Source organism: Lissotriton helveticus, chromosome 3_2, assembly GCF_964261635.1.
Source record: "Lissotriton helveticus chromosome 3_2, aLisHel1.1, whole genome shotgun sequence".
Taxonomy (NCBI): domain Eukaryota; kingdom Metazoa; phylum Chordata; class Amphibia; order Caudata; family Salamandridae; genus Lissotriton; species Lissotriton helveticus.
This window is the reverse complement of record NC_136062.1, coordinates 293,164,661-293,715,613: the sequence shown is the minus strand read 5'-3', so window position 1 is coordinate 293,715,613 and position 550,953 is coordinate 293,164,661. Positions and strand designations below refer to the sequence as shown.

At 45.9% G+C, this 550,953-nt stretch overlaps 1 protein-coding gene and 1 long non-coding RNA gene across 4 annotated transcripts; one reads left to right on the top strand and one right to left on the bottom strand.

The window, feature by feature from the left end:
* Window positions 1–100,586: 100,586 nt before the first annotated feature.
* Window positions 100,587–343,056, bottom strand: CA12 (carbonic anhydrase 12). Of its 3 annotated transcripts, XM_078685263.1 has the most exons (10): window positions 342,800–343,055; window positions 304,720–304,740; window positions 182,192–182,371; window positions 168,980–169,122; window positions 160,245–160,340; window positions 155,412–155,475; window positions 154,738–154,895; window positions 122,472–122,598; window positions 105,342–105,429; window positions 100,587–103,192 (listed from the first exon to the last, which is right to left on the bottom strand). In XM_078685263.1, exons 1-10 carry the CDS (start codon window positions 342,867–342,869, stop codon window positions 103,111–103,113), a joined length of 1,029 nt encoding a protein of 342 aa, XP_078541389.1. In that variant the 5' UTR covers window positions 342,870–343,055; the 3' UTR covers window positions 100,587–103,110. The 3 variants fall into 3 exon arrangements, with proteins under 3 accessions (XP_078541389.1, XP_078541390.1, XP_078541391.1); XM_078685264.1 differs by lacking the exon at window positions 304,720–304,740 and having other exon boundaries at window positions 342,800–343,056; XM_078685265.1 differs by lacking the exons at window positions 304,720–304,740; window positions 342,800–343,055 and adding an exon at window positions 304,485–304,592.
* LOC144826670 (uncharacterized) lies at window positions 123,766–542,432 on the top strand. Its single transcript, XR_013609873.1, has 4 exons — window positions 123,766–123,858; window positions 155,441–155,511; window positions 386,384–386,455; window positions 542,381–542,432. It is a non-coding gene; the product is annotated as an uncharacterized LOC144826670 (long non-coding RNA).
* The last annotated feature ends 8,521 nt before the right edge of the window (window positions 542,433–550,953 follow it).

The window sequence follows — 550,953 nt, the reverse complement described above, 5'->3', positions numbered from 1 at the left end:
GCCCTGGTAACGTCCAGATTAGACTATGGGAATGTACTGTATATGGGCGCCGACAAATCTTTGCACTGCCACTTGCAGATGGCTGCTTGCCTTCTTTTTCGTCTGGTCAGATATGTTTCTGTCTCTCCTCTGTTCAACAAACTACATTTCCTTAAGGTCGATGAGAGCATTAAATTCAAGGCCTTATGCTACATGTTCCGAGCCTGACAAGAAATCACCCCTTTATACATCCAAGGATTGGTGTCACCCTACGTGCCCACCCGACTGCTGAGATCAGCCAACTTTTCACTGTTCACTACAGCCTAGGTTTCGTTTGGCCCGCATGAAGGGTCGTCTTTTTCCTACTTCGGCGAAAACTCTCAAATTCTCTTCCTGTAGCTCTCGGTAATTTCCACTCTCTACTTACTTTTCGTAAGAACCTGAAGACTTTGCTCTTCAGCTGTCGTTACTGAACACTGTGTTATCTGGTTAGTTGCCATGCTATCCCTGTTCTCTTCTGTATCTCTGCTCGATGTCTATTTTAGTGCCAGGAGACCCTTCTGGGTAGCTGCGTGCTCTACAAGTCTTTTTAATAATAAGATAATAAAATATGAGAAATGATTCTGCCACCCTATTAAAGGAACTACCCGCCATTGCCCAAGCATTTGCAGCCTACTACCAGAATTTATATGTGGCATGCCCACCTCCTCCTGAGGAATCTTGTTGTCCCCTTCTTGAGATATCCTCCTACCGGCTATCCACCCAAACCTCCCTAACCCCCTTAGCACATGAACTGGGTTTGCTGCTCTCAGTATAAGAGGTAGAACAGGCAATGACCAATCTCCAGTCCAAGAGGATCCCCGGCCCAGCTGGGTTCCCTATCGTTTTTTCAAATGCTACCGCAGTCCTTTGTCCCCACAAGTGGTGGCCCTATATGCTGATGCTATGAAACGCAGCTCCTTTTCCTCAGATCTTGATGTCGCCACCAACATAGTCTTGACCAAGTCTGGCCAACCAGCGGAGCACCGTACATCATACTACCTGAGTCCCCTCATTAACGCCGATATTAATATATTTACAAAGATGTTGGCAAACAAGATCAGCCAAACCCTCTCATATCTGGTGCACCAGGACCAGTGTGGCTTTGTAGGAGTATTCGCCATTGTATATATTTTTTTAAGTTTCCAAAAACCTTTATTGTCAGAATAAAGCAAGGTACATCAATGCAATGAATTCGAGCAAATGCTTGTCATGTATTACTAATTGTGAGCATCTTCCCATGCTTAGCGTGATATAGTGATAAGTAACGATTCAAAAGGAACTTGACATTTGCCCTGAGCCCACCCACCAATAACAGCCCCAAAAAGTACAATAATGAGCATTCCTGTATTTAGTGACACAACTAACGTCTAAGAGAAAGAAGCGGGCTTACAAAGAAGGTCAACTGCTATCATAGGAACCAGCAGTCGACTCCGGCAGCGTTATATGGCCTGTCCAACGCCATGACCCCTTGTGTGTATTCTTTCGCTCGGCAGGTATCTATGTGTGTACTCCAAGGGGTATACTCCCACTGTTGTGCCGTCGGGTAATTAGTGGTATGCACCCCTCTAAATGTACCAGCCTTAACCAGAAAGTGGCGACGCACTGCCAACTGCAGCGGGCAACTCCTCCTGCTCATCCCCATCCCCAGCTTGCTGTCGAAGGAGGTAGGACACAAAGGGGGCCCAAATGTATTTGGGTTTGCATTTTAAAGGCAGTAGATCCGCGTAATCATGAACGCGTTCCTGCCATGTGGACATTGTGCGGACCCAACATTTAAATTTTGGAGCACGGCCCCTTCCCCACCTGCATGCCACTAGGCGTTTGGCTAATAGGAGACTAACCGCCAGGAATTTCCTATGTATAGTCACTACTGGTTGTATCAGGCCTAACAGAGCCTTCAGAGCACAGGGAGGAATTGCAACGCCCAGCATGGAAGAGAGCCCTTCGAACACCAGACTCCAGTACGCGGCAACCAGTGGGGACAGCCCCAAGCCAAATGCATGAAGTCAGCTCCAGCCTCACCGCACTGAAGGCAACAATCAGACTCGCGCAGGGGAACGGGGATGTGGTATAGTCTGTGTAAGAATTTATAATGTAGGAGCCTTAACCTGTTGTTACCAGTGATTACCCTCGTCTATGTACAGCTAAGCTCCCATTGTTCATCTGTCAGTGGCTCAGCGAGGTCCCCGTCCCACTCCCGTCGGGCCCGCAATGTTGTGGATCGTGGCGCGTCCTGCACATATTTGTAAAGCTGTGAAACTACATGTCGCGGTGCATCAGTGTGTACTAAGGCGTGTAGTGGCGCAAAGGTTTCAGGCTCAGTGGGAAAGGAGGGAGTAAGAGTTCGGACATTCTGTCGCAGTCGGGCAAATAAAAAGGTGTCCATAATAGAGGGCGACCTTTCTTTAAAAAACTGCTCACTGGTCCGAAATGTCCCATTTACGTATAGATCGCCCCAAAAGGCATACCCCAGTATTCTGAACAGTTTGCGACCTATGGCTTCACAGGAGATCTGAAGTCTCGGATCGTTTTCCAGTGGCAGTTTGGGTGAATATAGAAAGGCACAGTCTAGGGATTGTGTTATTCGGCTCCAGGCAGTAACAGTGCAGTCCACCGTAGAGGGTTCTCGCTCCCTGGGCCCCTCCTTAGTGTGGATGTACCCAGTGCTAACTATTGGAGCCATGTGGCCATCCTCCAGAGCAAGGTGTGCCATGTACGGCGGGGGATGATACCAGTATACAGCAAAGTGAGCCTGGGCGCAGTAATAGTACCATTCAAAGTTGGGAACCTCAAACCCACCCAGGTGAAATGGGAGCATAAGCGTATCGAGGTTGAGGCGTGCCTGTTTCCCACCCCATATTAGTCTCGTAAGTTGGGATTTCAGGGTGCTGAAGAAAAACTTCCCTGGGTTGTATGGAATGTTGACAAAGAGATATAGGAGTTTCGGCAGTAATACCATTTTGGCAAGGGCTATCCTCCCTGCCATTGACAGTGGAAGGTGGATCCATTTAGTAACGCGGTCTGTGATTTTATCTATAACAGTGCCATAATTTGCGCGCATCATGTCCTCCTTCCGTCTAGAGATATAGATGCCCAGGTACTTCAGCTCATCCTGTCCCCAAACCAAAGGGAAGTCCAACTGGTGTGGGTGGGTGCTATCAGTTAATGGAAAAATGGCAGATTTGGCCCAGTTGATTTGCACTCCGGCAATGCCACAGAATTTGGTAATCTCCCTTAACACCGGGTTCATATTATCTTGGGGCTTCTCAATGTAAAGTGTCATGTCGTCCGCATATAGGGATACGAGCAATTGTCGGGCAGGGTAGACGAGGGAGCGGTCGTTGTGCTTCTGACGAAGCTTCGCGGCTAGGTGCTCGATTGCGATGGCGAAAAGAATAGGGGAAAGGGGGTAGCCCTGTTGAGTGCCTCTCTGTACAGTGAAAGGGGTAGACCTCGCCCCATTGAGCAATACTGTAGCGGTTGGCTGATGATATAATAGTCTAACCCAGTCTATGAAACTGAACGGCATCCCCATGTGTCGAAGTGTGCCTAGCAGGTAGTCCCACTTTACTGAATCGAAAGCTTTAGTGACGTCTAAAAATACAGCTACAGCCTCGCATTTTGGGTTGATGTCCTGAAGTACCGCGTGTAGGGTGCGAAGATTGTGTGATGTTGACCGGTTTGGGGCGAAGCCGGCTTGGTCTGTCAAAACCAGGCGTTCCATAAGGAGGTTAAGGCGTGTGGCTAAAACCTTATCTAGGATTTTAGTATCGCAGTTTAAAAGCGATAAGGGCCGATAGGAGTCGACTAGAGTGGAGGACTTGCCTGGTTTGAGCAGGGAAGGTATGAGTGCTTCACGCATGGTACGAGGGAGACTGCCTTCCTCAAGCGATGCATAAAATACTTGTTTCAAAATGGGGTCCAAGATGGGAGCGGAAAGTTTGTAAAAGTCTATGGGTATGCCGTCAGACCCAGGAGCCTTGCCGGATCGCATACCCATAATAGCCTCGGTTATTTCGTCAAGTTCCAGCTCTGAGTGAAGACATTTTTGCTGGGCGTCCCCCAGCCAAGCCAATGCGACATCCTTGAAATAAGCTGGGAGGTCAAGAGGGTCTATCCTGTGTGAGGAATACAGATCACAGTAGTGTTCCCGAAATATGCGAAGCTGATCAGGTAGGTTCCTATGCAGATTACCTTCAGTGTCTTGTATTTCAGTGACATAATTGTGAAACCTGGGGGGCTTAATCGAATTCGCCAACGCCTTACCCGGCCTGTCTCCCTCCCCATAAATGCGAGCCATATGCGGTCGGCCAAGGAATTTGCAATCCCTATCCGCTACTTGTGAGTATTCTGTTAGTTTTTCGCGCATTCGGGCTTGTACTGTAAAATCGTCGGGGGATTGGCTAATAGCTCGTTCGAGCTCACGTAAGTCTGTTTCTAAAGTATGCAAGTCTGCACGTAAGGTTTTAAGGATGCCTCCGCCTTTGGCTATACACCACCCTCTAACTGTCACTTTGAAGGCCTCCCAAACTGTGGTGATACTTTCTACAGAGGACATGTTACGTTCAAAAAAATCTCGGATGTCCTGTTCTAGTTCAGCGTGAAACACTGCATCTTTGAGGTGCGCCGGGTTAAGCCGCCAACCTAAATAAGGCGAGCATGCCAGAGGGATCTGAAGTTCCAGGAGGACCGGAGAGTGATCTGAAAAAGTAAGAGCTAAATGTTGTGCTTGCCGGAGCCAGAGTGCCAGGCCTGTTGATTATAAAAATGTAGTCAAGTCGCGCCCATGTAGAGTGTACAGAAGAGTAGTGTGTGCCTTCCTTGAGGCTGGGATGTGCATACCTCCAGGTGTCAATCAAGCAGTTAGAGTCCACTATGTCTAGCAGCGTCCTTTGCGTGATGGTGTAGTGGGAGGGAAGTGTGTTCGATCTATCCATTTGGGGATGCAATGCAGTATTGAAATCTCCACCCCAGATGATGTTTGTGATGCCCAGCGTTTGAATCTTCCCCCATAGTACGAGCAAGGCGTTGGGGTTATCAATATTGGGACCATAATAATTGGCAAAGAGGATATCATGTGCAAGTAGTCGCCCCCATACGAAACAGAATCTGCCTTCGGTATCACTGTCTACCCCACTAGGGGTGAACGCCACCCCGCGTTTGATAAAGACGGTAACCCCTCTGGAGTAGCTGGAATAGGAGGAGAAGGTGCGGCTCATGGCCCACCTGGAGGCAAACTGAGCGGAACCACCCGGGGCCAAATGTGTCTCCTGGAGGAGGGCGATGCTTATGCCAAGTCTGTCAAGGTATCCCAACACCTGCCTGTGCTTTCTGGGGTCGTTTAGGCCACGCATGTTCCAGGTGGTCAGTTTAATGTGCTGCAGTGTCCTATTCTCGCCTAGGGATCCCACGACTATACATGTCCATGGTTACTTGACGCGGATGTGTAGATTGTGAAACGAGACAAAGCAGTTGGTCATGTGAGCTCGACTCAGAGTGCTGCACAAACACAGGTAATGCTACGGTATGCAGTATAATACGTTGTCCATTAAACCCTCCCACCACCCACTCCGGCATCCCCAACTTGCCCGTAAATACAGTACCTCCCACAAAGCAGAAACTCATCCAAAGAACAATGTTCTCTCCACCAAGGCAACAGTGGAGGGGAATGCAGGGGTTCGCCCTGTAGCAAGAGGGAAGGACGCTAGGGGCCCTCGACCCGCCCATACATCTCCCTGCTTTTACCCACCGGTGGCTCAGCCAGCAGCTAAGCACCCAAGTGTGGAACGGAGATGAAAGTCTGAGCATATAATGAGTGCACAAATAAAACGTTTAACTAGTCTTATACATCACCAAGTAGTGCAGAATATCACATCATAGTAAGTGAAGTAGGGCCTTCCTCTGGGATACGTTACAGCATATGGAGTCAGTCCTGCTGAGAAAGTGGTGAGGGTGACCTTGAGCGGCCACCGGGTTCCGCCGTCCCGGAGGGCGCCTGTCTATTACGTTTAAGGTAGTCCTCGGCCTGCTGCGGGGATACAAAGATGTGTTGTTTCCCACGAAGAGTGACTTTAAGTATGGCCGGATAGAGCATGGCGTATGGGATTTCAAGGGATTGCAGCTTTTTCTTGACTCCGGTGAATTTACGGCGCGCCTTCTGCACAGTGGTTGTAAAATACCGATAGAAAGACAGCAAAGTGTTCTCGTAAGGGACATGTTGCTTCTCTCGTGCCAATCTCAAAGCTGTGTCTCGGTCCCGGTAGTTTAGGAAACGAGCAATAATAGGCCTGGGTGGAGCGCCGGGAGGAGGACGGGCCGCAAGGGAGCGGTACGCCCTCTCAATCGTGAGGTGTGCAGAGAAGGAGTCTCTGCCAAACAGGTCAGCCAGGAGTTTTTCTATGAAATCCTCCATGCGACCAGTATTGGTTGACTCCGCAAGGCCCAAAATACGTACGTTGTTTCTTCGTGACCTGGCTTCAAGGTCCTCATATTTGTCCGCAATAATTTTAATGAGCTTGTCCATTTGAGTGACCTTGCGACCGTTTGCAGTGGCAGTGTCTTCCAGCTCTGAAATTCTACTTTCTGCCTCCTTCAAGCGAGTGTCATGCTGACTCAGCTTCGCCACCACAGTGTCCATTCTGGTGTTGAGTGCATCAATCTTGGAGTTGATCGAAGTTAAGCTTTGTTTCATTCCTAAGAGGAGTGACCTCCAGTCTTCATCTGTTTGCTTTGCTGTCACTTCCAAGGCTAGACCCGAACCTCCAGAGTAGGTCCAATACCGTCAATAGCGAGCCCCCGGGTTGCTGTGGTCTTGAGGGTGGAACAGTGACAGGGTCGTGTGGCTCAGCTGCCTGGGAAGATGGAGGTCACGGGGCAGGTCCGGTGTGTCCGGCCGCACTGCGCAGCGACAGGGCGCAGATACTGAAGGCTCCACTCAGCCGAGAAAGTGGCCCTGTGTGTTGAGGGAAAGGCCCCAGGCATCGTCCAGACCGCGCCGCTTAAGAGAACCGCGGCGGGAGGAGTTCAGTGCGGATGGTGGAGCAAGTCCGGACAGTAGTGTTCCAGGCCATCCAGGCGCTTATGGGCAGAGTCTTAATTCCGTGCGGATAAGGCCGCGGGCGTATGGATACCACCAGGCCCCCAGGAAACCGGCACACGCTGCAGGAGCAACTTAGTGGGGAGGGGGGGTCCGGAGCAACTTCTTGGTGTTGTGTTTCCCCCGAATGTCCCTACGCATCTCAGCATGTACTGTAGGGGTTGTCACTTCGACCTCCGCAGCGTATGGGGGGAGCAGGCAGTCTCAGAGATCGGGGGGGAGGGAAGGCCCCTATGCCCTGGTCTGAGGGGGCTCCGACAGCCGCACAGAAGCCCGGGCACGGCAGAGTTGAGATCCCACTCAAACTTGGTGGAGCGGGGGTGCAGCAGACAGGGTTTCTCACCTCAGCAATGTCTTAATCTGTCTCCGGCGCTAGACAGCAAGAAGGGCACCCCCCGATATGCCGGTGTTCCAGGACAGGCGGTTCGATGCGACCGGACAGGCCCAGCATCCACGATGTCCAGTGGCAGTCGCAGCCGGATCCGGAGCTCCGAAAAGGGCTGGCGTGGTCCGCAGAAGGTCGGAGGCGGCCACGGTGCAATGGTCCCAGCAAGAAACGGATCATGAGTGGTATCGCTAGAGTCCCTACCACTTCACGGTTCAAATGGTGATGAGCGCTGGCATAAAATTGCACTTTAGGATGGGTTGAAGGATAAAATAAGGCTCAGGAAGGCTGGAGCCTCACAGCAGCCGGCCATCTTAGTCAAGCGCCACCTAGCGCCCCCCGAGTATTCGCCATTGTATTTGAAGCACCATAGCACCTCATCTGGGAAGATATCTCGCTCTCCTCCTGATTAACTTTCAAAAGGCCTTTGATAAGGTCTCCTGGTCCTTTCTAGAGACGTTACTTCAATGTGCGGGCTTCGACTCTGGTTTCTGCAACTTGGTAAAATTGCTGTATACTTCCCTGTTTGCGCAGGTCCAGGTCAATGGAATCTTCTCTTCACCATTCCTATTTGTAGTGGCACTTGTCAGTGCTGTACCTTATCCCTGATGCTTTTCGCTCTTGCCATAGAGCCGTTGACCCCCTTAATATGATACGATGCGCAAGTTTGTGATGGCACTGGGGGGACCGTATAGCCTTATATGTGGATGATGTTCTGCTTTTCCTCAGTGACCCTCCGACAACAGGACCCCAGTGCCTCGAGATGCTTCAGCTGTATGCCGAGGCGTCTGGCCTTTGGGTGAACGTTAGCAAGTCTGTCCTGGTGTCAGTGGCTGGCAATGTGAAGGGACAAACATGGTGCCCTGATATCCCTACTAGACTCAACTCTTTTCAGTATCTTGGGGTCCACATCTCTTGTTTTCCAGACTTGGCCTGGTCTTTCAATTTTCGTCCTGTTCAATTGACAATGGACCAAGATATACGTAAATGGAGCTGTAAAGCGAGCCAATCCATGAAAATATTTGGCATGTATACCATGCAAAAAACATAATATGAAGATGTAATACATATATTCAAAATAAAAAAGCAATGCATTTAACCCAATGGGACATATTGCCCTATTTAAAATGATGTGCTTGCCTTGATACATTTATGTCCTGGCAAACTATCCCTACCCAATTTCCTGGGCATGGTTCTGCTCCCTCACTTCGAAATTAACTTCTTTTATTTGGGCAGGTGGGCGCCATCGAGTAGCCTTTGCCAGGTAATCACAGTTTGACAGATGCCTCAGTACCCCGGACCTCTATGCCTACTAGGTCGCCATCCATCTAGTCCCGGTAAATAAGTGGCTCACTGGGGGGGGTGAGATGATCCTGCGTATTGGCTTGAACTACATCATCTGGGTTTTGACGGATTATTGGATCTCCTATATGACACCCCGTTGTCCACACCGGTTCCATGTTGCACACTGGGTGATGGTGCTCTACTGAAGGTCGGTCTTGCACTTCACCTGCTGGATGCGCCGCTTCACAGATACAACACCCCTGTGGTAGGGCACCTGGTTACACCAGGTGGCCGGCCTAGCAGGGTTCTCTCAATGGGACCACATAGGTATTACCTATTTGGGTGGCATTCCTAAAGGGGGGTTCCTGATGTCCTTTTAAGAACTGCAGGAACAGTATAACATATCACGTGCACAGTTCTTTTGTTACAGGTGTGTCATGCCCTCCTAACTCACATCCCAGCAGTTATGCAGATCCCTGAATACAGCCCCCATGAAACAAAGCTCTTGATGGGTCATCTGGGCAGTGGAGCAATTTTAAAGATGTATTGTTCCCTGATAATCAATGCCCCGGATCTCTTCCTGTATCTACTCCGTAGGAGGGAGGGCTGGAGTGGTGGAATTAGAGGATAAGGACTGGAGAAATGCCTGTCTCTTCCGATGGGAACTAGCTGTCTCGTCCGATGGGAACTAGCTTTTTCCTCTAGGTTACAGATCAACCATCCTCATGCTACATACTAAACTCCGCACTGCTTGCAGCTGACGTGTGAGTGGGAGCAAATTGGTTGTACACGCTGCAAAACCTCAAATGCTAATTGCCTTCATATGGCATGGTCCTGTCCACACCTAACGCCCTTCTGGGAGGGACTAACACAGGAGATCTTTGCGGTCCCGGATCATAATATTGAATTGGTTCTCCAGGAGACGTTACTGGGACTATTGGAGGGGACTGATGAATCCCATGCTGAGAGGATATTTATTGGGGTGGTGTCCTTGGTGGCCAAAAGAAACATTGCTCACTACTAGAGGTGCCGGAGGCTCCCTCCCTGGAAATGTGGCTAAGGGGCGTCAACTGGTGTGTGTGCCAAGAACGACCCATCTACGAGGCCAGTTGTTGCCCTCAAAAACATGAAGAGATGTAGGGAAAGTTGTGTGCCCACTATGGACTGCCTCTGTAAATATATATATTGTAGTTGTGGGGCCGCCAGTGCCCATTGATCGAATCCAGTGGAATGTACTTATATGTGGAGGCAGCTCTGTATTACTGATTGTAATACAATGTGTCTCTTTCAAGAAAGAAAAAATACCCTTGCCACCCAAAAATCATACCAACTCTAAAAATACACTTGCCCTTCCCTAAAATAAATGATCTACGTTATCAGCCCGTAGGCACATGGCTCTCACAAAGAAAGGGATTTTTCAGATGCAAGATGTGTCAATTTGGTGAAAACAGAGCATCCTATAAGACACCATTTTTCAGTCAAGAGAATCAAATCAATAAAGCTTTGGCATGCAAATCTGACTATGTAATTTATGTACTGGAGTGCCCTTGCTGCCTTTGCTATGTTGGCAGTACTGTACTGCAGGGGCACAAATGGGTGCTCTACACAATGCAGACCCTAAGGGATTAAAATATTACCTGGTAGAAGCAATCCCATCCAATAAGAGAGGAGGTAATAGGGAGGTTCCTTAATCCTTGATATATAAAACACTGAATACTTGCATTTACATGTAAAAATGTTACTGCGCATATGCCTTTACCATTCTTGCCTTTACAACGAAATTTGTTGTAAAGGCGTACTCGTGGTCATTTTTTTTAAATTGTAATGACATTTGAGGTAAAGCCTTTTTAGTTGTAAAGGCATTTGTGGTTTGGATGTCGTCGTAAACTGTTTCCTGCTTGGAATCCCTGTCCTGAAATCTCTTATTATAAATGTATTTTCACTGCTCACAGTCTGTCTCTGCTACAAAAAAGCCTTGATGGTAGAGTTATCAAGTCGGTGGTGCTTGTTTCTAGTCCTTGACTTATACAAATCATTTTATTAAGTGACTGACTGTCCCATTAACTAAACCCAAGGTGCAAATAGAGAAGGGCATCAGGCAAAAAATAAGGCGAGCCAAGCCATGGATCTGGCTTGGCTCTAAGAGCCTGTGCTTGAGCCAAGCCATGAAAATATTTGGCATGTATACCATGCAAAAAACATAATATGAAGATGTAATACATATATTCAAAATCAAAAAGGAATGTATTTAACATGCTGAAGCATTTCACCTTACTACATTAGATTACTTCACAAAATAGACTGACAAGTTAGTAGACATGTAAACCCTAAACACGGCATAGATTCTTATTATAGACGGAACAACAATACATTCTATTAAATCAAATATGAGGTGCTCGTACAGCGCACATCTTGAACTCAATTATCTATTATAATTCAGGTATGTCATACAACTAAATAAAAATATCTCTAGCTCTTTTTCTTTCAACATTTATTTAAACAAAACTAGAAATTACTGCATATAACCTAATTAACAAGGAATATGGGGAATTTCCAGTGCTTGTTACTGTTGTTGGGAATTTCTTTGCATGCCTTTGCAGTGCTTTGTTTTGTGCCCTGCACATGTAATGCTAAAAGGAAATATGAGCTTGTGCATGAATTCATCAGCTGCTCATTCATATGGGCTGAGGGGTCACTCCCTCCACCTTTTTGCCAGCTAGTAGGATATCTGTCATGTTGTGCAAAGGTCAGCCTCACAGACACTCTTCTTGTTCAGGTCAGGCAGCCAGGAGCTAAACATGTGCTAAATGTGCATGCTCCTAGCTGCCTTTGCTGAATTTTGCCATGCTGAGGATTTCCCAGCCCTGTGGGTGTGAGCGCCTCAGCATGGCAAAAATGCCTTGAGGCTCTCACCCTTGTGACAAGGTGGAGCGTCACTGATTGCCTCAGACCTGGGCTGTTCAATTTTAAGCCCTGAAGTGCCAAGGGCCGAGTGGCAATCAGTGACACCTTGTCATAGAGGAGGGTGAGATTAGCAGATTCACTGACCCCATTCCACTCTGTGACGAGTGAGGGACTGCTGCCTTCCCTCACTGACTGACCACCACTTGGGACCTCCGACGCTTCTCTACAGTGAAGGTACGTTTTATGTTTTTTATCTATGTCTGGTGGGTGCGTAAATGCGTGTATGTATGTGTATTTGTTAGAGAGGGTTGTGAATGGGTGTGTATGAGCGTGTGTGACTGGGTCTGCATGTGTGACCCTCCTCCCCCGTCCCTGGTAAAATTACCAGCTGCCACTGCCTGCATCCCACAGAAGATTGGACGATTGATTGGTGCGCCCTTTTCATCGCCACCACCTTTGCCGCGACAGAGGACAGGGCCAGGGGGGAAACATCATTTACTACGAAGTCTTTACCACGCATGACGTTTAGTACGATTCACTTACCACGCACACGTCTTTACAACGCGGGTGCATTCCACGACCGTCTTCACCACGCAACGTTCTTTCCTTCCAGTCTTCGTTCTCTCATCCTGCTCGTTCATAATTAAGAAAAAAGGAACTATAAAAAACAAGGGGGGCTCAGGGGGCGTGGGGGGGGGGTGGGGGGGGTCTCCCCCCCAAAAAAATAACAAGCGGTTTGAAAAAAAAAGAAAACGGACAAAAAAAGATATTAAGAGCCTCTGATGATCAAGAAAAGAGCCTCCCCAGCGACGTGACGTGTACGTCATAATAGTAGTCCTATCTCTATTTTTCAAAACGTGTTTTGACGCTCGTTTCCGTGAAGGGCAGTGGAGAGGTGAGATAAGGATCCAATGTTTATACATATAAAAATATAATTAAAGCGCATTGTAAAATAAAAATGTTTTTAGAAAAAGGTAATCTGTAGTATTGGTATGTAATAAACATCGATATTTTGCTTTGTTAGGCAGTTTTGAAATAATTTTTAGTAGCCTATCAGTATCATTATGTAAATTTAGAAGGGACGTAAGAGGTTAACGTAAAATTTGCGGAGTAGAATCCTGCGTTATGAATTGCTGCGTGGTAAAGACACATGCAAAGTAAAATTCGCGTGGTAAAGCCATGCGTGGTACAGGTAAGCGTTGTAAAATCATATATTCGGCCAGGGCTTCAAACCCCAGCAGCATCGCGGCCGTCCATTTCCACTTCACGTCCGCATCACCAGCTGCGTAAGGGGGCGTGTTAAAACCTTTCAGGGCTCGTGCAGCGCAGGACGCCGTTTTCATCGCTGCCACCTTTGCCGCAACAGAGGACAGGGCCGGGACTTTAAAGCTCAGCAGCATTGTGGCCTTCCATTGCCGCCGTCACGCCCGCATCACGAGCTGCGCCAGGAGGGGCGTTAAAAATGCCAGGGCTCCCGCAGCATGGGACGCTCTTTTCATCGCCGCCACCTTTGCCGCAAGAGAAGACAGGGTAGAACTTCAAACCCCAGCAGCATTGCGGCCGTCCATTGCCGCCAACGTCACCCCCGCATCACCAGCTGCACCTGAAAGAGGCTGGGCCACCCCCTTGTCATCTGTAGCACGAGGACTTGTTGAGCTATTAAGTTCAAAGGCACTGTCCCGCACTTTGACCCTTATCTACAAATTGCTCTATATTTGCTTCGCCCTATACTTTGCATCATCTCCTGTAGATTTGACTTGTTGACTAACTGTCTGTTCCATTGATTGCCTGACATGGAGAAAAGAAAAGGGACTAAGGCTGGGCTGGGAGATGCCACAAAGAAGAGATCCAAGAAACGGTCCGAGGCTCTAGGACCGGAAACTGTGAATGAATTGGTGTATGGGGCGAATGTGCTAAACTGCATTGAGAACATTGTTGCTGACTTTGAGGGGTTGCTTACATCACCTGCTCCAGCTATCGACACCCGCACCCCCGAAACCACCACCATTAAACCCTCCCACCCACACACCTCTATTGGGTCCACCATCACATGGTATGGGAACATCCCAAATTCATTTAAGAAAGTGGCCATCAAAACACAGCCAATGCCAGCTTCAGAAGCACTAAAAGAGCGCTCATAGCCTTCTGTGTCCTCCAAGTGAATCATGCCTTTCTGATGGTGTTACTTTAGTAAACCTCCCTTTGATTAATCACTTTGCCCCTCTCGCAGAGAATCTGGCCACAAACGATGAACATAGTGACCCGGAGCATACAAGTACAGCAGGCAATCGACTAAATACGAACTACTCCAAGGGAGTAAGGGAGGCTAGCAACATACTAGCACTGTCGAACTTAGATCTACAGAGGGAAATAGCAGCCTTAAAAGGTTCCATAGAGACTCTGACCATCCTAGTGTCTAAAATCTACCACAAACTCGAAGAACGCAGCAGACCTCAGCCCCACCCCGGTGCCCACTTCACTTAATCATGCTAGTTTCAGGGCAGGCCTGTATCATCTTGCAAGCAAACCAGCCATAATGCTCTGATTATGAACTCAGCCCACTTGATTGCAACGATAGGGCACATGGTACCTTACTATCTGTCCATCTCAGGCATCAGGAGGATCATGGTGGGAAATATAGGGGTGCATCACGGGACTTAGCTGGGCATGGGATGCTGACAAAGCAAGTGTCCCAGAGATTGAATACAAGTTGCAGTAGGATGTCTTTACCCCCCAACTACCTCACCCTATGTACATTGCTCCCCTGCCCACACCTATTTATCTCACCAATATTCCTAAGGTAGACAACAACAGCTCCAAATATGAGCACGGTGAAGCCCTTAAAAACAAAGCTATACATTGGCTGAGGCACACCAGGGGTTGTAGATCTATAATAAGGGATGACATTGTTCAGGGTAAAAGATCAGTCCTTAAACACATCCCAGCTGATTTAATAGAGCTTATTTTAGTCAGTGAACATCTGGTGCATAATCTAGTTGCCCTGGATGCTAGAACTTATCCACCACCTTCTACAAACATCCGACTGAAGCTAAACATCCCTTCCACAATCAAATGAGTCAAAGCTGCCCTTCAGCCCCCTGGGGATTCTCCCATTTCAACTTAATCTCAGAATGACTGACTACCTCTATATTCTGCTAAAGGAACAAACTAGATTCAACGAATGGGGCATTAAACTTCAGCCACTTGCAAAACCAAGGTATCCTGATCTCTTACTGGCCGAATTAAAGTGCCAAGAAGAAAACCCTAGCTCTGGACAACCAAGCCCACGATTATTCTCAGTACTGCGAGGGGCACGCAGAAACTGCACAGAGCACAGGGGAAACGGAGAACATAATGCACTAAGGGCACACTCGACAGAAGCAAACCCACACCGGAGTGGAGCAGGGTATCCAGGACAATAAACATCAAAATTGAAAGACCGTGACACTCTAAGCATAATGCACCCCCATATAAGAACTCTCTGAAAATCTGCTCCTGGAACATTAATGGGCTGGGAGACAAGACCTCGGACCCGGAACTGCTATCTTATCTGCAGACATTTGATATAATTTCGCTCCAAAAAGCATGGAGGGAAGTACCAACGGCACTGCACGGCTTTAACATGCTCTATCTACCGGCAACAAGAAGCGCTAAATTTGGCCACAATAAGGGAGGCCTAGCTACATACAGCTCCATAAGCAGAATTTACGCAGCAGCACCTTTACCATATAACCTAGCGCCACCAAATGAAATGCAAGTATCTCGAATTACCCTACAGGGGAAGACAAGTAAAGAACATATAATACTTGTAAACCTCTATCTGCACTCACGTGATAAAAACAAAGGGAGTCAACAACTAAAGGAGGAACTAGTGAAAATAATAACAGAAGAGAAAACAAATAACTGGATAATTACAGGGGACTTCAACCTAAACATGCTCAGGAAAAGAGCTGATGACATCCACTCAGAGGAGTATCCATTTGCTTGCGAGGAAGTGCCTCAAGACATCAACACTCTAACTCACAAACATCTCTAAAAATATATTGTTGTTCTTAGAGCAAGTTGGCTCACGTGCATTAAACAGCTGATTTCCTGGAGATCACCCACAAACAGCAACATTTAACAATGCAGTAATAAGGTCCACAATTGACTATACATTCTGCTCTCGCTGCTTGTTCACAAAAGTAAAAAACTATCGCATTGGGAGCGTAGATTTCAGCGATCACTTACCCCAGGAAATCACAGTAGAAGAGTCATCAACATACAAATTGCCCCCAGCAATTACACTGTGCTCAGAATATACCAACAACGAGAGAAGAGTAAAATGTAGCACCAATGATCCTGAAGGTCTCCTCTCTTTTGCGAAACAACTCTGGGAAGAAGGGGAAGCAGCCAACCCCGACATAATTGGAGGCTGGGAGGCATTCATAAAAGCCCTACCAAACAGCTACGGAGATATAAAGGGACACTCTTGAAACAGGAGAATTATGTGCCATCAAAACCTACGGCCAGGCTCCAACCCATGGAACAATGCCAAACGAAAACAGCTAAAAGCACGGATAAACTTCACACTATGGAGGTTGAAGAAAGACCCCCTTGGCATTACAAGAACTGAGACCGTTAAAAGCTACCCGCAAAAAACGTATTTGGCAAAACAAAAAGGAAGCCGAAGAATCTCTTTGAGCCAAACTCCTGTATGACATCAAAAACAACAATAGCGCACAATTTTGGAAGAAGATTAATGCCCTATCTTACCCGCAAGGTCAGAGCATCAGCTCCAACGTCAAAGAAGAAGCATGGATAACTTACCTTAACAAAGAACAGTTCAATCAATCAATCAATCAGGAGTTTGTTAAAGCGCGACTACTCACCCGTAAGGGTCTCAAGGCGCTTGGGGTGGGGGGGGGGTTTGGGGGGGTGCAGGTTCCATTCCATCAAGGAGGGGGTCTGTCGAAGAGCCAGGTTTTGAGGTTTCTTGCGAAGATGGGGAGCGATGTTGTCTGTCTGAGGTGGAGCGGAAGGGCGTTCCATGCTTTGGCTGCGAGGAAGGAGAAGGAGCGACCTGCCGATCTGGTCTTTCTGGTGCGGGGGACCACAGCGTAGGAAAGCTGGGCTGATCGTAGGGTCCTTTGGGGTGCGTGGAATTTGAGTCGACTGTTCAGGTATGCTGGTCCGGGGCCGTGGAGGGCCTTGTGTGCGTGGGTGAGCATCTTAAAGGTGATTCTCGCCTCGACGGGGAGCCAGTGGAGTGTGCGCAGGTGCTGGGAGATGTGGCAGTGTTTTGGCAGGTTGAGGACCAGTCTTGCGGCGGCGTTCTGGATGTTCTGTAGCTTGCGGATGAGGTTTTTGTTTATTCCGGCGTAGAGTGCGTTGCCGTAGTCGAGTCTGCTGGTGACCAGGGCGTGAGTGACTGTCTTTCGGTGTTCGAGGGGGATCCATTTGAAGGTCTTACGAAGTAGGCGGAGGGTGTGGAAGCAGGAAGATGAGACAGAGTTGATCTGGCGGTCCATTTTGAGCTCGGAGTCAAGGATGATTCCCAGGTTGCGTGCGTGGTCTGTGGGGGTTGGCGGGTTTCCGAGGGCGGTGGGCCACCAGGTGTCACTCCAGGCGTCGGGGTTTGGGCCCATGATGAGTACTTCTGTTTTGTTGGTGTTTAGTTGTAGGCAGCTGTTTTTCATCCATTTGGCGACGGCTTCCATGCCTTCTCGAAAGTTGCGTCTGGCTCAAATAACCCTGTGCCTAGTATGGAAATTCAACCATTCCAACCAAACTCTAATGCAGAACATGGACAGAACTTCACAATAACAAACACCCAAGTTCGCAAAAGAATTTTGATAGGCAGACGTGAGGGAGCTCCGGTCCCAAAAAGGATTCCGCCCATATTATTCAAACAAGACCCTGAATTTTGGGCTACAGTTCTAAAACGATCTTTGCCAGAATCCTGCAGACATCAACAGTACCATCATCATGGAGGGGCTCAATAATCTCTCCCATCTACAAAAAAGGCAACAGGAGTGATCCAAAGAGCTATCGGTTGGTATTTCTTCTGGACAATGAAGCCAAATATTATGCCAGGGTACTCCTCCAAGAATTAACAACATGGGCTACAGAAATTAAAGCAATACCCTACAATCAAACCGGTTTCTGCAGAGACATGTGCACTGCCACTAACATCTCCGCCCTCTCACTAATGATAGACGCTGCACTTGTAATTAAACAGCCCCTGTACATCTGCTTCATTGATTACAGTTCAGCGTTTGATCATATAAACAGAAATATTCTGTGGCAAAAACTAAAATTGTTAGGTATCCCATCATTGCTCTTAAAACAACTAATCCTTCTGCATAGTAACACCTGGGTACAAGTAAAGTTGGGGGCAGGAGACCATCTAACAAAAAAGATGAACACAACTTCAGGATTAAAACAAGGGTGTGTACTTGCCCCGACACTTTTTAATCTATTTATGGCCGAGCTTCAGTCCAACTTAATTGAAGCAATGCGCATGCCCCGAAGCTAGGAGGCCGTCCACTATCCAACCTCCTATACGCAGACTATAGCTAGGCTCGTGTCTAGAGATGACCACAATACAAGTACTTACTTGCACCGATTGAGGTGAAATACTTTGAAATTTGAACTTTGAACTGTCCTTGAAATCACTTGACCTGCACAGACCACGATGCACTGGGGCGATACGGCAGAAGAGGTCAGCGGTGTGCTCCCAACTCCGGTATCCACTTTTTCTTGGCTCCCGGTAGCCATGTAAGCTGACGAGCTTGTTGGAGATGCACCTGCGCGCCAGAGGGGCAACGAGGCCCGTGACGGATGTTTGGCGACCTGTTCTGCAACCCCGAATCTATCTCTACTCATGAGGGAATCAATATCGAAACACGAGCTAGGCTCGTCTCTAGTGATGACCACAATACAAGTACTTACTTGCACCGATTGAGGTGAAATACTTTGAAATTTGAACTTTGAACTGTTCTGGAAATCACTTGAACTGCACAGACCACGATGCAGTGGGGCGATACGGCAGAAGAGGTCAGCGGTGTGCTCCCAACTCCGGTATCCACTTTTTCTTGGCTCCCGGTAGCCATGCAAGCTGACGAGCTTGTTGGAGATGCACCTGCGCGCCAGAGGGGCAACGAGGCCCGTGACGGATGTTTGGCGACCTGTTCTGCAACCCCGAATCTATCTCTACTGATGAGGGAATCAATCCCGAAACACGAGCTAGGCTCGTGTCTAGAGATGACCACAATACAAGTACTTACTTGCACCGATTGAGGTGAAATAATTTGAAATTTGAACTTTGAACTGTTCTGGAAATCACTTGAACTGCACAGACCACGATGCAGTGGGGCGATACGGCAGAAGAGGTCAGCGGTGTGCTACCAACTCCGGTATCCTATACGCAGACTACTTAGTACTCATCAGTCGGACACCCATAGGATTACAACGCCTGCTGGACATTACATCTCAATACTCAGAGACCAACAAACTAAGCATTAATCAAGACAAAACAAAAGTAATGTGTGTAAATCACCAGAATATAAAAATAAAACACAACTGGCACCTGGCAAAAGTCAAGCTTGAAGTCGCACAAGACTACAAATATCTGGGGGTAATGATCGACAACAAAGGCAATTATAAAGCACAATGCGAGGCAATAAAAAAGAGGGGATTAACAACAGCGGTAACATTAAGAAACCTAAAAAATATGACCGCTGAACCAAGCTTTCTCCCTCTGACCAAGATGATACAGGCTAAACTAATTCCATTAATTACCTATGGAAGTGAAGTCAAGAGAGGGAGGGACGCGGAAATATTGAACGACGGCACCATTGCAAGAGCATTGAGAATAATATACGGGCTGCCTGGATACACATCTCCGGTGCAAATGAGGCTTGAATTCGGGATACAAAGACAAGCGCTGGCCCGAAAAGAAGCTTTTGTTAAAACCTGGTTCAAGATCAAAAAAGGGCAGCCAGAATCGTTTAACTCCTACCTGTGGAATAAAAACTCCACCTTTGGACGAAGATCAGGAGGCCTGATGTTCTTTGCTTCAATAGCAACAATAGGTGAAATTATGTCAATAGAATCTCACATACCTCCTCCTGGTGCAATACAGGTGGTAAAGATTTCACTTTGGTTACAGTAGCAGCCTCAAGAAGTAATAATAATCAATGCTTATATCCATCCTAAACCGAAACAAAAAGCGGCCAATGACCTGGTGAAAGCCCTGGTAAAAATAATGGAAGAAAAGGACTCCGATTTAATCATCTTGGCAGGAGACTTTAACATGTTCCTTGTCAGCGCAGACACAGATAACGATCTTATCCAAGAACTGAATGATGCATGGGGTGTGCCTAGGCAAGGCTCCCTAAAAATCAACAAATCAACAAAGCACTCAAAAAACTTACTTCGACAACTGGAACAACTTAACCTAAGAGCCTTGAATGGGCGTTATGCCGAAGATGATCCACCAGTTGCTACTTTTCATACCAACATACAATCCTCCCATCTTGACTACATGTTTACATCCTTAAATATGCTTGGCTGGGTAACAACGTTCAAAATAGGGACGAGCGACCTTAGTGACCACCTGCCTCAAGAAGCTACAATAAGAGTTAACTTGCAACTGGAAACTGATCCACACATAGGCTTTGACATTGAAGTTACTTCAGATATAATGCGGCTTCGGTGCAACGCCGATAACATTGACTCCATAAGCCTTGCAGCGAAAACTCTTTTCACACAAACTGCCAACTCCTCAACTAAGTTGTCAGAAGTTTGGCAAAACTTTATTCAAAACATCAGCGAGAAATTGTTAAAAACTTCGCCAAATTGCTTACGTCAAGGGAAGGGAACTTTTGATAAAATACAACCCACCCCAGAAATGAAAAAGCAAAACGGTTAATAAACCAAACATTGAGGCAGATGCGAAAGGATCCAACAAATCACGACTTGCGAACTGTCTTACGGAAAGCAAAAAAACTGCTAAAACAGAAGAAATGGGAAAAACAGAAGCAAAGAAATGACGACCTACGGGCAAAACATCTTTATGAAGGAAAGCGGAAAAATAGCTCCAGGTTCTGGCAAATGATTAAAAGAATAAAGAATCCAGAACATCTTGGCCTAAACTCAAACATATCAGAGGAGGCATGGACAAAATATCTACTTAAGCATTTTAATAATGAGGATAGTCCTGAAGACGCGGCAACAAAAAAAACCAGCATAGAAGTTAAGAGGGCTAAAACAGAAGAAACAGACAATTGCTACACGGCAACAAGGACTCAAGATACATGTGAGAATGGGGCCACGCTCCTACCTAAACTTGACAAATTAGATCCGGAAGCAAGTTCTTCTCAGTACGTTGAGTCTGGATGACAGATGACTGTGCCAGCCGACATCAAAAGGCAAATAGCAAGGGGGAGACCTACAGGAGCCCCCGGACCAAACGACATTCGACCAATTCTGTATAAATCGGACGCGGAATTTTGGAACGTATCACTAACACCAATATTCAACAGCATAAGGAATACCCAGACCTTCCTGAGTCCTGGCATGGGTCAGTTATCAGCCCAATTTTCAAACATGGCAGTAAGAAACACCCAAACAACTATCGACTTATTGCCCTCATAGACGTGGAGGCCAAGTATTTTGCAGGAACCATCTTGGAGGAGCTAACGTTATGGGCATCTGAAAATTCTGTAATCCCGATCAATCAAACGGGGTTCTGCAGGGGCCAAGGGACCACAACTAACATCATGGCACTGACCTTGCTGATGGGAGCAGCAAAAGAGATTAAAACACCTCTATATCTCTAGTTTATTGACTATACTGCTGCATTCGAACATGTGGATCGCAATAAACCTTGGCAGAAATTGGACAACTGGGGTATACCTAAACACCTCCTGGATGTGCTAATACTATTCCCCTCAAACACCTGGATTAAAGTCAAACTAGGAGCAGGCACACATCTCTCTAAACCCATCCGGACAACAAAAGGGTTAAAACAGGGGTGTGTATTAGCGCCAATTTTATTCAACCTTTTCCTTGCCGACCTACCAGGGGAACTTGACAAGTGCCCCAACCATGCACCTAAACTAGGAAAAATTACCCGTTCCAACTTACTATACGCGGACGACTTGGTGTTAAGTCGGACACCCACGGGCCTCCAGCATCTCCTGAATGTAGCTCACACCTTTTCAGTAAAGAATGCCCTGCAAATAAACTTCAATAAATCAATGGCTGTGAATTATAGGAAAAAAAGGAGAATTAGTTGAGACTTAAACGGAGAAAAATTGGACCTGGTAACTACTTACAAGTACTTGGGTGTAATTTTGGACTCAAAAAAACACATTTAAACCACAACTAGACTCCTTACGAGGGAAGGCAACTATGACTTACTTGGCTATAAAATCGTTAAAGGCCTAACGCTTAACCCTCTCCTTCAGATCGTGCGTGCAAAATTACAGCCGACCCTTACATACGGTAGTGAATCCCTTCGTGTGAAGGACGCCGCATTATTGGGCATAGTTATAGCCAACTCATACAGGGCCATCTTTAACCTCCCAAGATACGTTTCACCTGCTCAAATCCGGCTGGAATTCGGCATTCTTAAACAAACACTTGAAAGGCGGAGTGCGTATGTAACCAGCTGGCATAAGATTCGCACTGCCGAGATTGGCTCTTTAAGTGCCAATGTATGGGAAGAGCTGCTTCGGCATCATACATCTTCAGCCAGAGACTATTTACTTGAATCACTTCAAGTCCTAGGTCTTTCTGATGTCAATAGACCTCCTGTCATTCAAAAAAAGTGGCAAAAAAATCAGCACGTATCATTTCAGCAATTGAGGACAAGAAGGCACTAGCAAACAGAGCGCACGGCTGGATTGCGCTCTGTGATTATGTAAGAACGCAACCACAAGCATACCTCAATATTGGTATGAAAATAAAAATCAAAGAAAAGTTTCTGAAACTACGCCTTGGTGTAATTCCTGTACTCCCACATTTACCACCCTGGGAGAGAAAAAAAATGTTCGCAGCAGTGCCGTATGTGCAAAACTGGAAAGGAAGATATTGTCCATGCGATTTGCATTTGTCCCAAACTAAAGGACTTGAGGTACAACTTATTACGACCCTCGTTCAAACTACATGGCGTTCGGACATGCAGGCAGGCTGTTAAACTGTGTTTCAACCCCATCAACACCAAATTAAACTGCCAGGTCGTAAAGTTTTTTAATTTAGCAGGAAAAAGACTTAAGAGCGCAAGATGAAGGCTGGAAGATTTTAAGGATAATCATGAACTGATCTTAACCAAACTTTTAATCTGATAAGATTGAGTACAAATGAACTTTCTAAATAATTTTCACCAATGTTTTATAACTTTGTAAAGATTTTAATTAAGCATGTACAAATAAACGATTACTTACTTACTTACTTACCTACCTGTGGAGAGAAGTAGACACTTCAGAAACCTGCCCAGCTAGACACTACTTGGACACTGCACTGGACCAGTTGGGGTTACGGCAACTCTGGGCAATGTCGGGGACCATGGCAAGCTTAAAAAAAAAATTGTAAATAATACTGTCAAAAAAGAATCTATCTTACAAGACAAAGCGGCCTTGACAGAACGCTCACATGGCTGGCTCACCATACAATCCTACAATAAAGTGACTCCTCAAGCTTACCTCCTTTCTAACTTCTCCAAAATCACCAAAGAGAAGGTTCTGAAATTCCGGTTAGGTTTATTACCATTTGCATACCATCTGTCACCTTGGTTGCGCCCTCCGAAGCCAGCAATGTGCCGTATTTGCGGGGAAGGAGAGGAGGACATAGTCCACATCATAACCATTTGCCGTGAGCTGATGCGGGAGCGCCGGTTACTACTCAGACCTATCTTTAACAAAAACCAAATACGGTTGTGCAGACAAGCGGTGCTTGCAAGCTTCTTTGGCGAAGACACTCAACTAAGCTGCTGCCTGGTAACATTTTTAACTGCAGCTGACCTTCGATTAAAACCGATACCGCCGGATCATCAAATAAGTTGCACTGGAATTGAGTTGGAGACGTCCTGTTAAACCTTTGCGCAACATCCGTAACAGCGTTTCAAGCACATAATTTTAAGCATTTTTGCACATGTAAGCCTCAAGGAAAAGCATCAATAGGCTAATCATAGGATACTTTTGCACAAATCGATGGATGTTGATGCGGCAAAATGCACTTTAAACTTGCACCTATTCACCTGCCCTCACTCTGTAGCCAAGACTCTGACAAGGGGGGTAATTCGATCTCATGAACTGCTGCTAATCTCTGCAAACGAAAATGAAGAAACAGGACTATGGGTCACCAAGGCCGGGGGAGTGGATCTTTTCCGCAATCTTAATGTGTGGTTTTAACTTTGGCTATTAGCCTTTTAAATTGATGTTTTATTGTTTATAAGAGATGGCCAACTTTTGTAATGGTTTTAATTAACTGTACAATAAACATATTACTATCTTCTGTTAAGGATCCCATCTCTAGTATAGATTCTGTGCACTTCCCCTATAACACATTCATCAAGAGGGCCCCCTCCATGAGCTTGAGAGCATGTCATCAATCCCACAGTCGGTCTTAGCTACAGCCATAATGCCAGTGACAAGCAATCACGTGCAGGCCAGTGGTCCAGATATACTAAGCTATCCTCCAATAAAGCTGATTCATCCAATTGCCTCACCATCTCCCTAGGCTCTCTCCCCAATAACTAACGGCAGGACGTTGAAAATAGTGTTGTGGAATGTGGGGGGCATAAGGGGGAAACTCGATTGCCCCCCACTAGCTAGAGTTTATCACCCAACACGAGATCTAACTATTGCAGTAAACACGGAGCCCGACCCCCACGTTTCATTCCTGGGTTCATGACTTTTCATAGACTGGCTATTCCATTTAAACATGGCCGGCCGTCCGGTGGGTTGCTTACTCTAAATAATATCACATTATAAAGTGGCGCTAAGAAGCTGTTCACCAATAGCCCAGATAACCTTGGGATTAGGCTAAACAGTGACAAGGGCAAGTCCATTGATATCTACAAAGTGTACGCAAGAAATACTAGAGAAGGTAGCTCCCCAACACTTCGTGCTCTGGACAACTTATTGGAAGCTAGGCACGACGGCCACCCCCTAATAGTCGGTAGTGACTTTATTGTTACATTTGAACCACTTGACTGGGTTGAGTCCTATGATGTGAACGAGAAGGATATAGTGTGGATGGTACCGCCTCTGGAGCTCACCCCTATTAAAAAATAGTCGCAAGCAGCACTGCAGCTGAATGCTACATCCTTAGAACATAGGCTAAGGACCACCAATGGGAGAACCAGCTCCGACAAAGGAGGGGGATGACCTTTAGTGGACCGAAAGGGTCGAGTAGGATAGACTACCTACTTGTGGATCTCACCCTATGGCCTCTAGTACGGGACATGGTCATTGTCCCAACCGGTGACAGCGACCAATATCCCCTTTGCCTGACTGTCGAACATCCATGGGGCGAAAAGGGGAGGGACCCTTCCATCCCATTGAGTACTAAGGAGGTAATCCCTACAACTGATAAACGCTGGCTCAAATGGCCTGGTATTATGGCAGACGAAACGAAGATCAAATTAATCAAAAGTGATCTGGAAAAGCATTTGGAGATTCTGTCCCAGATTAGCTGTAGTATCCTCCATATGGATTTCTTTGACCATCTGGCCAGATCTTTTTATGTTCACGTTCATAAGACTAGGTAAAAGAAGGGGAGATTATTGAGAACATATTTGTAGTTCAATAAGGAGTGTAGGGTGTTGAGAGGGAGACTGTCTTCAGCCATCAGAAAAAGGGATGCACACAGGATCTGTGTAGTCAGTAAGTAGTATAAACAGGCACAAGCTAAAGCCAAGAGAGAATGGGACAAAAGGAGATGGGAAGATCTTGGGGAGGCCATCCTGCATCCGGATAGCAGAATGTTTTGGTCCCTTTTGTCCACGGGCAAATTTGAAAGATCGCCCCCTTTGGCCAACAACATCCCAGCTGCGGAGTGGCATAAGCATTTTAGTTATCTGTATTCCATTATCAACACTCATGACAGACCCCAGATGCTTTATGACATAGGTCCCAGACTCATGTAAAGGGGCCGAAGTAATACCCATTTTTAAGAAAGGGCATAGGCGTTCTCTCCTAGTTAAGATTCAAGACTGGATTGATTAGAATGACATCCTTTCTCCACTCCAAGCGGGTTTTCGGCAGAAGACCAGCACTATCGATCAAGTATTTTGTCTTGTTCCCAGGGATTTACTTTGGCGGGTGCTTAGGGATATGGGAATGCCCCAGGCAACCCTGGAACTTATAATCAGGTTGCACAAAGAAAATTTTGCCCATGTGAGATGGGGAAACCAGGGACAAACGATCAAGCTTTTAAGATCCAGTGGGGGGTCCGTTAAGGATGTGTTTTAGCCCCAACCCTTTTCTCCCTGTATGTTGATCAAGTAGCTGATCTCTTGTGCTCCATTCCAGCTGATGCTCCATCTTTGGCGAACCATAACATTTCTACACTACTATTTGCTGATGATACCCTCCTGGTTTCTAAAACCCCCATAGGCCTCCAAAAATTATTGAATCAATTTAAGGCTTTTTGTGAAGAGAGGGGCTTGGTTATTGACATCACTAAAACCAAGCTAATGATGCTGAACCCTCACAAATCCTTCAAGGGAAATCTTTTTCTGGACAATGTTCCGCTCAAGGGGGTCAGCTCATTTGACTATTTGGGTATCAAGCTGTCTGAGGGAATGATTTGAAAGAAGCATCTAGAGAAGATTCTCCCAACTAACTGGAACTCTGAGGCGGGAGCATCGTCTATCATATACCAAGCCAGTAGCACCTGCTCTTAAATAGTATAGCTGTATGGCTGTGAGCAGTGCTCTTTATGGAACAGAATTGTGGAGCAAAACAAATGCAAATAATCTCTCAGCAGTGGAAAACAAGTTCCTTAGGAACATGGTATCCCTTCCCCAAAGCACTCTTCTCTTAAATTTTTTTGTTGTTGTAAGTTTGAAAAGAAGTTTATTGAAAAATGCAACTTAGCTACAGATTTAACAAAAAACTGCAGTATGTTAATATAATCATAGATGATATAGTGGCGTATTAATTAAATAGCAAAAACCAAACAGTTGCATAAATAAAAAGAATATAATAATAAGAAATAGGGGGGGGCAAAAAGGAAGGGGGAAGAAGATGATAATCTAACCATGGATTGATAAGGAAATAAGAGAGGTTAATACAATATAATGTGGTATGAAACAATTGGGAATAATAGCTGTCAAGTAAAATACATATATATATATTTTTTTCCTACTTTTTTTTTTTTAATAGTCTTGCCAGCACATCCCTCGATAACATACAGACGCTGCCAGTCATTGGGTGATCACCTTGTTCATAGTCACTTTGAAAATCCTGCCAGGCCGAAAGCTATGAAAAACATAAAAGGTTTTTATCCGTGCCTTCGCTGCAAGGCCTGTAAACATAGCACGAAAACATTCAGCTATAAGGGAAGACCGAGTGATCCACGTGCCACAAGAGAAATTTCAAAATTTCTCAACTGTAACTCTGACTTCACGGTGTATTGCCTGGAGTGTCCGTGCTCCAAGAGATATATTGGGAGTACAATTCACCCAATGAAAAAACGCATATTGGAGCACATGCGTGCCATAACGAATCGGGATAAAACATATCCCGTGACACGTCTTTTCGAGACACATCAGAAGAGTGATAGAGACCTGCTCACATTCTTTTATCTGGATCAAGTAGACCAAAGGGAGAGAGGTGGCGACCGTGTGAGAGCTCTAAGGATGTTGGAATATAAATATATTATCGATTTGCAGACAAAAACGCCTATAGGGCTGAACAATGACGAGGAGTTATGGATCCATCTGTAAAAGGCTTAAATGAAAAAGAGAAAAGAACAAAAGAATGCAGGTACAGGAAAAAGGAAAGGACAGTTAGAGCATATGGAACAAAAAAAGAGAGGAGGGGGACTAAAATGCCATCAAGTATCCATAAACCTTCCACATGCCTCAGAAAGGGTCACGTCGTCTGATTCACAGACGCTGATGGAGCAAGGATTTGCACGTAATGCGACTTGCTTGTATTCAGTCTTCTCGACAAAACGATAATGTACTAATCAACATGTTTGTCTTATTAATGTTGCATTTCAAGACACATTGGGTATCTAGAAGAAGCTTGCTTATGTGTTTCTATTAACGATAATCCGCTTGCACTAAAAATGGCCGCTGCTACGTGGGATTTCTTACTGCGCATGCGTCTGTCACACTCACGTGACATGACGTACTTTCTGCTTTTGGAGGGAATCTTTTGCTTCTGCGCACTAGAACTAAGATGTCTGCTCTGTGTTACAGCATGCATGACGCTTGCACAGCTGCTTATGCTAAGCTGTTCGCTCTGCCTAATTTCTAATGGAAATAGTTAAAATAAAGTAATGGCAATAGATTAAGAAATAAGTGGTATACAGTACATTCATTTATTGTTTGTTTTAAAACTGTTCCTTTTCTGCTTTACTATCAGCTCGTGTTTGGACCTGAAATGTATCTGTGACTCCATTTTGAAACCCACTGCACTCCATATTGAAACCTTTGAGCCTGCGCACCAGAGTCTGAAAGCAATCGAGTCATGGCATTGAATGAGTGCCAGGGACTGTCTTGACCAGGATGCCTCTGGGAACTTCACCACCTGAACTCTACGGAGGAAGCAGAATTCTCATATGGACTAAAATGTAACCAATATTGGAACCTTCATTGCTGGATGGAATAAAACATACATGGGAAAATAAATTGATGGGCGGGAACGCAAACATTAATATTCATTCTAAAAGTTTCATTTTTGTATGGTGTGATGACCTCTCCTCATCCTTTTGTTCAATCAAAATTGGGGATCCTTACACTTGCAACATTGGGGGGTGGTACACTGACCTGGAAAATAGTATAACTAGGGTAGGCTTAGTTCGATAATTTGTCCGACTTGTCCGAATAGCTGACCTGTCACTGACCCAACGCACTCAATAGGTGATCAGAAGCAGAGGTGCCGGCAGAGCCCTCTGTCAGAAGGTTCAAACTCAGATCGGGGTTTGAAAGCTGAAGTGCTAGCGAAGCACTTTGTCGGAGAGATCGATAACTCTTACTGGGTACTGGCTGTTAGCTGCAGAGAAGGAGTAACGCAGGCGTTGCAACTTTAACTGCGGGTGCCGTTCTTAGCCTGTTGTGGTCCTGTCCTGATCCAATTTGGCTTTACCTGTCCTGATTCTGATTCTGATCTGCACCTGCTTGCCTCTATGGTGCCTGTACTTTCGGGGTTCTGTCCTTTAAACTGACCCGTGGCCAGGGTTAGTTTGTCACGTCATACTAGGTAAATATTCAATGTGGGCATGTCATTGTATTGTTTGCTTCTCTCTCCCCACCCTAATGTCAAATGCGTAAAGACTGCCTTATAAAATCATTGCATATTTTTATTCTAATCGTTATCTTCCTGATTGAAAGTTTTCTATTGCTCAATGCTTGGATTAAAACATTTAAAGAATTTTAGATAAAGAGTTTAAACATTTCCCGAGTTTGTGGTTATTATATGAGTACAATGTTATTTTTCTAGCTATTATTCTAAACTCCTTTGATCCCTTGGGACTTTAGGTACCGATGACGAGGATTGGTAAGTCAATGGTATAGGTCCTAATTGAAATTCATAAACCACTGATTAGAGTAAAGTGCACAGATTACCTGATTAATCTCACATATAAGATATGTTGTTTTTATGGGCCCAGGTGAGTATTGTAAACTGAGTTGGGTGACCTGCACGCTCTATCAGTACGCCATCAATTTATATTTCTCCCTTCCACAAAAAAGACATATGTGAAGGCCCATACAGGGCGTGAGAACACTCAAGTAAGCCCATTCAGGGCAAGGTAACAGAAGGGAAACGGGTTAATGAAAAAATATATGATATTTACAAATGTTATTGTCTTTGGGCACATATTGATGTTAATACAGTTTTCCAATGCAGCATAGACTATAATTGAGAACATCAATGGGATTGGTAGTTAGGCTGCTGTAAATAAGAACTACAAACGCTATCATTATGGTAATGAATTTAATGCGTGTTTGTCCGTTTCCCAACACAACTGTTTTTAAAGATTGCACTTTTTATTTATCTTATTGCACTAGCACTTTTTCATAAAATCGACTGTTTCTGTGAATAATGACCCAGAGAAAACATAATCTAAGATGGCCGCTATAATAGCACTGATAAAAATAGTCCGCTTTTGTTGTTTACTGGGCTTCCGTGAGGCTTCACGGAAAGAAAATGGTCGCTTTTCATTGCACACGCCAACACTGATGAAGCCGTGAGGTGAAACCCGTCTGTTGGAGGGGTAGCGGGTCTGTAAATAAACACTTGGAAATCGGAGACCTGCGTGCTTTCCTTTTTGTCATCAGAAGGGATGAAAACGTGTTTGGAATATATATACAATGTCTATAAAGTCCCGTTTTTTGAACCTAACGAACCCACCTCTGAGCAGAAAGCTGCATTTGAAGAAAAGTCCTGTACTCGAAACGCGTCATGCCATTTGAATCCCTTTTGAAATAAAGAAACAACTTCTTTGCAGTAACGCTGGTGTGGTCTGGCTTACGTGACTGATTGTGCACGTGTTTGTTGCATATATATATATATATATATATATATATATATATATATATATATAATGCTAATAAACATACTTTATAGTTGTACATTATGCACCAAATAAAACAAATTTAAATAAACTTGACTTTAAATATACATCAGTGTGAAGTAGGGAAAAAGACAAGTAATGCAAGAAATATAATATATATAACAAGAAGAAATATATTTATGGAGGTTGGGGACTTCTTCCAGTAATGGATGGTGTTGATTGAATATATGTGCAGAAGTATCTAGGAAACTAGTAATAGGTGACCATAAGTGTTCTCTTTTAGTAAGTAGGGATAAAGGAGAGATATAGACACAATCTAGTCGATGGTTATAACAAACGCTGTACCACCAAGCTTTGAAGGATACGTGTGTGGATTGTTTCAAATTTTTGGTAATTTGTTGAAAAGCTATTGCAATCGGTAAATCCACAATATCTGTATTATATGTGATGGTTTGCCAATGTTTGGAAAGTAAACCTAGAAAAATGTTTAGAGGAGAGAAGGGAAACTGAGTATGTAAAAGAATATTGATCTGAGACCATACCCTCGACCAAAATTGATGGGTGATAGGACAGTAAAATGACATATGAAATAAATCTGCATTACAGGACCAACAGTTTGGGACATAGGTATACATTTATGTAGGGATGCTGGAGTAAACAAGAGCCTATTGTATAAAAAGAAAAGTGTCTTATTTGTACTAGCGGATCTTGAGGTCTTCCGAATTTTGGTCCATAATTTATCCCAAAATGAAATAGACCATGAAGTATGAAAATCTTGTTCCCATTGTAGTTCAACTTTAGATTTACAACTATGTTCTATGGGCTTAGTAAGAAATGTATAAATAGAAGAAGCATTTGGTTGGGTATTTAATATGGGAAGGATATTGTCATGAGTTGAGGAAGGGAGAGAAGACAAAGACGGAGGTGGTAAAGGCAAGAGTGTAGAATTAATAGAATGAATCAATGCTCTAAATGTATTAAAATATGATTTTGAGAGGTTACAAAGTGTCTGTGCTTCAGGAAAAGTGAGAAAGGAGTCATGCGGGTAAAGTTGATGAACCCAGAGCAGACCTTTATCTCGCCAAGATTTCCAGAATATTGGTTTATTATTAATTGTTATAGGGTGATTATGCCTAATGGAAGAGTTGAGAAAACAACCAAAATCAGAGAGATGTGAAATAATGATTGATTGAAATAATTTAAGTGAAGTATTGTGTATAGGTGAAGATGAAAAAGGTGTCTTAAGGGAAAATGTGAGCGATTCCTTCATTGAAAAGGGGTAAAGGAAATTAAATTCAAGATCTGTCCATAGTGGGGGAGTATCTGTGGGAGAAAGATTTAAACATTTAGAGAGTTGTTTAAGGAGAAAGGCTTTGTGATACATCTGAAAATCAGGAAAGTTTACACCCCCAAGCATTTTACTATGTTTGAGCATAGCGAGGGATATACATGTTTTTTTCTTGTTCTATAAAGAGACAGGTAAAATAAAGTACATTTTCTTGAAGGGATGAGAGGGGATAGCAAGAGGAATAGCAGCAATAGTATACCGAATAACAGGAACAAACATAATTTTAATAGTATGAAGTCTGCCCCACCAGGTTCAATATAGAGGATGCCATTTAGAGATAGAGTTGGAAATTGTGTTGGAGACTTGGGTCATATTCAATGTTAGAGTAAGCTTAATGGAAGTAGCAAACCATAGACCCAAATATTTGATCTTTTGGGTGTTCCATGTAAAATTAGTTGAAAGAAAGTCATGTCTGATACAAAAAACATAAAAAGGAAGGATTTCACATTTGTCAGGGTTCCATTTATAACCACAAAGTAAGGAGAAATCGTTGACCTCTGTCACAAAAGCTGGAATAGAAATGTCAGGTTTAGACAGATATAACAAAATGTCATCTACATAGATGCTCATTTTAATATGAGTTTTATTATTTTGGAAACCATAAATATCAGGATTTCTTTCAATTTTAGCAAGAAAGGGTTCAAGAGCAAGGATGAAAAGAATTGGTGAAAGAGGGCAACCTTGGCGAACACCTCTACGAAGGGTAAAAGATGTGGAAGTAGAACTGTTAACAAGGATGGAAGCTTTGGGTGATGTGTATAATAAAGGGACAAAAGAAATGAATTTGGGCCCAAAACCAAACCATGTGAGTGTATGAAAAATAAAAGACTAATCCATCCGGTCGAAAGCTTTCTCCGCATCTAGCGAGATGGCTGCAAGTTAATGAGGGTATTTAGTTGATTTATGTAAAATATTAAAAAAGGTTCCAGTGTTGTCAGAGATGGACCTAACCTTAATGAAACCAGATTGTTCTGGACAAATGATAGATTGTAAAAGTGGTTCTGAACGAAGAGCAAGTAATTTGGCTAATAATTTAGAGTCGGAATTAATTAAAGATATCGGTCTGTAATTTTCACATAAATGAGCGTCTTTCCCTTCTTTGGGAATTAAACAAATAAGTGCATCTTGAAAGGAACCATAAGAGGCCTTAGAAGAAAAAAAATTAAAACAGTAAATGAAGGTGTGGTGAAAGTAACTTAGAAAAATTAGAATAAAATTCCACAGGAAATCAATCTGGACCAGGAGCCTTCCCTGTTTTAATGAGACGTAGGGCATGAGAGATGTCTTTAACGGAAATATCCTCTTCTAAGGATGAAAAATCAATATCATTGGGAAAACATTTCAGTAGCAAGTCTAGGTATTGTTGTATTTGCGTACAGTCTGAAGTATCCACAGGAGTATATAGTGATGAATAGTATTTTGTAAATCCTTCTAAAATATCTAGGTCCTTGGTAGCACTGGAAGAATCAGCGTTTAGAATATATTCAATGTTTAAATGATCTTTCTTAACTTTAAAATAAGAGGCAAGGAGTTTGCCAGCCTTGTTTTGGCTGCCATAATAGCGAGTACTACATTTAAGAAGATAGGAGCTGGCAATTTCTGTAGCTAATTTATTGTATTAAAATTTTTCTATAATAAGATTATTAAGGTCCGCATTAGAATTAGAGGAAATATAAAGTATCTCCAATCTCTCAACATTTTTAAGAAGCTCAGAAGCTTTCTGGGAATTTAATTTTTTCCTCTTAGCGACATAAGAAATAATAAAATCTCTGGCAGAGGCTTTAAAATCATCCCATATAACAGCAAAGGACGAAACAGAGGATAAATTATGATCAAAGAAATCAGTAATAAAGGATTCAAAAGAAGAAGTGAAAGTCTGATCAATTAGCAAAGATGTATCATATCTCCATCTTCTGTTAGACTCCCCAACAGGGAGTAGTTCCAAATCCAAGATCACTGGGGCATGGTCTGAAATCAATATAGAACCAATATCTACATGTATTATCTGTTGTGTAAGTGCCTTAGAGACAAATAAATAGTCTATAAGTAATTGGGAAAGGTGAGTAGGAGAGACAAATGTGTATTCACGGAGTTGAGGATTGCAGAATCTCCATGAATCAACAAGAGATCTATGGGAAATTAAAGTAGTAAAATATCGGGGCATTGGGGAGGGGATGAAAGTTGTTTTAGAAGAACGGTCTATATATGGATCAATAACTAGGTTACAATCCCCGCCAAAAATACCATATGGTGTGGGGATAGACCTCAAAAGCGTGGAGATATGATGCCAATTTTTTTTATCAGGTTTAGTGGGTGCATACACATTAAATAAAGAAATAGGAACATTATTAACTTTAAGATGAACAATTAACCAACAACCCTCATCATCTGTATCTTCAGACAAAAAGAAAACTTTAATTTTTTTATGACAACTTTATCATTCTTCTTATTTGTACCAGGAGAGGAAAAAACAGTCCCTACCCATTGACATTTAAGTTTCAAAACTTCTGAAGAAACAAGATGAAATTCTTGTAAGAATACCATATCTGCCTTTAAACTAGCTAGGTGGGTAGGAACCCTCTGCCTTTTAATAGGCGTACCTAAACCATTGACATTCCAAGTAATTATACGTAACGTCATTTATGCAAATATACAAGTAAAAAAGAAAAGTGCATAAAAAATGAAACATTTACAGCAAATATAAACATAGGAAAAAACCTGAAGGACTCACAGATACCATTAGTAAAGAGCTCAATAGAGACAGAAAAGGAAGTAAAATAGGGAAAAGCAGAATAATAAAAAGGAAAAAGAAGGCTAGAAAGAAGAAGAAGTGATGATAGAAATGAAGAGAGGGAGTAAGAGAAAATACTGAATAAATGTAGAAGAACAATGAAACATACCATAAACTCAAAAATGGATGAGGGGTACTGAGGCAACAAAAACGGGAAGATGTACGACCAGCGAGACAACTCTGGGGGAAGCTCACGAGGAGAAACATGTTTCAAACAATTTTGATACAACGGATGATGGAAATACCAAGGGAAATCGGTATCTGGAGTGGGGAGACAAAAAAGGGATTAATAAGATTTATCTTGAAAAGGGAAAATGAGAAATAACATAAGGTTACACATGAGACAATGAAACAATATTATTCTTATGACGAAGATGCTCTTGCGAATTCCATAGATTCTTCTTTGCAATTGTTCAGAAAATGTTGAAGTAAAACAGAATCCTCGTAGGTGGTAGTTTTATTTTTATAAGTTACTTTGAAGTGGCAGGGGTGAATCAACCCATATCTGCCTTTTAGATCATGAAGTGCTGGTCTTATAGCAGGGAAACTCTTCCTTTTATCTGCAGTAACTTTGGCATAGTCTTGTGAGAAAAATAAATGTGAACCTTGCCAGGAAATGCGCCGCTTAAATTTAACTGCTTGTAACACTTTCAACAAGTCTGTATACTCTAAGAAGTAGAGTATTATACCTCTTGGTTTACGTTGCGATGAGGGAGTAGATGGAGGTCGATCAAGTCTATGTGCTCTTTGTATATTTAGTGAAGGAGACTCTGGCATCTCTAAAATCTGCGGAAGAAAAGATTGATAGAAGGCTATAGGATTGGATCCTTCTAAACCTTCTGCTAAACCATAAATGCGTAGATTGTTGCGTCTACTATGGTTCTTAAGATTTTCTACTTGCTTCTGAAGTTGAATTATTTCAGCTTTCATTGGAGAAATATATTGTGAAGTGATTTGTAGAGAATTGACTTCACACTCCATAGAAGCGATTTTATTTTGAAATTAAGACCAATAATCTTCCAAAGCTTGAAGACGGGTGTTTGCATCTTCCATACATGGCTTGAGAGCCCTTATTTTATCCAGAAATACCTCCAGGGAAACTAGTGGAGGAGAGGTGGCTGGTGAAGGAGGATCTTTCTTAACACTTTTAGTAGACGATAGCAATGACAATGGGTTAGGTTTAGACGCATTTTTACCAATGGCTGGAGGTGAATGAGAACTAGAATTAGGTAAAAATTCAGAAGTGCCAGAAGATGGTTCCGCAAGATGAGGTGAAATGACTTGAGGGGATTCCTCCATGTCGTTCTGTAATATTGAAAAAGGGTTAGATGTAGGCACTGCGGTAGACTTTGGGTGCACGACAGATGCGTAAGATGAAATAGCGCCCCAATTAGGTTTATTTCTTCCCATAGACATGGGTAACCAGCAAGGTAAATACTGACTATATGAAGGTAAGTGGAGAAACAGGCTTGGTGCAGCTTTATTATGTCGAAGTAGTCCCAATTGATTGAGATCCTGTGAAAACGAGTGTGTGCCGCAATCAGGAGAAACAAGTGTTAAACAGTAGAGGCACAACATTCATAGCATAAGGAAATCAATTGTTGAAGAAAGTTGCAGCGAATGTTCAATATTAGAATATGCTTCCAGTGCCACTCAGCATCAGAAATTATGTACAATGAAATTGATAGCAGACCACAGAGAGAATGTTCCCAACATATTAGAGTAGTGGCAACTTATGAGACACCTCTATCACTTCGTCAAAGAAAAACGCTGCAGGCTGAAGCATAAACAAAATGGCGGCCACGGTTCAGTCATGGAGAGCGCCGTAGGATTTAAACAAGAACACCAAGAATATTGGAATACTACAGGTACCAAAAGGCGTTTTCAGGAGCAAGGTTCCACCAGGTGAAAAGATTAAACTGAGAGAGTCAATTGTGGAAGAAGGATACGTCAAAGTTTCTATTTGAAAAATATGCCTTTCGTGGTACAACACCAGAAACATCCAAATCAATATTTTCAGTGGACCTTCAAAAAGTAGCTGTTCCTTTCATATGGAACCATCAGCAATTCATGATGCAAATTCTCCGCTTCACAAGAGAAAAAAAAAAGTTGAAGAAAAAAATGACAACAAAATGGCGGCCGCGGTTCAGATACGGAGCGCGTTCAAGACAAAAATGCGGGCTTACCGCGTGTAACAACTGGCATCTTTGGGGTCAGTAGAGACTCCGATAACGTTTTTCATGTAGAAAGCCGGTGTTCAAAGGCTTCCACCAGGCGTCAAGAAGAAAATCCTCTGAACTTGACGCGGAGCAGCGTCAACCAGCCGCCATCTCCGTCGGTGCCTAAGCCATGCCCCCGCTCCCTTTTAAACTTGATCTGGGCATTAAGTCTATTAATGATCTTGCAAGGCTTCGCCCATTTCTGTTTTGGCACAGATTGGTTACCACTCCTGATCTGGCACCATATGCTGCAGCTTTTAGCGAGGTCTCTGTTTTGGATACTACCAAAAAGATTGACTGGATCAAACATGTAGATAATCTTCGGTCAAGCATCGGCTTGCCAAAACAGATTACCGGTCATTCACGTCCCTATTCTAGAGGCCAAGTAAAGCTATTGTACTGGGCATGGGTAAGTAGAACAATTTTCTGAAAAGTCAACATAGCAGCCTAACAGATGCTTTCATTGACTTGAAAAACAATTGTCATTTAGAAAGCTATTTTGATGACATCAAGGTGCCAGCCGACAGGAAACTGTATACACAGTTCAGGCACGGTAGTTTACCAATCAACACTTTTACCAACTCCTGGCTGATAAATAAATATCAACCTAAGGGCTGTCCCTCCTGCTCATGCCCACAAGAATCAATAGTATATATTATGGTGGTCCCAGTATTAAAAGATCGTAAACATGTCAAAAAGGGGGAAAGAAACATACACAATAACAATCAAATTACAGAGTGAAAGGCAGAATAGAAATTAAAGTACTAGTGTGATTTAATCGCACTGAAACTGGTTAGCATTTGGTCAAAACAAGCATTAAAGGAAATAATGCTTGTTTTGACCAAATGCTATCCGGTTTCAGTGTGATTAAATAACACTGGTACTTCAATTTCTTTTCTGCCTTTGACTCTGTAATTTGATTGTTATTGTGTATGTTTCTTTCCCCCTTTTTGACACGTTTCCGATGTTTAATACTGGGACCAGCATAATATATACTGTCTAGCACCTAGGTCCTAGTGATTTTGGGCTTATCCTTTATTTGTAACCAAAAGAATCATTAGGCCATGTCTTCTATTCCTGCACAGCCTATGCCAAACCAAGGAGCAAATGGTTAGCTCCTGTGTGCAGACAATTAGGGACCCAAAACTCCAAAAATGCCTTGCGCATATTAAAGTCAGATGCTAGATCTCTTTTTGCTTGTGCAACTGGTAAATTCCTAGGCCACTTCAGGGCGATTAGAAGGAGGGGCTACTAACACCATTTTCTGGCCCTGATTGACAAAATGGAAACTGTAATGACCAGACAAGTGAGGTTTAATTCCCAATGTTGTTATTTTTATACTGTAAATATCTGTTTTTATGGCAATATTTTATGTTTGATTTTTTAAAACATATTTTATAAAATTTCAAGAACCACTTGGTCAAGAGACCGACATAATCCACTTGATATCAAAATATCAAAGAATTAGCAGCAATGGAAATATTAATGGGTACACTTTGTATGAAAACAAACTATGAACTGTACGCAGACATTCCCACCCCACCCGCATCAGCAAGCAAAATTCAGTACACATAATGTCCAAGAAAAGGAAATTATGCAACATACATTTTGGCCCACAAGCTTCTCATGAGGCAGTTCCTACGGGGATTGCGAAAGAAGAGGAGGGCGATCGATGCCACGGCATGTAGCCCACCAAGACCATATCTTTCTATGTTTTTTGGGGCAGCCCTCGCTTGAAACACTGCTATCTCCGCACCCATACATTTATCTAGCTCTTTCCGCCACTTCCCTATCGTTGGTGGTAAACTTCCCTTCCACAACTAGGATATTGTATGTATTTTAATCTTGTCAATTGATGATCCAGAGTAAGGCCATTACAAGGGATAAGGGGCAATTATGTTTTGTTGTTTCATGTGTGGACTGTAAATTTGGCAACTGTTCTATATAATATTTGTTAATGCACTAGCACTTTAGTCTTGTGGCTCTATTGTCCCGCCTGTATTGCCAGAGATAATTCAACTATGAATTATTTGGGAATTGTAACACCCATGCCTTTCTCCACACTGGCTTAATATGTTAACCAGAGCCATTTTTATATCTTTCAATTACCCATTTGCCTCTTAAATGCTCTATTTAGCTCAGAATGTCTCAACCATGACTTGTGTGGCTGTATCTTTTATGTTTTTTTATTAACCGAAATAAAGAGAATTTGATTGTTGTGTACCTTCACCTGGGCTATACTTTCTGGTTCTTGCGTTTTGCTTTCGAATTGTGTGTTATGAGGCTAATTATGGTAGAATATAATTTACAGTTTTTTTATTAACTTGAGCAAAGTTACTTCAGCATGGAATCTGTGTTTTCCTTTCCAAATGCTATGCTAGAGCGAAACAAAGTGCACATTTTCGTTTGTTTTATACCTTTCAGCCACACAACATAAATGTGTAAAGCTCAGTCTTTTACACCTTCAGGCCCTCGTTATATGTGGCTGGTAAATTGAATTTGAAATTGCAAGTTGGTCAAAATTACCACACCTACAAGCTCTTTCGCCATGCAAACAAACTGGAGATAGGTGGGTAATACCACAGCAGGGATTTTCCGGAGTCATCCTGCCACATCTGAATACCAGACCCTTCTTACGAGAACCTTAATAAGTAAAAAAAAAAGCAAAAATACTATTTGAAAAATCTACTAAAATGTGGCTCAACGTTTGCTGCAATGGTCAAAGGGCGAGTGAAAAAGAGCGCCATATCCATAAGCCATGGCGATCTCTTTTTTTGTCCCCCAGCAATAGCGGTGCACTTTAGTCGCCAGTGCACACAGCCTTGCCCTATAATGAAAGGATGTGAGTTTTGACATGCATAGGGTTTACACTGGAAGGGAAACTTCCATTTTAAAAACCAGGCATTAATACTTTTTCCACTTTGCGTGTGTGCTGTAAAATGCAAAGTTTGAGAAGTATGGAGAAAGCAGAACATTTGTCCTCAGTTCTGTGCGCCTTGAGGAGGCTTTAGGGCAAATTCCTGTCTACAGTTGATATTCGATTAGGGATTCCCTCAAAACCCATTGGCGGTTGTATGGGAACGCCCATGTACCACCCATGGAATGCTCCCTTGGCGCAAACTACCGCACTTTTGCCAGCCTTCCGATGTAAACCCTGGTTTGTTTTGTAAAGTAAATACCACCACAATGATTTGTGCAGTTTGTGTTCAAAGCGTTAGTAAATCTACCGTACATCTGCTACTTTTATGCAGATATTTTTTTTTTTAAAAAAGCTGTTTGGGCTTTATTATAAATGTCCCGTGGTAAAATGCGTAAAAATTTAATTTGCAAAATAAATGTGTTGTATACACATACTGTAATGAGGTCTGGACTTGAGGGATGAAGGTGGTAGTGGGGTTAATTTGTTTAATATTGTATGCAGGTTTTATTATAAATGCGATCGAGCTACAGGACCACTTTAGTTTGAGTCGATTCTAAATTAACATCGCACGGACGTTGAATAAGGCGCTACATGAGGGTGTCAATGCGCAGCGCGAGGTGGGTATGGTGAACGTGGCCTGCTGCTTCTACCCACCCGTGGCGCCCTCTAACGTTTGAAAATAGCAGCACATCCTAGAAGGCGGTCATCACAGTTGGGCTGCCACGGCCTGCCTGCTCGTGCATGCACATAATGGACCTTTCAGCATAAATGTAGCTAATCTGTTGAGAAATCACTCAAATTGCATCTAATTAAGCAGAGAAACAAGGCGGTTGCACATTTCTGTAATCATGACAACTATCAGCGCAATTATGGTGAAGTTGACGACTACAGCTGACGGGTAACGAGCTTTCTCAGACTAATCCCCCTGCGTGTTTCGATTTTCCATCCCGACGGTGTTTACCGTTTCTAAACCATTAATGCAACACGAAAACCAAATGACAGTCTGTGTTATACGATAATAGCTCGGCGGTTCTTGGCAAGTGACGCCTGTAATTTCCTTTGTGGACATCGCTCCAGCAAAGTTGTGAGTGCATTTGCGTTCCATGCACATTTTCCACGCCCGACAGTCTTGCAACGTTTCCTCAATGACCGCTCGTTTCCCTGGTTACGTCAGAGGTGGCATAGCAGCACCCTGGTGAAGTGGACACAGTGTAAAGTAGGAAAAACTGGTCGAAGCAGATTCAAACTATTGAGAAGTAGTTTATTCTAATAAATAACAGCAGATCACAGGAGCACGTCTTATCAAGTTGATCTCTCACAGGAGTCTGCCTAGGAATACAGTTAAACAACTAAAGATCATTTGTACCGCGAGCGATGCACTTTTGAAGAGAAACATTCTCTTCAAAAGTGCGCGCAGCGGAATGCAATACATCACGATGAATAACAAAGAGCGTGCCTGAGCGCGCAGCAAATATAATTAAATAACTAACTTACATGTACTCTACATCTTCTCCCTTTTTACAAAGGTAAACTGAAAAATAAAAAAATATTAAGAAACATTTAAGAAAGAAAATAGTCTTTAAAACGAGTAGGAAAGGAGCAATTCCTATGACTCTTAATTGAAGAAACATTGCTGGTGCTAGTATCAACATGAGAACCAACAGAATTATCACAGTGAGGTACAACAACATTTGTTTCTTCAACATGAGTTTCAACAACATTCGATTCTTCAGTAAAATTGGAATTACAATCCGCAAAGCGAGTACATGGAGCATTTACAAAAGAGTGTTCATCAGAGGTTGTACCTAGAGGGAAAAAAAGAACAGTAAGAAGAAGAAGAATCATTGACATGGAAATCTTCTTCGCTTGTTCTGGAGTAAGCTTCACAATGACACGCTTACTCCACCAACCTTTTCGGTCAAGGAAAAGAGATCCCTTAGATACTTTTAGAACTTGAGTAGGTAACGAAAAGGTTGATAAACCTTTTTTAACTCTGTTGTTAAACTTCACCATGACCCAGTCACCAATATTAAAAAGTTGATCTGAAGAATTGATTTTTGAATTAAAGTTCTTTTCTTGAATTGCTTGTTTGGAAGCAACATTCCTTTTGACAACTTCCTTGTCACGACAAGCAAAACAAGAATTGTCTTTAGGCTGTAAATCTTTTATCCAAGATGGGCAAATATTTCCATTTGGGTTCCTTTTCCTTAACAGCCTAAAGGGAGACATTCCAGTGGTGCTATGAGGGGTAACTAAATAAGACCACAATTTCCCCTTCAAAATTTTTTCCACATCCATATTAGAGGCAACAGCAGTTTGGATACCTTCCTTAAAGAATGTATTCATTCTCTCTATTAAACCATTTGAGGAAGGCGAATATAGTGCAACACGAAGATGTTTGATGTCATAAGACTTTAAAAATGACTCAACACAAGAAGAACAAAAATGAGAGCCATTATCACTAACTAATTCTTTAGGAGGACCCTCAAAAAGAAAAATGTTACTCAAAAATGTAATAACCACTGCTGAAGTTGGATTCTCACAGAACTCAAATGAATTATGGCCAAAATTCACATCTTCAACAGAATTAATGTGAACATCATCAAAAGAGGACTGTAGGGAAGAAATATCAACATTAGAAACATTGGTATGAGAATCTTCAAGTGAGGAAAGATTATTAATTCTAACTGTTTTCCTGTTTCTACAAACTATATTGAAGTGACCAGTTTTATTGCAAAAAGTACACTTTTTTCCTAAAGCAGGACAGGTAGGACTGTTGCTAAGATGATTTTTTGAGCCACACCTAAAACAGTATGAGTTTGTTTTCTTTTGAAAAGGCTTAAATGAAGAATTCTTCTGAAGAATAGCATTAATCTGAATGTCTTTTCCAGGTTGAATTGCACATCCATCAGTGATGCATCTTGAAGAAACTATCGACCTTTCAACACTCTTTGCCATTTCTAATACTTCATTCAAGGTTGGGTCGCGACAACTCAATATTCTCTCCTGTATTTTTTTGTGAAAACAATTATACACAAATTGATCTCTGAGGACCATATCCAGATATGCCCCAAAATTGCATTCTGCAGCTAAATTTCTTAAAACGGAGATGAAATCCTCCACAGACTCATCTTGTTGTTGCTTCCTTCTCATAAAGTTATAACGTTCCATCATGACGCTGGGCTGTTCAATGAACTTCTTATTTAATCTTAAAATAGCGTTTGTAAAAACATTCCACCCTTCTCCATTACCTGGTGGTGGACCAGAAATTGGAAGATTGTTGAAAATCTCTTTACCAGCAGTTCCCAAATGACTGTACAATATAGCGAGTTTCCTTTTTGCAGAATACTCATCTGCTCCAATTGCCACTAAATAATTTTCAAACCTTTTTAACCATAATTTCCATGCCTCTTTTGGTTTACCTGGAGTGGGCAGGAAATGGTTTAAATATACAATCTGTTGATTAGTGGCCATAATGTAAAAAGATTAGGAATCTTGTAACAACTTCTTTAAAAAGAGTTCTGCCAGAAAGTATAATTTGTATTAAATAAATTAGTCAAATATCCCGTTTTTAAATCATGAAAGAAATACCTTTTAAAATGTTGAAGCACTTGCCGTGAGACAAAGAAGAAATCACCCTCGAAAACGCTCCGTGTGAAGCATCACCATGGAAACAGCTTCTGAAATGAGCTCAAAATGGCCGCCGGAGCGTGGAAGAGCGTGCTGACGTTGGTATGAGTCATGAGACTGATGTCGTCATGACTGACTCGACGAATCAACAGCTCCGTGTCAGGAAATCCGAGATAATATGGAAAAACGCGAAGAGGTGAAATCTTGGATCCTGTAAAGCAGTTTTTGGGTTTTTAAGACGAAGCGAGGTGTGTCGAGGTTCCGGCAAGATGTACTTCTTGAAGAAGGTATTCGTTTATTTACGTGCAAAAATAGTAAAATGCTGTTGAAGAATTCTTGTCGCCAATATGTAAAGTAGGAAAAACTGGTCGAAGCAGATTCAAACTATTGAGAAATAGTTTATTCTAATAAATAACAGCAGATCACAGGAGCACGTCTTATCAAGTTGATCTCTCACAGGAGTCTGCCTAGGAATACAGTTAAACAACTAAAGATCATTTGTACCGCGAGCGATGCACTTTTGAAGAGAAACATTCTCTTCAAAAGTGCGCGCAGCGGAATGCAATACATCACGATGAATAACAAAGAGCGCGCCTGAGCGCGCAGCAAATATAATTAAATAACTAACTTACATGTACTCTACACACAGACAGCTCCTTAGACAGTATCGGTGAAGTTAGATTCCCTGTCACTATGGACACCATGTTCCAATCCTGGGCTTTCCATTTGTAAATCTTAGTTTTCAGATATATAAATCGGTTCTGTTTTACTGAATCGTGACTACAACTCCCAGAATGCATCAGGTTATGAACGATAGAGACAGTGCTGGAACACTGTGTCCCGGGTGAGAAAGTTATCTGGTAACTTTACCGGTACCGAGGATATGTGCAAAGAGATTCAGGGTCCGATTTACAAGGTTTGGCGCATCTCTGCAAATCAGCAGGGATGCCCCAGAACACTTGCAGCACGCAAAACCACCCGTGCGCCACCACTGATGCGCCGCATTTACAATGCAATGGCACACGGATGGGCAGATGAGTGTCGCATCCCCTGGCGGAAATGTGACGCATGCCATTGCTGGAGTTGCATCGCAAGCGTGACGCGGCTCCAGCAAGGCTCAGGGGTGCCCTATGCCTAACATGCTGCGTCACTCCTTATGCCTACTTCAAGCTACATGTCCGTAAAAGTGACTCAGTGAAATCTTGTAGATTTCACTGCGTCACTTTTACAAGGCGTACCTGCGAGGGAACGCCCACCCTGCGTCGGAATGGCCACATGAAACCTGACGCAGGTTTCCTACGGAACAGGGGTTTGCAACGTGACGCATCTTCCTAGATGCGTCACGTTGTAAATACGGCGTAACATGGCGCATTGTTTATGCTGCCGCTGCATCACAGAAATTACGCAACCGCGGCATAAATGTGTCGCAAGGGGCTTGTAAATCTGCCCCTCAGAGTTTTGGAACCTGCCACCTGATTCACGGGTTGTCCTTGCAGGGTGGCTAGGGATGAAACAGAGACCTGTTGGAGGGTTACAGCTGAGGAGGCAGGTGTCAGGGCATCCCACGATATCCCTGTGTAATCATGTGGGGCAATTATGGAAATAAAATAAAAACAGACTGCCTACAACAGGCAAGAACCGCGTAACAAGCATAGGCAAGTATAATTGATCTGATCTGGACAAACCTCCTGTTTTTTTTTATTGTAGATATATGCAATAAACATTGGGGGGCCTGTTTATGAGAATGTCATGCAGTACAGCGCAGCAAGTCACATTGCTGCGCTGCGTGACAGGGAAAGGGTAGGAATGTGCCGTATTTTTTTTAGCCCCTTCGCCGCGGGGCTAATTCCTCTGCGGTGCGGGGGTACGGGGACGGGCGCGGCGCCACGGTGCTCGTGACGAGCTCAGCTCGTCATGCTGCGCAGCGGAGCTGGGCTCATGACGAGCTGACCTCATCACGACTCCGCCCATTCAATGGAACGCCCCGCACAGGAGGGGAATTAGCCCCATGTGGGCATTCCGCGGCGGTTATGACGAGCTCAGCTCGTCATGAGCACAGCTCCACTCTGCCTCATGACGAGCTGAGCTCGTCATGAGCGTCAAAGGAGTTAAACAATTTTTATTAATATATTTATAATCAATGCATGGACTGTCAAGAATCAGCAGCGCATAGACATAAATCATACATTGCAGTAATAAAGATAACATGGTACTATACAGCATTAACACCAGTAGGGCTGCAATGAAGTCAGTCACATGTAGTTACAGTCAGTTTTAACCGCTTCGCTGATAGGCCTATCCCCCCCCCCCCCCCCCCCCCATGCTAAGCCTTTTGGTGGCTATTTGGGGTAGTCGCGCTTCGGCCCCTGTAACTTTTTGAACACATAAGGTATCAATGCCAACTTGGCGTCCTTTTTTTCCAACATCATGGGGATTCTAAAGGTACCCCGGGTTTGTGGATCCCCTACCGGGGACCCAGAAATTAGCCAAAATACAGGTACATTTTGTTTTTTGGGGAAAAAAGGACTACAGCAGCCGCGGCCGGTAGTGGGAATACCGGCCGGGCGGTGACGTGGGGAGAGGGAGGTGCAGGGTGGGGGGTAGTAATGTATGGATTACGGACTTTAAAAGGTAAGTAAACGTAAAAATAAATAAAACAAATTTCGTTGCACACACTGCATCACCAAATGCGATGCAGTGTGTGCAACGAAATTCGTTTTATTTATTTTTATGTTTACTTACCTTTTAAAGTCCGCAATCCATACATTACTACCCCCCCCCACCCTGCCCCTCCCACTTCCCATATCACCGCCCGGCCGGTACTCCCACTACCGGCCGCAGCTGGGCTACAGATGTTGGTATAAAAAAGGGGTTGTGGTGCTGAAATCACAATGTTCCCAGATTTCAGGGACAAGCAGACTTTTGTCAGAAAACTGTAGTGAACATGGGACTGAGACCCACTGCGAACCCAGTGTAAGGGAACCTAACGCATGCATAATGGACTCTTGACGGCAAACCCTTGCATAGATCCTCTGTAAGTGGGAAAACATAATAGTGTAATGAACTCTTGACGGCTCTTACCAACTTGGCGTATACCTAGGGTCCATGGACAATAATGTTGAAGGCAGACCAGTGATCCACGCCGGTGAGTGACTACTTATCCGAGCTTCAGAAGGTAAAAGACACCCTAGCATAAGATGTAAGCACGAGATTTAAGCATGCCTAACGTGTCACTGTACCTATGTAACACAATACAGTGTTAGAACATGTGACAAAGATCGGTGCAAAATGTTATCACTATGGGCCATATGTATCAACATAACGTTTTGCGATTCCTAAATAGCGAATTTTAAGGAATCGCTATTTAGAAATCGCAAAACGGTATGTATGAAGAAATATGCTATTTTTTAGCGATTCCTTAAAATTCTTTAATTGCGATTAGCAAATTGCTAATCGCAATTAAGGAATAATTTCCCATTCATTTCTATGGGCCAGGAGGCCCATAGGAATGAATGTGAAATTAATCTCAATTTGCGATTCGCAATTTGCTAATCGCAAATTGAGAATAATTTCAAGGGTGCAGGGGTGTCTCAAGAACACCCTGCTGCACCCCTGAAAATGACATGTGTGCGCATATGGCGCACATACATGCCCTAAGGGCATGTATGAGCGTCATATGGCACCTTTGGATTTTGAAAAAAATGCATTTTGTAAAGAATTCGCAACTTACCACCAACTATAAGCTGGTGGTAATTTGCGATTCCTTATGGGCATTTAGGATTTTTTTTTACCTTGATACATTGCATTTAAGGAATCGCAAAATTTGCAATTCCTTAAATGCAATCGCAAAATAATGAATCGCAAATTTTGCGATTCCTTATTTTGCACGCAGATTTCCTTAATACATACCATTTTGCCAAATTGCATTCGCAAACGCCGAAATTCGCAGAATTTCGGCGTTTGCGAATGCATTTTGGCTTGATACATATGGCCCTATGTACGAGGACTTTGCGAAGAAGTAGGAGGAGGAAAGGCAACGTGAAAAATCAGATGTATACAGAGAAAACATTGCTTGTAAAGGAAAAAAAACTTCACTCCCAACGGACATGCGTTACTACTAGAAATCACACACCAACAAGAAAAACTGTAGAGAACAAACATTTGAATGCAAGTAAACGGTACCATAAACTTGGCGGCTAAGACATGGAACTCCCTCCCCATCCACCTTTGCCTTACCCAGGACCATCTCGCCTTCAGGAGACAACTCAAGACCTGGCTGTTCGAGCAATAGCAGACCCCTTCCCCCAAGCGCCTTGAGACCCTTCCGGGTGAGTAGTGTGCTATACAAATGGTAAGATTGATTGATTGATTGGTGTGCCCATCACCATAGTAACACAGGCAGACGCAAATAAATCCTCGAAGTGTCCAGACCAAGTGAACGGCATACACAATGGGAGGCCGTCAGGAAGTTAATATAGGTCAAAAGGCGTTTTCCTTGACAAAAGGCATCGCTGGTAACAAGGAGGAGCAGCAAAAACTCCACAGATCAGCGCGAGTGCTGAAAGCAAATGAAGCGTTTAACTCATGAGTTGAAATCACACAAACTGGTGAAACGATGCAGGAATGTGAAACGAAAGGATCCTCCTACCGCGATCGGGGTGAAAAGTGACTAAACTAGGAATAACTTTATTACAAACACTGTCTTCGTGGTTGGAACAGCTTGTAGGATGCTTCACGCCATGCCAGACAAATGCGTGATTGCCAAATAGAGACGTGGTTTGTAACGAGAGAGTGAGTGACGCAATGCGAGAATCCCTATTGTGTGCCATCAACAAAATGGTGGCGCGCTGAGTCACATCGTCCTGGGTGGCTCACAGCAGCGGCATGACCCAAAACATTGGCCAGCAGCGGAAAAATCCCACCGAGAAACAAATGCACCACAGGGGTCCGTGACCGGCTGTAGAACACAGGTGACTTGGTGCGCTTGTCACAAGCTTCTTTTAAATTTGATTTTAAAGATGACAGTTCCATACCGCTGTAGACACGGAGTCTCAGCTTTGGCCAGAAATAAAAGACAAAAATGAGTTGTACCTGATTCAGCCCATTGTACAAACACTAACTGCCAGATTCATGAAAGGGCCGTTTTGCGAGTCTTTAATAGCGATTCATAAGGAATCGCTATTAAGGACTTGCAAAACAGGATTCATGTAGGAATTGCTAAATAAATTGCGATTCCTACACATTCCTTATTTGCGATTAGCAAATTGCTAATCGCAAATAAGGAATAACTCCCCATTCATTCCCTCATTCCTATGGGCCTAAAGGCCCATAGCAATGAATGGGGAGTTATTCCTTATTTGCGATGAGCAATTAGCTAATCGCAAAGAAGGAAGCGATTTCAAGGGTGCCAGGGGTGTCTAAAGGACACCCTGTAGCACCCCTGAAATGTAATCTACATTGGTGTTGCGCACACACATGTCCAAAGGACATGTGTGTGTGTAACATGCAACTTAGAAAAATGCATTAAAATGCTTTTTTCTAAGTTTTCGCTATTTACCACGAGGTTTGACCTTGCGGTAAATAGCGGCCCAAAATTGCGATTTCGCAATTTTAAAATGGTTCATGAATTGCATTTAAGGAATCTCAAATAGAGATTCCTTAATTGCAATTCCTCGCAAATGTGCGAATTCTTTATTAGCGAATTTTGCATTTGGGATGATTAATCCCAAATGCAAAAATTGCACTCGCAAAGGGCCAGATTCTCAGAATCTGGCCCATTGCGAGCGCAATTAAGCTTGATGAATCTGGCAGATAGTTCTTAGAGGTTTGAGACAAAACTCTGTGTTGAGTCCCGAACTCTGAATTGTACAAGAAGCTGACAAGGTCAATGTAAGACCAGTTGTAGAAGCATGCTTTGTTTTGAAAGAGGTTTGAAATTGTCCATGACGGTTGAACAGGCAATTGTCCAGGGATAACGAGGGATCCCAAGAAAATCTAAAATAAGCTCACGTTTGAGAGTCCACACATGCCACAAATAGTACAAACGCTGAAACAGTACCACAGAAGATTGTAGAAAAATCCAGCTGTCAGACCACGACTTTCATACACAGGTTGGGTACCTGAGAGAGACTGATGTCAGGAGAAGTGCAGGCACAAGATCCATCATACAGCTGATGATAAATGGCAGGCTATGTAGCTTTGAGCCAGAAACACACTTCCAGACAGCATAGAGTAGGCTTACCCTCGCTGAAGGCACAGCACAAGACGCGGACGTTGGCAGGCTTACCCTCACTGAAAGCAGTTTGGTTGGCACACACATAAAACAGCACACTTCTTCACCAGACAGTGTAGACAACGATTTGTGGCGCTAAAGACAGACGTTGTTGAATGACAGGCTTACCCTGACTGAAAGCACAGCACAAGACACAGACGTCATTAAATGGCAGGGTTACCCTCACAGAAGGCACAGCACAAAGGCGTAGTGATGATTGGGAGTAGACGGCCAAGGTGAATGGGCAGCTCCAGAAACAGCACTTCCTGAGACTCACAGGAACAACTGGCAGACTGCTGTGGGCGACCGATGGGAGGTCACTGGTGGAGTCAAGGATGCCATTTGAAGGTAGATGCTTAGCTTGAGTTACTGTAGAGTCTGTACTTGGAGTTGCTTGAGGTTTGAAGAGGTGAAAAATGCAGATTCTTTTGAATATCGTCGCCAAAATCTTGTAGTGGTCAGGTTGAGATGATTCAAAGAGGTTTTATTAAAGATGGTACAAGATCACAGCGAGACCCCACCAGGAGCAGCCTACCTGCTGCTCAGCCCAGCCAACTGTGGCTATTTGACTCCCAACATTCTGTAAGTTGACATCACATCAAGATTTCACAGAAAAAGCAAGCATAGCATACAGGAATACAACAAAAAACAACAATTTTTACACAGTTTTGGCATTTTTCTGGGACATAGCCTATTTTTGCTATTTTATGTGCTTTCAACTTCTTTCCAGTTAGTGGTAGAAGTGGGTATGAAAGCCATAATGGATCCTGGAAAGCTATACATTTTAGAAAAGTAGATCAAATTCTGAATTCAGCAAGGGGTCATTTGTGTAGATCCATTAAGGTTTCTTTACATAAACTAGCCATTGAATATAGGAAAAATTGAAAATTATTTTAAGAAAACAGCCATTTGTGTCAACGTTTTCACCTGTAACTTCTTCTAATCATGACAGCTGTTTGAAAGCAATATACCATTACATCTGCTGTATTTTTCTGGTTGTGGGGATATATAGGACTTGTAGGTTCACCAAGAACCCGACGAACCCAAAGTCAATAACTGAGTAGCGTCTTGCAATGGTTTTTTATTATGTACCGGGTATATAGCAATTAGTTTGGGAAAATATATACATGGAAAAATCGGTATGAAAGACACCTATGTATTTCTGAAATTGGAACAAAATATAGAGTTTAGAAACAGTAGATATTTGCACATTTCCGAAATTGTGAGTACCCATACTATCATGAGAATTATAGGTCATTTTTCAAAATTACTTCTTTTTAATACATAGTTTTTCATTTGGAAGGCAGAAATGCATCAAAAGTCAGTAGGAAAGTACAGTTGCTCTACAATTCTGTGTTACCCTAAGTCTCCGGATAAGAATGATACCTCACTTGTGTGGGTAGGCCTACTGCTCGCGACAGGAAACGGCTCAAAACGCAACGTGGACACACCTTAATTTTACAGTGAAAACTGACCCTTTTTTTGTAAAGTGCCTAGCTGTAGATTTTGATCCCTAGCTCTGCCGGCACCTAGGGAAACCTAGCAAACCTATACATTGTTTAAAACCAGACACCCAGGGGAATCCAGGATGGGGTGACCTGACTGGCTCTCACCAGATTCTATCACCCAGAATCCCTTGCAAACCTAAATAATTGTAAAAAACCAACACATTTTTCTCACATTTCTGTGGTGGAAAGTTCTGGAATCTGCGTGGATCCACAAAATTCTCCCCACCCCGCATTTTCCAAAGTCTTCCAAGAAAAATGGTACCTAACTTGTGTGGGTAGGCCTAGTGCCCGTGACAGGAAATGGCCCAAAACGCAACGTGGACACACCACATTTTACAGTGAAAACTGAAACTATTTTGCAAAGTGCCTAGCTGTAGATTTTGAACCCTATCTCTGCCGGCACCTAGGGAAACCAGGGAAACCTATACATTTTTTAAAACTAGATACCCAGGAGAATCCATGATGGGGTGACTTATCTGGCTCTCACTAGGTTCAGTTTCCCAGAATTACTTGCAAACCTTAATATTTGTCAAGAAAACACATTTTCCTCACATTTCTGTGGTGGAAAGTTCTGGAATCTGTGTGGATCCTCAAAGTTCCACCCACCCCGCATTTCCCAAAGTCTTCTGAGAAAAATGGTACCTCACTTGTGTGGGTAGGCCTAGTGCCTGTGACAGCAAACTGTCCAAAACGCAACGTGGACACAACACATTTTCATGGTGAAAACTTACCCTTTTTTTGCAAAGTGCCTAGCTGTAGATTTTGAACCCTAGCTCTACCAGCACCTAGGGAAACTTAGCAAACCTATACATTTTTTAAAACTAGACACCCATGGGAATCCAAGATGGGGTGACTTGTCTTGCTCTGACCAGGTTCTGTTACCCAGAATCACTTGCAAACCTCAAAATGTGTCCAAAAAAACACATTTTCCTCAAATTTTTTGGTGGAAAGTTCTGGAATCTGTGTGGATCCACAAAATTCCAACCAGCCCGCATTCCCCAAAGTCGTCTGAGAAAAATAGTACCTCACTTGTGTGGGTGGGTCAAGTACCCACGACAGGCAAGGGCTCAAAACTTATTGAGGCGATATCAAAATGACCTATCACAAAACAACCTGGTTCTGCAAGGGGGATTCCCATGAGTTTTTGGCCCCGGGCTCGGCGGCCATCTAGGGAAACCTACCTAACCCACACATTTCTGAAAACTAGACACCCTGGGGAGTCCAGCAAGGTATGGCTTGGGTGAGTCCCCCAACATTTCCCTACTGAGAATCCCCTGCAAATCTCAAATTTAGCTGAAAGAAATCCCTTTTTTCTCAAATTTCTATCTGGGAAAGTTCTGGAATCTGCCTGGATCCACAAATTTCCTTCTACACAGCATTCCCACAGGTCTCATGATAATAAATGGTACCTCACTCGCGTGGGTGGGTGAAGTATACGCGACAGGCAAGGGCCCAAAACGTATTGAGGCGACATCAAATTGACCTATCACAAAACAACCTGGTTTCGCAAGGGGGTCCCATGAGATTTTGGCCCCGGGCTCGGCGGCCACCTAGGGAAATCTACCAAATCCACACATTTCTGAAAACTAGACACCCAGGGGAGTCCAGCAAGGTATAGCTTGCGTGGATCCCTCAATGTTTTCCTACCCAAAATGTCCTGCAAACCTCAAATTTTGTTGAAAAAAATCACTTTTTTCTCAAATTTCTGTGTGGGAAAGTTCTGGAATCTATGTGGATCCAAAAATGTCCTACCACCCAGCATTTCCCCAGGTCTCCCGATAAAAATGATACCTGACTCGCGTGGGTGGTTCAAGTACCCGCGACAGGCAAGGGCCCAAAAAGTATTGAGGAGACATCAAAATGACCGATCACAAAACAACGTGGTTTTGCAAGGGGGGTCACCTGGGTTTTTAGCCCCGGGCTCGTTGGCCATCTTGGGAAACCTACCAAATCCACACATTTCTGAAAACTAGACACCCGGGCGAGTCCAGCGGGGTATGGCTTGTGTGGGTCCCCCAAGGTTTTCCTACCTAAAATGCCCTGCAAACCTCAAATTTAGCTGAAAAAAATCACTATTTTTCTCAGATTTCTGTGGCGGTAAGCAGGGGCCAAAAGCCCAGGTGGCAGGTGCCCCACAAAACCAGGTAGTTTTGTTATAAGTAATTTTGAAGTCTCCACAGTATAATTTGGGCCATTTCCTGTTGCAGCCACTATGCCTACCCACACAAGTGAGGTAATATTTTTATCTGGAGACCTGGGGTAACGCTGGGTGGTAGGAAAATTGTGTCAGCCTGGTGAGCCTACAACTTTCCCATACAGAAATGTGAGAAAAAATAGATTTTTTCAACAAAATTTAAGGTTTGCAGGGGATTCTAGGTAGGGAATTGTTGGGGGACCCACGCAAGCCATCCCTTGCTGAACTCCCCCGGGTGTCTAGTTTCCAGAAATGTGTGAGTTTGGTAGGTTTCCCTAAGTGGCCCCCAAGCCCGGGGCCAAAAACTCATGGGACCCCCCTTGCAAAACCAGGTTGTTTTGTGATAGGTAATTTTGAAGTCGCCTCAATAGGTTTTGGGCCTTTGCCTGTTGTGGTTACTTGAACACCCAGACAAGTGAGGTACCTTTTTTCTCTGAAGGATTTGCGGAATGCGGGCTTGGTGGAATTTTGTGGATCCACACAGATTCTAGAACTTTCCACCACAGAAATGTGACGAAAATTTGTTTTTGGGACAAAAATTGAAGGTTTGCAAGGGATTCTGGGTAATGGAAATTGGTGAGAGCCAGACAAGTCACACCATCCTGGATTTCCCTGGATGTCTAGTTTTCAAAAATGTATAGGTGTGCTAGTTTTCCCTAGGTGCCAGCAGAGCTAGGGTTCAACATCTACAGCTAGGAACTTTGCAAAAAAAAGGTCCGTTTTCACTGTGAAAATGTGTTGTTTCCACGTTGCGTTTTGGGCTGTTTTCTGTCGCGGGCACTAGGCCTACCCACACAAGTGAGGTACCATTTTTCTCAGAAGACTTTGGGGACTGTGGGGTGGGTGGAATTTTGTGCATCCAACAGATTCCAGAACTTTTCACCACAGAAATTTGAGCGAAATGTGGTTTCTTTTTTACAAAGTTTGAGGTTTGCAAGGGATTCTGGGTAACAGAACCTGTTGAGAGCCAGACTAGTCACCCCAAACTGGATTACCCTGGGTGTCTATTTTTCAAAAATGTATAGGTTTGCTAGGTTTCCTTAGGTGCCGGCAGAGCTAGGGTTCAAAATCTACAGCTAGGCACTTTGCAAAATAGTGTCAGTTTTTACTGTGAAATGTGGTGTATCCACGTTGTGTTTTGGGCCGTTTCCTGTCGCGGGCACTGGGCCTACCCACACAAGTGAGGAACCATTTTTCTCAGAAGACTTTGTTGAATGCGGGGTGAGTGGACTTTTGTGGATTCACGCAGATTCCAGAACTTGCCACCATAGAAATATGAGGAAAAAAATTTTTTGACACATTTTTAGGTTTGCAAGGGATTCTGGGTAACAGAACCTGGTGAGAGGCCCACTGAATTCCCCTTGGTGTCTAGTTTTACAAAAATGTACAGGTTTGCTAGGTTTCCCTATTTGCCGGCTGCGCTAGGGCTCAAAATCCACAGGTAGGCATTGCTAAAAACAAGTCTGTGCCTAGTGGGCTTTCTGCCGCCCTGGGGAGGAAACAGGGGTGGGGGTGAGTTTTCACTGATATGTCCCCAAGGGGGGCATAAAGACTGTGGCTATGTTTTTGGGGGATGGAGGCATTGGTATGCCCATTCTGGGCAGTCCCCACCCCTAGGCATAAAAAAAGCCAGTGTAACTGCTGGCGCCTAGTGGGCTTACTGCCTCACCCCAGGGTCAGATCAGGGGCCACTGCCCCATCCGCCCCTCTGGGGGGCGCAAAAAACTGGAATTTTTTTGGGGAGGTGTGGGCATTGGCATGCCCATTCTGGGCTGATATCAACTCCGAATGAATAAAAAAAAAATCCTAAGGCCTGTAGGGCTTTCTACCCCCCCCCCCCCTTGGGCAGATGAGAGGCTCCAAGGGGAGGCAGGAAGACTGTGGTAATTGTTTTTGGGGTGGGGGCCTTATCGTGCCCATTCTGGGCGCCCCCCACCCCTATATTATAAAAGAAAAAAAACTCCCTGATGCCAAGCGTGCTTTCTGCCACCCGGGGGGGGGGGGGGGCAGATCAGGGGCTATTGCCCCATCTGCCTCTGGGGGGAGCAGAAAGAATGTTGCATTTTTGGGGAGGCATTGCCATGCCCTTTTTGGGCAGCCCTACCCCAATGTCAATAAAAACATAAATCCCTGGTTTCTAGTGCGCTTTCTGCCCCCCAGGGGGGGCATATTGGGGGCTACTGCCCCTGTCTGCCCCATGAGGGGGCAGAAAGACTGACATTTCTCTAGGGGGGATTGTAATGACCTTTTTGAGCAACTCCCAACCCAACGTCAATAAAAAAATAATCCCTTGTTTCTAGTAGGCTCTCTGCCTCCCCGGGGCTAGATTGGGGGCTCCTGCCCCTGTCTGCCCCCTGAGGGGGCAGAAAGACTGACATTTCTCTGGGGGCACCCCTGATGCCTAGTGGGCTTTCTGCATCCCCCCCCGGGGGCAGATCAGGGGCTATTGCCCCAATCTACCCCTGAGGGGAGCAGAAAGACTGTTGCATTTTTTTTGGGGGGGGGGGGCATTGCCATGCCCCTTTTTGGGCATCCCCACCCCAAAGTCAATAAAAAGAAATCCCTAGTTCCTAGTGGGCTTTCTGCCCCCCCTGGGGGGGAAGCAAAAATACTGACATTTCCTTGGGGGGCTTGTATACCCCCGGCAACGCCAACTCGGATTCATTCCTGACGAGGTCCGTGAGATACGAGATTTACTCCTGTTTCCATCCTCTCCGAGATCGAGGTTACTTTCCCGGCGCCGGATCGACTGACCGGCACTTCAACCGCTAGCCCGACTGACCCTCTGCATCTGGCGTCCTCCTTGGTTGACCGAGCCGACGACCAGATCATCCTGGCTTTTGATTCCCGCTGCCAGAGCACTGCATCTGACCCAAGTCCTGATGATGATCCCGACTTAAATGGGATCGAAACGCCGTCGACCTTCAAGCGCGAACATAGGCGCTCCAGTCCAAATGGTTCCAACATAAATACCTACATATTCTCATTCAAGTCTATCTCTAACAAACGTGGAACCATATTGTTTTTATTCACTGTATATATTGATCACCAGTCACCATGCGCCGTCGTGGTTGTTTATTGTCACTTGTTTCGCTACCGTGCCTTCACTCACTCGCACTAAGCACCAAGTACAATTTGGGTCACCAACAAGTGTCTTACTTTGCTCCTTGCAGTGCTGTTATAACTGCAGAATTATCCTGTTCTCCCCCCTTTGTTCCCTCTCCTTGTACGCAATTAATAAATATGATGTTACCCGCACATATGTGAAAAACCAAAAGAGAGTCTCCTTATATCCTTATGATAATGTTTTATACATATCTGAACTAACTGTCTCTAAATTATACCTGTTGAGATATCATATGTTTTTTACATATTTCTCGGGGGGGCATTGCCATGCCCTTCTTGGGCAGCCCCCACCCCAAAGTCAATAAAAAAAAAGCTGGTTCCTAGTGGGCTTTCTGCCCCCTCCGGGGGGGGGGGGGGGCAGAAAACTTACATTTCTAGGGGTGGTGGGAGCATTGCCATGCCTTTTTTGGGCAGCACCCACCCCAATGTCAAAAAAAATACAAAATCCCTGGTTACTAGTGGCCTTTCCGCCCCCCCAGGGGGGCAGAAAGGCTGTTGCTACCAAAAAAATAGCCCTTGCCTAAGGGCCCACTCCCCCCTCCCTGGTGCTAGTGCGTGGATCCCTGCCTGGGGATCATCCTCCTGGGGTGATCCCCAAGCAGAGATCCACTAGGGAAGGGTACCATTGGAAAGGGGTGATTCTCCCCTTTCCAACGATACCCCTCCTATCTTTTTCGGTGCTTGGGGGCTGAGATAGCTCCACAAGCACCAAAACGGAGAAACTGAAACTAAGTTTCAGTTTCGATATGGTTGCAGGCGCGCGATCGTCATTGCAATGAAATTCTAAAATATGCCTGGGGAGGCTGGGGAAGCTCTTCCCCACCTCCCCAGGGCAAAAGAAAGGGGAAATCCCTCTGCTGTCTGCAGCAGAAGGATTTCCTGAGCATGTGCTCTTGGCGAAATGGTTCCGTCATGAGCACAGTAGCTCTTGTGCTCATGAGCAAAGAGGGGGTTAAAAGCTAGAACCTGGGAAAGGTACCAGGGGAACAAAGATGCATGAGGGACAGGAGGATGGGGAAAGGAGGGGGGGAAAGAGGTGGGTTCCCCATCTCTTCTCGATTCTCGGGCTTTGCCTCGTTATGGTATATTCTTCTTCCTACCCTCTACACTGAGCCCGTAGAATTTTATCTAAGGAGTCCAAATCTTGCGAAACTTTCAGGGGCATCCTCTCGCCTGGTAGGTCACTTTTTTAGTTATCATTTAGAGGTCCATATTGGTCCTCCACTCATTAAGTATGGGTGGGTTTAGGTCTCCCCATTGATGAGCAATATTTCTCTTGGCCACTATGAGCCCCAGGTTGCATAGAAGGAGTTTGTGGTATGGCAAGTCCAGTTCGGTGGGAATGCCCAATAGGGTGTATTACCTCTCCATTTCTAGTTACGCCCCTAACACTTTATTCAGCTCCTGTAGTATCTGGCTCCAGCACCTGTGAATTTTCTTATACTCCCAAAGTGTGTGCATGTATGTACCTTGTTCTGTTTTGCACCGCAGACACTGAGGTGTCTGTGCTTTATCCATGCTGTAGAGACGCCCCTATCAAAATAAACGCTATGAAGAATCTTAAATTGTATTAGGCGTAATCGCTGTTTAATCGCTACTTCCTTCGTGTGCGTCAGAGCTGCCTCCCAGTCAATATCTTATAGAGGCCCAGTGGTAGCTTCCCACTTGGCCCTGAGTGGCCCCAGTATATCTGGAATGTTGTTCATTAATGTTTTATAGGTCCAGGAGATAGCTTTGTGAGAGAGAGCTCCACCTGTAGCAGCCTACTCTCCAAGGGGGCGAATTCTGGGATATCTGTAGCATTTATCCCCTATGCTTTCCACGCATGTTACAGCCTGAGGTATGAGTATCTCTGAGTGTCACACAATTGATATGTATTTTTAAGCTTGTCAAAGGAAGCTCAAGTACCTCCCTCTATGATGTCACTAATTTAGTAATCCCGATTAAGTCCCACTTTCTGAGCTCTTGGACTTTACCAATCTCCGGCAGCCTTGTTCCCTCCCAAAGGGGGGGCTCTCTTGTTATCAGTTTGTCCCGTTCCATCTGACTTTGCGCCCCTTTCCAGGACTCAATTGCTCTTTGGGTGGCCGGTAGAAGTCGGCTAACCCCTTGCCTCCATATATGTAATGGAGATATGTATGGTTTCTAAACTCTAGTCCTTCTAGGGCATAGGTGGGGTCATCTCCCGCTGCATGTCCCCAATCAATCACCATAAGATGGGCAGCCCTATAGTATGCTCTTATGTCCGGCAGAGCAAGTCCCCCGTTGTACTGATTTCGCTTTAGTGCAACTCTCGATTGTCTTCTGTTCCAACGTGTGCAAGGCTGCATTTATTGTGTTAAATATGTCTTAGGGTATTTTACAGAATGCATGAAATCAATCAGTAATAGGACACGCACAGCCTATGTACGCTAGGTGTGGCTGCTGTTGGTTGTTGTCGCGTGCAACTCGGGCTTCCCTGTCTGGACAAACTGAGTTACATGAAGTACAATTAGCAAGCAACCCCTGTGTGGGGGGTGTCCCCCGTTGCACAGCGTAGGAGCACTGTATCAGTGTTCTCAATTAATCACAAAATGTTCATTGAAGTTTATAACATAAATCCTTTAATTGCTAATTCTACAGAATGCGCCATATTTAAGGCAACACTGCACATTCCTGCCTTGTCCTCTGCGCTGGTACGATTTCAGCAGCCTAGCGCCAACATAGGCACCCTTGCACTGGTGCATGCATTGCATGCAGGATTGTTTTGGGGGATATTCCTCTTTCTATGTATGCTGCAGAATTTAGTGCACATATAAAGAGACAGTAACGAGTAGAAATAAAGATATTTATCCTTGTTATGCCTCTCCTGGGGCATATCTTTTTGGCATATTCCCAGGTCTATCAGTTCCGGTAATTCTGGGAATGTATCAAAAACCATAGGATTTGTGTGGGAACACCCACACAACGCCAATGGAATGCCTTCCCAGGGCAGAGTAAAGCAACAGAGAAATTTGCGCTGTGTTGTCTCACTCCACATTTACGGAGCCACTCAGGGCCTTGGAAAGTGGCCTTGAATGGCTTTATTAATCATTTGTAAGGATTGCATCTCTCTTGCACCACGTTGTGGCGTGGAAGAGTGATGCGAAACGGCCCGTAAATAGGTCCCTAAAAGTGTAAAAATAATAAAAAGTGAAATGCATCAGTCTGCAGGGAGCATGGATAGGTTTTGAAAAAAGTACACCAAAAAATGATCCACTGCAAAAATTAAAGAAATGATACCGAAGAAGAAATTGCCCCCAAGTCCTGACACTGAAAGTGCTCTTCTTTTACGTGGAGGTGAAACAGCAAAAAAGCAGTCACTGTCAGCTGAAGAGGGTTGACCCACTGCTCTGGGGTAGGTGGAAGCAAAAGGTGAATGAATTTGAACAGACTAATAGATGAAGAGAGCTGAGAGAAAGCTTTATATGTACCTGTATGTTTTTGTTTCAAGAAACATGAGGGGGCAAGGCAGTTAATGTTGTCGCTATGTATTAACCACATGAATGTGGAGGACGAGCCGTTCACATCATCCCTGGCATCAGGCCCTGCACCCCCACCTCCCATAATAACCCCAACCATCCTTGTCCCTGCCAGGGGCAGATTGGGGGGGGTTTAGACTAATATGACCACACGTAAAGGGGGAGGATATAAAGCCCACTAGACACCAGGAAAAATGGTCTAAACAAAATAATAGAGGCAGCTCATACAGGCATTGGGTCTTGTCCCCCAGACCATTACAGGTCCTCCAGTCTACACAAACCCTCAGAGGTCAGAAGTCAGCAAAAAATACAAAGTTGAGGTTGCCACATCCTGACAGTTGAAACACACAAAGTGTTTTGCCATTCTGCTTCCCTCCTTTGAAGTGTATCGTAAATGTTATATGCAAACTCAGCAGACATATCAAACAGGCTGTGACACAGTAATATCAAGGAGTGGCATTACTTTGGCAGGGTCCTTCTATTGACCTGCCAGCCAGACAGGCCCCGATCAAAGTATCAGCTAACATTTGCCTGTGAGAAGGGAGATGACTATGAAGTGTGTCCCAAACTCATATAAAACACCTCAACACAGGGGCGTAACACAGGCCCACGCAGCCCCCGCGGTGCGGGGGGGCCTCTAGCTCCAAGGGGCCCCCTCGGCACAGCACTGTGGCCGGAGAGCTCCTGATTGAGCCCGGAGGGGGCCCCTCGAAGTACCGTGCAGGGAGGCCCCCTCACTTTTCGTTATGCCAGTGCCTCAACAAGGTGTTGGGTAGAGTGCCTTAATTCATTTCAAAATAATTACAAAAAGGGGGTGGTGATGGACAGAGTATCTGAGTTAATCAGAACAATCCTACCCAGTCAACAGATCAGGGCTTGATCCATCACCGTTTTTTAGCTCACTGCACCATCCCAGTTCAGAACCTGGCTATATGCAAATTAGTCTATCCCTGGCCCAGTGCATCATGGGAACAGGGCAGACCAAACTACCAAGCCAATTCTTCACTGGAAAGGAAACAAGCTTCCGGGGACCGGTTTCTGGCATTACAGCCGTCTTCGGCCCGGCTTGCCTGAATCCTGATGGTGCAATGAGCAAGGGACTCATGTCTGAGCATACCCTTCCACACTCATGGTGGCCAAAATAATTACAAAAAGGGGGTGGTGATGGACAGAGTATCTGAGTTAATCAGAACACTCCTACCCAGTCAACAGATCAGGGCTTGATCCATCACCGTTTTTTAGCTCACTGCACCATCCCAGTTCAGAACCTGGCTATATGCAAATTAGTCTATCCCTGGCCCAGTGCATCATGGGAACAGGGCAGACCAAACTACCAAGCCAATTCTTCACTGGAAAGGAAACAAGCTTCCGGGGACCGGTTTCTGGCATTACAGCCGTCTTCGGCCCGGCTTGCCTGAATCCTGATGGTGCAATGAGCAAGGGACTCATGTCTGAGCATACCCTTCCACACTCATGGTGGCCAAAATAATTACAAAAAGGGGGTGGTGATGGACAGAGTATCTGAGTTAATCAGAACACTCCTACCCAGTCACCAGATCAGGGCTTGATCCATCACCTTTTTTTAGCTCACTGCACCATCCCAGTTCAGAACCTGACTATATGCAAATTAGTCTATCCCTGGCCCAGTGCATCATGGGAACAGGGCAGACCAAACTACCAAGCCAATTCTTCACTGGAAAGGAAACAAGCTTCCGGGGACCGGTTTCTGGCATTACAGCCGTCTTCGGCCCGGCTTGCCTGAATCCTGATGGTGCAATGAGCAAGGGACTCATGTCTGAGCATACCCTTCCACACTCATGGTGGCCAAAATAATTACAAAAAGGGGGTGGTGATGGACAGAGTATCTGAGTTAATCAGAACACTCCTACCCAGTCAACAGATCAGGGCTTGATCCATCACCGTTTTTTAGCTCACTGCACCATCCCAGTTCAGAACCTGGCTATATGCAAATTAGTCTATCCCTGGCCCAGTGCATCATGGGAACAGGGCAGACCAAACTACCAAGCCAATTCTTCACTGGAAAGGAAACAAGCTTCCGGGGACCGGTTTCTGGCATTACAGCCGTCTTCGGCCCGGCTTGCCTGAATCCTGATGGTGCAATGAGCAAGGGACTCATGTCTGAGCATACCCTTCCACACTCATGGTGGCCAAAATAATTACAAAAAGGGGGTGGTGATGGACAGAGTATCTGAGTTAATCAGAACACTCCTACCCAGTCAACAGATCAGGGCTTGATCCATCACCGTTTTTTAGCTCACTGCACCATCCCAGTTCAGAACCTGGCTATATGCAAATTAGTCTATCCCTGGCCCAGTGCATCATGGGAACAGGGCAGACCAAACTACCAAGCCAATTCTTCACTGGAAAGGAAACAAGCTTCCGGGGACCGGTTTCTGGCATTACAGCCGTCTTCGGCCCGGCTTGCCTGAATCCTGATGGTGCAATGAGCAAGGGACTCATGTCTGAGCATACCCTTCCACACTCATGGTGGCCAAAATAATTACAAAAAGGGGGTGGTGATGGACAGAGTATCTGAGTTAATCAGAACACTCCTACCCAGTCAACAGATCAGGGCTTGATCCATCACCGTTTTTTAGCTCACTGCACCATCCCAGTTCAGAACCTGGCTATATGCAAATTAGTCTATCCCTGGCCCAGTGCATCATGGGAACAGGGCAGACCAAACTACCAAGCCAATTCTTCACTGGAAAGGAAACAAGCTTCCGGGGACCGGTTTCTGGCATTACAGCCGTCTTCGGCCCGGCTTGCCTGAATCCTGATGGTGCAATGAGCAAGGGACTCATGTCTGAGCATACCCTTCCACACTCATGGTGGCCAAAATAATTACAAAAAGGGGGTGGTGATGGACAGAGTATCTGAGTTAATCAGAACACTCCTACCCAGTCAACAGATCAGGGCTTGATCCATCACCGTTTTTTAGCTCACTGCACCATCCCAGTTCAGAACCTGGCTATATGCAAATTAGTCTATCCCTGGCCCAGTGCATCATGGGAACAGGGCAGACCAAACTACCAAGCCAATTCTTCACTGGAAAGGAAACAAGCTTCCGGGGACCGGTTTCTGGCATTACAGCCGTCTTCGGCCCGGCTTGCCTGAATCCTGATGGTGCAATGAACAAGGGACTCATGTCTGAGCATACCCTTCCACACTCATGGTGGCCAAAATAATTACAAAAAGGGGGTGGTGATGGACAGAGTATCTGAGTTAATCAGAACACTCCTACCCAGTCAACAGATCAGGGCTTGATCCATCACCGTTTTTTAGCTCACTGCACCATCCCAGTTCAGAACCTGGCTATATGCAAATTAGTCTATCCCTGGCCCAGTGCATCATGGGAACAGGGCAGACCAAACTACCAAGCCAATTCTTCACTGGAAAGGAAACAAGCTTCCGGGGACCGGTTTCTGGCATTACAGCCGTCTTCGGCCCGGCTTGCCTAAATCCTGATGGTGCAATGAGCAAGGGACTCATGTCTGAGCATACCCTTCCACACTCATGGTGGCCAAAATAATTACAAAAAGGGGGTGGTGATGGACAGAGTATCTGAGTTAATCAGAACACTCCTACCCAGTCAACAGATCAGGGCTTGATCCATCACCGTTTTTTAGCTCACTGCACCATCCCAGTTCAGAACCTGGCTATATGCAAATTAGTCTATCCCTGGCCCAGTGCATCATGGGAACAGGGCAGACCAAACTACCAAGCCAATTCTTCACTGGAAAGGAAACAAGCTTCCGGGGACCGGTTTCTGGCATTACAGCCGTCTTCGGCCCGGCTTGCCTGAATCCTGATGGCTTTTGTAGTCTGGTCTGCCCTGTTCCCATGATGCACTGGGCCAGGGACAGACTAATTTGCATACAGCCAGGTTCTGAAACTGGGATGGTGCAGTGAGCTAAAAAACGGTGATGGATCAAGCCCTGATCTGTTGACTGGGTAGGAGTGTTCTGATTAACTCAGATACTCTGTCCGGTGTTGGATCTAGCCCTGATCTCTTGACTGGGTGAGAGTACTCTGCTTAATTCAGAGACTCTGTCCATCACCACCCCTTGTTGTAAATTATTTTGTCCACCCTAAGCGTGGAAGGGTATACTCAGATGTGAGTCCCTTGCTCATTGCACCATCAGGATTCAAGCAAGCCGGGCCGAAGACGCCTGAAATGGCAGAAACCGGTCCCCGGAAGCTTGTTTCCTTCCCAGTGTAAGAATTGGCTTTTGTAGTCTGGTCTGCCCTGTTCCCATGATGCACTGGGCCAGGGACAGACTAATTTGCATACAGCCAGGTTCTGAAACTGGGATGGTGCAATGAGCTAAAAAACGGTGTTGGATCTAGCCCTGATCTCTTGACTGGGTGAGAGTACTCTGCTTAATTCAGAGACTCTGTCCATCACCACCCCTTGTTGTAAATTATTTTGTCCACCCTAAGCGTGGAAGGGTATACTCAGATGTGAGTCCCTTGCTCATTGCACCATCAGGATTCAAGCAAGCCGGGCCGAAGACGCCTGAAATGGCAGAAACCGGTCCCCGGAAGCTTGTTTCCTTCCCAGTGTAAGAATTGGCTTTTGTAGTCTGGTCTGCCCTGTTCCCATGATGCACTGGGCCAGGGACAGACTAATTTGCATACAGCCAGGTTCTGAAACTGGGATGGTGCAATGAGCTAAAAAACGGTGTTGGATCTAGCCCTGATCTCTTGACTGGGTGAGAGTACTCTGCTTAATTCAGAGACTCTGTCCATCACCACCCCTTGTTGTAAATTATTTTGTCCACCCTAAGCGTGGAAGGGTATACTCAGATGTGAGTCCCTTGCTCATTGCACCATCAGGATTCAAGCAAGCCGGGCCGAAGACGCCTGAAATGGCAGAAACCGGTCCCCGGAAGCTTGTTTCCTTCCCAGTGTAAGAATTGGCTTTTGTAGTCTGGTCTGCCCTGTTCCCATGATGCACTGGGCCAGGGACAGACTAATTTGCATACAGCCAGGTTCTGAAACTGAGATGGTGCAATGAGCTAAAAAACGGTGTTGGATCTAGCCCTGATCTCTTGACTGGGTGAGAGTACTCTGCTTAATTCAGAGACTCTGTCCATCACCACCCCTTGTTGTAAATTATTTTGTCCACCCTAAGCGTGGAAGGGTATACTCAGATGTGAGTCCCTTGCTCATTGCACCATCAGGATTCAAGCAAGCCGGGCCGAAGACGCCTGAAATGGCAGAAACCAGTCCCCGGAAGCTTGTTTCCTTCCCAGTGTAAGAATTGGCTTTTGTAGTCTGGTCTGCCCTGTTCCCATGATGCACTGGGCCAGGGACAGACTAATTTGCATACAGCCAGGTTCTGAAACTGGGATGGTGCAATGAGCTAAAAAACGGTGTTGGATCTAGCCCTGATCTCTTGACTGGGTGAGAGTACTCTGCTTAATTCAGAGACTCTGTCCATCACCACCCCTTGTTGTAAATTATTTTGTCCACCCTAAGCGTGGAAGGGTATACTCAGATGTGAGTCCCTTGCTCATTGCACCATCAGGATTCAAGCAAGCCGGGCCGAAGACGCCTGAAATGGCAGAAACCGGTCCCCGGAAGCTTGTTTCCTTCCCAGTGTAAGAATTGGCTTTTGTAGTCTGGTCTGCCCTGTTCCCATGATGCACTGGGCCAGGGACAGACTAATTTGCATACAGCCAGGTTCTGAAACTGGGATGGTGCAATGAGCTAAAAAACGGTGTTGGATCTAGCCCTGATCTCTTGACTGGGTGAGAGTACTCTGCTTAATTCAGAGACTCTGTCCATCACCACCCCTTGTTGTAAATTAATTCATTTCAGGCACTAGCAATCCTCAGGTCATGTTTCAGTCCATCTATTTTCACCCACCATGCCTTTCCAGCCAGAGTCCTGCCTTATGCACATCACTACCAACCATGCCCCCCCTTGGCAACAGTCTGCCCGTTCTCAGTCCAGGTTGAAGGACCTCCATCAGGACATTATTCTTGACTTCAACAGAGGAAAGCTGCAGGTCTTATACGTCTGCAGCCTACTTGATCACCACAACACAAGAAGTGGATTTCTCTGTGGAAGGGCCAGGGGGGAAGTTCAGCCTAGTGTCCAGTCCACTTTAGTCCTGTAGGTCCATAAAAAAAGATTGTCCTCAACATAATAATGGGATTCATCATTCTACTCGTCTCTAGTATCACTCCATGTGTTCTGAGTCTGAGGAAGGAATGTGGAGCGTCCGAACAGTGGCAGTGTTCTGTCAGAGTCAGAATGAGGTTGAACTGGCTGCACCAAAGATAGTGGAGGGTGCGACGTTGATAGAGGATGTGTCGGGTTCATTTCAGGGTCCTTGTAAGCCGATGAGTTTTTCCTCAAGTGTCAGCAGCACCAGGGCCTGTGTTGACATGGCAGGGGCAGATTTGTGGTGTCGGATTTGATATTGGCCCAGAGTGGGGACAGACCTCCCAGCAGAATCAAAAGTTGCAGATGGCATCGAGGACAGATCCGCAGACGGTAGCCCCTCTATAGGCCTTCTCTGATCCTTGGGGACTGAAGGCACGCCACAGAGTGCCAGAAGGGTACCAAAGATGCGCAATATGTCTTCCTTACATGACTCTACTTGCTGTGGCGTCGCTGAGGGACTTGGAAATTCGGGCTGCATTTGTATGAGGCATGGGGTCTGTTTCTCAGTAGATAGGGCTCGAGACCAGAGGCACCTTCACATCTGCACAACTTTTCTGAACGAGAGTAGCCAGACCAATCGCAAAACCTCCTTTCCATAGTAGAAAACTAAGGTTTGGCACCACAAAAAGCCCCAGAAGCCTAGGAACGTATTTCCTTGTTACCTTTGCAACTCTTCTACAGCAACACTGCACCCAAAGCTTGGTTTCTGGCATCTTTCCTGATGATGCTCACATCATTGGTATCAATCACTTTTAGAGGCGAAGCAGGAACTATAAGCTGTTTGTTCTGACAAAGGACTACAACACACCCTTTACTCCAAACATACCTCTCATTGTTCTTACATAAGACATATACAACTGCAGCTTTACTTGCAAATTGAGGAACACATTTTGCATGTTACTCAGAAAAAACCATCGCTCAGCCTTGTCAACAGTGCTTAATTTGAGCAGGTGCTTTCAGGTGATCAGCACCAGCACTTATTTCACAGGGCCGGAGCTACAATTTCTGACCCTACAGGTGGTGGTCTCAATCTTAATTGTTCAAATTCAAAAGAAAAAGAAAAACATACATTGCAGGGTGACTGGCTGGTAAATGTTCATAGACAGGTCAGCATACGCCTGTCCAGGCAGGCATGATTATGTATCATCACGCCGATCACAAATCCAAGAAGTCATCGACAAACTACGGCTTGCATTCTATTCCCCTAGTCTGCTGCACTGCCTGAGCCTAGGCCTCCCATTGGATAATTGTAGCTGGGCCTGGCTTATGACGGAGTTGAGGCAAGGAAACTGCGAGAGCGCATTTGGAACTTGGGAGTGAGGGTTCTTTAGAAAGAATAAATGAAAGTGGGGACTTTCCACTTGCTGCATAGCCAGAGTAGCATATCCTGCAGCCCTGCATTATTGCTATCCTTAACGTGTTCGATGCGGCTGTGGCCCAACACAACTTTTGTGCACTATGGCGTCATGTGTAGAATCTGTGCACTGCACCCCAGCATGGTAATTGCTGAGCCTGCGTGAGTCCAGTAGGCACCACAGCAATACTTACCGGCATTGGCAGCATTACGGCTGAGGACAATGCCTGTGCTGTAGCACGCGGGTCACAGCAAGCTGACCAGTGGATGCCGATGTCAACGCCATCCCTGCACCTACTAATTGCAGGCAGCACTAGCAGTGACATCACCTGCTGTGCTCGAGCAGCAATCTGTTCCGCAATAAACCCAATCATACTGTACTGATTAATATATGCAAAAAAGCATTTTCATTTGGTGTACATTTTGTTTTTGCACTCGGTGTAGGTAAGAAAGTAAAACCTGCCATCTCCACTTCTATAGGAATGACAACAGAAAACGCAGAGTTCAAAATATCAGGGACATGTACAGGCTGATGACAGGGGTCACAGGCAGCAGCAGCAGTGTTATAGATGAGAGAGAGCAGGGGTAAAGAGGAGAAAGAAACAACAGGAGAGGAGAGAGATAAGACAGAGCTAAGTAGAAGAAAGGGAGAGCAAATCAGATACAAAGAGAAAGAAGCTATGATGTAAAGAAGAGAGCATTAAGAAGAGAGAAGCTAGAATGAAAGGATGAAGGACAGAGGAAAAGAAGCATACACATGATACCATGGAGACACAGCTAATCACTGCTAAAAGAGTGTTAGTAAAGAGCCAAGATCGAGCGGAGAGACAAGAGCATGGATAAAAGTGAAGAGGAAATAGGGCAGGGCTAGAATGAATAGAACGATTCAGAAAAGGGGGTGGTGATGAACAGAGTGTCTGAATTAAGCAGACCACTCTTACCCAGTCCAAAGATCAGGGCTTGATCCATCACCGTTATTTAGCTCACTGCCCCATCCCAGCTCAGAACCTGGCTATATGCAAATTAGTCTGTCCCTGGCCCAGTGCATCATGGGAACAGGGCAGACCAAACTACCAAGCCAATTCTTCACCAGAAAGGATACAAGCTACCGGGGACCGGTTTCTGGCATTTCAGCCTCGTCGGCCCGGCTTGCTTGAATCCTGATGGAGCAGTGAGCAAGGGACTCATGTCTGAGTATACCCTGCCACACCTATAGTGGCCAAAAACGATTCAGAAAAGGGGGTGGTGATGAACAGAGTGTCTGAATTAAGCAGACCACTCTTACCCAGTCCAAAGATCAGGGCTTGATCCATCACCGTTATTTAGCTCACTGCCCCATCCCAGCTCAGAACCCGGCTATATGCAAATTAGTCTGTCCCTGGCCCAGTGCATCATGGGAACAGGGCAGACCAAACTACCAAGCCAATTCTTCACCAGAAAGGATACTAGCTACCGGGGACCGGTTTCTGGCATTTCAGCCTCGTCGGCCCGGCTTGCTTGAATCCTGATGGAGCAGTGAGCAAGGGACTCATGTCTGAGTATACCCTGCCACACCTATAGTGGCCAAAAACGATTCAGAAAAGGGGGTGGTGATGAACAGAGTGTCTGAATTAAGCAGACCACTCTTACCCAGTCCAAAGATCAGGGCTTGATCCATCACCGTTATTTAGCTCACTGCCCCATCCAAGCTCAGAACCTGGCTATATGCAAATTAGTCTGTCCCTGGCCCAGTGCATCATGGGAACAGGGCAGACCAAACTACCAAGCCAATTCTTCACCAGAAAGGATACAAGCTACCGGGGACCGGTTTCTGGCATTTCAGCCTCGTCGGCCTGGCTTGCTTGAATCCTGATGGAGCAGTGAGCAAGGGACTCATGTCTGAGTATACCCTGCCACACCTATAGTGGCCAAAAACGATTCAGAAAAGGGGGTGGTGATGAACAGAATGTCTGAATTAAGCAGACCACTCTTACCCAGTCCAAAGATCAGGGCTTGATCCATCACCGTTATTTAGCTCACTGCCCCATCCCAGCTCAGAACCTGGCTATATGCAAATTAGTCTGTTCCTGGCCCAGTGCCTCATGGGAACAGGGCAGACCAAACTACCAAGCCAATTCTTCACCAGAAAGGATACAAGCTACCGGGGACCGGTTTCTGGCATTTCAGCCTCGTCGGCCCGGCTTGCTTGAATCCTGATGGAGCAGTGAGCAAGGGACTCATGTCTGAGTATACCCTGCCACACCTATAGTGGCCAAAAACGATTCAGAAAAGGGGGTGGTGATGAACAGAGTGTCTGAATTAAGCAGACCACTCTTACCCAGTCCAAAGATCAGGGCTTGATCCATCACCGTTATTTAGCTCACTGCCCCATCCCAGCTCAGAACCTGGCTATATGCAAATTAGTCTGTCCCTGGCCCAGTGCATCATGGGAACAGGGCAGACCAAACTACCAAGCCAATTCTTCACCAGAAAGGATACAAGCTACCGGGGACCGGTTTCTGGCATTTCAGCCTCGTCGGCCCGGCTTGCTTGAATCCTGATGGAGCAGTGAGCAAGGGACTCATGTCTGAGTATACCCTGCCACACCTATAGTGGCCAAAAACGATTCAGAAAAGGGGGTGGTGATGAACAGAGTGTCTGAATTAAGCAGACCACTCTTACCCAGTCCAAAGATCAGGGCTTGATACATCACCGTTATTTAGCTCACTGCCCCATCCCAGCTCAGAACCTGGCTATATGCAAATTAGTCTGTTCCTGGCCCAGTGCATCATGGGAACAGGGCAGACCAAACTACCAAGCCAATTCTTCACAAGAAAGGATACAAGCTACCGGGGACCGGTTTCTGGCATTTCAGCCTCGTCGGCCCGGCTTGCTTGAATCCTGATGGAGCAGTGAGCAAGGGACTCATGTCTGAGTATACCCTGCCACACCTATAGTGGCCAAAAACGATTCAGAAAAGGGGGTGGTGATGAACAGAGTGTCTGAATTAAGCAGACCACTCTTTCCCAGTCCAAAGATCAGGGCTTGATCCATCACCGTTATTTAGCTCACTGCCCCATCCCAGCTCAGAACCTGGCTATATGCAAATTAGTCTGTCCCTGGCCCAGTGCATCATGGGAACAGGGCAGACCAAACTACCAAGCCAATTCTTCACCAGAAAGGATACAAGCTACCGAGGACCGGTTTCTGGCATTTCAGCCTCGTCGGCCCGGCTTGCTTGAATCCTGATGGAGCAGTGAGCAAGGGACTCATGTCTGAGTATACCCTGCCACACCTATAGTGGCCAAAAACGATTCAGAAAAGGGGGTGGTGATGAACAGAGTGTCTGAATTAAGCAGACCACTCTTACCCAGTCCAAAGATCAGGGCTTGATCCATCACCGTCATTTAGCTCACTGCCCCATCCCAGCTCAGAACCTGGCTATATGCAAATTAGTCTGTCCCTGGCCCAGTGCATCATGGGAACCGGGCAGACCAAAGCGTGGAAGGGTATACTCAGATGTGAGTCCCTTGCTCATTGCACCATCAGGATTCAAGCAAGCCGGGCCGACGACGCCTGAAATGGCAGAAACCGGTCCCCGGAAGCTTGTTTCCTTCCCAGTATAAGAATTGGCTTGGTAGTTTGGTTTGCCCTGTTCCCATCATGCACTGGGACAGGAACAGACTAATTTGCATATAGCCAAGTTCTGAGCTGGGATGGTGCAGTGAGCTAAAAAACGGTGATGGATCAAGCCCTGGTCTTTGGACTGGGTAAGAGTGGTCTGCTTAATTCAGGCACTCTGTTCATCACCACCCCTTTTTCTGAATCATTTTGTCCACCATAAGCGTGGAAGGGTATACTCAGATGTGAGTCCCTTGCTCATTGCACCATCAGGATTCAAGCAAGCCGGGCCGACGACGCCTGAAATGGCAGAAACCGGTCCCCGGAAGCTTGTTTCCTTCCCAGTATAAGAATTGGCTTGGTAGTTTGGTTTGCCCTGTTCCCATCATGCACTGGGACAGGAACAGACTAATTTGCATATAGCCAAGTTCTGAGCTGGGATGGTGCAGTGAGCTAAAAAACGGTGATGGATCAAGCCCTGGTCTTTGGACTGGGTAAGAGTGGTCTGCTTAATTCAGGCACTCTGTTCATCACCACCCCCTTTTCTGAATCATTTTGTCCACCATAAGCGTGGAAGGGTATACTCAGATGTGAGTCCCTTGCTCATTGCACCATCAGGATTCAAGCAAGCCGGGCCGACGACGCCTGAAATGGCAGAAACCGGTCCCCGGAAGCTTGTTTCCTTCCCAGTATAAGAATTGGCTTGGTAGTTTGGTTTGCCCTGTTCCCATCATGCACTGGGACAGGAACAGACTAATTTGCATATAGCCAAGTTCTGAGCTGGGATGGTGCAGTGAGCTAAAAAACGGTGATGGATCAAGCCCTGATCTTTGGACTGGGTAAGAGTGGTCTGCTTAATTCAGGCACTCTGTTCATCACCACCCCCTTTTCTGAATCATTTTGTCCACCATAAGTGTGGAAGGGTATACTCAGATGTGAGTCCCTTGCTCATTGCACCATCAGGATTCAACCAAGCCGGGCCGACGACGCCTGAAATGGCAGAAACCGGTCCCCGGAAGCTTGTTTCCTTCCCAGTATAAGAATTGGCTTGGTAGTTTGGTTTGCCCTGTTCCAATCATGCACTGGGACAGGAACAGACTAATTTGCATATAGCCAAGTTCTGAGCTGGGATGGTGCAGTGAGCTAAAAAACGGTGATGGATCAAGCCCTGATCTTTGGACTGGGTAAGAGTGGTCTGCTTAATTCAGGCACTCTGTTCATCACCACCCCCTTTTCTGAATCATTTTGTCCACCATAAGCGTGGAAGGGTATACTCAGATGTGAGTCCCTTGCTCATTGCACCATCAGGATTCAACCAAGCCGGGCCGACGACGCCTGAAATGGCAGAAACCGGTCCCTGGAAGCTTGTTTCCTTCCCAGTATAAGAATTGGCTTGGTAGTTTGGTTTGCCCTGTTCCCATCATGCACTGGGACAGGAACAGACTAATTTGCATATAGCCAAGTTCTGAGCTGGGATGGTGCAGTGAGCTAAAAAACGGTGATGGATCAAGCCCTGATCTTTGGACTGGGTAAGAGTGGTCTGCTTAATTCAGGCACTCTGTTCATCACCACCCCCTTTTCTGAATCATTTTGTCCACCATAAGCGTGGAAGGGTATACTCAGATGTGAGTCCCTTGCTCATTGCACCATCAGGATTCAAGCAAGCCGGGCCGACGACGCCTGAAATGGCAGAAACCGGTCCCCGGAAGCTTGTTTCCTTCCCAGTATAAGAATTGGGTTGGTAGTTTGGTTTGCCCTGTTCCCATCATGCACTGGGACAGGAACAGACTAATTTGCATATAGCCAAGTTCTGAGCTGGGATGGTGCAGTGAGCTAAAAAACGGTGATGGATCAAGCCCTGATCTTTGGACTGGGTAAGAGTGGTCTGCTTAATTCAGGCACTCTGTTCATCACCACCCCCTTTTCTGAATCATTTTGTCCACCATAAGCGTGGAAGGGTATACTCAGATGTGAGTCCCTTGCTCATTGCACCATCAGGATTCAAGCAAGCCGGGCCGACGACGCCTGAAATGGCAGAAACCGGTCCCCGGAAGCTTGTTTCCTTCCCAGTATAAGAATTGGCTTGGTAGTTTGGTTTGCCCTGTTCCCATCATGCACTGGGACAGGAACAGACTAATTTGCATATAGCCAAGTTCTGAGCTGGGATGGTGCAGTGAGCTAAAAAACGGTGATGGATCAAGCCCTGATCTTTGGACTGGGTAAGAGTGGTCTGCTTAATTCAGGCACTCTGTTCATCACCACCCCCTTTTCTGAATCATTTTGTCCACCATAAGCGTGGAAGGGTATACTCAGATGTGAGTCCCTTGCTCATTGCACCATCAGGATTCAAGCAAGCCGGGCCGACGACGCCTGAAATGGCAGAAACCGGTCCCCGGAAGCTTGTTTCCTTCCCAGTATAAGAATTGGCTTGGTAGTTTGGTTTGCCCTGTTCCCATCATGCACTGGGACAGGAACAGAATAATTTGCATATAGCCAAGTTCTGAGCTGGGATGGTGCAGTGAGCTAAAAAACGGTGATGGATCAAGCCCTGATCTTTGGACTGGGTAAGAGTGGTCTGCTTAATTCAGGCACTCTGTTCATCACCACCCCCTTTTCTGAATCATTTTGTCCACCATAAGCGTGGAAGGGTATACTCAGATGTGAGTCCCTTGCTCATTGCACCATCAGGATTCAAGCAAGCCGGGCCGACGACGCCTGAAATGGCAGAAACCGGTCCCCGGAAGCTTGTTTCCTTCCCAGTATAAGAATTGGCTTGGTAGTTTGGTTTGCCCTGTTCCCATCATGCACTGGGACAGGAACAGACTAATTTGCATATAGCCAAGTTCTGAGCTGGGATGGTGCAGTGAGCTAAAAAACGGTGATGGATCAAGCCCTGATCTTTGGACTGGGTAAGAGTGGTCTGCTTAATTCAGGCACTCTGCTCATCACCACCCCCTTTTCTGAATCATTTTGTCCACCATAAGCGTGGAAGGGTATACTCAGATGTGAGTCCCTTGCTCATTGCACCATCAGGATTCAAGCAAGCCGGGCCGACGACGCCTGAAATGGCAGAAACCGGTCCCCGGAAGCTTGTTTCCTTCCCAGTATAAGAATTGGCTTGGTAGTTTGGTTTGCCCTGTTCCCATCATGCACTGGGACAGGAACAGACTAATTTGCATATAGCCAAGTTCTGAGCTGGGATGGTGCAGTGAGCTAAAAAACGGTGATGGATCAAGCCCTGATCTTTGGACTGGGTAAGAGTGGTCTGCTTAATTCAGGCACTCTGTTCATCACCACCCCCTTTTCTGAATCATTTTGTCCACCATAAGCGTGGAAGGGTATACTCAGATGTGAGTCCCTTGCTCATTGCACCATCAGGATTCAAGCAAGCCGGGCCGACGACGCCTGAAATGGCAGAAACCGGTCCCCGGAAGCTTGTTTCCTTCCCAGTATAAGAACTGGCTTGGTAGTTTGGTTTGCCCTGTTCCCATCATGCACTGGGACAGGAACAGACTAATTTGCATATAGCCAAGTTCTGAGCTGGGATGGTGCAGTGAGCTAAAAAACGGTGATGGATCAAGCCCTGATCTTTGGACTGGGTAAGAGTGGTCTGCTTAATTCAGGCACTCTGTTCATCACCACCCCCTTTTCTGAATTAGAATGAATAGAAGGCAAATCAGAAATACAGGGAATAAGGTAACACACCAGTGTGACAAAGATGATAGAAAACAATTTGAGAGGTGAGAGGATAGACACTTAGTGCAAAGACTTAGGAGACAGACAACAGATCAAGGTTAGAAGATAGAGACTGAGGCAGTGAGACTTTTGAAAGTGGGGCTCATTGGAGGCAGAAGTGAGCTGAGGCCTCCTTGGCAAAATTTTTAGCACCTGCACTTCTTTTTTTACAAATTAAGCACTGCTTGTCAACAGGAGCAGGCACATTCGCAATTGCTACCAAAGTCTTAAGTTAGGTGCCACACCCCTCTCAAACACATGTGGACCTAAGTATCCCACACTGCAATGAAGGAATCCGCATTTATCTGTCTTCAAAGTGAACCCACTAACTTTGAGAATACTTAACACCTGCTTCAATCTGCAGTCATGCTTACATTATTCCAGATTCCAGAATTTCGTCCTGGAAACAAGTCACCCCAACAATCCCCTTAAACAGATTATTCACAATCCTTTGAAATATGGAGGAAGCAGACAATAATCCAAATGGCATACAAAAATAACAGAATGCTCCCTGTGGTGTTTTAAATGAAGTGAGGTGTCTGAAATACTCAAATAGCTCAATATGGATGGAAGTCACAGATATTTTAAGTGAAGAGAAATCACTGCATTTCTTTGATGTTAGACAGGGGTTGTCTGCTAACCCAAATGATACTAGTGAGATCGCACAGATTCACACCGTCTTAAAGACTCGTTCACTTTATATGCCAACACTAGGGGAGCTAACAATTCTGAACCCTTAACGGGTTCATTTATAATGAAAGCAGAAAATGTTTTCAACTCTGGTCTAAATTCTGATCTTACATTTAGAAGTACCTTATGCACCTCTGGTATGCCACTGTTTTTTTAGAACTTTACGTTGTTGGTACCCCTTACGTCTTCCCAAATTGTCATTAAAACTTCAGGGTACTCTTCTAGCCATCATGCAAATCAATATGTCTAACCCCAAGAATTTTTTTGTCTTGAAATAACTTTGTCTGGATGGTTGGGGTCTAGATTCCTGTTGAGGAATCTAGATCCCAACCATCCAGACAAAGTTATTTCAAGATCAGGTCATCTTGCTCATCCTGACCCAACAAACTGGACCCATGTCAAGTCACATATACCACACTCTTAACCATATTATCTTCAAATTTTAAATCGGCCTTGAGCTCACCAATAAGCTCCACCCTTTCTTATGCATATGCAAAAACTGGATTTTTTCCCTCCTGGAGTTGCAATGGACTAAAAGTGCAAACTTCTTTTTCTCAGCTAAGGGTAAACGGCTACCCAGAGTCTACCACTGTCTTGACTACCTGCCCACATATACATACATCAAATAGGGTGGTTTTGATTTCCTTTTAATTTCCACGGATGCTCCGTCCACCACACAATTTCTCTCCACTTCAGAATTAGTTATCATTACAACAAAATGTTCTTGCTGTGGAATCGTCAATTACATTAACAATGTCATTGACACTCCCCTGTACCCAGGTTAGCTTTGAACACACGCGCAAAATGCTCCTCTTACTAGACTTGAAACGTCTAGGACATTGTTTGGCATTCCCTGTATGCGATTTACTGCCACACCAGCAAGTAGACACTTTCATGCATGCCTTTGGATGCATCATGTTTTATATAATACTTACGATTTTGCAATATCTTAGGTTACATTTTGTTAGTCTATCTACTTATCGAAGTTATTTTCCTTTTATACCAACATGTGTAATGATGATCTCCCTCATGTAAAACTTTATTTAATACTTCTGGCTACATTTAATGCAGTATCTAAGTCAGAATCCTCAGTCAATAGTAATTGTTCCTAAATATTCTTATTGTTTTTTCTTCTTCAAATAACTGGTCTCCAATGAGCTCACTTTTGAGAGCGTGTGGCGGCTAGAGTCCTCAAAGCAGCCACAAAGTCACCAACGGATTCCCCTGGGAATTGGTGCCTTTGTAAAAATTTAAGTCGCTTAAACAAAACAATCTTGGTAGTATCTCCTTCACTTGTGGGTTCATTAACCACCACTATTGGCAAAGTTTTCAATAAACCTCTACATTTAGGATAAAAGTTACAAATAAGTGAGACATTTTCTTCTTTCGGGTCAAAGTGTCTCCATCCATGCCGACAAGGTATTCTTCAAATGCATCAATCCACTGTTCCCGATTCAATGGAGGGGTCCCAAAGTTGCCATAAACGGAGTTACAAAAATTCTTTCCATTGCCATTTATCAAAATGCTTAATATATATAAACCAAAACTACAAGTGAGACAGTTTATGCCTTGGGAAAAGGTTATTAATGTGCATATACAGGTGGTTTACTGCTACTCACTCGCATACTCCATTGAAAGCTGTGTCAAACCAGTCAATATTACCACCAGAACTGTCCAAGGAGTGACTGTCACTGCAAGATACCAGACATGCAATGCAGAAAATCAACAGTGAAAAATGTGCCATTCAGTGTGTCACATGTGTTGTGGAGAGAAAGAGAGCGCCAGCTTCTCAGTGATGATCAATTGTAAGGAAAACAAGCTTCATTGAAGTCTATGGGATTTAAAAAATGGCTGCCACATTGACATTGTAACATGCCTGTTTTGAAAGGTGGTGGTGCTTGTATACCACTATAGCTCAAAGTCTGGATCGCAAAAGGGATATGTTTCAGTGGAGCTGCGATGACGTTGGTGCTGGTCTATAAAGGTGATTAAGGAACTGGTGGAGATGGTGGAGTGTAGAACACACCAACCAGCGTGTCACTGCGATTACAGCTACAATCACGATGCCCAATCAAAGGTACAATTACTAAATTAAAAAATCTTTAACCTCGGTATGCAACAATAAGTAAATAAAGCTTATCAAAAAAATTTCTGGAGCATCACCACAATGAGAAGTAAAAGTCCGTCACTCTAGCGGTTCTGTTAAAGTAGGGTAAGCTTCAATACACATAAGGTAGGTACAAAAAGTCAATGATTCCAATAATTTTTATTCCATATTGTTGTGCAAATAAAATTCTATCAACAGCCGACACGTGTTTTGTTGTACTCGACGACTTTTCAAAGCTTATGAATGTAATATCGGATTCATTCAAAGGAAGGTTCAAAGAAACCTGAATCCAGGCCCTCTGATTACTTTTTAGCTGAGTTTTGAAAGGGCGTTCAGCGTTTTCCACGTATTGTGCTACAAAGACCTGGACTTACCAAGGTCTGTGCTGCCTGTGATTGGATGCTATCGTGCCTGACTACGTTTACAGATATACTTTTGAGTAAGAGCATCTTCTCTGTAGCCCCTGGGACTCCGAGGGCCTGGATTCGGGTTTATTTGAACCTTCCTTAGAATGCATTCAGAAGCCTTGAAAAAGTTGTCGAGTACGACGAAACGTGTTGTTGTTGTTTGGATTTTATTTGCACAAGTATATGGACTAAAATCTATTGGAATCATCTGCGTTTTGTACCAACCTTATGTGAATTGAAGCTTATCCTACTTTAATGGAACCGATAGAGTGACGGACCCGGATGCAGTCTTCTTTACGGAGACATGGCTGACCTCGTCTTCCGCGCCTGACCTCATTCAAGCATTACCACAGGGCTATCAAGTAGCCAGGACAGACCGCACGTCGGGGAAGGGAGGAGGTTTAGCTATAGTATTTAAAGACAGTTTCACATGCCGATGCACTTCCACTTCTATTTTGGACTGTGAAAGTACCTCATTCAGTCTGGAACTGTCACCAAATCTAAATTTCTCCGGAGTATTAGTCTACCGTCCGCCTAAGAGGAAGTGTAAAAGGTTGGAGAGGAAATGGCGTTTGGACTATACAGATCTAGACAAAGCTGTATATAGAAACTCCATCAGGGCATATAAGCAGGAGATTAAGAATGCTCAATCTCTACATTATACAAAAAAGATCACTGATGCTAGGTCCAACTCCAAGGAAATTTATAGAATAGTAAAAAGTCTTACTGTTCTCTCCCAGCCCCCCATAAACAGCGAAAATTTACAAGTCCGATGTAATGAGCTGGCAGACTACTTTTTAAAAAAAATAGATCTTATATACTCTGCCTTTCCAAATATTCAACCACATATTCCAGTAGTCAATTCTGGATATGCCAAAAACAGTGTGACAGACAATATGTTACCAGTGCTGGATAACTTTCCATTGCTGCACTTGGACTTATTAGCCACCCTGATGACTCAGGTAAAATCTGGCTCTCCCAGCGACCCTGCCCCTCCAAGCTTCCTAAGGACCGTTAGTCAAACCATCCTCCCGGTTGTACTAAAGGTGCTCAATGCCTCTATTTCCACCAACACAGTTCCATCCAGGTGGAAAGAGGCTAGGGTAAAGGCACTTCCTAAAAAGCCCAATCTGAACATCAACAACTTCAGCAATTACCGTCCAATTTCCCTGCTTCCTTGGGCTAGCAAGTTACTGGAAAAATATATCAACAGCCTCCTGACCAATTTCCTGGAGAATAACAGCCTCCTAGACCCCTCGCAGACCGGCTTCCGTCCCAAGCATGGGACGGAGTCGGCCCTGTTGGCAGTCCTGGAGGAAACAAGGGGCATCTTAGATTGGGGGGGATCGGTGGCAGTCATCCGCCTCGATCTGAGTGCCGCTTTTGACACTGTAAATCATAACATCTTATTGCAGCGCCTCCGGGACATTGGGATTCAAGGAGGAGCGTTGGAATGGATCCGTTCATTCCTAACCAATAGAAATTTCCAGGTCTTTGAGGGAAATACCACCTCTACTAGCAGGCCCTTGGAATGTGGTGTCCCGCAGGGTTCCTCACTCAGCCCGACGCTGTTTAATGTCTATATGAGGCCGCTGGCTGGGATAGTCCGCCCATATGGTATTAAGATCGTGACCTATGGGGACAATACACAGCTGGTGGTCTCATTGGCGCGGGCCGAGGACCCTGCGGGCACAGTGGATTTGGTGGGCTGTTTGAGTGAAATTAGGAGCTGGATGACCCTGTCTTGTCTCAAACTCAATGGGGACAAGACAGAGGTCATGCTGTTGGGCCGCTCAGCGCCAATTGCAATCGACCAGATCTGGCCAGCCTGCTTGGGGACCCCCCCAGTCCCCAAGGATGCCATCAAGAGCTTGGGTGTCTGGCTGGATAAGTCCTTGAGGTTCGACCATCAGGCTTTTGTACTATCTGCCACCTGTTTTGGCCTCATTAGAATGTTGACGAGGATTCTTCCCTTGCTACCTTTTGAGGCAAGACAAATTGTGGTTCAAGGACTGATCCTTTCCAGGCTAGATTTTGGAAACGCGCTGTACCTTGGGGCCCCAGATTTCACATTAAAGAAGCTGCAGGTTGTTCAAAACTGTGCTGTTAGGACCCTGCTTCAAATCCCTCGCAGGACTTCTGTGAAACCTGGATTAGCAAGATTGCACTGGCTCCCGGTGAAAGACAGGATCAGTTTTAAATCTCTTTGTGTTGCACACCAGTCTTTTTGGGAAACTGGTCCAGTGATCAGTCACCCCCTAATTACCCCTTACCTTCCCTGCAGACAGCTACGCTCAACCAATGCTTTACGTGCTGTTGTGCCAAAGGTAAATAGGTCTAGATTAGGAGGTCGCTCCTTTTCCCTGAATGCGGCCAGGCTTTGGAACAGTCTACCGTTTCAGTTAAGGTCCAATCCGGACCTCACTTCTTTCAGGAAACAGTTGAAAACTTTTTTGTTCAATAAATAGTTGTTTTCGTTCTGCTCACTATCTCAGCTGACAACACACGGTTAGCACTCAGCGCTTGGACGCCTCCGGGCAGCTATGTGCGCTCTACAAAACTCATTTTCATTTTATTTCATTTCATTGTGGTGGTGCTCTGGACATTTTTTGATACTCTTTGTATATAGGGGTTTTCTCCTGTATAATTGACACTATTGGGATGACATAGTGTTACCTGTCTTTATTGAGGACACTTGAATATATGGAGGTTACAAATAAGATCCTGAAACTGTGTATGTGCTAGCACCTGTATAGACCACTGTCATCCTTTCTATTTAAGTAAATAAAGATTGCTGGGCCTTTGGAAGTATAAGGCGGTACCTTGGACAAGGAATCATCAATGACAAAGGTCCACAAAAAGATAAGGGCAGGAAACATCAATCACATGTGCGAGTGGATTTAATGGTGGTCACTCGTCGCCAATAAAAGATCAATACCCTGGTTCAGGATGTCTTTGAGGTATTTATTGAGTCTAGCACAACCCTCAGTTTTCAACTCCTGGCAGCAGCTGCCAAAGCCTAGAGTCCTTCATACAAACTTCAGCTCAACATCCTAGCACATAGAATGTCCCTTGGCTGAGATCATGACTCCACACACGAGTGCCAAGCATCAGAGGACAGAGAAAACAAGCGGGAGACCAGCAAAACTTTACCACAGGCCCCAAAAACCCGAGAACTCAGATATGACTTTATGTTAGGCTCGGGGGTTCAATAAAGTGGTATACTAAAGCTTTTCTACTTCTCAGTAAGGGTAGTAGAGCTTCAGAGACGGCTCATAGTTACCAGCCACTGTCCCAGTTTCCTGCTTCTCTTGAAGTCTGATGCACAGCTCACCCAGAAACACACATCTTTATTGAGGGGGGGGCAAGTCATAGGAGCTGGAGGCTCTGGCCTTGATTGCACTCCAGGGCATCTACTGGCACAAGAACAGCATGGAAGGGGAACAAGGGGCTTAAGGAAGCCTGTAGATGATTCATCCATCAATGCACAGAAACAGCACAACATTACGGGGCACTGGTTTGTTTCATAGTCAAACTTCCTGCAGAACAAGTGTATGTGTATAGTCAGGACTCACATAACTTTAAAGTCGCACGTGGTCCCAGAGGTGCAAAACTTGATAAAAAAAAACTGGCAAAGACTATATACTTACAAAAAAGAGCTGGGGTGCCCGGCAATTCTCTACATCCTATGTGCCGAGCTGCTACCAGAGCAGCAAGAGCTCAGCAATAACCCTTGAATCGCCAGAGGCCGACTTGCTCCAATATAGAAAAAATCCAGTGGACACTGTGGGATCTCTTTTGCTGCCCAAGGAAACCAAAGTATACAAAAAAGTCATGGATGGAGTACCTGAATTAATCACAGCCACAGGTAATTACTCGGGCCGCATTCCAGTCCATCATTATTTTGCACACCATGCGAACTCAGTTTGGACCCAACTATGTGCAAATCAGTCTTAAATCCGCTCCAATGTAAACAGCGCAGTCCGAACTGCCAAGCCACTGCCTCCCTGCACCAAAACACAAGCAACCCAAGACTGGTTTTGCCGTACTATGGGCTCATCAGCCAGATATGGTCCGGTTTCAGTAACATAGTGTGTATGGGACCCACGTCTGGGAATATCTGTCCAACTTTGGGCGACACACTAAAGTATACAAAAAAGTGATGGATGGAATTCTTGAATTCATTTCAGTCACTGGTAATTACTCGGGACGCTTCCCTATCCATTGTTATTTTGCGCACCATGCCACCTTGGTTTGGACCCAGCTATATGCAAATTAGTGTTGACCCTGCTCCAATGGGAACAGTCAAGCCCGAGCTGCCTTCGAAGCCAAGCAACACCAAGAGAAAGATATACTTTGGAATGGAATGAGTGGATCCCTCTAGTGGTGTGGATACACTTTAAATCTGAATGGTTCATTGACTTCAGCCCTACTGTCACTGTTTCTAAGTAGGGGTTCTCATCTGCCCAATTCAGAGGTCGCCCTTTGGCTTGAAAAAGGTCTCAACACCTGTGAAGAGAAATGCTGCTACCAGAGGCAGGATTTTTTTGCAGCCTCCACTGAATGTTCAAAATGCAGAGAACACACTACACGGCTGAGAAAAAGAATTTGCTGCTGCTGCAAACAAAACAGAAAAGGAAGTCGATGAGCTGTTGTGTAAAGAACATGCCTTATTAAAGTCCTGATCATGATTCTAGCTGTCTCATTCTCTGCAGTGTTAAGCTTTGACCTGGAAGGCTGACTAGATAGGAGGCTTGTGAAGGCTGCCCAGCCTGATGCAAAACTATAACCAGAGCTACTCATAGCAAGCGCAGAGAGGGAGAAGAGGCCATAGAGACTGCGGAAGAAGAACAGGCTGCTGAAGCACCCTCTACCCTGCCGGTAATTGTGTGTGTTAATTGACTGTGCCACTGGAAATCAACCCTTGGAGGTCTGTAAACTAACTTGCCAGCACTGCTGGACCACTCCCAGTGACCAAAAAGTGGTTTACCCATGTTGGTGGTGCTGCCCAGTTTGCTAGGGCCCATGAGCAGGTGAGCTGGTACCTTCATTCAGAGCCACGTCCTGTGGCGGAAGCTCCGGACCACAAGGGAAGAAAGTAACCATCACTATGGCTATGTAACTGTTGACAACAATTTAATTTTGATCTATGATGCAAGCAAGCCAAGTGATGTCAATAAGCCTAGAATATTTACTTGAATGGAGGCACCCAGTGTGTGGTGGACTGAGTGTAGCTGGGAGACTGCAGCTCTCCGGATGCAAGAGGACTTCACTCCATATTGAGGATGGCTTTAGAGATGGAGAGGGAAGGAGCTAACAAGTAAACATATCTATGGGAACACCACTGGCAGATCTCTCTGGCCCCTCCATGGAGAGTCCATTTGCATCAAAGATACTGCTAGAAGGTGCCCCTTTATGGGCACTCTAAATAGGATCACACACCTACTTGCAGAATAGCCAGCTCTTGCTATTATGGGCCAGTAAAGTCCATGCCACACTCAGCAGATAAAAAGGAAGAGGCAAAGGGCCATCGCCTAGATCTCCTCTCAGAACATCTGCTCACCTACTTTATTATTTCATAAACTACCGGTCTAAGTTCCACAGGCCAGGTTCAGGGAGCTGAATGTGTTGTGACAGGAACTGGTCTGGGATGGTGGTTGACACATACCTTTTTAGACATACTGCGACACCAGATAACTGAGTGGGGACTGAGAGTCCCGGGATTTTAGATCTACTTCTCATCAGCGAACCTGTAATGGTTGGCCAGGTAGCTTGCCGGAATTCAGGTGGAGGAGATAGGGAAGCAAGAAAGCCTCTGAGAAAAGGGGTACTTGCCACATTGATGGTAGACGTACTCTTCTTGCGGTGGCACTCCACAGTTAGAAGGCAGCGGGCAACAAATCAAAGTAACAAACACTCTACACACCTGGTGGGGCTGCCCAAGGCCAGAGTGGGTATTTCACGGATACAAACTGGAGGAATGGACCAGAGTAGGGATTGACAAATAAGGGTTTGTTACAAAAAGGGAACGCTTCCCACACTAGAGACATTAATGGAGAAGGGCCTGCTTGGTACACAATTCTGGACATACGCAGCGCTCCAGAGGGTGCTTCTCCAGTTGTGGGGCCTAAACACGCACCCTTCTTCAGACCCTCCTCACCTCTGTGGGGGGCGTAAGTTAATAACCTGGATCTTTAAGACATTACTGTCAAATACCCTCATTGATCTTGCATCTTGCGAACTAAATGGGAAAACTCGCTGTGCAGTGGGAATAGTAATTTTTACCCCTACGCTATCCAACGCCTTCCCTACTGTTGCACTCACTGGAGTGGGAATAGTAATTTTTACCCCTACGCTATCCAACGCTTTCCCTACTGTTGCACTCACTGGAGTGGGAATAGTAATTTTTACCCCTACGCTATCCAACGCTTTCCCTACTGTTGCACTCACTGGAGTGGGAATAGTAATTTTTACCCCTAGGCTATCCAACGCTTTCCCTACTGTTGCACTCTTTGGAGTGGAAATAGTAATTTTTACCCCTACGCTATCCAACGCTTTCCCTACTGTTGCACTCTCTGGAGTGGGAATAGTAATTTTTACACTCCTGCTATCCTACAGTAATAATATTGTATATTTTTTATTAATATTATGTTAATATATATGTATGTTTTAACAAATATGATTGTATGTTTTTTTTATAACTTAAATTAATTATTTAATCATTTTAAGGTAATGTAAGTATTTTTAAGTATATTTTAGTTATTTATTAATATTTTTTAAATTTTACATTATTTTTAAGAAATTCGATATTTTTAAAAAGTATATATTTTTAAACGATATTTTGGATTCGATATTTTTGCACTTACCCGTTTGTAGATAGGAATTCGATATTTTGTCTGTCGATATTTTGGCATCGATATTTTTGGTAGTCTATATTTTGTTTCTCGATATTAAGTCAGTGATCCGCTGTTGGCATAGTCCAGATGGGATGTGATAAAGGCATGAACCACTGTCCTCCTGTAGTCCATCAGTAGAAAGTGGAAATATGTCCGCAGGATACGGAGTTTCCGAAAGAAGGAGGAAGAGACTTGCCAAATCTGGGCTTGCAAGAAAGGTCATGATCAAATCTGAAACCCAAGTTTCTCACCAAGTCTACAGGCTCAGGAGGGGGGTTCAATTCTTGGGGCCACCAAAGCCTAGAGGGTAGAGTGGCCGGTTGATTGAAGAATAGCACCTACGTTTTTTACGAGTTCAGTTTTAGAAAATGTTGGGTCATCCAGGCCGAGATGTGACTTAGACAGCTTCCGAAGTTGATAAAGCAGCCTCTGAGTGTCTTTAAAAGAAAACAGGAGCTGGGTATCGTCAGCGTAGGAGATCACCCTACCCCCAGGGATTCGACCTGAGTTGCAAGTGAGGAGAGATAGGCATTGAACAGGAGAGGACTCAATGTCGAACCCTGGGGGACCCCGCAAACAAGCGGCTTCTGGGAAGAGACAAAGGGACGTAAGAAAACTTGTTGTGTCTGGTTCTCCAGGGAGGACCGGATACAGGCAAGGGCCGTACCCTGAATTTCCAGAAGTTTTAGTCTCTCTAGGAGAATCAGATGAGCCACAGTGTCGAAGGCCACAGACAGATCCAGCAGCACCAGCATTGCTGCGTTGCCCTGGTCAGTAGTTTCACGGACACTTTCTGCCACTTCTAGGAGTGCACTTTCCGTGCTATAGCCTCGGAGTCATTTGTTAGATTCCAAGAATTCCGATAGATGACTCTGGACTATCTGTTCAAGGTTCTTTGGCCTGACGGGGGCAAGGAGTTTAAAAAACTGGGCTGGGCAGGGATCCCCGGTAGAGCCAGATTTGCTTTCTGATCGTTTTTTTAAGGAAGCCTCAAGAGAAAGAGGACAGAATTCAGTCAAAGACTCCAAGCTATCTGCAGTGGCGTTATGCTCCATCAGTGTCAGATTGTAAGGGAAAGTAGAGTAGATGGATTAAATTTTGTCCTGAAAAAAGTTTGACAGCCCCGCGCAGAGGGACAAGGAGGGAGTCAATGTGTTATCCAGAGCTGCAGGTTTAGTAAAGCTTTGAACAATTTTATATAAAGCTAATGCTGAATTTTCAACTGTTTTAATCTTGAAGGTGAAGTAATCCTGCATGGTACTTCGCTTGAGTTTCTGGAAGTTTTTAAGGGCCTTTCTATAAGTGAGTTTGGCTACCAGGTCATAGGATTGTCTCCAAGCACGCTCCAATTTTTTGCATACACTTTTCTCGGTTAGATGTTCTGGGGAGAACCAGGGGGCAGACAGTCTCTTCCTAGCAGAGACAGCAAGTCTAGGGTGGGCAACAAGATCAAGGGCCTTCTCCGCCCAGCTATTAAAACTTGCAGTATCTTCATCCGGATTACCTGACAGCGTAAGGGAGACTGTAAGGAGTGCTGAAGTCATGCTGTCTTTTGTGATTTTGATCCAGTTTTTCCTTCTCTCGGGGTAGTGCTGGGGTCTGGTACTGCAGTTAGCAGGCAAAAAGATAAATAGTATGAATAGATGATCAGATCACGTTAGGGATATGGGGAGCTTCAATCGTCAGGTTGGGGTCATTAGTAAATATTAAGTCGAGTGTATGACCAGCATGAGGGGAATAGGCATTGCCGTTAAACGCAGGGAGGGGTATTAGGACATAGCAAATTTAATAGCCTTAAATTATTGAACTGAACCTGTGCACACACAGACTATTGAATGTTCTAAATTTGTAATCTGTTGATGATCCAAGGAAAATTAGTAATGTAAGGGGGGAGTTGCCATCCCTCATCAGTGTAATGGGGAGCAGCAATGAAGTGAGTAACGTACTTTATACTTTGGTTGTATTGTTCATGTACTGGAAATGCTCTGCTGCTACACGACATTTCCCAATAAAAGTAGATTAAAGAAAAAAAATATGCACAATTCATGTATCAACATAATAAATAATTAAAAAGAACCATGATAGCCTTGGGAAACAAAAGATTCAGCAATATAGTTAAAATCATCACAATAAAGGATACATTTTTACATTAAAAGAAAAACCCTGCTCCCTCAAGCAGAAAAGCATGGACTTCCTCAGACAAAGGACGTTTTTGTGGCAAGATATCGAAAGGCTTCCTAGCTTCCTATTGTGCCAGCTGGTATTCCTTTTGCAGGTTCGCAAATAATCGCACGTCTCCTCCAACCTACAGGTCACCCACCCTTGAGAGGCCAATGAGGTCCCATTTGTCGACGCCCCGCTGCTGTCCCAGATTCGTTGAGTCCCATAACGGGGTCATCTGCATAAGCTAATCTCACCAGACCAAGGCTGCTAGCACCTCCTGCCAAACCTGTAGTGTGATGGAGGTTGGTTCGGGAAATGAATTTGCTTTCTTCCCCCTGTAAATTGCTCTGAGATAGCCACACGGCGGTCCATTCTATATGCTGTGTCATCTTGGGGACTATGCACCAAGTGGTTGACCACTGTACGCTAGGCCGCCTAGTAGTACTTCCAGAGAGCCGGGAGCGCCACCCCACCGTCATGCTAAACTCTGGTCAACTTTGGGAGGGAGATCCTAGGAGATCCTCCATCCCACAGGAGTAGAAGCACTGCGTCTTGACTGCTTGAAAGTATGCTGGTGGCACCGGATATGGTGTATTATAGAGCACGTAGAGGAATTGGGGCAAGACCATCATTTTAAAAAGTGACGTTCTTCCCAAGAGAGACCGTGGTAGGGACCTCCAGTGCGGGATGTCATTTTACAGACGCTGAAGCAGGGGGTCACGGTTTTGGTTGTGGAAAAATTTTGGGTCTCCAGTGACAAAGATACCCAGGTATCAAAACCCTTCAGTCATTATGGGTATTGCATAACCCCTGGGCTGACTTGGTGGATTCCCCCAGAGTACATAGATCACTGACTTCTCCCAGTTGATGGAGTAACATATGCAGTATCCTGTGGAGTGTCACCTAAGTGTTCGCTATGTATGATAGGTTGTCATCCGCACAAAACAAGATTCTATCTTCCCATTCCAATGTCCATTGCAGCCCCCGAATAGGAGGGTCACCTCGTATACACACCGCTAAAGGCTCCAACACCAGCATGAATATGAGCAGTGAAAGGGGGCACCCCTGCCTCGTGCCACGTCGCAACGGGAAGACTTCTGATGTGCCCTATTAACTGTCACTTGGGCCAGTGGGTCAGAGTACAGGAGTCTGATCCATTCTAGGAATCGTGCTTCAAAGCCCTGTTTTTCCAATACTACATACAGAAAGGGCCATTCTATTGTGTCAAATGCCATTCGTGCATCTAGTGAAATCACCGCTGCATCCTCCCGGATGTTCCTGACTCCATGCAGATGCCTCAAATTGAGCACAGTGTTTCTCCCCGGCATAAAGCCGAACTAGTCTGGGTGGATCAGTGAATGTATGAGCTGGGTTAGCCGGGTCGCCAGCAATTTGGCCATAATCTTTACCTTTGCGTTTAGAAGTGAGATTGGCCTGTATGATGCACAATCATCTCTGGGCTTGCCTGCCTTGGGGATCACCACCACATTTAGATATTTCTTTGGTCCCTTGGTAGCGAAACCACTTCCCAGTTCTCCTGAAACATCTGTAAGAGCAGAGGAGCCATCTTCATTGCCGTTAGTTTATACAGCTCAATGGTTAAGCCAATTGGACCTCCTGCCTTCCCTGATCACAGCGCCCGGATTGCCTGAACTATTTCAGTAGCCATCAAATCCTCTTCAAGGAGGTTCCAATCTTCTGCTGTTAGCTCCGGCACCTGAAGGGTCGTTGGCAACTTTTGTGCCTCTATGGTGGCTGTGGATGTCGGTGTGTAAGCAGACTATAATATTCTGAGTATGTGTTCACTATATTTTGCCCTTGTAGAACTTTGGTGCCATCCTTTAACTTCAAACACTCACCTAAACGCTGTTTCTCGCCTATCCAACCACGCCAATAATTTGCCTGCTCTGTCTCCAACATCACAGAGATTATTTTGTGATGCGCAATATCTAGCCTTGGCTGCTTCTTCCGCCTCTCCCCGAAACTCCCTCGGCTTAAGTGTCAAGTAATGTCTTACAGACTCATTGCCATCCAATATCAGGCATGTCTCCAGTCCCTGGATCTCCTGCTCTACGGTCTCTTACCTTGCCCTCTTCTCCTTTTATGATTCGCCACTAGGGAAATGCCCTGTCCTCTGAAAACCGTTTTGAAGGCATCCCAAAGTATGCTAGCAGAGTCAACTATCCCCACATTTTCCCAGATATAGTGGTCCCTTACCTCCTAAAGCTGTGCTCTAATGTGGGGAATCCTGAGATGCCAGGGATTGATCCCCCAGTGGCGGGAACGGTGAGGGGAGGCACACTCATAACTCCCGCACACCGGAGAGTGGTTTGAAATACTGCGGGCAAAGTGGTGCGCATCATGAAAATTTGGGAGCTGGTGAGCCAGTGTGAAGATATAGTCAATACGTGATAGACTGCTGTGAGCTCCTGAATAATAGGTGTAATGACACGGGGGTTGAGTGCCCTCCATGTGTACGTGAGGCCCAGTGCTGACAAAAAGCGCCCAACATATTCCCCGAGTGCTCCTGTGGGCGTACTGGCCAACGGTCAATCTCAGAGGAGAGGGCCACATTACAGTCCCCCCATATTATCATACTGCCCTCTGGGAGATTAAGGAGCAGGATCCCCAAATCAGGGGGCATCTGCGCCTGCAATCTTGTCGGTATATAAAGCGAAATTATATTAAAAAGTAGGACCTCCCAGTCACCCGCTACAGCCAAGAAACCTCACAGTTCGTCACATGTGACCTTTTGAACCATGAATGGGAAAGAGCAGCGCACGAGGATGCCCACCCCTTTAGAGTATTTGGTGTATCCCGTGTGGGCAACCATTTTGTATCCCCACCTGTTCAATGATGCATAGTGAGTGACTTGGATGTGGGTCTCCTGCAGTAGAACCACTTGGGAGGAGTACCTTTTAAAGTATTGCAGGACCACTCCTCTTAATATTATCCCTCAGGCCATTCACATTCCAGGGGAGCATCTCAAATCTTTTGTCCAACCCCATGCTTTAATTCTATTTTGTCCCAAAGTTGCTGTCGAACGTGGTTGGCACATTAGAATTCTCCGCCGTAGGGTCATGACGGGGTACATCCATAAACCCTGACATCACCACCTGTGAGATTTTATGTTTATAACAATGGAGCTGGGTGGGAAGAGCGCCCTCCAGTCGGAATGTATACCTAAGGATTCTGGTAATCGCTGCTAATAATACAGTAAACAAACACCAACTACACACTTCAAATCGCAACCCCGTCCCCCCACCCTGCCTTCTTGCATGATGTACTTCAAACTGCCCGCCCTCACCCAACTTTGCAGTGATAGGTTTCATTTCTAATAAAATTACCTTGTTCATTCTTTTCCACTGTCCGGCTGACTTATTACTGGGTAACTATAGGTGAGTGTGGTAAGTCACTCGGGTGGATTTGAGCCACGCTTATCAGATGGCGCCCGAACAGGGACTCCGCGATAAAGAATATTTCTCACACGTAAGTGGGCAGCAGAAGACCGGGGACCCTCTGGTCGGCATGGTGGGTCTGGGTACCCACTTCGATGTCGAGCTTGGTTCTCGCAGCACTGCCCCGCCCTGCTGATCGGGAGAGGTCCCGGTTCATGATCCTGCGCCGGAGTCCGGAAGGCAGAACTTTGGAGCTGACCGTGTTGGTCCTGGCAGCCGGTGGTGGAGAACGGTAGAGGTCGGTACCGCGTATAGAAGGTGAGTGATTGAGGGAGCGGGGATGCTCCATGAGACCGGTGTGTCTCTGAGACCGGTGCGTCTCTGGTGATTGGAGGAGCCGGTGTGCTCCTGGGGCTAGTTTGCTCCGGGGAACTCGGGGTGCGAGTGGCGCCCTGACAGACTTAGTGGAGATTGGGTGGACGTCTGTTTGTCATCCGACCGGATGGTACTGCTGTCGAGGCGTGGATCGCTGCGGATGAATTTTGGGACCTACCCGAACCCCTAGGGTGTGTGGTTCGCTGGGTGCGGGTCCCGGTTCTCACGTGGTGTAGTGCGCGGCAATCTGTAGTGCCGCCCGGGAGGCGGATGTGTTCCTCAATATCGGAGCGGCGTGTATACTGTTCGGTCTGCGGTAGGGTCCAGGCTCCCCAGGACTTGGTCGAAGTGCCTCGTCCCATTTTTGATAACATGTGTTTGGTAGGGATTGTGTTGGCGAAATAGGAAGTGCAACTGCGTGTGAGTGTTAATTCTCCGTTGTGATTGTGTGACCCGGGGAAGCAAAAGTTTTGTGTTAGTGTGAGAATTGAGTGAGTGGCGATGCCGTGTTTTAGTAAATTGCGGGGCCTTGGGTGCTGCTGCGGCGCCTCGGACACTAGACTGGCTGAGAGTCAACCCGCCCCAGTGGAGGGCTCCCCTAATTTCGAGATGTACGTCAAACATGGACTGCCTCCGATTTTGTTTAACACTTTGTGGCACAGATATACGAAAGGAAATGTGGATTTGCAGTGGCCTTTGACTGGGTCGTTTGATGTGGCAAAATTAGATTATTTACAAGACAGATTGTTTGCTAGGCGCAGTCGCCAGAGTATGTTCGATTCTTTGAGGATGTGGCAGAAGGAAGTTAAGGAGCGACAGTTGAGAGAAGAGAAGGTAGCCCAGAAAAGAGCGGCACAGACAATGGCGCAGAAGGCGAGAGAACATACTAAGAGAGAGAATGAGCAGCGGATTGAGCACGCAGACAGGCTTTTCAGGTTACAGGATAGCAAAAGCTATGTGGTTAGAAAGGAGAAACAAGATGAGATGGAGGACATTTTGAACGCTCGCCCCCCTCCCCCATATGCCCCGCAACCCTTGTATCCTGTGTTGACGGGTTCTGCTTCTTCTGCAGTGGTTTCGGTTCCGCAGACAGGTGCTCCTCCTTTATCTGGCGCCCACACCACCTCCTCCGTTTCCGCTCCAAAATTGTTGAGTGATGTTGAACAAGCTTTGTCTTCTGTCACTTCTTCATTGACGGCGCCCTTGGTCTCCCTCTTGGCGGCGAGCTCACCTGCCCCCTCGGTGCCCCCCCCTGCGCTTCCTACTGTTTCTGCTAGCGCTACCCCTCAAGGTGGGTTGGTGACCCCGGCTCGGGGTGCGGGAAGTGGGCTGCTTACTCAGATACGGAAGTTGCTCACGCGTTCTGCTATTGGGTTGGATGTGAAAACCGTGGTGGCTAATCAGGCTTGCCAGTGGGCTAGAAATAATATTTATTCAATTGAAGATATTTGGTCCACGATGAAAGATTATGAACCCCTGATGCAACAGCATGCTTTATGGCATATGTCGACGACATTGATAGCGTTGTGGGAACAGGGATATGGTGGGGCGGCACCGGCGATTCTTCATGACATTAAGAATAATGCCTACAGAGCTAATACTAGTATGAAGGATGTGTTACGCAGTTTGAGGTCCTTGTTGGAGTATAGAAATGAGTTGCCGTCGGCGGTAGAGCCTCGTTTCCCTGGGCTACATCCAATGCGGGAGGTGCACCCTATTTTCCACCCTGAAATACCTGAGGTGGTAGACCCGGTCACTAATACTGTCCCCCGAGTTCGTGTCGATGCTCATTTCCAAGAACAATGGGTGTACACACCTTGGAAAAGGAGGGAGGTTTTAGCACTGAAGGCCCAGTTACCAGATTCGAGAAAGAATCCGACTGCCTATTATAAAGAACTAACAGAGGCAGCTTCCTCGACGGTCATGACTTTAGCAGATGTAGAGTTGTTTTTTGGACTGTTGGTCCCGGTGGATGTGTGGAGACAGGTAAAGGGTACGGACCATGCGGAAGAGCTGGGTGGTACATGGGAGGAACTTAAGGATTGGGACAAGGAGCGAAAGCCAGGGGAGAAGCCGAAGGCTGAGATTCTAGCATTACCGGGACGTATAATAAAATATATGCACTCCCTTATTCCTCCTAAGAAAGTAGATTGGGATAAGTTGACTGCATGCAGACAGAAAAAGGATGAGGCGGTTTCAGATTTTTTCACTCGCTTTGAAGAGACTTTCATGGATTTCAGTGGTCAAGATATTTCCCAAGATGGAGGCCTGCGCCTTTTCGTTAATAGATTCGTAACAAATTTGTTACCGGAAGTATCAGGTCAATTGCAGGCGTCGGAGAGTACGTGGACGACGTCCACCCCTTCTGGTATTCTGAGTATGGCTCAGTATTATGAACATAGGGACAATGAGAATAAAGACAGACAAGAAAAGAAGGCGAAGGATTTGAAGACAAGAGTGTTACTGCAGCAAGTGGTGAAGGGTCGGGGACGCGGAGCCCCGCCCATGGTAGCTGGTCGAGGTGGAAGTAGTTATGGAAGGGGAGAGAAAAGAGAGCGTCTGGGGCAAAATCAATGTGCTAACTGCAAAAAGGAGGGGCATTGGTGGAGAGATTGTCCGGAACTCCGGTCCACAACAGGACAAGGCAGGGGACGGGGTCGGGGTGAATTACGTAGGGATGATAGACAGTCTGACGGAGACAGGCGACCGGGAGGGAATTACTTTGATGGAGACAGGGATCGACAACACTTTCAAAGAGAGGGCGACAATGGTAGAGATAGACAGTACTACAACGATGCATATACCATGGACGACCTGACTGGATTCTCTTATAACTAGGACAGCGTAGGACAGGGCTTGGGACCGGTTTCTGTGGATATTGATCAAAGAGGACCCTACATGACTGCAGATTTGTTAGGGTCCCCCCAGAAATTTTTAGTAGATACGGGCGCTACGAAAAGTTCGGTGGCCCGTTCTCAGGTCCCAGGGGCGGCTCTGTCTGGCAAGAATAATATCTCCGTAGGGTTCTCAGGTACTCGGGTGATTAGCCCCATTTCTAAACCTCTTGCTCTTACGATTGGCCCTTTCACTGTTGATTCCCCTTTCCTTCTAACGTCACGAGAACTTGGCGAGAACTTGCTGGGTTTGGATTTATTGAAAAGATTGAATGCTACCATTTACTGTTCTCCAGACGGTGTGTAGCTCACGTTGGGTCCTACAGTCGCGCATGCGCAGCAGTGTTTTTCAAAAGATGAGCCCCTCCCGGTTGAGTTTGAGGGGATTCCCGAGAGTCTGTGGGCTAGCAGTGATACCGATGTAGGAAAAATGGATATTGCCCCTGTGTCCATTAAAGTTAAGGTGGGAGCCCGACTGCCTCGGATACCTCAGTATAAGATATCTAGGGATGGAGAGAAGGCTTTGTTGCAAATAATACAGGACTTGATTCGGTCAGGGGTAGTGGAGGAGATGGACTCTAACAGTTGTAAATAGTCCTATTCTCCCGATCCTTAAAAGGCCCTCCGCAGATGCCAGTGATGGTACACCTGATGTCTATCGCTTTGTGATTGATTTACGCCACATTAACAAGGTGGTTGAGCCCCAGTATCCAGTGGTCTCTGATATTACCACGATTTTGACAATGATTCCTCCCTCTGCCAAATATTTCTCTGTTCTGGACTTGATGAATGCATTCTTTAGTATCCCTGTGCACCCAGATAGCCGTTACCTATTCGGATTCTCATTGGCTGGCCAAAGTTTTAGATTTTGTAGAATTCCCCAAGGTTATACGGAAAGTCCCAGCATTTATAGTCAGGCTTTGAAGGCACAATTGGATGACTTGGAACTTCCGGGAGGTAATGTGTTATTGCAATACGTAGATGATATTCTCATTGCATCGGACACCGAGGAAGGGTGTCGTGAATCAACTGTTAAACTACTACACCATTTGGCTCATAAAGGACACAAGGTGTCACTTCCTAAATTTCAATACTGTCGACAGGAGGTTACCTACTTAGGTCATCTCCTATCTAAGTAGGGGAGGAGGCTGACACCGAAACGCATCAAGGCGATAACTAACATGGCTGTACCTAACATGCAGCCAGAGGTGCGCGCGTTTCTGGGCATAACTTCGTATTGTCGCCAGTGGATACCTAATTACGCCTTACTAACAAAACCCCTTTTGTATCTGACTACTAAAGAGGTGCGCGAACCCCTACCCTGGACTCCAGCATGTCAAGAAGCGTTTGAGTTACTAAAAACTGCTTTATGTTCTGCACCTGTTTTGGGAACACCTGACTACCAGAAGCCTTTTGTGCTCTATGTACAGGAGGCGGAAGGTTGCACGTTGTCTGTCCTAACTCAATGTTTTGGCGGGAAACAGAGACCGTGCGCTTACTTTTCTGCAATGCTTGACAATGTGGCGAGAGCGTTGCCGAGTTGTCTAAGGGCTACAGCGGCTGCTGCAGTTTCAATTAGACAATCGGCAGGGCTCGTCCTGGGGTCAGCTCTAACAGTAATGGTACCGCATGCTGTGGACATTTTATTGAACAGAACAGAGACGCAGCATTTAACTAGTGCTCGTCTTACTGGTTATGAGATGACATTATTTGCACCCCATGTGACGATTAAACGATGTGCTACGCTGAACCCGGCCACATTGATACCTATCCCTTCAGATGAAAAGGACGATGAGGTACACGATTGTTTGTTTCGGACAGAGGAGGAGACAAAGGGAAGAATAGACTTGACAGACACCCCCTTAGATGATCCTGACGGGGAGCTGTATGTTGATGGTTCCTGTTTCAAACTTGCAGACGGTACCTCAACGGCAGCATATGCAGTCACGACTTTGGAAACTGTGGTGGAGACTTCTAGGATTCCGTATCATTCAGCCCAGGCTGCAGAAATAATAGCATTGAAAGGTGCGTGTGAGCTCAGTGAAGGACTGGACGTGAATATTTATACTGACAGCCAGTACGCCTTTGGCGTGGCTCATAGTTACGGGAGACTGTGGGCGGAGAGGGGATTTTTGACATCACACGGACAAAGGATCCAGAATGGCCCACTGATACTACGACTATTGACAGCATTGACGCTTCCCAGACGACTGGCAGTGATCAAATGTAGTGCACACAACGTGGTGGTGGATGATGTAGGAAGGGGAAATGCATTTGCAGATCAGACAGCTAAGGAGACGGCTAGGACGAAACTCCCACGGATGTTTGTGGCAGGACCAGCTAGGTGGGTGCCAGACGTTACTATGTTCGCGAACACTGTACAAAGTGTGCGGAACATACAGGAAAAAGCAACTGATGACGAGTTGAGGGCATGGAAGGATGGTGGGGGAAGGTTGGACTCGGATGAATGTTGGACGGATGTGTCAGACAAAAGACGATGGCTACTCCCAGATGCATATGTCCTCCCAGTAGTGACAATGGCCCACGGGCCAGCGCATATTAGTGCCAGCGTAATATGTAAATTGTTAGATCCAGTGTGGAGCAATAAGAACATTTCCAAAGTGGCAACGCATTTAGTGCAGCAATGCATGGTTTGTTTAAAACATAATCCCGGCAAGGGAACACCTGTCCCAGTTGGAAATTTTGCCCCTCCATCTTTCCCTTTCGAAGTCATACAGATGGATTATATTGAGATGGAGAGGGTTAATAACTTAAAATATCTCTTAGTGGTGGTATGCTCATTTAGTAGGTGGGTGGAGGCCTTTCCAACTAAAGATTGTACAGCCATCTCGACAGCAAAAATGCTGATTAAAGAATACTTTTCTATGCTGCATCCAGTATGTTTACTGATGCTCCCCTGTCACAATCAGTGTCTGTATGCAATTGTTTTAGATCCAGATCTAACACAATGGCGGCGGTCTCCTGGTGGTGTTGGCTCATCGGATGTTTGACACTACAAAAACATTGTCTTCGTCTTCAGCTACCGCTAGTTTCTGACACTAGCTGTCCAGCTCTTCCATCTCCTGGATATTCTTGGCGCTTCTTGGGAATCTCGAACCCTTGGGCCGGTTCGCCCCTGCTCTTGCCGCCCCTTGGCATACTTTTGCAAAGTGTCCGTATTTATTACACTTGAGACACTGTCGCCCCTGCGCCGGACATCCTCTCTGGGAGTGCGTGGCTAGCCCACAGTTTCAGCACCCCTGCTTGTTCTGTCGTTCTTCCGTACCTGAATTGGTACCCGCCCCTCTGGTGTACGTTTTTCAGATGACATCCACTCTCTCGTCCTTGGGTCGAGCCGGATACAAGTGTTGAATGGCCCCAGATCTTTTGGCCAATGCCACCTCAATCTCTCCAGCACGGGCGTCCGCCAGCTCGTGTGATCTTCCCAGGACTAAAATATCATCTAACAATATCCCTGGTTGTCTTAGTATCAGCTTAAGCAACTCCAGCGACTTGCACCCTACGATGAGTTGCGCTCTCGTCTCAAACTGACGGTCAAACCCAATACAGGAATTTGCGAACTTCCTCAGACGTACGAAGAACATATCAATGGACTCATCTTCCTACTGTTTAGCCTGGCGCAGCTTGAAGTGTTCGAAGTCTGGATTGACCTCTGGATCAAAGTGCCGGTTTAGGGCCCTTACAGCCTTTTCATAATTGTTGCCATCTCCTGTGTCGGGTAGGTCCTGGAACAGATCATTGAGCTCATCTCCCCCATCAGGAGCATGGTGGACTGCTTGACGGCGTTGTCCTTCTCACTAGTGGCCACGAAGTAGTTTTCCAGCTGACCTATCCACGTTTGCCACCGGGGCGCCGCTGTAGCCGGGTCCGCCAGCTGGCTAAACTCCGGGAGGGCCTTCACTGCCATTCTTCCTGGCCTGCTCCCAGCAGCCCCTGCATCCTGGGGCGCTGCTGCCGCTTGGGATGTGGACCTCTCCGCTTGGGTGCCTCTGCTGCCTCTCTGCCAGTAATTCCCTCTGCGGCCTCTTCTCCCCCTGATGTCCCTGCATGCCGCAGGCTGATTCCTGTGTCTTCTCAGGCTACACTCCTCCTGCCTACACAGCACTAGCCTCTGCATGTGACCTCCTCACAGCCTTTGCACTTTCACTCCACAGGCTGACTTTCTGCCACACAGTCCAGGAACTCCTCTCTCACATGCTCCACTCCTTTACTACCTTTCTTCTAGTCCCCCAGGGCAGGCTGGCGCTTCACACGCTCACCTAGCGGTCCAGCCGCGTCTTCAGGGCCTCATGCATGCGCGCCACTCCGCAGGCTGCATACGCACCTCCGCTGGGGCTTGCAGCCGTCGAGCACACACGCGGCTCCCAGCTCCAACCACACCAATCACTACCACATGCAGGGCACTTGCCTTACCGCGCTGACCACCTCACTAAGTCATAGGGTGGTGACCGCCGTACTCCTGCAGCACAGGGCCGCTCCTCTACTCCTGCGCCTGTCACCAACGCGATACACGTTGGACTTACACACATGGGTTCCACACTACCCTCGTCGCCAGTGTGATGGTGGGAGACTAGGGAGGCACCTCGGGGCATGCGGCTGGGGGCGTCAGCCGGCTGCTGGGGATAGCGGAAGGGACAAGGCCTAATTATGCCGCAGCCGCAATAAGGGGACACAAGTACACTGGTGTTAGCTCCGTGGTGTCAGCCACGTGCGCTGACGTCGCCGTTTATTTATACTCCCTGGTCCGAGCCCGGCCCAGGGAGTTGCAGCTGCAACAATGTATTGCAGTGGCCAGGTGGCTCACTACATCTAATTTACCATCTGCTGGGATACTCTCGCAAGCTCGGAGTCCGGAGCCGCAGCCTTTGTGGGAGGGGTAGTACTTCAGCCGAAACGAGGCAACAAAAGGCCCCAGGCCTGGATCCTGCACCCAGACCTTCGCCTCCAGGGTGTGTCGGCCAATCAGTTGTGCTTGCCTCTCGCTGGCCACGCTCCGGTGTCACCTCACCCATCTGGGCACTCTCCCTCCCTTGTACCAATCACAGACTCGCCTGAGGCTTGCGGGGAGCACCTCCCTTGGCCAGCAACGTCGTACCAGAGCTCGGGGTCTCTCCACTCGTAACAGGCTGCGACTGCCGGCCATGCCGCTGGTCACTAATTCCTCCAGTTTGGGGCCAGACTCGGCTCCCAGGGTCAGTATGGCTTCTGGATATCTTTCTTGGTAACCTCGTCCAGATAACTGTGTGAATTTATGCGGCTTTATGCGGAGGCTGGCCTGGGCCTCTCTAAGCTGTGGCCATCTTGGTCAGCTGTCTGCCTCGCCCCCTTAGTCTAGTCTACCCAGATATAAACACATTTGCTTAATGTTATCCACCCAGAGAATACAGTGACCCATCTCGCAGGACAACATCTTCAATCACATCCCTGCTAAATGAAGTGTTGGGGTTACAGCATATTGAACACCATAATGGTAATGGGGCTAAATGAATCTGATCTTCCACATAATCTAAACCAAGTTCCTGATTGGTGGCAAAAGTGGGGAAACTGGGGGGGAGACAGTAAGAACTATCTACAGTCCCTGTTTCTTCGGCCTGCAGGCTGCTAACTGTTTTGTAACCCCAAAGAGCTGCCCCATAGGTAAGCACAGGCAAACACGACCTCCTATATACTTCTAGAAGAGGCGCAATAGGCTTCTTACCTATCATCACACCCAGGTTTGACACAAAACACAAAGTTTGAAAAATGAGTCCTGGCCTTTGCAATACATGGCAACCACCTAATCCCCAAATCAAAAGTAACTCATAATAAGAGAACTCATTGATCCTCACAATCAGGTTGCCTTGGATGGCCAGGGATCTCATTTAAGAGTTCCTCAGTCCACAGACCATAACAAAGATTTTAGTAGGATCAACTTCCAAATTCAACATAGCCATATGGTCACAGTAAAATTCCAGCAGAGTTTGAAGCCTGTTGGGTGTTGTAGCTAGGAGGACAGGGTCATCCGCATATGCTAATACAGGGATGCGCCTATGCATAACAACAGGCACCCACAATTCTTGGCAAACAAAACGTGGCTCACCGACTCATGGAGACGCACACTATACACAGGGCCTAGGACTGAAGTTTGCATCATGTTGAGTGGAAGGAGGTTGGGGCACAATGACAGTGTAAGGAGGTGAAAATACTCAGCGTTTCTCGAAGAGAAATAGCTGGATCATATCACTGATGAACAGCTGTCCATAAATTCAGCCAAATGGAAGTTCATGTGCCCTACAAAAACATTTGAAAGTAAATAATGATTACAAATGGTCCAATTGGGGCAGAAAATGGCAAGTTAGATTCTGGCTATTGTGCAAATAATGTCCATGACTGTGAAGAATTTGCCCCAGTGCCAGTAAGCTAATTGAAGATAATCTCTTAAACATATATGATGGCAATTACATGTCTGTGAATGAGGAGGGATGAGAGTTTTTATCTGTCTAGGCATGGTGTATATCTTTGCCCTTGTAATTGTGTTAATACAAAATGTTTACCAATCATATTTCTACGAACTTTACCAGGTTTACGACAGACTTGCAACCACCTTGAAAAACAGGTACTTAATGATCATGGGGCTGGCTCATTAGTGCCCTCGAGGCTTTCAGAGGACTGGCCAGTCAGAAGTTACAAAATACGACAAGTCAGTCCGGCTCTGAAAATATAAAAGCTGTACGAAAAATATGTTAATGCATATTAAACGACAAAAAAAAGAAAACTTACAAGACAATAAAGAGACATGCATGTAAAAAAGTATACTTTTATTAATTTGGTCTGTATACATTAAAAACATGAATAAAATCAACGTAAAAATCTCTTGATATACACACAATTAAAAATCGTATTTCTCCTTTATAAATATACTGAAGTTTACAATAACCATAGCTTATGCCAAGAATGATTATTACAAAGAAAATATGCCTTATGTAACTGAGGTAAGAAGCAAGTTGTAAAAAAAAAAGAATGCTGAAGAGTGCAAACTTGGATGGCTATTTGGAAAAATCAACAGGAGCTCTACCTTTGGATCAGATGAGACGTTCACTGCATAGGGCAGCCCAGTAATCGTCACAGTCCCGGAAAATAGAAAATAGACCATATACACAAAGGACAAAACATCTAATGCATATCCTTCTTAAGAGGCTGAAACATGGTAATTTTTGCCAATTTGAAAATGATCAACTTCATTTGAAAGCCAAAATGGGCTGAAAAAGAAAAGAGTGTACTCAGCAGCCACCTCCTTCATATTGCCAAATCAAATTGTGGGGAATTATTGTATAAGTGTTATTTAGAAGTCATGCCGAAAAAACAAAAGAGTGCTTAGTGCTATTAGAGAAGGGCTTCAATAGTGGTTCTATAAGGGTGAAACAGGAGTGAAGCTTTAATGGAAGTCTGTTTTCAGTTCAAGATGCTTTAGTTCTGTGGTTTTCAGAGTCCATTGTGAATTTTATAATTGACCAATTGTCCTTTGTTGAACTATTCAAATGGTTATTTGCCGATTGTCTTATTCTGCACATTCATAGACCATTGCTTATTTTTAATCCAAATGTTTATTGCTCCTTTGAATAAACGGATGAATCTGGATTGCAATAGCTTAATCTGAGGCTATATCACTTCTATGGAGAGCTGCAGAATACACTCGTTTTCCAAGAAAACAATTCTGTATATGTCATTTCAAAGGCAGGTGTACAAAACGTTTAAAAGGTCAGATGTTCACTCCTTAAGTAGGACCGAAAGTGCACACATTCACATTACTGACCAAATCCTTAATACTAAAAATGTCAATCCAGTTTAAGAGAATTGAACATTATGCATCATTTGGCTATTGCGTGTAGGTCAACCGATATTCTCAAAGAAATTCTACGTATTCAAGCTAAAAACTATTTATGTAGAATAACAACATTTATGTTAATGCTGTACTTACAAACATTTTAAAAAGGCAAACTGCTTAAAACCTTTAGTCAAATGCATTTTTCTAAAATAAACTATACAAATGGCGTTTATCTGAACAGGCTTTACGTTTTGATTTCTGTTTAAAAATACATCATTTGCGACTCCGCAGTGATGTACACAAGATGCAGTGGAGCTGCTTGGAGGAGCCCAGCCATTGGAGTACAACTGGCACAGTTTCAAATCAAACGTCACTGTAGTGTGTAGTTATGACCATATCTGTCTACAGCTCAGCAAGAATAAATCTTCCAAATAGCAATGTTGTGACAGTAACAAGGGAGCCCTTTCAGAACCCTGGCCCATGCACAGATGAGTAATATGAGCATGATGTGGCAGTGCACTGCCCACTGTACCAGTATCCCACAGGCCAATAGAATCATTTCAATGGTCTAACTAAATACATAGGGAGCCTCAACGTTTTCACATTTTTCTATTGAGTAGTCAAAATATGTCAGTGACTTCTTTTTCAGCACTTCATAAAGTGGGATAGTAGATTTTGCATAAATCGTTAGTAAATTAACTTCTCCTTATAGCCCAGAGTTAGCTCTACCCTTTATAGTGGAATAATTTCACATCCGTTTAGATATGGCGACCCTCTGTTTGCTACAAGCCCTCAGTCTGCTTCTACTGAGCATGGATAGATGAGCCATGTCAATGAGTGGCAAACCTCTCCTGGTCCTGAAGGTCCTGGAGACAGCTGAACGAGATACCCAAGTCACTAGTCTACATAGCGGGTCCGCCAGCATCCTTAGCTGATTAAAGTATAAGGCAATAATCTGCATTATGGTATTGGATAATGTAAAATTCAATCACGTTAATCTCAATGTAGACCAGATGAACTTACACTATTTGCTATGGTCCTAATACAAAAGCAGACGCTAGTTTTGCTCTAGTGTGAACCTACTTGAATGTCCACAGACCATTTGAAGCATGTGCTGGAGGAAGTAACATTTTTAGCACGCCAGTTTAAAACAAATCCGCAGGTTACGCATCAAAATGGACACTTTGACTTCGGCATCCAAGGCGGCAAGATTTGGTATCAGCGGATATTCTCCTTAACTGAACGCTTTGCTTGATGCCACTGTGTCACTCGATGAATTGTCACAATGAGTTAGTCACACCTTGAGGTGTTGGCAGATCACCACTTGACGTATTATTTGTTGGGTAGTGGATGCTTCAACGGTTTAAGGTCCATCGGCTTTGTTCAAGACGCCTCCTTCCCTTTGTTTAAACTTCAGGCACATGACTCCTTTATTGCAATAGGTCATTCAATGTTCATATCAATCAATGGGCAGAAGAGTGCTCCTTCTGATCTACTAGAGTACTCTATGTATGTAGAGACATCACCCTGGTCTTATGCTTTTGAGACGTCCTCCTCTTTATCCAATGCTGGCTTGTAGACAACTGATTTGTTTACGTCCTCCTCTTTTTTACCGCTGCAAGAAAATAAAGATTGTCATTATTGCAGAGAACACATTCAGAAACTAACATTACTGCATCCAGGTGCCATGTGTGTTATAGGTTCATTCAGTGATATTACAACCACCTTTTGCAGCATTGCAACATTAGGGGCAGGGAAGCTCAGTGCACAAATGTGTTGTTACTTTTGGGAGACTTTATAGGAAACTATTGTTTGTGCTGCTCTTGGACCTCTAGCAGAGTTGGACTGGTTTAGGATCATCTATCCGTGCCAGAAGAACTGGTCTGACAGGTCAGTGTGTTGGCTGTTTGTGGGTCTGTTTTGTGGTGGGAGGGGGCAGTTTTTACTGTTCATTTCTCTGACAATTCCACAAACATTGCTTACAGCAAGCACAATTAATGCTGTCTCATATACCCATAACTAAAGGAATTATGTAGTTCTGCGGCCTCAGCATTTTCCTCATAATTATGGATTTGGCCTATTTCCCATTAATTATCTGCTGCATAGTTTGCAGATTCTAGCTCAAACGGATCAAAAGTTGCTAAAAACAAGCAATGAATCGTGTTGCCATGCAGTGGAAGGCCCTTTGCAAAGCTTCACTGGCCACCTTTCAGTTGCTTATTTTTGTAAACTGGTAATAATGAGATTAAACCTTAGCTAAAAAGGTGTTAAAATGGTGTAAGAATTACAAAATAATGAAGAAAAAGAACTACAAAATGTGCAGTGTAATGGTGTGTAATTTTTCTTTTCTTGCCACATAATGTAATAAACTGCATAATTCGTTCCTCCCTTTGTCGCATAACTCAATTGGCCCTTCCCATACCTTGCAAAACACATACACAGCGCGTCTCCTTCACAAGTTCAAAACTGCCCTTATTTGAAAATATGGGTCCCTTTTTTTTTTTAGCTTTTTATTACAAATGAGAGAAGTTTTGCGGTTTGCGCCACGGCACACCTTTAACAGGTAAGCCGGGCGCAAACAAAAATAGGGCACCCTGATATAATTAATGTATAGCACTCAGGGCAGCCGCAAACTCGCTCTGACTAAGGGGCAGCGCATTCAATGAAATACAGAGTTGCTTCTTCAAACCACTCCATGTTTCTCTGTGGAGATGGCAACTCACCTGCATTTTGAAAGAGGGTCGAGGGATTCCCTTCCAGGTAGGTGCAGTGAGTGAGTGCACCTGCCTGTAAGGGTGTTATCATAGAAGGCTAGAAGTACACAATGGAGACAGCTGGAAAACACACACATTCAACACGCACATTCTCATAAAGCACTTAAACAAAAAAAATAGCACTTGAAAAAGCAAGTTGAAGGACACTCATTTATCCATGCTCCAAGGGAGGGACAAACACAACAAGAGAAAGGAAAACCTATTAAACCCGATGAATTAGAAGCAAGCAAATGAGTGGTGATAAAGCCAGGGAATGGTAAGTAATGGGCAGCCTCTAAGCCCACTATAAGGTAACAAAATGTCTTGCAACAGACAACATGTGCGGACTGAAGCGAGATCTAAAAAAGTGACTATTTGTCTAAGTGGCTCACTTGTTAAGTGAAGTGCCCTGTAATCCTTAATGATGAGGCACTTTAACCACATTTTAGCATGATAAAGTTCATTCTCTGAACTACATGGTCAGCACGGTTACAGGGCTCCGAGCGTTTTCTTCTGTGATCAGATTACTACTCAGAGGAACCAATGTTAAGTTACTATGCTCAATAGACCTTTAATCCATCTGCAAACAGTACATTCCCAAGTCTACTACTTATCGACTTTTGCTTTAATTAATAATGGCTGACTTGTAGTAACCACAAGAGTCTTGGTGCATGTCGAAGGCAGCAGGTGAAGGGGTTCTGCCTCATGGAGGTTCTTGGTTGAGAAGGGCTGAAACACCAAGGTCCAGTGTGCTAGTCTCCACCATATGGTCACCTGCCGTATGGTCATTCAGCTGCAGTGAGGGTAGCGGAAGTCTACAATTGACAGGTCCTGTACTAAAGTAAGGTGACTATGACCACATGCTTAGAAGCAGTCTGCTAACAAAAAGGTCTCTGCTGTGCACGTCTGGGACACCACATTCTGACAACAGATTCTATATTTAAGACATAAGCTTCATGATCCTTCAAACAAAGCAAACTGTCACTAATCGGAAGCTCTGCCAAGACTTACCGCATCTTCCTTCGAATCAGACAGCAGATGACTGCGAGAATGACAAGCACTCCGAGAACACTGGCCAGCACCACGGAGAGCACAACACCTTTGAAATCAAAAGAATAAAGTTAACAATTTTCCAGAGGCGTGTGGTCCAACACAAGCAACAGGATGAAAGGATCCACTCACTGACCTATTTTTGCAAACCAAACTTTACTCTGCTTGACAAGGGCAAGATAGTGTACAGCATGCTTTACAATGGAGAACAGTGGATAGTTTAAATCCCTAGCTCTTATATCACACTTTGTGGAACACATTTCTCCATGCCCTCAAGTGGAGTAGAGCTCAAATAAGGGTGCAAAACAGTATTCGTCCATATCTAGGCCTGCACGGGTTTTATTGTAAAGGGTCATGAGCAGGTACGCAGGTTTAGAGCGAGTACTGTGGATCAAACGATGCAATAGATGATTACTCCAAGCTTTAGATCCAAACTGCCCGAGTTGCAAATGTGGGCCACTTTTTACTTTAGCTATCTGGGGCCGTATTACAAATAGGGCATACTTTTGCTGGACTTCAGGAAAAAAACAGTTTTTATTATAAAATTCAACAAAGTCAAGCTGCCCTTTTTATGATGTCTAAGAGGCTGGTCAGCGCAGTAGATACAGCTAACCTGACTGGCTGCTGCCTAAAACGAAAACTAATGACCCAGGATTTTTGGCAATGGTGAAAGGGTTACTGAGGTGGAAAAAAACTCAATAAAGAAAGTTCTTTTTTGATAAGCTTTGACCACTTTTATTCAAATACAGGGAGTAGGAAAGTGTGCAAGGTAATCTCGACCAGTTCTGGTAATGTCCAGAAATCTAATGGTGGCTGTGTGGCTTTATATTTCTTTCCATCGCCATTTATCTATTCCTCATCTGAGAGGACTTTTGCTATAGGTGTTTTATAGTTATTCCAAAATACTTATAATCTGAATCTTACATCTGCAATAAGCTATGTCTTTAACACATTCTAGTTACATGGGATAGCCTTTGTGATGGGCTACTCAATTTAGGGATCCACGTCAACAGGTTAAATGTTCTGTCTTGTTTACATCGAGTATTCTACTACTCATTAGTCGAATTCTTAAAAAGGCGCCTGAAAAGCCTCTGGACCTCCACACTCCACATCCTGTATTTGGGCACAACTAGTAGTTTTAAGTTGGTTTGTCTAGAGGAGGCATGTGAATCCCTCTCCTGTGTGTAATCTCTTTTCTACTGAATTCTGCATTGCCAAGATGCAGTTTTCACCATTCATTTAACAGATGTATACGTTCATTGTCTCCTTTGGCTATCGAGTACTCAGTCCTTGATGCTACGGACAGTGGCTCGGTCTCTGGCACGTGGTTAATAACTAGTTAATGATAAACTGCTTCATCAGCAACATTGTACAGCTCCTCTGTCCTTCATTCAGCAATCCACAGTCTCGGTGCCGAACTTCCTGTCCAAATGCCTCTGCAGATGCACTTTCCATCGTTACTCTGATCTGTCGAGTTCAAGAATAGGAGGTGGGCAGGGATGCAAGCCTCTTCTTTATCCCAATTTATTTATTCTCTGTAACCTTAACACTGCACCGCCTTGGACTACAAGATACTTGAGGACCCATACCTTGCAAAACACATAAGCAGCGTGTCTCCTTCACAAGTTCAAAACTGCCCTTATCTGATAATGTGGGCCCCTTTTTTTTTTAGCTTTTTATTACAAATAGATTCGATTGTTGGTTTCTTTCATGCCATGCTGAAACAGAAGGATAGATGTTTGCCTTATAGAAGGTAGGTTGTACTTTTCTGCTCCGTTCTGCATATTATCTCTTATGTTTGTGCCCCTTTAGTCATGCACGTCATACCTTTGTGTTGTGTCCCCAATTATGGAAAGTTTCATCTTTCTGGGCTTCCATTTGCTTGCCACACAGACCTGGACATTTCCTTAGACTGTGCACAATACATCTGAGGCGGTCCAACCTTCCCAGAACATCTCACTTCTTATACAGACTGTACGTGGATGGCTAGCGGCTATTCTATGCAAGGTGTTAGAGGAAGAGGGATCAGGTAGCATGCAGTCGGAAGGATGCTGCAACTCTGAGCAAATGTTATGCAAATACGGCATCACCTGACCAGATCGAGCTATTGGACGCTTCTGTACCCACTAGATACTATAAGCAACAGTTACGGTTGGGATTGGCTACCGCCGTCCCACAGCCTGACACACATGGTCCAAGAACGACTTTCTAACATTACATACCAATTAATTGGGGGAACTACAAACCTAATAACAGCCCACTAAGTAAAGAAAAATATCAGAAACAAATAACTTAATGCATTTAATATTTTCGATGGTTTCAGACTGCAAGTACATCAAAAACATCCCCAGTTAAAGTGGATTCCGTAACCAGTGCTTTCAGGGTTGGTATACTATTCTAACTTGTATGATCTGCACAGGGGCCACAATACGGGGAATCTTGACCAGTTTAGCATTTTAAACCTTTCAATCTGCTGCTATTCCTTGTGTATAAAACCACAAGGCATAAGAAGTGAGCGACAGACAACTAGGCATCATGGACTTAGGAGGCTAACATATGTTATTTCAGAATTAACTAGTCAATTGTGGGAATATTATATGGGTTTTCAATGGAAAACTGCTTTTCAAGTAGCCAAAACCCCCAAGCAAGTTGGAGGCACGTGTGTATGCAAAAAAGATTTGAAAAAACAAATGCCAAATATTTAAATTTTGTAAAGGTTTGACAGCTGTGTATGTGCAAAGCAATTAGAAATCAAGCAATTGATGATGTGTAAGAACTCTTTAAGAAGAAATCGGCATAAGCGAACTAGAGCCAAGGGAAGGCGAAGGAAAGTGAATGAACAGAAGGAAATTTAAGAAGTCATGGAAAACCAGAAAGCAGAGGCACAGAGCACTGGCCTTGGGCACGGTGGAGCAGAGCACCACTGACTGAGGAAAAGGCAAGATCCCAATACACAGAAATTTTGTACATATTTCGGCCAGCAAGATAGTAGTGTGGCTAAGTAAGACAGGCAAACAATCAAGATATGTGGAAAACATGAGGGGGTATTACAGAACTGGGGAAAGCGATACCACCCAAACATTCAACTCTACTCAAACCCGGATAGATCAATAATTTGTTGATTTCCTGAAGAACTTCACAACAGCCAACCTTCTCGCAGGAAGAGAAGCATTGCTTTAGGAACCAGGGGGAACAGCTCCGTGTCAGTATTTGAAATAAGATATCTATGATGTCAGAGACAACGAAAAAGGGCAGTCAAAAAATATCTGTGCCTTCTATCATCCATTCTCTTTAATGACTGTTGAGACCAAAATTGTATCAAAGAATCTTATGATTAGGCAGAGGAAGCTGCTGGAGACACGATGCACCGTGATCAGTTTCTCATGTTTCATTGCGTGCAGATCAGCATCACTCCTATCAATAACAGTGCATTAACTGCAATCATGCTCACCTGACCATCCACCACTATTCGGAGAACAGACTTATCAACTGCATCGGACCACAAGGTCACATCAAAGCTTTCCTTTTTTATTATACTGCGCAATTCCTACCAAATCATTTGTTTGGCTCAATTCTCATATTTGGCAAAAATCAGAATTCTGAAACATGCAAAACTTGTCTCAAATGAAATATTTGAAAAATCACGAATTAGATTTCCAATTTCTAAATAACATGTACATTGGCATCTAACTTGGTGCTTTCAACCAGATGCTAAATGACCTTTATGTGGATTTGTAACTAGCCATAGCAATGTAATTTGACAAATTTCAATAGTATGATATTTAAGAAATGCAGTATTACAAGGATAAATGCAGAAAAAGACTGCGTCAAAACCCCATGACACCTGTATATGTGGCAATTACTGCAAGCTAGAAAGTTAAATTAAAAATGTTAAAAGAATTCCAGCATTCACAAGATGGTGACTGAACTATATGTACTCAAACTGCAAGGTTTGCACAGCATTATATGAGCTAGTATTTTAAAATAGGGTAATTTATTTGGGATCAGGAGTGCATAGGGATCTGTGAAGTATTCATATTCATATCCATTGGAGTTATTAAATAAACCAATAACATTTCTAACTCCATTGCGTACTGAAACCCAGTCCAACACTATATCAGTTGACCAGAATGATAACTGATCAGGTGATACGTTGCCTAGGTAAACCTCTTACCAGAAGTCATAAAGAGAAAAAAAAAACATGTAGCTGAATCTAAGAATGATTGGGTGACAAACTTCAAAGAAATGATAGAAAACAATGGAGAATATAAACTGTCTCACAAAATCAGGAAGTTGGCAGACTGGACTTGTCTGATGCTCTTTGCATCTTTTCAAATTCTAGGATTCCAAGATTGGAAGTTAAATGAACACTCTTTCTTCCCTCATATATGTTTTATTCTATGATCTATTATGTGTTTCTTTGAAGGATTCCATGTTCAACAACATGAATTAGCCACTGCCACATTCCACTGTATTTTTTGTTTTATCAAACAAATTTAGAAAATATTGCTGGATCTCTCAGCTACCTTCAACTGAGTCGATCATCCCACCCTCATGCGCAACATGAAGTCTGTCTCGAATATGATTCACCAGCAATTTCCTTCATGGATTATCTTTCTAAGATTCCAACTAACACCAGTTTGCTCACATGAGCACCTACAGGTCCAAACCATTCCTATAACCTGCGAAATCCCTGAGGGTTCCATTCTCCTATCATCTTCAACCTCTACTTGGAGCGGTTTGGTGCTCTACTCACAGATCACAGCATCAACATTCACAGATTCAACAATATGCTGATGATACACAACTCTACTTAAGTATCCCCATAGGCTCTGACATGTCTAAAGCAAACACTACCTCCGTATCATTCAGAACTGGATGTCCGCACCTTACTGAAGCTTAACCCAACCAAGATAGAATTCCTGATATTTGCCAAGAGCAAAAAACAAAATAAGCCTGGCTCAATGACATGAGCTTTGATGATTTTGAACCCCTACTTTCACTGAATGCAAAGTCACTTGAATTCCAGTACAATACCCTCCACACCAATGAACACATTGCCAAAACAGGAGGCCTGGTACCAGCTCTCTTTTAAAGAAAGTGAAACTGCTACTTCCAGAAAGTGACTTCAGAACTGATGTTGGACTCTGGCAACTGGACTGTGGTAACGCCTTCGTCTTTGCCTCCCAGACTCCACACAGACAGCCCTTAAGGGCATTCTACAAGTTGAAGCAGCTCTCATCCAGTGTCTGTACTAATTTGATCACATCAATCCCTTCCTTCTGGAATTCAATTAGTTTACACTGCCAGTCGGCACGTACCATCTTCAAAACCAGCTGCATCATTTACAAAGCGACCAGCATCCACTATCATCTTGCAGACAAACTCACTATCTCTAGTGGTTCCTAGCACACCTGCAGCAAATACACCATCATAATGCAGACTAAGGAGTGTACAAATGACAAAACAAGGAAGCAGGCCTTTTTGATTTATGCACCCAGAATCTGGAACACCAACCCAGTATCCATTAGGATGGCCTCAAAACTGCTCCATTTTACGGAAGAGTTGAAGATGCACCTTTTTATAGAATATTACATCACAATGCATTTACAGTCCACAAATCGGCTACCACTCCTACCATTCAATGACTTTGTGCTGGTCTTTGACCCCGTTCAGTGCTCCAATGCCTTTTGGCAAGGTTTGTGCAATGCAAATACCACATGCATACATGCAAAAGTGAGTACCGCAGTGGTGTGGCTCCAATGATCCAGGAGTAGTTGCTTTGCGGAAGTTTCTTCCCAGGTGTTTCTGAGGCCCATTCTGGTCTGGTAGTACATTCTGGTCAGGTAGTACGGCAGGTCCACAGCTTCTCCCCGTGGAGGAAAGTTTCAATTTTTGGTCAAAAAGAAAAAGAAATGACTGCTTGATGACAAAGTGAGTTCGAAGTCCGAGAGAAGGCAGCTGCTTCTTGCAAGTCGAAACTTGCTGCAGTCAATAGAGTCAAAAAAAGGACAGTGATTGCAAGGCATCGCAATCACTGTTTAATGAATTAGCATGCACCGAACAGGAATTAAAAGAAGAAACTGAAAACCATCCACAGACTCCGGTGGTCTGGATCTTGCATCCTCAGGAAGGAGGCAGAGTTTGTAGATGTATGCACAGCATAGCATTGATGGGACAAAGGAGACCCTTTTTAGATTTTGTCCCAAAACACTTTGTTTCAGCCAATGCCTACGCATAAGAAATTCCATAGAAAACAATGCAATCAATCCAAACTGAGTTTATAGAAGAGAGCAATGAGGAAAAATCCATTGCTATGCTCACGTAGAAGAGAAGTGTACTAGCAGCAAACTATGTCCACAGGTATTCAATACATAGAACAAGTGAATGCCACACAAAACCAAATTAGGCTGAGAGAAAGGACAGTCATGCATAAGAGTTCCTGGGTGAATCTCACTAAGGAACGAAAAACCCATAAGGTCAAAGTACAATCTCATTTATCAAAGTGAGAAAACAGAACGCGAGCTGATATAGACATTCTTGGTCTATATCAATGTCTTGAGTAAGAAATGAAAGACATTGCAATATCTGTAAAATAAATCTCACAGACTGATCTTGCAAAGTGCTGCAAATAGAATTTTCTTCTAGTTTGCAAATGCTTTGCAGTCTCTTCCATCATACTCTTAGTGCCACAGCATGCATGGTCAACTCCGATCTACCTGAAGGATGGTGGTTGCCACCCTTGCCATAATGAGATCGCCATCTTCTTTCCTTTATCCTCAGAAGAGCTGTGGGGCACTGCAGGGTTATCCTTCTGCTTCACACCCATGTTTAGGATCCAAATACAGGACTAACCATACCAAATTTACTTTTTTAAAACATAAAATCACCCTTTTATACTTAAAGATGCAACTATTTAAATGTTTTAGAAATGTTAAAGTAAGACTGAACTTTGACAAAAGCGAAGAGATGAAAAATGCTCAAATTAGGGTCTTATTATTATATTGCAAGGAACATTATTGCTAAATCTTTTCCATACCTGAAAGTCTGAAAAACAAAACAAAAAATCTGGAGATTGTGCCAGGCTCTGCGGAAATCATCTAACATTCTTTTGAGCATGGCTACATGGTCCAACAAAACACAAGATTGTTGCACATCAGGAACAATTTCATGTCTTTTCTGCAATGGTCTCCATTTGCTGAGGAGAGAAGCATGGCTAGACCAGACCAGCCTACAGTGGTATTCCTGATGCCCTTATGTGTGCCAGACAAATATGTACAGATGCCTCCATCGGAATTATCATGCCTTTGAGAATAGTACAGAGTCTGTGTCCAAAGTTTATGTTAAAACTTCACAGTTAATTCAATGGTTCTACGTAGTTTGGCTCGTAAGTTTTAAGAAACTCAGACACTGTTGTGGCTCCTGGTAAATAGGCCACCATGGGCAAGTAATTCAATTGCCTCAATAGATTTTGTTGTGGTTACGGATTAGGTGACCCTTGAGCTGTCCTACTCCAATTCTGCCAAGTCCCCCATTCTGACAACCCTAGCACCCAAAACGTTTACTTTTGGCATTTTGGGGGCAATATTCTTGAGGACTTCAATCTGAATATTTTAAGTTTGTATTTATGTCAGGTTCCAACATTAATCTAAATCTATTGTAGGTTTTTCAGGAAACCTAATTCCTATTATTTTCAATTCACAACTTGGTCTTTTGATTTGTATTGGCCATATCTTGCTCCACACCACTGTTAAATTTACCTTGTGACTATTGTGAGGATACAAGACAAAAAATAACATATTACATAACTATGAAAGAAGTTACAAACTCGGATTCAATGTCCACAATGTACTGTTAAGGTGTCATGACGGTGAAATGAGAAACAAAAATCTGTGTATTCAAGGTGGTTCATTTTATTCTTCCAACTTTTTCCGCATTTGCTTTTCCGTGTGTGCTGAACTTAACTCCTACAAGTATTTTAAACTCCTCTGCTTAGGCTAGACAGATTGATGCAAGGATCACTCAAACTACAGCCACTGTCCTAAAAATCATGAAGTGTATTTATACAGTGCACAGTATCCCCCACCCACATCCTCTGAAGGGCCTCTTGGCTCTGAACAGCAGATTTGTGTTGTTGCCCAACTCAACATATTCGTTTTGTAAACTTGAAAAGGGTGCCCCAAATTGTAGAGGTAGAAATTCCAATTATATAAGTTTAAATTCTGGGGACAGCTTTTCAATCTATCAAGACACATGAACTAACAGCAGACTAGGAGCTGGCTAATTTCAAAACATGGTGCCTTTTAGGCGGTCTTGCTCACCAACAGGAACTACTTTTACAAAAACATGGCGAGGTCTATAGATAACCATGGATAATAGCCCCGTCAGAGGTTGAGGCATCATTGCGATAGCTGCTTAAACAGGAGTGCTGGGTACAATAACACCATGGCAGGATTAAAACAAATGCATTACGAAGCTCACTTTAGCCATACTGGTCACCTGGTGTAGATGTGGTATACAGACAGACCTGCTACTGACAGCATACAGTGTTACTCTGCATAATGTCAGGAATTTCAGGTAGCATAAAGAGTTATTTGTTTAGCAGACCACATATTGCACCTTGTCCTTCGACCAGGACCTTCCAGGAAACTTGATGCACGAATGCGAAGCCTTAAACAGGCCATCTAGTGTTGAGAAAACAACAGGTATCTTTACTTAGTCCTGAATCTCAAACAATGCTGACACTGGGCATTCCAGAGTGTTACATTGTTTGATTTGGTGTGCTTGTGTTTCGAGGCCTAGTATGAAATTCACTGGACAGCCCCTTTTAACTTACTCAAGACTCCATCACATGGCAGCCAAAGTTAGATCTGGAACTAGTGAGCGCTTATTGGACTACACTCGTTTCTGGATTCCACTGGGGCAAACATGGCATCTGCTTCTACCAAATACCATAACAACACTCAAGTGTGCTTTGAAAATCACTCTACAGAGGAAGGGGCTATTTTCATAGATAACCAAGTGGCCAAATATTAGGATGTATGTAGATAGTCTATCGATGTTTGAAAAAGGATCCAACCAGTAATGTTTACCCTGAACCACACATGAGTTGCAATAAAACAAATTAAGACAAAATGTGGCCATACAACTCAGATACTTCATGATTATCTGTTCGCTATCTGGAGCGAGCAGAGGACGTGCCTACAGTCTCAATCACGATCATTTCCTGAGGCTGCCATTGATTGAGGCACATAATATGCCGTTTTACATAAAAAGTTTGTGTAGGGACCACTCCAAAGGCAACAGAGTCTGCAGCCACAAAGTAAAACATCTTGAAAAATTACTTCACAGAATAATTTGAAGCTCCAGTTAGCAAATATTTTGAAGGACCACCTGTGGCAGGAAATGAACCCCTCCTTCCCACTTGGCTATAGATGTGGAAGTACTGGGGGCAAGTTCAGTCTCTAGCAGGGAGTCACAATCAAGGCTGATGATAATACTGGAATTAAAAGGTAATAAAACAAATGGAAAATGGAGGATTTTTTACCTTAAAGTTTGCTGGGTTTTAAAAGTTGTTAAAAATGGTAGAAAAAGTGGAGACTGGTTCGTGAGATGAATGGCAACAAATGTAGGTACTCACTCCCCAAGATACCCAGTACTCTCAATTGATAATACCGGATCGCTACTGAGAACTACCCATAGCCCCCTATCAGATAAATTAAGTGCGGGAATCAAGAACCAGACAGTATCTGCTCACTGTAAGCTCTGGGAAACATCCTACCTTTAAGGGGCATAGATGTGTCCCACCTGACAATTTCAGTCTCCCTCGTCACAGACCTTGGCACTCAAGGAGTGGACAATGAAGTAGCAGCTGAAGACTACACTCACTCTATGGTGGGTGGAGGAAATTCTCCTGAATGTCGTGCGACAGCCCAAAGCAGATTCCAAGAGTGAAAATATGAATACGAAGATCTTACTACGAACAACTCACACATTAATGAATTAGCAAAATTCTCAATTGTAAACAAATTACGACTATAAACTATGGTTTATTTATATACTTTAAAAAAATTAATACTTGATTAAATCTAGCACATTAGCAAGGATCAAAACTTTAAATAGCTCTTCAACCATACCCAGCAACATACAAGCACTTCTGTCTATACAGATCACAGGCACTAAATTAAAGTAAATTTAGCCATCTTAGCTTATTGCTATTGCTCCTTTAATTTACTAATTTCTAACTATGCATTTTACTTCTTTCGCTAATAAAACCAAACATTATTTCAAACATTAAACCGTGTCTCTGCCAAGCGAGTATATATAAACTAGTTTCAAGCATCTTTATCAAAAACTTGCTTTGATAATGCAATTCATGTCTCTTGTCAGTCAGGATGGTCTTGAGCTTCTTCTCCCTTCCCATTTTTCTTCTTTCTTGTATTCGGATCCATCATGATCGGCGTTCTCAAGGACAGATCCCAGTTTGCCCAGGAATGTTTGCACAGCATGCCAGAGAACAGGTCCATACACATTTGAGAAAGACCTCTAGACTACTCAAGGATGTTCTTCTCCGCCCAACTTGCTCTAAGAAGGTTTCAAGGAATGATCCCGGTCTCCTCTAGATAGTATTTGGCTTATTCAGAAAAGTCCATGTCTATGGACGAGTATCCTCATGCAGCACTAGGATGGATTCCCCAGCCTTCAAGTACAGTCTCAAAGCATGTCCAAGTATATTGTGTGAGTCTGCCCCAAAACTCAAACTAGAGCCTAAATAAAGCACGCTCAGAGCCCAAACAAACATGTTCAAAAGTCTAAGACCTCCCAGTCTGCTCCAGCATTTGCTGCCACCGCATAATATTATATTGCCAGAATCTCCCAATGCCTTCGTAAATGTTAAGCATTCTCCCTGCAGGTCACATTTTTTATCGGATCCTCTCCTACTGCTCCAGCTTTAAAGGTCATATCTTCTTCAACCCTTTCCTGTACCCCCTGTTCAGACTATACTCTTGTAAATAGCATCTATCCTTACTTGTTATATGGTTTGCTGTGATGCTCCTTCAATCTAAAGATACCTGCAGCTTAACAGTAGAATCTTTTGGTACTTCCATGTTCATTTTCTGGCAGTGAGAACCTTGCATGGAGGTCACTTGTGTACACCTTGTCTAAGCTCATAACCAAAATGTGATAATAATGATGATTTGTGTGACCAAATAAGAGGCACCATGGAGACACCGGTGGTTGGTGGAGGCAATGTAGTTGCTGGGACTTCTTGGAAGTTAAAGGAGTGAAATTAGAGAAAGATGGACCATCATAATGGGGATGTGTGGTGTGCTGGGGATCCAGCACACATAAGGCCTACTATTGTGTAGTGCATGATATTTTCATTACCAGGACTAGATTTGTGTCGGCCCAATGATTGCATATAATGAATCTGGGCACTGTATAATTATAATTAGACGTTATGTTTAGGTTTTGTTGCTTATAAAGCGCTCGAATGCCGAAGCGTCTTGGTGCAGAGCTGTGAGGGCAGAAAAAAAAGATTGTTGAAGAGGCCTATGTGGCTGTAAAGAGCCAGGTTTTTAGACTCTTCCTGAAGAGCTGAAGATTAGGTTGGAACCTCATAGACAGAGGCAATTTGTTCCAAAGCTTGGCCGCACAGTGTGTTATAGCTCGGTCCCCCCATCTGGCCCGTCTAATCTTCGCGGTTTCAATGAGACCTTAACTAGCTGATCTAAGAGCGAGTGAAGGAACATATGGTGTAAAAAGTTTTTGGAGATCAGCTGCACTACCCCCATTAATCGCCTTATGTACCAGAGTTAGAGATTTAAATTCTATGCGCTGTTTGATGGGCAGCCAGTGGAGTGATCTGATTCCAGCTGAGATTGGCTGTCCTCTGTGTAACCCCAGAAGAAGTCTGGCTGCTGCATTTTGTAGGGATTGCAGTTTTTGCAGTTGGAATTTGTCAATTCCCCAAAACAGTGCATTAGAATAGTCCAGTTTTGACAAAAAAGAGCTACCATCACTGTTTTTTGGAGCTCTTGGAGTATAAAAGGGAAAATTTTTCTCAAAGGTTTTAGGAGGAAAAAACAGGAAGATATAATTCTATTCACCTGCGCACCGAAATTTAGTTTGTTATCGAAGACAATCCCTAAATTTCTGACCTTTTCCACTGGGCGTGGGCACTCTCCAGCCTCCGACGGCCACCAAGACCGGTTCCCAAGGGGCTGGCCTGGCCCAAACTCCATCACCTCTGTCTTATCTGTATTAATTTTCAGATAACTCTGACACATCCAGGCCACAATCTCTGTGAGACAGGCATGGAACATGGCTGCTGTGGTCTCTGGCTGGTTAGTGATAGAAATGATAAGTTGAGAATCATCAGCGTATGAGACCAATGCGAAGCCATGTCTCCTAACTAGGTTGGCCAACGGGGGCACACACAGATAAAACAGGGTCAGAGATAAGCCGGACCCCTGTGGCACTCCACAGGGGAGATGAAAGCTCTGACTTCATGCCGTCCCAAAACAGCTTCTGCTCCCTTGCCTCCAAAAAGGAGGACAGTGTGGACAGGGCGGTCCCTCCGACCCCTATGTCCCTCAGCCGCTGCACCAGAACAGTGTGGTTTACAGTGTCAAAAGCGGCTGATAGGTCAAGGAGCACGAGGACCGCCTTTCCCCCATCATCCACAACCCTGCGGATCTCTTCAGCTGCAAGGATTAAAGCAGACTCAGAGTGACGTGGGCGAAAGCCATGCTGTGAGGTGTCCAGCAGGTTATTTACATCGAGATAGTCGGTTATAAATTTATAAGATGGTGTATTAGCAAACTTTGACCTTTAGTTTTCATTCATGTAAGTGTGGTGCCAGGTTCGGTGGATATGTATAGTAGCATAAGACGGTTGGACAGTCCACCCTAAAAAACTAACTTGGTATATTGATAAACACAAGGAGAGGTCTGAAGTGTGGATGGGATATTAAAACTATTCCTGAAACGTATTTTACCAGTAGGAGAGCTGGCAAAACAATGTATTATTGATTGGGATGACAAACAAGTCCACCCTCTCCCAAGCAAAGCATTTTTAAGGCACATTTAGTAACTGGCCAAAATGTTAAAATGCAAGACTGGTCTGCTCTTAGGCTACCAATGGAATAAGAACATAGGAATGTCTCCTGTTTATAAAATCACCTCTAGGACTTAAATATTAATATTCTTCAAGATCTACTTCTGTCAGGTACAGGTTTATGAATTTCTACCCCTAACCCGATTTCTAATCTGTCCATTTCTTATTAACAAAAAGTCTATTTTTCAATGGACCATCAAGTCATCATGTTTCCACATAGAAAACATTTTGCAGAGCCTGGTCCATCATATATTTTGCATAGTGTGGCCATCAAAACATCTTCATTTTATTATCATTGGCGTAATCTGCCCTAAACAAAACTATGGATGTTGGTGCCAGCCACAGTTTCACCCATGATCTCAATGTGGACTGAAGAACTGTGGCATGTGAATGAGAAGGGTATCCTAGAGGCAGATCACTGCATCCCAAAGAGCTGAAACTTGGCACAGACTGAAGTTTTTAGAATTCGCTTACCCCTGGGCAAGGCCAGCGGTGAAGCTGCTGAAGAAAGTGAGACCTTGGGCGTAGTGGTGTTTGGGGGGATGGGGAAGGGGAGGGGGGAGCCCAGAGTTAAGAATACCTTGCACAGTCGGTAACAGTCGTTTAGAATTGATTGGATCCTGGCTCCCAAACCTTACACGAAGAATTCCAGAGCTCTAGTACGAGGGTCACATGTCTGACTGACATGGAGACATTCGCTGATAATGCTCTCTGATAATAGTCTTACACCCATCACCAGGACAACCTAAACAAGCAATTTTGTTTATGAGGAATACTGGTGGTGCACCCCAAACCTGCGTGCGGGAGATGCATTCTAATGCATGAGGGCAACTCAAACAACAGGGTGGAGGCCATATGACCACATCAACTTATCCTGATTTAATGGGAAGGGGTCAGAAAAAGGCGATGATGCAAAGAACTAGTGGTAAGAACCTCCTCCTTCAAGTCCTACAAAATGTGTTTGTGTTCAGAGTATGTTAATAGAGTGTCTGGATTTTAAAAAGAGATGCTGCACCCAAAGTGATATTCATTGCGAATCCTCATTTACATTTATCATGAAATCTGCTTCTGCCGGCAAGAAAATCCCATCACTAGTTCTTTATTATTTTGGTTGCCCACTCCTGGGACGTTTCTTATCCCTGGTGAAAGGCACTCATAGTACTGGATTCCCTAAATAGTCTGTCTTCTTACCTTGGGAAGAGGTAAATAATGCCCAGTTTGACAGAAGGTGTAGTTGGGTAAACTGGCAGAGAGAGTAGCCAGCTCACGAACTACAGAAAAAGGCTGCAGCAGGTGGTGACAGCAGTCTATGTATGATCGATCACACATCTTGTGTTCAGTGGCAAGTCAGTGCTGTGAAATGTGGAACTTGCCTAAGGATTACGGTGTTGTTTTTGCGATTTGACTGGAATTTAATGTTTTAATATTTTACTCTACCTACGATGGTAATGAACTGAGTTTGTATTTTAATGTGCTTTTATGTAATAATTGTATGTATATTTTATGTGTACCAAATTCAATAAATATTGAATTGAGTGTTGTTTTTGCTTGCATGAACATGTTATGAAGTGCTGGAATGATTGACATTATACTTAATACACTACGCTACTTTTATGGTTTTATAATTGTACTGGAGCAAGACTCACTTCACCAGCATAAAATCTTAAATAAAAACACATTTTTAAAAAGTTAGTGATGTGAATCATATTGCCATCACAGTCAATGGTATTCTTCAACGCAGGTGGATTGTTGGTCAAAAGAAAATATTCTAGTCCATAGTTTCTGTACAAGCACAGTGGGCAAATATTCACTGCCAAGCAGGTCCAGCTAATACCCGTGCGTACTCCAACACATTCCTGGGCAAAGCAAACCTTCGTTTTAGCCCAGAAGTTACAATCCTTGAGTAAGGAACATATCCAGTGTTCACTGCCCTCTAATAAGGTGCATCAGGTCCCCAAGGAGCTTCCAGTGTGAGAAGATGTTCTATATGCTGCTTACATATCACTGGTCAGTCAGATGGGCACCAGGAACCTACAGTGTTATTTCCATTCTGGTAAGACAAAATATATACCCTTCCCCAGAGAGATCCCCGGAAATTTGCATGAAAAGGACAAAAACCTATGTGGACTACTCCTCGAGTATTAAAAAAAAGTCAGTGCTGCTGCTTACACTCACAACAGTGAGCTGCAGAAGTCCAATGCCCACAAATACAAAAGTCTTCTTTTGAGGAACACGCTAGGTATCAAATTCAAACTCTAATTCCTGAGCTTCTTCCGATCTTGCATGATTCCTTTTTAATGGTCTCCCTGCAAGAATCCCTTTGAGTGGTCTCCCTGCAAAGCAAAGTTAGGGCTGTTTCAGTTCACTGTAAACATTATCATAGCAGAACGGCATGCACATGCACTCCACTGGGCTTAGTGCCAGTTCCTTCCACTCGTTGCCCACCATGCCGCAGGTAGATGGCATCATGTTGTGTGAAACAAAATACTCCAAATCAGTTATTTGTTCCATTGTTCATTACTGGAAATGGATGACAGAGCAAATAATGAAAATTGTCTAAATATGATACAATTTCATAAAATCATACAAGAGGGGTTCTATTTATTTCTAGAACTTAGTTTGGCGTGTAACCAGCTTTCACGGCTAGAAGAGGTGACTTAAAAACATGACCTTTGGGATGATATGCTGCTCGGTGCGTTATGGTGCTAAGGTTTGAGTCACAACCCGGGTTGCTGGGTTGAGGTCAATTGTGAAATTTCGCGGTTAGGCCGGTGACTCTAAAAAGGATGCTAAGGTGAGGGCAATCAGTCATATTTGGCCTGCCTAAAATAGAATGTATTCTGTAAATACCCGGCTACTTGCCCAGACGCAATGCCTTTAAGAAAATCTTCCCATTTGCCTCCAAGCCAAACAATCTGTCTTTGTTACACAGCTCTGGTTGTGGTGTTCCCCGAACAGTGTGCGAGTATTCCAAATCTACGATGAAGTAGTGTCAATCCTTAAAAAAAATAACTCCCTCTGTGACAACGACCAATTAGAACCTTTTCAGGTCTACAGGCCACTAATACCTCAGAGCCTTACAATGAATGGGTGATGAATAGTCTTAAGAGGTTCTGATGGTAGGAGTTGAGGGGCATTTGCTGTCAAAAGAAATATAAAGTCACTGTATTGGGATAAACAACGGAGTCGGCCAAACTCATGTAATCCCACTGTAAAGATACAATTAAATACATTCTATCCCTCCTACAAGGTTATGTGGCTTGTACAAGTAGGCCTTGTTGCTTCTCACAAGTGCAAGGGAAGTAGACTTTCTAATTACAGGCAGCACCACTCAGACTGTCGCCCAAGAAGTTATGGGTAGACATAGTTTCTAATCACAGGAAGTGGCACTCGTCCTGTTGCTCAGGGAGACCGAATTATCAAATTCTTGCGTACCTTTTATAAAGCACAAGACAAAATCAAGATAGAAGTCCCCGGCATCGACAGACCTTACTGTCGTATAATGCCTTAAACCTTATATGAAAACTTTAGCTAGCAATATAAAGAGAACCAAACAAAATAACTACTAAGGCTTGATGGAAGCAAAACAACAGACATGCCGGCTAAGGTCTTGCTATCGGTGCCACGTTACAGCTATTAGGTGAGAGCAAATGCCACTGTCCTGCAACACTGCATCACTTATGCTTAATCACACTCGCATCCTGTACTAGATTCAAGACTCCCTTACAACTGATGTGCAGAGCTGCCTGCATTTCCGGTGTGACAGTAGTTAAAAACTTCTTCTGTCTGATCGGTTCCAAATATTCCACCTTTCCTCAATTCCTTATCTTTCGCATCTTTAGTAATTCGTCTGTGTATATTCCCTCATGAGTGGAAGCAAATTCCAATACATCATTTGATATATAGGTAGTGTAATCCTCCTCTCATGAAATCAGCCAGATGTTTCTTTCACCCGAGTCATGGTGGACTTACCTTGACGGAAAGAGATCCGAACTCGCCTTTCATCAAACTCCTGTGGGTGTCTGTAGTTATCAGTCATTTCCAGAGGTGAAGGGTCATCCTCTTGTGTGCAATACAGAGCAGTTTCCAGCGCCACGAGCTAGGTAAAGGAAAGATGTAGATGAATGCGGAGGTATACAAGCAGCATCGTTCTCACAGTACCATGGACGTGGCTGGGCGTAACAGTCCATCATGCAACCTCATTCCAGAGGAGGTCTGGTTTAGGCACAGGCGTGTACTGATATGTAAGCAGGTGTCTCCCAGAGACTGGTATCGCCAGGAAATCATGATATATCTCTCTCTATATATGATCTGGCCATATACAACATGCCAAAGGGAGACTGTGTTCTAGATTTTAAAATAACAAGCAAAGCTACAATGTCAAATCAACCAGAATACTACTAGGAGCTTCTCCGCTTCCTTTTATGGTTTACCTACCTGTTTCATTAGCACCCTCACACATTACACATCCTTCTCACCAAACAACCCAACCAGGAAAGTAGACAAGAGGGGAAAGGAGCATAAACTCTGAACACTTGTGTAACATTATACCCTGATTCGCCACCAGGCCCACACCCTAGTCGGAACAGGAGACAAACTGATATAGTGAAGAGAGAAGAGGCAGGGAATTAAGGGATTAAAGAGGGTAAGTAGAGGTTGGTGGCGGTAAATTGAATAAAAACGGAACACCTTTAACCAACAAACCTGTGTAATAACAGTTGGAATCGGGCGGGTCACCCATCGCAGAGACAGTTACACCGACACCCACAGCATCTCTCATTCAACCCTCAGAGTGCCCACTTTAATACTCTCCACAAAGGAGGGTGCCGCCCCACTGAAGTAAAAGGATAGGATGGATTTCCACAGGTCACATTTTGTTTCACAAGGAACTGTACTAATACTGTCGTGCTGAGGTGCGCCTTGACAATAGGGCTGGCAGAGGGAGAGCTCCTTGGCTAGAACATCACTTGTTAGGGCCAGAGCTTTCCAAACGGTGTGTCCCGACACAGTAGGCCCTCATCGGCAGTGCTGCACACACAGTGAAGGTAGTTTGCACTACATCATCAATCTGGATGGCTTGCAAGCAGTCTGGCCCATTATCCAGGGGCAATGATGCCCCAGGCTATGTTGACTCCGCGTGTGCCGCCACGCGCGGTCCTAGAGAAGACAGAACCTCTCTCTTCCTTGACTGCGTCACGACGGCCCGTCGCTGCCTGACCCCGAGATTCGAAGACGCACGCTGCGTCCCGTCCGCCATATTGAGCTCGTAAACTGCTGCGTCCTCCAGTGCCTCCCCATTGCGGCTCGACCAGTTCATCGCTGTCTACCGCTGCACCAACCCACACCGGCGCCTACCACAGTAAGTAGGGTGACCACCTGGCCCAGATGCAATTTCTAGGATGTAACTGTAGACAACATGTAGGACAAAGTGTCTAAAATTACAGGAAAGCAGGTCCATTTTAAGGATACCCGTGAGAAGGTCAAGCAATAATATGAAAGTAAAGACAATGCGGACAATTACAAGTCAAAATAGATTTATTTTCTTTGGTCTGTGTAACGCATTGCACTATTGACAACATATTCATACATAACTGGACTTATTTAAAGATGAAAAAACTAGCAAACATTAACACTCAACAGAATTTGATTGAAAGATTGTCGTTTGAGAGATAGTCATTTGAGAGATAGTGTGTGTGTGTGTGTGTATTTCAATCAATCAATCAATCATGGGCATTTATATAGCGCACTACTTACCCGGAGGGTCTCAAGGCGCTTGGGGGGGGGGGGGGTGCTGCTACTGCTCGAACAGCCAGGTCTTGAGCTTCTTCCTGAAGGAGAGGTGGTCTTGGGTCAGGCGCAGGTCGGGAGGGAGGGAGTTCCAGGTCTTGGCGGCCAGGTGGGAGAAGGACCTTCCTCCTGTTGTCGATCTTCGGATGCGGGGGACGGCGGCGAGGGCGTGACTGGCTGATCGGAGGTGGCGTTTGGGAGCGTAGAAGTTGATGCGGTTGTTGAGGTAGCTCGGGCCTTGGTCGTGTAGGGCTTTGTGTGCGTGGGTGAGGAGACGGAAGGTGATTCTCTTGTTGACGGGGAGCCAGTGCAGGTCTCTCAGATGTCCGGAGATGTGGCTGCGTCGGGGGATGTCGAGGATGAGTCTGGCTGAGGCGTTCTGGATCCGCTGGAGTCTCTTCTGGAGCTTGGCGGTGGTTCCGGCATAGAGGGCGTTGCCGTAGTCCAGTCGGCTGGTGACGAGGGCCTGGGTGACCGTCTTCCTGGTCTCGGTGGGGATCCACCGGAAGATCTTTCGTAGCATGCGCAGGATGTTGAAGCATGACGAGGAGACGGCGTTGACTTGTCTGGTCATGGAGAGGGAGGAGTCCAGGATGAAGCCCAGGTTGCGTGCGTGGTCTGTCGGTGTGGGTGCGGTGCCCAGGGCGGGGGGCCACCAGGAGTCGTCCCAGGCGGAGGGCGAGGAGCCCAGGATGAGGACTTCCGTCTTGTCTGAGTTCAGTTTCAGGCGGCTGGTCGTCATCCATTCGGCTACATCTTTCATCCCTTCGTGAAGGTTGGCTCTGGAAGCGGCGGGGTCGTCGGTCAGTGAGAGGATCAGCTGGGTGTCATCGGCGTAGGAGATGATGTTCAGGTTGTGTTGGCGTGCGATGGGCGCGAGGGGGCTCATGTAGACGTTGAAGAGGGTGGGGCTCAGCGAGGATACTTGAGGGACGCCGCAGATGACTTCGGTGGCCTCTGACTTGTACGGTGGTAGGCGGACTCTCTGTGTTCTTCCGTCGAGGAAGGAGACGATCCATTCCAGTGCCTTCTCCTGAATTCCGACGTTGCTGAGGCGCTGCACTAGGGTGCGGTGGCAGACAGTGTCGAATGCCGCGGAGAGGTCTAGGAGGATGAGGGCCGCTGTTTCTCCGTTGTCCATCAGGGCTCGGATGTCATCGGTGGCAGCGATCAGGGCGGTCTCGGTGCTGTGGTTGGCTCGGAAGCCAGACTGTGAGGGGTCGAGGGATCCATTCGTCTCGAGGAAGGCGGCCAGCTGTTTGTTGACGGTCTTCTCGATGACTTTGGCTGGAAACGGGAGGAGCGAGATGGGGCGGTAGTTCTTGAGTTCGGTGGGGTCCGCTGTTGGTTTCTTTAGTAGAGCGCTGAGTTCGGCGTGCTTCCAGCTCTCCGGGAAGGTGGCGGTGTCGAAGGAGGTGTTGATGATGTCCCGCAGGTGGGGTGCGATGACAGCGTCGGCCTTGTTGAAGACGTGGTGAGGGCAGGGGTCGGTCGGAGATCCGGAGTGGATGGAGTTCATCATGCGGACGGTGTCATCGGTGCTGATCGGAGTCCAGGCGTGGAGGGTGGTGGCGGGTGGCGTTGCTGCGGTCGTTGTGTGCGATGGTTGACTGCTGAAGCTGTTGTGTATGTCCGCGATCTTGTTGTGGAAGTAGGAGGCGAGGAAGTTGCAGAGGTCTTGCGATGGGGTGATGTCGTTGTTTCCGGCGTTGGGGTTGGAGAGCTCTTTCACGATGTTGAAGAGTTCCTTGCAGTTGTGTGCGTTGTTGTCCAGTCGGTCCTTGAATGCAGTTTTCTTGGTGGCGCGGATCAGTTGGTGGTGCTTCCGGGTGGCAAGCTTGAGGGTGGTCATGTTGTCCGGTGTTGGTTCCCTTCTCCAGACTTTCTCGAGGGCTCGGCAGTTCTTCTTGGAGCTCTTGAGTTCGTCGGTGAACCATGGGGCTTTCTTGCTGCCGGGTCTGCTGGGCGGGGTCCTCAGAGGGGCGAGTTCGTCCGCGCAGTTGCTGATCCACTTCGTGAGGTTGTCGGCGGCCTGGCTGGGGTTCGCTGAGCTGGCGGGATGGTGCTGACTCAGGGAAGCGGCGAGCTGGTCGGCTGTGATCTTGTTCCAGCTTCTTCGGGCAACCTGTTGCTGGTGGTGGTGGGTCGTCGTTCTTCTGAAGGTGAAGTGGACGCAGCTGTGGTCCGTCCAGTGGAGTCCTGTGGCGTGGCTGAAGGCGGTGTCTTTGCTGGATGAGAAGACGGCGTCGAGTGTGTGTCCGGCGAGGTGGGTGGGGGTGGTCACCAGTTGCTTGAGTCCCAGGTTTGCGAGGTTTTCCAGCACGGTGGTGGTGTTGCGGTCGTCGTTGTTCTCCAGGTGGAAGTTGAGGTCCCCGAGGAGGATGTAGTCGGCTGAGGGGAGGGCGAGCGGGCTGATGAAGTCGGCGATGTCCTCGCTGAATTGTGTGCGTGGTCCCGGGGGTCTGTAGATGAGGGTGCCTCTGAGGGTGGTCTTGGGGTTGACGTGGATCTGGAAGTGCAGGTGTTCGGCGGGTGCGATGGTGTCGTCGGTGTTGGTCGTGATGCGGATGGTGTTCCTGTGAATGATGGCGATGCCTCCTCCTGTCTGGTTGACGCGGTCTCTCCGGATGATCTTGTAGCCGTCCGGGATGGCGATGGCGATGTCGGGTGCTGAGGAGGCGTTCATCCAGGTTTCCGTGAGGAAGGCGACGTCTGGGGCTGTGGTGTCGAGCAGGTTCCAGAGCTCGACGGCGTGTCTGTGGACGGAGCGGGTGTTGAACAGGATGCACTTCAGGTGGCTGCTGCTGGAGTTCGGCTTGGTGGGTGCTGGTGCAGTGCAGGTCCGGGTGCAGGAGAACTTGCAGGCCTGGCAGATGAAGGGTCCGTGGGTGCGTCTCGGGGTGGCTCGGTAGCATCCAGGGGTTCGGCCGGCGTTGAGTGCGTTGAGGGTGGCGTCGTCGTACGTCCGGCGGGTGGGCTGGGGTCTGCGGGGGCCAGGGGTCCTGGCACTGGGCGCGGTCCAGGCGGGACGGGCGCAGACGGGCTTACCTTTGGCGCACCTTCCGCGCTCATTCGGTGCTCCCGCTGCGCGCGTCCGCTGCGCGGTCGCTGAGGGGGCGTCATAAGAGGGGAGCAGGGAGGGCGGGTCCGCTGGGAGGCGGGAAGGGGTTAACCAATCGTGTGGCGGGGGGGGCGGGCCGCAGGCAGGAGGCGCGGGAACGGGACCGGCAGAGCGGGCGGCCCAGCGGCGGCTGGGGCGCTGCTGGCGGCGTCGGCGAAGGAACTCTGTCAGCAGGTAAGCAGGGGCTGCAGTGGCAGGCGTGGAGAGGAGCAGGGGGGCGACCAGGCCAGAGGCGCAGTGGTCGCTCCCTAGTAGCAGGCGAGGTCCCCTTAAGAGGGGAGCAGGGAGGGCGGGTCCGCTGGGAGGCGGGAAGGGGTTAACCAATCGTGTGGCGGGGGGGCGGGGCCGCAGGCAGGAGGCGCGGGAACGGGACCGGCAGAGCGGGCGGCCCAGCGGCGGCTGGGGCGCTGCTGGCGGCGTCGGCGAAGGAACTCTGTCAGCAGGTAAGCAGGGGCTGCAGTGGCAGGCGTGGAGAGGAGCAGGGGGGCGACCAGGCCAGAGGCGCAGTGCAACTAGTGAGGAGTTTCCGCCAACCTCCCTATAGTGCTGCTTGCCTTACCTCTGGTTTCACTTCCACCAAGCTAGAAAAGGGCTTAGTCTTGGGTAGTAGCTTCAAGCTCTTGTACTACAAGAAATGTCATGTGTAGCAGCACAATAAATCACAGAAAAGCATTAGCGAAGCCAATAGGTTTGATACGTGCACTTGAGTGCTGGCAACAGCAATAAAAATGGCAATTGCAGTGTAAAACAATTAAAAGATTGCTTTGTGCATTCATGGGCCCAGGAGCCCCTTGGAGTCTCTCAATCTCAATAAACAATAATTTAAGTTTACTTTGGGTCTCACACAGCTTTCTAAGGCCAGCCCTCAACCTTGGACGGATTATGAGGTTTAGCTTGGTCAGTAAGATTGGGTGTGTGTGAATTTCAGATTTGCCGACAATCACGCTGAGGTTCTTGTGAAAATACATTGTATGAGCAGCGGTGCATGAAAGGTGCTTGGGGGCAGTGCATTAGGAGTACTTAAAACACAATAGTTTTCAAACGAACTACATTTTTTTAGGACCTTCAAAATAGAGCGCAAGTGAGTGTTTGTTCTGTGTTTATGTGAAAATCTGGCAGTTCCGGCTGGATTGTTCCTATTGGGCGCAGGGTCAAGACTGATTTTCATATGGCTGGGTCCAAACTGGAATGGCATGGTGAGCAAAAAAAACGATGGATTTAGGCCCAGATCTCTATACTGGGGTGAATGTATGACATTGTTCTGCATTCTCTCCATCAATTGTTCTTTTTGCCCAGGTGAAATCCGACAGACATTAACCATATTCAACTGAAAGAACTTCTAACTCAACTATTTACTACAGAATACATTTTTTAAGGGGGGTGTTAATACCCCAAACACCCCCCTGAAGCTATGCCCGTGATTATGAATTCCCATGTGCCTGCCAAACACGTGTCATATCATTCCTCACAGACACTCGGACTTGACTTTGGTGGGTAATGAGAACAGACGGTGTTGAGACTTACTAGATGTTTGCTGACTGACACTAAAGCTATGAACCAGGTAATGACGATTATTGACACTTTTGCGGGGACTGTATCCTCCCCTCAGGCATTATGGGAAGTATTTAGGACGCGATCTGAGGTGCTATGATTAATAGCATAGTAAGCCACAACCGACTCTGGCAAAAAACTGTAGTGCGACAAGTGGCAGGGCTCCTCGCCCTAGAAACAAATTCCTACTTCACATGCAGATGAACTACTTTCACATATAGGCCATTTGATATTTTGATATTTATGGGTATTTGTAGAGCGCAAACTTTCGCTCCGGAAGGAGCATCTTGGCGCTGAGCATACGTGTAAAAAGAAGCATTGGAGAGAATCTAGATAGCTGCCAATACAGAGGTGTCTGATTGTTGATACAACCATGTCTTTAAGAGCTTCCTGAAGAGACTCTCCTTCTCAATTAGTCTGAGGTTAACAGGCAAGTTATTCCACGCCCTTGCTGCCAGGACAGTGAAAGTTTTCCCACCCCTAGTTTTATACTTGAACCTCGGGGTCGTAATGAGATTGGTACCCGAGGATCTCAGACATCTTGTCGAGAAGCGATTAACAAGGTAGCGGGGCCCAATATTTTTCGTGGATTTAAACACGGTCAGTAAAAGTTTAAAAAGGATTCTTTTATGAAGGGGCAGCCAATGGAGGGAGTTGAGTGCTGCTGAGGCTGATGACCTTCGAGGGAGTTTCAGTACCAATCTGGCAGCCGCGTGTTGTATACTTTGTAACTTCCTAAGCGTAGACTTCTTCACACCGGCCATTAGGCCATTGCATTAGTCTAGTCGGGAGAGTATTAATGCTACCGCGACCGATTTCCTAGCTGCAATGGGGAGGAAGTCGAAGAATTTCTTTAGGGATTTAATAAGTCCAAAGCAGCGCCCAGCAGTGATCCTGACGTGGTCATCGAAAGAAAGGGATGAATCAAATTGCACGCCTAGATTACGAGCGGAAGCCACTGCACTGGGAGGGGCCTCTGATCCTTTGGGCCACCATTCTTTCTGGCAGAAGGATAGATCTTTACCAAGTGGTATAATTTCGGTCTTTGCGCTATTGCACCTCAGGTGGTTTTTGTTCAACCACTGGTAAACATCAGCGAGACAGTTCCGAAATCGCAAGTCTGCGTCCGTGCACTTTTTGTCGATGGTGACGACAAGTTGTGTGTCGTCGGCGTATGACGTGACAAGGATCCCATGAGACTCTATCACAGCGAGAAGGGGAGCCATATAGATGTTAAAGAAGAGTGGACTTAATATGGACCCCTGAGGAACTCCTGATGTAATGGGTTTTTCGCTGGATAGATAGGGACCCAATCACACGGTTTGGGACCTGTTAGACAGGAAAGATTTTACCCATGTCAAAACAGTGTCTGTCACGCCAATCTCTCGCATTCTATTAATCAGAATGACATGAGAGATAGTGTTGAACGCTGCTGTTAAGTCAAGCAGGACGAGGATGGCTTGCCTTCCCTCATCCTGCAAGAACTTAATGGAGTCGGATAATTCTATCAAAGCTGTTTCAGTGGAGTGGCCGGAGCGGAACCCCGACTGTTGAGGATGAGGCCATCACAAACCAAACGTCTCCTATGGCATATTCTTCTACACAAAGATCAGGAGTTCTGGCTGGTGGCACAGCATCAGATTTACCACTGGAGATGCAAGTACGCAAACTCCTTTGTTGGCTCCCAAAATGAGTCAACCCAGTCGCCACACTATAGAACCTAGACCCAGTGGCGGCCAACATAATTAGGAGGTGGTGAGGTGGTTACCTTATCTGCCGGCCGCTCCCATCGTCGCACCTCAGTGAACTTCGTCGTCCCAGCAGGCACTGGAGCAGCATCACAGACTGCCATCCAATCCCCGGCGCTGCTCTCAAGCTTGAGAGCAGCGCAGGGATTGGCCTGAGAAGTCTCTCTGCTCAGGTCAGAGAGTCTGTGGGGTTCCTCCAGCCCGGCTGCTCAATGCAGTGGGGTTGGAGAAACCTTCGTGCGCATGTGTATTTGGCTGGCCTGAGACTGCCAGCCACACATGTGCACTTAGAAGTGCACATAGCACTCCTCCTCCCCGTCCGATGCCCCGCCCCACTCTGCACCACTTGGGTCAGTGCTGGCAAGTGAAAAATAAAACAGTAGTAAAATATTGTTTTATTTTTCACTTGCTGGCTCTGAGCCAGCGGGGTGACGCTCCTCCTCCATTGCGTAAGAGCAGCCCTTGCCTAGACCCCAAAGGTAGTCTAATCACTGAATATGGTTGTCTTCGTCAGGCTTTTGCACATTACTGAGCCCTGTGTGTGATGGATGATCCTCCTCATGTGGAGGCAATGCAGGACTTTGTTTCCAACCTTTTAACGCAGAACTTTTCTTTTTACAAAGAAAACCCTGAGAAACCTATCAGCACCACAGAGCAGTGAGAGGCAGCCGGTCATCTTGAAAAAGGGAAAACAGGTCCAATGGCTTCCCAGTGGGTAATTTTAAGGGCCTCTTGGATAGGTTAATCCTACATTCGGTTGCACTTTTCAAGATCTTTGTTGGGGACTGTCTGCTGTAATCCAACCTGGCCAAGATTGCCCTGATCCACAAGCCATGCAGGACACTCGACTCCTGCGCTTCATTCAGATAAATCTCTCTACTAAACACTACTCTGGTCATTAGTTCTGTGGCGCAACCAGATCCTATTGGGTTTGTGCAGGACTGGTCTACAATAAACTAGAAAAAGTTGCTGACCCCCCACTTTGACTTCATGTCTCCAAGATTAAGAGAACACAAACAAAGAATAATCTTCTGTTTGTTGGGTATATTTATTTTACCCTTTTCAATTTATCAATTCTGTTTCCAAGTTTTTCATGAGTGAGAAAAACACTATACAATAAATACACATTTATACATATATACACAATTACTTGACATCAAACATATATACATTTTATACACAATCTTCTTCTCAAATATTGCGATTTTTATCCACAAATAATGATTCTTTGCAAGATAAATATCAACTAAGATAACCACACAAATAATTAGCAAAAAAATTGCTTGAAGAAAGATCAAAATAAACTTTGAAAACTAAGTCAAAGTAACACTCAATGAAATCCTGTTGTCTTTCTTTTATGCCTGCCGACGCGTTTCGAATCCGGAGTTTACAATTTCCAGATTCTCATCAGGGCTCTTTCGTTGTGGGTAGTCTAAAAAATTATAGAAGAAGGACATTTTGGGAAGAAAAAGAGAGAAATATCTAGCAGAAGGCTCCTCCCAGGTCAATAACCAGGAATGGTGTAGGAAGCTACAAGAAGATCCTTTACAACAGATCCAGGCATTAATATCAAATATTGTCCAAACTGGTAGGGAAAGTGGGTTTTTGGGCCCAAAAGAGAGTGAGTTTCTAGTGAAGAAGTTCCCAAGAACCCCAGTGGCGTATTTTCTTCCCAAAATACATAAAGATTTAAATAATCCCCCGGGACGACCAATCGTCTCGGGTTGTGAATCGTGCCTTGAACCTTTGTCCAAATATGTGGACTTTTTCTTAAAGCCTTTTGTTAATAAAGTCAAAGCTTACTTGAGAGATACAACTGACTTTTTAACAAAACTAGAAGGTACTCTCTTTGACCAAACAACACAACTCATGGTTACAATGGATGTAACATCACTCTATACGCAGATCCCACAGGACGAGGCGTTAGAGGTGATAGAACTTTACTTGGACTCTAGGGAAAGACCACAAAGGGTCCCTACATCCTTTATCCTTGAATTAGCAGAAATCACGCTGAAAAAGAATTATTTCCGCTTCAATGATGAGTTTTTTATGCAGATTAAGGGCACCGCGATGGGGTGCCCTTATGCACCAGAAATGGCCGTACTTTTCATGGCCGAATATGAAAAGAAATACGTTGAAGAGAATAACCCTTTCAAAAATCATATTGTTCAATGGTTCAGATATATCGACGACGTGTGGCTCCTGTGGCAGGGGAGTCACAAAGAGTTGTCAGACTTCCATGAATGGCTCAATGTGAGACACCAGGACATAAAGTTCTCCATAGACTCCAGTGGCGAGAGAATGACGTTCCTGGATGTCGAAATATCAAATGTTGAAGGCAAATTGAATTCCTCCTTATATAAGAAAAGAACGGATAAAAATACCATTCTCCACTATAGAAGTTCGCATCCAAGGAACTTGAGGGCAAATTTGCCATATGGGCAACTTCTTCGGATTAGAAGAAACTGCTCTGATGTAGGTCAGTTAGATCAGTATGGACAGAATTTCTGTGATGAGATGGTCCAAAGGGGTTACCCTAGGAAGTTAATTAAACATTCCTACAAAAGGGCACGGTATACTCCAAGAGAGTGCCTCTTTGAAGCCAAAGAAAAACGCGAGCTTGATAGCATGGTTTGTGTTACTACATTTTGTTCAGAAACACACAAAATAAGACAAATGGTTCTTAAAAAATGTCATCTTCTTGAGGAATTGGAAGTGCCATTCCCTCGCCCTATATTTGCGTATAAGAAAAATCAAAACATTGGTCAGCAGATAGTCCGAGCTGATATAAGGTTACCTAAACCCAAAAATGACCTGTTAGCACAATGGGGACTTAAACCCATAGAAGGACACCACAGATGTGGTAACTGCGTGGCTTGTGATACTACCATCGAGGGTAAAATATTCCAACATGCCAATGTCACTTGGAAACATGATTGCTTTTCCAATTGTAGGACTAAGAACGTAGTTTACGCAATTGTTTGTCCATGCCCTAAAATCTATGTTGGTAAGACTAATCAACAAGTTAACGCTCGAATGACCCAACACAGATCACGTCTTAAGAATAAGATCTTAACCGCGCCCCTTGTACAACATTTTATTGAAAACAAACATGGAGATAACGACTTCAAGTGGACGGTACTGTTCAGTAAGAATCAGGTTAAACTTGCGACAAATACAGAACAGGTCTTATTGAAAAAGGAAACCTATTTAATTTTAAAATTTAATAGCTCGCAAACGGGTCTGAACTCGCTTTCCGAAGTATCCAGACTGTGACATCTTTTTTGTTTGAGAACCGAAATGTCTAAAGACTACATTGTCCAGAATGCCTTGCGGTGATTGTCTATATTGGAGGAGCCAAACATGGCCGTCATGTTGACAGAAGGTTCGCATCTCCGCTCTGTAGCAGGGACTGTAAGGTGAGAGAGCGTCTTGGCAGAACACACATAAACGCTATCTTCGCGTTTCAACACACTAATAAATGTGCGCTTTTACCTAGGTATTCAGCGCGACTAAGTAACGCTGGAGCCAACAACGTGGAGGGGGTTTAAGTGATTAATAACAATACACCCTGCCTTGACTCCGAGCAAGTTAGTAGTAGCAACGCAGTGGAGCCGCAGCGCCAAGCATCCGCACCCGCCGCTCTTAACACGAGCTAGCCAGGTATGTTGCTTCGCACGCATGCAGACTGTATGCTAGGGTCGCATCAGAACCTGGCACTAAGTACAACTTTTAATTGTGTTTTCAGACTGTTTGGAGTGCGACACATGAATAACCGAGGTCCTCATGTTTATGCTTCGCCAAAAATAAGGTACAAACTCGAGGCCTTCTCGTTCTGGAACCACTCAGACTGTACTGTCCTTGTTTCAGAGTAGTAATCGCGGATCTCGTCTCAGATAGGGATCTGGACCTAGCCATTCTAACGGAAACGTGGCTCACTGAAGCCTCTACCCCGATTATGGACATACTAGTCCCCCCCAATTATCACATCATTAGGCTGGACAGGTCTCCTGGCAAGACGGGCGGGGGAATTGCATGCATTTTTAGGAGCAACCTCTCCGTTACTCAAGTCACCTCCCCCTCCCTTTCCTCCTGTGAACTCCTCTGCCTCGACATCACCAGTGAGGGCAAACAAGTCTGTGCTTTACATCTCATCTATCACCCGCCTGGTGACAATCTCATATTCACCCAACAATTCATGGACCTGATCACTTCCAATGCCGGTCGGCAGACCACTCAAGTCTACCTGGGTGACTTCAATCTCCATTGGAACGATCAGAAAGACACCGTGGTGAATAGTCTCAAAACTTTCCTCAATGCGCTTGACCTCACCCAATTATGCGATAAACCAACACACGACAAAGGAGCGATACTCGATCTCATCATTGCCAAAGAGAACGCCATTCAACTGGAGGCGATTCTATCCTGCGATTGGTCAGATCACCACATTATCACCTTCTTTATCAACGAAAAAGTTAAGCCTAACCCTACTCAACCAATCAAAACCAAAGCATGGAAAAGGGATTTGAAGAATCTCAACCCCTCTACCCTACCTCCCCACATCGGCAACCTCCTCCTTCCCCCTTCAGGGGCCTCAGATGTTCAATCACTGACTGACCACTACCTTGACTCTATGAATACAATAGTCAATGAAGTCGCCCCTCTGCAACTGAAGAGAGTCTCCACCAAAATCTCTAACCCCTGGTATGATGACAGACTCAATGACGAAAGGCGTAATATGCGAATGGCAGAGCGCACCTGGAGATCGGACCCTTCAGCACTGCATCTCAAAAAGCTTAAGAACAAGAGAAATGCCTACTTTAGGAAAATAAAGCGCACAAAGTCGGACTTCTTCAGCCGCCAGTTGGACCAAGCGAAGAACAGGCCAAGAAAGCTGTTCGAGCTAATCAAGACCCAAACAAAGGCACATCCCACACAATCAAACAGCACAACAAACGACACCCCACACTGTGAAGCCTTCTCTGCTTTCTTTAAACTAAAGACTGACAACATAAGAAATGACCTCATCATGGATGTAAGCCGATACCCCAACCACACCAGAATGGCAGACACTCAACCTAAAAACAAGGCATCCTGGCAGTACTTCGATACCTATTCAGAAGAAGCAATACACAAACTGCTCTGCACCTTGAAGCCCTCTAATCACCTCACAGACCCTCTACCTGCTAATGCTGTAAAAGACTTTATCCCCTTGCTCCTCCCTCTCTGGACCAAGATCATCAATAGCTCTTTGCAACAAGGCCACATTCCAGACTCCCTTAAGGTGGGGCAAGTCACGCCTATACTCAAGAAACCTACAGCTGATCCGTCTGACCTAAACAACTATCGGCCCATCACCAATATCCCCACCCTGGCCAAACTGCTGGAGAAATGTGTCCAACTCCAACTAACAAAACACATTGATCAATTTGACCTCCTCAACCCTCATCAATCAGGCTTCAGAGCGAAACATAGCACGGAAACAGCTATGACACACATAATTGATGACGCCCTCCAAATCCTGGATCGCAATGAGTCCTGCCTCCTCATCCTTCTTGACCTCTCGTCAGCATTTGACACGGTCAAACATGAGAACTTGCTGGAGCTGCTAAGCACTAGAATGGGGCTATCGGGAACTGTTCTCAAGTGGTTTTCGTCCTTCCTTCACAATCGGTCTCAGAGGTTCAAGATCGACAATGTGCTATCTCCACCTGTGCCTGCAGATCTAGGTGTCCCACAAGGATCCACCCTCTCCCCTACACTGTTCAACCTCGTTATGGAACCGCTCGCCACCTTGCTTCAAGCATCCAATGTTCAATTCCATATGTACGCCGATGACACACAACTCTATCTAAAGTTACAATCCCCGGAAGATATCAAACATCTGAATTCCACGCTTATTAACACCCAATCTTGGCTGGCCGATAATCACCTCAAACTAAATGCTCTGAAAACTGAGTTCCTACTCATCACACCCCCGGCGAAAATCTCCACCACCCAAACCTGGCTCAACAACCTAACAGCACTCAATGTCCAACCTACCATCGTGGACTCGGCGAAATCCCTAGGCATCACACTCGACGCCAAGCTCAACATGCAGCAGCACGTCAGCAAAGCCACAAAAGCAGCTAATTTTCAAATTAACACGCTGAGGAAAATTAAACCCTTCCTCCCGGCCAAAGACTTCCAAACTGCTGTACAAGCTTTAGTCATCCCTCGAATAGACTACGGAATTGCGGCCCTCAGCGGTCTCCCGCTATCCACAACAGCACCCTTAAGAGCCTCCCTGAACGCTGCCGCGAGACTCATTACTGGCTCTAGAAAGCATTCGCACATATCCCCAGACTTAAAGTCTCTAAAATGGCTGCCTTTTGAAGCCAGAATACATCTAAAAATTGCAGTTATGACACACGCGGCCGTGCACCACAAGGCACCCAACTACCTCGCTCAAAAGCTGTCTATATCAGGAGGTTCGAGATCCAATAGGAGTACAAAAAATCTACTCCTGAAACCTCGTAGATTCCGGAAAGTGAAAACCTACAAGCGCTCCTTCTCAGGAATGGCACCCAGGATCTGGAATGCGCTCCCTCCTGAAACCAGGCTGATCTCCTCCACTGCACTCTTCAAGAAAGAGGTGAAAACAATCCTTCTGGCCAAGATCTCCTGATCGTTATAGATTTTGGTTCAGAGACTCTGCATTGCTTTATATCACTGCTCACCCTATCCCTTGGCACTATACTCTACTTGTTGGGGGCACTACTACGCTACTCTCTTACTACCGACCAAGATGTGATACACGTTGGTTTACTGATCCACCTGAACACCTCTGTAGTGGGATCAATGACTTGTGCTGTCCTATATTACTTCCTTACCTGATTGTATATGGATTGGTTTTATGTATGTTTTTATTATCCATGTTATTACCATGTTATTGACTATTATACTGTTCCCATTATCTCTGTTGACTCCTACTGCCCCTACCCTGTCTTTGTGAAGCGCTCTGATATCTGTAAGGATCCTGTTCGCGCTATATAAAACTTTGAATAAATAAATAAATAAATAAATACTTCCCTGTTTACTTGTACACTAGGTGAACTGCCCCAATAACAGGTTGAGGACTGTTTCGGTACCATTAGAAAAAGTGGACCCGCGGGACCGCCCGTCCATAAACGAAGGTAACAAAAGCCTTTATGTGACACCCAGCTTTTTTAGGGATATTTGACAACCAGAGACCTTTAGTTATTTAATGTCCTTCTTCTATAATTTTTTAGACTACCCACAACGAAAGAGCCCTGATGAGAATCTGGAAATTGTAAACTCCGGATTCGAAACGCGTCGGCAGGCATAAAAGAAAGACAACAGGATTTCATTGAGTGTTACTTTGACTTAGTTTTCAAAGTTTATTTTGATCTTTCTTCAAGCAATTTTTTTGCTAATTCTTTGTGTGGTTATCTTAGTTGATATTTATCTTGCAAAGAATCATTATTTGTGGATAAAAATCGCAATATTTGAGAAGAAGATTGTGTATATAATGTATATATGTTTGATGTCAAGTAATTGTGTATATATGTATAAATGTGTATTTATTGTATAGTGTTTTTCTCACTCATGAAAAACTTGGAAACAGAATTGATAAATTGTAAGGGTAAAATAAATATACCCAACAAACAGAAGATTATTCTTTGTTTGTGTTCTCTTAATCTTGGAGACATAAAGTCAAAGTGGGGGGTCAGCAACTTTTTCTAGTTTATTTCATATTGGTCCAGCTGCCCCTTTGTCCCAGGACCACACTCCGTTTTTTCACGAACTGGTCTACAAGGCATAACATTCAGAGACTCCATATTCTATTAGCACAGGAACACTGGTTGAGGGGGCCCATTGCTTACGATATACTTCCAGAAATAAGGCTTGGATTCAATAAACAGGTAATTTCTCTTTGCTACCCTTGAAAAAATGAACTATGAGTCCAACTTTATCTGGTTCATCCATCTGCACTATACGTAACCCGCAGCTGGGCTAAGTATAAACGAAACACTGTCCCCTCTCTTTCCAATAGAATAGGGAATGAAAAAGGGCTGTCCCTTATACGTGCTCCTATTTGCCTTAGACAAAGACCCTCTGGCGCAATAGTTCCACAGAGGTGCCCAAATTATGGACTTTGGGCCAGAGATAAGGAGGACAAAGTGTCCTCTATGCAGAGAGTCTCCCTTAGCTCCAGTATCAAATCTTGTCTGGCCTGTGTGCCCTTAAATGTTGTATATATGCAGCACATTTTCGGCCTCACGCTTAAATTAGTTTCCTACGTTATCAGGAGCAATGCAATGGGGAAAGCACTGAGTGACAGGCCTTAGTGGACATAAGGCTTAGACACAGGATGGTCTGCGGAAACCCTTTCTATGCTTGTTCACCTTTGGCTATCCTTGATGGTTTGAGTCTCCATAATTCAAATGGTGTCAATCCCTCAAACACTGCACTAACCCAGTTATCCACACACCAACCCTGTGACTTTTTTTAACATGATTCAATGCCATGTAAACAATTGTATATGGGATGAGTGTTATCTCAGGATGGCCATGAGTAAATTCATGATGTCCCCATACGATGGAGATTTAGTCATGGCTGGCATGCTATTCTATTAGCTCACCTCCCACCTGGTCGTCTGGAAATATACAACTCCATCTACGATCCCACTTGCGTGATAGGAGTGGTGGTCCATCCATCCATCCATCCATCCATCCATCTGCCAACCCATGCACCCACCAGGATGCATCCACCCACCCACCCAGATGAGTCCATCCATCAGTCAGTGTGCCACTCCATTTTTTTTTTTAAACAATTTTTATTGCGGAACTGATACACGGCCATTCAGCCCACAACCCGGAGGTCGGGCGGCACATTAGATACAACGTATATATGTAGGCCCAACAGAAGCCCAATGCGGATAATCTTTGCCCTGCGGTTCAGTCCCGCTTTTACTTTATTGTAATTAAGCAAAACCTAAGAAGTAACAACCCAAGAAAACTAAACGGCCCCCCTCCCTGATGCATCAAGGCCCCCCCAACAAGTCGAAGGCAGCACGACACAGATAAAGGGTCAAGTGTTCGTGATATAATCAGTATGTGTTGTCTGCACATCACCCCCCCCCGTCATCAGTGCAGCAGCAGTTCAACTGTGAGTGTGTAGGAGGAAACTACCTGGAGTATGTAGGAGTATATATTTAGTCTATCGCATTACATGGACGCAGAAAGTTCATCGGCGTCACTGTCCGTGTCGCTAGGGGATTTGTGGTCCCGCAGGGCCTGTACCAATGTTTCCCATGTCTGCGCAGCGTCCAGCGCCTTCTGATTCTGTTGCCGCCTCGCCAGTTGATAACGCAGGGTGCTCTCTCCCTCCACCCATTTAGGGAATTCAGTGCGCCATTTAGTGCCCGTCGGACCAACTCGTGCCTTCCAGCGCCGCATTATTTCCCGTTTTGCCAGGATAAGTCCCATCTCTATAAACTTGCTGGTTACCCGCGTCTTAGGGGTATGCGGGAACCAGTGCAGCAGCGTCACTGCAATATCAAACTGGAGGGTTCGCCCTGTTACCTCTTTAAGGGTGTCCCCAACCATCGTCCAGTAAGAGGACAAGGCAGAACAAGACCATAACATGTGGGCCAGGTCCGCTCCGACCGTCCGACACCTAGGGCAAGCCGCAGTGTCAGAGGCAAAGTACCTCCGAATTTTCTCCGGAGTGAGATATGCGCGGTACAGAATATAAAAGTGAACCAATTGGAACCTAGCGTTCCGCGAGCTCTTCGAGGCCCGACGCAACAGCTGAGCCCATTTGGTCTCTGGGATGGGTTTCCCTATGTCCGTCTCCCATTTGACCTTAAGCGCCTCCAATGGAGTCAACTGCTCCTGGGTCATCCTAGAATATAAGCACGTTACGGCTTTAACCGTTCCGGCTGCCATCATCACGTATTGGCATGTCAAGGACAACGGTGGTTCCTCTAGCCCGGACTGCCAATGTGTTTGCAGTGCTCTCGTGACCGCCGCGTGTAGTAAGAAGTCCCCTCTGGAGATGTCGTAGCGATCCAGTATCGTCTGGAAGGGTAGGAGCATTCCATCCTCATACAAGTCCCCCATGACCTGGATACCCGCCTCATCCCAGGTACGCAACTGAGACCAGTCGCCGCCGTGGGGGAGCGCGGTAATCATTCCCAGCGGGATCTCGGGGGCGTATGGGTGGCCTATTCCCAGCTTGCGCTGAACACGATTCCAACACATTCTAATGGTGCGCTCCTCCTGCGTGAGGTCCCTCACTGCTATCCTCTGCCGCAACGCAATATAAGAGAGGACGTGCCGGGGGACACCCAGGCCTCTCTTCTCCACCGGCCCTCGGAATTCCCTTGCCACCTCCTGAGTGTAAACCTGTAGTTGAGCAGCTAAGTAATACGTCTCAAAATCTGGGACTGCCAGCCCCCCCTACGCCTTTGGTCTCATAAGGGTCTGAAGCGCCACCCTGCGGCGGCCCGACCCCCAAAGGAATGTGATCATGAGTGATTTCAAGTGCCTGAATACAGCCGGTGGAATCCATATCGGTAGCGTTCTGAAATAATAAAGGAGTCGGGGAAGCGCCACCATCTTGAGCAGCGCAATTCGTCCCGCCACCGACAGCGGGAGAGTAGCCCAGAATGACATGCTGCCCTTCATTGCCCGGATGCAACGAGATATGTTGCCCTCTAGGACATCGGCGGAGGAGTGGTAAATATGGACTCCCAAGTATTTAAAGCAGCTGGGCGCCCATCGAATCTCCCTAGTTGTGTTAGGCCGGGGTTCTCCGTTACGAACTGGAAACAAGCAAGTTTTCGACCAGTTCACCCTTAGGCCCGACAATGCCCCGAAAGACGTGAGTACTGCATCGGCGGCGGCCAGTGCCTTCCCAGCATCTTCCAGAAATAGCAGCAGGTCATCCGCATAGAGGGAAATGAACTGCTGCCCCAGCACGGTTCGCAGCCCTCCGTAGTGGGCACCGGTGCGAATCGATATCGCCAGGGGCTCCACCGCCAGTGCGAACAGCAGAGGAGACAGTGAACAACCCTGCCTCGTGCCGCGCTCTACCGAGTATTGCCGGGAGATCAACGGGCCCGATTTCACTCTCGCCACCGCCGAGGCATAGAGCACCGCGGTCCAGCGCAAGAAACCCTCCCCCAATCCGAACGCACCTAGCACTCTATGGAGGTAGTCCCATTCTAGGCTATCGAAAGCCTTTTCCAGGTCTACCGAAAGAATCATGGGGTGGGCGGCCCCATCATGGCTATCCTCAAGCAGGCGAAGCAGACGGCGGATGTTCATGGTGGTGTTACGCTTGGGGATAAACCCCGCTTGGTCGTCATGTACCAAGGAGCCCATGTGCCCCAACAACCTCGATGCCAGGATACTGCTCAGTATCTTATAATCTACCTTGAGCATCGACAGCGGCCTATAGGACGCCGGGTCATTAGTCTCCCTACCTGGTTTGGGCAGAGGTACCACTAGGGCTTCCCGCATCGATCCCGGGAGGTATCCCAGGCGCTTCGCCTCTTTGTAGATCAACAGCAAGCGCGGGGCGAGGAGGTCCATGTAGGCGGCATAAAACTCAACCGGGAGTCCGTCGAGGCCTGGGGTTTTGTTGCGTGCCATCCGCTTGATGGCGCTGCGGATCTCCCCCAGCTCCACCTCCCTCCCCAACGCCTTGGCATTTTCAGGCTCCAGGACAGGGATAGGCAAGTTTAGCAGGAAGGTGCAATGGGATCAGCATCCACGTCCGCCCTACTTTGGTACAGTATCTCATAGTAGTTCGTGAGGCAGTCTAGGATCTCCGGCTGGGTGTAGACCTCCACTCCCGCTGCATCGTGCATGGCCACCGTGGGAGAGGTACGCCTCATGGGATTAGACAGCCAGGCCAAGAGCGCTCCCGATTTATCACCCTCCGCTAGCGATCTAGTGAGGAAGGCTTTGTAATCAAAGCTACGCAGCCTTTCAACCTCCACTGCTACCGCCTCTCTCACGGCCGCCACCTGCTCCCCGAGTTCCGGTCTACCGGGGCGTCTTAGCTCCAGCTCTCGAAGGGTCCGGTCTGCTTTGTCTAGGTCCTCTAATAGGACCCGGCGCACCCCCACTTTCTTAGCTATGCAGTAGCCTCTTATAACCACCTTGAAGGCATCCCATTCGGTGGCCCTGGTCTCAGTCGAACCCTCGTTTTCACCGAAGTAGGTAGCAATCCTGTCCTCCAGTTCAGTCCGAAATACCTGATCCTCTAACAGCTCGGGCCTCAATCTCCACATGGGGACACACGGCGCGCCCGGGAGCCATCTAAGGTCGGCCAGCAGAGGGTTGTGGTCGGAGATAGTCCTTGTTAAGTACTCGGATCTCACAGCCGCGGACATCACGTCCGCCGACCCCAACAGAGTGTCCAGTCCGACATGCAGCTCGTGCAGTCCAGAGAAATGAGAGTAGTCCCGGGTGTGTGGGTGTTGGGCGCGCCAGATGTCCGTCAGTCCCCATTTAGTCTGCCAGTCCAACCTACCCTTAGCCACTCGGTATGTAGGCGAAGTCACCAGGGGGGGATGAGATCTATCGAGATCCACATCCACCACCGAATTGAAGTCGTCCCCAATTAAGAACAGTCCCGACATATAGTGGGCCAGCGATCCCGAAAGTGTCGCAAAGAAGGCTAGTTGGTCCGCATTGGGCGCATAGACACTGCAAATGTTCAACTCCCTCCCCCCTAATTTACTCGCAATAGCGACAAACCTACCCTCTGGGTCAATTGTGTGTTTCGTCACCTGCAGTGGAACCCCGGCACGCACCCAAATCAGCGCTCCCCTAGCATAAGCCGAGTAAGTGGTGTAATACACCTGTCCCCTCCATCTACGCTGCAGGGCTAAACCCTCCGCTTTCGTGAGGTGCGTTTCCTGTAGCAGCGCAATGTGAACACCCCTGCGCCTCAGGTAAGCATGTACTTTGTGACGTCTGGTCATAGTGTGCAGCCCGCGTACATTCCAAGTGATACATTTCAGGTTGGAAAATTCAGCCATTATCCCACTGCGTTCCTGTGTGCCCCCCCGATTCCCATGAACAGGAGAAAATACAATAATCGCACTGCACCGATGGCGTCCCTCCCCTGTAACCACAACAGTGAAACCCCTCACCATGACTCCCCCCCTCTGCCCCAGAATAGGACCCAGAGATTGCCCCCCAGTTCCCATCCAAACCTTGTTCCAAAACCAGAAAACTAACCTGTCGGTAGCCACCGCAGGTATGCCTTAGGGGCAAAGGAAGGGGCCGAGCACCGACAGGAGGGCTCTCCCGCACTCAGGCCACCTAGTGGCGATCGAGCCGTAAAGTACTAATAGAGGCCCTGGGCTCAACCCCAACCCGCGTAACAATCAGTTGTTCAACAGTCTCAGCAGGGGTTGTGACATTCCATACCGCACAGTTCTCCTAGCGCCGCCAGGAACGACTCACCCAAGCTCACCCTCGGCCGTCAAGCAGTTCTTCCGCTGTATTTGGGGTGACTACAGGGAGGGTCACGCTATCAGCCTGAGAGTCCTCCGTGTCTGAGTGTTCTCCGCCACCTCCAGGCTCCGGTTCCTCGGTCATTGGTTCTCCCTGGGAACCCGAAATGCTGGACAACATCTCGAGCACTCCACGCCGTTCCGCCGTAGTCACCACATTGGAAGGGCGGCCAAAACCACCTCGACGGTTGCGGACCCTCTTAGATCTCCGTTGAAGTCCAACCACTGAAGTAGTCTGGAAAGAAGAAGCAGGTCCATCCTTGCCAGCCCTGTAAAGTTCCAGCCAGCTGCACGCCTCGTCAGGAGTGTCGAAGAATTTGGTCTTGCCATCAAGGATGATGCGCAGCCTCGCCGGGAAGAGCAATGAATATTGGAGACCTTCCTTGCGCAGTTCACGTTTAATCGCCAAGAAGGAGGTCCGCTGGCGCTGAGTCTTATAGGTGTAGTCCGGAAAAATATTCACCTTGCTGTTGTCCACCTGGTATGGCCCATTTTTCCTGGCGTTGTTGAGGAGCAGGTCCCTATCGCGAAAATGCAACAGTCTCGCCACCACTGGGCGCGGTGGTCGTCCCTGCTGAGGCGGTCTGGACGGAATTCTGTGCGCCCGCTCTAGAGTGTAAAAGGAGGAGAGCCCCCTGGCGCCACTTCCGTCTTGAGACAGTTTTCGAGGTAGGACACCATGTCGCCATCTTCAACTTTTTCTGGCTGGCCCGCCACGCGGATGTTGTTCCTTCTGTTGCGCCCCTCTGCCTCCTCTGCCCTCCTCTCCAGAGCATCTATTCTCGTCAGTGCATCTTTCATGACGACTGCGAATGTCTTTTGCGCCGGTTCCAGGGTTCCAACCGAGTCTTCTACTTCTTTGACCCTGTCCGAGAGCTTGCCATGGTCAGCCCTTAGTAAGCCCAAGCCCGTCACCACCTGGGCAATGTCCCGCTGGAGTGCCGACCTCGTGTCCGTTATGGTCGCAAAGATATTGTCCAATTGCCGCTGAAGACTCGGGTCAGTCGGCACCTCCGGGTCCATCTGGTCACCCTTGTCCGATAGTTCGGTGTCGGAGGTGGTCTGCGCGTTCTCCTTAGTGCCCCTCGGTTTACCCATGGCGGCCCCAAGCACCAACCACGAGAAGTCTGGTAGCACAAGGAATGGCTGCACCCAACACTCGGGTGGCTCTTCGCCGGTCCACGATCCCGGTCCAGCCTCGGCTCGCGTCCCCAGTCAGCGCCAACACCTCGGCCAGAAGCGACACAGCCGTTCCCCGGCTCAGGTCAAGCAATCCGCGGGCAGCCTAGTCGGATCTCGTCAATCAGGGCAAGGGGCTCATCGGCAATCGACCTCCCGTTACGCCAAGGCCGAGGCCCCCTCCATGGCCACGTGGCTCAGGGCTCTCTGTGTGCGTGGTCGTCTTCGCCCCGACCTGCCTTGCAAAAGTCAGGGCCTCGCCCCCGACGAGGAAATATACAGCCGTGGAGGGGAGACGGGCTCTTCACTGGACTCCCTTCGCCGCTAATTACCTTCTCCGTCACAAGCCGCCTCCTCCGCCATCTTAGAGCACAGGCCTTCTTCTCCGCCCTATCGGTTCACCCTCTCCTGGTGGCCAGCCCGGTGCTACCACGCATTCGCTCCCTCGCTCCTCAGGGCCGGTCCGGTCTGTAGGCTCCCAACGGGCACGGAGCAGCAGGCGGCAGGATCTCAGTCCCAGCGAGGGCGCAGGAGGGCTTCCCCAGCCCCGCAGTGCCCCGGGGGGACCCGCCGGCCGATCACCGCGCCTCGTTAGGAACAGGGGGCGGCAAGCAGGACCCCCCCGGATCCGCGACCCACGAGGGCCTCTGGGCGCTTTAAGACCTCCGGGCCAGGGCGGGCGCCATGATGAAGTCGGCGTCGCTCGCTTCCCGTCCGCTCGGGCAGGCTCCCGCTCTGTGCCTCACGCGACGTCGCAGCACTCCGGTCGTGAGTCACCTCGTAGAGCCCCTGCTCCGACCCACGGAGTAGGATCGGGGGAGCCCCTGGAGCCGTCAAGACAGGATGAATGCGGCTCAATCGCGGAGCCGAGCGCTCAGACGACCTCCGCCATCGGCGCCTTAGCCACGCCCCCGTCAGTGTGCCACTCCATCCCTATCTCCATCCAGCTTCCTGCCCAGTGCAGCATCCTTCCATCAAACTATACCCTTTACATTCATCCTCACACTCTTCATCCACCCATCCATGTATCCTCCCATCACTCTCCCAGTCCACCATAAACAATAATAACAAAAACATCAAAATTATTTTTAACCCCTTGCATGCGGTGTGCGTCGAACGGCCGGGAGCTGTCTGATGTGCGCACGCGTGGAATTTCGCTGCAGCGAAATTCTGGCCGCGCCCAATGGGTTAATATGCTCAAGATAAACAAAAACGTAGGTGCTTTATACCAAATTATAGGAGAGCAAAACAGCAAAGAATTAAAATACATGTGAAAACCATAATAAAACAACATGCAACAGGCGAAAGCTTTGCAAATGTTCGACAACGTTATCTGTTCTGTTGAATAATACCTTGCTGTTCCATCAGGGCTCATTAACACAGCAGTGCTTCTTAATGGACGGTTCTAATATAGGTTTCGGTCAATATTTATTTGGTAGAACAATAAGTGCCAGGGCTCAGGGTATTTTACAGGAAGCCACTGAATGTTTCACCACCTACCCTGCCAGAATGGCCAAATGCCAAAAATTCCTCAAATCTGACAATTTGAACTATTTCAAGTCACATAAGGTTGTCCTACATTCACTGGTATTGAATTGATAAACATGGTGCTTATGTTCTGTAGTTCAAAATAGGCAGACAGTGCCACCATGTGCTAGACTTTCATAAACAAGTGCCAGTTTTGAGAATTTGGTGCCGGTCCGAGCCCGGGAAAACACCGGCACAAATCAAGCACTAGTTTTGACAAGTGCAGAGAGAGTTGAAATTACATCACTACAGCTGTTAGATGCACAGCATGACACAAACCTGCAAAATAGAACTTTCCGCAATTCCGGACAAATGGTGTCCATTATGACATCAATAACGGACACTGTGCTCAAATTACGGATAGTCTGTGCAATTACGGACAGGTGGTCTCCTTAACAGTAAGGCCTGCAGGATTACAAGCCGCAAGTGCTGGCACAGGAGCCAAATAAACGGAGACTTTCTGAGCCACAAGAAAGGCAGGCACTCAGTGCACTGCCTGGATATGCTCCTCCCTCAGCTTCTTCTTAAGTGCGGACTGGGCTAGTTCTTCCTGGCTGGATCGGCTCTCGATATGAAGGACTAGTCTGCTTATTCAGTTATTCATCCCATCAAACTGGGGAGAGGGAAGGACAGCTTTGGAATTGCTGAAATGTATTCTGGGTAGCAATAAAATCCATGTAATTATTTTATTTTAGGTTGAACTAGTCGTCTGGATTGTATTTGTTTGGAGTCCATCATTTTATAGACCATGCAAATATTGCCAATATGTGTACATTAATGTATGGCCTTCAAGATCAGGAGGCTACAAGTAGTTGAGGAAGCATTTATTTATTAAGATTTGTGGCACACCATTACCACAAAGAGAATTATGGCGGAGACCATTTTAGAAATTTCAACAGAAATATTACTGAACATACAAAGTTACTACAATAGAACAATAACTGTGTGCAGATTGAGGACAGTAGAGATAGGTGTTAATTCATTTTCAGGTGCAGGTGGAAAGGGAGAGTTTTTCGTTTTTTTTCTAAGTCTGAAAAGTGTGGGCTTAGTTCTACCTCTAAGAGGCAGGGAGTTTAAAGAAGAGTTTGCCGTGCCTGAAGGAGAATTGATGTGCATGAGAGGTTTTGAAAAGAAAGACGTCCATCTGTAGGGCGTGGCAAATTCTGAGCAGGGGTGTAGCTCCAGGGGGCGTTATGGGTGTTACACCCCCCCTAAATAATGTATTCTGTAGTAAATTGTTGGGTACAAGTATTTTCAGTTGGGCAGTGTGAGGTGTCTGTCAGATTTTACCTGGGATTTTTACCTGCCCAGACTGACAAAACAACACACACACACACTCTCTCGTCATTGTATTGAAGGTCTTAAATAATGTTGATTAGTTTGGAAAAAAATGTAAGTGCCCCTAACAAACCGCCCTCCTCTCTCTCTTTCCACTGCCTCTTAAGCCCCTTCATGTGTAGCTTCTCATGTAATGTGTTTAAACAAGATGCCCCAGTGTGATTGTTTGGGAATCTCAAGTTTTCTCCCCTACCCCCGTCATACTGACAAAGCTAGGCCCCTGCTTCTAGGCTCCCTAAAACCACCCAAAATTGTGAGAAATGTGGTTATGTTTCTTCAGATGAGAGGCACCAGTGTCAAATGCTTGTTTGAATGAGAAGCCAGTGCAAATTGTGTTTAATGTGACTTGATTTTTCCACTTTGGTGACACGCCTGGTTGCAGAGTGTTGAGGGGAGCTTACAATGTATTAACTGTATAATTAATTAAAATCTTTACAGTAGAAACAAATCAGTATAAAAAAGCTAAAAACACTGGTTTCAAACCTCAGTGCTAAATAAAATTTGACAACCCTCCCTGAGTCCCACTTATTCTTTCCCTGGCATTTAGGGACATGTTCTTGGAGCCCCTGTTTGTGCCCTGCAGATGAACTGCTTTGCAGAGCTCTTGAACTGCCCTCTATAGCTCACAAGGTCTCTCTCTCTCTCTCTCTCTCTCTCTCTCTCGGGGCAATTCTGTCTTTAGAGACCATGCAAGTTAGGTACTGTCGGTGTATTTTTGGTGCATCGTTAAGAAAACCCATCAGCTTTTCTCCATATAGATTACCATTTTCTTCCCCAGGGTTTCGCTGCTTTGGTGGATGAGTTTTGCCAGTCTCGCTAGTACCATGGTGTTGGTGGTTGAAAAACACAGGGCTGATGTTTCGCTACACGACTTTATGCCTTTATTGAGACAGATAGGGCGCAGAAGTCGCCGATGTTCGTTATTAAAGTTAGGGCAGCAGCACAAGAGATGCAGCCAGGATTCCCTATTGTAGGGGCACAGTCTACCGGTTGTGGATTCCCCTCTTCGGGCCCATGCAGGGTTGAACTCCGCAATCCCTATCACGGCCAGCCTCATGAATAAGATTTTGCTTCGGACTTGTGTGGTGATGTGATGGACTCGCTTAGGTAACGTTGTGCTTTACCTGCTGTGTAGGAATTATTCAACGGATCTAAATGAGAGCTTCGGTGGTGAGATTTAGAGTCTTGTTTAAAGGAGAATCCGCGCACTTGTTTGTTGACTGCTTTCTTCCAGGCATTCAGGGGGATGTCCAGCCGCCTGATACTTTTTTCATCGATTTTCAATACTTTAATCGCGTTTCCTAGGCTAGAGTGCCAGACCGAGCCAGGCGTCTCCAAGATTGGTCTCAGATGATTTTTTAAGGAGTTGTCCGGTGCCCTTAATATCCTTAGGTATGCCTTTGTAATCTCCCCTGACACATCACATCTGGCCTTGCCAGACCTAACTCCAGTCTTAGCCTTGTTTTTCTGGCTGTCCTCGGTATCAGAAGCACTGCCTTGTGCGCCTTGGCTTGGGCTGTGTTGAAGAGGGCGTCCAATTTCCCGGGGAAGGCAAGGTGACCGTAATTAATTGCTGGAAGGAGTTTCGCTCTTAAGACTGTAAGAATTGGGCTGGCGGATGGGCTGATCAGATGCTGGCTTAGTTGTTTTAATAGATGTATAACCTTGCTGGCCTTGGAGCTCTGCTGTTTTAGGTGTACGTTTGCCTTAGCACGTTCTGTCAGCCAGACCCCTAGGTAGTTGTATGAGGCTGCCGAGTTGATTTGCACGTCTCCCAGTTGCTACAATGCATTCTTTTTCAGATGGTGGGACCCAAAAATGATGACCTTGGTTTTTCCTTGGTTGACGGTCAAGTTAATATTGATGATGAAGTTATTTAATGCATTTATGGCTCTTTGTAGGCCCACCTTCGTGTGGTCCATTATGACTGTCGTCAGCATACAGTAACACTGGCAGCCTCACACTTCCTAGTCTTGGGGCTACTAAACTGGCTCCTTTTAGGGCCTCCCCCAAATCCGCCGTGTATAGGTTGAAGAGGATGTGGGCCAGCACGCATCCTTGCTTCAGCCCATTCTCCGTGCTAATTTTGGGGCATACTGTGCTGGCACTAGTTTTAACCCGCACCCAGGTGTCCTCATATAATGATCTTATTGCCCTCAGGAGATGTGATGGAATGCCCCAGTTTTCTAACTTCCACCATAGTCTTTTTCTATCTACTTTGTCGAAAGCTGTGCTATAATCCATGAAGCAGCAGAAGAGTGGGGGATGATTCTTCAGGGTTGCCTGGGCTGAAAGATACCTTATCGCCAGGATATTGTCCATGTTTGATGCCTGTGGCCTAAAGCCATTAAAGAAATGGGGTATCACCCAAAATTGTCACAGGACCTGGGTATCAAATGGTAAAAATGAAAAATTGGTCCTAGACCTATACTTTGTATAGACAGACGCATTGGGTTTTTCCTTTCTTTATGTATCTTGCTAAGGATTAATTCCTATGAGAAAGATATTAATTGATTCATCTGTTTGAATACAAAGTGTGGCCTAAAGCCAGTCTGATGCAATGGTATTATGTTTCTCTCTTCAACCCACTTCTCCAGGTCTGTTAGTAGTAGACGGACGTATGCCTTAGCTTCCAAATCGAGCAGGGCAATGAGCCTATAATTAGATGGCTTTAGGCGGTCTCCTTTTTTGAAAATGGGGACCAATATGGAGCCCCTCAAGGACTTCGGAGTTAAGGCGGTCGAGTAGGTGTGTTGAGGGTTGCAGAGTTTAAAATTGCGCAGACCGAGGCAGGTATTCCACATTAGTCTTTCAAAAATTTGCATTTAGATGAGTTTAGCATACACACCAGTTTTAGATAGTTCAGGAGATGAAGTGGAATGATTACTCTAATAACATGTATACATTGGTAACTTTCAAGTTCTCTACATTCTTTCAGCCAGATATCAACTTTAATGCAAATCATTCAGATACTGCATAAGAATAACGCAGTTGCCTATCAGAACACTTTAGCTGTGGAATTTAAAGAGTAACTGCTCACATGAGGAACTGATAACTCCACACCTTCCCAGGGCACAAGTACTAAAAAAGAAGTGGGGGGGACTGACCAAGTTAGGCAGTATGCAAGTGATATGACCCGTGCCACCAAACCACATGACGTCACGATGCGTGAGATTCCACGTGGCATCACAGGAAGTGACCTCACTGGAAGTGACATCACAAGAAGTGACATTAGATGCTAAGATTTCACACATATGTTTATAAGGTGCATAATGGGTACATTTAAGTGCATTATGTTATGATATTTAACAAAAGAGATTTGGAGTCAGGGTTGTGACAAAAAAGTGGCGCAATCCTGATGCCAAATCTGGGCCTCAACGAATAGTTTTTTAAAAAACCCTGCCACAAAGAAATTGGCAACAAGGAAAGGCATGGTAGTAAATCTGTTCTGCTTAACTGGTTGCAAAGTCTGCATTTTAAAATATTTTATGGGGTTAAGGCATCTGCTGCAGAGGTCCCAGTAAATCTCAGGGAATAATAATAATGGTGAGACAACTTTGGATCTTAACGCTTTTGTTGGCGAGATCTGTGTTTTATGTAGTCCTACATCTGTATCAAAGTAGTGAAGATTACGTTGTCTCCTCCAAAACACTATCACTCACTGTTCGTTTGGGGATTGTTGAAGCTCTATTTTGTTGCTACCTTCTTCTGGTTTGTTAATCATGATTTCGCAACACACATGGTGTGCATCCTATACAATGTTGTGAGGAATAACTGTACTTTTGACTTCTCTAAAGCGGTACCTGGTCAGAACCAAATGCTTTGAGTGACAGGCGATAATTATGTGGAGATCGGTATACGTCAATTGGCTGCTATAGATTCTCCTGCCATCTGTAGAGCTGTGTGGTGCGCATGCGGGTTCTCATGGCCTGTTTGACGTGTTCTTTTACTTAGGTCATTGGTATGGGTTAGCAATAATGTGTCGTTGATCGGAATATCACTTTACCAGCTGTGTAACTATGTTGTTTTGTGTATTGTTGGAGTATGTCGTTTTCCATAAATTGGCGTGGAGCAGGAGCGGCAGGAGGTTCTGGTAAAATAAAAATAACGTGAATACATTTTTACAAACCCATCCCCCTCTGCTCTCTCTAGCCAAGCAATTTAAAAGAGTTTACCCTCTTGAAGTGGACCACTGAAAAAGTACTACAGCAGGCTCGCGCGGACACAAGTACTCCTGGAACTGCAAAATGATTATTTACATAAATTATCATAACGCACATTAGTGAACAGATTCATCACTGCACACAAGTCACACATTCAAACTATGAGGGCTAAGCATTCACTGCATGATTATGCGCTTGACCTCATGACTACAGGCTTGAATCCTGAGGAGTCAACATAGACGATAAAGAAGTACCTTTGAGTTAGGTAAAAATAAATTTGATGTCACTCAATTTACCGACCTCAGAATGATGACAGACTGAGTTTTCTCTGTCAAGAGTCAAAGTCCAGGCAGGTTAAGAGACAATATTGGTTGTGGTGCATGAAATACATATTTACCTCCCCTTTACGACCAAAGCTTGAGAGCACTGTTGGAATGTTTGAACATTTTTCATACCCTAATGCGGTCAGTGGTAATTTTTCAGGGTAGAAGGTCCCTATAGCCTACACACCCCAGAGTTACCTGTCGTAAGTGGTTTTGGGGTTATCAGTCAGTGTAATGAGTTAAAAGTAGTTGTTTGCACTTTGGTCTCAAGCTGTGATCTATCATGAAGAAAGTATGCACATGTTGCCCCTGCCGTATTCGAACAACTCGAAATGGAGACTCTCCTTTTGATATCTTGCCCCATATTTTTGGAATAAGTTACCTGTTCATATTCGTATGCAATACTTTTTCAACTTTCAAATAGCGAATTAAAACTTGGCTTTTTAATCTTCTTTCTGTGAGATATTGTTTTTTGTTTACATGGCTTTAACGCCGGCATACTCCGTTTGGGGAGAGCCATTTCACCGGTAGATCAGGTGTCTTTAACATAGCATACCAACACCTAATGAAGCTAGGGAAATATAAAAAAAAATTGAAAATACTGCTAATTCTCAGCCTACTTCCACTTCTATTACTCCTTCAGCTTCGCTTTGTGCCAGTCTGTCAAATTGTATTCACGGAAATCATTATCTCACATACTCTTCAAACTATTTAATTCTCCAGCATTACCGTCTACCTAAATCTACTGCAGCCAATAGTATGACAGCACCTAAAGATAAGCCACTCTCTTTTCTCTCATTTCTAATAAGCTGGAACAAAATTCCCTTTGGCTCACCAACCAAAATATCTACATTTTATTAGGTAGCCTTTGCCCTGGTATTTGAGGAGCAGTGCAATCTATTGCTGATCACTGTATGAGATACCACTCTATGGAAAAAGAAAACCTCATTGTGCTTCTTCTAAAAAGACCTACAAATGACCCCCCACCTTCTTGGCCAACTTCAGGCCCATCTCTCTGTTATCCCTAACAGTAGGGACAAAGGTCTACCCAGCTGCTATCCTCCTATTTCGTCGTTAGACAGTACTGTCAAAATCTTCAGTAGGGTAATACTCTTATGACTGTAGCAATGGGCACTTAAGAACAGGGTACTGTCTGATGTGCAGTTTGGGATTCACCCTGGGTTGGGCACTGTAGATCTGGGCATTGACAGAAATTGACACCAACGTACAAGTCAATAACGATTTGCACAAGAGGATCAGGTAAATTCAGTTCCGTCTGTTTGCATCCACCAGCTAAAACCCCTGAATAATAACCTCCCTGTTATACCTTGACACCTGTGATCCCTTCTCCTGGGAGCAAAAATACAGCGCTGATTGAGGTTTCTTGAGATCGTTACAAAAACAGCTTCTTCAGAACATAGTAGTCTGGCGTTCTTTAACCTTCAAAGTTTTGTTCATGGATCCGGTCATCTCCAAATGCACCTGCTGCCTGTGTGCAGAGAATCTATTTAATAGTGACATCTTGACCATTTCGCTTTCTGTGGGCTTGGGCCCAGTTGTATACGGTCCAGGCTTGGAAGGTGTTCCCCCCCAGCATCACCCTATCTTTCACCTTCGGTCGGATACTCGATTAAAGGTTCCTATCTTTAAATGCGCCAGGATTGTAGGTAGGGCCTTCTCAGTTTTGAACCAGCAACTCTGCAGACATCTACCTCTCGCTCTTTTGTCATATTATTAACCATAAAGGTTTACATAAAGCTCCTAAAACTCCTCTGTCATTGATTTGGCTCTGTTTGCTTCCGTCACACAACAGTTCTAGCACCAAGATGCCTGCTAGTGAAAGAGTGCCTTACAGTGTACTCATCAAAGCAGCTCACTGTCCGAATGAGGCTAATACACTTGCCATTGAAAATGGGACCACCTCGGGCTTAAGTGAACTGTGTCCATTCACTCAGACTCACCTGTGTAGTGGCAAGATGGACAGGATTTCTGAAAACGGTCCATAGAACGCTTGGATAACAGGGTGGAGTAGTCAGAGAACCCTCATAGCGATAGTACTCGTCCAGTCTTTCGGGGAGGAGATCCCGCACATTGAAGCCTGAAATCGGAACCTTCTGGTCTAGAAGAAATAGAAGCTACTTTTAGGCACAGTACTTATTAGAATACATAAACCTGTTTCATGTTCATCTTAACAACTGAATAAATTAAGATACTCTAGACTCCTCGGTACATACCATACCCGTCAGGTTTTAAATGTGTAGTATAATAGGCTGCCACTATTTTCAGCAGCATGCATGCTCTTTTATGAACAACTTTAAATATATAAATACAATTTGAGAGGTGTAATTTCCACTCTCTTGTTGATATTTTTCTTAATTGTAAGATTTTAAAATAGAGCTGAATTTCAATAAGTTGATTATGGTTTCACTGTGATAAATATTGGTCTCCAGAGCCCAAAAGCAGTTTGTACTGTAAGGGTTGCATCCTACAGTCGCAAGAGCTCACCCTTCTTATCTTCTATTTAAGAATATTTCAATTTTAAGACAATTAAAATACGATTCTTTTGTTAAGACAAGAAAGTGTAAAAAGAAATCCCTTTTAAGTTACTAGCAATCAACCATGGATTTGTACTTACCTTTGTATCTCACATTGGCAAATTTACAGAAAATGTTTTCGAAAGATGGATGGAAAGATCCCAGCTGTATAGAAAAAAAGAAGTGACACAGGATGCAATTGTAAGTATGTTCAACTTTGTATCTTTTTAGAAACGCATCAATGTATTCCTCTTACAAAAATAGGTCATCTGAACAAAATTGTTCCCTGTTACAACAAGGCATTGAATCTATCCATATTATTCCACTATAAGAGCTTAGATTATTAGATGTTCTACGTGAACCAAAATCAATCTAGATTCGAACCAGGTGATTATGTAGAAACGTATCAAACCTCAGGAAACGAATGCATCAAATGACAGCGCTTGTTAAGAGTAATATCCAGAGCCTTGTAAAGATTGCATTGACTATATTCAGAGACTAGTGCAATGAGATTGTAAAACAGCAAACAGGTGTGCGATCAGGGTAAAACTCTGCCAACCCAGAGTCACTGGCAAGACATGGAGGACAACTAGTATCATCAACTCTGGAAACCCCCGGATTCAGAAGAGGGCGATTACACAGATGATCCATGAAATGGTTTTTAATGAATGGGCTACCACCAAAATCAATAAACATTACATTATTGGGAGCACATGGCAGAGATGTACAGTAGCATTTGATTAACAAATCCTAACACTTGAGCTATTTATGGCATGACAATTCCATGCATAGAATAGGGATAATTTATTGACCACTCTGTTGCTTATGAAGAAAATTACACTTCATAGTTAGGCCTTTAAATTAACATCTAAAGGTCTAGATCCAGCCATTCCTCGTAATTTTAATTCTTAAGATTCCTCAGTCAGGAAGTGGGCGGGCTGCTTGAAAAGTGCTTCACTACAGAAAGAGGTGTGAACATCCTCCATAAACAGAATAAACCTCAGCACGTATCACTTTCAACCAGTGCTAGTATTACCTTTAAGCAAGAAACTGAAGCTCAGTGGCTGCTGGTGCTTCTCTAAAAGTCAATATTTTAGGGCAGAAGGGATGCCACAGGGATGAGAGAGCTTACAAGTATATGGAGTGTGAGAAAAGCGATAGGTACTTGCTTGTAAACCTAATTGTCCTGCAAGGATATCTTCATTGAAGTCGAACACTCACAAAGTCAGGAAAGTGTGAGGGATCCCGGAACACTTTTTAAATATATAAAACTGTCCATATTTAAATACAATACATACAAATAAACATTGTAGTTTATACAAACTTACATTTGCAGAATTTAGTTGTTTTTTCCCCCAATTAGAGCTACAAAAATACTCCTAAGCCAAAAAAGACCACCAGTGCAAATGACTTGGTTGTGTACTAAAGCACCTTACACTGGTTCCCGACCAATAAAGCAGTAATAAGAACTCATCCCTCGTTTCTCACAAACGTAGTTTCAGATGGTTACTTTCTTGTCTGCAGTTTTGAAACATCCTACTTCCCTGCAAAAAGATTCTTGCATTCCCTAGATGTCTGGCCGGCCTTCAGATTTCACCTAGAGAAAACAAAAGCAACTAGGAAAACATCTGGCAGTATAGAAGTAGGCACCTCGGTAAGAATGGTACTAAGTTTTAAAATCACATGATGGATTGTGTTACAACCTTATGATAACAAAAAGAAAAGAAATCTGTACCTGGTATAACCAAGGCACTCTTTATGAGATGTAAAGCTGTCGCAGCTGCTTTGTTGAGAAATGTGTTTCAGCAAACAAATGATGGACGGAATGCTGACAATGCAAACATTCTCCCCCAGTCAAAAGATCTGGCTTAAATCCATTGTTCTTTTGCCCACTATGCCACTCCATTTTGGACCCAGCCATATGCAAATCAGTCTTGACCCTGTGCCTCATGGGAACAGGGAGGACTGGACTGTTCCCATGTGAGGTTAGAAATATAAGGGTTGAGGTGGGCACACGTAGAAAACGATAAAGTGGAAACGGCAATAGCGTCTCTTCGGTTGGTGATATTTACAAACATGTCAATAATACCCAAATGACTAGACACTACCAATTTGGGGTAGAGCCCTCTAAAGAGCACCATGGGGATGGCTCCCCACCCACAATAAGAATGAGGGGGTTCTGTCAATTTGAAGCATGAAAGAGTACAGCGTTGGTAATTGCAAGCATTTTCAGCAACCTTTTACTGAAGTGCGAGTTATGAATACAGACTACTGGATCAGCCAACGAGAGTTCACAATCCATAGAAGCTTGTCTCGTATCTTCAGTTGTTCAGCTTTGCATGCTCCCACTCTGCCAGATACCACAGTGACTGGCAGGGTCTTCTGCCCCTCAGCCGATGCTAAAGAAGTGGCTATGGAGGGTCAGCCATTGATGCCCAAAAGATGGAAACAATCAAGAATGTAGGAGGGAGGACACAAAAAACTTGATCCCCACCAAAATACTCAGAAATATTATAGATATAGTAAATTTACAGAGGGAAGAGATCAATGCTTCAGGAAAAGTTGCAGAAACTGTACTGCTAGGAGTCAAACTTTAAGTGCTAACATTTATGAATCAAAGGAATGCTTAGCAGTGAAACACACGTGACGCTCAGACTGACACTCTCCACAAAGAAACCAAAGTCAAATGAGCCAGAGAATGTAATATCAGGCTCAAAGGATCAGAAGGACAATGAAGAAGTACAATCTACACTACTAACTTTGAAGATAATCCTAGTTTTTGGCACCTTATCAACTGCAGAGATCGCGAATCAACAAGAGGGATTTTACTAAGAACTGCAAGGTTTGGAAACATCGGATTGCCACAGCAAAGAAGGGAACTGCAAGGGTTGGAAACATCTGATTGCCACAGCAAAGAAGAGAACTGCAAGAGTTGGAAACATCTGATTGCCACAGCAAAGAAGGGAACTGCAAGAGTTGGAAACATCCGATTGCCACAGCAAAGAAGGGAACTGCAAGGGTTGGAAACATCGGATTGCCACAGCAAAGAAGGGACCTGCAAGAGTTGGAAACATCCGATTGCCACAGCAAAGAAGGGAACTGCAAGAGTTGGAAACATCTGATTGCCACAGCAAAGAAGGGAACTGCAAGAGTTAGAAACATCCGATTGCCACAGCAAAGAAGGGAACTGCAAGGGTTGGAAACATCGGATTGCCACAGCAAAGAAGGGACCTGCAAGAGTTGGAAACATCCGATTGCCACAGCAAAGAAGGGAACTGCAAGAGTTGGAAACATCTGATTGCCACAGCAAAGAAGGGAACTGTAAGAGTTAGAAACATCTGATTGTCACAGCAAAGAAGGGAACTGCAAGAGTTGGAAACATCTGATTGCCACAGCAAAGAAGGGCATTGCAAGAGTTGGACACATCTGATTTCCACAGAAAAGAAGGGAACTGCAAGAGTTGGAAACATCGGATTGCCACAGCAAACCAGGGTTTTGTTTGAGGCATTTGAAAGGCTTGTTATGCAGGAGGTAATGGACATAAATTTTCTACTCCCATTCTCAGGAATGCTCTTAAAGGCCAAATTACCGGTTTATAATCCAGCAGATTTGATCGCGTGGTTAGGGGTTTGAGCAATTTTTGCTGTTACACTGTCAGACCAGGCGCTGCTTCTCATGGGAATTTATTATCATTAACTACAATCTTGTAGAAATCAAATGTTACTCAGAATCCTAAACCATTACATCCAAGCTTTCTTAACAATTCTCTGAACCGCATGAAACTTTTCTAATAAGGCCTGCCTCAGTCAGTCAGCCAGCCAACTACTGTTTTTAGTAAACATTGAGGTTAGTTTCTAAAGTAGCAAAATTCATGTTTGAGCTGGGAAGCTGCCAGAAAGAACTCCACCCCTGCTTCTTGCAAAATCACATCCACCACCAGCAGCGATTTGCAACATAGGCACTGGAAGCTGGGCTGCGGGGAGGTACCCCCAAAATAACTATCCTGGAGTTCAGGAGGTGAATGAGCTATAAAGAGGCATTTAAATTTTGATTTAGTTTTCTCATATTTGTTGTACATTTAAAGACTTAGGTCAAATCTCAGGTAATGTCTTCTGACAAATTGATGCTTATTCTTTTGACATGGAGACCGGTGTTTACTTTTGTAATGTGAACATGTGATTTAAATACTCGAAATTGAACTGTGTAAATATATCATAGAAAGCACAAATGAGGCACGCTGTTTTTTTCATAATTCTAGAGTTTTGTGGGACGATAGATTTTAATAGAATCCATCACATCTGGACATGTCACTGTGATGCGTAAATTATAAATTGTTGCTGAACCCCGCTTTACACGTAGTGTTTGTGCGACATATAGGTTTATAACTAAAACAGCTTGTCAAATGCAAATTTAGGAGTCATTTTAAGGGGACATTTCAATGTAAAATATGCGGTCTGTAAAAGACAGTGGCTACCAGACGATGCTTTGGTCATATTCTAGTGAAAATGTGCTCCAAAATGACTCACCGGCTATATACAACACCCATAACACTCTCTTGCCAAATGGGGGCAGCTCACTTGTTCTTTGTGTGACGATAGTTTAATTCGCTTTCTCTAAGACTTCAGTGATGCAACAGTGATAGCATCATCTCTGTTCTGAAAATTGTACTAGTACCGTTGGCCACCATCTCAAGATAGATGAGGGCTGCCTCTACAGTGGCCCCAAAGAGAACTGAGAAAAAGAACTGCCTGTACAGCTAGCTTGATACTACACTAAGAAAACCATCCATAAGATCCCAAAAATATGAAGCCAGTCCGAGAAAGAGATACAAATTCCAAGCAGCAAAGATTTCAGTTATTGCATTTCACAGTGTAGTTTGTGAGCAAATTGGTCTAATATTTGAGAAAAAAAACATATGAAAGTCTATAACTTACTTCAATTAGAATTCCCAGAACAGCAAGCCCATCCGCTTTATCCATTGCAGTAGCTACATTAGGGTACTTATCTGAGTTGTAATGTACAATATGCAGCTGCAGAGAGAAAAGGCAGTATTTTCACTGTTGTGAAGTAAAGCATTCGTTGTTTGCATATTAAAATAAATGCATTCAAATTCACAGCCCTATATAAGATCCTCTTTCAAAACCCTGTGTGGCATGAAATAGGAAGCATATCTGGCTATTATGAGTCGGTGCAAACCAGCCATCTTCCTGCACTGGCTGGTGTATCTGGAACAGGACTATTGCACCAGGGACCTCAGCACAGCTGCGGACCAGCTCCTGGCATTCGTGGGAGAAGATGAACCTTCTCCACACCCTTTTCCACGTGGAACATTGTTTTTATTTTGTGCTTCCTTCTAGTCAGATCTTTCTCTATTATCTTTTTCTTCATATTTCCGGTCTTGTGAACAGGTGGTCAGAACAGCGCCAGCATTTCAAAAGATATTCTTCAACTTAAGACCTCACTACTGCTTCAGATACCTGCCACCTCCATGGACTCGCCATCCCCCATTTTTGGACCAGTGAACCAGGACTCTTCAGCTTGTTATCACATGCAAATACACATTATACCCCCAAAGCGTAATGAGAGATTCAACACGGATTTCTGCTCTGCATCGAACAGCACAGAACACTTTCTTCCACACTGGGAGAGTTGTTCTTAATTGACTCTTTTCCTCGCAACCCCCACATCATTAGGACTCAATGCATTTATTTGGCACTGATCCTTTTGTGGACACTTCAGTCTCTTTATCTCTGCACAGTCCTACTTTACCTGCTCCTCCTTGTGTGCTTACTACAAAATCAACTATACAACAATCTAGAAGTGAATCCCTTCAACAAAACATCTTTCAAACACACAAACCAGCAAAATTACAGTTTTTATTGCCCGTCAATGCTCACCACACAATAATTACTTGAAACTACAAAACCCCACCCTAAAAAGCGGTTGTCACAATTTAAGGTCTGTCACTGGTTGCATGTCAATATTCGTAGCAGACATGCCCATCCTTGAAGGCGAAGGGTTCTGGTCCCCACACTTTTTTGCAAACATGAATAGTGTCTGTCAGGTGGACAGCCAGATACTCTTCATGTTCAGGTCAGTCAGCCAGGTGCTGTACATGAGCTAAATGCACAAGCGTCTGGTTGCCCGAGCTGAAGTTTGCAGGCATGAGCATTTCATAGTCCTGTGGACGTGACCTCAGCCTGGCAAAGTTCTTGGAGGTCCGTCCCTCATGGCAAGGGGCGCTTTGGTTTTAAGCCCTGAAGTGTCCAGGCTGACTGTCCATCAGTAATGCCTTGACAAAAAGTGGGGCAGGTTCAGCAGTCTCACGGACCATTCCACGGTGTGACGAGTTAAGGACTGCCACCTCCTCTCACTGGTTCACCAAAGGTCAATCCTATAGTAACTTGGAGGCTTCCTTCCTGGTAGCCAAGATCAGTGCTCCAGCCGGCACGTTTTTCTTTCTTTTTGTGTGTGTGTTTTGCACGTGCCTCTATGTATGACTGTATGTACATTAGTTTGGGCTGTGACTGAGTGTGTGAGTGAGTATGTGCTTGTGAATGGTGGGAGTATGTGTGCATGCTTGTGAATGTATGGGTGTGAGTGAATATATTTGTAGATGGGTGAGTGTAAGTATATATGTATGTGCACATGTGTACGCTGCCCGCCCCACCGCCTGCTCAAATTGCCTGCTGCCACTGATATCCGGGCTGAAAATATTGCCATACAATAATATTACACCTTCCACTATAATATAAGGCAAGTATAACATTGTTATTAAGACCACTTGTTCTTTTTTTTTATAATCAATTTCATTGATTTAGAAAACACAGCGAGATAAAAAAGCAATAATGAAGTGCCAGGCATTATGTACATATAGGGACAATGACGGGACAATCGACTCATCTACCCACTCAGGCCGAACCATTGACCCCATACTTTACTGTGTTTGGCTGGGCACCCTCTGGCTTCATATAGTGTTTTTTCCTGTGCTGTACACAAGATTACTCCCCTGTGTCATTTAGTTATGCTTGGCGGGACAGGATTTTTCCAGGCAGCAGCATTATATCTCGCTTGGCCACCATGATGGCGGTGCGCAAGAATAGCTTATCCTCCCTAGACCCATCTAATCCGTCTGACCCCTATTAGCATGTACACGGGACTATGCGGGACTTCCCATCCCAGGACTTCAGTGAGCTCCGTCTCTAGCAATTCCTAATAAGGGGCGAGAAGGGGGCATGTCCACACTATATGATAGAAATCCGCTGGTTCTACCCCACAGCGTGTACAGGATGGGTTTGGTTTTAATAAGGAGTAAGGTAGGAGGTGTGAAGGTGTTTGCTGGACCAAATGGAGCCTAGCTGAGGCAATGATGGTTTTGGGGGCCATCAAGGCATCTCTCCAGTCATCGTCTTCTAGGGCGCCCAGCCACGTTTCCCATCGGCTTCTGAGCAAGTCTAGGGTGGTTGGGCCGTTGTTAGTTAGGGAGCGATAGATGCGTGATACCCCTCCTCTCCCCAGTTCGCCCATCATGGTTTGTGCCTTTAAGGAGCTGTATTCTGGGAGTGTTTTCCCAGTGGTTATGTGTACATTGATTGCATGGCGGAGCTGCAGGTATTTGTAAAACTGCAAAGGATGGAGCGAGTATCGTCCTGTAGGTCTGAGAAGGAACGTATATTGTTGCCAACCCAAACATTGCCTATCTGCGATGCCAATGAGGTCCCAGCCCCGGAACCCCTCCAGTTTCCCCATAATCCCAAGCCAAGTGCTCTGCCAAAGGGGCGTTTGACGTGTACGTTTATTTTCCCATTGGGTATGGCGCAGGGAGGCACGCCTGGTCAGCAGAACTGCACGAGTCACTGTGGGTGGGGTCCTGAGTATGGGCCCTCCATACATCATTGTTTGAATTTGAGGGAGTCCCAGTTCCTTCAGCTCGGTCCTATAGGCTGGGTTGGGCCAGCCCCCATTGAACCAGTCGTGTAATGTCAGTAGACGGGTTGCTCAGTAATATGTTAGATTGCTAATCAGTCTCTTGATAAGTGTAGGGGTACCAGAGACGATTTAGCTGAGTTCAAGCAAAGGCCTGAGACTTGTTCAAAGGCGTGGAGTATTTGAAGGCACCTGGGGCCAGGCCGGGACGGTTCCGCAAGAAAGAGCAGGACATCGCCTCATATGCAGACTATCTTGTTCTCATGAGAGCCCTTCCATTTCCAGCCCTGGATCTGGTCAACGGTGCGAATGAGGCAAGCTGGGGGTTCCATCGCCATGGCAAAGAGGAGTTGCGAGAGGGGGCACCCCTGCCTCGTACCCTTCCTGATCAGGAACACCTCTGAGAGCGCTTTGTTTATGAGCAACCTTGCGTTAGATTTGGAGTATAGGACTCGGACCAGACGGCAGAAGTGTTGGCCCAGGTCCATGGTGGCCAGGACATGGTCCAAGTATTTCCAGTTGACAGAGTCAAAGGCCTTCACAAAGTCAACTAGGAGAAGTGCTAAATAAGGGGTTAGCGACTGGTGGTTGGCTAGGGCTAGGTGAAGGTACCGGAGACGATGTCTGGTGCTCAGCGCCGGCATGCAGCCCCATTGGTCTGGATGAACTAGTTTGCTGAGGTATGGAAGTAGTAGTTGGGCCCGAAGCATTGCATAGATTTTGATCCCTGTGTTGATAAGAGAGATTGGGTGGTAGTCTGTGCGGGCTGGTGAGGGTGAGTTCATTTTAGGAATGACGACTATAGTGGCCGCATCAGTCTATGGTGTTAATGAGCCTGATTCTACAGCTTCTATGAATAGAGCAGAGAGCTGAGCGACTAGTATGTCTTGGTAGGTGGCATAATACTCCTATGGAAAGCCGGCCAGGCCCAGTGTTTTCCTGCTGCCATACGCGATATTGCGTCTTGTATTACTTTGTGTGAAATGGGGAGATCTGTTCCAGCCGACTCAACTGCAATGAGCCGTGGGAGGGGGGAGGCTCTCCAGGTTAGTCAGTGAGAATTTTGGTCGCCGGGCTGAGTAGAGTTCGGTATAGTAGTCTGCGAAAGCTTGGGCTATTGCCTTCGGCGTACGGTGGATGGTCCCCCCAGTGCCCCGAATTTCTGGAATTATACAGTTAGCCAGCGGGTACGACCCCAACCTGTGTAAAATGCTCCCTATTTTACCTCCCCATCTGTATATTCGGGCGATGGAGGACCTCCATAGCAGCTTTCCAGAGTCCAGTGAGATTTGTTTAATTTCGTCCCTCAACAGTGCAAGCTGATGGATCTGGGGCCATCCGCTGCATCAGGTATGCTTCTTTCCAGTCAAGTTGTTTGGGCCTCGAGGCGGGCAAGCAGTCTCTGTTAGGCTGACTGTTTAGCTTTGAGGTGGCCCTTCGCAAAGCCGCGGATGGTGGCCTTACGCGCCTCCAGAGAGTGCCCGGGTAGGGGATGGAAGCTTGATTAGTGAAGAAATATTGTAAGCTCCACACTGATTGCCTTCTTGAATTTCTCATCTTGTAGAAACCAAGGATTCGTCATCCACACGGGGCGGAGAGTATCAGACGGGTCGCCTAGGGTTAGGAGCAGAAGTGACTCGGGGACGGATAACTACCTCTTTGACCCTGCGGTATTCGGAAGCTGGCATAAATATCATGTCTATACGTGCATGTGTGTGGTGTGCCGCAGGGGTGTGGGTGTATTGGGTGTCACAGGGATTCCATGCCCTCCATACATCATAAATGCACAGGCCGCTCGGCCAGCTTACCAATTGTTTGGCATGTAGTGTCTGTGGGGCGAAGGGAATTTCCGTGGTGTCAAGACTAGGTTACATGACCGCGTTGAAGTCCCCCCTATCACCATCTCACCCAGGGATAAAGAGCTAATCACATCACTAATGCGACTCAGAGTTTGTGTGAGTGTAGCAGTAGGGATGTATATGGACAGGAGGCTGAGGGTGTTCCCTCCCAGCATTCCAGAGAGGGCTTTGAAGAGCCGTGGGGATCTCTGGTGGCCTGAGTGGGTATGAAGGTGGGTTTCCTGGAGAAGGAGTATGTCGGAAGTGTGTCTCTGGGCATGTCGAAGGTCTGCAGTCCGTTTTGATTCTATCTATCCAGCAGGCCGTTTAAGTTCCATGACATCACTCGGAGGGGGTCACCTTTATGTGTCATCTGGGTCATGGTCAGTATAGGTGGGCCAATGAGTCGTGAAGTCCCGATGTTGCGGAAGGGCCGGACGGGAAACTAGAGATTGTGACAGGAAGTCTTGTCTGATGGTGTGCGGGCAGTATACGGTGCTGTGCTGGCACAAAGCTGAGGTTCTGAGAGCATTAGGCTGTACATATAAACGCGAACAAGGGTCCCAACCCCTACCCCTCCACCCTAAACTTCGAGAACCGAAGCATCTGTCGCCCTATTGAACTTGGAAAGTAACAGGCCAGACTATAATGCTTCGCTGCGGACTCGCGTGGAGGACTCCCCTCGAAGCAGGATAAGATCATACATAGGCAGATTTGACGGACTAGTGTGGCATGCTGGGCCCGCCTAATCGTAACCGTTAATTGTGAAGTTGTATCCCAGTGGTCATGATTCGTGCCATCAAAGTCCATAGAGTCATTGCCCAAAGTCTTTGGGGAACTGTTTCTCATGGGCAAGCGATCCAGGGAACCAGCCTGTTGCAGGTGATGGGATTCAAGCGTCCATTCCTGATTTCTGGGGCCGTGGGTAGTGGGCCTCGGTGATCCTGACCTGGCTCTGGGCCTTCCTTGACCCCTATGGTAGTGCGTGCGTCTTCTTCTCACTTTAGGGGTTGTTGCGGGGGCGACACGGGTTCCCGAGGGTGGGTTCGCAGCTCAGGATCTGATGGGACGTTCCTCGGTCAGCCAGAATCAGGCTAATTCTGGGGTGTTGAAGAAGTAGGTCTTGTCCTGGAAGATGACTTGGAGACGGGCCAGAAAAAGCAATCTGTAGTGAAGATTGAGAGCGCGCAACTTTTGCTTAACATGGGTGTATGATTGTATTTGAACCTGAACCTCCCTCGTGTAATCAGGAAATATCATTATAGTATGGCTCAGTATGTCAGGGTTCTCTGGCTGTGGGCCTCTCTTAAAATCAAGTCTCTATCTTTGAAGTTAAGGATCCTGGTGATGATGGGTCGGTGCGGGGCACCCGGAGGGGGTTTGGGTGCCAGGGATCGGTGGGCGCTCTCTACTGTGAACAATGTGAACATTGTGTCTTTGGGCATCCATGACTTGACGCGTTGCTCGATGAGAGCCTCCACTTGTCCTTGCTCTGACCCCTCAGGAAACCCTAACAGGCAGCGATTGTTGCGTCTAGACCGGTTTTCAGCGTCTTCGGCCCTTTTGTGCTGCTCTTTGGTACGGGTATGTAGGTGGGCTATTTGTTCTTTCTGGTTACGTCATCTTCAACAGAGGAGATAAGAGATTCAGTTTCAGAGATGTGGGTCGTGGCATTCCAGAGTCCTGCCGGAGTAGAGTCATGTCCACCCAGACCTCCCTGATTTTGTTTTCTACTGAGGCTTGAGAAAAGCTGATGGTGTGTAGGATCGCGTTGAGATCAGGCCCTGTGGGAGCTGATTTCTCAGTGGCTCCTGCCCTGAGGCCAGGTTCCTTGGTGGTATATTGATCGATCTTAGTCTGCGTCGCAGGTGGTTTAGGACCTCTGCCTTTCCCCATGGCTGTTGAGACAGGAGGGCAGGCCTTAGTCAAAGTTATATATAGGGCCTGGCGACCTATGTCATTGTGTTGGTGCCCGCTCTGCCCGGACACTCCGCGGACACAGGTAAGGCCGTTTGAGTTTCTTGGTGCGGTGGAAGGCGTCACCGGTTACTCCTGGACCAGGTTATCAGTTGTTAATAAGAGGGCTCCTTTGCTTAGGTGGTGAGGTTTCAGAGTTCTCAGTGTCTCCTGCCCGTGGTGGTACAGAGGCAGCTCCCAGGGCTGGCAGTCACAGCCCAGAGCCCCGCCAGATCCACAGGGGGACGGCGTAAGGGGCCCGTATATGTCCGGAATGTTAACGTTGGGTCCCCTGAAGACTTGGGGCTCAGATGGTTAACAGGCGCTGTGGTGCGGGCCTCACCCCGAGCCTGCAGCCCCGGGGTTGAGACTACTAGACATGGTTTGGAGGGAGGGAAAGAAAACGGGTCTGCATCATTAAAAATGGGGGATCCTCCAGCTATGCGCCTCACCCCTCTTACCGTGTCTTAGGTATTCTGAGGTAGTTGGACCAGCACCACGTCCACCACTCCCTCAAAGCAGAATCCGCACTTCAGATCCCATGCACACTTCTGGCCAGCATGGCTGTCTGTGCCTCCAGCTCCGGGCTTGCGTCAGGCTGCTCTACAGGGGATCAAGTGGCTCAGCTCACTGTCACGCCCATTAAGGTCTCGGACCGGTCTTCCGCCCCGGTCCCCATCAAGGCAGGCTCTGGTTTGCGATTGGGCGGCCAGCGCTGGGGTGTGGGTTTATTTCTTCGGGCCTCGAGACAGGATCATCTCCATTGCGGGGGACCTTGGTGGGCAGCAGGCCTCCGCGGTCAAGGCACCTTCACACCCAGTGCCTCGCTACCCAGCGGTCCACTGAAGAGGGCCGTGCTGAGCGGAGGACTTCCGCTCCGCGCGGGTGTTAGGGCAGCTGCGCCAAGCATCTCCGTGCAGCTATATGTGGATCTGACAGGAGATTCAGGCCTCGGTCGGTTGCGTCGCGGCAGCCACTAGGACCCCTAGTGAGCATGTCTGCCATGGACGGGGCGCAGAGAATTCTTCAGAACTGTGTATGCAGCAGCGGAGGGGGAGACAGTCTGCGGTCCTCTGAGGAGTCGAGCGGTGAGTTCAGATAGCCATCTTGTTTGGGACACAATCGGAAGGCCCCAGCGCGGATCGGGTCATTTTTCTTCGTTATCCTGGGTCTCGATCGCACTCGGTAGTTGCCACGGGCGTTGGTGGGGTGGATTCCTCCTTTGGTCAGTTGCCGATGAATGCGAAGTTTCAGAGCAGATGACGAAGGGATCCGGAGCACTCTCAGAGTGCGACCGCCATCTTAATCTCCAAGCCACGTCCCAGACTCCACTCATTCTTACCTTGGCAAGTTAGAATTCGTGAAATTAAGAACAGAAAATATATACTACCTTACAATACACTGGCCGGTTGCTGTAGTAGGTACAACATTATTGCCATGCGATACATTACATATTATATACTGACCCCCACATTTGCCACAGCACACGTCATTGAAATTAGAGACCATACAACTTTTTAGCTGAATTATATACAATCTAGTCCCAAAAGGTGTCACCCTCTTTTGTGCCCAGGGAGGAACAGCAGCACGTGTGGCGGTTTTATACAGTAATTCTGATTTTTACCTACTGCATGTGATGACAGTGCTAGCTCAGATGTAATGTCCTAAAAGCATGTGAAAATTATTTGCCAACGGCAGGCCTACCGATCACAGGGGGACACTTGTGGAAATTATGCACAGGCTGGACATTTTTCAAATTACTGTCAATGATGGGGGCGGCCAATGACTCGAGGGTTCACTGGAGGACTAGCACCGAGTGGCCAGTGTGGGAATTGACACCCAAAAAGCTGAGACCTCTTAACGAATTGGGATTACAGGGCAAGCAGATGATGAAATGGCTGTAGCCAACACTGTATTCCTAGACCTCCCAAAACCCTGCGAAGACGTACCTCTGCTGCATAGCGCTTCCCGTTGATGCTGTGTTCAGAGCCTTCAGGCCTGTGCCTGTTCCCCCAGTGCAGGTGGAGCTGGGCCGCTGTGTACCGGAAGGGAAGGCTACTGATGTACATTGTCGGGGGCAGGCTCATCGTTACTGCAAGGGTGGAGAAAGGCTCGTGAAAGTCAACACTCGGCACACAAGATAACAAGCATTGGCAAATTCCGGCTTTGGCAAGGTGGTATGATGGCTAATTCATTGTTTTATTGCAAGCACATACAATAAAAAGAAACCAGAAAAAATATATATATATGCGTCTTTCACCTAAACATGATCGTCTTATGCTTGCAATACAAATTTTCCACTTAAAAACACATTTATGTCACATCCTTTCAGTTGTGCCATGAATGTTATGGTTATTTTTTTTATGAAGGAGACAAGGGTAAATCGTCATCTATCCAAGCACTCACATCCCTCAGCTGCAATATTACAGTCTCTCTTAAACTCTTTATAACAAACTTTATAAAGGAATGGAGGCAAAATAAACAGCCGTCATTTAAAATTTATATAAACATTTTTTTAAAAAAGGAACATAATTTGAACCAGCTGAAGTGAAAGGACAATTTTTGGGTGGGTGTGAACAATGTGTATAGACTCTGTGCAGTAACTCAATGTGAAGGGGGGCAATTGATAAAGTGAGCTGACCCATTGGCCTGTGCTGTTGTGCTGTGGTGGGCAGAAGCAAAATGTGAATGACAGTTCAACAGACCAATGGATAAAGTCATCTTAAGAACCGCCCCTCCACGTATGCCTATAATGAAAAAAACAATAGTCTGGCGAGGCAGTTAAAGCAGTGGTAAAGGCTCAATCTAAAACTGAGAGAATGTAGCAGATCATAAAAAGGAGTGCTGAATTGCTTCTAGCTCATGTAGCGCCGACATCAGTGGACGAGGTATGAGATCGGCCATCACGGTCCTGTAATCTGGACTCCTTTCCCTAAGGTGACTTTTCTACCCTGTAAGCTAGGAACCAATGAGAAATCTGAACCAGCTAAAAGCATCTCTGGCTTGTCCCAGAGTAGACTGTGCAAGGCCCCCATGGCACACCAAGCATGGGCTGGGTTTGCATAACATGGTGCAATTGTCATTGGTACAATAAAGTGCCCTGGGCAGCAGATGTCACCATTACTAACCGTATGCCTCTGGTTCGCAGCCTGATTGGTTGTTGCAGCACATTGAGGGTTTGGGTGTGGGAGGTTGGGTGGATCAACTTGATCGCAAAATCTAAACCAATTACATATCCTGAACCCATCCTTCAGGTTTAAAGAAAATGGGAAATAAGGCCCTTATTTAGAGACCAAAGGGTCTGGCTGAAACCACATCCTCTGAAATAAAGTATTTCCTCTACTTCTAAACGAGGTCAAATAATAAAGAAGTGGGTGGTTGAGGAACCCCCCACTCAGCATCACACTACTCCCTACAAACTTTGGCCGTATTCTGTACTTTCATGTCATTAGAGGTGGGAAAACAAAATTATCATTCACTATGTTCATTTTTCAGCAAGATTAGAGTATATTAGGATCCTTATTTTTTTAAGTTAGCATACAATTCTCAACAAAATGTATAAGAACATTGGACTGGAGGCTCTAAGCCCTACTATGCCAATACATATAGGACCGACTCTACTATTCATCCTTTAAAAATGTACGAATTTAGTACAATTACATTGGGTTATATGAATGTATTATTTATGACAAAACTGTGGTATCAAGTACTGTACAAAAAGAAGTAATTATTCACAATACTCTCTCCACATCTTCTGAGATCACCCAAAGCTCCTCTCCCCCGCTCTCTTGTCCTACTACCCTCCCAGGACATATTGCCTTAAAAAGCTGTTAGGTGCTATGTCAATGACTGGTTAGGCTTTTGTAGGATTGGACAACACTCAGCTTCTGTCGCCTACAAGAAATGGATGCAGATGTGCTTATTTTCACCCCATTCCCTCCCTAATGGGGAAACTTGCTCCACAGTGTCAAGTACAACAGTGTTTCTCTCCAGGCCCTTCTAGCCTCACACTTGTAAGAGTGTTTTGCAATCCACACTGCAGGCTTTCTTGGACTAGACCAGTGGCTCTTAAGTTTTTGATTTCTGTGAACTTAATCATAACTGGAATCTGGGGACCCCCTTGATCATTATTTGATTCAGGGAACACCGTTGAGTCGCCATACTCCTGGAACCTGGATCAATTGGTCTGAGCAAGTTCCATGATTTGAACCACAAAATAATATACATAGACAAACAATAATCAACCAAAAATAATTGATGAGTTTTTAAAATTCAATCTAGGCCAACCATCACCCCAACTATACTCAGCTTGATACACTTGCACTGTTCCCATGAATTAATGTGAGGATACCAACTTAATTTTTACCCTCCAATTTCAAAAAGCTTCACATTTACTGAACGTTTTAAAATTCTGAATTTAACATTTTGCTTCTTTATTTATATACACTTTATTATTCTGTTAGCATTTTATTTTGAAACCAGTTGGGGACCCACTCACAGTAAGCGTTGTGATCTCCCAATGGTCCCAAGACCACAGGTTAAAAACTGGTGCACTAGACCATTTATTGTCAATGTCAGCAGGATCAATTTAACCCCTACCAAGATGTCCATTCCGCTAACAGTGAATTAATTGTCTATGTAGGACAGCTCCAAGCCGAGCTCTGGATCCAATGTAGATTCCCTTTCCTGCTGGCACAATCTTTGTAAGTATGGAATTACAACATCCGAACCCTGATGTCAGTGGGTACCTGGTAGTGACTACCGCAACCAAATTAAGGGATTGCCACTTTGGTGTCTGGCCTAGACTGTGCAGCATAGTTCTCTTCCTGTGATAAAAAGATAATCAAAATGGGGCTCCTCACTGGAAGTGAACACAGGTGAGGCTAGAGTAATTTTAGGATTTTGGTTTGGTTAGGGATATAGGGTGAAAAGGGTAATTTTAGGGTTTAGAGGTGGGTAAGAATATGGAGTACTAAAGGTAATTCCAAAATACATATCATTAATTTTGACAAAAAGGTGGGGTGGCTGGGAATGGTTTTCCCAACCCTAAAAAAAATCATAACTATATATATGTATATTATATATATATTACACACACACACACACACACAAGTTTAACTTTTCTAAACAATACTTACCTTGCATGGTAAAGGCATGTTTGGTAAAGGCATTGTTTGGTATGAAGCCATACAACCCTCAGTGAGAATTGGTATAGTTTACAGGGGTTACAAATATGCAGGAAGTGACAGGTTCTGCTAGGTGGCATCTACTGGTATGAGATGAAAATCTTTTTTAAATGTAGGGCATGTCCGCTATTTATTCTCTCAGTTGAGAATCTGGAACGATCGAGCCCAGTCTGTCTTGTATGCCTCGAGTCTATGCAGAAAGTGTGATTTTTTTCCATGGCAAGTATCTCCCACAGTGTAAGGAGCCATCCCCAAACACTGGGACCTCTAATGGCCCTCAATGCTCTAAGGTTACTCGTGTCACGAAGGTGGCGACTGCAATCTGTTACCCTCTCAGTAATATGTGAAATTTTCTGCCAGGATATTGCACGGACAAGGAAAACTAACCCTGGATTCCTTAGAATATGAACACCGATAGACAAGCTAATTTCGACCAGGATAGCTTCCCAGTATCTTTGTAAATTGGGGAACAACCATAACAAGTGTGTAGGGATCCCTACATCTCTACACTCCCACCCACATGTGCTTGGCCTCGACTTGTCCCATGCAGCAATTTTAGCTTGTGTGTGGTGAGACCAGTGTGAGGATTTTATAGTAGGCCTCTCTAATTTTTTATACTTTACACCAATGCGCAAGCCTTAACAGAGAAGCTCCCAGCTTTTGAGAGAAAAGTTCCCTTGAGCTTCCTGTCCCAAAGTCTTTGACCAGGTGTTTTCTTAGACAGGAAATCCCTCCCAATGCCAGCTGAAGGGCGGCTCTGTCCCAACACTCGTAACACTGAGGAGACAATGACACCTATGGAGAGGACACATAGATAAGTCTTGAGATTTTTTTTTTGTGTTTTATAGAGCGCGAACTTGACCCGTTAGGGTATCCGAGCGCTTTACAGAGTTGCAGAGTTGTACAAAAGGCATGAAATAATAATAGTATACCATCAATAGCGAAGGGGCGGGTGCCGGGTACATAAGGGATAGAGGGATAACATGGACAGTTTACATTACATTTACTCAAGACAAGGTGCCAGGTTACATGGTGGGGTGAGTAGGTCATCAGAAGTAGGCAAAAGTAGGCCAACTTTAAGCGAGAAATTTACCCGTAAGGAAGGATTTGGCCTCCTTTTTGAAGCATGCAAGAGAGGGAATTCTTCTGATGGTGGGTGGGAGAGAGTTCCATATTCTTGGTGCGGCCCCAGCAGAAACCCGATTGTACTTTTTTTTTTAAAGCGTGCCGGCTGGAGTAGGAGGTCTCTGGCGCACTGTGAGTTTCTGCTTCCTCCGGATACCACAAGTTTCTGTGCGAGATATGCAGGGGACTATGAGTGTAAAGCCTTATGTGTGATGCATGCCAGCTTAAGCAGTATACAGGCCTCGAGAGGAAGCCAGTTCAGCGCTTTCAGGTGTGGAGAAATGTGGTCGAATTTCCTTGTGCCGGTGAGTAGTCTAGCGGCTGTGTTGAGGCAGGCTTTTAAGGGTGCCAGGGAGATCTTGGGTAAACCTGAGAGGGTAGAACAGCCATATTCCAGCCTAGAGATGACTAGTGCATGGACTGCCATTTTTAGGTCGGGCGCGTCAAGGAAGAGTTTCAGTTTCAATAGGTAGCTCAGGTGGAATCTGGCTGATTTGGCCATCGAGTTGATGTGGTTTCGCATGTTCAAATTGCAGTCCAGGGTTATTCCCAGTGATTCGGCCGAGTCCACGATGGTCGGTAGGCAATTTAAGGCTGTGATGGCCTTAATCCATTTCTGAATCTCAGGGTCAGTTTTAGGAGGGGAAATTAGAAGAAATTCTGTTTTCTTTGCGTTGAGTTGATTGGAGGCGAGCCATTGGACAGTCAGCTTCAGGGTCTCATTCAGGGAGAGAATCTCCTTGAGGGACGAGATTTTGATATAGATCTGTGTGTCGTCAGCGTACATATGGTAGGAAATATTTGCAGTGCGTAGGACTTTGGCAAGCAGTTCTAAGTAAAGGTTAAAGAGGGTGGGGGACAGCGTTGATCCTTGAGGAACTCTAACCGTGACCGGATAGGCAGCGGACAGGTTGTGGTTAATTAGGAATCTCTGAGAACGGTTTTGGAGGAAGGATCTGAACCATTCTAGGACTGAGCCATCCAATCCCATCCTTAGTTTGAGACGCTCGAGTAACTTTCCATGGTTGACTGTGTCGAAGGCCGAGGATAGATCTAGGAGAATTAGGAGTCAAGTTTTGCCTCGGTCAAGGGCTTGAAGGGCATCATCAACAATGTGGAGCATGGTGATTTCAGTGCTGTGTCCCGGTGTGAATCCGGATTGGAAGTCATCGAGAAGGTGGAAGTTGTTGATGTGTTGACTTAGCCTGAGTTGCACACACTTCTCTAACACTTTAGCTAAGAGAGGGATGTTGGAAATGGGTCTGAAGTTGTCGGGGGAGGCTGGATCCAGCGACGTTTTTTTCAATATGGGGAGGACTTGGCCGGCTTTCAGAGAGTCAGGAATCGATCCCTGCCGGAAAGAGGAGTCGATTATTGTAGTCCAGCTAGGAATAATGGATTGGGCGGCGGCAGCTAGGCAGTTGGAGGGGAGCGGGTTGTTGAAGTGGTTGTTTGGGTTTAGGATAGAGGATTTTGGAGACGGAGTCTTCATCGTAGAGTGTGAAGTCGCTCCAGTGTGCTTGATTCTTCGTTGAAGCCTGTTGGGGTGGCGTGGAAGGAGGAGGTAGGTCGGGGGGGGGGGGAGAGAGTATGAGGCGGAACTGAGTTTGTTACCTTTGGCTTTGATTTTGTCTGCAAAAAACGAGGAGAATTCCTCAGATTATATTAGAGTCTTGGGGTTTTCTTTCGATGTTTTGGCCAGTTTGTTGGATTGGTGTTTGACCAGTTCGAACAGTTTGTGGGGTCTGTTTTGGGTGTTCCCCAGTTCTGATTCTTTTTGAGTTGAGGATGTTCCTATTGTATGTATTTCTGGCCTGGCGAAGACGTTTTAGGTGAGCGGCAGAGGGGTGCTGTCTCCAGGTTCTTTCGGATTGCCTGAGGGATCTCCTCTCATTGTTGAGGGATCCAGTGAACCAGGGGTTTCTATCTTTGACTTGGGTTCTTTTTAGTTTTAGAGGGGCTAGGTCATCCAGAATGTTCGATATAGTCGCAGAGTATTGGTTGTTAAGGTCATTGACCGTTGTGAGATGCGAGGGGTGGGGGGAGGTCAGATTTGCACCGAGCCTCCATTTCTTTGTGGTCCATGCTCTTGGTGTCACTGACCCAGCGTTTAGGAATCACCGGCTGCGGTGCCCTTGTCTTGTGGGTGCCGCGTAGTAGGAAGGCAATGGCGTGGTGGTCAGACCAGTCACAGGGATCTGTGGAGATGAGCTTGACTGTCGATTCCTTGGAGATGATCCCGTCAAGGGTGGCCCCTTTCGAGTGAGTTGGGAGTGAGCAAGATTGGGTCAGGGCTTGATCGTCCAGGAGGTCTTTAATGGCGTTGACATGAGGATCCTTGGGATCGTTCCAGTGCAGGTTGAAATCACCAAGGAAAAGGTCTTTAGCATTGTGGGAACTCTGTGCTGTGAGAATTTCCATGAGGGGGTCTGTGAAGGAGCCATTCATGCCTGGGGGGTGGTAAAAAATGTGCAGGTTGCATAGTTGGGTGGAGTTACTGCAAATGGAGAGGGCGAGGTATTCGCAGGAGTCGGTGGTATCCGCCAGAAGTTCCGTGACACGAAGGTTAGAGCGGTAGATGCAGGCGATGCCGACTCCTTTCTTGCTATGTTGCCTGTCTAGCTTTGCAATGTTATAGTTGGGAGGGACTAAGAGGTCTAGGCATGGGGATGAGGAATCGTTTAGCCATGATTCTGTTAGAACTGCTAAGTCAAGATTTTTGTTCAGGATGAGAGCAGCAAGATCGGCTGTGTGCTTTACTGTCGACCGGCAGTAAGAGACCAGTCAGAGGTGGGTCGGAGGGAGTGTCGGGAGTCGAGGTTTACAGGTATACAGGCGCTAGATTGCTTCTAATCACCTTTCTGTTACGGAGACTAGTCAGAGGTGGGTCAGAGGGAGTGTCGGGAGTCGGGGCGGACAGGTGTACAGGCGCTAGATTGCTTCTAATCACCCTTCTGTTACGGAGGGTAGCTGATCTGCAGGGGTTGATAGCGACCGTGCAGATGGGATGTTTGGCACTCACGTCTGATGGGCAAGGGGAAACTGCGGCTGCATTGTAGTCCTGTAGGATGCCAAGGATTTCCTTTTCAGTGAGTTCTAGTGGATTTGGTGTGGCGAGAGTAGAGTTGTAGGAGAGGACGAGAGCTAGGGTTTCCTCCTCCGATAGGTGACAAGGATGCTTACGAGGGCGAAGGTGCCTCAAGGATAGTAGGTGTTTGGGGAGCTCTGTGATAAGAGGAGGGGTGGGGTTGAGCAGGGGTTTGGGGCTAGCGAGGGAGAGTTCAGCGAGGTGAAGGAGGTTCGTTAGATCCAGAATGGAGAAATGGATACTCTGAATTATTTTGGCAGCTCTGGAGTGCAGAGTATCGATATCCATATAAGGGGAAGGTGCTAAAAGACAGTGGGGGCAGAGGTTTAGTGGCAGTTCTAGCGTCATGCCTAAAGGATCGGAATGACGGGTTAGCTCGACCTGTGTTGTGGGAATTTGTGGGCGCCTCAGTCTCAAGGTCGGAGTGGGTAACTAGTGGGGAGGGGACCAGAGGTCCAGAGCCGGTTCTGTTGGCAAGACCAGAAGACGAGCTTGGAGTGTTAGGATGGGACTGTGCTAGGCGCAATAAGAGGGGTGGTTTGTGGGCTAGCAAGGCTAGCTTGACCTGTATCATAGGTCATTGGAGGCGTACCAGTGTCAGAGTCAGAGTGGTGAGCTGGCGGGGGACCCAGGGTCTCGGTCCGATAGCGTTAGCCAGGCCGGGAGACGAGCTAGAGGGGTTAGGATGAACTGTGTTGGAACCCTCTGTGACAGCATGGGGGGATAGAGAGGAGGAGACCAAAGGTTTTGGGGCGGTTGTGTTGGTAGGGCCGGGAGGGGATCTAGAGGGGTTAGGAGGAGCCGAGTTGGAAACGCTTAGGGAGGTAGTTCGTGGGAGGTTAGTCTCGCAGGGAAGGCTGGTTGGAGGATCGTCGTCGGGGCGGGTGTTGGTCACCCTGCTAGTGTCGTGCACATGGTTCCTGAGGAGGGTAAAAAGGTCCGCAAATTTATTGAGGTTTTTGGTTGAGGCCTGGATTAGTACGATGCCGCTTTTGTAGAGGGTGATGGTGAGGTCAGCTCGCAGTGTTTTGGAGGGCGCTATTGTGAGCTTAGTGCCGTAAGGGATGTTCCTGGTACATTGAGGAGGTGCGCAAAGGTATTGCGCCAAGAGGGGGTTCTTTTGGAGTAGAAAATGAGGCCATTGATGACTAAGCCGTTGTCCGCAATGAGACGCGGGTCAGAGATCAGAGTCTCGGGGTGATTTTTCAGGGTGGAGTGCTTGAAACTTTTTGTAGCGGTTTTGGAGAGGTTGGAGGGTAAGCCAGGGTATACGAGTTCACTCCAGTGGCGGTCAGGCCAGGATCTACGATGTTGGCTAAAGCTGGGCACTATAGGAGAGACAGGGTCAGTAGGCTGCAGATTTCCTTAAGGTCGTGATCATTAGGATAGTAACCTTATAGAAGTGTCAGTAGGCGGCAGATTTCCCTATGGACGTGATCATAAGGATAGTAACCTTATAAGAAATAAGAAGTTGGCTAGGTCGTAGGTAAGACAAGAGGAGATTCTCAGCGCTTTTTCAAGTTCCCCAGACTTTCATTGACTGCTATAGCAGGTTGGTGCCACTTCATGATGGCCGCCACTTGATCAAGCCTGGCTCAGGGTGCAGCTGTAGATCCTGGTTTGTTTTGATGGTGCAGTCCTCTTTCTGTTTCCATTGCCTGATGGAGCCTAGCTCGGGTGTAGCTGTAGATACTTTAGTTTAAATGTAACAATAGGAAGGTTCAAGAGGTCATGTAGTAGATGGGAGGATCCCACAGCGGAGTGATTGTATTGAGGGTCTAGAACAACAGTTCTTAACCTGTAGTCCGTTCTATGGCCTCTAACCAATACTCTTTAAAGATGCTTCCTCCTACGAGGACAATAGTTTCCTCAAGTAGTAATATAATACTAATTTGAAGTCTATTCTACTGCTTGTTCAATGTATCGGATATATTTATTGATTTTTATTAACACATATATGTTAAAAAAAATAATCATAAGCGCTTTAGAAACTTTTTTAATCAGAAGCGGATTGCTAGTTCAAAGCGGAGCATTTGTATATATGCACAGTCAGTGTTCGCATTCAAACAGAAATCATAAGCACGTGCTCTCGAGAGCCAGTTTTATGCATGTATACAAAACTAGACTGCCCAAAAACCTTTCCAGCTGCTGTGTTCTCCCATCCACTGCTTTACATGGGAATGCACTTACAGCTCCAAGCAGCTACACTTTTTGGTACTGGAAAGGGGACAAGCTTGCACTTTTCAGCAGAGAGGAAATGATGTCGCAGACCGAGCAGCACTTCCTAGTAGGCAGCATATACTTTGGCATACAGCACATCTGGTCCTGGCTTTTATGCAATCACCATCTCTGTCACCTTTTGACACAAAGACCCTGCATCATCTCTAGCTTGGTCCATACCAAGCTTAACTACTGCTCCATGCAAGTCAAAGGCCAATGTCAATCCATTTACTACTTCTATCCCACCGTTTCTGATGAGATCTCCGATTTCACCAGATTACCTATTGATTTGGGAATATGATATGGGTCTTATACCAGTATGTAGTGTCTATCATATTTAAACATGCATTTTCAGAGAAAAATAGATGTGCTGAGTTCTTACAGTGTACATGTGTTTTTGTGTATTGTTGTTAAAATACAAATCATAGATATGTCTTGGATGTCCCTGGCTTCCAGTAACGAATCGGGTATTGGGGTCAGAGGAGGTGGCAAGAAGTCAAAATGTTAAGAACCACTGTTCTAGAACACCTCATGGAATGTAAGGATTGTGCTGCGTTTTGCTACTGGAAAGTACAGCAAGGTTCTCAATCTTCATTTTCAAAAGTCACTCTTCCTCGTGAATATCTTTAGATGCCAGACAGGGCCCAGAAGCTCCACACCCACGCCCCATCAGCAGCTCACCTGTCAAGTCAAGTAGTAACACACGTCCAGTCACAGCTCCATCATCTTGATACTGTCAGCACCGGCCTACATACAGCACTCACTAGCTTGCTGGCATCAGTTTCTTTACTTTTTCCTCTGCATCCAACCAATGCTCGCAGAGAGGAACCAAAACAAGCTTAACAGCAGACTGTATTGCTGCATAAACGTTAAATATCTTGGAATCATTATTGAGAGAGGCTCTACCTCAGAATGGGAGAAGGGATGGTGGCAGGGAATCGGAGAGGAAGCAGTACTCACCAGAAAGAGTATTACCAAAAATAAATAATTTAGACTTCTGATGGCTACTTCATCCCAAGATTCCTCAACATATGAAGGCATTCCAAAGCAGTCCCAATGGAGAGCAGAGCGGAGTACAGTTGGCTAAACAAGGACGTCATGCAGAACAGCCCAAGGAAAATAGCCACTGCTTCTCACCTGAACAGCAAAGCAATAATGCTGAGCAAAAGTGTGTAACCAGAAACAATTAAGTACCTGGCAAATACCAGCCACCTTTAGAAGCAGCTAGGGCTCTAGTAGAATGCATGCAAATGCCTGCACGCACATATGTCTTTACCAGTGCTTATCAGATCTTAATACAAAGTGACTCGATGGGATAAAGTACGGTTAGTCACTACTTTTCTCTGTTGCGCCCTAGCAAAACCATTGAAAAGCTCATCAATCACCAGATAGATAACATCTTGTAAGATCAATGTAGCATGAGACAGCCCGCTCCAGACCCTGCCTTGCTGTTAGAAGGGTATGGAGGAGAAAAACAAGGAAGAGAGACAGGCCAGCTTACATTGAACAGGGGACACAACCTTTGTCAAAAGGTGGAGCAAGTGTACAGAACTCATTTTTATACACTTGATCTGTGTTCTAAACCCAGTAGACCAGAATCAATTACTTACCAACTCTGAGAACTGAAATAATGGGCACCAGAAGTGTAGTCTTCAGGGCGAAGAGCTGTATCATAACCAAGTTTAAATGCCACCGCAGCACAATGAGTCATGAATGGGATTTTACAGTATACCTTGCCAAGGAGGAGTTTTTTTTTTCTCTAAGGGGTTCCTTCCCATCAAATGGTTTGCCCAGCAAAGCACTCGTCCTTGCAGTCTGTTGCTTGCTAGCATGATTGATGGTATTGTGGAGCACACAAGCAATACTTGGCCGGTGGTTCCTCCCGAAGGAGTATGTCCCCAGCATATTTCAAAGCTCGTAAGCACTGATCCTTGGATGGTAGTCTCCCTCCATGGGGCGCAATTCCTCTGCGACTTGGATTTTCTGTTCATATGACAGATACCTATTGGGTGGGTGACGCTATTCATTTTCCTGATTCATGCACTGCATCACGGGTTCATTCCCACTATGGTTACTACCATTGTCTTTTTTGCCCTGATGATGACCCTGACAAATTGCTGCTAACTGCGTCGAAACTTTGACAATTTTACTAGCGGACTATTCTCACTTACCATATGAATCTGTATGTACTTTCAGTTAGAGTCTTACTGAGATTCATTTCCGTAGCCCCCAGCTACTAAGGTATTTATCAAATGTATTAAATATTTCTTCTCTACAGCACTTATGCACATTTCTCACTCATGTCACTATGTCTGTTCTGAAGCACAGGCGTTACTATCTTTACTTTTGTTAAATTGAATTGAATGATGTCAAAACTCATGATTTGTTTGTGAATTATGTGGCCTAGGGAATCTAGGCTTGTGCCTTACACCACAGGGAACCATTGTTTTGTTTCGCATCAAAGCAGTCCGGGCATCTCTGTAAAATCCTGTACAGCATATCCAGGTATGCTTGCATTAGCACATTATGGTTTCCACAGGGTGTGCCATAGTATTTACGAAATCTAGACCACATGTCTGGTTTTAAAGATCAAAAAAGTCCCTGACAAGAACACAGTATGGGTCCTTCGCACAATCCGGAAGACTAATGGTACCACGACGTATGGTCCTATCGCACAAGGCGTGCATCAAGGCATCTGGTGTTCTGAGGGTTCAGATAAATAGCAGCATCAGTAGAGTATGCAAGGGTGGGGTGGCAGTTTTAGCCTTCAAGTAATCTATCCTCCTGTGCATTGCAATGCTCTCTAGCGGCTCTTTAGATTTCCACAATTAATTGCCTCTGTGCCTCAATGGCAGCCACTTTAGTATTAGTTCCAACAGAGCTAGAAGAGTTCAACTTGTTATGGTTTTACTTGACTACCTTATGTCTGTCCATCTGACCGCACGTGAGCAAAGGCTGTGATGAAGGCCAGACATAGACATGGATATCTAGTTCCTTACAAGTACAATTTGCTACCATTTCCCAAACATAGAACCGTTTTACCTCTGACTGGCCTGTTTGTGCTGAAAGGTGCCTTTATCCACACCTGAGTGGGAGGGGCTAATGATGCATATCCTTAGAGTGAGGTATATACACTCTCCAAGTATAGACCAAGATGAGGAGGAGATGAACCCAAGTAAAGAAGAATACCAGCGGCTGCAATTTAAGTTGAAGATTATACAAATGATAGATGCTAGTTGATACAGGCTGTCTCAGAATTACCAGGAACACCTTAGCTTCCTTCCAGAATTCCAGTTTTCAGCCGGATTATATGGTGCAGTCACTTTATTCAATTAGCATTGAACTAGGTTATCTGAAGTTCTGTTAAGAAAAATCATTAGAGTTCACAAAAGTTTGTTGATGTAGATTTAAGAGGCCGTATCATGGCGTTCTGTAGTTCCTGATCAAATAAAGTTGTTCTACAGATGTGGGGGTGAGCTGTGTTTGAAAATATAGAGCATCAAAGTTGCTTTGATCATCATCAACGTAGTAAGTCTACTTACGTGAGTGGCCATTGTTGGAAATGATGCATTGCTCCGTCAGAGACAAGTTATAGCCCACGAGCTCAATGGGCAGGAGAGTGGAGTCGTACTGCAGAATGTCATTGTGAATGTCAATCGGAGACTGGAACACCCCTCCACAAAATGGAAAATGCTTGTGCCAATGTTCCTCTCCGTCGGGACCTATGAATACAACAAAGATAATGCAGAGTTAATAAACGAAGCAACCGAGGCTCACAACAGTCAGGCCCACTAGGCCCATGGTCAGCCTCCACCTCTGCCTCCCCACAGATCTACAGCTTTACCTACGCTTACGTAGTACTATTGCTGTCAAGTCAGTCCTTTTATACATAAACATACTATTTATGTTCTCATTGTCCTGTTTATACAGGTTAGTCAATGTATTAACAAGTTTCTAATGCTTTTCTTTCACCTCCCAAATAAAGCCCCATTGAAAACTAGTTTTAAGAGTACTGGCCTCGTAAAGGGGCACCTAGTGTGGAGAAAAAACTTTGGGCCTGATGAGGATTTTTGGTGGTCAGGACAGCCAAAACCCGTGATAGCGGTGCGGTGAACCAGTGGTTCACCCACCATATTTTGAGTATGGCGGTCGGACAGCCATGGGACCGCTGCTACTGCCAGAGATCCACGAACCCTGGAAGTCTTGTAGTGGTCTCAAGCCTGCAATATGCTGGTGGTGCAGGTGCAGCACCGCCAAGCATAATACCAGTTTCCTCACCGCCACAGTTTTCATGCCGGTGAGGCAGCCATGAAAACTGTGGGAGTGAGGAAATTAAGGGGGCCCCTTGTTGCCTCAGGGCCATGGGGTGTATGCAGGGGGCACATGGTCTGCTACCCTGTGTGCATGCAACAGTTCCTGCATGGCATAGACTGCACCAGTCTATTCCATTCCCATTGCAGTGCTTTTCTAAGGCTCACCGCCTCGGACCACCAAAGCACCACACACCAGACCAGAAGAAAACTCCTATAGGAGACGGCTAACTTTTGTAAAGGTTTTAATTATCTACACAATAAATTTATTATTATTATTATTTATTTATTTATTTATTTATTTAACAAACTTATAAAACGCAGCTGTCACCATTGCAGGCATCCTGGCGCTGATAGATCTGATGAGGCGGAAAGAGGAACACAAGGAATGAGGGCTTCAGACAGTTACCTTGGGGAATAGCCAGGTTTTAATCATCTTTCTAAAAGGCAGGAGTTCAGTGATGTGTCTAATCTCAACCAGGAGAGTATTCCAAAGTATGGCGGCCGCCACTTCAAAGGATCTCCCCCCCGCTCGGACCTTCCTGAATCTGGGGACCACTACCAGCCCAGAGTCTGAGGATCGAAGTCGTCTGGTTGGAGAATACCAGGCAAACTTTGATTGCAAAGGGGCAGGGCCAGATCCATGAAGAGCCCTGAAGACTATGCAGAGGGCCTTGAATTGTATCCTCTGTCTGATCGGCAGCCAGTGAAGTTTGCCCAGGGCAGACGGTCCATGAGATCTTCTCGGAAGCCCTAAGGCCAACTTGGCCGCCGCAGATTGGACCCTCTGGAGCCTGTCCAGCAAAAAACCAGGAGAGCCAAGCAGGAGGGCATTACAATAGTCCAACCTGCTGAGGATGGTACACCTAACCAGTTTGGCACGAGTATGGATAGGTAGGAGAGGCAAAACTTTCCTCAAGGATCGAAGAATGGCAAAGCAGCAGGCGGACGTCTTTTGCACGTGCGTCTCCATACTAAGCCTTTGGTCAATCATGACCCCAAGATTGCGGACTGATTTCACAGGTCTTACTTTGCACCCACTTTCGGGGGGCCAAAAGTAGTCTGGGAATGGCCGGGAGATCTTAGTTCCGGCGCTAAAGAGCACCTCCGTCTTCCCAGCATTAAATTGGAGGGAGTTGTCCTTTAGCCACCGAGACGTGACACGCAGGCAGTTGTGGAACATCTCCACATATGTAGATTCCTCCCCTTCTAAGGAGAGGATCAACTGCGTGTCATCAGCATAGTTGACAATCCTGATATTAAAGCTTTTAATCAGAGAGATAAGCAGTCTAAGATACAGATTAAAAAGAATCTGGCTAATTGCCGAAGCTCGTCCATAGCGGTGATTAAAGCTGTTTTGGTGCTGGGAGTAGGCCGGAAGCCGAATTGATCCCTATTCAGTAGTTGTTGACATTCCAGGTGTTTAGACAGAGTGTTACTGACCAAACGCTCGACGATCCTAGCCGGGAAGGGTAACAGGGAAATGGGCCTAAAATTTTTCGAGCAGTCTGGGTCCAAGGAGGGCTTTTTTAGCAAGGGAGAGACTATTGCCCGCTTCCATTGAGCTGGGACACTACCAGTCACCAGCGACTGGTTACAAATACGATGGAGTGCGGGGAATAATTCTCCCTCGAATTCCTTCCAAATTTTAGGAGGAACAGGATCCAGAGGAGACCCAGAGGAAATCCCTCTGGCTAGCTTTGAAAAGGCCACATATGTCAGGGGCGGGAACTCACATAAGAAATCTATTGTGGTCATGTCCGGGCCAGACGCCCATGCCGTGAGAGGCCCTGATCCTGTGTCTAAGGACGGAGTACAATCTGGAGTGTTCAAGTCCTTAAGGATAAGGTCAATGTTATCCTTAAAGAATCCAGCCAGATTGTCGCAAAGATCTTGAGAGGGGACAATAGCGTTTCTGGAGCACTCAGGATTAGTAACACTGTTAAGTATATTAAAAATGCTCCTAGAATTGTTGGTGGAATTGCAAATCACAGAAGCGTAGTGCTCTGCCTTAGATTTATTAATCTGACTCTTATAGATCATGACCTTATTTTTCCACATCTCTTTAGAAGTTTCATTGTAGTCCCGTCTCCATCTTCTCTCTGCTTGTTTACAACCCAGTTTTAGGTTTCTTAGATTGTCATTAAACCAAGGGGCAGAGTCTTTTCCTTTACAGCTACGGATTTTTAGCGGGGCATGTGCATCAAGGATGGTTGTGATGCTACTGCAGAGAGAGGCATAATTGTCTTCTATTTGCTTTTCCCCATTAAAAGACTGGTCAGTGTGGAAAACCCTGCCAGAGGAATGCAAACGTGCAAGAGCCCTCCAGTCTCTGCACTTAAAATCCTTGGTCGTTACAGGGCCCTTGTAGAGACCACCGTTCATATGTAAGAAGAATTTAACCAGTGAGTGGTCTGTCCACTCCATAGGTAAGGTCTCCCCCATCGTCACCAGGTCAGGGGCGGCAAACAGCAAATCTAAGAGATGTCCAGCTTTGTGAGTAGCCCCGGACACCAACTGGTGGAGGCCGAAGCTTTCACAAGTTTGGAGTAGGTTGCCAAGACCTGAGTCAAGGGCACCGATTAAAGTCCCCAAGGATGATCAGCTTATGGTGGGAGGAGGCATTGTTGGTGAGGGTAGTCAGCAAGTCTTGTTGCTGTTGAAGGCTAAACGCCCCAGGCGGGCGATAGCAAACTACCCCCGTTACCGCCGTGCCAGATTGGGCAAGAATAGATAAGCCAAGAAGCTCTGTGCCCGCAATAGGGTCTAAAACCACAATCTTAATACTGCAGGCTGCACTGAAAATGACGCCTACCCCTCCACTTCTTCCACTCGGTCTAGGAGTGTGAAGAAATTTAAACCCAGGGGGACAGGCAAATCCCGGGTCCACCGCACAGTCAAGACGAGTCCATGTCTCCGTCATGACGAGAATATCTAGTTCATGTGTTTCGATCAGGAGCTGGATCTCGGTGCTGTGCCTAGGTAAGGACCTCACATTCAAAAGCCCACATTTTAAAAGACCATTACTCAGAAAGTCGACTCGTGGAAGTGCCGTGTGTGACAAAGCAACTTTACCTTTGTCCGCAAAGTGCTCACCAATAAGAAGAAGCTCCTCTCTTGAGTAAGGGGGGCCAGGAGGCAGCTGTACAGGGTCGGCTAAACCAAAACAGGCAGCGTAGCCGGCACATGGCGCTACCTTGCTTACTTACTTACTAATCGGGCAGTCAGCGGTTGAGTTTGGCGATGTGGGAGCGGGGCACTGGTGTGGCGGCCCGCTCCCACACCACCAAATTCTTAATCAGGTCCATAGTTATTTATCCAGCCACTGCATCACCAACAAGCAGCAACTAAAAGCATTCAACAACGGTGCTTTGTTTGACATCTGCAGAGGTTTTGAGACGTACCGTGATATTATTTGCCATTTGTTCCCTATAATAAATCACTGTGGAGAAGCGTGGCTCAGTGGTTAGAGGCGGCAGACCTGGAAGCTGAGATCGACCGTGGACCAGGGTTCGATTCCCCGCCTCGGCGGGTCTCGGGCTCAAAAATTCCACGGACTCAACAATTCTCGCTCCGGTGCCTACTCAACTCACGGGGTCACACTCTGCGACTCTGGGCAATAGCTTGCTTAATCTCCACTACGGCCCCTCGTGGCGGGATGCCTGGCTTTCACCTTGTGGATACCCTGCCGGGGTATCTCACAGGGGAATACCAGGACGGGTTCCCTAAGCAAGCGCTTAGATACCGTGTTGGTGATTTGCGCTATATAAATACATGTACATTTACATTTACATTTACATTCATTTCCATCTTATCTAACACCACTCTAATCCTTCCTGCAAAATCATTAAGTCGTTTGAGAGCTTGGAAAATAATCAGAGGTTGGACTGCACATGCAATAGGGTGTTTAAAACACTGGCATAAAAGTACAGTTTTGACTTTATGTCGGAATCAACATACCTAAGACAACTCTTATTTCATTGTTTGGTGTAAATCACTGTGTAAGACAATTGTAAATCGCAGTTTACCGCAATAGTTTCTGAAGGAGGAACAAAGAATATTTAAAGGACGCCAAGTTTTTGCATGGATATTCAATGTAAACGGCTGTGAAATGAGGGGTGTTCATCTGCCCTGGTGGTACAGCGTTTAGTTTGTTTTCCATACAGGACCTGGCCTCTTCTTACCTCAGACATAACTGATTCTTTGATCAAAAAGGAAATCTAATATTCCCTTAGAATCACATTTGTGTATTTGTTAACTTGGATTCAGTGACGTTATACACTTGCAATAAAACTAGATGACCACAACTCTTCTTTTGCAGAACTGGTGTGAATTCACTAGATAATACGTCCACGTCCTCTGTGAGACATTTACTATGTTGGTATCTGCGGCAGAAGATGCGGGTTCCTAGGAACCAACGTTGTGTATTTGTATGGGTTCTACCAACTAATGCTAATCATTAAAACGAGCTATACCAGAAACTGCAGTGGTTTTGAGGTGGCTATAGAACTCTCTTACTTTTTTTTTGGGAAGTTTTTTTATTGAAAATAAAAAGTGAACATTGGACATTTTCAAAGGTACATTGCACTTAGTAATCATACATAAATAATGAAAAGACATGAGGTGGATACATTACATGCTTACAAATAGAAACAAGTGTCAAAATTGGGATGTCCCAGGAACAAAGCCCCACAGCCCCGGATACTCCCGTCTCCCCTCCCTTAACCGTCCGAATCTGTATCACTGTCTAACTGAGGTGGTTCACAAATGTCCCCTCTGTATTCATTACAGGCTCCCCAAAGTGCCCCCCACTTTCGCGGACATTTCCTATTCAAATATACTGTTGTTTCGGCAACCATCGCTGAGTCTAAATCCGTGCTCCAGTCCCTAAGCGCCGAAGACAACGGGGAACCCCAGGCCTTGGCCACATTCCTTTTAGCGTACATAATACCTAACGTAGCCCAAGCTTGTTGGTGATTACTGAGGTCATTCGGTTCCCCGACGTTCAATAGACACCGTCGTGGCTCAGGGAACACTTGGGATATAGTTCTCATTACCTGGTTCCAATAATTAGCAATCACGGGCATTCCCAAATAATAGAATGTCCCCTCTTCTCCGCAACCCCTCAGGCAATATTGGTCTGAGGCTCGTCCTATCTTATGTAATGTGACCCTAGTGTAATATATTCTGTGTAAGACTTTCAATTGTACCAGTCGGAGTCGTGATGATATAGCAACCTCCGGTGGGGAGGAGAGTGCGGTTTGCCAGTCCGAGTCGTCAAAGTCATTCAGTTCTACGGTCCAAGCGGTTTTGAGTCTGTCCATGGGGTCAGGCATGTTGTTAATTAGCTTACGGTAAACCAATGAGGTCGCTTTCTTAAGCATATACTCCGTAAGCAATCTATCCTCCAGAAGAGTGGATTCAGGCAGTTGTCCCTCCGTCGGTAATACCGAACGCAGAGCATGAGTGATTTGTAGATAGCGGAACCGTTCCGCTTCCACCAAACTGAATAGGGCCGCAAGTTGGTCGAAAGTAAGGATTTTACCTCACCTGTAAATGTCTCCAATGGTCGAGATTCCTATGTGGTCCCAAGCCTCAAACCCTTTGCTGTTACAAAGTTGGCCGAGTCGGCGCGACGCCCAAAGTGGTGTCATCAGTGTGATTGTGTCCTGACATTTGAGACGTGTTGACGCCATGTACCAGAGCTTCACCGTGTGGGCCTTAGGGCCTACCAGAGTGGCTACGCTCCGGGGATCATAGAGTGCGGTCATCACTCCTCCAGCCCCCAGGTCATATCTGTCTGCCTTAAACGCGGGCTCCGTCTGTGGTGCATGTAGCCAGTGATTTATTATTTTAAGTTGTGACGCCCAATAATACAACTGGACATCCGGAAGTGTGATACCCCCATCAAACCACCCTCTCACCAACTTTAGTCTGGAGATACGTGGAGGTTTATCCCCCCAGAGTAGACCAGTGACTAATGTGTTGATGGACTGAAAATATTTTGGAGGCACCAGAAACGGGGCATTTTCTAGGATATAAAGAAATCTCGGTAGTGTCATCATTTTAAACAGGGCGGCTTTTCCTAACAAAGTCAGCGGTAGGGAATGCCAATGCCTCACATCCGCACGGAGTCGCTCAAGCGCTGGCATCAAATTAACTCTCTTACTTTGTTGAAAAAAAATCTAAACCGAGAATATCAGCAGATGACTCTCGGCTGGCGACGCTTTATTTCTTTGATTTATCAAACTACAGAGTTCTACCTTTACTTTCAAAACATGTACTCAGGGAGACAATAGCAATGTCAAATGAGTAATTGCTGGTGATAACCACAGACCAGGACAGTGGCAACTTTGTATGGAAAGGCGGCTACCAACAACCTTCCTTCACTCTCTAGGTATCTTTGTCGATCCATCTGGTCCTTGTATAAAGTACCAGGTGTGAAAGTTGATCCTCAACATAAGTAATGCAGTTACAATAAATGTCAAACCAGTGCTTAAAGGATGCCTCCAAATCTAAACATAGGTGCAGTTAAAATAGTAGCCAAACAATGAAAATCACAAGTGAAAAAGCAACAAAATAACACAAATGCAACTAGCACAATATGTTCAGTTCGCAATGCCTAACTGATCACAATCACTTTGCATAATAGAAAGACTATGTAGTCGCGCAATCCTCCAACAAAAATAAAAGTAACCACTTTGCATTTTTTTCAAAATGGATCACACCAGACATCTTTAAAAATTCCCAGAATGCAACCGGTTAGGAGGGAAACCAAGATTCTAATGCAATGGAATCGATGGTCTCAGTGTTCACCCTTACCTACCCAAAGAAAAATTAATCAAAATAGCTTGAAATAAGAAACAAATAAGGGTATAGGCATCCAAATGTATGCTTCCCTCCCAGTTTAGCATCAGAATCCTTTGAAAGGGCTCTACATTCACGTGAGACACTACTAGGACATGTTTGGTGCACATGGCTAGCTGACCAGCAAATTAGTTGGTGTGTTAATTTTAAGAGGGCCGGCACGATCCTCCTCGGTACCTTTGTGCCTATGGACTATGTAGATCTGGCTAGTACAATAACCAACCAGTCCCTGGTAAGGGTACAAAAGGGCTTGTTAGAGCTGTGTGTCTGAGGGTCTGGGTTCCTCGGACGACCTGTGACCTTCCATGCCGCAAAGGTCCGAAGCACCTGCTCAGGCCAGGTCGCCTCCCTACTGCCGAGCAGCACCACCTGTGCCTGCTCGCTCCACTGCTGCCGCTCCTAGCACGTGCTCGCCTCCTCTGTGCCCCGACAGCCTTTGTGCATTTTGGTTCGCTTTTTAAAACCTGCTTCATTTTTCTGCTGTTGTAATCTTTGTGTGCCCATTAGCACTGTAGTCATTGTCTGGCCAATCCACTCCCCCATCCCCCCTTTTCTTTCTTCTGCTAGCAGTTACCGCCGGTGCCCCCTGCGGCCACGCCCCCTCGCCACCCTGCTCCCGCCTCCCAGCTGCTCCTCCGTCCCTCCCCGCCTTAAATGGCGGCCGCTGCCCAGACAGCAGAAGGCGCGCCGCTGGCGCGCCGAAAGCGTGCCAAAGGCAACCCGTATGCGCCCATCTGCACCTGGACCGCTCCCAGCGCCAGAACCCCTGGACCCCGCGCACGCCAAGACGCCAGACTCCGATACGACGCCAACACCCTCCTCACCCTCAACACCGGCCGAGACCACCGCTGCTTCCAGGCCACCCCGAAACACATCCACAGACCCTTCTCCTGCCACACCTGCAACTTCACCTGCGACAGAAGCACCAAACCTCCAAGGACCAGACCCAACCACCTCCGCTGCATACTCCTCAACACCCGCTCCGCACGCAAACACGCAGTCGAGCTCTGGGACCTACTCGACACCTCCGCCCCAGACGTTGCCTTCCTGAACGAGACCTGGTGGAACGATTCCTCGGCACCTAACATCGCCATAGCCATCCCGGACGGCTACAAGATCTCCCGCAGAGACCGCGCCAACGGAATGGGAGGAGGAATAGCCATCGTCCACAAGTCCAACCTGCAGGTCCACACTCTTGCAGACGACTGCCTCAACACCGCCGAACACCTTCACTTCTGGATCCACACCGACCCAAACACCCCCCTCATAGGAACACTCGTCTACAGACCCCCCGGACCCCGGGCCCCCTTCAGCAACTCCATCGCCGACCTCGCCAGCACCCACGCACTCGCCTCTACGGACTACATCCTCCTCGGAGACCTGAACTTCCACCTCGAGAACAACAATGACACCAACTCCGCCACCCTGATCGACAACCTCGGCCTCTGACAACTCATCACCGAACCCACCCACGCTGCCGGCCACATGCTCGACCCAGTCTTCTCCACAAGCATCCACATCGCCTTCAACCACACCACCGAACTCTACTGGACCGACCACCGCTGCATTCACTTCACCTTCAAGAAACCAACCATGCACTGCTGCACCCAACAGCTCCCCCGCCGCTGCTGGAGCAAAGTCACTGAAGACCAGCTGACCTCCACCGTCGCCCAGAACCCGCCCACCGACGACACAGACGCCGCCGCCCGAAACTTCGGACAGTGGATCAACGACTGCGCCAACACCCTCGCCCCACTCAAGAAACCATCCACCAACCACTCCAGCAAGAAAGCCGCCTGGTTCACCGAAGAACTCCAGACCTCCAAACATACATGCCGGAAGTTGGAGAATAAATGGCTCCACGACCGCACACCAGACATCCACGTAGCCCACAAGGACGCCATCCGCAGACATCGCCACCTCATCAGAACGACCAAGAGATCCTCCTTCAAAGCCCACCTGGACAACAACGCACACAACAGCAAAGAACTTTTCATCATAGTGATGGAACTCTCCAACCCTAGCACCAACACCAACGACATCACGCCCTCGCAAGATCTATGCGACTCACCGGCCACCTTCTTCCATCGCAAGATCGCCGACATTCACGACAGCTTCAACACCCCATCCACCCCGACCGCTACAGACCCCACCCCGAACACCACCTGTACCACCCAGCTGACCTCTTGGTCCCACGTAAACGACGATGAGACAAGCAAGGTCATGAACTCCATCCACTCAGGATTACCGTCAGACCCCTACCCACGCCACATTTTCAACAAAGCGGACGCAACCATCGCACCCCAACTACGGAAGGTCATCAACATCTCCTTCGACACAGCAACATTCCCAGAAAGCTAGAAGCACGCCGAAATCAAAGCCCTCCTCAAGAAGCCCAAGGTAAACCCCCAAAGACCTAAAGAACTTTCGGCCCATCTCACTTCTCCCCTTCCCGGCAAAGGTCATCGAAAAAAATTGCCAAATCACAGCTGACCTGCCACCTCGAGGACAACATCCTAGACCCATCCCAGTCCGGATTCAGACGGAACCACAGCACCGAGACAGCCCTCATCGCCGCCACAGAAGACATCAGGTGCCAACTGGACAACGGCGAAACGTCAGCCCTTATCCTTCTGGACCTGTCGGCTGCCTTTGACACGGTCTGCCACCACACACTAAGAACACCCCCGCCCGCCAGCTCCGCTCCAACAGCCTCGCCCTTGCTGCCGTCCCACGCACCCAACATACATCCTCCGGCGGCAGATCCTTCTCCTTCCTCGCCGCCAAGACCTGGAACTCCCTCCCCACCCATCTGCGGCAGACCCAAGACCTGCTCAACTTCAGAAGGCTCCTCAAAACCTGGCTCCTCGAGCAGTAGCAGCCCCCCCCACCCCCTCAGAGCCTTGAGACCCTCACGGGTAAGTAGTGCGCTTTACAAGTTCACTGATTGATTGATTGATTGAAGCAGGTCAGGCCAGTAGAGCTTGAGCAAGGCAGCGTGCAACTCTCTGTTCAGGAAGCAACACAACAAGGTTCACACAAGTCTGTCAGCTTCAAAGGAGCACAAGGGTATAATCACAGGGGATGGCGGTCTAAACGCATCCTAATGACAATCACTGTCAAGTCTGAAAACAAACAGGTTTCCAATTACCCTCAGGTGGGTGGGAAGGCAGTCCTTCCCGTTCTCTCAGAATTCAACGTGAGGGCTGTTATCTACGTGACACTAGGCAGGTACAATTACTAAACGCCTGCTCTGCTAGGAAACCAGGAGTATTTCTCTAAGGACCTGGAGACAAAGGAGCAGAAAGAGAAAGAAGAACAAGAGGAGAGGGAGTCGTCTTAAGGATTTTTGATGACCTCAGCAACTGATTGAAGCCTGTGTGATGCCAAATAAACTTTAAAAAACGGGGATCACACTTTCCAGAATCCCCAAAGCGAGAGAGAGAGACAGAGAGACAAAGACTCAAGGGGGCCCTTGGAAGGTGGTGGCCCTGGGCAATTGCCCACTTTGCTCATGCCTTAAAAAGTCTCTGAGAGGAGGAACAAGTGTTAGACCTGGCATCTTTGGTGTGGTTTCCCCTGACTTTATGCCTTCTGACCACCTGTTTTTCTGTCTTAATTTTTGCTTGCTTTAAGATTCTTGTGCTACCCACTTCAGTAGCCCTTTAAACATGTCTCAGGCCAGCCACTGCGGAGCCTGTGTGTGCAGTTTTAAACTGCAGTTTCGACCAGGCAAGTTAATCTACTTGCCAGGCCGAAAACCTTCCCTTTTATTACAGAAGAGTTACCCCTAAGATAGGTCCTTTGCAGCTCAATGAGCAGGGTACAGTGTTTTTAAAAGGTAGGACATATATCTTTGAGTTTTACATGACCTGGAAGTGAAAAACTGTTAAGTTTGTTTTTCACTACTGCAAGGCCTCTCTCTCTCCCATACGTTAATATTGTGATTTCCTTAAAACATCTTTTAAGTGTAATTTCCAATCGGGAAAAGATGGGGATTTGGAGGTTGGTGTCTCTGGACTCACAATTTAAAATCACAAGTGATGGTGAAGCGGGATTTTAAATTATAAGTCTGAAAATGCCACTTTGTAGAAAGTAGTCATTTGCTTACTTTAACTATTCTGTGCCTCTGCTTGTCTCTTAATACACATCTGGGTTGGGTGACAGCTGGGCTTTGTGCATTCTCACAAGACAGTTACACAAAGTGAGCTGGGATGTGACATTTGCATCCTGATGACCCATTCACCTGGTTGATGGGCCTTCCTGAGCTAGAGTGGGAGGGAGGAGCTGACACTTGCACCTGAATAGGGCGGTGCCTGTCCTCACACAAAGAGCTGCATACTTCCCCTGTAGTGAGTCTGGAGCCAAGACAGGAAAGGCAGGGCCCAAGTTATCTTCAAAGGAGTGTTTGAAGTCTCCCCCACTTCAAAGCCACAGCTGGGTATAAAGTATTGGACCACTGACATCACCAAAGCAGAACTTTACTGGAACCAAGGACATTCTGCCAGGAAGAAGAGCTGCAGGGGGGACTGCCACTCTGCTAACTGCTTTGCTGTATTGACCTTCTGCCTGGTGATTGCGGTGCTGCAGGAGGGACTGCCACTTTGCCACCTGCTTTTCTCTGTTGGCCAGCTTCCTGCTGCTTCTTGCCTGGGTGTGAGAAGTTCTCTACATCCCTGAACCCAAGTTTCTCCAAGTGCTTGCCCCTGTTCTTGAGGTCTCAGGACCATAAAAGACTTCTTTCAACTCTTCATCTGGTGGACTCTGCAAACATTGAGTCCTGCCCTGTCAGGAGGTGCCAATCCAGTCCTGGGCCTTCAAAGCGGATTCTGTGGCTGTTCTCCTTAAAAAAAACATACCCATTCTTTTTCAAAACATTTTAATTCGATGCAATGACGACTTTGCTGTGAATGGAACCGACACAGTGGCCTTTGACGTCGGCGCAGCACTGTCTGAGGTCCCGACTATGAGGTTCGAGGAGGTAGCAGCACCTGCATTGGAAAGGGTTTGGCAACAACACAGGACCCAACTCTGCGTGAATCGGAACCAATCCATCCATTGACCATTGACACCAGCGCTTGCTCCATTTAAAAAAAAATATCTTTATTGGTCTTTTCTGATTTTATCGTTTCTGATATCACATTACATTACAGGAGAATGTAAAACAGTATCCAGCCATGAATGATATAAATCAATGAAAACATTGTGCATATGAGTTGAGTTATTACTTATTAAGCGCACAAATGCCGCGGCGTCTTGCCGCTGACTGTGGTACATGGAGCTGAGAGCATCGCAGGTAAGACATTAGATCGTGGAGAATAGCCAGGTTTTCGGCTCCTTACTAAAAATCCACAGGTTTGATTGAAGGTGCAGGGCGGATGGCATCTGATTCCAGAGTTTGGCCGCACAGTATGATAGGGTGTGTCCCCACCCATCTTGCATTACGGATCTTTGAGATACAGATGAGACCCTTTGTAGATGATATAAGTGCTTTGGGAGGAGAGTACCTAGAAAATAGCTTCTGTATCTCCCCTGAAATGCCTCCGGGGAGTGCTTTGTGCACCAGACAAAGAGACTTAAAATCGTCTCTTTGCTGGACAGGAAGCCAATATAAAGCTCTCCGGCATCCGAGGTGGGGCGACCCTTGGAGATGCTCATGAGCAAAATGGCTGCCGCATTTTGCAAAGATTGCAGCTTCCTCGTCTGCGCCTTATCAATTCCCACAAAGAGCGCGTTGCAGCAGTCTAATTTGGAAAGGAATAGTGCCACTACAACGGTTTTTTGAAGTTCATATGCAATGAAAGGGAACAATATGGTGCAACAGTGGGGATACAAGTCACAGTGACATATACATGTCGCTCCAGAAGATACTGGCTCATCACAAAAACCGAAACGCTGCGTCGCCAACCTGTATTTTAATGTTCTTTATGTGAAGTGACACATTTTTAAACTTTATAGTGTGGCACTGTATTTGTATGTTAAACAATGTATTGTATGGAATAAACTGTATACATTTTTTTAAATATTGACTCAATCATATGTTTAATTTTTACATCTGTTTCATTTGAAATGTGGTTGCAATTTTAGGGGGTTCTTGAGTTATGGAGGTATACATATAATATCTTCCACTTTTGGAAACATAGGGAACAGTTCTGTTTTTTGCTCATGACTCCTTGTCCCTGATTGGACCTGTAAGGAGACCTCCTTTCTTTCTTGATAATTGAGATAGTTACACAGTACACTGCATCATAATTGGCTATAAGCAGATCTTAGCTCCCGACACCCTAACATTTACAAGGTGATGACTTAATTTGAGGCTACCGCATTAGGGTATATTTTAGTCTGCTTTCTAGATAATAATTTTTTATCTAACCAGTCTTGGTGCAATTCAACCATTAGTGATGACTTGGATAAATAAATCCCTTCCACATACAATTTACTTTCTTTTGGTCTGAATCATTTTAATTCCTTATTTATTTGTAAAGTCTCATTAGGAAAACGGCCTCTCTAGTACTCCGGTGTCCGTGTCCCCTTTGCTGTACTAACAGTTTTAATACCTCCTCCATCTTGCAGCTGAACCCAATCCAACTGGGGTGATGTTTGCCCACACTGTACACCAGTAAGTATGCTCACATGTGGCTCCAGTGATTGCGTCACACACCTGTCACTTGGTAAACGTGCGGGGACTCCGTATGTCGCTGAAAGAGTTTTAGTGTTCCGGAGCGGAGGTTTTGAAATATTTAACATGATCACTGACCTGAAATTAAAGTCTTGTTAACTCTCGCCCTACTTTTAGAACCAATGAAACAAAATAAACAAGAGACTCGGTGCCGATGAGCAGTCCTGCAGTTCCCCCAGGGCACAAGCAGGCATCCACTTCTGTCAGGGTAGCTGATCGCAGCAAAAAGACAGAAGTGGATGCCTGCTTGTGCCCCGGGGGAACTGACAGCCGATCGCAGTGGAGAACAAGCGCGCACCTCAGCAGCAGGAGAGGGGACATGTGCGATGTCCTTGCCGGAGCATGTGACCATATGATGCCACCAGATGGCTCCACGTGTTTCCCGCAAGGAAATCTCCAGACGTGCACGCGTTTGCATTGCAAGCAATGCAAAGCGTGCACTTCTTTGCTGAAAAAGCGGTGCCGATGGCATTAGGTCTCTCCTATGCAGCGCATGCACGCTGCATAGGTGAGACATAATGATGAACATGATGACGCCCAGACTGCCACTGGAGTTAATTTACAAGGAGCAACCAGTAGGCATTACACCTGGGCGCGTTGTTTTGCTCTCTTCTGGAGACCTAAAGATGGATTGGGATTTTCTCATTAAAATTTCTTGCTCCATGAGGGCTCTGGGTCCGTGTTTCCATGGTTCCAGCTAAGATCTGCTCATAGTCAATTATGATGCAGTGTACTGTGTAACTATCTTCCATGTGTTCTTGAGTAAAACTAATCAAGTTTTGCATTATTGAGCAAAAGTGTACGGAGGATCAAATTCAGAAAGTTTAGAATATACTGAGCAGTCTATGCTTTTCAAATTGGGAAGTTGCATCACTTTGTTCATTTTCTCTTAGAAGTGAGATAGAACATCCACACAAGGCTAGACAATGAGTTGTACTGAACTATTTCCTTAAATTAGGGTATGAAAACTTGGGGAACAATTGCCCCACTTAATCAGGAGGATATACAGAAGACTTACACAAACCCTAAAATTCTTGTTGAACAACTAGAGATTTCAGCAGAATATTCCAAAATTAAAAGAAATTAAAACCAGGCATTCATGGTAAAATCGTGCAACAGTGCTTTTTTCAGGACTGTTGAAATGCAAGCACTATCTTGCTTCTTGTGTGAACTTGGAACCACAACAGTACCTTCGAGAGTTCATTAAAGCTTAAATAAGACAAATATATTTTTCCTTCAGACTGCACTACACAACTGCACTTGTAAATTGGGGTAATGGTCCTTCTTTTCAATTGATTTTTGGTTCAGACTGTGTGGATGGCAATCAAATGTAATCCATTACTTTGGGCATATGACTAGCCCTGGCAGGACAATACCTGTTTGGAAAAGTTTTTTTAATTACCATAAAGTCTGATGTATGTATATGAACAACGGCTGATCAAGGAAACACCATAGTCAGGAAAATGGGTGTGAAAATGTATCTAGATAACCAGTAATAAAAGAGGACAAGTCAGCAAAGTGACAAAGGAGCAGACACCCAGCAGACCTAATTGACTCTCTCTCGAACCACATTCTAAATTCCACCTCCTAGTTCTAAACATCATCAAACAAACCACATTCAGCTAACAGTTCTGCATTCACTGATCCATTTTCAAGGAACCCCCTACCACACACCTTGCCTTCAACAAAACAAGCAAAAAGAAATAACAAATAAAATAGAAACCATACACAACAAGAGGTGACAAAGGTGGCCATATAAGGCAATACAAATTCTTCCAATCTACCTTACAGTTTTCCCATTCTTGGTGCTATGTATCACTCCTGTTTCACAAGAGGCATATCCAAATCGCCTAAGAAATTAGAAATAAACTTACTCCAAACATATACACAGGTGGACGTGTGCTTCATTTCAAAGACAATGCCTGAAGGTAAAATCATACTTCCCTGGTCACTAGCTTTATTTAATCACATGTGCTTACAGGCCTCGCCTTATTCTTGGGTGCTGCTGAGATTTGTACTTTCCACATTGACTTTCAATATAAACAATTGACCTCTCTAGCATGTTTGGATACCACATGCACTTTTCTTTCCTTCATCTTTATTTATAAAGTTTTAATTTCCACATGCATAGTATTTGTGGTTCTTCGTTAATGCAGGTTTATTAAAACTTTTTTTGAACCCCAATATTGCTCCTCTCTCACTGCTGTTTGAAATGCTACTGCCACATATCTCTAAAGGGCAACTACTGTGCTCACTCAAGCTGCCAAAGGGTTAGCCATAGAATAGTCTTACGAAATAAGGCTACTTTACCACTGTGAAGTCCCTACAGCCAAGATATGAGTTATGTTGTAGCCTAGTCACAGCAGGTGTGTGGCCTCTTACCTCTTCATTCATGCAAGTGGATTCTTTACGCTTACATAAGCGTGTTCCAACTCGGGAATGAGCTTCATCCCAACATCGCGTACGCAAAACCCCAGCTACACCAGTGGATTCCAGGGGATCACTTGGAAGATCACAAATGTCGGAGTTTCAGATTAAAATTGTTTAAAAACAATGTTTACAGAGACACTGGTCTCTAGGCAGAAAGGTTTTGCTACACTTCCTGCTAATGGAAAACAAATGCCTGAAATGAATGCTCTGAAACCTATCTATAGCAACCACGCGGTTGGTCCTAAAACCCTCCCTGATTGGGCCGCAGCATCTGAACCAGGAGCAGGAGTGGAACACACAGGGCCTGTGTCCTCAAGCAATCATCCAACTCCTAATTTGTGCAGCTCATAATAATTACAATAATACTGCACAATCAGGGCAAGCTGCCAAGGCTGATGTTATTTCCAGATAAAAGCAAGTGGCGTGTTCACAGGCTACACCACCCTGCTCCAGCAAGATGCCAGCTCTGAGGGCTCTTTGTCTCTCCTCAATCCTGTCAGAGGCAGCACTTTATGCTCAATAGCACAATTGTGCCCTCCTTTAAATGCCATTTGAAAGGACCAAATGAAGGAATTGTTTCTATTGATGGAGTTCAGCATGTGAAGTCATAAGTCAAAACTGTCCCTCCTCCGGACAAGCAGAATCAACACGGGCATGTTGGGATTATTCAGCCGCCCATCTTTTCCAAATTTTACTGCACGAGCAAGATCCAAGTTGGATCACAATCCTCTCTTATTATAAGTTGTCTTAATACAAGTCATTAATCACCAATGTTATTTAAACTGTCAGTAATGTGAGATTCTGTCTCAGGGTATCATGTATAATTATGGACTCATCTAGCATATGTATTGCATCTTCTTGTGTTATCTGACATAAGAAATATTTTATTCTTACTAACATGGGGAAAAAGACAATATATCTCCCCGCATGGCATTGTACATGAGACATACTAAGTTTGCTTTCCTGTAATCCAATTTAATATCAACCCACATGCACTAAAAAGCAAGTATTTCACTTTTCAATGACACACTGGTTTTAATACGGGCCACAAGGTTGTATTCAACCCTCCTCGTTTTCCAGTAACGTGCTCGACAATACATTTTCACTGCATTATAGTACAATGCTGTGGGCATGAACCTATTGTATAGTATAGTAATAGTCTTTCATTGTGGCCGCCACGAGTTCCATTCAATCATCATCTTGGCACTCCATGAGCTTCCCTTCAACAAGTTACAGGCCCAAGATGGCGAGCTTCCATTACCACAAACTTGGCTTCCACCCACTGTGCACCTAAAACACGCACACTGGACCACCCAAAAATAAGGAGGGTAGATACCTACTCAACCAAAATCCAGACCGTATAGATTTTGTTTTCCAGGACTGCAGTGACCAGACCACCCATGGACTAGGCATCAAAGAGGGGGGTAAACATGGTATGCTTCACTTTCACCACTCCCTCCAAGCAGAGTTTCCCAGGCTCAGAGTCAACTATTGCTTTCAGTGCATTAAAAAAACAGGGAATTTTGTCCCCTCTTTTTTAGTCTCATGTGTAGGAAAGTACTTTTTTAGACATTGTTACCTCCCACTTTTTACCCGACTCTGTTGCACCTTTGACTGAATGTGCACTGGGTTCCTGCTAACCAGGTTTCAAGTGCCTGTGTTCTTTCCCTAAACTGTACCTTTGTTTCCAAAATTGCCACAACTATGGCTCACATCTAAGTCCCTTGTAAAAGGCCCAAGTGGTACCAAAGGCCTTGCAACATGGAATGTACCACCCTAAGAGAACTCTCACCAAATACATGCACACTGCCACTGCAGCCTGCGTGTTTTGGTGCAGATAAAAGTGAATAGTCAACCTGGCACACATCCCTGTATCTCAAGTAATGAACGGATGCACTACTGCTTTTTATCGTTATTCAGAGTTCAAAAGTTTCCAACAATACTCATGGCAAAGATCTGGCGGGCGGCTCGTTGCGTGCTGTGCCCCACCGGCACCATAGTAAAGTATTGGAAAATTGGTAGCGCACAAATTAGCGCCACCAAACGATCGCGCAGCCTTGTACACACTTTACTCAAGAAACCAAAGTTTTTCATCACAATCCAGTTTAATCCAATTTTAATCCATATGATTTTTCAAATCTTTTCTCTCATTGCTCCATTCCTATCAAAGGTGACATGATTACATTATTTTTTCAAATGCTAAGGAATTGCCCATTTAGGCCTTATTCAAAAGCACGCTGGAATACCCAGTACATCAAGGACATCCACACCTTTATTCACCCAATGCATTTCAGGCTGTTTAAGCCCTTCCTCAGGGGCATCAAAAATGTTACAAAAAAACATAAATTTTACTCGTTTTACATAAAACTCACCACTCCCTGCACCATTGAAATCATGACCAAAACAGTCTCCAACCGCACCCTACTTCGTGACAAAAAACAAAACGCTCACTGAACCCCTCCTTACAACAAAGGACCCCTTAACAAACAAATTTCCTCAAATGCAGTGCTTGCTTGCCAACAAAACAAAAAAAAAACACGATTTTGTATCCCAACTCACTTCCCAGGTCCCAACCCGTTCACCAAACTCCATACCTGTCTTCATTTCTACGCTCTAACAAGCAGCATGTCCTCTTCTCCCATATTACGTGAGCTCTGTTTGAAACTAGCATCTAGCTGCTTCACTTGTACTGTCCCCCAGGTGTAAACCATTGAATTTGAACTTCTCGCCAGATTTCTAGCCCGCCCTGTGAGTGCTGATTTGTATGATAGACATCGAAGAAATACTATACCCTTCCCCCAGGGTTGTCAAGCCTACTAGCACTACAAGAGGCATAGGTAAGTCACCCTTACAGCAGGCCTCACATCCTTAAAGTGATACAAAAGGGGATGATGGACGGAGCGTTTGAGCAAATCAAACACTCACCCCCCAGTCAACTGATCTGGGTTTAATCCATCACCATTCTTTATCCCACTCAGCCACCCCAGTTCAGACATGGCCATATGCAAATCAGTCTGACCCTGTGCCTCATGGGAACAGTCCAGCCCAAACTGCCAAGCCATGTCTTCCCTGGACCGGAAACAAGCATCCTGGGACCGGTTTCGGATTCATAATCCTCATCAGCCAGGCTATCTTAAATCCAGTGGCCAAGTGAGCAAGGGACTCACGTCTGAGCATACCCTGCCACACTTAGGGCGAACAAAGCGATAGAAAAGGGGATGATGGAGGTACCTCACATCCTTAAGGCAGGGTGCAGTATACCTCTTGTGAGACCATAACTGCATGAGCCGATATGCCCCATAGTATCGAAGTCCACTCTTAGACATTAGAAGTGCACAGTCAAGCCATACCGACTACAAGGGCTGGGAGCTTGCCAATACGAGTTCCAAAGCTCCATGATGGCTTCATCAAATTCCCAGATGTTTAGTACCAAACATCTCAGATTAATGAGCCCCCGCTGAAGTCAGTGTTGGCTTCATTAACAATATGCACGCAGAGGGCACCTCAGAGGTGTCCCACAAACCTACCAAACCAATAGTGTGTGCCTGACTGCTCTGCACCAGCATGCTACTTCTAGACATGTTTCTGAACCCCATAGAGGGGAGTCTTTTGCTCTAGTGGATCAGAAAGAAAGCCTGTTCTGGATGGAGGAGCTTCACACCTACCCCCAAGCAGGAACAGTATTGAAAGGCGGCGAGCCTCAAATATTTTGCGTCCTTTGTTAGGCTGACCAGGGCCTCTCCAGCTAGTGGAGATACCCAACCCGCCCGACCCAGGCCCACTTTTGGCGGCAAGGTTGGTGGGAAAATTAGTAAGTAAGAGAGCCCTAAGGTGTCCTGAGCTGAAGTGACCCCCTCCTTTGATAATCCGCCATATTGTTTTGAAGGATTTTAGCCAATAGGGTTAGGGGTATGCCCCCTCCCCAGAGAGAGTGAACATACAAAGGGTATTGTCACCATAAAGGTAAGTAGCCCATTGGCTACTATCTCCTAACCCCTGTAGTGCCCCTATAACTAGTATTTAGGGGTACCCTGAACCTTAATCCTCAGAGTACCAACGGCCTATGAAGAAGAGGACAAAGAAGAGCCGTGCAGCAGCAAAGACTGAAGACACCAACTGACTAGGCCCAAAGCCCTACCAGCCTGTCTGCAGCCCTCAAATACCCTGTTGAAGAGAGACTCGACCTGCAGACCAGCAATGTCCAGGACCCTGGGAAACCTGTCTGCCTTCTAGAAAAGACTTCTGATCGCTGGTGGACAGTGGACCTGTCCAGAAGAAAACCAAGTTTAAAGATCAAAGCTCGGCCTGTGGAACTGCGAATTCGAACACCTCTGCACCAGGCACTCACAGCTCGAGTCCAAGAGGCCCACTGGTCCAGAAAAGGTTTCCCAATGATTCTGAGCAAGAGTCCCTCTTGGGTTGACCCCTGACGGACTCCACCTCAATGCCTGCAGCCTCTGCACGACAACCCCCTCCCACCCCACCTGCAACTGCACTGGTAAGCAGACTTCTGACGCCAAAGGACACCCCTGCAGCCAGAGCCCCTGGGCCTTGGGAGATCTACCAACAGTGTCCTAAAGCGCCAACACATCCCAACTTACCTGTGCAGCTGTAGGTTTATTTCGTCCAGCCTCCTGGCCTGAGCCTGCAGCATTTATTCAATTCCAAGATTCCCCATTGGTTTGCCTTGTGTGCCCAACACTGTGTTGGCACTCTGCACCCATCCACCCTGTGCCAATGGAGGTGTACGTTTGAGGCTGCCGTGTGGCCCCCTTGTGCTTGCCTTAACCCCCGGACAATGGGTTTCAAAACTATGCTACTTGCCTGTAAGTAGTACCAAATCTATTGCCTTCTTTCTACATTGGATAATATTGGCATCAGATCCATAGTTGAACTCTGCACTCGGCTGCCCGAGTGCCGCTGGTCTGGCAGTGAGGTAACTTACCCGTACCTTGCCTGGTACTGATTCTTCATCAGAAAGCTTAATTTTGTTAAAACGTTTACTTACCTGCAAATTGTTGATTGTGTTTTCTCCCATACGATAACATTGTATAGATTGAAAAAATGCACTGTGTTCACTTAGTGACATTGCAAACTTATTTCACTGCAATAAAGTATCTTTGGTTCTAAGAAATAAATGTACAAAGAGTAATATTTTTACAAACAATTGGTCTCGGATTTAGTCTTTGAGTGTTTGTAATCGTTTCTTGACTGTGTGTGTACAGCAAATGCTTAACATAGCCCTCTGATAAGCCTAACTGCTTGCCTAAACTACCACAAAGGAGAGCATTAGTATTATCTACTTTACTGTACTGGAGGTACTTTTCAGGCGTATATTTAACTTCAGGTCTACTGACCCCATTGCTATACTACCGTCAAACCCTCCCCATATTCCTCTACTCCCTTGCTCAGGAGTAACCACTACAGGTCCTTTGTTGTAGGAGGGGGACAATTGGACTCCCACCAAGGGAAGCTTGAAGGCCCTATCTCCTCTTTACTCCACTGATTGGTAACCTCTATAACCAATTACCTATTCTTACTCGTAGTTTCCCCCACCCTAGGTAAGCCCTCCTACTACTCAAAATGTCCTCTGAATAACGGATCTTAGTGATCTTTTTAACCAAGGAAATCAGCCGTAAATATGATCCACTAGGGATTATAGCATCTGATAGACAGAATATAGAACCCAGGTTTATTATAAGTTTACACTTATATGTATCCTGTATACTAAATAGGATGGGATGGGACATAACGGATCTATCAACTTCTGATCAGAATAGTTACTACCGTCGACCCTGGAGTCCTGGAGTAACTTCAATACCCCTTAATATTTTCAACCATGCTTACCACCAACCGGGTTACACTACAGATTTCATCAAGCTTCAGCCTATGAAAAACTGGCCAGTGACAACCCCTACCTCTAGCCCCAATACTAGCTCATACATGTGTGTATTTTTTGACAAGTCAAAAGCCTCTTTAGCAATAGAAATTGGCTATTAGGAAACCATTTTGATTTCCATCTGCCATCTTTTCGAGAGTGTCTCTTCACTACATTCCACAGGAGTGCCACGTTACACCAGCGTGCTACTCACTTTCACCATCACAAACAATTCAAGGATTCGATCGCATTATTAGAATGATGTAATATTATTCACAGCCTTGAAAAAGCCGAGGGCCAGCTCTCCACAACATGTTGGCTGTTCAGGTGCTCCTTATGATGGACACATAGCCAAAAAGCAGGATTATGAAATGCCATATTTTCGTGCTCTAAAACGGTGTGTGATGTATTCGTATAAGTTAACATGATAAGGAGTCTCAAATAACACAATGTGCATGAATGTGCAGACATAATATATGGTGAAAGCATTTTTGTGAAGTAGTAGGCCCTACCTACTCTTTGTGAATGCATTTATCACCAACACAGTCCATTTAACTTCCAGCTCCAGGCATTGGACATGGCATAGGGCTGCCAGGCCAATCCAGGGTCGGATTGGCGTATAGGGCGATCAGGCAGTGCCCAAGGGGGTGGTCTAATAGGTAAGTGTGTGACCCGATTTTTGGGGGATTTGTGGGCCTGCTAATACTATCGATGCCGCTGATTTACCACAAACATTGCCTGTAGCAAGCAGAAATGCACGTAGTTTCTATCCTTTGCCAATCACCACTTGTCTTTGCAAGTACAGAATTTCCCTATGTGCAAATTTGTGCTACTCTTTTTAGCTTCGGATTCACTTATGGGGGTCACTTTTATTGTGATGCCTGGGCCTATGTTCTGTCCCAGTCCGACACTGGGTCTATCCTTTACTGCAGGACACAACGCGTGTCCCTTTCATGCTATAACTTTGTTTCAGACGTTTTTACAAGGATAGACAGGCTAGTACAGGGAACAAGGCAGAGAGCCATTACTGCTACACATCCAATGTAGCATTGCAATATGTCATTTTATTAACCCTCTAGAGGTCTGCAGAAATGAAAGTCAATCGCAGCCTTGCGATATATATCGGACAGGTGAGCAAAATATAAATGTTAAATCCCTATTACCTCAAAAACAGAGCCAGGTTGCCGTCTCTTCCCAAGATGCTAGGCTCTGGCGGAGTTTGAAACCCAATGCACACAGTCAAATGCCAAGATTTTTTTTTTTTACTTAAAACTGCTCTGCAGCAAAGGTAGAAGTGGGCAGGAACTAAAGCGAACAGAGTTCTGCAACTTTTACTAGTGAATAGTAGTACTCATTTTGACAACCATATTCACAGTCTTAGTACTTAGTAATTAGAGTTTACCTTTTTCCAGAGTTGTGTGTAATACTCAGAAGCTAAATGTGTCACTTTTGCTGAGCTGTGAGGCCTAGGAACTGTAACTTGTTGAAATAAAAAAACAAAATGAAGCAATCCTGCAGCACCCACAGTCACTACTCTGCTATATTTGTGGGGACGCTTTCGTAGGTGGTTTGCCAGCAAGATTACAAAAAAATACTACGTTGCAGCAGAGTGCCCAATGTTTAGGTTGGGAAAGAATGACACCAGGTTCAACTTATAGGGAGTATGTGGCAAGAGCGTTGACCTATCTCCAGCGGATCCCTTGTACTCCCAGATGTCTTAATTGTAACAGATAAAGTACATGAACGTAGAGCTGTCTTTTCCTTCATTACTTCACAAAATCTCTAGCGCTCTTCTCTTGCAAACATGCATTTTGCAACAATTACTTTTAGAAGGCTATACGTTTGTGTACATTGGGTTCTTGATTTTCTGAAAACTAGCATTTATTCCTCAGTTTTAGAAAACGAAATTTGGAGACTCGAAAAAACGAATTTCTGAGAAATACGCATAGACTAGGGCGTTGTGCAGAAAAAGACAGCCTCAAATTTAAAAGGCCTCCATGAACCTTTTTAAGATCTATACACTTTCAGGACGATTAATGCACATTTCATGAAATGTCAAAACCCGTAAATTTAAATCAAAATAATTTTACTTAAATGAGTACTTGAAAGCAATAGTAGATTACACCGAATTTAAAAACTAAAAATAATAAAAATCAAGAAACGTGCAACCTCCAATGAACTAAGTTACAGCCAGTGCTTAAAACAATCTTAGTGTCTAGGGAATCATGGGTTTCTAGTTTAAAAATTTTGTCAAACAGCAATACTCAAATGCCCTGACAAACTCTCCACTTCTTTTCCTGAATGGGCTAGACAAGAAGAAGTGGTTGCTTCAGGACTGGCCTAACACAATATTTCCTTGGCTGTTCTACCACAAAGAAAAAAAAACAGACATGCCCTCTTGTGCCTCGGTCTGCTAGGCCTCTGAAACACCGCTACTCTGATGTACAGACTCTGCTACCAGATTACTACTAGCTGAAAGGGACCCTAGAAAGATTATCAACACAACCTCAACATCTTGTTGGCTAAACAAATGTCCACCGCCTGGTATGCAAAAAACAATGGTATTTAGGGGCTGAAAGTAAAGCGGTCTGGGCCCCAGATATCAGAAAGCCAGACTATATTATAGTGTTTTTTTTTTATTTGCTTAATAAAACACAAAAATGTCTTGAGATACTGTATAAGGACAGTGTATTGAAGCAATACAGGAGTATGTGCTCCTCAGCGTCCCAAGGCCAACAAAAAGAATCAGCAAAACGTAGAGGCAAAAGGCAAAAAGTCTGTGGAAAGACCCTAAGGATAATCTGTCTAACAGGAACTCCAGGCCCACCTGACTCCCCACCACCTCAGCATTTATCAGGAGGCAGTGGACAAAGCCAACTTGCCTCCCCAACTTGACCTGGTCACCATATGGGTTTTGCCCAAACCAGACAAACCTCTAAATCGGTGCGCATACCGTTTCCCCCTTTCACTCATTTGTCACTTGTGGTCCTCCCACACCTGATCCATTTAGACCAATGCAGATTCATGCCCAACAGGAGCACTAGACATGTTCTGGCGTAGTTGCTTTAGGTAAACCCCATCCCCTCACATCTCCCTGAACTTACTGGAGTGGTTCTCTCACCGGGCGCCTAGTGCTAAGGTGGACTGGATGGGGCTAATGAGTCACATCCCTAAGATCCCGGTTGAAATAATGGGTGGGACCCCTAGATGATTCAGACTGGAGGAATGACTGCATAGCCCCTAAGGTGAAGGTCATCTCATGAAGGCTCAGACTTATCCAGCTTAATTTTCTACACATAACATGTAGAACATTGGTGCGACGCTGGCGATGCAGACGTGCTGGTACTGTTCGGAGCCACCAGTCAACTTCTATCACATGTTTTGTTTGCACCATACTTTATTGGCATTTTCAGCACATTTTCAGTACAAAATTGGCACTAAATCAGTAAATAAGACAGTAGGGGCCATGTGTATCAAAAACTAATTTTGCGAATCTCATTGCAATTTTTTTTCGGATCGCAATTAGAGAATTGCAAAATGCAATGTATGTAGGATTTGCGAAAATTGAGATTCACAAATAAGGAACACCGTCCCATTCATTCCTATGGGCTAGGAGGCCAAAAGGAATGAATGGGAAGACATTCTCAATTTGCGATTACCAAGTAGAGAATCACAAATTGAGAATGCAATTTCAAGGTTGCAAGGGTGCCAAAAGGACACCCTGTTGCACCGCTGAAATATGTATGTGTGCACATGTGGCACACATACATGCCCTAGGAGCAGGGCATGTATGTGTGCCACATGGCACTTTGAAAAATGCAAAAAAGTGAATTTTTCAAAGAAATCTTAAATTACCACCAACTTGAAGTTGGTGGTAATTTGCGATTCTTTAAGTCCAAATCGCAATTTTTCTGTGCTTCCTAGATTGCATTTAAGTGATCGCAATTTGCGATTCCTTAAATGAATTCGCAAAATAGGGAATCGCAAATTTTGCGATTCCTTATTTTGCAAGTGTTTTTTTCACATACATTACACACAGCTAAATTGTGAATTTCAGCGTTTGCTATCGCTATTGAGCTTGATTCATATGCCCCTAGATTCCCCCAAATGAGCCCAAGTCTTGTGTTAAACTGATTGGTATCATGATATACTCTGCAAAAAATAATATACTACAGAACAACCAGCCAACAAAGAACACCCCCACCCCAATGCTTGGTCTCAGGGCATCCTGTCAATCATCAACCTATATGTACACAGGCCTGTGAATCCAGTATTGATGGAGACAGCACTATTATGGAAGGGGATCACAAACAGTACAGGGAGGAGACCGGGTCGCTCCGTCATTCTAGGCTTTCACAGCAGAAGCAGTCACCGAACCCTCCGCCACTGAACGGAATTCTTCTATTGAAGCGACCCAGGCCCACGGCAACTCAAATGAGCACAGCCCTTTCTTGGCATCCCAAAGCAAGGTTGCCCCTTCGTATGCCGCCCATATCTTCAACTCCCCCGTTCACCTGGAAACCTGGGGACCTAGTGCGCTCTTCCAATTAAGTGTGATCTGTCATTTCGCTTAGATCGCCACCATGCTGATCAACTGCATGGGAACCTTCTGTCGGCCTAGGAAACAGTTCCAGACCCCAGACTGTGAGCTCCGCTGGCCGAGTACACTCCATGACTGCTGTGATCTGGGCCAACACCTCTACTCAGAACTCAGTCACCTAAGGACAACTCCATACCATAGGATACATGTCAGCAGGGAACAACTCTGGCGTAAAATACATTCTATGAAGATAATAAAAGTTAATCAACTAGAAGTAACATTGTGAGAGACGCGAGGTTTACCAGCCAGGACTTTAATCCAGTCCGCCCCGTAATAGGAATGCCAGTGTAAGCCGCCCTGGTGTCCCCAAGGGCTGTATGCGGAGCACTAGTGTCTGCCTAGAAGGCAGTTTATAAGCCCATTATAGCCCTGTGCCTGCCAGATGACGTGCACAAAACATGACAACCCTGTAGCAATGGACGTTCTTCCAGTCCCTGTGGCCACCTTTGCCGCAGCAATGCTGAAAATGCGCCATAGCAGAGGAAATGACCCACGGGTAAGCCATATGCCACTTGCAGGTCCTCACAGGGTCGCAAGGGCACGGATTTAGAGATCCCCAAGTATTATCATCCCCAAAGCTGCCAATTCCCCCAATCTCTGACCCGCCTCCCTAGGCAAGGGGTAAAACTGGGGTATAGGGAGCCTCCACTCTCGCTCTCTAAGTATTGCACCCAGCAATGCTTGGCCACCAGTTGCAATGCACAGGGCTCCAACTGGACCTTTTTGGGCTCCAGCAGCAGCTGGTCAACCCAGGCCAGTGTCGGCGCTCCTCCTTTGTGGCAGCTAAGGAATGGCTTCAACAGCCGAGGGTGGCATACAACATGCTTTTCCTAGCTAAATTAAAGGTTATGGGCGATAATGGAAACCAATTCTTTTCAGTTCCTAGGGGTGATTGGAAATAGATCAAGGCTCATCCAGGAAACTTGGAGGCACCGAGAACATCTGGGTGCCCCTGGCGACGTCAGCGATGTAATGCGCGCCCCGGTCCTGTGTCCCCTGGCCCCTCTCCCCCCACACCCCCCCACTCCAGGGGGCTCCTTTGTGCCATCTTAGTTGTGTATGGATTGGCGGCAAAGCCATGGGAGTACAATGATAGTACGTCCTTCGCCATTGGCTCCCAGGCCATGCCCCCAGTCCACTTCTATCACATGGTGTGGGAATGTCCTGCGATGCTAGGTACTGGCAATCTATCCTCAACACGTTCTCTAGAGTGATTGGGAGACCTATAGACTGTTCTCCCGGGATTGTATTGTTGGGCGTCCTTGAAGGCATTAGTGACACTATTAACCCCTTCCACGCTGATGACGAGCTGGGCTCGTCATGAGGTAGCCTCCTGCTACGCTGATGACGAGCCCAGCTCGTCACGTAACATGCGGTTTCGCAAAAGTCAGCGTACGAGCGGAATTCCGCCCGCACGCATGCGGTTAAGGATAGGACACTGGTGGTAATCAGGGTGGCTTTTGCGAAGAGGGACATTGCTAGATTCTGGCAAGCAGCTTCCCCTCCAATACTGATTTCTTGGAAGCAGACAACAGACTGGTGAGCTACACGGGAGAAAGCATCCCGGGGTTGCCACAAGAAGCACAAGAAAATCTGGGGTCAATGGTTGACATATCGTGGGATACTTTAACACGTACACATTTGCAGTGTTTTATATTGTGCAACTTGTGAATCCATACTTTCCCATGGCAAGTGGCTATGTAACACAGTGGTTATATGACCACAATTCAATAAAATTACGTTTTTAAAAAGAAAATCCTTTCAGCGATCATTGAAATTCTGAATATTTGAAGTAAACCTGCATTAAACTAGGTAGTTCTGGCCATTATTCAGAAATCGATCATGAAAGGTTGCTATTCTTTTTTAAGGTACTGGCCAGTTTTTGGTCTAATTCGTATTAAACGGTATCTTGTTGAACAACGCATTTGTTTACTTTCTTCAAATATTTTGGGAGTCGGCCATAAACAAGTTTTTTCATCCAACACTGCTTGATGTGCCTAGACAGCTGGCAACCAATGTGAACTCTATTTTGGCATATGAGTCAATGTCTTCCTATTAAAGGTGCTTGAGGTAGCAGGATTTAGGGCCGAAGCTTCATAGTCTGGATTTAGCTAAACTAAGGTACGCACAGTTCTCGTAATGTTTATGGAATTAATGAGCCTTTTCTGGTGATGTTTTTCTAACAGAAATAGCAGTCTTCACTCATGTGAATTAACAAAATTAACAACAAATGTACCTTCTACCAACTATCAATCCAGTTTACAACCACATTGCAACACAGAAATTCCTACTTTTTAAGTAGTCAATAACGGCCTCCTCACCAACAAAAGTTATCCCTGGCTTCCTTTCCAACTTGACCTCTGCAGCCTTCAACGTAGGTAAAAACCCAGCATCGAGTCACACCCTGGGGTCATGTATGGGATCTTCCTTCGCACAAACAACCCCCAGATCCTCCAAATGGGACATTCAACATCCCTAAAAATCTGTCCCTGCAGAGTACACCCAGGGAACCAGCCTCTTGAATCTCTACACAACACTACCCCAAGCCATACCCTGACAACAGCAAGAAGCTCCACCAATATGCAAACTATACACAATTCAAAATCTCTTCGAATCACGGATCCTATTACTAAAGCCTGCTTCTAGCTGTTCCAGAACTGAATGTTAAGCATTTACCGAAAGTTAACCCTACAAAGACTGGATTCCTCCTGCTGGCCTACAGCAATAAAACAAAATTACTGATTCAGGTTAGTTTATCCGAGTCTAGCCTATTTCACCTGCTAGCTGACAGCCAATGTGAAATCACTTGGATTCAACCTAGACACAGAGCTTTCCTTCAAAGAGCAAAGCACTATAAAACTTAAGACAAATTAGTACAAGTGTCCCATCTGAAAAAAGGTAACACCCATCAATCCTAAAACCCAACTTCAGAACAACAGTGCAAGCCTTGGGCCTTACCTTGTTAGGTATAGGCAATACTGTGCTTAACAGCATCCTGAACATCATACTGGCACTCCTGAAAGACATCCTACACGCTATCCTACACGCTGCTGCATCAACGGCCTGAAAAGCCTGGCCACATAATCCCAACATTGATGGAACTATGCTGGCTCCCCTACAGGTGTCCATCAACTTCAAGACCTGCTGCTAGTCTATAAATCCATCAGAAATTACTTCTTTGCATACCTAACTGTGAAATTAGCCATCTTAGGTGGAAAGTGTTACACCAAGTGCCATGACATCACCAGACTGGAAGAGAAAAACTACCTATGGAGAAGACGGAGAAGGTCTTGTCCATCTACCCACCTAGAACCTGAAACATTCCCATTGACAACCTGTAGTTACGAAAAAATGCAGACACATCTTTCAATGTACACTACACAATACAACTTACATTCTACCTGCCTCACTTCAAACACAAGTACCACACACTACTGGATTGTAAATAAGGGCTCATGCCTACTGTTCAGTGCTCCAATGCTCCACAGCTAGGCTCTCATAAGTACTACTACATGCATACATACACGCATGATGCAATAGCAGGTCTGTAATCCGTCACGCTTGCAGAAATTGTCAACTTTTGCCACACTGAACATGGAAGACCTGTCCTTCACATGCAAAGGTGAGGCTGTTATAAATGGCCATGAATTAAACCATGCATTTGTCTATGGTAGGAAGGTGGGTATTTTTGTGTGCTGGAGGGTAGGATAGGCGGATGCTGAGGGAGGCAGGCTAGCATGGAGGGTGCAGGTACCCTGATGCAATTTACCAGGGGGGAATCAGAGTGAGATGGGGAGAGGGAAAGATCAGAAATCTAAATAGTTTAAGGGGGCGGTTCATGAAGAATAGGGGTGATAGGCGGCAGGTATGATTTTTATTTAGGGAAAGGGGCATCGGCGTGGTGGGTGTGCCGCTGATCATCGTATCTTAACACCTTTCGAAGTCCCAAGCTATATTTCTACATTGCGGTCCGAAGTGATTAACAAATTCATCTTTGATGTTGCTGTCCACGTTGCCTTAAACCGTACAATTCTATTTATTTGATGTCTGCAAACCCCGACAACCATATAAATATTACAAATAGAAAATCATCAGCTTTTTTGGTTTGCAACAATTGATATTTAAAATGTTGCCTTAGCGTACCTGTATGCGGTGCAGCCATCTTTCTGCTCCCTTGAACCATGCCCTCGAGTTGAGGAAGTGTAGGTCGTGTAAAATCCCGCTTCCATATTTGGCTCTTGAATCGAAGAATATCTAATTTATATTTTTGAACCCGCTTAAAGGTCGTCTGCCTACGTATTGATGACTTCAAGATTCTGCCCGGTGGAACTCGTGTTTCAGACTCATCACTTGGTCTCCACTGGAGCCCTGTATACGAAAACCTATACGTCCAGGCCTTGACTCTCCTTGAGCATTAAGTTGTACATTTCTGGCACTGGCTGATCTCTGTTGCCGGTTTCTGTGATTCACAGCTAGATTTCTCTTTTGTCAATAAATATTTTCAGACTTAAAATTAGCATGCGGACATATTATCTTTAACAAGATCATTATAAATCTGCTCACAAAGGAAACTGCAATTATACCTGGATTGCAAACACTTCTGTTTCCATAGTGGAAACTGCAGAACACAAATACCTGCAGGTGCGTTACGTAAGAGCCCCACAATGCGAAATGTGCTTTGTCACAAAGCCTAGGAGCCCGTGACAAACTCTCTCCGTTCATTCCTACACCTGTCTTTGTCTACCAGTACAAAGGAGAGGCCATTCAAGCACCAGCACAGGCACAAGGTGTGTTAAAGCAGGCGACGATTGGAAGACACGTGACCACTTCAGACTCCACACCTGCAGCACGCGGCTCCGAGACCAACTCGACAATAGACAGGATACGACAGGGCTGTGGGAAAGCAATACTGCGGGGTACATTTCTATCAGCCGGGGTGTGAGGGCCCACTCTGGCTAGTAGCCAGCAAGGAAGCCAGTCAAAGCTGGTTTGGCAATGCATCAATATCACACCAGCCAATACTCTGCATGGGTTACAACAGCTAACTAGTGGAGAAGTGTGGCTCACCGATTAGAGCGGCAAACCCTGAGGCAGAGGTCTGGCCCGGGACCAGGGTTCAATTCCCGATGCGGCAGGGTCTTGGGCTCAATGTCCACGGACTCGATAATTCTCACCTCGGTGCCTACTCTAATCATGGGTCCCACTCTACAGCTCCGGGCAATAGCTTGCTTAATCTCCACAACGGCCCCGAAAGTGCTAGGATGCCTGGCTTCACCTTGGGGGTGCCCAGTAGGGGGCATCTCACAGGGAAAGCCAGGAAGGGTTCCACAGTGGTATACAGCGCCAGGATGCCTGAAAGGTGATAGTGCGCTTTACAAGTATACATACATTTACATTTACATTTAGTTCAGATGTCAAAGCTGTCTCAAGTGCTGTATAGGAATCTTCTGTCATCAGAAGAATGAATGAATGAATGCCGGGTTGGTAAAGCAAAACCGCACTGATAAAGACAAGGACCGGAGAGCTAGGTGCTAAATGGTGAGAGAGGCTGTAAAAAACAGGTTGAGTAATTTACCAAAATGTTCGGTGAGTAAACTGGGCACTAAGAGTAATGGAACAAGCATTGGCAAGCCAATAGGCGAAACCTATTGGCGTTGTCATTTTTTTAAAAAGATGTACAGCAATGTGGACTGCCGTGCAATGTGACTCAAAGTAAATGAAAGCAAAGCGCCAAGGTGAGCCCAGCGTGGACTGCATCATGGCACTTTTTCGTTTACATTAAGCCATGTTGCACAGCAGCGCTTTAAGTTACTTTTAAATTGTGCCGATGCGAGCTTCAGCTCATGTTACGCTAAAACTACAACCTGTCCAGCGTCTGTAAAAAAACTGGCCAAGTAATAGTGAAGTAATGCGATGGAAGACGGCCGGTCTTCATGCAAAGCGAAGAGGCTGCTGCAATGGAACACAAGTGGTTGCACTTTAAATACAAAGATTTGTATCTACACACACAAAGATTATTTTTAGACCGCACACTTGTTGCCATTCACACTCATGAACTCAAATGTAAGTTCTCAAAATGCCCTATACACAATAAGGAAACGCTTCAGAAGCCAATGGCAGATTCAGCTCGTGATCCTTAATCCAAGCTGCACACCAAAGCAAGAAGCTGCATGCCCAAACCTAGCTCCGTGGAACATTGAGTAAATAGAATGGCATTGTCTAGTCCATATTACTGATGCGCAAACTTGTTGTGATCGAACTATAACATAGATGTACATGGCTATCAGAATCAATGCCGAATAGCAGCGGCAGCTACTGGCAAAGGAGAAGAAAAAACGACAAAAACAGTCCGCGCTCTCTCCTGATTCAATGGAATGCTTCCACCTCCACACCCTCTTATAAAGCAGTAATGCTTTTTTTAGTTGTTAAACGGATGACTTCCTTGTAAACCACTACGAGCCAGAGAGTGGGGGAGGTGGGTTTAAGAACAACAGAGATCGGGAGGAGGACTGAGATTAGGATTAAAAACAACACTGGTGAGGGGGGTCTAGATTCAAAATAAAGGAAGGCTTGAGTTGGTTTTAAAACAAAAACAGCAGAGAGCTTTTAAAAAAACAACGGCGAGCGGGGTTTAAAAATAAAATAACAGATCAGGAAAGGCGGGGTGGGTTTAAAAACAACTGAGTGGGAGTAGGGGGTATTTAAAAAAAACAAAACAACAGACGAGGAGTGTAGGGTGAAGGAGAGGTACTACAGAGCATGCACTCTCCGAGTGCCTGACAGTTAAGTATAAAAAATGTAAGTGTACCTGCTGGCCAGTGGAATGACACTGGCCGCAGGAAATAGTACGTGGTCCATGCTCCATGGCAGGGACTGTTGACACTGAGGAGTCCAAAGCCTGGAAGAGCTTTGGAAGAAGCCCAATGCCAGGAGCACTTGACTAACGGTAAGAAAGGAAACAGTGACATGGAAGCCAACCAATGGTAAGTAAAGGTAAGTAATGGGCGGGCTCTATGCCCCCTTAAGAATTTTTTTTTTTAAATCAATAGCTTTCACTCCAGGATACAACTGCCTTCCTGCTCTGGGGCTGCCTCAGTTATAGGTCTGGCGCCCTTTGATGTCCGGACCCTCGCACTGGGAGGTCGGGAGGTCCGGGATGAGGGAGTCCAGACACCCAGCAGGGGGGTGGAGCCAGCACCCGGGGAGGCTGGGGGCGAGCGGCACCTGGCGGGGGAGAGCCATCGACACTTCTTTCTCCCATTAACCTGCCAAGTGGTCCGTCACCTCCTGGGTGGATGGTGGTGCCGGGATGTCGGGGCCTGGCCAGGCCCAGGGTTGGGGTCGAGCTGAGGCCACGCGGCCGCGTGGTGCAGGGTCCAAGATGGCGGCTGGGCCGGGAAATGGGGCTGACGGGGGCCCGGGCCCGTGACACAGAGATATCCGGGAGCAGGCGTCCCGTAGGGGACGGGTTGCGGGTTGTTTCTGCGGGTAGCACCTGGAGAGCCGGTGTCTGGGCCCTGTCATGGGGGGGGGGAGCGAGCCCTTCATGGGGCCTGTCCAATATGCGTCCCCCCCAGCTGAAGGCGGGGAGAGTCACCCATCCTCTTGGGGACTCTCCTCGTCGAGGCGGAGAAAGCGGGACAGGCCATCCGCGTTGGCGTGTTCTTGGCCAGGGCGATTGTGAGAAGTTGGCCTGATAGGTGATGTTTCCAATTCTGGAACCACCTATTATCAGACCAAACAATCCCTTATGGTGTCTGGTTGTAAGTCAACCTTATTAGACAAGCTATCCTAGGGGTAGCATGGACTAAGCAGCCTAAAGGCTTAACTTAAGAGGTCGTGTTAAGCGAGCTGTTTTACCACATACAATCCTGTAATATCAAATGAAAGGACACCACACAAGTATATATTATAAAAATATATGTGTTTATTACTAAAAACAATCCCCAGTATTCTTTATGAATAAAGGGGCACAAGCGTTAAATCAAAAGCACTGTTTAAACATACAAGTTGCACAATTATGGATGAGGGCAGGGGGCCACTCAAACCATATACTAAACAAGTGGTATAAGAGATGCCACTCGAGCAGTGGTTAGGCCTAGGGCCTAGGGAATCGCTGGGAGCAGTCAGGACAAGCAATGCTGAAGTCGGGAATGGCCCTCGGGATTCGGGAGCAGTGCGGAAAGCGCACGCATGCACCAATGTTAACCAATGGTGCGTAAAAAGTGTAAAGTTAGAGTTTTAGGACACTTCCGCTGAACCTAGAGGAACAAAACTTAAGACACAGACCCTAGAGGTGTGCACCAGTGTGGGAACACCGGCGGAGCAAAGTTACCTCACCCACAGGAAGTGGGTGCACAGGGTCGAAGTGGCGTCGGGTTTTGACACGCAGGCTCTTGGTGCTTGAAGCTGAAAGGGCTGCAGGCGGGGTGAAGATGAAGTGTCCGGTGGAGTCCAAGGGTGGACTCAAGTCGAAGGGTACCTGAAAGCAGAGGGGACAGAGTCTGGGTCACTCAGCAGTGACCAGGGTGGAACCAGGACGGAACCAGGCAATGTCGGGCGCAATCAGGTGGTCGTCGAGGAGCTTCTCTCCGCTGTCACGTGGGCTCTGGGGCATCTGCGACGTCCAGGAGCAGGTCACGATCTGTCCCACGCAGGCTCTCGCCGTCGGCACTGTCGGCTTCAAGTTTGGAGCAAACAACACTTGGCAAGAGCAATCCACGCGGGATCGGAAGATTGCTTCTCACTCGAACCAGGAAGGTCAGAGTGGGGGCTCCTTTTCAGGGGAGCTGGTGTGGATCTGGAGCAACCAGATTCACGAGTCTTCTTTGTAGTTTCGTCGGCACAGGGACCACTAGCCGGCTGGCAAGTGACCGGGCCAACGCGTTGAGCCAAATGGAGCAGAAGGGCCCCACGCAGCACTCGTCGAGTGTGGAGGGCTGAACTTCGGTTCAAGAGTAGCTCAGGGTGGGGGCTTCTCAAACCCCGGTGCACAGCGTCGAGGGTCACTCGTGGGCTGCACGGTCAGCATCTCGTGGTCAATTCAAGATGGCGTGCCCCACGCTTCCGGTCGCCTCCACGGGTCTCAGCTCTGCAGGGACTGTGGATCGGGCTGTTGGAAGGCAGGCAAGCTTGATCTCGTCGATCTCAGTCGCTCGAGTTCTGGCGGGAACTGCAACCAAGTAGACGTCGAGGGCTGGATGGTGCCTGCTGCTGCAGGGTGGTCACTCCTTGACCACAAGGGAGATTCTTCGGGCTTCCACGTTGAGATGGAGGTCCAAGGGTCCAGAGTTTCGTTTCTAATGTTTCTTCCAGGAAATCTGATGTGCATTGGCACTGCTCCCACTCTTATTCGAATCTGGGGGGCGTGATTACCTGCTAGGTCCCCCCCTATGGGTGGGACCCAGGAAGTGGGTGGATACACCCCCTTCCTTTGATCCAGGCCGCCCTGGCACGAGGGCTGGAGTGCCCCAGAACCGGTTTGGCCGGATTATGCAAGGGGCAGCCTTGTGCGCCCCAAGCAGTGTCTGGTTTCTTTCAAACCTCCCTGCTACAATCCACTATCTCCTGTCTGGAGGGCGGTGACACCCTCCTGTGACAGGAAACCCTTTGTCCAGGCCCCATTTGGCCGAGTTTCGGTCAGCTGCAGGGGTCCAGACATTTGTCTGTGGCAGAGGCATCCATTTTGTGGATCTAAGGTCTTTGGAGAAATTAACCGCATTTAAGTAAAGCAACATGTCTTACCCCTCTAGAGGGGTGGAATGCTATCCTCGTCGCCAGAACTGGCGAGGGGATAGTATTCCAAATCGTATGACACCTTACACGACATGTTTTGATAAAGCCAAACCAAAGTTGCTATTTAACCGCGAGGATTATAAGGCACTTAAGAGTATATGGTATGGCATTATCCTGAAACAGCTTAGGGAGTTGTTCCCGACAGCTGCAGACAGGCTCAGCTCATGCTAGAGCTCCATCTCACATAAAACCACGCACTCTGCCTCCAGGATTGATGAGGCCTTCCATAGGAGTGGCTCACAGGTTTACATGTGTCCAGATATAGGTTTAGATATAGGTATACTATATCTAAGCAAGGGGTGATTACACCACCTTACCCCAGCTGAGTGATCAGCCAGTTGTGTCAATTTAAGAACCAGCCAGGGGTGGCAAAAGATATGCTGCAGCCCCTGGTAGGCCTTGGTGGCCCCTATGCCCTGGGCACCTATAGTGCATTATACAGGGGCTGACAAGGAGTCCATTTCCAATTGTGGTATGTGCCTATAGCACATGTGTCATTAATTTAGTGAGAGAACAGCAGGCTGGGGGTCTGATCAGCAGGCCCACAGCCTCAGTAGTCGAAAACCAGTGAAGCAAAAAGCTAAAATTTGGGGTGACCATAGGATAGCAGACCCTACTCTCCTACACAACCCCCCCCCAAACGCAGGGACATTAAACTAACCTTGACCAGATAAGTCTTCATGTTCTAAGTGGAAGTACCTGGAGAGACCATCTGCATTACCATGGTCAGTCCCTGGGCGGTGCTCCACTGTAAAGTCCATCCCCTGTAGGGAAATGGACCACCTGAGCAGTTTGGGATTTTCACCCTTCATCTGATTGAGCCACAAGAGGGGCTTGTGATCTGTCTGCACTAGGAAGTGAGTTCCAAACAAGTAGGACCTCAACTTCTTTAGTGCCCAAACCACAGCAAAGGCCTCCCTCTCAATGGCTGACCAACGTTTCTCTCTGGGAGTCAGCCTCCTGCTAATGAAAGCAATGGGCTGGTCTTGACCATCTTGATTAAGTTGTGAGAGCACAGCTCCCACCCCCAACTCAGAAGCATCTGTCTGTACAATGAACTGTTTGGAGTAGTCAGGACTCTTCAGGATAGGTGCAGAGCACATGGCCTTCTTCAGGTCCTCAAATGCCTTCTGACAGCTAACTGTCCACTGAACCTTTTTTGGCATCTTCTTGGATGTCAAGTCATTTAATGGTGTCACTATAGACCCATAGTTTTTCACAAACTTCCTGTAATACCCAGTCAGGCCCAAGAAGGCTCTGACTTGTGTCTGGGTAACTGGAGGAGCCCAGTCCTGTATGGCCTGGATTTTGCTCTCCAGTGGCTGAACCTGGCCTCCACCTACTAGGTGGCCCAGGTATACAACCTTACTCTGCCCTATCTGGCACTTAGTGGCCTTGATAGTTAGGCCTGCCTTTTGCAGGGCCTCCAAAACTCTCTTCAGGTGGATCAGGTGATCCTCCCAGGTGGAGCTAAAGACAGCAATATCATCTAGATATGCTGCGCAAAAGTCATCCAACCCAGTAAGGACTTGGTTCACCAACCTTTGGAAAGTGGCAGGTGCATTCTTCAAACCAAAGGGCATTACCACAAACGGATAATGCCCACTAGGGGTAGAGAATGCTGTTTTGGCTTTTGACTCTTCAGCTAGTCTGATTTGCCAGTAGCCAGCTGTCAGATCAAATGTGCTCAGAAACTTGGCAGAAGCCAATCTGTCAATGAGCTCATCTGCTCTTGGAATGGGGTGAGCATCTGTCCTAGTGACAGCATTGAGACCCCTGTAGTCCACGCAAAACCTCATTTCTCTCTTTCCATCTTGGGTATGAGGTTTTGGCACCAGGACTACTGGGCTGGCCCATGGGCTCTCTGATGGCTCAATCACTCCAAGCTCCAACATCTTTTGCACCTCAGCCTTGATGCAATCCCTGACATGGTCAGGTTGCCTGTAGATCTTATTCTTCACAGGCAGACTGTCACCAGTGTCCACTACATGGGTACACCAGTCAGTCTGGCTGGGTGTGAGTGAAAACAAATGCCTGTGGGCCTGCAAAACTTGTCTGCAGTCCACCTGTTGCTGGTCAGTGAGGCTGCCTGCCAAGGCTACTCCATCAACTGAACCATCATCAGGGTTCTGAGAAAGCAGGTCTGGGAGAGGGTCACTCTCTTCCTCCTGATCCCCATCTGTGGCCATGAGCAAGCTCATGTCCTCCCTGTCCACAAATGCTTTCAAACGATTCACATGGATTACCCTGTGAGGGCTCCTGGGTGTTCCAAAGTCAACCAAGTAGGTGACATCCCCCTTCTTTTCAATGATAGGATAGGGTCCACTCCATTTGTCCTGGAGTGCTGCTGGAGCCACCGGCTCCAGTACCCACACCTTCTGTCCTGGTTGGAACTCTACCAGTACAGCCTTTTGGTCATGCCAAGCTTTTTGTAATTCTTGGCTGGCCTCCAGGTTTTTGGATGCTCTCTCCATGTATTCAGCCATCCTGGAGCGGAGACCAAGTACATAGTCCACTATGTCTAGTTTGGGCTTTTTGAGAGGTAACTCCCATCCTTCCTTCACCAAACACAATGGACCCCTCACAGGGTGGCCAAACAAAAGTTCAAAAGGGCTGTAGCCAACCCCCTTCTGTGGGACCTCTCTGTAAGCAAAGAGCAGGCAAGGTAAAAGAATGTCCCATTTCCGCCTGAGCTTCTCTGGTAATCCTTTTATCATGCCTTTTAGGGTCTTGTTAAATCTCTCCACAAGCCCATTGCATTGTGGATGGTAGGGGGTGGTAAACTTGTAGTTTACTCCACACTCCTTCCACATTGCTTTCAGATAGCTGGACATAAAATTGGTGCCCCTATCTGATAACACCTCCTTTGGGAAGCCCACTCTTGAGAAAACTGCAATGAGGGCTTTTGCCACCACAGGTGCTGTGGTGGTCCTCAGGGGAATAGCCTCTGGATACCTGGTGGCATGATCCACTACCACCAGTATAAATCTGTTCCCAGATGCTGTTTGGGGGTCCATTGGACCCACAATATCAATTCCAACTCTTTCAAAGGGAACCCCCACCACAGGTAGTGGTATTAGGGGGGCCTTTGTTGTGCCACCTGACTTACCACTGGCTTGGCAAGTGACACAGGAGCGACAAAACTCCTTGACATCCTCTGACATGTGAGGCCAGTGAAAGTGTGAAACAAGCCTGTCCCACGTCTTGTTCTGGCCTAAGTGTCCTGCAAGGGGAATATCATGGGCCAAGGTAAGAAGGAACCCCCTAAACTGCAGAGGTATGACCAACCTCCTGGTCATGCCAGGCTTGGGGTCTCTAGCCTCTGAGTAAAGGAGTCCATCATCCCAATACACAGTATGGGTACCTTGGGCATCCCCAGCAGCCTCAGCAGCAGCCTGCTGTCTGAGGGGTTCAAGTGAAGGGCAATCTAATTGAGCCTGCCTCAGGTCTGCCCTTGAGGGTCCCCCTGTCCCCAGAAACTCAACCTGGTCAGGTTCAAGTTCCTCAGAGACAGTCTCCTCTTGGACTGCAGAATCAGTTTCCTCTGAAACTTGATCCTCAACCTGGGGCAAGGTGGAAGGCTCAGCCTTTCCTCTCTTGCTCCTCCTCTTGGGTTGTGGTTGGTCTATTGTTCCAAGATCCACCACTGGTTCAGGAAGGCACTTCTTAGCCTGAGCCCTTGTCATGGCAAGGACATGCTCTGAAATCCCTAGCATTTCTGCATGAGTCCTGTACTCCACTTCTGACCATGCTGAGCTTTCAAGATCATTGCCTAACAGACAGTCTACTGGTAGGTCTGCACTCACAACAACTTTCTTTAGGCCATCTACCCCTCCCTAGGAGAAGTTCACAACTGCCACACTATGGGAAGTAGTGGAGTTGCTTGCATTGGTCACTAGGTAGCTCTCACCTAGTACAATCTGTCCAGGGTCCACAAAGTCAGGTGTCACCATTGTGACACTGGCACATGTGTCCCTGTAGGCTTGAGCCAGTTTCTCGTTAATTAAGGGAGTCTGCCTATATTTGCCCAGGTTACTGGGGCTTACTGCAGTGGGCAACTCAATGTCCACATCATACAGGAGAACTGCCTGTGTAGGGATTCTGACTAGGCCAGATCCTACTTCAATACCCAGGGTCAACCCAGCTACACCCTTGGACTGTGTTCCACCACTGCTTACTGTACTTGGGGTTGCAGTTGCTTTAGGAGCTGGAGTGGTGGGGACTGGATTTGCCTTGGTGCACTCACTGCCCCAGTGTGAAACTGATTTGCAGGTATTACACCAAGGTGTCTTTGGACCTTTGTTCTTCTTCTTCTTGTTTCCATTTTGGGAACCACCCTCCTTACTATTAGTTTGGGGGCCTGAAGACTTCTGGTCTTTTTCTTTATCTTTCTGATTACCACCCTTCTGGTCTGTTTTCTTCTGGTCGCCACCTTGGTTCTGGGGTTTCTGCTTAATCCTTGTTCTGACCCATTTGTCTGCCTTATTTCCCAATTCTTGGGGAGAGGTCAGATCAGAGTCAATAAGGTATTGATGCAACAGCTGGTTTGTACAGTTATTAAGGATCTGTTCTCTCATTATAAGATTGTACAATCCTGTATAGTCTGAAACTTTACTTCCCTGCAACCAACCCTCCAAAGCCTTAGTGGCACACTCAACGAAATCGGTCCAGTCTTGAGTCTGTGCTTTTTGGGTGTCTCTGAACAACAACCTGTATTGCTCAGTGGTTAGGCCAAACCCTTCAATAAGAGCACTCTTCAAAACAGAGTAGTTTTTGGCATCCTCAGGTCTAACTGTGAGGAGCCTGTCCCTCCCTTTCTCAGAAAAGGAGTACCATAAAATTGCAGCCCACTGATCCTCAGGAACCTGCTGTACCATGCAGGCTCTCTCAAGAGCAGTCATCCATTTGTGGATGTCATCCCCTTCTTTAAAGGGGGGCACAATTTTTGTCAGGTTTCTATTGTCATAGCCCCTGTCTTTTTCTCTTGGAAAATTGCTGCCACCAGTGACATCTAAGCCACTTAATTTCTGCTCTCTTGCCAAGGCAAGTCTAGCTTGAGCCAAGGCTATCTCCTCCCTCTCTATTTGGAGTTTGACAGCCCTCATTCTGGCCCTATGCTCTAACTTTTGAGAAGCAGTCATGCCTCTCTGTGATTCTCTGGAGGCACTAGAAATATGAGAGTCCCCTGAGGGAGATCTCACTCTTCTGTTGCCTGGGAGAATAACATGTTGGGATCTGGGGAGGTGCTGGCCCTCTCCATTCCCCAGTAGGTCTAAGTTGGCCTGGTTAAGCCTGGCAACTTGGACCTGGCTACCCCTCTGATCCTGATCTTCTGGGTCCTCAACTTCTGAGTCCTCCTCCTCCTCTTCTTCTTCCTCGTCCTCCTCCTGAGGGGGATCAGTTACAGGGGGGTTCCCTCCATTTCCTGTCTCTAGGGAAGCTTCCTTCGCCCTTTCTAAGTCATCCTGCTCTAGGATGTCTACCAGGATTTGGCAGGTGGGACTTCTGCCCCTTTTTAACCCTCTTGATTTGCACAAGGCAACCAAGTCTTTTCGGGTTAGTTTGTCATAGCTGGAAGTTGCCTGGGTAAGGTCAACTGTCACAGGAGTAGACCCTGAGGCTTTTCCTGTGTCAGACATGACTCTAGTGTGGTGTAAGTGATGCACCTACCTACACTAAGTGTTTTCCTACTGTACCTTACTAGTGAGTTGTAGTCAGGGTGTGCTAATCCCTTTAATCTACAACTACTAAGTTCAGTAGAACTTAATATGCTAAACTTTTGATTTATATGTACCTAGAGGTACTTGATGTGATCTTTCAATTTGATACAAAGATTGCAATGGTAAAACAACAGCAAGCTCAAATCCGCACCGCTGCTCACCAATGTGAGAAGTTGGCCTGATAGGTGATGTTTCCAATTCTGGAACCACCTATTATCAGACCAAACAATCCCTTATGGTGTCTGGTTGTAAGTCAACCTTATTAGACAAGCTATCCTAGGGGTAGCATGGACTAAGCAGCCTAAAGGCTTAACTTAAGAGGTCGTGTTAAGCGAGCTGTTTTACCACATACAATCCTGTAATATCAAATGAAAGGACACCACACAAGTATATATTATAAAAATATATGTGTTTATTACTAAAAACAATCCCCAGTATTCTTTATGAATAAAGGGGCACAAGCGTTAAATCAAAAGCACTGTTTAAACATACAAGTTGCACAATTATGGATGAGGGCAGGGGGCCACTCAAACCATATACTAAACAAGTGGTATAAGAGATGCCACTCGAGCAGTGGTTAGGCCTAGGGCCTAGGGAATCGCTGGGAGCAGTCAGGACAAGCAATGCTGAAGTCGGGAATGGCCCTCGGGATTCGGGAAAGCGCACGCATGCACCAATGTTAACCAATGGTGCGTAAAAAGTGTAAAGTTAGAGTTTTAGGACACTTCCGCTGAACCTAGAGGAACAAAACTTAAGACACAGACCCTAGAGGTGTGCACCAGTGTGGGAACACCGGCGGAGCAAAGTTACCTCACCCACAGGAAGTGGGTGCACAGGGTCGAAGTGGCGTCGGGTTTTGACACGCAGGCTCTTGGTGCTTGAAGCTGAAAGGGCTGCAGGCGGGGTGAAGATGAAGTGTCCGGTGGAGTCCAAGGGTGGACTCAAGTCGAAGGGTACCTGAAAGCAGAGGGGACAGAGTCTGGGTCACTCAGCAGTGACCAGGGTGGAACCAGGACGGAACCAGGCAATGTCGGGCGCAATCAGGTGGTCGTCGAGGAGCTTCTCTCCGCTGTCACGTGGGCTCTGGGGCATCTGCGACGTCCAGGAGCAGGTCACGATCTGTCCCACGCAGGCTCTCGCCGTCGGCACTGTCGGCTTCAAGTTTGGAGCAAACAACACTTGGCAAGAGCAATCCACGCGGGATCGGAAGATTGCTTCTCACTCGAACCAGGAAGGTCAGAGTGGGGGCTCCTTTTCAGGGGAGCTGGTGTGGATCTGGAGCAACCAGATTCACGAGTCTTCTTTGTAGTTTCGTCGGCACAGGGACCACTAGCCGGCTGGCAAGTGACCGGGCCAACGCGTTGAGCCAAATGGAGCAGAAGGGCCCCACGCAGCACTCGTCGAGTGTGGGGGGCTGAACTTCGGTTCAAGAGTAGCTCAGGGTGGGGGCTTCTCAAACCCCGGTGCACAGCGTCGAGGGTCACTCGTGGGCTGCACGGTCAGCGTCTCGTGGTCAATTCAAGATGGCGTGCCCCACGCTTCCGGTCGCCTCCACGGGTCTCAGCTCTGCAGGGACTGTGGATCGGGCTGTTGGAAGGCAGGCAAGCTTGATCTCGTCGATCTCAGTCGCTCGAGTTCCGGCGGGAACTGCAACCAAGTAGACGTCGAGGGCTGGATGGTGCCTGCTGCTGCAGGGTGGTCACTCCTTGACCACAAGGGAGATTCTTCGGGCTTCCACGTTGAGATGGAGGTCCAAGGGTCCAGAGTTTCGTTTCTAATGTTTCTTCCAGGAAATCTGATGTGCATTGGCACTGCTCCCACTCTTATTCGAATCTGGGGGGCGTGATTACCTGCTAGGTCCCCCCCTATGGGTGGGACCCAGGAAGTGGGTGGATACACCCCCTTCCTTTGATCCAGGCCGCCCTAGCACGAGGGCTGGAGTGCCCCAGAACCGGTTTGGCCGGATTATGCAAGGGGCAGGCTTGTGCGCCCCAAGCAGTGTCTGGTTTCTTTCAAACCTCCCTGCTACAATCCACTATCTCCTGTCTGGAGGGCGGTGACACCCTCCTGTGACAGGAAACCCTTTGTCCAGGCCCCATTTGGCCGAGTTTCGGTCAGCTGCAGGGGTCCAGACATTTGTCTGTGGCAGCGGCATCCATTTTGTGGATCTAAGGTCTTTGGAGAAATTAACCGCATTTAAGTAAAGCAACATGTCTTACCCCTCTAGAGGGGTGGAATGCTATCCCTGTCGCCAGAACTGGCGAGGGGATAGTATTCCAAATCATATGACACCTTACACGACATGTTTTGATAAAGCCAAACCAAAGTTGCTATTTAACCGCGAGGATTATAAGGCACTTAAGAGTATATGGTATGGCATTATCCTGAAACAGCTTAGGGAGTTGTTCCTGACAGCTGCAGACAGGCTCAGCTCATGCTAGAGCTCCATCTCACATAAAACCACGCACTCTGCCTCCAGGATTGATGAGGCCTTCCATAGGAGTGGCTCACAGGTTTACATGTGTCCAGATATAGGTTTAGATATAGGTATACTATATCTAAGCAAGGGGTGATTACACCACCTTACCCCAGCTGAGTGATCAGCCAGTTGTGTCAATTTAAGAACCAGCCAGGGGTGGCAAAAGATATGCTGCAGCCCCTGGTAGGCCTTGGTGGCCCCTATGCCCTGGGCACCTATAGTGCATTATACAGGGGCTGACAAGGAGTCCATTTCCAATTGTGGTATGTGCCTATAGCACATGTGTCATTAATTTAGTGAGAGAACAGCAGGCTGGGGGTCTGATCAGCAGGCCCACAGCCTCAGTAGTCGAAAACCAGTGAAGCAAAAAGCAAAAATTTGGGGTGACCATAGGATAGCAGACCCTACTCTCCTACAGCGATGCTCCACAGTGAAGTCCATCCCCTGCAGGGAGATGGACCATCGCAATAGTTTGGGGTTCTCCCCCCGCATTTGCATTAGCCATTGCAGGGGCCGATGATCTGTTTGTACCCGGAAGTGGGTTCCGAAGAGGTAGGGCCGGAGCTCCTTGAGGGCCCATACTACTGCGAAGGCCTCTCGCTCAATGGTGCTCCAGCGCTGTTCTCGGGGCAGTAGGTGTCTGCTGATGAAGGCCACTGGTTGGTCGACTCCCTCGGGGTTCAGTTGGGAGAGGACGGCCCCGATGCCATGGTCTGAGGCATCAGTTTGGACGATGAACTCTCGGCTGTAGTCGGGGGCCTGGAGCACAGGAGCGGTGCACATGGCGGCCTTCAGTCTCTCGAAGGCCGCTTGACAGTCGGGAGTCCAGTTGACTGTTTTGGGGTTGGTCTTGGATGTGAGTTCCGTGAGGGGCCCCACCAGGCTGCCATAGTCCTTCACGAACCACCGATAGTATCCGGTGAGCCCCAAGAAGGCTCGGACCTCGGTTTGGGTTACGGGGGGGCGCCAGGACTGGATGGCAGCGATCTTGAGCTGGATGGGGGCCACCAGACCGCTCCCCACTTGGTGTCCGAGGTAGGTCACGGACCCCTGGCCGATTTGGCACTTGCTGGCCTTGATTGTGAGGACGGCCTGTTGGAGGGCCTGCAGGACCCCTCGGAGGTGGCGGAGGTGGTCTGACCAGTGGTGGCTATACACCGCGATGTCGTCCAGGTATGCGGCGCTGAACTCTTCGAGGCCCGCTAATACCTGGTTCACAAGTCGTTGAAACGTGGCTGGAGCGTTTTTCATGCCGAATGGCATCACTCTGAAATGGTAGTGTCCATCCGGGGTGGAGAAAGCGGATCGTTCTTGTGCCCTGGGGGTGAGGCCGATCTGCCAGTAGCCCGCCGTCAGGTCGAAGATGCTTAGGTAGCGGGCCGCCCCCATGCGGTCGACTAGTTCGTCGGCTCGGGGGATGGGGTGAGCGTCGGTTCGGGTGACAGCGTTCAGACCCCGATAGTCGATGCAGAATCGGAGCTCGGGTGTGGTGCCCGGGGCCGCAGCTTTGGGGACCAGCACAACCGGACTGGCCCAGGGGCTGTCCGAGGGTTCGATGACTCCGAGTGCAAGCATCTTGGAGACTTCTTCTTGGATGCAAGTGCGTACCCGATCTGGTACTCGGTACGGCCGGTGTCGGATAGGAGGACTGTCGCCAGTGTCCACGTCGTGCAGGCACCAGGGGGTGACCCCGGGTGTGAGGGAGAATAGGCTTGCAAATTGCAGCAGGAGGGCCCGACAGTCTTGGCGCTGCTCCGGGGTCAGGGCCTCGGAGAGTTGGACCCCGTCCACTGAACCATCTTTTTCCCCGGTCCCCAGTAGGTCAGGGAGGGGGTCGGAGTCCTCTTCCGCTCCACTGCCTGTAGCCATCAGCAGGCTGAGCTCCGAGCGCACGAAGTGGGGTTTGAGTCTGTTGGCGTGGAGGACCCGGAGGGGGTTTCGGGGGGATTCCATGTCGATGAGGTAGGTGACGGGGCTCTTACGCTCGATCACCTTGAAGGGCCCCGTCCACTTGTCCTGTAAGGCACAAGGTTCGATGGGGGACATCACCCATACCTGCTGGCCAGGCTCGAATTCGATGGAGGAGGCATGTTGATCATACCACTTCTTCATGTCCTCCTGACTGGCCTCAAGATTGGCTTTGGCGATCTCTCTGAATCGCCGGGTCTGATTACGGAGGGTCAGGAGGTACTTGTAGACGTCTGGAGGGGTCTTCAGGGGGTCCATTTCCCACTCTTCTTTAACTAGGCTGAGGGGCCCGCGAACAGGGTGTCCGTACAGGAGTTCGAAGGGGCTGAAGCCGAGGGACTTCTGGGGGACTTCTCGGTAGGCGAAGAGGAGGCACGGTAGTAGCACGTCCCACTGGCGGCGTAGGGGTTCTTCCAGCCCCATGATCATCCCCTTGAGAGTGCGGTTGAATCGCTCGACCAGTCCGTTTCCTTGCGGGTGATAGGGGGTTGTGAATCGGTAGGTGACTCCGCACTGTTGCCATAGGGATTTCATATATTTTGAAATAAAGTTTGTGCCCCTGTCGCTGACGACTTCCCTGGGGAAGCCCACTCGAGAGAAGATCCCCATTAAGGCTCGACCTACCACTGGTGCTGTTACAGTTCGAAGGGGAACCGCCTCAGGATAGCGGGTGGCGTGGTCCACCAGGACCAGGATGAATCGATGTCCTTGTGCTGTTCGGGGGTCCAGGGGCCCCACAATGTCTATTCCCACCCTCTCGAACGGGGTGGTCACAACGGGGAATGGTTGCAGGGGTGCCTTGAGTTTGCGTCCGCTCTTCCCGCTGGCCTGGCAGGTCGGGCAGGACCGGCAGTGGTTGGAGACGTCATTTCTCATTTTCGGCCAGTAAAAGTGAGTCACCAGGCGGTTGTATGTTTTGTCTTGCCCCAAGTGTCCAGCCAGGGGGACATCATGGGCCAAGTTCAAAAGGAAGTCTCTGAAGCGGAGGGGCACCACCAGCACTCGACTGGCCCCCAGCTCCGCTATTCTTTGTTCGCTGTACAGTAGGTCATTGTCCCAATAGATCCAGTGGGCCCCTGCGGTGTCTCCGGCGCTCTGGGCGAGCGCTTGCTGTCGCAGTCCCTCGAGGGAGGGACATGTCTTTTGCTCTTGCCGGAATTGTTCTTGGGTGGGCCCCCCTTCCTGACGCCACTGAGCCAGGTCTGGAAGGTCTTGGGGCTGAGTGGGCTCTTCTTGGGTTTGTTCCGGGGGGGCGGTAGGGCTAGAGTCTCCCTCTGGAGCGATCGGGGGAGGAGGTGCTGGCCATTCGGGTTCTTCAGATTTAGGGATGTTGTCGGCGGCCATGGACCGGGTTGTTACGCACGCCCAGCCCGGGAGGCCCAACATCCCCAGGTGCTCTCTTCTTTCAACGGCTGCCCACGGGGAACTCTCGAGATCGTTCCCCAGGAGGCAGTCCACGGGGGCATCGTCGCGGACAGTCACTCTTAGCATACCGGACACTCCTCCCCATTCGAAGGGGACGCAGGCCATCCGACACAGGCTCTCCGAGTTGTCGGACGATCGGACGGGGCAAAGAACGTTTGGCAGGATTTGTTCTGGGGTCACCAGGTGACAATGGATGGCCGTCACACTGGCCCCTGTGTCACGTAGGGCTTCGGCCTTACGCCCATTTATGTTCACCCACTGACTGTATTTCCTGGTGTTGGCTGGTAGGGGAGCCCGCGGGATCAGGTCTCTTCCCCCTAGGCAGGCCAGGGACATGGCGGCAGGTTCCCACTCGGGCTGCTCCTGCTCGTACTCTTCAGGCTCTTCGGAGATTTGCTCTTCTCCTAGGGTGGCGGCAGCCACCTGGCGGGGCCCGGGGGTCTGGTTCTTTGGGCAGGTCGGATCACTGGCATAGTGGCCGACTCGCTGGCATCGATGACACGTAACGTTGGCTCGGAACCCCGGGCGCATCGGGGGGTTGCCCCGGCCGGCCGGGGGCGGGGTGTTGCTTGCGGGAGCGGCCGGGACGGCGTCTCTGCCCCGGCCCTGTCCTCCTCCTCCTCCTCGGGGACGATGATGACCTTGGTTGGTTCTGTTCTGCTCGGTTGGCCCATTCCGGGTCACTCGGGTGCTCTCCCATCGGTCAGCCTCGGCGGCGAGCTGCCGTGGGTCAGTCAATTTACTGTCGAGGAGGTGCTGCCTGAGCTCGACGAAGCAGTTGTTGGAGAGGTGCTCCCACACAATGAGGTTGAAGAGCTGCTCGTAGGTTGTTACGTTGCTACCCTTGATCCATCCCTCGAAGGCTCGGCTCAAATAGTTCACATATTCTATCCAGGTTGTACCCGGGATCCGGGTGCAGTTGCGGAACCTCTGGCGGTACATCTCGGGCGTCAGCCCATATCGACTGAGGAGGGCGGCCTTCATGTGGTCATAGGACGTCATTTGATGGTCCGGAAGCTGCAGCAGGGCATCACGGCCTTCATTGACGAATCTCCCCCATAGACCGGCTCCCCAGTCACTTCGAGCGATCCGGTGGGCAGTCATGGCGATCTCGTAGGCCTTGAACCACTGCTGTATGTCGTCGTTCCGATAATATTCACGGACCACATCTTTGGGGATGTGGACCTTCTGTTCGGTAGTACCTGGGGGGCGCGGTTGTTCGGGCACCCCTAGGTCTTTGTTCTTTTTGCGTATTTCTATCTCCGCTAGCTTGCACTCGTGTTCGTATGCCAGTCTTTTTTCTTCGAGTTCTCTCTGTCTCTGCTTTTCCTCTCGCTCTTCTTGGAGCCGTAAGTGTTCTAAGTTCATCTTTTGTTCTGCTAGTTTCAATTCTCCGTCTAATTTGAGCCGTGCCAACTCTAACTCGTGTAGCCTATTTTTCTCTCGTTCTCGGATCTCGTCCCGGGAGAGATCCGTTCTCCTTTCTTCCGTCAGAGTGGCGTTTGTCTCCGGGGTTTCGGCGGTATTTGTCTCTGCCCAGGATTCTAGGGCGTGTTTGAAGTCCTCTTTTGTGCTCAGACCGGTGGTAGCAATGCCTAGTTCTATGCAAAATTGTTTTAGCTCTCGGTGGTTGTACTCTTCCAATTCCTCTGCAGATCCGCTCTCTCTGGTCGTCATTGTGGATTCGTCGTAGGGTGAGTTACTCTCTGTACGGTTACGCGTTGGTTCGGATCCCACCGCTGCCACCAATGTTAGACGGAGACCTGGAGGGTCGGCCGAGCACAAGGGGAGAGGCCGCCAGTGAGGGCCGTCTCCAGCGAATCGTACAGATAAGTAACTTCCCCCCCACAGATGGACACCACACGAGGATCAGATTAATACTCTTTATAGGCAATTCTTGAAGTAAGGTAGTACGATACAAGGGGATCAGGACACGAGGATCCTCTCGATTCTAGTCTCCAGTAGGGAAAGGGGGTAGCGGGACAGTCTTGGTACCTACTGGTACGGAGGTGAACGGTGGTAGCTCACAATCCTCGAGCTCGGCGTTCGGACGGGTCGGGCCGCGGCAGCGCCAGCAGGTCCCAAAGAGGTCGTAGGAGGCAACGGACCGCGGCAGCGCCAGCAGGTCTCAACGAGGATGACGATTACAACGGGCCGCGGCAGCGCCAGCAGGTCCCACGAGGATGAAGGTTGCAGAAGGCCGCGGCAGCGCCAGCAGGCAGGACGATAGTTCACAAGGCAGGGCTGCGGCAGCGCCAGCAGTCCGTCAAGGATGAGTTCTTCTCGGTGTCTCTCGACTCCAGGATACAACTGCCTTCCTGCTCTGGGGCTGCCTCAGTTATAGGTCTGGCGCCCTTTGATGTCCGGACCCTCGCACTGGGAGGTCGGGAGGTCCGGGATGAGGGAGTCCAGACACCCAGCAGGGGGGTGAAGCCAGCACCCGGGGAGGCTGGGGGCGAGCGGCACCTGGCGGGGGAGAGCCATCGACACTTCTTTCTCCCATTAACCTGCCAAGTGGTCCGTCACCTCCTGGGTGGATGATGGTGCCGGGATGTCGGGGCCTGGCCAGGCCCAGGGTTGGGGTCGAGCTGAGGCCACGCGGCCGCGTGGTGCAGGGTCCAAGATGGCGGCTGGGCCGGGAAATGGGGCTGACGGGGGCCCGGGCCCGTGACACAGAGATATCCGGGAGCAGGCGTCCCGTAGGGGACGGGTTGCGGGTTGTTTCTGCGGGTAGCACCCGGAGAGCCGGTGTCTGGGCCCTGTCATGGGGGGGGGAGCGAGCCCTTCATGGGGCCTGTCCAACAAGTCTCATTTTGGGGACATGTTCTCCATCATTCCCCATCGAACGCCCCCAAATTTGTGATGCTATGGAGGCCCTTTTGTGCTCACATGTCACGTCCTGGCTGCATACCCCAGAGGAATGACCAGCATGTGACTGCCAACTGAATCCATGAGCCAAGTGAGTGGAAAAGGGTCAAATGTGTAAACTGGGGGTAAATGTCCATGGGAGGGGATGAGATAGGGAAGGGAGTGGGAGAAAGGGAAGCGGAGAGAAGCTAAGAAAAATAAAGAACACCCGATTTTATAGACTGCCTGGAGGTAATGAACTGAACCGGCGGCCTAGAAAGAAAGCATTATCCAAGGCAGCTCGCAGGTCAACTACATCTGCGTCCTAATCCAAGCACCCCAGCTCTCGTTAAAGTTTGCCAATGCCAAAAGCCGGCCCTGGATAGGACTTTAAGGTAAAGGCAGTCCACTTCACAAGCGGATCCTAAAGACAGGTTATCGTATTTGGCCAAAGTGTTCTTAGCTAAGGAGGCACTTTACAGGCAGGGATAGTACGGTTGGGTCATCCCTTTGAACGGGGGTGGGTCATAGTTGCTGTGGGATCGACTGGGCTCTGTTAAGTTGGCACTGCTCACCGGACAAGGGAGGTGAAATGGTCCCACTAAAAAGGCAATACTGTTTGGATGGTGTGTAGTGATTTTAAGGAGGAGTCGGAAACTCCGTACAAGGTAGCTATTACTTGGTTTTGGAAGGCTGTGTTAGTTAGAAGTTAATGGTTTTCTTTCACTTCTAAGCCTCTTCGGTTGGGAGGGAAAAATCTTCAACGACTGACGGATGCTCAGCTAGAAGAAGGACGCTTCTATTTGGGGGACGTGTGCAGACATGTTGCTTCGCTAGGTAGCGGCGGCGATTGGGACAAGGGAGGGAGGTGGTTGGTCCTTACTTGCCCAGCTCCTTGTACAGCTGGTAATCATCAGTGAAGCAGGTGCAAGTGGCGGGCAGCCATAGCGAGGCCCATGGGCTGACTCCTAGTATCACCTGTGCTGGAGGACCACGTTTGGTACACACAGATCTCCAGGAATAGAAGAGAGGGTCAGGTTGTCCGGCTCCAAAATGCTAGGCTCATGCACTGTCACTACTGCACCATTGGGGAGGAGAAAGTGGATTGCCAGGAGCACTGCAAGATCCGAGATGATCCGCCTCCAAGTCGGGCAGAGGATGAGTCGAAGGAGGATACTACGAATCTAGTTGGTCTAAGAACGGGATAAAGGAGGACCAAGAGGAAGAGACAAGGGAAGAAGATATGCTAGGGGCAGGAGAGACGGGGTTCACACTGGAAGAGAGAAGGTAACCGCAGAGAGTTGGTATGCAAAGAGGAGGAGCTAGGTGAAAGTAAACAAAATGGGGATGAGGGAAAGGGAGGAGTCGTTTGCGTATAAACAGGAATCACAGTGGGAATAGGAAAGGAGGAGCTTGGAAGGAGGGGATGGTGCTGTACCTCACTTGCCTCCCACACCTGCAATACTGTACCCCAAAGCACCGCTAACACTTCTTTATAGTTAATTGCTCTTTAACACCAAATTAAATAAACTGTGTGTGCGCTGCCCTTTCACAAGGACAGCAGCCTCCCGAAACGCTGCACCTGCTGGCGGTACTCGCGCTGCGTGTGAGCCCCCCTCTTCACAGCACTACATAGCATTTGCCCTCCCAGAAAATACTTCATACAATTTGCACAAGGATAGAAGCTCGACACTTACTCAACGAGCCCTTGGAAGAAGGGTCTTTCCCACCAGGGATTAAAAACTCCTACATTGAACCACTAAAGTATAAAAACTACAATCAATCCAACCCAGCATCCTACAGACCAATATCATATTGGCCCGTTCTCTGGAAAAATATTTCAAAGAGAAGCTTTTACTCCTCCTGTCGTGTATTTCTATAGGTTCTGAATCGATCCCCCTATTCCTGACCCTATTCTGGTTAAACTAACTAGCTAGTTAACTAACAGTCAGCCCATGAGGCAAGAAAGCCCCCATGATGCAGATACCGTTATCTGACGCAGTCACACTACGGCACAGGAACGTGTTATCTGATTAGGTCATAACGCTTGAGATCTAATTAGACAAGCGACATTCCTCCAGCCCCTGATAAGGCATACGACGTTCTCATAACAAATCAAACCTATGACAACCTGGACAATCCGTGCGGCCATTGTTTTGATTTCACAGAGAACTTTTGCAAAAGAATGTGCTAACGAGCAAGTCGTATGACATCTTTATTGACGTACCTATGTCCATCCTTACGTCAATCCCGGCACCTTTAAGGTATAAATATTGCCGACCTTGCCCTATGCAAACACACGCGTGGTGACAAGACGGAGCAGCCATACTTGCCGAAGCCGAGAGCAGAAGCAGACCCCGCAGGCAACAGCCCCGCCTTCCTGACGCGCTGAGAGACGCGCTGCTATCTCAAGCCGAGAGACCCAGCACCGGCGCTTCCGGGTAGCCCTCGCAGGCAGCCTGGAATATCGAGAGCAGAGAAAGAGATACCATTCCTCATCCATCCTAAATTCCAGGTACAGAACTGAATAACCCCTCCTAGAGAATTCTTTAGTTATTCACTTGGCAAAAACAAACTTAACTTAAACTGTAACTTTCTATTCCCGCCCACGCATTAGACTTAGGTCAGGTACACGGGGTAGGCGTATTTAGAAACACCAGTTGAGTACGTTTAGTCAAATGTATATGTGTATGTAAATATATTTTAATCATTTTAAACATCATATGGCTCAGAAACCATATCAATGTTTTTACAGTATTATTTTATACTATTGCTTCTAATGTATGCACTTTACTTAACTATAAGTATTGCAATAATATCGATCCATTTCTCTTGTACGAGAAAAGAGACTGATCAATAAATAACACCTTTTTATTGAACACGCCCGTCTCTTCCTTTTCTCTACATTCTGATGAGACTAAGAATGCACGTACTGACTGAGTAAAATAATTGCCTTGTGCTCACACGACTCTTGAGATTGACTCTTGATTAGGGGAGAGCAAAGTTGTCATGTTCTATGGTTGTCAGAAACTAAATCCCTTCTTGTCTAATCAGGGGAGGTAATTCTCTCTTGAACATTCGAGAAAGTTTCTAGCGAACTCTGAGCTTAGCTGGCAAACCCAAAAATTAAGTCTAGTATCGACAGTAGTAGACCTAGTTAACGTCTGGTCTAGGCCTTTACTGCTGTAGGTACTATTCCAATGCGCAGAGCCTATTGGGAAAATAGGAGCTACACTACATGGCGCCCAACGTGTTTGGAAAGGGCGATAAAACTAACGTAAGACATTTAGAGTAACTCAGTCGTGCTTTCTCACTCAGACCCCTTTTCCCAAATACTCCAAAGACGTCTGGAGTGGGTGAAAGGTTATTATATCCTCCAAAACCTCGCAGGGGGAAACTCCTATGTATGGTTCTTGGTCTAGTCAACGTTGAAGGATAAAACAGTTCCAGAATATTGTGCATCTAATCTCTGTTTCCATAAAGAAACCTGATCTGCAAACAAACATAATACCATCCTGTCTGTAAAATGGCAGAGAGTGATGATGAAAGAGAGGCAATTAGATTAGCCACTGAAATAGCAGATGCTGATGCTACCATGCAAACAGCAGACCCGGATATAATACTCATCCAGGTCGCCAAAAGGAGATCTATAACCTTAAAACTTATAGAAAATGGACTGACACCTAGAGGTGGCACAGTCATATTCGTAATTGAGGCACACGAATATCGGCAGACAGAGGTATACTATACATGGATACATTTTCCAGCAGCGAATGCTGTAACAAAGTACTTCCACTATTACAAAGTAGAGGAACCTCCTGAAATGTACACTCCTTTCGAGGAGGTGGAAGTACCACTCAAATTCCAAGAGCATTTGCTCTTATTTGATGGCGCCCTAAAACATAACAATCACATTACAAGGCTCGGTCCTTTAGGTAGACCAGGAGCAACGTGGCCGGTCCTAGCCGGATACACAGCACATCCAGACATCGAAAGAATGCCTGCAGCAGAGCTGTTAATACAGCTAAAACAACTACTAAAAATTCACAGACAATTAGTTCAGTATGTAATGCGGACTTCAACAATTCAGCCAGCGATTAAACTACCACAGCTGACCCCTCACCAGGGGAACACAAATAAAATTACACCACAGAACATCCAATCCTGCCTAGGTAAAGTTCCAGCTAAACGGGAACAAATACCATTCTGGTTGGCACAGAAAATCACCCAAATAGAGGCGGTGTTTCCTGACACCACCCCATTAGAAAAACACAGGATTCTGACTATATGTCTCCCAATGGGAATCGCACCACACATTGAGGACTGTGACACTTGGGGTACAGTCTTTGCTTCCATCTACACAAAAACGCACGGTGTCCCATCCATTTCGGTGATACCAGATGTGCTAAAACAAATTCAAGATGAATACGGTCCAGAACCTGCTTTAACTCTTGGTATGAAATTACTAAAAGACTTCAAGCAGGTCTCGGCTATATTACTAGCCAACATAAAAGGTGAAGCAGCAAACGTGGCGATCCGCCAGAGGTTAAAAGAGACAGATATAGCAGACCAACCAGCTGAAATTGCCAGAATCATAGAAAAATCCTATGAAGAACTAGGCAGAGATAGTCTAGGTGGAATACCAGTAAAACCGCAACTGACTACAAGTCCGGAAAAAATATTTTTTAATAATAGTAATTCACCAAAAAAGAACTGGGATGGAAACAAACAATCCAATCCTAAAGAAAAGAAATTCCAGTCCAGAGGAAGGTCTCCTAGGCGAAGAGAGAAATCTCCAAACCCGAGACAAAGATCACCCCAGAGTGAACCCTCTGGGAATAGATATAACCTTAGAAATAGGGATAATATTAAAAAACCTGATAGATATCAAGACATTGATACACGTCCCTCTCAATCTTTTCAGAATTCCTCGCAGAAATCGGAAAGAAGAGGACGATCAGAAGAGCACGCCAAGTCCAAAGACAAGGAACCTGCTCAACTTAAAAAGAAATCACAATTTCCAAAAAAGAAGGTAGCCAGTATCAAGGTAGTTAAAAATGCCGAGAATACTGAGGACACAACTGAAAAACGGAGAGTGGGCTCAGACAATGCTAGACAGCGCAGCAGAGGTGAGCATAGCTCGCAAAGTCCTTATGAATCATCTGGAGACAGTGGACACGAATGAATATCTTCAAGTGGAAACTGCAGATACCAGAGTTAGCAAGCCCCACAAGATATACGAGATAACATTACGTATAGAGGGAGATAAGACTAGGAAAATAAGGGGACTATTTTGGGATAACCTATCCAAAGGCTATGACATCCTTCTAGCTGAAAAAGACTGGCCACCAGAGTTTGTCAGGGAGTGCCCTCATGGCGAAGAAGTAATTATGCCTGCCTTCTCGAATCAAATACCGATTCATAAAAAATACACACTTGCTAGAAAGTGGGCAGTGGCCTTAGCACCTGCTTTATATAAAAATCATGTAGGATGGGATGAGGATTCTCCTCCTCACAAAATCCAGTTAAAATCACAACCTACTGCACAAAGGCAGTACCCAATTAAGCAAGAAGCTAAAAAACAAGTAAATGAAATACTAGATCAGCTAGAATACCAGGGGGTGATTGAAACTTGCACCTCACAAATGAACAATCCTTTGTTTCCGGTCTCCAAACCAGACAATTCGTACCGTCTAGTTTTGGATTACCGACACCTTAACACATGTTGCAAAACCTTTGCAGTGCAAAACTCACACAGTGCTGCACTAATGAATAACATAGTGCGCAAAAAATACAAAACAACCTTGGACATCTCCAATGGATTCTTTTGTCAAAACATAGCACCAGAGAGCAGATATTTAACTGCATTCTCAGTAAATGGCACTCAAAAACAATTCTGTCGGTTAGCCCAGGGGTACAAGAACAGCCCGGGGGTATTCTCAGCGAGAGTAACAGAATTACTACAACTATATGATGATGAAGCATTATCTTATGTCGATGACATTTACTTAACAGATGATGACTTGGATACTCACTTGAAAAGAGTGAACACCATAATACTTGGGTTCGCTGCAGAGGGTTACAAATTCAACTTCAAAAAGTCCAGAATTGCCCATCTGACAGTCCTATTCTTAGGATATGAGCTATCAAGTGAAGGTAAAAGCCTGGCAGACAATTTCCTAGAGAAATGTGCCGTTATCCAAGCTCCTAAAACACTAAAAAACCTACAATCAATTTTAGGCTTCCTAAATTTCGGAAGAACATACATTGCAAATTACGCAGAGAGGGTGAAACCCCTTTACGATCTAATTAAACCAGACTTTAAAAGATCCAGTTGGACTCAAACACACACAGAAATTTTGAGATCCTTACAAACAGACATGCTAATTAAAACAAAATTAGAAACACGTGATAACACACGCAATCTTGTGATCCGAGTCATCCCAGGGAGATGCGGATTCACATACCTGACCTCTAATGAGGGAGAAAAGGTACCAATTGCATTCAAATCACACTTGTACACAGAAGCTGAACAGAAATTCAGTAATACAGGAAAAATCATTCGTGCAGTTCAAACCGCAATAGCTAGAGAAAAAGACATAGCTGACGGTAGACATATCACAGTCAGAACAGCAGAATCAGCCTTTGAGGCACTAACAACACCGTGTAATTTACCAACAACAACATTGAATCCGGAATGGATACAATGGGTGAATTCAATCACAACGGACAAAGTATACTACTACTTTGATCCAGAACTAGAAGAATTAAAAAATCTAAAATATGAAAAGACGTATCCTCTGCCAATCGACATTCTGCCTCTACGACATTACGCCTGTGTAATCTATACAGACGGACATGCTCAACCCTCCGTTTGGGGAGAACATGCATACAATCCCACATGTGAGATTACAAAAGAAGTGTGGCGCGGAGGTAAACTAAGACCTCTATTAACAAAATCACACTCAGTAGAAACTAATTCAGAAAAACAAACTGAAATAATAGCTTTGAAAATGGCGCTAGATAATGCGGATCGCGAATTCCCGACACTTATAGTGTCAGATTCATATTACTGCGTCAAAGCATATAACAAGGATTTGCAGACATGGATTCAGAACGGTTACAAAGATGACACAGATGCACCAATAAAGCAGAAACTGCTCTGGGAACAAGTAGCTCTTTTGAAAAAAGAACTACCAAAGACTCACGTGACTCACTCACTGAGTCATCAGCGTGATGGCGTTCACGTTGTAGGGAATTCATTGGCTGAAGCAGCCGCAGCGGCAGCCACTAAACTGGCTCCCGTAGATCGAAAAAAGCGTGCATTAAAGTACATTGACGGCGAAACATTGCTGGCAGTGAAAACGTCATCAAAAGGCGACTGCTCAGCGTTACCGATCAACTATCCACTCAATTACACATACATCATAGATGCAAACTCCGTTCCTTTTGCTCGAATCCCTGGAGTGGGGGATAGAGTGATTCCAAACATGGACAGGAGACACTTGTTAATCGCAGACGCACATATGGGCGAGGGTCTCAGACACCTTAAATTAAAAGATTCTCTGGAAGAATTACAATCACGGTACTGGTGGCCAGGCATGAGCCTGCACTACACCATGTTTGTAAAAAACTGCCCAAACTGCAACAGAGATCGCAGAGGGGAGAGAAGCAGTTTAATACCTCGTCGAATCAAGGCAGATAATATTACCAGCAAAAAGAATGGCTTGCGATTAACATACACAGGCTAGTTCCACTTATAATGTAGATCCACAGCACTCGGCTGACGTCCGGACTGTTATACAAGATTTGCGAGTCTAAATGGCATATACGCTAAGAGCATGCTACGTTCGACCATTTCTTTCACTCAGGCAATCCAGCCTGGGGGGGAAACATGGCCAAATGAGCACAGCCCAGCGGGAATCTTCTCACTTCCTTCCTGAGGGTATGGGATGGTGTAAAGAAAAAACCAAGGCAGAAAGCAATCTATAATGGAAAGGATATTAGGTTCGGGAGCTGGGTGGGTCAAACATCTAATAAGTGTCCAACGTAGTCTAAATAACTTGCCAAGAAATTCTCTGAAGGGATTCAGTCCGTACGAATTATTATTCGGAACTAGGATGTTGATCTCTGACCTTGATAGTCAGACTTCAGTGGTAATAGAAAAAACCTTTGATGTCAAAGACCGTTTGGCTATTTTGCAGGACTTAAACAAAACAAGAAAAGACCTGAGCAACATACAGTTGAAACAACAGCCAACAACCACTGAAGAATCACCACCTGTCCCAGCAAGACCTGTCTGGATTCCAAAAGTCGGGGATCTAGTCAGGGAAAAGATCGCGGTAAAGAAGGAATTTGGGCCTTCTTACAGAAAAGCAGTTCCTGTCTTGTCTGTCAACGGGACAAGATCAGTTGTACTACCGCCACTTGCTGGAAAAAAGGAGAACCGAGTTGTATCCATCGACCTGGTAAAACCACAACATGTGGCCGATAACAAACAGTAGGCCAAGTGGACTCCCAATAAGTAGCAGAACACCAAGGTTTGCTACCAGTACAGAGGTCCTATCAAAGAGGCTCATCACATTCGAAACGCCTACAGAAGAACAACAAGGACTATGCAACAATGCAATAGAACTAAGACCTCTGAAAACCCAAATAAAAACATTTAGCAGAGACACACCAATCTATACTGAAGTACCCAGTGAAAATGCAAAAAACAAAAATCCTGAACCAATTGGAACAATTGACAGAACTGCATCCGGTTACTTCATCAACTTCGATAATTCCTCTGACGGCTTCAGTGAATCAAAGACACAGCCATCATCAAAATCCTTTAAAGACAAAGCGAAGGAACTTTTGAAACAACTGAAAGAAACATATCTGGTTTCTCCATGGATTGAATTTTGGGTGGGTTTTGGTGCATTTATCCTCATACTTTGGCTCATCATGGTATTTACTTTGGGACGCTTCATTGAGGGAAAATATGCTAAAATGGACACAGCAAGTCAGAACATCAACTTGGTCCTCAAACCACACACATCTTCACACATCGAGAAAAGAGAACTTTCTTCAGAACTTTCTTCAGCCAACTTCACAGCAATTCCGATACCTGGTGGGGTAGCCTAGGACAACACTGACTATGAAATTTATGGTCCGGTCGAGATCCTGAAATATCCACACCAAATCAAGATCTCCTTGAGTGACTTTGCAAAACCAAACTCATTTGCTGATGATTGGGACTTTGAAAGTATAAACAATATGATGTCTGACTTAGTAATGTCTGCTAAATTTACAAAACATGATTATTTGCAAGGTTCTACAAATTATGATAGTATGTATTGCTATAACCATTATGGTAACCATTTCTTGCATAAATCGGCACAACCTAGAAATGTTTTAAATTATAATCAATGGGAACATTGTGCTACACCTCCAAAAGGGAGCTCTAGAACCGTTTATGACAAATATTCATATTTTTCAGGTTTTAACATAACTAATGCTGAAACATTTTATTACAAATTGTCAAACAAGACAGGGATGAAAACCATGATAACCAACACAAAATTGATATATTCAGATTCATTCTTTGAAAAAATGAATACTTTTGGATTTGATTATTGGGACAAAAATGTTGATTTGAAAAGTGTTTGGGGTACAAAAGAATGGCAAGTACAGGGTTTAGAAGCTTTGTTTAGAGCCTGCATGATCCCAGAACAAATGATATTTTTAAATGACACTGTTCAACAAACCACCTGTCTTGGCTTAGCCAAAATCAAAGATTTAAATAACCCGTCTATTCCAAAGCCAACAATGTTTAGCAATAACTCTGATACAGATGAAGAAATAGACATAAACCATATACTTAACCAAAACAGAACACATCCTGATTGGAAACAATGGTTAATCTGGCCCACAGATACAAATCACTGTCAAGATAGATTCCTGAATAAAACACAGGGTTTCAAAATGACCAGGCCAGACCCTAGATATCCTCAAAGACATCACCCAGGGATAATAACAACCTACAGTGTGGGCAAATTATGCCTTCAATGGCTACAGACTTCCACACTGCCTGAAATTAAGCAACACCTAACTTTACTTACTGATGGTGCTGACTTGCGTGATTTCATACTGGGACCACGCAAACAGCGTCAAAAGCGTTTCATAGCAGCCTCTGTATATGCAGCATACAATGAGGCCTGGAAGGTTACTCAAATTGAAACAGCAGAGAGAATACGTGAAATTGATCGTATTAATTTGGAAAAATCACTTTCTGTAGTGGACAATGGGTTAATGACTCTGTCCTCCAGAATTTTTTCATTGGACAGCATTGTGTCTTCAGCAATCGATATATTATCGCAAGACTTACTGTTATTACAACATGGTCAGTCACAATTGCGTTCCATTGTACAGCTTGGCTGGACGTTACAAAATCTGCGTTCAGGCTATGTGCCTTGGCGTTTAATCAACACAACGTCACTATTCCAAATCTTTAACCTTACTGATAGACAAATCGGTATGGCGCAGAAGGGTGCTGATTATACAATCTTGAGCATTGAAAAACTTGAAAGATTACCAATGACAATGTCAGAACGACCTGTCAGTGAATGGATAATCCACGGAATCATAAATATTCCAATCTCAACCTTCAGGTTTCAATACTGCCAAAAATATATACAGGCTGGCATGTACGAGAAATTGGGAAAGGGGTACCTTAAAACAACTTGGAACCTGCCCTATTCACATGCATGTGTCAGTAACAAAGGACAGAAAGTGTTTCTTAGTGGCAACAATTGTGCGATGTCACTAAGCGGCACGCTTCTGTGTAACGGTATTAGTTTGCACGGAGCCTGTGAAGGGAATTCATACAACCTTTCATGTCACCAGCAAGGCGCACCTGCAACTGAAATAGAACCATTCTTTCAAAGACTCTATAATGGGAGTTACATTCTTATTGTAGACCGCCGATGTTGTAGTCTTATGCCCGGGACTCCTTATCTCGTCACTACGACGGCGAAGGTCAAGTGCTGTGGACGTTCTTTGTTCCCCAGCTCCTTTCCAGACAGGGAGGCGAGGGCATGGCCCAGTTTGAAAATTACTTCTATTCGAATAGATACTTTAAGCAGAATGAAAACAGTGCTTCTTCAGACGCCTACAAGGCTCACGTCATCAAAAGAAACGTATGATCTACAAGTCGCAAGGAAGACTGCAGAGATACATACATTATTATCAACTAATTCCCCCGTACATTTCGCGGAAATCCTGAGCGAAATCTTAAATATTTCTGATACCACTGGGGTCTCAAAGGTATTTAAGACAGTATTTTCTATGGCATTAACACCATTCAAAGCCATACTGGGTATTTTTCCAGATTTCGTCCATTCGATTTTTGGCGGACTTCCCCTGATCCTGGGACTAATTGCAGGAATCCTATTCCTAGTCCTTATTTTTCGTTATGGCAACCCATGTCACAGATCAAACTCTCGCGACAATGGAAGATACGATCCTAGCCATTGGATACCGGGACCGGATATCAAAAATCCTGGGACTCTCCCGGCTTAGAGACCTAAACATGACTTGGTTTCTATCATTTCGACCAATGTGGCAAAGGTGTGTTTTACCTGTACTAAGGTGTCTGCTATGCGGAGAAGAATGCGTGTTAGACACCTGTCTGACGCTACAATCGGATGCGCCAGTGGATGCAGATACACTGTTGGTTCCTACCAAGGTTCACGCACTGTGCTGCCCTCAAAGGCTGCCAATTCTGATGACGGCATTCCTGGAATCTTCACCACTACGATTGAAGGGTAGTGAAGTTCAAGATGAAAGCAACATCGAACAGGTACGACCTTCTGTCAGCAATGCAAATCAGAATGTCAATGGAGACAATCATGCGCACGAATGCATGGTTACCCCTATTTCCGACTTAGAGGAACTTTCCCATGAAGCTGTTGACAGTTTTTTCGAAAGCCTGAATGATATGATGTTCTCTCCAGAACAGAAATAGAGACTTTTGAGTAAACTCGCACACGGCGTTCCCTGAATTCGGCCTTCAACTTTAAAAATAAAGTCACATGAACAATTACAATCCAGTTCACGGACAGCAACTTTTTTCAGCAAGCCCTTAAAATATTTTTCTATATATTTTTTCCCCGGGACACTGATCTTCTGCTTAAAGTAAGAAACTATTCCTAGAAAACTAAGATTTCTATTTTTAGTTACTTTATAGACTTTAGCTGCCCGCTGGTATGTTCACAAAATATATTATGTGATGAAATGGTTTCGACTTTTCTTTCTGTATAGCCATATTAAGAGCCATTTCATGTGTATTTCTCATATACCAACAAGCAATAATGCATAAAATGCGTGTTTACTTTTGCATTTAATTCATAGCTTAAGTGCATACAATATATATGACTGCAATTTCAGTATATTTGAAAATTTCGAAATGCATTTATGTATTTTGGGGTGGTAAGGTATACACTATACTCTTTAGTATGTTGTACTATGTTATACTATGCATAGATTAGTAGATATGACCATAGTTAGCGTGGAGTGGGTGTCGTGTATTTCTATAGGTTCTGAATCGATCCCCCTATTCCTGACCCTATTCTGGTTAAACTAACTAGCTAGTTAACTAACAGTCAGCCCATGAGGCAAGAAAGCCCCCATGATGCAGATACCGTTATCTGACGCAGTCACACTACGGCACAGGAACGTGTTATCTGATTAGGACATAACGCTTGAGATCTAATTAGACAAGCGACATTCCTCCAGCCCCTGATAAGGCATACGACGTTCTCATAACAAATCAAACCTATGACAACCTGGACAATCCGTGCGGCCATTGTTTTGATTTCACAGAGAACTTTTGCAAAAGAATGTGCTAACGAGCAAGTCGTATGACATCTTTATTGACGTACCTATGTCCATCCTTACGTCAATCCCGGCACCTTTAAGGTATAAATATTGCCGACCTTGCCCTATGCAAACACACGCGTGGTGACAAGACGGAGCAGCCATACTTGCCGAAGCCGAGAGCAGAAGCAGACCCCGCAGGCAACAGCCCCGCCTTCCTGACGCGCTGAGAGACGCGCTGCTATCTCAAGCCGAGAGACCCAGCACCGGCGCTTCCGGGTAGCCCTCGCAGGCAGCCTGGAATATCGAGAGCAGAGAAAGAGATACCATTCCTCATCCATCCTAAATTCCAGGTACAGAACTGAATAACCCCTCCTAGAGAATTCTTTAGTTATTCACTTGGCAAAAACAAACTTAACTTAAACTGTAACTTTCTATTCCCGCCCACGCATTAGACTTAGGTCAGGTACACGGGGTAGGCGTATTTAGAAACACCAGTTGAGTACGTTTAGTCAAATGTATATGTGTATGTAAATATATTTTAATCATTTTAAACATCATATGGCTCAGAAACCATATCAATGTTTTTACAGTATTATTTTATACTATTGCTTCTAATGTATGCACTTTACTTAACTATAAGTATTGCAATAATATCGATCCATTTCTCTTGTACGAGAAAAGAGACTGATCAATAAATAACACCTTTTTATTGAACACGCCCGTCTCTTCCTTTTCTCTACATTCTGATGAGACTAAGAATGCACGTACTGACTGAGTAAAATAATTGCCTTGTGCTCACACGACTCTTGAGATTGACTCTTGATTAGGGGAGAGCAAAGTTGTCATGTTCTATGGTTGTCAGAAACTAAATCCCTTCTTGTCTAATCAGGGGAGGTAATTCTCTCTTGAACATTCGAGAAAGTTTCTAGCGAACTCTGAGCTTAGCTGGCAAACCCAAAAATTAAGTCTAGTATCGACAGTAGTAGACCTAGTTAACGTCTGGTCTAGGCCTTTACTGCTGTAGGTACTATTCCAATGCGCAGAGCCTATTGGGAAAATAGGAGCTACACTACACTCCAAGTTCATGAAGTGGACTTTACAATACCAACAATATGGATTCAGACCATGCAGAGGCACATAGCCATTTGGAATTACATAGAACTCAGTGTACAAGAACGGAGTGTACACCCTACTGCTTCTGGACAAAACAGCACAATCGGTCACTGTCAACACCACACACTACTAAATTGAATATATACCCACCACCTTTCACATTAGTTCCTCATACCCAACACTGTGGTGTCCCCGGAGGTTCATCATCTCTCTCCTATAATCCAATATCTACTTTCTTGGCCTGATTAGGTCACACAATCTCACCGGTTACATTTATGCAGAGGAACTGCAAGTCGTTCTGAAAATGGATAGCCTACAAGATATCTAAAATCAAAACTTAATGATGCTTTCATGCCATAACTGCCTTAAAAAGGAGTAATGACCTAAATCTCAACACCAAAAAGACAGATCATAACCTGTGGAGAAAGGCACAAATAGCAATGTACTGTTAAATGGCCATAGGAACTCAAGACCACTCCAATGACATCAAAAGAAGTCGGAACGTAGGAAGAACAATGAATTTGGTGGATCAATGGATCCCCGATACCACGAATCAAGACAGTCACAAAGAGCAGCTTGAATACAATGAAAATACTTCAACACATATTGTATGCTGGACACCAACAAAAGCTACAATCTTAATCTCAAAGCTTGACTAAGCCAAAAGTCTATACCTTGGCACCCCCAGTTCCATTGTATGTAAAATACAACAAATTAAAAATGATGCCATTATATTTCTTCTTCGCCTTCACCCAAGAGAACAAAAGACTCCTGAACTGGAATCACTGTACTGGCTACCTGTAGTTAGAAGACCAATTTTCAAGGTATTCTAAATCATCAACCGAGCCTGCTAAGGAAAAGGATCTTTATACCTTCAAGTAAAATTCAAGCAAAACAAACAAAATAGGACACTGTGCTCCAGGTTTGTGCCATGGATCATCAGAATACTTTACTATAAGAAATCCATAGAAAGTAGTGTCTCCGCTGAACAAGCCACCAAGCTCTGGAACTCACTATCATATTGAATCATTTAGGAGAGCATTTACACAAAAGAGGGGTGAAACATGGCTGTTTCTAAGATTCCTAAATTATCATATAAGTCAAAGATAAAACTAAAAACAATTAATCTTTCAAGTACAATCTACAGTCTTCAGATATGGAACATCCGAAATAGCACATAACTTTCTACATCCAATTAAGTTATGAGGTGAAGACCTATGTGCAGCCTGGGTATTCTATAATAATATCAACTTATATATAGCCCACCTGGCCTGCACTAATACTAGTACAGTAGCACTTAGCGGTCAGGCAGCAAAATTTAGTTGAAAATGGCTGCTTAATAATTCCCTTGTACTGCATGATCCAAGACAGAACTCCTAACAGTACCAGTTCACAGCAATAAACCACCTATCACCAACTTAATAGGCATGGAATAATTGAGATATTCCACATACTGGCTAACAGGGGACTCTAATTTAGCCCACTACTGTAAAGTCCCTATACCAACTTCTTGCCATTTTGCAATGACAATTATACATGGAGTGATAGTCAAATTCATTCCAGCAGATCTCCCCACCATCTCTCTCTCTCCAACCTGTATCTGTTCAGGGTCATAAACTTTAAACTAAAAAATTGTAGAATGGACAACTCAGTACAGTAGTTGACTATGATCATAAGAAATACTATTAAGGGAACTGCAGAGCTGTTCAAAGCTTGGCTAGTAAAAATGATAAATTACTCGCCTCTCGAGTTCTTCATCCATCACACTGCTAAGAAATGTGTACCATAACACAATAACCACGCCTCAGTTGTCATTAGACAGGACATAGAATCACTTCCTACATGGAATCAAAACAAAGCCAACACGCTTTCAAACCACACACCCTATAGTAGGCAAGTGAACCTGCTCCCCACACCCTATAAGGTGTAGCATGCTACCCACGTAGGCAAGTGAACCTGCACCCCACACAGGGGTAGTGTAAGAAAGTGGATCATTATTTGGCGCTCACCTCAAGGAATAACATTAATTTGGCATAGTGAACCCTAAAGTCACTAAATTAACCTGAGCTAAACCTTCTGTTAGTTATGACACAGAGCAGACAGGCTTAACTTGGGTCAATGAGTAAAGTATTTACGCGGTACCAAAACAGTAATAAAGGTAAAAAAACAAACAATAAAAATCCCAACAAGAATTATTAAAAATAAAACAAATGACACCAAAATAACAAATCCAATAAAGGGTAACTAGATGCATGGATTTTTAAAGTTTTAAGTAAAAATAGCACTAGTCAGCCTAAGTGCTGATGAAAGTCTATGGAAGCGGTAAATTTCTAAATATGTGACTTCAGAGGCTAGTTTTTCATACTTTCTTTGGAATTTTTATTCATAAGTTGTATTTGCATAAAAGAAGTTTATCCATCAACAAAGACCCGAGGAGAGACTGTGGCTCTGACCATCCTAGACCTCACATCAGTCTTAGATACAGTCTCCCACCACACTCTCATCAAAAGACTGCACAATATAGGAATTCAAGGAGCTGCTCTCAGATGGACCGCCGCTTTCCTCAGCGGAAGAACGCACAAAATCTGCCTTCCCCCGCTTCACCTCCTAAAGAAGCTGGCCTGGTATGTGATGTACACTTATGTAAGTGGACATCCTGCACCAGTCTAGACAACCCTTATGGTGATTTAGGAGGTCTTAGCAACCATAGAAAGCTCTCTAAGTGGTAGCTGTGAAGAGCAGGCTTCAGGCTTAGTCTAGAAAGAGTGTAAAGCAGCTTGTTTTACCAGAACACAATCTTGTATGTATTGATCAAGTGAAAAAGAACCACACAAGGTATTTATAAAAATATGTATTTATTATATAATATTCTCTAATACTTTCAGATATCTCCTACCCAGAGATATGAACAATGCACACAATACTTTGCATAGAAATCACAGTAAATAGCACGAAATACACAATGGACCCGAGGGAGGGGGGACCAAACTACATACTAAGAAAGTGGTATAAGAACCACGACTCAGATCAAGACATGGTCCAGAGGACGTGGAAATGCTGGGCCCCAAGGCACCGCCCAGAGTGAGTAACTAGGAACGCAATGGAAATCGTGTGCAGTGTGGGAAAACAACTGCGTTCTCCGTACAAGTCAACGTGTAAGTCGCAGTTGGATTTTTAAATATTAAGAACCCTTCCCAGTGGACCCTGAAGAAACCCTGTGGAAGACAGAAGGTTGGAGAGCCACCCCACCTGTGAACCCTAGAACATACGTTACCTATACCATGGGAGTTCGATGAATAGGTGTCAATTGGGGTCAGAAACCGCCGTTGAACGCAATGGAGGACTTCAGGAAAGTGCCGCTGCTGACGAAGGAGAAAGTGTCTGGTGGAATTCAAAACTGGATTCTGGTTGAGAGGTACTTGCAAGCAGAGGGGACAGAGTCCATGTCACTCAGGAATGACCAGAAGATCTGGAAGACGAATGCCCGCTGATGTCCAGAGTTTCAGGAGAGTTGACAAGGACCTTGACTCTGCAGCTGTGAGGACCAGGCAATGCTGAGGAAGGAGCACAAGCTGTCCCACATTGGATGTCGATTGCTGAGGGGTCATGTCTGGCGGGAGCACCAACAAGCCTTGGCAAATGCAACCCACGCAGAAGTCAAAGAAGGTGCAGGGTCGGGACCAGCAAGGTCCTGGGGACTCACCACAAGCAAGGGAGTCAGGGTAGGCCCGAGCAATAAGGGGAGCCCAGCAGAAGTAAAGGTGACCCTCAAATGGACCCAGAGGCCGGAGGTACTGGAGTCGCAAGAGTACCTCAAGCAGCTCACCAAAAGATGCAGGCCACGATGCAAACGATGCGGTGTGGGCAAAGATTCTGGTCTATGTATATGGTCGAGGTTGGGGATACTTGGGGCCTGAAGATCTTCTTGGAAGGAAGCCAGCAAGCCTTTGAAACAACAAGTTGACCCGTTGCACATGGGTTCAGTTATTGCAGCCCTCACGAAGGATACTGGCCTCAAACTTGGTGAGAGGGCAGGCCTCAAGAGCTGTGGGAAACCACCCCCAGGTAAGCCCTTAAGTACCCTCAGGAAAGGGTTGGGACGATTCATGGGCCCCTCCCAGGGGAGGGTCTGCACAGAGGGGGTTACTACCATATCCTTTGTCCAGTTTCGCGCCAGAGCAGGAGCCAATGCTCCAAGGACTAGTTTGAACTGGACTCTGCATGGGGACACCAAATGTGCCCCTCATGCAGACTGAGTGGGGCTGGCAAGTGCACCCACCATGCCCCAATACACTAAATCCTGTCTGGGAGGTGGTCACACCTCCCTGTGACAGGATGCCTATTGTTCTGCCTTCCCCTGTCCGAGCTTGGCTCAGCAGCAGGAGGGCAGAATCGTGTCTCTGGTCGGCAGCAACCATTTTGTGCTGTCTGGGTCTGGAAGACTGGTACCGGCCCGGGGCATGAAGAACCTAACGGAGGGCTCTTCCAGTGCTTGGAATCATACCTCTCACACCATTTATGTTGTGAAGGTAAGATTCCAACATGTTTGATACCAAACATGATAAGATTCGTTGCAGCCAGTTTTGAGATGGTCATCGCGTAATTACGAGGTACCCCTCTATATGATATATGGCTGCTTCACCTACAACCTGGGAGAATGGACTCCGTAGGCTGTAGTGTTGTCCTGCTCCTGCAGGGACAGCCACACTTCGAACCAAGCACCCTGCCTTCAGGATTGCAAAGGTTTGCTATAGGGGTGACTTATAGGTTTTAAGTGCAGTGACACCATATATAGGAAACCTACATCGTTAGTAAGTGGTGCTAGCACCAGCTTTCACAGGCTGCTGTAGCAGACCTGTAGTTACAGTTTGAATGGTCTCCCGTGGGTGGCATAATACATGCTTCAGCCCATGGGGGACCTTTGGGGTACATATGCCTTTGAATATCTTAGTACCTTATACTAGGGACTTATAAGAGTACTTCAATATTCAATCTGGCATGTACCCAAGTACTGAACATGACAATTTAAGGAAGAAAGCAGAGAGACTGGGGTCCTGATTAGCAGGATCCCAGTCAGACTAGTCAAAAACAGCTTAGCACCAAACAAAAAGTGGGGGTAACCATGCAGAGGGATCCTACCTTCCTACACCTCCGAAACCAAGGAAATAGTCTGTGGAGTATCCCCGGGATCCTCGCTCAGCATCCATCCCCTTCAACACGTCACCTCTGGCCAGCATTGTCAAAAGCCACTAGTCATCATTTCCTTTGCCGATGTCACAGCTCATCCTTACCTGCTCCGAAGAACCCACCAACTCCATGGCAGACGTCGCCAATTGAGTGAAGGACAACTGCTCGAAACTCAACATCAATAAGACAAAGGTACTGATCTTCAGAAACAAAAGCTCTCCATGGGACAGAACATGGTGGCTTTCAGAACTCTGACCTACTCCTACCCACACTGACCGTGCTAGGAACCTAGTGATCATTCTGGGCAACAAGCTAACCTTGATGACTCAGATCAACTCCACCTCCTCCTTCTTCATCCTCCACATGCTTCGAAAGATATACAAATGGCTACCCCATAACTCAAGACACACCATTACCCAGGCCCTAATCTCCTACCGACTGGACTATGGCAACACGCTCTACACAGGGATTGCAACTCACCTCTGATGACTTCAGATCTTACAGAACGCTGCAGCCAGACTCATCTTAGATCTCCCTAGTCAAACCTACATGACCCCCTACTTCAGGGAACTTCACTGGCTCCTTATACAGAAAAGAAGCCAGTTCAAGCTCCTTTCCCATGCATACAAGCCCCTACACGACTGCAGACCGGTCTACTTGAACCACTGCCTGAATTTCACCAGACACCTCAGTTCTTCTTCCCTTTCTCTAACCTTCGTCCCCAGCATCTGATGTAACAGATGCGGAGATTGCCCCTTCTCCTACCTAGTGGCAGAGACATGGAATGAACTACCGTTTAATCTCCGGAACTCCCCATCTCTTCCAGAGTACTGAAAGTCCCCAAAGACCTGGCTATTCGGTTATTCAACTGGACCCTGCCAGTACACGATATCTTCACGGGTGACATGAAGCGCTCCACAAATCTACTGATTGAATATGTGACTTCAGAGGCTAGTATTGTCATACTATTCGTATTTGCCTAAAAAACTTTTAATAGATACACTAAAAAAGTCACAAGTCACCGTCGTTTCTTTAACCATAATATTTAAAAGCACTGTTTTCCAACTGTGAAAATGGGTTACAGGTTCGACAGCAGGTTTCTGGGCTGCTGTAGTCAGGCTGCACATGGTAGGCCTGAAACCATATTTTTACAGGTCCACTCTGTGAATGTCACAATATTTGCTGCAGTCTGGAAGAATCATTTAACTTCCGAGCCCTAGCTACATTTTCTACATAATATACTAGGGACTTATAACATGAGATGAACCAATTTAGCCATGTTTGAAAGGAGAGCAAAGACACTATACTCCTGTTTAGCAGGGGTAACGTGCACAGAATATTAAAGCCAACAAAATAAACAGGGCTCAAATTGGGGGTAGATTACGCACAAAGATGGCCATTCCCTTCAGGTAGCAAGTGCTATAAATGTTGCAATACAATAGCCCAATTTCCTCATGACTATTAACATACCTGATCGGTATGCCCTTTGCTAGTCTTATGTAATCAATGGCTTTTCTATTCACATCAATTTGCTGCATTTAAGGACAACATATGTGCTATAAAAGTACCCCAACAAATTTAACAAAATTCATTATTGTAGGGGCGCTCATGTCACAAGGCTGATGTCCTGAGATCAGCAATGTCAAGTGACACAGGCAGGTGGGATGAGTGTGCCCTCTTGAAGCTTTCACTCCCCACAGCTAATAATAATATTCCAAGCCCTGTGCACTGAGCACTCCATGAAACTCCATGCTTTAGGTGCAAGTATGTGAACAGAAACTTGTTGGTGGGACTACCCTGACCGCCCTTAAATAAACCCTCCAAAGGTCAGAATTCATCAGAAAATGGCGGCTTCGGAGGCCAGTCTGAATGTGTGCTTCAAGGTAGCCTGATCTAATTTTTTCTCCAGAGCCTCAATTAGCTGGTTAAATTATGAGGTTGGAGATGGAATTACTAACAGAACGCGTTTGTGTCTGGCCTGCCCTCGTGGCTTTGAGGTTGCTTGTTGAGCCACTTGACTGAAACTGTCCTGTGTGCCCAAGTACCAATTAGATGAGCATGGCACAGAATAATTATAGAATCACTTGTTTAGGATAGCAGGCAGGATCATCCGCACAGGCCTGCTATGAGTAACAATGCCCCTTTTCTATAACACATCTGTGACCGCAGAGCGCTAATAACAGGGGCAAGTGACCACACACAACACAAAGCATCCATTAACCGTCAGCCAAGGCAGAGGGCCTGCGCACGAGTGGGACCCGCGACTGTGCGCAACCAGTGGCACCAGGCAGTGAAGTCATGCCTGCACTCTTCGGGCAAAGGAGCTAGCAGAAATAGTTACACGAGTTTGTAGAGTAAGATTTTTGCGTTTTTTAACTAATGTCAGAGACCTTTTATCACCAGATTGACTGCATGTCAAACAGTTAACAATCACATTGACAAAAGTCGAATTCAAACATGTACTGATTAAAACTAGGCTTGGGCAGGTTTTTTTTATTTTGCCGGCGGAATCAGAGGAATTTTTTTTATACTGCGTTTCTAAACTTTAGAAACCACTGCAAATCACATGGCGCCCGCCCTTTACTGTTGGTATTAAAACTGCAGTCAGTGAAAGTGTGGTAATAAAAATCGGCCAAGGCACACTAAAAAAACTGCCCCACATTTGCATATTGCCTTTCCGCAAAATACTGCTTCGTGAAATTTTATTAAAAAAGTGGGTGGGGGTTAGGGGAGGGGTTTTAAAAAAATGCCCGGATTAGTTTACACTGGTGAAACACACCTGAGAACAAGAGAGGCCTCTTCTGCTCAGGCCCGCTGCCCCGCTAAATCTGCATACATTAATGGGCCAGCCCGGCGAGAGAACGGTAAGGACACTGCTGCCCGTGGATAAAAGAGAGGTAATGGACACCCATCTGCCTCCAGAAAGGCCACTCGGGCACCCAATGGGCCGTTGGGTGCGTTGTATCCGAACAACGCAGAAAGCACCCAAACCGGCCACCCCAGACTGCTCAAAAAAGCAGCCGACAGCTGGAACTGGACACCGGCCCCCCCGGCATTGCCCGAGGGGCCGCATTACCAATCCGACTTGCAAGGAGGCAAGTGGTATTTGGCCACGTCATTTTCATTTTTGGATGTGAGGGTCAATCAATCAGTATTTGTTACACGCGACTACTCACTCCCCCACGAGTGTCTCAAAGCGCAGGAGGGTGCATTCTGCGCTAAGAAAATTGCATCAAATGCCCACTTCACCCGGTTACAGAATTTTAATGTAATTTCGTGGAATCAAACTCCGCGAATTCCACCCACCCCCCCTAAAAACTTTGTTGAAAGCGGTGGCCAACACATCTTTCTATGTGAATTACAACAGTGTAGTAATTATAAAATTGTCATTTATAACTTGGTGGTAAGTACAGTAGTATTTACAAGGCTTTTGCACAACATTATTGCTTTGCCCATCAAGGTGGAGAAGGCCCAACTGTAAGACTTGAGATGGTGAAGACCACATGTTTAAGGAGCTCTTTTGGAGCTGCCTTTAGCTGCTGGTAATTGATGCAGGAAATGAGAATGAGGCGTGTGGTTATAAAATGGCATTGATTAAATGTGGAAGAGCTATGGCAATGGCTGCTAAGCCACTTATCGGAGTAATTTACTACACCACTACACGATGACTATTTACTAAATGTGTGTACAACTCACTTCAAACCTTGGAGGGGTCACCACTTTTCCACAGGACTACTTTGGGCCAAAGAAATGAAGAAACGCAGAGGGTGATTCCCATGGTAATTCCTCATTTTGGTCCAAACCTCATCCCTGCATTTCACCAAGTTTTAGCTCATGAAATATCCTGGGAAAGAGGGCGGAGAGCATCGAAAATGCGTAAAGCTGAAGGGGAGGTTAGTTTATTTCAAAATGTAGCCAACAGTATTCAAATCCAGCACATGTTTAAGGATTTAAACCCTTGCTTAATTTAAGCCAGAGGTTGCAGGCAAATACTTGCAGAGCACAAGAGAGGGAAAAGCACAAAAATCTGAAAGTCGGCAGAATCGTCACAAATGCCAGGAGTGTCTGATAGTTGATTGAAGGGGCGTTAAGTGGATTTAAGACTACCAGCCTTGGCAGTCGGCGTGCTGATGGTTAATTGTACCAGCCGCTGGATCTGAGCAGACCCTCGGGCACCGGCACTCTCTCTTACAAATTAAGCACTGGATTCACTTTAGACCAAAGGAGTGCACCATGGGAAAACTGCCATAATCCAGTCCACCTTTAGCTGGTGAAGTGGTGAGTGTGGTTAACCAGCTTTATCCCAGGGACTCATCAACTGTGGCAATGTGAACCACCACCCAGTGCCCCCTGTCCACCTCAGACATCACTGGAGCCTTCCTCATCTAAAACCACCACGCTTATCCCGCTCAGGGTGTCGCAAGGGGGTGTACATGGTCCAAGCATCAGCTTACTTCATGCGTCCCAGACTAACTGTCTAACTGTGCACCTTCCTCGCACTTGTCAATGCACCTGCCCAATGAATAGTCACCGCTACTGCAAACTAACCTTCAGGTCCACCCATGCAGTCCCAAGGTGCACCTCCCTCTCCCCCCCCCACCCATACCACCACAGGCTAAGGATTCCCACGGTCTTCCCATCTTCATGCAGTGTGGCTGAAATTTTGCCAGAAATGGAGTCAACTGAAGACCCCCATCCCAAAGCGAAACCCTATAATTGTGCCTTGGAGCAGTTACTATTCCCGCTCACAGCACATGGATACTAGAAAACACTCCATGCAATCATAGTAGGTGTCCCATGCACCCCTAGGTGAAAGGTTCACTGAGGCCTGCTCATCTGTGGGGTCTAAGCAACATGCAGTTCGCCATCATCATGCTGCCTGCAAAGGATCATTGCGCCAGTACCAAACCTACCAGGGAACAACTGTCCTATCAGTACCATTAGTAATACCACCCATCTGTAACGCGAGACCCCCGACTCGCAGACTTCAGATGCTATAATGTCAATAGTCTCCATGCAAGCATCAGACTATCAGGGCTTCCATCCCATCTAAATAACCAGGAACAGGTATCAGCATCCTCGACCAACCCCCCACCCCCAGCAGGTGGTCAGGATGAGCCCACCAGGGGTGTAACAAAGGGGCCCTGCGCCGTAGGTCAAGCAAGGGAAACTGTCCCATGACTACTGTTTGGTTTGTAAAAGACAGCAAGTATCGGATTTCTGTCGGCTCCTCAGGCCTTTAGGCCCCGGTGCCACTGCACCTGTGCACCATTGATAATACGCTGACTCAGTCTTTATTACGATCCTACATCTTTACATCCCTTTTCACTTGCAGTCCCACACACAAGCAGACCATCATTGGCTCCATGGCGAACCCAATCGCTTGGGAATTTCATGCATTTGTTGCCCTACAGAACAGGGCCGGGGAGACAAAAGTGAAGTGAGTGGGGCGACCAAGCCCTCCACAGGGCTTGGTAGCCCCACTCACTGCTGCCGCTCCTGCCTGCCTTTGCCACCTCCTGCCTGCAGATTCCTTCGCTCGCTGCCCGCTTCTCCTGGGAATTTCCCGCTGCTCCTGGGAATTTGCCGCTGCCCGCTGCTTCTTGGAATTTCCCGCCGCTGCCTCCCTGCGGCCCCGCCCCCCTGTGATTCCATTCGCCGCCCCGCTCCCACCACCCAGCTGCTCCTCCCTCCCGGCTCCTTACTTAAGGGGACCACAGAGTGTGACCGCTCAGCCTTTCACAGGGCTTGGTCGCCCCACTCACTGCTGCCGCTCCTGCCTGCCTTTGCCGCCTTCTGCCTGCAGATTCCTTCGCTCGCTGCCCGCTGCTCCTGGGAATTTCCCGCTGCTCCTGGGAATTTCCCGCTGCCCGCTGCTTCTTGGAATTTCCCGCCGCTGCCTCCCTGCGGCCCCGCCCCCCTGTGATTCTCCATTCGCCGCCCCGCTCCCGCCACCCAGCTGCTCCTCCCTCCCGGCTCCTTACTTATGACGCCCCCAGAGCGACCGCGCAGCGGATGCGCGCAGCGGAAGCACCGATTGAGCGCCGAAGGTGCGCCAAATGTAAGCCCGTCTACGCCCGTCCGCGCCTGGACCGCGCCCAGCGCCAGGACCCCTGGCCCTCCCCGCCGAGGCAAGACGACCCGACTGACCTACGACGCCGCCACTCTCAACGCACTCAATGCCGGCCGGACCCACGCCTGCTGCCGAGCCACCCCGAGACGCACCCACGGACCCTTCACCTGCTGCACCTGCAAGTTCACCTGCCTCCGAACCTGCCCCGCACCCTCCAAGACAAACACCAGCAGCAACCACCTCAAGTGCATCCTGATCAACACCCGCTCCGTCCACAGACACGCCGTGGAACTCTGGAACCTCCTCGACGCTACATCACCGGACGTCGCCTTCCTCACGGAAACCTGGATGAACGCCTCCTCTGCACCCGACATCGCCATCGCCATCCCGGACGGGTACAAGATCATCAGGAGGGACCGCATCAACCAGACCGGAGGTGGCATCGCCATCGTCCACAGGAACACCATCCGCATCACGACCGACGCCAACGACTCCTTCGCCGCAGCCGAACATCTCCACTTCCAGATTCACACCGACCCTAAGACGACCCTCAGAGGCCCCCTCGTCTACAGACCCCCTGGACCACGCACACAATTCAGCGAAGACATCACAGACTTCATCAGCCCGCACGCCCTCCCCTCCACAGACTACATCCTCCTCGGGGACCTCAACTTCCACCTGGAGAACAACAAGGACCGCAACACCACCACCCTGCTGGAAAACCTCGCCAACCTCGTACTCAAGCAACTGGTCAACACCCCCACCCACTACGCCGGCCACACGCTTGATCCCGTCTTCTCTTCCAGCAAGTACATCACCTTCAGCCACGCCACCGGACTCCACTGGACCGACCACAGCTGCGTCCACTTCAGCTTCAAAAGATCCACGACCCACCACCACCCGCAACAGGTACCTCACAGGAATTGGAGCAAGATCACCGCAGACCAGCTCACCACCTCCCTCAGCCAGAGCCCACCCGCCAACACAACGGACCCCAACGAAGCAGCCCGCAACTTCACACAGTGGCTGACCGCCTGCACCGACGACCTCGCGTCACTAAAGAACCCTCCCAGCAGACCCAGAAGCAAGAAGGCATCCTGGTTCACCGACGACCTCAAGGACTCCAAGAACACCTGCCGCACCCTCGAGAAAGCCTGGCTCCTCGACCGGACCACCGACAACATGACCGCCCTCAAACACGCTACCCGCAAGCACCACCAGCTCATCCGCACCACCAAGAAGAAATCCCTGAAGGAACGACTGGACAACAACGCCCACGACAGCAAAGAGCTCTTCACTATCGTCAAGGAGTTCTCCAACCCCAGCACCGGCACCAACGACATCACTCCGTCACAAGACCTCTGCGACTCCCTCGCCTCGTTCTTCCACCGCAAGATCGCCGACATCCACAACAGCTTCGGCGCCCCACCCACGCACCCAACCGTCGAACCAACGCCCCCCACCGCCACCCTTCGCACCTGGACCACGGTGACCACCGAAGACACAGCCCGCACGATGAACACCATCCACTCCGGATCACCGACCGACCCCTGCCCACACCACGTCTTCAACAAGGCCGACTCCACCATCGCACCCCAACTCCGGAACATCATCAACGCCTCCTTCAACACCGCCACCTTCCCGGAGAGCTGGAAGCACGCCGAGATCAGCGCCCTCCTGAAGAAACCTACAGCGGACCCCACCGATCTCAAAAACTTCCGCCCCATCTCGCTCCTCCCTTTTCCTGCTATAGTCATCGAGAAGATCGTCAACAGACAGCTGACCGCCTTCCTCGAGACGAACGGATCCCTCGACCCCTCACAGTCCGGCTTCAGAGCCAACCACAGCACCGAGACCGCCCTCATCGCAGCCACCGACGACATCCGGACCCTGCTCGACAAGGGGGAAACAGTGGCCCTCATCCTCCTGGACCTCTCCGCTGCGTTCGACACGGTCTGCCACCGCACCCTAGTCCAGCGCCTCAGCAACATCGGTATCCAAGAGAAGGCACTGGAGTGGATCATCTCGTTCCTCGCCGGAAGAACACAAAGAGTCCGCCTCCCCCCGTTTCGCTCCGAGGCCACCGAAGTCATCTGCGGCGTCCCGCAAGGATCTTCACTCAGCCCCACCCTCTTCAACATCTACATGAAACCTCTCGCAGCCATCGCACGCCAGCACAACCTCAACATCATCTCTTACGCCGACGACACCCAGCTGATCCTCTCCCTCACCAGAGACCCCGACACCGCCAGAACCTGCCTACACGAAGGGATGAAAGACGTCGCCGAGTGGATGAAGGACAGCCGCCTGAAACTGAACTCGGACAAGACGGAAGTCCTCATCCTGGGATCTTCGCCCTCCGCCTGGGACGACTCCTGGTGGCCCCCAGCCCTGGGCACTGCACCCAAGCCAACCGACCACGCACGCAACCTGGGCTTCATCCTGGACCCCTCCCTCTCGATGATCAGACAAGTCAACGCCATCTCCTCATCGTGCTTCAACACCCTGCGTATGCTTCGCAAGATCTTCCGCTGGATCCCGACCGAGACCAGGAAGACTGTCACCCAGGCACTCGTCACCAGCCGACTGGACTACGGAAACGCCTTCTACGTCGGAACCACAGCCAAGCTACAGAAAAGACTCCAGCGCATCCAGAATGCCTCCGCCCGACTCATCCTGGATGTGCCCAGACGCAGCCACATCTCCAGCCACCTGAGGAACCTGCACTGGCTCCCCGTCGACAAGAGGATCACGTTCCGGCTCCTCACCCACGCACACAAGTCTTTCCACGACCTGGGCCTCAAGTACCTCAACGACCGCCTGACCTTCTACACGCCCACCCGCCAGCTATGGTCCACCAGCCTCGCCCTCGCAGCCGTACCACGCATCCGAAGAGCCACCGCCGGAGGAAGATCCTTCTCTTACCTGGCTGCCAAGACTTGGAACTCCCTCCCCATCCACCTTCGGCTGACCCAGGACCATCTCGCCTTCAGGAAACAACTCAAGACCTGGCTGTTCGAGCAGTAGCATACCCCTCCCCCCAAGCGCCTTGAGACCCTCCCGGGTGAGTAGTGCGCTATACAAATGGCATGATTGATTGATTGATTGATTGAAGCACAGAATTGCGGGCGTTCTACATCCGCCTAGTTTTACTTGCGGTGGGATGTGAGGGGGTAGGCCCGAGGAGTGATGGAGTGATGGAGGGAAGGGGGTAATCAAACAGATTTTTGTATTTAACTGGGACCAGACACGTCCACCCTTTATGGGTTCTGTCCAGGAAACAAAGGTGTAAGTTATGCCTTTATGGAGGAATGAAGAACATTCAAAAAGTGTCCAGTTACAAAAGCAGAGACATACTCCTATGAGTGACTACCACAATGTGACAGGACAGAAGACAATGGAAAGAGTGTTGGCATTTCACGACCAACTGGCTCGGTCAGGCGAAGGGCATCACAGGACACCACTCCTGGCCTCAAGGGATGTCAGATCTCCACCTGGTCGATGCTGCAGAGCGCATTCTAAATTGACAATCACTACCTTTTAATTGAAGATACCTCTCAGGCAGCCAGGCCCACTGTCTGACTTTGTAACCTCTGCCAAGCGTTGAAACGCTTTCCAGCAGCTGAAAGGGTTCTGTTCTTCAAGTTAAGCACTCTCGATATTAGTTTTGAGCCAACAGGGCCTCCTGCGCCCCGACTTCCATCCTGATAAGATTTTGGTGCGAAGAAGCTGTGCTTTGGGAAAGGACCATCTACTATTCCGAGGCCAGCTCTTTCTCAATGGCCCCTGGCACACTCTCGTCACTGGCCCTTGTCCCGTGAGAGCAGGGCTAACACACGGGTGGACGGCGTCCCCCCACTTATTTTACCAGGAGCTCGATTACTGGAGCAAATGGAGCCACACATTCACTCTTTGGCCTCTCTGGGGCGAGATCTCAGCTCATTCAGAACGCTGCTCACGCCTGGCTTCTCTGATGCAATCGCATGCAAGAGGGGAGGCAATGAGTGTGATGGTGCAAGCCACCTTTCGTGATGTCACTTCCTGTCGTGACGTCAGCGTCCCCCCCACTTCTTTTTTTTAGGACTTGTGCCCTGCGTGAGAGGCCTCCCAAATGTTCTCAGGACCACAAACAATGGAGCCCGGTCAAAGGTCCTGCCAAAGCTAGAAGGACAGGAGGACATACTATCTGCGTCAGAGAAGTGTCCCCACAGACTTTAGGTCATCGAAAACACTGGTTTACTGAATGCATGCCCTGGACTGGAAACCTGGTGTTCAAGTGCCAAGAGGTCAAACGGGGTCACTCGATCCGAGAAGGAGGGGTCCGATTCCAGGTCCAGAGGCCGGTCTCCATTGCGAGAAACAAAGAACTGCCCAGGCCCGCTTTAGGGGCGCCCTCTACGTAGAAAGGCAAAGAACTGCCCAAGGCAATCAGATTTTGCGTTTGAGAAAAAAAGTTCTCCGGCCGAATTTATTAACACCACAAGATAGTATAAAAAAACATTTGATTCTATACCACAATGTACATACAGCATGAAAAAGTGGTGGAGAAAAAGTTTCTATAAAGAAGCTTGTGACTCAGGCAGCAGGCCGCCTTGATGGTCGACAGGGGCACAGTGCCGCTTCTGGGAGAGTGATTCAGAAAAGGGGGTGGTGATGAACAGAGTGCCTGAATTAAGCAGACCACTCTTACCCAGTCCAAAGATCAGGGCTTGATCCATCACCGTTTTTTAGCTCACTGCACCATCCCAGCTCAGAACTTGGCTATATGCAAATTAGTCTGTTCCTGTCCCAGTGCATGATGGGAACAGGGCAAACCAAACTACCAAGCCAATTCTTGTACTGGGAAGGAAACAAGCTTCCGGGGACCGGTTTCTGCCATTTTAGGCGTCGTCGGCCCGGCTTGCTTGAATCCTGATGGTGCAATGAGCAAGGGACTCACATCTGAGTATACCCTTCCACGCTTATGGTGGACAAAATGATTCAGAAAAGGAGGTGGTGATGAACATAGTGCCTGAATTAAGCAGACCACTCTTACCCAGTCCAAAGATCAGGGCTTGATCCATCACCGTTTTTTAGCTCACTGCACCATCCCAGCTCAGAACTTGGCTATATGCAAATTAGTCTGTTCCTGTCCCAGTGCATGATGGGAACAGGGCAAACCAAACTACCAAGCCAATTCTTGTACTGGGAAGAGAGCGCAAATTTTATAGTGCCTATATAGGCAGCACTCCCCATCCTTTGCAAGGTTAACATGCACAATGGAATAAATAAATACACAACACAATCATTTGTTGGGAAAAGATTGTTGAAGGTTGATTCCATTCAAAAGTATGCAACATGGTGGGTTAACTTACGGGCGATCCAAGGGCAGGCAGTGGTGACTGACCTACACTGCCCTGCCCGCCTGAAGAGCCAAATTGCACCGTGGCCAATCCAATCGGTTCTACCAGTCATGAGGGGATTCCCCCCTTGAATACAGTGAACCAATGGTCCACCACTTTACTCACGCCCTTTTTAGGGCAGAGCTTTGCAAGACAAGCCCTGGTTGCTCAGGCCTCCAGCCGCCCAAAGGACTAGCAGGGTGCTGACTATTCTTTATCCAGGGTCCTGGGGTTCGGCACCGGCACCCCTATTGTGCTCCTGAAGAGGTACCCTTCTGTACCAATCCACCTCTAGATCGACCTATAACTCCGCCAAAGCTCTGGATGTGTCCTCCGTCGCCTTCAGAGCCCCCCACAAAGGTCTGTAATTTCCTTTCATTGCAACCTGCTGTTTCCAGCACCTCACACTTCCATTTTAACTGTGATTGTTATGTTCTCTCATTTTATATTGTTCCCTTCTTACTTGTTGATACTACTTTCACTTAATCTTGGCGTCTCAGTCTTTTTACCGGTGTCTGTTTCTCTCTTCTCATCGTTCTCCCGTCTACATTAATGTCTTTTTAGTTTTCGTATTTATGACTAAAGTCCTACGGCTTTTTGTCATCTCTATTTTTTATTTATATCAGGGGAGACTAGGTTCTTCCCTATTCCTTTTCTTCTACTCTTATAATATATAATACTCTTCATTCCTGTTCGGGTTCCTCCCTTTATCTTCATATTCTTCCTTTTTCGCAGCGCACTTTCCTTAAGTAATTTTATCTTGTGGCACTTCATTATCTTTCATCAGACTTTATATGATTGGATACATCTCATTCTTATTTTAACTCTTTATATTTTTGGTTCTCTAATCTCTTTCTACATTTTTCCTCATGAGTAATTTACGTATTGTGTCATGGAATGTCAAAGGTCTTGGTAACCCAGTTAAAAAGCAAAAGGTTCTGTCTCACTTATCAAAATTGAACTGTCAAATTGCTTTATTACAAGAAACTCACCACAAATAACAAGACATACATTCCAATAAAAGACATTGGGTTGGGAATGTTTTTTAGCTCCTCTGCTGTAAATAACAAACATGGTTTTCTTATATTGTTTCATAAGTCGTTAAATATTCAATTGTTAAACTAATTGAAAGATGATACTGGAAGGTGGCTTTTGTTAGATGTGAAGATAAATAACACACATTTTTTGATTTGTAATGTATATGGTCCAAATGGAGTGAACCTATTATTTTGGAATGATTTTTCTTCTATGTTATCCTCCCATGCATCAGAAAATCTTATAGTTTGGGGAGATTGCAAACAACTTATGGATCCCTTTTTGGACCGTAGATTTCAGACCAGATTTAATCCCACCAAAATGCACAGAACCTTTCAGAGAGCCATATCCTCTAGAGGGTTGGCAGATGTTTGGAGGGCATCACACCCCAATGTTTTGGAATTTCTTGTTTTCCTCCCGTCCATAATTCCCATTCCAGAATAGATTACATATTTTTTACCCAGCATACATGTCAATTATTAACACATGCGGAAATCTGTTCAATTCTTATGTCGGATCATGCTCCCATTATTGTAGACCTAGACCACCCTAGTCCCATTGCCCCAACTCGTAGATGGAGATTTAACAACACCCTTCTACTGGATCAACAATTTACAGAACAATTCACAGTTTTCTTACAAGAATTTTTCACAAATAATCTTCCGTCAGATACACAAATCAACATTACCTGGGACGCAAGAGGTTTTAAAATAGATTTTTTAGCTAATAAAAAAAGAAGAGAGTTCTTAAGGATTGCGTGCAGCTCTTAGAACAGATTATGGTTTTGGAGCATAAATATTTCTCCACCAATTGTAAGGACATGTTATTTAAACATATCAAGGCCAAGCTACAATAGAACAAACAATCATGGGACAATGCTTGGGATAACCTACTTCGTTTTAATGCAAAAATGTATGGGGGTCGCAACAAAGCTGGCAAAACCTTGGCAAATTACCTTAACATTTAAAAATAAATCTAAGATTGTTGCTATAACAGATGCAATTGGGGTCAGGCATATTATTGACTCTAAAATTTTAGGATAGTTTTCTGAATATTATACAGATTTATATACCCCTGAATCATCTCCTTCTACTGATCAATTAGGTACTTTTTTCAATCAATACTTAAAAACTCCGAAAATAATGTAGACTTATCTTCTCTGGATACTCCTCTTTCTGAGCAAGAACTCTTAAATGCCATGAATCAACTCCCCAAAGATAAAACTCCTTTGCCTGATGGCTTTACTGTACACTTTTACTCACATATTACACAGCTTTTAACTCCCAAGTTACTACAACGTATTAATCATTTTTTGAACACAGGACGGAAACAAGATTCTTTCACGCAGGCTATGCTCTACTTACTCCCTAAGAAAGATAAAGATCTCTCTCACTATAGTAATGTTAAGCCTATCTCATTGATGAACACGGACTGTAAAATGTCTGCTAAATTACTGGCACTCCGTATTAATTCTCTTATTCCTGACTTAGTTGATATGCATCAGTCAGGTTTTGTGATGGGAAGATCACTTTCAGATAACTTTAGAACTTTTCTTCACATCATTCACTTAGCCTCTAAACTTAATTCTCCCTTAGCTGCCATAACCCTTGAAGCTGAGAAGGCGTTTGATCGAGTGAATTGGAAATTTATGTTTGGTGCACTGAAATGGCATGGTTTTAGTCCTCATTTTCTCCAATACATTAAACTATTATATTCCGAAACTTCTAATTCTATTTGGGTCAATGGTAAACAATCCCACTACTCTCATCTTCATAGAGGTTCTAGGCAGGGTTGCCTTTTATCTCCCCTTTTATTCATTTTATCATTATAACCCTTCCTGGAGACAATTTTCACATCTCCAACCTTTTCTGGTTTTCATTTAAAAATGTTGAATATAAAATGCACAACATATGCGGATGATATTTTACTATATATATATATATATATATATATATATATATATATATATATATCCAACCCCACTGCACCCTTACTGTAGTTTTTTTCATTACAAAATACATGCTACTTTGTTTCGGGATATAAACTTAATATAGATAAATCAGACGTCTTGCTGCTAAATAAATACTGCCTTCCTGATATGTTCAAAGACTCTGCTTTCAAGTGGAACTCAAAAGGTATTAAATGTTTAGGCATCCTCTACTTCAACAATATTAATGAAAATATTAAGATTAACCTTAATGAGATTATGACTAAAATCACTGCACTGATAGAAGGTTGGTCACCTTTATTTCTGTCCTGGTGGGGTAGGCTGGCTACAATTAAAATGAGGTTATTACCTAATGTTTATTTTTATTTGTCTATGCTTTCAATATCTCTTCCATATACCTTTTTCAAAACCATTAATCATTCTTTGACTCAATTTTTATAGAACAAACGCAAACCGTGAATCTCTTTAGCCTACCTTCAGCAACCTAAAGACTGGGGTGGGGTTAATTTTTTTTAACCTTAAAGCATATCATTCAGCCTTCACATTGAAACATATTTGGGTTTCCCTATCTGAAACTCATACAGATTCAACAGTTTGGGGGCAACAAAAACATGCACACTTTTTACCCTTTGCTTTCAAGGAAGTGGTCCGTATTACCCAATCCCCAAAAGGATTTATTTCCCTAATACCTACACGTTCTATAGCTATTACCAAACCTTTAATTCTTTCTTCCAGTTCTGGCTCTGAAAATATTTTACACACCCCAATTTGGTAGAACAAAAACATCAAATAAAATAATAGAGTTCTTGGGTGGAAAGAGTGGATTAACAAGGGTATTATAGTCATTGGACATTTACTCTCTAAAGGTTCTCTGCTACATTTCCCTGAGATCCAGGAAAAATATAAAATTTCTACCCAAAATGCTTCTCATTTTCAGCGCCTTAAACCTCTTACTCTCCTTTACATATCTCAACAATCTGCAGCCTCCTCCTTCCCTGTTAAACTTTTCCTCACAAATGAGGGTTTTCGACATTAACAAATTTCCCCCTACTACTAACTGTTGGTCTTATGCTCAGGACAATAGTGAACTCCTACACATGTTTTTGAATGCCCTCTTGCCAAAAAGCTCTGGTTACAAGTATGGGATAAACTGAATGGGATTTTGTCTACAACTTTGCCTTTTGATGTCATACACGTTTTTCTGGGGGGTGCCTCTCCCCTATGGATTTCTCAGTGTATGGTTGGGAAATTTATTGACTTGATGATTGGTCTAGTATTACAAATAATCACTACTAATTGGAAAGATACAACTAAAATTTCCTATATTGAATGGTGGAATCTATTATGTCATCACCATTGTTTGGATCAAACCCACACTACCTCTCTTACTCCAAAAATTAAAAAAGGTTTTTTATGGTCACACCTTACTTCATTTCTGTCCAGGTGTACGGCTCGACCCGTATCTATGGTCCGTAACTGAAAGCCCCCTTAAAGATTAGAGATTTAATATCCATTCATAGTACCGCATAGTTGGTAATTATTTGCTTGTTTAATTTAACATGGCATTATATCTTCCCCTCTCTTTCTTTTCTTTCCCCATTTCTCTTGGTTTTGTCTTTTTCTTCCCCTTTCTTTCTTAACTGACTTTTTCTTCACCCTTACAAAATAATTCAAATGCATTTGTTTCAGCATTACAGTTATACATTTCAATTCAAGTTTATTAAGTTCATAATTTATTATTACAGGATATGTTTACTTGCAAGGCTCTTCTACGTTCATTATCCTCCTTCTATTTATTAGACTGTTGTATTAATACACATTCATATTCTTCTAATATTTGCTTGGATTGACATTTAGATGTCTACCTTTATCTAATGTAATTGCCTCTTGTTCTTCAATTTTCTTAAATAAAGCATTTCTAAACTTAAAAAAAAGAAGTTAGTAAGCTGTTCATGTCACCAAGGCTGCTGTCCATTCCTCAAGGCTGCATTAAAGGGGAGCATTTTTCCTACAGGACAGAGTTTGTTTGTCAAAGATTAGTAATGAAATGTTCCTAGAGAACCTGCTGGCCTGTTTAATTTATCGCCTGCATTAACATGACCATTCTGAGAGGGAGGCCAGATAGTAGGTGCACTATGCTGGCCTGTGGTGAGTGAGGTCATGATTAGTGGGACAGTTCAGGTCCACTTACGGCATTTATTTCCTTTTAGAGAAGCATAACAATGGTGTTTCAGGGCCCTCCAAGGGGTGGCTGTAGCTAGTCGAATAGAGTTTGCATGGGAGCGGGGGATGGGAGGGATCACTGCCATCAGGCCCTTCTGGCCAACCTTCATGCAGGTGTAAAGGATGCAAAGCTAGCACAGGCCCTTGGTGGGGGGTTGGTGGTAATGAGGGGCGTCCGCTGTAGGTAGGTGGGGTCCTCCCCTAAGGAGGGACCCATCCAGGTTCCTTTGGTGGGGAAGAGCAAGGGACACTACTGGGGCCAGTTATGATCTCACTCAAAAGCCCAGTTTGTAGATAAACCTGGAAAAAGTCTAGATATGGTTAGGAATTTAATGTATTAGGTCTCTATTAAAGCGAGTCATCAAACAAATGTAAACAAAGTTGTCTAATATGAAGTGTTATTGCATATAACCATGGAAATGTGAGTTTTTACTGTGAATTTTTGTGTTTTATATAAATACGTCCAGGGGTTCATGACCCCTAACCAAAAGAAGAATGGAGTTGTAGCATCTACCTATGACGGGGCGGCTCTGTTGTTGGGGTGGGCAAGTGTCCATTTATGGGGAGTCCTCTGCAATACCAGGCCATATGACAAAGGCTACCCCAGCTCAGGGAAGCCGCACGTATTGCGGTCTCGACTGGCTTGGGAGATGGGGGGCGACAGTACAATGCAGAGCTGCCTCCCAGTAAGGCAAGCGGCGATTGGCTCCCTTTGGAGTTTGTGGCTCCGGTAAGAATTTGAGAGCATCCGGGGCCGCACACACTGGATCACGGCAGGCACCGCCCATAAAAGTGCCTGCAAGACTGCGATCGCGTCTCTGTTTCCCGCTCTCCACTTTGCTGTAAAGATGGCGCCCACTTCCTGGGGACCCCATCTCCTATCCAGCCTGAATTTTTATTTTCCAGCCCACCATCCCCTTAGCATGCAACACCCCCTCCCTCCCCTACGTGGTTTTGGATAGTTCTAGAGAGGTTTTCTCAGGGTTGCCCACAATAAGGAATGGGGTAGTAGACAATTCTTCTGTCTCCAGAAGTTCTATCTGATGATGTTTCCTGGAGAAGTGCTTCTTGTACTTGATGGTTTGTCACTTTTACCAATTTTTCTCATACGGCTTGATGGAAATATAGTACTGAGGAACAATGGCGAATTCCCCTTTGGTTATCCTGATATAATTTGATAATTTATAATTGTGCTATATTGCAGAGAGAAGCAGCAAACCGGCCAACAAGGTGGACTTTAATGCTTCCTAGCTAAGTTTTTACCTGAAACCCGCCCACGCCTTTCAAATTATTGCTATTTTACAATGTCAATGCTGGATTGAATTATCATGCAAATATTAATGATGTTTTCTTGTTAAAATCAATAAAAATCTGTTACAAAAAACATTTTTTTTTCTTGCAACTTGGTCACTATGTTGTATTTATTTAAATTTTGTGCAGCCTTGCTGAGTGAGGTTATGATTGGTGGGACAGTTCGGGTCCATATAAGGCATCCTTTTCCTTTTAGATAAACATAACAGCTGTGTCATGGGGCCCTCCAAGGGGAGCTTGAATTGCATCGAATAGAGGCGGCAGGAACACAGGAGGTCGGGAGGGATTGCTGCGATCAGGCCCTTCTGGCTAACTCCCTACGCAGGTAATGGGCGCCAAGCTGGCACAGGCCCTTGGGAAGGGGGGATAATGAGGGGAGTAGCTGCCCTTGTGTTCCTGACACTGATTTTGCCACTTCTGGGCCCAGGGGAGCAAAGGCAATGCCAAGGGTCGTAAGTTTCAAGCCTGGGGTGGTGAGCAAATCGTAATTAATGTTCATAAGCCTTTCTCCCCCATATCCTTCTGGCATCCCCACCTGCATAGTTCAGTACTCATATCTTTCCTCTTCTGCACCCTCGTCACTCTATACTTAGTTGCATCCCCTTCACTTCACTGTCCCCACACACAATCACTGCAAGCACTTAATTTATTTTCCTTTCCCCTATGTCAATATGCCAACAACTTTGTACCTCCTACACACACGTTTGCATATAAATCACAATATCAAGTGACATGTCACTATTGCCTTGTGAGATCTGCTGATGAGTCAAGGACTGGATGAGCATGTATTCTGAACACCTTTATGACCCACTGAGAGAACCTTGCACTGCCTTTAGCCTCTAATCCAGATTCCCCCATAGTAGCTTTTATAATCACCCACCCAACACCGGAGCTCACACAGATTTCTACAGTTGACCCACTTTACTGTAAACACAATACAAGAATAAAATGCTGCATGGAAAAACACTACTGAAAACATCATCCTGGAAAAAGCAAACTCTCCTAGGGAAGTAAATTAAGAAAAACATGTGAAAAGTAAATTGGAGTTAATATAGCAATATGGATTACCTGAATGGTTTTTACAGGCATTGTTGAGGTATCGGTTTTGAGAAGTTAATCAGTGTTTCCCTTGTAAAGGACATCAATATAGGGCCTGATAGGGACCCTTTCCTTTCCAAATCAGTATTTAATTACTGCTGGGTTTGGGAACTAGAGTATCCCGTCTCACTTTAAGCCCCGAGGCAATAGCATCAGGCCACAACCCTAGTTCAAAAGTTCAAGGACAGCCATCTTACGAAGGGGCCTTAGCATCACAACCCAACACTAGAGAGTAAATCCAGTTTTGTGAGTGTGATCCAGTTGACACTAGCAGAAAGAATGCTGTGATGGAAACTATGTCTTGTTTCCTACCTGGAGGGAGAGGGGTGAGCGGGTCAGTGTACACATCAACAGCATGCTCTACCCTGACTGCTATTGCAGAAGATGTGAACTTACATACTTTTGCTCTGGCATCATGCTTGTTTGGATGGTTACAGGCCATGCATGAAGTTCAGGAGTGATGTATTGATCAATGCAATAGTTTGCTTCAATTTGATTAAACGCAAAGCTGTGTACATAAATTTAAAGATAAGTGATATATAACTGGTTTGACGAGCAGAAGGACAGTGCTGGGACTGTTTCTCGGGAATCTGAGCAGACAAGTTCAACAGCTTGTGCCCTACTTCTGCTACATCAAACCTCCTAGCACCCCCACCCACTCGCAAATTCACCAAGATTGACAGCAAAAGGGAAACTGGCATGAGCAAAAAAACTAGTGCACAGGTCTGCATTTAAGTGATGTCTAGGGCCATTTACATCTGGACTTGGCTGTATTTTATAGGCAACGGCTGACCAGGTTTACCAAATTGAATTACCACATGCAACTGCGCAGACTAGAGCGCAGACTGTGTAGCTCGATAGGAATAGTTCCTTGCCTGCGATGCTGAGCCTTAGTAGTCCGGGCACCAAATCTTAGCTTTAGACAGCAGAAGCATAATCAAATATTCTTCTGAGTAGTCTAAACTAGCTGGATTTAAAGGTAAAGTAAGCACATGCATCTGCTTTCGGTAATTAACCCTCGGCTTCGAGATGAGAACACACATGATCTCATTGGCCTGTGGTAAATAAATAATTAATTACCGGTTCTATTTTTCAGAATAATCAATAAACAGGTAGCTCAATAAATAAGAGTCAAGATTCGAGGTAGCTGGGGTTTACAGGCTTTAATCAGGCATAAAGGACAGGAACAGGACAGCCTGTACGGGAATAGGATGGCAGCTGCCGGGGGCAGGATCTGGGATGACTAGCAACTTTTAATATGGGTGCACAATATATATACTTAAACAAGTACATTACATTCAATACAGTAGGCGTAGCAGTAGGCGTGGTTTGTAACAGTCGCGAAAGATAAGGCATAAAGTGGGTGTAACAAGAGGCGTATACATAGACATGTGGTGTATACGTAACAGAATATGTCATAAACGGGGCGGAAACATGGAGGGGGCTACCTGAGGAGCTGGGACCTTTAACCTAGTGGTGCGCGCAAACTGGCAATGACGTGTTACTAGGAGGAACAGGGGGCTATGACTTCTGCACTAGAAGAGGAGACTAAAGTCTGGAGTGTCAGAGCGACATGTACCCAGGCATATCTAGTATCTGATGTTTAGAGAACATGTTGATAGAATCCAAAAGTTATCAGGGCAAAGGCTAACAGACATTAAGACTGGTGCATGCATTATTCTACATGTGTTCGTGTGCGAGGAATATTCTATGAATATAATACAGTATTTCTCTTACATGGAGACATAAAGGCTAGACCATGACAGAAACTATGGATGCGATTCAGTAGCTTAGGAATGCAGAGAAGGAGGGCTGGACTGATAACTAGAAACATAACATACTCTTGGCAGACTGGGAGGCAGAGCCAGGCCGGGCCGGGCACTGCGAGGCAAGAAGTAAGCTAGGGGTCAGGGATACAGGTGGGGGCTGTATCGCTCCTTGGAGGGTTCAGGAAACAGGAGCTGAATCTGAGTCCGGGCCCTTTTGAGGCCTAGAAACGGGGACTTTTACTGAATTAACGTGCACACTGAAAAACGTGGCAACGTAGGTTTACATAGGCCTGATACTCGTAGCTTTCACGAAGACTGGAAACTGACATACTAGGGGTGGACACAACTGTAATTGCGTCTTTAATCGATCAGAGAGGAATACATATGCATATCGATCATGCACATATAACATAGGATGGGGAACACGTAGGCACATATAACATGGCAAAATTTACTTTTCCACATTCCCTCCTTGTGCCCTACGTTTCCATCAGGAAACATCTATATTCATGATACCATCTATCATTTCATATAGCATCATTTGCTCGTCTCGAATTGTCTTGGAACGGGATTTAGGACTAGGAATACAAGAGGTAGCACAAATGCCGCAAATCGCAGGGCCACATTGTATACAGAGGCAGCAACTGAATATGATCATTACTGCAATACCTAGAAATGACAATACTTTCCATCCCCAGGCAGATATGATACTCCAGAGCCAACCGGACCATGTCCAGGTGCCTGGATTCTGGTGTAACTGATGGGCAATTTTATGAAGTCTGGTTATAGCTGAATAAACAGACGGCGCGTTATTAGGAATGAAAATGCAGCAACTAGATCCGATGACTCTACATGCTCCTCCTCTATCGGCCAGTATGACGTCAAGAACGAGACGATTTTGGAGCACGACAAATCTCATAGCAGATTGCTCTTCGGTTAAGTTACCTAGAGCAGAAGTAGTCTCATTCACTACTGCTTCAAGGGTTCTGGTTAACCTACGTATTAGCTTACTATTCTGGATAGGTCCTATAAAGAAGAAGAAACCTTTATTGAAGTCTTGATATTGTTCTAGAGTAGTTTCAGTTTGATCGACAATCGGGGACTCGATCTCCCTTTTATGTCTGACGTGTACTAAATGTGTGTTTCTGTGATAATCAGATGGGGCTAGAAAAACTGGTGGCAGTAGGAAGGCAATGTAACATGTTCCATCCCAATCGAGGGGCAGACGAACATATGCGGTCTGACCACAAACAAAATAAGAATGACGTGAGGCTTTAAAGATAGATTTCCCACTGTCACTATACTCGACAATAGTAGTACAATCACTATGTCCTACATGTGCGGAACCATTCTTTCTGACACATAATTCGCCTTTGACTGGTAGTACTGAAATAGCAGGCAAATCTGGAGTAGTATCGGACTGAACATTCAGGACCATAAAATTCGAAGAATAATTACCTAAATCATATACTTCATTTTCTAGATCTAACCCTGTTCTATGGGGGAGACCTTGCTTGTCTGGGAAACATGTACTATTCAGAAGGGACATATCAGTGGAGGATGACGTTAACGTGGACCATGCTCCACACGAACCATTATGTGAAAATGGATAAGGAAAGAGTGGCAGAACTCCCTTCGGTGTCTGAAAAGGGGGGAGTCGACCACACACCCAACAATTAGTGGCATTGCTGGTCTGGTGTGAATAGTGTAACATTCTAATGAATGTATTATTACGCATAGCAAGACGATAGGATAGCTCGTGAGGAGGCAGATCACTAAATGTGTGCTCTACTGTAGTATTAGAAAACTTATTTACATGAGAAATTGGAAAACATAAATGTAATGCATAACTTGTGCAGGTAACCATAAGACTCACATATACTAGAAAACTTAGAACAATGATACACTTGATAGAGTTTTGACTAACTCTCTCACTAGGGGGGGTCTATCTCATACATGTCAGAAACCTGTCTAACCGTTTCACCCGAGAGGGACTTAGACAATTAAACTGGCTGACTTATTTTACTAGACCGGAGTTTCAATTTATACTCCTGTTGCGGAGTTTTCTCAAACAGAGGAACTTTCAGTTCCGAATCAAGTTCAGAGTCTCTTTTTAGGCAGTCTTTAGTAATGTCCTTTGCAAATGTTTTTTCTCGAATTTCATGGAACTTCTTGATGTGGGACAGATGGACCCACCCCTTGCGGCCTTCCAACTTCACGGCCGTGCGGGTGGTCAGAAGAACTAGTCGTGGCTCCTTCCAACGAGGCTCCAGTGGACTTGAACGATCAAAATTCCGCACCAACACGAGGTTTCCTGGAATGACTTCATGCGGTTTAACCTCGGTGTTGTCTGGAAATGCGGCGGCAACCTGTGAACGACAAGAGTGTAGGGCAGACATCAAGGAAGCTAGGTAATCTGTCGGCATATTACTGGAAACATCTGTAATACTGCGGGGTCTAGGTGTACCCCACATGTTTGGGGGGCGGCCGAATACGACCTCATACGGGGACAGACCTGATCTGGAGTGTGCAACCATTCGCATATAAAATAATGCAACTGGCAGGGCAACTAGCCAGTCTACACCTTTCTCTTTACATATTTTGGCAAGTCGGATTTTCAGAGTTTGATTATGTCTCTCTACGAGACCGGCTGCTTCAGGATGGCGCACACAATGGAACTTCCACTGGTACCCCAACAGAAGGGAAACATGTTTCATTAACTCGGATGAGAATGGCTGGCCGTTATCTGAATACACGACCCTAGGGAGTCCATAGCGGGGAAAGAATTCACGAACCAACTGCTTGGCAGTGGTCGCAGCTGTGTAATCTGGAACTGGGTATGCTTCTGTCCACCTGGACAAAGCGCATACAACTACGAGGACATACTTGAAACCTCGACATTGCTCCATCTGAATGTAATCCATCTGGAGGACTTCAAAAGGGTGGTCAGGAGGTTGGAATCCCCCTTGTTCCACCGGGACACTTTTACCTGGATTGAACTGACAACATATCATACAGGTACGGACTTTCTGCTTGGCTGCAGCTCGTAAATGTTTGTTGAACCAAAGGTTCTGGATACTGTCTAACATAGCTTTTTCTCCTAAATGTGCAGGACTATGTGCGGTATTGATAATGACTTGAACCATTGAGTCGGGGAGAAACCATGTGGCTTTTCCCTTCGTCACCCATCCCTGATCTGTCTGGACCCCTCCTTGTTCGGACCATTTCTTGATTTCTTCGGGAGTAGCATGTAACTGTATGTCTATGACATCTTGTGTAGGGTCCTTAACTGTCATACATGTAGTCGGATCTGGAGTGTGTGTCAGTGTCGCATTAACTGGAATGTCTGGTGTCTGAGCTGTAAGCTTGGCTGTTCGATCTGCTAGATCGTTACCTTGGGAAATAATATCAGTGACTTTCGTATGTGCTTTGCACTTCATGATAGCGATAGCTGTCGGTAAATGTATTGCATCTAACAGAGCTTGAATAAGAAGACCATGCTGAATCTTGGTTCCATGAGAAGTCATGAAACCTCTTTCTTGCCAGAGCACTCCAAAGTCGTGTACGACTCCGAATGCATAACGTGAATCTGTGTATATATTTACTTTCAGGTTCTTGGCACGCATGCAGGCTTGGGTCAGAGCGACTAGCTCTGCTGCTTGAGCAGACAAGGTGTCAATACGGTGTGTCTCTATAACTTCAGTCTCAGTAGTCACTGCATACGCGGCTACTAGTTCTCCTGTACTTGTTCTCATACATGAACCATCCACATAAAGTGTCAGGTCGGGATCAGGTAATGGAATATCTGTCAAGTCTTGTCTTGGCTTTGTCATAGTGTTAACTACTTCCACACAGTCATGTGTGGCAGGATTTGAAGTAACTGACGGTAACAGTGTAGCAGGATTCAGAACGTTGCAGCGTCTGATTTCTATGTGTGGCTGGAACAGTGTCAATTCATAACCTGTTAAACGTGCAATTGTCAAGTGCTGAGTCTGTGTTCGGTTTAAAAGAACTTCCACGGAGTGTGGAACTTGTACTGTCAGGGAGTGTCCTAACACTATGGAATCACTTTGTCTGATAGCTAGTGCTGTGGCTGCAACTGACTTGAGGCACGCAGGCAGAGCCTGGGCTACTGGATCTAATGTGCTCGAAAAATAAGCACAGGGCTTGTATTGTCCTGCTTGATCTTGTGTGAGAACAGATAATGCTGTACCATCACGTTCTGTGACAAAAAGTGTAAAAGGCTTACTGTAGTTCGGTGTAGCCAGAACAGGTGCTTGGCATAAGGCTTTCTTTAATTCATTAAAAGCAAGTGTATGTTCCTGGGTCCAAGGGAGGACAGTCGATACGGCTGCCTCCTGTGTCGTTAACTGTATCAGTGGCTTGGCTAGAAATGCATACTGAGGAATCCATTGTCTGCAGTAAGAAGTGAGGCCAATAAAAGCTTGTACCTCCTTCTGTGTCTTGGGCTGTGGAAGACTCGCTATTAACTGGATACGGTCTGGTGTCAACTGCCTACCCCACTTGGACAGTAAGTGGCCTAAGTAGATCACTTGCTGGACACAGAATTGAAGCTTCGAAGGGGACACCTTGTGCCCCTGCTCGGCCAGAAAATACAGGACTGTAAGTGACGCACGCTCGCAGTCACGTTCAGAACGGGCTGTGATCAGTAGATCATCGACATACTGGAGCAGGGCAGTGTCAGTTGGCATGTGAATATTGTCTAGTTGTCTCTTGAGTGCTTGACTGTAAATACTAGGGCTTTCTGTGAAACCTTGAGGAGCTCGTGTAAATTTATAGCTCCTTCCATTTAAACAAAAACCGAAAAGGTACTGGCTGTCTGGATGGATGGGGACACTGAAAAATGCGTTCTTGAGATCTATGACAGTGAAAAACGTAGCTTCAGAATCAATGGCTGTCAATAGGGAAGAAATATCTGGGACTACTGGGTACTGAGGTATGATACATTTATTAAGCTCTCGAAGGTCAATCACTAATCGATATACTGGAGGTGCATTTGGATCAGTACGTTTCATGACTGGAATGATAGGAGAATTACATACATTGGAGTCAGTTTCTACAACCACTCCTTGAGCAATGAGCTCGTCAATAATTTTAGATAAGGCTGCTACAGCCTCAGGTGGCAATCTGTACTGTCTGATTCGTGGCAAAACTATACCTTGTTTGAGAGTCACACGATGGGGTGTGATTTGCATAAAACCTACATCAGTTGGACCTTGCGCCCATAGATGCTGCGGTACATTCAGTAATCTTGGATCAAAATCACGTAATACATAGTGACCTTTAAAGTCGCGTAAAAACAAACGGACTCCTTCTGGGGAGCAACATATAACTGCACCTAATTCTTTCAATGTTTTAATGCCTAACAAATTTTCTGGACATGCTTTTGTAAGTAACAAATCAGTAGTTCGGGACAATGGACCAACTTCTAGAGAAACTGGTTTTGAAATTTCGTTAACAATTGGCTTTCCTGAAAATCCAAGGGAAACATTTCTTGAGCCTGAGAGCGGAGCCCCTGGAACCTCGTCATGACTGATAGTAGTCCTACTTGCCCCTGTATCAATCAAAAACTTTCTGTCTTTCCCTAATACTTGACTGTGTACATAGGGACCCTCTTGATCTACAGGTATCTCGATGAGAGGCAAGCCTACCTCCCTCTCTAGGCTGTTTCATGAATACTGTTGATACTCTGGATACTCTGACTGGGCATACTGGTACATCTGCTGTGTAACATGCTGTGTTGCAGCGATAGGCTGCGGTGCTGGAACTGTCTGTTGTGCATTCTGTGGTGACTGAGAAGTCTGTGAAACTTGTTCTTGTCTAGGCGGACGTGGTCTTTCTTTAGTCTTACCAGTAGCTATGTTGTGTTTCAGAACTGCACACTCGTTTATAAAATGACCTGGCTGTTTACAATAATTGCAGGTCCCTTTAACGGGAGCTGCAGGATGACTGGCTTGATTCGGACTCCTCTTCTGACTGTCTTGTGGAACAGATTGTGCAACTAATACTTTCATTTTCGTGTCTTTCATACGTCTCCTTTCGTGTTCTTGTTCTTCCCTGATTCTGTTCTGGTGATACTGGAGCATCTGTAACATTTGGGACGGAGTATTAGCTTGCCAGGTACTTTCGACTTTCAGAACTCGATTTTTAACTTGTGGACTTGAATTCTCGACTAGTTTAGTAACAAAAAGATGAGGGTATGACTCGCTACTCGTCTTCAAACCACTGTTAATAATAAAACACTTTTCAAATCTAGAATAAAAATCACTAGTATCTTCATCCTGTTTCTGTTTACATGCTGAGATTGCATCCCAATCTTCCTTTTTCGTGGATAGTAACCTTGGCAAAACTTGTATCAATAACTCGGGCAATTCTTTACATTTGTCCCCAAGACCGGTACCTGGTACTCGTATTTTATCTTCAGCTTCTAGAGCTGTCCAATCAATCTTTTTCTCTCCCACCTCCCATTCTTTTTCCTTGAGTTTTTCATATACCCCTGCGGGCAACAGGACCTTTAGCATTTTAATGATATCTGGATACGTGTATTCTCCCATACGGAGCATGTCTTTTAATTCTCGGTGGAACCCTGCTGGATCCTTGTCGTGACAGGGAATTAATTTCTTCATCTCTAAGAGTTCCATCTTTGTGATAGGGGTGTAAACAAATACTCGTTCTAGATCACCACCCGTTGTCCTAACTGGGTGTACTTCTCGTAACGGATGCTGTCTGTCTATATATAATAGTTTATTTTCTGGAGGTGAGACATGAACAAAATGCGGATTCAGAAACGTTCTATATTTGTGGCGCTGCTCTAGAATGATACTAATTAAATCGGTACCTAGGCCTCTCCATCTATACTGGAGTAACTCGTTCAGAACATCATGTAACGGACCTGGATCAGAATGTTGTCCCTCATACAGTGTAATGAGGTGCTGGATCATATACATACCCACCAGTCGCTGCTCGGCTGGGGGCAGTTTCAGAAACATTTGTGCCACTATTTCGTCTGGAAAAGTGGTAGAATCAGTAGTCCATCGGACTGCTGATCGGGCTAGTTCTTGTTCATGCATGGTACTAAGTTCACTATAACCGATTCGTGATTTCAGAATGTGATCGGTAGCTTGAAATACTTGTTCGAGAGAACCTTGTTCTGGTGCTGGAGGAGGGAACCCTTTCTTGTGTTCCGCGCGTGAATGTCGGTCGGGAAGTCTAGTTCTACCTACATACGCTATTCTGGAGGGATTCTCGCTGTCTACCTCTTCAGTATCAGAGGCGTCTTCTTTCTCGGTTGCTTGTAATGCTTCTCGTTTCTCGTGTAACTTTATTATTTCTTTACGGATTTTCTTGTACATACTCTCTATACAGTTCTGGGTCTTGTGTCTTCCCTCGGCTATATGGTCACTCCATTTGGTCAGGACTTTCATTTCTTCCGGATCTTTTTCCGGATAATCTTGTTCTCTTATTAAACAATTAATTAAAAACTTTAAAAGCATGAGCTGGGTCTCGACTTTTCGTTGAGCCATGGCGTCGCCAATACTTCCTGGGTCTGTTCCTGTACGGATGAAACGATATATTCTGTCTAGATAACCTTTCATATTGGGCAGGGTGTCCAAATATTCGGTCACCCGTCTTACACGCAGTGAATATATGACCATATTATCATCACCTGGGACTGGATCATAATGGCATTCGGTAAGAGCTCGCTTGATATCTGCAACTGACTGATGCTTGGGCGAACGCTGTAACGCTCGGGCATGTAGCTCGATTAATGTCACACGTCTGTGCTGAGGCGGGGTTCCAGGAGGACTTCCCCCCGAGGCCCCTTGACTAGAATCGTCGACGGGTATTGTACGGGCTGGGAGAGTGACCGATGTAGCGGGTACATGTACTATAGGCTGGACCGGGGGTACCGTAACAGGTGCTGCAACGGGTGCCCCGGTAGCTGGAGGTACTGGAATTACATTATTTACGGGAGCTGGCGAGACAGGATTGGCGTATTCTGGGACTGTGTCGTCCAAATAGGACGAGAGAAAAATATCAGCTGCGGTCTGTTTGTGACGTAGCTTAATCGGAACTAGTGACGGCGGAAAATTACTGGATGCCTCCGGGGTTGCTTTTGGCAAGCCCTCGGCAAGAAGAGGATACATACCCTTAATAAGGGCATTTCTCTGTCTGTCTGACTGTTCGGCTTTAACTCGTTCACCTATTTCGATTAATTCCCTTTCTTGGGCTCTTTCTGAGGATTCCCTACTTAGTTCTGATTTTCTGATTTCTTTTTCGGTTCTTTTATGAGATTCTTTGCGCCATAACTCGATGGCATCTTTCTGGGACTGTCTGGCTTTCTTTTTCCATAATGCTTCTTCTACTCGCATGATGCACTCGGCATCCCACGTACCTGATACGGGCCATCTATATTTCTCTTCTAATTCCTTGGTGTACTCCACCCATAAGTCTAGATATAATATGGCACTTATGCCATGCTTATGATACATAAAATGACCTGGACTGTCCCTAGGCGGGACAGGAACTGCTTCCTCGAGCAGACCTTTTCTAGTTTTTAACTGACGTAACCTTGAGAACAGAGGCATAACTTAGGCTGGAGTCTGGACACAATACAATACACGATAAACACAATAATAACTTGAAAACAAATCACTCATACCACGACATTGAAAAACACATGGAATAACATTTAAAATAACAGTTCGGACAGAATATTACCTGAAATACTGAAAACAGAACACATGAACTTCTCGAGAACAGAACTTACTGGAACAGGAACTTACTAGAATGACTAGATGTACTGCTAAAACAGTACGAAACTTACCGGTCCCATAAAGAGACACGTCAGGACCCGCATCCACCTAGGTGGACACTTCGTGTTGGATCTGTGTACCCAAACCCACGGACCAGAGACAAATTAATTGACCCTGTCTAGATACTACCCCAGCAACGGTACTCACCGGGCAGCAAGAACGGAAGGCCTCGGACTGGACTGGACTGCTACGACGACGGACTACGAACTTCGGACTTCAGTTACAGGTGGGCCTCCGGATACCTCGGACCTTGGACTCTCGGCTTGGGCTCTGGTCGGGACTCGCCGCGTTCCTCCACCGCCTCGTCTGGATGCTGGACCGCAACCTCCGTCTCCTCCGTGGGCCTGAGGGATACTTGAAGCAGAAATATCTGCACGTGCACGGTATGGTTCCGTCACGGCTGCAGAGGATCAGGGGGCCTGCGTGGCTTCTCCGGCGCGTGGGGAAAGGGCAAGTCCCTATTCGGGCGCCATTATGTGGTAAATAAATAATTAATTACCGGTTCTATTTTTCAGAATAATCAATAAACAGGTAGCTCAATAAATAAGAGTCAAGATTCGAGGTAGCTGGGGTTTACAGGCTTTAATCAGGCATAAAGGACAGGAACAGGACAGCCTGTACGGGAATAGGATGGCAGCTGCCGGGGGCAGGATCTGGGATGACTAGCAACTTTTAATATGGGTGCACAATATATATACTTAAACAAGTACATTACATTCAATACAGTAGGCGTAGCAGTAGGAGTGGTTTGTAACAGTCGCGAAAGATAAGGCATAAAGTGGGTGTAACAAGAGGCGTATACATAGACATGTGGTGTAAACGTAACAGAATATGTCATAAACGGGGCGGAAACATGGAGGGGGCTACCTGAGGAGCTGGGACCTTTAACCTAGTGGTGCGCGCAAACTGGCAATGACGTGTTACTAGGAGGAACTGGGGGCTATGACTTCTGCACTAGAAGAGGAGACTAAAGTCTGGAGTGTCAGAGCGACATGTACCCAGGCATATCTAGTATCTGATGTTTAGAGAACATGTTGATAGAATCCAAAAGTTATCAGGGCAAAGGCTAACAGACATTAAGACTGGTGCATGCATTATTCTACATGTGTTCGTGTGCGAGGAATATTCTATGAATATAATACAGTATTTCTCTTACATGGAGACATAAAGGCTAGACCATGACAGAAACTATTGATGCGATTCAGTAGCTTAGGAATGCAGAGAAGGAGGGCTGGACTGATAACTAGAAACATAACATACTCTTGGCAGACTGGGAGGCAGAGCCAGGCCGGGCCGGGCACTGCGAGGCAAGAAGTAAGCTAAGGGTCAGGGATACAGGTGGGGGCTGTATCGCTCCTTGGAGGGTTCAGGAAACAGGAGCTGAATCTGAGTCCGGGCCCTTTTGAGGCCTAGAAACGGGGACTTTTACTGAATTAACGTGCACACTGAAAAACGTGGCAACGTAGGTTTACATAGGCCTGATACTCGTAGCTTTCACGAAGACTGGAAACTGACATACTAGGGGTGGACACAACTGTAATTGCGTCTTTAATCGATCAGAGAGGAATACATATGCATATCGATCATGCACATATAACATAGGATGGGGAACACGTAGGCACATATAACATGGCAAAATTTACTTTTCCACAGGCCAACCCCTTTCAGAAGAAGCTGGTGAGAAAGCAAGCTCGTAAATTTACGGCCCCCTCACCACCTATTGTTCCTGCTGTAATGCTGGCTAACTAACTCATGTTCACTTAGTGAGCAGTCTCTTCACTGCAAAAGCCAAGAGAACAGCTTCAAGGGGGCTCATTAGTAAGTAAGGCTGCTTTGCCTGCCGCCAAAAAACCAACAAGGCATATTCTTTTAAGGTTGTAGGATAGTGGTCCTTAATCTTTAGACTTCTGTGGAACCACAGTGATTCACTATTTTAAGTTGGGTAGCCTGGCCTAATCCAGTTCTACGATTTGAAACTCAAAAGCATACACAAAACTGCCCTAAAAAGTATCATCAAACAAATACCCAAATTATAAACTACTCACTCTGATGCACAAACAAAAAAAAAACAATCAAAACTAATTTTATTTGGAAGTTTGGAGCATTCCAAAATTTTGTTTGATTTTTTTAAAAAAAGCTATAGGCTAGACTACGCATACTGCTTTGCTTTTTTTGCTCCTACTGCATTCTTTTTTTGTGGGCTCGTACTGGTGCTTCAATTGAGTCAATCAATTTTCCAAATTACTGTTTGCTAAACTTGCGCTGCTCCCACTAATCAAGCAAATTTTTAGCCTTTATTTTCAAATTCCTTCACATTTATAGAACTTTTTAAAATGGCAGCTTTTGATGAAGGTTATTTGCCAAGTCCCTCCCTACCCATCAAACATTCTTACATACCCGGATGCAGTAATGCCCATTCTTCATAACCTGCATTGGCTGCTTCCGTATTCAAGGCAAAGATTTGAGTACCCTTCAGGAATCCCCAATCACAACCTAAAACCAGATTTCAGATGGTCCGCGGGCCACAACAAGCAGTGCAATTTTTAAACTTGAGAACCAAATTCTAATATGGATAAACCTCTATACTGATCTTGCAGTTGCCAAGCTACCAAGGTCTGCAGTGTAAGGCTGCACATTATCCGTTTGCAAGCCTTCAACAGATCTGTACTTTTCTGCTTTAGTTGGCAAACTCTGGTTCTCTGTATGTTTTAGTTAGTTTAAGTCTGTTAAACAGTTTATGTTGTATTGTTGTTTGTGTTCCTGTAAAACATTTGAACCCCTCTTGGATTTAATGCTGTGGTTTATGTAAACTTTTAAAATAAAAAGTGGTGTTACACTTTGAGATACCACAGAGCTGCACTGAAGATTGAGTATTTTCAGAAAGTTCATGAGTGTGAATGCATTACGATGTGTAGATGCATTATCACGTGTACCACTGTATACAGTGCGAGTGCTTTGCTTCGAGTATGGAAAGAATTGAAATTCTTTCAATTTGTAGAGGAGAATCTAAATACGGCGTAGACGTCAAGGGCTCATTTTCCTCCACCATTAAGATAGTGTTGTGGAGCAAATTCAGCTAATGCTTTTTACTGTGTACTGTTTTCTCCATAAATCAAAGGTTTTTTAGTCCTCCAACCTCTCCATGTGTATAGGCTAGTGTTATTAGAGTTATTTGAAGGTCTCGCAGGAGGAGTAGATCCTATGGACAGTGTATGCTGCAAGAGTGGGTGTGCTGTGTCCGTGGACTGGTGTCAATGTGTGGAATAGGTAGTTGTTAGTTGACTCCCACATTAATGTGTGCATCCCAATCGGGGATGTGGCATACCCATGGACCAGTATCAGAGTGTGTCCAGCAGGTAAGATGGGTGTAGGTTTGAGAGGAAGCTTATGTGTGTTATATTTTTTGATGGTTGTCTTTTGTGAGTGAGACATAAAGGTGTATTGTAATTGTTTCAACATGTGAACCAGAGTTCATGATAGGTTGTTTCAATAGGTTTGCAGGTTCCAGGAGTCACTGTACAGGCTGTATGAGGGGCATGGTGAAGCAGTGTCCGGACGTAAGAAAAGGGGAGTATGAAGGTTCTTCACTTGAGAAATGGTGAGGGCAGCTGGAAGAGTGTGATGATGTAAGAAGTGCTGGGTCAACCAGTAAGGCAGCTACATTTACAAGAGGACAAAGGCCTGTTTAGAGCCATGCAGATGACGTGATGTGCAAAGAAGATATTGTCTCTTCCAAGATATCTTCTTAACGTTCGTGTAAAGAGCTCTCTTCCAGCTACAAAACACAACGGTGTCACCTTTAAATCATACCTAGCCTTTTTCTATATGTATGGATGTAGTATACTGAAAGAAGTTGAGTCCAAGTAGATTTCCATGAAGATTTATTGAGTAGTAGATTACATGGAAAGAGCCCCACCAGGAGCAGCTTCCCAGCTGCTCAGCCCATACACCAACTAACTTAGGCACTCCAACATTCCACATCCCAACATTCTATCACGTAATCATTCTAGCTGAGCAGCAGGATACCACAATGGGGTTATCTATTTGAATTTGTTAAAGAGTTTTTTGTAAGTGAAAAGTAGATGAAATATAAGCCATCACCGCAGATGAGGTCCTTCTAGCCTTACACAGCCACCAGAGCAGTCTTTCCTGCTAAAGAGCTTGTTGGTTTTTAGCTTGAGGATACTAAAGGGAATGGACCTCTCTGAGGGGGACCGATGATCATGTATGTGCAAAGTCCATCATCAATAACATCTCCTGACTCAGAGTGAGGGACGGAGATAATGAATGTAGGCTTCAAACATAAGCCCACTATTCTAGGTCCTGATCATCTCCCTTCATACAGGCTCCTGGTGTGACCAAGATCCTTCACATCATAATGTTGAGCCATCAGCAGGTTTGTGTATTACACCTGGATGCATGCGAGTGTGGACTGCCTGAGCCCAGAATGCCATTAACCCCACTACGCAATAGATGAACGTGCAATAATTTTGAATTATAATAACAATAATTCAGGTTTTTAAAGCGCAAACATAATTAAGGGTTTCACAGCACTGGGGGCCTTTGGAAAAATTAAGTGAGCTATTGCCCAGTCATATGATGCTGAGCGGAGCTGCTGCCGGGGATCCAACAGTGCACCCCGAGCTCCGGAGGCAGCTGCTCTGACCACTGCGCCACAACTATCCCTAAATTCAGGGATAATTCTTAATCAAAAATTCAAGTAATGCCTTAATGACCTCCCAATCATTCTCGAAGAACAGCTACTCTACCATAACTCTGCAAGCATGAACCAAATGAAGGACTGTGGTAAAGCCAGAACCAGGGATGGCTTCTTCCAACCAAAGCCCAAAATCATAGGGAGTATATACCAGGCGGGGATAGATGAGAGTAGCTTAGTACCTCAAGAGTGCCGCAAAGTTGGTTATGATATGGTTTAGGCCATTGGCAGTGGTCTTCATGCAAAGGCTTACATGTTGCAATTTTAGAGCCCATTTATTAAGAGAAAGGTGTCCAAGTGGCAGAAAATATAGTATGTCGGCAGGGACTACATTAACCCTTTCATTTAGCAGTTTAAGGAAGGGGTGGGTGTCACTGGGCAGTTCTGTGTAACATTAAACATTTAAGTTTGTTTTGATAGGCCTTTGATTAGATGGGTGTCTCCAAGAAGCTTATATCCACTATCGCTTACAAAGAAAGAGAGGGGTAGAGGCAAGGATGGATGGATTGAAAGACCGAGATCGGATTGATGAATACGGAGCTAGATGGAGAAAGGGTGATGGGGTGAATGGCAAGAAGGACATACGTAGCAGGATGGAAAGATGTCTAAAAATGAGAATGAGGAATGGATGAGGTAAAGAGTAATGGAAAGACGGTTGGATGGAAGGAAGGACAAATGCATCGATGCCGAAAAGGAAGAGTGGATGAGGAAGGAAGGAAGGTAAACCACAAAGAAGGAATGATAAAAAAAAGTTGTAGGGAATGGAGGATGGCGAAAACAAAAGAAGGATGTAATAGTACAGAAAGGATGCAACGAAAGACAGTAGCAAGATGGACTGCGACAGAAAGAATGATGGAGTATAAATAAGGACAAAAGAAAGCAGGACAGAGAAAAGGAAGGAAATTTAAGAATTTCGTCAGAGGGAGCAATTTCACAGAGGAATGCTGTATTAGTTTGCTTCATGCACTCACTCAGAGCTATTTGGGATATGGTTCAAAGTGGAAGGTATTTCATTTCTCGGGCTAATCCGTGCACGCTGGGCTATAGGCGAATGTGTGCTTTAGGAGTGCAAATGCCATAGGTGTCCTCTATTATTCCCCGCAGGTTGCAGTGTAGTGTTGTAGGAAAGTAGGATCTGCTTTGATGGTCATTCCCACTTTTTACTGGTATCATTATGTTTTTCTGACTAGTATGACTTTAATCCTACAAACGGGGACCCCAGTATCTGTGCTTCTTCCCTAAATTGGATATGGTGAGGTCCTTCGGGACACTCCAGATGGGCTACTGGTATACCCTTGTAAGCCCCTAGTATATGGTACCAAGGTACCCAGGGCATAGGTACATCAGAGGACTCACATAGGCTGAAGCATGCATTATGCCACCCATGAGACACCACTCAAATTGTGACTCCAAGCCTGCCATTGCAGCCTGTGTGAGCTGTGCTAGCACCACTTATGAAACATATAGGTTTCCCTATATATGAGGTCACTACACTTAAAACCTTAAGTCACCCCTTAGACAGGCCTTTCAAACCTGAAGGCAGGGTGCTGGGTCATAAGTGGGAGAGTGCCCCTGCATGAGCGGGTCACCCCTACAACCTTCGGTGTCCATTCTCCCGGGTTGTAAGTGCATCAGCCACTGTGACACATGGAGTGGCCATGCATCATTACACAATGACCATCTCTAAACTGGATGTAACGAACCGTGTCATGTTTGGTATCATTCAGGTTGGAATCATACCCCCATACCGTGCTGTGGGAGGTATGATTCCATGACACCGTAAACAGTGTGGGAGGTATGATTCCTTGCACTGTAAAGCTTCTCCGGGAGGCCCACAGTGCACGAGCAGGGGAAGGCATAACAACAGATATACTGCCGCAGGGAGGTGTGACCACCTCTCAGACAGGGTTTAGTGTACTGGGGAAGGGTGGGGGCGCTTGCCAGTGCCACTGAGACTGCATGATGGGCACATTTGGTGCCCTCTCTGCATACTCCAGCTCAAATCAGTTCAGGGAGCCGTTGGCTCCCGCTCAGGCGTAAAACTGGACAAAGGACATGGGAGTATCTTCCCAACTGTCCAGCCCCTGATTCCAATCACATACCACTACATCTTCGGCCGTCTGGACTTCGCTATGGGAACCAAAGCTACACCGGGGAATATTCCTGCTGCTCGAGGTCTCGTCGTCCTGCTGGTCTTCTACAATGTCTGGGTCCGTGCTCCATACAAGTTCTTCACCAGGCCTGTGGTAATCCAAAGACACCAGAAGGAATCTCCCTTGGAGTGAAGGAGTCAATCCCCTGCATCTGCAGGCACTGCAACGCAGCTGACCGATCTGCTGATCCTGGGCTCCCACGGACTCCAAAAGGCTCAGCAACACAGGACTTGGTTCTGCAACTCCCTCGAGGCCTGTACGGTCTTCTCACTGAGTTTGAGGCCAGTATCCCTCTTCAGAACCGCTGGAACAGAACCCTTGTGAACCACATTGACTTGCCATTGCCAAGGCTTGTTGACTCTCCAGTGATCTTCGAGCTTCAAGAAGCTCCTACCTCAAGAATCTCCTGCAGCCAAGATCTTGGCTGCTTCGCATCCTCTGCACCGTGGGCCTTTATTTGTTGGTGAGCTGCATGAGGACCCTCTTGCGACTCCTGTGCCTAATGCCCATGGGTCCTCTTGAGGGTCTTCTTTGGCTCCAGTGGGCTCTCCTTCTTGCTACAGACCTGCTCTGACTTACCTGCTTGTGGTGAGTCACTTGGAGCTTGCTGGCATCACCTTTTTCATCCACTACATTGTTTGTTGCTGCCAAGGCTTGTTGGTGCCCCTGCTGGACACTGACCCACTGCCTCTGACATGTGACATGGGACAGCTTGTAATCAGCCCCTGGCCTTCCACAGCATCGCCTGGTCCACAGACCTGCAATTTCAAAAGGCACCATCAAATTCTCCTGCATCCTCGACAATGGTGGGCATTTGTCTTCCGTGCCTCCTGGTCACTCCTGAGTGGTATAGACTCTGTCCCCTCTGCTTGCAGGTTCTACTCACCTTAAATTCACCTTTGGGTTCCACCAGACTCCTTCGTCTTCTTCTCCAGCAGCACCTTTCCTAAAGCTCTCTATTGTGGTCTACGGCGGTGTTCGATGTCAATTGACACCTATGCACCTGGCTTCCCTGATGTAGGTAACTTGGTTCCCGGAGGATCCACGGGTGGGGTGACTCTCCAACCTTTCATCTTCTATGGGGTGTCTTCAGGGTCCACTAGGAAGGGTCCTTTTTCTTTAAAACTGTAACCGCAACTTACCCATTGACTAACATTGAGCACACAGTCGTGTCTCCACTCTGCACACGACCTTTGTGGGATTCCTAGATACTCACCTTGGGTGGTTCCTGGGGCCCCTTGCTTTTCAACGTCTTCTGGGTCCACTCCTGCCTTGAGCCGTGATTCGCATGCCACTACTTTAGTATATAGTTTGGTCTCCCTTGGAGACCATTGTGTATTTGTGATACTTAAATACTCTATTTCCTAAGTATTGTGTATATTGTGTTTATATCTCTGGGTAGGAGATAATACATTATGTTAGTGAGTGTTTGCATAAAAAAGACCTATTTTTATACCTACACTGTGTGATCCTTTTTCACTTAACCTATGCCATTAGTATAAGTACGTACTGGTAAAACAAGCTTCTTTACACTCCTCCCAGACTAAGCCTGGAGGCTGCTCTCCGCAGCCACCACTTAGAAAGCTTTCTAAGGTTGTCTAAGAGCACTAAAATCACCATAAGGGTTGTCTGGATTAGTACAAGGTGCTACACTTACATAAGTAAGCACCATATACTAAGCCAGTCTCTCGCCAGTGTACATGGGCTAATTGGGGTAGGATAAGTGCAGAGGCATCCCCTAGTTATAGGAAGGCAACAGCCTTGCAAGCATTCTTGTAAGAAAGTGTCATGCACAACTTTAATGCATCAGGTGGATGAACAGAGTCCTTCAAGTCTTCCAGGGGAAAGGATGTTCTAGCAAGATGAGTCTAAAAGAAGAAAGACTGCACTGAAAAGAACTGTCATCATTGCTGCTGCTGCATCACTCCTAATAGGTGTTCCACTGGGGGCCGCTTCCTGTCAGAGGTTCCCAATCCACTTGCAGACTCCCTTTAGGGAGAATGGACACCCACCACTCTGGTATGTCTGGAGTGACCCAGTCCAAAAGGTAACACAAGCAAGATATTAGTGGAATGGAGGGAGGTTGCCGAGAAATATGCCATCAACAAGTTCACCACATAGCACAAGCTATCACTCTGGGTGAGATGGGGCAATACCCTGCACATGTCCTGGGTGTGTGCTGCATCAACAGAAACCGGCAGCAAGTTAGATACTTCAAGCCAGATGTACTACTAAAGGATTTGGAACTACAAACCCTGCAAGTCTAAAAAATGAACCGCGAAATTCATTTTTGTAATGTACAAACCCATTTTTACAAGTGGGAATTTCTTTCTGACTCGTTAGATGGGTTTGCGACCATACCACATCACAATTTGGAAGGGGTGTCAAACAGGTGTTCCTTCTAAACAGAAATTCAGTCCGCAATGTATTGATGGTTTGCAAACACAATTCTGGAGGTGGTAAGTGAACCACGGTGAGAGCCTCAGAGAGAGCAGCCAGTGGCCCACAGGGCAAGTGCCTGCTCCCGCTGATGTTATTCCAAACAGACACACATTAAATTAAGCAGTGCTAGTTACTTTAAGAAACAGGCTGTTTTTGAACAAGTAAAAGGAAAACAAGATTTCAGTTTGCAAATGCATACTCTGGGATGGTGGTCTGCTACCCCACCCAGGACACCATATATATGTGTGTAGCCAGTCACAGGATGTCACCAATTACCATCTGCCTAATTGATATTCATTAGGCAGGTCAGTCTGCACCGCTTGGATATAATGGTTTTGCGAATCACCCCAACAGTACAAAGGTCGAGTCGTAAAATCAAATACTGGATGCAAAAAGTTGGTGCACACTTTGCAACCAGTACATTAGTTCATCTGGTCCTTAGTCTCACAACGCCCAGAGTCCTGATAGCTGGCGCTCCTGGCATCCAGTATTGGAAAAGGGGAGACCAGTGTTTGCATGCTTCCTCCAGACCTTTCGGAGATGAATCTCCTGGGCTGTTGGCTAGATTCCCTTTAAGTGTGCTTTGGCGCCCACTCAGCCTCGGCTTTTATGCCACTGACACCTTTCCATGACCACTTTCGGTGGATACATTGACACCTTTCCATGACCACTTTCGGTGGATACATTGACCATTAATATTAAATTCATTAGGCTTACTCCCCTCTTCATTCACGCACTGCATGTGCAAACAATTATCCAGTCAGCACCACAAGACCGTGGCTTCATGGCCATGCCTTTGTTCTGACCTCTTGCCCCCCCATGCAAACAAATCATGGTTACTGAAATGAGTGGACACTCCCTTTCATCGTTTACAAGCACGCTCTGAAGTTTGAGATCCACTGCCAATTACTAGCAAAGTTGGCTAAATAACTTCGTAAGGGCTCTCTCTGAGAGGTATACAACGGTAACCACGCATTTTCTACAACGCGGTACCGTTACCATGCTACTTTTACCACGCAAGTCGTTACCACGACTTGCGCTGGGGGGCGCTACAGGATAGTAAATAGTTTAATTTACTATCCAACTCCTTTCCCTAGAGTCCACGGGGACTGGAGTTGGAATAGTAAATTAAAAAATTTACTATCCAGCGCCCCTCCACGCAAGTCGTTGATACGACTTGTGTGGTAAAAGTAGCGTTGTAACGGTACGCGTTGTAAAAGTACGCGTGGTACCGTCATACATCCCTCTGAGATGCTGACAGTAACAGTACTGTTAACTTTCCCAGTTCCAGGCATAAGCGTCTGTTACAGGTCAGTTTTCTTCTGTGCACTCTGTAATTTGTAGTCCTGTTGATGCCATTCTAAAGTTAGTACTACTAGTCTGATAAGGTAAAGAAAAACTATAACTGGATGAGCTAATCAGGCAGTGTACTGTGAAACTTGAGGGCTCTGCTTTCATTAGTGTTTCTGCCCTCTAATCACTTCCTTGAGCTCGCCAGTTCGTTTTGTTAAAGCAAACAAAAAAGCACGTCTCCAACACAGTGACCAACAAACAAACAAAACCTCATGAAAACAATAAAATCAATCAGAGAACTGCAGGTTCATGGCTGTGATCTTGCCTTTTGTCAAATGAATTGAATTGAAACAACACTTGTATAGCGCTATCTACCCGGAGGCCTCGTAGCGCTTATGACAGGAAACTTATCTAGCGAGGGCTCAAGGCAGATCAGCAGGGTGTAGCATACAGGTGTGTTTTCAGGGTTTTCCTGAAAGAAAAATGATTTACCGTTCCCCGGAGGGATAGAGGGAGGGTGTTCCAGAGTCTAGCCGCAGTGTGTGAAAAGGAGCGGCCACCCCAACGGGCTTTCCTGACTCTGATGGACGTGGCCAGCTGGAGGGAACAGGAACGAAGGGAGCGGGATGGAACATAGGGAGTGACCAGGGACTGAAGAATTGCGGGGCCAGTGCGATGAAAGGCCTTGTGTAATATACACATGGCCTTAAATTGTATTCTTGCCTCTATAGGGAGCCAATGAAGTTCCCTTAGGGCATTCCTTGCTGACTGCCATCGGGGGAGGTTGTAGAGTAGACGGGCCGCACTGTTTTGGGTGACTTGGAGCTTCTGGATGGTGAATGCAGGAGCTCCCATATAGAGGACATTCCCATAGTCCAGGCGAGATAGTATAAGGGCCTGGACCAGGATCCTCCTTGCCTGGAATGGGAGCAGAGGGAGCACCCTCCGCAACATCCTCATCAACCCAAAACAAGTAGCCGCAGTCTTCGTAGCTTGGACTGAAAAGTTCAAGTCTGTATCAAACCAAATCCCTAGGCTTTTTACTTGGGAGTGGGGGGCGGGCCTAGACATGGAGGCCAGGTGGATGCAAAACCCGAGGGGGAGGGGTTGCCCAATAGGATGGTATCTGTCTTCTCCCCGTTAAGTTTTAAACAGGAAGATTGCATCCATCTGGAGACAGCCTCCAGACAGGGACCTAGGGTGCTAGACGATCCGTCCTGGTGGTCTAAAGAGACCACCAGTTGAGTATCGTCTGCGTAGGTGACAATACGCACACCGAAGGGATGGACTATCCTGTCTAGGGGTTCCATGTAGGCATTAAACAGAGTGGGGCTCAGGGAGGAGCCCTGAGGAACCCCACATCTGAGAGGGTGTTTAGGGGATGCCACCTCGCCCTCAAAGACCTGGAAGAAACGGTCAGCCAGGAAAGATGTCAGCCATTCCAGGGCCGCGCCCGACACGCCCAAGTCCGCCAGGCGTTGTAAAAGCGTGACATGGTTAACCGTGTCGAACGCGGCGCTAAGGTCTAATAGAATGATGGCAACTTTTCTGCCCTGGTCCAACACAGTTCTTGCTTCTTCAGTTACCGCTAGGAGAGCGGTTTCAGTTCCATGTCGAGGACGGAACCCTGTTTGAGAGGCACGCAGAAGGCCAAATGGTGCCTTTCAGCCAATCAAGGCTTTTCAGCCAACAGCACCAAGCATGCTGTGACCTGCAGTTTCATTGGTCCTGCTTTACACATGGGCCAACAAATCCCAGGATGCTTACCTCAACTGGATTAAATGACATTAGATGCAAGTTCTCCTTATGTCTTGGGCGGCGCTCACAGCTATGCAAGTTAAGGGGGCACAACCGCCTTTACCCCGCCCTCCAACAAAAAAGAAAGCACTGACAAAGACAATTTGTCTTGGCACATGCCTGGTGATTATATTTTTATCAGTTTCAACAACAATACTGAGCAATAAAGCCAGCAGCACAGCATGTTCCCGTACAAGCATATTTGTAGCTGCCTAGCAACTAGTGTAGTGTGCCTCTACACGCGGAGCACAGGTAAATTCAGTGCAAGGGTGCCTTGCAGTATACAGTGTACAGGACAGTCAGTACATGGTCAGAAGCACTACAAGCGGCTCAGACAGAATGTGCTCAACGTGCAAAGCTGCCATAGAAGCTTCACTAACAATCACTGCCGGCTCCACCTAGGTAACGGCAGGTAAGTCAGCAGCAGTGCTTCTTTGCTTGTGGAAGAGCTCACTAGTGAAAGTTGTCACATTCAAAAAATTTGTTTTTTTATCAGCTTCGTATTACTTTGTTTTAAAGGAAAACAGTCATTGAGAGAAAGTAAAGCTCCCTACTGGTCAGTTTAAAACACAGAGGGGGATATTCGAGAACGTGTGATAATCATCGCCAAAATAGGTTATCGCAATGTTTCAAATCGCCGTTTATCGGGGGAAAATAACTCAGTTTTAACGTCCTATTCACAACACAGCGAGAACATGCGATATGTCCCCGATAAGGCGTCAAATGTCCGCTATAAAATTACCGGGACGGCAAAAAAAATGTAAACCCCAACGCGCAAAAAGTTGCGATGGGCCCAACTACGATAAAAAAAATCTGCGATAATCTTCACCAGGCCTTCAAGTCACACACGTCAGGTGGGAAAAATCACTATAAAATTAGAAAAAAAAACATACTAACATAAGCAAAACAACAGCGAAGCACAATGGAGATAGCCGGAGAAAGTACAGAGGACAACCAGAACCCCACAAGCCCCCCGGAGGACCAGCCTGGGACCTCAGGGTCAGGGAAGGGCAAGAACAAGAAGAAGAGGAAGACGCAATGCAGTCAGAGGTGGTAGAACACCATCAACTACTGTTCGTCACCTCCACGGTGTCATTGGCAACAAAAAAGGGAATATAGCAGTCCATCGTGGACAAGGTGAATGCTGTCGGAGGGCTGAAGAGGACAATGGAAGAGGTCAGGAGGCGCTGGAATGATGTGAAGCGCAAAACCAAACAGAAACTCGCCAACAACCGGAAAGCAGCAATGCAGTCTGGAGGTGGAAGTCCAGCGCTACAGGAGGAGCTGGACCATATGAAGGAAATGGTGTCCACAGTCATCAGTGGGGAGATGGTGGCAGGATTTGGGGGACCGGACACTGCTCAACATTACCCGACACAACAGCACCAGGGTGAGTAACGACCAGGAACTGGGGGGAGGCGGGAGATGGGCACACATGCACAATTAAGTATAGCACATCTGAGGACAAACTATGCCCCAGACCCCCAACTCTCACCAAGAGACCAATGTACCCTAGTATGCAACATCTCAGCACTGTATAAGCACAGAAGTTAAAGGCACACCACATGAAAGGGATAAGGGGCAGCAAAATCAGAGCTGCAGGGGCGACTCTCCCAAAATGCAGCCACACACATAACATGCAGAGCACATCAACATTGACAACGCTGTGGTACAAACCGCAACATGTCCACAACAGAACAGAGGACACAACTGGTGACGCTTGTGTGTAGAAACTGGCCAATCACATTTGGCATTGCAGGGAAATGTGAGTTGACAATGTACAAGTACAAACACACATCAGTGATGCTGTCAAAATGTCCACTGTCCCGCATCAAATAGGCAGCTCCTCCCAAACAGTCACAATGTACACTGTCATGCAGACTCTATGTAAACATGTACAATGCGTCAACATACATGTGAACACAATGTTAAACTGCATCTCCCCTTCACATTGCAGAGGGAAAACCAACACCTCCTGGAGAGCAGGCCGAACCTCTCTGATGACGAGGAGGACCACCACACCATCGACACCGCCGCCCTCAAACAGCTCATGGACAGCTTCAGCACCCCACCTCCAGGAGCAGGCCAGCCCAGTTGTATCGAGGAGACACCACCCCCTGCACAGACAACAAAGCAGGACGCACCCACTACTACGGCTGTCTCCCAGGACCCCCACGAAGAACACATGGCCTTCCAACTCCGTGTGTTGGGGTGCCAATAGAAGCTGGCTGAACAGGTGCGGGTGGGGTTCGACCGCATGGCAGCCAAACTAGATGCCATACGGGGGTGTCTAAGTCCCATCAGGGACCACTCACAGTCCCTAAAGGACACCCACATTATGCTCCATGCTCTCCAATGATCCATGGCTGACATTGCTGGAGTCCTGACTCGGAAACAAGAACAACTGTCTAGTCAGAGTGGCTCCAGCAATGTGACCCGGGAGTTGGGACACATGCGGAGGAACATGGAGCGGATGCAGGCAGAAAGAGCGGCTGCCACGGCTGCACACAAGCGAGAGGTAGCTGGGTTCCTCAATGCCCTAAAGAACCTCCTCATGGCATTGCTGCCACAAGCTTAGAGGTGTGGGATAGTGCACCGCTTAATCCAACGTTTTGTTGTTTTTTCTGTGCGACCAGGGTATCGTTCCCCACCAGGAACGTGCTGAATAATCCACGTAGCAGCAGTACTATGATAGTCTAGCTGTCACCCTGAGCACAAGTTTTTGCTGATTCTTCAGCTCCAAAGTTTTCGAAATAAGTATTCAAAAAGAATTTTTAAAGTTCATTCATGAGTGTCTTTATTGGCACTTTTCCATTATTAGTGTTCATATATTGACTGTTCCCAATTTATATTATCCAATGCATTTCGGCAGTATTTCTCGGCTGGTTACTAGCGAGTAACTCTCGGTGGTTTACAACATGTGTAGATCCTACGGGCTTCTACTTCCATGTTTGTTAGAACGCGTACACATGTTGTAAACCACCGAGAGTTACTCGCTAGTAACCAGCCGAGAAATACTTCCCTGATGAAGGCGGGAGATCCTGCCGAAATGCATTGGATAATATAAATTGGGAACAGTCAATATATGAACACTAATAATGGAAAAGTGCCAATAAAGACACTCGTGAATCACTGCCACACAGTGCTGGAGACAGAACACCACCACCCACATGTGAGGCACATGAAACTGCAGAGAACGAAGATGCGTGCGAATCTGCCTTCATAGGAAGAAGCACGCAGTAGCATTCATCTCTGCCATATGGCCGATTTCTGCTTGGTTCTGCCCTTTTTATCATCACCTTCCACTGTCCCTCAATACTCTCTGCGACACTCACCTTGGACCTCGACATGGACTGCCATATTCTGTTTGGTCACTAATGACACAGCATTCAGACTGCGGGCTGTACTCTTCCTCTTCCGATTAACTGGTCATTCCCTAAAGGACTCTGGCTGGCCCTCCACGGGCCAACAATGTTAAGTGGGGTTTGCATGGCCCTGTACTGCTCCAGCTTCAACACTCCACCTGAATGTGCATTAAATATTCATATTCACACAGATGTGTAATGTCTTTGATCATTCAAGTGTGGAAGTATGGATGAGTGTAGGGTCAGTGATTCCCCCTCACATCCATGTTGCCCATGTTGTGGGACTTGAGTTACAGGGTGACACATTGTCGATTGCGGTCCGGGTGGCGCCGACACTACAACAGAGACACACAAATTAGTTACTTCCTTGTCCAGTCCAGGATGGAACCACTCCCAGAGCCCCAGGGTCATTGTTCATACCCGGTAAACAACCGTTACAACGCAACTATTACAACGGACTACTTTTACAACGCAACTTTTACAACGCAGGATCCATTACAACGAACTACCATTACAACGCATTTTTTTACATCGCAGATGCCTTTACAACGCATGCCATTACAACGTAAGTATTGGTAAGTATATAATTATATTAAAAATGTTATAGGTTTGGGTTTTTGGGTACAGGGGTATTTTTAGGGTTCAGGGCTAGGTTTGGGTTTTTGGGTACAGAGGTATTTTTAGGGTTCAGGGCTAGGTTTGGGTTTTTGGGTACAGGGGTATTTTTAGGGTTCAGGGTTAGGTTGGGGTTTTTGGGTAAAGGGGTATTTTTAGGGTTCAGGGCTAGTGGTTTGGGTTTTTGGGTAAGGGGTATTTTTAGGGTTCAGGGCTAGGTTTGGGTTTTGGGGTACAGGGGTATTTTTAGGGTACAAGGCTAGGTTTGGGTTTTAAATAAATTTAAATTTAAATTAAATTAAATAATATTAATTTTAATTACTTACATTTTTAAAAATATTATATACTTACCAATACTTACGTTGTAATGGTATGCGTTGTAAAGGCATCTGCGATGTATAAAAATGCGTTGTAATGGTAGTTCGTTGTAATGGATCCTGCGTTGTAAAAATTGCGTTGTAATGGTATGCGTGCTAAAAGTATGCGTTGTAACGTCATACATCCTTCATACCCTTACGCTGGACTGGCATACGCCAGGCCAGCCCACTCCGCTTACGCTCACAGGGGGGGAGGGAGGGACAACGCTACATGTCCCAGGTCTTCCCTGTAGTGATCTGCTCATCAGGTCTAGTTGTCTGCATGCCACAGCCACTCCCTCACGGCTGGTTTACACCCCCACCACAGCAAATAAGGTGGAATCCACCCTCGCAGGCGAGGGAGAAGGGTGTCACCTGCCAGATGATAATACTGTAACGTAAAGAAGTCTCACAAATGATGACGAGAAACAAGCTAGGTACAAATTCAGGGAGAATGCGACAATATGGATACAAAAAATTTTAATACAAAAAAGCAGAATTTATTAGAAATACAATAAATATAGTCAATTTAATTTGTCGAAAGATGCATCAAAAAGCAAAATATACATACAAAGAACAAATATATTATGTGCTTTTTTACACCCCCACCACACTCATCCAGCATACGTGTCACAGGACATGTGACCCTGCCAATAAAAAGGGCCGGGCGCACGTGCTGACGCCAATTCCACTCTCTATCTGGGTGTATCCGTGTGGTTATTTATGCATGAGGGCCTAGGGGCCCTACCACGTCACATTCCCCACTGGTGACATGATGGCATCCGCACCACAAGACTCAATCATAAAGGGTCCATGACTTGGTGGCACCGGATACACTGCGGCCGGCACATGTACACTGCCATGGGACGGTGACTTTCGGTGCACTGAGGTAGGGGCACCTAAAGAGCTGAGCGGGTATGCAGCCTGCGATGATGTCCAATGCTGGCAGTACAGACTGGTAAGGATTTGTGTGAGCCCTGCTGGACCGCAGTGTAGGCCTGAGCCAGCGGGCAGTGGGGGCCTACCGCCACGTGGCGTTGCCTCGCGGGTCACAGAGTGTGTGGCACCTAAAGAGCTGAGCGGGTGTGCATCCTGCGATGATGCCGTGTGCACTGATATGATCTCTGCCATTGCGAAATCAAGACCCAGAATCAAGTGTGTGACCTTGTGGCCCGTGGTGCGGGGCTGCATGATGTGGAGGCTGCCATGGTCGCGGGCCCCAGGCTTAGAGCTTGCACTGGCAGGTGGTGTGACCTCTTGGAGACACGCCAGTGGCGGAAGGTGAGCAGTGAGGCCTGGGTGCGCAGGGGCGGGCAAGCAGTGATGGCGTGTGCAACTGTATGGACTCTGCCATTCATGACTCTGGACTCTGTTTCAGATAAGAGACCTGGTGGACTGCAGTGTATACGGGCACATGGTTGGAGACACCTGTGGCAGCAGTCGAGCAATGATCCTGTGTCTGCAGTGTCGGCACTCTCTCTCCCTCTCTTTCTCTACCTCTTTTTCCTTCTTTCTCTCTCTCCCTCTCTTTCTCGGTCTCTTTCTCTCTCTCTCTCAATCTCTCCCCTTCTCTCCCTCCCTTTCTCTTTCTCCCTCTCTTTCTCTCTACCTTTCTCGCTCTCTTTTTCTCTCCCTCTCCCCCTCTCTTCCCCCTCTTTCCCCCTCTTTCCCTCTCTTCCCTCTCTCGCTCTTTCTCGCGCTCTCTCTCCCTCTAGCTCTCCCTCTTTTTCTCTCTCTCCCTCTCTTTCTCTCCCTCTCTCTCTCTCCCTCTCTCTCCCTCTCTCTCTTTTTTCACTCTCTCTCTCTGTCCTCTGATGAGCACATGATACACCTTCTTATCTAGAATTTTGTCTTGCAGGCTGTGACTTACAGATTGTCCTGAGAAGACCCGCCATGACATTTCAAAATAGTTGTTTTGGGTTTATTCTGAACTAGCAGCCCGTCCCGACGTGTCCGGGAGCAATTAGGCTTCAGGGCCCCCGCCCGCCCCAACGTTGTCCGTGGGTCCCCCGGAGCCTTCCTCCATATATTGCAGTATTATACCTCTATGTTTACTTTGTACGCTTTTGTAACCTGCACACGTCACTTTTTCCTCCTGTAATGCAGTATTATAGCTCTATGTTTACTTTGTACGCTTTTGTAACCTGCACACGTAACTTTTTCCTCCTGTAATGCACCGTTTGGCTCACTTTTGTAATGCTCCGTTTGCTTCCTCTTGCTCACGATGTACGTTTTTGTAACCTGCACACGTAACTTTTTCCTCCGGTAACGCACCGTTTGGCTCACTTTTGTAATGGTCCGTTTGCTTCCTCTTGCTCATGATTGTCATTTTTGCTTCATTTTTCTGCCGCTCACCGCTCCTAACTAAATAAATAAATAACCTACCTCATCTGCCGCTCACCGCTCCACCCCGCCTGTCCGCCGCTCCTCACCGCCTGTCCGCCGCTCCTCCCCGCGCCATGTCCGCCGGTTCTCCTCGCGCTCCAGGACGCCGGTCCTCCTCACGCTCCTCACGTCAGCACGCACGTCGCGGCTGGCGCTTCTTCCAAGGGACTACTTTTTTTTCTCGGTAAATTTTTTAAATAACATATTTATTAAGTTTATATAGCCTATGTCCATCTGCACACCCTGACGATTACAACGATGTATCGGGTGTGTGGATTGGCGCTGTGGTTCCCGAGTTTACCCGCCTCAAAGGTTCAAAGTTCTTCCTTTATAATAGTAGTATAGATAAAACAATTTTGGGGAAATTCTAAGATGAATGTATGATTCTCCTTATTCTGACCACACATGACTGTTAAATGTTGCAATTGTGCGACATCAGACGAATTGTTTTGTTCATGATTTTGTAAAGTTGATATAACATCTTTGTCCGAGGGGGGGGTAGTGCCCCGTGCTGGGGAGGGTCCTGGGGTTAGTGGCGGTGGATGTTATGGCCCACTTGCCTGTCCGATCTGCATGGTCAGCAGCTCCATGGCATCTGTTGTTCTTCAGGTGTGGCTCTTGGCTTGGCTCCCTTTTCTGGTGCAGGTTGTCATCCGACTTTACACCAGGTAAGGGGAGGTTTTAAATCCCTGCTACTAATGCGCCTTATCGCCTGTTTTCTGATCTTAGCGCTGATCTGGCTGGTCGTTGAGAATGTTGCGAAGTGGTGTTGTCGCAGCTTTTTGCAAGGGAACGCCTACTCTGCATATCATTAGCGATAATTGCCGGTGTCATCTGTGCTGATGTATTTTTGCGGCTGGTATCGCAAGGAAACTGGTGATATCGGATGTTAGCACCAGCTTGTGAATGGGGCGATACATTTATCGCGACTTTGGCTGCGATAAAGTGCGATAACGTGCCACTAACTCGGCGATAAGTCCTTGAGAATATTCCCCAGAATTTTGCACTCTAATAAAACCTATGCCCAATTTATTCAGTGCATTCTAGGTAGGTCTTAACATTTGCCTACAGTGTCCGGCAAGGTTTTTCGGCGTCCAAATTGTATAACTGGGCAGATACTTCAAGTATACTATCAGTGTAGAATAGTCATCCTGGCGAGGCCTCTCACCAGCCCCACGCGTTTGGACATGATAGCTCACTTACCGCGATCACTCACTTAGTGGCTCTTTAATACTCATGCACACAGTGCAGAAAAGTGCTGCACACAGAAAAACATAATTAGAAGGAACATTGGGTGGGGTCGAAAGATGGGAATAGAAGATGTAATGTAGTGTTGAGAAAGCTTGCAGAGACACACCCATAGTTGATACATTTTCTCATGCAACACTTAATGCCACAGTTTTCCGGTTTCAAATCCTTGTAAATGAGTACTGCTATTAGTATATTTAAAGGTACTAAGATTAAAAAGTTATGTTGGTTGTGTCAGATTTGAGCTGGTCAGATACAAAAATACAGTCACAAGGACCTAACTCACTGAGCCTACTTGCTGGCTTCCTCAAAAACACCATTCTGATAGTCCTTGGAAGGGACCCAGGTCTACTCGCCCCAGCCCATTTCCTCCCACCTCCCACCAAACCTCAAGAGAAGCTACTAGAGTATGTTTTACAGAGTGAAGAGTGTATGATCAGATCTCGCAGAGTGACTTGAATGTCTCTGAAATGTTCGAGAGATGCCAGGACCAGCTGAAATGAATCCATGCCCATTATGTACCTCCCTGCAATAAATGCCCTGCAATTGGAAAAATGCTTGTGTGGTCACAGTTTGATAATTTCCAAAAGGAAGAAATTGGAGGGTGCTCATGCACTATCAAAGCACAACAGCTAGTTCTTCTGCTCATGCAATGAAAGCTCCTATCCCTGCTTCTTCTGTCTACTGGGATAAGGAACTATGCCCTACCCGGGAGTTGTCATATCCACTATGAAGAGCAAGGAGATGCTGTAAGATGACACCTCCATTCACAGACTGAAGAGGCTTCCTAGCTGGTTACTGGTTGGGAAGCAACACGCTTCAAGTCTAGGATACATATACTCAAGTCCAGCATTATACCACCCGAAGGCCAGCGTGACTTCCTACCCTTTTCGTTTCCCTACATAATGAGAACCATGTCTCATTGAATTAGTCCCATGAGACCATGGCCAAACTCTTCAGCACACTGTAGGGAGTACAGAACCATGCCGCCCAGTTTCATACTGCGGCTAACAAAGATCAAGAACGCTTCCATGATAGGAGGCTGCCTGAATCTAAGAAATGTTCCTTGCAGGCAATCCTGAAGGATCTATCAAGAATGCCTCCGGAGAAGGCAGAGCAGCGGCCTGCAGAACAACAGTCACTCATTGATAAAACCAAAGACAGCCTTTGCCTATTCTCAGAACATTCCCTCCCCCACTGCCTTCCACAAGGAGGAAGTTGGTGTGTCCTGAAGGATGAACTTTTAAAAAGTCTACCCTGTATAGCATAAATGTACCAGGAGGCCTCAACTCAAGGGGAGCAATAACATTAATTTCCTGGTTTCCAAGAAGGCTGGCGAGAATCCAGTACCATCCGAGTCATCAAACCCAAATTCCAATTCTTGAGAGGCAAGTGGAATTACAGAGACTGGAGTAAATGTCCAGCTGGCTGGACATTGTATAGATTTCTTACCAAATGTTTCCATGCACAAGAAAGAAATTTGCCACTGCTCTCATTGGTTGAAGTAATCCCTCGCTACTCTCGGTAAAACCAGATGCACTTTAGGAAGTCAGAGGTACAAGTTAGCAGCTCGCGGTAACTCTAAACCCCAGCAAACAATTTGTAATTTTATCAGCGTTATTGTTCTCACCTTCAAATGGACGAGGCAGCATAGGAGACTCCTGGGAAAAGGGTTCCTAATAGACACTGCACAGGGCCACTGCTTTCAACACACACAATCACACGCGTGCATTAGACTTGCAAAAGAATGTTTATGTACACGTCTAAATACTGATCTACAGATCGAGAGAGAATACAAACCTGGTTAGTACTAAAAGAGTAAAATACATTTTAAATACTGAAATTAGAAAAAATACACTACTCACCAAAATAAGACCAATTATAACCTGTAAAAAAATAAAAACAAAAATATGAGACCTGAATATCGTCAACTTCTAAAGACTTGCTTAGAAACGCTGCTACTGTGAGCATTTAAGCAACGTCTGTGCATTTTGGAAATTACTTGAATTGCTGTGTACAGAATTTGTCAACCACACACATTTTAAATACAAACAGGATTGTCAATAGGCGATTTGCTTTGGCATGTCCCTCCCTTGCTCTGGTCAGCATTACTCCCTAGTAAGTGCACACAGGGACTGCAATGGTACAGGTGAAGAGAAAGCCATGAATGGGTCATTGGGTTGTAAAATAACCCATAACTCATTTTAATACAGAGTATGTGAACCAGAGAAGTATTTTATTTTAGTACACAGTGAGGAGCATTAGGAAAACATTGACCATATTACTTTAACAATAAAAACGTGGGTGCATAAACAAATTTTGACATTCTGTAGATAAGGATATTAAAGCTTCACTTGTGACATATCGATTAATTTAAATCTTGACACTAGATACCAGGGAGCGATATCTGTGAATGAATCCAACCAACCTCAAATAAAGACACCAGCGTCGAGGTCAGACTGAGAACCAAAAGGAGCCCTGGCAAACATATCAACTCCGCCCCTTTGTCTACCCTGCCTCCTTTTCATTCTTTCCCTTTCTTTTTGGCTAGAGTGTAACCCAGGAGAAGGAGGCGGGCCGCGTGCATCGACCTTCAAAAAACAGCCTTCAGTGACCCTCCCCACCCAAGGGAAATGCCCGTCGGAATGCATGGCCACTCCGTCCCGGCCCAGTGTGTGAACAGACATGCACAGTCCTAGAAGGTAAAGGCCACTGGCAGGCCAACCATCTCTCCAAGCCTGCCCCAAGCACTCAGGGTCATTTTGACCAAGCCCCAGATATTTGCTCTTGCTCTGGAACCATTGGCTGTTTGATCAGTGATCATCATCAACAGCAGGGGCTTACATTAACGAAAGGACGCCTGATCGTATCGCCACATGCAGAGGACATACTACTGTCTCTTAAGCGACCAGCAAGTAACCTCCTCCAGGATGTCGAGGAATGGTGCCCTTTAGTGCCATATCTGGGAAATATTTACTGGGAGAAGTCCTAGGTATTTCCACCAATGCTTGCTACAAGTCACAACATCCTTTACGCTGGTTCGGGGAATCAGTTAAGTATTTTGGAATAACGATCAATAGAGGAAAATAGTGAATGATCAGTTCCGATTACCAAATAGGTAAAGTAGGCATCGGCCTAAGGGCCTCACTCCTTTTAGGGGCCCATCGACAACGGATCAAAATAAGGTTGATTTGATCTTGAAAGAGAATTACAATCAAGCTTTCCTAAATATTGTTTCTAAAAGATAGAAAAAAATGAATCAACTCAAAGAAACGAAAACTTTACATTAAAGACTCTATAGAGAAAATACTGTATTAATGTAATGTACCCAATAACAGCGTAAGGTACACAGGGCCGGACTGGGAACCAAACTCGGCCCTGGCAAAGTGCTCAGCAGGCCCCCCAAGGGGTTGGGGGGTGCGACCGAGCTGTTTGCCAGGGCCAGTTTTGGATGATTTTGTTACAGGGGCAGACTTTGCAGCTATGCTGCTAAAACGTCCATGTAACAAAAACGACCCCCAGGGGCTCAAAACTGACCCCCCTACCCTTGCGGCCCACCGGGGAATTGCCCGGTGACCGCTACAGCCAATCCGGCCCTCAAAGTACATAAACCTGAGACATCAGATTCACATAACAGTTTGTCGCTTACAAGCTCACATTCTGGCCGCTGTCAGTCTGTAAAACAAATCTGGTGCATTGGGTATTAAGAGATAATTTGCGAGGGGGGCCTGAAATGTCGAATTCCCACGCGCCTCCACAGCGTTTAACTCGGCACTGTTAAAGATCCGTGATAATGATGGACACCACTAGACAAGCTGTCCATACAGGTCCAGAGATGGATCAAATTGCCACTGTCGATGGCTGGCCGCATAAAAATGATCATATTACCACATGCGTGTACCTGTTCTCCAGCGTCCCTTTTCTGCTCTCAAAGTCGTTTTTCACAACATTTGGCAGGTGTTCCAAAATGTTACAGAACAAAATACAATTAACGAAGATGTGGCTCGTTTCTTGGGATTTAAAGTTGGCCAAAATTGCTTTGTTTTTAACTATAGTAGTATAAACAAAAAGGTACAGTAACGTGGCCGTAATAATCACATTATGTACCATTCCAGGGCACCAAGTCAGTATTCTACTGTGCACACATCGAGAGGGTTAATTAGATCAGAGGGAGGGCAACGGACATCCTATAAACATCCCAGGTTATACACGCAAACAAGTGCATCTTAAATCACGATCTCCGGTGTGAGTCGAATTCTCCCCGATTAGCCACGAAAAACAACTACTTGGGAAGACTACTTTGGAAGATCGGCTTTATTATGTATATCTTGCACACACTGTTGAAATAAAACAGCTGCTTCTCTTTACTTCAGTACAGGTAGCTTTCCTCAGTCCAGGCTCTGGCATATCAGACCATGACTGCCACAAGCAATACACAGTGCAACCACGAAGCCAGCCTTTAGCAGGTGTTTGCACTAGACCACCTCCTCCGCCACCACCTTCAATCAGAGGTTTTAGAAGAAACACAATTCACCACCTTGTTAAGCGGTCTTTTATGTCTACGAGGTTCCCGTCCAAATTAAACAGTAACACCTACCAAAGAACGTTGTTTTATCTTTGAGCCTTCTATGGGTAGCTACAATATTTGTAGCGCGCAAGTTGCAAGGGCACTTTCTTATTTAGGAGTGTAGAGGCCTTTCTATTTTTAGGGTTGAGCCTGCAAGCGTTTTTGCCCGCTTGCTACACTATTGTGTTCAGTAAAGGACTTGCAGCCCACCCATTGCTTACCATTTGTTGGCTCCAGTTTCAGTCTTCTTTGCTACCTCCTAATTGGCCAGGGCTGCCCAAACGTCAGTTCTGTTTTCCTCAGTGAAGCAGGGACCAAGCGCAGATTAATCAAACTTAATCAGTACCTGTCCGCTGCTCCTGATGTGACTGAGGTACTATTTCTCCTCCCCACTCCCCCACAACTCTCCCCTCTTAACCTCTTGGTTTCACAGCTGTTGTTCTAAGGTGATTGCAGTGCGTACTTTTAAGAGGGTGCGTTTGGACATGAAAATCAGGCTGTGCAATGCAATCAATCAAACACTCAGTCAAGAACTACCGACCCACCTCCCTTCTCCCCTTCGCAGCCAAAGTCACCAAGAAGATTGTCAATGCCCAGCTAACAAATTTCATCGAAGAAAACTCCATCCTGGACCCCTCCCAATAGGGATTCCGCTGCAACCACAGCAAGGAGACCGCTTTACTCGCCGCCACAGACGACATCCGCACCCTCCTCGACCAAGGACACACCGCGGCCCTGAACCTGCTCGACCTCTCTGCAGCGTTCAACACCTTCTCCCACCATAAACTCACCGCAAGACTCCATGCTGGCATACAGAGAACCGTCCACGACTGGATCCGCTCCTTCCTCACCGGAAGAACCTAAAGTATCAGACTGCCACCCTTACACTCCAAACCCACGGAATTCAACTGCAGAGTACCCCAAGGATCGTCTCTCAGCCCCTCAAAATAGTATCCTACGCCGACGACACCCAGCTCATCCTCTCCCTCACCAAGGACCCTGTCACCACCAGACTCAACTTCAAGGAAGTAATGAGCAGCAGCTGCCTGACACTCAACCCTGAGAAGATAGAGGTCCTCATCCTCCGCATCGGACAACACCTGGTGGCCAACCGCCCTCGTCAGCCCACCAACCCCCACGGACCATATCCGAAACCTCGGCATCGTACTCGACCCCTCCCTCTCCATGACCAGACAGGTCAACGTTTTCGCCTCCAGCTGCTTCAACACCCTCCGCATCCTCCAAAAGATCTTCAAATGGATCCCCCCAATTCAAGGAAGACCGTCACCCACGCACTCATAACTAGCAGACTGGAATACAGAAACGCCCTCTATGCCGGATCAACAAGTCTCTGCTCCACAAACTCCAGACCATACAGAACACCGCAGCCAGACTCATCCTCGGTATCCCTCGACACAAACACATCATCCAACACCTGCTTAACCTCCACTGGCTCCCCTTCGTGAAGCGAGTTACCTTCTAGATACTCACCCACGCCTACAAATGCCTTCACAACACCCGGCCCCAATACCTCAACAAGAGAATCTCCTTCCACGTACCCAGAGAATCCTCCGATCCGCCAACCTCGCCGAAAAACTGCGCATCCGCAGAGCCAAAACAGGTGGAAGAGCCTTCGCCTACATCGTGGCCAAGACCTTGAATGAGCTATTGATTGACATCAGATGTGTCCCATCCCTAAACATCTTCAGGAAGACACTCAAGAACTGGCTCTTCGACTGAACGGAGCTGCCTATCCCCCCTCCCCTCAGCGCCATGAGACCCTCACGGGTGAGTAGTGTGCTTACAATTTCCCTGATTGATACCATACAATGACAGACCATCCCATACTCAATCAATCAATCAATCATTTGTAAAGCGCACTACATACCCGCGATGGTCTCAAGGCGCTGGAGGGGAGAGGGGCTACTGATCGAGCAGCCAGGTCTTGAGTATCCTCCTGAAGGTCAGCAGGTCTTTGGTCTGTCATAGGCTCAGTAGGAGGGTGTTACATACTATACAATGACGGGTCATGTCATGCCATACTGAACTCTACAATGACAGACCATACCCTACCATACAATGACATGCCATACCATACTATACTACACAATCACAAGCCATAACATACCATAATAAACTCTACAATTACAGGCCATAACATACTATACAACGACAGCCTATACTCTGCTAGACAACTAAAGGCCACACCACACCATACTATACTATACAATGACAAGCCACAACATGCCATACGATAAAATAACAGGCCATACCATACTGTACAATGACAGGCCAAGCCATACCATACCATACAGCAGGCCATGCCTTACTATACGACAGTTCATACCATACAATGACAGGTCATACCATACCATTCCATGCCATATAATATAATGACTGGCCATATCATACTAATCAATGACAGGCTATACCATAGAATTCTATAAAATGACAGGCCATACCATACTATACAAAGACAAGCCATACAGCAACATGAAATAACAGGCCATACCATACTACAGAATGACACAGCATGCTACACCATAGAACAACAGCACATAGCATACTACAGAATGACAGGTCATACCATACTATACAATAGAATGACATACAACACTATGGAATGAGACGCCATTGCATACCACACCACAGCACAACACACCACTAAAAAAAAATATGGATAAAGCCAATGAATCCCATATATTATTTATTTGCATGTATTGCTGCTCCCTTGTCTTGCTTACACGCTGAACACCATAACCAGCATATAAAAGCTTGATGAACTCTGCTACGGAGAGGTGCGGCAGCAAGTTATCAAGATGAGGAGAGTGTGCGACAGCAGGCGCAGCAGTGGCCAGACCCACGCTCTGCGAATGTGCAGTAACATGTTAGTTGGTAAGGCGCGTGCACGACTCCACCAATGGGTAAGCGGCAGTAGAGCTCATGTGCAGCTGAATTGGAAACAGGAGCTGAGAACAGCGTGCTGAGAGAGGACTGGGGGTACCCAGGCTTCCACTCCGCTTTAAAATGCAAACACACTGTTTAAATTAATTAACCGAAACCCAGGTACCCAAGCCTGCGTTCCTCTATGGACAGGAGTTGATGCGATAAACTCTGCTGACGTACACTGACGCACCATTTTTTAAGCCTTTTCGCTCTCCTTTTTTCCTACTCAAGCCTCTTCCATGGGGTTCCTGGAGCAGTCGTCTGATATAACTTCCCTCCTATTGTCTGTGATTCCTCTTGTTGGACTTGGTCCTTTTTGCAGAGTCATCCCTGAACTTTTTGCCTTCCTCCTCTATTTTGTCTGACCTGTTTTTGTTGGTTTTATGACTCTGGGCACTTTACCACTGCTAATCAGTGCTAAAGTGCATATGCTCTCCCTATTATAAATGAATGTATGAATTTGTGATTCCATGATTGGCTGGTTTGGTTTACCTGTCAGACCCTAGTACAGTGCACCAGGAGTGCCCAGGGCTTGTAAACCAAATGCTGCTGGTGGGCTTGTTGCACTGATTGTGCCACCCACAGAAACAGCCCGTAAAAGTGTGTCTAAGGCTGCCATCGCAGAGCCTATGTGCAGTCCGGTACTGCCATGTTGACTGAGCAAGTGTTCCACTTGCCAGTCCCTAAACCTTCCATTTTCTTCATATCAGACACCCCTATGGTAGGCCCAAGGGCAGGGTGCATTGTAAGTATAAGGTAGGACAAGCCCTGGTGTGTGTGGCATGTCCTAATAGTGAATTACAGCCATTTTCGTTTTTCACGATTGCAAGGCTATCTGTTCTCCATAGGCCAGAATGGGCAGTTAGATTATTACATTTTATAATCCTAACTGACTCAGGGAACATGGTAGAAATTCGAGTTTAGTATGCCTGAACTCAGAATGATAAAATTACATCTTTTAGTGAAATTGATTTTCACATTCTGTGTTTGAAAATACCACTTTTGGAGAGTAGGTATTTTCTTGTCTAACTATCTTAGCCTGCCTCTGCTAGGTTGTGTATTCCTGGTCTGGAGTTTGAGTGACAGGGGCTGGGGGATTCCAGGAGACAGGGTGAGTCAGCCCAGTGGTGAATAGCGAGATCTGCATCTAGATGGGAGGGAGGAGTTGCACCTGGGACTTAAATAGGGCTGTGCCTTCCCTCCACAATGCTGGCTCCACCTCCTGTGGTGCGTCTGATGTCTCTGCCCTGCACTTTGAAAGGAAAGAAGTCATATCAACAGAGTGCTCCAGGGCTCTGCTTTCCCTCCACAATGCTGGCTCCACCTCCTGTGGTGCGTCTGATGTCTCTGCCCTGCACTTTGAAAGGAAAGAAGGAGTCATGTCAACAGAGTGCTCAGGGACTGACCAGAACTGGTTTGGACTAGGCAAAGACCTCTCTGCATTCGTGGAACAAAGAGAAATTAGGTATGAAAGAGGGGTTCCAAACCCCAGAAAATTAGATCACTTTTAGACAACAAGAAGAAACCTTGGCTGAGGAGGGGAACCAGAAGAAACAGGGGAGAGACTATCCCTAAGCTGAAGTGCTACTTGGGGGATTGGCCTGCAGTGGTTGCCTGACTGCCAAAGAAAGGAGAAAGGGACTTTGTGTACTTTCATCAACTTGTAAGGATCTCCAAGGGCTTGAGAGAAGAGCTTGCCTCCTACTGAAGTCTCAGGGACAACAGACTTCAACCACCAGCTTCCCTAGAGTTCTTTGGAAGTGCTTTCTGCTGTTTTGGACCTTCTGAGGGACTGTGTGTCGCAAGGGGCTGGAAGGGCGACTCACAAAGAAGAAGCGTGTTGCCGGCGCAGCCACTGCCGTCGCATCTCTGAACAAGGGTGTCACCGCTGTAGCTGACGCATTGCACCACATCACAAGAAACGTCTCGCAACATCGAAGAAGCGTGTTGCAGCCGCTGCCATCGCATTTCTGAACAAGGATGTCCTTGCTGTAGCTGACGCATTGCACCGCAGAAGCGCCTTGCATCCACAGAGAAGCGTGCCGCTATCGGAGCCGCTGTCGTCACATCTCTGAACAAGGGTGTCGCCGCAGCAGCTGTCGCATCGAGCGGAAGCGTCTCGCATTGAGGGAGAAGAGTCTCGCCGCCAAAGCCGTTGTTGTCGCATCTCTGAACAAGGGTGTCGCCGCTGCAGCTGATGCATCGAGTCGAGACATCTCCCAACATCAGAGAAGCGTGCCGCATCAAGAAGAAGATGCCATCTTCGTTTCTTTGCACCCGATCTTTAACGCATCACCGTCCTTGCGTGCCAGGGACTACCGCATCACCTTTCCTGCAACACTTTCGTTGCCCTGCGTGACACATCTTAAGGTACATTGATTCAAAGTGTCGCATTTTAAGATCTAAAGAGAACTAAGCCAATTCTACCATTTTAAAGTACAGTATTGTGGATTTTTGTCGTTTGTGGTCTTGTGTTAAATCTATATAAAGAATACTTATTTTTGATATAAAACTTGTGTGGTGTCCATCTGTAGTGTTGTCACTGGGTTACTGTATGTGTTCACAAATGCTTTACACACTGCCTCTGAGATAAGCCGGTCTGCTCGTGCCAAGCTACCAAGGGGGTGAGGAGGGGTTATTTTAGGAGTGTACCCCCTTACCCGGACTAGACGCAAGGGTCCCTATTTGTCACAGGTACCTACCTATGCCAACTAGAGACCCCTACATCTAACACCTCTCCCCCCCACCGGCCAGATGGGAGAAGCACTATGCCACTACTGTGCAACACAGTTAAAAGATATTGTGAAAGCCAATAGCGCTCTCATAAGCAATATTCATTGGCTTCTTTGCCAATGCTTGTTCAACAAAGAATTCAGGAATAATCAAAACAGCTCTAGAAAGGTTTAGATACCTTCTGCATAATTCAAAATAGTCCATCATATTTTCTATTGTCAGTTCTCTTTAACATCTATACACAATTTTTAGCCAACACTGCTAGAGAAGTTGGTGTTAGGATAATATCATATGCAGCTTATCCCAGGACTCAATAAATCTGGGAGATTCAGGGGTACTTTCAAGATGTCTATCTGCAGTTGCACATTAGATGAACCATAGTTATTGGAGGCTAAGGGCCAGATGTAGGTGGCTAAATGCCGAGCAGTAACGCAGAAATTCACAGAATTTCTGCATTACCGACCGATATTTGGCTGAGAGCAATGTGGGTGAGTTTAAACCTACTAGCAAAATAAGGAATTGCTAAAATTGGGATTCCTTATTTTGCTCTTGCATTTAAGGAATCGCTAATTGCGATTCCTTAAATGCAATGTAGGTAGCACAGAAGAAAGTGCACTTTAGGCTTAAGGAATTGCTAATTACCACCAACTTCAAGTTGGTGGTAATTAGCAATTTCCTGTAAAAAAGCACTTTTTTGCTTTTTTCAAAGTGCCATGTGGCACACATTCATGCCCACAGGGCATGGATGTGCACCACATGTGCACAAATGCACATTTCAGGGGTGGAACAGGGTGTCCTTTTGACACTTTGGCACCCTTGAAATAGCTCCCGCTATCTGCGATTCTTTAATACCGAATCGCAAATAGTGAATATCTTCCCATTCATTCCTATGGGCCTCCTAGCCCATAGGAATCTCAATTTCCGATTAGTTAATAAGGAATTTTAAGGAATCACTAATATTTTAGCGATTCCTTTCTACATTCAATTTAGCGAGTCCTTAATAGCAATTCAGTAAAAATCGCTATTAAGGACTCGCTAAATTGAATTTACCTACATCTGGCCCTAAATGGGTATAAACTAAAGGTCGTTCTTCTTGGCTGAAAGAATCCCTAATCCACCTCTTTATTCCACTAATGTTAGACTACACCCCGATCCCACTGGAAAAGTCAAGAATTTGACATTTCCACATGGAAAAATCAAGATAATAAGGTTCTGCAAATTAATTCAGTATTCTCCTCGTGTTTTCTTCAGCCCAAAATCCTTTGTAAAAACTTTCCATTTATTCCCAGTAATCTTAGAGCTACAATGGTGAATTCAATCACCAGCTCCCGTCTGGACCACGCAGATGCCTTGTATTTAGCTCCCTTTGCATTGTCCCCGTTGCTTTTCCCTAGTTTGTTGCATACATTTCAGCTCATTCAGAATTTTGAAGCTAGGCTATATTTTAACCTTCGCAAAATCTGATTAGGAATCTGAAATTCTTCACCGACTTACAATTGAAATGCACATTCAATGTAAAGCTTTATCAGGCCTGTGCGACCGATGTCACCACACTGGGTTCAGACTTCAGGAGGCGCCAATTTGCAAGTTTATTTTGCTTTTGAAAGCACCTGTTCCTTGCCTTCAGCAATTTCCAGGCAACAATAAAAGTGTCAAGATAGCTCCGGTGATTAATGTTCTTCCTGGAGAGTGAATTTTGTCTATTTGAAGTTTTGACTGATCATTAAATAGCACAAGGGGTTAATATGCTGCAATGAACGTGTGCCATGCAGATCATACTGCCAAGTATAGATAGAGCATAGATTAATGTCCTTTTCCAGACCAAGTACTCTAAAACTGTACTGCCTACCAGTATGGATGACATGTCAAACCTACACACTGTAGCCATCTGGCTAATGTAACATTTCCTATACACCGATTTACACACCTATGGTTGATTGTCTTTGTGTACTGTGCGTAATGCAAAATGCTCTGACACCCTACACTAGCAGGGGTATATAACTTATTGAATGCATCAGAAAGACAGTGGCTATGGAGACTTGAGGGGCACGGTGAAGAGGTAGTGGTTAGGGAATCCATGGTGGAGGTGGTGAGGGGGCGCGAACAAACATTGTCGCAGTGGCCGCCACCAGCACAATGCCAGCCCGGAGCTATATGCTGCTGTACCTAAGCCTCTTATTTGAAGAAACGTTATTCCTTTAGAAAGGCTTGAAAAACGTATCAATTGTGTTAGGGGTTTTGGTTGTTACTGTGTCTGTTTTTATAGTAATTCATAGCGCCATGAAGCCATCGGGCATCCGTCGCACTTTACAAATGAAGTCATTCAAATCCCAGCAGAGCAGTACAGTGTTTGACAGTATGTATATGACTCGGTAAGAGGCCCTTTAGGAGTCAAAACGTCAGACCTCAAAAGATTTTTACTACGCTTGCCAATTTTCTAAAGTCAGAGAGACCTCTTAAAGCAACCGATATTTTGAGAAGAGTGTCTGATGTAAACATGACTCTCAGACAGCAAAGAAGAAATTATTATTTGAATCCTGTCTGACTTGCATTTAGGTATTTTTCTGTGGCAACAGAAGCTCTTATCCTGGTTCATCATTTAGAGAGGTTTCGCCACGATAAACAACCACCTGTTTACATATGTTAACAGGCCAATCAACAGCTTAACGCTAGTCAGTTAACTTCTGGAAAGTGGCAGACACGGTGTTGCAGAACAAGTTTGGCATTTAAGCAAGTGTTGATCCATCTCCAACAGAATGCACATGTATTTTAGTTAAGATCTGCATGTGGATATAGCAGGATATAGATCATTCGGCAACAACAACAAATGCATATTCAAGTGTAAATGGCAGAGGTACTGTGCAACTCTCCTGGAGTTGGCAATGCTTTAGATTTGTGTTTCCAGAGCATAAGAAACCAGGAAAACTCCTCATGAGATCTATGGTCTGCGATGAGATTATATATCCAGCAGTGCAAATGTTTTGTCTGCACGGGACACAGTTCAATGTGATATCACAAACTGGTTTAAAATTAATACAATGTTCGGAAGTCATACAGCTAATTAGCGTCCTTGTATCATCTTTCTGCAGCATAAAAGTGGTCTAGTTTACTAATTCCAATATAGAACCATGGATAGATGGTCGTGTACTTTCAACAGCAACTGACGTTTCGCATAGCTTCACATTGATCACGCCATCACAACTAACTCCAGGCTGGTGGGTGTTCATTGTACAGGCACCTAAAAAGCTTATCCAGATCTAAATGTGTTTTACAGCTTCTTTTACTGCCTATGATGACCATCAAACCAGATTTGTACAATTTAAAACATTTAGGGTCTGATTCTAATGCGGTTAGGAAAGTATTCCCACCTAAGGCCTGATTCTGATGCGGTTAGGAAGGCCTCCTAATGGCATTTGCTCCATCCAAATCGGATCGGTAACGTGTCTTCCCGACCCAGCGCCCAATTAGGATGCGGTTAGGAACATATGCTCCCATTGAAGTCATTGAAGTCAATGGGAGTCCAATCAAATCGTATCTGGAAGCATCCGGATGCATCGTACTCAGTCAGTCGAACTCTCCCGATCCGAGTGGGTCCGAAACCATTTCCAAACCGGTTCAGTCGGGAAGCTTTCCAACCCACATCAGAATCCGGCCCTAAGAAGTAAATCGAATGAAAACACAAGAATGACTCATTAAATTATGTTGCTGCTTCTACTGTCTCGTTACTGCGATGTGGGCCTGCCATGCTAACCATCACATTTTGGAGAGTGGTCAATGTTATTGGATGTGTAGGGCTTTGGTACATCCATTAGACTGTGATCTATGAAGTGATGCCCACCACAGTCAGATCCAAAGAAATGTAAACAGGGTTCAAATTGAGCCAGTGGTTGCAGGTGGGGCCCACCTGTACTAATATTTAGAGGGAAGCACTTCTCTTTCCTCAACAGACTTTGATCCAGAGCAAGAGAGAAAAATAAAAAAAAGGTGGAAAGACTGAGGAAGATGGAAAAATGGTGAGAGAGAACAGAGATAAAAAAGAACCTGTAGGTGAGAGATGTAGGGGTGTTTGAAGAAGGATTAAAGAGGCATGAGGAATAATGAAGACTATACAGTCTTGGTATTAGTCTCCCTGATCTTCGATATGACCAGGCACGGAATTCTGAGCAAATCTTTGAGCCCCAGCACTTATTATTATAGCACCTTTGGAGCGAACCCTTATCCTCAAGGACACTCCTTACGGATAAGGGCTCCCCCCAAAGAAGCATTCAAAGAATAACCATCCATTAAAAAGTTGACTCTTGCTTGCTACTTTATTAGCCGTATTTGTGGGATGGAGAGGGATCATTCCAACACACCTGACTTCATGTCAAACACCAATAGACTCCAGTAATGATCTCTGTTGCTTGTCAAATGGACACAGGTCCCCATTAACCACCTGTAGCAGATTAGCCATTGTGATAACCTGGCACCATTATCTTCAGGGACCTTCCTTGTCTCAGGCACACTATCGCCAGCCTCCAATGGTCTACAGTTTAAGTGAGATCCCGCTCATACCCTGCTGCTCCTATATGTCATGCAATGGCTTTGCAACCACGCCTTCTTAGTCTTAAATGGTCATAAAAAAGGCATCATCCCCCGATGATCACTTCTGATTCATTTACACTTCTTTAGTTACCATCCAGACAACCCACTAATTTGGGATTGGGACAAATCTGCATCTGAGAAAACATCATTCACACACTTCAGCATCAGTCAAAGGTGCCCAGGTGTCTAAAAGCCTCTACGTGGACCTCAAAGTAGGACAACTGCCTGGAATTAAAGACAAAAATATTTCAGGATACTCAACCCTACACATAACAAACCTATATCATCATCATCATCAAGGCTGTGCACCCTAGGCTTAGAGGCAAAAGTGTTCATACATCAATTGGTAGAAATTGGGTTGTTGATGGAGAGGGGTGTTAGCCCTTCTCAAGCAACAGCCACACTCCTTGTGAGGGTGAACCACAAAAGTCACTAAATTAACCAATAATTAACACTTTGGTAGCATAGTACAAATGCAGCCAGACTTAACCTAGAGGCAATGTGTAAAGCATTATGCAGCACACAAACAGTAAAACACGACACACACGTCATTTCATAAATGACGACACCAAAATGACAAAAATCTAATCAGTAGAACCAGTGATATGCAATTTCAAACATTTCAGGCTACCATAGTGCCTAAAAGCCTAAGGCGCCACTCACAGTTATCTTGTCGGACAAGACCAGGTGAAAGTCACTAGTTCAGGCTGACTACGATGGAGCACGGGCTAGACACAGGGACCAGGTTAGTCCCACTGAAATAGTTACCTTCTAAATTCTAGAATGAAGAGTCCATTTCATAGTGGAAGAAGTCACGAGGAACAGGGAGAGCGTCACAGATGGTAGTTAAATAGTAGTTGCTGTAGCACAGTGATACTCAAAGTACGGCCCGGGAGAAGCTTGAGGCCCTTTTGACCTTTCCATGCGGCCCCCCTGATGAACAGAAGCATGAGCTACTGTTTAGTTGCTGAACACTAATAATCAGAAAACAAGTGTTAAATAACCAGGCAAGCATTTAGTAACCTCCAAATAAATGCTTGCCTGTTAATTTAACATTAAACAAAACCTGACCCAACCAAACTCGCTACTGCCACCCTGCTGGCATCAGTGCGGCCCAGGACACACCATCGACCGTACTTTGTGGCCCCTGTGCAAAATGTTTGTGAGTACCCATGTTGTAGGGCAAACAGCTAACAGGGCTTTGCATATGGTCATTACTGGAGCGTCACATTGGCGGTCACTGTGAGCTGTTGACGTTTTAGCAGGAAGTGCAGATCTTGTGTCTCCAGTCATAGCTGGCAGTCAATGTAGAGTGAAGAGTCAGGTACACCGGAGCTACGTGCTTGCACCTCATCTTTAAGAAAGACAAAATGTGCCAATGGAAGAGAGGAAAGTGGAGGGGTGTGAGCTCACAAGGATAAAGAGGCACCGAAAGGACATTACAGGCCTTTCTTTAAGATCTGATCTGGCATGCAAGCTAGCTAAATGCTTGGTCCCTGTACAGCAAGGCATAGTCTGGAGAATAGCCAAGTAAAGCTCCAGGAGAGTTACTCCTACAGCTAGGCTAAAAGGCTGTTGACATGCCTGTGCTCCTGTCATATTTGTAGGTACCGTGGATGCCACAGTGGGGGAGAAGGTCCTACAAAGGCTTGGTGATGAAGGATAATGTGGCCACCAAGCAAAGTCATCACTTCAGGAGGTTCACCGTCACATGACGAAAAGGTCTTCTTTGTCAGTCCTCCTCTAATCACTGCTGAGGTGTAAAGAGCACATTCAGGTCCTCTGATGAGGCAAGGATGGTGGTAGGGTACACATTGTTTGTGTATACTCAATTCCTAAACTGAGGTAATAAGCAGCTGCAGGTGAATGGTCAAGACAAGCCTTGCCAATACAGGTTTCGTTTTTTGATGTACTGGAGCCGGGCTACAGCTAAGATCCAGTCATTACCATTGGGTGGGAGACCACTTTCATTCCGACATCTTCCAAATTCGAAGTGCCTTTCACTCAGGTAAGTGCGGCCTTTGATACAGGCTTTCATGGGCCGGGCAGGCTTGTAGGCATGAGTCTATGGTAACCATACAAAATATTACACCTCTGCACATATACCAACACTACCAATTTTGCTAAGAAGCTCCTGATTTATTGAGCAGAAAACACTATTGTTGCTTTCTTCAGCAGAAAACTTTACCCACTTAAAAAAAAGGGGGAAATATATTCCAATATTTTGGTAAATCTCCCTCTGAGCGGTTCTTATATGTAAGTATGTCTGCCTTTGGTATGATGCCTCTGTAGACCAGTCCCAGTGATGGCCCGGGTACTGCCCAGCCATGATTTTTTCTGTGAGCAGCAATCTCCTCCACTTCTGCATGGTGGCGCATTAATACTAAAGTGTTTACTATCGGGCGATGTCCCTCCACAGGCACTGGGTTGGGGAGGGGGCATGTTGAGGGTCACCAACAGTGTCAGTGGGGTGTACTACTGTGGTAACTGTGACAGTGTTACTCTCACATTTCAAAGCACTATGCCCAGAGTACAAGGATGCAGTGAGGTGCAAACATAAGAGGGCGTTCACTCTCTTACAAACAAGTCACAAATGGCCTACTCCATTTGTAATAACCTCAGTCAGGATCAGTGATGCTATTGGGGAAGAAGGGAGCAGAACGGATCACTGACACCAGGATTGTGTGAAAAAGGCCGCTCTATTGGAACAGGGGCACATCACAAAACTAAAACCTCACTATACAAATGATCTCACCTATATTAAGCTACCCCCTCCTCTAAAAATCACCCCCACAACTAAAAAAAGAAATGTAGTAACTGTTACAGATCTGTTTAACTGTAACTGTGCCCTTTAAACTCCCCACCCCTTTACTACAACTATTAACCCCTACTCAAGTAGCCTTCTTACATAACCTTGAACTTCCTGTGACATCCAGGTGTGAACTAATCTAGCCATTCCCTTTGAGCCTGAATTAGCACAGTCTTTTTTTTTTTTTTTTTTTAAACCTTTATTGCGCAATATCATGTAACAAATACGGGCCTACAACCATCCGGCCGGCCTCAAAAACATGTGGAGCACATCCGCAAACAATACGACATCGCAGTAGTACTTAAAACAAAATATAGGCGATTCAAGTTACATTGGAAAAATACGTACTACTGGGGAGCAGGAGAAGAGTCATTGTTAAAGGTTTTGTCTTTTTTAATGCTATAAATGAAGAATATTAAGCTGGAAGAGACTAGAAAGGATCAAAGACCGAACCTATCAAACAAAATGGAAGTGGGCAATGCACAGCAAGAAATCCAGCAAGCATGGAGAATCATCAAAATGGCGGCACTAGAACAGCAAATAAGGATAGACAATCGCAGAACACGTTGTGTGCCAGTTGCTACCCACCCACCTAAAACTAACACCAGTGACCCAAGAAAAAGGGGAAAGAAAAAGATATAAAATAAAGAGAAATAATGGCCCATAGAAACCAAAAAGGACAAAATAACAGCCCCCCACCCTACACGCATGCAGAGGCTACGGCCTACCCCCCCCTCGCAGTGTGCCTGTTGCCCCAAAAGAGTACCCGAAATGAAGAAGGAAGAAAAGAGAAGAAAGGAAAAGAAAAACATATATTACCGGAGGAGGGCCATTCACATGCACCCAGAACGTTCATCAGGAGTACTATCGGCCACCCCACCCCCGACCCCTAATCAAACATAACCAACGTCCAGCTCCCCTGTCTATCCATCATCGGTAAATAAGAAGGGGAAAAACAGAGTCAACCTTGTCCCTTGCGATACAGTGTGCCAATGAAGTACAGTAGCGAAGTAGCCCCACGGAACCAGGGGGGCAGCCAGAATGACCACAGCAAGACGAGGCACCATCCACCTATATCCATCCGACTCCAGACAATGCGATCCATCAAGGCACAGCACGGGCCAGCACACAGCAGCAGTCCAACCAAGCGAGTAAACCCAGGCGCAGGCAACATGTCCAAAAGAAGAGTGTCAGTCTCGCCAATAGATCTCAAAGGAGGCATCAGACATGGCTTCCTACGGCGATCCCCCAGCATCCGTAAAAGCGCGGGGCGCGAGCCAACCACCAATGTTGTGACCGGCAGAGTCGCGATGTCGTTTGGCTCCCTCAACCTTAGACTCTCATCGCACTTCTGAAGAGGCGGCTCGCAACAGTCGAGCCCAGGATGTGGCAAAACGCTCCGCACGCGAGCGCCAGCTCGGTCAGGCGAGGAGAGTGGGGACAAAATGTCACACAGTCGGCCCTCCAGATCACGGGCGTTATAACACAGGGCATCGCGCAAGTCTGCCAGAGTACTAAGAACAGTGCCGATATTCAAAGGCGCCTCGAAAAAGGGCGATATTACAGCCCCCTGCACATGGGGCTCACTGACGCGTGGCAACCCCCGGTCTCGATCGCTGGCGCAAGCTCCCAGCCGTCGGTCATCAATTCGGCTCCCCGACAAGCACAGCCAGGGCGAGGGGACCAGGGTAGCACCTTCCATGTCAGCCCGCGTATGATGGCAATACAATGTCAGTTGTAGCAGGCATCCACGGCAAAGAACAGTTCGGCAATGCCGGCGCTGATCACTCCGTCCAAAATGGCCCCCACCCCTCCGCTCCAAAACAAGAAGATTCACGGAACCATCAGGGGAGAGGGATACAAATGTTGCAGCGCCAGCGAAGAAGCCTTGAGAGCGCGGAAACCAAAGGGAATACTGTTGCGCCGCTGCAAAAGACCCAGGACTGCCGCCGTGAATCGCCAGCCGATGCCGCCCGTCTTCAATGGCCGACGTTGTTGTTGTCCGGCCGGGCGCAGCTGAGAACAAAGGATCGGTCCCCTTCTTCGAACACCAGCAGGATAGAAGGCCGTCCTATCACTTCCACCGCAGAGAAACCAACGGGGAGCACATCGTTGGAAACAGCGTCGCTTCCCAAACCCGATACCGCACAACAGTAACAAGATAGCACGCAGGAGAAGAAGCGGTACGGGAGGGAAGCGGAAGGGTCGGCGGAGCCGAGGGCTCAGGCGGCCATCACAGTTGCTGGCTAGGCTCCTCCTCTAATTAGCACTGTCAACAAGAATAACTTTTGTTAATCCTTTCACTCCTAGGCCTTTCCCCCCTCCTCTACTAAGCCTTTTTGGCTATGTGGGGTAGTTCGCGCTTAGGCCCCAGTAACATTTTATCCACATTCGGTATCCACACCAAATTTGCGCCCTTTTCTTCCAACATCATGGGGATTTTAAAGGTACCCATGGTTTGTGGATTCCACTGGAGGGGACCCAGAAATTATCCAAAATACAGCTATATTTTGTTTTTTATTTGGAAAAATTGGGAAAAAGTGCTGTAGAAGAAAGGTGATGTTTTTTTTACCAGCAAAATGTATCTAAAAACGGTTTTGTAGTGCTGAAAACACCGTCTTCCCAGCTTCCAAGGACGGACAGACTTTTGTTGGAAAACCAACATTTTATACATAGTTTTGGCATTTTACTGGGACATAGCCTATTTTTGCTACTTTCTGTGCTTTCAACCTCTTTCCAGTTAGTGATAGAAATGGGTGTGAAAACAATAATAGATCCTGGAAAGCTGTACATTTCTGAGAAGTAAACACAATTCTGAATCCAGCAAGGGGTTATTTGTGTAGATCCTGTAAGCATTTGGAAAGGAGTTAAAAAAACAGCCATTCATGCCAACGTTTTCACCAGTAACTTCTTCCAAGTAAGACAGATCTTTTAAAGCAATATACAATTACATCCACTGGACCCTTCTGGTTGTGGGGATATATAGGACTTGGAGGTTCACCAAGAATCCGAGGAACCCAGACCCTATAACTGAGTTGCGTCATGCAATGGTTTTTCATTGTGTACGCGGTATATAGCAATTCATTTACTAAAATATAAAGAGTGAAACATAGGTATCAAGGACACCTGTGTATTTTGTAAATTGGAAAATATAGAGTTTAGAAGCAGTAGCTATTTGCACACCAACAAAATTGTGGGTACCCACACTAGCATGTGAATTATAGGACATTTTTCAAAGTGACTTCTTTTTTACACATTGTCTTACATTTGGAGGCAGAAATGAATGGAAAGTCAATAGGTCAGAACAGTTGTTCAACAATTCTAGGTTTCCCTAAGTCTCCCAATAACAATGGTACCTCACTTGTGTGGATAGGCCTAGTGCCCTGAAACGGCCCAAATCGCAACGTGGGCACACCACATTTTTACAGTGAAAACTGACCCTTTTTTTTCTAAGTGCCTAGCTGTGGATTTTGAACCCTTGCTCAGCCAGCACCTAAGGAAACCAAGTAAACCTATACATTTTTGAAAACTTCACACCCAGAGGAATCCAGTAAGGGGTGAGGTGAGTGGCTCTCATCAGGTTCGGTTACCCAGAATCCCTTGCAAACCTCAAACTTTGTCAAAAAACTTTTTCCTCACATTTCTGTGATAGAAAGTTAGGGAATCTGCCTGGATCCACAAAATTTCATCTACAACGCATTACCCAAAGTCTTCCAATAAAAATGGTACCTCACTTGTGTGGGTTGGCCTAGTGCCGCATGAGGAAATGGGCCAAAATGCAACGTGGATACACCAAATTTGTACAGTGAAGACTGACGCTTTTTTTCCAAACTGCAGAGCTGTGGATTTTGAACCCTAGCTCTGCCGGTACCTAGAGAAACCTAGTAAACCTATATATTACTGAAAACTAGACACACATGGTAATCCAGGACGGGGTGACTTGTGTGGCTCTCACCAGGTTCTGTTACTCAGAATCCCTTGCAAACCTCAAACTTAGTAAAAAGAAAAAAAAACTATTTTCCTAATATTTCTGTGATGGAAAGTTCTAGATTCTGCGTGGGTCCACAAACTTACACCTACCCCACATTCTTTATAGTCTACTGATAAAAATGGTACCTCGCTTGTGTGGGTGGGCCAAGTGCCGGCCGCCGGGAAGGGCCCAAAATGTACTGTGGAGACATCAAAATTACTTATCACAAAATGACCTGGTTGTGCAGTGGGGCTCGCCCGGGTTTTTCACTGCGCTCTGCGGCGATCTAGGGAAAGTCACTGTGACGGGGTGAAGCGGTCAGACTCGGACGAGAGCCTGAATATGAGCCTTTCATCTTTCTCTGTGCAGCAAGGCGGGGCGTGGAGCAACGAGATCCCGACGGTGTTCAGAGGCAACGAGGAAACTGAACACTGTTTCTTTAACTGGGCTGACTTTGACCCAGTCCCCGCCCCCTTTGATGACGTGGATTGCCTGGAGGACGGAAAAGATGCGAGGAAAGAGGAACCGGTGTGTTCTACACCTGGAGGCGACGGAGGATTGAGAGCGAAGGCGGTGAAGGAGGCGGATCAAGGAGAAGAACCAGATCGGGTTGACGAGAGCGCAGTTAAGCCAGGAGGCCAACGACCAGGAGAATCCCCGAGCCACACTTCAAGGGAAGTGTGGCTTCACCAGGTACGGGCTCGCATCGCGGCATGGGCGGGAAGAAGGGGGCAAGAGCCACCTTGATACACTCGACTCGCGTTACCTGTACACCCTCCCCTGAGCACAGCACCGTCACTCGAGAGTCAGGCCAATGAGCACCGCGTGTATCCTCACTCTCTTTTCCCTGTACTTTACACACCAGAGTATTAAAACTTAATCGGGGTATTTCCTTTTTCTTTTCTGGGCATCCCTGCACCCGCAACACTGGAGTGGAGGAGAGGAGGTCCAGACCGACGGAAGCTTCGCCGTTCCCCGGAGAAAAAAGAATCTGAATTGGCCCTACCATATTATAGAAGCACAATAAGAAAGAAAAGGGTGTTTAAGTCAATAAAACCCAGTCTCACCCCACTAACTGTTCCCGTGAGTTTCTCTGAAAGGCCACATTCACCAAACTCAGACATCTTGGAAAACAAGACACCCGGGGCAGTTCCGGGAGGGATGGCTCGTGTGAACCCCCCACCCCCCAATGGTTCCCTACCCAGAAGCCACCGCAAACATTAAATTTAGCTGGAAAAAAAATATCACATTTTTCTCAAGTGTCTGTGTGGGAAAGTTGTGGGATCACTGGGATGACACAAATTTCCTACCACCCAGCATTCCCCGAGGTCTCCCAATTTATTTATTTATTTATTTATTTTTTGAATTTATTAAGCGCGACAGCTACCCAAAAGGGTTTCCCGGCGCTGAACAGGCAGGTTCTATTAAATCTCCGTTTCAACTACAAAAGAGTTACTGATTATAGAGCCAGGTTTTAGTAGCTCTGCGAAACTGCACATAATTAGTTTCAGTTCGTATGTGAAATGGCAGGGAGTTCCACAAAGTAGGGCCTACCAGAGCGAAAGATCTTCCTCCCATTCTGGTTAACCTAATTTTAGGCACTAGAAAAATAGGCCATATGGGCAGATCTCAAATTGCGGGAGGGTACATGAATGTGAACAAGGGACTTAAGGTAATGGGGAGCCAGATCAGTTTTAATTTTAAACATGTAGGTAAGTGTCTTAAATTTAATACGGCTATCTATTTTGAGCCAGTGAAGACTACGTAAAGGACCTGAAATATGGCTAGAGCGAGGTAGTTTGCATAGCAATCTCGCTGCTGCATTTTGTACCAATTGCAGTCGCCCTATTACATCTTTCTTTGCCCCTAAGAAAAGAATGTTTCCGTAGTCTAAACGTGAGGTTATAAGAGCGTGGACTACGGATTTTTGAGAGTCTTCTGGCAACATCCAAAGAATTTTCTTTAGCCAGCGCAATATGACAAAACATGTGGCCGAGACCTTGTTGACTTGGTTTTGCATTGTCAATGCTTTATCAATCACAAAGCCTAGATTACGTACATGATCTGATGGACAAGGGAGCGAGCCCATTTCGGTTGGCCAATGTTATGAAGACCATAAGTCATGTTGTCGGCCCAATATTAACACCTCAGTTTTCTCGCCGTTAAGTTTAAAAAAATTAAGATTCATCCAGTCAGCAATTCTCCTCAACCCTAACTGCAGGCGAGATGGCGAATCCTGAGCAGTGTTTGAGAGAGAGAATGCGATCTGGGAATCATCGGCGTAAGTGAAAAGTGTGAGGCCTTCTTGTTCTGCTATATATGATAATTGACTAACATAAAGATTAAAAAGAAGTGGGCTCAAGACTGAGCCTTGGGGTACACCATAAGGAGACATGTGTTGTTTAGAGGTTGCAGAGTTAGAGAAAATCTGAAACGTACGTTTCTCGAGAAATGAGCTCAGCCAACCCAAAGCTGGTCCGCCTATGCCCACATCAACTAATGTTTTAATGAGGATGGAATGTGAGATGGTATCGAAAGTGGCACTGAGATCCAATAAAATCAGTGCCACGGTCTCACCTTTATCCAAAAGCCTACGTAAATTCTCTGTAACCCCTAGCAAGGTAGTCTCTGTGGAAAAATCAGGACGAAAACCAGATTGTGAAAAATGGAGAATACGGTTGTCTTCAGTAAACTGAGCAAGATGGTGGTGGATGTGCTGTTCAAGAATTTTAGAAAAGACTGATAATAAGGAGATAGGACGAAAGTTGGAAGGGACATTTGGGTCAGCTGTTGGTTTTTTCAATAATGGTGAAACCATTGCATGCTTCCAGACCGCTGGAACAGTGGCATATTGTAATGACAAATTAAGAGTGTTACAAATCACAGAGAGCTGCGAAGTGCTGAGTTGTTTGAGTATAGATCCGGGAAGCGGATCATTTGGTGATCCTGATTTTAATTTTCCTAAGATGTCCCTCAAATTCTCAAGGTTAAGAGGTGGCCAACAATTAAGCACTGGGGAAGCACACGCAGGATCAAAATTTGGTAGATGGTTTGGTATAGAGGTCTGGGGGACATGGGGGTAGTGACCCTGATGAGACGCTATTGCCTTATAGATGTTGTCAATTTTATTTGTAAAAAATTGGGCAAGTTCCTCACATTTTGTATCATTTAGGGGAGGTGTATTAGCTGTGGTTTTGGAGCCAGCTAAATTTTTCACTATTGAGAATAGAGTTTTAGGTTTGTTAGTAGACTCTTTAATAGTCGAAGCTACATAATTAGTTCGAGCAGTTGTACATGCCTTATGATATAGTTTTAGTTCTTTTTTATAATTTTCTTTGGACTCCATGGAGTAATCTTTCCTCCATACTCGTTCTAAGGGCTTACACTTAGACTTTCCTAATTTAAGAGATTCAGTGAACCAAGGGGCTGGGGCATTGTGTGAATTAAATTTTTTGATTGACAAGGGAAGGCAGGCATCTACTGCTTTCAAGAGCCAGTTATCAACACTTTGCGATATGAGTTCCATATCATCTTGTACATTTGTGAGGGATGGCAGGCAATCGTCCAAATTCTGTTTTAAAAGCTCAATGTTTAATTTCCTCCAATCTCTTTTACGAATACTGGCCCTTGAATGGAGAACTTCTGAAGTGACATCCGATGTAATAATGAATTTAGTCAAGAAGTGATCGGACCATTGTAATGGTAATGCAGGGGAACAAACCATATATGGCAGATTAGAAAAGATTGGATCAAGCAGATGTCCCGCTATGTGTGTAGAACCCGAATTACATAACATCATATTCATGGCGGCTAAATCGGCTATCAGATTTCGGCTGGCCAGGTCATGCTTGTCCTCAAGATGAAGGTTAAAGTCTCAGAGAACCGAAAAGTTAGATGAATTTATTAAACTTAAAGACACTAAATTTGACAGTTGTTCAGACCAGGATAGAAGAGGTCCTGGAGGGCGATAAACTAAGATGCCAGTAAAATAGTACCTCACTCGTGTGGGTGGGCCAAGAACCTGCGACAGGCAAGAGCCCAAAACGTATTGTGGAGACATCAAAATTACCTATCACAAAACGACCTGATTTTGCAAGGGTGGGCACCAGGTTTTTGGCTCTGGGCTCAGCGGCAATCTAGGGAACCCTACCAAACCCCTACCATGTTTATCGGGAGACCTGGGGAAACGCTGGGTGATAGGATATTTGAGTCACCCTGGTGATTCTACAACTTTCCCACACAGAAATTTGTTTAGCTAAATTTCAGGTTTGCAAGGTCGTCTGGGTAGGAAAACATTGGGGGATCCACGCAAGCCATGCTTCCCTGGACTCCCTGGGTCTCTAGTTTTCAGAAATGTGTGGGAGTGGTAGGTGACCCCCCCTTGCAAAACCAGGTCATTTTGTAATGGATAATTTTGATGTCGCCTCAAAACTTTTTGGGCCCTTCCCTGCCGGGGGCACTTGGCCCACCCACACAAGTGAGGTACCATTTTTTATCTGGAAACTTTGGAGAATGTGGGTGGGTGGAACTTTGTGGACCCAAACAGATTTAAGAACTTTCCATTACAAAAATATGGGGAACATTTATTTTCCCAAAGTTTGAGGTTTGCAAGGGATTCTGGGTAACAGAACCTGGCGAGACTCACACAAGTCATCCCTTCCTAAACTGACCTGGGTGTCTAGTTTTAAAAAATGTATAGGTTTGCTAGCTTTCCCTAGGGGCTGGCAGAGCCAGGGTTCAAAATCCACAGCCAGGCAGTTTGCAAATAAAGGGTCAGTTTTCACTGTAAAAATATGGTGTGTCCAAGTTGTGTTTTGGGCCGTTTCCTGTTGTGGGCACCTGGCCTACCCACACAAGTGATGTACCATTTTTATCAGGAGACTTTGGGGAATTTGGGGTAGAGGGAATTTTGTAGATCCAGGCACATTTTTTTTTAATGTTTTACAAAGTTTGAGGTTTACAAGGGATTCTGGGTAACAGAACCAGGTGAGAGGCACACAAGTCATCTCATCCTGTATTCCGCTTTGGGTCTAGTTTGAACAAATATAGAGGTTTGCTAGGTTTCCCTAGGTGCTGGCTGCGCTAGGGCCCGAAATCCACAGCTAGGCACATTGCGGGAAAAAAGTCAGTGCCTTGTGGCCTTTCTGCAGCCCTGGTGAAGCGGGGGGGGGGCAGAAATACTGTGGCTATTTTTTGGGGGGGATGGGGCATTGGAATGCCTGTTCTAGGCAGCCCCTACCCCTACATATAAAAAAATCCAGCGTAATCCCTGGTACCTAGTGAGCTCTCTGCCCCCCCCCCCGGGGGGCAGAGAGCCCACTAGGGTTAAAAAAAATGGTGGCTGGCACCACAAAATGATGGGCTAAATACCTGTTGGGCAACAAAAGTAGCCCAAATATTGTCCACTCTTGGAGCAGTCTCCGGACTTCTTCTCTTCCCAAAATAACCAGGGGGCAGACTTCTGTGGTCAGCTGTCCCCCAAGTCTCCAATGTGGAAATAGATAATCCTGCCTCTAATCTGGCTTCACTGCACTAATAATGGATGGACACATCGAGTTTAAGAAACGGATTTCGACCAAAAGCTTGAAAAGGACCCCTGTGTACACTGTACAGCATTCCACTTATTCATATTTCTAAGGGGCCCATTAGGATAGCGGGTGGACTTTTGTCCGCCCGCCACCCTAACAGTGCTGGGACCAGACGCCAGTGGTGCGGCGGTCCCGGACCAGCGATTAGGATGCCTCAAGGTGGTTGCATTCTCCATTCCCAGCATTGTTATGCAAAAGGTGACAGGCACCGCGAGGTGCCTGCCACCATGTCCATGACAATGGAGGGGGGTAACATAGGGAAGCCTTTTTCCTGTTCCCATGCTAATAGGGATGGGGGTGTCTAGCAGACACGGCCACCATATATAACCCCTTTTCCGCCCAGTCGACTGGTCGACCAGCGGAAAAACGGCAGACGGTCTTTACGTCCGCCGGAGCCCCCCCGCCATACTAATATGGCGGGGGAATGGGTGGCGGCGGGTTAGGATGTAGTGCAGATTGTCACGGGCATGCGGGCGGTGGCGATCCACCCTAGACCTTAATTTACCCCTTATTGTCCGATTCTCTTCACTAATAATATTTTTAAAAATGCACACCTTTTTATAGGCTGCTAAGTCTTTGCATTAGATTTCATGTTTTTTTACCTGACCAGATAAGTTAAGAGATTACTGAATGATGAAGTACGAATCACAACTGCGAAAAGGAAACATTATGTAAATACTGCTGTAAGGTGCGGCTGTGTGGTATAAATCATCAAAAACACAGTGAAGTACTTTCAATGATACTAGAATACCACAAATGTTTCTCTAACTTGCTACCTTGTTGGCCCTCTTCAGATCCTCATACCATTTCGCTTAGACCCATTACAAAAACCCGCAGAGAGTTGATAGTCATTCATACATTCACAAAGTGAACACAGTTTGGGGCTCCTTTATCTGTGGGGTGTATGAAGAAAGCTCTTTCATAAGAAACACTGTTCTGTAGGACGATGGGTCCATCTACACTAAGAACGTTGTTTACAATATTAGTCATTTCATTTATATCGGCATCCCTGAGAATAGAGGAGATGCTTTCCCTTCAGCATTACTAATCCCTCCCTCACTACCTGCCACTATACTTATACACAGTTGTGCAAGGCAACCTGCCTAACGATTCTGTGAAAGACTTCACCTGTCACCATCTGTGGCACTCAGTTCCACCAACTGGCTTGAGAGCAGTGCTTAATTTCAGCTGGTGTTTTGCCATGCTGGCGACAGCATATTATTGTCAGCAGGGGCTCTAGTGACAGTCCACCACATGGTGGCGCTCTCGGTCTTCTTTTGAGATGCGCACAACATTTTTTAACCCCTTCGATGCTGATGACAGCCCCCAGCGGTCATGCATCACGGGGCTCGTGTGCTGATGACGGCTGGGGGTCGTCATAAACCCGCCCACTCGCGATTCTGTCGCACAGGCGCATAATCGCGGCCGCGCCCAAGGGGTTAATAAGTCAATGCACATTAAAAAAAGAACAATACCGGTCGCTCACGCCATTATTATAGCTTTGGGTGGCCTAAAATAGTCAGAACTGTCATATTTGTAGGAGTGCAATGGTTAGTAGTTGTGCTGATACTGTCATTGGCAGTGTTAACAAGAGAAATGGGTGCTTCAAGCTACAATGGCCTCCCAACAAGAGCCTTGGTACTTGCATTTATTTTCAAGTTAAGCACTGCTTGAGAGAAAGCAGCCCTACCTGCTGCTGTATTTGTCAACACTGGAAAATCTTTCTATTAATGCTGCTTTGATAGGTTACTGATGGTTCAACTGTGATTTTCTTATGAAAAGGCTCATTTCTCATCTAAATGACATACTGAAGACATGGTTAACTTGACTTGAACGTGTCGCAAGCTCAGGAAGGAAGCACCCTTCATATGCTAGCCACAAGAGTGGCACTGGGTAGTGCGTTTAGAGCAGATATATCCTTGTATGTTCATTAAAGAATGGCCTTTCAGGACACATAGTGGATACAACTCCGTATTGCATGCCCTCCGATCTCTGTCATAACCAGCTTTCAATAAAACCAGCTTCAATATTCTGATCGTCCTAGAATTAATCCTAAGGAAAGCATCTAAACAGAAATACACCTCATACCCAAAATGTGCACTGCCCCCTTCAGGGCAGATTTCTGCACCATTCTTATATGGTGATGGGGGCCGTTGGGCTCCCACCTGGAGACAATAATGGCGTGGGGACCCCATCACACCAGGGACAGCTCCTGTTATTTCATGGCTTGCCCACCCCCAGAACAAACTTGTGTTTGCTTTCACTTGGTATGAACATTCTCAAAGCTTCCACCACGCCTGAGCAAAATGTAAGTCCGCTCCCAGCAGTTGGGAGCGTACTTTTCATCTGTTTTCCTACCCGCATTGAGGCGGAAAGGGAAGCAGATGAAAATATGGCTACCGCCCGCATGGAGCAGCATTGTTAGCCGCTACCTGCAGGCCGAAGTAATTCCTCCTCCCACTTGATGCAGGGTCTCCCACGGCCCCCAAGAAGGAGATGGTGGGTTTATTTGGCAGGCCCTTGGGTATGGGGTCTCCGGGCCAAAACCGACCCAGGGATGAGTCCTTGCAGACCCCCGCTACCATTAGTTATTCGCCTCGCTCTGTGGGATGGGGAACCCTTGGGGCGAAATTGGTCCAGGAAGGCCACCTCTCCTTATACTAATTGACTGCAGGGAATGGGGGTCCCTGGGGTAGATATCGGCCCTGGACGGGTGCTGCGTGACCCTCTCCCCATTTACAATATGGCCGGGCCCTGGGAAATGGAGTCCCCAAGGTTGAATCAGCCCAAGAGGTGAGCTGCATGCCCCTCTACCCCATAATTACAGCAGTGGGCCCTGGGGGATGGATTCCCCGGGGCCAAAATTGGCACTGGGAGGGGGGCTGCGTACCTCTCTCCCAGGCTGGCTGCCTATGGGTGGTAAGTCACAGAGCTTATGGCCAACCTGCTGCTGCGCCCAGCGGCCACGCACGTCGGTGGTTAGATGAAAGTATGGTAATTAAATACTACTTTACATCTTAAAAAAAGCACTACAAATTCACACAAAAAAACATTTTAGGGACGTACAGTTAGGAAATAGCATTTAAAAAACATGGAAATTCACTGAAAAAATCAAAGATTACAGAGACGTTATAGTTAGGTTCAGATTTTACACAAAGAAAACGACAGAACTTCAGCACTTACAGTTAGAGTTACCTCAGGTGCCCTAAGGTAACCGTAACTCGTGCCCTCACCATTCACTGCTAATTACCCCAGTTATTACATAACTCATAACATCTTCTATGACATCATTGATAATATCACTAACATTTGCTGTAAAAATTTTCATAAGAAAACTGTGCATGGCAGGAGCCTGAGTTACCTTAGGGCCCAAGTAACAGTTACTTTAGGTAACTGACTAGAACGGCTAAATGTCTATGGTCTTGTGTGGGTAAAATCTAAACCTAACTATAAATGTCCCTTTAATATTTTTTTTTTTCAGTGAAAAAAATAAATAATAAATATCTATCTCTCTATCTATATATATTCAAATACGGTCCAAGGACGACACTGGGCACTCACAGGCATTCAAATTAAGATTGATTAAAAATAAGTGCAACCACTACTGACAACTGCGTGTCAGCCACCTGGCTTTCATCAATGTCAGTTCCCTTTGTGTCATATTACCTTTTAACATCACAACCATTGATTGGATAGCAATTCACTAAAATAAAATGGGACTTATAGCAGCAATAGGATGGTGGTAAAACAACAACAATACAAGGTGGCAGCCATCTGTAAATGTTACTACACATGATGAAATTATTTGGAACAATGTCCAATCACGTTCATTTAGTAACTCATTATCTTGTATATTACCAGCAGTTTAGATGACTTCCTACATACTCATATGTTTATATATAAATAAATACTTATGCAGTCAATCATCATTTTGTGCATAATATGGCAATTGATGATACTTTCTAATCAATTATACCCTCCAATATTACTTGTCCCACTCGGGTTGGATCTTATTACTATCAGCCCAAATCTTAGGGAATGTTACTATCTAGCCCTCAATGTGCTGGTTGAGTTCTAATGTGATGACTATTGCTAATAATGCATGTAGTAATTTGGCCCTGTATGGGCTTCCCCTCAGATTTCCTAAAGGTTCTATATTATGTTTAACTAGCAAAATGGAACCTAACATGCTGCTTGCGGTCAATGGTGCCCGAGTGGGCTGTGATAGACATACACTCCTTGTTTGACCACATAAACCACACTTTTATTGGAAACAGTCAGAGCATTGTGATTGGGTGCCACCTGGAATCTTTAGGTAAGGAAATCCAATATAAACCAATTCTATGCTTCTTCTCAAAATGTAATGAAGACCTCATTGGGATGCAGGACCCCTACACTCAGCCAATATGTGACCATAGTTCTTTTCGCTGTTGAGCCCATACCAACTTTAAAACTCCAGAACTAAAAATTACAAAATTCCCTTAGACATTGGATGGGGTAAAAATCATTTTGGGACACCATTTTTCTCAGCCCTCGCTTGACGAATCAGCCCAAAACTATCCATGCAGAACTAGGCAAAGTAGACAACTTTTGGGGGGAAATTTTGTGCAGATTCTATAAACATACCAAAGTTTTTAGCAAAACAAAAAACGGTTTGTCTAAGGGAAAAGTTGGTCCTAACTATAACCACCCACTGGCTATTGCCAATCGGACACACACACACATACGCACACACTTACTTTTTGGTTCTCTAAGAACTTTGACGAATTTTGACAAAACTTTCTGGCCAAAAAATGATTCATCCAGCGCAGCTCATTCCTGGAAAGTTTCAATGTGATCAGTCAAGCGGTGTTCGAGAAAATAGGTGGGGGGTCTCTAAACTTAATTTCTCCATGCAATTGTCCATAGAAAAATTGAACAGCAATACTGCAAAAACGGCTCAACAGAATTACATCAAATGTGGCTGAAAGCTAGATCTTCATCTTGAGGCATACTTTTTTTGTTATTTGGTGTAATTTCGTTCATTAATATTTGAGAAATAAAGGTTCAAAAACTGTATTCCTGAACGGTTGAGTTCGCGGGAGGCTCGCAAGAGTCCCACAATCATGCAAATTCAACTAATGGAGCAATCTGATAGGCCGAAGGGGCTTTTTACCCCATTGCCAGCCTCGCTCCCACGAACTCCCATGGGAGATTGAGCTCCGATTGGCTGGGCGCCACATGAAGAGAAATGTTGCAGCCTCCATTTCAGGAGGTGAACAGTCTAAATATCGAATTTTAAATATCGAGTTGCCAAAATATCGAATTTTAAATATAGAATTGCCAAAATATCGACTTACAAAAATATAGTGATGCAGAATATCAAATGGAGGTAAGAAATATGGTTTTTAATAATATCGAAGTTAGTAATATCGAAAGTCATAATATAGTTGTAATATCTATTTTTTTGTGTTTTAAGTGCTAGTATATGTGTTAAAAGTATATGTTTGTAATGTATGTTGGAATTTCTTTAAAGTAATTATTTATCTTAAATAATTTTTGCATATTTTAGTTCCGTAACGGGTTGTTGGTTTATAGGAGAATAGGGTGGTAAGTAATTTAATTATAATATATTAATTAAGATTTTGTTTGAATTAATTATGTGTTAATTTTTGTGTAATTTTATTCCGTAGCGGGTTGTGGGTTTATAGGGGAATAGGGTGGGAAGTAATTTAGTTTAAATTGATAAATTATTTAATTAATAATTTTGTATTTATTTATATTGTTAATTATGTTAATTAATAAATCATTATAATTTGATTAATAATAAATAAAAATGTATTGGTAATTATGTTTGTGTAAAAATATTAAATAGTTATTAATTTGAAATTAAATATTAATAATTAATTTGTTAATCTGTTAAGTTTTTTTTAGAAGAAAGTTGTGTGTTTATAGGGGAATAGGGTGGGAAGTAATGTAATTGTAATTAAGTAATTATTACATTTTATTTATGGTATTGATAATTAATTTAATGTTAATTGGTAATTACTTCCCATTAATACATTTATAATTATATTAATTGCATTAATTATTAATTGGTAAATACTTTTTAATATTTAATATTTATTGGTATTGATAATTAATGTATTGTTAATTATGTATTCATTGGTAATTTGTAGTAATTGATTAATTGATCATTATATTAATTATGTGAAATTTTATGTGGAGTGGGTTGTGTGTTTATTGGGGAATAGGGTGGAAGTAATTTTATGTTATTAAAGTTATTATTATTTATTTATTGGTATTTTAATGTATTATTAATTTATGATAATTCATTTTTTAATTACAAAAATATTTTAATTTAGAAGTATGTTATTTTTAACCCCTACGCTATCCAACACTTTTCCTACTGTTGCACTGTTTGGAGTGGAAATAGTAATTTTTACCCACCCGCTATCCAGCACTTTCCCTACTGTTGCACTCACTGGAGTGGAAATAGTAATTTTTACCCACCCGCTATCCAACACTTTCCCTACTGTTGCAATCACTGGAGTGGGAATAGTAATTTTTACCCACCCGCTGTCCAACACTTTCCCTACTGTTGCACTCACTGGAGTGGGAATAGTAATTTTTACCTACCCGCTATCCAACACTTTCCCTACTCTACCACTCGCTGGTGTGGGAATAGTAATTTTTACCCACCTGCTATCCAACACTTTCTCTACAGTTGCACTATTTGGAGTGGGAATAGTAATTTTTACCCACCCTCTATCCAACACTTTCCTGGAGTGGGAATAGTAATTTTAACTTTCCCGCTATCCAACACTTTCCCTACTGTACCACTCGCTGGAGTGGGAATAGTAATTGTATCCCCTACATTATGCAAGGTTTTCACTATGGTTATATTTAATGTGCTGTAAAATATTAATTTAAAAAAATATATTTGTAATGTTTTAACATATTATATATAATTTATTTTAATATTATATGTTTATACACATATATATATATATTATATATATATATAATTATATTTTTTTATATTTTTAACGTTTTAAAATTATAAATAATAATTACTTTTTACTATTATTAAATTAATAAATATTTAAAAAATGTACGTTTATTTTATTTTTTAGATGACATTTTTTAAATATTAATTTTGACCTTTTTTACTTAATTTTGAGTATGTTTTACTTAATTATATTTATTATTTAATTAATGTTATATTATTTTTAAGACATAAAAAATTACAATTTAGCATTCTATATTTTTAACATCGATATTTTTATTCTATATTTTTGCACGTACCTGTTTGTAGATAGGGAGTTGATATTGTCATTCTATATTTTTACTTCGATATTCTGGTAAGTCGATATTCTTGTATGTTATATAAGCAGACCAAGACATGGCCAATCCCACACGGTGCACGGCCATAGGCCGTGCACAGCAGGCGCACAACTCCCATTGAAATCAAAAGGCTTCAGCCCCCCCCCCCCCCCGTCGTGTATGGCAGCCCGGGCTCAGACAGCTCCCGGGCACACACACAGCCGCACCCGAGCACTTCACGGGTCTTTAAAGACCATGTGCATGTTAATGAGGCTTTGATGTTGTTTCACCCCTTCGAAGAGACCCTGCAGCTCCACTCTGCCTAGTGCTTAAAGTTTCAGCCCCCCCCGAAATTTTTTATTAGCCCCCCTCCGAAATGTGGCTCTAGTTGCGCCTCTGGTGCACAGCATAGAGTTGGCTGCCCACAGACGGCTGACCCACAGGATAGGCCCTACGGCCAACCACACACGGCTAAAGGATGGGTGTGGCAGAGGTTTGGCCGTAGGTATGGTAATGTCAGTTTAAACGTGACCTCTTAAACTAAAAACTTAAAACACACACACTGAAATTCAACAGTTATACGTCTTTCAAGTAACTATAACTTGTGCCTTTCAGGGCCGGACTGGCCATAGCGGGCACTGGGCAATCTCCCTGTGCGCCGCACGGGCCGGTGCCGGTTTGGGGCCCCTGGGGGCAGTTTTTATTACAGGGCCGTTTTTGCAGCATAGCTGCAAAATCGGCCCTGTATCAAAAACGGCCGAAAACCGGCCCTGGCAGAGAGCTCGGCGACACCCACAACCCCCCGGGGGAGAGGGGGCCGGCCAAGCACTTTGCCAGGGCCGGTTTTGGTTCCCAGTCTGGCCCTGGTGCCTTTGCACCATACACTGCTTATGACCTCACATATTCCAACACTCATGCATTCATGACTTGTTCTGTGACATCATTGATAACATTACTGATGACAACCGAGCTGACATCATTGACGAACAATGCATGGCGAGGGTGCAAGTTATAGTCATGTGAAATAACTAGCTGTTGTATTTCAGTGTTTTTTTTTAAAGTTGAAAACGTTACGTTACTGCAAAGTGTTGGATCCTGAGGAGAACTCCGTGAGGATGGACGGATAGGTTAGGCCCCGCCCCGTAGGACGCACAGCTTTACAGAAGTTATATGGAACAAGGATTATCGGCAGCGTGAGGAAGGCAGGGAGGTCCCGGAGGAAGGAGAACAGATGGGCGGGGACAGGTAGGCGAGGTGGACTGGAGATCCTGACACGGGAAGTGGGGTGGGAGTCCTTATACCCCTGCAGGCAGGGTTTTGGTGGAACAGTGGTGTTTTAGGAAGATGTTCTTATTGGCTAGGTTTCATGCTACCCCTTAAGGCGACATGGTGGGGTACAAACATTGTAAATGCAACTCCTCCACTTTAGAGTTGCCTTTTATTTACTATTGCAATATGTCGCGATTGCGCTATTCTTTCTAAAACGTGGTTGAGCCTCAAGGGCAACAGTTGAGCCTCAAGGGCGGCAGTACGTGGGTACACAAAAGGAGAAGGTTACTATAAAGCTCATAGTAAGAAGCGAGGGGGGAGGGGGTCTGTGCAGCATGAATTGCAGGATTTGGGCCAAATTAGGGTACCTTTTTCTGGGAAGCCAGTTCCATGGAGAATGCAAGCTACAGACTTGTCCAGAGGTGACAGAACCCATGATCAAAAAAATGTATGTTCCTGCAGTGATCACAGCACCCAGGAGGACAGAGAGTGATCATCTCCGTAGGGGTGACAGCACCCAGGACCACTGGCTTAATGCTGCGATCAGGGCGGTGCGACCGGTGCCACTACGCCGGGTGCTGACTTTTCAAGGGGGCGCCGTATTTGGAAGTATTTATGGTTTTAAAAGCACCTGCTGCTGCATTGCTGGCCTCCAGCAATTTTCATACAACAGTAAAAATGTCAAGATAACTCTGGTGATTATTGCTCTTCCTGGAGACAAAAGGAGTTTTGTCTAGAGGAAGTTTTAACTCATTTTATGGTAGCAATGAGGGTTAATATGCCTGCTGCAAAAAAAGTGTACCATGCAGATCACATAGTGCATATAGTTTAAATAGGTCAGTGCTTTTGTCAGAGAGATCCTTTTGTTACTATCAGTGTAGATAACATAGACCAGTGAGCTAATAACGGTCATCAAAGAGCAGCATGCAAACTGAAAGGTATAGATTAGGGCATTAAGATTTTTATCTCTGTCTCATTCTAATGTTTCAAAAAGGGTTAATTTCAGTAAAAAAAAAAAAAAACGTATTATTAAATGTAACTCCCAACCATGGGGTTATATTTTAAATTCTGAGTCTGTGCTCCTCTAGACCAAGCACTCTTAAACTATACTGTGTACTAGTAAGCATGACATGTGACTCACCTTGTAGTCTTCTGGCTTATGTAAGATTTCCTATACACTTTTTTACACCCATATGATTGATTGTCTCTGTGCATTGTGTGTGATGTAAAGTGCTCTGACACCCTGCACTGGTAAAGGAGGCTTTCTGTAACTAATTAAAGTGGGTGAGAGAGTTGTTATGGGGACTAGAAGGGGCACTGTTGAAGGGTGGTAGTGAGGAAGTCTGTGGGGGGGGGGGTGCCCGTGGGGGCGCCTACAAACATTGTCGCACAGGGCGCCACTGGCACTAAAGCCGGCCCTGGCTGCAATTGTAGTACTGAAGTGCAGGCGCTATTCCAGACACATGGATTTGCACACGAGAAGTGCCCTGTTACAAGTATTGCACATCTACAGAGAGGAGTGTGCTGCAAGGTCGGCCGCACCAAGAAGTGCAGAGGGCAGCCTCCTACAGTGGCACGCGCACTCAGCATCACTAATGGCCAGGAGAGTTACAGTACTCAAGAGCGCCCTGATGACGTGGAGATCTTTTGGAGTGATGGCGTCCATGGCCATGGAGGGACTGAAACCTGCAGGGGCCGCCCTCATCCGCAAACACTTTCTATTCAAGCTCCTAAGGGGGCAGCAGGAAGGCGCCAAGGTGGGTGCGGGTCGTGTATGGGCGCAGCACCCAGAGGATGAAGGCTTTTTTCGGGAGGGGGTGAGAAGCAGCTAGAATCAGAGGGCCTGATTCACAAAAGTAAACTTAGACCAAAAGTCGGAGTTTAGACCCAAAGTCTAACTTTACTACTACTAAAGTTAGACTTTTGGTCTAAATTTACTTTTGTGAATCAGACCCAGAGTCCCTGGTGCAGGATGCTGCAGGAGTAACAGCACCGTGGAGCACAGAGGGGGCAGGCTCGTGAAGTGATACCAGCCCGCAAGAACAGGAAGGATGCAGGCTGCCCTGCACGGATGACAGCGACGAAGATGGAGACGAAGAGGGCGCAGGCAGGTCAGCATCCGATGGCACCGAGGGCGCAGGCTCCTGCACGGAGTCACGGGACAAGAAGCGCAAAGATGCGATTGTTGCCAGCAATCCGGTGCCCCACAGGGATGGCAGGACCAAAGGACACGGAGTCCTGCTGCAGAACAAATCATAAGAGCGGGAATGGTGTGCTCCTGGGCGCTGTCACCACTGCAGGAGCCTGTGCCCTCTGTGCTCCTGGGTGCTCTCAGCACTGCAGGAGCCTGCACCCACTGTACTCCTGGGTGCTGTCACCACTGCAGGAGCCTGCGCCCTCTGTGCTCCTGGGTGCTGTCACCACTGCAGGAGCCTGCGCCCACTGTGCTCAAGGGTGCTGTCACCACTGCAGGAGCCTGCGGCCTCTGTGCTCCTGGGTGCTCAGTCTGCGCCATCTGTGCTCCTGGGTGCTGTCACCACTGCAGGAGCCTGCGCCCTCTGTGCTCCTGGGTGCTCTCACCACTGCAGGAGCCTGCGCCCTCTGTGCTCCTGGGTACTCTCACCACTGCAGGAGCCTGCACCCACTGTACTCCTGGGTGCTGTCACCACTGCAGGAGCCTGCGCCCTCTGTGCTCCTGGGTGCTGTCACCACTGCAGGAGCCTGCGCCCTCTGTGCTCCTGGGTGCTGTCACCACAGCAGGAGCCTGCGCCCTCTGTGCTCCTGGGTGCTGTCACCACAGCAGGAGCCTGCGCCCTCTGTGCTCCTGGGTACTCTCACCACTGCAGGAGCCTGCGCCATCTGTGCTCCTGGGTGCCTAGTCTGCACCATCTGTCCTCCTGGGTGCTGTCATCTCTGCAGGAGCCTGCGCCCTCTGTGCTCCGGGGCGCTGTCCCCACTGCAGGAGCCTGCGCCATCTGTTCTCCTGGGTGCTGTCACCACAGCAGGAGCCTGCGCCCTCTGTGCTCCTGGGTGCTGTCATCTCTGCAGGAGCCTGCGCCCTCTGTGCTGCTGGGTGCTCAGTCTGCGGCCTCTGTGCTCCTGGGTGCTGTCACCACTGCAGGAGCCTGCGCCCTCTGTGCTCCTGGGTGCTGTCACCACTGCAGGAGCCTGCGCCCACTGTGCACCTGGGTGCTGTCACCACTGCCGGAGCCTGCGCCCCCTTTGCGTCTGTGATTTGTCTATCATCCCAGTATGGCTCCTTCTGCCCTCGATGCTGCCACCCCTGCAGGGAGGGGTCTACTCCTCTGCGCTTATGGGTGCTGTCACCACCGCAGATCCCTGCACCCTCCCTGCTCTTGCAGAGATGAAAGCACCCAGGAGAACAGTGGGCGCAGGCTCCTGCCCAGATGTGGGTCCTGGGCTCACTATGCCACTGGAATCAGGCTATCCTGGCTGAAGAGGGGTGAAACCCCGAAACCGGTCCTAGGATGCTTGTTTCCAGTCCAGCGAGGATCTGGCTTGGCAGTTTAGGCTGGACTGTTCCCATGAGGCACAGCACAGGGTCAAGACTGAATTGCATATGGCCAAGTCTAAACTGGGGTGGCATGGTGAGCAAAAGAATGATGGATTTAACCCAGATATCTCCCCGATATCTTGACTGAGAGTGAATGTTTTGATTTGTTCTGCATTCCGTCCATCAATTGTGTGTCTTTCCTGCAGTGCTGACAGCTCCCAGGAGCACAAGGGTACAGCTTCCTGCACGTTGGCAGTACAGAGGAGCACAGCAGCTGCAGATTCCAGCAGGTTTGATCGACCCCAAGATGGTACAAGCTCGTGCACCCCTTAACTGCAGGGAGAAACTCTCCATGCTGAGCGCGCAGGACTGTGGGGTACCTAGTTCGCGCATCCAGGGACTACTCGCTTTCCTGCGAATCTCCGCGTAATGCAGAAACCCTTCTAGACCTGCGACCCCCGAAGGTGGAGCTGTAAAAGTGCAGATTGTAGTTGCTCTCAGACTCCAATGCTTAGATACTGGCGCTCAGGTAACTAAGCTCTAGTGTCAAAGCGCCCGAGTGTGCACTGCAGGTGTATCGCCAGCCATGCACCATCCCATAACAAGAGCGATGCACACAGCGGGACTCGCGCAAAATTGAGGCGCTATACTCTGATTTACCTGCATACGGTGCCTGCAGAGAACACCGCGCCGCCAGCAGCAGTAAGAGCAGCGAGGCCAGGTGGCTCATTGCACTGAGAGTCAGTGATGACGGTTTGGGGGGCGCTTCTCTCAGGAGCTGGGGTTCTCCTCAGACCTCTCTTCCCGGTCACCAGGTGAGTCTTCAGGGCGCCTGCACCCGCGGTCAGCCTGCAGCACTCAGACACCAGCACGTGCTGCCTCGGACAGAGCCACAGGTGTGCAGCCTCCGGCGCCTCCTCCCGGGCCCCATTATAGCGCGAGCCGCAGGTTCAGCCCCCTGATGTCACCGGGGGCTGCGGAGGCTCCAGCGCCGCGCCGGGCAGAACCAGCGCGGCCGGGAGGAAGTCACGCCCGGGACAGAGGGGGAGGGGCGGACAGGAGCAGCACAGCTCTGAAGGGGAGGAGAAGAGGGACAGAGGGGCGGAGAGGAGCAGCACAGCTCTGAGGGGGAGGAGAAGAGGGACAGAGGGGCGGACAGGAGCAGCACCGCTCTGAAGGGGAGTGGGAAAGGGAGGGACAGAGGGGAGGGCGGACAGGAGCAGCACAGCTCTGAGGGGGAGGGGGAGAGGGACAGAGGGGAGGGGCGGACAGGAGCAGCACAGCTCTGAAGGGGAGGGGGAGAGGGACAGAGGGGAGGGGCGGACAGGAGCAGCACAGCTCTGAGGGGGAGGAGAAGAGGGACAGAGGGGCGGAGTGGAGCAGCACAGCTCTGAGGGGGGGGGGAGAAGAGGGACAGGAGCAGCACAGCTCTGAAGGGGAGGGGGAGAGGGACAGAGGGGAGGGGCGGAAAAGAGCAGCACAGCTCTGAGGGGAGAAGAGGGACAGAGGGGCGGACAGGAGCAGCACCGCTCTGAAGGGGAGGGGAGGGGCAGACAGGAGCAGCACAGCTCTGAAGGGGAGGGGGGGAGAGGGACAGAGGGGAGGGGCGGAAAAGAGCAGCACAGCTCTGAAGGGGAGGGGGAGAGGGACAGATGGGAGGGGCGGACAGGAGCAGCACAGCTCTGAAGGGGAGGAGAAGAGGGACAGAGGGGCGGAGAGGAGCAGCACAGCTCTGAGGGGGAGGAGAAGAGGGACAGAGGGGCGGACAGGAGCAGCACCGCTCTGAAGGGGAGTGGGAAAGGGAGGGACAGAGGGGAGGGCGGACAGGAGCAGCACAGCTCTGAGGGGGAGGGGGGAGAGGGACAGAGGGGAGGGGCGGAAAGGAGCAGCACAGCTCTGAGGGGAGAAGGGAGATAGAGGGGCGGACAGGAGCAGCACCGCTCTGAAGGGGAGGGGCGGAGAGGAGCAGCACAGCTCTGAGGGGGGAGGGGCGGAGAGGAGCAGCACAGCTCTGAAGAGGAAGGGCGGACAGGAGCAGCACAGCTCTGAGGGGGAGGAGAAGAGGGACAGAAGGGCGGACAGGAGCAGCACAGCTCTGAAGGGGAGGAGAGGGACAGAAGGGCGGAGAGGAGCAGCACAGCTCTGAAGAGGAAGGGCAAACAGGAGCAGCACAGCTCTGAGGGGGAGGAGAAGAGGGACAGAAGGGCGGATAGGAGCAGCACAGCTCTGAAGGGGAGGAGAGGGACAGAAGGGCGGACAGGAGCAGCACAGCTCTGAAGGGGAGGAAAGGGACAGAGGGACGGACAGGAGCAGCACAGCTCTGGAGGGGAGGAGAGTGACAGAGGAGCAAGGGCGGACAGGAGCAGCACAGCTCTGAGGGAGAGGGGGAAGAGGGACAGAGGGGAGGGGCGGACAGGAGCAGCACAGGTCTGAGGGGGAGGGGAGAGGGACAGAGGTAGAGGGGCAGGGGCGGACAGGAGCAGCACAGCTCTGAGGGAGCAGGAGAAGAGGGACAGAGGGGAGGGGCGGACAGGAGCAGCACAGCTCTGAGGGGGAGGGGAAGAGGGACAGAGGGGCGGAGAGGAGCAGCACAGCTCTGAAGAGGAAGGGCGGGCAGGAGCAGCACAGCTCTGCGGGGGAGGAGAGGGACAGAGGGACGGACAGGAGCCGCACAGCTCTGGAGGGGAGGAGAGGGACAGAGGAGCAGGGGCGGACAGGAGCAGCACAGCTCTGAGGGGGAGGGGAGAGGGAGAGAGGCAGGGGCGGACAGGAGCAGCACAGCTCTGAGGGAGAGAGGGACAGGGTGGAGGGGCGGACAGGAGCAGCACAGGTCTGAGGGGGAGGGGAGAGGGACAGAGGTAGAGGGGCAGGGGCGGACAGGAGCAGCACAGCTCTGAGGGAGAGGGGGAAGAGGGACAGAGGGGAGGGGCGGACAGGAGCAGCACAGCTCTGAGGGGGAGGAGAAGAGGGACAGAGGGGCGGAGAGGAGCAGCACAGCTCTGAAGAGGAAGGGCGGACAGGAGCAGCGCAGCTCTGAGGGGAGGAGAGGGGCAGACAGGAGCAGCACAGTTCTGAAGGGGAGGAGAGGGACAGGGGGGACAGGAGCAGCACAGCTCTGGAGGGGAGGGCGGACAGGAGCAGCACAGCTCTGAGGGGGAGAAGAGGGACATAGGGGCGGACAGAAGCAGCACAGTTCTGAAGGGGAGGAGAGGGACAGAGGGGCGGACAGGAGCAGCACAGTTCTGAAGGGGAGGAGAGGGACAGAGGGGGGTACAGGAGCAGCACAGCTCTGGAGGAGAGGAGAGGGGCAGGGGCGGACTGTGGACAGGAGCAACACAGCTCTGAAAGGCAGGGGAGAGAGAGGGGGAGGGGCAGGGGAGGACAGGAGCAGCACAGCTCTGAAGGGGACGGGGAAGAGGGACAGAGGGGAGGGGCGGACAGGAGCAGGACAGGTCTGAGGGGGAGAAAGACAGAGGGGAGGGGCGGACAGGAGCAGGACAGGTCTGAGGGGGAGAGAGACAGAGGGGAGGGGCGGACAGGAGCAGCACAGCTCTGAAGGGGAGGAGAGGGACAGAGGGGGGACAGGAGCAGCACAGTTCTGAAGGGGAGGAGAGGGACAGAGGGGGGACAGGAGCAGCACAGCTCTGGAGGGGAGGAGAGGGGCAGGGGCGGACAGGAGCAGCACAGCTCTGAAAGGGAGGGGAGGAACAGAGGGGGAGAGGCAGGGGCGGACAGGAGCAGCACAGCTCTGAGGGGGGAGGGGGATAGAGGGGAGGGGCGGACAGGAGCAGCACAGCTCTGAGGGGGGAGAGGGACAGAGGGGAGGGGCAGACAGGAGCAGCACAGCTCAGAGGGGGAGGGGGGAGAGGGACAGAGGGAAGGGGGGGACAGGAGCAACACAGCAGTGAGTGGGGGAGAACGACAGAGGGGCGGACAGGAGCAGCACAGCTCAGAACCAGCGCGGACTGGGAGAAACTCACGCCCGGGACAGAGGGGGAGGGTCGGAAAGAAGCAGCACTGCTCTGAAGGGGAGGGGAGAGGAGGGGCGGACCGGAGCAGCACAGCTCTGAGGGAGGGGAGTTGGGGGGAGAGGGACCGAGGGGAGGGGCGGACAGGAGCAGCAAGGCTCTGAGGGGGGAAGAGGAACAGAGAGGGAGTGGCAGGGGCGGACAGGAGCAGCACAGCTCTGAGGGGGGAGAGGGACAGAGGGGGAGGGGCAGACAGGAGCAGCACAGCTCAGAGGGGGAGGGGGGAGAGGGACAGAGGGAAGGGGCGGACAGGAGCAACACAGCACTGAGTGGGCGAGAGGGACAGAGGGGCGGACAGAAGCAGCACAGCTCAGAACCAGCGCGGACTGGGAGAAACTCACGCCCGGGACAGAGGGGGAGGGGCGGACAGAAGCAGCACTGCTCTGAAGAGGAGGGGAGAGGAGGGGCGGACAGGAGCAGCACAGCTCTGAGGGAGGGGAGTTGGAGGGAGAGGGACCGAGGGGAGGGGCGGACAGGAGCAGCATGGCTCTGAGGGGGGAAGAGGAACAGAGAGGGAGTGGCAGGGGCGGACAGGAGCAGCACAGCTCTGAGGGGGGAGAGGGATAGAGGGGAGGGGCGGACAGGAGCAGCACAGCTCTGAGGGAGGAGAGGGATAGAGGGGAGGGGCAGACAGGAGCAGCACAGCTCAGAGGGGGAGAGGGACAGAGGGAAGGGGCGGACAGGAGCAACACAGCACTGAGTGGGGGAGAGCGACAGAGGGGCGGACAGGAGCAGCACAGCTCAGAACCAGCGCGAACTGGGAGAAACTCACGCCAGGGACAGAGGGGAGGGGCGGAAAGAAGCAGCACTGCTCTGAAGGGGAGGGGAGAGGAGGGGCGGACCGGAGCAGCACAGCTCTGAGGGAGGGGAGTTGGGGGGAGAGGGACCGAGGGGAGGGGCGGACAGAAGCAGCAAGGCTCTGAGGGGGTAGGAGGAACAGAGAGGGAGTGGCAGGGGCGGACAGAAGCAGCACAGCTCTGAGGGGGGGAGGGACAGAGGGGGAGGGGCAGACAGGAGCAGCACAGCTCAGAGGGGGAGGGGGGAGAGGGACAGAGGGAAGGGGCGGACAGGAGCAACACAGCACTGAGTGGGCGAGAGGGACAGAGGGGCGGACAGGAGCAGCACAGCTCAGAACCAGCGCGGACTGGGAGAAACTCACGCCCGGGACAGAGGGGGAGGGGCAGACAGAAGCAGCACTGCTCTGAAGGGGAGGGGAGAGGAGGGGCGGACAGGAGCAGCACAGCTCTGAGGGAGGGGAGTTGGGGGGAGAGGGACCGAGGGGAGGGGCGGACAGGAGCAGCATGGCTCTGAGGGGGGAAGAGGAACAGAGAGGGAGTGGCAGGGGCGGACAGGAGCAGCACAGCTCTGAGGGGGGAGAGGGACAGAGGGAAGGGGCGAACAGGAGCAGCACAGCTCAGAGGGGGAGGAGGGAGAGGGACAGAGGGGAGGGGAGGACAGGAGCAGCACAGCTCTGAGAGGGGGAGAGGGAAGAGGCGGACAGGAGCAGCACAGCTCTGAAGGGGAGGGGGCAAAGGGACAGAGGGGGAGGGGGAGGGGTGGACAGGAGCAGCACAGCTCTGAAGGGGAGGGGAAGGAGATGGACAGAGGGGGAGGGGTGGACAGGAGCAGCACAGCTCTGAGGGAGAGGGGAGGTACAGAGGAGGAGGGGCAGACAGGGGCATCTCAGCTCTGGGGGGGAGAGACAGAGGGGAGTGGCGGTCAGGAGCAGCACAGCTCTGAAGCAGAGGGGAGGGGGAGAAGGACAGAGGGGAGGGGTGGGGTGGACATTAGCAGCACAGCTTTGAAGGCAGGGGGAAGAGGGACAGAGGGGAGGAGCGGACAGGAGCAGCACAGCTCTGAATGGGAGGGGGGACAGGAGCAGCACAGCTCTGAAGAGGAGGGGAGAGGGACAGCGGGGAGGGGCAGACATGAGCAGCACAGCTCTGAGGGGGGAGAGGAACAGAGGGGAGGGGCGGACAGGAGCAGCACAGCTCAGAAGGGGAAGGGGGAGAGGGACAGAGGGAGGGGCGGACAGGAGCAACACGGGTCTGAGAGGGTGGCGAGGGACAGAGGAAAGGGCAGGCCAGGAGTAGCACAGCTCTGAGGGTAAGAAGAGCCACAGAGGGGGAGGGACGGACATATAGACAGCACAGCTCTGAGGGGGGAGGGATAGAGGGGATGGGCGGACAGGAGCAGCACAGCTCAGAGGGGGAGGGGCAGACAGGAGCAGCACAGCTCTAATAGGGAGAGACAGAGGGAAGGGGCGGACAGGAGCAGCACAGCTCTGAGGGTACGAAGAGCCACAGAGGGGGAGGGGCGGACATATAGACAGCACAGCTCTGAGGGGGGGAGGGATAGAGGGGATGGGCGGACAGGAGCAGCACAGCTCAGAGGGGGAGGGGCAGACCGGAGCAGCACAGCTCTAATGGGGCGAGACAGAGGGAAGGGGCGGACAGGAGCAGCACAGCTCTGAGGGGGAGGGACGGACAGGAGTAGCTCAGCTCTGAGGGTGAGAAGAGCCACATAGGGGGAAGGGCGGACATATGGGCAGCACAGCTCCGAGGGAGAGGAGAGGGACAGAGGCGAAGGGGTGGACAGGGACAGCACACCTCTGAGGGGGGAGAGAGACTGGGAAGTAACTCACTCCCTGGACAGAGGAGTAGGGGCAGACAGGAGTAGCACAGCTCTGAGGTTGAGAAGAGGGACAAAGGGGAGGGGCAGACAGGAGCATCCTAGCTGTGAGGAGAAGGAGAAGGGGAGAGGCGGACAGGGGCAGCACAGCTCTGAGTGGGAGGAGAGGGATGGGGGCAGACAAAAGCAGCACAGCTCTGAGGGGCAGAAGAAGGACAGAGGTGGAGGGATGGACAGAATCAGCACAGCTCTGAGGGGGAGGGAAGGGACAGAGGGGAGCCAGACAGGAGCAGCATAACTATGAGAGTGAAGAGATAGACTGGATGTAACTCACATCCAGGAGAGACGAGGAGGGGCGGAGAGGAGCAGCACAGCTCTGAGTGGAAGTAGAGGGACAGAGGAGGAGGGGCAGACAGGAGCAGCACAGCTCTTAAGGGGAGGAGAGGGACAGAGGGGGAGGGGGAACAGGAGCAGCACAGCTCCGAGGGGGAGGAGAGGGACAGAGGGGATGGGGCGATCAGGAGCAGCACAGAGGGGAGGAGATGGGCGGACAGGAGCAGCCCATCTCTGAGGGTGAGGAAAGGGACTGGGTGCAACTTAAGCCTGGGACAGTGGGGGAGGGGCAGACCGGGGCAGCACAGCTCCTAGGGTGTGGAGGCAGAGGGGGAGGAGAAGGACGGGGGTGGAGGACAGGAACAGCACAGCTGTGTGAGAGAGGGACAAACGGGGAGGAGAGGAACAGAGGTGGGGCTGTGGACAGGAGCAGCACAGCTCTGTGGGTAGTTGAGGGACAGAGGGGAAGTGGCAGGCAAGAGCAGCACAGCTCTGAGGGGATGAGGGAGACAGTGGGGGAGGGGCGGACAGGGGCAGCACAGCTCTGAGGGGGAGGAGACAGAGGGGGCGGTGGACAGGAGCAGCACAGCTCTGTGGGAAGGCGAGGGACAGAGGGGGAGGGGCTGGCAAGAGCAGAGGGTAAAGAGAGAGACTCCAGCTTTGCCACTGAGGGAGGAAGGGGTTAGGGTTAGTCCGTGTTCCTCCTTATCAATGACTGCGGTTTTAAAGTGAGGCAGTGTCTGTTTTTTTTTAGGTAGAGCCTGGGCAGCGCATGCGTTGCTGTGAGGTATGCTGTAGTGGAGTATGGCTCTGAAGCCCCGCCCACTCTCCACCCATATTTTTAATTGGCTTGTGTCATTGTCCCATGTAAACGCTGGCTTTCGAGTCATTGTTAGGCGTGTTAGTCCCTCCTTGGTAGTGCCTTGACTGCATTTGAAACTTCCCAAAACGACTGGACCTTTTACAGCTGTTGTTACATTGTCTGCTTTAAAAGTCATGAGTACTATTTTATTTAAAGCTCTTCCCTACTCCACCCACTACCTGGCAGCACACCGCCACTTTTATTTTAATTTTTACTAATGCCAGTCTGCTTTAACTATAGCGGCCGTGTTTTTCAATTTATTTAATTTAGTACCGCGTACCACATTTAGCTGTGCTCTTTTTTATTCATTTATTTTGTGTACTAGCGCCTATGCGACGCTTTCACATTCATATAGGCAGCGCCCCTTTCTTTACACAAACCGCATCTAAAGTAAGGTACATGGCTGACATTAAAGTAAAAGCGGAGAATGGGCGCTTTTACTCCTAAAAACCATCTGTTTGTCAACTTGACAAACAGATACTTTTTTTTTTCCAAAGCTCTCATGTCGCGGTTTCACTTTAATGTTGGCCACGCCCCTTTCTTTAGACATGGCTTGTCTAAAGAACGGGGCGGGCCTTTATGAATGTGAAAGCTCCGCATTGGCGCTGGTAAAAAAAACAAATATCTGCAATGCAATAGGTCTCTAGTTAATGTGAGACCAATTGCATTGCAAATGCTTGTCTTGTTCTCCTTTATCAAATCAAATTCACTTTATTCGGTTTCTTTTCAAGACTTAAAAACCATAAAAACGTAGCATACAAATACAGAATGTAAACATTTAAAGTCTTTAGTTTTAAAAGCGAACCATCCATTGTACTATAAAAAAAATGTAAAAATTGTCACGTATTTCCAATGCAACGGTCTAGTAATTTCATCTGAGCAAATTCATTTTTAAAATAGTATTATTTTTTTTTCCGTGATTTGATAACAGCTTTTAAAAATAATGCTTTTTTTTGCATAACAATCATTCTCCAATAAATGGAGTGCAGAGTAAGCCGGGCGACATTGAGTCAGACCCCACATTTTCAAAGTTGGGATTATCCATCTTTTTCTATATACCCCATAATATTTACAAAATAACACAATGTGTATTGTTGATTGGGCTGCAACCCCCATCACACGGGCATGGTCCTAAGTTTCTTGACCAATCGTTTGTTACAGGGAACGATACTAAATGATAAAAGCAATCTAATCTAAATCTGACCAAAACGAATCTTTCATATCAGTTAACTGATAAGTCAGATATGATTGCATTCCTAAAGTGGAGAGAATCCACTGGTTTTGGTGAACTGTGGACTTGTGAGCTTCACTTACATATCTTAACTCGTCCATGGGCGCTGGTAAAAAAAACAAAAATCTGCGATGCAATAGTTCTCCAGTTAATGTGAGACCAATTGCATTGCAAATGCTTGTTTTGTACTCTCTTTATTCTAGGTCAGGAATTACTCTGGCTGCTTGCAACAGGTGCGCGCTCATTCAGCTGTGCTGAGGCGCACCGGGCTCCTCACCTCACACCCCGCTCTTTCCCAAAATTTTCTTTAAGTTTCTGAGGCTCGAGTCCTTTAATTTCAAGTTAATGAGGGAATCCAATTCTTTGTGTGTTTCTTGTGGTCTTTAATTGTCTCTATAACAGTGCTTAGTTTGTAAAAGAGTAAATGCAGGGGCCGAATGTGTTGCCTAAACCAGCGCTGTTGAATGGCGAAGACAAAGACTGCGTAGTCTTTATTTAATGTCATGCATTTATATTCCCAGCAAGACCCTCCCTGTCCCGTTATTTCATTCTTGCAGGTTCGTTTTAATCGCTGCCTTCCCTTTCTGTATTTTTTCTGTATTTCTCTTCCTCCCCTTTTTCACCCTTATGTATTTTTTCTCTTGCTTTATGTGAAAGTCTAACGAGGAAAAAAAAGTGCTGCTCCCCAAAAAGAGTGCCAGTGGGCACCTGCAACCATTGGCTCAGTTTAAGTACTGCTGTCATCAGTTTTCACTTTTCCCCAATATAAGTGCTGCGCGTGTACGCCTGACCCTAGCAGAGATTGGTTTTCAATTCATTCCATCGTTAAGATATATTAAAGGTGTAATTCAGTACTACGAATACACAGTACAAGTTTCTGTGATGTTATGCAGCAAAACTATTGTTACTTCCGTGGACACATTAAAACTGAAAACTGAAATAGTCACCTGGCGATTTGAGAAATTATGACCCATTCTGCGCCTGACGATCTGGGACCACCTCCTAAAGTAAGAAAATTAAAAAACCTTGGAATTACTGTGGACCCCAAATTATCAAAAAATGCCCAAATGGACAAGTATGCAAGTTCAAGCTTCATTACCATGAAAACTCTGCAACGCATCTTTCCACACCTAGGATTTCCACTCAAGGTCCAGGCTACTATTTCTCTAGTACTGTCTAAATTTAATTATGCCAATGGCTTCTACCACTGATCATCTTTATCCATTGTGAAAAAACTACAACGAATTCAGAACTTTGCTGCCAGACTACTCCTACATGTAAAGTCAGAGGCCCACATCTCCTCTGCCTTGAGCGCCCTCCATTGGTTACTAGTTACCAGAATATCCACCTTCAAGTTGCTTTGTATCACCCACAAAGCATACATGGAACATGGCCACTTATTAAAATAAAATAACCAAATACATAAAACAAAGGAACCTCTGCTCAAGATTGATACCTTGCCTCAAAATGCCAGCATACAAGAAAAAAAAACATGGGTGGTTCATCTTTCTCTGTTCAAACAGCCAAACTATGGAATTTATTACCCCCCAAACATATGAGCCACAGATAACTATCTTATATTTAGAAGACTACTCAAGAGCTGGATCTTTCCCTCAAGACCACCATACTCAAGCACAAATGTACAGCATGTGCCTGTGCATGTAAATAAGTATAATTTGATTATATGTATGTATTTGGACATGCACATTTCTTTGTACAAAATGTATACTATTTATGGTCTAAAAATATAAAGATAGTCTTTAGGTTTGCTCAACAAATGTATATATTTCTTATGTTTAAATATATAAATATATTCACTAAAAAACAAAGGTTACTGGGATGTTGTAGTTAAGTTTAGATTTTACACATACTAAACAATAGAAATTCAGCAGTTATAGTTTTCACAAGTAACTAAAACTAGTCCCCTAAGGTAACTATAACTCGCACAATGTTATGCACAGTTTTCTCATCAATAATGTTACAGCCAATGTTCACTGATATTATAAATGATGTCATAGAAGATATCATGAGTGATGTAATATGTGGGATAATTAACAGTTGCATTACGCTGGCACGAGTTAAAGTTACCTTATCAAGTTTTTAATATTGTGCTGCTATAATATCATAGCAAAAACATTGACTTCAAAATTTTTGAGAAGGTAAGTATATATAGCTATGGCATTGAAGGTAGATGAACTATACATATGGCGAGTTAACTGATGTGAAGTAGTACCAAGTACTCAAAAAGCATTTGGAGACAGCACGCTGTTTGGCATTTAAGAATGGCCAATACGTTTATGAAGGGAACTAAGTTAATCACAGTATTCCCATAGAAGATAAATGCTGTATCTTTAAGTTTTTTGGGAATAATGAGTATGAGGTCCCAGTTGGCACAGCACCTTTTGGATTGAGAGAGATGCATAGAAATGCATAAGATAATATTGAGTATCCAGATAAAGAGTTATAATAAAGTAGCCACTTTTAACTGGGTAGGATCCTGGTACACATTTCTGTGAGTGTACAGTAGTTCACTTATAGTTAGCTAAAAGGTATGCACTTCTAAATTTTTAAGGCAGTGAGAACTGAGCTCTAAATGATTTTTTTCTAGGAGTAAAGGGGTATTATTTGATATGTTTAAAGCACTAAAGGGGCTACATGAAATAACTGTGGTACTGATAAAATATAGCAGATGCCAGGCTACATATGACAAGTATCCAGTAAATGGAAAGAGTTCTAAATAGGAGTAGTTTGTCCGCTTCAAGGTGGTGCATTGCATTTCTCTGCGCGTATAAACATTTTGTGTTTCTGGTCCATGGCATGTCAACAGTATTCAGAAGTGGAGCAGTATAATTGGGAAGAGTATGCATGCAGATACTTTTTGTCCGAAGACTGACGATATGGCACACACGTAATTGATATAAATTGGGCTCTAAGAATGAGAAGTGGGTGGGGGGGACTCGAGTAGAATAACATATATGATTTCCTTGGAGCTACAAGATTCACTCACTTTCCTATACTTTGTCCCTATTTCTCATCTCCTCAGGGACACACCCCATGTGTAGGAAGTGTTTACAAAACAACAGTAAGAGAAAGCATTGTATCTTATTAAGCTACTAAACTCAATGGCTGCATGTCCCCCTATGAAGGAGTGATTGGTCTGTCCAGAATGTTTAAACAGTACAAGTTAGAAGCTTTAAAAAGAACAATGAGTTCAAGAGTACACGTTCTATACCCTTATCATTAGATGCTGTTGAGGGACACAGGATATACCGAAGATGCATTTAAGAAGTCTCAGTAGGCTAAAGAAACTATGGGTGATCTCAATTACAATTTTGGCATCTGGATTGTTTTCAGCGAGTTTTTATAGAGTAGCAGCATGATACTGGGCTATGCCTTAAGAGTACCTATGTTTGGCTATGGTTTATCTATTCTGGTGGTAGTAACTTAAGGTCAACATGCTACATCTTTTGGGATTGTAGAGTTGTAGTTTGGCATCGGGTCATGAGTGAACTGAAAAGTGAGGTTAAATTCCATTTTGTGAAATAAGACTCTGAACTTAAGACAAACGCTATATTTATGAAAGATTTGGGATTTTTGATTATCATTGTAATGTACATAATGGTGGGACTTTTTTTTTAGATTAGGAGCAAGTGAATGTTGTTCTACCCTTTTTCTAACCTGCATGCGCAATTTAGTTGTTCTGTAAGAAGAACAGCTAATGTTATTCACCCCGAAGAAGGCAAATGAAAATAATCAATCTCCATCTAAATTCTGCTTCAATGTACTTTTTAAGATTGCCTCATCAGAACACTTTCACTACAGGAAAAGCAATTTCGGCTCTATGATATCTAGATGCTCAATTAATGGTAGGCTAAATGAATGGTTTGTGCATGTTGAGAATGGAGAATGTGGAATTAGATTAATCCATTTTCTCATATATGGTATTTGTTACATACGTGCACGTTTTTCTGCAATGTAATTTGCAAATACTTATGTGGATTAAATTAAATTGATCGTTATAGCTAATGTGGGGTTTGCTTTTCATTTCATGATCTGTGGCAGGTATTTTTATATTTAAAAAAAGACAAAAGAAGCAACTACACAAGTGAGCTATTGGATGCTATTTGAATTTAGTTAAATTCCAATTATTATTCCTACTCACAAATGATTTCCTCATGCTTAGGTACAGAGTGTTGCTTACCTTTCGATTTCTGTTTTTGGGGCCTGACGCAAGCCTGAAGACATTCCAATATTGCTGATTTTGTCTGTAAGGAATACTGCCTTTGGGCATGTGAAAAAGTATTGTACATTAAATACTGTGCAGTACACTAAATGGCTCATGGACTGATATATTACGATATATGCAATTAGGGCTTTATTTAGAAATACAAACGTCCTATACACACTTTAGATTTTAGACACACAAAACCCCTCTGGGTTATGAGGAAGTGGCCATTATCTTTGCATGTAAATATTGATTATAGTCTTCTCGAGAACCTCGTCCTGCATGGAGAAACAATAGGGAGGCTTGGTGAACTCCTGTGGGATCCCCAATCAAGGAAACCCACTTAGAGGCCATGTCAATATGATTATTATTATGATGATAAACAGCTAGAATACTAAGTCATGATCCCCTACTTCACGCACCATCTTCCCCTTCTCTTTAGGACTACCACTTTACCTGTTCCTCGCTCTGACTTGCAAACCCTTGACATTATTTCCATTTTTTATAACTGCCCAGTGTCTCATTGATACACTAAGGAGCTGTTCTAGATGCCAACTGTTTATTTTCTTTTTCCCAACACCCTATGAAACCTTCTAAGATTCCCTACTTTTCCCTCAACCTTCCTTTAAACCCATTTACATTTCCTTATTTAACTGCCCACTGGAAGTCAGTGACTCCTTGATATAATGGCGTGGGGTTTAGTTCTATTTACCATCTGAAGCAGGTAGACATTTTAGCGCTTTCTCTTAGGGGGTAAGAAGGAAAGTCAAAAGGAGAAAGGAATTCAGGTTATGGAAGCATCTTTTGAGGAGAGAGTAAGGTTTAAAGAGCACCTGTCAAAGAAATATGATGTGAAGAAGAAAGTTTAATTGCCTCAATTTGATATGGGTGAATGAAAGAACATGGAAAAAAAAGGGAAATAATTCATCATCAGGAAAATAATTTTTGTATCACGGTGGTGGGAGAGAATTGCAGATACTGAAGGGAAAATACAGATGGTTTATCAAACAGAATAGGGATAAAAAAGAAAAAGAAAAAATATGGATAACAAATCTAAAGCTGTATGCGCATAGTCACAATTAACGTTTGTGGTTTAAACGATGCTAAAAAAAGAAGAGAGCTGAAAGAATATTTTAAAACATTGCAAGCAGACTTAATTTGCTTGCAAGAAACGCATGTTGAGTTCTCGCAGAAATATTTATTGGAGCAATTATGTTATTTGGTACTGGTCTGCACTACCCAGGGCACGAGGACACGTGGGGTAGCGATACTGGCACGAGGAAATAGTGTTAAGCTGAAAAAACAGCAGGTAGATAAGTATGGTCGATGGGTCTTGGCTGAACTACAAGCACAAAACTTGAATTTTACTTTATGTTCTATCTATGCACCCACGGTGGATGATCCCGATACTCTCATCCAAATAAATGCACAGCTACCTAGTTGGCCACTTCCGATTATAATGTGTGGTGATCTAAACATAAATGGTCTCGAAGGGTTGTGGAAGAATGATCCGGGCAGGTTTAAAGGACGGAAAAAAAAGTCATAGAGCCCTGGTCAATCTTATGAGAGATAACAGCTTAATTGACACTTGGGAGCAGTTTATGGGAGGGGGAGGTAGCACATACTACTCTGCTCCTCATAAAATAGTAGCTAGGCTTGATTATTTTTTGATCTCTCCCGCACTGTTACCGATAGTTAAAATTAAAAAACTACCAAGACTAATGTCGGACCACAACCCACTAGTCCTGGAGATTGCTCTGGTAAATGCAAGGATAAATCTAACTTCTTGGTCATTTGAGAGAGCTCTATTACAGGATGCCGAATATGTTGTCTTTATGGGAAACTGGTTAATAGAATTTTTGGGGCATAATAGGGGTACGGCACGACCTTCAATTGTCTGGGATGCGTTGAAGGCTGGCATAAGGGGAGAAACCTTAAGCTACTCTCTCAGGCGTAATAAATTGAAAAAGAACTAATAGAGAAGAAGATTAAAGCCGTGGTGAATCTGGAGGAAGACCTGGTAAAGACTCTAGGAGTTAAAGGGGATGTGACAGGGGTGACTCAAAAGTTAACCTTGGCTAAAGTAGCAGTAGGGGAAGTATACAACGCAAGAGCAGCCGAAAAGTTTTTAGCAAGGAGGGAAGAGCAATATGAATATAATGAGCAAGTTGGACGCATCTTGGCGGTAAGAACTCGACCGGCAACTACCAAGGGACAGATAACAGAAATGGTCACGGAGAGAGGGGTGGTAGTTAAAAACCCAAAAGAAATTTGCGTAGTGTTTCAGAACTTTTATAAGAAGCTTTATAGTCAAGAGGGAGAAGAGCCAGGAACGAGGGATATAGAGAGGTATCTGGAAGAGGCCTTATTAGATAAAATTGCAGAGGAAGATAGGAATAGTTTGGAGACAAAATTTACCCGAGAAGAAATTCAAATGGCCTTTAACGGTCTACCATCAGGGAAAGCTGTAGGACCCGATCTTATATCCTTAGAATTTTATGAGAAATTCTTTGCAATACTAGAGGGGGACATTAACACACTTATGGTCTCGATCCAGGACAGAGCTGAACCGCCTGGGTCCTGGAGTGAAGCGGCAATGGTGGTTTTCTTAAAGAAGAATAAAATTTCTACTGATCCCGGGTCATATAGATCGATCAGCCTGATGAATAGCGATACCAAGGCCTACTCGAAAATACTGGCTAATAGGCTGAGTTCGGTAATCGGAAAGGTGGTCTCGCCCCGGCAACACGGGTTCATTCCAGGCACGGGCACAGCCGATCATATTAGAAGGGTAATTACCTTGTTTGACGGAACGACAGCCTCACGAGACCCTATGTCTTTAATACTCTTGGACGCAGAAAAAGCCTTCGATAGGGTCTCGTGGAGCTTTCTTTGGGCAACAATGTATAAACTCAATTTTGGGCAAAGGTGTATAGGGGGATTGAAAGCGTTATATAGATGCCCGTTATAAGGGTTAGAGTAGCGGGGGAACAGAGCGAAAATATTAACATCAAGCGCGGAACTAGGCAGGGATGCCCCTGCTCACCATTGCTCTTTGCCTGTTATATCGATTCTTTTATAAGACACATAGAAAGAAACAGGCTTATCTGTCCTATCGTTTTGAATGGCTGTGAGACGAAAATCTTGGGTTATGCAGACGACCTAGCAATTATGTCACCTACTCCAGCAACAGCGATAGTGGAAATAGAAAAAGAGGCAAAAAAATATGGGCTTCTGTCAGGGTATAAACTGAACCAGACTAAAACACAGATAGTTATTAACCAATTTGCCGCAATAAATGATGAAAGAGTCACAGATTCAGCTGTCTACTTGGGCATAACGATAACATCCAATTTATCCAAGTTGGTTGAGGAAAATTTGACTCCAGTGATTAGAAAGGCCAAACAAGATCTGGATAGGACGGATAATTTACATCTTACAATAATTGGACGCTGCAATGTAATCAAGATGCTACTTCTTCCCAAAATGTTATATTTTTTTCGAACTATCCCTTTAATATTTCACAATAATTGGTTTAAGGACATTGAAAGGGTCTGCAATCGATTCATATGGGCAAAAGGTAAAACTCGGAGGGCCATAAAAATGTTGGCACTTTCTAAGGAAAAGGGAGGTTTAGCTGTTCCAGATTTTAAGGGATATTATCTAGCAGCAGCCTTGCAGTATCTTAGAGGACTTCTCGGGGGAAACACTAATGATAGGTGGCGGGACGGTATTGGTATACCAGATAAATAAAGGATTACTTACATTTAAGGAGTTTAATTATTACAAAAGAACAAAGTTTAAGGTCTTCGCCCCTGCTATATCAGTGTGGTCTATGGTCCGGAAAAAAATTAAGCTAGGACGGATGATTTTTTATACACCTCTGTATAAGAACGAGCTCCTCCCAGAAGTGTTTCATGATCAAGTTATGAAAAGATGGGATAATTCTGGGGTGTGCACTATAGGAGATATTATAGATGACTCTGGTATAATTTATTTTTAAAGGGCATGCCAATTATACAAGCTAGATCGTAGAGACTTTTTAAAATTTCTGCAGATTAGATCAGTAATACAAAGGAAAATGCTTGGGGGTGTTAATTTTAAAAGAGAGGATCTGATGGAACACATTCAAGATGAGAAGGGCTGCTCAATTTCACAATTGTATGGGGTGTTAAGTGAATGTAAAGAAGACAACAGGATTAAAGTTTTTGATAAATGGAGGAGGAAGCTAAATTTAGTGGGAAATGAGGGGGAAAAATCACTGCAGCTTACTAATTCTATTATGAAGGTTGCTAATCTGCAAGCACAATGTTATAAAACTTTTCATGACTTATATTATACACCGCATAAAATAGCACAATGGGGGGGGAATTAGCGAAATATCCTGTCCGAGATGCAAAGTGTACAGGCTAACACTATTCATATGTACTCAGCAAGCCCAAATCTAAACCCTCTTAAACAGGCGATTGAAACATTCTTTAGTGATGAACTAGGGATATCAATTAGCTTAACAAATGAGATTATGATTTTGGGTGTTGGGAGAGAAGGGCTGGATATCCCCCACCAGGAATTTATATTTATTGCAATGGCCATAACCCGACTTTGTATAGCAACCCTGTGGAAGGATCCTAATCCCCCGTCATTTAACCAATGGCTCTTAAGAATGTTATCAATGTATACCTTGGAGAAATCTTTGTATGAAAAAAAAGGCCGTAACGCGATGCAGTTAGGTAAACGGATCTGGGCACCGGTAGTGCATTGGAAATTAAGAATAGAGCGGTAATCTATTCTATAATATGTATTTATTTCTTCTTTTTTCTCTCTCATGATTGTTTTTGTGTAATGATTTATGTGTCTTGAGAATTTTAATTATTCAATTATGTATATCTGCTGTATGGAATATGTATATGGAACAAAATAATTGGTTGGAACTGTGTGGAATCGTATTCTCTGATGATGAATAATAAAAATAAAAAATAAAATAAAAAAAAGGAATTTGAAACATCTTCCTAAATGTAAGATGGGTGTAACTGATGGATATCTTACTCCGGATGAATTTCTGTTATATGTCAATACCAGTGGCGGCTGGTAAGGGACGGTGGCGGGGTTACATAGCAAGGTGGTGGACGGAGTAGGAAATAAAAAAAAGGAAACTTACCTGTAGGTCACTCTCGCCAGCCCCTGCCAGAACAGGAAGCACCCCAGCTTCCAGACTTCCCTGACCAATCTTGACACTGCTAATAGCACGTCGTGATTGTCTGAGCGCCATGGTTTGGCGCTCAGAGAGGGAAAGGGAGTCTGGGCATGTTCTCCATCCACGTATAGTGCAGCCTGGGTGGAGAACATGCAAAGTACGCTTGACTGTTTTGCCGTCCCAAGATGGCTGGCAAAGCAGTCATATGCACTTCAGGTGAAGCAGCAGCTACTCCTCCTCTCCGATGTCCCAGAACTTTAAAGCAGTGGGGCGACGCTCCTTTTCCTTAATGGAGGAGCCACCACTGTTCAATACTGACTGGACCACTGACGTTTTAGGCAATGGGATGTGTTGGACAGCAAGTGTAAAGAAAGTCACAGGAAGAAGGCATGATCCTGTTCAACAGGATCAACCAGGTACACCTATTTTGGACAGTCGTAATTTTACTAATACTGACACTACGAGCAATGATTTTGTTGCATATTAAATACAAAATGCGACAGGAATAAGGAAACATTCTTGTACATAACAGAGCAATTTGTGTCATTCTCTTTTATTATGTTTTTCACGTTTATGTTTTGCATTGATTTTTCTTTCTGGGGAGTCCTCGTTGTTAATTCTTACCTCTCGTTATTTTGTTCAGATGGCCTACAGCTTCAGATACCGGCGACCCCCTTCCACATGCTAACTTAAGGGAAGAGCAGGCCTCCTCAGTTGGGGAACCCATGTCAATCTTCCTTCCAACCTGGCAGCGAGCACCCATAGGTGCCTGCCTAGCCCTTCACCTTCCATCCTGGAGGCGAAAGACCTCCTTCGGATGGACTGTGATTGCTTCTGGCTTGTCGGAGTACATGCACAAGGGTGCTCATAGATCTGCTGTGGCAGGTCGGAAACATGTTTTAAATATGCAGTCCATGTGAATGTGCACAGCAGCCTGCCTGAGCAGTTTGGACACATAGGTTAACCACACCCCTGGTGTAAGTGCGCACCAAGGCTGCAATGACAGGCCTGACCTACGTTTCCAAGCATCATGTCCGCACCACTTCCTAACATGTGTTGGAAGGGTGCATGCACTTTCACACTGCAGTACAGTGGGAAAGGTCCCAGTGTCCTTAAGATTCTACTTGATAAACAGCAAAACGTAGGAGGAAAAAGCAAAAATATTAGGGAAACGCTACCTGACAAGTATCAGATCCAACATTGGCGAGCAGAAATATATTTTGTGATGTGACTTATGTACAAATAAGCCTAATTGGTAATTGTCCATTCGGAGGACATTGCAAAAAGACCTGCCTAATGTACATGATTAGTTAGACAGGTTCCATCCCCTTGTGAGTAGCTGAAAAGCTGGAATGGAAGCCTGTAAGCTACAGCAAATCTCCGTCCCTGCCATTGATTTCCCAAATGACTGTCATTTTTAGGTCTCGGCTAGAAACACGCGAAGCGCGTTCTCGCCAGAGAACTATAGTGATCGGTTCAGCTGACAAAGGGACACAAGAGCTGTTCACGCGCGCAGCATTGTCAATGGGAGAGGGAGAGACAAGAGCTGGCCACGCGCGCATAGGATTTGGTCGCGCGCATGAGTCAGTCTCCATTTTCGTTTCGGAGCTGCCGATGTGCACGCTCACGGCGCCGGCGTCTCCGTCGCGCGCGTGAGCTTGTCTGTAGACAGCCGCGCGGCTGGTAAGTTTCGTTTTCGCAAACTACAGCCGCGCGGCTGGTAAGTTTCGTTTTCGCTACTGGGTCCAGTCATCTCTGGGCCACAGCCGTCTCTGCCACAAAGGCACCTCAGCCACCGAGACACCGACCCTTCTGACCCACAGCCATGCGTGGCGTGCACAGACGCTCTCTGATATACAGACCCCTCTAGCGCACAGACCTCTGCCATGCAGCCTTCTCCCACATACAGCGGTTTGCAGTCCACAGCGAAGGCGCCCTATTAGCTGTGGACACCACACCACACTACAGTTATTTGTTATGTTTTACCCCCACCATTCACTGGCACTGGAAGTAAGCGCCTGAAAGCGGCGCACAGCAGCTTAATTAACGTACATTTTTTCCATTGACTTTCGTTACATGAAAGTGTGCCGTTACATGAAATTGTGCCATTACACCACATGTATTGTTCGCCGTTTGCGGTACAAAAATGTACCAAAAATGCACAGTAAACACATCGCAAACGACAGCTGTTGCGTTTTTTTTGCACAACCTTTTTTTTTACCTCTACGCATTTTGCGTGAACATTTCATGCTAAAATACTGGCGAAGGTTAGGTAAATTACAAGAATTTTGCGCACTCCTACTCTTCTGGTGTCCAGAAACGGAGCGTGTCCAGGGCGTGAATAGACCACTCATCTTAAGTAGATTCCTTTTGCAAGTCGCTGCTGCCTGGAAGGAGGTAAGGGCTGCTCCTACGCATCCTATGGAGGGGAGGCTGGCTGCGCCGGGGGCGCCCGCAGGACGGGCGTGGTGAGCGGGTGTGCTGTCTCCGCCTCGTACAGGTGCCGTGTCCCCCAGTGTTCTCATACTTCACGCCGCTGAACTGAACAGAAGGAAAATGCACTGCCGCTCAAATTTGGCAGTTCTGGGGGCAATCACCACGGTTGGACCTCTACAATCCGATGGGCCCCTTCATCTTGCAACGCGGTTGCCTCTTTGGTCTTTAAATACGGGCTCCCACTACTCCACAGGGCTTACAGTCGCTGGCAGCTTTCCGCGATGATGACCTGTCATCAATAGCCGGCCTGGAGCAGGGAAAATACGGCCCAGCGCCGCGCCGGAGCAATGGACCCACATGTCCGACTCCATGCGTTGCTTGTCTCGCCCCGATACCCTCTATTTTGGGAATAATGTGATCTCCTGTATTTCTTGACGCCCCCCTATCCATTCCCGGCAGTCCCAATATTGTGCCTCCTCCAGTTTACCCTATGGTGTCTGTTTGCCACCATGAAAGGCTCACCGAGTACATAAGGATAAAAGGCTGACTCAACCCAGTCGGGATTAAAACTCGTGGCGTGCAGTTGTGATAATCTGATGTTGAAAACGTGATGGTATTGACACCTTAGGATTTCCCCCATTTTTAAAATTCATTCCGTGCAAATACCCACACAAAAGTCAGTTTATACTGACTTTTTTTTTGCTGCTCAAAAGTACACGAAAATGCCTGCGCACTCTGGCAGAAGATCTGAACAGCGTCTTTCAGCACACGAGTGACATTTTTGCCGGATGGACAGATGTCAAGGAGGCAGGCCATAGCCACAAAAGTGGTTCCCATTGCCCAATGTCGGAAATATGTTAAGAAAGCAGAAGGGGTCGTTGTTTTTTATTTTTTTTATTTACATGCTTAATAATGGGTGCCGCGCTTAATGAGACACGCAGCTCACCCTACTCGAAACAAGCATTTCCAATGCAATAAATCTTGCATTTATGCAGGTTTGAGCTGTTGCCATTGTAAATGACAATGCCTTTTATTTATGTATTGGTTTTTAAATTTTAAATAAAAAGCATGGACAATTACAATGCCAATAGCTTAAACTTGTCATTCCTTTCCTCCACATATTGTTGTCACTTAGCGCCCCAAGGCGGATTTAGGACTTATGCACGCTATATTAGGACACCACGTAACATCATATTGTCCCTTCTCGCCATGCTATGCACCACCAAGCCGAGGTGTTCATTTATACACCAATTCAAAGTTTGAAAAAGAATTGATGCAGCGCATTGTCATACACAATGCCAATAACTCAAACTTTAATGCTGCGAGACCTATTGCATTGTAAATGCTTGTTTGAAAAGCAATCGGTATCAATTAAAGGGGCAGATGCTACTTTAAAAAATGTGTTTCCCATTTGGAAAGTCATCAGCAGGTCCTTCCCAGGTTGCTGACAAGATTCTGAAAGGGTAAGCTGCCCCCTTTGCAGATCAGTTACCACTTCAACACTGGGGTTGGTAAATATCAATCGTTTTGTGACCGCAGTTGCAGTTTCAAACCACAAATACATCTCGTTCCAAATTGCAAATGAAAATGATGGCTCTTTTTTGTTCCTTACATTGTCATATCAGAATGGGTCGTAAAAGCAGTTTTGTAATTTGGAAGGACTTGACTCAGAAAACTGCTTATGTGCATTGTGAAAAGCCCTTTAATTTCTGCGAAACATGTGATTTTGTGAATTGAGGTTTTGCAGTCAGAAAAGGGCTTTGTACAATTGACCCATGCTTCTTACTACCAGAGTGGTGTTGGTATGTGTATTGCAGTAGTGTAATGCAAAATGATAGAGGCCCTTGCAGAATGTGATGAGAGGACCCGGAGACTCTCACAGATATTTACTGGACTTAGGCTGAATGGGGACCCCCTGAAGGGCTGGGAGGCTCCCCTGCACCGCAGGGGCTACTGGGATTTATAATACACAGCTGCTATGTTGTATAATCATTCTACCAAGTAGGTGGGCTTGTTTACTTTGTTCTTACTCTAAAGATATGGTTGCTTGTTGTTAGTGAGAGAACATCGCAGTTTTCCACACTCCAACCAATCATGCAGTCCTATATCTCTATCATCCACAGAATGGATTCCTTGTAAAAGTCTCTCTAGTTTATGTGTGTTTTCGCGAAATTTAACACAGAGAATGACTCTGTTACAAAGCAGTGCTAGTAGTGGAGCTGTCTGAGCAGACAGATCAGGAGTCTGGCCTGTCAATGTGCATGAGACAAACATAGTCCGAGTCTAAACTCCGTCGTCAATAATGCTCTCAAATCACGGGATTCAGAGAGCAATAAATTACATTAGAACATTGGGAGCTCCAACATTCCAATGATTCTTTGTTCACAGCTCTGGCTGTGAACAAAGGCTTCAAGGACCCTGAGGGGATTCAAATCCCCTCACGCTCCCATAAGGCTTTGTTTTTTTTTGTTAGAACATTCTGCCCTCTAGTGGCAGAATGTTCTAATAGCCTTATAGCTCTTCGTAGCTGGGCTATACTGGCTATTAAAGTCCCTCTCCCTTGTTAAAGGCCCTCTCCGAACGCTGGAGAGGGCCCTTTAATAGCCGGTATAGCCTCTACGGCGGGCTATAATAAGTTTAAATAGTCAACTAATTCTCCAAACCGACAGCCATAGGGAACACCATCCACCCCTCCCAAGAATTCTTGACACCCTCTCAGACTACTTCCACAGCAAGATTACCAACATGTACTACAAGTTCATCCTCCAACCCGCCACCCTCAACCCCAATGACCTCAACCAACCAGCGAACATCAGCCAAACCATTACCACCTGGTCTCCGCTCACCTCCCTGCCCACCTCAGCCATAATGTCTTTCATCCACTCTAGAGCACCCACTATCCCCTACCCCCACTACCTCTACCAACTTGCAACAAACCCGATCAGCGCACAATTCACAAGCATCCTCAACACCTCATTCTCCACAGCAATTTTTCCAGACAGATGGAAACACGCAGACTTCAGAACCCTCCTCTTTTTTTTTTGCTTTTGTCGCCCTAAGTGGGAAGGGTGTGCCCAGACATGGCTCCCGTGCTCACTGCGCCACAGGATTTAAGCTAACCTGGCTGATGAGGGGTGATGCCCTGTAACCTGTCCGAGGTTGCTTGTTTCTGGTCCAGGGAGGACCTGGCTTGGCAGTTCGGGCTGGACTGTTTCCATGAGGAGCAGGGTCAAGACTGATTTGCATAGGACTGGGTCCAAACAGGGGTGGTGTGGTGAGCAAAAGAATGGTGGATTAAACCCAGATCTTTATGACTGAGGGTGAATGTTTGCATTGTTCAGCATTCTGCTCTTTTTACCTTTAATCCAAGCAAGGTGATGGTAGGAAAGGAGGTAGAGGTATTTACAAGACTGTTGGAGAAGGGCTTGGAAGATGTTCTTAAGAAACAATTCGAAAGGAATAGTATGTCAGCACAACAGATCAGTCCTTAGGAATAAATGAAACAAATATATGAAAGGACTATTGGTGTGAAAAGAAAAAGAGATGTGATATACGGTCAAAGAGCTAAGATCAATGACCACTTTCTTATGATTAGACACTTTGAGGTCTTGCATTGCTTGAAGAGGGTGTGGTGTACCTGTGGTTGAAAGAGGATGAATGAGTGAATCGCAATATTTTATATTTTTCTCTTGGGTTAGAGTGGGTTTATTTATTGTTGTTTAATTATATAAAATAAAATGTACTCAAAGTATTTCTGTATACTATAGGTGTCACAAGTAAGTATCTGTTGTATATTAAATGCACTATATTGTTTCTAAAATAGTTTGATATTTTGATAGAACTACTTTATGCAGTAAAATGTATTCATGAGGAATGACATGAGTTTGTTTTTGGCGCTGTGATATTCTGATAATTGATCATTTGGAACTGCGTACTGCTATGAAAAAGGATATGTCCTCATTGTTTTGCATCATTGTGGGCAGACTTTGTTTTGATGTTCGAAAGCACAGTCTTTAGAAAGGACGGGTAATGCACCCATCGGTACGAAGCATAGCTGTCTGCCTCTCCATCTATGTCAATAAAGCTACAGTGGCACGCGGCAGTTAGTGACCAATAGGAAAACTGTGACCTGGGCATTCAGTGCAAATTAGCCATGGCGTGATGACCTCATCAACCGTAAGTATAGTGTGCCTAATGACACAGTACCAAACTCTACTTTGGTGAGTTCTGTAATTATCAGCATAAAGTTATGCAGTTGTATCTAATACCACATGTGCAGATGGCCTCACTCCCGGCTGCACGATATGTTTTTATAATACATTGCATTCTTAATCCTGTGATTTGAGAGAATTAAAGGCGATGGAGTGTGGAAACTTTGTCTCACGCACATTGACAGGCCAGACTCCTGATCTGCTCAGACAGACCCCCTTAGCAATCAGCACTGCTTTGGAATAGTGTCACAACGTCACAGTCCCTGTGCTGAATTTTGAGATAACTTATGAACAAGAGAGACTTCTCCAAGGATTCCATTGTGTGGCTGATACAGCTATAGGACTGCATGGCTGGTTGGTGTGTGGAAGACTGGAACTTTCTTGTACTGACAACAAGCCCCATATTTTTGGTGTAAGAACAAAGTCCATAAGCCCACCATCTTTGTAGAATGATAATACAACATATCAGAGGCGTAATGCAGGTCTTTGCAGCCCCTGTGGTCCAGGGGAGCCTCCCAATCCTTCAAGGTGTTCCCATTCAGCAAAAGGCCAATGAATATATGTGAGAAATTGGGGACTGTGGGCTCCTTATCACATTCTGCATTGGGCCTCTATCATTTTGCAATACGCTACTGCAATACAGCATACCAACACAGCTCTGGTCTTAAGAACTATGGGCCAGATGTACAAAGACCTCTTGTGACCGCAAACCCTGTGATTTACAAAATCAGAGGATTTGCGACAACTAAAGGGCATAGCACTATTTATAAAAGCACTTTTGAATCAGAAAAGTCCTTACAAATTGCACACGCACTTTTAGAACTCATTCTAAAATGCCAATGGAAGGGGCAAAAAAGGGGCATCATTTATATTTGCGTTTTGGAACGGGATGTATCAGTGGTCTGAAACTGCAATTGCGGTCGAAAATCATTTGATATTTACCAACCTCGGTGTGGAGGTGGTAACTGAGCTGCAAAGGGGACAGCTTCCCCATTCGGAATCTTGTCAGCTGCTTGGGAAGGGCCTGCTGATGGCTTTCGAATTGGGAAGCACATTTTTTTAAAGTAGCATCTGCCCCTTTAATATATATGGGCTTCTTTGGGAAATCAAAGGCAGGGACTGGGCTCTGCTGTGGCATGCGGGCCTCCATTCCAGCTTTTGCAGCTAATTACAAGGGGAAGCAACCTATCTAATTAATATACATTAGGCAGGTTGTTTCGCAATGCCCTGCAAATGGACGACTTGCAATGAGGCCTATTAGTACATAAATCACATCACAAAATGTATTCCAGTTCATTAACCAGTGAGTGTGAAAATTGCACATCCGTGTTTGGCGAACACAAACAGCACATTTGGCCATAAGTTTTAGTCTTAACTAGGGCCGGAATACAATTCAAAACCATGGCACGTACTCCTAAGATTATTTATAGTAGTGCCCCTATATGAAATACAAGTTGTAGGTGTATTAACTTAGAATCACCCTATGATTGAACTGTGAGGCCCATCTAAGAGCAAGAAAAAAAGGTAGTTAGCCTTGCCTTTCTGACTCTCAGTATAGCTTGCTCGCTCTAGAGTGCCATTCCAGGGAGGGCTAGAACCGTTGAACAACCTCTAATTTGTGGGAAGCCTTTAAAACATATTTGTTTGGAGATAGCTGTTTGGTTATGACTGCAGCTGTTAGGTCTCAAAAGAAAAGGGAATGCTGTCCCTAAAGAGGACAAAGGATAAAGGGGAGTAGGTCAGAGAAAACGAGCCACTACAAGTGGACTAGTTCCTTTTTGGAAAGGGGCTCTCACCCACCCTTGCCGGTGTCCTGCTTCATCATCACGCTTGCTCCTTGTCGGGCCGGCGCGGAAATGCCTGACAGGTACCCTCAACAGGGCTCTTTATTGGAGATCTTTTTCTACAGCCGTGATGTGAAGTGCAAGTTAAGGGCCCTTTGTGTAGATTGAGGAATACAGGTGTCGATGTATTGATTAGTGACTTAAAAACAGCTAGGCAGGTCTCAAGGCAAGTTTTAATCCATGAGTATGCATGGCTTATTAAAAACGTGATGTCACCATTGGGACAATGATCCCCGGTGACTTATAATGTCAACATGTTTCGTGCCGTCAGTTAGTCAAGATGTGATCTAGGGCAAATCTTCAGGACCATAACATTTATAACTAATCTACACAGTGTCTGGGTCCAAGGAAGCAACAAGTAGTGTCCAGACACTAAGTACCTTTTAAGTGTACCTGCAGAATGTAAAATCACTGACTTGGGGGAGGAAGATGTGAAAAGAAATCATAAAATAGCGCCATACTAGGCAGGCTTGTATAGTACTTGTAGAGGCATGCAATACTAGCATGCATGAATTTGTGATTTGTACAAGTTAGTGATAGGAACCAAGTTAGACAAATATGTGACACATACATAAAAACATATAGGTGGTGGTTTCATACACTGGGGTCAAAAGGGAGAAAAAAACACTCACCCAATGAAAGTGATTCCTTCACTTCTCGAGAGAAGCACTGCGATAAACACTAACATTTTTAGCGTGCTGTTAGGAAGTAAAATTTTAATTGAAATTTTGTAAGTGAGCCCAGGGGGAGGAATAAAAACCTCTATTCACATGATGGAAAGCCAAAGATCCAGTACTCACGCCATCCATTGGATAGCTTCACCAATTACCTACACCTTCTCATGTATCTCGCAAGTGAGGACTTCGAGGTGGTCGTTCGGTGTATAAACCCTGATTGGTGACAGGTGGTCCATATGAAATGGTTAGTTGCTGATCAAAGGTCAGGAGTGATGGGCTGGGGATCATGAGCTCCATCTTGTAGTGGGTTAGGAGCCCATGTATCACATGGATCGTTGCTAGAAATTAATGTGACAGGGTTAAAAATGGTTTGAGCTCTAGCATTAAATGTGGGCTTCTTTGCAGTAGAGTATGATTTGAGTGCAACCGCCTTCACAAGGGCCTCTTTAAGAATGTCAAACGCAATTTGACACTCCTCTGTCCACTGAAAACTAACGCCCCTCTTGATGATTGCCCTCAACACATACACCTTGTCAGTGAAATGATTCACAAATTTGGTGTAATACTCTACTAGCCCCAAGAAGTATCTCAATTGATTACGTTGGAGCAGATCACAACAAGCCAGCAGGATGCACTCTTTACAGCGGCAGCTTTGTCTGTCCATGATGCCCAATCTGCTGCGACCTCAGAGCACTTATCGGACGCCGACACAGTGCGCTCTGACTCTGAAACTAGCATACCGTTGTTCCCTTCGATCACGGCTCAGGTTGCCAGAGACTATTAGTGCTATGATCCGAGACGACTGGGTGTGGTAATGTATATGGTGATATTGCAAAATGTGTACTACGGGTGGTGGCTGATCCGTGGGTCCAGGGAGGAAACAAAGCTTTATAGGGAAGTGTGCTAATGTAATCAAGACATATTTGAATGGGCAATTCGTTGTTTTTACGAACTATCACAGACTTGCCTTTACCCCCCCAGGCGATTGCGATGATGCCTTTATTGTTTAAAATCCATGTTGGACTTTTGTTTATTGTTTGGTTTTCTGCTTTTCAATGGGGGAACCTAGTATTGGGAAATTTCTATGTTGTTGCATGCTCGGCTTGTGGACAGTCTCTGCTTGCAGGCTTTCGGCTCCCACATGGCACATCGCTGGTACTCTCACTGTATCACGATGGCATTACATAATACATATACCTACTGCACGTGGAATGTGAGGGGCTTGGGTTCCGTACACAAAAGACACCGGGTTCTGGCGCAACTTAATAGGAGGAAGGTTGCCATAGCTTATTAGCAAGAAACTCACCTTAACACTGATGAGGTAGCTAAACTGCAGAAAAAGTGGAGGGGACAACTGTTCACTACAACATATTCAGCTTTCACCAGGGGGTGGCGGCGTGGGTGCGGAATAACGTCTCGTTTAAGCTCTTAGAGCAGAGAGTAGACGTTAACGGCAGATATGTGTTGCATCATGGCTTGTTGGATGGGGCACATGTGAGCATGGGCTGTATATATGCACCGAACGTTGATCAGGATAAATACTTAAATACACTGGGCAGGGCCTTAGCAGACTGGGCTGAATACCCTTGGGTGATAGGGGGCGATTTTAATGCTCTGTTAGATATTGTCTTAGACAGATCTTAACCCCCATTACATGCCACTGAAAGCAGGAAACAAGCAGAGGCACTCACGAGGTGGGCGGAGGGGTTGGAACTCCATAATGCATGGCGGGCAAAGCACCCTGGGCATAGGGAGTACTCCTTTTACTCGCCACCAATCAAACTATACACTTGAATAGATCGGTTCCTATGCTCCAGTGGCTTAATTGGGTCCATTACTTTGGTGCTTCATATGGGTAAAACCCTGTCAGACCTTAACCCAGTGGAATTGACTATGCAGTGGGGCAAGGTTCCAACCCCCATACCTTCTGGAAACTGCAACCAGCGATGCTGGAGGACCAGGTCTTCTGCAATGCCCTCTCAGAGGCGATCATCTGTTATTTTTCGGAGAACGCGGGGTCGGCTAGTACTCGCCACATGGAATGGTATGCCTTTAATACGGTCATAAGGGGAGTGGCTATTAGCACCAAGACGGGGGTGCGCCTTGCTCTCATAAAGCGGCTTACGAGACTGGAGGGTAGCCTGGCCGCATTGGAGGGAGAGGCAGCTGGGATGAATGAACTATTGACTCAATTGCGGGAGGCTGACATTCAATAAGCAGAACTGCTTGAGGAACTGCGGGTTGTTGATTACCGACTGTACACACAGAAGCTGCACACACAGGCTGATAGGTCGGGGCCGCTGCTGGCGCGGTTGGTTCGGAATGCCCCCTTGCCCACACCCATACTAGAAATTTGGAATGGTGAGGATGCAGTGGTGACCACGCAACTGACATCAATTTCGCGTTTAGGGACTATTATGAGCACCTTTACAGCCCGTTGCCCAGACTCCTTGACACTGCACTATATTTGACCACTTCTTTGATGGTTTAACCTTCCCTCAGCTCACACGACAGCAACGTAATGACTTAATGAGACCGATAACGGGCGGAAATCCAGCATGCAAATAAGGTTTTACCGCGCAATAAAACCCCAGGGACTGATAGGCTGCTAGTTGAATTTTCTGCGATATAAGCCGATATATTGACTCCACATTTGCAATGCATGTACCGCAAATCATTGGTAGAGGGTGGGCTCCCCGCTACTACATTGCAAGCGTTAGTGGTCTCTTTACTAAAACCTGGGAGAGACGTGCTGCACATATCGAGCTATAGACCCTTGTCGCTCCTTAATATGGATTATAAAATCCTCAGTAAGTTGTTGGCCACTCGCCTTGGACAGTTTATTCCCACACTGATACACACCGATCAGTGTGGGTTTGTACGTGGTAAGAACACTGCACTCAACATCAGGCGCCTCCACCGGGTCATGCTGGGCACGATAGGCACAGGAACTAGGGAAGGCTGTATATCCCTTGACTTGAGACAGGCGTTTGACTCTTTAAGATGGGACTATGGGCCAGATGTATCAAGATACCCTTTTGCGAATCTCAAATAGCGATTTTTAAGGAATCGCTATTTGCAAAATAGTATGTATGTAGAAATTCGCTATTTTTTTGCGATTTCTTAAAATTCCTTAATTGCGATTAGCAAATTGCTAATCGCAATTAAGGAATAATTTCCCATTCATTTCTATGGGCCAGGAGGCCCATAGGAAGGAATGGGAAATTATTCTCACTTTGCGATTCGCAATTTGTTAATCGCAAATTGAGAATAATTTCAAGGGTGTCTTAAGGACACCCTGCTGCACCCCCTGAAATTGACATGTGCACGCATATGGCATACATACATGCCCTAAGGGCATGTAAGAGCGTCACATGCCACCTTTACAAATTGCAAAAAGTGCATTTGTAAAAGAATTCGCAAATTAGCACCAACTACAAGTTGGTGGTAATTTGCGATTTCTTAGTGTGAATTCGCAAAACTTTCTTGTTTCTTACATACCATTTAAGGAATCGCTTTTTGCGATTCCTTGATGATATTACACAGAGCTTACTTAACCCCTCACAGACTGAGAGCTATGTTTCAGGGAGCGGACGATGGCTCCCCATGCTGCCACACCCCAGACGCGGGGTCGGTACATATGATGTGGGACTGCCCTAGACTGAGACACTACTGGGCGACGATCTGTAAAATATTGATGGATATAGCCCCAGTGCGCCAGAACGACATGTTGGAAAACTGCATGCTGGGACTAGGGCCCTGTGATAAGAAGGGTGGCTCTGCCTGCCGTTTTGCCAATCTCGCGCTCCTGCTGGCCAAGAGAGCCATAACTACAAGATGGAAGGCTACTAGGGCCCCGTCCCTGCAGGACTGGCAAACGGAAATGCTGAGATAGGGTAGGGCGGAAGGGGCTGAACTACAACAAAAGGAATATAGAGGCCTATGGAAAACACTGATTTCATTGGGCTGGTACGCAATGATAGAGGAATACGCTGCGATAGACATCTTGTCTTACTGAGCCAGACTCGGACTAGCACATAGGGGCTTGCTCAACGGCTGCGGGGCCTGTGGGCTTCTCGCGATCTTTATGGGCTATATCGTGTGGATAGGCGAGACTATGCAGGTTGCTTGTGTCAGTTCTTGGAGCCAAGTCGCATGCAAATGCGAATGCGATAAATGTACAGATATTACTGATGGGTGTACACGGCCGAGCATGCGGGGTGGGTCGGGGAAGTTGGGAGAAAAGTTTTTTGTTAGAATGCTATAATTGTATTAGATCCTGGTTGATTTGTAATGGCTTGCCGATTGGGACGCATATTAATGATTTTAGGCCATCAAGTGATGTCATGCAGGGACTGCCGTGGATGTTCGATACTTGTAATACGTGAAATTCTGCATTATTGGTACATATATGAATTATGTCATGCATGTATATGTCCATATATCACTGTATGATGTCCGGCTTATTATTATGTGTCATTTAATTTAAAAATAAAAAAATAAAAAGTATCTCAATTGATCGTTATCCTGAGGAGCAGGGGTTTTCTCGATAACTTCAACCAACTTGAGTTTAGTTTTCACGCCTTCATGTGTCAACATATGCCCCAGATACTCCACTTCCTTGGTACCAAACGTGCACTTCTTCAGCCCTGTGGTAATGCTCTAACCTGCATAAAACCTCATTCAATATCACGTTGTGCTGGCTTTCGTTCTCACCCCATGCCAACAGAAAGGGATGACGATCCACCCATATAAAACTATTAAGGTCTCCAAGGTTGATGCACATGCAGATTTTGCCATTGGGCTTCCTAGCTATAATGATTGGATTCAACCATTCAGAAGCCTCAATTGGCTCAATTACCCCCTCTTTGCATAATCTTGCCAATTCGTCCTTCAGTGGTCCCCTCGGTGCCAATGGAACATTTCTCACCTTGTTAAGTTTAGGTACCAACCCTTCCATTAACGCAAAGCGATGCTCACACTTCGTCAAACATCCCAACTCCTCCTTGAATAGATTAGGAAACATTTCAACCCAGTCAGTTTCAAATAGAGCTTCTGTCAACATCACTTGTTTGGGATGATTTGGATATAACACGATTCCCAATTCACACTACTCCTTCCATCCCAATGAGGATTGTCCTTTTTTGCAAACATTCACCTTCCCCTGGGCTTTCATGTTCGGAATTTCCAACTCTGTTGTAAAATAACCCAACACAGGTAGCTTTTCACCACAATACCCCGCTGGTTCCACATTGGCAGAGCTTAATTCTTCCGTTTTTTTATGCTTTTCCATGTGTGCACATCAATCAAATGAAAGGAAAACAGGAATCATCCCACCCTTGCACCTCATTACCATTCATTCTGATCAGACATTTGGGAGGGCGGTAAATGCATATGTTAACTGTTCTCTCTTCCCCAACCACTAGCACCTCCACCTCCTCCACATCAGTCACTTTTGCGCTGACATCCACAGCTTGCATCTTGCATCTATCAACACAGTCACTGTTTTCTTAAGTTGTGGTACTTGGCTCTTCCTGTACACTCTTGAAAAAAAACCTGTCTTTTTACATTTGAAAGAAGTACTGTTGGTAGCTGGGCAATTGCTTGATTCCACGGTGTATCTCATACTCCCACAACTGAAACAAGAACTCACTTTATTATGATCATGGAATTTTTGATTTGTGTTGTTTTCCGGCTTGGGTTTATGTATGGTCTTTTTGATGGCACATACACTACATGTTTTATCACAGTTATTATTCCCTTTCATACTCACTTCCCCCAATTCTTTCACATATAAGGAAGTGTTTAAAATACGTTTAGCTACTTATTTGGCCCTGTCTAATGTAGGATCTTTAAGACTCAAAAGCTCTCTTGAATTTTCAAATTACACGTTCTATTAATCATCTGATTTCTTATAATTTCATCCCTGGGGTCTCTAAATTTGCAAGTAACAGCTAATCTAAGTAAAGCCACTATGTATTGACCAACCGTTTCACCATGTGCTTGGGTGCGAGAAAACAATTGTGCCTTTCTACAACCACACTCTTTTTTCCATCATTCTCCTCCAATGCCCTCAATGCAGTATCATAAAAATCCTCACCAGTGTCCGAACCCATCATCCCCATTTCTTCCCTCCACAGGCCACCTCCACAGGCCAGGTTTTTAATACCTTTTTACCTTCAATACCTAAGTTGTGCTTTAAGATGGCTAAGTTTCTTTTTGCCACATGCACATCCCCACCAATTGCTTCTTAGAAGGTCATGAATGTGTCTTTCCAATCCTCCAATGCCATACATGGTTGACCAGGCCTGTCTAAAAAAAATCGGTGGTTGTAGAATGCCTTGCGAAGACATGTTTAATCCCTTATTGGTAAATTTGATTACAATTCGGTAGCCTATACTGTAAATTGGATTACATTGCAATAGATAAAATGTGTACCCAATCAGACAAAAATTGCAGTTGTGAAGCAGTCAGCAGTTAACCAAATGATGAAAAGCATGGGCTTTCTTTGGGTGTGCCCATCTGTGAGGAGGAGCCAGCTTTCAACCCCATTGCAAACCGCAACTCCGACCCAGAAGCCGCTTGGCCGCCAGATAAGCGGAATACAGCCGATAGGCAAGGGTTAATTAACCCGGACTCCTCTTCCCCACAGGAACCCCCAGAGGAAGAAAAGAGCCACTGGGAAGAGGTCTCAGGAAATAGATCAGTCAGCAGGTGAGAAGACTCCGGAAGAACCAGCGAGGGAGGAGGATGGCGGTCGAAGACCGGACGTGTGGAGCCTGTGGAACGTAGAAATGGAGGACGTGCAACGGATTTCACCTGGACACGACGAGGACCGAACCCAGACAGGCGCCGTCAACCAGGAAGAAGAGGACAACCTACTTTTTTTTTTTTTTTAACGAATTTTTATTGAGTTTTGGTCAAACATCTTACATCCATGCATCATAAACTGGCATTCAACACCATAGTCTTTATCAGGATAAAAGCAACAATAACCCACAACCTCCATGTCCTAACAATTCTCCCACCCCTCCCCCTCTACCCCCACCCCCCCTTGTCAGTGTGCTCCCTACCGCTTTCCCCATAAAGTGGCATAAACTTTTGTGCAGTAGCGCCCAACTCCTCCCAAAACATTCACAGTTGTAGCCGCCATCCAGTCGGTGATCCAGAAAAGTGCATAACATGACATGGTACCTCAACAGGCATTCACCCCCGTCAGCAAGAGCACTTAACCCTCCCAAGCACCAGGGTGCGTGGACCTAGCCATCTGCTGCCCCCGTGCGTTCCCCCGCTGCCCCCGCCCCAGTCTCCGAGACCTGACTCGCTTGCGCATCCGTCTCACCACCCCCACCAGCTTCCACCAGCGACTGAAGGTCCACTACCAGCGCGCCCCACGCCCTGGCCGCATCTAGCGCTTTGTCATTAGAGGTGCGTCTGGCTAGTTGTAATCTAAGAGTTCCTTCACTATTCGCCCATTGTAGGAAACTCCCCCGCCACCTCATGAAGCTGGGGCCCCCCCTGGACTTCCAGTGCATTGTGAGCTCTCTCTTGGCCATGATCAACCCCAAATCAAAGAATTTACTCGTAACTTTTGTGGCTGGCGTGTGTGGGAACCAAAGTAAGAGGCAAGCCCCCATATCCGTGTCAACCTGACGTCCCGTAATCTTATTTAAGCAGGCCATGACGTTGGTCCAAAATGTACCGAGCCCTACGCAGGACCAGAACATATGGCCAAAGTCCGCCCCCTCCACGTTACAACGAGGGCACACTGAGTGTGCTCCCCCGAAGATCCGTTGAATTTTAACCGGCGTCAAATAAGCCCTGTGCAGCGTGAAATACTGGACCAGCTGAAACCGAACATTGCGCGTACCTTTCCAGGCCCGGCGCACGAGCTGAGACCAAGTCGCCTCCGAAATCTGCCGGCCGAGGTCTCCCTCCCAGCGCTCCCGCAATCTTTCCAGAGGCGGCGGTCCATGCAATGCCATTCTCCTGTACAGGCAGGTGACAGCCTTGAAAGTGCCAGCGGCCATCGTAATGTATTGGCAGCTCAATGACGTGGGGGGTTCTGCCATGTCCAGCTTCCAATGCTTCTGGATTCCGGACACCAAAGCCGCATGCAGTAAAAAGTCACCCCTCGGCAAATCAAAGGTGTCCTGTAGGTCATGGAACGGCAACAGCGTACCATCCCTATACAAGACCCTATCATGTGGACCCCACGGTCCTCCCAAGTAGCCAGCGCGGACCAATCTCCGCCATGAGGGAGGGCAGTGCACATGCCCAAAGGGATCTCCGGGGCATACGGGGTGGGAAATCCCACCCGTTTCTGGCTACGCAGCCAGCATTGGCGAAGGGTACACTCCTCAAGAGTGAGCTGGTCCAGCTGAAGCCTCTGCTGGAGCACTATGAAGGACAAAACATGGGCCCCTAAACTCCTGCGCCACCGCCTGCGTGAGCCATTGGAGCTGTGCCGCCAGATAGTACCATTCAAAATCCGGTACTGCCAGACCTCCTTCCTCCCGCGATCTGAGTAGGGTGTTCAAGGCCACACGCCGCCTACCAGAGCCCCAGATGAACCCTATCACCATCGATCGCAGCGTCCTGAAGAAGGAGGTCGAAATCCACACCGGTAGCGTGCAGAAGAAATATAGCAATCGCGGGAGGGCCACCATCTTCAATAGCGCTATTCGGCCAGCCACTGACAGGGGAAGGGTACGCCAAAACCCCATACTGCCCCTAATGCCCCTCAGCGCTCTCCCCACATTGCCCTCTTATAGGAGTGAGTGGGTATGGTAAATATAAACACCAAGGTACGGTAGGCACACCGGTTCCCAGCGCAGTCCCTCCAACTCCGCGGGCTGGGCGCTACGTGGTGTCAGTGGGAATAAACAGGTTTTGGACCAGTTAACGCGCAGCCCTGACAATTCTCCAAACTCCCGAAGGAGGTCCCATGCACCTCGCACCGAAGTCTCCGTGTCGGCCAAGTATAGTAGAAGGTCGTCGGCATACAGGGAGATATAATGCGGGACGCCGCGCAGCTGCACCCCCCAAAATATTGCCCCTGCCGGGCTCACGCTGCCAGAGGCTCGATCGCCAGCGCGATGAGGAGCGGAGATAGGGAGCAACCCTGTCGGGTGCCCCTTTCCACCGAGCATGCCGCAGATATTGAGCGGCCCGTACGGACCCTGGCAGTATCAGAGCTATACAGCAGCTGCGTCCAGCGGACGAAATCGTCTCCCAGCCCGAACCGACGTACGCAAAACAGATACAACCATTCCACGCTATCGAAAGCTTTTTCGATATCCACTGACAACACGGCCGCGCCCGTGGGACCCTCCCCCTCAACATCCATGACCCGTATCAGTCGCCGTATGCACGTCGAGGTGTTCCGCGTGGGGATGAATCCCGATTGGTCCGGGTGCACCAGGGTACACATATATACGGACAGCCGCGTGGCCAAGATCCTACTCAGCACCTTATAGTCCACAGTGAGCATCGAGAGCGGACGCTAAGCCGTTCTCGCAGTAGGCAGTCCACCCTTTTTCAGTAACGGCACTATGATAGCCTCCCTAGCCGACGGCGGCAGCCTGCCCAGCTCCCAGGCCTCGCCGTACACCTGATGTAATTGAGGTGCCAGGAGGTCAATATAGGAGGCGTAGAACTCCACCGGTAGGCCGTCGCCCCCGGTGTCTTCTTCCTGGCCATGTGCTGAACCGCTGCTCTAATCTACCCCAAGGATATTGCAGCGCCCAACGCGTCTCCTTGTTTGGAGGTTAACTGCGGTAACTGCGCCTCATCCAAGAAGGCATCCAGCCCAGCCGGAAGTACTGCCAGCCTGCTCCGGTAGAGCTCCGCGTAATAAGCCAGAAACTGACCGTTGATATCTTTCTGCGAGTGAACCAGGTCCCCCTCAGGTGTAGCCAGTGATAATATCGGTGTACCCCTGGATTGGGGGTTGGCCAGCCATGCTAGCAACGTACCCACCCGATCCCTCTCTGCATGCGCCTGGACCATGTACTCTCTATAATCAAGGCAGCAAAGCCTCTCAACTTGAGTGGCTACCCGCTCCTGGGCCGCTAGCACTTCCTCCCGACTGCCCCCCTCAACATGACTAGCCCTCTCCGCCTGTCGTAACGAGGCCTCCTCCCGCTCTACATCACCTAACAATGTCCGACGCGCCCCCGCCGTGGTCGAGAGGCACACACCACGCAGCACCACCTTGAAGGCATCCCACTCATGCGCCCTAGTAGTCGCGGACCCCGCATTTTCCCGAAAGTAACGCTCTATGCCCTCCCGCACCTCTGCGTTAAACACCGGGTCTTCCAGCGCCAGTGGATTCAGTCTCCACGTGGGGACCAACTGCCGCTGCCTCGACCAGAGGACTGTGAGCAAGCAAGGATTATGATCTGAGATGGTCCTTGCAAGGTATTCGCTGCTACGTGTGAGTTCCTGGGCCCCGGGCGTACAAAGCCCAGTGTCAAGGCACACGTGAAGGTCATGGGGTGCAGAGTAAAACGAATAATCCCTATCAGCAGGGTGATGAGTCCGCCAGGCATCTAAGAGGTCCCATTTTTCCTGCCAATTCTTCCTGGCCCTGGCCGCTCTGCGCACCATCGATTGCGCCAGCGGGGGATGGGAACGATCCAATTCTACGTCTAGCACCGAATTAAAGTCCCCCCATAAACACTGTGCCCACCAACAGTGACGCCAGCCTCCCCGACAATGCCGAGAAGAACGCAGCCTGATCCGAGTTTGGGACATAAACACTGCAAAGTGTAACATCCCGGCCATCGAGGCGCCCCAGCACAGCCACAAACCTTCCGTCGGAGTCCACCATCGTCGTCATGGGTTGAAAGGGAACACCTGCGTGCACCCATATCAGCGCCCCCCTAGCATAAGCGGAGTAGGTGGTGTAGAAGAGTTGCCCCCTCCATCGTCGCTGCAGCGCCTGCCCTTCCGCCTGTGTTAAATGCGTTTCCTGTAGAAAGGCACCCTGGCCCCCCTGCGGACCAAATATGCATGCACCTTATAGCGCTTCCTCATGGAGTTGATCCCCCGCACATTCCAGGTAATACATTTCAATTCGAGTCTAGCCGCCATCAGCAGGCCTATACCGAAGTCCAATCCCACACAATCCTAGCGGCACACTGACATCCCCTTTTAACGTGTAACAGCCCCAACCAACTCCCAACCCACCCTCCCCCAGAACAGGCTCCAAACAGTCGTTACCCATCCAAACCCAGCCCCCGCTAACGAGGGAAACTCTGGCAACTACCAGAGACTCACAAGCTACGCCAACCCAGCCGGACAGCAAGAGACCCACCACTCCGTGATAGGCCGATCCCGCCCATGATAGCCTCCCTCCCCCAGCGGCGCCCCACCCTCCCCCGAGTCCTCAGTCCGCCAGGGCCCACTCGCTCCTCAGTAACACCCCTTCAACACAGTAGAAAGCGTTCCTCCCAGCAACCCAAGAGGCGGACCCCCAGTGTCCCCCCCAGTGTCAACACCACAGGTCGAGCATGCCCCCTTACTGTACTTCGCCCGGCAACCTGGGTATCATTCGTCCATGAATCCATCGGCCGTCTGGGGGTAACCAGAGGCAGCTCCCCAGGGTCCTTCTCCGAACCCCCATCAGAACCTTCAGGGTCCACCTCATCTGAACCCAGCTGGGAGCCCGAAGCCACCAATGGGGCCTCCGTCGCCACTCCAGAGATAACCGACACCGCCTGCAGGGCAGCCTGCCTCTCCAGCTCTGTCTGCGATGCCGATGGGGACCTCCTGTTCTGCACATGTTTCCGATGGCGCCTGCTCCTGCGCGGTTTCGATCGCTCCTCCGCCGCCCCCGCCCAATTACCGGCGCCGTCTTTGCCCGCACGGTACCGTTCCAGCCAGTGCCAAGCGTCATCTGGTGTGTCACAAAACGTTGCCACTCCATCCACCAGCACTTTCAGGCGCGCCGGAAACAGTAAGGAGTACTGTATTCCTTTGTCACGAAGGGCCCTCTTGACTGCCAGAAAGGAGAAGCGGCTACGTTGAACCTCCTGGGAGTAATCAGGGAAGAGGGACACCGATGTGTTGTCCACCCTATATGGGCCAGCCGACCTGGCTTGTCGCAGGATGATGTCCCGGTCCCTAAAATGTAGCAGACGCGCAACCACCGGCCGAGGTGGGCGGTCCGGAGCCAGGGGCCGGGCCGGGACCCTGTGAGCCCTCTCCAGCATGTAGAAGTGCGTCAGGCCCTCAGGGGCCACCACATCTCGCAGCCATTGTTCCAGATAGGAGACCATGTCGCTCCCCTCAATATTTTCCGGCAAACCCACCACTCGAATGTTATTGCGCCTATTGCGCCCTTCTGCATCTTCCGCTCTCCTTTCCAGATGTTGCACTCTGCGCAGTAAGTCCTCCATCGTGGCATCCGCTGCTTTCCGGGCCGGCTCTAGCGTCTCCAGCACCAGTTCCGTAGATTTGACCCGATCAGCGAGCTTGTCGTGGTCCGCCTTCAGGAGGCCAAGGCTGGTTGGTACCTGCGCAATGTCCTGCCGCAGCGCTTCTCTAGTGTCCCCTATGGCCTTAAGGATCTGGTCCATTTGCTGCTGTTGGAGCCCCGCGTTCTGGTCTTCCGTCGGGCTCTGTCCCTGCGCTTCCGGCAGGTCCTCCGTCTGGTCAGCCCGCGCGCTCCTGCTCCCTTCCGCGGTTTCCCCATGGCGGAGCCCCGGGTGTCGCAGTCGTGCTGTGCGCCAGATGCCAGCCACGCAGCGCGTTCCAGGCTGCAGTGGGGGCCGTGCTCTCCGCAACCCAGGCCAGTCAGTTCACTAGGACCTCGGTCTGGTAGGCCGCCCGCGGAAGAAGGTCTGGGCACCAGCCCACGTGCAAAGTGAAGTTGTGGCTTATCGTCACCTGCCGCTCCCAGCGAGGGCACCACTCGCCAGCCCCAGCTCCCTCCGGTAAGGGGCGTGCAACAGCTGTAGTGCCACGCCGAGTACAGTGAAATCCAGATCTGGGGGGGGCGCAGTGCGTTCCCAAGTCACTCACCCCAGGGTGTGGCCAACCGCGAGGGTAACTTCGTGCCTGCGGGCCAGCCCTACCTATCCAGACCCTGTCCAAGTTCAGAGCCCTGCGGCGCAGGGATTAAGGTACCATCACCCTCACCAGCGCTGAACAAGGAATGGTGCTCCCTGGGCAAGACCCGCTCCACGTTCAGGCATACCAGCCGCTAGTCCCGCGGCTTCAGCCGGGCGTACACCACACAGCGCACCTGGCTCCTTTGCGCCGTCCCCGAAGCACGGGTTCGCGCACAGCACCAGGCCGCACCGCACCTCCAGCAGCACAGCCAGCTGATCGTCCGGACACGCCACTCTCCAACGTCAGCAGCGCCTACCGGAACCACTCCAGGCGGTGCTCCCCACCGGCAGTCGCTCCGCGCCGCTGCCCAGGACCGATGTTGATGCAGCGCAGCTCACCGGGTCCCTCTGCACCCGACCATCGGCCGCCACCTAGCTGCCACAGCGTTTTGCGGGCATCAGCGCAGGGTGCCCGCGCCAAGGAGCCGTCTGCGGGCCAGCACCAGCTTCCGCTCGTCCGCGGTGGATCAGTGCTCCAGGCGGGTTCCCACAAATCAAGGCCGGGGACCCAGCAGTTGCCGTAGGCCGCCGGCAAGATGGCCGCTCGCTGCAGGCGGAGTCTCACTCTAGCGTCCGAGTGCTGTGCCCCCGAGGCGTTCTTCCCACACACAACAGCCGCCGAGGTGCTCCGCAGCCCCAAGGCACCACGCAGGGTCGTCGGCGCCGCCGGGAGAGGCTTCAGACAGGATAAACGCCGGGACCGGCCCGGAGCTCAAGGCTCAGGCGTCCATGCTCGGCGGAGTCCAAGCCACGCCCCCGAGGACAACCTACCTGCCGAGCCCAAGACCTGTTGAGAGGTCTGGTGGACGCCCCCAGAGGACACCTTCATGCCGCCATAATTCCGGAGAGTTACGGCTTCCGTGGTACGTGGTCCAGGGAAGGGTGTAAAGGGAGAGGGAGGGGGACTGTGGGGCACGGGTGTATAAGGGCTATAGGACCAATCTTGTGTTCGCTTTTGGGGAAGGGGCGACGCACTAAACCTTAAACTGTTGTCCTGGAAAAGAAGGCTTCTGTTGTAAGGGTCCGTAGGACTGCCCGCACCTGTGAATGTCCCTTTGTCTGTAGATACCTTACGTTATTTTGCTGACCTAGGAATTGGGTCGTAATAGCATGCTTCTCTGCCCATTGACTTGCAACCTGAAGAAAGGGCCGAGAATATATATTTACCCGGCTTTCTTTTTGAGCACTCCCAATTTCACACCACCTAGCATCCTGCACTTTCTTTTAATTGGAGCACCCGGTGTTTTCCAACTACAGCCTTGGTGACGGTACCCTCTTTCCTGATTTAAGACACTCTTTTGCATTTCCGGACCACCTGACGTACCGCCTTTTTTGTGTCTTCTCTTCCTATGGTACTAGGGGAACGTCACCACCACTTACCCGGAAAGGAAAGAAGAAATCCAACCACCAGGAAAGAGAACTCACCGAAGCTTACCTGTTTTTGTTATTTACCCTGTGCCTTAAATAAAACACGCCATCATTGAGCCACGCATAGGGCCTCTTCGATTCTTTTTCCACCCGTCCCTCTAACATCTGGTGTCAGAAGTGGGATCGGGGAAAATGGAGGCCGCGTTTCAGAAAATGGTGGAGGGACAAGAGAAATTGGGACATATAATGGAAAAATTCCTAGCTGCTGCGGAAGAAGACAGGGAAAAACTGCAGAAAACCCTCTCAGCACAGAGCCATGCCCAGGAAAATTTCATTGGGAAATTAGCAGATACCCTTAGTCAACCAAGGGGACATACAGGCCTCCCCTCTGTGGTCTTCCAGAAGTATGTAGAGGGAGAAGACCCAGATTTTTTCTTTTCTAACTTTGAGCGGATGGCTAGAGCTGCCGGGTGATCCCTAGAAAAATGGGGACAATACCTGGGTTCGCTTCTTTCAGGGGACTTGCAAGCAGCCTACCAGGCCTTTAACCCCCAAGGTCTTACCCCGTATGAGGAAGTGAAGAGGAACATACTGGAAAGACTAGGTATTGATGAGGACACCTATCGCATAAAGCTGAGACAGATTAAGGAAGGCCTCCAAGAAACCCTTAGGGCTCTAGCTTATCGCGTCAGGGACATGGCGGACAGATGGTTGAAACTCCAAATGGCGACTAAGGAAGAAATCATGGAGAAAATGTATCTTGAGCAGTATTTGACTTCTTTATATCCTCATGTACAGAAATGGGTGCGCCAGCATACAGGTTTGACTCTGGAGAGGGCATCGACATAGCCAGCGCCTTTAATAGGGCACAAGAGCTACAAAAAGGTCGGGATGACAACCATTGGAAACGCCCGTGGAGTAACCTCATCTGACCGACCCGGCAACCCTCTTCCAAAACAGAGACCGTCACACTTCTGCCCAGTCCTATGCCCGTACCCGTTCGGGCCCCTCCACAACAGGGACCCCCTTGTTATTACTGTGGGTCCTTTGGACATATAGCCCGTGTATGCCCCCAGAAAGAGGAGCCCATAGAAGTTGGCCTGACTCATACTTATTACTGTAGCCCTTCAGACTCCAGCTTTCCCTATCATAAATAGGTGCTATTCAACGGTGAGAAGAGATAGGGTTTGGTTGACGACGACGACGAAGACGACGTACCTGCCGAGCCTGAGACCTGGTCAGAGGTCTGGTGGACGCCCCCGGAGGACGCCTTCATGCCGCCATAACTCCGGAGAGTTACGGCTTCCATGGTACGTGGTCCAGGGAAGGGTGTGAAGGGAGAGGGAGGGGGGCTGTGGGGCACGGGTGTACTAGGGCAATAGGACCATTCTTGTGTTTGCTATTGGGGAAGGGGAACGCACTAAACCTTAAACTGTTGTCCTGAAAAAGAAGGCTTCTGTTTTAAGGGGTCCGTAGGACTGCCCACACCTGTGAATGTGCCCTTGTATGTAGATACCTTACATTATTTTGCTGACCTAGGAACTGCATTGTAATAGCACATTTCTCTGCCCATTGACTCGCAACCTGAAGTAAGGAGCGAGAATATATATTTACCCGGCTTTCTTTTTGAGCACTCCCATTTTTACACCACCTAGCTACTACTCCATTCTTCCTCAGATATCTGTACAGGTTGCCTCTACACATCTATGATCAACATTTGTTTTTTAACAGCAATGGTTCGTTGATTGTATGTAAGATGGGAGATAGGCACACTAGTATTTTTGACTGTGGTGTGCTTCCTTTCTATCTATACACAATACAGAGCGGGACCTCATCTACCGAGCAGTTGCCTGGTGAGGTGAGGTGTACTCCCACACAAAGCTGGGTGAGGACCACTAAATTGTATTTACAATGATATACATTAATGGGTTGAATTTTGAAATCAACTGCTCTTTCCACAGATGGGGCAGCAGGCTGTCCTATAAACTCTTTTTGGGACAGTATAAGATATAAACAAGAGATTGGATAGGTTCTCTCTGTACTAGCGAACGATACTGATCATACCAACTTTTGTTTTCTTTTGTAGGAAAGACACAGCCCTTCCTGTGAAAATGAAATATAATGCATTATTGCATAACAGGATCTGGTAGGGCATATTGTATCCTTTATTTTGTTGGTATAATATTTGCACATATTTTGGTAAATAAAAAATTGTTTTTCCAGTAGCGTGATTATCAATTGGTCCTGAAGAAAGCCAGGTTACTAAACCATACTTGGCTGAAACATGTTGACCTTATCTTATTGCCTTAGATAGTTATTTTCTCAAACTATCGGCTTGTTGGTTTTAACATTGATACTGAGGTAGCACCTATTAAAACGTTTTTTGTATCTCAGTAGTCAATTTTAATGTTATCCTTTTTTTCACACATTCTTTTGTGCACTGCAAATCATGAGCACCACTAAACGCCACTGGGTATGAATCAAGTGCAGTGTATTTTCCGCCTGGATAGGTGTGAACTGCATTGACTGATACTTTGAAAGATTTTTCCCAGATGACGAAGTTCCGGCATTGAGGTGGGCTGATGGGTTTCACTTTAAAACACAGTGAGTTTTTCTTGTATCGTTCTGAGTCTCCCAAATTTATTGTGCACTTTATGTGTTTATGTACAGACCGATAGTCGCCCATTTTGTTGTTTCAGTTGTAGGTGGGGATAGGGGACTTTCAGGTTGTTTAACATTTTTTCCCTAGGACCCTCTTTTTCAAATATGTGTATTGTTTAAATAAAACACGCCATCATTGATCCACGCATAAGACCTCCTCGATTCTTTCTCCGTCCGTCCCTCTCACGCCATCATTCACTCAAGGAAATACTGGTAACATATTATAAAAGCATTAGAAGACAAATGCACAGTCAATAAAGGTGTGCCTGTCACTGAAAAAAATCAGAATGGCAGGCTACTTCTAAAATAAATGTCAGTCACTTTTTTCTTTTTCATAGCAGCCGTCACACTTATCGGCAATCAATTATGCTGAAATAATGTCTTTTGATCAAGAATAACGCTGAAGCAGCTTCATCATTTCTGTTGACAAGACAATTACAACAACACATAGGCTGCGTTATGATGCACACAATGCCAAGCTCACCATGGATGTAGGCATGCATACGCATTACGCAGACATGCATGTTAATGCCTCAGAGACGTTTCAGATCACCCTGAAGAATACGGTGAGTTGCTAGCTGCGCCAGGCTAGATTATGCAAAACACACAAGATGATGGACGGAATGTTGCACAATGGCAAAACATTCACCCCCAGTCACAGATCTGGGTTTAATCCATCGTTATTTTGCTCACCAAGCCACCCCAGTTCAGACATGGCCATATGCAAATCAGTCTTGACCCTGTGCCTCATGGGAACAGTCCAGCCCGAGGCTAGATTATGCCACTGAGCTGTTTAGGAATGCTTCCATGACATAGGTTGCACACACACGCGAGGCTCGATAATGCTCCCGAAACTCCTTCCATGTTCTCAGCTTGAACGCAGCCTAGTTCCTCTCGGTGTGGCCGGTACTAGTATGTTGAAAAGCCAGCACTACTCACTGTGAATCATATGTTCCATAAGGTTGTTTATCCAAATATGTACTTGAACAAATCCTCAATGGGTGGGCTCTTCCCAAATGCCTTTTCTTCCCAGGGACAGCAATAGTTTCCTTAGGTTCTGTTGATGAAATTCGTTCTTCTCTACTCCCGCTTCAGTGTGTGCCGTGTTCTGAAATCAGTCATCGCCACTTTTGGAAAATCCAGAACAGGAAGATAAATGTGAAAACTTCTTTATTAGGAGAGGGAGAACGGTCCCTGGTGAAACCAGGTCCACAGCCACAGCAACTGACTCTCCAGCTTCTCAGAATCCACAAAACAGATTCCAGAAGTGGAACATTCAGCCACCAGGTTACCAGGTTCCACATTATAAAACATAACACACCCCTTTGTCCTTTGTTACCTTTAGGAACAGTACATTTTTTCTTTCGAAAATTAACAGTTGAGCATGTATGCTGGAACTATATGCTCTCTTGGTCCCCAATATTTGTGATGGATTATTAAGTATGGCGGCTTAGTCGCATGTCCGACCTTGACAAGTAGCCTTTTGGCACCCTATAGGGTACGTGATGTAGACACAGTTTACTCTCAGCATTAACCCCCCTTTTTCTCCCCCTTCTCCCTACTTCAGTAAACATGTGACATATCTACTTACACCACAATGGATGGTAACTTAGGACTTAGTTTTAGAGATGACATGGTGACAGATATATCGAAACCCCCCTCTCTTCTAGGGGCTGATGGTATCACACCATCATGCAGCCAATATGAAGACTGGAATTCCCTCACCGCCATGAAATTCCAATGGGTGGAAATTACCCTCCATGGCGCCATTATGACAGAATACCTGAGGGCTAACATTTCGCCCACAGGACTAATAGTGTCCAATGTCCCCCGCATTTTCATGGAAGACGTAAATTAAAAAAAAGAATGGTACCAGGTTGCCTGGAAGTGCACAAGCGATTGACTAATTCTGATCATTAACACAGCTAAACGTCTAGCTGATGCACTTTTGATCAGAATTCAGATTGCAGAAGGGCCACTTAAAACTGGGATCCTATTGTCAGTACATAATACCAAACTGGCTGAGATCAATAATGGGATCAAAGAGAATAATGACTACCTCTTGAAAAAGAAGATTAATAAACCACAAAAAGATATTAAGAGGTTTAACAGAGAGAAAGTGTATTCATACCTGAGACATCATCAGACGAAAGCCAAACATCTCGCAGAAGAACTTCTTCCTCCAACAACAACTCTAGCATGGATAGCTGGGGTAGCAACAGTGGGGGAAGGAGAGGCCCGATAGTACCCTTCATGAATTACGGAATGCCACCCTTTCAGGCAGCCCCCTTTTGGCAATACCCCTTGTTTCCACAAGGCCAACAACCCTTCCCTCAACCCTACAACTCTGCTTTTTTAGACAGAGGCTGGGGCAAAGAAAGTGGTTGAAGAAGAGGACGGCTCAAATGTGTACAGTGGCAGGAACCTACCCTGTCCCAGGTACCGACATGGAGTCAGACATGGAAGACAAACTAGTTGTTAACCTGTTGAAGAGAACACTGAATGACACAGAGACCAAGGTAGTCAAGAAGGGCCTTGACTTCGTCACCACACCTAGGATGGATAAATTCCAGTACAACTATGGCCTCCCTGCTTTCTTCTGGAAAATAGGGTTGAGGTCATTCTTCCAGGAGAAATCTGGTCTTCAAAAAACCACATCACATGGCTAGTGAGCATGACTGTCAAAAGCGTAGTCCAGGGGGGTTCTCACTCGAGAAAACTCTGAAAAACAGACAGGTAATATATCATGCACCCCAAAGCAAACCTGATGACTAGAAAGCAGTATAGACACGAAACATGCAAACACATGAAAAACACTCCATAGTTTACAGAAATAAAACTGCCCAGCTACCGTAGTGTGCAAAGTCCACAGTGGAACAAGCAAGGTTCTAACTGTTTTACCTGCACAGTGCACACACTGCTGCCTTGTCTGTTCACTCTCTGCAATGCACCTGCCCGATACCCTCCCTTCACAGTCTTCCAATGATGACATTCAATGACAATGACACAGCTACCCTACTCTGTAACTTCACAACAGACCTGAGACAACAGTGCCCTGTACCTCATTCACCCATTCGCAATGTACATGTCTGCCCCATAAACCCCAAAGACAGATCCCATCCCTTAAATCACCTTGTGCCATCCTTGGAACCTGCAAGGGCTGGGCTGCATGTTTTGGCCAGAGCTAGGTCAGAGGTGATGGGAGAAGGGGGAGGAAGAACAGTTAGGAGCTTCATCCCCAGGCCGCCACCGAGGCCAGACCCATCCAATCTGCTATCAAGCCGAACCAGCTACAACATACGGAACACAACACACCTGAAACAAGACACCAGGGCTGAAACCGAAAGAAATATTGGGTCTCTGGTATTGCAACAGCAGCCTGCTCATGTTGCAAACCTCACAGAGAGCTCAGAACATTCACCATTCCACTTGCCAAAGAGCACCCCAACAACTTTGCAATCATGGAGGCTGCAAAACCCTCAAAACCAAAGCAACATTTCAACAAAAAGGGCAGCCTGATCACAACACTTCTCATGACCCGGTGGCAAACTACAACTCTGAAATCCCAAAAGATGTAGCTTATAAAAAAAACTAACTGTTGTGCTCTCTAGTAAATTGATAATAAATGACAAACACAAAAGTAGATAACCCATAGCCCATTAAATATCAGTACTCTTATTAAGGTCTAGCATAATATCATGCGACAACTCTATAAAAGCCTACTGAAAATAATGTAGATGCCAAATTGTTGAATGAGATCATCCATAGTTTCTTTAGTCTACTGTGACATTTTACATTTCCGTGTATCCTTTCTCCCCAAACATCCTCTACTGATAAGGTGATAGAATATGTACTCATGAACTTATTGTTCTTTTTAAAGAGTCTAACTTGTACCGTTGAAACATTCTGGACGGATGTACGTTGTTACAACGCATGCTTTTACTACACATGCCTTTACAACGCAGGATTTACAACGCAAGTCGTTACAACGACTTGCGTTGGGGGGTGCTGGATAGTGAATAGTTTAATTTACTATTCCAACTCCAGTCCCCGTGTATAGTAGGGAAGGTGTTGGATAGTAAATTAAACTATTACCTATCCTAGAGCGCCCCCCAGCGCAATTCGTTGTAATGACTTGCGTTGAAAAACCTGCGTTGTAAAGGCACTGCGCGGTAAAAGTTGCGTCGTAAAGGATGTTTTCCATTCTGGACAACTCTGACTGATCCACGTGCTACAGCAGAACACAGCTTAGAACTACAACGAGGACACCACCACAGTGAACAAGCTGGTATATTCTATATAGGTACCATAATATAGGCCCCAGTAACTTCATTACCCTTCACCTAAATTCTTCCCTACATTAATCTTGTCACGGTTTACAGGGACTGACCTTTTACCTAGATATGACACTGCATACAGAACGTGGGTTTTTCCTAGTTTGAAATCTCATACATTATGCATGAGGATTCTTGGAAGCACCGTAAGACTACCATCTGCTACATAAAATCTTTGTACAAAGTTCATGCCAAACGTCATCCTTAGGCCGACACAGTAACACAGCAATGTAGGACTCCTGGGGAGATCTACGGGTATATATACATCACATCTTGCTAGGATAGGCAGAGGAGACCAAGACTTCCCACCCAACACACTGACCAGAGACGCTGAGGTTCCTGCATGCAGACACCCCAACTGGCAGTGGTCTACAACATCCCTGGCAGGGTGTTCAACTCAAGACCAGAATGGGGTCCCACAGTCTCTCACTTCAGGTAATGGGGTTGACTAAATCCTAGAGGGATTCTTGGCTTAACACCTACATACATGCTAGGTATTCTTAGGTACATCTAGTTAGGGACGCATCAGAGGAGTACACATCTTTTTATCAAGTGTTTTATATACTTAGATTATTGTAAGATGGTAGAACTATACCATTCATTTACCTTTATAGTACTGCTAATCATTTATATCTTATACTGTCTAACAGTTATTGCAGCTAATCTATTTTACACCATAATAACAACTGTTCAATAAATTCGTATTGAAAATGCCTGGCTTGATTTTTCTGTGGATCTCTCTGAGACAGACTAAGTAAGCATGAGTGACTGAGTGAAAAGTAGTATATTGTTTCCACGGTCCTGGGGGATCAGGGTTGTCATTTTCGATGGTTGCAAGGAACTATTCTCTCCTTGGTTAGAGGATATTCTAGTGGCACTGTGAGCTAGTTGGTACAAAAGGCCAACATACCCCGTGGGGGTGATCAGAGTTTGTCTGACACCAATCCTACAGTGGATGTTGTCTAAACGCGCAGATCCTGTATACTTTTTGTAGGAACTACACTACATGGAGCCGCCACCATTGGTTGGGTACTTCTTTAACAGTAGAATCTGAATAGTTCAGTCGTGCTATTCTCAGAAATCCCTATTCACAAAACACCAGAGACGTCTGGAGTGGGTGGGCAAAACTCCACCACAGCTGAGTATGCAAAATATCCTATTTATTAGCTGTTGGTTGATCAAGCTTGAAGGACATAGTGTACCTATAATTGTGCAAAACACCTTATCTGAGTTTCCTTGAAAATCTCTTTCTTGTTTTTTTCTTTAAAGAAAAAAAAGCAATGACTGATGAAGTGGATAGAGTTGTGCAAAAACGAAATCAGCAGATGAGGAAAATGCAGATGCAATTCAGATTGCAGAAAATGTTAGAAATGCAGTTACCCTGAAGCTGCTTACGCATGGTTTAACACCTAGGGGTGGCATAGTAGCTTTTGTGATTGAGGCACACAAATCATACAGAACAGAGGTATTTTATTCATGGGTTACATACCCAGCAGCAAATGCAAGAACAAAAACTTTTCATTTTTACACAGACGATGAACAACCAACCGAATATTGTCTGTATGAGGACATTGAGGTTCCGCTCACGTTCTAGGAACATTTATACTGGTCTAAAGGCGCCCTACCCAATACATGAAGAAGAGTGAGACTCGACCTGCTTGGAAGAGAATGGGCAACATGGCCAATATTAGCAGCCTACACACCATATGCTGACATCGAAACAATGCCAGGACCAGATTTACTCATACTTCACAAAGAATTAATAAAACTTTACAGAAACATGACGCAATTCGTCATGAGGACACTTACAGTCCACCCAGCGATGGTAACAACAAATACCACTAACATTCAAAACAAACAACTAAGATTACACCACAAACGTTCCACGCAGTAATGGGTAAAATGCCCGCAAAACGTGAACAAATGCCTTTCTGGATAGCTCAGAAAATAACGCAGCTAGAAGCAGTATTCCCAAATACCAGTGCTTATGAAAAACACAGAATGCTGACAATCTGCTTGGCCATGGGGATAACACCACAGATAGAGGATTGTACCTCTTGGGGTACAATTTTCACTGCCATATATACCAGAACTCATGGTATACCGTCCTTAGCAGTAATACCAGATGTGTTAAGACACTTACGAAATGAGTATGGATCAGAACCTGCTCTGAACCTAGAGATGAAGTTACTAGGTAACTATGCCCAGGTATCAGCCATAATATTAGCAAATATTAAAGGGGAGAAGGCATCAGTGGCAATCCGCCAACGCCTAAGGGATTTCAGTCCTTTACAACAGGAGCACGAACTACCAAAAATAATAGAAACTGCGTATGCAGAATTAGGCAGGGACAGTTTGGGTGGAAAAGCATTAAAACCACAACTGATGGGTAATACCAAGAAGAAGACCTTCATTCAGACACCTGCTTCTGCAAAGAAGTGGGACAATAACAAAAAACTAAAAATTCAAGAAAACTTCTCAAACCTGAGGTACATCTTTTCCATAGGAGACCTCCAAAAGGAGGCACAACCTTAGGAACAGGGATAATATTAAGACACCTGACAGGTATGAGGATACTGATACACTTTCCTCTTGCTCCTTTCAGGGTTCAACAAAAAACTTAGAGAGAGAAGGACGGTCAGACAGACAAGAAGAGCGTACAACGTCGAGAGACAAGCAACATGTTCAAGAATATACTTCTAAAAAAGAAGATAAACAAAAACAAAAACCACAGTTCAAAAAGAAGAAGGTTGCAGGTCTAAAATTAGGCCTGCCCAGAATTCTGAGGACTCGACTACTGAACGGGGAATTGGCTCTGACGATGCTAGAGATTGCCGTTGAAGTAACAATAGCTCACCAGACCCCTGATGGAATTTCTGGTGACAGCGGTCTTGAATGATTATATCACGGTGGAAACACCTGATACTAGGGTAAGTGTCCCACATAAATTGTATGAAATCACACTCCAAATGAAGGGGGACAAATGCAGGATAATTAGAGGTCTCTTTTGGGAGAACCTAACGGTTGGCTATGACTTTTTGTTAGCTGAACGGTATTAGCCTCCAGCATTCGACATGGATTGCCCTAGAGGAGAAACAGTAATTTTTCCAGCATTCTCCAACCATATTCCCAAATATTTAAAATATACTTATGTGCGGTAGTGGGCGGTAGCCCAAGCCCCGGCATTATACAAAAACCATGTTGGATGGGATGAGGATTCAACCCACCACATAATTCCATTGTAAAATACTCCAACTGCGCAAAGGCAGAATACAATAGAGCAAGAAGCTAAAAAATGGGTCAGGGAGATCTTAGATCAACTTGAATACCAAATCGGGATTGAAACATGCGCCTCTCAAATGAATAACCCTTTGTTTCCCGTATCAAATCCGAACAACACATACCGTCTAGTGTTGGATTACAGACATTTAAACACTTGCACTACAACATTTGCAATACAGAATGCAAACATAAATAAATAACATTGGCCCAGATGCATGAAAGGAAAATCTGGTCGCAAAGGGGCAGATTCTCAGAATCTGCTCCTTTGCAACCGGTATTTTTGCATTTGGGATGTATCATCCCAAATACAAAAATCGCAATTTAAGGAATCTCTAAATTGAGATTCCTTAAATTGCGATTGCATTTAAGGAATCCCAAATTGAGATTCCTTCAATGCAATGCAATACAGTAAAAAAATTAGCAATTTCGCTAATAGGGGGAGCAAATTACCATGAAGTTGAACTTCATGGTAATTTGCAAAAACTTTGAAAAATGCACTTTTGTGCATTTTTCAAAGTTTCATGTTGCGCACACACATGCCCTTAGGGCATGTGTGTGCGCAACGTATATGCACAGATTAATTTCAGGGGTGCAACAGGGTGTCCTTTCGACACCCCTGCACCCTTGAAATTGCATTCTCAATTTGCGATTCGCTAATTACTAATCGCAAATTGAGAATACCTCCCCATTCATTCCTATGGGCCTCTAGGCCCATAGGAATGAATGGGGAGGTATTCCTTAATTGCGACTCGCAATTAGCGAGTCGCAATTAAGGAATATTAAGAAATCGCAATTTGTTAGCGATTTCTTCATGCATAGCATTTTGCTATTGCTTATTAGCGAATCCTTATTTTTCACTAATAAGGAATCGCAAAATGGATGCTTGATGCATCTGGGGGATAGTGTGGAAAAAATACAAAACAACACTAGATATCTCAAATAGATTTTTTTGCCAAAATATAGTGCCTGAGAGCAGATATTTGACAGCATTTTCAGCACTAGGGTCACAGAGTCAATTTTATTGACTCCCCCAGGGGTATAGGGACAGCCTGGTGTTTTCTTCGGTTAGGGTAAGTGAACTCCTTCAAAATCTGGATGAGGAGGCATTGTCCTACATTGATGATATTTATCTGATGGATGATGACCTGGAGTAAACACCATACTTTTGGGATTTGCTGCTGAGGGTTACAAATTCAGCTTAAAAAAAATCAAAGACTGCCCACCTTAATGTCCTTTTTCTAGGATATGAGCTTTCAAGTGAAGGAAAAATTCTAGCAGCCAACTTTTTAGAAAGATTTGCACTGCTCCAACCTCCAAAATCATTAAAAATGTTACAATCAATCCTGGGATTCCTGAACTTTGGCAGAACATACATTTTGGATTATGTAGGAAAAGTAAAACCTTTGTACAATTTGATAAACCCTGACTTTTCAGTTAGACAATGGACACAGGAACACACAGATACTCTTCGTTCCTTACAAGCTGACTTGATAGCTTGAAAACACTAACAGACACGCGTAAATGTACCCAACTGGTGATCCGTATAGTTACTGGTCAATCTGGGTACACCTATCTAACATATAATGAAGGTGAGACAGTACCAATAGCATACAAATCACATTTTTACACAAATGCTGAGATGCGTTTTGCATTAACTGAAAAAATTCCAACAGCAGTACAGACCGCTGTAGTCAGAGAAAGAGCCCTGGCTCAAGGGAAGTGTATAATAGCCGTTACCCCCGTTCCAGCCTTAGAGACTGCGACAAAGGCAAGCGTTCCTAACGCTAAAGCCTTACATCCAAGATGGATACAATGGGCTAATTCTCTCACTGCAACAGATGTAGAATACAGGTATGATCCATATCTAAAAACACAAGCATTTCTGCAATATGAACAAGAGTATCCTCTACCAAATGAAATAATCCCTTTAGATCAGTCTGAATATATCATTTACACTGACGGTTCTGCGCAACCGGCCATGGGGAGCAAACAGTAACATAGCACCACATGTGCTATCGTGAAAGGATGCATGAAGGGTGGGAAGTTTCATCCAAATTGCACAAAAACACAGTCTCTAGGGAGTTGCATAGCGCAGCTGGCAGAACTAAAAGCCCTAATACGGGCACTAGTAAATATGGATCGAGAATTCCCCAGACTAATTGTGTGTGATTCCTTTTACTGTGTACAGTCATATAATGAATATTTACATCACTGGGGACAAAACGGGTTTAAGGATGCAAACGGTGGCACAATAAAGCACAAAATGCTTTGGGAACAGGTAGTGGAGTTGAAAAACGAACTACCAAGGGCTCACGTGATACATACACTGAGTCATCAATGTGATGGCGTTCACGTTGAAGGGAATACTCCTACAAGTTAGAAGCAAACAATGTTCAATTTGCTCAAATTCCTGGAGTGGGGGATAGAGTAATACCAAATATGGATCGTAGTTTAGGATTAATTCTAGCAGGACACAAGCAGGAGTTACAGCAACTGTTTCTCTATTGAAACAGCGCTATTGGTGGCTAGGACTAAGAAAGCAGACTAAGGACTATGCCTTGAAATGTGACATCTGCCAGCAGATGAAAGGCTCCACTGTAATACGTCCAGCGCAGACACCATCACTAATATCAGACAAACCACAGGCGTGTGTCTATTTGGACCACGGCGGCCCCTTACAATCTGATGGGGCTCACAAGTATATCATGGTTGCAGAGGATTCCTGCTCGAGATTCCTATGGGTGTGGCCCCAGCGATTGGCTGACGCTCGAAATGTTATAAAAGTTTTGTGAGTATTTATAGGGACATACGCAATTGGCGCATTACATTCTGACCGTTGCCCCATCTTCAGCTCTAGGACTTACAAGAATGCCGTGGGAAGTTTGGGTGTAGCATTGCGATACTCCTCTCCGTACAATCCCGAGAAAAATTCGGTTGTGGAGTGGAAAAACAGGGACTTAGAGCAGTCTACAACAGCTAGAGTATTAGGCTAGGGCGAGAATTGGGTAAAACATCTGTATGGAGTACAAAGGGCATTATATAATCAGCCAAGAAGCTCTCTTGGGGGTGTCACTCCTTTATGAGGTCCAATTTGGGATGAGAATGTGGGTACCTGATCTTGATATTGAAGGCACAGTGGCGGATTATAAACCTTTTGACATCCGTATACGTTTGGCTGTTTTACAGGACTTAAATGAATCCAGGGCACCGCAGAACAATGTCCAGGTGAAAAGGATGGCCACTGGGGAAGCAAAAATTGTCACTGCAGGACCTGTCTGTATCACTAAAGTTGGGGATCTGGTCAGAGAGAAAATAGCGGACAAAAAAGAATTTGGGCCATCATACAGAAAGCCTGTACCTGGCAGTTGAAGGAGCAAGAACAGAACGCTGCCATCTCTTACTGGTAAAAAGATTTGTATCAATTGATCAGATCAAACCACACTATGTGGCCGATACTGAGCAGTAGGCCGCGTGGACTCCGAAGTAACAGACACCCTCCTCTCACAACTATACAAGAAGTTAAAACAGAAAGACTCATCATGTTTGTTTGTTTTTTTAAACAGTTTTTATTTGCATTTAAGTTTTATGAACATCGTTATCCCCCCACCCCCGCCGAACAGGTAACAAAATCTTGCTTTTTGTTGATTATAACAGATATGGAGAAAAGTATATACATTTGTTCAGTGAACAAGGAGCTAGAGAACTAAGAACAAAGCAGAAAAAGATAGAAAGAGAGACAATTTAATATAAGACCTAATCGATTCAACCATTTCATTCCTCATGCATCCAATCTAACAGAGGTGCCCAAATCATCAAGCCGTTATTCCGCTTTGTCCTCCCTTTGTTTCTATAAATCGCTACTTCTAGGTTGCAGGTTGCGAGCAGCCTGGTTCTCCATTCTACAAACGATGGTGCTAATGGATCTATCCAGGCTGACGCGATAGTCCCGCACTTGAAGGTATTTGAAGAAATCTCTATTAGATAATTTGAATTCGGTTTTTAGTTCCTCAAACGACTTTATACCATTCACAGAAAAAAAGCACCCCAGTTGTTTTATCCCCAATTCGGCCCATCTATTCGGCCCATCTATTCGATACTAAATCTTGAAATATTTCCCGGAGATCCAAATTCTGTATTATAGGAGTATAGAAAGAGAACCGACCTAAACCAACTAATTTTTTAACATTCCGCCATACTTTAATAGTGCTAGAAGTAGTCTTGAATTTCACCTTTTTAAAGTAATCATCGTTTAAATGCCGCCATAAGCAACCTGCACAGCCATCTCCCAGAATAAGTTCTTGCGGGGTGGGAATATTATGGGCGTCTGTGTTTTCTTTTAAAAGATATGCGCTGTATCTCAACACTGTTGCCCAATAATATAGTTTAAAGTTTGGTAGTGCCCATCCCCCCGGTCTCTAGGTAAAGTAACCCACCTTAGTGCTCTTCGTGGCTTGTGATATCCCCATATAAAACGTGAAAACAAATTATCTATAATCTTAAAAACTGGTTGGGAGAATTCTAGGTTAATTGTACGAAAAAAATAGAGAAACTTCGGGAAAAATAGCATTTTGACGACATTAACTCTCCCCCCAATAGTGAGCTGTAGATTATGTAGCCGCAGTAATTCTTTCTTGGTGCGACTTATGAGAGGGTTAAGGTTATCGTCAACTATGTTTGCAATATTAGCATCAATACTCACGCCTAGATAGATTGCTTTGTTGATTATTCGAGGATCTTGCATCGTAATTTTATTATTTATAATGATCTGGGTTTTACTACGGTTTAGTTTATAACCCGAAACTTTGCCAAAAGCATGGGCTTCTCGTTCTATCCATTTAATGGCATTATTCGGGTCACCTGTGATAATAGCTATATCGTCAGCATATGCCAGACATTTGGTTTCTACATTGCGGACTTGAATTGAGGGAATTAAATTGTTATTTTCCAAATTATGAATAAAAACATCAATATAGATAGCAAAAAGGAGGGGCGAACAAGGGCAGCCCTGTCTTGTACCCCGCGTAATGGCGAAACTTTCAGATAAAGCCCCATTGATTAAAACGTGGGCACTGGGGTTTACATATAGCTGTTGGACTGCTTGATAGGGCCGCCCACAGGAATTTCCAGGAGACCCTATCAAACGCTTTCTCCGCGTCGAGCAGTATAAGGGCCATAGGTCTCCTGTCACCCCCGTATAATCAAAAAGGGAAATAACCCTTTGTATATGATCAATCGTGGACCTTCCTGGAACAAAGCCATGTTGTCTTTCTGAAACAATATTGTGAATTACGGGTGCTAATCTATCAGCCAGTATTTTTGAGTATATTTTAGAGTCCCCGTTAATCAGTGTGATTGGTCGATAAGAGCCCAATTCTTTCTCATCTTTGTTTTTTTTGGGAAATACTATTATCTTAGCAATGGACCACGACCTTGGCGGGTTCCCCCCAGATAAGATAGTTTGAAAAAGGGGAGTTATGATGTTCTCAAGTTGAGGGGCGAATGAAAGGTAAAAATCAGTTGGAATCCCGTCCATGCCTGCTGCCTTTCCATTAGCCAGGCCCTTGATTGCTAAAAGTATTTCGTCATAAGTGATTGTACCATCTAAAATCTCCTGATCAGTAATATCCAGGTGTGACGGGGTAAATGATTCCAAGTACATATTGGGATCACCACCTTCGGTATTATCCTCATGATAGAGGTTCTTATAGAACCTTTGAAAGGATTTTCTTATTTCAGATGGATCTGATCTTAGGCCCAAATCCGGGTCCCTAATTTCTCTAATTAGAGCAAAAGATGTTTCTTCGCGGGTTCTGACAGCTAATTGGTGGGCCATTTTTTCCCCTAGCTCGTATATTTTAGCCTTGTTGATATTAGGTTTAATAGCTGCTCTATCAATTAATATTGACGAGATCTTATTCTTAGCAATAGCCACTTTGCGCTCTGCATTAGCAATTGAATTACCTTCCTGTATCGTTTTAATAAGTCCTTCTTCTGCTTTACACAGATATTCTTCTAGTGAGGCCATTTTTATTTTTTCGGTTTTATTGTGGTGAAAGGAAAATTTCATCGTTTTGCCCCTAACCCCGGCCTTCAAAGTGTCCCAGACAATGTCAATGGAGGTGGACCCGATATTATCTGATAAGAATGCGGGGATCCATGTTCTCATATGTAAATTATATGCTTTATTATATAGCAGAGCTCTTTCGAAAGTCCATATATTTGTGTTAGATTTTTCAGGACCTTTCATTAGGTTGAGCTTAAGTGGGTTGTGATCTGACAGAATTCTAGGTAGTTTATTAATTTGACATATAGAGTGCAAGCTATTCGAAAGAAGCAGATAGTCTAATCTTACATGTTTTGAATGTGGAGATGAATAATAAGTATAGCCTGGGTCGTCCGGGTGAACCATGGCCCAGCCATCTAGAAGGCCGTGTTGTAAACATAGGTCTTTAAGAGCACGAAAAACCTTTGGTTTCCTGCCTTGATAGATAAACCCAGGATCTGTGGACCAATTACAGGGTAAATGAATATTAAAATCTCCACAGAGAATCAAAGGAAGGGGCCAGTGAAATAACTCATTGGACACCCTAATCAGTACCTCCGGGTCGTCAATAATATCCCCATATATTCTACATAACGTAAATTTACCTGCACCGTTATTGATATGGCATTCTGTAATTGCAAATCTACCTAAAATATCAGCTTTGGATCGGGAAAATTGTAGCCCCTCACCCTTTGCTAAAATTGAGACCCCCCTGGTACGTGTCCCCTGTGATGTAGCTGCTGTAAGTCGATATCCTAAAGATTTCAATAGATATTGTTGCGACCCTTCAATATGTGTTTCTTGGAGACACACGATATTCGGCCCAGAAATTCTTAGGCTCTCTGCGTTTTTTTGTCGTTTTTTTATATCATTGAGGCCGCATATGTTCATTGACAATATGCTGATCCTAGCCATTAGAGTTTTTATCATAGACTCTGAAAAAGAAACCCTCTATTTTTTTTAGTTCTTTCTATTTTGCTAAGGTTAGTATGTTCTACATGTCCCAAATGGGTATTTTTTTGTTTTTTGTTGTTGTTTTTTCCCCCTGTTTTTCTCTCCCCTTCCTCCCTTCCTTTCCCCCATCCTGTTCTGCCCCCCCCTACCTAGCTGTCCCAGCTCGCTCAACCCCACCCTTCCCACCCAGAGACCCCCCACCCCCCTTTCCATCCGATGAGGCACCCCAGGTGCGATGATACCCGGGTGTGGGTGTCCATGTGATCCGCCCGCGTTAGCACCCTCCCCGTCCTAACCCTGTGTATCTAAGATGTGATAGTTAAACTTTAAGTGGTTATGTAGTTAACAAATTCTACCATTCTTATATTTATTTACCCCCGTGCACAATTTCTCCTCCAAATGTACTTATGTAAAAGTCACAATACACATTAAGCGTTGTCAGTCTATATTTGTACTTGTGCTGGTTTTTCCAGACTTCCTTGCCCCAGCTTCTGTTAATTCTCTCAGATAATCTTGGGCTTGAACCTCGCTAGTGAAGCTTCTCGTTATTCCGCGGGGTTCTGGAGATAGACAGTAGCTCCAAGTTTTTCAAAGGGTTTAAACAGTTGATGCATCCTCCATCTTCGTTCGACAGTCGGATGTGCAAAATCCGGTCTTACAAAAAATTTAAATCCTTTGTGTTCCCGCTGACTAGTTGGTCTTGCGAGATCATATATGGCTTCTCTGAGAAGAAAGTTTCCAAAATTGATTAACATAGCCCTCGGATATTGCGGTGTCTTCCGAGAATATTTGGGTAGCGTCAAGGGAAATCGATGGGCCCTTTGTACCTCCTTGTCCATATCCCAAGCCTCGAGCTCTGGGAATGCAGTTTTTAGGAGGCCGATCATTGATCCTCTTGCATCACTTCCCTCAAAACCTTCCGGAATTCCGAGAAATCTCAGATTGTTCATTCTGGACCTATTTTCCTGGTCCTCCACTTTTAACATGAGATCCCTTATGATTCCGTCATGTTCTTTTTATTTCTTGAGAAGTGCAGTAACGTCTGTTTCCAAATATTCGGTACGTGTTTCTACCGAAGCCATGAAATGAAATGAATGAAATGAAATGAAATGAAAACGGGATTTCTAAAGCGCATGGCTGCCCGGGGGCGTCCCAGCGCTAGGATTGTACTAACAACTGAGGAGGGAAACAGAAAAAAAAAAGGGAGGGATGTGCGCAAATTATTGTGGGAAAAGGTGAGTTTTGAGTAACTTGCGGAATTTATTGTGATTAGGTTCAGCGCATAGCTGGGTTGGTAGGGTGTTCCAAGATATTGCAGCTGCAACTGAGAAACGGCGTCCTCCAGTTCGGGCTTTCTTAATTCTGTGTACTGTGGCCAGGTTGCCATGGGAGGAACGCAAAGACCTATTGGGTTTGTATGGGAAGAGCATGATTTTGAGCAACGGGGGACCCTGGCCTTGTAGAGCTTTGTGTGTTATACATAAGGCCTTAAATTTGACCCTTTCACGGATTGGCAGCCAGTGAAGAGCCCTCAAGGCAGGTTTGGCTGATGTTCTACGGGGGGTACCTGTCAGGAGCCTTGCGGCGGCATTTTGAGTTCTCTGCAGAATGTTCATAGTTGCTTCAGGGGCTGACAGAAAGAGGGCATTGCCATAATCTAGCCTAGATGATATCAGACCTTGTATGAGAAGTTTTTGAGAAGGTGCTGGGAGCAGAGGGAGGATTTTCCTGGCCGAATGGAGTAGGCCTACGCAGGTACCCGCTGTTTTTTTGGCCTGGGTTTTCAATGAAAGGTCCCGTTCCAGCCAGAAACCCAGACTTTTAAGCTCCGTCTTGGGTTGCGGAAGGGTACCCAGGCAAGATGGCCACATAGCGCTAGGGAGGGGTGATGTTTGATGTCCCAGTAGCATAAGCTTGGTTTTGGAGCCATTCAATTTCAGCCTTGAGTCACACATCCACTGGTAAATCCCTTCGAGACAGTCATGAAGGTTTTTGAGTTGGGCACTTTCTAGCGAGAATGAGACCACCATTTGGGTGCCATTCTCTCAGAGATTTCTATACATGTGTTGCCAACCTTCTTAATTGCGCCTTGTAGTTTTTCTATGGCCACATGGTTTCTCTGACTGTCTTTTTTCACATCAGCGTGGAAATTCTTGATGGAGCTTAAGACTTCGCTCAATGATGGTTCTGGTAAGATACGAGGGCTTCCCTTCGGCTTCAGATTTCTTCCCTCTGTTTCCTTCATGTTGTGATGTTCTTCAATTGGTTTTTCCGTATTTCTCTCGGATGGGCTTTTCCGTGAATGTATTGTTTTTTTTTTTTTAGCGTGGTCGGTGTTAATGCCTGGGTCAGTAGTCTCATTGGCTGTATAGCTTCCTTGGCGTTTTGTCCTCCTTTTCGCCTGGTGTTTCTTTGATTTTACGCTAAGTCCGGTTTTGCCGGACTTACGAGAGTCGTAGGAACCTTGCCCATCATGTTTGAAGGTACATCTACACGGAATGGAGGACTATGCAACAATGCGATGGAACTCGCACCTCTAGAAACTGAAATTCTAAATGAGAACTCAACTGAAAGACAAGTTTCAATTCAATCAAACCCGGATATCTACGTCAACATGCCCGAACGAGAGCAAGCTACAGTTGCCACAAAACCTGCGGAATTACCAAAAACTGATCATACTGTATCAATCAATCAATCAGGCATTTGTAGAACGTGACTACTCACCCGTGAGGGTCTCAAGGCGCTGGGGTTTGGGGGTGCTGGTTCCGGTCCTTCAAGGTCCTCTGTCGAAGAGCCAGGTCTTGAGGTCTCTTACGAAGATGGGAAGTGTTATTTTCTGTCTGAGGTGGAGCAGAAAGGCGTTCCAGGCCTTGGCCGCGAGGAGGAGAAAGAGCAGCCTCCAGATCTAAGTTTTCTGTTGCGTGGGACCACAGTGTAGGAGATCTGGGCTGATCGTAGTACTGTATCTGGCTATTTCAATGACTTTGATACTTTTTCATTGGATCCACGTGAACCTTAAATGATGCCAGCCCAAAAATCTCATCTACAGCGATACTAAGATTTCCTGAACTTTCTTAAAAAGACTTACCTGGTATCACCTTGGTTGGAACTCTGGGTAACTACCGGAATACTTTTCTTTCTTTTCTGGATAGGCCTTGCAACTTTCTTTAGTATGCTTATCAATTGAACTTATCTTCGAGAAAGCTCTGCAGCACAAAAAGTGAATGTGATTTTGAAACCACACCTATCCTCAGTGAATATTACAGCAGTTCCTTATGGGACAAGGTTGATTATGATATATTTAGCCGACAGTACTTTTAAAAACACCACATTTATTTAAAATTAAGTGATATCATTACCTCCAGCATATTTTCTGATGATTGAGATTATGAAACTGTAAATAATATGTTGTCTGATTTAAAAAAAAATCTGCTGCTTTTTCTAATAATGAAATGTTAGAGGGCACATCAGACTATGAAAAAATGTTTGCTATCAACATTATGGTTATCACTTTCTGCATACGTCTGCTAATCCCAGAAATGTTTTCACATACCACCAATGGAAACATTGCCCAACGCCACCTAAAAGCAGTTCAAAAACGCTTGCTCAGAAATTTCCGTATTTTTCAGGGTATAACATGTCGGACCCAGCCTCATTTTATTATAAGGTTGCACCAACACCAGCACAGAAAAATATGTTGACAAACACCAAACAGATTTATTCTGCTTCCTTTATTGCCCAGTTGTCTGAACAAGGTTTAGACTTATGGAAAGACACCATAGACTTGAAATCGGTCTAGGGTACTAGAGAATGGCAGGTACAGGGAACAGAGGCACTATTTAGAGCATGTCTTATTCCTCAGCAAATAATGTTTTTGAATGAAACGGTGCAACAAAAAACCTGTCTTGGATTAGCCAAGAATAAAGATTTGAATACACCTCAGATGCCCACACCATCACTCACTGAGGGTAACATAACATTACAAGAAGAAGTTACAATAGATGACATCATGCAGTACAATAGATCAGACCCCGATTGGAAGGATGGTTGATTTGGCCAATAGACAACAATAACTGTCAAAAAAAAATCTTGGGTAAAACTAAAGGATTTATTATCAATTGGCCAGATACACATTGTGTACGGAGACAACACCCAGGGGTAGTGACATCTTACAGTGTTGGGAAGTTATACCTCAATTGGCTAAAGACCTCCAAACTCGCACAAGATAAACTACACTTATCCTTACTTACAGAGGATGTGGACCTTCAGGATTTTTTATTAGGACCTAGGAAGCCGCGTCACAAACGTTTCTATTATGCTGTCTACAATGAGATTTGGAAAGTATCACAACAAGAGGCCACCAATAGATTACAAGAAATAGATCGTATAAATCTAGAGAAAGCTCTAGCAGTGGTAGACAATGGGTTAACCACACTAACGTCCAGGACATAATCACTAGGCAACTTTGTATCTTCTGATATTGATGTACTAGAACAAGATTTGTCCATATTACAACATGGGCAATCACAATTGCGTTCTATTATGTTATTAAGCTGGACGCTGCAATATTTACACGCAGGCTATGTGCCTTGGCGTTACATGAACAGCATGTCTGTGTTTTCTTTATACAATTTGACAGAAAAACAGATTCAAATGGCACAAAGGGGAGCTGAGTATACAATGCTGCACATTGAAAAACTGGACAGATTAGCATTTACAGTGGCAGAGGCACCATCCATGGAATGGCTAATCCATGGCCACATAACTCTTCTGGTCACAACTTTCAATTCCAATATTGCCTTGAACAAATGCAGGCAGGCAGATATGAAGAAATGGGTTGGGAATTCATCAAGGAATCTTGGAAATTACCGTCCAGATTTTGATGCCGGAGTGGGGAAAAAGAAGTGTTTCTAAGCTGTACAAACTGTAAGAATACTTTAAGTGGATCACTTATATGCCAGGATAAAATGCTTCATCAGGCCTGTAACGGTTCAGTAGCAAATTTATCCTGTCACTTAAAGGGTGCCCCAGCAGGAGGGATCACTCCAGTACTCAGGCTGATTTCAAATAGGAGTTACTTGATGCTGAACTATCAACGTTACTGTGGGATGCTTCTGGGCATCGCATATCTAGAAACCATGAGCTCCAGGGTTACTGGCTGTATGCAAGTATTGTTTCCACCAACACATACAGGGAGGGAGGCGCCGTTATGGCCTTCACTAAATGTTTCATTAAAACGGTTTGATGCTTTGAGCAGTATGAAAGCTATGCTTATTCAGAAATCCGTGCCCTTAACCTTCGCTCGAGAGACTTTTGATCTTCAAGTAGCAAGAGATACAGGCACTCATACGTACCAATTGCCCTTCCATTTCGCAGTAATAGTAAATCATATCTTTAACATGTCTGATACGACAGGCATCGTCCACCTATTTAAGACCATAGGTTCTAGACTATTAAACACCTTTCAGACAGTCCTGAGAGTTATACCAAACTTTATACACTCTGTATTTGGAAGCATATTTGGAGGGCAGCCACTGATCCTGTTTCTAATAGCAGGTATCCTGATTGTCATTTTTCTGCTACGCATTGGACGTCCCAGTCACCAAACAGATGGAAACAGTACTCCTAAAAAGAAACTACTGTGATCTCATGGTACAACTTCTAGGCACACCTCGCCTAAGGGAACTAAGTGCTTCTTGGTTCTTGTCATTTAGACTGGTCTGGAAAGACTGCATCTTACCCATCCTCCAATGCCTGTCTTGTGGCAAAGAATGCATGTTGGATCTCTGTCTGACACTCCAATCATGTGCGCAGCAGTGCATTGATGCTTTACTGGACACTATAACGGCCCATGTTCTGCAGTGTCCCCAGAGAATCCTCATGTTGATGGCGGCATTCCTATAGCCACCACAGGTAGTATCTGATCCTGTTGGTATGAACACAGGCTCCTCCTCTGACACCCAGGCCTTGGATGGCAAACTGACTGCCCCAGCACCAGCTGTGGACAATAAGGAAAATCATCTGTGCTCAATTGACATAATCTGTGATGTGCTACAGGGACCGTCGACTGCGGAAGCAAGCAAAGAGAATGTTGCGTCTACCAGCCAGAACTTATAAACATTTGATTCATTTGGCCCACCATGTGTTTTTTGATAAACATTGGAAAATTCGAACTCTTTATCAAAATTGACATTCTTTTTGAGCATGCACAGCTTTGAAATGCTTATAGAAGTTCGAACTATACCTGCGGACATATTAGAGCTATAACTTAAGTGTCAATTTCCGGTTTTTCTTTTAGAATATTTTTTCTTAAACCTTTTCTAACTTTTAAACATAGTTTTTTTTAGCGAGACTGCCTAGTAGTACGTTTAGAAATGTAACTACGTTTAGAAATTTAACTAAGTCATCCAATCGGAAGAGGAGTGGGTGTTATATAGGTACCATAATATAGGCCCCAGTAAGTTTATTACCCTTCACCTATATTCTTCCCTACATTACACTTGTCACGGTTTACAGGGACAGACCTTTTTACCTAGATATGACACTGCAGTCAGAACGCAGGTTTTCCCGAGTTCAAAATCTCATACATTATGCATGAGGATTCCTCGAAGCACAGCAGGACTACCATCTTCTGTATAAAATCTATGTACAAAGTTCGTGCCCAACATCATCCTTAGGCCGACAGAGTAGCATAGCAAGGTAGGACCCCTTGGGAGACCTATGGGAATATATACAACACATCTTGCTAGGATAGACAGAGGAGACCGAGACTTCCCGGCTGACACAGAGACGCTGAGGTTCCTGCATACAGACACCCCAGCTCGCAGTGGTCTAAAACGTCCCTTGCGGGGTGTTTAACTCGAGACCAGGACGGGTTCTCACAGTCTCTCACTTCAGGTAATGGGGTTGACTTTATCCTAGAGGGATTCTTGTCTTAACACCTACATACATGCTAAGTACACTTAGGTACATCTAGTTAGGGAGGCATCGTAGGAGTACACATCTTTTTATCATGTGTTTTAAATACTCGGATGTATTCATGATTATTGTAAGATGGTAGAACTATACCATCCATTTACCTTTATAGTACTGATAATAAGTTATATCTTATACTGTCTAACAGTTATTGCAGCTCTGTTATTTTACATCAGAATAACAACTGTTCAATAAATTCTTATTGAAAACGCCTAGCCTGTTTATTCTGTGGATCTCTCTAAGACAAACTAAGTAAGCATGAGTGACTGAGTGAAAAGTAGTATATTGTTTCCACGGTCCTGAGGGATCAGAGTTGTCATGTTCGATGGTTGCCAGGAACTATTCTCTCCTTGGTAAGTGGAGGTTCTAGTGGCACTGTGAGCTAGTTGGTACAAAAGGCCAACAAACCCAGTGGGGATGATCAGAGTTTGTCTAACACCAATCCTACAGTGTATGTTGTCGAAATACGCAGATCCTGTATACTTTTTATTGGAACTACACGACAAAGCAGGGAACCAAAATCGGAGACAAGTTGCAGATAGTTGGTGCGAAATTTGTAACCGCTGTTTGCGACCTATCTCTTTGTACATTTTGTCCCTCGGTCATCAAATTCAGATACTACATGAAATTTGGACAGAAAGTGTCCTAAAACACCTGCATGCATGTGCACAGGTTTGCATTCATAGCTCAATTCTGTTACTGCCTGACTGCACCACAACAATCATTAACAAGCCTATTAGGAGGCTAGAACCTCCTCCTCCTCTAGGCCGTGGTGTGAAAGACGGTGCAGAGACAGAATATCGAGTAAAAAATATCGAATTGCACAAATATTGTGTCAAAAATATCGTGGGTCAAGAATATCGACAGGCAAATTCTCGTGGTCAAGAATATAGATTTTAGGTAAATAATATCAATTTAAAAAAAATCGAAGTGCTTATTATCGTTTGCAAAAATAGAGATGTTAAAAATATCGATTTTTTATATGTATTTTAGTATATATTTATTATGTGTGTGATATATGTTTTTTTGTATAAAGATTGTTTGTATTCTTATTATATGTGTTAACATTTTAGTAGGTATTAATTTTTTTTATTTGAATTTTGCGTTTTTAGTTCCATAGCAGGTTGTGGGTTTATAGGGGAATAGGGTGGGAAGTAATTTAATTATATAAAATGTATCGATTATTTTTAGTAGGTATTATTATTATTATAATTTTTAATTTTGCATTTTTTGTTTCGTAGCGGGTTTTGGATTTATAGAGGAATCCGGTGAGAAGTAATTTAATTAAAATAACATTTATTGAATACTTTTTATTTATTAATATTTGTTGAATTGAGATGTTATAGTGTCAAATGTGTAAATTAATTAATTATTAATTATTTAATAATTAGTGGTTAATTAATGTTAATTATTCATTGCCAAATTATTATGTTAATTGTGTAATTAATTTTAGTTGTGTGTTGTGGTGTTTGTTGGTGAAAATGGTGGAAAGGGTGGGAAGTAATTTATTTTTAATTGATGAATTAATATTTAGTTGTTAATTCTTAATAAATTAATTAGTAATTAATGATGGTTATTGTGTAACTCCTTTTAGGGGTGTGTTGTGGTGTTGGTAGGTGAAAATGGTGGGAAGGGTGTGAAGTGATTTATTTTTACTGGATGAATTAATAATTAAATGTTAATTAATTAATTATGGTAATTGTATAGTTCATTTTAGGTGTGTGTTGTGCATATAATAGTGTTAAAGAATGTGTATTCAATGAATGTTTATTATTTATTTATAATATTTTTTTATTCATTATTAATTATGTTAATTATGGAAATTAATGTAAATAAAAATGTTGACTTTTTTTATTGGTGAGGATGTTATACGGTAGGGAATAAAATAAATACATGTATGTATTAAACATTTTTTGTTTGTTAATATATGCTTCTTTTTTAAATAAATATTATTTATAAATGTATTTATTAATTTATTTTAGATAACATCTGTATCTTTTTATTATATGTAATTAATATTTGTAATATTAATGTATGATATATTTAATTGGATATTTTTGAAATATTGTTTGTTTATTTTTAAGATTATTTAAATTTTTTCAATTGTTTAAATGTTATTAGTAATTTTTGTTTCTCTGCTATCCTACACTTTCACTACTGTTGCACTCATTGGAGTGGGAATAGTAATTTTTACCCCTCTGCTATCCAGCCCTTTCCCTACTGTTGCACTCACTGGAGTGGGAATAGTAATTTTTTCCCCTCCCCTATCCAATACTTTCCCTACTTTGCACTTACGTGAGTGGGAATAGTAATTTTTTAGCCCTCCGCTATCCAATACTTTCCCTACTGCTGCACTCACTGGAGTGGGAATAGTAATTTTTACTCCTCTGCTATCCAAAACTTTCCCTACTGTTGCACTCACTGGAGTGGAAATGGTAATTTTTAATCCTCAGCTATCCAGCACTTTCCCTACTTTTGCACTCACCGGAGTGGGAATAGTAATTATTACCTCTCTGCTATTCAGCACTTTCCCTACTGCTGCACTCACTGGAGTGGCAATAGTAATTTTTACCCCCCCCCTATCCAATACTTTCCCTACTTTGCCCTCACGGGAGTGGTAATAGTTATGTTTACCCCTCCGCTATCCAATATTTTCCCTACTGCTGCACTCACTGGAGTAGGAACAGTAATTTTCACTCCTCCGCTATCCAAAACTTTCCCTACTGTTGCACTCACTGGAGTGGAAATGGTCATTTGTAATCCTCCTCTATCCAGCCCTTTCCCTACTTTTGCACTCAACAGAATGGGAAAAGTAATTTTTACCTCTCTGCTATCCAATACTTTCCCTACTGTTGCACTCACTGGAGTGGGAATAGTAATTTTTACCCATCCACTATCCAATATATTCCCTACTGTTGCACTCTTTGGAGTGGGAATAGTAATTTTTACCCCTCCGCTATCCAATACTTTCCCTACTGTTGCACTCTTTGGAGTGGGAATAGTAATTTTCACCCCTTCGCTATCCAACACTTTCCCTACTGTTGTACTCACTGGAGTTAGAATAGTAAATTTAATGATTCCGCTATCCAACATTTTCCCTACTGTTGTATTTATTGTATTGCGAAATGCAAGTTTTCATTTTTTTAATAGTGAAATGTTTTGCTTAATTATAGAAGGTTATTTTTTTATTTTAAATAATTGATATATGTATATATTTTATTTTTATATAATTTAAAAGTTTAAAAATTAAAGATAATAGTTAATACATTATTTTAAAGTAAATATATGTATGTGTATAAATTAATGTTTGTATGTTTATATTTTTTTAAATTAAGTTTTTTTACATTTAGTTAAAATATACATTAAGGGGCCGATTCCGATTTGGTAAAATCCTGTCCGAATCGCCGTACAGAGCATTTTTCCTGTACGAATCATATCCCGAACCGTCCCCGTACGTACGATCTGCACCCAAAGCAGCTCTCCGTACGAATCGTACCAAGGACCGTACGACTCAAGAATCCGTACGGATCGCATTCGGAACATGCAGTACGTGATGTCCGTACGGATCGAAGCATCATTTTCTGACCCAGCAAGTACGAATCGTCTGGACAATACTCCGTATGACTCTCTTGATGCGAGAGCTGAAAACGTCCTACGCGATTCGGATGGATCTGTACGATTTGTACGGAAACGGCTACGAATACGATTCCTCCTACGGGTTTGTTTCCCGAATCGGAATTGACCCCTAAATGTAATTAATTTTGTTAATGACTATATTAATATTTTATTTATTTATCATATATTATTCTATTTAATTTATATTTTTCAATCGATATTTTTCGTCGATATTTTTGGTTCAATATTTTTGTAATTACCTGTTAAGGTTTTGGAGTCAATATTTTTGTATTCGATATTTTTTATCGATATTCAGAACAACAACTTTTTTAGCATCGATGTTCTGTAGTGAACCGTGAATGAGTACTGCTCAACCCCATTCTAACAGTCTTGGGATATATAGTTTCTCTAATGAAGTGCATCTTGTGAGCTGTAGCTTATTTTATATCATTCCAGCATAAGGTAGGTGTGATATTTGAAAGAAAGGTCTTCAGGCTTGAAAAGTAGATATTCAAATAAAGTGTAATCTTCACAAAGAATCTCATCCAACCAGGTTAACAGCTAACTCAAATCTCATCACTTCAACATTCTCTTACATAACAGTTCTAGAATATACATGTCACACAACCATAGAGATGAGAGGAAACTCATCTCAACCATAGAAAGTAGAGAAAGGTAGGATATCACACATCTCCCTTCCTCATAATAAAATATGACAGATTATCTTTCAAACATAGTCCTTAAGATAACTAGGGCATTTAGTAAGTCTGGAAGATCTCCTTGGTTCATCTGGGCGAGACTCCAAAACATGCCCATCCAGAATTCGCCCATTTCCATTTGAATTACTGTTTGCTTCATGATCTTGACCTGACTCCACCTTGTTCTTTCTCTTAACTACGAACACCCTATTAAGATTCCACACCTGATGGTCATGAGTCTTAATAGCATTAGAAAAAACCTTAATAACAACCATAGGATGCATATACTTGTGTTCTCCACTTCTGACAATACCAGGACGCCTGATGGCAACTAAATCACCAACAGCAACCTTTGTAGATTTCACAGCATTCCTTTTGTCAAAGTAATGTTTCCTTTGTTCAGCATTTCTTATAACCTTATCCATACCTTCTTTATGATCATACATTTCTTCTTTCCCTTTAGCTTGAGCATATTCATGAACCCAAAAAAGGTTCAAGTAAAGTATTTGGTACTCTACCTCTAAATAAAAGAAAATGTGTTTTCCCATTAGTCGAATGTGGAGTAATTCTATATTCCTCCACCTTTCTGATGACCTCTTTTTTCCAATCTAGGTTATATGATTTCAACAAGTTTATAACCTCCTTAATCACTCTATTAAATCTCTCCACCATTCCATTTCCCTCGGTATGGTAAAGAGTACTTTTTTAATGTACAATACCACATGCACTCAAAAATATTTCCATCTCTTTTCAGATTAATTGCACACCATTATCTGTAAATAATGTTTTTAGCATGCCTTCCCTAGCAAATAAAGACTTGAGACACGTAATAATGCATTTAGAATCAATGCAATAAAAAATATATGTCGCAGGCCACCGAGAAAACATGTCAATGACAACTAAAATGAAGACTTGAGCATTTTTAAAATGCAAAGGACCTACTATGTCTAGTGCAACATCAATCCACGGACCTTTAGGATGACTCCTTATGACCATGGGTTGAACTCTTGTACTTCTGGATTTATCACTCATATAGCAAGCATCGCAATCACGTATAATTCTCTCAATCATTTTATCCATTCCTGGCCACCAATATCATGAACATATTCTTTCCTTGGTTTTAGTAATACCAGGGTGACTTAGATGAGCCAAGTGCACAATATCTTTCCTCGTACTTGAAGGAGGATCAAGCTTAGTACCCCTAAACAAAATGTTTTCATCCACACTCAATTCATCTCTCACACACCAAAACGGCTTTGTGCCATCAGAACCCTTCTTGAAACCTTCCCACTTTCCTTAATCAAATTCATTACCTCTTTAATAGTAACATCCAATTCAACTTCTTCAATCCATTTTTCTTTAGAAATGCATTCAGAGTCAATTGCACACACACATTCAAATTCCTCCTCAACCTCATCCTCTACTTCATATCCAGAAGGTACTAAACGTGACAAAGTATCTGCTATCCTGTTATTTACTCCAGGGATATATTTTACTTTGAACGAATACTCCTGTAAACCGATAATCCATCTAGAAATGCGGCCTGAGATTAAATCCAGCCCTTTCTTTTAAAATATTTCAACAAACGGTTTATGATCCGATCTAACCTCAAAATCAAAACCCCATAAAAATGTCCTTTGTTTTTTTATCGCCCAGTAAATAGCTAACGACTCACGCTCAACTACTGAGTAACGACTTTCTGTATCTTTCAAACTCCTAGAAAGAAACAACACTTTACTCTCTCCACCAGGACCAACTTGTTGTAATACAGCTCCTAATCCCTTTTCGCTTGCATCAGTTGTTAAAACAGATTTTCGTCTAGAATCAATACTTCCAAGAAACGGCGCACCACTTATTCTTAATCACACTAAACTACTCTTGACACTTATCCGTCCATTCAAAATGTTTGCCTTTCCTTAACAACAATCTCATATTAGAAGTCATGTCAGAGAATTCCTTCACAAATTTTGCATAATACTCAATCATGCCTAAAAAACTCATTAGCTCTTCCTTACTTGTAGGAACAGATACATTTTTAATAACTTCAATCATTTCATTTTTAGGTCTTGATTCCCTGTGCAGAAATATTGTGATCCAAGTAATTCAGTGACTCCAAACCAAATTTACACTTTTCTAACTTAATGGTTAAGTTACAATCACTCAACCTACTTAAAACAGATCTGAGTCGCTCATTGTGTTGAGATACATCATCACCATATATCAACACATCATCTTGATATATGCACACACCTCCAAGACCCATCAAGACTCCTTCCATTACACCCTGGAAAACTGAAGATGCTGAAATTAATCCAAAAGGCATCCTTTTGAACCTATAAGTACCGAACGGAGATATAAAAGCAGTGAAATCCCTACATGCCTCGTCTAACTCTACCTGATGATATGCTGAGGTCAAGTCAATCGTACTGAACACCCTTGCCCCACCCAACAGCATTAGCATCTCGTTGATATTTGGCAAAGGATATCTATCCACAATCACAGACTTGTTTAATTGGCGTAAGTCTATGCACAAACGAAGCTCGCCATTAGGCTTGCGTGCAGCGACCACCGGAGCAAGCCATTCAGTCCCTTCCACCTCTTCTATAATTCCACCTTCTTTTAATTTGTTAATTTCCTTCTCCATATCTTCCTTTACTGCAATGGGTACACTCCTTACCTTGCAGGAAACCGGAATAGAGTTGTCTTTTAGCTTAATCTTATGTTTGTACCCTTTGAGACACCCAAGATCATGCCTAAAAACTTTAGGAAAATCTTTTTGAAGATAGTCTGCTAACTCAACACTTAGAACACTTTCTACACTTTGAATTTTATCTCTTGACAATATTACAGGATTTGCATTTTTATCACTTAACAAAATTTGAGGATCTGCATTGGGATCTAAATACATACCCATCTCTCCTTGATGAATCCAGCTTAATATGCTGTCACCTTTCTTTGAAATGTAGATTTTTCCCGAGATCATCCTATCTTTGTACTCTATGAAACCATAAAAATAGCCATTTAATTTTATCGGCTCACCTCCCTAAGCCAAAGGAATGATATCAGGTTTGAACATTTTAATTTTGCCCTTCAAACTGTTAACATAAATATCGTTGGAAATGATGGTTATCTTTGCGCCTGAATCAAATAACACTCTTGTGTTGTAACCATCTACCTTGATAAGATCAAATGTATAAGATTTGCATTTTTTAGACGTTCCATCATGTACTGATGATACTATCTGACCACACTCACAATCTTCATGACTCCCATTACTATCATCAACATTGAATACCTCAATTCTTTTAACTCTAGCAGTTAATTTGCTTTTACAGACTGATGATAAAGGCCCCTTTTTTTACACTTATTACAGGTGTTACCAAGGGCGGGATGTCTCTTATCATTTGCTAAATGACCGATCTTGTCACATCTAAAACATTTTATGACAGTATTGCTTCCATATTTCTTTTCCTTGCTAACATCGTCTGTTGTGTGCATCTTACTCCTAACATCTTGATTCTTGCCCATTATATTGCCCTTTACATTTACAGTTTGTACATTGTTCTCACTCCCACTGTTCTTTTTAATGATAGCAACACACTTTAAGGAATGTTCTATCCTTTTTGCAACCAGAATCACCTCATCAAGAGTCGGGTCATCACGCAACCACAATTCATCCTGAACCTTATCCGTATGACATCCTAACATAAACTGGTCACAAAGGTGCTCATCTGTTAACCCTTCAAATTTACAGGACGAAGTTAATTTCCTCAAATCAGTTACGTACGTTTCGATAGTTTCATCTTCCTTTTGTACCCTTTTTCCAAAATTATATCTTTCCAAAATAGTGCTAACCTTGGGAAGAAAATGTAAATCTAGCTTCCGCATGCTAATTTCATATTCATTGAAATTATTAGCTTCAGCAACAGGTAACTCTGGGAGATGATCAAATACCTCCTGCCCTTCAGCCCCAAGGCAATGAAGTAAAAGTGCAGTTTTCCTTTCTGCACTCAGTGAATTGCCACATACCTTAGCGTAACGTTCAAATACACTTTTGTATTTTTTCCACTTAATCAGTGGCTCCCCTGGACTTTCCAAAAAGAAAGGTGCCGCTGTAACTTTCTGCATGACTTTTTTTGTAAGAAAACGAAAAAAAACCACCACAAAGTAAAAACTAAATGCAGCTACCCTCTAAGCAATACATGCAAAATGACTAAAATTCTCTTATATTACCTTAAGTAAGTCATACACATAAAGAAAATTTCATATTAATGCAAAACTAATTAGAGCATATCGTTGGAATGTTACATAAAGACTATAGAATAACATTATGCGTAACAGTTGCATTAATAAAAATTGATCGCTGTCTATTACATTGATAAGCTGAATGATTCAATTAAAATTGTGAGAGCGTGGAAGTAACTGTTGATAAATATGCCAAGCGTGCGAGTTGCTGTATATTATATTAATAGGTTTTATGAACAACTCAATAGCGAAAATCCGTTGCTTCCCTATTTCCTTTTTTTTCTCCAAAAAGATGAAGAAATTGAATATAAATGCCTAAATAAATGTTGCTTTTACCGCTTCAGAAACATGCTGTTGCTGTCGCTTCAGAAATGTAATTTACCTTGAAGACTTATTCATATGTAATGCACTCGATTCCTTAAGAGCGTTCCGTCACCCGGGCAACACAGCTGAATTATGCGATGCATTTCACAAAATGGGCCCCACGGCTTCGTGCTACGTGATATGTAGAGCTTACACGCACACACGCACTTCCTGATGACGCGACCCTCAGAATGGGGATTTGGGGGGGCAGCCGACCAAGGGGAGGCTTGCCCACCCGGGGAAATTTGGGGCAGTAGGGGGGGGGGATAGGTGAGCACTGTGGGCTCCCATAGCTTGGGCTGGTTGGGCTGGTTGGGCTCCTTTTGGGCGGGTTTTGGGCTGGCCGGGATAAATACGGACATTTTGTAGTGCCCGGCACCATTTCAGGTGCAGTGACACGGCAGCCGGGGGTGGTGACCGGGAATTGTTGTCCCTGAGGAGTGTGCGGCGGCGTTGGTTAACGGGTGTCAGGCGGCGTGAGCGGGAGCCGTACAGATCGTCGGTGTCTTTGCGGGACTGAGGAGGCGTGGTTGAGGATGGCGGAGCGGGACCCCAGGGTGGCCGAAGCATTGCGGCTGTTGGGGGAGGCAGGCCGGCTGGACGTCCTGCGGCCGGATTTCCAGGTGAGGCCTCCGCCGCGGCGCGCTGCCAACGGCGCCGCGGCAGCGGTGTGGGCCTGCGAGCCGCCGCGGTCGCGACCGCGGCCGGCTCAGGTTGAGAAAGGAGGGGGCGGGCCGGGGGCGGTGGCGCGAAGGCCGGGAAGCTGCGTGGAGCGGCGGTGCCGCGGAAGGCGGCGAGGAAAGGCGCGGCGCGAGGAGGAAGGCCCTGGAGTTTGTGGGCGGGGGGGGGAGGACAGGCTACGGTGGCGGAGGATGCGGAGGGGGCGGAGGGGGGGCGGGCGGCCACGGCGTGTGACGAGGGGGTGGGAAGGGGACTCTGAGATGCCGGCGGGGTCGTCTGCTGGGGGGGCGGGGGGGACGGGGGAGGAGAGTGCCGGGGGGGGATGCCCCAGGGGGTGCAGGGAAGGGGGCAAGGGGGAGGGGGTGAGGGGGTGGGGGGGCGCGGTCTCCTGTGTTAATTGAGGAAACTGAGGTTGAGGAGATGGGTGGGGGGGCGGACACGGACCTGGATTGGAGCTCTTCGGGGTCGGAGGGGGGTGGGGGCGTGGGGGGCCAGGAGAGAGTGACATCCCCGGAGCGGGGGAGGGGGGGCCACGGGTGCCGTGGGGAGCGGTGGCGTGGAGAGCGGGAGGGGCGGGGGAGCATGGGTGAGTGGGGGGGTAATGGGGGGTCGCGGGGGGTAGGGTGGTATGGGGGCGATGGGGGGGTGGGGAGCAGAGGGGGAGTGTGGGGCGCGGCAGGGGGCTGGGAGGGGGGGCATGGAGGGGGTGTGGGGCCCAGTTGGGGGTCAGCCGGGTGGGGTGGCCCGAGGGGCTGGGAGGGAGTGAGTGGGTGGGGCATGGGAGGCGGGGGTTCCCTCGCGCCGCGGCGGTCACTCGGCGGGGTGGGGACGGGGGCGCCGCTGGGGTGGGAGTGTGGGGGGGGGTGCGTGGGGAGGGGATGGCGGGTTTTTTCACCCCGGCATGCTGGACTCCACCTTCTTTCCTTGGCGTGAGCTGTTTGCGAGGCGCTCGGGTGAGCAGCATGCGGCTCCACTCCACCGAGAGGATGGGCCGGCTCTGTCTGGTGCGGGCGGCCGCGCTCCAACGAGGGACCTGTCAATGGAGCGTGGTAGCTGGCGGCGGGGGTCATCCCCGCCGCCCCCCCCCCGAAGGGTTGTTACGGCCGCCGGGGGCAGGGGATTTTGGATGAACAAACTGTTGAGCCGGGTGTGAGTGGAGTGGAACGTCGTGGGAGTGTGGATTTGGGTGACTTGATGAGAGTGTGTCGGGAGAGAGCGGGTTTGAGCCGGGTGGACCCCCCAGGGGGGGTCGGGACTGTGTGGATGTGGCGGATGGGGAGTCCGCGGAAGAAGGGGAGCTTCGGGAGGAAGGGGGGGAGAGTAATGTTGTTGGCATATTTTACAGGTGCCGGCGAGGCGGGAAGTGCCGAGAGTGACGGCCCCCTCAGCTCAACTGGTGAGGCGGCGGGATCCGGTTCGGACGCCGACCTTGACGCCAGGTAAGATTGGAGACGGAGCGGGGATTAGCAAGCGGCGATGTGTACAGGTCTCAGTGGGGACTGGGGGCGATGGGGCGGAGGGATGGAGGCTGATGCGGGGACGGTACGTGCAGGACGCCGGAGTGGGCACGGATGGCGCGGCGGAGGGGGAGGCTGGCGCGCGGCAGGGGTCGGAAGCGGTCGCCGGGAAGGATGCTGCGAGTGGGGGGAAGGAGAGCTGCGTGGTGCCGGTGCGTAAGTTACCATATATAGGTTTTACAAAGCCCCTGGGAGCGCACCTGTCGTTGGCAACAAAAGAAAAGATATGAAAGGGGGAGTACATCGACATACTGAAGCTTCTCCACAGGGAGTTGACGTCTAAGGAGGGGTCGAAGGAGGAGGAGCAGGAGTTGGCCAGGCGTCCGAAAGTGCAGTTGACACTGGACAATTGGTCAGAGGCTTTCCTTATCTACGCAAGTGTGTACTGCGAGAAGTTTCCCGACCGTTCTGTGGCGCTCTTTAAGTACATGGATGTGGTGCGGAGGGCCCAGGTGACGTACGGCGGGTTCGCGTGGTCGCACTATGACGAAGAGTTTCGGGCGCGCATGGCGGCTGACCCGGAAGCTTTGTGGGGGGAGCTGGACGCGGATTTGTACCAACAGACGATGGGCGGGGCCAAGTTCGGCCACACCATTTACACGGCCAGCGGTTTGCCAGTGGGACCGCCCCCCTTTGCTGCGTGCCCCACCCGGGGGGTGGGGCGGGGAGAGTCCAGCGGACAGGCCGCGGTTGGGGCCTGTTGGGATTTCAATAAAGGGTCGTGCGGGCGGGCAGCTTGCCGTTTTAGGCATGAGTGCTCGAACTGCGGAAAGCGGCACCCGGCGCTGCGGTGCTGGGGGCTCGGGGGCCAGCCGGGCCAACAGCCTGGGCATGGAGGTCCCCAGGGTGGGGGGGGCAGAGGGGAGGGGTGCGAGGGGGGGAGCAGGAGCTTTGGGCAAAGGCTCGTACGCCGGTTAGGCTGGAGCGGATGGAGCCCTGGTTGGCGGCGTATCCGCGGGCGGAGGACGCTGCGGTGCTGCGTCAGGGTTTTTGGGAGGGGTTCCGCCTGGGCTATGAGGGCCCCCGGATTGCTCGCTGGGCGGACAATCTGAAGTCGGTGAATGCGCACAAAGGTATCGTGCGGGAGAAGTTGTTCAAGGAGGTCAAGGAGGGGAGGATGGCGGGCCCGTTCACTGAGCCGCCGATGCCTGACTTGATCATCTCCCCAATAGGGGTGGTGCCCAAGCGGGAAGAAGGGCAGTTCCGGTTGATCCAACATCTGTCGTGGCCGGAGGGGGAGTCGGTGAACGCGTACATCTCGGAGGACTTGGCGTCGGTGACTTACTCGTCAGTGGACGTGGCGCGGAGGCTAGTCACGGCGGCAGGGAGGGGCGCTTTGATGGCGAAATGCGATGTCAAGTCGGCTTTTCGGGTTCTCCCGGTCCACCCGGCAGATCATCAGCTGCTGGGGATTCAATTTGAGGGGCTCATCTTTGTGGACAAGGCACTGCCGATGGGGTGTTCCATCTCTTGCTCGCTCTTTGAGCGTTTCAGTTCGTTCCTGCAGTGGGTTTTTTCCAGGCGCACAGGCTCGGAGTCAGTGACGCACTACCTGGATGACTTTTTCCTGGTGGGGCGACCCGGTGCGACGGACTGCCAGCGGCAGCTGGACGGTTTGGCCGGGTTGATGGGGGATTTTGGTGTTCCCCTGGCGCCAGAGAAGACGTACGGTCCCAGTAAGGTGTTGTCCTTTCTCCGTATCGAGCACGACTCGGTCGCCATGGAAGCACGCCTACCGGACGATAAGAAGTCGGCTATGTTAGGGCTGGTGGCAGACATGCTGGCTTGCAGGAAGGTGACGGTGCGGGAGGTGCAGGTGCTGTTGGGGCACTTGAACTTTGCGTGTCGCGTGGTGCGGGCGGGTCGGACTTTCTGCAGGCGGTTGGGATTGGCGTTGTCCGGGTTGTCTTTGCCTCACCACCATGTCAGATTGTCGGCGGGAATGAAGGAGGACCTGCGCATGTGGCGGGCGTTTTTGGAGCGATTCAACGGAGTGCCCATGGCGCCGGCAGAAGATTGGGAGTGGGATGTCACCATGTACTCGGACGCGGCAGGTGTTGGCGGGTTCGGTCTGTACTGGGACGGTCGGTGGTGCGCGGAGCAGTGGCCGGCGCACTGGCAGGCTGGCGGCCGGAGCATAGCATTCTTGGAATTATTCCCGCTGGTGGTGGCGGTCACGGTGTGGGCCAGGGAGCTGGCGCACAAGCGCGTGTTGTTTCGAGTGGACAACATGGCGGTCGTGCAGGTGGTGAATAGGCAGTTGGCCAGGGACCCGCAGGTGTTGAAGTTGATGAGGGTGTTTGTGTTGCGCTGCTTGGAGAATGACATCCTCTTTCAGGCACGACACGTCCCAGGTGTGGACAATGACATTGCGGATGCTTTGTCTCGTTCACAGTGGGAGAGGTTCCATGGGCTAGCCACGGCGGCGGAGGTGGTCAAGACGCAGGTGCCGGGAGAGATGTGGTCGGTGGGCGAGCCCGGGTCTTCCAGCTGGTAAAGAGGTCCGTAGCGGCGTCAACGTGGAGGTCTTACGAGCAAACCTGGGAGGAATTCTTGCGGTCTGGCGCGGTAAGGCAGGGGGACCGGTGGCAGCGCAAGGAGCAGGTGGTGCGTTTCATGTTGGGGCTCATGGACAAGGGTTTGTCACGGGTCACCATCGCGGGCAAGTTGTCAGCTGTGGCGTTCATGGGTAAGCTGTGGTGGGGCTACGTCCCGTCAGCAGGGGAGCTGGGGGCACGGCTGCTGGAGGGTTGGTCGAGAGAGAGGGGCGCTGCGGTTCGCTTGAGGCGTCCGGTCACGGTGGCTTTGTTGGGAAAACTCATTGGCGCGATGCCGGCGGTGTGCAGGGATGAGGGCGAGGTGGTGCGCTTCTCCACGTTAATGTCCTGGCTTTTTTATGGAGCGTTCCGAGTGTCAGAATTGTTGGGGACGAAGGGGGCGCCAGGGGTGGTGTGGGAGGATGTGGACTTGCGAGCTCGTGAAGTGGCGGTGCGGCTGCGGCGTTCAAAAACTGACCAGAGGGGGGTTGGAACCTGGGTGGTCCTGGGCCCGGGGGTTCAGGAGGGAGTTTGTCCCGCGGCGTGGAGTAGGCGGCTGATGGCGACCCGGAGCCGGGAAGCGGGGGAGGTGTTTGGCCGGGGTAGTGGGGGCGGAGTGACGGCGGCGCAGGCGTTGTGGGTTCTGCGACGGGCCCTGCGGGGCTTGGGTGAGGACCCCTTGGCTTTTGGGACTCACTCTTTCAGGATCGGGGCGGCGACGGAGGCGGCGCGAAGGGGTTGGGGGAAGGAGGAGATACAGAGGCTGGGACGGTGGAAGTCGGATTGTTACCGGACGTATGTGAGGCTGCGGGAGGTAGAAGGGGTGACGTCTTTGTGATTTCGAAGCCTGATATGTGTTTCTTTGCAGGTGCTGTGGCAGGGCCGGAGGTGGCAGTTTTGAATTTGTATTTGGTGGGACACTCTTTTGTCAAGCGGGCTGAGCAGTCGGAGTGGGACAAGCATCGTGCATTGAATTTGGGATTGGATACTGGACTGTATAGGTGTCACTGGAGGGGCAAAGGGGGTATGCGGTGGCATGAGTTGTTGCCCCTGTTGAATACGGTGGTCAAAGGGGGAGTGTGTCCGGATGTGGTAGTGATTCATTTAGGGGAGAACGACTTGGTGCAGTGCAAGGGGCTGGCTGTGGTTAAACAAATGATGAGGGACCTGAGGGAGATCAAACAACGATGGGCGGGGTGCCATGTGATCTGGTCCGAATTGATCCCCAGGCGGGTGTGGAAGGGAGCTGAGCGCCCAGGTGCGATAGACAGGGCCCGGCGGAAGATTAACCGGGTGATGGGGGATTTCTGTGCCAAGGAAGGGGTGGGGAGAATGGTTCATCCTGACTTGCGTTATGGAGCGGTGTATTTTTTCAGGGAGGATGGGGTACACCTTTCCAGATATGGCATGGAACTGTACATAGTGCAGTTGAAGGAGGCACTGGATAGAGCGCTGGGGGTACTTAGGTATCCTAGGAGGCAGGAGTCCTAAGGGGGGGGTCGGAAGTAGTAAACGACTTCCGAGTGGCGTTTCCCTAGGAGAAAAGGGGGGATTCACAGGAGGCCTGGGGCTGTACGGGCAGTTGGGGAGCGGAGGTCAGGAAGGTCACTAAGGTCATTTGCAGTTGGGGGTAGGTTGCTGAGCGGATGTGGACACTTTGTTGCAATGTTGGGGATACAATTAGGGGTGGGGGTGGAGGGGGGCTGTTAGGCAGTTATTATTTAGAGAGCACTAGTTTTGTTCGGCACAGGCCAGGTGGGGTTTGTTGTGTAGGTGCACCTGATTCCAAATAAAGCGGCCTTTAACACACTATGGGGTCGATTAGGATCGCGGACGGACTTGAGTCCGTCCGCGACCCCTGAGGAGGAGGGAACGTCCGCATGGGCTGCGGCGTTCCCTCCGATCTGATTAGGATGTGACCGCCAGGGTGGCGGTCACATCCTCTATCTCTAACATTGCGGCGGGTGCAGCTTCAAGCTGCACCCGCCCCAATGTAAAAAATGCATGCACAGCATTTGCGTGCACAAAGCGGCAGGCACCGCGCGGTGCCTGCTGCATTGTGCACGCAAATGCAGGGGGGTACCATAGGTACCCCCCATGTGCACCCACCACCACCCCTTCACCCAGGGGGCCCGCAACGGGCCCCCGAAGTGAAGGTCCGTATGCTTTTCCATGGCGGCAATGCCGCCGTGGAAAAGCATATTTACACACACATCATAATATGGCGGACGGTGTCTCATAGACACCGCCTGCCATGTTATAGCTTTTCCGCCGCGGTCGGAAGCCGACCGCGGCGGAAAAGCGGCGGACGGATTTCCAGACCCACCAGCCATCCTAATTTGGCGGTGGGTCTTTGGAGTCTCCGCCGCGGTTTTTCCGCATCCTCCAGGCCGGCGGACACTTCCGCCGGCCCGGAGGATGCGGAAAAACCGCCATCCTAATCGGCCCCTAAGTTGGTGTCTGTGTCAGTGCTTTCCCCCCCCACCTACTGGTGTGCCCCAAGTTCCGGCACGGGAAGCCAGAAACAACAATGTCGGAATGAAGAGGCAGGACGTTCCAGGCCACGCGATCAGGTAAGCAATCTTTCAACATTTTAAATGATGCGGGTTGAGTTGTATTTGTCCATGAAGACAGTTCACCGGCTGAAATGCAGATATCAGTTGACGACAGACCATCCATATATATCAATTTTTAATGCAGTAAAAACGCTTCACTTTACGCAGTTTAAGCGCTTCGCTTTTAAAAAAAAATAATTTATGCTCCAATATTTTCTTAACGAAGGTAAACTTAAACAAAACGAAGTTCCGATAGGAAGAATGGGCACACGTATTCACTTTCAACTAAAGAGAATACACGAAGTACATGATCTGCTCACAGCAGCAATGCTACTATCATGCTAAAAAGTATGCACAGCTAATATATTGATGAGCATAAATGAAATTTACTTGGCTAAGCACATCAAGGGCTCCCAATCAACTATTTAAAAAAAAAGTGTCTACATTTTATAGTGATCAGCCTGTGCCGATGAGCCAAAGACCCATATATTAATCTTCCTTCAAATTTGAAATATGATGTATATCCTTCGTAAATCAGATATTTAAGTCTCTCACCATAAAAATTAAGTCCTCCTGTGTTGAGATCCTTATGAAGAGCTGCCGACTACGCCAGTGTGATATTTGAAAGAAAGGTCTTCAGGCTTGAAATGTAGATCTTCAAATAAAGTTTAATCTTCACAAAGAATCTCATCCAACCAGGTTACCAACTAAATCAAATCTGATCACTTCAACATTCTTTTACATAACAGTTATAGAATATACATGTCACACAACCATAGAGATGAGAGGAAACACATCTCAACCATAGAAAGTAGAGAAATGTAGGATATCACAGAAGGTTAAAATATTCTGTAGTTACAACCTCTGTGGCAACTGTGCCTGTTGTGGTTTTTGGCTGAACTTTTAAAGTACCTGGAAGGTTGAAACAAGTAGAGGCCAAATGTACAAACCTTCCAAATTGCAATTACCAAATTGCGAATTTTTGCTTATAGCAATTTGGTAATCGCAATTCTGCATGTGCATACAGTGGCTGGTTGATATTTTAACTCGCAAACGACCTGCTTCCTTATTTTAGAAATCACACTTAGCAAGGACCAAAAATGCGAACACAGGCGCAATTAGAGAACGCTCTCGCAAATGTGAAAAAATGCTTACTGGTTCAGGGTGATGACCCTACAAACAGGAAGGGCTGCACATCAGAAGCCAGGAAGCAGGCAGACTGAGGGTGGCTAATCTAGTAAGGGTGCCGCAAGAGCAGAGGACCAGGCTGGGGAATCGGTCCTTCACTTTTCTGACGGCCAAGATATGGAATTCTTGTCCGCTGAACTTGAGAGCAGAACCATTGGAAAGGACCTTTCCTAAAGGACTTAAAACGTGGCTATTCAGGATTCCAGCATGCAAAGTTAAAGGTCGATAAGCCTGGTTGCCTTTCGGTCAGTTACGGAAACCAAAAACCTTTTCTTTCTCCCTATTGCTGTGAGATTAGATCTATAGCGCAGGGGCACACTGTTGGGTGTAACCATGCACTATATAAATGTAAAATAATAAATAGTAAGAGAAGGAGGCAAAGGGAGAAATCTCATATAGAAGTTCTCTCAGAAAAGGAACTTTTCGGCCCAAGAGGAAAATCATTGCAGGCGCTTTATACTTCCTTGTTTGCAAAAAATCCCAACTGCTGCAACACCATGTCTTCCTGTTTGTGTGGTTATCAATGACTGTGCCTGAGACACAAAAGCACAAAATCTGGAATGAGATGCAGCAGAAAATAAGTGGTATAGCTGTGCCACAGCACTCCACTGATGAGGAGGTACGGCCACTGGTCTCATACCAGAGAAAAGGGTGCAACAAGCCTGAGTGAGTTCCGGGCAACAGGAGATGGGCGCTCAACTGTACCCCCACCCACTACACTGGAGGCAACAGTAGAGAATTCCTCTGGAGCCAAAGGTCAGAGAATTAACAAGGTCTATTAGAAAGCTCATACATGCCACTTCTCCCTCATCAAGGTGTACTGTGACGCTACAGGTAGACATGGGATACTTTAGTGGGAATGTGTTGAGGGGGCCAGATACCACTGCAGTGGAAGCCATACAAACAGTGCAAACTGCAAGTGGGGTGGGTGCAGAGCATCTTGATAGTTAGGAGTTGCTCAGCATCAGCATACTCTCTCTCACAGAGGCACGTGTGCTGCGATGAAGTAGCAGCTGTACTCCTGCACCTCAACATGGTGGCACATCCCATTGTGGACACGGTCACAAAAAACATTGAGGGGCACCGATCAGGGAGTGCCTATATTTGGTTTGTTTAATTGAATGTCGGTGCTGTAACCGACTTCATGCTATATATATTTATGAGAATAACAGATTGTTTGAAAACTGTTGTGAAATGCCTGACATTAAAGGTATCTTTACTAGAGAAGTCAAACAAGTGTGGTACCCTTTTGTTACTTTTTGTGAAATTAAATATGACTTTAGAAGGAATGTGTGGGAATGTGGTCCCTGCATCTTCTTCCCTCCACTGCTCTGCTGTCCTCTGTTGCCTGCTGAATACGTGGGCCAGGATCTTCATCCTCTGAATCTTATTCTGACACCGCACAGTGTAGGCCTCTCCTGCAGGCAATATTGTGTAGGATGGCACACATTGCTACAATCATACAAGCAATTATAATTATAATATTGTAAGCCACCCCCATTCTTATGTAGGCACCAAAAACATAATTTAGGTAGGCCAAATGTCCGCTCATTCACGGTCCTGGTGCGAGGATGTGCAGTGTTGTATCGCCTTTTCTTTTGCGTGGTAGGAGAAAGGTAGAGAAAGGTAGGATGTGAGAATCCAGGGGTGCAGGACATATGCATTGTCACCTGAAAAACATATATTGTAGTGTAGTTCCTATATTCCCAATAGGCTCTGCACATTGGAATAACATATACTATAGTTTAGACGTAGGACTGAAGTCGACTGGGTCTCTATCGTATATATTAGACTTAATTGTGAGTGCCAGCTAGCTCAGAGGTCACTAGAAACTTTCTCGAATTCACAAGAAGGGATTAGTTTCTGACAACCGCATAAACATGACAACTTTGTTTCCCAAGAATAAGAAATCAATCTCCAGAGTCACGGAAACAATAGATAACTATTTTACTCAGTCAATCGAGCATGCTTCGTTTCACCAGAGGTGCTGAGAAAATAGAGAAACGGGCGTTTTCAATAAAAGTATTTATTGAACAGTCTTCTTTCTCAAGCATAAGAAATGTACTGCTACAATCGTAATACTGGTAATAAAGTACAGAGTATATAATACGAACAGTATTATAAAGTAGTACTGTAAAAGCATGATATGGTTTCTAAGCCATAAATTGCCTTAAAACGGATAAAATACATACAGTGTTAAAATGATGGCTAAAAGTACTCAACTGGTGCTTCTAAAATACATCTACCCCGGTGTACCTGACCTAAGCCTAGCATAAGGGAAGAAGTAAGTGAGGAGTAGTTTAAGTCTAGTATTTTCTGCCAAGAATCTAATCAAGAATTCTCTAAGGGTCTAATCAGCTCCGTACCTTGGTTTAGAATGAAGGAGGTCTTGTATCTCTCTCTCAGGACTCGATTTCCCAGTAACTCGCAAGGGTAGCCTGTTAACACTGGAGCTGGATTTCTCGGCAGGAGAAAAGACAGAGTCTCTCAGTGCGCCAGCTGGAGGGTCGGCTTCCTTCGGCACTTGCTGCTGCAGGGTGTTGGGCAAGTAGTTAGTCGATCTGCTCCAAACCACTGTGTGTTTGTCTGGGCAAGTCTAGGCATTTACACAACAAGGCTCGTGGACGACGTAGGGTATAGTAGGGCGCACCAATAGGGATAGTACTCTGATAATAGTATTAATTAGCACTCCACCAGCTACTGGGGCATCGTCCCAACCCCAGACTAGATATGCACATGTACAAGAAAAAAAGCTGGGAGTACTATATTTATCTCAGAAACAATCCAGTATTTAATCATCAAGAAAAAACACAAATAGATCTTGAAACGAAAAATATATATTGATATACAAATTACAATCACAAAAACAATCGAATTCTTGTCTTTCGTGATGTTGAGCAGCCGACGCGTTTCGTCCTATAGGCAGGACGTCATCAGGGCTGCAAGTGCAAACATATAATACAGTCACATCAGTGCATATGTACAATCTTAAGCAATGATATTCTAAACACAAAACCAAATCATTACTTGACTATTAATAAAAAACAGCTCATTGTGCCGGGTAGGAATAACAGAGAATTCGGCACATGAATGTTACACTACTAGACACTTGCGGGACTGTTCGCCTATATTTCACACGAAGCCGATATCTGCAGCTCATTCTTTTTACATAAAATTTACACCTACATTCTGGGATAAAAAGCTGGCCAACTGTAGCGTGCGTTTAATGAGAAAGTCATAAATGAACAGCTCACCTCGTACAATTATAATAAGGCTCCTCTGTCCTTGGCTTTGAATTCTGAACCTTAAATCAAGGCAGTTTGATACAAGAGGCCGATTCTTCACCAGTGTACCGATATTAGTAATTAACTAAGGTAAGGTAGAGAGAGGAAAACCGATCAATTACCCAAATGCGTTTTATATCTCCACAGTTTCACCTTCACTATTCGAATATTCTAATACTTTTAAGTAACCACATCATTCATAATTGCATGATTGCAACTATAGGAATTCCTACCTTATAAACCACTAGGTCAATTCTTCTCTCAGATCGATTTATCCCTTATTTCTTAAATCGAGAGTTCTTTAAAAACTGCTCTGCCAATGAAATGTCAAAACCTAGAAAAATTAATAAACCTTCATGTATTGAGGTGAACTATTATCCATCATGGAAAGTAAAGAAATCAGACCTTCCTAATCACTCACCCCAACTCAGTGTAATGCCGCAACAGGAATAATTAACATCTATTAAGCAGTGTTCCTATCACTTCCTTCCGAATGAATCCATTCTAAAAACACAAGAAATGAACAAATTATTTAGCTCTATTAGTCCCATCCCTCTGAGTTAATCCATTTACCAAAGTTCTACCTAGTCCTCTCTGCTTACCCTTAATAACGTGGCCTCATGTTCATCCTCATCTCCACACCATCCGGGTACGATAAATCCCGAAGGTGAAATGCCACAGACTCCCTAGACCTAAAAAGATGCCAGTAACCAATCACAGCACGCTCTATTTCGCGCGCTACCTAATTCAACCCATCTGTGTAACAGTAAAAGTTCCCAGCCAGGTCCGCTACGGTCAATGTTTCCGGCTGCTTTTTCGTTTCTGCTCATGCGCAACTTAGTTTAAGTGTTTGTTGTATGGGATTCCAAATCGGTATGTTAGCCGAATTGTTTCCTGTTGTTGCTGCTATTATTTCCGCTCATGCGCAACTGAGGGTTCATCTAACTGGACGGGTTTCCTTTCAGGTCCGCCTGCGTTTCTGATCATGCGCAGATGTATCAAATCATATTCGAGCCATCTTACTCGACGAGTTTCCTTACAGGTCCGCTCGCGTTTCTGAGCATGCGTAAAAGTATCAAAGCATGTTCGAGCCCGCAACCGAGTGTTCATTCGAACACCAACCCGATCTACTAACTAACAGTGAGATAGAACGAATACAAAAAAAAAGGTCATCAAATTCGTAAATATCACCGGGATTGGTTAGACCCGAATTCCTTTCGTGATTAACTGATTCCGCTGCATATTATTTCTGTGCATACCTTCCCCGAGTGCTGTGTTGCCATTAGTAAAGCCTTTACGTATGTGCAAATAGTTTGATTTTAAAACGAACCTATATTGCGCGCAATTACAATTGCTCGTGCTAGTGAGTATATCTATACTCATGAATACTTCTATATATTCTGAAGGACTTAAAACGAACTAGCACTGTACTAAATTAAGGTTCTTCATGCTAGGGAGTGTATCTTTGATCATGAAATCTTTCTATATCTTATGAAGACATGAGACACGAGGAACACTAAGTACTCAAGCACTATCTCACATATTTCATATCTATAGTGCCTAGATGTGGGCAGGAAAATGTGCTCATGTCTATAGAATAAATTAATAAACCACAGTTGGCCTCTGCTAGATACTCCAGAATGTGTACAATCAGCATTATACATAATAAATAAGACATTTATTTTCGCATTAACTGTTACTGAACATGTACATCAATTGAATCCACACTTCACTAGTGATTATGCCAGAAAATGGTGTAATTCAGAATCAATGTTCAAACCATATTTCATCGTCCGGCATTTAATTATCCAGCGTGCTTCAGTTTGACAATCACCCCCCCTCACATGTTGGGATACTTTCTCTATTCCATGGAATTTGAAGTCTATGTTCGCACTATGTTCCCTCTCCATATGTACATATAATGGGGATTTCATGTCTCGATTTATAATTGCACGCCTGTGCTCTTGTATCCTCAATTTAAGGGGTCTTTTGGTGCTCCCTATATATACCTTGTTACAACTGCAAATAATGGCATAGACTATTCCAACACTATTACAATTGATAAATTCATTTATATGGAATTGTCTAGTGCCATTAAAATTGAAGATTTTAGTTTTATTCATACCATGAGAACATATTACGCACATCCCACACGTGTAAAAACCTTTGGGTTGTGTGGGAAGCCAGTCCTTGGTCTGTATCGATATCGGACGGACATAATTCGATGAGACCTTGTCCCTGATCGTTGGACATTTCTTGAATGTTATTATGGGCTTATCATCAAGTATGGTTGACAAGCCCGGGACACCTTTTAATAAAGTCCAATTCCTACTCAGTGCTTGCCTGATTTTGTCTCTTTGCATGCAGTATGTTGTAACAAAGGAAGGTTTGTGTCTAACGGATTCTTTCTTTTTAGGAAGCAAAGTTGTTGCTCTATCAATTTTTGACGCTTTCTCACTAGCCCTTGCTAGGTCTTTCTTGGCATAACCTCTCTTACTCAGTCTTTGTTTTAATTGGTTTAATTCTTGGGAGTAGTCTTCATCCCGACTGCAATTTCTTCTGGTTCTAACCATTTCTCCGTATGGAATATGTGAGATAGTGCTTGAGTACTTAGTGTTCCTCGTGTCTCATGTCTTCATAAGATATAGAAAGATTTCATGATCAAAGATACACTCCCTAGCATGAAGAACCTTAATTTAGTATAGTGCTAGTTCGTTTTAAGTCCTTCAGAATATATAGAAGTATTCATGAGTATAGATATACTCACTAGCACGAGCAATTGTAATTGCGCGCAATATAGGTTCGTTTTAAAATCAAACTATTTGCACATACGTAAAGGCTTTACTAATGGCAACACAGCACTCGGGGAAGGTATGCACAGAAATAATATGCAGCGGAATCAGTTATTCACGAAAGGAATTCGGGTCTAACCAATCCCAGTGATATTTACGAATTTGATGACCTTTTTTTTTGTATTCGTTCTATCTCACTGTTAGTTAGTAGATCGGGTTGGTGTTCGAATGAACACTCGGTTGCGGGCTCGAACATGCTTTGATACTTTTACGCATGCTCAGAAACGCGAGCGGACCTGTAAGGAAACTCGTCGAGTAAGATGGCTCGAATATGATTTGATACATCTGCGCATGATCAGAAACGCAGGCGGACCTGAAAGGAAACCCGTCCAGTTAGATGAACCCTCAGTTGCGCATGAGCGGAAATAATAGCAGCAACAACAGGAAACAATTCGGCTAACATACCGATTTGGAATCCCATACAACAAACACTTAAACTAAGTTGCGCATGAGCGGAAACGAAAAAGCAGCCGGAAACATTGACCGTAGCGGACCTGGCTGGGAACTTTTACTGTTACACAGATGGGTTGAATTAGGTAGCGCGCGAAATAGAGCGTGCTGTGATTGGTTACTGGCATCTTTTTAGGTCTAGGGAGTCTGTGGCATTTCACCTTCGGGATTTATCGTACCCGGATGGTGTGGAGATGAGGATGAACATGAGGCCACGTTATTAAGGGTAAGCAGAGAGGACTAGGTAGAACTTTGGTAAATGGATTAACTCAGAGGGATGGGACTAATAGAGCTAAATAATTTGTTCATTTCTTGTGTTTTTAGAATGGATTCATTCGGAAGGAAGTGATAGGAACACTGCTTAATAGATGTTAATTATTCCTGTTGCGGCATTACACTGAGTTGGGGTGAGTGATTAGGAAGGTCTGATTTCTTTACTTTCCATGATGGATAATAGTTCACCTCAATACATGAAGGTTTATTAATTTTTCTAGGTTTTGACATTTCATTGGCAGAGCAGTTTTTAAAGAACTCTCGATTTAAGAAATAAGGGATAAATCGATCTGAGAGAAGAATTGACCTAGTGGTTTATAAGGTAGGAATTCCTATAGTTGCAATCATGCAATTATGAATGATGTGGTTACTTAAAAGTATTAGAATATTCGAATAGTGAAGGTGAAACTGTGGAGATATAAAACGCATTTGGGTAATTGATCGGTTTTCCTCTCTCTACCTTACCTTAGTTAATTACTAATATCGGTACACTGGTGAAGAATCGGCCTCTTGTATCAAACTGCCTTGATTTAAGGTTCAGAATTCAAAGCCAAGGACAGAGGAGCCTTATTATAATTGTACGAGGTGAGCTGTTCATTTATGACTTTCTCATTAAACGCACGCTACAGTTGGCCAGCTTTTTATCCCAGAATGTAGGTGTAAATTTTATGTAAAAAGAATGAGCTGCAGATATCGGCTTCGTGTGAAATATAGGCGAACAGTCCCGCAAGTGTCTAGTAGTGTAACATTCATGTGCCGAATTCTCTGTTATTCCTACCCGGCACAATGAGCTGTTTTTTATTAATAGTCAAGTAATGATTTGGTTTTGTGTTTAGAATATCATTGCTTAAGATTGTACATATGCACTGATGTGACTGTATTATATGTTTGCACTTGCAGCCCTGATGACGTCCTGCCTATAGGACGAAACGCGTCGGCTGCTCAACATCACGAAAGACAAGAATTCGATTGTTTTTGTGATTGTAATTTGTATATCAATATATATTTTTCGTTTCAAGATCTATTTGTGTTTTTTCTTGATGATTAAATACTGGATTGTTTCTGAGATAAATATAGTACTCCCAGCTTTTTTTCTTGTATATGTGCAAGTCTAGGCATATTTATACTTTGAAGGTGCCGAGGTTGACGTGTGATTGGACTAAATAACGTCATCAAAGACTCAGTTCTTCGAAAACTCCATGATTTCCTAGATAAATTAGTATTCAGGCAAGGGGATGTCCCTAACTGCTGAAGGCGGGTTTTTTATAAGAAATCGTTGCTGATTCTTGGAACATAATGGTAATAGCCATGCCGTATTTGGGCTGCATAGGCTCAGTCTAAATGGGGAACAGCCTTTACGACGCGGCTGTTACACCGCGTGCCGTTTCAACGCGGTTTTTTCAACGCAAGTCGTTACCAGGACAAGGAATGTTTTAATTTACTATCCAACACCTTCCCTGCTGTACGTAGGCTGGTGTTAGAATAGTAAATTAAAAAATTCCTAAGTCCGCACCCCTCCAACGCAAGTCGTGGTAACGACTTGCGTTGAAAAAAACGCGTTGTAACGGCATGTGGTGTAAAAGTACGCGTTGTAAAGCCGTACAACCCAGTATAAATATGGTAATGATTTCTATGCCTATATAAGGATCGGATAATCTATACCTATATAAGGGCATGAATCGGGAAAATTTACACTAGGGTCCGAGATTCATTTACAACACCCACTCCACGATTTTAAGTTCAATAAAACTAAACGTATATGCACTGAACCTATCTTAAGCTAGTGTTTGCAATCCCACCCAAAATACAAAATACAATTTGCATTTGCGAAGGCTTGTTTGAAATGTAACGCGCATACACTTGTATATATCAACAGTTCTCTACAGACCTGAAGCCTAGTGTGGGGAATTCATTCTGTCATTTATACATTCATACAGTATAAAATTACATTCATAAAATGTCTCTGAAGGTTATTTTTTTTCGAGAGCATCCTATAGCACAATATTTAGTTTATGATGATTAGGTCAAATATTGTTATTTCAGGAAGTTTTCAAAAGAAATCTTGTTCTCTAAGAATAGTTCTACTTTAAGCAGATTACTCTGTGCCAAAAGTTCCATTTTGGAAAAAGTTCGAATTTTTATCGCAGAAAAGTTCTCAAGTTAGATGGTTTGTTTTAAAACCATGAAGGCAGAATTTCAGAGTTCAGGTAACGCTGTGTGCATTAATTAAAAGCTATTCTCTGTGTCAGGAGAAAACATCAGATCGTCTAGGCTGGCAAAAAAACCGTCCACCATTGTAGGTGAAAGAGGAACCACTTCAGTTAACAAATCAAATGTGCATAGATGAGGATCATTGCCGTCAGTGTTTGATGCATTAGCAATGTCTGCAATAAGCGGTACCTGTGTGCCTGTAGTTTCTCATATCTCACCTTCAGTTGGACTTGCCGGTGAGACCTCAATGAATGCCTTCATCAGAATTGGCAGCCGTTGGGGGCAACACGTTGCATGAGTCGTTACCGGACCTAGCAAGGCGTCAACATCAGTAGCAGGGTTTCTGTTCTCCCACAGAACTGTGCACAGAGGATTGGAACCTCAGCGAATTAGGGTGACCCAAAACTAACCTTAGTACCCAACAAACCCCTTACCGAGCTAGCTACAGTGTCTCATTGGTCATAACAAACTCCCAATGTTTAGACAAACCAGAACATGAGCTTACAATACCTCAGGTTACGTGGAACACATGAGCACTCTTTCGTTATACAATCATTTCAAACCAGAACGTGGAGTAAATGAGGAAACGTGCACATTTGAAATATTTATTTACTAATGCCGTCTTCTCAGGCGCAGTATCTTAGATAATACAAGGAAACATATTATCAAAAGCAAAGTTATCAGCATAGTTACTAGTCCATAGAAAGCAAATGGTGACAGCATGTTAACATGCTGTAATGTATAAGAGTTAACAACACTTATTTCTCACCCTCCCTAACACACATATTATATTAATAGCTAAGAAGGTCTCTTTGGGTTTGAATTAGGGCGGGCCCATACCTCAGGATCCTAGAATGAAGAGATCACATCAGCATACACCAGCTCTCTCTGCATGCAAACAGCATCAAGTGTGTGTGTGTGCCTCAAGCAAAGCAATATAAAACCCGCCTAAAGGCCAAAGTTGGCAGAAGCTGCACTTATGTTATGTCTAAGAAGGCGCGAAGATCAGACCTCATAACAATTCAGTATCTTGTTGTTCCTGAAGCTTCAGCACTCCCTGTACAGACATAGTTTATTGAGCAAAGCTGATATCAGAGTAATAACATATTATTCTCATGTAAACCACAACGAACTACTAGGTTGAAAGCTAAATCAACAATTAAGTGTCGTGTGCAGAAGCAGCAAAAGGAAAAATGGCGTTTAAACATGTAATGTGCCTATGCTAACTTAACGCATTATAAAGATATATAGTAGCTATATGACACCCCCCCATGATCCGAGGACGGATAAGATTAGATAAGATAAGGGCAATTCCATGAAAGCAGAGTTCAAGAACCATGAACAACCTTATAAGTATAAAAAATTGCAGCAATCAAATCAAAATATAAAAATGTCACAAGCACTCAAGCCAATAGGACGGGGAGTTGAAAAAATGCAAAAAAGGGGGGCATCATCATAAACCAAGAAGTCATTTCAAGGCAAGACCGAATATGCAAAATATGCAGCTACAGCCTCCAACAGGAAATCACCGTCTTCATCCGAAAACAGTTCAGCCATCCAATTCAAAAGAGGAAAAGAGCAAACGTGTTCTCCCAACACTGGAGCCTCTATTACCATCAGAGGACAACTCGGAGGGTTTTCAAGAAAGCTCATTGCCAAGAAATCCTGCGCTGCTGTAAGAACGTTCCAAGGACCCATTAGTCCATGCATCGCTGCTAACGCCATAATCCTGTCGCCAGTACAAACCAACTCGTGAGTAACGATGGGACTCATCAGCTGATTAAAGTCGACTTCAGGAGAAACCGGTCCGCAGAGACACAAATCAATGGCCCAATCGAAGTCACAGCTTAGGCAGTGAAATACAGGCTGGACACAGGTGAAGTAGGAACATCGAAACGATAATCCATATGCCGTGCTTAAAGTCGCAAGCGGCAGCGTGCCATAATATTCAAGCATTCGGTCCCGAAACAGCGTTAGGAGGGGCTGGGCTGCTCCTTCCACACGTGGGGCATCCATATTTAAGGAAGCAAACAACCACTAGAACGGCTGCCGCTAGTGCCAGGATAACCGGGAATCCACCAAATAAACTCGAAAAAATGGAATGGAAGAAAGCAGGGATGACTCCAAAGATTTTTTCAAATGAAGTTACAAGACCACTGCTAACAGACTTAAAAAATTGCGCCAGCCCATTTGTGGAGGACGCGTTGAAGATAGAATGTACCATCTCGCTGAAATGCAACGGTAAATCAGTATTTAAAAGGGCCTGAACCTCTGTCCGGGTATTAGCTATGTGAAGAACGAAAGTTTCCCTAGCCGAACTCAAGGCCACTTCTTTCTGGGACAATAGAGCCCTTATTCTGCTCATGCCGCTGAATTCTGCTTTCAAGGTTGGGATGCGTGGCCAAATGGAAACCTCCCTATTTTCATGTGTGGGTGGGTACAGGACATTTCTGCAGCAAACGACACGCTCAGTTACGGTTACCACATAAGCTACCCCTTTAATCAACCCGCAACAATCTTCATTATTTAAAAGTAAATAACTTCCGTTTCCCAACAAGGTAAAAGTCGGGGCGATTGCAGGTACTGGAGTCCCTTTTAAAACACAGGCTAAATTGGGCCGGTCTTGGTTACAAGAGCCGTGCAATTGTATATGCCTACACATCAGCGAATGGTCTGGTGTTTCCGTACACTCCTCCCCATTCAGATAAACCTCCTGGCCGTCTCTCAAACATCTATAAGTGAAAGGAAGGGACCAGACTTCATGGAGAAATGCACTACCTAAGGGATCATAGCGACCTATGGCAACATATCACATACAATTTGTAAAGTTATACAGTGCAAAAGGCAAAGTTATTAAACCGTGGATAAGCCACGTTGCATCGTTGGCCTCTGCCACAGAAAAAGGCAAGGACTCCAATTTCTCAATATGTAACATAGAAAATGAAGCATCCCGCATGGAAAGCAAGCGCTGCTTGTCAGTCAAATTAAAGGGAGCAAAGAGAGAAGAAACATTCATGTAGGTCCATGGCACCTTGCCAGCCTTCAACGTTTGAAGGGTCCATGCAAATTGCATGACACAACGTAATTGATTCTGACCATGGTACAACACAGACACATCATCATGCACAATATCCACTACAGAAGACACAATATTATCCAAAGTGTAAATGCGGGAAGAAAGCATGTTAATACTATTATCTACCATAGCAAGCACCTTTTCTAAATTCGCCTGATCTATAGCTCTAAGGCGTGTCGCAGCCTCAATCTGTGAAGTCTTCCAGATTTCATTGTAAACAGCATATATCCATCTTTTTGATCTACCACTAGCCGGGCCCTTTATGAAATCATTGAAATCCACATCATCATTCAGCTTTGCAAGATGTAATTTAACTGCAGACAATTGAGAATGTTTTAACCAATTCTGACATAATTTGCCCACAGAGTAAGTCGTGACAGAATGCTCGATTTCAAAACGTGGATCAGGTCTGACCTGTGTAAAGCCATCAGATAAACCCAGAAAACGGTGCTGGCATGAATCGGCACTTCTGTGCCACATCAGCCAACCTTTTGGATCCATACTGGAAATGTTAAAGGATGAATTTAACAACAGGGTCTGCAAGTCCCTAATCGAATACTGATTATAATTACTCCAGCCAGAATATTCCTCTAACTCAGGGATGGTCGGAGAATTCAATTTTTTAGAAGTAGCCAATCCAAAGCAAGTTGTCTGTGAAATAGAAGAATTCAAAAACAACATCTGATTCGGGATGAGACAAGCACGGTGCAAAGCCTCAGTGCCTTGTACCTGCCAGCTTTTAGAACCCCAAACTGATTTTAGGTCAATAGTATCCTTCCACAATTCATAGCCGCCAACAGCCAGCTGATCAAGAAAGGACTTCGAATACAATAATTTGGTATCGGTAAGTCTTACCTTGGACATAGGCTTCTGTGTCATTTTGAAATAAAAGGACTCGGGATTGGACTGATCGAAGTCAGTAAAATAACAGTACTTTTTCAAAAAAATACTCAAACTGCCTTGTTTAGGAGCTGGGCAATGCTCCCATTGTGTATAATTCACAGTATTCCTTCTGGACGCTGTTTTATGTAAGAAGTGATTGCCAAAATGTTGAAAGCAAAACAAATCACCATAATTAGCAGACTCTAAGTACAAATCTTCCGCATCAAAGGCAGCATAGTATTTTAAATCAGAAAACAAAGACTCTACGGCCTGAACATCCCAATCATCAGAACGTATGTTTTGTTTCACCACATCCCCCATGTTAACTCTAAGCACATTGGGGACATTAACAACCTCGGTAGGGCCATGAATTTGAAACCTAACGGCATCCCACACTATCCCATCAAGGACAGGCCAAGCAGTGATGTTAACAAATGTCAAGTCTCTTTTCAATCTGTGTGCAGAATGCGATGAGGAAAGAGGGGCCAAAGTTCCATTTAGATGTCGAATGCATGTCTTTTCTTCGACATAGTGTCCATTCATAAGCCGGAAAAAATAAAACACAAACCCAATTGACATAAAAAGGTAAATCGAAAAAAGCATCAGCCAAATATATGTCCAAGGGGGAATTAAAAAATGTTTTTTAAATAAGCTGGCATAAACTGCAAAACGTGATGGTTCCTTCGAGGCATTGGAAACAGTGTCAAACGAAAATCTGGATTCTGTGGCCAAACGGGCTTGCAGGTCAGGCATGGACAAGTCAGTGGGGTATGTATAGTCTATTTCAGCAAGGTCTGTACCGGGCAAAGTACTTAATAAAGGACTGGAAATAGCAGGCAACTCGACTGCCACTTCAGGTTCAAGATTAGAAGCAGTGGGTAAAACCGAATTTCTCACAGAGGAAGGACAGGAAACAGCCGGTGTCATGCTAAGAAGAATCGGCCACTCTGTGTATCTTGACATTGTCAATTGAGATAAACCTGTTTTCCTTACGACCAGGAAGTGGTGGTAAAATGACTGTTCTTGTGCCTTTCACTCTAAGCACTGGAACTGGAGCTCGATAGGAAGGACCAAATTCTTTCTTGTTGTCGATCTTCTCTCGAACCAGTTCTCCAACTCGGGGTAGCCAGCCGACTACCGGGATCTGCAATGCAACATCCGACGTGGAGGGCAAATGTTCCTTTGCAAGACTGTCTCTGGTCTTTTGTAGATTCTGTAAAACAGTACAATGTTCATCTACGTCAAAGGTTGTGGCGCGAGCCACGCAGTCTAGACCGTCAAGGTCAGGGACGAACATCTTGATGCCAAAGAGCATTTCGTATGGGGTCCGCCCACCCAGAGACCTTCTAGGGAGATTATTAAGAGCACGCTGCACGCCATAGAGGTGGGCTAGCCAGTTTCTGCCAGTGCCTATAACTCGAGCTGTCAAAGATTGCTTTAAATCACGGTTCATTCGCTCCACTACACTGTTACCCTCAGGTCTGTAGGGAGACGAAAACTTGACTTGGACCCCCATCGAATTCATGGCATCCTTATACGCCTTAGAGGCGAAAGCCGGACCCTGATCCGAATGGAAGGTACCACAGGCAAAAATCCCTACAAAGATGCGCAAATCTCTAATGACAGTCCGTGAATCAGCGCTGCGATGGGGCCAGACCCACACAAAGCGTGTGCATGAATCAACTGCAACTAAGATGTACTTATACGCAGTATCAGATGAAAAAGGACCGCAGTGATCTAAATAAACACAACCTAGCGGTTTATTAGAAATGTACAACTGAGTCTGTGGCGGACGCGCAGCAGTCGAAGGTTTAATCTGCTGACATATGTCACAAAGAAGGACATAATCACGCGTCTGTTTGTACAGTCCCCGCCACCAGAAACGTTGTTGTAATTGAGTTACAGTGGCCGAGACGCCCGCATGCGCAGACGCCACACCTTCATGAGCCGCTGTAATCAAGTCAGCCCTGCGATCCGAGTTGGGAATCAAACGTTCCCCAACATCAGGAATTTTCACAAAAGGAACCTTTTCGGGACTTAAGTGGTACGTGTACTTCGAAGGGAACCCCGTAGGATGTTTACCTCCCTTCTCAGTGGCAGCAACTGCCGCCAAGATGTCACTATCAATCTTACTTTTGGACCGTGTAACTGCTGCAACTAAGTATGTAGACACTGCTGATTTCGCTGCTTCATCAGCAAGCGAGTTACCGACATCGTGGACTCCAACACGCTGGTGGCCAAGAGTATGAATAACAAAAACGAGCGGCAACATAGCCTTAAGCTCCGCCACTCGAACCCAGATCATCTTATGTTTTATTGTGCTACCCTTGGAATCACGAAATTCATTCTGAATCCAAAAGAACAAGTTTTCATTGTAAGACTGGACACAGTAGAAAGAATTACTTACAATAAGAGTAGTAACACTAGGATCTGCGTACTCCAACGCTAGTAAGAGAGCACGAAGCTCTGCCAATTGTGTGGTGCAATCTCCCAGTGGCAACGTGTGCACTTCCCTGGAGATGAACTCATCGTTCAACATAGCACCGACCACAATGGCGCATGCGGAAACGTAGGCATGTTTAGAGCCATGCGCAACCTGCGCCGAACCATCAGTGTAAATGATACAATGGAAGTCCTCCAAAGGTCGCATAGCTAGAGGAGCAGGATGAACAAACTCATACTGCAAGTACTCTTGCGACCGCAATGAGGCGTCAAAAATAAACGTGACATCCGTGGACGTCAAGGACGCAGCCCACTGAATCCACCGAGGGTGCAAAGCTTTTGAATTTGGTACACTGGCTTTCGTGACTGCCTCCAAATGAGGACAGGGTGTAACAACCAACATGCGTTTCCCCTGTGACAGAGCCCGTTCCTTAAGAATAGCCATCTGCACAGCTATTAAAACCTTTTCCACAGAGGGAAACCGCATCTCAGCCGAAGTGTACAAGTGTGACTTGTAGGCAATAGGTACTGTGTCTCCTTCATTAAAAGTGAGGTACGTGAAACCCACTGTCCCCGGTATTATTCTTATCACCAGGTTGGTATGGTTATCACGAGTCAGTAAGAACTTAGAAGCGAGCAGATCAGCCTGCAAGGACTGCAAGATGGCTGAATGCTCAGGCAGCCAGCATGATTTGGAAAAATTTGGTTGTATCAAAGCATACAAAGGCTTGATACGCTGGGCATATTCCGGAATGTATGTCCTCCCGAAATTTAAAAAGCCCAGTAAAGACTGTAATTTTTTCAGTGTAGTTGGAGCGCGCAACTGTGCGCTTTTCTCCAAGAAGTGAGGAGCCAAATCTCTACCTTCATTGTTGAGCTCATAGCCCAGAAACAACACTGTGTGCTCAGCAATGTGCGATTTTGCAAAGTTAAATTTGTAACCCATGTCTGCAAAGTTAAAAATAATAGAATTCACACGACACAGATGCTCCCAAATTCGTCGTCTGTGAGATATATGTCATCCACATACGAACAAGCATCCGGGTCGAGTGCCTCCAAAATAGAGACTATGCGTGCGGTAAATATACCAGGACTATTCTTATAGCCCATTGGGAGACGCCGGAATTGTTTTTGGACCCCAGCACATGTAAAACTGGTCCATGGGAGCTAAAGCTGTCCAATCTGTGGGCATAGAAACCGTTGGATATGTCAAGCGTTGTTTTAAAACGCTTACGCACTAGACTATCCACTAGGGCAGAGCCGTGAGTATTCTGTACTGCACAGTTACGGCAATGCGAGTTCAAATGCCGGTAATCCAATACAACGATATGATCCGTCAGGCTTGGTCACAGTAAAAAGAGGATTATTCATCGGTGACACACACGTTTCAATAACTCCCTGATATTCTAAATGTTCAAGGATTTCCGCGACGGAAGCCCTTGCTTCACGCCGAATGGGAAATTGAGGTTGAGGCTGCAGCTGAGACCGCAACGGAATCTCGTGGCAAGGGGATAATTTGTCCCAACCACATTGGTTACGGTACAGAGCCGGTGCGAGAGCCCGAGCCCACTCTTCTGCAAAATGCTGCGCATGCTCTTTCGAGACAGTGTATGCGAAACTGGGGAGGATCACCTCCTGCCCTCGCGGCGCCGCGAGCACAAAAGGTGGGGGCCAGTCAGCCTTCGAAAGCAAAATATCATACGTAGAAGACAGATTTTCCCAAAATACCCCTTTGACGGTACGCTGTATGTCACCTTCAATTAACAGGACAATTTCATAAAGTCTCTCAGGGGGAGCAAGTCTCGTATCGGCTGTTTCTATTACAACGTAGACATCAGTCGCTGTCACCCTCAGTAGTGGACGCAGCGCCTCTCTCACTATGGTAATCTCCGCCGCGCTGTCCAGCAAGGTCAGAGCCCACATCAGATTCCGAAGCCGCGTTCTCACTATCTGTGGCATATCGATGCGCTGTTAAGGCCGCGACTTTCTTTTTCGCAAACTGCGGTCTTTTTGGCGTAGAATCCTCCTGCTTCGCTGCGCCGTCTGTCTGGCGGGACTGGCCACGTCCTTGTTGGCCACCACGTCCCCTACCGCCTCCTCCTCCACCGGTCTTCGGGGCCGATGAGTCCTGAAAGGAACGAGGAGAGCGTTGTTCAGAAACCTGAAATCTATCAGGTGATTTAATCATCGCGCGATCGCGCAAATCATATACTCTTTCAGTTGGCGCAGGAACTTGCGGCGCAGGATATGAATCCTGAGTCTGCTGTTGTTGCTTCCCCTGTTTCTGTTTTTTAGGCCAATTCTGTTTATTGGACTTGGGCTGGACATCTGCTGTAGCAGACTGCCCCTGTGGTTGTTTTTTCCCCCTGACAGGAAAATATTTCAGACCTTTACTTGTGCGACCTATAGTTTTATATGCGGCCACAACAATCTTCGCTAACTGTCGGGGTTTTTCGGCATCGGGTAGAGCAGCCAAAGCATTCGACACCTGAAAGTTCACCGCATCTCCCTTTATATTGGAGAGGATGAGATCGCTAACAATCTCAAAAGAACCACACAGGCGCATACCCAATTCAACCGCTGCCTCCGGTCCGTGATCATCCTGAACACGCTTAACGATCGTAGGCAGTACGGACATTGACGGGGTGCCAAAACACCTCGTATAAACGGCCGCAAAAGTCTTTCCCCAACTTTCACAGTCAACGAGTTCAGGAGTTAAATCCTTAGGCAAAGTAATCGTCAACATTCTATGTTTATCAGCAGGAGTAGAATTCGGAAACACAGCCTCCAGTTGGTCAAATTTCTCGGCAAGCCAGAAAGGGAAATCATCTTTATCATCGGGACGCTTACCAAAAACCGAATTGACCATAACCGGATTAAGTCTTAAACCGCCATGTTCCGCCTGAACAGCCGGACCCCCTGGGGGACCTCCCGGGAGATGACGACCAATGTATTGCACTAATGCACGAATCACGGCAATCGAGACAACATGCAGTATGCGAATATCCACAAGGGGACAAGCGCCGTGATTCGGGTGCGGGGTGAATCCACCCAACGCAGGCCAATTTGTGCCTGGAATGGACAATGGACCCAACCTCGCAGCGGATAAAGAGTGGGGAAGGGCGCCATCAAACCAAACGCGATGCTGCCAATGATCAATAGGTATTTCCAGTGCCCTGTACGGTGTATATTCAGCCGGTACAGGTGAGGGTGTGTATGTGTGGAACACGTTAGAATTAGCGTCCACTTCCGGAAACGTTACCCACGAATAAAACAGTTCGAATGGGTACGCCGGATCCGCACACACCACCAAAATCAGAGCCAAACCATCTAACGGGACTTGGTAAGCCTGTAAATGGTTGCGCACCGCAATGCGACTATGCTGCGGGATGACCACAGCCTGCGCCATGATTGCACTGGAATAAAAGAAAAAACAAAGGAAACTTTGTAGCACAACTGGGTAGTAATTCAAAAGAAACCGTTTTAGATAGAATCAAGCTTGAAAAGACCTATTTCAAAAAATAGGTAGGTTTCACCGACACCACCGTTTTCCGGAAACAACAGTGAAGGGGTTAAGGTTTGAACGATATACTACTCGAGTGTCATGATATAAGTCCACCAACGTATGGGCGCCACCAACGTATTAGTACCCAACAACCCCTTACCGAGCTAGCTACAGTGTCTCATTGGTCATAACAAACTCCCAATGTTTAGACAATCCAGAACATGAGCTTACAATACCTCAGGTTACGTGGAACACATGAGCACTCTTTCGTTATACAATCATTTCAAACCAGAACGTGGAGTAAATGAGGAAACGTGCACATTTGAAATATTTATTTACTAATGCCGTCTTCTCAGGCGCAGTATCTTAGATAATACAAGGAAACATATTATCAAAAGCAAAGTTATCAGCATAGTTACTAGTCCATAGAAAGCAAATGGTGACAGCATGTTAACATGCTGTAATGTATAAGAGTTAACACTTATTTCTCACCCTCCCTAACACACATATTATATTAATAGCTAAGAAGGTCTCTTTGGGTTTGAATTAGGGCGGGCCCATACCTCAGGATCCTAGAATGAAGAGATCACATCAGCATACACCAGCTCTCTCTGCATGCGAACAGCATCAAGTGTGTGTGTGTGCCTCAAGCAAAGCAATATAAAACCCGCCTAAAGGCCAAAGTTGGCAGAAGCTGCACTTATGTTATGTCTAAGAAGGCGCGAAGATCAGACCTCATAACAATTCAGTATCTTGTTGTTCCTGAAGCTTCAGCACTCCCTGTACAGACATAGTTTATTGAGCAAAGCTGATATCAGAGTAATAACATATTATTCTCATGTAAACCACAACGAACTACTAGGTTGAAAGCTAAATCAACAATTAAGTGTCGTGTGCAGAAGCAGCAAAAGGAAAAATGGCGTTTAAACATGTAATGTGCCTATGCTAACTTAACGCATTATAAAGATATATAGTAGCTATATGACACATCCGATGGCAGGACTGATGGAAGTGTAAGACAAATGTCCAACACGCATTCTTCTCCACAAAGCAGGCATCGTAGAACAGGTAAGATGCAATCTTGCCAGATTGGTCTGAATGATAGAAACCAGGTTGTGTTCAGATCTCTTAAACGAGCCAAGCCAAGATACTGTGTATTTCTCTCACGGTACCTCATGGCAAGGAGGATTCCTTCCATTGTATTCTGGGTATCGTCGGTGCCTGGACTTGCCATATCGGAGCAGAAGGAATAAAAATAGAATTCCTGCTACGAGTCCCAAGATGAGAGGCAGGCCGCCGAACACAGAGTGCACGAAGTTTGGAAAAATGCCGAAGACTGCTTCAAATGGTGTTAACAGTCCCGTAAAAATCGTCTTAAATACATGTGCGATGCCGCTGGTATCAGACATGTTTAAGATTTGACTTAACATTTCTGCGAAATGTACTGGTCAGTTTGTTGATAATAATGCATGTATCTCTGCCAAAGTCCTTTCAACTTGCAGATCATACGTTTCTCTGGACGAGGTCAGTCGCATTTTTTTTGCAAAAGAATGACTTTCATTCTGCTTAAAGTATCAATTCGTATAGAAGAGATATTCAGTGAAGGCCATAATTCCATCTCCCTGTCTGTCTTGCTCTTTGGATACAATACTTGCATACAACAAGTGACCCTGGATGACACACTAACGAGATAAGTATTTCCTGGCAACGTGCCACAACAGCTGTGGTCATTGAGCATAACGTAGCTGCCATTGGATAGCTGCCTGAAAATTGGTTCTATCACTGTGGAGGGAGTACCGTGCAGGTGGCATGAGAGGTTATTTTCAGAACCGTCGCAGGCTCCGTGTAAATTAATACCTTGGCACAAAAGTGTACCGCTTAGTGAGTTCTTACAGTTTTTACCACTAAGGAATACCTCTTTTCCCTTATTCTAACATTTGTGTGTGTAAGGTAAAGTCCAGGTCGACTTAATGTATTCTTTACCCAACCTTTCATACAGGCCTGCTGGTATATCCTGTAGACAATACTCAAACTGGAAAATCGTCACTGGTATGGTAATGGTGCCATGTATTATCCATTCAATGACAGGCTTCCCAGAAACTGTTAATGGTAATCTTTCCAGTTTTTCAATGCTCAGCACCGTATAGTCTGCTCCTTTTTGTGCCAAAGATATTTGTTTATCTGTAAGGTTAAATACAGAAAACAATGACGTGGTGTTGATTAGACGCCATGGCATGTAGCCTGAACGAAGATTTTGCAACGTCCAGCCCAGCTGCATTATAGAACGTAATTGAGACTGGCCATGTTGTAACATTAGCAAGTCCTGCTCTATTATGTCAATTGCAGATGATAGAATGCTGTCCAAAGAATATATTCTGGAGGACAGAGTCGTTAACCCATTGTCTACTACAGAGAGAGATTTCTCTAAATTAATACGATCAATTTCTCGTATTCTTTTTGCAGTTTCCATTTGCGTTATTTTCCAAGCTTTGTTGTACGCAGCATATATACCGGCATATATCAAACGTTTTTGACGTGGTTTGTGAGGCCCCATTAAGAAATCGCGCAAATCATTGCCTTCTTTAAGTAAAGATAAGTGTTGTTTGATATCTGGAAGTGTAGATTTCTGTAGCCACTCAAGGCATAGCTTTCCTACACTATAAGTAGTTACTATCCCTGGATGTTGTCTCTGGGAGTATCTTGGATCTTGCCTATTCACTGTGAACGCTTGTGTTTTGTTCAGGAATCTATCATGATAGTTATTAATGTCTGTTGGCCAGATTAACCATTTTTTCCAATCAGGATTAGTTCTGTTCTGTTTTAAAATATAGGGTACGTCTATCTCCTCTTCTGTAGTATCATCACTGTCAGATGTGGGTTTAGGTATAGGTGGTTTATTTAAATCTTTTATCTGTGTCGTTTAAAAACATCATTTGTTCTGGTATAATGCAGGCTCTGAAGAGGGCTTCTAAACCTTGCACCTGCCAGTCTTTTGTGCCCCAGACAGTTTTTGTCTCGATGTTGTCTTTCCAAAAGTCAAAACCTGATATAGACAGCTGAGCATAAACGTTTGCAGAATACATTTGTTTAGTATTGGTCAACATTGTTTTCATTCCTGTCCTATTCTCATTTTTTAAATAAAAAGTTTCTGGGTTTGTAGCATTAAACCCTGTGAATTGTGGAAACTTTTCATAGAACATTTTTGAGCTGCCCTTTGGCGGCGTTGGACAATGTTCCCATTGATTATATGTGAAAATATTTCTAGGCCTTGCAGATTTATGCAAATAATGGTGACCATAATGATTAAAACAATACCTTTGTTCATAATCTGATGAACCTTGTAAGTATTCATGTTCAGTAAATTAAGCTGACATCTCTAAATCTGACATCATATTATTAATAGTCTCAAAGTCCCAATCATCAGAAAATGTGTTTGGTGATACAAAGTCACTTAAAGAGATCTTGAACTGGTGCGGAATCTTCAGAAGCTCTACCGGGCCATAGATGTCATACTCAGTTCTGTCCCATGCTATACCACCAGGTATAGGAACGGCTCTGATGTTCACTGATAACAGATCTCTTCTTTCATGATGGGAAGATTTATGAGGTTTCAGGACCAAGTTGATTTTATGACTTGCTGTGTCCATTGTATTATATTTTCCATCTATCATTTTTCCCAAGCTCAAAACCAGAATGAGCCAGAGCAGGAGGAAAAGTACTCCTAACACAATCCAAAATTAAATCCATTGTGAAACCAGATATATTTTCTCAAGTTGATGAAAGAGTTCTTTTATTTTTACTTTCAAAGTTTCATCTGCTGGCGTATCTTCGGGTTCACTGGGATCCTCACAAAATGTATCAAAGTTGATGAAATAGCCAGAGGCAGTTCTGTCGATTGTTGGAATTGCATCAGGATTGTTATTAATCTTTGGAGCTGCTTCTTCCTTTGGCATATTTGTATAGTCAGAGGCTACATCATTGTAGACAGGTGTTTCTTGACGAACTATTATCTGGGTCTCAAGAGGCACAAGTTCCATGGCTTTGTTGCATAGTCCTTCTTTTCTCACTGCAGGTTTATCAAAGGTGATAAGTCTTTCAGTTTGAACCTCTCGGATAGTAGTGAGATTTGGTCTTCTGCTACATCTTGGTAGTCCACTGGGCCTACTACTTATTATTGGCCACATGTTGTGGTTTGACCAGGTCGATTGATACAACTCTGTTCTCCCTTTTACCAGCAAGGGGCGGTAGTACTACTGATCTTGTTCCTTGGATTGCCAAGACAGGTACTGCTTTTCTGTAAGAAGGCCCAAATTCCTTCATCACCGCGATCTTCTCTCTGACTAGATCCCCAATCTTTAGAATCCAGACAGGTCTTGCTGGGACAGGTGTTTTTTCTTCAGTGGATGTTGGCTTTTGTGTTGCGTTACTTAGACTTTTTCTTGTTTCGTTCAAGTCCTGTAAAACAGCCAAACGATCTTTGACATCAAAGGGTTTTTGTTCCACCACTGAAGTTTGACAATCGAGGTCTTCAATTATCATTCTAGTACCAAACAGTAATTCATATGGAGTGATTCCACCCAGAGAATTTCTTGGCAGATTATTAAGACTACGTTGGACACTCATTAGATGTTTGACCCACCCATCACCCGAACCTAATACCTTAGCTGTTATGGATTGGTTTATGTCATGGTTTTTTTTTCCATTACCGCATTACCCTCAGGATGGAAGGGACTAGGGGCCCGATGTAGGTAATTCATATTTACCACTTCTTAAATACCGAATCATACCGATTCGGCATTTAAGAAGTGGTAAATATGAAGGGGGGAGATGTAGGTATTTCCAGATGTGGAAATACTGAATCGTTAAGATTCGGTATTTACCGAATCTGGAAATACCGAATCGGTATTTCCTATTGATTCCTATGGGCTGTGAAGCCCATAGGAATCAATGGGCTATACCGATTCTGTAATTACAGAATCGGTAAATACCGATTTAAGCAAGGGTGCAGGGGGTGTCACTTTGACACCCTCTGGCACCCCAAAAATAGGCATGTGCGCCATGTGGCACACAGACATGCCCTTAGCATGTCTGTCTGTCACATGGCTAGGTGTTCATGCACACATGTGCATGCACACCTGAATTCGGTATTTTAACACCCAATTGGATTGGGTGTTAAAATACCGAATTTGTAGGGCCTTTGGGACTCTGAAGAGTCCCACCTACATATGGATTTACAGAATCGGTATATTTACCGATTCGGTAAAATACCGAAGTGGTAAATGTACCGAATCGGTAAATATACCGATTCTGTAAATTCAGAACCACCTACATCTCAAAAGCCAAATACCGGTCGGTAACGGCCGAATTCGGCCGTTACCGACCGGTATTTGGCTACCTACATCTGGCCCTAGAATACCGTAATGCAACGCCCAGACTAGCCATGGCCTCCTTGTAAGCTCGAGAGCTAAACGCAGGACCCTGGTCAGAGTGTAGCGTGCTGATTTCGTATGTGCCGATAAAGACTCGCAAATCCTTTATAACAGTTCTGGCATCAGCCGAGCGCTGGGGCCACATCCAAATAAATCTTGTGCAGGAATCCACTGCGACCATGATATATTTTTAGTTACCATCCCTTGTTAAGGGACCACTGTGGATTTTTCAATAATTCTTGCAAGCTCATATGGTTGATCTGTTATATCTGTTTGTTTTAACTTTTGGCGGATTGCCACGGATGCTGCTTCACCTTTTATGTTTGCTAATAATATAGTTGAGACCTGTTTGAAATCTTTCAGTAATTTCATACCTAGATTTAAGGCCGGTTTTGGACCGTATTCATTTTGAATCTGTCTCAGAACATCTGGTATCACCGCCATGGACGGTACACCATATGTTTTTGTGTAGATTGAAGCAAAGACTGTACCCCAAGTGTCGCAGTCCCCCACATGTGGTGCTATCCCCATTGGTAAACAGATTGTCAGAATTCTGTGTTTCTCATGAGGTGTACTATCAGGGAATACTGCCTCAATTTGAGTAATTTTTTGTGCTAACCAAAACGGAATTTGTTCACGTTTGGCAGGCAATTTACCAATGACTGATTGTATAGTCTGTGGTGTAAATTTGTTTGTGTTCCCCTGGTGAGGGGTGTGCTGTGGAATTCTTACAGTAGGTCGCTGTCTTTTTGTTTTTGACCAACTGATCGCTGCTACGGAAGCCGTTTGCACAGCTGCCTTCGCGGCTTCATCAGCCAATGAATTCCCTGCAACGTGAACGCCATCACGCTGATGACTCAGTGTGTGAATCACGTGAGTCTTTGTAGTTCTTTCTGCAAAAGAACTACCTGTTCCCAAAGCGTTTTATTCTTGATTGTGCCACCTTTTGCGTCTCTGAAACCATTTTGAACCCAGTTGTGTAGATACTCATTGTAAGATTGTACGCAGTAATACGAATCGCACACTATTAGTGTGGGGAATTCGCAATCGGTATTTTCAAGTGCCATCTTGAAGGCCTGTAGTTCCGCTCGCTGAGCTGTACAGTCTCCGAGTGATTGAGTTTTAGTGACCACAGGTCTGAATTTACCTTCATGCCAGCGACCTTCAACGATTGCGCACGCAGCACTATAAGCTTGGTTACACCCAATTGGGGCTGTGCTGATCCGTCTGTATATATTATACTTCCGTAATGTTCTAGAGGCAGAATCTCGGTCGGCAGAGGACATTCGTACTCGTATTGTAGGAATTCTTGTGTTTTTAAGTAGGGGTCAAACACCTATTCAATGTCTGTTGAAGCAAGAGAGTTAACCCATTGTATCCATCTCGGATGTAAAGCTTTTGCACTGGGAATGCTTGCTTTCGTCACTGCCTCTAAGGCAGGTACAGGTGTAACAATCATTAAACGTTTATCCTGCACTAGAGCCCTCTCCTTTGCTACTGCAGTTTGAACCGTCATCAGAATTTTCTCTGTAGAAGTGAATTTTACTTCCGCTTGTGTGTACAAATGTGATTTGTATGCTATTGGTACCTTTTCACCTTCATTGAAAGTCAGGTACGTGAATCCGCATCTTCCTGGGATGATTCGGATCACAAGGTTACGAACATTGACGCGTGTCTCTAACTTTGTTTTTGCTAACGTCTGTTTGCACTGAACGCAAAATTTCCGTGTGTGTTTGCGTCCAATTAGTTGGTTTGAAATCAGGTTTGATTAGTTCGTAGAGAGGTTTACCCCTTTCTGCGTAATTCAGAACATATGTTCTTCCAAAATTCAGGAAACCTAGAATTGACTGTAAGTTCTTCAACGTTTTTTGGGAAGTTGGAGCAGCGCCCATTTCTCTAGAAAGTTTGCTGCCAGGCTTTTGCCCTCACTTGATAACTCGTAGCCTAGAAATAGGACGTTGAGGTAGGCAATTCGTGATTTCTTAAAATTGAATTTGTAGCCCTCAGATGCGAACCCAAGTATTATGGTGTTCACTCTTTTCAAGTGCCTGTCCAAATCGTCATCCGTAAGATAGATGTCATCGACAGATGATAATGCCTCATCATCGTACGTTTGTAGTAACTCTGTTACTCTGGCTGAAAATAACCCTGGACTATTCTTGAATCCCTGGGGGAGACGGCAAACTTGTCGCTCTGTCCTCATAATTGAGAAAGCGGTCAGATGCCTGCTTTCAGGTGCAATGTTTTGACAGAAAAACCCATTTGAAATGTCTAATGTGGTTTTATATTTTTTCCGCACGTTGTTATTCATCAGTGCTGCACTATGTGCATTTTGTACTGAAAATGTTTTGCAACAGGAGTTTAAATGTCTGTAATCCAAAACTAGATAATATGAATTGTCTGGTTTGGAGACAGGAAACAAAGGATTGTTCATTGACGAGGTGCATGTTTCAATTACCCCTTGGCCCTTGGTATTCAAGTTGATTTAAAATTTCCCTGACTTGTTTCTTAGCTTCTTGCTTGACTGGATACTGCCTCTTTGCAGTAGGTTGATTTTTTTAACTGGATTTTATGGTGAGGAGAGTCTTCATCCCATCCTGCATGATTTTTATATAATGCTGGAGCTTGGGCCACAACCCATTTTCTGGCATAGGTGTATTTTTTATGAATAGGAATGTGATTTGAGAAGGCTGGCATAATTACTTCCTCGCCATGTGGGCACTCCCTAACAAATTCAGGTGGCCAGTCTTTTTCAGCTAGAAGTATGTCATAGCCCTTAAAGAGCTTCTCCCAAAAGAGTGCTCTTTTTTTTCGAGTTATGTCCCCCTCCATCCGGAGTGTTACTTCATATAATTTGTGGGGTACACTAACCCTGGTGTCGGCAGTTTCAACCTGAATGCATTTATTCAAGTCCACTGTCTCCAGATGATCCATCAGGATCCTGCGAACTCTGGTGACTTCTGCTGCGCTGTCTAGCATTGTCTGGGCCCACTCCCCGTTCTTGAGTTGTGTCCTCAAGATCCTCGGCATGTCTGATCTTTATGCTTGCTACCTTCTTTTTTGTGAATTGTGTTTTCTTATTTTTTGGAACGTGCTGTTCTTCCTTTGACTTCACGCGTTCCTCTTTCTGTACTGATCGTCCTCTCCTCTTGGATTTCTGCGAGGAAGTCTGAAAGGTACGAGAGGAACGAATATCAGTATCTTGATATCTATCAGGTTTTCTTAAAGTATCCCTATTTCTAAGGTTATACCTTTTTTCAGAGGGCTCCCCTTGGGGAGACCTATCTCCCCTTTGGGGAGATCTTCCTCTGGACTGAGAATGTTTCTCTTTAGGAAGTGTCTGTTTAGTATTTTCCCACTTCTTTTTAGGATTAGTGAGATTATTTTTAATAAATACCTTTTCAGGATTTTCACTTAGCTTGGGTTTTAATGGTTTCACACCCAAACTATCTCTTCCTAGTTCTTCACATGATTTTTCAATAATTCTTGCAAGCTCATATGGTTGATCTGTTATATCTGTTTGTTTTAACTATTGGCGGATTGCCACGGATGCTGCTTCACCTTTTATGTTTGCTAATAATATAGTTGAGACCTGTTTGAAATCTTTCAGTAATTTCATACCTAGATTTAAGGCCGGTTCTGGACCGTATTCATTTGGAATCTGTCTCAGAACGTCTGGTATCACCGCCATGGACGGTACACCATGTGTTTTTGTGTAGAATGAAGCAAAGACTGTACCCCAAGTGTCGCAGTCCTCCACATGTGGTGCTATCCCCATTGGTAAACAGATTGTCAGAATTCTGTGTTTCTCATGAGGTGTCAGAATTCTGTGTTTCTCATGAGGTATACTATCAGGGAATACTGCCTCAATTTGAGAAATTTTTTGTGCTAACCAAAACGGAATTTGTTCACGTTTGGCAGGCAATTTACCAATGACTGATTGTATAGTCTGTGGTGTAAATTTGTTTGTGTTCCCCTGGTGAGGGGTGTGCTGTGGAATCCTTACAGTAGGTTGGACTGTTAAGGTCCGCATGACATATTGAACCAATTGTCTACGTATTTTAATTAACTGTTTCAGCTGAGCTAACAGTTCTCGACCTGTCATATCTTCTATGTCAGGATGTGGTGTATAGCTGGCAAGTACCGGCCATGTTGCTCCTGGTCTACCTAGTGGACCGAGCCCGGTAATGTGATTTTGATGTTTTAGGGCGCCTTTAAACCAGAGCTGATGCTCTTGGTAAGTTAATGGAATTTCAACGTCCTCGTAAGGAACGTATTCCTCTGGAGGTTCCTCTACTTTGTAGTAGTGGAACTCGTGTGTTCCTCCATCTGCTGGAGGAAAGTGAATCCATGAATAGAATACCTCTGTCTGCCGATATTCATGTGCCTCTATAACAAAGATTACTTTACCACCTCTCGATGATACTCCATTGTTTATGAATTTGTAAGTTATAGTTTTCCTTACGTTTACCGGGATGATTATAGCATCCGGGTCATTCTGTAGGAGATTTCTGTCTTCGAAAACTGATTGAGCTGCAGCTGCAGCTAATTCTTCGTCAGTAACCATTATTTTTACTGATTGAAGAGTTTGCAGAACAAGTTTCAGGAAAATAAAGATTAGGTGCACAATATATTTGGAACACTGTATCCTTCAACGTTGCAAAAAACAAAAACTAATACATAGGATTCTTCGTCCTACTCAGTTTTGGCAGATATTAGCCTTTCACCCACTCCAGACGTCTATTGGAGTTTTTACGGGAGAAAGGGGTCTGTGTGAAAAGCACTGAGTATCTAGCGTTAAATTATGTCCTTACCAAACGTTGGGTGCCATGTAGTGTAGTTCCTATATTCCCAATAGGTTCTGCGCATTGGAATAACATATACTATAGTTTAGACGTAGGACTGAAGTTGACTACGTCTCTATCGTATATATTAGACTTAATTGTGAGTGCCAGCTAGCTCAGAGGTCACTAGAAACTTTCTCGAATTCACAAGAAGGGAGTTTTTGACAACCGCATAAACAAGATAACTTTGTTTCCCAAGAATAAGAAATCAATCTCTAGAGTCGCGGAAACAATAGATAACTATTTTACTCAGTCAATCGTGCATGCTTCGTTTCACCAGAGGTGCTGAGAAAATAGAGAGACGGGCGTTTTCAATAAAAGTATTTATTGAACAGTCTTCTTTCTCAAGCATAAGAAATGTACTGCTACAATCGTAATACTGGTAATAAAGTACAGAGTATATAATACGAACAGTATTATAAAGTAGTACTGTAAAAGCATGATATGGTTTCTAAGCCATAAATTGCCTTAAAACGGATAAAATACATATAGTGTTAAAATGATGGCTAAAAGTACTCAACTGGTGCTTCTAAAATACGCCTACCCCGGTGTACCTGACCTAAGCCTAGCACAAGGGAAGAAGTAAGTGAGGAGTAGTTTAAGTTTAGTATATTCTGCCAAGAATCTAATCAAGAATTCTCTATGGGTCTAATCAGCTCCGTACCTTGGTTTAGAATGAAGGAGGTCTTGTATCTCTCTCTCAGGACTCGATTTCCCAGTAACCCGCAAGGGTAGCCTGGAAACACTGGAGCTGGATTTCTCGACAGGAGAAAAGACAGAGTCTCTCAGTGCGTCAGCTGGAGGGTCGGCTACCTTCGGCACTTGCTTCTGCAGGGCGTCGGGCAAGTAGTTAGTCAATATGCACTAAACCACCGTGTGTTTGTCTGGGCAAATCTAGGCATATTTATACTTTGAAGGTGCCGAGTTTGACGTGTGATTGGACTTAATAACGTCATCAAAGACTCAGTTCTTCGAAAACTCCATGATTTCCTAGATAAATTAGTATTCAGGCAAGGGGATGTCCCTAGCTGCTGAAGGCGGGTTTTTCGAAGAAATCGTGCTGATTCTTATAACATAGTGGAAGTAGCCATGCCGTATTTGGGCTGCATAGGCTCAGTCTAAATATGGTAATGATTTCTATGCCTATTAAAGGATCGGATAATCTATACCTATATAAGGGCATGAATCGGGAAAATTTACACTAGGGTCCGAGATTAATTTACAACAATATCAGTGTGAGAAAACAAATATATTGTGAGGATTGGGTAATAACATTTCTTTTCAGTACCTAATAAATATCCATCATCAAACTCCCCTCTTTCCAGTCTTCTGTATATTTCGCTGTGCCTAAACATGAAGGAGTCATGGGTGCCTACTGGATATTGTGACACAATTTCAGTTGTTATATGGTGGGCATTGCGTACTAATTGAATATTAAGGGAACATGTATTATTCCTGTTACTAAAAAGACATTTAGGATGCGATGGAGGACATATAGGCACATGTGTCCCATCTATACACTCTATGACATGGGGAAATTTGACAATCCTGTAAAATTGCAATTATGTACTTTGAATTTCCTGAACATTCCTGGGCAGGTGTATGTGGCGGTGAATGTAGAGAAGCGTGGCATCTAGGAATGACTGGAAGAAAAGTGAAAGTGCACTTTGAGACACCCCTCCTGCAACAGCTATTACATCCTGTCAACTGCCAGAAGCTAATAGGTGTAAGGAGAACAACACCTGAACATGAATGGGGATGGAATTGCTACACAGAATACTGCTTTATAAAAGTGACTTTAAAAGGGCTATTATCTCCAAAATGACATTCCTACTTAGCCTGTATTTTTCATATATTTCTTCCTCTGTCTGTTAAAAAAAGGTCACCTTGAGTCTGAAAATCCTCTCTTGTCTCCACCTTCTCCTCTGCTGAACAGCCAGTTTGCGTATCCTTCTTGCAATCACGTAAAGGTTAGCTATTGTGGAAACCCTGATGCATTCTGGCCCTGCTTTTATACTTCGGTCCCAGCTACCACCGGGTTTGAATTGGTGGTAAATTACATGTGCAAACGGGTCATTTAGTGACTAGTTGCTGTTTGTGACCGCCTCTTAAATCCTGTTTGCATATCACTATTAGGGAATTTTATTAAATTGTGACTTGCTTTTTTAGGTCAAAAGAAATTTCGACTTGCAAACCGGTCGCATCTTTATTCATACATCATGAAAAGCCTTTTTTTATTTTGCAAACCACTATGCGACCGTTTTGCAAGTGGCTATTTTTTAGTACATGTGACCCTAGATTCCTACTGAGATTTTTCAAGTGAACCAGAAATATGTATTGTGTAGGATATAGCTTCTGGTTGCAGTATGTCCAGCAGAACAGCAGCAGCTATGGATTCTGGTTCTAGTTCTTTCATTTGGCCAGACCAGGCATTTGGGAAAGGAAGGTATTTTTTGTCTTGTTGGAGCCAGATAGCACTAATAACTGATAACTGTTTCAGAATAGCTCTTCTAGGGCCAAAAGCATGAAGTAACCGTTTTGCAATTTCCTGATTGCGAATCCTTGTGATTCGCAAGTAGGAAATTACAAAACGGCATGCATGAAAGTGTGATGAACACTTTTTGCGAATCCTAGGGGGATCGCAAATGACCTACCTCATGAATATTAATGAGGTATATCGCAATTTGCGACCCCCTAGGAATCACAAAAATCACAGGGATGGTGGTATGCTGGGGTCAGCAGGCCATCATGTCTGTGATTGCTTTTAAATAAAGCAATTTTTTTTAAATGCAGACTATTTCACTTAAAGGAAAACGGGATATGTTTCTAAAACAAAAATGAAAAGTTTCTTTTAATTTTTTAACAGTAAGCAGTGTGGTCTGTGCGACCACTGCCTGATCTTAAAAAACGTTGCAACAAACAGTCCCAACGGGGAAGGGGTCCCTAAGGGACCCCTTCCCATTTGTGAATAGGTTAACACCTACTTAAAGTAGGTGGTAAAATGTTAATGTTTTGTAACCATATTTCGGTCACAAAACATTCCTACATACCGATGAGATTTGGTATTAGGAAGGGACGCCCTAAACACGCCCCTTTCCCTAATTTGCAAATCTCAAACCCATATTGCGATTCAGTAACAGGTTACATAATCGCAAATTAGGATCTGCTGCATCATATAGGCATTTTTTGCTTTCACAAATGGGCCAATTCGCATGAAAGTGCCCCCTAGTGACTTCTCAGTCACTGCCTGTTTGGTTAATGGGCATAGAAGACAGATGGTGCGTATAGCTAGAAAAAGAAGGTGGCAACAGGGAGTGCAAACCCCTGTTCTTTGCTTAGTGGTGTCATTTGTGGAATGGAAGGAACAGCAAAAGGACAATGAAGTGAGGTGTTGGTCTAGCCTGTGGCTCATGGTATAGCAGATGATGGGGAGCATGAAAACGATCATTCACAACATATATAGTATTCCCAGCTCAGTACCTTATAGGTGAACAGTGGAACGCACAGGGGCGGCTCCTCCATTGGAGCGGAGGAGCGTCAACCCCACTTAGGTGTCCCTCAAAGCCCCAGAAATGGCAAATAAAATGGTAATTTATTACCCTTTTATTTATCATCATCCCGTGAACAGAGCATCAGGATGGGTTTGCGCCTGCTGAGTGACAGCAGGAATGAGAGGTAGGCAGAGGGCTGCCTTTGCACTTGTTCAAAGTGTGCATTTCTTTTGTGCCAGCCATCTTGCTACAGCAGCCCAGACATGTGCATTTTAAACCCTCTCAACCCACCTGTCTTAAGATAGCTAGTTCAGGCATCCAGTGCCCTTGGGAGTGCCGAGAGATGCCGCTCCCACCAATGTTATGTTATATTATGTTATTTAAATTTATAAGGCGCACAGCTACCCCAAGGGGTTTCCCGGCACCAACCTGGTAGGAGAGGAAAAAGGAACAAGGAAATTACATATTGAACAGCCACGTTTTCAGACATCTGTGAAAATTCCCATAAACGGTTTCCTTTCATAGTGAAATGGGGAGAGAGTTCCATAGGGAGGGTCCTAAGTAAGCATAGGATTGACCGAGCATGCGCATAAGTTTGATTCTGGGAACAGTGAATTTAGACTGTGTAGTGGAGCAGAGGGGGAGTGATGGTATATACGGTTGAACTAAAGATTGCAGATATTGTGGGGCTAGACCAGTTTTGATTTTGAACATATAGCTCAAGGGTTCGAATTTGATACGATTCTCCATCTTTAGCCAATAAGGGGCGCGAAGAAAACCAGAGATAGGGGCAGTCTTAGGAAACTGGCAGAGCAATCTGGCAGCCGCATTTTGCACCCCCTGCAATCTTTGCATCACAGCTTTGTTGGAACCCAGATAGAGGACATTGCCGTAGTCCAGCCTAGATGTAACAAGGGCCTGGACTACTGTTCTCTATGTAGAGAGGTGTAGCATCCAAAGAATTTTCTGTAACCATTTGAGAATGGTGGAACAAGTTGAAGCCACCTTCGTGACTTGTTTCTTCGAAAACTGGTCGTTGATGATAAAGTCCAGGCTACGCACCTGATGAGCAGGCTGGGGTAAGGCCCCCATTTCCGAGGGCCAATGCTGGAGACCCCAGAGATCTTGTTTCTTCCCTAAGATCAGAACTTCAGTTTTTTACTCCATTGAGTTTGAGTAGATTATTTTGCATACAAGACGCAATTTTTCTCAAACCAGACTGGAGAGTCGATTATTCAGATTCCTTCGCTTACACAGATTATCTGTGTATCATCCGCATAGGAGAATAAGGACAGCCCACCTCTTCGGCAACATCTGCCAGTGGGCGAACGTAAACATTAAACAACAAAGTGCTCAATACAGAGCCTTGAAGCACTCAATAAGGGGATAAATAAGTTTAGAGCTGGCAGTGGAAGAGATAACCTGAAACGTGCGGTTAGTAAGAAAGGAGTCAAGCCATTGGAGTGCTAGGCCCTCAATACCCAGGGATTGCAGAGCTTTCAACAACACGGTGTGTGACACCATGTCAAATGCAGCACTCAAGTCAAGTAAAATAAGGGCCACTGTGTCGCCTATGTCTAGTCGGTGTCATAGCATTTCGGTGGCTCCTAATAGAGTTGTTTCAGTAGAAAACCCAGTTATAAACCTGATTGAGAAATGTGAAGGAAGTTCTGTCACTCAACAAAGGAGGATAGCGGGTAATTCACATGTTTTCTCAGAATTTTAGAAAAAGCCAGAAGCAGTGAGATAGGTCGGAAATTGGAAGGCTAAGATGGATCAGCACTGGCCTTCTTTAAGAGAGGTAGAACCATGGCATGTTTCCATTCTGGCGGGACTAAGCCCACCTGTAAGTAGGCGTTGAGATCCATAATTTCCATACGTAAAGGGGACTCAAGCTGCTTCAGCACAGAGATAGGAAGTAAATCACAGGGGAGCCAAATTTCATGCTGGGCACTGCTCACATGCTGGTTAACAGCATGTGAGCAATCCAGGATGGTCGAGGGGGCCTGTACTGCAGTCCAAGTAGAAGAGGTCGGAGTGAGAAGTATGTCGTCCGTCAGGATCCGGTAAGTTTTTCTTTCCTTTTTTCTTTTCTTTGCCTGCTCTCCCCCCCCCCCCCCCCCCCCCCCCCCCCAGTAGATGCCATCCACCACCGGGAACGCACCAGTCCAGCGCTGATAACCAAATAAAAGGGAAAGCAATGAAAATTAATTCTGAGGTTTGGTGAGTCCTTAAGACTATTTTAAGAGTCTTATTTGCTGAACGCTGGTGGTGAAATAATTTAAGTATTTCATATCATCTCAAGTTCTTTTTTTTGTTTGTTGTCAATAATAACACTTGACCTTCCAGGACTTAATGCAGGTGTTACCTCAGCTCTCTGGTGCACTTGTGTCAAGTGACACGAGTATGACGTGCTCCACCCACCGGACTAAAGCTTTACCATGGGTAACTGGAAGTAGTGGATGTTGTTCCGTAGTGACACTTGTGCCCAGACCATGTCTTCCACCTCGTAGGAGCCAGAGCTGCGCTGTGCCGAACAATCAAAAGTAGCTTTGTGTAGTAGCAGGAATTAAAATTTTAAAGTTTGTGCATATTTGGCTTCAGAGCAAAGGCAAAAAAAGCAAATGTAAGCATGTCTTCAATGTGTCTTAGTTCTCACCCTCACACACACTGTATCCCCGCAGAAATGCAACGGTGCAGGTATTTGTTTTGCTTGAAATAAAAGCGAACAAATAAACCAACTTCAATAATTTTACAAACCGTACACAACAAATGACTTCAGACAGGGCTGCACATTTATCTTTCATGGTAAACATCACTTATCTGCCTCTTGGTTACTGTGCTCACAGCTAATGCTGAACAAAAAAGTGCTGTCACAGCAGAATAGCAGAGGAACATTTTCATTTTATATGCTTCTTTAATACATATTTAATTCATACTTTTTTGTTCTTAGTATAACGAAAATACTTATACTGAATCTTTTGGTTTGAAAACCTGCAATGAACAACAAATCACCAGGGACAGTCAACACTGGAAAGCAGCGTTAAAAAGAATAACTTCTATCACCTTGAGACAAGCAATAAAAGTCACTTCAGTTCATCACAATAAAAAAACAATGCATGCATATTAACTGTCTCAAGCGTCATGCAGATTATATGTTCCCTACTTCATGAGAACTTGATTATTTTAAGAGATAGGTAAAATTAAAATTATGAAGTTATTAGAACACGTCGAAATGAATTGCTTCTGAAGTGGGATGCTAAAACAGAAAACCCCCGCCAAAATAATCATGTTCATTTTGGGAGGAGTAAGTCCTGGCAAAATTCCACAAAGCCCTGAAAATGATTCCAAAAATATAATTCAGTCCTACTCTGTTTTGCATTCACATCGTGAATTATTTTTGGGTCATGCATATGATGGTTGCTGGCCTTTGGACTGCCATATGTTAGCGACTGTCCTCTTCTGCCCTAAGGGTAGTTTTCAATTAGTTTGTTCAATCAAAAACTTGGCTTTACCTTTGCTAAACTTTTCAACTCATTAAACATGAAACTGCCCATAAATTATAGATGTAAATCTGGTAGACTAAGTGGCTTCATATTGCTAGAATACTAAAGCACGTTATATGGAGATGGATTTCAAGAATTGCTCTTGTGAGATTTAGGTAATCATTTTTCTGCGTGTTTGGTGGACTAGTTGGTACCTTGCCTGCTTATTTACTTTTAGGAATGTCAAACCAGTAAGCATGTTGAGCATACAAGTTTTACTTGTGTCCACACTTAAAGCTTGTATTAGTACTTTACGTATAGTATCTCTAAATCAATAGTTATTGAAAGCTCAGTGGAGTACTGTGGTTGAATGAAGACTGTGTACCATTTTCCTGATTACCTAAAGTTTTTATTAAGCAGTGTGATGCTTCAGCCACCTTCAGGCCATTTCTCCTGTAGTGTAGTTCCTATCTTCCCAATAGGCTCTGCGCATTGGAATAATACCTACAGCAGTAAAGGCCTAGGCCAGACGTTAACTAGGTCTACTACTGTCGATACTAGACTTAAGTTTTGGGTTTGCCAGCGTAGCTCAGAGTTCGCTAGAAACTTTCTCGAATGTTCAGGAAAGAATTAACTCCCCTGATTAGACAAGAAGGGATTTAGTTTCTGACAACCATAGAACATGACAACTTTGCTCTCCCCTAATCAAGAGTGTATCTCCAGAGTCGTGTGAGCACAAGGCAATTATTTTACTCAGTCAGTACGTGCATTCTTAGTCTCATCAGATTGTAGAGAAAAGGAAGAGACGGGCGTGTTCAATAAAAAGGTGTTATTTATTGATCAGTCTCTTTTCTCGTACAAGAGAAATGGATCGATATTATTGCAATACTTATAGTTAAGTAAAGTGCATACATTAAAAGCAATAGTATAAAATAATACTGTAAAAACATTGATATGGTTTCTGAGCCATATGATGTTTAAAATGATTAAAATATATTTACATACACATATACATTTGACTAAACGTACTCAACTGGTGTTTCTAAATACGCCTACCCCGTGTACCTGACCTAAGTCTAATGCGTGGGCGGGAATAGAAAGTTACAGTTTAAGTTAAGTTTGTTTTTGCCAAGTGAATAACTAAAGAATTCTCTGTGAGGGGTTATTCAGTTCTGTACCTGGAAGTTAGGATGAATGAGGAATGTTATCTCTTTCTCTGGTCTCGATATTCCAGGCTGCCTGCGAGGGCTGCCCGAAAGCGCCGGTGCTGGGTCTCTCGGTAGGAGATAGCAGCGCGTCTCTCAGCGCGTCAGGAAGGCGGGGCTGCTGCCAGCGGGGTCTGCTCTGCTTCTGGGCTTCGGCAAGTATGGCTGCTCCGTCTCGTCACCACGCGTGTGTTTGCATAGGGCAAGATCGGCAATATTTATACCTTAAAGGTGCCGAGATTGACGTAAGGATGGACATAGATGCGTCAATAAAGATGTCATACGACTTGCTCGTTAGCACATTCTTTTACTGACGTTCTCTGTGAAATCAAAACAATGGCCGCACGGATTTTCCAGGTTGTCATAGGTTTGATTTGTTATGAGAACGTCGTATGCCTTATCAGGGGCTGGAGGAATGTCGCTTGTCTAATTAGATCTCAAGCGTTATGACCTAATCAGATAACACGTTCCTGTGCCGTAGTGTGACTGCGTCAGATAACGGTATCTGCATCATGGGGGCTTTTCTTGCCTCATGGGCTGATTGTTAGTTAACTTGATAGTTAGTTTAACCAGAATAGGGTCAGGAATAGGGGGATTGATTCAGAACCTATAGGAATACATGACACCCACTCCACGCTAACTATGGTCATATTTACTAATCTATGCATAGTATAACATAGTACAACATACTATAGAGTATAGTGTATACCTCACCACCCCAAAATACATAAATGCATTTTGAAATTTTCAAATATACTGAAAAATTGCAGTCATATATATTGTATGCACTTAAGCTATGAATTAAATGCTAAAATAAACACGCATTTGTAGACATTATTGCTTATTTGGTATATGAGAAATACACATGAAATGGCTCTTAATATGGCTATACAGAAAGAAAGTCCGAGACCATTTCATCACATAATAAAATATTTGTGAACATACCAGCGGGCAACTAAAGTTTATAAAGTATCTAAAAATAGAAATCTTAGTTCTCTAGGAATAGTTTTTTACTTTAAGCAGAAGATAAGTGTCCCGAAAATTTTGTAAAAAATAATTTGGGGCTGCTAAAAAATTGTTGTCCGTGAACTGGTGGGAAAATTTGTTCATGTGACTTTATTTTCAAAGTTGAAGGCCGAATTCAGGGAACGCCGTGTGCGAGCTTGCTCAAAAGTCTCTATTTCTGTTCTGGAGAGAACATCATATCATTAAGGCTTTCGAAAAAACTGTCAACAGCTTCATGGGAAAGTTCCACTAAGTCGGAAATAGGTGTAGCCATGCATTCGTGCGCATGATTGTCTCCATTGACATTCTGATTCGCATTGCTGACAGAAGGTCGTACCTGATTAATGCTGCTTTCATCTTGAACTTCACTACTCTTCAATCGTAGTGGTGAAGATTCCACGAATGCCGTCATCAGGATTGGCAGCCTTTGAGGGCAGCACAAAGCGTGAACCTTGGTAGGAACCAACAATGTATCTGCATCCACTGGCGCATCCGATTGTAGCGTCAGACAGGTGTCTAACACGCATTCTTCTCCGCATAGCAGACATCTCAATACAGGTAAAACACATCTTTGCCACATTGGTCGAAATGATAGAAACCAAGTCATGTTCAGGTCTCTAAGCCGGGATATTCCCAGGATTTTTGATATCCGGTCCCGGTATCCAATGGCTAGGATTGTATCTTCCATTGTCGCGAGAGTTTGATCTGTGACATGGGTTGCCATAACGAAAAATAAGGACTAAGAATAGGATTCCTGCAATTAGTCCCAGGATCAGGGGAAGTCCGCCAAAAATCAAATGGACGAAATCTGGAAAAATACCCAGTATGGCTTTGAATGGTGTTAATGCCATCGAAAATACTGTCTTAAATACCTTTGAGACCCCAGTGGTATCAGAAATATTTAAGATTTCGCTCAGGATTTCCGCGAAATGTACGGGGGAATTAGTCGATAATAATGTATGTATCTCTGCAGTCGTCCTTGCGACTTGTAGATCATACGTTTCTTTTGATGACGTGAGCCTTGTAGGCGTCTGAAGAAGCACTGTTTTCATTCTGCTTAAAGTATCTATTCGAATAGAAGTAATTTTCAAACTGGGCCATGCCCTTGCCTCCCTGTCTGGAAAGGAGCTGGGGAACAAAGAACGTCCACAGCACTTGACCTTCGCAGTCGTAGTGACTAGATAAGGAGTCCCGGGCATAAGACTACAACATTTGCGGTCTACAATAAGAATGTAACTCCCATTATAGAGTCTTTGAAAGAATGGTTCTATTTCGGTTGCAGGTGCGCCTTGCTGGTGACATGAAAGGTTGTATGAATTCCCTTCACAGGCTCCATGCAAACTAATTCCGTTACACAGAAGCGTGCCGCTTAGTGACATAGCACAATTGTTGCCACTAAGAAACACTTTCTGTCCTTTATTACTGACACATGCATGTGAATAGGGCAGGTTCCAAGTTGTTTTAAGGTACCCCTTTCCCAATTTCTCGTACATGCCAGCCTGTATATATTTTTGGCAGTATTGAAACCTGAAGGTTGAGATTGGAATATTTATGATTCCGTGGATTATCCATTCACTGACAGGTCGTTCTGACATTGTCATTGGTAATCTTTCTAGTTTTTCAATGCTCAAGATTGTATAATCAGCACCCTTTTGCGCCATACCGATTTGTCTATCAGTAAGGTTAAAGATTTGGAATAGTGACGTTGTGTTGATTAAACGCCAAGGCACATAGCCTGAACGCAGATTTTGTAACGTCCAGCCAAGCTGTACAATAGAACGCAATTGTGACTGACCATGTTGTAATAACAGTAAGTCTTGCGATAATATATCGATTGCTGACGACACAATGCTGTCCAATGAAAAAATTCTGGAGGACAGAGTCATTAACCCATTGTCCACTACAGAAAGTGATTTTTCCAAATTAATACGGTCAATTTCCCGTATTCTTTCTGCTGTTTCAATTTGAGTAACCTTCCAGGCCTCATTGTATGCTGCATATACAGAGGCTGCTATGAAACGCTTTTGACGCTGTTTGCGTGGTCCCATTATGAAATCACGCAAGTCAGCACCATCAGTAAGTAAAGTTAGGTGTTGCTTAATTTCAGGCAGTGTGGAAGTTTGTAGCCACTGAAGGCATAATTTGCCCACACTGTAGGTTGTTATTATCCCTGGGTGATGTCTTTGGGGATATCTAGGGTCTGGCCTGGTCATTTTGAACCCCTGTGTTTTATTCAGGAATCTGTCTTGACAGTTATTTGTATCTGTGGGCCAGATCAACCATTGTTTCCAATTAGGATGTGTTCTGTTTTGGTTTAATATATGGTTTACGTCTATCTCTTCATCTGTATCAGAGTTATTGCTAAACATTGTTGGCTTTGGAATAGACGGTTTATTTAAATCTTTGATTTTGGCTAGGCCAAGACAGGTGGTTTGTTGAACAGTGTCATTTAAAAATATCATTTGTTCTGGGATCATGCAAGCTCTAAACAAAGCTTCTAAACCCTGTACTTGCCATTCTTTTGTACCCCAAACACTTTTCAAATCAACATTTTTGTCCCAATAATTAAATCCTAAAGTATTCATTTATTCGAAGAATGAATCTGAATATATCAACTTTGTGTTGGTTATCATGGTTTTCATCCCTGTCTTGTTTGACAATTTAAAATAAAATGTTTCAGCATTACTTGTGTTAAAACCTGAAAAATATGAATATTTGTCGTAAACGGTTCTTGAGCTCCCTTTTGGAGGTGTTGCACAATGTTCCCATTGATTATAATTTAACACATTTCTAGGTTGTGCAGATCTATGTAAAAAGTGATTACCATAGTGGTTATAGCAATACATACTGTCATAATTTGTAGAACCCTGCAAATAATCATGTTTGGTAAATTTAGCAGACATTACTAAATCAGACATCATGTTATTAATGCTTTCGAAGTCCCAATCATCAGCAAATGAGTTTGGTTTTGCAAAGTCACTCAAGGAGATCTTGATTTGGTGTGGGTATTTCAGGATCTCGACCGGACCATAAATTTCATAGTCAGTGTTGTCCCAGGTATAGGATTGGCTGTGAAGTTGGCTGAAGAAAGTTCTCTTTTCTCGACGTGTGAAGATGTGTGTGGTTTGAGGACCAAGTTGATGTTCTGACTTGCTGTGTCCATTTTAGCATATTTTCCCTCAATGAAGCGTCCCAAAGTTAATACCATGATGAGCCAAAGTATGAGGATAAATGCACCAAAACCCACCCAAAATTCAATCCATGGAGAAATCAGATATGTTTCTTTCAGTTGGTTCAAAAGTTCCTTAGCTTTGTCTTTAAAGGATTTTGATGATGGCTGTGTCTTTGATTCACTGAGGCTTTCAGAGGAATCATCGAAGTTGATGAAGTAGCCGGATGCAGTTCTGTCAATTGTTCCAATTGCTTCAGGATTTTTGTTTCTTGCATTTTCACTTGGTACTTCATTATAGATTGGTGTGTCTCTGCTAAATGTTTTTATTTGGGTTTTCAGAGGTCTGAGTTCTATTGCATCGTTGCATAGTCCTTGTTGTTCTTCTGTAGGCGTTTCGAATGTGATGAGCCTCTTTGTTAGGACCTCTGTACTGGTAGCAAACCTTGGTGTTCTGCTACTTATTGGGAGTCCACTTGGCCTACTGTTTGTTATCGGCCACATGTTGTGGTTTTACCAGGTCGATGGATACAACTCGGTTCTCCTTTTTACCAGCAAGTGGCGGTAGTACAACTGATCTTGTCCCGTTGACAGACAAGACAGGAACTGCTTTTCTGTAAGAAGGCCCAAATTCCTTCTTTACCGCGATCTTCTCCCTGACTAGATCCCCGACTTTTGGAATCCAGACAGGTCTTGCTGGGACAGGTGGTGATTCTTCAGTGGTTGTTGGCTGTTGTTTCAACTGTATGTTGCTCAGGTCTTTTCTTGTTTTGTTTAAGTCCTGCAAAATAGCCAAACGGTCTTTGACATCAAAGCTTTTTTCTTTAACCACTGAAGTCTGACTGTCGAGGTCAGAGATAATCATTCTAGTTCCAAATAATAATTCGTACGGACTGAATCCCTTCAGAGAATTTCTTGGCAAGTTATTTAGACTACGTTGGACACTTATTAGATGTTTGACCCACCCAGCTCCTGAACCTAATATCCTTTCCATTATAGATTGCTTTCTGTCTTGGTTTTTTCTTTACACCATCCCGTACCCTCAGGAAGGAAGTGAGAAGATTCCCGCTGGGCTGTGCTCATTTGGCCATGTTTCCCCCCCGGCCGGAGGGCTAGAGTGAAGACAATGGTCAAACGTAACATGCTCTTAGCGTATATGCCATTTAGACTCGCAAATCTTTGTATAACAGTCCGGATGTCAGCCGAGTGCTGGTGATCTACATTATAAGTGGAAACTAGCCTGTATAAGTTAATCGCAAGCCCTGCTTTTTATTGGTCATATTATCTGCCTTGATAAGACGAGGTATTAAACTGTTTCTCTCCCCACTGCGATCTCTGTTGCAGTTTGGGCAGTTTTTTACAAACATGGTGTAATGCAGGCTCATGCCTGGCCACCAGTACCGTGATTGTAATTCTTGCAGAGAATCTTTCAGTTTGAGGTGTCTGAGACCCTCGCCCATGTGTGCGTCTGCGATTAACAAGCTTCTCCTGTCCATGTTTGGAATCACTCTATCCCCCACTCCAGGGATTCGAGCAAAAGGGACGGAGTTTGCATCGATTATGTATGTATAATTGAGTGGATAGTTGATCGGTAACACTGAGCAGTCGCCTTTTGATGACGTTTTCACCGCCAGCATTGTTTCACCGTCAATGTATTTTAATGTACGCTTTTTTCGATCTACGGGAGCCGGTTTAGTGGCTGCCGCTGCGGCTGTTTCAGCCAATGAATTCCCTACAACGTGAACGCCATCACGCTGATGACTCAGTGAGTGTGTCACGTGAGTCATTGGTAGTTCTTTTTGTAAAAGAGATATTTGTTCCCAGAGCAATTTCTGCTTTATTGGTGCATCTGTGTCATCTTTGTAACCGTTCTGAATCCGTGTCTGCAAATCCTTGTTATATGCTTTGACGCAGTAATATGAATCTGACACTATAAGTGTCGGGAATTCGCGATTAGCATTATCTAGCGCCATTTTTAATGCTATTATTTCAGTTTGTAGTTCTGAATTAGTTTCAACTGAGTGTGTTTTTGTTAATAGAGGTCTTAGTTTACCTCCTCGCCACACTTCTTTTGTAATCTCACATGTGGGGTTGTATGCATGTTCTCCCCAAACGGAGGGTTGAGCATGTCCGTCTGTATAGATTACACAGGCGTAATGTCGTAGAGGCAGAATGTCGATTGGCAGAGGATACGTCTTTTCATATTTTAGATTTTTTAATTCTTCTAGTTCTGGTTCAAAGTAGTAGTATACTTTGTCCGTTGTGATTGAATTCACCCATTGTATCCATTCCGGATTCAATGTTGTTGTTGGTAAATTACACGGTGTTGTTAGTGCCTCAAAGGCTGATTCTGCTGTTCTGACTGTGATATGTCTACCGTCAGCTATCTCTTTTTCTCTAGCTATTGCGGTTTGAACTGCACGAATCAATTTTTCTGTATTGCTGAATTTCTGTTCAGCTTCTGTGTACAAGTGTGATTTGAATGCAATTGGTACCTTTTCTCCCTCATTAGAGGTTAGGTATGTGAATCCGCATCTCCCTGGGATGACTCGAATCACAAGATTGCGTGTGTTATCACGTGTTTCTAATTTTGTTTTAATTAGCATGTCTGTTTGTAAGGATCTCAAAATTTCTGTGTGTGTTTGAGTCCAATTGGATATTTTAAAGTCTGGTTTAATTAGATCATAAAGGGGTTTGACCCTTTCTGCGTAATTTGCAATGTATGTTCTTCCGAAATTTAGGAAGCCTAGAATTGACTGTAGGTTTTTTAGTGTTTTAGGAGCTTGGATTACGGCACATTTCTCTAGGAAATTGTCAGCCAGGCTTTTACCTTCACTTGATAACTCATATCCTAAGAACAGGACTGTCAGATGGGCAATTCTGGACTTTTTAAAGTTGAATTTGTAACCCTCTGCTGCGAACCCAAGTATTATGGTGTTCACTCTTTTCAAGTGAGTATCCAAGTCATCGTCTGTTAAGTAAATGTCATCGACATAAGATAATGCTTCATCATCATATAGTTGTAGTAATTCTGTTACTCTCGCTGAGAATACCCCTGGGCTGTTCTTGTACCCCTGGGCTAACCGACAGAATTGCTTTTGAGTGCCATTTACTGAGAATGCAGTTAAATATCTGCTCTCTGGTGCTATGTTTTGACAAAAGAATCCATTGGAGATGTCCAAGGTTGTTTTGTATTTTTTGCGCACTATGTTATTCATTAGTGCAGCACTGTGTGAGTTTTGCACTGCAAAGGTTTTGCAACATGTGTTAAGGTGTCGGTAATCCAAAACTAGACGATATGAATTGTCTGGTTTGGAGACCGGAAACAAAGGATTGTTCATTTGTGAGGTGCAAGTTTCAATCACCCCCTGGTATTCTAGCTGATCTAGTATTTCATTTACCTGTTTTTTAGCTTCTTGCTTAATTGGGTACTGCGTTTGTGCAGTAGGTTGCGATTTTAACTGGATTTTGTGAGGAGGAGAATCCTCATCCCATCCTACATGATTTTTATATAAAGCAGGTGCTAAGGCCACTGCCCACTTTCTAGCAAGTGTGTATTTTTTATGAATCGGGATTTGATTCGAGAAGGCAGGCATAATTACTTCTTCGCCATGAGGGCACTCCCTGACAAACTCTGGTGGCCAGTCTTTTTCAGCTAGAAGGATGTCATAACCCTTGGAGAGGTTATCCCAAAATAGTCCCCTTATTTTCCTAGTCTTATCTCCCTCTATACGTAATGTTATCTCGTATATCTTGTGGGGTTTGCTAACTCTGGTGTCTGCAGTTTCCACTTGAAGATATTCATTCGTGTCCACTGTCTCCAGATGATTCATAAGGACTTTGCGAGCTATGCTCACTTCTGCTGCGCTGTCTAGCATTGTCTGAGCCTACTCTCCGTTTTTCAGTTGTGTCCTCAGTATTCTCGGCATTGTTAACTACCTTGATACTGGCTACCTTCTTTTTTGGAAATTGTAATTTCTTTTTTTGTTGAGCAGGTTCCTTGTCTTTGGACTTGGCGTGCTCTTCTCTTTGTTCTGATCGTCCTCTTCTTTCCGATTTCTGCGAGGAAGTCTGAAAAGATTGAGAGGGACGTGTATCAATGTCTTGATATCTATCAGGTTTTTTAATATTATCCCTATTTCTAAGGTTATATCTTTTCCCAGAGGGGTCACTCTGGGGTGACCTGTGTCTCTGGTTTGGAGATTTCTCCCTTCGCCTAGGAGACCTTCCTCGGGACTGGAATTTCTTTTCTTTTGGATTGGATTGTTTGTTTCCATCCCAGTTCTTTTTTGGTGAATTATTATTAAAAAATATTTTTTCTGGACTTTCAGTCAGTTGCGGTTTTACTGGTATTCCACCTAAACTATCTCTACCTAGTTCTTCATAAGATTTTTCTATGATTCTGGCAATTTCAGTTGGTTGGTCTGCTATATCTGTCTCTTTTAACCTCTGGCGGATCGCCACGTTTGCTGCTTCACCTTTTATATTGGCTAATAATATAGCCGAGACCTGCTTGAAGTCTTTCAGTAATTTCATACCAAGAGTTAAAGCTGGTTCTGGACCGTATTCATCTTGAATTTGTTTTAGCACATCTGGTATTACCGAAATGGATGGAACACCGTGCGTTTTTGTGTAGATTGAAGCAAAGACTGTACCCCAAGTGTCACAGTCCTCTATGTGTGGTGCGATTCCCATTGGGAGACATATAGTCAGAATCCTGTGTTTTTCTAGCGGGGTGGTGTCAGGAAACACAGCCTCTATTTGGGTGATTTTCTGTGCCAACCAGAATGGTATCTGTTCCCGTTTAGCCGGAACTTTACCTAGGCAGGATTGGATGTTCTGTGGTGTGATTTTATTTGTGTTCCCCTGGTGAGGGGTCAGCTGTGGAAGTTTAATCGCTGGCTGAATTGTTGAAGTCCGCATTACATACTGGACTAATTGTCTATGAATTTTTAGTAATTGTTTTAGCTGTATTAACAGCTCTCCAGTAGACATTCCTTCGATGTCTGGGTGTGGTGTGTATCCGGCTAAGACCGGCCACGTTGCTCCTGGTCTACCTAAAGGACCGAGCCTTGTAATGTGATTGTTATGTATTAGGGCGCCATCAAATAAGAGCAAATGCTCTTGGAATTTGAGTGGTACTTCCACCTCCTCGAAAGGAGTGTAAATGTCGGGTGGAACCTCTATTTTGTAATAGTGGAAGTACTTTGTTACAGCATTTGCTGCTGGAAAATGTATCCATGTATAGCATACCTCTGTCTGCCGATATTCGTGTGCCTCAATTACGAATATGACTGTGCCACCTCTAGGTGTCAGTCCATTTTCTATAAGTTTTAAGGTTATAGATTTCCTTTTGGCGACCGGGATGAGTATTATATCCCCGTCCGCATCTAGTGCTGCAGTATCAGCTGCTACTATTTCAGCTGCTAATCTAACTGCCTCTCTTTCATCATCACTGTCTGACATTTTACCGACAGGATGGTATTATGTTTGTTTGCAGATCAGGTTTCTTTATGGAACAAAGATTAGATGCACAATATTTTGGAACAGTGTATCCTTCAACGTTGACTAAACCAAGAACCTTACATAGGAGTTCCCTCCTGCGAGGTTTTGGAGGATATTACCTTTCACCCACTCCAGACGTCTTTGGAGTATTTGGGAAAAGGGGTCTGAGTGAGAAAGCACGACTGAGTTACTCTAAATGTCTTACGTTAGTTTTATCGCCCTTTCCAAACGCGTTGGGCGCCATGTAGTGTAGTTCCTATCTTCCCAATAGGCTCTGCGCATTGGAATAATACCTACAGCAGTAAAGGCCTAGGCCAGACGTTAACTAGGTCTACTACTGTCGATACTAGACTTAAGTTTTGGGTTTGCCAGCGTAGCTCAGAGTTCGCTAGAAACTTTCTCGAATGTTCAGGAAAGAATTAACTCCCCTGATTAGACAAGAAGGGATTTACTTTCTGACAACCATAGAACATGACAACTTTGCTCTCCCCTAATCAAGAGTGTATCTCCAGAGTCGTGTGAGCACAAGGCAATTATTTTACTCAGTCAGTACGTGCATTCTTAGTCTCATCAGATTGTAGAGAAAAGGAAGAGACGGGCGTGTTCAATAAAAAGGTGTTATTTATTGATCAGTCTCTTTTCTCGTACAAGAGAAATGGATCGATATTATTGCAATACTTATAGTTAAGTAAAGTGCATACATTAAAAGCAATAGTATAAAATAATACTGTAAAAACATTGATATGGTTTCTGAGCCATATGATGTTTAAAATGATTAAAATATATTTACATACACATATACATTTGACTAAACGTACTCAACTGGTGTTTCTAAATACGCCTACCCCGTGTACCTGACCTAAGTCTAATGCGTGGGCGGGAATAGAAAGTTACAGTTTAAGTTAAGTTTGTTTTTGCCAAGTGAATAACTAAAGAATTCTCTGTGAGGGGTTATTCAGTTCTGTACCTGGAAGTTAGGATGAATGAGGAATGGTATCTCTTTCTCTGGTCTCGATATTCCAGGCTGCCTGCGAGGGCTGCCCGAAAGCGCCGGTGCTGGGTCTCTCGGTAGGAGATAGCAGCGCGTCTCTCAGCGCGTCAGGAAGGCGGGGCTGCTGCCAGCGGGGTCTGCTCTGCTTCTGGGCTTCGGCAAGTATGGCTGCTCCGTCTCGTCACCACGCGTGTGTTTGCATAGGGCAAGATCGGCAATATTTATACCTTAAAGGTGCCGAGATTGACGTAAGGATGGACATAGATGCGTCAATAAAGATGTCATACGACTTGCTCGTTAGCACATTCTTTTACTGAAGTTCTCTGTGAAATCAAAACAATGGCCGCACGGATTTTCCAGGTTGTCATAGGTTTGATTTGTTATGAGAACGTCGTATGCCTTATCAGGGGCTGGAGGAATGTCGCTTGTCTAATTAGATCTCAAGCGTTATGACCTAATCAGATAACACGTTCCTGTGCCGTAGTGTGACTGCGTCAGATAACGGTATCTGCATCATGGGGGCTTTTCTTGCCTCATGGGCTGATTGTTAGTTAACTTGATAGTTAGTTTAACCAGAATAGGGTCAGGAATAGGGGGATTGATTCAGAACCTATAGGAATACATGATCTCCAACCCCCCAAGCAGTTCACCCCAAACATTCCAATTGACGATAAACTGGTGCTCATCCACCGGCTTGTATACCTCACATCTCCAATCCTTACCACTTTTAGAAAGGTGTATGGATTCCTTAAAGGTCCTATTAGATGTTTCTACCATCCCATTGGTCTTTGGATGATAATATAATAACTCTCATTTTCAAAAAAGTTCACATCTCCCTGGAGAAATTTAACCCCATTGTCATACAATAATTGCTATGGGTTACTCTCATGGGCAAGAATCTGAGAGAAAGACCTGATAATAAACAAAGTAGTTATTTCATGAAATATGTCTCTATGGACTCAGGCCACCTAGAATACATATCCATCAGGAAATGTATAGGTACTGCTCCAAACAACAGCAACAGTGGTCCCCCAAATCAAATGCATCTTCATCCCAGGGACCCTCCAGAATCTCTCTACAATCCATAGATTGTGTTCTTATCTTTCTAATCTTATAACTCAGACTACAATGAAAACAGTCCCTCAAATTTCTTTCATCCTGCTGGTCCATGCCAGGCACCAATAAATGCCTCTTAGTCTCTCCTTGGTCTTGCACACTCCTTGGTATCCTCATGAGCCAACTCCAATAAATGTTTCTTCAAACTCTCCAGTGACACCAGCCTCAAGCCTCTGAACAAAAGGTTGTTCTCAGCTGAAAGCTCACCCTTGATCTTACCATATAGCTTCATAACATTATTGTGATTAATACTCACAAATGAATCAACACGCTTCAGTCAACGACAATTCCTTGCTCATTTTTTCTGTACGTTCTTCCATTATGCGCCACTCAGTAATTGTGCACATTTAGATGCCATCTTCCTGCCACGATTCATCTTTTCCTTTATCATTAAAACTACTCATACCCACCAACTTGGAAAGACAATCCGCAGCTTTGTTCACTTCACTAGGAATATGTGACTAAGAAATTATAAACCGCAAACCCAATATCTATATAAAGATCTAGTGTGAAACCAATTCATTCCCGTTCCTACCTAATAATTCCTGGAGTGGCTTGAGGTCTGACTGAACATCAAATCTACCTCCCCATAGAAACTGTTTGAATTTTTTAACTACTCAGAAAACTTCAAAAGCCTCCTACTCGTTAGATCAATACTTCCAATCGGCTCCCTTGCAAGCTCTTGAAAAAATACTACAGTAACCCTCACTCTCAGACTGCACCTCCTTCAAAATAACTCCAAGAGCTTTGTCACTGGCATCTGTGATCAGCAGATAAGGCAGCCTGGGAAAAAAACTCCTTACATTTTGTACATTATTTAATGTCCACAAACTCATCCCATGTCAAAGTGCCTCCCTTCATAAGCAAAGTCTGAATGGCACAAGACCTACTAGGAAAATTGGAGGCACAGCATGAAAAAAACTCTGCCATACCTAAAAGTGCTTGCACTTCTTTCTATTCTGTATAGCCTGAATGGATTTCACTAAGTCATCGTTGGGAAGAACTTCATACACAGAAATTATCTGATCCGAGTAGCTCAATTTAGTTCAACAGAACTACTGCACTACTTAACCTTAAGTACCATGCTATTGTTCTTAACTCGCCAGAACAATTCTTACCCTTTCCGAAAGCTGTTCTACATTGTTGCGAACTATCAAAATATCATCCTAGATAAAACCTGACCCTAGGCAGGTCACCCAAATAACTAGTCATTTGAACACCGAAGCTGCAGAAAATAGTCATAATGGCATCCAGTTAAACCTGCAAGCACCAAAAGAGGTAATGAAAGGAGTTAGATTTTTGTACTTCTCACATAACTTAACCTGATGGTATGCTTACCAAAAGCCCAACATGGTGTAAACTCTTGCGCCCACCAGTATACCCAGCTCCTCAGTAATGTTCAGTGATGAGAACTTATCTTCTATACCCCTCCCATTCCGCTCTCTAAGGTCAACACACAACTTGAATTCACCACTTTCTTTGCGTGGCATGACAACTGGTGCTAGCCACTCTGTGGCTTCCACAGTCCCTGTGATGTTTTCAACACACACCCGATCTAACTTAGCTTTGAAAGCATCTCTGAAACTAAGTGGCATACCTCCTGCTTTACATGAACAGCTCCTTCTTTCAGATGAATTTATTTTATTTTATCTATTGAGTTTTATATGGCGCGAACATGACCCATTCAGGTATCAGAGCGCAGTACAACATGGTGGCAAATGGATAAGCATATACATGTGACCCTATTGGGGACCAAAGCAGTGTACATCAGGAAAAGAAAGCCTATAAAAATTATCCTTCCGGAAATCAAAGCTCGGTACAACTGGAAAAGCAGGCACAGTAATATACAAATGCAGGAGAACAGCCAAAGTCAGTATAAGTATAAGCAGAAAGCCATATACAAGTGAGCACTGAATATCAAAAAGTGCAAGAGGGAGTGTAGGGTCGGAAGTTAGACATACGTAGAGACTTGATTCAGAATGGTAGTATATGTAGAGTATCACTGAAGAAAGTAACAAGAGGCATAAAATGTGACCCAATAGTCTTTATAATGGGCTCGAGAGGCAACGTAGCATATTCATAGGGGAAAGTATCTGACCATTAGTAGTTTTATTCTTTGTTTGAATATGGCTGTTGAGGAGTTGGATCTAGTTTCAGGGGGAAGTGAGTTCCAAATTTTGGGGGCCATTCTGGAGAAGGAGTGCTTGTAGGTTGTCTTTTTTTTATTTGTAGGGCTTCAGTAGAAGGAAGCATGTGTTTCGTAAATTTCTAGTCTCGCCTGATAGGACGAGTTTGTTGGCAAGGTAAGTTGGCGTACTGTGGTGAATAGCTTTGTGAGTCAGGCAGGCAATTATAGCATCTTAGGGTATCCAGTTCAGGGGCTTGAGATCTGGGGTGATGTGAGAACTTTTTTTAGAGCATGTGATGAGGCGAGCTGCTGCAGTTGCCTTTAGAGGTCCTAATTTTTATTTTGATAGACCAACGAGGGTGGCACTACCGTAATCTAGTTTGGAGATACAATCAATTGTACTGCTGTCTTGAGATCTTCAGATTGAATAAAAGGTTTTAGTTTCCTTAGTACCTGCAGTTGGTAGTTGGCACCTCTGGTGGCAGCACTGATGTGATCCTGTATAGAGAGGTGATTGTCCAGGATTATTCCTAGCTATTTCGCTGAGATTATGATGTGCGGGGAACAGGTTAATGTAATAAGATCAACTAGCCATTCTTTGATGTTTGGAGTGTAGTTGGGTGGAGAGATTAGGAGGAATTAAGTTTTAAGGGCATGACGTTCGAGGTGGTTACATGTCAGCCAGTGTTGATTTTTGTCAGTATGTTGTTGAGAACGATGAGGCAATTTTTGGGTAGCAGTGCATATTATCGGAGTGCATATGATATGAGATGTTATAGAGTTGGACGATTTCAGTCAGGGGTTCCACTTGCAAACAAATAAATAGAAATATGCTTCCCAAATATTGCTCTCAGGAGTAGAATTAATGAAAAGCCTCTAAACATTTTTATTAAACTGGAGTAGTGCTATTGTATTACTCGTCGACTTTTTTACCAGTTGACATCCCAAGGTAGATACTTGAAAATATCATTCCTAAATTTTGATGATCTGTAGCCACTTCCAGTTTAATACAAGTTAACCACCATGAGGTTTTACTGGATGTATGACGTTACAACGCACACTTTTACAACGCACACCTTTACAACGCATTTTTTACAACGCAACATCCATTACAACGCATTCCATTACAACGCATGCCATTACAACCAAATTTTAAAAACTACATTTACAACGCATTCCATTACAATGCATTACATTACATTGCATGTTTGGTAAGTATTGGATAGTGTAGGGGTAACATTTACTATTCTAACTCCAGGGGGTGCAACAGTAGGGTAAGTGTTGGATAGTGTAGGGGTAAAAATTACTATTATAACTCCAGGGGGTGCAACAGTAGGGTAAGTGTTGGATAGTGTAGGGGTAAAAATTACTATTATAACTCCAGGGGGTGCAACAGTAGGGTAAGTGTTGGATAGTGTAGGGGTAAAAATTACTATTCTAACTCCAGGGGGTGCAACAGTAGGGTAAGTGTTGGATGGTAATGTTATGCGTTGTAATGGTATGCGTTGTAATGACTGAGTTGTAATGACATGCGTTGTAGTGGTGTGCGTTGTAGTGTCATGCGTTGTAATGGTTACATTGTAAATGCATGCGTTGTAATGGATGTTGCGTTGTAAAAGTTTCGTTGTAATGGTAGTGCGTTATAAAAGTTGCGTTGTAAAGGTTGTTTCCCGGTTTTACTAGACCTTCTCCGATAACACATACATTTTGTTTTATCCATGATTATAACAGGTTTTTACAGTCCAGTAAGAATTCAAAGACATTGTTTTTGCTTTCGAGGTCAACCATGGTCTGATTAACCTGGATCCTCAACAAAAAGAATGCATCTAATATGTAAATTTCCAGTCCTGCATGAGAAAGATTCGGAATCTGCAATTTTTCCTGGAAACTCTATCAAGAATACACAAAATCATTTTGTGGCCTTGCCTTTATCTGTTTCTTATTGGAATTTCATTTGACAATATGCTGTTAGTTGAAACCACTTCTTTGAACGATTTTCTGGAAAAAAACAGTTGAATAATAATAACCCTGGTGGAATATTCAAATTCTTTAACTTTATTCATAATTGAGTGTGATCTACCTAATCTACACCTGCCCAGAAGTCAACAAAGTAACTATATAGATTTAGTTATGCCGTAGTATTAAGGTTGTAGTAATATGGCAATCTGGATCCAACTGGAGTGATACTAATATTCACGCTTCCCTACATCCACTTGAGACCATGCAAAGAATATCGAAGCCGGCCAGTAGTAGACCGTGGAATAGGGGGATTGGAACAATAGAGAGAGGAGTAGAGACATTAAATATCTTTGCCTTGTCTGTTCTTATTACTGGGCTCAATATGCGCTGCAGAGGCATGGATATCCACAACAAGAAATACTTCTTTTAATATTTGGTCAATGATATTAAAGTTCACTGTTCTTACTATGATATCTTATATACCTTATCACAGTCTCTGTGTAACCCATTCTCTGTGACTACTCCCAATTATATATCATAAACCATAGTAATAAATGTACAGGATAAACTGAACTATAATGCACTTTCATATACCTCTAACTGTCAGTGAGTTGGAAATCAAGCCTGTAATCTGAATGAATTTTTAATCAGCTATGACATAATAAATATTTATTAGTATTGAGCTTTCACACCTGGCAATATACATTTACTTCCCCACTATTGGCAATACTATAATATAATGTGATTCAAGGTATATAAACAAAGTCTAAACAAATAGAGGACTCACTAGCTCTACTTGTGAATAATTTCAATAGAGTCCTTAATCCTAGAAGGATGACTCCAGTGTATAGAGTTCATAATCCTTAGCATGATGTCTCCAATACTTACATGAAAATCATAGTCTAAATCTTTGGTCTCTAATTTTGATCCAAAATAAGTCTCTGAGAACAAGGTCCTTGATCACTATTGATGATGGCACACTAAATTCCAATCTCCTGGTAGCAAGGTTATAGCTGCAGCAACTAAGTTACATGAGGAACCTATATATAATCAATCGGCCATTGCACATGTTGAGAGAGTCACTCTGGGAGTAGTTTGTCTAGAAAAGACTTGTGTGTTTCACATAGTGCAAGTGTTGCAGCCGTAAAGCTTCACACCAAGCGGTGCCTATAGTGTGCATATACCACCTACCTTCTCTGTGGGTTAAGACTTGGACATCCTTGAAGTTTGAACTAGTGTGTCCCTGTGCCTGTCCTGCATATACAGGAGATCGAAACCAACAGCACAATTCAATAGTCCACAATTGGCAGACTCAACTGAAAACCTGTCTGCTCAATAGGTATTTAAGTGTGTACCTTGCACAATTTATTCAGTTTCAATTGCATGAATTTGGCAAAGATTTTCGATGCCATATCGTAAAAAGAAATAAAATATCAGGTAGGATTATCTCCGCACCGTTTTTTAAAAAGGATTTGAAAATAGGGCCTTTCCAGAAGTAAGGGATTTTTTCAAATGTATCCATCTAAATAAAATATTCAATTTTTGAACCTGCCGAATCTGGATTCAACCAATAGGTGCAGAACAGAATAGAGTCTGGACAAGGAACTCTGGTAAGATCTATCAATTGTATTACCTTTGATGTTGCTTTTGCTGCTACAGATTCATATAATACCTTTAATATTGCTTTAGGTCTTACAAATTCAAGTAGTACATCGGCTATGATTGGGAAAGAAGCTGGTTTTAATGTCCGGGGGACTCTAACCACTTAGACCTAGTCATATATTCTTTTCTTACACTCACTGGCTTCATTCACAAATAAATCTTTCTGCAAACACTTAGTGAATCTCCCCGTTGATAATATCCAACATTTCTCTCAGGTTTTTCAAATAAACAGCTCTCTTTTCCCTTACAGTCCAACAGTATACTTTTATTAGCTCCTTAGCTGCTAAAATATTATTCTCATTCTTATCTCTTGTTATTAACCATGATGGATAGATATAAAAAACAATGGGTTAATTAACTTAATTCAGTTTTGTTTTATATACAATTATGTTTATTAGGGTATTTTCATTAACTAGGTTGTTTGATGATTTACTGTAATACAACATTTATTTAGTGGAATGTACAGATGATCAAACTTACCTTGCATCTCCAAATGTCTAATGAAAGAAAGAATGCATGAGCATGCTGAGCAATTGGACAGAAAGATATTTTTTCTCTTTATGTTTTTCTTCCTCATATCAAAATCAATATAGATCATGTTCCTTTAAAACGCGATACCTGTTGAGAACTGTAATTGTTCTCAAAGGAAAGTAAATGGATAATAAGACTATAAGATGTGCAGAAGAACAGAAAGGGTTGAATGTGATTATGGAGAGTCTAAATTCTGGTTTAGAGGGAAAGATGTATTCTATCTTTATTTGCATTAGTGTTTTCACTAATACTCTCTTGGTTATGGCCTGAAACACAGAAGGTTAAATTGCCATGGTCAGATAAAAAGGAAAAAGAATCAGGAAAAAGATGTCATTGGCACTTAGAATGTTGGCGCCTCCAAACCAATTCTGAGACTAGTACATGAAAATTGAAATATCAGGAAAAGAATTGGAAATTGAAGATAGTGACATTGAAACACAGTGAAATTAAAGATAATTGTTTATGAAAAAAATGATTCCTTTTAAGAACATGTTCCTAGCTGAGAAACAGAAGGCACATTTACATTCCTGAGTAGTTTAATATTCTGATGATTTGGTTTGTTGTATACATTAACACCCTTGAAAAGCACTCCTAATGTATGAATCACGTGTTGGCTGGGCTCAATCATAAAACACGTTTTAATTAAATAAATACAGACATTTTCAACAAATGGATGAAAATGGTACTTGTTCTTTGTAGCAACGCCATTGACAAAGTGCAAGTTTTAGTGGACTTTATTTCAGGTCTGTCAGTTACTGGGATATCGATTGAAAAAGTCGGTCCATTTTTATTGTGCCTGCCACAATAAAGACACTCACGGGTATGTAGCGCGCTTTAGAAATGCAGTGATTGATTGATTGATCAAATGAAACATTTTATCTTTTTCACAGATCCGTGGTTAATTTGAGCTTACCCTGTCACAAACTCTTAGGGCCATATATAGGTAATCTCTATTTACCGATTCTTAAATACCGAATTTTGCAGATTCGGTATTTAAGAATCGGTAAATCGTATGTAGGTAAAAATGCGGTAAATTTTACAGAATCGGTAATATTTGGTATTTAAGAATCGGTATTTACCGTTTCGGTAATTCCAATTCATTCCTATGAGCCTGGAGGCCCATAGGATTGAATAGGCAGCCATTCACCATTACCGATTCGGTTAATACCGAATCGGTAAGGGGGGGAAAATATTCAAGGGTGGCAGGGTGTCCCATTGACACCCTGTTGCACCCCTGAATCGTGCATGTGTGCACATGTGGCACACATAAATGCCCTAAGGGCATGTTTGTCTGCCACATGGCACTTTTAAAACAGCACAAAATTGCTTTTTTAAAGGTTTTCGATATTTACCACCAATTTGTAGTTGATGGTAAATAACGAATCCTTAAATCAAAAATGCACTCACTTCAGTGCTTCCTACATAGGATTTTAGGATTTGGTAATTTACCGAATCCTTAAATTACCGAATCGCTAAATTACCGAATCCTAAAATCAAGCCACCTACATTAGAAAAAGCAAAATACCGGTCGGTAACGGCAAATTTACATATTTCCAGCCGTTACCGACCGGTATTAACCTACCTACATATGGCCCTTAATTTGGTAGATTTTAACCTCTAGTCTGCAGGGCAATGAGTCTGGGTCAGTCCAACTGTCTGTGGTTCCCCAGTGCAATAGGGATTTCCTTCTAGAATTGGCTCATGAGATACCCCTGGCAGGATATCTGGGGCAGGCCAAAACCAACTTTTATTGGCCCCAGAAGAGGACTATGTCATATGCATTCTGTAGGCTCTGTGTTACCTGCCAGGCCAGTGGTAAGTCATGGGCAAAGCATACTTTCCCTGTGGTGGGAACACCCTTTCAGAGGGTGAGTGTAGTTATGTTTAGGCAGCTAGACCCAGAGCCAGCCCTAGGGAACAGATTAATCCTTCTTTTCCTGGGCCATACCATGGTACCCTGAAGACATACCCCTGAAATCCGTGACTACACCTATAGGTGCCATTGCACTGATGGGGATCTTTATCTGCCTGAGGTTCCACAAGGAGGTTTTGTCTAACAGGTGTACCAACGTCATGTCTGCCTACTTGAAAGCCATGTGGAATGAGTGTAGGGCAACCTAAGAGTTCCCCACACCATACATCCCAAGACAAATAGGCTTGTTGAAAGATTCAATAAGTCCCTGGAATGTGTGATTATGGGCCTGTCAGGGCCCCTAAGAATTAAGTGGGATGTCCTGTTACCATGCCTGCTTTTTGCCTGCATTGAAGTGCCAGCCCTCAAACTTCAGTCGAGATCACACTGCTGGCTTCAGCGCAAGCTGAGACCATCACCTGCACCACCTTAGGGAAGTGATTCAGCCCAATAGCAGGCATATCTGAGAAGAGTAAGTGCCATATAGGGCAGGGCTCTGTGGTGAACTTGGGCATGAAAGTGGATGGAGTCCTTGCACAGACTCTCCAACCCAAGATCCAGACTGTTATGACCCATGTGCCTCCAAAGACACAGACCCCACTGAGAGCCTGCTTAGGCCTCACTGAGCATTACAGGAGATTTGTCAAGGGATATGGCACCATTGTTCAACCCTTGACTGGGCTGACTTCCACGAAGCAGGCAAAAAGGTATTTTGGACAAATTTCGATTTGGAAGGCATTTGTAAACCTGACGGAAGCCATATGCACAGCACCCAAGGCAACTGATTTCAGCAAAAAATATTCCCTGTGGAGACAGATTCGTTAGAGCATGGTATTGGGGCTTGTCTTTCACAGATAAATAATAAGGGCCTGGACCAACCTGTAGCCTTCAACAGCAGACGGCTTCTACCCTGGGAACAAAGGTTGATTGCAATGGAAAGTGAAGCAATTGCAGTGGTCTGGGTACGGGAGAAACTGAAACCATACTCTTTGGGACTCATTCCAGGGTTTAGACAGACCACAGATCTCCTCAGATGCCTGATCCAAATCCAGGGTTAGAATCCAAATAGTTGATGTGGTCCATCTCCCTACAGGGTCTGGACATTATGGCGGAACATCGCCCTTGGGCTAGCCATGCTAATAGTGTTAGTTTTTTTAGTTTTCTTCACCCTAGCAATGAGAACTCCCATGAGGGTGGGTAGTTCTCCCCACCTTCTGCTGGGATTGTAAGATCACCAGTGGGATACAGCAAACATTGAGCTACCCACTGCAGTGACAGTACACACATAATTGCAGGCCTACCATTTCTTGCCTGCCTGTGCTGCTTTCAAACTTCAAATTTGACCTGGTACAATAACCCCTTATGACAGGTCAAATCCTTCCTTTTGAATATGTACGCCTTACTGCCCATGAGGGAGAGGGCATGGTTTTCAGAGTAAGACATGTAAAATTTTAATGGTAAGCATATCCGTGCCGTGAAAAAGCCACAAAAGCTATTTTCACTGTAGCAGTGTTGGTTGTTACCTAGGAAAGCATTGGGATGCACTATTAAATTAAATAATGTTGTCTCACGCTAATGAACAGCCACACATTTAATTATTGGACTATTGAAATATTTATTACAAGCCCAATTTACTGGTGAAGTCAAATTTGCATTACATGTTTGGGAAAAGATACTTTTTCCCTACCTAAAGCCTCTGCTTGCACATTTGCTTGAGTTCCTAATGTGTCACCTGGCAGTTGAATAGACCCTTGATAGGTATGAAAACTCTCCCAGGGCAGGACAAAAGCCTGGATGTGGGGAAGCGTTTCAGTTCCTCTGCCAAGATGACCATCTGGGCTGTGCCCTTCTTCGCTCCCCCAGTCAGGCAGGCAGGCACTAATCCCATTGGTAGGGAAGATGCCCACAAAACTGGTTTAGAGTGACCACATATGAGGATTTGCTCATTTCCTTGGCCACACCTCTGGGGAGGGCAGACGGGTTCTTCACAAGGAAAGAAGGGTTGCAGTCTTGGATCTAGGCAGAGGAAGGCACTGTGGGATTATTTGCAGTAGGGAACACAGGAAGTGCAGCAAACATGGGTAAGAGTGCCCCAGGAACTTTTAGCCTATTGGTTAGGGAGGTCAGGAGTCACCCCGCCAAAAGCCTGGTGACAGGCATAAATATGACACCCACAGTACTCTCCTCAGAACACTTCTCGACCTGTTGAAGAACAGAAGATGACTCGCCCTGCTGTCTGTGGCCTGGGAAGAGCCTTGCACCCAGGACTCCAAGTATCATAAGACTAACATTCTCTTCAAACTACACAGACTCAACAAGCTACACAAAGCGTTTTCTGCACATGCCCGTTGACCAGTTAAGCTAGGCCTACTGCTGGAGTCCTGACCTCCAAGTTCCTGAATCATTGGCTTGTATCAAAGTGTACTCCTCCTAACATATCCTGAAACCGGGACTAACCTCTGAAGGACCAGGCCCAACCTGCCCAGCTGAAACTGACAAAGGTGCATTGTAGCTGGGCCAAAGATTCAGTGTGCTTCTGCAGCAGCTAATCCAATTCAGTGAGACCTCACAGAAAAGGCATCCGGTTAAGTGGAGACTCTTGCTCTATAACCTGCAGCCTTGCCCCTCTGAAAAAATCCAAGCTCCCAGAAAGTTGCTAAGTCCGAATGTAGGTGCCTAAAGTATCAGAGTGGCAAGGGACCTCTCTGGCCCAAAATTACATGTTTTCCCATCTAAGACTCATCCAGTTACTATCTGACAATTGACAGCCCTCTAAGTCTGATGGAAAAACTTCAGACATGATCAAACCTGGTGTCTGTATCAAACCCGTGCCTTACATTGTGCCTGACTACTAGTCAAGCACAACCAGATGACCACAGTTTGGTCTTAGTGCTTTTTGCCACTATTTTGAACCATAAACTTTAAAGATTTATATCTCCGGTTTCCCTTATGGATTTCTTTTTTGTCATTTTATTTATTAAAATGTACAGGATTTTTCTTAATTGGGTTGTGTTTTGACTTTATTACTGGTTTGGTGCTTTATAAATACTTTACACATTGCCTCTATGCCTGTTGGCTCTGTTCCATAGTTTCTAGGGGGTTGAGCTCAGGTTTATTTAGTGACTTTAGTGGTTCACCCTGACAAGGATTGCAGTTATTACTTGAGGATGGTGCTCAACTAATACCCTAAGTTCCTACATTGAGAACACTGATAACACTGATAAAATGGAGAACTTAGCAAAATGATTCATGGTACATGCTACAATGCTGATATCTGGAGCAGTGGTACCCAGGCCCCAAGGTCTGAGGGGCCCGCTGCACCAAAGCTAGAGCCATTCTTTTACTTCCATAGTAGAGGATGGGACCTCAGTTTCCTCTCTTGCATTGGAGCCCATGTCTAACTGACTATGACGTTGGCTGATTACTTCTAAATGTAGTGCTTATGTCTAGCAGCCAGAAATAAAGTTGCCTGTTTGTGCACAATAACTGAAGCCTAATCTCACAATAACTGACTGACTATCAGGAATGGAGAGAAAAGGGAAGAACCAAGGCACTCACTACTTTAGTAAAGAATGCCAAGTCCCCCTAATTGGCAGCATGCTTCATCCTCGGGCTCCTCCTGGCACTAATCCTTGTAATCCAAGTGTGAGCTACTACCCACTGAATTGTTGGGGAGCTCTTGAAGGTTTTGTAGGTTCGAGGTAGTACCATGCTATAATTTGGTGTGAGTGTGATTGTGCAGGATAGAGTAGTTTCAAAACTATACCTGACCTACCAAGGGAGTTGGGCTCAGGTTTATTGAGTGACTTTACTGGTTCAGTCACCACTACAAGGATTATGGTTATTTCTTGAGGTGGATACTCACACCCCTCAAATAATACCCCAGGTTCCTACACTCTTTTCCACTGTGTACTACAGAGGACATTGATATAAAGGGATCTTATCAAAATGGTCCATAGTGTGACAGGTGCAGTAGCACCTGATCCCAGAGGTCTGAGGGATCAACTGCACACCAGCTACTGTTGTTTTTTTACTTCCATAGTAGAGGATGGAGACACAATTTCCTTGGGACTCCATCCTCCATTGGGGTCTGAAGGCAGTTGGGTTCCTAGTTGAGGTGGATGAAACTCTACTTAAGCAGCATCACAATCTCTGTCAGGGTGACACACATCAAACTCCAAATTAATCTGTACTGAACTGCCTGGTATCCTGGCACAAAAGCAATCAAGCTTAGCTTGGAGGCAATGTGTAAATTATTTATGCAGTTTAAAGAACAAAATGCCAACCCCACCACTTTTCAAAAAGCTCAACACTCTGAGCCAACAAATCGGACTGAATTCCAGATTTGTTCGGTATATTTTATTTATACCCTTTATTTAGAAATTTTAAATATTTTAGCTAAACAAATCATCTGTTTGAGAAAGACACTCAACATGTACAAATACAAAAAAGTAACAAATACATACTATATATTGACAAACAAAAAAAAATGGAAATATACACCTTGTCTTATTGAACAATTAGCAAACCATCAATTTTTGCACATATTCAAACAAGAACAAAAATTCAACTCAATGATAGAGACACGTTCAGAGAAGAAATCAAAGAACACAAAACCAATCAAAGTATTAATCAAGATCAGCAATTAATCCTGTATGTTTCGTGTTTGAATCTATCTTGCCGACGCGTTTCGAATCCGTGGAAGAAATGCACGGAATCTCATCAGGGCTCAATCAATGGGGTTCTCTGGGGTGTATTAAAAGAAAAAAGAGAACTCTGTGTCACAAATCATAATTGAATATTGGGCGACCCTGCCCGTCCCCTTTATTACCCTCCTGTACCTGTAAGTGACTCAGGAGCAGTTATCACGATGATCTTGCCACAACGATAATTTTTGGAGACAGTGTTATCTGCAAGATAACAGTACACTTAGTACCCACAAGGACGATTATTATACTCAGGCAGACTCTCGTGGAGCACTTCACAAATACCAGGGTCGATCGCGAAACCGGTTCAAGACCTTTTCAGAGACATCCTCTTCATCCGATTCGTCTGGGTCTGATCCGAAAGGCAATCCTAACAAGAAGGTTTCTTTTTTAGACAAGAACCAACAGGGCAAGACAAGATACAAAGTCCCGTGGGACATGCGCACGCGCAGGAACCACTACCAGTCATAGCAGCCAGAACCAATATAGTTAATTTGTCTTCCAAAATACTCACAAAGGATGAGGAATCAGTGCTCAATTTGGGACTCAAATTTGTTCCGAGTCAACAAATGGACTACACTAAAACAAAGATGGAGATAATTGCTTTTTGTCGTAAGATACAACTCAAGGCTTTTTTCGCAAATCAGCCACCGAGTGTGAATATTGAAACTACAGGGCTTAGAAATAAGTCCAATTTTATTCCAAGTCAAAATATTCCCAAACAAGTGTACGCATTTGAGCAAGTTCTACTCTCGTCCTTTAACAAATTTGAGAAAAGCAAAAAGTATGTTCAATCAAATGTGAGTAAAGAACAAAGACAAGCGCTTAAGAATTTACAAGAAGATCCAACGATTCTGATTAAACCAGCCGATAAAGGCGGGGCCGTAGTCATATGGCCTAAGGACAAATATTTGCTGGAAGGCCAGCTGCAGGTGGACAACATGACGTGGTACAGGAAGCTACAGGGTGACCCGGTAAAGGAAATTCAAGGAGCAATATTGGAATTAGTACAGGCGGGCAGGGATGGTGGATATGTAGGAGTCAAAGAAAGTGAATATCTTGTTAAGAAGTTTCCACGTACCCCTGTGTTATATCTCCTGCCAAAAATTCATAAAAATCTGACCGATCCCCCGGGGCGACCAATTGTCTCGGGCTGTGATTCGTGTTTGGAGCCCATCTCCAAATATATTGATTTCTTTTTGAAGCCTTTTATAAGCGGAGTCAGGTCCTATCTAAAAGACACGACCGATTTCCTTGTAAAGATTGAAGGTATGGAGTTTGACCCTGAATCAGAAATCATGGTCACAATGGACGTGACGTCCCTATACACACAGATCCCTCAAGACGAGGCGCTTGAGGTGATAGAGATGTATTTGGATACCAGAGAAAGACCGCACAGAGTCCCGACCAAGTTTATTGTACAACTTGCAGAACTAACATTGAGAAAGAACTACTTCCGTTTCAACGACCAATTTTATATGCAAATCAAAGGGACAGCCATGGGCTGTCCTTATGCTCCGGAGGTAGCCATATTGTATATGGCACAATATGAAGAGAGGTTTATTGCAAATAACAACCCTTTTCAAAAGAATATCAAACAGTGGTTACGGTACATCGATGACGTGTGGCTCCTGTGGCAGGGGAGCCACACTGAATTGATTGCCTTCCACCAGTGGCTAAATAACAAACACCAGGACATCAAATTCTCCCTATAACAGAGCAATACTTCTATGACTTTTTTAGACGTTACAATCACTTGCAAAGAGGGGCACCTCGAGTCGTCACTTTTTCGCAAGAAGACAGATAAAAACACTATCCTTCACCACCGGAGTGCCCACCCGCGAAATCTAAAAAGCAACCTACCATATGGGCAATTACTTCGCATTCGGAGAAATTGCTCAAACATGGAGGACTTCGACCACTATGCCAAGACTTTCTGCGATGAGATGACCACCCGAGGGTACCCGAAAAAGATGCTAAAACACTCGTACAAGAGAGCCCGATACACGCCGAGGGAGTGTTTATTACAGAACAAAGAGAAACGTGAGCTGGAACAAATGGTATGCGTCACGACTTTCGGACCAGACACCCATCGAATCAGACAAATGGTCCTGAAAAATTGGCATTTGCTGGAACAATTAGAGTGTCCTTTTCCGCGACCCATTTTCGCTTACAAAAAGAACAGGAGCATCGGGCAACAGTTAGTACGTGCCAATTTGAGAACATCCAGACCCAAGCAAGACTTGCTATCAAAATGGGGTCTTAAACCGATTGAAGGACACCACAAGTGTGGTAATTGTGTATCGTGGGGGTCCTGTCTTGAAGGTTGCGTGTTCCAACATAAGGACGTCAAATGGACCAACAAGGGGTTCTCTAATTGCAAAACGAAAAATGTTGTGTATGCCATCACTTGTGGATGTCAGAAATTGTACATTGGTAAAACTAACCAGCAAATAAACACAAGGATTACACAACACCGCTCTCGCATCAAAAATAAGGTACTTAGTGCCCCCATGGTCCAACATTTTGTAGATAAGCAACATGCAGATACTGATTTCACTTGGACAGTGCTTTTTACAATGCCCACCAAAAAGGGTCTTGTCGACATTGAAGAAACCTTGTTGCGTAAAGAGGCCTATTTAATTATGAGGTTTAATAGTGCCCAGACCGGATTGAACAGCATGTCTGAGGTATCAAGGCTTTAGGTCGCCCACGTTTTGGCAATGTGGAGTGCCCCACTAAATTCGGGTGAATAATTAACCAGCTGGAACTACAGGGACCACAATTCCAAGCGGTGGTTCCAGGTCTATTTCCCCGCCTCGAAAATGGCGCCGACTGTCCCTGATTCAGTTTGAGCACCCTTGAACGTCAAGCGCACGATGAGATCGGTAAGTGTGTGCTAATCCAAGCGGTTTTATTGTAGTTAACTCGCTCTTTCATCCAGAGCATAAGAGTAAAAGGCTTTTACTCTCGCTTGCCAGGTGACCGCTTAAGCACGGCAGTGTAGAACGACAACACTCGTGAACGCCGGCTTCCTTAAAGAAACATTGTGGCCAGGCGAGAAAAGCACCAACATATGCGTGCAGGTAAACGGACACTGAATACAATGAAATTCTTTTTGCTTACATGACAAAAAAGAACGCATCTAAGTGAATGCTCTACATATTCAAGTTTCGTCCTTTATTGATTTCAGAACGGCTGTTTGTTCAGCCTTTGATCATGAACTAAGGACTGTGGAGGCATTTCTAACTACATGCGAGCCCCTCCGGACCTCACATAAAGTCACTAATTTGGAGGTTAGAAGCACATACACCCGCCTAAGGTAGGAACGCTTCATTGTGTTACCTCCATTATTGTACCACATTAATTACAGTGTATTTGTGGGTACTAAGTGTACTGTTATCTTGCAGATAACACTGTCTCCAAAAATTATCGTTGTGGCAAGATCATAACTGCTCCTGAGTCACGTACAGGTACAGGAGGGTAATAAAGGGGACGGGCAGGGTCGCCCAATATTCGATTATGATTTGTGACACAGAGATCTCTTTTTTCTTTTAATACACCCCAGAGAACCCCATTGATTGAGCCCTGATGAGATTCCGTGCATTTCTTCCACGGATTCGAAACGCGTCGGCAAGATAGATTCAAACACGAAACATACAGGATTAATTGCTGATCTTGATTAATACTTTGATTGGTTTTGTGTTCTTTGATTTCTTCTCTGAACGTGTCTCTATCATTGAGTTGAATTTTTGTTCTTGTTTGAATATGTGCAAAAATTGATGGTTTGCTAATTGTTCAATAAGACAAGGTGTATATTTCCAATTTATTTTGTTTGTTCAATATATAGTATGTATTTGTTACTTTTTTGTATTTGTACATGTTGAGTGTCTTTCTCAAACAGATGATTTGTTTAGCTAAAATATTTAAAATTTCTAAATAAAGGGTATAAATAAAATATACCGAACAAATCTGGAATTCAGTCCGATTTGTTGGCTCAGAGTGTTGAGCTTTTTGAAAAGTGGTGGGGTTGGCATTTTGTTCTTTAAACTACAGTACACGGTCCAGCTGACCCTACGTCCCGGGACCTACCTCCTTCAATATTCATAAAGTATTTATGCAGCACTTCTAGCAGTTATAAAGAGAAAACACAAGAAAAATCTCACATCAATTTTGAAAAATTTAATACATCATTTGAGACCTAAATGGCAAAGATCCAATCAGTAGAACCGGAGATATGCAATTTCCAAATTTTTTGTAAAAATACCCCCAGATGCATCATAGTTATGTTTTGCGAGTCCTTAATAGCGAATTTTAAGGATTCGCTATTAAAGACTCGAAAAACGGGATGCATGTAGGAATCGCAATGTTATTTGCGATTCCTACTGATTCCTTATTTGCGATTCGCTAATTGCTAATCGCAAATAAGGAATGGCTTTCCCATTCATTCCTATGGGCTATACCTGAAATGGTAATTTTCACTGGTGTTGCGCACACACATGTCCCTAGGACATGTGTGTGTGTGTGATATACAACTTAGAAAAATGCACTAAAGTGCATATTTCTACGTTTTTGCTATTTACCACGTAGTTTGAATTCGCGGTAAATAGCGACCCCAGATTGCGAATTCGCAATCTTGGAATGGTTCATGCATTGCATTTAAGGAATCGCAAATTGCGATTCCTTAAATGCAATCGCAATTTGAGAACTTGCAATTATTTGCGAATTCTTACATTGCGAGTGCATGAACCCTTGATGCATCTCAAATGCCATTTTTGTGGGCGCAAACAGCCGAATTTTGCGATTTGCACCGTTTGCGCTCGCAAAAATGCTTGATGCATCTACCTGATAGTGCCTAAAAGCACAAAGCGGTGTTAGAAATTGGGTTAATGGTTCACTGGGGTATGAGCTCTGGTCAAGTAAAAACCAAAATCAGCATAAATCGTGATTCCAGAGACACCTGACTTGAAGGGTTTATTTCTTTTGACTGAGTGTGTACAACAAATGCTTTACACTGTAGCTGATACTGCCTTACTGCTCTACCAAGCTACCACTTTAGAGAGTAAGGTTATATCTACCTTTAACCTCTGCTATACCTCTGGAGACTGGGGACTCTATACTCACTGTACCTTACTTTGGTCCAGTATATATAGAGCCAGTTTCTTACACACCCCAAGAAGAAAATGGCAGACACACGAAGAATTCAAAATTAAAAGACTCTAGCTGGCGATGAATCGAAGGGCCCTCCGCTAGCCACAAACCTGACTTAGAAACAATAGCCAGTGAACTAAAAGCAGTGATCAACACATTGGCCAAATCACTGGATTGCCCAGTTTCCCCCTGATGTGCTAGTCCTGGGCCCCGGACTACACAAAGGCAGATGGTGCCGGAGGACTCTCCTCAGTCGGACAGTCCTTCCCTGAGAGTCATCCAAGCGACTCCAGTGTGCTCACTATCGTGAGAACGGCAGAAGGCAGCCAGCGCAACCCCCCAGCAGTCCTCTCACTTTGACGAAATGATGTCACCAACTGAGATAAGATTGTTCGTTAGTTCTTATTGGGGGGGAAATTATTGAGGTCTGTTTCGGGTCTGTTCTTGTTTCTCTTTTCTTTTTTTCCTATCCTCTCCTCCACACCAATGTTTGATAATGGAGCTTTACTGGCAGGGCGTGGGCAGTTATAGAGAAACCAGGCCTGGCACGCTACATTGTTTATGCAATAACAAAGCATTCCCCCGATTGCGTTCATAAATGATAGGCAAAACCCCAAATATTGTTAGCCTCAATGTTCGGGCCTTAATCATCTGGTGAAGCGTTCGGCAATCCTGTCCCTTCTGGAGAATTCTCAGAGGGACATTTGCTTCTTACAAGAAACCCACCTCCTACAATGAGACGTCCATCACATGGGATCCCGGCGATTTTCCCTTCAGGTGTTGTCCTCCAACAGGTCCCAGAAGACCAATGGGGTTGTAATTCTCTTTAGAGTGAAATTCAGCTGTAAGCTCCTCTCTACAATTGCAGAAATTAAGGGGCGACTACTAGCTGTCAGGCTTCAATAGGAGACCTCACAATTGACGCTTGCTAACATATACACCCCGAATATACAACAGGACCAATTTATACGCAAAGCACTTGAGGAGATTATGGCATCCGCAGATGTAGATATTTTGGTGGGTGGAGATCTTAACCTGGTTATGGACATAAACCTAGATCGCTCAGGGCAACGGTATGCATAGCCATGGTCCTTTTTGTCGGAAGGCCAACGCTGGTTCTCAGACCACGGTTTTCCTGATATCAGGCATAGTCAACATCCAGACACAGGAGATTCCACATATTATTTGGCAGCACATAAAATGTACACACATATAGACCACTTCTTAGCCTCGTCATCGCTGGCCCAGAGTCTCTCCGAACCCACCATCAAACCTCCCTCTCTGTCAGGCCATGCCATGATCACGGTTTCATTACAAAGGAAAATGCATTCTCCACACCTAGCGGGATGGCATCTGAGGGACAGTCTCTTGCAATCCAAATCTGCAGATGAGAAGATTTGCGCCCACATCTTAGAATATATGAACACCAATGACACAGGGGCTGTTTCCCTAGCTGCAGTGTGGGAAACATTGAAGTAAGTGATTAGAGGAGAATGCATTTTGATGTCGGCGGGAGAAACTTAAATTGCGTTGGGAGAAAAGGCAGAGTATAGAGCAGGAAGTGAGCAAGTTGGAAACAATACATAAGAGAACTGGGTCACCTAGAGTTCGGAGGAAATTAGAGAAGAAACTACTTCTGCTGACACATCTGGACCTCGATGGAGCAGAATTTGCACTTTTGAGGCTTCGCCCCAAATTCTTTCTAAGCAGCGCCAATTATGGGAAAATGCTGGTGCAAAGATTCTAGCGACATCGATTTGGTCCATTAAAACTGCTTCAGGGGATACAGTGCATGTGGACTGGGACATAGCAGGGGTGTTACAAAACTTTTACCAGACCCTATACTCAGAAGAAGACATAACTAAGACATCCTCTTACCTTTTTCAGTGAGATATACCTGCCACCAGACTGCTGGAAGAAATTGCAGAGCACCTGGACCAACAAATTTGCATCGAAGAGGTGATCACAGCCATTGCACACCTCCAAGTCATAAAGCCCTGGGCCCTGACGGGTTCACGGAGCAGTTTTTCAAAATGTTCTGTCCAGAATTGGAGATCTTATTGACACGAGTATTTAACTCATTTCGGTGGACATGCTCATTGTGAGAAGTTGGCCTGATATATAGTGCTCACTATTCTAGTGATCACTTTGTATCATACCAAACAACCCTTATTGATGATTGGTTGTAAGTCAACCTTTCAGACCAGCTATCCTAGTAGCATGGACACGAGCAGTCTTCAGGCTAATCTCTAGAGGGCGTGTTAAGCCAGCTGTTTTACCATCACATATACCCCTTGAACACCAAGTGAAAGGACACCACACAAGTTGTTATAAAAATATAGGATATTTATTTAATAACAGTTCTACCCTAACCTCTTTATGAGTCAGGGAGCTAAGCACAATACAAAACTCTTACGAAAATACTTTAAGTTGCACAATTTACACAAATGCCCGAGGGGCACGAAAAACCATATACTACAAAAGTGGAATGCGAAATGCTAGCAGGTAAGTAACAAGATCCAGAGGCTTCAGGATCGCTTGAACTACACTACTGAACCTTAAGATTACGAGCAGGAGGCCTAGGGAGATCGGGTGCAGAGTGTGCACTCTCACGCGGGATGCGGGAAGAAGTCTATGGATGCTAGATTTCGTAAGGTTAGTGTTATCGGACGAATCCGACCAGTTAGGCTGAAAACGAAAAAGGATCTGGACACTTAGATAGTGAACCTACGTGGGAGCACCGAAATGCTCGAGTTACCTAGCCCAGGGGCTGCGGCTGCATAGGGTTCAAAAGACGTCGGGAATCCTCGTTACAATCTATGGAGCCTGAAAGAAGAAGTTGCTGGCAGGCGACCAGTGATGAAGTTCGATGGGATCCAAGCCTGGATCGGAGTTGAAGATGACCTGAAAGCAGAGGGGACTCAGTTCTTGATCACTAGCCAGTGATCAGATGGGCACCAGGATGGCACTGGATGAGGGCACCTCGACCAGGTGAGTGGGCGACGCTTGGCTCTGCAGTCTCTCGGACCAGGAGGCGTTGTCGGCGAGCAGGATGGAGGGGCGAGCTGTCCCACGAGGGTGTCTGCTGTCGGCGCTGCTGAAACCAGGATTGGAGCAACAAGCCTTGGCAAAGGCAAGCCCACGCGGTGGACTCAAGATGGCGTCTGGAGTGGACCAGCAGGGTCCAGGGTGCTCCTCTGTTGGAGGGGAGCAAGGGCCAGTCTGGAGCAACCAGACCAGTGGTGAAATCGTCGTGGTACGTCGTCAAGAGGGTCACTAGCCAACGGGCAAGTGACCGGACAACGTGGCAAGCAGCAAAGAAGCAGAAGGGCCCCACGCAGATCTCGTGGATGCTGGGAGGCTGGACTTCGGTGCTGGAGCTGCTTAGGGTTTGGGCTTCTCAAACCCCAGTGCACTTACTCGAGGGTCTCTCGGGGGTCGTGCTGGAGAAGCGTCGTGCAGGTCTTGAAGATGGCCGGTCCCACGGGTCTCGTCGCACCCACGAATCTCAGCTGTGCTGGATGATGTAGGTAGAGGTCAGAGATGGCAGGGAATCCGGGTCTCATCGAGCTGGGCAGTCTTGATCCAGAGGATGGACTTCAGCAAACCGCAAGAGCTTCGATGGTGCCTGCTGGTGCAGGGTGGCTACTCCTTAGCCACAAGGGAGAGTCTTCAGAAGAGTCAAGAGTTCCTTTCGTGGAAAGTAGTTTCAAGATCCAAGATTATCTAATTTGGGAAGGGGGCCTGCTCCTATCTTTATACTACGTCCTGCCCTATGGGTGGGACTAGGAGGGGGGTGGTTACACCCCTCTCCTTTGTCCGGTCTCTCCCCAGCTCAGGGGCTGGTGTGTCCCAGGAACTGGTTTGAGCCGGCCTATGCACAGTGAGCACCGGGGTGCCACTTGCAGTCACCTTCCTTTCAGCCCTGCCTACCTGGAATACACAAAATCCTGTCTGGGATGGTGCTGGCACCGCCCCTGACAGGAAACCCTTTGTCCATGCCTCCGTTGCTGGAAGGACTCCCAGCAGCAGGAGGGCAGACTTGTGTCTCGGTGGCAGCATCCATTTTGTGGAGCTGAGGCTATGTCTGACTTTAACCGGGGTTCACAGTTACATACATGTCGTGTCCCTCTAGAAGGGTGGAATGCTAACCCCGTCGCCAGAATTGGCGAGGGGTTAGTATTCCAATTCGTATGACACCTTACTCGACATGTTTTGATAATGCTATACCAAAGTTAGCATTTAACCGCGAGGATTATAATGCACTTAAGAGTATATGGTATAGCGTTATCATGGAACAGCTATTTGGACTTGGTTCCACAAGCTGCAAACGGGCTCAGCTCATGCCAGAGCACCATCTCACATAATTCCAAGCACTCTGCCTTCAGGATTGATAAGGCCTGCCATAGGAGTGACTGATAGGAATATATGTGTCCATTTTAGGGTTAGATATAGGAATACTATATCTAAAGCAAAGGGTGTTTACACCACCTTGCCCCAGCTGTCGTGCAGCCAGTTGTGTCTGTTTGGATGGCCAGCCAGGGGTGGCATAATACATGCTTCAGCCCCTGGTAGGCCCTGGGTACACCTATGCCCTGGATACCTAAGGTATGCTGTACAGGGACTGATAAGGTGGCCCAGTACCAATTGGTAAAATGCACCTAAGGTACATGGTTGTAATTTAGAGAGAGAACAGCTAGGCTGTGGGTCTGATTAGCAGGCCCACAGCCAGGGAAAGTCGTAAATCAGTGAAGCAAAAAGCAAAAATCTGGGGTGGCCATGGGATTGCAGACCCCACTCTCCGACATAACCCCCCCCCCCAAATTTAGGGACATTAAACTAACCTTGACCAGGTAAGTCTTCTTGCTCTAAGTGGAAGTACCTGGAGAGACCATCTGCATTACTATGGTCAGTTCCTGGGCGGTGCTCCACTGTAAAGTCCATCCCCTGTAGGGAAATGGACCACCTAAGAAGTTTGGGGTTTTCACCCTTCATTTGATTTAGCCATAAGAGGGGCTTATGGTCGGTCTGAACTTTGAAGTGAGTACCAAACAAGTATGGCCTCAACTTCTTCAGGGCCCACACCACAGCAAAGGCCTCCCTCTCAATAGCTGACCAACGTTTCTCTCTAGGGGTCAGCCTTCTGCTTATAAAAGCAATGGGCTGGTCATGACCATCAATATTCAGCTGAGATAGAACAGCTCCCACACCCAACTCAGAAGCATCTGTTTGGACAATGAATGGCTTGGAGTAGTCTGGACTCTTGAGAATAGGTGCAGTGCACATGGCCTGCTTTAGGTCATCGAATGCCTTCTGACAGCTAACTGTCCACTGAACTTTCTTTGGCATTTTCTTACTTGTCAGGTCATTAAGTGGGGTCACAATGGTCCCATAATTTCTGACAAATGTCCTGTAATAACCAGACAGGCCCAAGAAAGCTCTGACCTGTGTCTGGGTGGTTGGAGGAGCCCAGTCCTTTATGGCCTGTATCTTGCTCTCCAGAGGTTGAACTTGGCCTCCACCTACAAGGTGGCCCAAGTATACAACTTGACTCTGCCCTATCTGGCACTTAGTAGCCTTGATAGTGAGGCCTGCCTTTTGCAGGGCCTCTAAAACTTTCCTCAGGTGGATCAGGTGATCCTCCCAGGTGGAGCTAAAGACAGCAATATCATCTAAATATGATGCACAAAAGTCATCCAACCCAGTGAGAACTTGGTTCACCAACCTTTGAAAAGTGGCAGGGGCATTTTTCAAACCAAAGGGCATCACCACAAATTGGTAATGACCTCCTGGGGTAGAAAATGCTGTCTTGGCCTTGGCATCCTCAGCTAACCTGATTTGCCAATAACCAGCTGTTAGGTCAAATGTACTTAAGAAAGTTGCAGAAGCCAACTTATCTATCAGTTCATCTGCCCTGGGTATTGGATGGGCATCTGTCTTAGTGACAGCATTGAGACCCCTGTAGTCTACGCAAAACCTCATCTCTCTCTTACCATCCTGGGTGTGAGGTTTAGGCACTAGAACTACAGGACTAACCCAAGGGCTCTCTGAGGGTTCAATGACTCCCAATTCCAACATCTTTTGTACTTCAGTTTTTATGCAGTCCCTGATGTGGTCAGGTTGCCTGTAGATTTTACTCTTTATAGGCAGACTGTCTCCAGTGTCCACCTCATGTGTGCACCAGTTTGTCTGACTGGGGGTCAGAGAAAACATTTGTCTGAAGGATTGCAGGACCTGTCTACAATCCTGTTGCTGAGGCTCAGAGAGGCTGTCAGAAAAGACTACACCATCTAGTGACCCATCATCAGGGTTCTGAGCGAGCAGGTCTGGGAGAGGGTCACTCTCTTCCTCCTGTCTCTCATCTGTGGCCATGAGCAAGCCCATGTCCTCCCTGTCAACAAATGCTTTGAGCCTATTCACACAAAGTACTCTGTGAGGGCTCCTAGGAGTTCCCATGTCCACCAGAAGTGTGGCTCACCGGTTAGAAGCGGCAGACCCTGAAGCAGAGGTCGGCCCGGGACCAGGGTTCAATTCCCAACGCGGCGGGGTCTTGGGTCAATGTCCGCGGACTCAATAATTCTCGCTTAGGTGCCTACGCTAACCATGGGTCCCGCTCTGCAACTCTGGGCAATAGCTTGCTTAATCTCCACAACGGCCCCAGCAATGCCGGGGATTCCTGGCTTCACCTTGGGGTGCCCTCTCACAGGGAAAGCCAGGACGGGTTCCCCAGCGGTATACAGCGCCAGGACACCACGTAACGAGGTAACAGTGCGCTTTACAAGTATACATACATTACATTACATTACACCAAATAGGTGACTTCTCCCTTTTGTTCAATGATGATGTGGGGTCCAGACCATTTGTCTTGGAGAGCTGCTGGGGCCACTGGCTCCAACACCCACACCTTCTGTCCTGCATGGTATACAGTTAGGACAGCCTTTTGGTCATGCCAAGCTTTTTGAAGTTCCTGGCTGGCCTCAAGGTTTTTAGATGCCTTCTCCATGTACTCTGCCATCCTGGAGCGGAGACCAAGTACATAGTCCACTATGTCAAGTTTAGGCTTTTTGAGAGGTAACTCCCATCCTTCCTTCACAAGACATAGGGGTCCTCTTACAGGATGTCCAAACAAAAGCTCAAAAGGGCTGTAACCAACCCCCTTCTGTGGGACCTCTCTGTAAGCAAACAAAAGGCAGGGTAAAAGGATGTCCCATCTTCGCCTAAGCTTTTCTGGTAACCCTTTTATCATCCCTTTGAGGGTCTTGTTGAATCTCTCAACAAGCCCATCGCATTGTGGGTGATAGGGTGTGGTGAATTTGTAATTTACACCACATTCCTTCCACATAGCAGTCAAGTATTCTGACATAAAGTTTGCACCTCTGTCAGAGATCACCTCCTTAGGGAACCCCACTCTGGAGAAAACTCCAACCAGGGCCCTTGCCACAACAAGAGCTGTAGTGGTTCTAAGGGGAATAGCTTCTGGATACCTGGTGGCATGATCCACTACCACCAGTATAAATCTGTGCCCAGATGCTGTTGGGGGGTCCATTGGTCCAACAATGCCAATCCCCACTCTTTCAAAGGGAACCCCCACCACAGGTAGTGGTATAAGGGGGGCCTTTGTTGTGCCACCTGATTTGCCACTGGCTTGGCAGGTGATACATGAACGACAAAAGTTCTTAGTGTCCTCAGACATATGGGGCCAGTGAAAGTGTGGGGCAAGCCTGTCCCAAGTCTTATTCTGGCCTAAGTGACCTGCAAGGGGAATTTCATGGGCCAAGGTGAGAAGGAAACCTCTCAGAGTCAAGGGGATGACCAGCCTCCTGGTAGCACCAGGCTTGGGGTCTCTTGCCTCAGAGACCCCAAGCCTCAGAGTAAAGGAGTCCATCATCCCAGTACACTTTATGGGCACCTGTGGCATTCCCTGCAGCCTCAGCAGCAGCCTGCTGTCTGAGGGGTTCAAGAGAGGAACAGTCTAACTGTGCCTGCCTCAAGTCTGCCCTGGAAGGGCCCCCTGTCCCAAGAAACTCAACCTGTTCAGGTTCAAGCTCTTCTAGGACAGTTCCTTCTGGGGTCTTGGGGTCAGTCTCCTGAGAGAGCTGATCCTGTTCCTGAGGCAGGGGGTAGGGTCAACCTTACCCCTACTGCTCTTTCTCTTGGTTAGTGTCTGGTCCATTGTTCCAGGATCCAGCACTAGTTCAGCTGGGCATTTCTTGGCCTGTGACCTAGTCACAGCAAGGACATGTGCTGACAAACCTAACATTTCCACATGAGTTCTATACTCCACATCTGACCATAAGGAGGATTCCAAATCATTGCCCAAAAGACAGTCCACAGGGAGGTCTGAACTAACAACAACCCTTTTGAGGCCATTTACCCCTCCCCAGGAGAAGTTAACAAGTGCCATACTATGGGAGGTAGTGGCATTGCTAGCATTGGTCACCAGGTAGTCTGCTCCCAGTATTACCTGGTCAGGGTCCACAAAGTTAGGTGTCACCATGGTGACACTGGCACAAGTGTCCCTGTAGGCCTGAGCCATTTTTTCATTAATCAAAGGCGTCTGCCTGTACTTACCCAGAGTACTGGGACTTATTGTAGGGGTCATATTCATGTCCCCAGTACAAACAAGAACAGCCTGAGTAGGTGTTCTGACTAAGTCAGAGCCCGCCTCAGTTCCCAGGGTTAACCCCACTATAGCCTTGGGAGGATTACTACCACCACTAACTGTACTAGGGGGTGCAGGTGCCTTAGGGGCAGTAGTGGTAGGAGTTGGGCCTTTCTTGGTGCACTCACTCAACCAGTGAGTATTACTTTTGCAGTACTGGCACCATGGTTTCTTCTGACCATTCTTCTTCTTTTGGGAATTTTGGGAATTCTGGGACCCACCCTCTTTAGATGGTTGGGGCCCTGTTGAAGCCTTCTGGTCATTTTGCTTGTTCTCATTACCCTTGGGATCTGCTTTCTTCTGGCCACCACCCTGGTTCTGGTTCTGCTGCTTGACCCTTGTCCTGACCCATCTGTCTGCCTTCTTTCCCAATTCTTGGGGGGAGGTCAGATCTGAGTTATGTTATGTTATGTTATAAAATATTTTATTGCGCGCTCTGCTACTACAAAGTATCCTGGCGCGATATGTGACATTAAACAGAGCCAATCCAAGAGAAGAGAGAGAAAACTAGATACTGAGATTAAAAAGATGGGTTTTTAACCCTTTCTTGAATCCCGCCAATGTGGCTGATGATCGCAAAGAAAACGGCACGGCATTCCAGGACCGAGCTGTTTGGACAGAGATAGACTGCCCACCCAATCTCGCATATCTGACTTTAGGCATGGACATCAGAAGCAGATTGGCCGATCGGAGAGCACGGCGAGGAGTATAAAAAGTGAACCTCTTGTGCAGATATTGTGGTCCCTGTTGGTGCAAGGCCCGAAAGGCCAAGACCAATGATTTGAACACAATGCGATGGGCTACTGGGAGCCAGTGAAGCTTTCAAAGATGAGCATGTGCACTAGTTCTTCTCGGGAGATGGAACAAAAGTCGCACGGCCGCATTCTGAATGATTTGCATTCGTTTTATGAGATATTTGGGGAGACCACTGAAGAGAGCGTTGGCATAATCCAGCCTTGACAGGATCAGAGCACGCAAAACAGTCTCTTTCGCTTCCCTATGGAGAAGCGGAAGGAACCTCTTAAGTGACTTGAGTGTCGCGAAGCAGGTTGCAGTAAGTTTTTTTAAGTGAACTTCAAACTTAAGGTCCTGTCCGAACCATACCCCCAAGTTTTTGGCCGGGCCTCCGAGAGAGCTGGGACATGCAAAATCAGTCGGCCAAATAAGATCCCTGAAATTGGCCGGAAAATTGCCATAAAATAAGAACTCTGACTTGTCCTCGTTACATTTAAGCTGAGCTGAGACAAGCTACCGAAAGACGTAGGACAAACAGGTACAGACGACTCGGGCATCTAAGCAGTCCTTTGACCAGGTGAACAGCAACTGCGTGTCGTCGGCATACGCCATTATTTTGGCTCCCCACTGCTCAGCCAGATAAATCAACGGGGTCATGTAGACGTTAAACAGCAGAGGATTTAAAGTCGAACCCTGCGGCACCCCGGTAGTGAGCTTCTTGGGTAACGAGGCATGTGGAGGCATCCATACTTGCTGCGTCCGCTCAGACAGAAACGAAGATACCCAGGCCAGAACCGCACCCGACAGCCCCACCTCTGCCAGCCTTGTCAGCAGCTGAGTATGGGGTACCGTATCAAATGCGGCAGATAGGTCGAGCAAAAACCAGGACCGCTCTGCCGCCTCCGTCCAGACACTCCGTAATGGCCTCTGAGACTTCCAACAGGGCAGTCTCAGTGCTAAAAGCCGCCCTGAACCCCGATTGAGCCGGGTGCAGGGCCTGAGAGGACTCAATGAAATTATTCAGTTGCCTGAAAACAACCTTTTCACAAACTTTCGCTAGTGCCGGGAGCAGCGATATCGGACGATAACTGGAGGTAGCTAGGGGATCCAGGCCAGGCTTCTTCAACAAAGGAAGAAGTTTCGCCTGTTTCCAACAAAGGGGCACAGAGGCAGAGGCCAGAGACAGATTAACAATCTGGGTGACCTCCTGATACACCAGGCTCGCCGCTCCCCCCAAGACCCTAGCAGGACACGGGTCAGAGGGTGAACCCGACTTTAGTGCCTCCAGAATAGCCAACACATCAGCTTGCTGAGCTGGCTCAAAGGTGGAAAATTGACTGACAGGTGGATTCGCACCTGGAACGGTGGTAAGCGGTAGAGGCTGAAGGGGACCACAAGAATTTTGGAGCTCCTCTTGGATCTTAGCGATCTTATTATCAAAGAAACATGACAGTTCCTCACACCAGAGATCAGACGCCGGGAGAACTGGGGAGGCAGCACACGGAGAAAGGAAGCTCTGAACAATGGCAAAGACTTCTCTGCCATTGTTGTCCGCCTTCTCAATCCTTCCTGAAAAGTAACTACTTTTGGCGGCCTTAATTTCAGCATAATACACCTTCTGAGCCCTCCGCAAATTGCTCTTCAATTCCGGTCGGAACTCAAGGCGCCAAGCTCGCTCCAGCTTTTTACAACCGGATTTGAGTTCCCTGAGAGCATGGGAGAACCAAGGTTTAGAAGGAGACGACCTGGTCCGCCTGCTGCCACCATTACTAATGGGCAAGACAGAGCTTTGTTCAACCCAGGAGTTAAAGGACTCCACCGCAGAATCAAGATTCGATGGCAGAGTCGGCCGGTTAGACATAAGAGAATCCGAAAAGATGGTCAAATTAATTCGCTGGGAGTGTACTTGAGGGGCAGGCAATTCCCTCAGCCCTTTTGAGTTTAGGGGCCAGGTGAACAAAATTAAGGCGTGGTCCGACCAAATAACCCTCCTGGGAGGTGACATAGTAATCTCGAAATTTGAACAAACCAAATCTAACCAATGGCCAGCCGCATGAGTGGGGAAGTTCACCCCTTGCGTGAGGTGCGCCAGCGAGAGGACTTCTGCTAAGCCCATCGTTTCCGGTAAATCCACCGCGTCCATATGAATGTTAAAACCCCCCAGAAGGAGATATCGAGTGAATTTCAGGGCACGGGGAACGATGACCTCCTCAATATTGGCAGCAAAACTGCCAGCATAGCCAGGGGGGCGGTAAAGTAGAGTACCTCCCAAGGTGAAATGAGGGGAAAGGACCACAGCAAAGTGTAACATTTCTGTCTCGCCGAGTGGATCGGGCGGTTCGCTCACCACTACCCAGTGGTCCCGATGAATTACTGCCAAACCGCCACCCCTGCCAATCGGTTGGTCCATCCTGGTAATCCTGAAGCCACGTGGTATAGCAAGTTCTACCACCGGCATACAGGACTCAGTAAGCCAGGTTTCGGTAACGAACAGGAGATCAAACTCCTTCTGATCAAGCAGCTCAAATATGTCGGCCGCGTGTCTGACCATTGATCTGGCATTAATCAGGCCAGCTGTAATAGTATCTAGGTTGATCCTAGTCGCGTCACCTGAAGACTGTAGGCTTGAAAAACAGTACCCGCATGCTGGGCATCGGTGATGCATAGCCTCTAACACCTCCCAGTGTTTGGCGGCATCGCAACTGTAGGTATTGAGGGCAACCAGCTCCTCAGACGAATACCTCAGAGAGCCAGGGCACAAACAACAGGGTGGATAAGGAGGTGGCAGGGCCCTGGGCCCGTCCGGGACACGGACGGGCACAGACGGGCCCTCCTTTGGCGCTCCTTCGGCGCGCAGACGGCGCGCCCGCAGCGCGCGACCGCTACGCGCTCGACGCATCGACACGTTAAATAGGGGCGGGCGAGTCAGGAAACTAGAAAGCCAACCCCGGTGCAATGCGGTCCCACCTCACTTCCGGGAACCGCTCGGGCCGAGCGCTGAGGGCGGCACTGACAGGAAATGTGCAAATACGCTAATTCGAAAGTGCAGAGTGCAATAGATCAATACAGTAAAGGTAGGCACAATTAATGCAAGTTCGCGCTAAGGCGGCAGTTCCAGATAGATAAAAACAGTTTAAAAGCTAGCGCGAATAAAAAGACGGCAGAGTTACAGTACAAGTTAGGGGCTCAATAATGCTCACCATTCAGTCAATAAGGTGCTGATGCAACAACTGATTCTGACAATTACTTAAGATTTGCTCTCTCATAATTAGATTATACAATCCTGTGTAATCAGTAACTTTACTTCCCAGTAACCAGCCTTCAAAAGCCTTAGTGGCACAATCTACAAAGTCAGTCCAATCTTGAGACTGAATTTTCTGGGTGTCTCTGAACAGCAACCTGTACTGTTCAGTGGTTAAGCCAAACCCATCAATCAGTGTATTCTTCAAGACTTGGTAATTGTTAGCATCCTCAGCTCTGTAGTGAGGAGCTTATCTCTACCTTTGCCTTCAAAGGAGAGCCACAAAATAGCTGCCCACTGACTCTGGGGGATGCACTGGACAGTGCAGGCCCTCTCCAAAGCAGTCATCCACTTGTGGATGTCATCCCCTTGTTTAAAGGGGGGCACTATTTTACTCAGGTGTCTAGTGTCAAAACTCCTGTCTTTATCCTTAGGGATATTGCTCCCACTCAACTGTTGCTCCCTAGCAAAGGCAAGCTTCTCCTTGGCAAGGGCAAGTTCTTCCCTCTGAATCCTCAGATTAGCCTGCTTCATCCTTGCTTCATGTTCTCTTCTCTGAGGGGAAGTCAGTCTCCTCTGGGGAGAGATCATTCTCCTCTGAGCAGAGGCATGAGAGTGCACAGAGATGTTGGAGTCCCTAGAGTGAGATCTATCTCTTCTAACTCCAAAGTTAGGCCTGCTTAGGGTCAGTACTGGGGGTCCCCCAGATCCTTCCCTATGTAGGTCTAAGTTGGCCCTAGTAAGCCTCACTAGCTCAGGACCATTGTCTGCCTCATCCCCAGAGATTTCCTCTTCCTCCACCTCCTCTTCTACTTCCTCAGTTTCAGGGAGGTCAGGATCACCAAGGGTACCTTCTAAGGGGGGCATGCTCTCATCTGTCTGAGAAGCTTTCCTAGCATCAAAAGTCTCTAAGAGACCTAACAGAAAAGGAGTGGTAGGGTTAGAACCCTGTTTTAGTTTCCTGGAGGTACACAATTGTCTCATCTCCTGGAAGCTAAGGCCTGCATATCTGGAAGTGACCTGTGGAGGGTCAACAGCCACAAGGGGAGTCTCTGAAGACTCTCCATGGGTAGACATGCTTCTAGTGTGGTGTAAGTGATGCACCTACCTACACTATGGGTTTACCTACTGATCCCTTGCTAAGAGTTGTAGTCAAGGTGTGCTAAGCCTTGTTAAACTACAACAGCTGATTCAGTAGAACTCAGATTATTCTAAGTTAAGTTATATGTACCTGGGTACTTATGTGATCTTTCAATTGATATTCTTAGGATACGTGCGAGGTAAAACAACAGCAAGCTCAAATCCCAACCGCTGCACACCAATGTGAGAAGTTGGCCTGATATATAGTGCTCACTATTCTAGTGATCACTTTGTATCATACCAAACAACCCTTATTGATGATTGGTTGTAAGTCAACCTTTCAGACCAGCTATCTTAGTAGCATGGACACGAGCAGTCTTCAGGCTAATCTCTAGAGGGCGTGTTAAGCCAGCTGTTTTACCATCACATATACCCCTTGAACACCAAGTGAAAGGACACCACACAAGTTGTTATAAAAATATAGGATATTTATTTAATAACAGTTCTACCCTGAACTCTTTATGAGTCAGGGAGCTAAGCACAATACAAAACTCTTACGAAAATACTTTAAGTTGCACAATTTACACAAATGCCCGAGGGGCACGAAAAACCATATACTACAAAAGTGGAATGCGAAATACTAGCAGGTAAGTAACAAGATCCAGAGGCTTCAGGATCGCTAGAACTACACTACTGAACCTTAAGATTACGAGCAGGAGGCCTAGGGAGATCGGGTGCAGAGTGTGCACTCTCACGCGGGATGCGGGAAGAAGTCTATGGATGCTAGATTTCGTAAAGTTAGTGTTATCGGACGAATCCGACCAGTTAGGCTGAAAACGAAAAAGGATCTGGACACTTAGATAGTGAACCTACGTGGGAGCACCGAAATGCTCGAGTTACCTAGCCCAGGGGCTGCGGCTGCATAGGGTTCAAAAGACGTCGGGAATCCTCGTTACAATCTATGGAGCCTGAAAGAAGAAGTTGCTGGCAGGCGACCAGTGATGAAGTTCGATGGGATCCAAGCCTGGATCGGAGTTGAAGATGACCTGAAAGCAGAGGGGACTCAGTTCTTGATCACTAGCCAGTGATCAGATGGGCACCAGGATGGCACCGGATGAGGGCACCTCGACCAGGTGAGTGGGCGACGCTTGGCTCTGCAGTCTCTCGGACCAGGAGGCGTTGTCGGCGACCAGGATGGAGGGGCGAGCTGTCCCACGAGGGTGTCTGCTGTCGGCGCTGCTGAAACCAGGATTGGAGCAACAAGCCTTGGCAAAGGCAAGCCGACGCGGTGGACTCAAGATGGCGTCTGGAGTGGACCAGGAGGGTCCAGGGTGCTCCTCTGTTGGAGGGGAGCAAGGGTCAGTCTGGAGCAACCAGACCAGCGGTGAAATTGTCGTGGTACGTCGTCAAGAGGGTCACTAGCCAACGGGCAAGTGACCGGACAACGTGGCAAGCAGCAAAGAAACAGAAGGGCCCCACGCAGATCTCGTGGATGCTGGGAGGCTGGACTTCGGTGCTGGAGCTGCTTAGGGTTAGGGCTTCTCAAACCCCAGTGCACTTACTCGAGGGTCTCTCGGGGGTCGTGCTGGAGAAGCGTTGTGCAGGTCTTGAAGATGGCCGGTCCCACGGGTCTCGTCGCACCCACGAATCTCAGCTGTGCTGGATGATGTAGGTAGAGGTCAGAGATGGCAGGGAATCCGGGTCTCGTCGAGCTGGGCAGTCTTGATCCAGAGGATGGACTTCAGCAAACCGCAAGAGCTTTGATGGTGCCTGCTGGTGCAGGGTGGCTACTCCTTAGCCACAAGGGAGAGTCTTCAGAAGAGTCAAGAGTTCCTTTCGTGGAAAGTAGTTTCAAGATCCAAGATTATCTAATTTGGGAAGGGGGCCTGCTCCTATCTTTATACTAAGAAAAGGGGCTGGCACGCGACTAAGTCCTGCCCTATGGGTGGGACTAGGAGGGGGGTGGTTACACCCCTCTCCTTTGTCCGGTCTCTCCCCAGCTCAGGGGCTGGTGTGCCCCAGGAACTGGTTTGAGCCGGCCTATGCACAGTGAGCACCGGGGTGCCACTTGCAGTCACCTTCCTTTCAGCCCTGCCTACCTGGAATACACAAAATCCTGTCTGGGATGGTGCTGGCACCGCCCCTGACAGGAAACCCTTTGTCCATGCCTCCGTTGCTGGAAGGACTCCCAGCAGCAGGAGGGCAGACTTGTGTCTCGGTGGCAGCATCCATTTTGTGGAGCTGAGGCTATGTCTGACTTTAACCGGGGTTCACAGTTACATACATGTCGTGTCCCTCTAGAAGGGTGGAATGCTAACCCCGTCGCCAGAATTGGCGAGGGGTTAGTATTCCAATTCGTATGACACCTTACTCGACATGTTTTGATAATGCTATACCAAAGTTAGCATTTAACCACGAGGATTATAATGCACTTAAGAGTATATGGTATAGCGTTATCATGGAACAGCTATTTGGACTTGGTTCCGCAAGCTGCAAACGGGCTCAGCTCATGCCAGAGCACCATCTCACATAATTCCAAGCACTCTGCCTTCAGGATTGATAAGGCCTGCCATAGGAGTGACTGATAGGAATATATGTGTCCATTTTAGGGTTAGATATAGGAATACTATATCTAAAGCAAAGGGTGTTTACACCACCTTGCCCCAGCTGTCGTGCAGCCAGTTGTGTCTGTTTGGGTGGCCAGCCAGGGGTGGCATAATACATGCTTCAGCCCCTGGTAGGCCCTGGGTACACCTATGCCCTGGATACCTAAGGTATGCTGTACAGGGACTGATAAGGTGGCCCAGTACCAATTGGTAAAATGCACCTAAGGTATATGGTTGTAATTTAGAGAGAGAACAGCTAGGCTGTTGGGTCTGATTAGCAGGCCCACAGCCAGGGAAAGTCATAAATCAGTGAAGCAAAAAGCAAAAATCTGGGGTGACCATGGGATTGCAGACCCCACTCTCCTACACTCATTAACTGACTTGATGCTGGAAGCTTCAATATCGGTTATACTAAAATCAATTAAAGACCCGGAAGAATGTGGCTCTTAACGTCCTATTTCTTTGTTGAATATAGATGATAAAGTGTTAGCCAGAATCCTAGCAGCTCGGCTGAACCTGCTGGTGGAGGGACTGATTGACCCTGACCAGTCTGGCTTTATCCCAACCTGGCAAGGGGGAGACAACACAAAGAGGCTGCTACACCTCATGGATGTCATACATAGATCGCTGAAAGAGGCAGAGTTTCTCTCAATTGATGCCGAAAAGGCGTTTGACCCGGTGAGATGGTCTAACCTTTTTGACACATTGCGACACTTCGGTTTCGGGGAGGGCTTAATTAAATGGGTCAACTGCATATATCGTGCTCCGAGAGACTTTGTTTGTGTCAAGGGAGTATCCTTGAATCGGTTCCCCACAGTAAGATGTACCCTACAAGGATGCCGATTGTCACCGCTCCTTTTTGTACTCTAAATGTAGCCCTTCACACAGAAAATCCGCTACAACCCTCTAGTCAAGGGTGTTACGTTTTGAGCGGAAACCCATACCATCAGCATATATGCTGATCATGTGATCCTCTCATTAACGAACCTACAGACATCTCTACAGGCTCGGCTAGCAGAGCTAGAAAGCTTCTAGGAAGTATCGGGATTCAAAGTGAATCTAAGTAAATCCCAGATCTTAAATCTCTTGGTGGCCCCTGACCAGAAGGACCAACTGAAAAGAACGCTCCCACTGCCATGGGCAGAGCAGTCCATAACGTACCTGGGCATCTCGCTGGCCCCCACCATTCCTAAGACCCTGATGCTAAACTATTCAGCCCTTATAGCACAGACGACGCCGGTTCTGAGCAGCTGAGGGGCCAACTGGGGTTGACCAGGTTTGAAAGGGTGGCGGCAGTTAAAATAACAGTCTTGCTGTGCATCTTTTACATTTTTCAAACCTTCCCTTTGGCCCCCCCCAAAGTAATCCGATCTCTACAGCTGCCGATTAACAAAATCGTCTGGGGAAGGAAAAAAGCTCAAATAGCTTTTGCCCAGTTAACCCTTTCCAAATGGTAGGGAGGGGTGGGACTCCCTTTTATTCATAGATACCTGCAGGCAGCAGAGCTTTGGTATATAATTGAATGGAACCATCCTCTATCAGAAAAACATTGATATTTCATGGATCAGACGGTCGCGGGAGTCAACATATGGAGGGAGGTTTGGCTCCCATACAAGCATAGGGCATGGGGCTTGTACTTCTCCCTGGTAACATCGCAAATGATGAAAACGTGGGATAGAGTGGCAAGCGCCAAGGACCTGACATCTTACCCCTCCCCGATGACTTAGATTACAGGGAACTCTGATTTTTCTTCGGGGCGCAACTCGACGGTTTTCGATAGATGGCGAAAGCAGGGTTGTAAGTGCATAGGGTCACTATTTGAGCCAATCGGTTTGATTCCCTTTGACTACCTGAAACATGACTACGAACTCCCCCAGTCAGATATGTTCCAATACCTTGAATTGCGTCACTGGACCCACATACCAAGAGGCAGTGGTGCATAAACTGACAGCCTTTGAGAAACGGCGAGTATGCAAACAAGACAATAAGCACCTCATATCGGAGCTCTATGCGATGCTAACAAAGAGCTTGGGAGGGGGCCGCTTCAAGGGACAACAGCAGTGGTAGGAGGAACTGGGACAGTTGCTCTCGGAGGAGGAATGGGAGGACATATACTTTAGAGATTCTCACACAGCGCATAACACATTCAGGGGCAGAATCAACATATAAAGTGCTTTCATACTGGTATCTTACCCCGGCGCGCATTCACTGCTTGGAGAAAAGCCATTCTGAGAAATGCTGGAGGGGGTGCAGTCAGACTGGCTCGCTAGTCCACTTACTCTGGCACTGCCCCAAGTTGGAGCGCTTCTGGGGGGCGGTCCTGGTGACATAGATAGAGCATTTGATACTGCAATCCCGCGCTATCCAGCATACACGCTCCTAGGGCTTCCGAACTCTCTAACATTTCCCCTACGCTCATTAAGAGGCCGAAAAATGGCTCATGCTCTGCTGGCTGCACAATAAGTAATCTTGGCTAGGTAGGGCCCACCTACCGTCCCAGACCATGCGACATGGCTACATAAACTGTGGTTAACACTGGCAATGGAACGCATGTTAATGATGGTGGATCACAAAGAGGAGAATTCAGATTATTCAGAGTATCATTCAGATACTGAAGCTGAAGCTGAAAGTATTTGTAAAGCGCTCTGTGACCAAGCGGCTTCCTGGGGCTGTCTCTCTCAAATGAATTACGGGAAGCCACTTGCCTTCAAAATGTACATATCTAGTGTCTCATCCCTAGCTGAGGGGGTAACATCAAATGTTATACGGAAACTACTCAAGCGATCACCTCCCACAGACTGATGGGAATGGATAAACGTGCCCATTTGACTGGGTTGTTGTTGTTGGGTTGTGGAGGGGAAGGGGGGAGAGGGAGGGTGGGAGGGCGATCCCCTTTTCTTTTCTTGTTATTGGTTCATGTTTCTTTTTCGTCTCATGCGCACAAAGGCTCTACAATGGCAGGCCTGAGAAAGGGTTAGAGGGTTAATGCAGGCCAGGTCGCTCCCCTCCTGCCGCACAGCTCCACCGGTTGTGTCTGTGCCTAGCCGCTGCTGACGCGAGTTTTACCCTGCTGTGCCCCCGAGCATAATGTTTGACTGACTGTTTTTCGGTACTGTTATTTTGCTGCCTGGTTCTCTATACCGTTTCTATTGTTTCCTTTGTCTCCCACTGCCGTGTGCTTAATTGTATTTTTATTTTTTATAAAGTTCTTTGCCTTGCGCCTTGCCTGTTTTGCCCCCACATCCTCCCTTCTCTTCTGTACCCTTGCCCGAATCCCGCCGCTGCTCTCCTGCGGCCCCGCCTCTTTGCCGCCACGCTCCTGCCTCCCAGCTGATCCTCCATCCCTCCCCGCCATAAATGGCGGCCGCTGGCATGCCAGAGGCGCACAAAAGGCAAGCCCGTCTGCGCCCGTCCGCGCCTGGACTGCGCCCAGCGCCAGAACCCCTGGACCTTGCAATCGCCACAACGCCAGATTCCGATACGACGCCAACACCCTCCACGCTCTCAACACCGGTCGAGACCACCGCTGCTTCCAGGCTTCCCCGAAACGCACCCACAGACCCTTCTCCTGCCACACCTGCAACTTCACCTGCGACAGAATCTCCAAACCTCCTAGGACAAGACCCAACCACCTTCGCTGCATACTCCCCAACACCCGCTCCGCACGCAAATACGCCGTCGAGCTCTGGGACCTGCTCAACACCTCCGCCCCAGACTTTGCCTTCCTGAGACCTGGTGGAACGACTCCTCAGCACCCGACTTTGCCATAGCCATCCCGGACGGCTACAAGATCACCCACAGGGATCGCGCCAATGGAATTGGAGGAGGCTTAGCCATCATCCACAAGTCCACCCTCCAGGTCTACACCCACGCAGACGACACCCTCAACACCGCTGAACACCTGCATTTCCGGATCCACACCGACCCCAACACCACCCTCAGAGGAACACTCGTCTACAGACCCCCGGACCCTGGGCTCTGTTCAGCGACTCCATCGCCGACCTCGCCAGCACCCACGCACTCGCCTCCACGGACTACATCCTCCTCGGGGACCTGAACTTCCACCTCGAGAACATCAACGACGCCAACTCCGGCACCCTGATCGACAACCTCGCCAACCTCGGCCTCAGACAACTCGTCACCAAACCCACCCGCGGCCCATGGAGGGAGTTCAGTGGGGCAGTGAGGCGGTGCGGGGGAGGGGCAAGCTGGACAGTGGTAAACACCGGAATATGGACAATTGCAAGTAAGTAAACAATTTAAAAAATAAAATGAATTTCGTAGCGCGCGCTGCGTCGCATTTTGCGATGCATGGTGCGCTACGAAATTCGTTTTATTTATTACATTGTTTACTTACCTGCAATTATCCATATTCCGTTGTTTACCACTGTCCATCCTGCCCCTCCCCCGCACCGCCTCCCTGCCCCACCAAACTCCCTCCACGGGCTGCGGCTGCCCACACCGCCGGCCACACGCTTGACCCCCTCTTCTCCACAAGCACCCACGTCGCCTTCAACCACACCACCGAACTCCATTGGACCAACCACCGCTGCATCCATTTCAGCTTCAAGAAACCAACCACGCACCACCGCACCCAACAACTGCCTCGCCGCTGCTGGAGTAAAGTCACCGAAGACCAGCTGCCCTCCACCCTTGGCCAGAACCCACCCACCGACCCAGACGCCGCCACCCACAACCTCAAACAGTGGATCGACGACTGCGCCAACACCCTCACCCCGCTCAAGAAACCCTCCAACAGCCACACCAGCAAGAAAGCCACCTGGTTCACCGAAGAGCTCCAGACCTCCAAACGTACATGCCGGAAACTGGAGAAGAAATGGCTCCACGATTGTACACCGGACAGCCATGCTGCCCACAAGGACGCCACCCGCAGGCATCACCAACTCATCAGAACAGCCAAGAGATCTTCCTTCAAAACCGGCCTGGACAACAATGCACATGACAGCAAAGAGCTATTCAGCATAGTAAAGGAACTCTCCAACCCCAGCGCCAACACCAACGACATCCCACCCTCGCAAAACCTGTGCGGCTCACTGGCCACCTTCTTCCATCGCAAGATAGCCAACATCCACGACAGCTATAACACTTCGACAGCCCCGACAACGGCAGACTCCATCCCCCCCCCGCGAACACCACCTGCACCAATCGCCTGACCTCTTGGTCCTACGTCAACAACGACGAGACACGCAAAGTCATGAACTCTATCCACTCAGGATCACCATCAGACCCTGCCCACACAACGTATTCAACAAAGCAGATGCAGCCATCGCACCCCAACTACGGAAGGTCATCAACATCTCCTTTGAGACAGCAACATTCCCGGAGAGCTGGAAGCACGCCGAAATCAACGCCCTCCTCAAGAAGCCCAAGGCGGACCCCAAGGACCTCAAGAACTTCCGGCCCATCTCCCTGCTCCCTTTACCGGTGAAGGTCATCGAGAAAATCGCCAACATGCAACTGGCCCGCCACCTCAAGGACAACAACATCTTAGACCCGTCCCAATCCGGATTCAGACGAAACCACAGCACCGAGACAGCCCTCATCGCCGCCACAGACAACATCAGGCGCCAACTAGACAACGGCGAAACTTCAGACCTCATCCTCCTGGACCTGTCAGCCGCCTTCGACACAGTCTGCCACCGCACACTAAGGACACGTCTCCAAGAAGCCGGAATCCAGGAGAAGGCCCTTGACTGGACCACGTCCTTCCTCTCCGGCAGAACCCAGAGAGTCCACCTTCCACCCTGCCAATCCGAAGCCACCGACATCATCTGCGGCGCACCCCAGGGCTCATCCCTCAGCCCGACCCTGTTCAACGTCTACATGGCCCCCCTCGCACACGTGGCCCGCCATCACGACCTCAACATCATATCCTACGCTGACGACACGCAGCTCATCCTCTCCCTCACCAAGGACCCACACACCGCCAACACCAAACTCCACGAGGGAATGAAGGCCGTCGCCGAGTGGATTAGGAGCAGCTGTCTGAAACTGAACTCGGGCAAGACGGAGGAACTAATCCTCGGCCCCACCCCCTCTGCCTGGGAAAACTCCTGGTGGCCGACCACACTGGTAACAGCACCGACGCCCACAGACCACGCACGCAACCTAGGATTCATCCTCGACTCCTCCCTCTCCATGTCGAAGCAGGTCAGCGCCATCTCCTCCTCCTGCTACAACACCCTCCGCATGCTCTGCAGAATCTACAAGTGGATCCCGACCGGAACCAGAAGAACGGTGAGCCAAGTCCTCGTCAGCAGCAGGCTGGACTACGGCAACGCACACTACGCAGGAATCCCGGCCAAACACCTACAACGACTGCAACGCATCCAAAACACCTCCGCCCGCCTGATCCTCAACATCCCCCGCTGCAGCCACATCACCCCCCACCTAAGAGACCTGCACTGGCTCTCCGTCAACAAGAGGATTACCTTCAAGCTCCTCACCCACGTACACAAAGCACTTGACAACACCGGACTGGCCTACCTGACAGCAGACTCAGCTTCTACCTGACAGCAGACTCAGCTTCTACACCCCCACCCGCCAGCTCTGCTCCGCCAGCCTCGCCCTCACCAACGTCCCCCGCATCCAACGAACGAACTCCGGTGGCAGATCCTTCTCCTTCTTCGCCACCAAGAACTGGAACACCCTCCGGACCCATCTGCGGCAGACCCAAGACCTGCTCACCTTCAGAAGACTCCTTAAGTCCTGGCTCTACGAGCAGTAGCAGCACCCCCTCCCCTCAGCGCCGTGAGACCCTCGCTTTACAAGTGACCGATTGATTGAGTGATTGATTGATTGATTGATTGATTGATTGATTGATTGGTGGCACAATCAGGGTTGCAGGGCCACTGGTAGAATTTAATTTACAGGTCCTGGGAGCATGTAGTGCACTCTACTAGGGACTTACAAGTAAATTAAATGTGCCAATTTGGTGTAAGCCAATGTTCATTTACCATGTTTATAGGAGAGTGCAGAAGCACTTTCAGCCAGATTCTTCAAGCGAAATGCGCTCGCAAAAGGGCCAGATTCTGAGAATCTGGCCCTTTGCGAGTGCAATTTTTGCATTTGGGATTTGTTGGACCTAGAGTTGCCAAGTCACATAGGGTAGCCTGGCCTAGGGTAAGACAGTCAATTTCTAGAGGCAAAAGTGTTAAGTTTGCGTTCCACCCTGAAGTACCTCAGCATCCTTTCATACCAAAAATGACACTACACCAAAATTTGTAGGAAAATACGTTCTGGTTTATAAAAATAATAATTTGCTCTCCTACTTCTTTATATCATTTGTCAATACAGAAATACACATTTAAACATTGTTGCTACAATCTACTTAAGGCTGGAGATGAACCATCACTTCTCAGTTCATAAACAATAGGGATCAATAAAAAGGCTCTCAGAGGGCACCGTCTGTCCACTATATAAGTTCAGGTAACCTCTGTGCTTCCAAGGGAGGATGGTACTGGTTATTTCTCCTGCTGCACCAAGGAACAATGGCTACTAACCCCCAATTTACTCTTTCAAGGATTCTCTCCACTACTCCTGTAACAGAAGGGTTATATACCAGTCCAACCGTAAGAAACCTTAATTAACGCTGGAGATGTTAGGGCCACTTGTGGAAGTCTCAAAGGCTTCTTGGATTAATTATCCATTCCTTAAACTAGAACAGCAGAGAGGAACCACTCTTCATGACCCCTGGTCGGTAGTCCCCCGATCTTTAACTTCCCCCAACACACTCCTTACTTCCAGTGAAGGACCACAGTGGCCAAAGTCTCGGATCGCCGGGGGAGGGGGAACACCAGCGGAATCTGCAGGTATCCGACCGCCCCTCAACTCCGCCTCACCCGCCAGACCAGCCACTCGATCTCAGAGCTGGCGCCGGGGGAAAGGCTACACAGGCTGAGGAGAGCCGATGTTCGCCTCACGCCCGTTTCCTCTTCGTGCGCTGTCCCCGTCTTACTTGAGGAAAAGCGGCCCGTCTGAGCAGGCGCAAGGGATCAGTGGCTCCACGACCGAGCCCGCTCCGCTCCGGCAGATCTCCTCTCCTTGCTCCGCCCCTCTCCAGGAGTAGCGTTTGCTCCGTCGAGCCTGCGCAGTTCGGGAAAGTGCTTTCCTGACACAAAGCCTCTAATCACCTTTGGCCGGCCCAGGGAAGAATGAAGCTGCTTCCACCACACGGCCACACCACCCGTTGGTACTGCCCCAGTCACTCGGACCCTGACTTCTCTCACGGGTGAATCGCTACTCTTAATGCGGCAGTCCGATACCTCAGGTACGGGGGGGTTTTGTTGATATGCCGGGGGGAGCAAATAAGCCCTCAGTTCACGTAGAGAACCGAAAAGGGAGGTCACAGGAATCAACTCCTCAGCTTCAGACCTTCCTTCTTCCTGGTCACACACTCCCAGAGTCTCAATGAGGGCTTTCTTACTGGGCAATGGACTGAGCTACCCTTCAGTTCAGTCTCCCTCAACCACTCCCAACCCTTACTTCTAGGTTTTGGATCGGGTCAGGCGCCCAGGGTCTCAAGGAATACAAAGTGGCAGGGTCAAGTCAGTAACTACAAGGGGAGAGGGGTGGTGAAGCAGTAAGGAAGCTTCCCCATTCATTCCTATGGGCCTACAGGCCCATAGGAATGGATGGGGAGTTATTCCTTATTTGCGATTAGCAATTTGCTAATCGCAGATAAGGATGCGATTTCAAGGGTGCAGGGGTGTCCAAAGGACACCCTGTAGCACCCCTGAAATGTGAATTTACACTGATGTTGTGCACACACATGTCCAAAGGACATGTGTGTGTGTAACATGCAACTTAGAAAAATGCATTTAAATGCATTTTTCTAAGTTTTCGCTATTTACCACGAAGTTTGACTTCGTGGTAAATAGCGGTCCTAAATTGCAAATACGCAATTTTTAAATGTTTCATGAATAGCATTTAAGGAATCTCTAATAGAGATTCCTTAAATGCTAATACTCGCAAATTTGCGAATTCTTTATTAGCGATTTTTGCATTTGGGATGATGAATCCCAAATGCAAAAATTGCACTCGCAAAGGGCCAGATTCTCAGAATCTGGCCCTTTTGCGAGCGCATTTCGCTTGATGAATCTGGCTGAAAATCACTGGTTAGCAGTGGTAAAGTGCGTAGGGTCCTAGAAACAGCAAAAACGAAGTCAAGAAGATGGAAGGCAAAAAGTTGGGGGGAAACCAAGGCTGGATGTCAAGTCCAACAGGGCCCATGGCAGCTTCAGTGTTCTATTGACTGATGACTCCTAAATCTAGCATTTATGCTTTGTTGCCAGAAATAAAGTAGCCAGCTGGTGCACAATAACTATAGCAGGCATCTGTAATCACAAAATGCTCTTCTTTGTGCTAAGACTCTCTTGCCTAATTACCAAGCCTGCTATCAGAGCATTGTGTGAGATGAGAGTGTGCCAAACGACGCATGTTGTTGATTATAGTCTTCTAGACTTGATAATAACACCTGTGCATCTGTAGCACGTCACCATTATTCTGTTTACAAGCAACGTAAGTATCTATGGAGACGTCATAACATTACATTTGAAAAGGTAGTAAATTGTTTCTTTTCAGCTTTTCTGGCAAAATACCTTTGACTGTGCAGTGAGAAATGCTCTAATTAACCAGGTTAATTTGTCTTTTATGTATACCATCACATTGCACAGGTAGAAAAGCATAGGCATGGAAGGATTACAGATTTTATTTTGTAGTATACCTCAAAAGGGGGCCCTTTACACAAGCAGGGACATTTCCAGTGTGCATTCTTGCTTGATTTGAGGATATATGTGAGCATTGAAAACCACTATGTTCAGGTATATCTGCCACGCCAGATCTTCTAGGCAACTCTCTTTGCTTTTATCTGACGCCCTCTGTGTATTTCTTCCAGTTTGTTTGTTGCCAATAATTAATCCCAGATTGTGTAGTGTCCTTAAGCATAACATGGCAATGATCCCATGCTGAGACAACTTGCACATGCATCTCAGTTTGACAAACCATTGTTTTATAGCGAAAGAAGGAGACACCTCACAACCAACTAATTGTATCCTCTGTAACTTACCTCACACTCTATGACTATCACCGCCTATAGGCCTACTACTACCTTGGCCCACCATCCCCATTTACTCTTACCGACCTAATGCTTCTTTCACCATGAAGACCATTGGCAAGCCTGCCCTTTCTCGAACCAGGCTCTGTCAGTCACAATCTCCATATATTAACCCCTTTAACCAACTTAAATCAACGTACTATTTAAACTATAATTTTCTTCTCCAATTCTACTGACACCACTAACCTCCTCCTTTCTTATAAACTTCCTCCCTTTTGTACCACTTCTCGCACTATCATCAGGTATGTTTCTGCCATTATAAATAAGTGCATGCACTCTCTACTGTCTGAACAGCAATAGGCATTTGCATGATATTTTCTCATGTTTCACCCACTTTAAGTTCAACTTGCCGAATTCTGTCAGCTCCCTGTCCAGTCGACTCTCTCGTGTTTCCAGTTGATGGCAGGAAGTTTTCTGGCACACTTTTGATGCTCTCTTTTTCAGCAACTGGGAACAAATCACTGTTTCTTCACACCATGTATTCCACAATCCCACAAAACCCTCATCATTGGTTTCATGAGTCCAAACCTGTTCGCTGTCACCATCATGGTCAATGGTCAATGGGTGTCTAATTTCAGTCTCACTACCCTCGGTAATTAGGTGAATCAATGTCCATGACTACTCATCAATTTACTTTTTCAGTTCTTAGTCTGGTTTAATTTACAGAGCGGTCACTCTTTTATTCATTTCTCCATTGCTTGCTACCTGGCTTTATGCTAGGTGAGTGTTTATAGCCCCTACTCACCCTCGAGACCTGGCTACCTGTCAATTGCCTACTGTCTTCATGTCGGTAAAGCTTTCATACTTTACCTCCTCCATGTCTCTCTTCCTCCTACTCAGTACTTCTTACACAATGTCAACATAGCTGTCAGTGTAAACTCTTCAACGACAGGGGTGAAGTAAACCTCAATTAGCTGCGGGGCAATCACTCTCTTATTTTCAAAATGCCTGCAGGAACTCGGAGTGCATGCTTCTGTCCCTATGGAGCTATCCTACAGAGTCTCGAATACTGAGACACAGATAATGCTACAATAATACTATTATCCAGGCCTGCTGTGCTTTTATCTCTGAACAGGATGTTTACTTTCTGCAGTTTCTAATTCTTGTCCTTACCCTGTTCTCCTCTCTGCAAACAGAAGGCTGTCTGCTGTCTCGGAGCAAAGAATGGGACAGAGGGTCATCCCTTTGGTGTCATGAATTGTCAAAGGGTGTCTGGTTTCACGTGCTGTCTACCCTTGCACTTTGGTGACTGAATGTCTATGCCGACTCCCTCTTTTTCAGGTTTTGAGTGGCAATCAGGACTCTATCACTATGTATTTCAGGTCTAACTTCTCTCGCAAGAGTATAGGCTTTCAAGATCTAATACTACCAGTGCACAGCCTTTGCCAGGGTTTCATAACATTATAACGGTAGTTCCTGCACTCACCTTTCACCTCCACTCCGCCTACCAGAGAATCATTGAGGTATTCCAGCACTTGCCAAGACCCCGATTTCCTCTTCAGCACCGACTCCAATAATGTACAAAACATTTGACACACATCACATGCAACCGGTCGGAAAGTTAAAGGTGATTAAGTGCAGTGTAACAGATTATACATAGAACTTGCCAGATAAGCACCAGCCCCACAATTGCCCCACCATTGTGGCTTGCCTAAGAAAACATCACAGCAGGCTGACCTTGCTTAGCATACTGATTTACCGGTGACCCCCAGGCCACAATTAAGTGATGTATGGTGTCAAGTCATATGGCACTTCTATGAAATAATACACAGCATAACACAAGCAGGGTAAACGTGCTGTTGGGTCCCCAAGGACTGGGGCTAGGTCTGTCTCTGTTTTCAACTGCACCAACAATGACAGGTGGCATATGCTGGACCTGGAGTGCATGAGTCAAAAAAGTAGTATACAGTAGGGATGAACCGCTTATCCAGATGCCTGTGGGTGCAACCTGTAACAAGCATTAAGCAACCAAGTAGCATAAGCATTCTATTCTGCAATTCGGGCTCGTACACTGACCCATATCGCTTTCAGTATCTCATTTCAACCCCTTTCTCCTGTTCTTGTTTTTCATTTCGCTGGTTTCTGTGTTCATTCTTTGCATTCACTCCATATTCTACAGGAAATACGCAGGGACAGTGATGCAAATAGGAAAAATCCACAGACACCGGGAGATGCAGGCGAGACAAGGAGGGCTGTTGAGCTGTTCATTCAGTGGGCATTTACAAACTTAAGGTCAAGATCCTGGGCCCAGGCCCACCTGTCAGCAGCAGCACACTTCACTAAGTTAATCACGGGGCAGGACCTCACTTCTTCATACTACATCAAAGCAGCGATGAAGGGGTGGAAGCGCTCGGAAGGGGAAAAAGTAGACAACCGGCAACCCATAGACTTCATGAGATTGTCCTAGCTCATGGATGCACGGGGAAAAATAGCAAAAGACACATATGAGCTAAACCTTTTCAAAGTGGCCTTCGGAACTGCCTTCTTTGGGGCATTTAGACTTCGCAAGCTGGTGCCCCAGCTAAGACAGGCCCCGCGGTGCATTGCCTACAAGCAGCCGACATCAGACCCAGTGTGGCTGAGGTGGAACTGCGGCTGAGAAGGTTAAAAACTGACCAGGCCAGCAAAGGGGCAGTAGTGCGGCTGGAGTGCATTAAGGACTCCAGATACTGCGAGGTATGCTGGCTACTAACTTACATGGCATTACACCACCTGGGGAAGGCCCCCTGTTCAAGCATAGAGATGGGAACATATTAAGTAAATTTCAGTTCACAGCAGTGATGCTCCAAGCCCTGAGTAGAGCAGGGCTCCCGCCGGCCTCATTTGGCTCTCATTCATTTAGGATTCACAGAAGCTCAGCATGAGATGACCGAGGCAGGGATTAAAGATATCTGCAGGTGGAGGTCCAAGGCATACAGGACTTACGTGAGATTCAGCTGCTGTAGGCAACCCAGTAACGCAGAGACAGGAGGGGGAGCGCGTGGGGGCACAACCTCAGGAGTACTTGGTGGCCTTACATTTTGATTATTGCCGCAGCTGGAAAGCGCCCCCGGCTGGTAAGCGTGGTGAGTTATTTGTTTGTTTCCCGGATGCATTCATGGTGGCAGCATGGAGGCCATAATAGGATAGGCAGGCTGGTCAACACATGCGCCCGATGGTGGGGTTGCCCAGGGTTGAAATGGGACCAGCTGCCGGCGGTACCCAAGGAGCTACAGGTGGACACGGCCTGGCACCCAGACGTCTTGATAATACATCTTGGTGGGAACTACCTGGCTCAGTTGAGAAGGAAAGAGCTACTGCAGGCCATAAAGACGTCCCTAACAGAGGCGGTGCGATGCTTCAGTAGCACCACCATCATATGGTCTAAGTTGAACAGCAGGCTGGAGTGGCATAGGGCAGAGTCACATAAGGTGGTTCAGAACTGAAAAAGGAAGCTGAATATCGCAGTAAGCAAGTTTTGCTTTTGCTGAAGAGCATCAGGCATGGCCACACTCACCCAGGCCGCATGGAGCTTTATGGGCAGGACGGGGTTTACCTGTCGGAGGAAGGAATGCATGTGTTTTGGAACAACCTGTAGGGCGCGATGGCGTTAGCATGCTGCACCTACAAAAAAAGTAGGGAGCTGCAGGAAGATGTGAACGTCCCTAATGGCGTGGCGGATAAGAGGGCTACAATCGGTGGTGATGGAGTCAAACCGACATGGCGGTGTTTAGAAGGAGGGCCACTCAATTTTGGATGCCTTACAACAGGATGAGTAGGCCTGACAAAAGGGAGTAGCAAATGGAGACGTTGCTCGCAGCCCAGATTCTGCCAGACGGCCGGGCACTAAAGAGACTAGCAAGGCAGCGAGTCAGGACCTAACTTCAGGTAGAGGCTACCCCCCACATGCAAAGGGGCGTGGAAACCAATAGAACACATTTGGACCCCAAAAGTGGAAAGAAAGGAGATACGCCTGCAAAAGAGGGGAATAATGAATTGTCAGGGTGATTTACGATTCTATAATGTGCAAATGATTTACGACCAAACAAATGATTTATGACAAACAAAGGATTCTTTATAAATCATTTACGACAAGCAATGCAAATGATTTATGACACCCAATTTATGACTGTTCATGATGATGTATGACCTTCGCCATAAAACTATGACCAGGGGATTGTGAGAAAAGATAGTATGCACATAATTGTAAAAAACACTTCAGCCAACATCGACCACAAAACTGCAACGTGTGTTGGCCTTCTTCGGGTATATATAGGTAAGAACGTTTGCATGCCATCCTGGAGTGGGCACAGTGCAGATGTTATCACAGAGGATGCCCCCGAAGGGGGCCTGGATGGCCAGCTCTATAATGAAGGATGGAGCCCCAGAAGGATCTGGTAATGGCCACGGGTAAATGCCCCGAAGCAAGAGGGGAGGCTTCCTGCCTACCGAGACTCGCACTAGAGAGGAGTCGTGTCACCTGGCCAATGGGGGGGTGGTGGGGCAGGTGATGTTTGAATCCCCCAATGGCAAGCAACCATCTCCTCTGGCAGGAAACTCGCAGGGGATTATAAGGCGCTGCTCCCCATACTTCAGCTCATTACTGGATTCTAAAGCTGGGGAGCGGCGCAGAAGGATTTTTTTTTTAAACTCTTTTTATTCAGAAAATAGGCTCTCGTGAAAATGGTGGTATACACAGTAGGTAGTGGCAGGAGTACATGCGTATAATAGACAGATTCATATCAAGCAATATGAACATCACAGTTCTGCAGTAACAGTGCGAAAGTCGTACAAAAGCCCTAGGACTGTAGTGAGGCAGTCTGGGTATCCCACACTTCCCCTCTGAAACTCCTCCACGCCCCCCATACCTTTTCCCATTTCCTAGGGCACTCCCTGCTCTTATAAATCACTCTTTCGGCCCTTTGGCACCAGTCCAGGTCATGTTCCCACTCTTCCACCGTCGGTTGCAGGTCGCTACCCCACAGGCGGGCTATGTTTCTCTTGGCCACCATACTTGCCAGCGCCAGCCAGATCTTATCCCATTTCGGCCAGGTGATGTCATTCGTAACTCCTAGAATATGCCATTTAGCCTCCAGCGGGACCTCTGCCCCAATCACCTCGGACATTATGGCAGCTAGGTGAGACCAGTATGCCCTGATCCTGGCGCAATCCCATAGGTTGTGGAAAAAGGAGCCCTCCTCCCCACAGCCACGCAGACAGAACCTGGAATCAGCATATCCAATGCGATGTAGTGTTGTGCGGGGAGTGTAAGAGCGGTGCAGGATGCGCAGTTGGACCAATCTAAACCGTGCTCGGATTGCTACTTCTCTCGGGCTCTGTAACGCCTCCCGCCAGTCGTCCTCCTCTAACAACCCAACATCAGATTCCCATTTTTCCCTGATCGGTTCCAGGGGATCAGGGGTGTTGTTAATGAGCTTCTTGTAAGTGAGGGAGATGGCCTTATCTATCATCGGGTCTAGCAGGAGTCTGTCTTCCAGCGGGGCGTATACTGGAAGCTGATCGCCCCTCTGGATATGCTGCAGTACCGCGTGGCGGACCTGCTGATAATGTAGGAACTCCCCTTCCCCCATCTGGAATTCCTCCTGTAGAGCAGTGAACTCTAACACATCTCCTCTTTTCCAGAGGTCCCCTAGCACATCAATACCTATCAGGCTCCATCTGCCGAGGCCCTTCAGTTTCGTCACTTCGGGAAGGTAGTCCCCGACCCATAACGGCGTCTGAGCCGTAAGTTTTGCCTCCCAACCCAGTCGTTTTGACACCTTTCTCCAAGCTCCAACCACTGAAGCCGTCTGGGGCAACGTGGGCAATCTACGTCTGCCCTTCCGATAGAGCACGTCCAGATATGTACCACTCCCCAACACCATGCGGTCTACTCTGTAGGCTGGTTCGTCCAGCGGGGCAAAGACCCACCCATTAACATTCACCAACTGAGCCACCCAGTAGTAGAGTCGAATATCAGGGACAGCCAGCCCCACCTCATATACCCCCCTCTGGAGCTTTCTCAACGCGATTCTGGGGCAACCGCCTCCCCACAGCAGTGTACGGATCGCCGAGTCTATCACCCTAAACACTTTTTTCGGGACTGGAAAGGGGGCACTCTGCAGTACATATAGGAGGCGGGGAAGGGCCATCATTTTAAAGAGGACGGCTCGTCCCATCAAAGAAAGCGGGAGAGTCCTCCAGTGTGCCATGTCGCCACGCAGGCGTTCCAACTGAGTCTGAATATTCAGACGTGTGAACTCCGTCTCTGACGTCGTAATCCAGATGCCCAGATATCGAAAGGTGTCTTTCCAGACCAGCTATGCGCAGACCTCACCCAAGTCCAGGGGAAGCCCTGACAGCCAATGCCCCAGAGATTTACCCCAGTTGATACGGTATCCAGCATGATCCCCGAACAACCGGAGGAGTAACATCAGGCGCGGAATTGAGATTGCTGGTTCCTGTACATAAAGTAACACGTCATCCGCATATAACGAAATACGCTCCTCCCAGCCGCCCCCTAAGTCAATGCCTCGTACTATGTGATCAGCTCTTACCATGGCCGCCAGCGGTTCAAGGGTGAGAGCAAATAGTGTCGGGGAAAGCGGGCAGCCCTGTTGCATCCCTCGCCTCAGCTCAAACTCCCTGGAGAGGATGCCATTAACCCGGACCCTTGCCAACGGTGTCGTGTACAGGAGTCTCACCCACGTATGAAAGATGTTCCCAAAGCCCATTTTGTGCAAGACCGCATAGATGTAGTTCCATTCCATGCTGTCGAAGGCAATGCTGGCATCTAACGACAGGAGAGCCGCTGGCACCGCTGGGCGAGTGGACATTGACTGGAGTACCCCAAACAGCCGCCGCAGGTTGAGCCTGGTATTCCTGTGGGGCATGAAGCCCGACTGGTCCGGGTGGATCAGGGATTGGATTACCGCTCCTAAGCGAGTAGCCAGAACTTTACCTAGGACCTTAGTCTCAAAGTTGAGGAGGGAGATGGGCCTGTAGGAGCTACATAGGTCTTGTGGTTTGCCCGTTTTGTGGATCACGACGATTGTTGCCGACCGAAGATCTTTCGGGAGCACCCCGTCCTCCCTAACAGTATTAAACATATGCAGCATGTGAGGGGCCACCCGTCCCGATACGCACCGGAACGCCTCCGCTAGGAACCCATTAGGGCCCGGAGCTTTCCCTGCTTGTAAATCACTCATGGCCGCCTCTACCTCCTACACTGTAATGTCCGAATCTAAAAGGTCTCTGTCCTCTGGTGCTAAAACCGAGAGGGGGACATCCTCCAGGAAGGCGGTGCACTCCCATTCTTGCTTCTCAGTGTGTGAGTGGTAGACGGATTCATAATATTGTGCAAACACCTCCGCAATTTCCGCTCCAGATTCTCTCGTGGCTCCATCAGCCTGCTGAATACCCGGGACCCAGTTACGGTCTCTGTCCCTCCTCCCAAGCCAGGCTATCATCCTATACGCTTTATCCCCCAGATAATATACGCACCGTTGAGTTGCAAGAGCGTGCGACCGAGCCTGGTCAGTCAACACATCCCTCAATTCCTTCTCTTTCAGGCGTAGTAGGTGGCTAATGTCGCTCTCCTGTGCTCGGACCCTCTCTCTAGCACTCTCCAAGGCCTGAATCTCCGATTCTAAACCAACAACCTGGGCCTGTTTCTGCTTCCTCCTCTTCCCCGATTCTGCCTGCACAAAATCCCTTGCCACGGTCTTAAATGCCTCCCAAATGATACCGGGAGACCTGACCAAACCCACATTCTCATCAAAGTAGAGATCCACACGATCTCCGAACCGCTCCCGAAATTCCTGATCCTGAAACAGAAAGGCATCCAATCTGGGAGGTGTGGACCAATCTCGCCTGGGACCCCTCATCTGTACTTCTACCGGGGAGTGGTCAGAGATACCTCTGGCTTTATGACAACTGCCGTGAAAGAGCCCTATATGCCCCACCCGCGTGAAGAGGTAGTCAATTCTGGACCCTGAGCCATGTGCCGCTGAGATGTGCGTGTAATGCCGGAGGTGGGGGTTGTGCGCCCTCCAGAGGTCCGCCAGTCCTAGTGCTCTAACAAAATCCCACAGGTGGCGTCCCACCCCCCGATCAGCTGGGAACCCCGACCTGTCCATCTCCCGCACCATCACATCGTTCATGTCCCCCCCCAATAGCAGGATTCCCTCTGGCAATTCCAGGAGCAGTTTTCCTAAGTCAGGAAGTGTGGTACCATGCAGCCGGGGCGGGATGTACACAGAGCAGAGGTTAACTATGGAGCCCTCCCACCGTCCGGAGATAGCAACATAGCGCCCCAAGGGGTCAAGCCACCTGCGATAAATCACTAGGGCCAGCGAGTTTTTCACAAGGATCCCCACCCCCCCTGGAGCCCGTGGTAAAGCCTGCGTGTGCCTGCAGTGTGTACCCAAACCTATTTAGGGCCTGGTAGTGATTACCCACTAGATGTGTCTCCTGGAGGAAGACTACATCTGGAGCGTGTCTGCGAAGGTACTGGAGGACCATGGTGCGCTTTATTTTGTTCTGCAGTCCATTGACGTTCCATGATAGAATGTTAACCCTCTGTGTCACCGATGTATGTGCCATAGTGAATGAATAGAAAACAACAGGATTGCATCCGCCCTTTCCTACTACCGCCCGCCACCCCCATGACTGTTGGCCAAACTCCCGGAGCCCCTCGCATAGAAGTCTGCAAAAAACAAAGCATAAAGATTAAACATTCGACTGTTCCTCCCCAACTCCCCGCCCCCCCCCCCCTCGACCCTGCTACCCTGCCTCTCAGGTCAACGTGACCCAATGTACCCCAATCAGCAGAGCGCCTGTCGCCAATAAAAACAAAAACTCTAGGGGTGTCTGGGACGATCAGATCCGCCGCCCGGGGTCGGCAACCCACCCCTCCTTTACCGTATCAACAGCTGCAGCACCCAAACCTATGGAAAAGCAAGCTAACATAAGGAGCACAACAAATCACAAGCCGGAACTCTGCCATACCAGCCCCCCACCCGTCCTACTACTCAAGTCCAGCATCGGAATCCATATAAGACCAATTGTCTCGGCCATCAACCAGTTCGGACAGGACTCTCCCCGGACAACAAGTACCCCACAGCAGAGCGTTCATACGTTACTTGTTTCTCCATGCGCCTCCAAAGTCCGGGCCCCTTTCGCCCACCTCAGCCAAGCTCAGGCGAAGCAGACAAACTCCGGGTCCTAGCATTGCCAGTCCTCCGGCACCCATCCTGTCTCCGTCTTCCCCTCGCCACTGACCCCGTGGAGGAAACTGGGTACCGCTCCGCCGGATCTCGCCAGCCATCACCTGACTGCGAAGCGTCCCGATGTTGCGCCTGCTCCTCCAGCCAAGTACAGACTTCCTCCGGGGATGTGAAGAAGTATGAGTTCCCGCGCAGAAGAATCTTAAGGCGCGCAGGAAAGAACATCATGTACTTGATGCCACGGGTCCGGGGTTCCCTCTTAACGGCATCGAACGACCTGCGCTCCTGCTGGACCTTGACCGTGAAGTCGGGGAAGAACCGGATGTTGGCATTCTCGATCCGCAGGTCCCCATGCTGCCGAGCGGCTTGCAAAATGGCGTCGCGGTCCCTGTAAGTCAGGATCCTTGCAATGATCGTCCTAGGAGGGGCACCGGGCGAGGGGGGGGGATCGGGGCCCTATGCGCTCGTTCCACGACAAAGAACTTAGAGAGTCTCTTGGGCTTCAGGTGGTTCAGGATAAGGTCCTCCAGGAAGCGATCAACACTCGGCCCCTCCATTTTCTCCGGGACCCCCACTACCCGCACGTTGTTCCTTCGGGCCCTCCCTTCTTGGTCCTCCAGGCGTGCCTCCGAGAGTCGCTGCTGCTGCGTAAGTTGCTGGACCTGGCCCTGCAGCTCCTTGGTAGTCTGCTGGAGATCTGCAATCGCCATCGCGTTTTGAGTGGCCTTTTCGGAGGTTTTATTCAGATCCGCCCACTGGAGCGCCATTTCTATGGAGACGGCGTCAATTTTGGCCTCCAGCGTCGCCCCCAGGGACTGGATCGCCTGCATGATAGCGGCTAGAGACGGATCGGTGGCCCCAGAGCCACCAGGATGTTCAGCCGCGACCCCCCCGGGCTGCGCCGTGTAGTTGTCCATCGTGTTCATTTGTGTGATGGTGGATTTTTGGGGGGGGCGCATGGTGTGTCCCGCAAAGACCCCCGCAACAGGCACTTCCTTCAAGCCCTATGCTTCCTCAGTCGGTCAGACCAACAGCTACCCACGCTATGCAGGGACACAACCACGGGGGGGTGGGGCAGGCCGGGACTAGTTTTCACGATGGCGCCAGATGCACCCGGCCCCTCAATTGCACGTGGCCCTCCTGCGCCTCCACTGCCTGCGCCGAGTATCCCCAGGCCTCCCGCTGTCTCTCACCACAGTAGCCAGGGGTCTGGGATCATCAGGTAAGCCCCTCTGGAATTCCTTCGCCGCCAGCAGATAGTCCCTGGGCCAGCCGCAATCAGTGTCTGTGTGGGCCCACCAGTCCTAGTCAGCCACCAATGCGGTCCCGGGCAAAGCCAGCGTCCGGGTCCGCAAAAAGGGGGCCTGGGCCCCCTCTGGATGAGGGGTCAGGATCCGAGTGTGCTCCTGCGTCTGTCCGCCCGGGGCGCCGCGTCCACAAGAGCGCGGTCGCCGGCTCTCTCCCCTCACCGCCGGGTCACTTTAGCACTCGAGGCCGGTGCTTTCAGCCGCTTCTAGGTCCTGCAGGCAGCAAAACCGCCAGTCGGCTTCTGCAAGCCGCCCGGTGGGTCCCAGGAGGTCTGAGCGTACCTCCTGGCTCCGGAGCTGTCAGCGAGTCCGGGGGACGCTGGTGGGCGGGTGCTGCAGCAGGATTGTAGGTCGGATTTACGGGGCTTTTAGTGAGTCCCCGGGCGCGCTCCGATGTTATGCGGCCATTGTGATAGCCGCCAGGCCACTGTGGAAAAGTACATTTTGCCATGTCATATGTGCCTACGTGTTCCCCATGTTATGTTATATGTGCATGATCGATATGCATGTATTCCCCTCTGATCGATTAAAGACGCAATTACAGTTGTGTCCATCTCTAGTATGCCAGTTTCCAGTCCTCGTGAATACAACGAATATCAGGCCTATGTAAAGCTACGTTGCCACGTTTTACAGTGTGCACGTTAATTCATTGAATTGTCCCCGTTTCTAGGCCTCAAAAGGGCCCGGACTCAGATTCAGCTCCTGTTTCCTGAACACTCTCCAAGGAGCGATACAGCCCCCACCTGTATCCCTGACCCTTAGCTTACTTTCATGCCTCGCAGTGCCCGGCTCGGCCTGGCTCTGCCTCCCAGTCTGCCAAGAGTATGTTATGTTTCTAGTTATCAGTTCAGCCCTCCTTCTCTGCATTCCTAAGCTACTGAATCGCATCAATAGTTTCCGTCATGGTCTAGCCTTTATGTCTCCATGTAAGAGAAATACTGTATTAATATTCATAGAATATTCCCCGCACACGCACTACATATAGGATTATGTATGCACCAGTCTTAATGTCTGTTAGCCTTTACTCTGATAACTTTTGGATTCTATCAACATGTTCTCTAAACACTAGATACTAGATATGCCTAGGTACATGTCGCTCTGCTCTCCAGACTTTCGTCTCCTCTTCTAGTGCAGAAGTCATAGCCCCCCAGTTCTCCCTGGTAACACGTCATTGCCAGTTTACGCGCACCACTAGGTTAGAGGTCCCAGCTGCTCAGGTAGCCCCCTCCATGTTTCCGCCCCGTTTATGACATATTCTGTTACGTTTGCATCACATGTCTATGTATACGCCCTGTACACACCTCTTGTTACACCCACTTTATGCCTTATCTTTCGCGACTGCTACAAACTCCGCCTACTGCTACGCCTACTGTACTGAATACAATGTATTTGTTTAACTATAAATATTGTGCACTGTTATTAAAAGTTACCCTTGTTCCTTATGCTCCCAGATCCTGCCCCCGGCAGCTGCCGGGCCCTGCCATCCTATTCCCATGCAGGCTGTCCCGTTCCTGTCCCTTATGCTTTATTAAACCTGCAAAACTCAAGATACCTCGAATCCTGACTCTTATTTATTGAGCTAACCGTTTATTGATTATAGTCAAAAATAGAACCGGTAATTAATTATTTATTTACCACATAATGGCGCCCGAACAGGGACTTGCCCTTTCCCCACGCGCCGGAGAAGCCACGCAGGCCCCCTGATCCTCTGCAGCCGTGACGGAACCATCCTGCGCAGCGGCAGATATTTCTGCTTCAAGTATCCCTCAGGCCCACGGAGGAGACGGAGGTTGCGGTCCAGCATCCAGACGAGGCGGTGGAGGAACGCGGCGAGTCCCGACCAGAGCCCAAGCCGAGAGTTCAAGGTCCGAGGTATCCGGAGGCCCACCTGTAACTGAAGTCCGAAGTTCGTCGTCCGTCGTCGTAGCAGTCCAGTCCAGTCCGAGGCCTTCCGTTCTTGCTGCCCGGTGAGTACCGTTGCTGGGGTAGTCTCTAGACAGGGTCAATTAATTCGTCTCTGGTCCGTGGGTTTGGGTACGCAAATCCAACACGAAGTGTCCACCTAGGTGGATGCGGGTCCTGACGTGTCCCTTTATGAGACCGGTATGTTTCGTACTGTTTCAGCAGTGCATCTAAGTAATTCTAGTAAGTTCTGTTCTCGAGAAATTCATGTGTTTCTGTTCTCAGTATTCCAGGTAATATTCTGTCCGAACTGTTATTTTAAATGTTATTTCATGTGTTTCCAATGTCGTGGTATGAGTGATTTGTTTTCTTAAGTTATTATTGTGTTTATCGTGTATTGTATTGTGTTCAGATTCAGCCTAAAGTATGCCTCTGTTCTCTAAGTTACGTCAGTTAAAAACTAGAAAAGGGCTGCTCGAGGAAGCAGTCCCTGTCCCGCCTAGGGACAGTCCAGGACATTTTATGTATCATAAGCATGGCATAAGTGCCATATTATATCTAGACTTATGGGTCGAGTATACTAAACATCTCGAAGAGAAATATAGATGGCCTGTATCAGGCACATGGGATGCCGAGTGCATCATGCGAGTAGAAGAAGTATTATGGAAAAAGAAAGCCAGACAGTCACAGAAAGATGCCATCGAGTTATGGCGCAAGGAATCTCATAAAAGAACCGAAAAAGAAATCAGAAAAGCAGAATTAAGTAGAGAATCCTCAGAAAGAGCCCAAGAGAGGGAATTAATCGAAATAGGTGAACGAGTTAAAGCCGAACAGTCAGACAGACAGAGAAATGCCCTTATTAAGGGTATGTATCCTCTTCTTGCCGAGGGCTTGCCAAAAGCAACCCCGGAAGCACCATGTAATTTCCCGCCGCCATTAGTTCCGATTAAGCTACGTCACAAACCGACCGCAGCTGATATTTTTCTCTCGTCCTATTTGGACGACACAGTCCCAGAATATGCAAATCCTGCTCCGCCAGCTCCTGTAAATAATGTAATTCCTGTTCTTCCAGCCACCGGGGCACCTGTTACAGCACCTGTTACGGTACCCCCGGTCCAGCCTACAGTACAAGTACCCGCTACATCAGTCACTCTGCCAGCACGAAGAGTATCCGTCGACGATTCCAGTTTAGGGGCCGCGGGGGGAGGTCCTCCTGGTACCCCGCCGCCACACAAACGTGTAACATTAGTCGAGTTACATGAACGTGCGTTACAGCGTACGCCCAAACATCAGTCCGTTGCAGATATCAGACGAGCTCTTACCGAATGCCGTTATGATCCAGTCCCAGGCGATGATAATATGGTTATATATTCATTGCGTGTAAGACGGGTGACCGAGTATTTGGACACCCTACCGAATATGAAAGAAGATCTAGACAGAATATATCGTTTCATCCGTACAGGAGACGATCCAGAAAGTATTGGCGAAATCATGTCTCTAAGGAAAGCTGAGACCCAGCTCATGCTATTAAAATTTTTAATCAATTGTTTAGTAAGGGAACAAGATTGTCCGACTAAAGATCCGACCGAAATGAAAGTCCTGACAAGGTGGAGTGATAATATAGCTGAGGGTAGACACAAGACACTCAGTAGTATAGAAAGTATGTACAAGAAAATTCGTAAGGAAATAATAAGGTTACACGAGAAACGCAAAGCCGCACAAGTAAGCGAGAAAGAAGACAACTCTTCTACCGAAGAGGTAGACGACGAGAATCCTTCCAGAATAGCGTATGTAGGTAGAACTAGACTTTCCGACCGACATACACGTCTAGACTACAAGAAAACTGTTCCTTCTCCAGTACCAGAACAGTGTTCCCTCGAACAAGTATTCCAAGCTACCGATAAAATCCTGAAATCACGAATCGGTTATAGTGAACTTAGTACCATGCATGAACAAGAACTAGCCCGATCAGCAGTCCGATGGGTTACTGATTCTACCACTTTTCCAGACGAAATAGTGGCACAAATGTTTCTGAAACTGCCCCCAGCCGAGCAGCGACTGGTGGGTATGTATATGATCCAGCACCTCATTACACTGTATGAGGGACAACATTCTGATCCAGGTCCGTTACATGATGTCCTGAACGAGTTACTCCAGTATAAATGGAAAGGTTTAGGTACTGATTTAATTAGTGTCATTCTAGAACAGCGCCACAAATACCGAACGTTTCTGAATCCGCATTTTGTTCATGTCTCACCTCCAGACAGTAAACCATTCTATATAGACAGACAGCATCCGTTACGAGAAGTCCACCCAGTTAGAGGAACGGGTGGCGATCTAGAACGAGTATTTGTTTACACCCCGATTACCAAGATGGAACTCTTAGAGATGAAGAAATTAATTCCCTGTCACGACAAAGATCCAGCAGGGTTCCACCGTGAATTAAAAGACATGCTCCGTATGGGAGAATACACGTATCCAGATATCATTAAAATGTTAAAGGTCCTGTTGCCTGCGGGCATATATGAAAAACTCAAGGAAAAAGAATGGGAGGTGGGAGAGAAAAAGATAGATTGGACAGCTCTAGAAGCTGAAGATAATGCACGTGTACCAGGTACCGGTCTTGGAGACAAATGTAAAGAATTGCCCGAGTTATTGATCCAGGTTTTGCCAAGATTACTAGCCACGAAAAAGGAAGACTGGGATGCAATCTCAGCCTGTAAACAGAAACCAGATGAAGACACTAGTGATTTTTATTCTAGATTCGAAAAATGTTTCATTATCAACAGTGGTTTGAAGACAGGTAGCGAGTCATACCCTCATCTTTTTGTCACTAAACTAGTCGAGAATTCAAGTCCACAAGTTAAAAATCAAGTTTTGAAAGTCGAAAGTACCTGGCAAGCTAATACCCCGTCACAAATGCTTCAGATGCTCCAGTATCACCAGAATAGAATCAGGGAAGAGCAAGAACACGAAAGGAAACGTATGAAAGATACGAAAATGAAAGTACTAGTTGCACAATCTGTTCCACAAGACAGTCAGAAGAGGGGTCCGAATCAAGCCAGTCATTCTGCAGCTCCCGTTAAAGGGACATGCAATTATTGTAAACAGCCAGGTCATTTTATAAACGAGTGTGCAGTTCTGAAACACAACATAGCAACTGGTAAGACTAAAGAAAGACCACGTCCTCCTAGACAAGAACAAGTCTCACAGACTTCTCAGTCACCGCAGAATGCATAACAGACAGTTCCAGCACCGCAGCCTATTGCTGCAACACAGCATGTTACACAGCAAATGTACCAGTATGCTCAGACAGAGTATCCAGAGTATCAACCGTATTCATGAAACAGCCTAGAGAGGGAGGTAGGCTTGCCTCTCATCGAGATACCTGTAGATCAAGAGGGTCCCTATGTACACAGTCAAGTATTAGGGAAAGACAGAAAGTTTTTGATTGATACAGGGGCAAGTAGGACTACTATCAGTCACGACGAGGTTCCAGGGGCTCCACTCTCAGGCTCTAGAAATGTTTCCCTTGGATTTTCAGGAAAGCCTATTGTAAACGAGATTTCAAAGCCAGTTTCCCTAGAAGTTGGTCCATTGTCCCGAACTACTGATTTGTTACTTACGAAATCGTGTCCAGAAAATTTGTTAGGCATTAAAACATTGAAAGAATTAGGTGCAGTAATTTGCTGCTCTCCAGAAGGAATACGATTGTTTTTAAGAGACTTTAAAGGTCACTATGTATTACGTGATTTTGATCCAAGATTACTGAATGTCCCCCAGCATCTATGGGCGCAAGGTCCAACTGATGTAGGTTTTATGCAAATCACACCCCATCGTGTGACCCTCAAGCAAGGTATAGTCCTGCCACGGATCAGACAGTACAGATTGCCACCTGAGGCTGTAGCAGCCTTATCCAAAATTATTGACGAGCTCATTGCTCAAGGAGTGGTTGTAGAAACTGACTCCAATGTATGTAATTCTCCTATCATTCCAGTCATGAAACGTACTGATCCAAATGCACCTCCAGTATATCGATTAGTGATTGACCTTCGAGAACTTAATAAATGTATCATACCTCAGTATCCAGTAGTCCCAGATATTTCATCCCTATTGACAGCTATTGATTCTGAAGCTACATTTTTTACTGTAATAGACCTCAAGAATGCATTTTTCAGTGTTCCCATTCATCCAGACAGCCAGTACCTTTTCGGTTTTTGTTTAAATGGAAGGAGCTATAAATTCACACGAGCTCCTCAAGGTTTCACAGAAAGTCCTAGTATTTACAGTCAAGCACTTAAAAGACAACTAGACAACATTCACATGCCAACAGACACTGCCCTGCTCCAGTATGTCGATGATCTACTGATCACAGCCCGTTCTGAACGTGACTGCGAGCGAGCGTCACTTACAGTTCTGTATTTCCTAGCCGAGATGGGGCACAAGGTGTCCCCTTCAAAGCTCCAGTTCTGTGTCCAGCAAGTGATCTACTTAGGCCACTTACTGTCCAAGTGGGGTAGGCAGTTGACACCAGACCGTATCCAGTTAATAGCGAGTCTTCCACAGCCCAAGACACAGAAGGAGGTACGTGCTTTTATCGGCCTCACTTCTTACTGCAGACAATGGATTCCTCAGTATGCATTTCTAGCCAAGCCACTGATACAGTTAACGACACAGGAGGCAGCCGTATCGACTGTTCTCCCTTGGACATCTGAACATACACTTAGTTTTAATGAATTAAAGAAAGCCTTATGCCAAGCTCCTGTTCTAGCTACACCGAACTACAGTAAGCCTTTTACACTTTTTGTCACAGAACGTGAAGGTACAGCATTATCTGTTCTCACACAAGATCAAGCAGGACAATACAAGCCTTGTGCTTATTTTTCGAGCACATTAGATCCAGTAGCCCAGGCTCTGCCTGCGTGCCTCAAGTCAGTTGCAGCCACAGCTCTAGCTATCAGACAAAGTGATTCCATAGTGTTAGGACACTCCCTGACAGTACAAGTCCCACATTCCGTGGAAGTTCTTTTAAACCGAACCCAGACACAGCACTTGACTATTGCACGTTTAACAGGTTATGAACTGACACTGTTCCAGCCACACATAGAAATCAGACGCTGCAACGTTCTAAATCCTGCTACCCTGTTACCATCAGTTACTTCAAATCCTGCCACACATGACTGTGTGGAAGTCATTAATACTATGACTAAGCCAAGACAAGACCTGACAGACATTGCATTACCTAACCCCGACCTGACACTTTATGTGGACGGTTCATGTATGAGAACTAGTACAGGAGAACTAGCAGCCGCGTATGCAGTGACTACTGAAACCGAAGTTATAGAAACACGTCGTATTGACACCCTGTCTGCTCAAGCAGCAGAGCTAGTTGCTCTGACCCAAGCCTGCATACGTGCCAAGAACCTGAAAGTAAACATATATACAGATTCACGTTACGCATTCGGAGTTGTACACGACTTCGGAGTACTCTGGCAGGAGAGAGGTTTCATGACTTCTCATGGAACCAAGATTCAGCATGTTCTCCTCATTCAAGCTCTGTTAGATGCAATACATTTACCGACAGCTATTGCTATCATGAAGTGCAAGGCACATACGAAAGTTACTGACATCATTTCCCAAGGTAATGATCTAGCAGATCGAACAGCCAAGCTTACAGCTCAGACACCAGACATTCCAGTTAACAAGACACAGACATTCATTCCAGAACAGACTACATGTATGACAGTTAAGGACCCTACACAAGATGTCATAGACATACAGTTACATGCTACTCCTGAAGAAATTAAGAAATGGTCCGAACAAGGAGGGGTCCAGACAGATCAGGGATGGGTGACGAAGGGAAAAGCCACATGGTTTCTCCCCGACTCTATGGTTCAAGTCATTATTAATACCGCACATAGTCCAGCACACCTAGGAGAAAAAGCTATGTTAGACAGTATCCAGAACCTTTGGTTCAACAAGCACTTACGAGCTGCAGCCAAGCAGAAAGTCCGTACCTGTATGATATGTTGCCAGTTCAATCCAGGTAAAAGTGTCCCGGTGGAACAAGGTGGATTCCAACCTCCTGACCACCCTTTTGAAGTCCTCCAGATGGATTATATTCAGATGGAGCGATGTCGAGGTTTCAAGTATGTCCTCGTAGTTGTATGCGCTTTGTCCAGGTGGACAGAAGCACATCCAGTTCCAGATTACACAGCAGCGACCACTGCCAAGCAGTTGGTTCGTGAATTCTTCCCCCGTTATGGACTCCCTAGGGTCGTGTATTCTGATAACGGCCAGCCATTCTCATCTGAGTTGATGAAACATGTTTCCCTTTTGTTAGGGTACCAGTGGAAGTTCCATTGTGTACGCCATCCTGAAGCAGCCGGTCTCGTAGAGAGACATAATCAAACCCTGAAAATCCGTATTGCTAAGACATGTAAAGAGAAAGGGGTAGACTGGCTAGTTGCCCTGCCAGTTGCTTTATTCTTTATGCGCATGGTCGCACACTCCAGATCAGGTCTGTCCCCTTATGAGGTCGTGTTCGGCCGCCCCCCAAACATGTGGGGTACACCTAGACCCCGCAGTATTACAGATGTTTCCAGTAATATGTTGACAGATTACCTAGCTTCCTTGATGTCTGCCCTACACTCTTGTCGTTCACAGGTTGCCGCTGCATTTCCAGATAATACCGAAGTGAAACCGCATGAGGTCATCCCAGGTGACCTAGTACTGGTCAGGAACTTTGATCGTTCAAGTCCGCTGGAGCCTCGCTGGAAGGAGCCGAGACTAGTCCTTCTGACCACCCGTACGGCCGTGAAGTTGGAAGGCCGCAAGGGATGGGTCCATCTGTCGCATATCAAGAAATTTCATGGGATCCGAAAAAAGACTTTTAATGACAATTCCAAAGACTGTTCCATTACTAAAGACTGCCTGAAACAAGACTCTAAATCAGACATTAATCTCAATCCCGAACTGAAAGTTCCTCTGTTAGAGAAAACTCCGCAGCAGGAGTATAAATTAAAGCTCCGGTCTAGTAAAATAAGTCAGCCAGTTTAATTGTCTAAGTCCCTCTCGGGTGAAACGGTTAGACAGGTTTCTGACATGTATGAGATAGACCCCTATAGTGAGAGAGTTAGTCAAAACTCTATCAAATGTATCATTGTTCTAAGTTTTCTTCTATTTTTGAGTTTAATGGTTACCTGCACAAGTTATGCATTACATTTATGTTTTCCAATTCCTCATGTAAATATGTTTTCTAATGCTACAGTAGAGCACACATTTAGTGATCTGCCTCCTCACGAGTTATCTTATCGTCTTGCTATGAGAAATAACACATTCATCAGAATGTTACACTATTCACACCAGACCAGCAATGTTACTAATTGTTGGGTGTGTGGTCGACTCCCCCCTTTCCAGACACCGAAGGGAGTTCTGCCACTCTTTCCTTATCCGTTTTCACATAATGGTTCGTGTGGAGCATGGTCCATGTTAACGTCATCTTCAAATGATATGTCCCTGCTGAATAGAACATGTTTTCCAGACAAGCAAGGTCTCACCCATAGAACAGGGTTAGATCTAGAAAATGAAGTATATGATTTAGGTAATTATTCTTCGAATTTTATGGTCCTGAATGTTCAGTCTGATACTACTCCAGACTTACCTGCTATTTCAGTACTACCAGTCAAAGGCGAATTATGTGTCAGAAAGAATGGTTCCGCACATGTAGGACATAGTGATTGTACTACTACTGTCAAGTATAGTGACAGTGGGAAATCTATTTTCAAAGCATTACGTCATTCTTATTTTGTTTGTGGTCAGACCGCATATGTTCGTCTGCCCCTCGATTGGGATGGAACCTGTTACATTGCCTTCCTACTGCCACCAGTTTTTCTAGCCCCATCTGATTATCATAGAAACACACATCTAGTACACGTCAGACATAGAAGGGAGATTGAGTCCCCGATTGTCGATCAAACTGAAACTACTCTAGAACAGTATCAAGATTTTAATAAAGGTTTCTTCTTCTTTATAGGACCTATCCAGAATAGTAAGTTAATACGTAGACTAACCAGAACCCTTGAAGCAGTAGTGAATGAGACTACTTCTGCTCTAGGTAACTTAACCGAAGAGCAATCTGCTATGAGATTTGTCGTGCTCCAAAATCGTCTCGTTCTTGACGTCATACTGGCCGATAGAGGAGGAGCATGTAGAGTCATCGGATCTAGTTGCTGCATTTTCATTCCTAATAACGCGCCGTCTGTTTATTCAGCAATAACCAGACTTCATAAAATTGCCCATCAGTTACACCAGAATCCAGGCACCTGGACATGGTCCGGTTGGCTCTGGAGTATCTTATCTGCCTGGGGATGGAAAGTATTGTCATTTCTAGGTATTGCAGTAATGATCCTATTCAGTTGCTGCCTCTGTATACAATGTGGCCCTGCGATTTGCGGCATTTGTGCTACCTCTTGTATTCCTAGTCCTAAGTCCCGTTCCAAGACAATTCGAGACGAGCAAATGATGCTATATGAAATGATAGATGGTATCATGAATATTAATGTTTCCTAATGGAAACGTAGGGCACAAGGAGGGAATGTGGAAAAGTAAATTTTGCCATGTCATATGTGCCTACGTGTTCCCCATGTTATGTTATATGTGCATGATCGATATGCATGTATTCCCCTCTGATCGATTAAAGACGCAATTACAGTTGTGTCCATCTCTAGTATGCCAGTTTCCAGTCCTCGTGAATACAACGAATATCAGGCCTATGTAAAGCTACGTTGCCACGTTTTACAGTGTGCACGTTAATTCATTGAATTGTCCCCGTTTCTAGGCCTCAAAAGGGCCCGGACTCAGATTCAGCTCCTGTTTCCTGAACACTCTCCGAGGAGCGATACAGCCCCCACCTGTATCCCTGACCCTTAGCTTACTTTCATGCCTCGCAGTGCCCGGCTCGGCCTGGCTCTGCCTCCCAGTCTGCCAAGAGTATGTTATGTTTCTAGTTATCAGTTCAGCCCTCCTTCTCTGCATTCCTAAGCTACTGAATCGCATCAATAGTTTCCGTCATGGTCTAGCCTTTATGTCTCCATGTAAGAGAAATACTGTATTAATATTCATAGAATATTCCCCGCACACGCACTACATATAGGATTATGTATGCACCAGTCTTAATGTCTGTTAGCCTTTACTCTGATAACTTTTGGATTCTATCAACATGTTCTCTAAACACTAGATACTAGATATGCCTAGGTACATGTCGCTCTGCTCTCCAGACTTTCGTCTCCTCTTCTAGTGCAGAAGTCATAGCCCCCCAGTTCTCCCTGGTAACACGTCATTGCCAGTTTACGCGCACCACTAGGTTAGAGGTCCCAGCTGCTCAGGTAGCCCCCTCCATGTTTCCGCCCCGTTTATGACATATTCTGTTACGTTTGCATCACATGTCTATGTATACGCCCTGTACACACCTCTTGTTACACCCACTTTATGCCTTATCTTTCGCGACTGCTACAAACTCCGCCTACTGCTACGCCTACTGTACTGAATACAATGTATTTGTTTAACTATAAATATTGTGCACTGTTATTAAAAGTTACCCTTGTTCCTTATGCTCCCAGATCCTGCCCCCGGCAGCTGCCGGGCCCTGCCATCCTATTCCCATGCAGGCTGTCCCGTTCCTGTCCCTTATGCTTTATTAAACCTGCAAAACTCAAGATACCTCGAATCCTGACTCTTATTTATTGAGCTAACCGTTTATTGATTATAGTCAAAAATAGAACCGGTAATTAATTATTTATTTACCACACCACGCCCCCCGCAGAAGGATTTTTTTGAGTCCTAACCACCCACAACTACGTAGCAGCAGTGTCGCAGTGCTGGCAGATAAGAGGGGTGCAATGGTTGGGGATGGAGGCACACCAACATGGCAGTGTGTAGAGAAGGAGGGCCACTCACTTTGGGATGCCTTACGGCAGGGTGAGTAAGCCTGACAAAAAGGGGTAGCAAACGGAGATGACGCTCGCAGCCCGGACCCCGCCAGACTGCAGAGCACAAAAAGAGACTAGCAAGGGGGCGTGGAAACCAACAGAACAATTTTGGAGACCAAAAGTGGCAAGAAAGGAGATACGCCTGCAAAAGAGCGCAATAACGAACTGTCAGGGTAATTTACGATTCTATGATGTGCAAATAATTTATGGCCAAACAAATGATTAAAGACAAACAAATTATTTATGTCAAATAATTTATGACAACCAACGCAAATGATGTATGTTCCTGACCATAAAACTATGACCAGGGAAAAGATGAGTATGCATATAATGGTAATAAACTGCGCCCAACATCGACCACAAAACTGCAACGTGTGTTGGCTGTCTTTTGGTAATCCAAAGGTAAGAAAGTTTGCATGCCATCCTGGAGTGGGGAAGTGGGCATGTTGGTGTTATCATCCCTTGAAACTAAGTGGTGACTAATCTGAAATACTATGCCCTCTGAAATCATCACCACTTTGGCAAATAACATAATGGTTTATATGCTTGAGCCCTCAGCTTGTCCTAGCCCAGTCATGAAAAATCTAGGTATAAAACTTGATTAAGCCTTAACGTTAACTGTTGGGACAAATGCTGTAGTTAAATTATGCTTTTTCGAGTACATTAATGAAAAAGGGCTGTCCTGTACTTTCCTTCCCTTATAAGGTTCAACTCATCACAGCCTTTGTATATTTTCAGCTGGATCACAGTAAAACGATCTATCTTGATTTTCCCACTCACTTGATTAAAAATATTAGTTACTCTAGAATTATACCACTCAGCTTGTTCTTGTCTTACTCCCTATACACCATATTACGCAAGCACCTATGCCATTGTATTGATTGCCTGTAAAACAGCGGATTGTATTCAAGCCCTTGTGCCTAATACAGAAAGCCTTGTTTAATCCCAAGGCAACATCCTTCAGTTAGCGTTTAATTTCATAAATATTTAAAACCATGGCTGTTTTCTGTCAAATAAGTGTATTCTTTATTCTCATCTTTCAGTATTTAGCCTGGTATGGTAGCTTTATTTGCGGTTCGTCCTCCCAGCACCACAACACCCTGTGTGAGTGAAGGCTGCACTTTACAAATACCCATAAATAAAATAACTAAATAAAAGAAAAAATATAAAGGTGTTTGTCAGGATACAAGCAGTGAAACTCACCATGAAGGCACCCAGATGCCAGATGAGACAGTCCTCTTTAGGCTACCTTGGGCATCAGACGGGCAACGGGAAGTTCTTCCCTTTGGATGGTAAGATCCAGTCTGTGTTAGAGTGAGACGTGTTAACCATCCATAATCTAGTCAGGGCCTTCTAAGGACTCATTGGCTACTACAGGAATTCTGAGGACAATGACGGCGCAATAGTTGCGCCCTTGATTTCAACCCAGGAGAGTGATTTGGACTGTGGCAAGCTAGAAGGCGTTGAGGACCTGAAGACAGCACTATCTAATGCACCTGTGCTGAAGTCACTGACGCCGGCATTTCATTGTACATACTGACATCTCAGATAAAGGAGTTGGAGCAATACTGGCTTAACTTGATGACAAGGGTAGAGTGTGTCTATTGGTCTTTATAAAGCACAAACTGCGTCCTTGGGGACACAACTGGGCATCCTTTGAAAAAGAATGCTAGGAGATACTTCATGCATGTGATCACTTCAGTATTCTGTTTGTCCACTCTCACCACCAAATAATCCTCACATTCATGTTCAGTACACTTTCAAAGGAAACAGAAACTACCTCAAAATGTCTGCAGCATTGTTTTTAATGCCAAGTTATTTAAATGCATTGTAATTAAAATCATGTAACCTCGGACATTCTTGTTATGCTCTAAGTAACACACTGATTGCCGGAACCTTAGTCTGTCTCTGTGTGAACTCTGATCCCTAAAATGACTGCTGGAAATGCTCCATGCCAGACACGCTGGCCAGAGTCTCCATCTTAATGACATAGTAAGGTTCTTCTATTGGTGAGAGGGAATGAGAGGGCTGTTCCAGCTGCTTATGAATGGCACCTAACCCCTTGCTATTGACATTGGTCGTGATAATGCTCTTGGCCAGGGTGTGGCTTTGCAGATGCTGTCTTTTATGGCTTCAAATTCTTCCTGAAACTTCCACATTAAGGCAAATTTCTGATCTTTTCTTACTGATTTAGACCATGAGCAAACTCCCACAATTTGTAGTTAGGCAAAAGAAGACATTACATCATATTTGTAAGCAAGAGGTGGAACATTCCTTATAGTTTCCATTAACTCCTTCTTGGGCATGCGTACCTCCACACTTGTCCCTTACCTAAGTGTACTCCACATCCCACAGTGAAGTTACACTTACTGTACTCAGTGGTCAACCCTTCTCATGTCTTTAGTTTACTAGTTTACTTCATTTGGGCTTCTATGCTTCATTGCCCCCTTGCATAGGCTGGTATGATATGTCATGTTAGGTCGATTTGTAGAGTGCACTAATCACCTGTGATGCTATCCAGGTGCTTAAACAGGTGTGTAGGCATGTGGCCCTTGCAGAGTTATTCAAAGAGCTGGGTCTTCAGCTTCATGCAGAAATCAAGAAGTGAAGAGGAGGCTCTGATGTGCTGTGGGAGGGCATTCCAGTTTTTGGTGTGATGTTGGAGAACAAGCAACCTCCTGATCTGTTTTTGTGGATGCAGTCAGTGTGTGCAAGTGAAAGTGAGGCTGAGCATAGGTATCTAGTAGACTGGTGAAAGCAGTTGTTTAGTGTTGGACCCGGCCTCGTGGCGTGGTCCTACCCCTCCCGCGTGGCGGGCCCCGGACGACATCGGCCCTCCACAGAGCCCCGGGCGGCCCCCTTCCGCCGATCCTGCACGCATCAACACTATCGGTCCGGTTACCACCACGGGCCGCCACACCGGCCTGACTCCATCATGGGCCCATCACATGCGGAGCACGAGGCCTCGCCCGACTCCATCTTGGGACCACCACGTCACGAACACGTGGCCTCGGCCACGGCCCAGGCCCCAGCGAGGCCCCGACATCGAGGCGCCCAGATCTACCCAGGTGGTCGAGTGGCCACTCAACAGATCCCAGAGGAGGGAAGTTTCGATGGGCCTCCAACCCTCCCCGGACGCCTGGTATCGATCGCCCCCGGCATCCATGGGTGCTGGCTCCACCCCCCTGCTGGGTGTCTGGACACCATCTTCCCGGCCCCTCTGGCCCCCAGGCGCGAGGGTCCGGACATCAAAGGACTCCAGTCCTATATCTGGGCCCGCCCCGGAGTAGGACGGCAGTTGTATCCTGGACTGGAAGCCCTGCTGACGCTGTCGCGGCCGACACCAGAAGAACTCTTTTGCCTGTAACCTGAAGAGACCCTGAGAGCCTACTGGCGCTGCCGCGGCCCACCTTTGCCGAACCATCTTGAGAGCCTGCTGGCGCTGCCGCGGCCCACCTTTGCCGAACCATCTTGAGAGCCTGCTGGCGCTGCCGCGGCCCACCTCTGCCGAACCATCTTGAGAGCCTGCTGGCGCCGCCGCGGCCCACCTTTGCCGAACCATCTTGAGAGCCTGCTGGCGCTGCCGCGGCCCACCTCTGCCGAACCATCTTGAGAGCCTGCTGGCGCTGCCGCGGCCCACCTTTGCCGAACCATCTTGAGAGCCTGCTGGCGCTGCCGAGGCCCACCGTTGCCGAATCATCTGGAGAGCCTGCTGGCGCTGCCGCGGCAAGACCTCTCAGAACCCCCGGCTCGAGGATTGAGAGCTGTGCGCAGGGTATCCCTTCATACCCCCCAACCGAGACTGTCCCGCTACCCTGATCCCCTCTTACGAGACTTTACAGACCCCTCGGTCTACTTGTACATATCGCTGAGAACCAGCAGCCTTTACTTCCTGATAAAGCTTACGAACTCGACCTCTGGTGTGGTGTCCATTTGTAGTGTGTGGTTACTCTGCTGTACGATCTTAGGAGAGGGCCCTCACCCAGGAGGCCTCTCAGCAGCGCTCGGCTACTTCTTGACGGAGAGGTGAACCTAGGGGTGGTCAGTCAGACATCTTCTGCCTCCCCCGGGGTCGCCTTTCTAACATTTAGGTGTGCTGGTCTAGTGTTGTTCATAGCTTTGTAGGTGTGGATTAGGAGTTTTATTTGGCTGCATTTGTGGATGGGTAACCAGTGGAGCCCATGAGGTGTGGTGAGATGTGGGTGCATTGAGGGAGAATGAGAATGAGTCTTGCGGCAGAGCTTCGTACAGTCTGAAGTCTCTGTAGGAGTTGCTTGTCGATTCCGGCATAGAGTGTGTTGTCACACTCGAGCCAGCTTGAGATAAGTGCTTGAGTGACAGTACGTCTGGTGTTTGGTGGTGGTGATCACTTGTGGATCTTTAGCAGACAGCACTCACTGAGTTGACTTGTGCTGCCATGTTGAGTTTGTAATCCAGGGTGATCCCCAGATTTCTAGTATGGTCGGTCGATGTTGGTGTGGTTTCTAGGTCTGTTGGTCACCAGGTGTCTTCCCTTGGGGAGGTCTTGTTTGCGAAGACCAACACTTCCTTCCAAGGCCGGACTGAGAGCCAAAAGCACCCCTAGCAAGTTTTGTTGGACCAGCTCCCTCACTGCATAGTCCGTCTCAGGCAGCTTTGTTCGGCTACGCTGAGGCTTGTATTTTTCATTGCTGTTCTATGCTGAAATTACTGTATCCCGTCCAAGCCTTTAATGAGAGCGGCCCAGATAGGTGAAAATTTGCCCCTTAGGTAAAATTTGGCCCCTTTGGTCACCAGCCCACCAGAGAAACGCTCAATGCCCAGTATAGCCAGACCGGCTCTGCTTCCATCTTGTCTGAACTCAGGCATTTGTTTTTCATCCATTCAACTAGAAAGATCATGCTGCTGGTGTAGCTGGTTCTGGTTTTCTTGTACGACAGGAAGAGGATGAGTTGTGTGTCCTTGATGTAGGAGATGATGGTGATTCCTTGGGATCATATGATGTTGGTGAGTAGATTGATGTAGATGTTAAACAGGGTTGGGCTGAGAGACGATCACTGGTGGCTCTGCAGCTCAGGTTCTTGGTCTCCAATGTCATGAGCGGGAGTCTGACTTTCTGAGTTCTTTCTGTAAGTAAAGAGCAGAACTAGCTGATTTCAATCTTGTGTAGTCTTCTGATGAGTGTGAGGGAAACTGTGTTGAATGTTTTGGGGAGGTCGAGGAAGATGAGGGCTGCTATTTCTCTTTGGTCCATGATGGTGCAGATGCCGTCTGTGCCAGCGATGAAGGCTGTTTCAGGATTGAGTTTTTTTCTGAAACCTGACTGAGTGATGTCCAGTAGGATGTGTTGTTTGAGGTGGCTTGTGAGTTTAATGTTGAAGGTGTTGGAACATAAATTAGATTCCAATTCTAACTTATAGGACATTCCAACGCCTTGGACTGGAAGTGGGTAGTCCCGATGTGTACTTTAGTGTTTCCCGACTGGAACCCTCATTATTTCTAGTTAGATAAATTCACATGAATATGCTGAAAACATCCTCTTACAAATGACAGACAAGGGTTGTTGTTTCAAATTTTCAAATCAGGAATTAATAAGCAGAATACAATAAGCATGCCATAACCAAGTTTAACAGCAAAACATATAAATCATATGTACAAAGAAATCTATACAGTTCTAAGTGAAATCCAAAATCAATCTGTCTTCTATGGTGGCGAAAAGGGGGTCTCTCATCTACAGAAATCCACATACTTTTATAGGACTTTAAATGAAGACTTTCATACATTCTGCGGGAGTACATATTTTTTCAGGTATTGCACCAATAGGGATCAAGCTGGTAGAAACATTTTACTACAGAATACATTTAACGATTCTCTCATGATAGTAATAAATTAAGATTTAGGACTGATTTTGTTCTTGGTGGATGGGATAGTGCGTCACAAAATGAGAGATATCCTGTCCACCACATTACTAGTTTGATTATATCCTATGGAACTTGTAATATGGCGGATGGCATATCCGTCACATTTGTGACAGAGTATCCCATTTGCCAAGATCGTAATCAGGCCCTTAGTCATTCTCAGAGCCTTAGCTGAACAGTTGAACAGATACATTCTTTGAACAAGAGCCTTGGCTGGTTAAAAATGTCCTTGATTCAGTACAGTGAGAACATTCTCTGTGAAAACTCTGCTTAGTCATGTGAACACTAGGGACACTTTATGTAAAACCGAAATAAGCAATAGACATCACGTGGTATATTGGGACGTTGAGGCAAGATGGAGGACAGTGTAAACACAACCTAATGTTAGCAGAAGGTCAGTTCGTAATGCTCTATATTGACCGAAATCAACTCCCATAGTGGCCTTCTCTATCACTTTGGTTGGGTAGGGGAGCAGGGAGAATGGGCGGAAGTTGCTTTTTTGGTCCGCCTCACCCCGATATCCTGTGACCTCATTGCTTTGCCTCATCCAGGCTCTGATGTCACAATGCTTCCATTCAACCTGATTTTCTTTCTCTCATTGTTGGGCCTGGTCCAGGGTCTTAGGCCGCGTTGTCGACATTACCCTGAATCCCATTGCACTGCCTCACATAGCCTTTTAGGTCTCATTGCCTCCTGATTCTAATGCAGCTTTACCCTCTGTAATTGTAGTATTTCAGACTACACAGGAAGTAGGTCCAAGTGGATTTATTCATATGAAGAACAGCTTAACAACCACAGGTAGCAGGAGAAGTCCTCACAGCATCAGCAATACAGTAACAGTAATAATATCAAGGGAAAACATTCTAAGTTACACAGAGTATTCCAAATGACATAGAAAGATTCCATATGACATCAAGTCATGGAATACCACACACCTCCCCCCCCTTTAAAAAATAAATAAATAAATAAATAAATAAATAAAATACAAAAAATGCATAAATAACAAAACCCCAAAAACAACAAATAAAACAAAACAAAACCCCAAAGAACAATAATACTACAATAAGTTAAATTCTAATGTAATCTTTATACTTCGAAGGAGCACATTTCACGCGCTCACTGCGTCTCAAGGGAATTTCTTCATTCTCTATATTTGATTGATTATCAATTTCAACACACGGATCAGGTCGAACATCAGAATTAATCACATCATCAGAATTACTTACAACCTCATTCTCTAAATTATCATAAGCCTCATGCGTACCAGAAAAACCTCCTGAATTATGGTATGTCATTAATTTTCCCGGAACTGTAGTTTTCTGAGTGGAAGAAGCAACAAAAGGAGCAACAGAAGACTTGCATAAGGAGACTCTTCTCAAATTCCATATTTTACCTCCTTCCACTCTGATAGCTTTGCTAAAGATTTCAGTGACCTTGACCGGATCAGACCATCTGGAAACCCTCTTGTGAAATAATCCACCCATTTTTACACGAACTAGATCACCAATCTTTACACTGCAAGTATTATACTTCTTTTTGGCCGAATGTTGAATCATTTTCTCCTGGTACTTCCCAATTTTATCCTTTAACTCTTTAAAATCTACCTCATAAGGAGAATTACCTTTTAACCACCAGGGTAAAAGTCGAGAACCTGGTTTCCTCCCTCGTAACAACTCAAAAGGAGACAGACCAGTCACTGAATTGGGAGCCAACCGATAGGTTAACAAAGTGGCCTGAAGAGCTTTTTTCCATTTCAAACCACTCCTTACGGCTAATTGACAAGATTCCTTGATAACCCTGTTGAACCTCTCAACTTGGCCGTTGGCCTGTGGAAAATAATTTGAGGTTCTTTTATGCGTAATTCCACAATTCCTTAGAAAATCTTCAAATTCATCACTTATAAACTGTGGACCATTGTCTGAGATTAGTTCCTCTGGTAAACCTTCCCTAGCAAATATTTCATCAAGAAAATCAATTACCTGCCCTGAAGAAGTTTTCTCAACAATTTTCAATTCGGGCCATTTTGAGAAGTAGTGAACAAGAACTAATGCATACATTTCTTTACCAGATTGGTAACTGAAAGGTCCAATAATGTCAATGGCTAATCTCCGCCACGGGCCATCAGCATACTCAATGGGAGTGATGTCGACAGACAAACCCTTTACAGATTTGTCGCTCAAGGAGCAAGGAGAACAGTTCCTGTCCCAACTATCCACCATGGCATCAACAGAAAGAATGCAATTCAAGCTATTAAGAACTTCTTCTTCTTCAGGTGAAATGTAATTAATTTTTTGACCAGACTTACACACATTACCAAAATGCCCTTTTTTCTTGCATTTGATGCACACTTTGTCCCAAGCAGGACAACCCTTGTAATTGCCAACATGGATCTATAGCATAATATCATACCTCTCTTAACAAAACTCCTATTGTCATTCGCATTTCTTGCATATTCTTTTTTGAAGCTGGGTTTAGTGTTGAAAGCACTCCAAGTGGGATAACTGGTTTGATTTTTAACAATAGCTACTTCAACTTCAGGAACATGTGTTTTCTGATTTTTCCCTCTAATTTCAGAAACAAATATTTCAGAATGTTCTATACCTTTGGCTATATTTACTACTGCAGCTAATGTAGTCTCAGTCCCTAACCAGAGTCTTTCTTGGATCTTTTTACTTTTTGTCCTCATCATGATTTGATCCCTGAGGACTTGCTCATATGATATGGTTTTGAAGGAACAGGTGCAAGCAAGTGAACGTAACGCTGCGACATAATCTTCGATTGTTTCATCAGATTTCTGTTCACGAGAATAGAATTTAAACCTTTCCATCACAGTGTTTATCCTTCTACCAAACCGAATCTTCATCTGTTTAGAAGCTTTATTAAATACATCTAAGTCACCAGCATCCTCCAAAGGTGGTAGATTATCAAATTCCTTTATTCCTGCACCACCGAGACAATGCCTTAAAAGAGCAAGTTTCCTTTTT

What these genes read in the sequence shown, in the direction of transcription:
- CA12 (XM_078685263.1), bottom strand. Translation starts at nt 342,869, where the DNA reads ATGAGCCACCTGGCCTCGCTGCTCTTACTGCTGCTGGCGGCGCGGTGT. An exon ending in TGCCAATGTGAGATACAAAG is followed by an intron (nt 154,896 to 155,411) that starts GTAAGTACAAAT and finishes TATTTCTTCTAG; the next exon opens with ACCAGAAGGTTCCGATTTCA. An exon ending in CTGATTCGAAGGAAGATGCG is followed by an intron (nt 103,193 to 105,341) that starts GTAAGTCTTGGC and finishes ATTTTCTTGCAG; the next exon opens with CGGTAAAAAAGAGGAGGACG.